Below are 458617 nucleotides of genomic sequence, written 5' to 3'. Positions count from 1 at the left end.
TTCTTTGCACAGGTACACAGTCTGTAAACTCAGGTAATAGTTGCTGGGCCATTGGAAAACTAAAATCCATAATCCGTGTAGGAAAGAAAATCAACAGCTGAGTAGAAAGAGATAACATAAAAGAAAAGAAAAAGCTGTCTATGCCTCTACATATCTGATTCCATTGACTTAATGAGAATTAGAGTTCTGACAATTGAGGTTATGCTTACACACAAGACCCAATTTAGCTACTTCCCCGAAAATAACCTGTCAACTCAGTCAGCCAAATAATTAATTCATTTTTAAAAGAAAGAGATTTCCTGATTGTAAGGTTGAACTAATTGGTTGTTTAACTGAACTGAGTGACAATTTTTGTTCAAAATAATCAAATCAGAACTACATACATCTGGATTAAGTTATTCAAATTGCTTAATAATCTTAGCGCTTCACCCACATTCTTAGGACAATGGTTTAAATGTGTTAATGCCCCATAAATGCTTGTTGAATATTGGCACAAAGACTTCATGTTTCATCAAACAGTACCTGATCAAGACCAAGATCCTAAATCATAGTGAGGAAAAAGTCAAAAGTTATTTTAACTTCTGGAATATAATAGATCAAATTTAATCACAATGTCACATTTATAATATTTAAATAGGCTCAGTCATGGAAAGCTAGAGATTTGATTTGTCCTGGTCTTGGTATAGATTTAGGCTCTCTTCTATCTTCCCTTTCTGTCTTTGAAACAAGGTTTCCTCTTCTGGAGAACCATAACTGGATCATGCCAGCTAAATCATTTTCTTCCTATCAATACAGAGAACTTGCAGTCTCTCTGTCAGCTACCAATCAGAGTTTAGGCTACTCACTTCAACCACAGAGAGTTTACCAACTGTCCATGAGCTCCTTTATCTGTTCCTGTTGCTACTCCACAAATCTGCGCAATTAAGAACTTTTTTTAGATAAAAATTATCCTACTCAACCCATTTAGGATGACGCCTTTCCTCTGTCACTGGCAGGAAAAAGCAGATGATGATTTTGATGACCAAGCAGACACGAATAAAAGAAAAAGTCATATTTAGCAAGAGAAATTTAAACATAAAGCTTTAGGGAAATGCTGATTATCTCTAAAACACTGCACTGGAAAACAGGTGCAGAAAACTCAGTCTCTTCAACAGCATCATTTCTATTGCACACTGACTTGTAGAATTTGAATAGTCAGAAACTCTGGGGCTAAGGAGGCAAAATAAGAGAACGCTATGGATCTACATTATGTGAAGAACGGGGTTTGAGTAAGTGGAAAGGAAACGGAGGTAAGAGAGCTACACCTGCATCTCTGATTCACTTCTGTTAAACCACTTAGCGTCAACATATATCAGTTTCCTCATTTTTAAGTTGTGGAAAGCAAGTTTTGCCTCTTACATCACCAGAATGTTGTAAGGGTGTTGTAACGAAATGTACACTGACTTCCTCTGAGGGAAGAAATGTGTAAAACATAAATTCATTAGATTTCAAACTCTTTTCCATTAGAAGAGTTGAAACAGGATATAGTCCTGACTAAGCCACAGTTCCTAAGAGCAGAGATCACCAATGTAGCCACACAGGAAGCATGGGTCTATAGCCTATCAGAAGTCACTTATTGTTTTTATACAGAATTCTTACCAGAAAATGGACACAAATTTTCATATACAATAAGGTAAAGGTTTTGTGGTTAAAATCTCCTGCAATTTATGGCTAATTGTTCCTAATGCACATGGAATCTTTCTTCTATTTATAGGTTATAGAAATTATTCTCTAAAAAGACTAGAATTGCATCATTTTATTTACTTATTTGAAGACTTGAATCAAAACTGCACTGAGTCGTTTACTATATAAATTGACATACTATAGAAAAGAAATATTCTATAAATTAATAAAGTTAAATTTTAATATGCTCTAGATACTTGACATAGTTCTGTAAAATTAAACATAGGCAATATATGCAATAGTTTAAACAATATATTTTTAAACAAGATGAGAAACAACTTAGCTCTTGAATACTCATGGCCACAGTGGGAATGACATCATGATCTTGGCCGGTACTGCTCTTCAGGGACCTGTGCTGCTAGGAGACATGAGAAACACCAAACGTTCCATCCGTTTGGGATGACCATTCTAAATTGAGAATAAAAACAGTTCCTGGTTGTAGGAATTCTTAGAAAAACAAGAGAACAGCTGGCCACTGATACGAGCATGCCCAAACCCAAGAATGACATTCCAAAGACTTACATTCATGATTTTCTCTCTGAAGTCCAGTATTTATATGAGAGAATTTTGTGTGCTGTTCCTCTTGGAAAGTATTTAATCCAGTTTATAAAACCTATTGAATACTTTAAAAGTTTTTCTGATGTAGAATATAGAATAACAAATGTATTGATTTTTCAGAGATAGGTACTCTTTAAAATGTACTTTTCACAGCACAAAAGTAGAAGAAAAACAATGGCACAGTCCCAAATGAACAAGCTCCCTGATATTTTCTATGACCCCAGTGTTTCTGTCTTTATGTGTAATTGACTGTATCTGGCCACTTAAGAAAAAATTCTCTGTTCATTAGACGGAAGAGGTTTTTGTTAAATGAATCAAAGAAGTACATTGAAGTAAATTATATTTCTAGTTCCTAACATTGCTAGTTTAGAATAACTTAAAGACATTTTTTAGAATTTTTTTAAAACATACAGATTTTTTACCCTCAAATTGCATTTAGCTTCTTACAGTAAGTACTAAAAGTACTTAGTGCCTTGGATGCTATAGTAAATGTTTGTATTAAAACTGGTTCTACCAAATTAATTGAAAATAATGGGTTCTCAAAGTAATTTGAGAATCTTTCTTGTAACAGTGCAAAGGAAAACTTTATGTAGGCTTTCCTGTAATTACATGCTTGAGATCAAACACAAATTTCATGTAAATAGATGAAATTTTATCAGGAAGTTAATTTTTGAGAATGAATGCGTTACAATTATACCACTGTTTGTAGAGTGTGATTTCAGCCTTTTTGCTTTTTACTTAACTAGTTGTTTTTATTTTTACGTACTGTTCCTTTCAGTCCCACAATACCTGTGAACTCCTAGAAGATAAGAACTATGCCTTATATTCATCTCTGCATCTGCTGGGCCTAGCATTGTGTCTGGCACAAATCAGAGAACTACATAACCATCTCCACATATGTTCATTTTATATACTGATACTACAACTAACATACAAAATGAAAAAAAAATTTTTATTTAGAAGCATAACAGTTTCTTGCTTTCTCAGTAATCCATTCCAACTTATGATTTTACCTTTAAGAAAACAAGGTTTTTTATTATTCAGTGTCTGGGATTTACCCAAGATAATATAGCACTTTCCCTACTCCTTCCGCTATTAAGAAAATAGTATGTGGCACAAAAACGAAATGGTAATTATGTGACATGATGGAGGTGTTAGCCATGCTATGGTGGTAATCGTTTTGCAACATATAAGTGCATCAAATCAACACATTGTACACCATAAACCTACACAATGTTATATGTCAATTATATCTCAATAAAGCTGGAAAAAAATAAGTAAAAGATCATTCTTCATATTCATAGAAGCAGAAAGTACACTAGAAGTAACCAGGGACTGGGGCAAGGAGAGAGGGGAAAGTTAATGTCTAATGGGCACAGCTTGGGATGATGAAAAGTTCTGGAGATGGATAGTGATGACAGTTGCACAACAATGTGAATTGCACTTAATGACACTGAAGTGTACACTTAAAAATGGCTAAAATTGTAAATTTTACATTATGTATATTTTACCACAATAAAAAATATTTGCCTAATATTTTTTTAAAAAGAGAAGCATACATGGAAAGATTTCATTTTATATATTTAATTATTCTTTGGCATTTTCTTATCTTGAGCTCGTAAATTATCACTCAGAAATAAGATTCAAAATAAAATGTCTAAATTAAAACATAGGACAAAAATTGATGTGCTGCAAATCAAATGCAAATTTAGATTTTATAAGCATTTCTTTCCACTAGGTGGAGCCATTTGCTTAAACTAGTTCTAGGAAAATTGGAAGAGCGTTATGTTTAATTTGATAAGAAACTGCCAAACTGTTTTCTAATGTAGCTATACCATGTTACGTTCCCTCCAGTTCCAGTTGATCTGTACTCTTATTAGCACTTGGCCTCTCTTATTTTAGCCACTCCAGTAGCTCTATCGTGGTATCTCATAGTTTCCATTGGCATTTCCTTAGTGACTAATGATATTGAGCATCTTTTCATGTGCTTATTTGACTGCTTTATATCTTCTTTGCTGAAACGTCTATTCAAATCTTTTGCCTAATGTTCACTGTTCCCTTTTTTTAAATTTAATTTCTTTTAAAAAAATAGATTGGCCCTGAGCTAACATCTGTTGCCAATCTTCCTCTTTTTTTTTCTTCTCCTCCCCAAAGCCCCCCAGGACATGATTGTATATTCTAGTTATAGGTCCTTCTGGTTCTGCTATGTGGGATGCCGTCTCAGCATGGCTTGATGAGCAGTGCTAGTTCTGTGCCCAGGATCCACCCGGGGCTGCCAAAGTGGAGCACACAAACTTAACCACTAGGCCACAGGGCTGGCCCCTGTTTGTTTTCTTAATGTTGAGTTGTGAGAGTTCTTTATATTACCACTCAGCAATCTCACAGCTTTCTGTTTATCCAAGATAAATGAAACATATGTCCACAAAAAGGTCAGTATATAAATTTTCATTTGTAATCTCTGTAAATATTTATAAAGTTTTACTTATATTCACCAAACCAAAAACAACCTATGAACTGGTGAATAGATCGATAACTGTGGTAAACCCATACAATGGAATAGTGCTTAGCAGTGAAAAGGAATGAATTGCTGATATATCCAACAACATAGATGAACCTTAAAAGTGAAAGAAACTGAGTGAGAGAACCAGACACAAGAGGCTACATACTATATGATTCCATTCACATGATATTCTTGTAAAGAGAAAACTACAGAAACAGAAATTGGATCAGTAGTTGCCAGGGAGTGAGAGTACGGAGAAGAGATGGAATGCAATGGGGCCCTGGCAAATCTTGTGGAGACATTAAAGAGTTCTATATCTTGTCTGTAGCAGTGGTTATATCATTAAGGACATTTGTCAGAAGTCATTGATTATACACCTAAATATGCTGACCTACTTTTCAAATCTTTTCTCCAAGTATTATTGGGTTTTTGGTTTCTTAATATTGAATATTTTAATATTCAATTAACCTGACATACAAAAAATTGAGGATGAGAAGGCAATTATGATTATGAATACTCTGAAGTATTGTGGCAGGTTTTGTAAAAGTCTCTATTAACATGCAAATCTTAACTTTGTTTCTCTGTCCTACCATATTTTAAGGATGTGTATTAATGCTTTCTAGTAACAATATATTTACTTAAGAGGCTCAAAGACACTAACTTGATATGAATGATATTCGTTTTATAATGAATAGTCCAACTATAAGCTGGGCAATAACATAACATCTTGCATAGCACAAGTATACAAATCAGTATCATCACATACTGTTCTTTCAAAACTGGATATTCTCTCTCATACATATGTGAAAATTATTCCACTACTAAATACAAGCAACCAAATAAGTATTTTTTTATTAGACAGAAGAGAATTCTGAGACATATATGTACATACATAAATTATGTATGTATGTATTACATAATATATACACACACATAATATACTTATATAATATACATGTATATATAACATATATGCATATATGCATACGTAAATTATATATTTATCTCTTAACTCAGATAAAAATATCATCATCTATTTGGAAGTTATGTGATAAATATATTTAGTTCTAACTTTACTATTATAGCCTAATATTTATAAATAAAATCAATTTCATCCTTAAATATATTCTATAGAAATCTCCATCTGTATTTCATTTGGAGTAATTGGACTTGGGTTTCCCAAAGGGATGACATCCAGCATATCTGAAAAACATCCTGCTTTTTTGGCACTTTTTAAAATATATTCAGTGAAATCTCATATTTAATTCATGTAGTGAGAAAATTCAGAATTTTGTAGCCTATGAGTTGGCCAAGAAGAGAGTTTGGCAGAGAAGCTTCAACAGTGTGACAGAATATGAAAATATTTTTGAGTGAATTTGGGCTTGGGAATTGTAATAGAACTGTAGTCTTCAGCTGTATAGACGAATAAAGCTGGATTCTAAAGAAGGCTCATCATAGCTGTAAAGTAACAGAATAGCTTGTTTATGAGTTCTTCTGGTCATCTTCTAATTAGGGTACTCTGTCTTCCTCTTGGCTCTATATTTTGAGAAGGTTGCCTGGAGCATCAAAGATATCAGATTTCACATAAAAGACTTCAAAGCAATCATTACAAATATGTTCACAGAATTAAAGGAAAGCATGGCTTAGAGAAGTAAAGGAAGGTAAGATGACAATGTTCCATCAAACAGAGAATAGCAATCAGAAGATTAAAAATAAAAAAGAACCAAATGGAAATTCTGGGACTGAAAAGTGCATGTGAAATCTGACATCTGGCCACTTTCACGGACAGTTTCTATTGCTTGCTTGTTTGTTTTTGTTTTTTCTGGTTTCTTTGATGCTTTGTAATTTTTTTTTTTTTGGAAACTTGAAATTTTAGATGATACAGTATAGAAAAATTCTGGGTACTGGTTACCCCCCTTCAGGGCTTGTTATTGAGATTTGTTTTTTATTTGTTTAGTGACGGGATGGATTGTTTTCGTGTAGTCTATCCCCATGCACACCTCCCCACAACACAATGTTAAACCTCTGCTGTTGCTCTTCAGGGAGGCACAGCTTTGAGCATGCCCGCAGTCACCCTGGGATGACAGCAAGGCTTTCTGCTTCTCTTTCACTGACCGCGCCCAGTCATTAAACTCAATTAATTGCCAGCTGATTGCTCCATTGTTTTCAACAATGCCCTGAGGCATAAATTGTTCTACAAACTAATCCAATCAAATGGTGTCTCCTTCGAAGAACTAGATGCTGTGGTCAGTGTTTGATATTTGTTCTAACCCCAGGAAGGCTTGCTTCTCTCAGCTATCTTTTCCTATGGTTCTCTCATGCAAACTTATCAGCCAACAGTCTAAGCTATACAGGCATATCTTGGAGACATTGTGGGTTCCATTCCAGACCACTGCAATAAAGCCCATATTGCAATAAAGTGAGTCACATGGAAGTTTTGGTTTCCCAGTGCATACAAAAGTTGAGTTTACACTATCCTGTAGTCTACTAAGTGTGGAATAGCATCATGTCTAAAAAAAAATGTGCATGTCTTAATTTAAAAATACTTCAGTGCTAAAAGTACTAACCGTCATCTGAGCCTTCAGCAAGTCATAATCTTTTTGCTCGTGGGAGAGTCTTGTAAAAAACTCAATTATCTGCAAAGCACAATAAAGCTAAGTGCAATAAAATGAGGTATGCCTGTATCTTCATGAATCCAAGAATCTTGTCCCCATAGCCTTTCACCACAATCTCCGCTCGTCTTTGCAGGGCTTTTAGGCTTGAACTTTTCCATGCCATTGCAAATGATGTCAGTTCCTTTGGGAAGAGATTAGGAGCTGTTTTATTTATTTATTTTTTTCATTGAGTTCATAATAGTTTACATCAAAGTGAGATTTCAGTTGTACCTTATTTCTTGACTGTTACCACATAAGTGCTCCCCTTCACTCCCTGTGCCCACCCCTCGCCCCCCTTCCCTTGGTAACCACTGAACTGTTGTCTTTGTGCATGTGTTTGTTCATATTCCATATAAGAGTGAAATCATCTGGTGTTTGTCTTTCTCAGTCTAGCTTATTTCACTTAGCATAATTCCCTCCAGGTCTTTCCAGGTCTTTGCAAATGGGATGAATTTGTTTCTTTTTACGGTTGAGTAGTGTTCCATCGTATTTATATACCACATCTTCTTTATCCAATCATCAGTCGATGGGCACTTGGACTGATTCCATGTCTTGGCTATTGTGAATAGTGCTGCAATGAACCTAGGGGTGCATATGTTACTTTGGATTGTTGACTTCAAGTTGTTTGGGTAGATGCCCAGTAGTGGGATACCTGGGTCTATGGTAGTTCTACTTTTAGTTTTTTGATGAATCTCCATACTGTTTTCCATAGTGGCTGCACCAGTTTGCATTCCCACCAGCAGTGTATGAGTGTTCCTTTTTCTCCACACCCTCTCTAGCATTTGTTATTTTTAGTCTTAGTGATTATAGTCATTTTAAGCAGCATAAGGTGGTGTCTTAGTGTAGTTTTGATTTGCATTTCCCTGATGATTAGTGATGTTGAATATCTTTTCATGTGTTTATTGGCCATCTGTCTATCTTCTTTGGAAAAAATGTCTGTTCATATCCTCTGCCCATCTTTTGATTGGGCTGTTTTTTATTGTTCAGTTGTGTGAGTTCCTTATCTATTATGGAGATTAACCCCTTGTCAGATATATGATTTGCAAATATTTTCTCACAATTGGTGGGTTATCTCTTTGTTTTGATCCTAGTTTCTTTTGCCTTGCAGAAGCTCTTTAGTCTGATGAACTCCCACTTGTTTATTTTTTTTGTTCCCCTTGTCTGAGAAGACATGTATTCGAAAAGAGCCTTTTAAGTTTGATATTAAAGAGTGTACTAACTATATTATCTTCCAGGAGTTTTATGGTTTCAGGACTTATCTTCAAGTCTTTGATCCATTTTGATTTTATTTTTGTGTATGGGATGAGATAATGGTCTACCTTCATTCTTTTGCATGTGGCTGTCCAATTTCCCCAACACCGTTTATTGAAGAGACTATCTTTGCCCATTGTATGTTCTTGGCATCTTTGTCAAAGATTAGCTGTCCGTAGATGTGCAGTTTTATTTCTGGGCTTTCAGTTCTGCTCCATTGATCTGTGTGCCTGTTTTTATACAAGCACCATGCCGTTTTGATCACTATGGCTTTGTAGTACATTTTGAAGTCAGAGATTATGATGCCTCCAGCTTTCTTCATTTTTCTCACGATTGCCTTAGCAACTCTGGGTCTTTGGTTGCCCCACATGAACTTTAGGATTCTTTGTTCTATTTTCATGAAGAATGTCATTGGAATTCTGATTGGGATTGCGTTGAATCTGTACATTGTTTTGGATAGTACGGACATTTTAACTGTGTTTATTCTTCCAACCCATGTGCATGGAATCTCTTTCCATCTCTTTATGTCATTATCTATTTCTTTCAGTAATTCTTATAGTTTTCATTGTATAAGTCCTTCACCTCCTTGGTTAAATTTATTTCTAGATACTTTATTCTTTTAGTCATGATTGTAAGTGGAATTGTATTCTTGAGTTCTCTTTCTGTGTTTGTTATTAGAGTATAGAAAAGAAACTGATTTTTGTAAGTTGATTTTGTACCCTGCAACTTTACTGTAGTTGTTAATTATTTCTATTAGTTTTCTGATGGATTCTTTGGGGTTTTCTATATATAAGATCATGTCATCTCCAAATAGCGAGAGTTTCACTTCTTCACTCCCTATTTGGATTCCTTTTATTCCTTTCTCTTGCATAATTGCTCTGGCCAAAATCTCCAGTACTATGTTGAATAAGAGTGGTGATAGTGGGCTCCTTGTCTTGTTCCTGTTCTCAGGGGGATGGTGTTCAATTTTTCCCCAGGAGCTGTTTTATGACCTGGTCTCCCCCCAGGCAAACTCTTTAAGCAGGGGCTGTTGAGCTGGGGGGGTGGCGACGATGGCAAGCTTCTCTCTGCATGACCACCCCACTTTAGAAGCTAAGCACTCAGTAGAGGGAGGGAGGCAGTGGCCAAGGTCCTCTTGGCTGGCTTGTCCTAGCATGGAACTGCTGCCTCCAGAGCTAGGGCAAGTACAGTCAGGATCGCAGTATTTTCATGCTCCACACCCAGAGTAGAGCCTCCATTCTGTAAGTGGGGCTGGGTGGAAGAAGGGAGTCTTCATCAGTAATCACCAGGAGCTTAGCCTCAGCAACAGGTAGCTAGGGGCAGGAGGAGAAGCCCTGAAGTCCTGCTCCTCCAGAGAAAAAAGCCCTCTGACTGGGGGCTGGGTCAAGAAGGGGTCCTCTGTTCTTGGTTGTGGCAGTCTGGAGCAGAATCTCCACCTTGTTGAGGTGGGAGAGAGGGAAGGAGGGAGTGGTCTTGAGTCAAATATCACAGACTTTTATCTTTCTTACTGAAATTTCTAGATTTTCCTGAATAGGTGTTTCCTCATTTGCTATTTGTCCTTAGGACCATTTTGAGAAGCTTTCAATGGTTGGTTTTTCTCTTCATTTTTTTAAATTTTCATCCATTTCACTGAGGAATGGGTAAGCTGAGCTTTGGACACTGTCATCCCAGAGGTTGATTTAAACTGTTTATTCATTTTCTATAACTGATTCAACCAGCACTGATGTTATGCATCTATGTGCCATGGATATAAAAATGAATAGGACAATATTCCTGCTCTTGTAGAGCAAATGATCTAGTGAAGGTGTAAGCAAATCACGACAAGTCCAAGTGGCACGAGCTACAACAGAAAACTATGTAAAGTACAGTGGAAGCAGAGAGGAGCAGGGAAAGCTTTGGGATGGAGGTGGGAACAGCATAGAACATCTCAGGAACAGAGTTAGAACAAAATGGTAACTTGGGGAAACTTTAGCTCTGCTAGATGTGTTATTTTTGAAAGCCATTTTAAATAATAACAACGGTTATGATTATAATATAAACAATAATATGATTTGATATAAACAACTGACATTTTCTCAATCTTAAACTGAAGAAAAGCACCTAAGAATTTTTGCTATATTTGTCTGTAATACATAAGCTAGGTAAATTATAGTGAGCAAATGCAGCTTCAAGTTCTCTACCCTCCTACTTCCAATAAATTCCAACCAGTGTGTGCCCCTAAACCCTTTTATACAGAAATCGAGAACCTCCACTGTTCTTGGAGGAGAAGACACAGTTCCATATCATTATGGTAAAGTCTCTGAGGAACAAAGGAATCGGAGACAGGTCCATTTGCTTTCTAACACGTATGTAACAGGTATGTCTGTATCTTCATTAAATCCAAGAATGCTAGACTAGTTTTGCCTGGACAGTCTCTGTTCTTGCTTCCTTTTTCCCATAAATATCCTCCCTGTTCCAAAATCAGTGCAGGAAAATCAAATCCCTCTCAAAAATACAAACAAACAAAACAAGAAAAATTGGATTTGCCAGAGGGAAGAAGAAGAAAACCAAAACTGAATCCTGTGCCTTGCTCCATCCCCTGGCTCGGCACTTGAGTTTCCAATTCTGATGTAGAAGTGAGAACTCACTGGTTTAGCCTAATCCATATAGAGCCTCAGTCGGACTGGACCAGTGCTGAGCAGAAACATTTAAAATTTTATGACTTTGGCTAAAGAGCTTGGGGCCATTGTGATAGTATCTGGAAAGCCATAGGGGTTGTTGGATGCCTAGGATATAAAACATGACCTGGTTTTTACCCATGGAATGGAATTATTCATTCTATCGTTGAAAAGTCTTACAATATTCTACTTGACAGACTATGTCTACATTTGTGACCAATGGTTTTATTGTTAGGCCCATGACTGCCCCAACTTAGTTCATGTCTGCTGTCCTTTCTTCTGTAATTTCAGCCAAAGCATAGCCATGGGCATCTAAAAATCATTGTCTTAACTGATCCAGACAATATTACAAATATTGGTGCATTCAGATACTTAATCTCTGACACAGGCATCTCATGTGGTAATAATGACACATGGCAAGAATACATGAGGGATTTTCTTCACCATGGACATATTTAAATATAGGCTGACTGGAAATAAGTGAGAGCGGTGGCAGAGAATGATGTTGTAGAGTTTCCACAGCATATTAGTTTTTTTTCTTTACTGAGATGTCATCATAGATCATAATTCCCTTGAGATTAAGTGACTGACTGTAAGTAGTCTTGTCAGAAATAACTGAACAAATGTCAGCCTCTCTTCTAGTGAAGTCTCTCTTTGTCTCATAGGACCCGCAATAATGCTGTGGCTGTAGTATCTCTTTTGAATTATGTCAGAGTCACTGAAGTCTTCTGGCACCAGCTTGTGAAAAGGACAACATGCTGAATAGTGAGAAATGGAGGAGAGGTGTGATTTATTGTCAGAGAGAGAAGCACAGAAGCATAACTCTTCTTCCTGACAGATGCTCCAGCCGATGACACAGAGGCAAGTAACAGCATTGTTATAGAAATTTGGCCAACTGCTTTAGGCACCATCTGCTCATTTTCCCCCAGAAGAGTAATCCCTTTCAAAGGTTGAAGGGGAAGTTAAAAAGGCTGCTCAGGCACTTGGCAAATTTCTTTCGATTTCCAGAATTGTGAGTCACTCAAGTGTAACTCAAAGAAGAGTTAACCTCAAACAGGGCAAGGGCCATCAGAGCTGAACCAGACCAAAAAAATTTAAAATAAAAAAATTCTAAGTGATGTTTGTCCTTATATCTCCTGCACCTTCTTTCTGAATGTGGAGTGTGGTCTGAAAAGCAAACTGAATCAACCATAATCCATGTCTTAAGCTGAACGTTTATCTTACCTAAATGAACTCCTCTTATACCCCTTTTTATGACTGAAATATAGGAAGGGAATAGATAAAGCGAGTTTGGAGAGGGAGTGGTGGGCAGAAAAGAGGTATTTGCAGAGGATCTATAGGATCACCCTCAAGGAAACTCCGCAGAGATGGCACCACTGTTCTTTCTACAATATCACCTACAACCTAAAACACACGTTTTCTCTTTGCTAAGATTTGAAGCCTGGAAGCAAGTGAAGCAGTTTAGTGTGGTGGTTAAGAGCATGAGTTTTGATGTCAGGTAGATGAGTGTTCAGTTCCCAATTCTGCCACTTACTAGTATGGAATGTAATCTTGGGCAAGTTACCAATGTAAGCCTCATTTTCCTCAGGAGTTACTGAAAGGTGCCTCCCAGGGTAACCACATCACACGACTCCAGGGGCAGTTTCCTTGCAGGGAATTCCATATGAATTGGGTCTCCTGCAGCCGTACAATGTGACTTGCCCTGTGCCTAGCAAATAGTGAGCATTAAAAAAGGCAGCTGTTAAGTATCCAGTATTCAGTCCTGTGTTGTAAACAAGAATGAAGAAGTTCTACAAATGGCAGTGTAGCATAATGGATGAAAACATGAACCACAGAGCCAGACTGTCAGGTTTCTAATATTGAGTTGTGCTCCTTACCAGCCATGTGACCTCGGGCAGCTAACTTCTTGGTGTCTTAGTTTCTTCTTTAGTGAAAGAGGGACAATAATGGTATTTACCCTTTAGGGTTATTGTAATGATTAAGTAAGTTAATACATACAAAACACCGAGAACAAAACCTGGTCCATAATCAACACTAAATAAATGTTAGTTATAATTATTTATATGTTATGTGGAAAGGTATCCTAAATATGTTGTTAAGGTGAAAAAGAAAGTTTTTTAAAAAAACAGGAGAATTATATACATGTTTTAAGTTATATATGCAAAAAATTTCTCTGCAAGAATAGCTAAGAAATTAATAGCATTTATTACCTATCTGGACAGGAATTGAGTGGAAGGAGAAGGAGGAAGAGTTGTCATTGTATAGGCCTTTATGCTTTTTGAATTTTGAACCTTCTGAATGTATTAGCTATGGAGAAATTAAATTTTAAAATATAGCTAATATTATTATTATCAGTTTGGTATCATTCACCCTATAGTTATTACTATTATCATAATCAATATTATTGGGCACCAACTATTGTATACTATAATACATTGTGTATTACACAAAGGAGATATTGATCCTCTCATTAAAGAGCATTTAATTGGACACAGCAAATACATACAAATTTACAGTATGCGAAAAAATACCATGAAAGGAGTATGCAGACCACCCTCTGGCGGGGTGAAGGAGAGGTCAAACGACCATCAGTGAAGCCTTGATGGATACATAAGCTTTCAAAGGCATTCCAGGTTGAAGAAAAGGCACAATTTGATGACAATAAGATGGTACATGACTGGAAAGCAAAAGAAATGTAAGGTGTAAAATAACAGAGGAGATAACTGATGCTGGAATTTAGAAGGCAAACAGCTTCATTCACATTTCAACCAAGAATATTTTCTGCTAACTGGAATAAATAAGTGTGCATGTGTGTGCATGTGTGTGTGAGAGAGCACACATTTATCCAGGAATACGTATTGAATGAGAGAGGTAATTACTCAGAAGAGGGAGACCTTATCAAAAATAACCACATTGATTGATTGATCAACCCTACAATTCTAAGTTTCAAAAATCTGTATAAATAGAATAGCAATTATTAATTATTGTCTTCTCATAAAAGTTTGAGGCCTTTAGAAAATGAGTTTGTGATTTTGATCAGCTTACAAAATCTAAATTGATTTAATTGCAAACCATAGATATTATCCTAATTTTTTCTTGAAGTTACCTCAGTTAGGATTTTTTGTGGCTTCCTCCAGGGGGAGAAAACTAAAAACCAGCTCTAATCCTTCTTAAATATTCCTGTTGAATAATAGTCTGTCTTTAGTTAGAAATTACAGAGAATGTGAATTAGACAAACATTTACTTCGTGTCTAAGATGGGCTGAGTTTTCATAAATATTGTTTTTTAATCCTTACAACACTGTGAGGATGTACTTTAATTCTTACTTTACAAATAGGCAGATTAAGTCTTAGAGAAGTATGAATCTAATAGCTGTCAGAGCTGGGATTAGAATTCAGGTGAAATGTGTGTATGTACACAAGCGGATATGCAAGTCGGGGGCAGAATGAAGAAAAATAAGGGCCAACATCGACGGAAATTTTCACCACAGCAATAGTGCCTCAGGATCAGATTCTGGGTATGTTGTGCTAGAGGGTGCAACAGTGAGAAGAAGACAGTCATATACAGACACCTACATATTTCCCTTAGTCAAAGACAAAAGAAGATTATAATTTGCCTTTGCCGATTTATCTTCCATTTGATCTCTGTACCAGTTATCAATGTATTGTCTCTCAGATCCAAATAACGCCCTTCATTTTCTGATCTATAACAATGGAACTAGACCCCATAAGCAATTCTCCTTTGCAGTGAACACTATGTTAAGCTTTTTCAGTAGAGAAGCCTGGAAAGACATTACAGGAGAAAGAACATTCTCTTCCTGGTTCCTGTCTGGTTCTGTTTATTTCTTCTTGTCCCTACCATGTGGCAGCCAGAGGCACATGGTTGGGGACATTCACTGAACACTCTCGCCCTGGCACATGCCCAGAGCATGGAGCCACTTGGTGAACTCACAGCTCCAACCCCAGTACAGTGACCAGCTTGCTGAGACCCACCTGACGCAGACATCGGACACCCCAGGCTTTGTGCCATCCTGCTGACTCTAACACACCTACCTGTAGGTATCTACTCTCCCAGCCTCAGGCCATCTAGACCTCTCACTTGCCTGGAGGCTGTAGGCCAGCTCTGGCCCAGGCAACCCCATGAACTTCATCATCTGGTGGGCTACAACCACACCTTCTCTGGCAGGTTTTGAATCCTAGCCTTGGGGAGGGGCCACCCCTCCAAATTTGTCCCTTCCTTGGTATGCTCAATTAGCCCTAGGATAGTGTTTAGAGTTCTCTAAACATCTTAATAATCAGTGCTCTGTTATAATTAATAATTACTATATTAAACTTTCCTTGTTCAAATTATCAAGTGGTTTCTGTCTCCTGTTTAGACTAATGTAATTAACTAATATAATCTCTAACTTTGTTATTTTCAAATAAGCATGTCCAGACTGTTTTCTTGCCTCCCTAATACAGAATTTCAGTGTAACTTTCCTCGCTTCTAAGGAAAATTGAGTTTGAAAGGAAGAAGGGAAGGAGACAGCTGAGGATAATTATCTTTATTTGACCAATTAAAAAGTTAAGGAGTTGTGGGGCCAGCCCCATGGCACAGTGGTTAAGTTTGGCATGCTCTGCTTCAGCAGCCTGGGGTTCATGGGTTTGGATCCTGGGTGCAGACCTACACCACTTGTCAGCCATGCTGTGGCAGCAACACACATATAGAAGTGGAGGAAGATTGGCACAGATGTTAGCTCAGAGCTAATCTTCCTCACCAAAAAATACCCCAAAATGTTAAGCAGTTGAAGGTGATTTGGTCCTGATCCTGGCTTACACCCATTTTCCAGAGTGCTTGCTCAACAAAACATTCCTCTTCAGAGTTTGCACATTCTTTCCCAGCCCAAAATGGAAGGTTATTTGTTACCATAAAAACCATAAACCATAGAAAATACTAGGAAATCACTTTAGGAAGAACCAAAAAAAAAAAATCTAAAATTCTAGTTCCAGGTTTTCTGGGGAGGAGAACGGGGTATAGAAATTATTTTACAAATTTCTTACTCTTCTTAAAGTTTTTTATTGAGCACTTAGTAATAAGGTCCTATACACTATTGTTAAGAATGATTAGTTAATAATTTAACAATAATAATGTAATATGTTTTGATATCCCTAAGAAAAATCCCGTTTGTTATAGACTGAATATTTGTGTCCCCCAAAATTCATATGTTGAAGTTTTAACCCCCAATGCGTGGTGTTAGGAGATGGGGCCTTTGTGAAGTAATTAGGTTTAACTGAGGTCATGAGGATAGAGGCCCCATGATGGAGTTAGTGTCCTTATAAGAAGAGGAAGAGACATCAGGGCTTCCTCTCTCTGTGATGTGAAGATAAAATGAGAAGGCAGCTGTTTGCCAATCAGGAACAGGGCCCTAAGAACTGAACCAAGAACTGAATTTGCTGGCACATTGACCTTAGATTTCCCAGCCTCCCATTCTCCCAGAACTGGGAGAAATAAAAGCCTGTTGTTTAAGCCACCTGGTCTATTGTGTTTTGTCATAGCAGCCTGAGCAGACTAAGACACCGTTCTTAAAAAATGCAGTTGCTGATCTAGTCATTTTGAACGACTCTCAGGTGTCAGAATAGACCATGTTCTCTCAACTTCAGGCCTTTGCACACACTGTTCACGTTACCTGAGGCACCCCCCCTTCAACTTCCCCAGTCGTCTTCTGGCCAACCCCTACATGTTCAGATCTCAGCTTACATATTCCTTCCTTCAGGCAGCCTTCTTTCTGACTGCACCCCCTGACCCACCCACACACACACACATGCACACACATACAAGATTGATTGTATTGGATTTTCCTTTTATATGCTCCAATCTCTCAATCTATAACAAACTACTTGAGGGCAGGAAATATTATCTTATTCATCATGCCTAGCTCATAACGGGCCATCAGTAATATTTTTTACTGCTTTTAGCTTTCTTGGATAAATCTATACCTAGAGCCTCAGCCACTGTTCTCACATAAACTTGCCCTTAACACTAAAGAAATGTTAACAGGAGCCGGCCTGTGGTCAAGTGGTTAAAGTTCCGCCTGCTCCACTTTGGCAGCCCGGGTTCACAGGTTTGGATCCCCAGCGCTGACCTACTCCACTTGCCAGTCATGATGTGGCAGCATCCCACATACAAAACAGACAAAGATTGGCACAGATGTTAGCTCAGGGCAAATCTTCCTCACCAAAAGAAAAAAAGAAATTCAACAAAGTTCACAGATAAGATCTGTTTCAAACTCACTTGTCATAAACTGAGAAAAGCGATGAAATATTTGGGAAAGAGAAACACTTGCCAAATCATAGCTACGAGTGGTAATCTCAGAAGTTAAATAAAAATCCTCACAAAGACATTTTTGAATCCTTCGCAGATAATTCTTTCAAAAGCACTTTTGTTCCTTCTGTGCAGAGGAGTAAATTAAGTTTTACAAATTAGTAATCTCGACAGAGGCAGACTGAGCTTTTACAGTTGTGCTGAAATACTTAAGAGGGGACTGACTTCTTTCCTCTTGGAGCCATCATTGCCCTTGTAAAACTTTAAATACATTTTCTTGAGGCAATATTTATCTTTGGCAGCTGAGAATGAGAGATTTGATTTTTAGGATTTCTAAAAATGTTGATAGACTGAGGATTTTACCAAAGCTTCACTAATGGTTTTATCTAGAAGGTGGCATTCCTTTCAAATATTCTAATTGCACTTATCTCTTTAATTGTTCACATCATCAATACAAATTTATCTGTTTTGTCAGCCGAGAGGAAGAAAAATTATCGCAGACTTCAAAGCATGATGATGCAAACGGCTCAGATGGGTCTGACTGTGTGTGGGAGTGTGTTTCTTTGCATGAACGACAGGGGTTATAAAGTATGCATGCAGGAATAGAATGTTGCCCTTTGCAATGATATTTGAATATTCTAGAACCAATATAAATGAGCTATTTAAGCCAATTGCGCTCAAAGTATTCTAAATGGCTGCCAAATTATGAAATACATGAAACAGTGTGGAAGAGACCCAGAAAGTAGTCCTCAAATCACTTAAAAATATTTTTCTTAGCTGTGCCACAAACAGATGGACACAAAAATATGTTCCATTTTCTCCATTCATGGTTGTTCTGGAAAAAAAACCCTTTCTTAATATAGAGTCACTTACAGCTGGTGTTACACTTGTTTGGATTTTGACTATCTCTGCTTTTCAGCAGCAGCTGCAATGTAATAAGCATCTTCACACTTGTCATTATGGCAGCAATATTAAGGGTAGTTAGAGACAAACTGTCCCAATCCTTTAGAAGCTTGGAACTACAAATGGCCACATGTAATGTGCATAGAAACTAGCCAGTTATGCACTCATTAAAGTACAAGAGCCAAACTTTGATTATAGGCTAAAGAACTCGTGTCACTCACCACAAACCTTTCAACCCAGTGTGAAAGGTGATTAGGATAATAAGTATCAGTAAGGCGCACAGCTGTCCGATGCTCACCATCTTTTGATAGGCGCAAATGAGCCAAGAAGTGACTACGAAAGATATATAAATGTGTTCATTGGGTCACAGAGCTTCCAGACATTCAAAATTGGATGCAGATTAACAACCCAAGGAAATGCAACCATAAGAAGAAAATGGTATCCAGAAGTTGCATATGGAAAAGTCAAAGCTTCATACTAACATAACCTAAAAATGCAGTGTTTTCTAACTTGTACAATTGTCCAGAAGAGTGTTTTGGAGGACAAATTTCAGAGTCTCGTCTGATCTGGCCCCTGCTTTCACCGCATGTCCCAGCACACTAAGTTTTTTACTTTCTCTCTCTCTTTTCGCTTGGGGAGAGGGATAGTGGTCATTTCTGGAACACACCTGCCTTGGAGCCTCTGCACTAGCTGTTTCCTCCATCAACCTTCACGTACCTGACTTCTTGTCATTCACAGTTCAGCTTAATTTTTACTTCCTCAACCAGTATTTACCTTCTAAAGAAGTTACTTTGACATATCATCCTATTTTATTTTATATGATAGTCGTTACTGAGAATTTAATTTATTGTTTGTTCACGTGCTTGCTTGCTTGCTTGCTTTTTCTTTTCCATCTCCTGCCAATAGAACGTGAGCTCCATGAGAGCAAAGATCTTGTCTCTTATTCATTGCTAACTTCCCAGCATATGAAGCAGTTCCTACCACACAGTAGGCATTCAATAATACTTGTAGAATTAATGCTTCTTGTTCAAGAATTCTTTCATGAGAAATTTAAAAAGGAAAGAAAACTGATGACAAGCTCATCTCAAATCCTTTGGGGAATAGATGGAATATAAAGAGATAAATATAATATAGAAAATCTTTATCTGCATCAGGCCCACCAGAATATCATAACTACAACATATGGAAACCTATACTTTTAAAGAATTAACTCTATTAGAGGAAAACATTTAATAATCCACTTATCTATTTTTGGGGGAAACAATTAACTGCCCCATTGCATATGCACACATACATAGTAGCAATAAAAAAAGAAAAATAGAGCTAAACATTTTAACACATAAACTAAAAAATACCAATAACCTGGTTCATTTAGTACAATATTCTAAAGGAGGATATATTTTGAACTAGGGACTGGAGGAGTATATAAAAGCACTAGGTAGGCAAAATATCATCTGCACATCTGATTTGGTTTTATCAATCCCCTTAATGATTGATTAGAATTCTATCAATGCCAACTGGCCACACTGTTTGCTGTTGGGGATAGTGTGTGAATCAAGCAAACCCCCTATTCTAAAAGCTGAAATTGTGTGCATTTATCACTACTTGTAACCAGAGCATCTGTAAGACGGCTGTCTCAAAATGGTAATTATTGTATTTTTAAGGAAGAGTCTTGATTATCCATGATTTCATCTCTTATCCAGAAAATGAGCAGGAGGAAAAAGATTAGAGACTAAATTGGAAAGAGTGAGCACATTAAGAATATGTTGGAAAGGGAGTTTATAAGAAAGAATGATTTAAACAGGTAAATCTCTCATATATACTATTTTTATTTAGTATATACAAGACCATGGGCTGCAGATAATATGTTGATGGTCCTTAGAGACAAGGAAATCTTATCTTTTTTAGAAACATGTAACCATTTAAAATCTATTTCTGATAACTTGCACAAAAATGATTGAATTGAGATGTCCATTTCTGACCATGATAGAGTAACAGAAACTTAATTACTTTCCCACCAGAAACAACTAGAAAACTAGACAAATATATATTAAAGGATTTTCAGACATTGGACTACAAATAACACAGAAATGTAGTGTTAATGTAGTGTAGCTCTGAGAAAAGGAAAACAAATGAGTTCAGTTCTACAATTGACCAGATGTCTTTTCAGAGGGATATTCTGAACATTGGAGCAGAAAGTGGATCCCAAGCAAAGTATGCAGTTTGTTTATTCAAGAAGCCAAAATCAGAGTTCAGTGACTGAAGCAGCTGGACAATGCAGGACAGAGTTCCAGAGAAGAAAGTGCTACACAGAAAACCACAAAATCTGCAAAGCCTGGAAAAAAGCAATTGCAGATCTATGAGCTGAATTATTCCAAAGCTCACTCAGGACTAGGAGATGTTTGAATTCCAACTACCTAGAGTGTAGGGTCCTTAGGACATTCAGTAGAGATTCAGAAGGTCGATTCCTTATTGGCAGGATTAAATTATTTTAGGATAAAGGCAACTCTATATTTATCCAAACAAAGCTTAAAAACAAACCATGAATGGATCAAACTAAACTGTAACTAAAGCTAACTATTTATCAAAACAAAATCCAACTTTCTCTTAAGGAAGACAACAAATCTGGATTAAACAATGTAAAACTCAAAATGTCCAGCATCCAATAAAAAATTACGAGATATTCCAAGAAGCAGGAAAATGTGATCCTTATCCAGGATAAAAATCACTCAATAGAAACAGTTACACAAATAACAGAGATTTTGAAATCTGAAGGCAAAGATGTTAACATAACTACTATAACCATCTCCAAGTGTTTAAAGAAAAACATCAATATAATGAAAAAATAAATAGAAAATATTTTAAAAGAACAAAATGGAGTTTAAAAAGTTAAAAAGTTTAATATCTAGGGGCCAGTCCAGTGGTGTAGTGGTTATGTTCACATGCTCCACTTTGGCAGCCCAGAGTACATGGGTTCAGATCATGGGCACAGACCTACACACTGCTCATCAAGCCATGCTGTGGTGGCATACCACACACAAAATAGAGGAAGGTTGGCACAGATGTTAGCTCAGGGACAATCTTCCTCAAGCAAAAAGAGGAAGATTGGCCAAGCTACCTCACCAAAAAAAAAAAAAAAAAAAGTTTAATATCTAAAATGAAAATTTAAGTGGAAAGGATTAATAGCAGTTTCAGACACTGCAGAAGTAAGATAAGTGAACTATAAGATGTAGCAATAGAATATATCCAGAATGAAGAACAGGAAAAATATTGGAAAAAGGCAGAGTATCAATGACCTATGGGGTAATACCAAAGTGTCATGTGCATATAATTGTAGTCCTAGAATTGGAGACAGGGGCAAAGAAAAATCATTTGAAGCAATAATGACCCAAATATCCAAATTTAATGAAACTATAAATCTACAGGCCCAAGAATTTCAAGAAAGTCCAAATAGGATAAAACAAGGAAAATAACACCAGGGCACATCATAATCAAACTCGTGAAAACTCATTATGTAAAGAAAATCTTTAAAATAGACAGATAGAAGACATATTACATACAGGGAAATAAAGATAAGAATAAGGGATAGACATCTATAGTCATCACTGTTAGTATAATTATAGGCTACTAATATCTATTTTTTTAATTAAAAAAACCCTAATGTTTATGTAAAGTTAAAGTGGCTTAAGTCAAATGGTATTGATTATCTAGGTCAATTAAATTGACTTAGGTCATTTGGGTCAGTGAGTGGAGACTGGCTAGATGGCCACCAAAATTCTTCCCTCTTATTATTCGGTACACAGCTAGCTTATTTGTCTATGTGGCCATATGACTGAATTTTGGCTGATGGAATATAGATGAATGTGATTTATGCAACATCCAGGCCTGGCCTGCTAAAACCTCCCACTTGATTCTTCAAGCTCTTTCTGTTTCCGTCTCTGAGCCAGCAGAGAACTCTGATGTCCTAGAGTATGGCAGAGCCAATGGATATCCCCCCAACCCAGAAACTCATGTCTGTGACATAAACAAGAAGCTTCTATTGTGTTAAATTATGGAAATTTTAGGATTTTCTATCTGTATCAGTGAGCCTACCTTGAACAATAAAGTCTATCTTTACCTGCTCTCATTTATAAACAAATCTTGGTAAGATAATATGTATCAAGGAGTTATTTTACACATGAGATTGATCAAGTTTATACAGTTAATAAACATGAGGTTCAAAATTTAAATGAAGTCCTTCTGATCCCAAACCCCTGTGTTCTTTTTACTGCCTCATATCACACAACTCCCTTACTTATTTCAATGCAATAAGAACTGGAAAGTGGGGCAAGTAGTGATTTATGTAAATTAAGATGATAAGAAAGATTCTCCAGTTTATCAACATTGAGCTCTGAATAATTAAAGGCAAGTGCATTCTAGGAGAGTAAACCAAACTAAAACTAAAATACAGTGTGTAACAGGGCTGCACATCTGAGAATTAAATACACTAATTTTGCTATTCTCTTCACATTAACACAATCCAGTATTTATAGGCTCATATGTGGTTTATTTCCCTCATTTAGAACCAGATAACAACCACTGATGAAATTTCTTCATTTTCATAGCTCTGAAGCAAACATCAAATATCTCTTTTGTTCAATATTTTATGCTTACAATATTTATCAGTGCTTATTTCATCCCTTAGAAGGTATTCATGAATCAACATAAAACAAAGTAAAGTGTACTCCTATCTCTTAGCATGTGGATGCAATATAACGCAAGTCTATTGAAATGTGTGATTTTTTTCTTTCCTTTAGCTTCATATAAATTCTTTATATGTAGTCATTAGCACAGCCTCTGAATTCATTGCATACTCTTCTACACATCTCTTTTCCCCAATGTGCAATATATTATTAATAATGGGAAAACATCTTTTATCTCTTTTAAAGCTCTATTATGTATCTTTTTATATATTGTCCATATCCAAATAAACACATCCAAAAAATGCCCAGCCTTTGTCCAGGAAAATGGTTATCTCATACAATCTGGAGGGAACATAAAATCACTAAAACTTTCAGAAGCGTGCTCCATCTATTTGTATTCATTGATTAAATTATGCATAATTTTGCATCTAAAATTTATTCTAAGGAAATTACCAATATGCCCAAAGATTTAGCCTTAACTTTATTCATTGCTGCAATTTTGTTTTCTTGATACAATTCTCCTTGTCATTAAAAAAGAACTAGTTAAGAACAAAATAACAGCTAAAGATATCTAAACTCTTTATTTGTAGGAGGCAGAGCACTGTATATAAGCTCTACCTCCTTCACTGGGGATAGAAGTTGAATTTTGTCATGGCATAGACATTCTAGGTTTACTTAATCAAAACAAGGACCACTATCTCTACCTCTGTGTCTTAAAATCCTGGCAAATTAACAGTAGAAGAAACAAATATTTTTCAAAGTTTTGATAGTACATAGTACATACCTTAAAATTTATTCTAGATTGGAAGAATGTGTCATTGATCACAGATTGTATGTAACTGATTAAGCATATTTACCTGAATCACACAAGTACTCTAATCTAGTTTAACTACTTATCTGTAGAACACCTCTAAATCAGTACTTAACACTGTTTATAACATAGGCTTCGATGCTGTCCTTAGAAACTCTATTATCCCCTCAGGAAATGACTGGCCAAAGGGACTTTGAGCTAATGAGGTTAACTTTTGTGGTTCATTGGTTGTGTATTTCTAAGTCCTTTATAAACACGGTGGAAATTTTTCATAGTAGTGGCGGTCATAGCTGCAAGGATTTATAAAAATCCCTTATAAAATACCTTCGATTCTAACTAATTTCCAGAATCATAACTACGTTTATTCTAAATGCTATATTTTAATGTCAACTCTTTAAATACCATGATTAATTTGCTTCCCTAACTATATTGCTCATAAATGGAATTATAGGCAAACAAAACAAAAACCTGGGAGCATCAACACCTTGCGCTGAAGTAATTTTAATCTTTTTTCTTGAAATCTCAAATAATATTGTCAAAATATTGTTATCCAAGTATTATTATTTTAAATCATAACACTATTATGAGAAAACAAGTTTTAAAATATATTATTTGCTAATTGGAATGGCCTTATATCTTTTTCTCAAACATAGTCATTTAGATGGAAAGCAGAGGGGCAATGGTAGGGGTCCAGAGCCCTTCCTTCAGATTCAAGTATGCCGAAGAGTCAGATTTTCCTGAAGATGTTCAGGAGGCGCTGAGCATGAAGGCCCTAGTCCTCTCTTCACACAGCTTGGGGAGGCCTAGGAGAGCCTGCGGGACTCAATGAGCGTGAAGAGAGAGGGACGAACCAGATGATGAGTGAGAGTCCACACTCAGGGTGAGAGTTCTCCAGAGGAGCAGAACCAAGGGCCTTTGTAGAAGAATGACTGGACTCATACATTTTTTTTAGTGGAAGAAGTGATATGATTCAGCTCCTTTCAAGCAGGTCAAGTATTTTATTCCAAGTTCCCTGCTACGGCAGCTGAGTGCAAGAGAGACTGGGCCCCTTGCCCACCAACACATTTTAAAGTAAGCAGCAGAATGGATAGTAAACCTGGGGCCTAGTCTTCCAGGGGAAGCACATCCTAAGGCCCACCCAGGGCGCCTTCAAAGTTCACAAAGGACTCAGATGTAGTTTTTTGTCGCTTATCACAAAAGAAGTTTTTTTTGTTTTTTTTTTTTAAGATTTTTTTATTTTTTCCTTTTTCTCCCCAAAGCCCCCCGGTACATAGCTGTGTATTCTTCGTTGCGGGTTCTTCTAGTTGTGGCATGTGGGACGCCGCCTCAGCGTGGTCTGAAGAGCAGTGCCATGTCCGCGCCCAGGATTCGAACTAACGAAACACTGGGCCGCCTGCAGTGGAGCGCACGAACCCAACCACTCGGCCACAGGGCCAGCCCCACAAAAGAAGATTTTATATGCGTAGTCAGAGAATTGCATTTGTGTTAAAAGTCTGCATTTGAGGGGCTGGCCCTGTAGCCGAGTGGTTAAGTTCGCGGGCTCTGATGCAGGCGGCCCAGTGTTTCATTGGTTCGAATCCTGGGTGCGGACATGGCACTGCTCATCAAACCACACTGAGGCAGCATCCCACATGCCAAAACTAGGTGGACCCACAACGAAGAATATACAACTATGTACCGGGGGGCTTTAGGGAGAAAAAGGAAAGAAAATAAAATCTTTAAAAATAAGGATCTAAAGAAAGAAAATATTTTATTAAAAAAAAAAAATGTCTGCATTTGATCAATATAAGCCTGCAAAGCATATCACAGTGTTGTTAGTTACCCTGTCTTGGTAGCTCTTCATTTTTGAGATACTAGGAATTTCAAAGAATGGACATATCCCAAATCTTTTAGGAATTCTAAGAGGCACTCAACATGTTTATTTAACAAATTAGAGAAATCCCGATCAGATTTCACTTTATATTCTTCTAGATTCCTTTACCAAAGTAGTCAAAGTCTATGAGTTCTAACTTTTAGGGAATTTAGCTAGGCTTATAGCAATCTTCTTATAGTTATTAAAGGCTGAAATTAGCTTCTTAAATTATGGTATATCCTGGAGTCAATTCCCTCTCCATTGTCACAGAGCTTAGGTAAAAGCTCTGTCTGGCATTTTACAGCGGTAGTCCCCAAGCAGGCGGCTGCTCCACAGCAGCGTGCAAAAGGCTCTAGCACCACCTGGATGGTGTTTGTTTGGGGACCTAAGAGAGGCAGATTAGATAATCTATGATATTTATGCACAAGTGAGGCAGCGAGAGTTCTGTATACCTGTGTTTGCACAGTTCTGTAGAATTACACTGAAAAAGAAATGCAAGTAGTCTGCAGAAAAATAAAGATAACAAGACCCTATTTGAGAAGTAGATTGATTCTGGCTGAAGGATAATTGCAGGTTACAGATCACTGAAAGAAATTATTAAATATTTCTCTTTTCACTAAAAAGGATATGGTAACCCTCAATTAAAATGAGGACAATTTAATTGTTGTGAAAGATGCAGGAACATTGAGGAATAAACTGGATAGTATTTCCTAACTGGCTAGAAAATTGTCACTGTAGGTGGGTGGGTGAGTGGTATATTAACTGATACTATATTAATCAATAATAATATATAAATACGTATTTAACGTGTTTCAATTCATTGTTGTGCCGTCTTTGACCAGTGGAAAGCTACTAAGATGATCTCTTTAGTTTTTTAGACCTGATCAAATTAGTCTTTTGTATCATTTTTGCTTTTAGTGTAACAGGAAGTTATAAATCAATTTGTACATTTCCTGACCTGGACCTGGAATGTGCCATTTCTCCCAAGTGCTCTGTTTCTTTTTGGTGAAAAACTGTATTCAGAAACCCCAATCTGGGCACTAGCAACACTTATTGTTACTGGGCTGGTCACTGTTTCTACACGTTTGCAGTGGACAGAGCTTGAAATATTATTTTAACAAAATGATCTCTCAGCAGGTCAGTTTAAAACTCTAGCTTTATTGACCTTATATCTGGATATACTTTCCCTCATGTCAAAAATCCTGGTTCTCAAATTACGCATTTGCTTTATGCAACACTAGACACTCAATAATCTCAGAATAACCACCACAGTAACATTGAAGATCCTGGAGCTTTCTTCCATTTTTTTTTTTTTGTTCTCAGTATATCCTCTAATGATGTATAATAAGATCACTCTGTCTTATAGTTTTTTGGACCAGCTCCTACTTGTGTAGTTAATGCCACCAACTAGACAAAAATTTAAGTTCATTTCTTTTATTATTTTTTATTTACCTGTTTTATAGTTATATAAAATACTTACATATCTTCTTTGAAAAAATGACTCCAAATCTACAAAATGAGGTACAGCTTAAGAATTCTACCTTCTACCCAGTTCTCTCCACCTTAATGCTAAGCTTATCCATATTAGTATTTGTAATTTGATGATTTATCCTTCCATTGTTTCATTTTAGCATAAGCAAATATGTTTATGCACATAAGTGATAGCGTACTACGCATATTTTACTGCACTTTGCTTCTTTCACTTAATACATCCTTAAGATAATTTCATAAATCCATTTATATTTATTAATATGATCAATATTTTGGCCTTCTGTCATATTATTTTATAGATATAGATGTTCATATATATGTACATTTGTCTTTTATGTAAATATTTTTCACTATGTAATCAATTTTATTCCACTGTCTCTTTCTCTATCAGTATACATTTTGGTATTTAGGAAGTTTGTAATTTTGTTCTAACAGTGTTACTTTGCGAATTTTTTATTGGAACCACATTGAATTTACAGCTTAATTTGGAGAGGATTGATTTATTTATAGTACAAGCCTTCTAGTCTTTATGATCATATATCTATGTATTCGTGTTTTCTTTTAATTCTTTCAGCAAAGTTTTATATTTTCCATTAAGTTCCTACTATTAAACATTACTTATTAGGTTTCTTCCACAGCGTTTTATTGTTGCTGATGCTGTTACGAATGAGATATTTCCCTATTTTATTTTCTAATTGGTTATTTCTGGAATAGGTAAGCTATTGATTTTTCCTTATTGATTCTGCATGTTATCTTACTGAACTCTCTTATTAGTGCTAACTTTAATTAAATTTTTTATTTTGAGATAATTTTAAGTTCACATGAAATAGTAAGAAATAATACAGAGATTCCTGTGTTAACTCTTTAATCAATTTCCCACAATGAAGACATCTAAAACTCTAAAACTAGTTTGCAGTTGAACTCCATCTTTGCAAAATCTTCTCTAGTTGTATATCTTTATCAGTGTCTAGATTATATTGTATGATCTAAAACAAATCTAAATAATTTATTAAATGTTCTCAACACATTGTGATCATTGACTAAGGATTTCAAATTTTAAATTATATAAACTAAAACATAGTCAAAACTCTTGCATAATACACATGCTGTTCTTTTGAAATAACAAATGCCAAACAAACAAAGCATTTGACAGATTAACCAGGGATCTGTTAATGTCTGAAGTATGTAGACTGTATTATGAGTGTATTTTTAAATTCTTAAGTAAAATATACTGCATGATCCATATATTATCTATTCACCAAAAGGTTGTAGTGCACAGAAATGATTGGAAAACTGTCTAATGGATATCAGGTTTCTGTTCATTTTTAATAAGTGAATACCTTTTCAACCTCAAAGCTTCAATAGGAAGCTAAAAATATTGCTTTCATATTGGCTTGGTAAGCTGAGGAATGTGGAGTTTGAGGCCATGCTTTCATATCCTAACAGGTACATTTCTTTCTCAGAAATGACACACTGACAACACACATGCTAAATTCATTGAGATGTGAATGCAATATATAAAATATGTACTTCATTCATTATGCTCTCCAGACTTTTGCTTTCACTTAGAAGGAAAAGTGCAAGTACATTACTATTCATGTCAGGCACTTATTGGGACATTTAAATTAAAAATAGAAAGTAGCATAAATTAAGTAATCAAATCTAGACAAGTACCATTTGGTTGGAACTTCTGAGCAGCTTCCATTTCCACCATCATCCCCCTTTTGCAGATATCATTTTTGGTATGGTAACATACCAAATGAATAGGAAGAAAAGTTCTATTTATATTTTCTTCATAAGAAACTTCACAGGACAAAGCTTTTACAAATAAGTGAAATGAAAATTTTTAAAATTGTACCCACAATATCAGACTTTTGTATACATTTAGACTTACTTGAGTAAAGAACATAAGAAGGTTTTTTAAAAAAAAAAATAGAATCTAACTATGTGTTCCTCTATGTTCCTTGCATAGATTTTTTTGAAAATTAAGTATGAAGAATAAAGCTATTAGTATCTAATAATTAATCCCACATATGTGATGATTTTCTCATGGACTCAGATTTGATCAACGAAAATACAAATTGTATACTTGCTCAACAGTGTGTGCGTATTCGTAATTCATATTCAGTATTTCTATTCTCTAGAGAATAAAAAATAATAACATAAAGGTGGTTTTGCCTATGCTACAAAAAAAATCTAAAATACTTTAAAAATTATGAGAGTTCATTTTAATCTTCAGTCATCCTAAGTTTTTTCTGTAATTTCTGGGTCAGCTATGTTTAACACAAATATAACATGAACCACAAATGGAAATTTAATTTTAGTATCAATTTTTTTAAAGTTGAAAGAAATAAGAACAATTTTAATAATATATTTTTCTGAATTCAACATATCCAAAATATTATCATTTCAACATTTAATAAATATTGAAAAACTTATGACTGAGATATTATACATTCTTTTTTTTATCGTAACTCTAAAATCAGTTGTTTATTTTGTACCTTTTTCATATGTCAATTCAGACTAGTCTCATCTCAAGTGTCAACAGCTGCATATGGCTAGTGGCGACCATTCTGCATAACTTTAGACGAGTCAGGCCATTATGCATTATACACATTACGAATTGAGTCTACAAATCGCAAGTGCAGAAGGTGCCACTATCACCTCAAAAATACACTGCTCCTCCAGGACATGCCCCGTTATAAGGCATAGAATTAGGCAATGTCTAACTGGATTATACCTAGGGCAAATCGATATAAGTCAGCTTAGAAATCAACAAAGCATATGCAAGCATAAACCAACAATAATACAAAAGTTGCCTACTATTTGGTGCCACCCTTAGAATCACAGCTTCAGCCATAGTTTCTTTTTTTAAAGATTGGAACCTGAGCTAACAACTGTGGCCAATCTTTTTTTTTTTTTCCCCTGGTTTATCTCCCCAAATGCCCCCTGGTACATAGTCGTATATCTTAGTTACAGGTTCTTCTAGTTGTGGCATATGGGACGCTGCCTCAACGTGGCCTGATGAGCGGAGCCATGTCAACGCCCAGGATCCGAACCAGCGAAACCCTGGGCCGCGCAGTGCAGTGCGGGAACTTAACCACTCAGCCACGGGGCTGGCCCCTGGCCACAATTCTTTTTACGTTATCCACTTCAAAAAAGACAGTGCTTATGGAAAAAAAAGAAAAAAAAGAACAATTTTGTTTGAAAAACTGTTTGAATTATTAACAAAGAAAAAGTTTCTTTAAGAAAATCTATTTCAAGCTTTTTCTGTATAGGGCCACATAGTAAATGTTTCAGGCTTTGTGAGCCATATGCTCTCTGTCAAAACTACTCAACTCTGCCACTGTAATGAGAAAGAAACCATAGATAATATGTAAACAAATGGATGTACCTGTGTTCAAATAAAACTTTATTTACAAAAACAGATGGTGGGGCCATAGTTTGCAAACCTTAGTCTAGACTACTTTCCTTGCAAGTAAAATAAAACCAACTCAAATTTGTTGGTTATTTATTGGCAGCAGCAGCAAAAAAATCTTAGTCAAGGTGTTCAAAAGATGTTATGAGGTACCCATTTTCTCTCCACTTCTTGTCAACTAGCAACGCCTTTATTGCTCATGATCTCAGAAGCAGAGAGAAAAACCCTCTCTCTTCTAGCAACTATATCAATCTCTGAAAAGATATTGGGCCTTTCTTAAGCCATTTTCCCATCCTTGGATCAATCAATGTCCCCAGTGGAAGGAGGCCTCTTATTGATCAGCACAGCTCACAGGCTCACCTCTATAAAGGCAGAAGGAGTGAGAGGAGAGATATCTGATTGCCAGCCTTGCCAGATGGGAGAGAGGTAATAAAAGGCCAAAAAAAATAAGAACTAATTTATGAGAAAGAAGGAAAGAAATGCAGGGCAGAGACAAATTGAAGCCACTCACCAATAGCCTCATGTCTCAGGACATTATAATTACTAACCCACTGACTCCAGTGAACAAAGGAACACTAAAAAGAACAAGGACTTTTCATCTGAGATCATCAGGTACTGGGCTGGGATGGGGGAAAAACTAGACTGTGTATAATGATAGCCTCCTGATAAGCAGAAGATGATGCATACAGACTATAACAACAACACATCCGGTGGTCCACACTGGGGGAAAGTCACCAAAGCCTCGAGATTTCTAATAGACAAGTCAAGCAATAAGTCATCCGATCTGGATCAAGGAAATATATCCTCACATCCTCACAGGGGTCACTGGCAATTGCAAGGAAGGAGGTCCAGTCTTGTAGCATTTGGGTACCATTCAAGTTTCTAAAACATGATTGCAGATATCAGAGACAGAAAGAAGGATGGATATCGGGTCTCAGAAAAGAAAGCAAAATGACCTGAATTGGTGCTAAAGACCAGTACCATGTTAGCAATTAATACCTGACTTTTGGTCTAGAGTTCCTTCAACTCTCCTACCCAAAGTCAAGATGTTCCCAGAACATGAGACAAGATGAGCCTGAAGCTGATGATCAATTCTTGAGCATGGGAAGATGCAGAAGCTGAGAATAAGGTAGAGTCTGGAGAGTAGAGAATATTTTTAAAGATTATAAGGAAAGTTTCTGTTCTCTGATACAATAGGGTTTTTTGTTTTTGGTGTTTTTGTATGATGATCTGAGTTCAACAGGCAGTAAGTAATAATGTTGGAGTATGATTTGAGAAATTTGACACAATCTTATAGCTCATCATTAAAAATAATATTTAAATGTTTCCCATGACATATTTTCAGGTTGTATCCTAATACATAATAAAAATAGAAACTATTTTCTATGGTACAAAGCTGGGAAAACAAAACTTCAGTATCATAGAATATAGTTTCCCTTTTTATTGTTGTTGAGGAAGATTCACCCTGAGCTAACACCTGTTGTCAATCTTTCTCTTTTTGCTTAAGGAAGATTCATCCTGAGCTAACATCTATGCCAATCTTCCTCTATTTTGAATGTCTGTTGCCACCAAAGCACGGCCACCAAGAAGAGGTATAGGTCTGTGCCTGGGAACCGAAACCAGGCCACGAAAGTGGAGTGAGCCACGTGTTACTTAGGGTAAAAGCTGAGTTGCTATAACAAAGAGACCCCAAAATATTGTGGCTTAAATATGAGAAAATTTATCTTTCTCTAATATGACAACTCAGAATAGGGTGGCCTGGTAGTTCTGGTCACCACATTATATAGGTTCCCAGACTATCAAGGTAGCTTAGCCAACTTCAACATTAGTTTTCATCTCTGGGTTCAAGAAGAATGCTCCTCCCATTGTCACCATTTGTCAGTCAGTAAAAAACAGGAAAAACTAATTAAATGAAGAGCAAGGAGTTTTCTAACAAGGAAGCAGCAGGGAAATGTCAAATACCTTGTCCAGTCACTTATTGGTAAGAACTTAGTCATAGGGCTAGACCTCCCTGGGTAGCTGTGCAGAGGTTGCAGCGGGTTGGAGTTCTATTAAACAAGAGAGGAGATTGGATATTGGAGCTTGATGTCCACCACCTATTACTCATGACTTTAACCGGCATTTAGTAAGTGCTTAATGGGGTCAATTACAACTCAAAACAGCAAAAAAGATTTTAAAAAATAGAACACACTTACTGCTCTTGAGAAACATAGTGTGGGAAGAAGATGTCCATGGAAACAATTTTAGGGGAGTAGCTGTGTTATACTGGAGTATGGTTATGAGGTTCTCTGAGCATAGAGAAAAAAGCACTATTGTCCACATGAGAAACTCAAGAGAAGATTCATAGGGGAGCTAGTGTTTGAGCTGAATCTTTTTAAATGATTAAGGTTCACCAAGTAAAGTAAGAAGGAGTGCTTTGGTCAGCAAAGACTCAGCAGAATGTAGTGGCCTCGGGGAATGGTAAGTACTCTTATATGAGTAGATCTATTCAAAGTGTGTGTGTGTGTGTGTGTGTGTGTGTGTGTGTGTACATGCACAGGGATATATGTTTGTGTTAGGGCAGAGAAGTGAAGCGGGGCAGTGAACAGTGAGAGGAGATGAGTCAAGAAAGCTACACAGGGCCCAGATTGTGAATGACCTTGTAAGGAGTTTGGATTTGATTATGATGCCACTGAAGGATTTTCAAGCAGGGGAGTGATGTGGTAGATTGGCGTATCAGAAGTTTTATTTTGGTTGAAGACTCCTCTTGTGAGGGTTACAAGGGAAGAACAATTCTTCATTTTGATTTAATCCAACAAACATTTATTGAACACTGTCTTTTGTGCTGGACCTATTCCCTGTCCTCCTAGAAAAAGCCAATTTTCAGTGAAATCAAAAGACAGAGAAATCAAGTTTGTTGCCTGGAGACATTTCCCACTTTGATAAATTCTCTCTTAGGACATACCTTAGTCTTTAAAGGAGAGAAAAGCTGAATAAAGTATAGTCTTTCATTTACATGGTCCCCAGTTTCATCCCCATTGGGTTCACGGAGTAGCCTCCTCAGACTCTGAGGCAAAAAAAAGAAAACTTCCAGCAAGTCTACGTTGCTGGGTTTCAGACATAACTGGATTCCAGGGGTGAGCAAAGTTTAGATGGAATCAGTAAAACCATCATATCTCTTCAGGCAGTTGGTCCATCACCCACAAGAGCAGCGTTGAATTTCAGAGGTCGATCTCATTTTACTTGTGTGACTACAGAGGAAATAACGTCAGATACCAGGAAATTACCACTCCTAGTCACTTAAGATGAGAACCAGCTCCATGGCTTTACACAGTTATCTCAATTTCTCACCACTCTTTGTGGGTGAAAGGAACTTTTGAGGTGGGAATTTTGTCATTGTATAGTAATTGGATCTGGCTAGATATATTCTAAACTATTTATTGCTATTTGATGTATAAAATCTTCATTTTACTCGCCAATGATTTCAGTCAACCCATTAAAAATTATTACAGTAATGAAGCTATTACAATACAAAAAGAAAATTAAAAAATTCTAGAAATATCATCGGATAGTAAGTATTTATTTTCACCACCAGATGGCATTATTTAGTTTTTTAAAAGTTAAAAAAAAAAAACTATACTAACATAATACCAGCAGCAAAGTATTCAAAATAGTTTAATGTAAGAGTGAATAATCTTGACTCAAGCAAAAGAATCATCAAAGAAATGGATTAATGTGTTTCCTTTGTTCCGGCACCATCCATCTCTACAAGACGTTGCTTCTTTTGAAATCAGCTGAAGATTAAATATGTATAAGGGACATGCTGGGGGGCACTGAGAGAGGAGAATTGGGCCACAAGTGCTCATGTTTGGAAACAGATGGTTTGAAAATGAATAAAGGTAATTAATAATAATGATGTCTTGACTGCATGGAGCAGCTGTCCTCCTCAGAGCTCAAAGAACCTCCTTCCTTATCTCATTTATCCTCCCTGCATCTAATCACGACATCAAGAATGGAATGGACACAACTTTTTGGTTTGTTTTTTGTTTTTCAGGACACCAGACAGTAATAATCTCTCCTGATACAATAGGTCTAGATTCATGGTTACAACTGCAACATATATAAATACATTGCAGGTTGTGTTAAATAATCGAACAAAAACTGTAATACCACAAATATGTAAAATTGCTTGAGTTGGTGGGGAAGGAAGGTAGAGAAACTTGGAAATATTTGTTACAGAAATTAAAACCAAAGAATATTTCTTCATGTATCAGACAATTTTTTAAATGTGGATTGAGATGAGTTATTCATATAGGATCTGAACCAGAATACAAGGTATCTGATTACTAAATTAGAGAATATTTTTGGATTTTTTTTTCCCACTAACTTTATGCCATCCTCTTTCTAGAATCCTGAATCTTGTGAATATCAAAGAGACCTAAAATACCCTTGTTTTCTAAGAAACCCTAGAACTCAAAAGCTTAATTTGCTAACATGTTAATCTAAGGAGAAGTCTAATTTTTTAAAAACCAATTTACTAAGAAACTGCAATTTGATAAGAGTATGACAGCTTGGGAAGCAGCAAATTTCTTTTTTAAGTCAAAAATACGAGGGAGCAGGCCCTGTGGCTGAGTGGTTAAAGTTCTGCACACTCCACTTGAGCGGGCCAGGGTTCATGGGTTCGGATCCCGGGTGCAGACCTACTCTACTCATCAGCCATGCAGTGGAGGCATCCCACATACAAGGCAGAGGAAGACTGGCACAGATGTTAGCTCAGGGTGAATCTGCCTCACACACACACACACACAAAATGTGAGTACTTTAGAAGAACTTAGCTTAAAATTTGTGTTCCATATCTACATTAGAATAATAAATCAAAAAAGCAGAAACTATGAGTGTTAGGGGCCTACCAGAAAATAATCTAACATATCTGAAAACTGTTTTTTTTAAATTCTAGATGGGTCTCTTTGTCCGTAATCTCCTTCTCTTCCACTATCTAGTGGACTCCTTCCAACTTTTCACTCTGGTCCCACTTCCTCCTCCTTCTCCCAAACCTGCCCATCAAGAATGTCTCCAGTTGATGGGAACAGCTGTCAATAACTCCCCACATGTTTTTTCTCCTTTACTGGACAGAGATCATAAGATGCTTCAAGGGGAAAGAAGATAAAAATTTTCAGAATCTGTGTCCAAGAGACAAGCCCTATTCTCTTAGGCAAAGCCCTCGATAAAGTTACTACCAGTTTCCATGAGGATTTCTCTCAGTATTTTGAAATGTTGTTATGATTTCTTTTTCTAGTTCTACAGATTGCCTCCTGCAGAGGAATTTCAAGAGAAGCAACATTCCCCATAAATCACTTTATCTATTATTCCACTTTAACTCTGAAATAGCTTCAGTTCTGAGTGCATCCTCATAGCTTGTACATGGCATTATTGTCCTGGGTCTGACGTGCACCACAGAAACCTGAAGAGTCATTAGCATCATGAAATCCATGCCAGTTTGATAGGGAATGTCAAAGAAACCCACATCACCACAAGGTCCACTTCAGATCTGAGCTAGTTTCTTGACTAATTCCTGGTTGAAGGAATCTTTGGAATGACCTTGCAGTCCAGAACTTTCTTGTAAGTTCTTACTGATTCTGGGAGAGCTATGTTTGAATCCACCATCATTCCTCATTCTTCACCTCTTGGGCAGTTGTGGGCCCTACTCCCTGCATGCAATTCCCAAATCTTTACCCCCAGCCTGCACATGAAATCATTAATCATTCACAAACCTTTTACTGAAGTTTTACTATGTTCTAGGCACTGCTTGATACATTAAAAATGCTAATAAGAATAAAGAACAAAACAGATCCTCAAGAAGCTTATATTCCAATGACTCTGGGGAACTATCAGATAACAAGTGTCAAGTAACCTGTATATAAGTCCAGCGGAGCTCCAATGTATTCCTCTTTATGGCTCTTTAACTTTCTACCTCAAAGTCAGAGGCAATGCCGGCTAAAGGAAAGAGTGTGTCATCAGATGAGTTCAAATCCCAGGATTTATATTTGCTGCTGGGTGACTTGGGCAAGTGATCTGATTCTGTCAGCTTTCGTTTCCTCATCAGATTCCTGGGGATAAACAGGGGCTACCTCACCGGAAGGCTGGGAGATTAAATGAGATGGTACCTGAAAAGCGCTTAGCACAATGGCTGGCCTCTATCAGGGGCCCACTGAGAACATGACAGGCTTAGCAGTTATTGAACAGCTTTTTTGGGACCAGGATCTTTGCCAGGTTACTGATCATATACCATCTCATTATTTCTCCACAGCAGCCTGAGGGTAAACCTCATTTTTCTCATTTCATAAGGCAGCTCAGAGAGGAGGCTTGCCTAATTTTACAGAACTAGCAAGTTGTGAGATTAGATTCACAATCATATCTTTTCATTTCAAGCCCAAAGTTTTTCCTTTATACATTTTCAGGGAACACACATTATCTTGGAAGAGACATCTCCCAGAGGACTTTCACGAGGCACTCGGAGTTATTTAGTCCAGTTCTGCAACCCATGGGTCAAAGTTGTGCTGTGGAAGCATGCCCTTGTCAGGTTCCTGGAAGGAAGAAAGAAGAAAGCCTCCTCCCTCAGGATGAGACAGAGCTTTTCTGCTTTTCCCCACAGAGGACATGTTGCAGTCTGCCGAATGAGAAGGCAAGAACTGAGCTGACTGTTCTTTGTGCAGTAATGAGATGGGTAGATTCCCAAAGTTAATGGAACCCCAAATGTGATGGAGCAACTGACATAGCCAGACATATGGAAATGTGTCTCTGTGTCTGCTCCTTAGAACAAAGCCTCAAAGGAGACAAAAGCTTCAACATGAAAGGCAAGAGAGCCAGCATAAATGCCAGAAGCCTATCAAAGCCCTCGGAAGCCTTGCAGATCAGTGCTTAGCTTGCCTTTATATGCTGTTCTCTGAACTGAAGCCAGGGTTCTACCTGCATCCGCCTTTGGCATCGCCACGTGATGAAAGGCAGATGTGTCAGTTTAACGTTAATGATCTCAGAGTCTGGCACTTGTATTAGTAAATTTTGTGATTCAAAACAGTATTGGAAGCAGACTATCTGGTAGGTAAATTATCATTTGGATTTACTTCAGTGCTGTAAATCGCCATCCATCATTTATGTGCAAAGAGCAACCTGGTAGCATTTTTGGTCCGTCCACTGTAATAGGTTGGAGATTACTAATTGCTCCACTTTGCTTTCACTTTTACTCTGCATCCTATTTCCCATGTCTTACCTATCATTGACAACATCTTTAATCCACTGGACAGGACATTTGATTCTAAATTCTGTGTAGTACTTTGTACATATTTTAACATTTTGGAATTCTTTTAGCAAAGATTTAAATTTTTAAAATATTTCTGTATGCATAGATTGTTTGAAATCAATGTCGTCAAACATTAGCAATTAAACAATGAGACCTTCTACTGTTCTTCAGAACTTTAACTTTTTTCCTAATTCTTTTGGTAGAGTCTGAGGCACTGCTGGTATATGTGTGCGTGTGCACGTGTATAATAAGGTTCATAAAGCATTGGGTCTCCTAGTATTTCTAGGAAAGAAGATTGTGTCTTTAATATATGATCTTTGCTTATTCCCAGTCCATAGCTTCTTCAATGACGTTCTCCAAACCAACTATTCTTATCCAGGCTTTTTACTTCACTTGCCTCGCCTGAGCACTCATCCAAGTCAGTCCACACACATTTTACCTTAATCCCACTTTTTCCAAACCAGCCCTTGAACTGACCCAATTTTCCATTCCCAGTGCCGTTTGAGTCATGGAAGAACATCTTCTCTGGGTTTCTCATTTTTGAAAACCTTAATGCCTTCCCAAAGTGCTGCTTCTGTCTATCACCTTCAGAAACATCTGTTAATTACCTTAATAATGACAATACTGCCTTTATACAAAACTTTGATGAACTTCTTTTACTTTTCTAGATAGCGTGGTATTCGGCTCACATTTTTCCTCCCAACAGGTACTCTTTGCCATCATCGTGAGTAACAAATAATGTACAAATGAATTATGAGCCACCTCAACCTCATGGTATTCTTATTTTTTTCTTTTTTGGTGAGGAAGATTGTTACTAAGCTAACATCTGTGCCAATCTTCCTCTGTTTTGTATGTGGGATGCCACCACAACATGGTTTGATGAGCAGTGTGTAGGTCCACGCCCAAGGTCCAAACCTGTGAACCCTGGGCTGCCAGAGTGGAGCATGCAAATTTAACCGCTACACCACAAGGCTGGCCCAACACATGGTATTCTTGCCCTTCCTGACATCAATGGCATACATCTACCTCTACCTCCAGACATGTACATTTTAGGGGGATCACATTATCACTACTTTACCACCAAGGTACTAGTTCACTGCTTTCTTTTTTAGCAACAACCTCTTTTCCAAACATCTCTTATTCTCTCTCCACTCACGGTACCAATCTCCTTCCTCACTAGCCCTACAATCACTCAATTCCCCACACTCCACCCTGTCCTTGATGCCCTTTTGGCTTTACTTGATCCCTTTCTTGACTGAATCTGTAGGTTAACGTTTTCAGAGATTCTCTCTTCTATTTAAACTATCCAACAATATGCTAAGATCTATGAGGTGCAGAAGAAAAGTGATACGTAATCCCTGTGCATAAACAGTCTACAGCTTAATGTGGGAGGCAAGAAATTCATGTGTGGATGTTTCTCTTAATTCTTCTTCAGAGAAATGACAATAACTTTTGTGTTGATTTAGCTCAGAGCTAACACAGTCTTCTTTCCAGTCATCTAGCTTCTTAACTTCAAACTTCATCCCCACAGTGGAAAACATTTGTGCCGGAAGTATAGGAGAACTGGAGAAAAATGACCTCTGTTTAGTCTCTCCTCTTATATGGGATCCATATAAAATTTTCTTGCATCCATTCTGGAAAGCTATTCTTGCTCCCTTTGTTTACCAGTCTAGATTTTGCTATGAAAATATTTTTTAGATGTGATTACCGTTTAAATCAGTAGATTTTGAGTAAAACAGATTGCTCTCCATAGTGTGGATGGGCCTCATCTAATCAACTGATGGTCTTAAGAGAAAAAACTGGGGTCTCCCAAGGAGGAAGAATTCCTCCCAGCAGAGTGCCTTCGGACTGGAGCTACATCAACTTTTCCCTGAATCGCCAGTGCCAGCTTGCCCTGCAGATTTCAGAATCGCCAGCCCCCACAATCATGTGAGCCAATTCCTTAAAATAAATCTCTTTATATATATGTACACATTCTATTGCTTCTGTTTTTCTGGAGAACTCTGGCTAAGGAACCACACTATATTGTATGAATAAACCAACATGATAACTTAAAGGTCTTCAGAGCAGAAGTCTCTCTTATTATGACATCCTCAAGAAATAATTTGCTTCTTGGTTTGCTTAATATATCAACAATATAATTCTCATTATTTAAATCTCACTAGAAACAGAAAGAGTTAAATATAATTCTCATTATTTAAATCTCACTAGAAACAGAAAGAGTTAATTGCAGCGTTAATAATCAAACATTTGGCAAAATTCAACGTGTTGGTTCTATTTAAATAAACTAAATTGACTGTTGGTTCTCCTTGGATAGTGGGTTTATCAAGACAAGCAGATAACTGTCAAATATTGCAAAAAGTAATTTAAATAAAAATAAAACTCAAAAATTCACATCAAGCGCTCACCCATACATTCATTCACTAGCGAGTTACCAATATCTATATTTTCAACAGATTATGGGGTTTCTGTTTGTTTTTATGGGGAAAAAGGTATCAGAACAGCATTAACATATAAAGTGGAGAAGACGTTTTCCTCTTCTTAGGCAGTGCCAGTCACCTGCAGAATAAGAAAAACAAGGATTTGCTAAACTATAGGAAACATGACTCTGGCTTAATATGATTCATTTCTCACTGTAGGAAAGACAAAGGGGCGCATTGTTTCTTCTTTGTTATGGTGCAATGGAGATTTGATCATGGGTTACACTAAAAAATCGTGTTAGACAATGACTGTAATTGGAAACAGAACAGATCTCACAGAAGATAGGAGGGCAAGAAATCAAGCCGCAGTAGGAGGATATCTGGGAGTCAGTTAAATAAGTTCAAGTCTGAAGAGTCTGATTATTCTCATAACAAGGTGTTTATGAAATTGTCAGGGTCCTTATGGGTCAACTAGCTGTTGTTTTCAAGAATTTGAACAAGACTGGACATATTTCAAAAGACAAGAAAAGTGATTCTATTTTAGAAAGGAAATATTGGATAATTAGAGTAAAAACTTATTAGCTTAGCTGGAAAGAAAACCGAGAGAAAATCAAGGCCAAAATGATTTGCAAGATCCTTATAGAGGACAGGGCAATGGGTATTACCCTGCTTGCTTTCTTAAATAATAAATTTTTAAATAATAATTTAATCTATACTAAGGTAACAGCCCCAGCATGTTAGGGCAGAGTTACCATTTAATCTCTTACAAATGTATTTAAGATTCTGCATGACGGTCTCCCTTCATATTACAGAAAAATAAGTCCACATATAACAGCTATGATACTTGCTAATTTATCAAACATAATTGGAAAATGAGGTCTTCTCTTCTTCCCCCAGTAAATTTTCTAGATAAGACAGGAAAGGAGCTGGGGAAGGGACCCAGATGTCCATAGAGAGACAGAGTGGTGCAGTTACACAGTTACAGGTGCAGACTTGGTATTCAAACACCTCAAGTTTAAACCCTCATTCTGTTTCTTACAAGTAATAAGATCATAGGCAATTTACACAATCTTCCCAAGATTCATGCTCCTTATCTGTGAAATGGGAATAATAATGGTATCATCTAATGAAAAGTAAATGAGATTACAAAAGTAAAAGACTCGGCAGAGAGTGTGTTCAATTAATGACAGCTCTAGGTAATTTAATAATTTACTAACATTTATTTTTTCCACTAAATTGTGAGTTCCTCAGAACAAGGATTACACACTGATCTTATCACACCGCATAAAATACGAAGCCTAATGCAAAGTATGAGCTTGCTATAAATTCTATATTTCATATTTAGTATTCATATTTCACAGCTAATAATTTACATGGGGCAGATATTCCAAATAAAGGTAAAGAGGAGGAAACAGGACAGTGTTTGTGGGACATAAGCCAGTCTGGGGAAGCATGAAAAGAAAGGATATGTCTCATCTAACTGCTGGGAAGGGCCAATCAACTCTCCATTGGCCAAGACAAGCAGCAGTCAGACACTGGGGTAAGCAGATTAATAAAATGGCACCAGAGGCAGGAATGCGGGGATGAGCTTTATTCTTGACACAAGCACCTTCTACTCCAGCCTGTTTTATACTTCCTGTTGAAATCATAGACGTTTGCAACAAGAAACTGTAACCTGCTGGTGGATAGAAGCACTATGGTTGTATGTGCGTTTTACCACTAAGGAGAAATATGATAGCTGAGGCTGCATGGATGATTCTATACCTCAGAAGAACTGAAGATGAAAATCAGAAAGCCATTTATTCATTCCTACAACACTGTGGAATGCTGATTATGTACAGGATCCTAAGGATACAAAAATACATAAAACACAGTCCTTGCCTTCTGTCTATTCATTGGGAAGGGCTGACAGACAGACGTGTAAATAAAGTACAACCAAGTTGGATAGGAGCTGTAGAAATATGTACAAGTCTTTGTCAGTGCACTGAGAATGAAGGTCTTAGAGTGGACTTGATAGAGGAAGTGGTGTTTGACGGGTCCGTGTACTGGGTGGGTAAGCTATTCAGGGTGAAAAGAGTAGCATCAGTTACCCAGCACGAGCCTACACACAACACTAAGATTGTACCCTCAACCTGGGGCAGCTCCATGCTCCGATCTGGTACGTAGACCCATGCGCAGCTTTTACAATAACTCTTATTCACTGCTCCCAGAGGTTTCTTGCACTTTTAGGTTTAAGCTGTGTCAGTTGAGGTTGCTGGGAGTCCACCTTTATTGCGTTATATGGGTTAATAAATGGTTGAAGTGAGTGAGGGAGCAGTTATCAGTAGGCCATTATCAACCCTGGAGGAACTATCCAGGAATATTTCATTGTGATTGATACTGCATTCCAGCATCCTTGCATTTTTCCTTGACTTGGATAATGGAGACAATTATGCTAACTGAATTTAGAGAGGTGAAAGAAAGCCCAGAGGACTGAACCAGACCTTTTACAATCATGATGAAATTTACTAGGGATTAGAATAGATTCAGCTAGGTAAGCAGGGACGGATACTGGCATACTTAGGGAGAGAGGTCAAATTAAAGAAAAAGAAGGTGGACTTGACCATGCATAAAAAAATATGGGGGAAAAATGTATTAGAGTGATAGTATATAATAATTTTCCTACATGCTGTAAATTTTTAGAAGATTTCTTGACCTTGGCCAAAAAAAATCACATTTCTAAAAGAACTTCAGAAACTGGAGAGTAATTAGTACAGTGCCATGAAAATGTGTTCAGTGTTCTTCAGCTTTTCCCATCTCATTTCCCATAAACTACTCTCTTAAAGTATCCAGGTCCCACTATAATAGAAATACTAGGCTCACTTCTTTTAATTACTTTGATAAGTTTATAAGCATTCTGTTCTGTTAATGTCCTGTCAATTGTTATGGAAACCCAGTGCCCCACTTAGGCCACTGCTTCTCAATCCACCTGTGGTGATGAACTGTTTCTTTTGTTTTTTTATAAAGATTGGCACCTGAGCTAACATCTGTTGCCAATTGTTTTTCTTCTTCTTCTCCTCCCCAAAGCCCCCAGTACATAGTTGTATATTCCAGTTGTAGGTCCTTCTGGTTATGCTATGTGAGATGCCGCCTCAACATGACCTGCTAAGCAGTGCCATGTCTGCACCCAGGGTCTGAACTGGAGAAACCCTGGGCTGCCAAAGTGGAGCGTGCAAACTTAACCACTTGGCGATAGGGCCGGCCCCTAAACTGATTTTTATTTGTAATCCATTAAAGACCAATGCTTTTATAAGCTACTAAAAAATTTAATTACTAGGTAAAGGAAATTATAAAACCAGGCATAAAAAACACAAGTCCAAATTGTTTATTATTACATTCAACAGACATAAATTACTCTGTCAAATTGCTTATAAAAGCTTTTAAATGCTTACTTTCAATTTCTTTACATGTCTTGTCATGGACCAGCAACAAACAGCCATGGATCAACACAGATCTACAAACCACACTTGGAGTAGGACTCACTTAGGCCCTGGTGTACATACGTCGCTATCTGCAACCCCTGGTACAGCAGAAGGGGCAGTGCTGTGTAAGGATGTGGTGGTAAAACCAAAACTGGCGGTCAGGAGCCTCATGTTCTATCTGAACTCTTTTACTAACTAAAACTCTCTAGTGTTCCAGTTTTCTCACCTGAAAAATTATGAGATTAGATGATTTTAGCATTTCTGTCCAGCTCTAAAATGTTACATTTCTATGACTAAAGATTTAGAAATGAAGACTTCTGAAGAAAAACATGGGCTAGCTTATTTACCTTGGAGAAGAGAAAGTAGGAAGACTTACGTTGTTATTATACTTGCATGGATGACGTTTACCCTATTCCCCATGACCCACACAAAATTACATATAGATGTAGACATAATGATTCTGCCACCCAAATGACAACTTTAACTGTCTACAAATAATCGGAAAGACTGCAGTAAGCGTTAGCACATCTAAATCTTCGATTGCTATCTCCCTAATAATTGTAACTCTGGCACTGGTACCAGTTGTCTTATATATGAAGTTTTATAAAACTGAGAATCAGGATGACGTCCCATATTTCTTAAGCAGAGAACAGAAGGGCATAAACTTCAATTTTACTGTCAGTTATTTGTATATGTAATGCCCTTCTCTGTTTAAAGTATGTGTTGCTCAACTTTGGAACAGTTTATCAAGAAAGGTCACGAACTTTCCTTCTTTGAAGATCGTTAAAAAGAAAGCACTTTTTCTTTCCTGAAATGGTTTGGTGATGATCAATATAAAAGCAGAACAATGAACAAGACAGACTCCAGCATTGTGATTTGTTGTTGTTGAAGCTTTAACCTAAGAAAAAATTTGCTGATGATAATATTTAGTTTAATTCTGGAAATAATGATATTTCTATTCTTCAGCTCCAGTGCCTTTTTCTTTTCTTATGCCCAGGTTAGCTTCTCAAGCTCTCCATTTCTTCCATTAAGTATGTCCCCAAAGTTTCCCTCTCTCACTCCACTTCTGGTGCTGACTCTAGATTACTTCCTCTTTTATGTGCGTTATACCAGAAATTAGTCCTGAAGATACAGACAAAGTCATTAGAGTAGGGAACTGCTTTTCTGGATCACCAAGTATTGCACCCTGTGGAAAAATTATTCCAGCCCAGCCTTTCTTAACAATAACACATCATAGCCTGGAGGGTTCAGAAGTGAAAACAGTCTACTTCTGCTGTCTTCAAGAACCTCTGAAAAGAACTCTTTTTCAGCTACAGACAGAAAACTGGAAAATTATTGCCTAAATATCCATCCTACCAAGCTCTACACAGTAGAAATAAAAGGTCTGCCTTTGTTTGCGCAAAATGAAAATGTTGTACAGGGAAGACTCTGCGAAGGGATTCCAAGAAGTCCTCTGAGCCTGACCAGCCAGTTTTTTTCTTTCACGATTCCAAAGCCACTTGGAATCAAAGTTTCCAATTACTGACCGTGCTTGAGCATAGGGTATATCGAGTTATTGCTGTCTGATTAGATGAAAATGTGTTCCAAAAGTTCCTTCAATTCAACAAAATGTGTCCTAGCACCTATTAAGAGCAATCCACTTGTGTTGAGTAATATGAGTCACTACACTCCAGAGGCTCCAATCTAGGTGAGGAGAAAGATGCACATACACAGACTCTGAGAAGAGTGGTGAAAGAGGCTCAGACACCTAAGCGAGTGGAAGGAGAAATTGATTCAACGTAAGTAAGGATTCTTAGACACTGGGGCTTTAAGAATGAGTAAAAATCTTTTTTATTTTTCTACATCAAAAGTAATATACCTTGACTGTGGAAAATAAAAAAAGATAAAAATCACACATGATCCCATCACCTGAAAATAATTACTTTTAATGGTCAACATTTTTCTCTATAGGTATATAAGCATGAATACTCTTTAAAGAAAATGTAATAATCATCAGTGTATACTCCTTGTAATCTGCTTTTTTCCCTTAAACAGTTCATAATGAATGTTTTTCCATGTCATTAGCTATTCCTCTCCAATAGGTATGGCTCATAAGTTTCATGTTTCCTATTATTACTGATCCTGATTATGGCTGCTTACAACTTGGTGTTAAGAGGATTCTGAGACCACGTTCTAAGTGAGAAGGAATGCTTCTATCCATTTAGCATTATCTGCAAGTCCAGCTGAGTGGAGCTGTGCTACAAACACCAAATATTTGCTGATTCATTTCTATATCTTTTATTTATTTTTTAATTTTTTAATTTTTAATTTTCTTATTGCAGTAACATTGGATTATAACATTATATAACTTTCAAGTGTACATCATAATATATTTCAAAGTCTGTGCAGATTGCATCATGTTCACCACCCAAGGACTAATTACAATCCATCACCACACACGTGCCGAATCACCCCTTTCACCCTCCTCCCTCCCTTCTTCCCCTCTGTCAACCACCAATCCAATCTCTGTTGCTATGTGTTCATCGTTGTTTTTATCTTCTACTTATGAGTGAGATCACACGGTATTTGACTTTCTCCCTCTGACTTACTTCATTTAGCATAATACCCTCAAGGTCCATCCATATTGTCACAAATGGCTGGATTTCTTCATTTCTTATGGCTGAGTAGTATTCCATTGTGTACATATACTGCATCTTCTTTATCCATTCATCCCTTGATGGGCACCTAGGTTGCTTCCAAGTCTTGGCTATTGTGAATAATGCTGCAATGAACATAGGGGTTTATGTATCTTTATGCATTTGTGTTTTCAACTTGTTTGGATAAATACCCAGCAGTGGAATAGCAGGATAATATGATAGATCTATTCTTGATTTTCTGAGAACACTCCATACTACTTTCCATAGTGGATGCACCAGTTTGCCCTCCCACCAGCAGTGTAGGAGGGTTCCCTTCTCTCCACATCCTCTCCAATACTTATTGTTTCCTGTCTTGTTAATTATAGCCATTCTGACCAGAGTGAGGTGATATCTCATTGTAGTTTTGATTTGCATTTCCCTGTTAATGATGTTGAACATCTTCCTGTTGGCTATCTGTATGTTTTCTTTGGAGAAATCTCTTTTCAAATCTTTTGCCCATTTTTTAATTGGGTTGTTGATTTTGTTGTTGTTGAGACATATGAGTTCTTTATATAGTTTGCATATTAACCCTTTATCTGATATATGGTTTGCAAATATCTTCTCCCAATTGTTAGGTTGTGTTTTCATTTCATTGATGGTTTCCCTTGCTGTGCAGAAGCTTTTTAGTTTGATGTAGTTCCATTTGTTTATTTTTTCTATTGTTTCCTTTGCCCAGTCAGACAGTATTTGAAAAAATGCTGCTAAGACTGATGTCAAAGAACATACTGCCTATGTTTTCTTCCAGAAGTTTTATGGTTTCAGGTCTTACATTCCAGTCTTTAATCTATTTTGAGTTGATTTTTGCGCATGGTGTAAGATAATGGTCCACTTTCATTTTTTACATGTGGCTGTCCAGTTTTCAACAATGTTTTATGGTTTTCGGTGTACAGATCTTTCACCTCTTTGGTTAAGTTTATTCCTAGGTATTTTATTTTTTCTTACAATTGTAAATGAGACTGTATTCTTAATTTCTCTTTCTGCTACTTTGTTGTTAGTGTATAGAAACGCAACTGATTTTTGTCTGTTGATTTTGTATCCTGCAACTTGACTGTATTCATTTATTATTTCTAAAAGTTTTTTAGTGGATTCTTTAGGGTTTTCTATATTTAAATCATGTCATGTGCTAATAGTGACAGTTTCACTTCTTTTCCAATTTGGTTCCCTTTTATTTCTTTTTCTTGCCTGATTGCTCTGGCTAGGATTTCCAATATTATGTTAAATAAGAGTAGTGAAAGTGGGCATCTTTCTCTGGTTCCTGTTCTTAGAGGGATAGCTTTCAGTTTTCCTCCATTGAGAATGATATTAGCTGTGGGTTTGTAATATATGGCCTTTATTATGTTGGGGTATTTTCCTTCTATACTCATTTTATTTAGAGTTTTCATCACAAATGTTTGCTGTATCTTGTCAAATGTTTTCTCTGCATCTATTGAGATGATCATGTGATTTTTATTCTTCATTTTGTTAATGTGGTGTATCACATTGATTTGCAAATGTTGAACCATCCTTGCATCCCTGGAATGAATCCCACTGGATCATTATGTATGAGCTTTTCATGCATTCTTGTATTCGATTTGCTAGTATTTTGTTGAGGATTTTTGCATTGATGTTCATCAGTGATATTGGTCTGTATTTTCTTTTTTTGTGTGTCCTTGTCTGGTTTTGGTATCAGGTAATGTTGGCTTCATAGAATGAGTTAAGAATCTTCCCCTCCTCTTTAATTTTTTAGAAGAATTTGAGAAGGATAGGTATTGAGTCTTCTTTGAATATTTAGTAGAACTCACCATGGAAGCCATCTGGTCCTGGACTTTTATTTTTTGGGAGGTTTTTGATTACTGTTTCAATCTCTTTACTAGTGATTGATCTATTCAAATTCTCTACTTCTTCTTGATTCAGTTTTGGAAGGTTGTGTGATTCTAAGAATTTATTCATATCTTCTAGATTATCCAATTTGTTGTCATATAGCTTTTCATAGCATTCTCATAATCTTTTGTATTTCTGAGGTGTCTGTTGTAATTTCTCCTCTTTCGTGTCTGATTTTATTTATTTGAGGCTTCTCTCTTTTTTTCTTGGTGACTCTAGCTAAAGGTTTGTCAATTTTGTTTATCTTTTCAAAGAACCAGCTCTTGGTTTCATTGACTTTTTCTGTTGCTTTTTAGTCTCTATTTTGTTTATTTCTGCTCTGATTTTTATTATTTCCTTCCTCATGCTGATTTGGGGCTTTGTTTGGTCTTCTTTTTCCAGTTCCTTTAGGTGCACTGTTAGATTGTTTATGTGGGATTTTTCTTAATTGTTAAGGTAGCCCTGAATTGCTATAAACTTCACTCTTAGAACTGCTTTTGCTGTATCCTATAGATTTTGGTATGTCATATTCTCATTTTCATTTGTCTCCAGGTATTTTTTTATTTCTCCTTTAATTTCTCCATTGACCCAATTGTTGTTCAGTAGCATTTTGTTTAATTTCCACATTTTTGTGGCTTTTCTGATTTTCTTCCTGTAGTTGACTTCTAGTTTCATACCTTTGTGGTCAGAAAAGATGTGTGGTATTATTTCAGTCTTCTTAAATTTATTGAGACTTGTTTGGTGGTCTAATATGTGATCAATCCTGGAGAATGTTCCATGCACATTTGAAAAGAATGTGTATTCTGCAGATGTTGGATGGAAGGTTCTGTATATATCTACTAAGGTCATTTGGCTTTATGTGTCACTTAAGGCCAATGTTTCCTTATTGATCTTTTGTTTAGATGACCTACCCATTGGTTTAAGTGAAGTGTTAAAATCCCCTACTATTGTTGTGTTACTGCCTATTTCTCCTTTTATGTCTGTTAATAATTGCTTTATATATTTAGGTGCTCCTATGTTGGGGGCATAGATATTTACAAGTGTTGTATCCTCTTCTTGGATTGTTCCCTGTATCATTATGTAGTGCCCTTCTTTGTTTGTTGTTAAAGTTTTTGTTTTAAAATCTATTTTGCCTGGTATAAGTATTGCTGCCTCAGCTTTCTTTTATTTGCCGTTTGCGTCTTTTTCCATCCTTTCACTTTCAGTTTGTGATTGTCTTTCAGTCTGAAGTCTGTCTCTTGTATGCAGCATATATATGGGTCTTGTTTTTTTATCCAATGGGCCACCCTATTCCTTTTGATAGGTGCATTTAGTCTATTGACATTTAAATTAGCTATTGATAAATATATATTTATTGCCATGTTGTTACTTTTTTTCTGGGTGTTTTTAGTAGTTCTTCTCTGTTCCTTTCTTCTTCTCTTGCTCTCTTTTCAAGTGGTTTGATGGCTTTCTTTAGTAATGTGTTTGATTTCTTTCCTCCTACTTATTTGTTTACTTACTATAGGTTTCTGGTTTGTGATTACCATGAGGTTCATATATAAAATTATTTTCTACATATATAGAAACCTATATTGAGTTGCTAGTCTCTTTAATTTGACCTCTTTCTTAAAGCTCTACTGTTTCACTCCCCTCCTCCCACATTTTATGTTTTTGAAATCATATCTAATCTCTTATTTTGTGTCTATCCATTATCATTAAAATAGGTAATTTTAGTACTTTCATCTTTTAACCTTCATATTGTCTTCATAGGTGGTTGATCTGCTACCTTTACTGTATTTTTGCCTTTATCAGTGCTTTCATTGCCTTTTTTTTTTTCCGATAATTTTCTTATCCCTATTTGTGGTCTTCTCTTTCCCTTAAGTTCCTTTAGCATTTCTTGTACAATTGGTTTCTTGGTGATAAACTCCTTTAATTTTTGCTTGTCCAGGAAACTCTTGATCTCTCCTTCCGTTCTGAATGCTAAACTTGCTGGATAGAGCATTCTCAGCTGTAGGTTTTTTTCCTTTTAGCCCTTTAAATAGATTGTGCCACTGTTTTCTAGTCTGTAGGGTTTCAGCTGAAAAGTCCGCTGATAGCCTTATTGGCTTTCCTTTGTATGTCACTAGTTGCCTTTCTTTTGCAGCTTTTAGGGTTCTCTCTTTATCTTTAATTTTGGATATTTTAATTCTAATGTGTCAGTGTGGGCCTCTTTGGGTTTATCTTGTTTGGTACTCTGTGCTTCCTCTACCTGGAGGTCTGTTTCCTTAGGTTAAGAAAGTTTTCAGCTACTGTGTCTTCAAATAGATCCTCTGCCCCTTTTTCTCTCTCTTCTCCTTCTGGGACACCTATAATACAAATGTTAGTGCACTTGATATTGTTCCAGAGTTCCCTTAGACTATTCTCATTCTTTTTAATTCTTTTATCTTTTCAGCTTGGGTGTTTTCTTCTAGTCTTTTGTCCAGCTTGTTGATCTATTCTTCTGTATCATCTACTCTGCTATTGAGTCCCTCTAGTGAATTTTTCATTTCCAGTATTGTATTCTTCACTTCTGATTGCTTCTTTTTTATAATTTGCACTTCTTTGTTGATGTTCTCACTGTGTTCATCCAGTCTTCTCCCAATATCGTGATCATTCTTATGAGTTTTTGTTTGAACTCTTTGTCAGGTAGATTACTTATTTCTGTTTCATTTTGTTCTTTTTCTTGGGTTTTATCTTGTTACCTTGCTTAGAATGTGTTCCTTTGCCTTCTCATTATGCCTCTTTCTCTGTGCTTGTATCTATGTATTAGGTGAGTCAGCTATGTCTTCTGTTCTTCGAGAAGAGACCTTATCTAAGAGACAACTTTTGAGGCCCAGCAGTGTGCTTCTCTCTCATCACCAGTCCAAATGTTCCAGGAGTGACCCCTGTGAGGCCTATTTGAGCCCTTCTGCTGCAGCAGGGTTGCTCTTACTGCTGGTACCCAAGGAGTCTAGGCTTTCCACTACTCCCCGCCCCCTGACAAGCTGTTTGTAAATCAGGTTTGGGGAGTTTGAGCTGGTATGTGATCAGTTTTACAAATGTTTTAGGCAGCTCACAACTGCAAGGCGTAGGGGGATGTTCCAGGTGTCCCAGGCCCAACTAGCAATTACAAAGGTGAAGAGGACAGTATCTTAGCACACTTGTAAACCGTGAGCACACAAACGTTCTGTGATATACCATTATTAATTGTTGGTCTGTTACATACAGACCACTTCTGATAGAATATCTTTAAATCTCTTTCTATGATTGTGGACCTATCCAATTGTCTTTCTAATTCTGCCAATTTGGGTTTTACATATTTTGAGTCTATGATGTGAATGAAAAAACTATTATGATTATTATATCTTCTTGATGTGCTGTTCATTGTATTACTACATTGAGCCATTATCTCTAGTCATGCTTTTTGTTTTAAATTGTATTTTCCATATTGCTGTACAGCTTTTTATTTGTAAGTTGCTTATAGACGGATTATTAAAAATCTAATCTGATCATCTTTTTGTAGTAGTGAGTGTAATCCATTTACATTATTGTGATTTCAGATATATTTGGACTTATGACATCTTCATGTTTTCTGTCACCTTCCTGTTTCTTTTCTTTTTAATCCTTTGCCTTTGGTTAGTTTGATAAAATATTCTATATTTTCTACCCAAAACTTTGCTGGTTTTAAATCTTAGGTCTTAACCTTAAATTTTAACATATATAATTAAGTATAAATTGTTCTAAGAAAGCTTACAGTTATTCCACATTTTGATTCTCTTCCTGACAATGACAAGGACTCTGGCAGTCTTTTGCATCACCACTCCCATCTTATTATTTAGAAATTTTAGTATCAACAATTTTCAAAACAAAACTGTAGAGTTTTTTTTAACTGTACATAATTAAACCTACCAGCACATGTTATCAATTTCTGTGTTTGCTATCGTTTCTTGTATCCCTCACTTTCAGTTCACTTTTTGTCTTGCAGAGTTAACTGGAGTCTGTGGATCATAAACTCTTTAAGGCTTACAGTGACTGAAAATGTCTTATACTTCCCTACTTTTTTTTTTTTTTAAGGAAGATTAGCCCTAAGCTAACATCTGCCACCAATCCTCCTCGTTTTTTGCTGAAGAAGACTGGCCCTGAGCTAACATTGGTGCCCATCTTCCTCTACTTCATATGTGGGCCAGCTGCCACAGCATGGCTTGACAAGTAGTGCATAGGTCTATACCCGGGATCCAAACTGGCAAACCCTGGGTCACTGAAGCAGAACGTGAGAACTTAACTGCTGTGCCACTGGGCTGGCCCCCCACATTCTTGATTTATAGCTAAGTTAGATATAAATTTTAGATTGAAGATTATTTTCTCTCAATACATTGAAAATATTCCATTGCATTCTAGAATTTATCAGCCTAAGTTTCATTTCTCATTCCATTGTAGAGTAACTCTCCAATAGCTTTATATAACTTTTTTTTACTCTAACATTTTGCAGTTTTAGTTTAGTATCTAAGTATAGATTTATCATTGTTTATTTTGCTTGTTGCCAAGAGTTAATTTGATCTTAGCGCTCATTATTTCTTCAGTTTTGGAGAATTTTTAGCTGCTATCTTACCGGATATTGCTTCTTTGTCATTCTTTCAAATCTACCTATCAATCCATTCTCTTAACGGTCCTTTCATTTTGTTTGGATCTTTTTTCATGCTGTTCTCTGGGTTAACTCCTCAATACCATCTTCCAGTTCACTCATTTTTTCTCTATAAAGTTTATTCAATCTACTACGTGGTAGAGACTTTGCCATTCCTGTCAAGAATAGATTGAGTCTACATCCCTTCCTCATGAATCTGGGTCAGCCCTATGACTGGTTTGACCAATGGACTGTGGCAGAAGTGACACTGTACCAGCTCCAGTCCTTCAAGAGATCTGGCACTTCTGCTTTCATACTCTCTCAAGGAAACCAGCCATCATGCTTTAAAGATGCATGAGCTAGACTAAGGAATGATGAGACACCACATAGAGAGAAAAAAGTCACACAGTGAAACCCTGAGGCTTGTGAATGAAGACTTCTGGAAGCTTCTAGGCCAGCCAAAGGCAACCAAGTAAGACACCTCAGCCAAGGCTCCTAATTGAGCATTGCCCAAGGTCTTGACCCAGAATGTTGAGCAGACTGTTGTTTTAAGCCACCAACTTTTGGGATAGTTTCTGACACTGTAATAGATAACTGAAGTAATTACATTTTTATTTCAGTGACTATATTTTTCATTTCTAAGATTTATAATCAATTCTATTTCATGTCTACCTGTTTTAATTTCATTTTGGTCTGGTGTTAATAACTTGTTGCCTTTTTAAAATGGAAAACTTGTTTCATTCATCTCTTTGAACATCCTGAGCATACTGATTTTAAATCTTTTTCATCTGAAGCAAATTACGACTTTGACCATTGATTGTGTTGTCCGTCCATGCATTAGATTTCTTCATAACTATTTGTGAGTGGAGGGGTGAGGGTCAGATTACAAATACATTGTGAGTAAGAGGCTTTTTTTATTTTTTACTTTTCAATACCCCCCCCCCCCATATCCCTGCCAGTGATTTGGGGTCCTGTTTATGGAGATGTTATAGATTTTGGAAATTTGGTCACAGAACCAGGGATATCTTGGCTCAGTTACTGGTCCCATGGCTGTGTCTGTTTCCTTCTGCCTCCCTAAACTCAGAGCTTTTCAAAGCCCAAGCAGAAGTACATATAGCGTCTGTTTTTATTTTTAAGCTTTCTTTCACAAGGGAGGCAGTCTCACCCCAACCTCTGGCTTCTGACTCCCCTTGCCCCACCCCCCCTTTACCCAGCAAGATCCCAAATACCATGCAAGAATGACTAAGAGACCAATAAGCTAGAGATTCAGGCTGTTCACAGCATTGTGTTTCTACTACTTTCTCAATTCATGGTGATGTTTATTTTGTTTTTGAAATTGGCTCATTCCCCCGCCCCTTCTTTTTATATTCTATTGTTGCTATATGTTTGGGCCACAGAGAGTGATCAAATCACACACTTACTATGCCACCTGGGCTAGAAGTCCAGTACGTCATAGATTGAAATGTTTTCATCACGCATGAAGATCTTTCATATTCTTAGGAAGGACTTTCTATTCTACTGACCTCTGTTTTTCAGAGTGATTAGATTGGGCCTACATGGATGATACAGGATCATCTCCCTGTTTTAAGGTCCATAACCTTAATTACATCTGCAAAGTTCCTTCAAAGCAGCACCTAGATAAGTGTTTGATTAACTAACCAGAGGACAGGAATGAGGGAGCATCTTTAGGGTTCTACCTACCACAGTAATTGATGCCTGAAGCCATGTGTGGTAGGATTTAAAAAAAGTTATTTAAAACCAGAATTGAATGTAGGAACATTTGTCTTCTAAGGGGTAAAGAAGAGGCACGAGGAGATATAATTTATATCAAAGGAAAAATTAATCTGGACACTACTTCATTCCATTTTAATACAGTGCTAAGCGGAGACTGCTAAGAGGTGCCAAAAAGGATAAAAATCTAAATTACTTAGTATAATAATGAGGATAATTAAGGTGTGAGAAAGGTTTCAAGGTCAAGAGAAGCCTCAGGTATATGGCCAGAACTTGGAGTCTATGTAGAAATTGCCCATGTCTATTGGCCTTAAAAACCCTTACATTGGCCTCAAATTCTTACATTGACCCAAACCTTCAGTAAAGTCTGCCATCATAAAACTGTCTTCAGTGTGTGGTTCACAGAGAGAGCAAGGAATGGAGGCTAAGTTCTGCATCTTGACTTGTGTAGAACAGAGGCCAGAAGACCAGTCGGTTTTGTAGGCGAGACGCAATTGATACCAAACGTGCAGGAAGTTAGGACTTGGACCCAGAAGGGACCATGAGAACATCAGCCTCAGGATTCACAGTTATCTGAAAGAGGACCTGAGCCTTCCCATGGGGTGGGAGCTTGAGCCAATTTTGTTTTAGCTTTAAAGAAAATAACAGCCTCCTCTGAAATCTGAGTTATAGTTTAAGACAGTTCTCAATCTGGCAGAGTGTTAGTGTTACCTGGGGAGCTGTTAATAAAAACTCCCAGTACTTAGGCTACACCCCAGAACAACTAAATCAGATCCTCTGAGAGTAGGACCCAGGCACCGTAAGTATTTAAATCTTTCCCAGGTGATTCTAATGTACAGCCATGGCTGAGAACCACTGCTTTAAGCTGTGAAAGAATCTTGAAGGAATTCTTTCTTTTGAACTATGGGCACTTGAAGAGAAGTGAGTGAATCAGTACTCTTGGAGATGGGAGACAAAACACTGAATTGAGGGTATGAGAAGATGATTCAATTCTGTGGTGAAAGTGACTGAACGGGAACATAGAGGAGGCTTTCAAATTTGACTAACAGGAGGGCATCTTTTTGCTTTGAGAAGTGGATTAGAATGGTGGGGACAAAACTTGGACTACAGAGATTGGAAAAGTGAACGGGGGAGAGGAAGTAGAAGTAAATGGAGACTCATTTTTCAAGATATTAAAAGGGATGATGAAACAAAAGATGGAGGTCACCACAAGAAAAGAATGCCAAAATAACTAGGAAGCACAAATCCAGGAAGGAGCTTTAATAAACCAAAACCAAATTTGAATAGTGAGGACATTCTGACTATTCCTGACTCCACACATTTTTTTTTATAGTCATAAGTGAAAGGATTGGGAATCATGTTTGGACAAAAACGAAAAACACTCCTCCACTTTTCTCCATAGCATAGAGTGATAGAGATGAAAATTAATTACAGCACAAAGTATATTTAGCCATAATTTAATCAACATAACCATTATTTATAGGTGTCAATGGTTTGCTCTTGTATTCAATCTATCACACATTTGTGATAGGTTTTATAATGTAGACTACAAGACAATGATAATTTATTGAATTCAAGTAAGCAATTCATGCCCATGTGTGAATGACCTGAGTTTCTAAACCCCTTAGAGAGATTTCCCTTTTAAAATATAGAAAGCCTATTAATATAAATGAAGTTCTATTTGGCAAGGTGAAGAAGAAATGTGAAGAAGGCCTGCCACCAAGTGTGCCCTTTGGCGACATGAGTCTTTCTTTGAAGTCAATTCTGTAAACTGGCTATAACTCGTCTCTGCCTCCACTTCCGAACTCCAAATTGTCTAAGAAGGCCATTTTCCCCTGGTGGGTCCAAAGGTAGCCCAGGGTCCCACCAGAGATGATGGAGGAGGGCAGGAATGATAGCTATTCTCCTGTGTGAGTCAGTGCTACTTACAACTAGATTCAGAATATTTTTCAGGAATTTTATTCCAGGTACTTTGCAGGAAAAAAATACTAATATCCTTACAAGCCATGTGACAAGTTTGTATTTCACTATATTCTTATTCCCGAACAAGTCTTCAGAAGTCTCGCAGCCGCCCAGGACCACCTGGATCTTACCTACCTACAAATGCTTTTCTGTTTTCCTCTTGAATGCATGTGTCCTTCTGGAGAAGCAAAAACGTATTGGACTTCCAGTTCCTCATTGCCCCAGCTAGAGTTTTATGAAAAAATTAGAAGAGCCCTTGGGGAGAACAACTCTTCCTAACAGACCCGAGAGGAAGGACACTTAAGGTTTCCCTGAGGAGGTGCTGAGATGGGCTCAGTGGATAACCAGTTAGCCGTAGCCAGCCTTTGCCCAAGGGTTGGGAAAATTCCTCATCTACTGAATCACAGGTGAGCAGCAACCAGAGTTTTCAGAGTAGAAGTGTGGCATGTTTCCACCACATAGGAGAGACCCCTCAGTGACATAATTAATTAGGAGATCTTATTTGAAGATCAGTTATAAAAAGTAAAGTAATTTGAGATTTGATGGGAAGATTTGATTCCTTGAACAGAATTTCAATAGAACTTTGGAAGAGAGCTAATGCCCACAATACCAGAAATCATATTTTATAAATAATGACAATCTGTAGACCCTAGAGTAGTCTGTTTTTGTGATTTACAGTATGTTGCTCTCCTCCTTTGTTTTGTAATAATAGCCACCATTTATTGAATACCTTCCATGTGCTGGGTACAATACACAATTTGCCCTATTTCGTCTCTTCACATAACACCATAAGGTGAATATTTATGTCCCTGCTTATAGATGAGCAAATACTCAGACATGTTGGGTGGTTTACTCAAGGCCACATAGAAAATTAGTGACAGAGCTAAAATTTTGATCTCCTATCTAGTTGCCTCCAAAGTTTGCTTTCTATCATTATACATGTTACACTAATTTTCTATATGTTGAAAGGAGCATCACAACTATCTAAGAAAGAATATTTTCAATCCTCCATGCCAGCAGAATTTCAACTCAGTGCCACACAAAGCAATGAGCTTATCAGAAGGTTAGACGGAAGCTGAAGGAAGCTGCTGGTAAAAACAAGTCTACATAAAGGATAAGTAACATCTTATCTAGGCCTTCAAGGTGTGTTTCTAGAGAGATATGGATAGCATACCATTATTCTGGTTTAAGAGTAACAGGCCATTCATAATACCCTAGCTTTGACTCAAGAAATAATTTTAGAAATATTAGGCAAATTTATGAGGTTGACATGGAGGCTCAAAATAATAAGAGCAATCTTACTAGATTACATTGGAAATAAGAAAAGAATCCCTATTCTTTTCATCTTATGACCCTTGGGAGAAAATAGTAGTGAAGTTTAAGATTTTGAAATTGGTGTGATGTGGGGAGGGGATAATAAATTGCAAAAATTTAGTAAGGTAAATGGATTTGAGACCCCAAATTTAAGTTCTTTCTTTTGTACAGATTATTACTGAATTCCCTTTATATCATCAACCCTGTGCCAGGTGCTGTGTAGGTGGGCAAGATAAGTACATTACAATACTTCTCCTTCAAGAGGTTATAACCAGGAAGCAAGATGTAAATACAACAATGCCTAATTTAGTGCCAAAATAAGAAGTACTGTTAATAAAAGCTATCAAACTCAGAGAACAAAGAAAGAAATGAAGACTGGAATGTGCACTCACTCAACTAATGTATTTATTGATTACCTCCTGTGGGCCAAGCAAGGTAAGATAATTAATGCCATGGCTAACCAGTAGAAGCTTTCGAGAGGTGAGAAGTTTGAGGTGAACTGATAAAGACAGGAAATAGGCAGATAAAAGGAGAGTGACTTGCTAAAGAATAAAGATTTTTAAAGCAGCAAACTTACTACAGATTTAAACACTTTACATGTATTAATTCATTTAATCATCACAAAAACTCAGGTAGGTACTATTAGTATTTCCATTAAACATGACGAAGCTAGGCTCAGAAAGTTTAACCAATTAACTCCCTAAGGCACGCAAGTAGAAAGTGGTATAGCCAGATGCAAATGCAGCAAGTAAGAGTTTTAATTGCTTTTCTACCCAGGCTCTCAGGCCATGTTATTGAATACCTTCCATGTGCTGGGTACAATAAATAGTTCGTTTTATTTCATCTCTTCACATGACACCATAAGGTGAATATTTATGTCCCTACTTATAGATGAGCAAATACTCACACATGTTGGGTGGTTTACTCAAGGCCACACAGCAAATTGCAGGACCTGCCCATGCAAAGAACACAGTATTAGCATGCCTTAGCAAGTATTCATCAGAAGTTTGGGTAACATGAAGTTTCTTGTCTTAGACCGTGGTAGTTGTGATTAATCTCTACAACAATTGTTCTCAAACTTTAAGGAGCATCAGATCACCTGGAAGGCTTGTTAAAACATAGATAGCTGAACCCCACCCATAGAGTTTTCACCTCAGTGTGTCTGGCATGGGGCCCAAAAATTTGGTCTTCCAAACAAGTTCCCAGGTAGTGCTGATGCTGCTGGTCTGAAAGCCATTGATTAAGAAAACAAGTTCCCAACCTCCCCGACAAACCGCATATCTGGGGCCTTCCATCACTGAGGGTAAATTGGATATCTCTAGTTCCACATCCCAGGAATCTCAAACTCAAGTGTCTAGAATTGAAATCACTATCTTCTCATTGAAAATCTGCTCTTGTGTTTTTGCCATCTTAAGTGATGGCACAAGTTAACACTTAGTACTTTGGAAGCATCCCTGACTCTTTCTCCATCTACCCCCACCTAACCAAAGCACTATGTCATATTGATTCTCTCCTTTAAGTGCCTCTTTCAACAGATATTTATTAAGTACTACTCTGTGCTAGTCTAGACTGGATAAGACTGAAAGATATTGAATATCCCAAAATATGACCATCAGATAGCATCCCTTTCTGTAGTAAGGGAGAACATCACTTTCACAGAGTCAGCGATGTCACAGAAGAGAAAGTATTCACAGAGGTTGGGGGGGTCTAGGCTCAAGTGGTTTAAGAAAGGTCTTTCAAAGCAGAAAAGTGATTGGGATTGATGACATAATAGTGTACGATTGGTGGTCATAGTAAGATGAGGGTTCTGATAAGCAAACTGCTGTTTGATAACTGAGCTGTTTGCCTAGATGAGCAGACGATTGTTTCAGAAAAAATTTATTTGCAGGAATTACGTGACACAAATAGTGAAACTATTTTATAGTTTACAGCTTTATCTATTTTGGGCAAATGTTTCCTGGAACAAAATACTAACTCATGTTGACACAGGTGGTCTTTGCTTTCAGTCCTAATAACTATGTCACATTGATATAAGTGATCACAGTTCTCAAAGGACACTATGCCCTAGATTTAAGAAACTTCCATTCTGGTGAGCTGGCAGACAGGGTTTCAACAAAACACCTCTTTGTTAACACTGTTATTTATTATAAGGTAGAAAGGGCACAGATAAGAAGAAATATCTGAATCTTCCTATGGAAGTCTTCATAGTGGAGGTAGCATGGAGTTTGAATGGATAAGGGAGTGAGGACAATACCGTCCAGGTGGAGCAAGAGGACTATAAAAAGCCCCAGAGATGTGAGAGATCACAAAGCCATCTCCTTTGTATCAATACTCCCAAGCTTTAGTTCAGGCTCTCTTCTTTCTTCAAACTATTCAAAAATCTTGTAATTGACCCACCTGTCCCCAGTCATGTAAATGCTGCCAATGATGTCCTTATCTGTAACCCAGGCACTTTAGCTTCATCCCCTGGAGGGAGCAGAGTGTAGTGCTCCTCTGGGAAGGAGAAAAGATGATCAGGGAAGCACTCTGCCTCCTTCTCTGGCTGTGAAGTCCACAAGTGACTCCTTTTGCTGCCCAGTCTTCCATAGGAAAGGTATAGGTGCCCGCCATTATGAGGTGGGGGGTAGTATTTTCCCTTCTTTCTGTCCAGTGAACCCAAAAGCATAGGACCCCAAAGAAGATCCAAACAAGTCTTTACTTAAGGTTTCAGACAATAAAATACATATCATCGAGAGTGGTAGTGTGGGGTAAGGGTGGACTTTAAATGGCTTCACCTCCCTTATTTTAATCTAATCCCCATTCTAGAAGGTATTCACATGGATGTTCCCCCCAATGGCAGAGTGTCTCCCCATGGAATCCTTCTTCTCCTTTCCTCATGCTACCCTCTTCTTGCATCCCCTGTGCTTGGGGTGTTTCCTTGTTTTTCCTCCTCCCTTCTTGGATCGTGGACCTTCTCCCAGCAATTATCAGGCCTCTGGCCTCTTCTTGGGTCTTGGAAATCTTCTCAGTCTCCAAGTTGTATGTTGAAGGTTGCTGATTTTGAGTCATAAGTCAGTCATAGCCATTCTTTCCCCTATCCACTTCTATTCCAGGCTAAGGGGAGAAAGGGAATTTTCGGTGGTGAGGAGAAGAGAAAGGGCATTGGGAGTGGCTGTCCACTTTGTATTGCAGCTTAATTTTATTTTTCTGGTTTTCTTGAGAGGTATCTTTAAAAAAAATCAGAGATCTTATCCTGCAAGGGTCATTCTCCAGCCAATAACAGTCACTGAGTCTTTATATGAGATTCATATTTGTCGGTGTCGCAATCCAATGTACACATCAGGATAGATGCGGAGAGGGCTGATGGCCACTCTGAGTTTATCATAACCAGCATTTCAATATATACATAGCTTACAGCTCTTAAACATACACAGGTGTTCTGGATGAAGTAATTAGCGAATGCCAAGAATTCTTAGTGATTTCTCAAGGAGCCCTCCCTTGGCCTCTGTTTTGATATTATCATGTTATTGCTGTGCTCCTATATTTTTATCTCGGAGCAGGCAAGGTCTCTTAGGCAATGGTCCCTCCTGCTCCCGATATCAATATTGTTTCTCCATCTGTGCCCCCCCGGGCGGCCGCCGCCTGTCTTAGATTGCCCCCCCAGGGGGTCTTACCCGTCATTGGCTAACCGGCCTTCTCACCTCTGGGTCACAGTTTGTTGGCAAGCTTTTTCCAGTGATTATTAACCCTTCCTGTGTCAGGGGCGGCTACAAATTCCCTCTCCTAATGTTCGTTCTTATTTTGCTTTGAATATTTTTTAAAGTATCTCCCTCCTTAGCAACCTGAATAACATTACAAATCCATGAACCTAGACTCAGAAGGTGTCATGTCCAGTCACTGCTTCTCAATTCCTGGCCTCCTCTCCCTCAACTGCAGTGGGGAGAGACAAGGACAGCCCTACTACATATCTCAACCTCTGCCTGAGGCACATCTTCAATCTCTGGCCTAAAGGATCAAGTCCAAACTTCTTGTCAAAGCATAGGCTCTGACGAAGAACTGGCCCTGCCTCTTCTCCACCCCATCTCCAATTACCTTCCACAAATAATGAATGCAACAGCAATATGAAACCACTAGTCTTTATGGTTCCCACCTCCTAGGCCTTTGAGAGTTCTACTTCCTCTGCCTGGAGTCCTTTCACAAACATTGTCTACCTGGCAAACGCCTATCCATGGATCAAAACACCTTGGAGGCACAATCTCCTCTTCGAAGCCTTCCCTGATCAGCCCCTCATAATCATTCTCTCTGCTATATTATCTCTATACCTCATACACAACTTTTATTATTATTAGCTTCCATTTGTTGAGTGTGTCTGTTTTATTCCAGAGATGATAAAACAAAAGTTATTTAGGAAGAGTCGAGTAGCTTACTTAAATCCACAAAATTAAAGCAAGACGCAGGATTTTCATCAAGGCTTGTCTAGCTCCAAAGTCTATACATTATCCACTGCCACATTCTACCTCCTATTTCTGCATGTATTATTTGTTTATATCATATATTATTTGTTTATATCAGTTTCCCCCATATACACCTCTTGACTGAGATTAACTGAAAACAGGAACAATGTTTTATTCATCTTTGCATCACCAGTACCTGGAATATAATATGCATTCAATAAATGTTTGTGGAACTGAGCTGAACTCTTTTTTAAATGCAAATCCTATTAGTTGTATTCAATATTGCTCTATCTTCTTTTCATTGATTAATTCTTGGTATTTATCTAAATTTATCTTCTTCATTTTGGATCATTAAAAAGAGGTTCAATGGGATGTTTTTCAAATTCATTACCTCCCAAAAGGGTAATGAACCAAAGAGCAGGATTGTCATCACTTTAATAGTGATGTACTTGATTCAAGCAATCATTTCTAGACATGCTTTAGGAAGCAGAATATTAGCTCTCCAGTTGCCAAATTCCAAATCTTGACTTAGCAGGAAGAGGCCCAATTCGGGGAAAGAATTTTTATCATTGACTTCAAGCAAACATACTTAAGCTACAGTTGGCACATCTTCTCTGTATGCTCAGGATTTTTACAGATGGGGTCACATTGTAATTGTATCTTCTCCTATAAGCTATTGATGATGATATGCATGCTCTTCATGTACGGGAAGGTGACCCGACTTACTCACAATTGATAAAGCATATATGCACTTTGAGTTATTTCCAGCGAGGAGGAACAATTTGTGCTCAACCATTTAGCTGTCTCCCCAAGTTTCCACAGAGGAAAACAACATGGCCTAAGGGAAAGACAGAGTCTGACTTGATGAAAACTCTTCGTGGACGTAACCTATAAATATAATCTTAATGCATCAGGCTCAAATCCAGTACAGATTTCCCCCTCTATCCAAAAGTAGAGATTTCCTTTGAAACCATTCAAAAGCCAAAATGGCGTAAAGTGAAGAAGCAATTACTATTCATTTATATGGGAAAAATTTCTGAGCATTCCCAGACCTGAAAAACAACCTACCAAATCATATCAAATAACACATAAAACCTAAAATAACACCAGTATACAGTAAAAGCAGGAATGATATGATAAATACACAGCCTATATAAAGTAGAAATAATGTCTGTACAGTGTAGTGTCACTTACCAGAATCGGGAAGCCAGCGAGCACACTGGAAGGCTGAGTGGTGGCAGTGGTGGTGATGGGGTGTTGGGCTCAGCCATCAGAGGTTGGGGTGGTGGAAGGTACAGGAGATGGGGTGTAGGAGAGAGAGGAAGAGAGTCATCTATCAACATCTCATTGTCGTCTGAACCCATCAGGGCAGGCAGGTCACTGACATCTACACCTTTTATGTCTGCCTGCCTCCATGTCCAAGGTCAAGGTTCATCATCTGCTGTGGTTGATGTGGCTGATGCAAAAGCTTGAAATATGATGGTATGCTTGACTGCTTAACCTTATAACGCTTTGATACAAAACAAACGCTGAACGCTATTTTCGTTTTTCTCCTTTTTCTGTAAAAGCAAAAATCCTCTTCGAATTTCTTTCATTTAGCAAAAACAGGCACTAATGTAGGTCTCTAGTAAAAGCAAAGTGACGTAAAGCAAACTTTCAGACAGCAGGGGAAACCTGTATTTAACTACCTTCTCTCAGCCCCTACATCCCACACATTCTCCTCCATAAAATCAGCTAGAATTCTCCGCGTGGGAAGGAAGGGAGATGGGGAGGAAGAGAGACTCGCACCTGAGAAGCCATATCAGAATATCAATAGCACGTGTGGCAGTTTCCCACCATGTGATTCTGATCAAGCATCCCTGCCACGGGTTGACTCCCAGCCCCCTGCTGAGAGTGTCCCTGTCACAGAGGTTTACTCCAGTGGAGGATTTGGACATTCAGAGATTTAGCTGAAATGCATGTGAATAGATTACTACTAAGAGATTTACTTTGAAATATTTTGAGAGTAACTCTCCTGAGATGCTGAAAACACTTCAACCTCGACATTTCGGTAAAAAGAGGTGAGTATTCCACTTCAAAAATACTGAAAATGGGGTTCTTTGGGGGTCTTTTAAGTGTAACGATCCTCATTAAAAATATCACAGCCCAATGCCTTCCTTCTTTTCCTTTACTCGTAGGGCCTAAGTATGGTCAGAGTTGGTCCTCCAGCCACCCTCTCAGTCACCCGCAGTGGCGAACAAAGCACCTTACTTGGCCTTTTATCTTCTTAGGCCTTTTTGGGAGTCCCCAAAAGGAAGACTATCTTGCGCATAATCACTCATACTTGGAACACTGCATGTTCTCTCTTCTAAATTTTACAAACCAAGTGTCAGGTGAAGTTATCTTGTTCTGCAAGAGGCAAACAAAATTTGGTTTGAACACAATGTAACACGTCTCCAAATGTCTCCAGTAATCCTGTGGCCTGCTAGAACCGAATGTCCCTGCTGCCGCTTAGAGCAGCTCAGTCTCTCTCCAGATTGGCCATGCCCCAAAGCCCTACTCACAGACACCTTGGGCTCCCCACCCAGTGCGGGTGACTCTCCCCTCACCTCCATGCTTTAGAGCAGTGGTTCTCAAATTGTTGTCCCAGGACCAGCAGCATCAGCATGACCTGGGAAGTTGTTAGAAATGCAAATTCTTGGGCCTGTACCCAGACTTACGGAATCAGAATGCCTGGTAGGGGCAGGCCCAGCAATCTGCGTTTCAACAACCCTAGTTGATTCTCATGCTCACTGAAATTTGGGAGTCCCTGCTTTAGAGCAGAACAGCTCAAGGTGTGGTCCATAGACCTGCAGCATCAGACGAACTGGGAGCTTATTAAAACCCAAAATCTCTGGCCATATATCTCAGAATTCTGTTTTAACAAGCCCTCCAGGTGATTCTCATGCCTGCTAAAGTTTGAGAAGCATTTCCCTTCACTGTTACTCACTCCTGGCGCTCCTCACCTAGTCTTTTTTAGCACAGGAGCAGAGGGGCTGGAGACCTAGAAATATGGTTCTTTCACATTTATCCCCTTCCCTACGCACACAGGTAATGCTAGCATTTTTGATGTGATGGGTCAACCACTACTAGGGTTTGCTGCTGAGTCTAGCCTACCCTGACAGATCATTTCTTTGCATAAAGAAATATTTCTCTCAAGAGGCTGATAGCATCCCCAACGATTCTTTGACAGCTGAGAAGTCTTTGCCTGCACAGAGCACAGAGAAAGAAAAAAAATTACCTCTGGGATAGGGGCTAAAGGGAGAGAGTTTGTCAAACTGCACACAAATAGCATTGATGAATCTTAGCAGACTCAATCAGAACACCCTGTTACAAATTGAAGGATAGAAGAAATATTCAGAAAGGAATTACCATATGTGAATATGCTGGGTTTGGTTCGACTTTGTAAACTGTATTGCATTTTATTTGATGAGATGGTAAATTTTCAATAGAAACAGAAAATATAAAAATATTAAGATGCAAAAAAAGAATTCACTGTGTCTCCAGTTTTTCTCTTCATAATGGCACAAAGTGGAAGCAATGGACTCAAAATAACCCAGGAGGCCTGGAACACATGGGGAATATAAAATATTGATTTGGAAGGCTGGAAGGGCTGCCTTAAGAGCAGGTATCAGATAATCATGGAAAAGATGAAGCAAGAAGACAATCCACCAGGTAAAGAGAAAGCCATACAGAAATGGGGATTGGGTCAGCATGGAAAATTTCAGTTCTCTCATGCAATTTAATGACAAAGTTAATGTAAGTCATTTCTTAGTTAATTTCCATTACAATAACCTCATAGTTTCATAGATGGCTAACAGCTATATGCCATCATTTAGCTATTATCAAAGTTCTAAGAGATCTTGGAGGGAATCTGCCAAATCAAACAATATTTTGCACAGCCAGTCACCCAGAGAACATGTAAATTTGGGCACTGGCTTGAATGTTGCATTGTGGATCCCAGTTTTAACTATGTCTGTGTTCTTTCAACAGAGTTCTGTGCACATATTAGGGGTATAATATAAAACCAAAAAGTAAACTAGTATTAACTGATGTTTATTGAAATGTTTAAATATATACGTATATTCAACTAAAAGAGGTGGAAGATGTTTTCTAAGTTTACTCCAGTGAGTATTTTATCAAACCTATTTCCTTGATTTCTTGCCCCATTCTTTTCCACATTGCATAATGCTTCTCTAAAATTTGTCATGGCCTATTTCCTTCTGCATGAACAGAATTCTTTATTACATTTCATCTGATTTAGGAAAGCAACAGCATTTCTTGTAGCACATGAAAGTGGAGTCCGTGGCCTAAGCATATGCAGTCTGTTTTTATTAGCATAGTAATTTGATTATTCTGGGTATAGGAATGACTAAAATTTGCATAATTCAAAGAAATATGGCAAAGATGGCCAATTAGGATACACAAATTATTTTCCTAGAACTCCAAAGAGACAGGAATTATCAAAAACTACTGTAACAGCTAAATCAGCTGCTAATGACCAGATGATGGAATGACAGACCATAAATATGTGCTGCATACCACTACAGCCTTCAAAATATGTGCTCTCCCCCTTTTTCTTTCTTTCTTTTTTTTTTTTTTTAGGAAGATTAGCCCTGAGCTAACTGCTGCCAATCCTCCTTATTTTCGCTGAGGAAGACAGGCTCTGAGCTAACATCCATGCCTATCTTCCTCTACTTTATATGTGGGATGCCTATCAAGCATGGCTTTTGCCAAGCGGTGCCATGTCCGCACCAGGGATCCGAAGTGGCAAACCCCAGGCCGCCAAAGCGGAACGTGCGCACTTAACCACTGCGCCACTGGGCCGGCCAATATTTCTTACTTTTTGATGGTATGTGCAGGCAGACCTTTACAAACCTTTCTTTTAAAGTATACATCAGTTCCAGGAATTCAGTTTCCCCTGAACCTCAGATTCATTTCACGGGAGCAGCAAGTTCATATGCCACTGAGGATAGAGAATTGGAAAGAGGAACACCAGAAAAGGGGACATGTCATAGAATTATCTTATGATTTGTCAAGAAATAAGTATGGGCACCCACTTTTTAATCCTATGCATGCCCCCTAAAAAAGTATAGCCTAAGGGCCTATGACTAACATCCACTGTTATACACTTGGCTTTATAATTTAATATTTAGAAAGCTCTTATTTATCAGAGATGGTGGGACATTGACTGTGACACGTCAATTCTCAGAATTCTTTGGAAAGTACTTTCCACTTACAGATACTTTTCTTGTTGAAGAAAAGCACCCTCCAAAGAAAGTTTAAAAGAGAACCCAGATGAATATTTTTTTAGATGGTCCACAATAAGTCCTGATTTCAGCATATTCCACAGCTCCCCAGAGCTGAAAAGCTAAAGACAGTGCTACAATATCATATTTCAAAAGTAGCACAGGGCTCGGCTGCTAAAGGAAAAAAAGGGGTTTTTATTTCAGAAGCATACAATATCATGAATAACATTGTCATCCAGAAAGAATGAGCTGGTGGGCACCATTCTATGTTGTAACTAAGCACACTGGCTGGACGGCGAATTGTGAATGCAGTCCGGCCCACCCAACTTAAGTTGACATTTTGTACAGACTAGAAGAAATGCCTGGTATGAGATCAATAGAGAAGTAATTAAAATAAAAGGCTCTTAATGATTGTAAATGAAGCTGAGGACACCAACTCTGATCTTAGTAAACTAGAGCTGTGACTCTAGGGCCCTGGTCTGTTAACATCTGTTTCTTGGGTAGGAATGTTTTTCTTGCAAAATAGCAGTGCTCCATGAATCAACAGCTTCCAAAGGAACTATTTCAAGCTATCCAACCTTGGGTCTCAGACTTGAAAAATCTCATTGATCTTTGGTGAAATCTCAGTTATATAAGTGGGAAGTTATTTTTAAAGTCATACCAGATGCTACAGTTCATCCTCATTGCTCCCACGTGGATGTGCACTGTTTATTCAGAATTCAGCCAAAGCCCTGAAATAAAAAAGTTAAGTAGGACTCCCTGACAAACATAGAGAATACATTTGCGTGAAATGGGTCTGTAAATATTCCTTTTAGTTTTATTATTTGGCTGCTGGCTTTTGAGCTCACACACACAAAAGCAACCTCAGAGATTTTCCTTAGAAGGCACATGGTTTTCATTCTGGAACTGACAGCAGGATTTCTGCTTAATTTAAATTGTTTTCAGTCTCCTTAGTGAGACTAAAACATTAACGGATAAACTACAACCCTAGCTTATCATTTTGCCAGAAGAAATGTGAAGTAGCCTATGCTGTCAGAAGTAATCTTTGGAAACACAAAAATGGTAATTAACTTAGTTAAACTGGAACTCAAATTAAAAGGAATTTTTATTGCCGTTTTGTATCCATGATTGAAGGGTTCTTCCCACTGTGTTTTTCTTCTGTAACTTAGGGTTAGAATTTGATCATTAGTGAAGGAAGCTAAAGAAATGTTCAATTATCAGATCTCACTGAGAAAGTAAGGCTCTGACTTTATTTGGGATATGTCAAAGACTACAAAGTCTATGTCAAAATCACGTAGACTTATCTTATGTTTCTCCAAAGAATGTATTTATTCACTTTTGTATCCCTAGCACTGAGAACAGTAACTAAGAAGTACTCAATAAATGAATGAATGAGGGATTGTACCTCAGTTATCAAAAGAATCTCATTTTTTAAAGACATAACTATCCCTCTTTTGTTTTCTAATAAGTCAATTGGTGAGCATCCTTGCTTGGTGAGTAAGTCATCAGTATTACTCCCTATTATGCAGTTTCATGTATGTCACCTATTACTGCCTTCAACATATATTTTATGATTAATAAACACTACTAATTATTATTTACTATCTATTTCCATATAGAACTATCAATACTATTATTTACCATATTTTCATGTAGAACTACTACTGTATCTTTAAATGAAATTGAGTAACTCCTTAAAATTCTCTAATCCTATATAATGCTCAGGATAATGTCAACCTCCTTGCCAAGGCCTACAAAGCCCTCCAGGATTAAGCTTTTGTCTCTATTTCGAACCTTATCTCCAACCATTCCTCCTTGTCTTCTCCACTGCAGGTCATTCTCACTTTAGGAATTCTGGCTTTCAATAAAGGTGAAGTAGCTTATATCAGACTAGCCCTCCTGTTGGTAACAACTAGAAACTCTGTGGAAAAGAACTACTGTTTGAAGCCACGGAAGAGTGACAAAATCATCACAAACTAAAGGAGATTCCATCTTTGAAAGAGGAGAACCACATTGTTGGAGATCCACACTTATATGCTTTTCCCCTAATGGCACTTCCCAGTCTACAGCCCAGGGTAGATAGAACTTGAGGAAAACATTAGCTTGAGGAGTCAGGGGAGACACTCAGGGGCTGCCAGAGTGGCTAGAAGTTGAGAGGGGGAAATTCTGTAAAGGAGAGTAACAAATGAGAAAAGCCCCAAATCTATGTATAACACCACTCAGATCCTTGACTGACTCCTAAACTGCAGATATATACAGTATTGGGGAAAGGCAACAGTTAGAAGAAACTTCAGTGAATGCACAGTCAGATTTTGAAATTAGAGCTCTGCCAAGTAAGAGTGGATTGATAAACACGTCAGGATTTCCATTAAAGTCCCAGAAGCACCACATTTTAAGATTAAAAACTACAAACCAGGGAGCCGGCCAGGTGGTACAGTGGTTAAGTTTACACATTCTGCTTCAGCAGCCTGGGGTTCGCCAGTTCAGATCCCAGGCATGGACTTACACACCTTTTGTCAAGCCATGCTGTGGCAGGCATCCCACATATAAAGTAGAGGAAGATGGGCATGGATGCTAGCTCAGGGCCAGTCTTCCTCAGCGAAAAGAGGAGGCCTGGTGGCAGATGTTAGCTCAGGGCTAATCTTCCTTAAAAAAAAACAACAAAACCACAAACCAGGACTAAGTGTGACTTGCCAACAATTAAACCTCCTGATAGAAAAAAAAATTACACTCTTCAGAGGAAGACAATAAGATAATATAATCCAGAGTCTCTATGATGTATCAATACAACATCCAATATGCAATCAATGTGGACAGACATATGAACAAATTGAAAAATATGACCCATAGTCAAGAGAAAAAAAATAGTTGCTAGACAAAGACAAACCAGATGTTAAAATTAGTAGACAACTTCAAAATAACTGCAATAAACATTACATAATCTATAAGAAAAATTGCATATAGTAGGCAAAGAGATATGGAATTTCAGAACAGATTTGGAAATTTTAAAATAAATAAATATCTTTAAATGGAAAAAATTCAATGGATGAAATTCATAATAGATCAGATATAATAGAAGATATAATAGAAGAAAAAATCAGTGAACTTGAAGACAGTCAAAAGAAATTATCCATACTGAAGCACAGAGGGAAGCATGATTGAAAAGATAATGAGCAAAGCCTCCGCGAACTTGGGACACATAGTAATTGGAATCCTAGAGAAAGAAAGGTGAGGGGGAGTGGGGCAAACAGAAAGAGAGAAGAGACATTTGAATTCAGTGTTAAACTCAGTCCAATCTGAAAATCTAAGTAGTTTCTACAGGTAGCAGTGTTCAATCTTTCTTGGATAAAAAATGCTATTTCCCAAACATTCTCCCTTTTCTTGGGTTCTTTTCCCAAGGTGATGCCTAGATGTATGGTGGCATCAATTGGCTGACCTTGTGGCAGAGAAGGATCAAGGTCCTCAGGCACAGGGTCCTCTGATCTTTGGGATGACATCCCAGATATCATCCTAGGATGTCTACATGAATGCAGCTGCCCATTCTGGCACTCACAACTAAAGCTTGTGTTTAATGGAACTCTTGTCTGCCATTGGCAGGACAGAGGCTGACTGGGCCTCACCTCAACTCCCTTTCCTACTGACTCTCAAGTATTGCCACATTCTTCTTCCAGCCTCTAGGTCCATTGGTTCAACATCAGGTTCTGCTGCTATGATAGACTTGCTGGCTCAACTCTGCATTATTGCCACTCTGGGACCCTGAGCTTCACAGACTCCTTCCTGATCGCTGAGCAATCTCACAGATGTGGCCCAGGGTCCAAGATGGTACAGATACAAACAGAAAGCTGACCACATTTCAGAGTCCCAAATAAGGAGCAAGATGACACCTTCCACTGCCCCGTATCCCTCCCTACATTCTCCACTCCCAAACCTACTGGTACTCTCTGACTTATCTCACACCCTCTAGACTTTAGCTTGGACAGAAGAAACCCTTCTTCTTACTTTCTTGGCAATCTCTAAAAAAATTCTCAGGCCAGGAAAGGGTATCGTACTGCCTGTAGTTTATATCCTTCTCCCTGTGTCATTAAGAACCATCTTGTGGCTTCATTATCAAAGGCAGAAGGGGAAACGTCTCTATTCTACAGAAGAATGCCACAAGTAGAGTTCTACAAACTTAATACCTGAACTATTAAGAGCAGGGGGAGGATAAAGAAAATTGAGAAATCCTGTCTTAAGACAATTGCCTGGCTATTGTGTTCCTTTAGAATCTTACGTGGCAAAACAGAAGCTATTTATTATGTCTTTGCATTCCTTTTCCAACAAACTCTGATCTCTCCCTAGACATTTGGACTGCTGAAGCTGACGAGGACAAAAAGAGAAACGAGGGTGAGGAAGAGAGAGAGAGAGGTACAGTAATACTTTTCAAAACATTACTCCTACTCTATAATTTATTTTGTTTATGACCATGCAATATGAACAGAGCTGCAAGGAATAAATCCATTTCAGGATAACTGTAATAGTCATATGAGTCTTGAAGCCCCTTGCATTTCAGACAGAGTTCATTAGCATAGAATGCTCAGATTAGGGAAGAGTATAGCTCTGGTCACAAGCCTCATGATAACGCCTTATGAAAGTGACTCCTGTTTTCCCCAACTCTCTGAATCTGTGTCACTATATCGAATTTAAGCTTCTCAGGATGGAAGAAAGAATAATTTGGAGAAAATAGTATCTCAGCCCAGAAACTTCCTGTAGATTCTTCTCTCCATCATTAACTTTTACCTCTGCTGGTCATTAAAACTGTATCACATTCCATTCATATCAAACCTTGAATTATGGGTCACATTGTCACACTAAATTATGACTGTTTTTAATTCCCAAGTATTGTTTATTATTTAAGGAATTCCCACTCTTTTTTCAAAAATGTGTTCTCAATTGTATCTAGAGAGAAATTTTCAAATTTACTTATAATAATCAGTAAAAGAAGATTTGGCCTAATGATTGATGGCATGCTCATCTAGAGACAGGCGTTCATGGGATTTATGTCAAACAGAATAATTTCAGACTTCCACATTTTTATTTTATATATATATATATATATATATATATCTCACAGAACAAATCCCCTTGGGAGCAGTGAATTTCAGATGTGTTGTCTCTGCTGGTTTATTAATGACACTGTCTGGTGGGCATCGATGAGTCACACAGGGCTGCGACAGATTCCTGTCTTTCCTTAAATTTCTTATTCTGGTTTATATCAACATAGCAAGGTAGAAAACGACCTTAGGCTGATGTAGCAGCTGAGTTTTATGTGTATAACTAAAGTTCTAAATATTTAATGTACAGAGTTCTTTCTAATTTCAGAAGAAATATGAAGTCAGGGCTTCCGAAATCCCACAAGCTCGTCTATCCTTTTAAATCCAAAAGTGAAGGATTATGGTTCAAGTGACTTCAAGTTGGAATTAAATGGTTCGAAGAAATACGACCATTTCAGAAAAAAACATACTTTTTCTGAAAAGAAAAGAAGAAATTTTTAAATGTGTATTTTTTATACATAGTAGCCATAATATTTCCTGTGATCAGAGGAGTATGACATAAAGCTCAACAGCACCGTGAAAAACAAAGTCATTCCTCAGAAATGAGGTGTAGTATCTTTTATTGCATAAATAAGAACTATTAGAAAATATTGAAAATCTTTTCCTATAATAAAAATATTAATATATATTATTATGAAAAACATCACAGCTTCTCTCTTCCTTAAGTTTTCATATCTATTGCAATGTTTAGTCTACCTCCATATATTTGCTTTTATAAAAAGAGTATAAAAAAATAAAAATTCACTTAACAAATGCTGTAGCTTTAGCTGTAAAAATTCCCTAGGTCAAAAAAAGAAAGCAGGACAAGTTTGAACCTCCCCAAAATAGTTATATATACATTACTTCTTTGGTCTCCTAACTGTGTCTACCTGGAAAACCAAATGCCCTAAAGGTTACACACGCAAAAATATTTTAAAGCTGGTTAGAATTATTTAATGAGAAAATCCATGTCTCCTTCAGGTAATAGGGACTGATTAGGCATAAAAAGTGGCAGAAGATATCCAGCTTTCTTCTGCTAGGAGATTATCTGAGTACAGAGCCTGAGGGATCTTTGACTAAAGCATGCAAAATGAGGATTTATTTAGGTAACATCAAGCCTATCTATTCAAATAATATCAGGTATTTGGGCAAGGCAATCACTATCATTCCAGTGTTTTAAAAAAGGAAATACCCTTTACATTATTAGAAGCTTCCATCTCACAAACAATTCAGGAACTAGTTTTCCAGTATTTTTCTTAAATCACATTTAAGTCACTGAATCCTACAAATAAGTCTAATTAGCATAAAATGAACACATTTTAAAGATATTTTAAATATAAAATAGCACTGAAAACTGAGGCCTAGCCAGATACCGACTTAAAATTGACTAAACTATTTCAAATGCTATGTCTTTAAATTAATTTATGTTGAACACAGTGGGAACCAGAGTCAATTCTGGTTGCTATGACAACAGACACTGAAAATTTAAAGATCCAGCAGCAGGCTCAATTCCCTGCAAAGGGGACTATTTTACATTAAAATTACATACCACTGCAACAGTGTTGAGGAAACATGTTAAAACAGATACACATGCAAGCCATCTTTTTTTGTTAAGACAACTTAATTAGTATATGTGAGATACCATGTTTATCATTTTAACTTAAATTTCCTCTTAGCTAGATTTAAAGAGTGAATTAGAATCTAAATTTCGGAAGGCAAGCAACTAATTATCCAAATGTTACACTAGGGAAAGGAAAGATATCTAAACTAACCATGTAATAAAAACATTACACAGTATCGGTCTACAATATTTGCTTTGCAGATGTATCCTTGGCTGGTGGGCCATTCTCAAAAGATGGAAACGTAAAAGAACAACAACAAAACAGGGACAGGCATTCATACGAATCACTGAATTTTTTAGCTTGACAAAATGTATTATGTTTTCTCTAAAGAGTCTCTTAATTGGCTGTAAAATTACTGGATTTGAAAACGATTGTGTTTTGTGTCATCCCAATACAGTTTTTATGGGGTCAAGGCTCATCAGTTCTACCAAACAAATATACCCACTCAAGTAGCCCAAAAAACAGTCACAGTGTGTATATAAACCAAATGGAGGGACATGAGATGTGAGGGGCTGTCAATGGATGTGTGCTGAAGAAGAGAGGAACGTAGAGGTCTTAGAAGTGGCATTCCTTCCTGTCTCCTTCCATTGGAGCATGAAGGGCAAGGAATGACTTCTGGGTTGTGGCGAAATGCACATCATGAGAAGCCAGTTTCCCAATCTGTCTTTAAAAATACTCACACACACACGTTTTTGTCAGACAGGCCATTTTCTTGTTGTTTAGTCTGTGAAAATGTAATACTACTCTTGAGCTGGATCATCTTGAGACACTGATTAAAATTGGTTCCCTTTGGGGTGTCCCTGATGCCAAGAATTAATTATATTTGAAATACAGAGATTTCCTTTTTTGTATTCTTTTTGTAATTTTCAAATTAGATTATTTAATTAAGTTTCTTGTTTTCAAATCTTGTTTGAAGAAGGAACAGAAGATGGGGAAGATTATAGAAAGAAAAGAATTATTTCCCTCTCCTTAAGCAGGTCCTCTATTCTAAAGATTTCCTTAGCACACAAGAATTCTAAGTGTACAAAGGATCTCAAATGTCTAAGGAATATTTATTCAGTTCATTGACCCTATTTTTTACAGTTTATAGGGATGCCTAAAAATTCCATTTTATTTGCCATCCAAACTTTCCTATTCCACAAAGACAGAATTAAAGAGAAAGAAAACACTATTTAGATCCAAAATACACAGTGTCCTTGGAATATAGACTGTGGAGACAAAAATCAATGAGAATGTCTACATTTCAAATAAATTTTAAAGAGATGGAAAATCAAACAATTTTAATATGTGAAATCCAATAGTCCGCCTCCCACTCTGAAATTATAGGATATTAATTATGTTGAAAACATGTTCACCATCAGAATAAATATTACCCATGGTGACTCAAAGTAAGAAAATTTTTCTATGAAAAAAGTACATGGGATCAAAAATATCAAAATTCATTCATGTTATATAAGTTTTCATTTGTTTCTTTTCAAGTGGTTTGGAAATAAAGAATGTGCTAAGATCCAGTGGGTAGAGAACTATAAACAAGATTCTAATTTTGTATTTTTAAAATCATGTGTTTATATAATCTACATGTAACAGTGTGTTCCATTAAAACCATCCTTCAGTCTTCAAGAGTCCTCTTTAGGTATTTATAGGCCTTGGGATAGGCTCCAACTATTAGAGTTTGCAATGACTTTTCGCACATTGCCATTCAACTTATCAGCAACAACATTTATAGATGTGCTACATGGCATAAGAAATTATTTTTATTTAATTTTTACCTCTTAGAAATCATTCAGTGTCCATGTATAGTAAATAATACAAAGATATTTAATTTTACTAATTTGGTGTTACAGTTGAAGAGATATATTGCCTCCCTTTAATCGTTCTAAAAAAAATCAATGTATTTTGAACATTTGTCATGAGCAAGGCATGTAAAGGATATAGTCTACTAAGGGTGATAAGAGTAATATACTGATATTGACTGTGCAAACAATGCTGAGACCAGGTAGCAAAAATTATTTTTGCCTGAACACCTCAGGAAGGAGTTTCTGGAAGAGGTAGCATTTGTTCTAAAGCTTGAATTTGCAGAGTGTAGGGACCTATACAGATGGAAAGGAAGGACATTTCAGGAAGTAGAGCCAGTCCAAACAAAGACAAAACAGAGGGACATGTATACTGTTCCAGAAATCCTACAGGAATCCATTGGTGGAGTGAGGTCCTGTCCAAGAAAATCCCAAATCCCAGTCTGAGGGACGTGAAATTTGTTTTTTAGGCAAGAAGATTTTGGAGCAGACAAATGACAAAATATAAGGCGTTCTTCAGTAAAATTCACATGGCAACAGCCTGTAGATGGACAGGAGTGGGAAGACATGAACTGAGGAAGCAAGTGAGAAGACGTGGTCTAAGTGAGGTAAGAAGAGATCCGGACTAGGGTGATAGCAGGAGAGACAGGGCAAATGGCATTTAGAAATATTGCAGAGGTAAAATGAAGAGGAAAGGCCAATTTGATATCCCCACCTCTAAGGGTTAAGAGATTTATATGTCAAAGAACATGAATATATCAGAATAGAAGACATTAAATCACACCACGTTTTGGAAGTGCCGAGCAAATAATGTCTTCATTTTGTCTGTAGATGATGCGCTCTTCCTTTTGATTCCCTGGCCCCCGTCCTCTGCTAACTAAGCAGGAAACAAGTGAACTAAACAGCCAATTGTTTAAAGCTTAATAAAATACAAAATTTTAACAGTCCCTTTAGGTGGTGCATAGTCTTCATGGGATAAAAAATAAAAAATGTTCTTTCTCTTAGATAATCTCGCTTTCCCTCTTCTTTGATCCATAGGAGGTGAATGGATGTACGAGTGGAGAGGTGTGGAAACTTTGTTACATGACATTGTGGTGTTGGGGACCTATGGGATCTTTATGCTATCTTTTCATCCTCTGTCCTTGGGTGATATGCCTGATCTGTCTGATCTCATGCCTGTGGGCCTCCAGTGCAGAAGCCTGGAAACTCTTAAATTTGAGTTTAGTTCTCTTGGCTCAAGTGATGCTCCTGCTGATTGTTCCTGGCTACCCAGAACCCACTTAAGCTTCTACTTTGAACCCACCGGAGGTCTGCTTTGGACTCCCATTCAGCCCCAGCTCAGGCTGTCCACTCAGCTATGGAGCCATCTTGCCACTGCTGCACCAAACCCCTCTGGAAAGCTGCTAAATTAGACTCATATCTACACCTCAGGGTAAACAAGTATAGGTGGGGAAAGCTACACATCAGGACCTGAGTGACTGGTCATGCTAGAGACCATCAAACTTACTTGAATATGACTGCAATCTGTGTCAGTGTGGACAGTTGATGTGGGAAACAAGAGTCCTCTTCTATCCCTATAATATCCTCACTTACTAATGTATGTGTCACTCTCCAGGCCAAGTCCAAATAAGTGAAAATCTGGGCAGACATCTAAATATCTCTGCTCCTGGCCCTTCTCTCTCTTATTCTTCTTATAATATTGCAGGGCCAGAAAGACAACTTTTCATTTACATCTCTTATATCCTAGCTGCCTTCTCCCAGGCTCCATCTAAGCCCCATGATGGACAAAGGCTGAGGCCTCCAGCTCTGTTGTTATGGTAGCATATTAACACCATGGTACAAGAAACTCTGTTGTTAATATGGCAACAGAGGAAATCAAAGGAATTTAGAAAATCTATTCTCAATGATATTAACTTTCTGTGCAATCCTATTTTGCATGTCAAAAGCTGAATATTAACTGGATAGCTTAATCTCCCAGAGAGATGGATGCCTCAAGTGGACTAGTTGGAAGGTCTCTACCAAGAAAAATAACAGAAAAAGCACATTAATATCTTTCAAAATATTACTCATGTCGCAAATGGATTTTTTAGTAATCTGTGCAATTAAAATTACATAGCATTTCCAAAATGAATAATTATGGGGACTTAAAAAATGTTCACAATAAATATCGCATATGCTACTTGAAATTGATACTCATTGAAGTCTTTAAATAACATCTATGTTCGTTCTATATAAATATTGAATAAACACAGTTGTGCTGTGTCTAACACTAGGTATGAAATCAGAAATAGAGTTGGTGCTTTAGTCAGCAGGTCAAATGATTTAGTGAATTTCAATTGTCAAAATTTGATTGACTATCTGATATACATACTGAAGTTATTAAAGGGGGAGAAGGAAAAGGTTTGGAATGGAAACATTTAATTCAGGTTGATAACACTTGCCTCAGTGCCCTTTTCTTTCTCTTTGTTGTTTCTTCCTTTAGGTCTCTATTTCTTTTTCACTTACGCTTGGTATTCATTAAACTCTCTTCCTTAATTTCTCATTTATCTATGCTTCTCTCCTACAATAAGGTAGAAGATACCACCCAAATGGCAAACTTCAATTGTTTGGGTCTCCACAATGTCCCAGCAAAGCATAGGAAGTACCCAATCAGAGTATCTATTCTGTTTTTTTTTAAGTCATCTTCCTTTGGATGAGAGTTTCCACATCTTGCTAAACCCCCTTTGAAGGAAGGCAGTTTTATAGTATGATGACACATACGATATAATTGTATATGCCACTCCATTGCAACACAGTGGAACAGAAAGCCCAATGAACGTTAAGTCAAAAGAGTTCACCTGTTGCTCCAGCCCTGATATTTACAATCTATGTAACCATGGGCAACACACTTCATCCCTCCATTTCCTCTTCTGTAAAATATGAATGACAGTATCTGTCCTGACTTCACAGCATGGCTGTGAGAAAGAAAACCAAGATCACATTGCTTCTGACAATTCTCAGTAAATTTTAAACAGCTGTAGACACGGTTGGGCATTATTTTTACCTCCATCGCTGTAGCTGGTGCTAAGGTATGTAGCCATATTCCCTCAGCACTCACTTCTGCACACCAAAGGCCACTCACTGAAAACACCTGTGACTCTGGCGATAAGCAAAAGCTTGGCCCCCTCCTAGCAAGCAGGAAGTGCCGGTTACTGATCTCAGAAGTAGCCATCAGCCATTGACGAAAGAGAGAGTGGTGGACAGAACAGCTCAGCTTGCTTGCCCCTCAGGTGGAATAACTTGAGGTGCTCCTTCTGCAGGGCCTCCTGGAATTTCCCCAAGAGAATGAGCCCCACTTCCTTGATGATAAACTCCTTATTGGTTTCCTTTCCTTCCCTAACTCACCCACTCGCCTGCTGCTGTTGCCTGGGATGACCTTGAATAAACCTCTTGCACTTGAATCCTTGTCTCACAGCTTGCTGCATGGGGAAATCATACAAAGGCAGGATCTCTTGACCAGGCCTTGCCTTCTTTGTCTGCCTGGGAGAAGTCTCTGAGGCCTGGAAGCCTAAATCACACAGACGTTCAAGACTGAAGTGCTCTCGTTTATCCCTTTTAATCTTTCAATTAAAACCACAATGACAAATTTTCCGTTAACAAAATACAGTGGGTGATTTTCCCTTAGGTGACTCATCGTGAAGTCTAGCCGACAGACCATTTTGAGAAGGTCAGCGAGCTCTGACTTAGCCCATCCTCCTGGGCGCATACTTAGAATCAGCAGGTTCTTCTGCCCAAACCTGTTTTATACAGAACAATAACTTCAGCTGTGTAACTAAAAAGATCTTCACTATCTAAAGGCCGTAGGATTTTAAAAGTACCAACTTCCGGAGCACCATTGGTCCAAATTTCATGTTGCGTTCACATTTGTACAAAAAGTAGTATCAAGCCTTTCTTTTTGATTAATAAAAGAAACACTTTCTCAAAATATGTGTGTGTGTGTTTTAAGTGTTCTTCTAACTGGAAATCTCAGCTCTAACTATGAAGTTAGGAAGACCTGGGTTCGAATCCTGACTGCAACCCTCACTAGCTATGACACTAGGCATATTCTTGTCCCGCTAGGCCTTCTTTTCTTTTTTCCCTAAATTATAAACAATAAAAGAACCTAGGGGTTACAGTGGCCTTTAGGAACAAATGAAATAAGATTTGTACAGCCTAACACATAGTAAGTATTCATGTTAATTTATTAAAAAGGAATCTGGTAAACTTCATTCACTCCTTCAATTAATGTTTATTGAGTATCTGTTTATTGCTAGACCCTGTGATGAATAAAATACAGTCTTTCTCCTACTTTCCAAGAGCTTATGGTCTATTTGGAAGATAGACACTTTTTTAAAGGAATAATTAGTTAAAACATACAAGGGCCCAGCCCTGTGGCCAAGTGGTTAAGGTTCTGCGTGCTCCACTTTGGTGGCCCAGGTTCCTGGGTTCAGATCCAGGTATGGACTTACTCCACTCACCAGCCAAACTGTGGAGGTGTCCCACATACAAAAAAATAGAGGAAGATTGGCACAGATATTAGCTCAAGGCTAACCTTCCTCCAGCAGAAAAAGAGGATTGGCAGCAGATGTTAGCTCAGGGTGAATCTTCCTCAGCAAAAAAAAAAGCATATGAAACATTATATCATATTCAATAAACCATTTCATATTAGTATTAAATTAGATAACTATAATGGAAACTATTTTTTTCTTGAATACAGCAACAGTGAAAATGCTAACCATAATTTCCATGCTTTATAGACCAAAGTAGTATTCAGATATTTATATCTACTTATCCTATGTTGAGCAGATGAAATTTCATAACCTTGTAATTCTTAAAAGCCATTCTCTTTCCATTACCAGAGTACTAATGTTTGGATGGGTGATACTGAAGGAAATGAGAATGACAATGTCATTCAACCCTGGGTCATGGTAAACGTGAAGAGAAAATTATAACCATGTAGGGCTTTGTAGTGGTCCAAGAGAAATGGATTGCTGGTCTGCCTAACTTATCAACTCGACTAAAATTACCATCAGTGTCATAAACTGATAACAATTGACTAAGTGGTTAGGAGTCTGTGAAGTTTAATATTCTCCTGCCAAAAATACCTTGTAATATGTTGATCACTGTACCAAAAGCTCACCATGCTTCCTGTTCTACACTTTTCCAGCGTGTTCTGTTCTTATCTAAGAGAGAGTTTTGTGTATATATTTGCATGCTCTTGACCCAGCTTCCCCCAAACCTGCTAATTTCCGTAGCTGACCCTCACATGCCATTCCTCACATGGGGCGCACACAGCACACGCGCCCTCCCAGACCTCTCTCACACCCCTTGAGGATGAGCAGAGTGCCATTTGCTGGGATTACTCATGAGAGGAAGAGTGTGTGATGAAGTGGCTCGGGCTCTGCCAGCAGGTTTAGTGAGGTGTTTAATTGAGACGAGAAGAGATGTAGCTGACACTTAACTCAACCATGACACATTCATCTTCTAACACCTGGCTCTCAGACCTAATTTTTAAACTGTGCCTGGTGCCCTGTAAGAATATCTCCAACTTCTTAAAAGAATGATAAAAGGATGTCTTTTAGTACTTGGAAGGTCGATCAAGCCTTCATTTTAATCTTGCCTTCTCATTTTTGCAGGAGTGAACATTTAATTTTTTAAAGAACAATTTGTCTATAAGACATACATTTTTAATAACTATTTATTCCCACTTGAGAACAATTGTAAACTCCTTAATTTTAGCTTTTAAATCTCAGAGATATCTTTTATGACAAACATGACTTTATTTCTGCTCTTGAAATAAGCATTACCTTTTCATTTATGAAGAAGAAAAGGATCAATTCTCCAATTAAACATCAAGCTGACCATCTATTGTAATTCTAGAAGGAGCTTTTCCCGAATGATTTTAGAATAAAGTCCTTACATTTGAAAAGAACTTGGGAAATATCTTTTCCAGTATAACTGACTCTTTCATATTTATAAATTCAAGCAACTGTTTATTGGGGGTGGAGAAATACCAAAAGAACAAGGAGGAGGTGGCAAGAAGCCAAAGAACCAACACCACTGCTTTTTTAAAAACACAAAGGAGTCAAGAAAACAGAGCCTTGAGCAACTAAGGGTGAGGAGGTGCCAGTGCGTTGGCATGGTCCTACAGGTTGCTATCATCTTTTTTTTTTTTAAAGATTTTATTTTTCCTTTTTCTCCCAAAGCCCCCTGGTACACAGTTGTGTATTTTTAGTTGTAGGTCCTTCTAGTTGTGGCATGTGGGATGCCGCCTCAGCATGGCCTGATGAGCGGTGCCATGTGTGTGCCCAGGATTCCAACTGGTGAAACCCTGGGCTGCCAAAGCAGAGCACGCGAACTTAACCACTCGGCCATGAGGCCGGCCCCAGTTGCTATCATCTTGGTCTGCACCTGCAGGATGTCCTCCACGGAGTCATCGATGTGGCAGAAGAGGTTCAGATCCACCACGGATCATCCCAGTTCACCGGTACAGACAAAATGAAGAACATTGGAAAAGTTTAGGCCGGAAAGAAACATGTTTAACTGAAACAATTCAAGGTTATGACTAGCATCTCAATTATACACAGACAACCTGTGAGAGGAGGGACTGGAAAGAAATGGCAGGTCACAGGGTTTGAGGAAGAGTAGCTTGTTTTCTGATTTCTTTGAAAAGTATGGCTCCCAGCTAGACAACTACTGTGACTCACTGGTGGAACCTGCACTATTTACAAACTCTGAGTACAAACTCTTCATTTTACAAGTTAGAACCCTGAAGCCCAACTTTCCCAAGATAAATCACTATTTAGTGGCAGAGCTGGATTAGAATCCAAATTTTCTGCCTCCTTTCGTCTCTCTTTTCACTCCACCTTGGCTAAAGTACATCAAGGATCTGAATAGTTTTATTATAATTCAAAACAGTTTCCTTTTTAATTTATTGAGTAGATGCTATCTTTCAGGCATTATGATAGGAACTTTATCTAGAATTTTCCAGTTAATTTCATAATGGCTTAATTGAGACAGATACTGTTATATCTATATTGCATGAATAAAGCAATGCTCAAAGATATTGAATTATGTGCAGCATAAAAACAAACCACTAGTAACTGACAAAACCACCATTTGGATCTATGTCTGTCTAAATTCCACTAGAAGTAAGGGGCAGATTGTGAAGATTCACTGTGGCCAAGAGATCTACGTCGGCACCCTCTCATCATCTCCATTAGTGTGGTCTTAGTTCAGGGTCTTATTGTTGCTTAAACTATTGCAACAGCTTCCCAACCAGCCTGTTTTCATTGCTTCCTTGTCAGTCCATCTTCTACACTCACAATAGAATCATATTTTTAAATGCATAACTCACCATAAAATTCTCCTGTTATTTAAGTCCACACAGTTAGTAAATATTAGAGTGAGAACCAGACACCCTGGATTTTCTAACTATTAGTTCTTTTAGATATGAGGCTCTTTTTACTCTTCCTTATTAATTAATAGAAATATAATAGTACTTAGCAATATAATCATAATTGCAATCACCCCTTACGACACCTTGAACTCTAAGGACAGTTTCTGAAATGTTATACAGGTCGAAGATAAAGTTGTAGGTCTAATCTGGCTGTATATGATATTAAGCCATTGCAGGTGCCTGGAGAAGAAACAGTGATTAATTAAAAACCCAGACAAGGACAGTATAAGGTTATGAGATAATCTCATTTATAAACATAGATATAGAAACATTAGCAAACTGACGTCAAAAAAACTCTTGTGACTAAATTATATTTATTCCACTGACGTCAAAAAAAATACTTGTGACTAAGTTATATTTATTCCACGAATTCAAGGATGGTTTGAGTTAGAAAACCTAGTATGGCAACTAAACACATTAACAGATTAAAGAAGAAAAACCGTATGGTCATCTCCATAGACGGAGAAAGAAAGGTTTTCTAAAATTTACCACCTGATCATAATAAAATTTTGAGCAAACTTGAAATGGAATTGAGTTAATGACAGAGGTTTAATTCTAGACACGTGACTAAATAAATTAGTAGTGACTAAATCACTAGGCAGAAGCCTGAAAGAAATTATACACTGTGTAATGCTGTAAGTAGTCTGTAAAAAGCACCTTTAAGCAGGGATTTTTAACTTATCCTGGTAACTAGAGATTAAGAAGGAGGTAAAACTTTTTCGTATTTTCAAATCACCTTCCATGTTAAACAAATTATTCAATACTCTCATGTAGTATAGTTTTATCACTCTGGGAGGTTGCACAGTCAAGAGAGCTCTACTGGCCACTGTAAGTCAGTTTTCAACTTCCAGGGCTTCAGTTTGGTATGGATGGAAGTCAGGCCAAAAAGAAGAGGAAAAGGGCTGAGGAGAGCCTGGGCCATATTCATATATATATATATATATATATATATATATATATATATATATGACCATACTGAATACTCTTAATGGGCAGAGTGACACAAACTACTTTTTATCACTGCCACTCATTATTCCAATAGCAGGAACAAATCATATAATCTTTACTTTTGCCTTCCAAGTAATAAATTCCAACATAAAGACCACATCAAAAATTTCAGAAATGTAATCCTCTATAAGGAGAAAGGAGGAAAAAAATCCAGCTGTTTATTAAAAAAAAAATCCACCTGTTTGTTACTGGATCATAAACCTAATTGCTAAGAAAAATTAGGAAACTATATGATAAGATTGATTTAATATGGGAGAAGAACTCTTATTCTAATTTGTCATTTGGGGGAGTCTATGTTGCCAAGTTATATGATTATGATGACAAGCAGTGGCAATGAATTATTTCTGTAAACACTGTAAATATAGTAAGTTTATGAGAATACTTTCTCATATGGGAGAGGGTAATAAATGCAGAGACCAGCTGTATACAATGTTACAGATAGAAATGCAAGCAGTATGTTTGCAGAACAATAAATAAAACATTTTGGCTGGAGCAAGGTGTTTGTGTATGGAATAATGAAGAAGTTGATAAGGTCAGTGTTATGGACTGAATGTTTGTGTCCCCTCGAAATTCATATGTTGAAATCCTACCCCTCAATGTGATAGTATTGGGAGGTGGGGCCTTTGGGAAGTGATTGGGTCATGAGGGCAGAGCCCTCATGACTGGGATTAACGCCCTTAGAAGAAGATATGCTAGAGAGCTCGCTCTCTCCCTCACGCTCACCCTCTCCCTGGCACTTGCCCCCATCCTTCTCTCTCTCTCTCTTTCTCTCTCCCCCACCGTGTAAGGATACAGCAAGAAGATGGCCATTTGCACACCAGGAAGAGGGGTCTCACCAGACAAAGCATCTACCAGCACCTTGATCTTGTACTTCCCGGCCTCCAGAACTGTGAGAAACAATGTTTGTTGTTTAAGCCGCTCAGTCTATGGTATTTGTTATAGCAGCCCAAACTGACTGACGGGTCCAAGAGAACATCACAAATGTGGAGCTGAAAGAAAACACTTTGAAAAGTTTACAAAGCAAATGAAAATGTTACTATATATTATTTTTAGCTATTTTATTATGCCCTTTTCCAGGAAGGACATTCCCTGTGATGCAGTATGAGGAATTTCTGCTCCTGCCTCCTCCCAAATTGTCCCCTTCGGAGACTTCCTGAACCCAGGCAAAATAAATCTGTCACTCAAAAACTGGAAGCTAACAAAAGGGTCTGTAAGGGTGTGGTGGGCAGAGCTCGGAGAGATTCCCGAAACAATTGTACCTGAAAGCGGGGAGTCATTTAGGGACCGTAAAACCAGGTTTACTCCTACAGCTCTGGTTCTTTATTGCTAACACTCACGCTCCCTATCAAAAATGGCCCAGTTTGGACAATAAATTGTATGGTGATCCAACTTATTGGCTGCCCACAGAGCACCTATGGCTGGGGCCTTGGGCAAGGAGGCAATACTAAAGCCAGTTCGGGCTGAATTGTCGTAAGTAGGAAGTCATCCAGAGCACCCTCTAAACTGCTTTGTAGAGATTTTTTAAAAGAACAAATAGATTATATGAAGGCAGGGCAGGAGCAGTAATCTATAAAAGTATTAAGTGAGCTTAATGCAAAAATGCAACAAGAGCACTCTGATAAAATATACTTGGCATGATTTTTAAATTTCTTACTTACAGCCTCCAAAAGTACTACAGCAAATTTTGGAGAGAATGAATTAGAGTAACAGCTCACACTAATGGGCATTCTTCATGGGAGAGGCACCAGGCTAAGAAACAACAGCATTACAAGTAGACCTACCACTTACAGACAATCAGGCACCTTTCTAGGGAATTTATAGTATCACTTCATTGAATCCTTGTCGAAATCCTGTGCAGTAGGTACTATAATTCTGTCCAATTTGCATGTGAGGCAACAGGGGCACAAAGAGGTTAGTTCACCCAAGGACTCACAGTGGGGAAGTAATAGAGTAAAAACCCAGGCAGTTCAACCTCATAGTCTGCTTTTTTAACCACAAAGCTAGAATAACTCACAATATGAACAAAAGCCACAGCGCCTCAATTTCATGTTCATTAGATGGATACTTTTGTTAGAAAATAGTAATTTTTGGTACCAGGTCCAACCTGGCACTTTCTGACTCCAGAGTAGGTGCTATTCTGTTCCCTGTGCAAACACTGGCCCATGGGTCTCTAATAGGTATTTTTAGATAGCTCCAAGACAATTTTATCTCTGATGTGTGTCCCTGAGACAGCAGGATATCCAAGAAAAGAACTGTCAACACTCTCTAACAGGTTTCTAATCTGGAACTAAAGATTTTATTTGATATATTTCTTGGGCCTACAAGATACTTGATTCCAATCCCTAAAGATATTGACACTGAGATTCTATCCATCAGTATTGTCCAGGCAGATATGAAAAATGGCTTTGACATTGTGTCAGTTAGGAATGCTTCCAGCTACGAGTAACAGAAATCCCAACTGACAGTGGCTTAAACAAATTGGGGTTATTTTTCCACAACCAAAACATCTAGAGTTATGTGGTTTTGACATTTTTACTGCTGTTCAAAAATGCTGTCAGGAGTCCAGGCTCTTCCTGTCTTTCGGCTTTCTATCTCGAGCGTGTTGGTCTCCATCAATCTTCTTACTTCATGATCTCAAGATGGCCACTACAGTTTCATATCATGCTGTGTTCAAGGTAGGAAGAAGAGGGAAAGCAGTTTGTACAAACTGCATTTAACCCTTCCCTCAGCAGACTTTAGAATACATCTTTTGGTTACCTCTAGCCAAAAGGAGTATGTGGATTTCTAGCCTCTGGGAGGTGGACGACAGAGATGGAGGTTGGGAATGTGTGTGTGGTTAGCCAACCAAATGTCTGCCCCAGGAACCAAGACATGGCTTGAGATCTACCAGTTGGTGTGAACTCTACCCTTTCCCTCCACACAGAACAGAATACAGGAAATAGGGAAGGCATCTGCTGTCTCCACATTCTTAGAGACACAACTTTTCTTCCTCGCTCCAACCCAATATGTCTTTGCTCATAGAGAACAATGCTCATCAAATCTTTTACTGTTGTTTCCAGCTATAGAATGAGTGTAACACCTTTCCTATCTCCCTTCCCCTCCTCCCCCATCAATCTGAGAAGCTATGAACTTGAATGTCATTATTAATTAAGAGCATTATTAATATTGATACGTGCATGTGTGGAAGAATAGACATATATCATTGGTGGTTGTTGCTGGGGGATGACAGGGTCATCCTTCCCTCTGTGCATATACATTTCTTTATCACTTGAATTTTTTAATACAAGCATACATTACTCTTTTAACCTGTAAAAGCAATGTAGATAGAAATAGACAGTTATTAAATTTCTCACTAGCTTTTCATGCTTTAGGCAGAATAACCCCAGTTCAATAAATCTTCCTGAGGGTCTTATTTTCTAACCAACTTTGTGGTTTATCCCTGAACCTTCAATGAGTTCTTCAGATATTCTTCAGTAATAAACAAGTTTGCATGACTTAATCCACTCAAGTCAGATTACTAAAGTGCTAAAACATTTACAAGCCTTCCTCCCTCTTGCAAATGAAGTTGACTAGCTTCCTCTCTGAAGAAGTGCCCATGTATCCCCGGAATGTGCTGACCTTGCACAAGCATTGCTTGCCTTCTAGCTGTCAGGTTACCACAGCTGTTGGTTTGTGAAAAGTGACAGGCTTCAGTACAAACTATTCTATAGGGAAGCATCCTAAACTCTGTGCATCAAGCTGGATATATTTCCTTTGATTGATAAGCCTTTCAGTTGTTGTTGTTAGGAAGCTTGGCCCTGAGCTAACATCTGTTGCCAATCTTCCTCTTTTTTTTTCTCCCCAAAGCCCCAGTACATAGTTGTGTATCCTAGTGGTAAGTCATTCTAGTTCTTCTATGTGGGACGCCACCACAGCGTGGCTTGATGAGCAGTGAGTAGGTCTGTGCCCAGGATCGGAACTGGTGAACCCTGGGTCACTGAAGCAGAGTGTGCAAACTTAACCACTTGACCACAGGGCTGGCCCCAGCTTCTTTCTCTTTACTACTGTTAGAGAGGAGAAAACTTCCCCCTGCCTGCCTTGGTTATTTCATCTGGTCTGATAATTAAATCGACACAAGATATCTAAACAAGAGAGAAAAAACACACATTTAATTTCATACGTACAGGAACTCCAAAGATATGAGGCTCAGAGCAGTGACCAATAGAGGCAGCTTTTATGCCTTTTAGACAAAGAAATAATAAATTTGTGAAGAATTGACACAATAAAGAAGTTTGGGCTTGGGGTAGTAAATTAGTAAAGAAGTAACAAGTTTTGTTTATACAAGCTTCTCAGCCCTGAATTTTCTGTTTCTGGTGATAAGGATGTCTTTCTACCTCCTGGCACAGGGAGGGTACCTTTCACATGGGAGATTGTTTTCCTGCTTTCTGGGGGACAAAGGAGCGTCAGAGTGTTCTTCTTGTATTGGCTATTTCTCAAGTAACTAATTCAAAATAATCAATATGCCACTTTGGCATATTTAGAGGCAGCCTGCCCTGATCTCCATCACTAACCATACTAGGATGACTCTAAGGTTTCATGCTTGTATGCCTAGGAGAATGATAGATCAATATTTATTCATGGATATGGTAAATATAGAAGGAAAGGAATACTGGTGACAAAGGAGGGTATCTCCCACACTTACCAATAAAAAGAAATTAAACACTTTCCATCTGGTACTTGCTTTTTTATTCTATAGAGAGAGAATATTTTCCTATCTTTGATACAGATAATATTTGTGCTGTAACAATCTATAGTAAATTTTTTGTCTTTTTTGCTTATTTGATGCTCTATTTTTATGATACCCATGTAAAGTATGTAGACAAAAGTGTTGTAATAATATATTTCCAGTCATTTTAACTATCCTAAAGTAGTTGGGAAAGAGTAAATAGCAAAAATGCTCTTTGAGTATGCCAATATCAAAACACTAAAACCCAGGAGTTTCTTCAAGACATCATCTTTGTCTTCACTCAGGGCTATTTGTTATACCTTGTCACCTAGTTACAACAATCTTGATTAGTAGTGATGATAATGATGAAGAAGATGCTGGCAATAGCTACATATCCTGGACACTGGCATAGGAATGTAATGTTATTTCTAATTATCCTGATAACCGCTTAAAATATCCTAAGAGTAGACATCACTTACCCTCATTTTATAGATGAGAAACCGAGATTGAGGGGTTAATTCACTCAAGCTAGTAGAGGAAAATCTGGTTCCAACAGAGCTATCTACTATACTACCCAGTTATTATTTATGTTCCTCTGTGTTGCATCCTTGGCCTTCTGCTTTTCTCATGCAACATTTACTCATAAGATAAGTGAACTCGTCCAAATTTATGGCTGCAACCATTACCTGGGAGCTAATGACTCCTAGAACTACCTTCCAGTTCAGCTTTCTTTCCTGATTTCTTGATCTGTGTCTCTTACTGCCCCCAGGACATCCTTACTTCAACGTCCAACAGTTACCTCCTACTCAACGTCTCCAGAATTAATACCGCATCTTCTCTATTCCCTCTGCATACTTGTTCCTCCTCTTCTAGTCCTTATGTTCCAAAAGAGCAATATCATACACCTAGGTACCCAAGCCAGGAGGTATCCTGGACATTTCCCTCTCCTTCAACCTTCACATCCAATTGAATACTGAATCCTATTGATCCTACCTCTTTCATGGTTCTTGAACCTCCAAATCCACTCTCTCTTCTCTACCTCCACAGCCAGTGTCTTAGTAACCTCTTTCTACTATTTTGCCTAGTTTACTGCAACAGAGTCCAAGATGCTAATGCCATTCCACACTCAGCCTGCGCTTTTTAAAAAATTGTTTAACTTCTCATGTAAATGTCTCCATCCCTTAAAACATGAAAGCAGAATGAGACAAGTAAATTTTCTAACTTGATTTCTTAAGCTGAATATAGTGAATTAACTATTATTACTAGATGGTTTCAGGTTTGTTATGAGAGGAATTTTTCAATTCTTTTCTTTTACCTGTTAATTTTGGACTGTATACATTATATACATTGTATACTTTGGTCAAAGTATCTTAATGTTTTATTTCTCACAATACCTAGTCTCTTATCTTACCCTCTAAAAGCCCATGCTCCAAATGGCTGCCATAATGACCTTTTCTAAAATACAACTCTGATTCTCTCATGGTCCTGCATAATTCTTTCATAGGCTCCTCATTACTTCCAAGACAAAAATCCAAAATCTTTAGTTGATGCAAAAAAAGCAGCCTGAGGCCGTTTTCTGGAAAGACAACTGACATAGCCCATTAGGACATTACTAAATTATGTTCAAAATGATGACCTAAAATCATACAGTGAGGGAACAGTTCTATCCACCATATTGAAGAAGTTAAGAAAATTCCATTTAAAGAGATTTCCTGGAGAAATGTTTACATGCGAGTGCCTAAATAAATAAATGCCAGTAAATTAGAAAATTATGTCACTGTACTTTCAGATTTTACAAGATGGGAAAACTTACATGAGAAGTTAAATAAATTCTTAAAAAATACAGGATTAGTCGGGAGTGGCATGAGGTGTTGAATACAGGTCATAAGGGAAATTAAACATTAAAAGACTTAGACTAGCTTTACACAGTACAGGAAAAACTGACAAAATTACGGAATGTAATAAATTAAAAGTTGCCCAGTCATTACCTAATCCAGAGGTCACACTGCAGGTCAGATTTGCCTGAAGATAGATTTTATCTGGTCTGTACAAATTTTTAAAACGTCTGAATTTTATTATCCTTAGCCCTCTTTCTGTCTCATCCACTGACCAGTGTCAGTCCATGAACTGATAATGGTCTGCAACAAGTGAACTACAGAAATTGAGATTCAGCTTTAAGAAATTGTTTTAGCAAGTTGGCAAACTAATCCTATGTCTGTTGAATCCACACAGATAGTTTGAAATGCCCTGGTCTGGTTTACCACAATCCCCACCATGCCCTATTCTTACTTTAGGCCAGTTTCATTCAAATACCAGGTCCTTGGTGGCATTTTAGTTGAGGCCTCTTCTCCCATTCAGTTAAATGCCTTCACATATGAGGCTGAGACCTACAACAGTTACGGTAAGTGTCTTGCCAAAGTCTTGAAGAATCTCACCTATCTCCACATATTGGATAAATTCAGTAATACTTGACTGTTGACTTATAATTTCTAAGCCCCTCAAAAGACTGACAGTAAAACAGATGTCTAATTCAAATCTGTTATTAGTTAGCTCAATACAAATCATGTTAGATCAGATACAAATCATGTGCTACCTTCTTTCCAGCAGACAGTGAGACCAGAATTCATGGAGGATTGAAGAGACCTGGTGGGGGCTAGAAGCAAGCTCAAACGGTTGCATGTTGCAGACAGCAAGTGTAACTTCAAAACCATTCTAAGTCTTCTTTTCTTGATTTATCCATCTTTCAAACCAATGTGATCATCTGATTCCAGGTGCCAAGAATTTGGTTCCCTGTAATAATTTTCTTAGCAATTTCAGCTTACTGAAGTATACCACACCTCTGAATGCTACAACGCACAGAGCAATACTCTGATATTCCAGAGCAATTACCTCGCCTACACCCAAAACACATCCAGTTCTTACCCAGAATAAAGCTAAGAGCAGAAATCTTTCCTAATGATTACCAAGTCTTTTCAACTGTGTTAAATACAAACTTAATCACTTGACTTCTTTCTTTGACCTGTCATCAACATAATTTTAAAGACCTGTCCCCTCACACACTGATTCATCTCAAGCTTATTACAAGTAATAAGAATGTGGAGTTGAGATTCACAACCATCCATATGTTAGTTGGAAGAAGAAAATCAAGACTAAGAGAAAGTGGAAGCATAGCTGGAAGGCTAATCTTCAAGATTAATTCCAGATTCAAATCCATGAGTGTTTCAGGGACGGGTTACAAATTTGAATCCTGGACAGTGTTGTAGAAAAGTTGGGTTCTCAATTCACGAATGAAGTCACAAAAGGCTGAGTGTTCACACATAATACCTCTCAATATGCTAACACAAAAGAGGCACATGAGAAATATTTATTTAGTGCATAAATGGATGAATCAATCAATTAATCAATCAACAAACTTGCTGTAAGGCTCTCTTGAAAGATTCCCCATGAGGTGGTTCTTTTCACAAACCATCCCTCCTCCCTCAAGCCCAGACTCTGTAAGGTGCCTGCCTCACCTCTACAATGCCAGACATGTGCTGTCAGTCTACCATCAGTTACTGGAGTGCCCACAGTCAAGTACCATAGACCTTCTGCACTGAGGGTAAATGGGACTCTGTTGCGCCTGGCAGGCAGCCCTGTCTGGGAGCTGACAACTACATAGAATTGACTGACAAGCTTCTGCAAGTAGACATGGAGCTAATGAGCCAACATTCCCAACATTGCCAAGGCAATGTAGAGAAGGGATATGGCCAATTAAAAAACAACAACAAATAAAGAAATTTTCCATATCTTGGTTCACGTTCTTTATGTTCTTTTCCACACAAAGGTCTGCCTTCAAAGAGCCATTATATAGGGAAAATTAATTTCATTTTCATCGATCATTGTGAAACCCACACCTTAAAGTAATTCTAGACTGTAAATTCAGGAAGAGTTACCCAACTAAAAATTGGTTGACTCAATCCTGGCCATCAGAGGAGCAACAGATGTTGTAGCCAGGCCGCCCTCACACTGTGCCAGAAAATTAAGTCATGATTTTAAACAGATTGCAATATTCCAAATGGAGTCACTCTTATCTTAACAACCAACACTACAAAGTTGCTGGGGGGAAAATTGTTTTACAGAGAGGACAAAGAATACTGTCTAGGTATCCTGAAAGACCAGGTGTTTTCTGGTGAACTCAAAGACCAGAACCACACGTATTCAGAGCTACAAGTAATTTCCACAATATGAATATGCCTCTGCAGGTTGGTACCAAATAAGCACAAGGAGGAAGGTACAGTATTTGTTTCCAGCTTGCTACAAGATGTTTTTATTGCAAAGTCACTGGTAAGTGGTGAGATTTTTACTCAATAACATTGTTTGCAACCAGCATGGAATGCCTGATAAAGGTAGGAGGTAGCTTTACCATCATCCTTCATACAGCACTTACGAAATTGTCACCTATAAAGGATGCTGCCCTGTGCACTAAGCAACAAAGTGATTCACATGCTCTGGGGCAGCAGTAGCCAAGTGCTCTACCCTTCACCTCTACCCATGGCTAAGGAACCTTCTATGAAGTGAGACAAGGCTTCCAAAACTCTTCCTTACACCACAGGATGCAGATGCCTAAAATCTGAAAATTTGTTATTTTGTGTATTACATGTAAATTTCAAAATAATCAAAGGTTTAAGCTATGATCTAGTTATAAGTTATAACTCAGAAATCTTAAGTTACCAGATTCTTATCTAAAAGTTGGTCTTAATGATCTGAGAAAAAGAGACCATGAGAATATTGGGCACCAAAGTAGATATTAGTCACAAAAAGAGGATGAGGGGAAAGCTGACATGCCAAGCACAACGTGCCTGCCTTGCATTAGCTGTGTCCCTAATGAGGAGAGACACAGGCCCAGAATCCCCAATCCCCAAACCCTGCCACCTGCATGGATGCCCAAGAAGTCGGGTGCACAGCAGTCGAGGCAAATGAATTCTTAATTACCAGTTAAGACCACAGCCCCAAACCTCTGGGTTATCTTACATCTCGGCCAGCCTAGGTGAATTTTGAGGACTCTTTGGCCCTCCGGGTACACAGTGTGCTATAAGCCACCCTTACCTAGGTTCTACCACGTCTCCCAGCGGGTGGTCTCCAGCTGCCGGGGGGGGGGGGGGGGGGGTGGGGGGGGGAGGTCCCGTGGCAGAGCAGCCCTGTAGCATCTGACTGCACCTCTTGGGAAAGGAGAGAGAGAAAAGATCCAAAAGAGAGATCGTTCAAGAGACCCAAAGGAATGACCTGCAGGTGAGAGCGCTTATCTTTCCTCCTCTCTCTCACTAAATGAACGTGCTTCACTCACAGCAGAATTCAAACGCCTGGGGTTGGTGGGGAAAGTGGAAGCGGGGATTTTGGGTAGGGAGGCAGTGAAAGAGGAAAGAATGGAGGCTGAAGCGTAGATCTCTCTCTAAAGACTAGAGTATGTCAAGAACGCTTTGAATTTTCACTTGACTATAGATAAGCGCGTGGAAAACAGAAGACGGAGCTCCCGCTTACTCTTCAGCTGCTGCTCCACTTATACGGACTCAAGAGCGCACATTCCACTCTTGGCCTCGCCTCTGAACAAAGCTAGTGTATTTTCCTCAGTAATTGTAGTGGACGGAGCAGAACTGGTTTGAAACTGACTTGAATGTTTCTTGAATTAATCCATTAGTTAATTAATGCAGTACCCAAGAACTTGAAGCACAACTTCTTGATCTGTAAATAGACGTTTCTAAAAGCATTTTTTCTTAATTTCTTAATTCACAAATACCACAATTGATAAATTGCTTACTTAACAATTTTAAATTTATAATTATCTACAAAATATTTTTAAGAACAATTCATAAATTTCTTAAATATATAATTCTGCCATGTTATGCAACCAAACTTCAGTTTTCTATTACTTAATCTACACATAAATCCGTACAGGTGGATCCTGCTTTACCTATGTCTCAACCATAATTTGATTCATGTCTCTTCTGTGATTGGATCTTATTAAAAAAAAGAGCCCCAATAAATGCAAGACTTTTTTTGTTTTTCTGAGGAAGAGTGGGCCTAAGCTAACATCCATGCCCATCTTCCTCTACCAGATATGTGGGACACCTGCCACAGCATGGCTTGATAAGTGGTGAGTAGGTTCACGCCCAGGATCCGAACTGGCAAACCCAGGCCACTGAAGTGAAGGGTGCAAACGTAACCACTACACCACCAGGCCGGCCCCTATACAAGTCTTTTTTTAATCATGATACATTTATTTTCCAATGAGTATTTGGACCATTGTTTTACAGTTTGAAAGCATGGGAAATAGGTACAAGGTGTCAAGAGGAAGACGCTTCTATCACCTTTCTGTTCTCTGAACGGCTCTATGTAAACGGTAGGTAAAATCTTTCTCAAGCTACCTCTAGTCTGTGATCCTACTACAGAGACAGCTCCTCCAGCAACAGTAGAACAAGAAATTTTAACAGAATTGTTTCACCACTGTTCTCTGGAAGGCTATTTGAAAGAACCAGGAAGAAAAAGGACCCAGCGTTACTACCCTTCCATTTTAGGTTTGCTTTTACAAGGATTGCTATTTTGTAAAGTAAGTAATGTGTGGAGAGGGACAAAGATGGCAGCTATGTATGTACCACCCCTCTCCTGAGGCGGTAGCTATAACAGAAACACTAGAATCATAGAGCAAAGTTACAGATTAACTAGGTAAAAACTCCCAAAGTGCAAGCTTAGCTCAAATACTGTTCACACCAAACCCTGCAGATTCTAGCAGCCTGCTCCCACCTAGATATGCTAATGACCTTGCTGTGATGTGATCCCATTTCATAGGTAGATAGATAGACAGACAGACAGATAGAAAACCTGTTTAAAATTGTACCCTCAACATAGTACATGTTCCATGTATTAAAAGAAGACTAAGGCGTGTTTTAGAATTTTTGTCATATGTAGGTGTTATTAGAGAAAAGAGGTTTTCTTATATTTTCTGCTCTGCTTTTATATCATTTGTAAAATGCTATCAGTTTGGTCAATTTTGCTTTTATTTTCAGTCATTTTTCTCCAGTCTTTGTTCAAATGCAGTGTCTGAGTTGGGGTGCTAAGGCCTTGAATAGTGCTTTCCCACACACAGGGACCAGTGAGTGTTAAAAGCAAGCAGGGTGCAATAATGCAACTAAATGCTGTATCCATTTGTGATTCAAAGTTAATCAAAATCCAAAGCAGGAAAATTCTTCCCACCTCATCCACAGCAGCAGCATAATTTCATAGGCGCACACTCACCCTGTCACCACTGACAGCCTCTGATAACCAGGCATGGGCTCTTCAAGTTGTGCAAGATTTTAGTGATCAGATATTATTAGTGAACATAATGCAAGCTTTTATCTTTATGAATCACAATCATGCTTTTATTAGAAGACTACTTTCATCAAAAAGTTGAGAAATTCAGTCATAACATTGGCTGGAAAAAAACAAAAATGTGGCAATGTGAACAGGCCTTTGTCCTGAACTCTTTCCTTCCATTTATATTTAACTAGTGTTTATTGAATGCCTAACATGTGCCAGTGACAATGCTAAACATCTAACACGCAATATTTTTTTTAATCCTCACAAAACCCTTTGAGGTCAGTAGTCTTGTCTTATTTTACAGATGAGGAAACTGGGGCCCAAGGCTATACAGCAATAAAGTAGTGGTGCCAGGATTCTGCCTCCATCACCATTCTCTTAACGTCATAATATGCTTCCCAGCAGTCCCTGTGTTTCCCAAAGGAGAGCTGGTGCACTGTCTGCCACTGAGCTTTGGATGGGCCCGTGTGGCCCATTTCAGCTCTGAATAGCTGTAAAAGGATTCGTTCACTCCAACTGTTCACATTTCTCATGACCTGAGAAAATTGGAATGTTCAAATACAAATTGCAGACTACTCCAGCAAGGGCCCAACAGTCTACATTTTTCATACAGCAGGAAGATAGGAAGATTTTTGTGAAGCTAATGAAGCTTCACCTTCAGAGTCCTCCACTTTCCTGCACACTTTCATGGCCCTGAGAGGTTTTAGTGAGGCGTTCATATGATTCTTTGTATTCTAAAATTTGCAAGATAAATATTTTAATTGCAACCAATTAATACCATTGTCCCTTTCCACTCTGACTTTGCTGCCATCACACTGCCCTCTGTGTTTGGTGGCACTGAAGTAGCCATGAGCATATTGAGAACCAGCAAAAGGAAATCTGAGATGCAAATTCATTCAATAGGGGTGTAGTGTGGTTCCCAGCGACATGTGTATCTACATAGGTTTGTGCATTGCCCGTCATCCTAATGCAGATGGCTTCCAGAAATGGCTAATTGAGGATTCCTCCGCAGGAAAAGTACAAGGTCTAAGGTTTTATTGTGACTTAACTATATGAGTAGTGGAAAAATGAGGATTGAAAATCCAGAGCCAGAACCTAGTTTATGGAAAGTTCTCCTAACCATCAGACATATAGAATTGTAACAAGAGGAACAAATTCTCATCAATGACTGATCAAGACTGAAGTTTTCTCATGTTGGAAATATAACCAATAATACAGCATATGCAATTATAAACGCACACTTTTATGGAATGGTCCAAAAAAGAATTTATCAGAATTCCTGAATTTGTAGGTCATAAACCTGAAGCAGTGCTACAAAAAACCAATGTGTAAACAAATGTAAAGTCACATGTTTTATTAATTCCAATGTATTAGATCACATCCTAGTATATGTAATGTACTGTCCTGATGAAGATCAGAGGTTTCAGATGAAATGTCAGCTCTAAAAAGAGCTGAAATCTTGCCATTTGGGACAACATGGATGGACCTTGAGGGTACTATGCTAAGCGAAATAAGTCAGACAGAAAAAGTCAATCTATGATTTCACTCATAAGCAGAAGATTAACAACAAGAACAACAAACAAACACATAGATACAGAGATTAGATTGGTGGTTACCAGCAGGAAAGCAGGGAGGGAAGAGGGCAAAAGTGGTGACAGGGCACATGTGTGGCGACGGATGATAATTAATCTTTGGGTGGTGAACATGATGTAGTCTATACAGAAATTGAAATACGAGGTACACTAGAAATTTAGATAAAGTTATAAGCCAATGTTAGCGCAATTAAAAAAAAGAGCTGAAATAAATCACTTTGCCATATTACCTGCAAAAATGCAACAGGAATAATTATGGGGTTTATACAAATAAAGTTTTCCTTGAAAAAGAAAAAAATGCTACCAAGGTACCAAAATGCCCTGAAGAGACATGTATTTCTATGACCAAGTTCCTATACTTGTTTATTCAATGTCTATTATATGAGTAATTTGATTACATGATTAAGTAGCCCATTACAGCATAGCACTAATTCTGGAGTACATTTGACTTGCTCTTGTATATTCCTCAATTTTAGATTCCTTTTTCATTTTTTCAGAATTATTGAGCATACTAAAATTTAAATGTATCAAGAAGAAAGTATCCAAGTTGAAGCCAAAATCATAAATCAAAAGAAAATATTTGTGATACTTGTTAGCTGTTTTTTTAAAAAAAATTGGGGCTGCCCTGTGATGGAGTGGTTAAGTTTGGCACACTCTGCTTTGGCATCCTGGGTTCGCGGGTTTGGATCCCTAGCATGGACTTACATCACTCATCAGCCATGCTGTAGCAGCAATCCACATACAAAATAGATGAATATTGGCACAGATGTTCGTTCAGGGCTAATCTTCCTCCAGCAAAAAAAAGAGGAAAATTGGCAATGGATGTCAGCTCAGGGCAAATCTTCCTTAGCAAAACCCAAAAAATTTTAATTTGTTGTGATTTATTATTCTAAATAAATATTCATTTTCATGCATACTTTTCTATTTGTAATTTTATATTCTTTTTCTTATATGGGGTCCCATCAAATTAAGTTTCAGGCTGCACGAAACCTGTATCTGCCACTGAATGAAACCAGCTCCAAAGGCCATGGTTTACCTGGCCTTCTGGGCAGAGCACAGCTGACTCTGGGGAAGGCAGGCTCGGGCCATCCTCACTTCAGTGTATAGTTCCACAAGCCCTTATCCCAATGGCAAAATTCTAAAGTTCTGAAAACTTAAACGTATGCTTATTATTTGGCATCGAAACTCATTTGGCAACAATAACTAGCTGGAACTGGCATAAGCTTATTTATAAGCTGAATTAATCTCATGTCGTATGAATAGTTATACATTTTGTTGTGGAAATACTAAAAATTTGAATTTAAGATGATGTCCAATTTCCACTGGGGATTTTCAGAATTTATTTTTAAAAACTAAACAAAAAATTTTGTTTTTAAATTCTGAAACACGGCGGGTCCCAAGGGTTACAGACGAGGAATTTGGGATCTGTGCCTATTTTCCCACAGTTGCCTCCCTTGGGCAGGGACCTATGGAGTCAAGCGGTCTGTTGAGGATTGTGATAGTTTTGAGAATATTTGATAGTATTTGACTAGTAGACTCATGGATATCCAGTCCCCGCCCTGGGTTCCAGAAGATGCTGTTCATAAAAGAAAACTGACGACATGGAGGCAAAATTCCTCTTATTATTGGGGGTTGCTGAATTAACACTAATGCAAACCTGGAGATGTAGCATGTAGCTTGGGCTTGAGATCTACATCAGACCTACGACACCTCTAAGCCAAAGAAAGGACCAGCACACTTAGGCACACACTAGCTGTGCGACCTTGGGCAAAATCCTCCATGAAAAAATGTCCTTCCCTATAAAATATTATGTTATATTTACCTACTTTATGTTTATATATAACATAGGCATACTTTATATTTACATATAATAAAGCTATAAATATAAATATATTAAATAACTATAAATGTAATATGTAAATTTATTTTTTATATTTAAAACATAAATATATACCTATATTATAGGTTTGTTTTGAGATTTAGGTGGTATGATACCGGTAACATACTTAAAACTGTGTCTTAAACACTTAAAACACATAGTAAGCACCTAGAAAAGGTTAGCAATTATTATTATATTATAGATGTGGACAGAGAGTAACAATAACACCCCAGGAAAGGCCCACATCCACTTCCAACCCCACTGCCTCAGAGCTATATTAGCTCAGTCATAAAAATGTAGCCCTGACTCAACCAGATGTTTGTACATCAGCGTTCACAGCAGTATTATTCACAATAGGCAAAAGGTAGAAACAACCCAAATGTTCATCAACAAATGAATGGATAAAGAAATTGCGGTATATGCAGACAAGGGAATTTTATTTAGACTTAAAAAGGAATGAAGTTCTGACATAGGCTGCAACATGGGTGAATCTTGGAGACATTATGCTAAGTGAAATAAACCAGACACAAAAGGACAAACATTGTATGATTCCACTTACATGAGGTACCTAGAGTAGTTAAATTCATAGAGACAGAAAGTAGAATGCTGGCTGCTGAGGGCTGGAGGGGAGGAGAATAGGGAGTTACTGCTTAACGGGCAAAGAGCTTCGGTTTGGGAAGATGAAACAGTTCTTGAGAAGGATGGTGACAATGATTGCACAACAATGTGAATGTACTTAATGCCACCAAACTGTACACTTATAAACAGTTAAAATTGTTAATTTTATATTTCGTATTTTTTTCACAATGATGAAAAGAAAGGAAACAAACAAATGTAGCCTTGGCTCTCTGCTCAACCTGTTTGTGAAGGTCCTCTGGCCCGCTGATAAGTCTGCCTCTAATTGCTTCTGACAGTCAGGAGGAGTTTCTCACGTAAGCTCGGTAACAAGTCTGTGGAGCTGTAGCAGAGTGCACATGACTTTTTTCTGTTCTGCCCCATCCGTTATGCACTGAACACCATCTCCTACTGGAACCTAAAGTAATGGATTCAAGATGTCAAAACAAAATTGAGAGTAAATCATCTCCTTTTGGTTTATCCTTCTATAAAGAGTATACCGAATCATGACTCTCCTTCCATAAAATCTTGGAGAGTTTTTAGTAAAATATTTCTTTCTGTTTTTGATTATAATCCTTCAATCTTTGCCCCAAACCTCTCCATCCTGTACTCAGACACACTGAACTCATTACTGTACTGTACCCAAAACTGCTTCTCCCCTCACCCCCCATTTGATTACTCTTGTAGGTCTGCTGCTCTCTTTCCTTAGGATGAGGTATGGCTGATATTCAGCTGGTATACATCACTACAGTAAAGCAGTTAATTAAATACTGAAACGATCTGCAAGAGCTGCACGGGGCTGCTGTGCTGTGACTCTGAGTGCCTCCTCCCACCTCCCCAACCAACTCGCCCACACCCTCCTCCAGGACCCCTCAAACCTGGCAATATTCCAGCAACGAGGAGTCAGCACATGTCACGGGCAGGGCTGGCAGGACCTCACCTCACACTCCAAGCCAGTGTTCTGAGTGGCCAATGCTACGTCTTACTGGTTGTGAAATATTTTGAATTTACCCATGGATGAGATATTCTCCCAGCTGGTTCCTTAGTCTCTTAGAGATTGCCCTGTTAATTCATCAGACATGCTCTACTTCATTAGTCATGAGGGAAAAACAAATTAAAACTACAATGAGGTGGTATAGCGGTTAAGTTCCCATGCTCCACTTCAGTGGCCCAGGGTTCGCTGGTTTGGATCCCAGGTGCAGACCTACACATCGCTTATCAAGTCATGCTGTGGCAGGCATCCCACATATAAAGGAGAGGAAGATGGGCACAGATGTTAGCTCAGGGTCAATCTTCCTCAGCAAAAAAAGAAAAAGAGAGAGAGAGGAGGATTGGTGGCAGATGTTAGCTCAGGGCTAATCTCCCCCCCACCCCCCAAAAAAGAAAACTACAATGAGATACCACCACACATCCTACAGAATGACTAAAACTAAAAAGACAGAAAATGCTAAGAGTTGACAAGGATATAGAGCAACTGCAATTCCCGTACACTGCTGGTGGGAGTACAACTACTTTGGGAAACTGGTTGGTGATATTTACTAAAGCTGAACATGTATATATAGGTATAGCCCAGGACCCAGTAATTCTACTCCAGGCAGTAAACCCTTTCTCTCCCCACACTTCTCTTCTTCATCTTTCGAAAGAGAAACATTTACCCAGGCTCATCATCTACCTACAAGGAGACCACAGATGCTGGCTGTATTCCCTCCTCAGATCTGCGGTAGGCAAGCATTTTGATGTGCACAGCTTTAGCCCAATCCCGGTGCCTCACAGGCCTTATAATGCAGCTCTTTTGTACCAAAGTAGAATTTTCTACCACCTCCCCTGCCTGGTTTTCTGATTTAATAAAGTTTATAAAAATATCAGCATCCAGTGTGGATTGGATTGGAAAGCTTTTTCTTTCTATGTTCCACTTTTCTTTATCAACCAGGATCCAATGAGCACTCTTAATTCCTCTCTCTCTTTCTGGATGAAAAGATGAAGCAAGGACAAGCATTTGAGCCACCTTAAAAAGCAGCATCCAGGGGCCGGCCCTGTGGCGGAGTGGTTAAGTTTGCATGCTCCACTGTGGTGGCCCAGGGTTTCGCTGGTTCGGATCCTGGGTGCGGACATGGCACCACTCGTCAGGCCACGTTGAGGCAGCATCCCACGTGCCACAACTAGAAGGACCACAACTAGAATATACGACTATGTACTGGGGGAATTTGGGGAGAAAAAAAAATATCGGCAACAGTTGTTAGCTCAGGTGCCAATCTTTCAAAAAAAAAAAAAAAAGCAGAATCCACACATTAAAGGGCTACCTGAACAATTTTCTGGTGGGTAGAGGTCAGGATAAACATGTAACCTAGCTATTTTTTCCCCAATCCAGCTCTAGCTTCCTCATATTTCATAAAACATATCCCAGATTTTGACATTAGCTTTTCTGATAATCTTAGCTTTCAGTAGTAAGTTCTATCTTCTTCTGGGTTTCTAACGACATTTAGTGGAAATATTGGGGAAGCAACGGCAAGTACTCCAAGCTAGACACCATTTGAAACAGAAATGTTTTCCTTTTTTAGAATACCCTGCAAAAGATCACAAACTCCTGTCTTATAAATGTACGTATTCCCCCCAACCCTCAATCCCCAAAACCTTTCTGGTAAGGCTTGATCCAGCTATTCAGCCTTTGCTTCATCATATTTTATATTGGTACTGCTGAAAATGCTAACGGAACCTCTAGTCTTTTCTAGAATCTGACTCATTATATTTTCTTCTAGGATAAAACTTTAATTTATTATATCTGCCTATGTGATGTACTAGCATATATTAGGCTTGCCCTTGCCCTTCACACATTTGTAATAAAGCACTTTCCCATATGAGACCCAAAGAGTTCTTCCCCTTCCAACTATGCTGAAACACATTTGCCAGCTGGCTGTTCACCAAAATTTAGCCTTCACTTTGCATTGTATGAGATTATTACTGGCAATATTTCCCATCTCTTTTTGCATCTCGCTGAAGCTGTATGACTACTTCTCGCCAAAGGAACATGAATAGAAGTGGTGAGTATGACTTCTGGGCCAATGAGCATAAGAAGTAGGTGCACCTTCTCCATGATATTTTTTAAATCTCCTTTCACTAGCTGAATCAGAAAAGTCTGAGGCCCTTACTGATGGTAGAGCCACGAGATGGAAGGAGCCTGGGTCTCTGAATCATTATATTGAGGAAAGACTCTTGCCTAACTGAAACATCTACATTGGACTATAATGAGAAGGAGAAATAAATTTCTATTACGTTAAGCACTGAAATTTGGGAGTTTATTTGTTATAGATACTAACTTTAACTAAATTAGGGACTGAGGTTCATTCTACCCTTCACCTTTTGTTCTAACCACTATCTGGTGTGGGTTCATTAGGGTCCATGTGTCACAGATGCCAGACATAATTATCTCAATAGCCTTACATCAGGCCTGGAAATTTTTTATCTCTTCTTCTTTTGAAACCTGTACTCTATTGCCTTTATTTCAAGCTCTATTTCCAATGTGAGATTATTTTCAAAATAGAAGGCACTGGCATTCAAAGACCAATGGCTGACCAAGCCCTTTCTGATTTCGATTTTTTATTTCACCACTTCTCATTCATTCCTCAAGGGCTGCCTCCCACCAACCATTTCAGGCCAGGAGGATGATCTTTTACAATATCAAAACACCTTCAAACCACAGTGGCAACAACAGACTCAATTTCCACCAAGAGCCAAAAAGAGTCTCTCTCTTACCTTTAGTAATCGAAATATCTGGCAATAACCCAGCTGTTTAGATATTCAGGGTAGACCTTTTGTCTTCTGATGGTTACAAGAAGCTGTAATTAATACCCCAAAGACACTGATACCATACTCATCCCTTTCTGAAAACCAGTCAAATCCAGACATGTCAGGTAGAAGACTGCCTGGGCGTGTTAGTCATACAAAAACTACTTTCACATACATAACTTAGAGAGCAAAGTGTAATATTGGCTTCAACTCTAAGGCATGGCCATGTTCCAGTACCTTACTTTTAGAAATGTGCTCTCACCATTTGACATCAAAGTTGGTATGCAGGTGGTGCCCATGGAATTTTCCCGTCAGCCAACTGTGCCTATAAGGGAGATAGGCTTCAAATGAAACCTTACGAGCTTTGATCATCACCCAGTGCTTGTGCCACGTACCTGCCCTTTCCTACTTGTCTGCCCTCCAAGAGACACAATGGCTTCCCTTAGGCAAAAGTGACACCACAATAGCTATTACAGGAAGGAAGAGATATTCATCACCAGAATATTTTAGCAAATGAATCACAACAGACTGATGGCATAACTCTCATTCTAAGGCCAAGAACAAGAATTACATGGTTTATTTTAAGACAGCAGAAGAGTAAAAAACAGATTGAAAAACATATGATATCCCCTCCAGCTCAAAGCTCTACAAACAGCAATGGCATTTGCAAAGTTCTGCGTGTCTTCTCAAATGTGCTTTCAGTTTAATGTGTGTTGACATCTTTCACTGTGTGCAGAATTAACTGGAAGAACAACATTTTGTGCTTTTTTTTCCTTTTGCAACAGGACGAGAAGAATAAGGAAAGAGCCCAGCAATCTGTATTTACACTGACCAGCCATATACTGTGAATGGACACTAAGATATGGTTTGCCTTCAGTGGTTCCAAATTAGTGTAATGAAAACATGCTTATCCCTGGAGCCATTAAATCAGTACAAGCAGAAAAGATGCAGTAGCCACAGCCTCTCCTTATATTCTCCTCTGGAGCAGAGGCAAATAAAATAAACAAGTGAGATGATTGGAAAAGAATTTTCTTTTCCAAAACAAATAAATGGTAAAGAAACTGACTGAGTGCCGAACTTCACAGAACCATGCAAAGAACGGGAGCTTCAAACTGTAATTTTAAAAATAGTGAAGTGAAAAATTAAGGGGCTCTAACATGAAACAAATTTAGGAAGAAAGAGAAAGAAATGGCATGCCAAGAACTGTACTGATTAGGAAGTGGGCAATTTAATTTCTTCAGGAGAGTAAATCTCCAACATGAATTAATTTGCTTCACGCTGAGTCCTGCTGGTTTTTCTTCTTTCCTCAATCACTGTTTATTTCACAAAATCAGCACTCACCTATCTTCTTTGATTATTTAATTTCAGGAGGATTTTCCTTTCACAAAGCAGTTAGCACTGCGAAGCTCAGCTCTGCATGTAATGTGTAAACACATTATAATGGCCTGCCTAGGTGTGGGGATTATTTATTTCATCTTGGAGACAACGTGGTTTCGATGCTCCACTTCCTCTCTAGTGAAATCTCTCAGTGACATTCCTGAATCCGCTTCCCACAGTGTGCATCTTTCATTGACATTTACCAAATGCAGAGATTCTGATGCAAAATCAGGAAAGCAATATTCAAACCGTGAAATATATATTTTCATTTCTAAAGGGGAAGTGGGTCACGGGATATAGCTGATGGAACTAGTAAATAATAGACAAAATAGCATTTTAAAATGAAGATTGGCATTGATTTTTTCTTTACTAACATCTCTGTAGGTGTCTAAACTCTTCTGAGTTCTCATTTTATGCACACGGGTCAGTATAAAAGCAAGGTTTATTAGGATCCAAGGCTATAACATTTTTTTTAAAAAAAGAGGCTGGCATCTCAGTGGGTTTCTTTTGGCAGAATATTTAAATAAAGATTATTTGAAATATGATACAAACGTTTAGAAATAAACAACTAAATCTCCTCTAAGAAGTGTCAGTTTGTTTTTCACTTTGCCTCAAGGACAAGCGTGACTATATAGCCTTTTCCTTTTGTCTTTATTTCTGCTTCTTTACTGTTTCTGATTAGTGACCTCAGTCAAGACTCATTGCTCATTGCAAAGGCTGCTAATGGATTGTTTGAACCTGAATGTATTAGGATGGAATATTCCTTCTTCTCAGACCCAAGGCCGGGGTTTTTCTACTCCCAGTCCATCCTAGCCAGAGTTCTAGATAATGATGATTGGGTTATTCAAACTGATAATTGTGTTTTTCCACTTTTTAAAATAAAGCTCCCCCTTATCATGTTCTATGTAATGATATTTGTAATCTTTACATTCAATAGCAAGCCATCAGGCTGCCCCAATTTGAGCCAAGGCATTTTCTTATCAAAATCCATCACAGGAGAGATAGGATTGTGAAAAGATTCGTGGAGGTCTTCACAGTGAACTTTAACCAGGAGATCGCCCCTCAGATTATTAGCCTATTGTGATTACATTTATATTTTTCACTCATGTGCTTTGTCACTTTAGAGACAAGAAAATGCTATTCATTGTTGCTAGGAGATGGGTGGCTATGGCAACAGTGTGGGACAGAGCCAGATGGAGTGCCTATAGCATAGTCAGGTTTCAGCTCTTTTTTTGATCTCTAAGTGACTCCATGGCAGTCCTGAGCAAGGAAGCCCCAAATCACTGCCTCTTCAGCTTGTTTCAAAAGATGTGCCACATGGTTTCTCCTCACACGTCGGCTCTCTCCATTTAACAAGAGTCTTTTTGGTGCTTAACTATACACCACGAGGTTGTTTGAAAAAGAAAAAAGCTGGATAACAAGGGGGATTATCACTATTTAACTGTGTTTTCATACTGTTATTAATTTAATTCAGATCTAGTGCCATATGCTTCCCTTCATCATTCCACTGAACTCCCAGTGACTTTCATGGAACTTCCATGCAAAGAATGAAGGCAACATATGGTTCTAATAGTGGTTTGTTCATTCCTCAAAGATTTATAGGTTTTTTAAAGTCATTAATCATTATCGTTAAGACATCCTTCAATGTCTTCAGAAGGGAGCACTTTCACTGATGTGAAGGCGTTCTCACTACACAGCCATATCTAGAAAGAAAAATGTTTCTTTTTTCTTTAAAAACTGGGATCCAAGAGAAAAATATTGACTTGTTCCTCTTATAATCAAGTAAGAAGGCAACAAATTACAGTCATAAAGGAACATAGTGGTATATCTATTATTCTAAAAATAATTTGCTTATCGGGCCATGAAAGTCTTAATCGATTTACTCAGCATTTTCCTCATGTCACTCCTCAAAAAACTGATTCCCTATTACGCATCACAGCAAATTCAACCTCCTAGGCCAGGTCCTCCTCTCCCTGTGCCGCTCGATCCATCCAGCATAATTTATTCTCCTGTATAACTCTTTCCTCTGATCAGATGAGAGGAATTATCTCATTATCTCTCTTTTTCACCCCCACCTCCACTACTATTATACAGATTATCTCTCCGTCTATTTCTTTGTCTTTGCTGCTGCCATTTCCTAAAATGCCTTCTCTATCTTGAATGCTCATTTTGGCTCAAATATTTATCCAGTGCCTACTATGTGCCTGGGCTCATGGTAGTGCTAGCCTCTGAAGAAAAGCATAATGAGAGCTCCACACCATCTAAAGAGGGCAACAGATCCATAAAAATTAACAATGGATGTCATTTTTGAATTGTTCACTACATGCAGGACTCATTGAGACACTATTCCTTATTTAATACTCAGAAAAACTCTGTGTTGTTATTATCATTTCCAGCTAACAAATGGAAGACCTGAGGCCTTGCTCAGGGGTAAAGGGTAAATGATTTGCCCAAAGTCAGGGAGCCAATTAGCAGTAAAGCTGAGACCAGAACCCATGTCTGTGTCATTTCAAAGACGATACTTACTCACGCCACTGTTTCGACACAATGAGATACTTTCAATAATGTAAATGTGTATTTTTCAAGGATAGGAACCACTAGGGGAGAGAGTGATCAGCTCCATTAGGGAGGGTCAGAGAAGAGTTCCCAGGTTCGGAAAGTGTTCACTTATATATAAGGAGTTTGACAGTGTATGTAGCAGACATTTTTGGGAAAGGGTTGAACTTAGACATTTAAGTCCTTTTCAGCTTCTTTTATTATCAGTCCTCTCAACTCTCCCATTTCCCTTTTTCAACGTGCAACTCAGTGCTCACCTCTTCCATATGCCAATCTGTACGTTAACCCTTGTTCATCTCATTCTTCTCTAAACTCCGATGACACTCCTTCAGCGGCATCCCCCTTAGGTCTTGACCAGATATTGTCTTGTGCTGCTCCCATTTTCTGGACCATGCAAACGTTGAGGGAAGGAGCCACACCTTTTATCTATTGTGTGTCTTCCAAGGCACCTACAGCTGTGTCAGGGACATAGCAGTTGGTCTGCACGGTGATCAGTCTTCACGGCTGTATCATGCTTATAGTTTGTAAACTCTTTCATTTATTCAGGCTTCTTAGATCTTTACAATCCCAGTGAAGTATGCTGGCTTGCTGTTTTAATCCCCATTTTGCAGATTAAAGGAAACTATAATTCAGAGTAGTTCATTGGAAAACCCAGCATCACCGTGGCGATAAATAAATGAAACATCCAGGAAAATAATCTAAGCACTCTGTCCACCATCCAATTCTTAACTCAGAGAATTATTGATAGATGGATTACTACTAAACCTATATTATTCTCTTTCTCTTCATATGAGTGTCCAACTAGTTTTATCTCAGAGAGGGGAACTGCAAAATATTTCACTTAAGCCATTCAACAATTTGATAGTTGAACCAAGAGCAAAAAAGGGATTTTGAAAATGTGCACAAAGTAGCATGGTGGCTTCTCTTGTCCACATGAGATTCCTGGAAGAACCAGCTTAACAAGTCTCATATCGACTGGAAACAGCAGGTGGGTATTTCCCAGCCATCTGCTGACTTCTCCAGTTGAGAGCCCTTGAGAAAGTCACTAACATGGTCATGAAAAGGATGAATGGTTCTGCTCATTAATCAAAGACTGCGGGGAGGTAACCAAACTTGACTCTCCCTGCTGAAGGCTGGGCACACAGTCAAAGCCCAGAGGGAGGGTACAACTTAGGATAAAATGTCTCCTCTACTCAGCACAAAGTTTGCTTTCCCTAAAATGGAAAAACCCTCAGCCAGTGGCTTTAGGAGTATCCACTGTGAACACATCCCGAATGAAGGCAGGAGCCCCAGCTGAGCCCTTTTCAGGCCCCCTTGCCAGAACACTGTTTTATCTCATCTGAAGTCAAGCCTGAAATTTTCTTTCCATTTTAAACTCATGAGCCAACAGGAAAACTTGTTAAAAAGCATTCACTGAGTCTCATAGGGCTTCTTGAATCTTCCATCTGGCCTGCTCTTCTGCCCCTAGATCCAGTGATAATTCTCCAACATTGACCATTGGGACAGAATTCAAAGGAAAAGTATGAGTGCCCCTCACTGATGGTTCTGGTTAGGACCTTGACGCTTAGCTGCTTCGAAGCGTGTCTGCATTTAACATGCCCCATTCTCTTCCTTCTCTCTTCCACATTATTCTACACATGCTGTTCTCCCCATGACTTTAAGAGAAGAAATTTGTCATATTTTTTTATTTCTCCACTGCCTCCTTTCCATAACATTGGCACCCTACTTTACATATAATATACGATCATTAAACAGGAGGAAAAAAATATTTACTAAAGATAAGTCATTGTAGTCAACTGAAGGGGAAAAAATAAAATTGGAAAAAAGTATGGAAAATATTCAATCTCACTAGTAAACAAACAAAAAAGCTGTACGCTACTTTCACCTATATTTTTGGCAAAAGATCATTTTAATTTCTTTTTTCTTCCTTTTTTAAAGAATTTATTTGGTATTTTGTAATGAGACTTCTCAGTGGTTCATGCAAGAATATCGTGGCCCAGGGCTGCAAGAGCCACTTTGTAAGTAAATTGCCAGAGGGTATTTAATCCTAATCAAATTCTTAATGACATGCTGTTCTCTGCTTCATGACCAGATACCCAACCAGGGGGAAATGGCTTCTTATCCTTGACTTTGTCACAGCAGCTTTCCAAGTTTCCCCTGTTCCGGTCTCTTTTGATCCTGGTGATGATTTCTTCCTCTCTGTTGGATCTCTCAGCTGTCTAGTTCACACCACGCAGGAGAGTTTTGAGCCAGTCTTGGTACACACCCTGCTCCCAACCCATTCCAGTTCATTGTCCTCTACTGGCCATTGTGGCCACTGCAGTGCCCACCTCACACCCAGCTTTAAACGTGACTATATACTAACTGATCTTGATTTTCCTCTTCTCTGCTAAGAAAAAAATAACTCACATAAAGTATTTTTGATGTTTTAACAATGCCAGAACAATTCTTGTTTTTTCAGTCATTGTATCCCAGTTTGGGGGGCCTTGGAAGAGGAATTGAAAATCTATTCTGTACCTGCACACAAGTTATTGGCAGAAAAGCATTAACTTGCCTCAAGAGCACTTCAATTAGTTCTCAAAGTATGTCTTTCTTACACTGCCTTCTCCGCATTTTTTTCTGTGAAGAATACATTATTTTCTTCCTTGAAAGGCCATGGCACTAAGAAATGAGATGAAAGAAGCAGACACAGTACGCATCCATGTTACCTTGGAAATTATTGAATGTGCTTCTCCCTAGTTCCCTTTCCTTTGAGCTTCTAGCTGTTATAAATGTTACTTTCCATAGACTACTAAAGATTCCCTTTGAAGTAACCTGGGCGCTTCCAAATCAGTCAAAGTCTATTTTTTAAAGATGGCAGGAATATTTTGTCTTAACGTTTTAAAATACATTTTAACGGAACCCACTTTCTTGGTGGCATGGATCAGTTTTATAAATTACATTGTCAGAGCTTCAATTTTATTTATGCCAAATTGAGAGTATAAATAACATGTACAAATGAATCCTCAGAAAACTCAAGTACCACAGTATATACCTAGGTTCCTATTTGTTTCCCTACCACCATCACATGCAAGGATAGATAGATTAAGCCTGGAGTAAATTCCTATATTCTTGCATTTTCCTATACAATCTCTGGTCATGATCATTATAAACAGAAAGGATCACTCAAGGGCAGGTAACCAGACAGAAAATAGGCAAAGCAAAGAGCTGTATTATCTTCAGATTAGATTGAATAATTGAGTTAACAATATATTTTCTATTATTTTTGTAGATTAATATTTCTGATAAAACAGTTGATCAATAATGCACTCTAAAGCATACACCTAAAGAAAATCTATTTTTAAGTTTACAAGCTTTATTGTTATTATTCACCTTGATTTAATGTAACTTCTTAAAGAGTTTGGGAAAATCAATCACAATTTATATTGTAAACTCTTTTGAAAGTGATATACAAAATGGGCTTCCAGCACAAAAATGGGGTTTCATACTGGCCTTGGTTCAATAGATGGCTTTTATTCAAAAATAAGTCAGTGTATTTGTTGACATCAATAAGATTTGTTTTTAATTCCCTTCACTATAGTGCTTAGGCATTCTTACTGTTAAGAATTCCAAGATGCTGTTTGAAGAAGTGAAGAATTCCAAGGTGGTCTATGTATTTCCTAAGAAAATGAGCTTGGCAAATAGGTCACTAAGTCAGGTTTTGCTCTATAAATTGATAGTAAAGTGATAGTTTCTGTCTATTTACTACCTAATTTTCTCTTTATTTCTCAATAAAATTAAAAAGTGGGCAGATTCACTCAGCAAAGCATTAAAACACATTCTCAAGTGAATCTACAGTTAAATTTAATTGAGAAGAAATACAAAATTAGCCTCTTTAACCCCTAATAGGCTAACTGTAATATTCAGCATATAATGGGACAGTCATAATTTCAAATGTTCGGTCCACTGATGCATCCCAGTTTTTGGTTCAAGATATGTGATTACTCCACCCATATGATTGTGTGGATTGAATTCGGCTGGCTTACTTTCAATTAGCACAGAAATATTCATATCCAGAGGTTAGCTGGAGAGTAATATATGCCAACTATATATGAGGCAATTCTGAGAAAATGTTGTAATCTTTGCATTATGGCCTTACTGTCCTCTTATATTGACAATTTCTGATTGCAGAGATTAATTGCAACATCTTTCGGGAGGTAATTCATCTTGACTCTGTATACTAAAACCCAGCAAGGTGGTGTGGTGCGAAGTACATGCCATCCTGTGATCAAAGGAGTTCAATTCAAAATGTTCAAATCAAATTTTTAATAGAGCAAACTAAATCACGTGATCAAATGTCACGTACTCTGACACCTTCTCTCTCCCCTGCCCTAAAATAATGGACTTCAAAGCCAGAGAGACACGGCTCCATCATTTGCTAGCATCGGGATATTTGTGAAACTTAGTTAACCTCCAGAACTTTGTTTCCTCAATGGAAAATGGGGTGAAGAGTTTACAGAATTGCCAGCAGCTTTAAATGACCTGAAGAAGTGTGAGGACACCTGACACATTGCCTGGCCTATTATAGATAGCCAATAAATGTTAGTTTTATTTTCCCATCTCCAAAATACTTTTGTAATAAGTCCCTTAATTGTCATTTGAACCTTGTATTTTACATAAAATCCCTAACTTTGAGATACTTTTACAATTTAGATACCAATCTTCTCAATAAAGTTGACTGCTAGCTCTTCTGTGTGATTTCAAAGCAACAGAAAGTCCCCTTGACTTCAAAAACACTTTTCTTGGCTATGCTCATGCCTGAAGCTTCTCTTACAGGTGACAAAGGCATTTATTTCAAAATTATAGGTAAATCCAAAAATATAAATCCCCTGGAGAGAGACAGCACCATGACTTAAATTCATACTGGTTTTACAGGACTGATAACAGACACTTTCCTTTGATGGATGAAGGAGAGTAGGAGTGACAGCACAAGGGAAATGCAGGAACCTGGGTTGGGAAGAGGGTCCCCAGAGGGAGGAAAATGGTTTTGAAATAAGAGACAAAGTCAAAGCCAAATTTCAGCGGCACTTTCCCTTCAGACCAGATCCTGGTGATAGGATTTACCTCACAATGACTTAAAAACACACACACACGAACTTTTGCCTGATGGTAGCAGAGAATCCGGTTTAAATTATAGACTTATTTTGATTGTGGTGATATTTTCTGTTGTTATTGATCAACCCAGGGCATTTAGATGATCAGAGATTATATAATTAGGAATATGTCAGTGTCCACGGTTGACAGATTTTGCCCAAAGGTGTTGCTGGTACATTGAGCTCATGTGTCTTTAACATTCATAGTTCAGTGTTGTGAATTGGTGTTTTCAGGCCTGTTTTCCCCATGGTTGGAGGAATGAGTAAATGAACTACTGAGAGGAACTAGCAGAGACACCTCAGAAAGTATTAAATATCAAGGTTTTCAAACCAATCTGCGTTTCCAACCCTGCCCTCTGGAATGGCTAAGGGCTGCACTGGATGCTCTGAAATTATTTTGGGCCCACCAGGCACTCGACCAAAGAAAGAACCAAAGGAAGGAACAGTTTTGGTTTTTTAAAAGCCCACCGTTAATGACTCTTTGTGGCTCGCTTCAGCCCAAGACACATAACCCACTGCTCTAGTTAGGAGCAGTGGCCTGGTGGAAAGATATCAGGTGATTTAAGCAAATTCTGAAAGCACCAAGCTGTCAGACTGGAGTATTTATGGTCTTCGATTGCAAGCATCCAAAGAACAAAGACCATGTCATGTGTATTCTGAACCAGCACTCTGTGGATACTCAGCGAGTATTAAACAATAACATTTTGTTGTAGAAGGCCTTTAAATGTCCTCTCTGACAGTCAGGCCAGGCTCCTTAAATGGCACTGCATATTTCGTATTTATTCTGAACCCAGGGCCTTCCTTGTGGTAAAAGAGTCTTCCTCTTACCCATCCCCCAAAGTTCATAAAAGCTTAGTCATCCTTCAGTAGGAGGCTAAACACAATTTCTTTCTAGAAGCTTTCTCTGGTTACTCCAGCCCACACCCAGCACTTCTTTTGTAATTAAAGACAGTAGGATGATTTTGTGCTTTGCACTCATTGTTTTTCCTTGTGTTAGTCTTGATTTTAGTCCATTTTTTCAGTTGTGCTATCAGTTCACTGGGGTGAGGATCATGCCTTATCATTCTAATACCAATCCTATTCCCATTTATTCTTAGCCCATGGTATGTGACTTTTTAAAAATAAATAATTCGATTAATTTAAAACCAGTTGGATTATTAAAATCTACATATAAACATTTTTTCTGTTTTTTTCCTCCCAAATTCATACATTGAAGTCCTAACCCCCCACGTGACTGCATTTGGCGACAGGGCCTCTGAGGAGGTGACAGAGGTTCAATGAGGTCATAGGGTAGAGTCCTAACTCGATAGGGCTGGTGCCCTTATTAGAAGAGGAAGAGACACCAGAGCTCGGTCTCTGCACCACGCAAGGATCAAGAAGGCTGCCATCTCAAGCCAGGAGAAGAGTCTGCACCAGAAACCAGCCCTGCCAGACTTTGATCTGGAACTTCCAGCCTCCAGAACTGTGAGAATAAATTTCTGTGTTCAAGCCGCCCAGTCCATGGTATTTTGTTATGGCAGCCCAGGCAGACTCATACTCCATTAAAACAAAAATAAATAAATAAATCTGTTTTGAGGAAGCGATATGCAAATCCAATATGTACGTTTTCAATTTAGAGAAAGAACTACATTCAAAGCCATAAGAAATCAATCTTTGGTTTAAGCGTACAAAGATAAAAAATCTTTGCACAATTCTGGTAGAAAACTTTGCCTTGTACTTCCAGTTGTGTAGTGCCAATGTTAGAAAAAGATCATGAAAAAAACTGAAGAAATTCCTTATAAATTCATGAAGGAAAACAAAGTCAAACTAAACATTTACAAAACAAAACCACTAATAATAAAGTAATAATCACTACATAATGTTTACATAACTTTTAAAAAAATTTTATTAAAAGCTTGCATAAGTAATACCTTTCAAATGTTGGCATCAATTTAAAAGATCTAAGATCAGAGGCCACCCTGTGGTCAAGTGGTTAGGTTCACGCGCTTCACTTCGGCAGCCCAGGGTTTCACAGGTTCGCTCCTTGGCACGGACATGGCACTGCTCATCAGGCCATGCTGAGGTGGTGTCCCACATGCCACAACCAGAAGGACCTACAGTTAGAATATACAACTATGTACTGGGGGGCTTTGGGTAGAAGAAGAAGAAAAGAAAAATAAGGGAGATTAGCAACAGATGTTTGCTCAGGTGCCAATCTTTAAAAAAAAAAATCTAAGATCATCTTGAAGACCTGAGCCCAACCGTCTTTGGTCACCAGTAGGGGGCAGCAAGGCACACCAGATGCCTCAGTGTCTGAAACTTGAGGCAGGCTTGCCAGGGTAGTTAGGAAGTGTCCAGGGGAGCAACGTGAGGCACGGCAGCATCAAATATGCAGAAAAAAAGAAACCTGTAAGCCGGGACCTGGCACCAAAAGGAGGAGATGGCGGGAACACACACATCAAAATTTCATGCTCACCAATGGAAAGCTCTGGGCTGGAGCTAAGAATGTTTATGCTTCTAGAAATCAGTATGTGTCAGCAATTCCTTAATTCTCCTACCAAATTCAGTACAGAATATTTGGGATTATCCTGCCCTGATTTCTCACAGTTAAATCTGAGTGCTTTTCCTTTCTCTTCTGCTAATCGCCTGTAAGCCTGCATGGAAAGAAGCTCCATAACAGTTTGAATCGTTCAGTGGTCTACAGTGAAGGGTAAGTTGACTGTTTTCACCACGGGAAAAGAGAAGAGGAACTTTCAGCAGCACACAACTGTAAACAAAGTAGTTTGTTCCAAAGGTAGACTAGCCCTTGCCTATCAGAATATGCCCAGAGAGTTAGGCCCTGAAAGAAACTAAGCTAGAGCTAAAAGATATCAGGCAATGAGAAAATTTAGAATTATTTAATTCCTCACTAGTTTCACTATAGCAATATGGCACCCCTTTGTAGCTACTATGCATTTCATAAATGTAGAGAAAGTCAATAAATACTTTGCTGGTTAGTCAAAAAAGTTTGTGAGATGATAGATCAATTTTCTCACTTAGCCACAAAGTAAGGGCTTACAGCTTTCCCAACTTATTGAACATACTTATAATGTTTCTGTGCAGAATGTTTCAATGCTGAAAAGATTATAGGGAGCCAGAAGGAAAAGCTCAGAGCTTATTTTCCGCAGGATGTATGTCCAACTCTGACTTCCTTGCTCTTTCTCCCCTGATCAAAGTCCATATGTCGATCAGGTTGGAAGGACCAACTTCCACCCAGGACCACGATACAAAAAAAGGAGGAGGAGGAGAAGGGGGAGAAAAAGCAAGCCAACAAACAAACAATATACCAATACATATCACCGCATCTGACAGCACCAAGATTGACGCTAAATTTTCAGAAATGAAAGCTGATACATATTCTGCCTTTGCTGCTCTGACCATCTTCATCTCAGAAACGTGAGCAGACTCCTCTGTTGGGATTAAGGGAAGAGATTTCCCTTCAAGACTTGATTTCAGCCTGCAGTGAATTTTTATGACCAAGTTATTAACCCCTGAAAAATGGGATTTATAATGGAAATACTGATAGATTCTTAATGGTCACCATGCTGGCAGGCACCTATATATTAGCCTTAATAGTGTCAAATTGTGAAACTAAAGTGATTGAAAACCTACTAATTTACACTTAAGGAATCCCTGCTTCAGTAGTTTTTGCTATCTCCCTCATTTGAATGATTTTTCAGGCTGTACTAAAGCTGAGTGTCCTATATTTGTGAGAACGAGAGCTACAATACTATAGGGTTTTGTAAACATCATAAACTTAGAACAGCATATTTATTTCTGAATGGCTCAAGACTCTGTGGTCCTTTTCTATTTAGGAAATTTACCTGCATAAAAATCTTGAGTTCTCCAGCCATAAATTCTACAGCCTGAGGCCTTTCTCCTTTTCCTCCCATTTTTATACATTTTATTCTTCTTACTAGTGGCTCATTGAACAGCTGAAGGGGATAACAATGTAATTTCACGAACAGTGACCAAAAAGAAAAAAAATATCCTTGACTTGGGTGGATAAGCAGACTCTCCACGCTGTTAGTAGAATTACAGCTGGATGCCAGACTTTCATTGGCTTGATCTCATTACATAACCTATTCCCTGCAACTGTCTTCTGTTATGGTCTGTTTTATGCGACCTGACAGTGCGTATACAGATATAGCAGTAAATACATGCCGCCAATGCTTAAACAAAAATTTTCCCTATCATCATGTTTATCAGGATGAATGTGTTTCCAGAGAGATTCTTCTCCCTGAGTTGATATTAGCAGAGCAAGGCAAATGTCATCCCTCCTTCCTCAAGGGGCTCTTCGGAAGCTCATTTGGCATTTAAAAACATTGAACATGGTTGAATGGATCCAGATGCATTCTCTAACAGAAGTTATAGAAACATGGAGAACAGCTTCATCCTATCAAGTATTATACTATTTCAGGGCGATTCTGACACAGAGCAGGAAATGTAAAGGACTTTTGCCCCGAACGAAGTGTAGCTTACAGCACAAGGAAAATCAAATCAGGCACTAGAGAAAATTTTGAAATCCCATGCTTAAAAGCTTTGGGGCTGTGGGAAGCCATTTCTCACTGATGGTATGTTTTTCAAGAACGATTAGAACAAAATCATGCAAATATCATAGATTGAGAAATACAATGCTAGTTCTGATTTCCGAGGCATGTGTTTAAAAATCAAACAGCACCTATAGAAAATAACAATAGGATCAGGATGCACGCAGTACATGCATGCCGCTCCCTTACAAATACTATCCTAAACAGAATTTGCATGGATGGAGTTTTCCCTCAGCCTTTACAAGCCACTAGAAACAATGCAGGAATTTCAAGTAACCACCCAGCTTTCCATTTTCCATCACTGAAAGGCTTACCCTTTGCGTGCAAACCTCTAGCTGTGGCTGACGGCTGTAAGCCCATTATATTTCAACTGCCATCTGGCAGCGGAGATTCAATCCATTGCTTCAATCACAGTGGCCTGTCTTCTCTAGCTCTGGGAATTGCACTAAAGTGCATGATTTAAATGTCTTCACTGTCAAATTATTGTTGTTTTGTTCATCAAGATAAATTTAAAAAAAAAAAACCATTGGGGAAAAAGACATGCCCTAAAGTATATTATTTGTTGTAGGGAAGGAAAGTATTTGAAAAATCAGCAGTGGCTGAGAGACCTCAAATTACTTTTATTCATAATTCTAGGTTTTCTAAGTGTGAGGTAACAGAATAATAATTACCAAATAAGCCAAATCTTTAATATATAAAAGGCCAAATTCAAATATTTGGGTAGGAAAATGCAGTGTTTTAAATAATTAGAAGTTTATAAAGTCCTTGTCTTTCTGCTCAGCTCCCTCCCAAGGTCATTTCTCACTCATTTTACAGTATATTTGTTGGGCAGTTGTTCTGTACCAGGCACTGAGCGAGGCAATGGGAACAGAAAGAAAAATAAGACGTAGTCCTTGCCTCCTAGACACTGGAGGAAGTAAGAGAACAGCCTTTGATTTATGACAGACTGTAATTTACCAATTCTTTGTCACAAAAGAAAACACAGCTGACAGTGGGAACTGGAAAAAACGTGGCTGCCAGCTTTGTATAATCTCGCCCGTAGTTTCCCTGCACACCAGAGGATGCCTGCAGTAGTTCTCAACCTTTCACTTACCTAGCTGCACCTGCAGGACGTGACACTCCCCTAACAGCACTGGTAACTCACTTTGCAGTAACTTTCAATGCGGCGGCGGGGGGTGGGGGGGGTGGGGGGGAGTTGCGGAATGGGGAAGGAGAGAGCTTCAGAGTGTCCACAACACTCTGTGTTTGAAAAAGGCCCAGAGTTGGTTTTGATTGTGCCCTTCATCCTCCTGGAGAATCACTGCTCTACATGCAGAATTGAACTGTACGAGGGGGACGAGTTTCCATATCTGTCCCCTATGTAATTAAGAAAGACAGTTGAGGAGCTAACTAGGAGCTTTACTAACAATGAGCCTTATGTATCAATCAGCCCACTTCACTCTCTCCATTCCAGGGAACTCAGGCTTTCTACTTATGAAGAGCAGATCCTCTCTCGTATCTCGTCACATGACTCTCCCAAATTCTTTGGCTCCAACATTTTTCTAGGTTTTCCTTCAAACAATACAGACAATTTTCAGATTCGGGATTTGGGGATTCTGATTCCACTTCTGGGAGAATTCCAACAGAATATCTGGTAAAGCCCAGGACCCTAAAGGCCAGGTCTCCAGGGCTAGTCAGAGAATGAGACTCACTCAGACACAACTATAAAATGGAAGTTTGAATAAATCAGATTCAACATACGAAAGAAGGAATGAAAAAAGAATAGAAGGGGCAGAAGCTATCATAAGTTACTGCGTTTGGTTACTAAATTCTGATCTCTCCATTGGATTGTAGAAACAAAAGTCAGGGAGGGAGAAGATAGGAAAAAAAATTAAAAGATTTCTGCAAAGGATATTGGTTGATAAAAAGGTATGCAAGAGATAAACCCTGCCACCTTCTCCTCTCCATTCCCCAGAGTAAAGCTAGAGGGAGATCTGACCATTTTACACCTTCTTAACCCTTCTGTGGTTCTATCATCTACAGAATGACAGCCAACCAACCAGCCTATCCAGTGTGGGGTGGGGAGGGAGGTGGGTGGCAGTCCATGCCCTGAGCTCCACATGCCTGGTCCTGTCACAGTTTTGCTAAGTCGGGCAAAACTTAACTGCTTGCAATTGTGTCTCCACCCCCTTGCCTCCTATGCCCCATGCTGTTTTCTGCCTCCACGCTTTTGCTCCTCCTATTCCATCTGCTAGGGCCCCCCCCCCCCTTCCTTGGTTTGGCTGGTTCTTACCTATTCAACAAGACTTACTATGGTCATCTCCTCTAGGAAGCATCCCTATTTTCCCAGGTTGGTCAAAGGCTTCCTTTCTTCTATTCCTACAGCACCCCAAATACACCTAATGTTTTATTGCTTACTATATTTATATTTAAATTATGTGTTTCTGTATATGTTTCTTCATCTAGAACTGTGAATTCTTCAAGGCTAATGAGCTACGTACAATGCCTGGAACATAATGGACTTCACGTAAGTTGGGTTTTTATCTGTTTACTAAGCTGAAAAACAAACATTAAGGGAAAAATCCTCTTTTAATATCAGGGGAAAACTTGTCGACAAGATAATGTTGAGTATATCAATGAAAGTCTATGAATTTACATTTCTGGATGTCACAAAAATACAAAGTCAAATGTCATCAAAGCTGAAGATCCTCAAACACATACAGGTTTCCCTGCTGTCTGAAAGTAGAGCATTCCTAGGGAACCTCTCGTAAACTGCAATGGTGTAAAGTGAAGAAGCATTTATCTACATAGGAAAAAATTTTGAGCTTTCTCAGACCCAAAAAATAATCTACCAAATCATACCAAATAACACATAGCACCTAAATAACACTAACATGTAGTAAAAGCAGGAATGATATGATAAATACACAGCCTATATAAAGTAGTGACAAACAAATGGCAAGCAATAGGATATACTGGAGTATATTAGGAAGCCTTTTGGTGTAAACCTAATTCAGCCTGATCTTGTTTTCCCGAAAGAGCCTAATATGGCTGTTGAGCATGCATTGTACATCTGCCTTAAGCATTTGCTATGTCCCAGAGACAAGAACAAATGCCCTTAAGATAAAGAGGCAGCTTCCCCCACATTGGCATTTCCTTAAGGATAAGCATCTCTCCCTCGGCTAGGAACTGATTGCTGCACCCACCCTGTGACCCCACCCAGCTTGAGGCCACAGACCTGCTTCCTGCTGTGTCCATCAATCGCTGTACCGACAGGGCAATCTCATGACTATTGTAAAAGGGACATTTCAATCATATGTGATACGTGCTCTTCGATGGTATATAACCACTCCGTACACCCCCACTTCTTTGGTGCCCTTCTTTCGTTGGGGAAGGAAGGCCCTAAGCTAAGCTAGTCCTCAGATCTAGCTCATAATAAACTCATCTCAATTTTCATTTATAGATTCTTTATGGATTATTTTCATCAACAGTAGAAATAATGTCTGTACAGTGTAGTCTCACTTACCAGAATTGGGAAACCAGCAAGCACACAGGAAGGCTGAGAGGCGGCGGTGGTGGTGATGAGGTGTTGGGCTCAGTTGACGGAGGTTGGGGTGGTGGGAGGTACAGGAGATGGGGGTGTAAGAGAGAGAGGAAGAGGGTCATCTATTAACATCTCATTGTCTTCTGAATCCATCAGGGCAGGCAGGTCACTGATGTCTACACCTTTTATGTCTGCTGCCTCCATGTCCAAGGTCAAGGTTTGTCATCTGCTGTGGATGATGTGGCTGATGCGAAGGCTTGAAATATGACAGTATGCTTGACTGCTTAGCCTCTATAATGGCTCACTGCAACACAAAAGCTGTTTTTGCTTTTTGCCATTTTTTGTAAAAGCAAAAATCCTCTTCGGATTTCTTTGGGTTAGTGAAAACAGATACTAATGTAGGTCTTTCATAAAAGCGAAGTGGAGTACACCCCACACCCGTGTCTGTTATCATGCCAGGTGAGGCAGGCTGGCCTGGAGGTTAAGATCGGGCTCTGGAGACCACTCCCTGATTTCACCTGCTCCACCAGCTGCCAGCTGAGGAGCCTTGAGCAAGTTGCTGAGCCACTTTCGCCTCAGTCCTTCATCTGCGAAATAGGGGCAATAATTGAGTTATTGTGAGGCTTAAACAAGCCTCACATGTAAAACACTTATTAAATTAAATACATGTAAAACACTTACTAAAGCTTATTACTATTACTATTGCAGTCTTTTTTCTCCCTTACGGTTTCGTTTCTCCATGTGTTGTATTATCTCCATCCACTGTGGCCATCATCTATTGAGTGGTACAGCATACTGCATAAATTACTACTAATCCTCACAGCCCCGTAATGGAAGTATTGTTAGCTGCCATTTTGGACAATGACATTGAAGCTCAGAGAGATTAAGTATATTACCCACAGTAACACCACTAGTAAGTGGTGGATCCAGGAAATAAAGCCAAAGCTAGCCACCTCCAAGTCAGCACTATTTCACAACACAAAGATGCTTTCTCAACTCCCCAGGAAAAATAGAATGTGGGAGTTGAGAAAGCAGAATAAAATAGAATTGTATGGGTTTTATAAGTTCTATAGTCTTCTAGAATGTGGTTTTATGATTTCAACCAACCTAGAAAATTTTCCTACCCAAAAGCATTGCCTCTTTCACCTCCTAAAGCTTGATGATCCTTAAACAGGCAATAGCATTTCTGGCTCTACATTCAGAAATGAAACAAAAAAAAAAGAGTATTCCTGAGAAATAATAAGTTAATATTCGTACTAAAGTGTTAACGATAAATATGAAGTCCCTTCCTGAAAGCAATCTCAGTAGAAAGCATCAAAGGAAATGTATGAAGTTACTTTACCGCTGAAGGCAGAAAAAAATGAAAGGCAATTCTTTAATACCAAGGTAGTTGTTTTTTAACCTCCTTTTATTTTTCTTATTATTTCTGATGATTTGCTGAAAGCTATGAAAATCTTGCCAGAAATATGCTCAAAAGCACACATACTCATTCATTCCAACTTTTGAATGTCTTGTCAGGGGATTAACAACTCATAAAGCTCAAACCTAGATTTCAGCTCAGGGATCCCTGGCTGGGGGCCAATGAGGCCAACACAAAGATTTTGCAGCAGAGACTAATATGGGAAAAGGAAGGCTTGAAAAGTCTTAAGGAGGCCAATTCAAGCTGTTTTTATTTCTCATAGACTTACCACCAGTATTACAGATTCTTTTCTACTAACTTGGAAATGCCCCCAAATTTTTCCACACTGTGTTCAGGTTAAGAACTGATGACCTTGGGGCCGGCCCTGTGGCCAAGTGGTTAAGTTTGCGTGCTCCGCTTCAGCGGCCCAGGGTTAGCCGGTTTGAACCCTGGATGCGGACCTACACACCGCTCATCAAGCCATGCTGAATCGACATCCCACATAGAAGAGCTAGAAGGACTTACAACTAGGATAAACAACTAGGTACTGGGGCTTTGGGGAGGGAAAAAAAAAGATTGGCAACAGATGTTAGCTCAGGGCCAATCTTACAAACAAATTTAAAAAAAGAACTAATGACCTGAAACATTAAATAATACGCACCACCCACAACCCCTGACACTCGTTTCATTATGCTTCAAAATGTGGGGTAAAATTTGTGTTAAACAAGGCTTTCTTGACCACATGTAACACATTCTGATGAAGCTAAAGAAAGGGAGTAGAGCACTGGACTCTGGAAGTTATATGAATATTAATTGTCTTGGAAATATGAGAGAAGCATCAGGGTTTCCTCTGTTAGGTACAGTAGAGCTCGTCTCTCTTTCTCTCCCACTCCAGCCCAGACTCAGTCTGCACCTGCTACAGTATGCCATCCAGGAGAGACCAGTGACCCAGTCTTTCACACTTGTCTGTGCACTATGAATTCTGAGGAAGATTTCCATTTATCCATTCATTCCCTTGGACAAACTGAGCTCATATGCCATTGGAGTTGCTGCTAACGTTTTTCCATATGGGCTTCCTTAGAGACTTCAAAACGGAACAGACGAGAGAGAAACTATTCAACCTTGAAGGTCAGGTCACAATGCTCCTCGAAGGAGCACCACTGAGGGTTATGGGGAAGCCATTGACTCCAAATATCAGATGTTACTTTTCATATGGCTTTCATGTGTATCCGTAACTCAGCTAGCAAGAACTGTGTCACCGGCTGTCACCACCGTGGTAACCACAGGCCAGGCTATAGGAAAAAGAATGCTAACCACCTGGTGACTCTGGTTCAGCACAATTTTGCAATATTAAAATCATAATATATAGGGTTGTTCCATTTTTATTAAGTGTTCATGACTTTGCTCTGAACCAAAAGACAGATGGGCAGGAATGTAAGAAACAATGTAGCCATTTAGTGAGTGAAATGGCATCAAAACATGTGCTAGAATTGTGCTTGTGAAGAACATTTAGATGAAGCACTTACAATGTCACTAAAATAATGCCCCCAATTTTTTTTTAATCATAGTTCAAAAAGCTATAGCAGACCATCAATGAAAGAAATATCAAGCAGATGTTTCCCTTATTTCCAAATATATTTAGAATTCTGAGGGAAAACCACAAAGGGTGATTTTATTATGCACCTGTCGTTGTCAACATCTGGCACCAGCTCTTGCCAATCCATCAACTCCACAACGTCTCTCCTTCCAGCTCACAGAGAGACTGTAAATAAACCCAGAGTGCAGGGTATGGCTTTTCCTTTTTCTTTTTCTTTCTTATCTATCTTCTTGCTTTTCTTTTTTTTGTTTTGTTTTGTTTTTTATAGCAAGAAGGAAGCAACGCAGAAAACAACAAACGTCTGTTTGTACCACTTATAAACTATTAGTACATGTGCCTCCTAAAGAAGGAATTACAAATGCAGTTAGAGGCAGTAGGATGAGAGAATTAAAATTCTTTCTGAGCAAAAATGAGTTGTCTAGTATTCGCCAATCTTCCATTCACTCATTCTTTTAACAGGCATTTTTTTACTAACTACTAGTACACAGTACATAGCACAGTGCATTAGGGCCTATGGCTACACAAAATAAACATACACAGTCCTTGCTCTCATGCAAGACAGGGTATGCACTCAGTGAGCTATTGTCAAAGTCTATAAGTAGGGGCTCAAGACCTGCTGTGATCTTATTTGAAAGACTTTCATTTATGTGAACTGGGAGGAATATTTTCAGGTAGCAGAACAGGAAATAAGAGAAAACATTCTACCAATTATTCCATGGAAAGAGAGAGAGATCAAATTCCATTACAAAGGACATAGTTATTATCCAAATTATTTTGTTATTTTTGGACTCTGGATAAGTGGATCATTGATTAAAGATCAGAAGTTTGTTTTTGTAAAAGAAAAAACTGTTTTATTATCACACTTGTTATACTGGACTCCTTTGCACAACAGATTTTTTTTTTTTTTTTTGAGGAAGATTCGCCCTGAGCTAACATCTGTGTCAATCTTCCTCTGCTTTATATGTGGGATGCCTCCACAGCATGGCTGATGAATGGAGTAGGTCTGCACCCAGGATCTAACCCTGCCAAAAGCAGAGCGCCGAGGACTTTAACCACTCGGCCATGGGGCCAATCTCACAACAGATTTTTTTAAGCCACTTTTTCTTGATTGTCTAAAATCTTATTAAAAATTTCAAGTAAGTAAAAAGATTAGACTTGCATTAATTAATCATCCTCCCATTTGGGGGAACTTGTACACACACACACCTGTACAATTTCTAAATAGGAGGTCAGGATGTGTGTTAGGACTCTTCATTTCAAATGGAGAAACTTGACTTGAACTAACTTAGGGTATAAATAGAGACATCATTAACTGGTAACAAATGAAAGGGGAAGCATGGCTAGAGCAGGGACTGACACATCTTGGAGATTCTTTTACTCTCTGATCTCTGCTTCTTTCTGTATCTAGCCACCGCTTAATTTCTCCTATGGCAGGTAAGTCTTTCCATGCTGTATGGGACTTGAATATTGGCAGCAAGCTCTGGGTTCACATCATTTCAGATTCTCCATCAAAAAGAAGACTTTCTTTTCTACCATTCTTGATTCTTTCTCAACCTAGCGTTAGTCTGAAACTTCTCTAAAACGTACTATTGAAGTGTCGGCCTCTGACTCATCAGTAAAGTCAGTGAGGCCAGGTCAGTTTGGAAGAAAGGAAGCTCCAATTCAGACCATGTGGTGATAGTTGGGATGCGGGTGGGAGGGAAACAGAGAGAAGTTCTGCAAAGGTAGGAAGAGCTGGTCCTCCAAAGAGGGATATGCTAAACAGACAAGTAATGACCCTAAATGTGGCTTAGATATCACAAAATATTTTATGCTATTGTGAGTGGGTTTTTTTCTTTTATTATTTTTTTTTTTTTTTGAGGAAGATTAGCCCTGAGCTAACATTCACTGCCAATCCTCCTCTTTTTACTGAGGAGGATCAGCCCTGAGCTAACATCTGTGCCCGTCTTCCTCTACTTGACATGTGGGACGCCCACCACAGCATGGTTTGAGGAGCAGTACGTAGGTCTGCACCTGGGATCTGAACCCACGAACCCTGGGCCACCAAAGCGGAGCACGTAAACTTAACTGCTGTGCCATTGGGCCAGCCCCTATTGTGAGTGTTTTTATCAGAGCTTTGTAGTTTCTCTGCAGAGTATGTTCATTTGTTACTGATAAGGGAGTTCTAGTTTTGGAAATAATGGAATTCTATCTGGGGATATTACTCGATTCTTTATATTTTGTAACATTTTATTTATACTTATTTAACCTCAATAACAGTGTTAAAATACTTCGCTATTGTAGTGATAGTTGTGGAATAGCTAAAAAATATGTGCTTACAATGCCAGTAATTAAAAGCAACACATTAGAGATTTGGGCCATTTCTAGTACAGCATATTTCTTTAAACATTTGCAATGAACCTAGATTCTTTTTAAAAGTGCTTCTAATAAATTTAGACAGATCTCTTCTTATATTTCAATTTCTTTCTATATTGTTACAATCAAAATGCCTTGCTCAAACTGCACTTTCTACCATGATTTAGGGAAAAGAAACATACTTTCAGATAATTTTAGCTTTCTAAATGACAATTCCTTTCTAGTTCAAACTGGAATTGACTCAAATAAGTGAAAATCAGTTTCATTATTTTCCATTTCTATAATGCCCTCCACTCTCATTTTTTTAATGTCATGAGCTAGCTATTTATTCTCTATTTTCTTCACTTTTATTCCAAATGGATTCCTACGCATAGCTTCTAATTTCCTAGATCTGAGATTTTTAATTTCTTAAAGTCTAGATTAGATTCCTAATTTTGAAACTTATAGCATAAAAGCCTAGAAAGGGTCAGACAGCTGAATGTAATTAAGATTGATTGGCCAATTCAACAATAAAAACAACAAGCCAGATAAGGGGTTAGTGGTTGCGCCAAGCAAGTAAGAAAGAATCAAATTACCTAGTAGCTGGAATAAAACCCCTGAATTTTGAAAGACTGGTGATATAATGAACTTGCAAGTGGGGTGTCAACATCTATTAAGATGTACTAGAGTGTGCTCTTTTGGGGCCCGAGGAGATACAATACGCCTGCTAGGAAGATCTGGGGAGACATGTTCAACCACAAACAGTAAACTGAAACTCACTCCATATCGAGTGGGGGATCCTAGGACGTTTCCGCATAAACACAGAGCCCCTGGTTCTCAGAACTGTGGATAGCAGAGTTTCACAAAGGTTTCATACACTGTTCCATAAAATCCAGTGCACACGCTGCTAGCGGTCATGTGATAATTTTACACAGAACATTTTTCTTTTACTTTTACTCGACTTTTAATGTATTTACTTTAATACAAACACGAGGATTGTATATTGGAAAACATATATATCATGCCCGTTTTAATGGATAATTTGTTAATACTAAGATTGAAGTAGATCTTCAAGAGAAAAAAGGGATCAACTTAAGGAAAAATATTCAGTATTCAGTTGTTCATTCTACAGATATTAAGCAGGTGGCCAGCGGTGACCTCTTTGAGAAGGTGAGATCTGAGCAGACCTGGAGAAGGTGAGGGAGTGGGCCAAGGAGCTATCTGGGGAAGAGCGTTCCACGTCGAGGGCAGAGATAGAACAGAAGCCCTAACGCAGGAGGGGCTGGCATGTGGGAGGATCAGTAGGGCGGCCAGTGTGGCTAGAGAAGAGCAAGAGAGGAGATCAGAGAGATACGGGGAGTCAGATCATGTAGGGCCTTCTAGGTGGGCGACTGTATAATTTATCATACAATCTGGGACACTTATTAGGGTAAAAGAGGACATGTTTCTTTAATAATTACACCAAAGAGGCGTGCATAAACTGGGGCTATCCCAGGCAAACAAACAGTGGGTCACTCTACTTATAGGACAATGTAAGGACTTTGGCTTTTACTTTGAGTAAAATGAGAGCCACTGCAGATTTTTTTTTTTTTTAAGATTTTATTTTTTTCCTTTTTCTCCCCTAAGCCACCCAGTACATAGTTGTATATTCTTAGTTGTGAGTCCTTCTAGTTGTGGCATGTGGGACGCCGCCTCAGCATGGCTCGATGAGCGGTGCCATGTTCCCACCCAGGATTCGAACCGACGAAACACTGGGCCACCTGCAGCAGAGCGCGCGGACTTAACCACTCGGCCACAGGGCCGGCCCCCACTGCAAATGTTTTTAAAGGATCATCCTTGATGCTATGTTGAGAATAGACTGAGAAGAGTGGAGTAGGTGTAAAAACAGACAGTAGATGATAATTCAGGTGATACGAGCATATGATTCTGGAAAGCCCTGTTCTAGCATGTGGCACTGTTAATCCTCTTGATCCAGAATAATTCTAAAAAGTCCCTTGAATAGGAGTTGCCATGATAAGCCGAAAGAGTTTGTTCCACACCCAAGAGATTATCTCTTACCTTCTAAAGCACTGGGGTAAGTACTAGAAATATAAAAATTGAAACCATAGACCAAAACTCAAGAGATTTGATTGGGGAGATAGAACACATATTTAAATGACATAATAAACCCTCAAAGATTATGATTTGGGAATACTAACAGCTCGGTGTGTTATTCTCCTCCTGAAGTTAGAGGAGGAAGGAGAAAAGACATCCTGGGCAGACACTAGCAGATGAGCTATTTCAAACAACTCACATCCCATTTCTCTTCTGAAGCTCTGATAAACCCCAAAGAGAGTGTGTCTAGTTTTAAAGCTTGGAAAAGCTTCCTGGGTGATGCTAATATTAGCCCTTAGGTTGAGAACCACTCACCAGAGTGACAGCACATTGAATTATAGGATATTCTTTTGGGAACTGTGTTCCTCATTTCAGAATTAAAAATCAGAGTACAGATACACCCCACCACGAGGTGCTAAATATAGAAAAATTGAGAACAGAATAAGCAAAGAAAATGGGTTGAGCCAAGTTTTCAATCATATAAGACAATGTAACGAGATAGATAGATAGATAGATAGATAGATAGATAGATAGATAGAAAGAAAGAAAGAAATAGGTATATACATGTACTAGTCTGCTCAGGCTGCCATAACAAGATACCACAAACTGAGTGATTTAAACATTTATTTTCTCACAGTTCTGGAGGCCAGAAGTCCAAGACCAAGGAGCCTTCAGGGCTGCTTTCTGCTGACAGCGCTCTTCCTGGCTTGCTTACAGCCACTTTCTCACTGTGTCCTCACATGGCACCTTCTCTGTACAAGCAGAGAGAGAGATCTCTGATGTCTTTTCATCTTCTTGTTAGGACCTCAGTCTTTCAGATTAGAGCCCCACCCTTATGACTTCATTTAACCTTAATTTGCCCCCTAAAGTCCCTATCTCCAAATCCTGTCACATTGGGGGTTAGGGCTTCAACATATGAATTTTGAGGGGACACAATTCTGTCCATAACATATATATCTATAAATGTCTATATAACTATATCATCTGTATATCTAAATCTAAATCTAAACCCATCCATCCATCTATTTATCTACTAAACTGCTGGCTACAAGTAACTCAGTAGGGAAATAAGTGCTTTGAATCGCTACGTCCAAGCTAGTTGCTGCAGCTCTTCTCATGGGCAGCAAGCCTGTCACTTTGAGAAGGAATTGATTTCACTTTGACTGCATTTAATTAACACGGGCCCGAAAGAAATAAATCTTTTGTGTGTGTTTGTCCAAGAGCTAATTTGGAGAAAAGAGCTCTGACTCAGAATGGCTGCCAAGTTATACAGCCTGGGTGCACCTCAGGAGTGAGACATGGGCAAAAATCCTCGTCTCTCTCAGAGCCCTCATCAGTTCTGGACACGAGTGTAGTGCCTAATAAATGCACCAGTAGTAATTCTCGGTAGAAGTAAATGTGCCTCTCCTCACCTTTCTCTAGCACAAGACGATAATTTCACTGACTTCTGTCCTACTCACCGATCTCTTTTCCCAATTGCTGTGCTGGGTGATGGGACAGTTCATCACCTTTTTCCCAATTTGGGTCTTAGCTCTCCCTTTAATTAGCTTATATTTTACTAGAATGAACTGAACTTGCCACCTTTAAGCTCTCACTTTAAATTGATCTAAACTCTTTTGCATGATACATCTATTCTTCTTTATTTCTTCCAACTGAATCTTACAAATTGAATATTGTCTGCGTACTTGAAGAAAGAAGTTCAGTGCCTCTCTCTGCAGCTCTTCTGTCTTGTGGACAACAGGGATTCTAAAATGTGTTGATGATAAATCCTCCTTTGAAAGGAATTTAGAGAATTTTCAGGTTGGAATGCACATTAAATGTAGAACGTAAATTCTTCGTTTTACAGATGAGGAAACTGTGGCCAACAGAGATTCCATGGTCTGCTCAGAATTGCTCAGTGAATTAATGTCAGAGCGAAAACTAGAACTCAGGGAACTTAATTCCAAATCAAAACAATTTTGTACTAAGAAAAGGATCATACTGAAATGTTTTAAGAGATAATTACTCACTTCCTGGATTAGAAATCTAGAGACAAATGTCCCACCCCTGTTAAACGATTGCCACTGAGAAATCATACGCTCTTTTGTCATCATTTCTTTTATATGCAAAATGAAAGAAATAGTCTTCTCAACCATTTTCAAGGGATATACAAATTCACAGTACAAATGTTATGGGCCAAGGACAGTCACAAATGGAATTCTGTGATATTCTTTGGTATGTGTCTGCCAAGAGCAGAGTTGATAGGCATGATCTTCATACTATATTTTTAAAAGAGGAATGCACTACCAAACGTAGAAACTTGTTCAGGCAAATAACAATGTAGAATGTGCCAAGATGTGATATCCTGGCCAAATAAAAGTCAATTCACAAATAAATGTTTCTTGAAATTGAAGTTTCAGTGGATTTAAGTCCCTACTTGTGTGATCTGATCATTGTCATGAATAACATGAAAATGATTATGATGATGATGGAGATGACAATAGTTTACATTAACTTGGTACAATATGCCAAGTACTATTTCAAGCATTTTACATTTATTTGACCCTCAGAAAAGCTATATAATACAGGTATAATTACTATTATTCTTTTTTTTAAACATCTTTCATAAAAGATTTGGGTGCGTAGGGGGTGAAATTTTATAAGACCAATGAAAAAGAGAAAGGCTAAGAGGAATGCCCTGGAGAGGAAGCCTACCTTTGGTATATGTAAGAGTAGGGACTCTTGGCTACATGGGAAGAAAATCTAGCTCAAACCAGCTTAGTTAAAATGAAAATGTATTGGCTGGTATAAACCAAAAGCTGGTTCCAAAGGCTCATATGGCGTCCTCAGCATTTGGTGTCTCTCCATCTTTTGGGTCTGCTTTCCTCTGTGATGATTTCATTCAGGTCAGCTCTTCCTGGAGGACTGGAGAGAGTCAACCACGGCTCTAGGCTTAGATCTCATCACTTTAGCAATCTCATCAAAAAGAGAACTTTTCTATTCCAATCATCAAAATTTTAGTACCATGTTGGAGTTTCACGGGACCCATGCCCATCAAATTGGGCCCAACCTCATCACTGTGCCCATGGAGCTACAATATGATTCACCAGAACTGGGTCATGGGCGTATTCCTAATGCTAACCATCCTCCAAAAAAAATCAGTTTCTCTTACTGGATGAAGGGAGAATGATACTGGGGAAGCAAAAGTCAAAGTCGTCCACCACAGCACAGAAATAGGTACACAAATATGCAGAGAAAGAGGGAAATTGTTAAATATTGGTATAAGGAGCTCAGGTAAGAAAGTTAGTTTAGGAGATGCAGAAAGCACATAGGAAGGAAAAGGAAAAGTTAGAGTAGAGTATAAAGGGTGTTCTGTCATTATGCACATAAAAAATCAGAGTGGATGGGGCTGGTTTAGTTGCAGCGGTTAAATTCGCACACTCTGCTTCGGCAGCCTGGGGTCCGCCAGTTCAGATCCCGGGCATGGACCTACACACCACTCCTCAAGCCATGCTGTAGCAGGCATCCTACTTATAAAGTAGAGGAAGATGGGCACAGATGTTAGCTCAGGGCCAGTCTTCCTAAGCAAAAAGAGGAGGGTTGGCTGCAAATGTTAGCTCAGGGCTAATCTTCCTCAAAAAAAATCATAGTGGGATTTAAGAGAAATATTATGACTTTCATTCTGCATGGGGCTTTGCCCTAATCTTTGGGCTCTATGGAAATTAAAATACTACACTCTATTGGATTCTGCATTAAATAAACTAATAGGATGTAGCATCAGCTCCCAAATTCAACCCAATGCAACAACCAAGCTATTTGTGAAGCACCATGTTAAACAATAACAGATTGATGAAGAAGACAGATATAACCAACTACAACTCAGAATAGACTATGATAAGTACTATAACAGGAATGCTGATAAAGTTCTTTGTGGGGAGGGGATCTGGAGAAGTTGTTAAAGAGGGACAGAAGGTGACAAGGAAAGGCATCATGGAAGAAGTGACATCTGAACCAGGCCTTGAAAGATGGGAAGCATCTTGACATAAGAGATTGCAGGGACAGTGTTTATAGTAAGAGAACAAAGGCAAAGAGGTAAAAATAGTGACTAGTGGCCTGAGAGTAGAATGATTGAAGGGATTACATAAGGAGATGAGGGTGGTGAATGTAGTTGGTGAATAGAGTACGGATGCCATACTGGGGGATTAAAATTCTTCAGGCAAAGAGGGACAATTGAGGAAATCTTCAAGTATCTGCAGAGTCTCATGAGCTGTGCAGCAGGTCTATAGAGTTGTCCTATAGGAAGAATGTTCTGGCAGCAGCAGTGTGAAAGATAGATTGGAAGAAACAAGCCAGAGGCAAGGAATCCCACTGGGAGTTTATGGCAAAATTCTGAGTGTAATAGTAATGGAAATGAAGAAAGTAATAAAGGAAAGAGATGAGAAATTGAAGCAAGTGGTATTTTGGGGTAGAATCTGCAGGACTTGTCAATAATTGGTTGTGACACTTGAAATAGGAAGAGAGAAAAACATTTTCAAGACTAGGAACTTGGAGAATGGTGATGCCATTGAGGAAACTAGATATTACAGAAGGGAAGCAAGTTTGTATGTGTGTGTCTGCTTTGTGTGTGTAAGTGGGGTGTGGGGGCGTGGGATTGGGCAAAGGGAGAAGAATGACCTTACAGCAGAGAGGAAATAAAGGCATGATGGGAAGGTATTGTATGAGGTAGTAGAAACAGACAACCTTCTGCAATGTGTGAATGTTAAGACACAATACATAGTATATTTAGACTTTCTTAAATGTTATTTATGTTTTCTAGTCACTAACTCTGAATCAGACTCGTATAAAATGAAGTTGAAAAAATGCTAACTAAATCTACTTTTATTTTCCCCACTGCACCTTCTTAATAATCTTGAACCCTTGCCGTCTATACCTGCTGCTTTTTTTGCATTAAATGAGCCTAAGCTTTTAAGAACTAGTTCTATAATCCATGCAAAGTTTACTTGATTTTCTGTTGTTTCTTAAAAACCAATTCTTGACTTATGCAAGTCTCCACTTTCTTCTCTCTAAAGACGTTGGAGAAGTAAATATTTAGTGAATATGCCCTTATCCTCTGACACAAGCTCTCTAGTTTGCTTTTAAAACACCCTGTGATTTCTTTCATCTTAAAACTAGCCAGGGGGAGAGGAATACATAGGAGGTGATCACTTGAAATCAAACATCATTTTTTGAAAAATGTCAAGCACTTGTTTTGAGTGAGATTCTGACTGGAGAGGGAAAGGAAGCAAGTGACCTGACAGTAGCATGCGTAAGGGATGGCTTCAGGGATTAGAATGCCCTGGCAAGTCTTCCTCTAGCCTCTATGTTCTCACATCAGGAACATTCCCTGAAGAATTCATCCCAGATTTAACAGGATAAACAGTATGCACTGAGATGAGAATACATCAGGGAGCCTGAAATGACTCTAGGTTAACTATCAAAGCTAGAAATGCTCATTAAAGCTGCAACTTCCTTCCCCTAATCCAAGATGTTGGGGCATTAACTGAAGACTCAGTGAATGGGAATACAGCAGCAGCACAGAGAAACCGACCCAGAAAGGAACAAAGAGAGCTGGGACTAAGGGAGAAGGTGGGATAAAGGGTAAAATAAAGGTGAACATTGCCCTTAAAGATAAAGCAGTCACATTTAAAAAGAAGAAATAATTATTCCACACGTAGTGGATCTTGCCTTCCCAACTACCTCTTTCCTATTCATGATTGTTTGTGAAGCTCTAATGTTTTCCTACTCCTTCTCAGTTGACTTGGAGTTAAGTCCTTATAAAGTTTACCAATGTCAAAAAAAATCCCATTTTCCTTCCCGGCGATTGGCTTAAAAATGAATATCCAACACCATTCTGGCCCATCAGATGAGGGGAAATCTGCTGAGTGGCTTCTAGGTGAAGTTTCCTTGCTGTTGAGAACAGGAGCACAAAGAGGGATGTCCATTAGTCATCCCCCTCCCCGTATTCTCTTACATGGTGTCAAGTCTGCATGTGATGACATCTAGAACTTGGGCAGCCATCATCTCCCCCTTAGGGGTGCTTGTCAAGGACAGAGTCAGACAGTAGGGCAGAAACCAGAAGAGCTTGGGTTCTTGAGGATTTCATTTAATTGCTGAATTAACCAATCTGGAAGCCACCTGTTATAATTACTAGAATTTACTTTAAAACACTTCAGCACATACATTGTGATGTTATGTGAATGTAGCTTGAGTTGAGCTCTAAGCATTCTCACCAAAGATTCTCTGTCCAGGAATGGTCAAAGAACATGGCAACTAAGAACACAGGAGTGGGCTGCTGGCATTCTCATCAGGAAGTCTATGCTCCAGAAGGACTATTACAAGCACTTCTGTTACCTGTATCTTGCTCAATAACCCATACTTGGCTGATTAGCATACTAAATGTCAGCAAAGGGCTTTTAGTGATAAAAATAGCAGCCAGGTGACTAGCATGATGAATGTTAAAATTGGGCTGTTACTGGTGAAATTAAAGGTATTCAAGCTATGTGGATTAGCTAAAATTATTTTATAGACACCTACTCTTGCATGAATAGAGAATAAGAATCTAGCAAGGTCAGAAGCCTATACTACTTGGGATTTTACTCCAAGCTAAATTCCTAAACAAGATAGACCCTAGTCCCATAGTCCCTATGGAATCTAGAATTCTGGCTGTCTGCAGCCAGCTGTAAGCATGGCAGAATCTTGTCTCAGGAATGTTGGCAATTGCCTTCAATGACTCTTTCATACACAATGGTGATCGAGATGCTAAAAGGGTAGGAAGTTGGGACTTCCTCAAGCCTAGACAACAGATTACGTGAACTCTTTTCATTCACTTGCTCACTAATAACTGTTTAGTACAATAAATATTTGTAAGAGCGTCAGTGTACTTCGATTATTTTGCAACACCACCCAACTTTGGGGCTGCTTATTTTGAGAATAATACATTTTATTTATTGTTTAAACCAGCTGAATCAGGATTTCCTATTACTTGTTGCTGACAGCATCCTAACTGATGTACCACAACACCACCACCATTTCACCAGTTATTTCTGCAATTTACCTTGTAGTTTGAGGCATATATGTTACAGGAAAGGTTTTTTTAATCTTAAAAAATGTGTTGTAGGGGCTGGCCTGGTAGAGTAGTGGTTAAGTTAGTGTGCTCCATTCAGCAGCCCAGGGTTCGTGGATTCAGATCCCGAGCACGGACCTACACACTGCTCATCAAGTCACACTGTGGCAGCATCCTACATACAGAAAAAATAGAGGAAGTTTGGCACAGATGTTAGCTCAGGGACAATCTTCCTCCTCCCCACCCCCCACCAAAAATATGTTGTAGGAGAAAATGCAATGGGATGGGAAATCAAGAGATGAAGTTTGAGACCCCATCCTGAGATAGCCTTGGATATGTCATTCAACCTCTTTGAGCTTGAGGAACAGCCAAAGTAGCAAATGAGGAACAGCGAGTCAGGTGGCCTGGGTTTAATCCTGGCTTCATCACTTAACTAGTTGTGTGATCTCTCTGTGCCTCAATTTCCTTATCTATAAAATGTGCTAGTACCTATTTATAGCATTGTTAGGAGGATTAAATGAGACATGCTATGTTCAACCCTCAGCACAATGCTTGGCATGGTAAATACTAAATAAATATCATCATTATTATCTCTAAAATGAGTATCAGTCTAAATGGTCACCTTCTTCATCCTCTTTCTAGAATTTTTCCATTTTACTTTTATTGTTTTACTCTCCAAAGAGACCATTAGACAAGAAAGGTAAAATTCATCTATTCTAAATTCAGCATAATCCTTGTGTTAGACAATGTCACTCACTCCCTTATTTATACACCCAAACATTTTTTGAGTGCCTACTGTAAACAAGGCACTGGGCTAAACATAGGGGAGATCTCTGAGGAGCTCTCAGTTCACAGAGAACCAGGAATACCTATTTTTCCCCAAAACTTAAATTTCTGTTGGCCCAGGCATCCCCAACTTTCATAACAATTCTTTCTCAAAACAGGTCTTTGATACAAATTTGTGTTGCCTGTTATACAAATCTGCGTTCCAACTTTGAGCCCCTCATTCAACATGGAAGTTAACATTCATCTCTTTGCAGTTGGTGAGGGAACAATAGCTGCAACCAATGAAAAGCCTGAAGAGAACTAAAGGGAACAGGGAACCAATGCAATTACAAAGGCTTTTGGTGCCATTGTCCACAATCACAGTTACTGGTGATCTGACACAGCCACACCAGTGAGACCTCCTACACAAGTGAAATAAAGTGGCAAAAAGAGGGTCTAGGACAAGCAGCCTCTTTAAAATTATTAACTCTTTTTTTTTTTTTGGCTGAGGATGATTAACCCTGAGCTAACATCTAATGCCAATCTTCCTCTTGTTGCTGAGGAAAATTCACCCTGAGCTAACATCCGTTGCCAATCTTCCTCTTTTTGTGTGTGAGCCACCACCACAGGATGGCCATTGACGAATGATGTAGGTCTGCATCCAGGAACGGAACCTGGGCTATTGAAGTAGTGTGCTAAACTTCACCACTAGGCCAGGGGGGCTCACCCATAAAATTAGTAACTCTTTCTTTCTCTCTTCTCCATAGGGCTCAATTTAAATTTACTCCTTAGCAAAGAAAGCCAATATTTTCCCCTTTAATCATAAAACCCTGCTTATAAATTGGCCTCTTTTTATCAGATGCAGTCTACTACGTGTGAGAGCACAGTAAGTTTTGGCAATGCAAAAAAAACACCCATGTGTTTGGAACCCACTGTGTTGTACACACTTGAAACACCATCTGCAGGCAGCCTTTCCCTCTCCAACTTGTCAGAGTGAGTGGCAGGAGAGATTCAGGAGCTGAGATGCTTCGTTAACTGGCGGTGAGCCTGCCAGTACAAGGGAAACATCTGGACCAGCCAAATCTGGTGAAAATTAAACAGTTAACTGAGTCTGAACACATAAGCAAGTGAGAGTCTCAATGTCCTTAAAACAAAACCTGTGCCTCTAAAACTCCTAATTGACATCTCCATATCTTAGCATCCACTGCAAGTACCGGGATCACCGGAGAGTAGTTTAAATCTGTGGCTACACGTTGGAGATGAGTCTTAGGTTTTTAGATTGTTAGTGGCTTAAGGGGAGTGTGGGAGGAAGCTGAGAACCAGTCTTGTCCTTGTCCTGATCTTTCTTCACCTTTCTCCCTGGTGAGAAAACAATGAATTATCTCGGCATGGACACTATTTTGAAATTTTCTCCTGAAATAATCTCTAAAGAAAAAGTGTTTATGATAGGAGGTTTTGTGAACTACAAGTAATTTTTTTTAATCGAAACCCTCTACTTTTGCACACATTGAAGCAGATTGATCCTCTCAGTGTGATTCCTGAGTTTCATTCCAGCTAGAGTGGTTGCCAGCCAATAAATCACGGGGACACAGTCCACGTGGGCTTAGTCATGCAATACGCCAAGACTTCTATTAATGATGTCTGCTGGGGAAATGGAGTCAGGAAGAGAGGTTCAGGAAAGACCAGGGTTCATGGCTCAAAGAGTGACCAACACTCTGAACCATGTTTCCAAAGCGTCAGGGTGAACTCTGACTCCAACCAGACCAGAACTAACACCTAACAGGCAAGGGACATAGGAGACAGGAGTTTCTAGGCTGTGGGTGACAATTCTGGTTGAGAAAAAGATATGAACCAGTAACCACAGGTGCAGGAAGCAAGAATATTATGAGATAACCAAGATATTCAGGCTCCAAATAAGTGAGCTGGTGTTAGGGCTGTATTCCAGATGGGTACTTGTAACGCAAATAGAGCATCTGCTGATGTGAGTATATCACAGTGCAGGTTGAAAAGAAAGCTGCAATATGGTGATCAGGCAGATCCTTAGGGTGTCAACTCAGGGACCCTCAGCTTCTAGAAGCAGGACAAATTCCAAACCTCCACTTGTAGGAGGCAGAGGCATCCCGTTTTATGTAGTGGCCAACTCAACCAGTATTTCCTAGATGGATTGACCCTGTTTGCAGCCCTCAGTGAAAGTTGCTGAACAAGATCTGGAAAGACAGGACTAGCATCTGGCAGGACTTTGTTCCTGAACCTCTCCACACCCATAAGCATTTCACCCTTGGCCTAGGTCTCTCTTTATCTCCTCATTATTGGTACTTGGCCACCAGCCTACAAGTTGAAATCTGTTACCTGTTTTAATTTGAAAGTCTTGACTGCATCTATACACACACCTGAGTAGACTGTCCTTATAAAGTTATCTATCATCTCAATCCCACCTCTTAGCCCATAATTATATTGACCCCACTCTCAGCATGAAGACAATTAAATATCCAGTGTAACCACTGAGCTGACACAATTAGCAGTAAATAGAAATAAATTAGGGTGAGGCCTTGCTTTAAGATGTCACAATCAACATTTTCTTCTCAAGTAATTAAAGAAGAATAGAAAAATCTGGAGATAAAAACAGTGGATTGAATAACGTTTCCATGAGTCATTGGCATACCTCTAAAAATGACACATAATGCTAAGTTTTGAGTCCTAGAGATGTTCATGTATTTGGCAAATGCTAGGGAAACATCAGAAACTTTTGGGCTGAGGTCAACTCTCTCTAAGTGTGTCACTCCTGCTCCACGTGATCTGTTGATGATTTAACATGTTTAACAGGGAAGTTAATAAAAAAAAAAAAATACTTACTGGTTTTAGCTTGCAGTTCATTCACACCCACTCCTAAAAAGGAGAATATGGTGTTCCTAAAATCCGTTTCACAATAGACTGTGTTGATCAACTCATGAGGAGGGGCAGGGTGGGGAGGAAATTTCAAAAGAGAAAGGTATGGGAAAGAGGTTTTGGTGGACTTAGGGAAATAGCAGAGATTGCACCCAGGGTAGCTGGCAGGGCCCTGAAGAATGGTTGGGTATCTCCCCTAACCCCTCAGAAAAGCTGCAAACTAGGCTGAAACTGACGACCTCATCACAGATCCCATGCACAAGCAGGGCAGGTAAAGAGTCGAAGGAGCTTAGACTCCTTAGGAGAAAGAGTCCAAGGGTATCTGCACTGACCAGAGAGTAGCAAAGTTGAGAATACTGTCTCTCCTTCTCTCCTCTTTGAGACTGCTTCAAACTCTTGCACTTTAGCATGACCCTGAAGGAAAGGGAGTCACATTACTGACTGAAATTGAATTTCTAGCCATCCCCGAAGAATAGGGGCTTTATAGGCAAATATAATTTGTTTTAATGGTAGATTGTAAAATTTTTTCCATCCAAGTTTTGAGGATGATAAAATTTATATCCCTGCCCAGGTTACAAACTAAGAGTATCATCCGCCTTTGTGTTTGTATAAGGAAAAAAGGATACAAATAATACATCCTAGCAGGTAGTTTGTTAAAAAAAAAAAAGAGAATTAGGCAATGTAGGAGAATGGCTCCTCCCTGGTGCCCTGGCGACTTTGCACAGATCCACATGAGCCACACAGGCAAAGGCTTGAACTGGAGCCTCTCTGAGCAGGGGCAGAATGCCTTGTGATCCTCCCAGAACAGGTGCGAATGGGAGGCTGGTGAGGCAATACCTGGGGGCCATCTCCCACCTGCCTTTCTATCTTCCCCAGGAGGCTGGCATGAGACAGTTTCTCATGGCCTCTGGGATTCTGATGAAGTAGAGGATTTCTGCCCCGCTTCCTTCAGGGTATAATGGCGGACTATGAAACCGCTTAGCGACAGTCTAACAGTGGCTGCTCAGCAGTGGAGTATCCCACGATGTGCAATCCAGTCCTTCAACTCCTTTGGTTTTGGTGGCATTCTTTTTGGTGTGTCTGAATAAGACCTGGCAGCTGGAATCTTTAGTTACTCTTCCTTTTTCAGTCTATGTAAGTAATAAACTCTCTAAATCTAAGAGTGGTTTGTTGTCAAATGAGTCAGGTTTTGGCCCTGGCCTTGCCTTGTCTTCTGGCTTGAAAGAAGAAAAAGCAAAATCGAGAAAAAGGAGCATGGAAAGCTATCCATGAAAGTTCACTCTACAGTAAACTTCTTATCAACAGTTAGGGAAAACTTAGTAAAGGAAATGGCCGTTGTTTTTAACTCCCACTCTGTCTACACACCTGGAATATGTGAGCCATCCCTGACCAGATGAACACTGTAGCATGTTCTCCCAAGTTGGCTGATGTGGACAGTCATGCCTGAGTGATGGTGTGCCTGCAATAACTGGGACTGGAGACTATGATGCCTGCATGGAAGAATACTGAGTATTCTCCCTATTCTTAACTTTATCATTATTGGTTTTTCTATTTTAATGTTCAATGTAATGAAATAGAAGTACATTTTATTAAAAGTAGGGTTCATTTTGCTTTCCTGTTCCTATATTCCAATTGACGTAATGAAGGTTGAGAAAATGAAAGGAAAAGACTTTACGCCAAGGCAAAAAACATGTTTCTAAAACTGTGCTTCCTCCTTGCCCACATAAACAGGAGGCACTATCCCAGTTAAAGGGCAGAGCTACAACTGACATAGAGTAATATTTACTAAAATTCATATTATGTGCCGGACCTTGTATTATGTGCATCACTGAAAAAAAATAAACAAACAAAAATTTCATTGAATCCTTATGGCTATCTTTCGAGAGTTGTTAACGGAGCCCCTCACCACTTTCTTTCACATCTATTTAGTTTAGCTGGTGGCAAAGGCTTAAAGAAGAAAACTATAAAGTTAGAGAGTGAAACCTTAGAATACACACACACACACACATTCATGTGTATAAAAACAAATGTTTTTTCAAATATTTTATTTTATTTTATTTTATTCTATTGGTGGGGAAGATTGGCCCTGAGCTAATATCTGTGCCAGTATTCTCCCATTTTGCATGTGGGATGCTGCCACAGCATGGCTTGATGGGTGATGTGTAGGTCCCCACCCAGGATCTGAACCTGTGAACCCTGGGCCACCAAATCAGAGTGCGCAAACTTAACAACTATGCTGCTGTACCAGCCCTTAAACATAAATTTTGACATTTGACTTATCTCAAGGAATGAGATGTAAGTGAAAATGTTAATGCATTTAAGAAACCATCTAGAATAACATTTCAATTAGAGATAGGTTGCTTCCATGAAACGTGCTTTCCTAGTTTAAGAACTATAAGTATACTTCTTTTCCATACAAAACGGTATTCTTTCTTCTGAAGTATAGTCTCATATGCTTTCATATATAAGATGACAAAGAGTATACTTTTGTACTTTCATTGTTTTTCACTTTCATTGTTCCTTTAGAAAAATTAAGTTGTTGCCATCGCTCAGTAAAGGTTTGTAGCAAGGTTTATTTCACCTGTGCTAAGAGACAAACTAACAATAACTCTCAATCAAGAAGTTACTATTGCTTCTGAATATACCACTCCAACCCCTGCCCCACTCCCAGCAGTGACTGATATATGTTATTATGACATAAATGGAAGCAAAAAGGCAATGAGGCCAAAGAAAACCTGTGAATCTGAATTTTTTACCCTGCCCCTGGCACCCTAGCCTCAGTTAAATGCTCTGACATGGAGATGAATGGCAAAACCATATATGCCATTAAGTTATTATGAAATTTCTTTAGTTTTAAATCAATCTTAGACAGAAAAGTGCAAATATTCAATCATTCATTCCCTCCCCAGCAAATATTTATTCAGCCTATACTATACACCAGGCTCAGCCAATTAGAAAATCTAGGGCATGTTGCTGAGTTTGGGTGATTGACAATGCTTCTAAGGCCATCTTAAGTAGCCTAAGAAATTAGAAAATATCCCTAGAAAGCTGAACTCTCTACTCTTAAATTCAATGACTTTATAAGAAAACTACTGTGGCTCTAGCAGAAAAACTCCATTTATTATGTTCTTAATGGAAATTCCTCCATTTTCAATTTGTCATTGGGCAGAGGAAAGGCAAGTTAACTTTATTAGTAAGTTGGCTGGTTAGAACACTTAAATGATCTTAGGTAGGCCAAAGGGCACGTGACAAATGCGGTGATACTCCAGACTTCAGGGGTGAAGAGAATGTACAGTTCTACAATTTATTAATAATAAAAGTGCAACAACAAAAGTAGCTGTAATTTATTAGTTGTTTTTTATGTGTGAGTGACTGTGCAGAGGGCTTTACTTATAATCCTGACTCTTCTATAAACAAAGAAAGATATCTTGTGACTCTACACAACATGAACACAGCACATTTTCACTAGGAGACTACATTTCTTTATCTATGTCTTTACTGGGATGCATTGCCCTGTGAAGATGTATAGGTCCAGAATTATCTTACACATATGACTCAAGAAACACAGGCCCATGAAGAGGTCACATACATATTTGGCAACAGAAACATTCAAAATGTAAATTATCATCAAACCAATCAATTAGGGCAGTAGTTCTCAACTGAGGGTGATTTGTCACAACTGGGATAGTGTTGCTGGCACCCAGTGGGTAAAGGCCTGGGATGCTACTGAACATATCACAATGAACAGGACATGCTTCTATGGCAAAGAATTTTATGGTCCTAATTGTCACAAGTTCCAGGATTGAGAAACCCTGAGTTAGACTAATAGTACCGTAAGTGTGATGAATACGAAGTATCCACCGATTATGTCAACCCAGGTTTGTACGAGTATAAGGAAAAGTTACACTCAGATCAATTATTCAGTGTTTCTGCTCCTGAACAGGTAAGCATGACTTTAGTGATCACAAATAGAAAACCTGCAAAACTTCCTTAGAAAATGAGCAGGAAAAATAGGTTTTTATAAGGATATTCCATAGCCTCCCATCTTCATAATAAGAATTGATTGTAGGAGACAAATTCTAGAATTTTTACCTTCTGTTTTCATATTAGGTACATTGAAATTATTTATTTAAAGCCCATGATGTACAGAGCGTTAGAGAAATTTGGTTGAAACCATGGGACTTTTTAACTTTCAAAAGAAGGAAAGATATGCTCCTGCTGTCAAGGAGTTCATTGGCCTCCCCTATTCTGCCTAGCGTTCCGTCCTTTGACATATTGTTGTGAGAAAAAAGCTAAAATTATGCCAAACAACATTCACTTAAAGATGGTGTCTGGGCTATCAGTTAGTAAGATAATAATTATTGTAACCTCCAAAGTTACATGACTATATCATAAACTTTGAAATTACTAGAGACCCGACTCAAGATTTCATATCTAATTACGTCTATTTCTTTATTTAAAATTTAGGTCCGTTTTTTCCCCTAGGAAATGTTAAAGAGAGGTAACACATTTTAGATTGGACCCAGTGGATTTGAACCCCCCACACACACATGCAGGTGCACATACACACACCAGACTAGAATGATTGCCATTTCAGCATATTGCTTAAACCTCAAATTACTACTGTAACTCTGACATCCAATATTTGGAGTTACAAGTATTGCTGTTGTCCAATGTCAGCGTTTTAGAATTGAGAAGTAATAGGGAGATTTGATTTCCTTCTTATCTGGAAGTAGAGGAAAAAGCATAATTCCATAATTCCATTTTATTTCTAATTTTAAATATTCTTTAACAATATGAAAATAATTTGTTGTCTACTTGAAAACAAACAAGGAGAACTCTACTTTCCATGGGATATCAGTATCCTCAACTTGAACAGATCATATGATTCTTCATGTTAAGCCTCAGACAGGAAATTACCATTTGAACTTCAAGCCAAGGGTCTAATTTGTTTCTGAACTGGAGTCTAGCATTAAATACGATATAGTGCCAGGCATCATATCTGGTTTTAGTTCAGGGTCAAGATAGTCAATGGAATCTTAGAGATTAAGGAAAATAGGAATCCCTTCACGTACACCAGACACTGGAGATGTAATAACTTGTTACAGAAATATGATTGTTTTAATCTTTCTTTCAGATACCACGGTACACAAATTGCATACATATTTAACAAAGATTTGAACAAATATTTAACCAATATTAACAAGTATTTGCCAAAAGGATTATCATTATTGCTAAATCTGTTAAACGATCCAGCTAACTGAGTAATTTTTCAGAATATTTATACATGTCAAGCCTAGTATATAACAGATGCAGTACAGTACATTAATTCTCTAAAGTGTCTCCATAGGTCAATGGAATAATAAACCCCAGTCATTTATTATAAAGATGGAATGCCAATGTGATTTTCTTGGGACTCTAAACCATACTACTTCTACCCTGAAAATATTGAATGATTTATACTTCAAAGATAAACTATCAACACATAGATTATGCTTTCCAGTGTTGGTAAATGTGAAATAACAATAAGGCAATGGTCATAAAACCATATTTCTCTGTTTATATTACATTACAGACATGAAAATAAACCCTAGGACTTAAAGAGAAATTCAGATGGCTTTAGAGCATTTAGGCATAGACATATGCCTCTTTTTCTGTTTCAGTTTATTTGGTTTTCATAAGATCTTATTTATGAGATATGCTGAGAACCTTTGCTGTAGAGTGTCTTTTGTTTTCTTGATCTAGAGACGTGAAAAGTAAGTGAATATAAAGGATATGGCAAAGGGGGAAGAAATGCCATTCATTCAAGATAATGTAAAATTTCTTCTCTAACAAATTACAACATTAATGATTTTTGACACTAATTTCAGGGCTAAAGAAATCCTTTAAGGGCTGATAGAAAAAAATGTCTGGTTGTTTAACTTGTCATCATTTATTACAAATCCAAAGGTTCTGACTATCTTGGGATAGAAATTTTTTTATTTCTACAAAAAGAGAGAAATTACAACTTAAATTTCTTCTCAAATATTCCCCACAAACACTAGTATGAAACCAAGTAATCAAGTTCAATATTAGCACATCTTACTATCATGGAAATTAAATAGATTTCTAAATCATGGCCTGTAGTTTTAAGGATATTATATTCTTTTCACATGTATTGTGATGGTAGTAATTACCAGATTATAAACATTTCTTCTACAAACATTTACTGAACACCTACTATGTGCCAGACACATTGCTAGCCTTTGCAATGCATGGCTTACCTCTAACTTAGCACTTTTCACATATTACAAGAATGATTTGTTCTCTTACCTGTTTTCTCAACTAGACTTATACTCCTTGAAAGCAAAATCATTGTCAGCAGAGTCCTTGCCACTAACAACTTCCCAGACAAGGAGAGTCTTGAACAAAATTTTGAAAACCACTAATGGTAATTATAGTATTAATAATAATTATAATATTAATAAGGAGAGGAGGAAATATGAAGGATTGTTAGTTGTCAATGTTCTGTGTCTATTTTCCTGTTTAATCCTTATCATAACTCTATGAGGTAGGTAACATTACAGATCCCACTTTAAATATTAGTAAATCAAGATGCAAAGGTGTTAGCATCAAGGTCTTAACTTGATCAAAGTCATCCAAGATATAGAAGGGAGTGGGTAGAAAGAAGCAGAGGAGGGGGCCGGCCCCGTGGCCAAGTGGTTAAGTTCATGTGCTCTGTTTTGGCGGCCCAGGGATTCGCAGGTTCGAATCCTGGGCGAAGACATGGCACCGCTCATCAAGCCATGTTGAGGCAGCATCCCACACACCACAGCTAGAAGGACCCACAACTAAAAATATACAACTATGTACCAGGGGGCTTTGGAGAGAAAAAGGAAAAATTTTTTTAAAAATCTTAAAAAAAAAAAAAAAAGAAGCAGAGGAAGGAGGGAGAGGTGTCTGTGGTCCATCCACAATGAAGCATTTAGATAGGTATATCTGGACCTTGGAAGCCAGGGGTCTGGTTTGTAGACATAGATTTAGGAGGCTTTGACATCAGTGTAATAATTAAATGCTTGAACATGTATAACGAGGACACCAAAGAAGAATATGAGGGCTGAGTAGAAAATGTACAGAATACAAAGGGGAAAATATCATGAAAACAAACAAAGGAGAAAATTCTGTCAATAAAGAGGGATTGAAGTGTCAAATTCTGCAGGAGAGATGAAATAGGTGGAGAGGGGCAAGAACACAATCATTTGAGAACCAGGGGACCATTTGTAAAGTCATAGAATTGGGTGTGTTACAAGGCAAAAGCCAAAGCTTAGAACTGTGGAAAGACACAATGGAGACATGGAGTGAAAACTCTTCTATGGAGAAACTTGGCTATAAAAGAAAGAGTATAGAAGTAAGGGCAATGTAAGATAAAGGAAAGATATTTTATGTTTTTAATTTGGGAGATACGTAAATATGTTTATGCACTGAGGGTAGCTCCGTAACTTCTAGTAACTAGGGAGACATTTGAGATGGAGAAAGACAATTGATGCAGGAGGTTGGAGATCATGGGGTCCAAAGCAAAGGTGGAAAAATTAGGAAAAGCTGGAGCCCCTGCAAAGAAGAGCTTCAGAAGTAAATGTGGATGAGTTAAGCCATAAGCTAGGTCACTAAACAAACAAACATACTGGAAAAGAATATTTGCACTTCATATTACAGACAGCTACTCTCCTAATATATGCAGGGCTCCTTGAACTCCATATAAAGATGACCAACAATCAATAAAAACAGGCACGTGATTTGACTGGACAGTTCACAGGAAAGCAAATATGATTGGCTCTTAAACCAACATATAAAAGGATACTTAATTTCACCCATAACAAGGTAAATGCAAATGAAAAGTATACTGAGATATTATTTTTCATCTACCAGATTGGCAAAAAATAAAAAAGTTTGACAACTTTGAACTCCTATGTTACTGTTATAACTTTAAGGAAGGAAATTTTGCAACACATAAAAATTACAAATTTATTTATCCTTTGAACCAGAAAACCCACCTCTGAGAGTCTGTGCTATCCTGAACCCAAGATGGGCTTGGACTGCCAGGATTCCTTTTCATTTTTCAGATTCTGAACTTCTTAGACCCCAAAACCCCTGTCATTTGAAACGATTCCTGTTTTTAATAAGAAGATATTTATATCACTTACGTACAAAATAACATATATACAAGGTGATTTGCAGCAGCATTATTTATAACAGCAAAAGACTAGAATTATCTCGTGTCCATCAATATTGAACTGATCAAATAGCTTATGACATAGACTATGTAGCTGTGAAAAAGAAATATATATGCATGTATACACATACATATATTCTGTGTAGTGATATATTATCACAGTATATGATATAGAGTACCCAGGATAGATTATTAATTTAAAAAAGAACCATGATGCAGAACAATGAATATAGTAGCCTTTATTTGTGAAAGGAAAGGGGTAAAGTAAGAATATGCATTTGTGTATGCTTGTATTTACGTGAAGAAACACAAATAAGAACCCGAAGACACATCCTTACCAAAAAGGGCAAGAAAGGGAAGAGGGTTAACAAGAACAGATGAGAAAATGAGACTTCCCAGTGTGTATCTATTTATATCACTCTGATCTTTGAATAATTTAACTGTTACCTTTTAAAAAATTAGAGCGCTGAAAGAAAAATGAAATAAAATCTATCGTTTGCATTCCTAACCTTTTTCGTGATCAAATCAGTGGATGCTGCAGAGAAGTTATTCTCAGCCATAATGCTCTGAAACGTTTTGTCTCTATCAGATGTGAAGTATTCTGTATAATAAAATATCAAGGTTTAGGAATAATTTCTAAAAATAAATTATAGGAGAGCCAATGTTTTCCCCAATATTCTCATGTAGTTAATATTCCATGTGCTTTCTTGAGTAGGAGAGAAAGAAGAGTTACAACTCCGTGCCAGGAATATGGAGGTGCAGTCCTTTTGGCCTCTGTTGGCCACAGGGCAGCCCACAAGCTGGATGTACCTGGGGACTGTGACTCGTATGTGAATACTATGGTTACATTTTGTTGCAGAGGGAAAACAAGTTTAGCAAATGCTGCTGTAGGGTTCCCAAAAAAGATGTTTAAGCTACAAATCTCAAATTTGTTTGTGTCACACTGTTACAATGTGAGAGACAATTCTTAGCAATTTCTACCCTCAGAACAGGAAGTCAAGGGCTCACGAACACGTTACCCTAAACCCAAGAAGGACCTCAGCTGCCCAGTTCCCTTTTGCTCAGGCTCTGAACTTCTTAGACACAAAAGTCCAGGTCTTTGGAAATATATTTTGCTTTTCAGTAAGAAGAAGGATATTTACATTGGAAGCCATGAAGTTGTACAGCCAAATAATTTTTTTTTAGTCTCGTGTTCAAATGAATTCTGAGGGAGAGAAAAAAAAAATCATTTTTCACAGAAGTTACTTGTATATCATTCCCAAAGAATAAGTGCTTTCAACTCTGCTGCCTATAGCTCTCAGCTAGTGAAATTTCTGCAGCAGATATTTTCTTCTAGAAAGTGTAAAATAAATAAACAAAATCTGTCTCAGTATGTCTGGTGGCTTGAATGCTAGGTAGTAGCCTTGATTTAGAGTCACAAGTTAGCTTAGCTCTGTAGACCCAAAACCTAAAAGAAATTGAACATTAAATAAATAAGAATTTGCCCCCAGATGGAGAAGTTGATCTACAACAGGGCTATGGTTCCTTAATCTGTAAAATTAAGAATTAGGGACTAGATTAAGTCTATAGTTCTCACTAGCTTAAACACTCTATGATTCTCCTTCCTCTTGGTTGGGCTAGGAAAGAAAGCTACATTTTCAGGTGGTCTTTACTCAGGAGACCTATATCTCAAATCACGCTACTCATTGCAATAGACAAGAAATTATAAGGCTTAAACTCTACTTCTTGCCTTGAAGAACTTTCAGAAACATTCTTGAATGTAGTAGGGGAGCCCTCCACAGTACAGAACCCTGAAAAAGGAGAATCTTCTTTTTGTTTTAAGTTTTTCTAGAATTCAGAAGCATTATCATTGTGTCATAGCCTGAGTGAGCAATATAAGGTTTCTTTTCACAATTCAAGTTGAGAAATATCATTATGAGGGAAAAAATTCAAAGTAGTCTAACAGTGTTCCTCCGAGGTGGTCTGCAACTTTTGCCCTTTCTTAATTGAATATTGAAAAATCTGAAAAAATACAGTTGGAAGAAAATAGGTTTTATCTCTTTATTAACTTTAGATGTTTCTCCCAGAAAAGAGAGAGAGATTGTTGGCAGAAAATAATGAAAACACAAGGTCTTTTGCTGTGTGCTGGAATAATTTCTCCTGAGACGATAAATGTGAAATGCAGATAAGGACCATCAAGATGCAGCCTATTTGCTTTTTTTATTTAAAGAAAATTGTGTTTCTGTTCCATTCCTATCCATCCTTGCTATGAAGTAACTGTCAACCCAGAGATCTGGAAGCTTTAGTTAAATAATGTAGACTTAATTACTTTGATGCCCTTTAGGTATCTAATGCATGCTGTAGATGATTGCACTCTCATTTTATCACTGGCAGGTACAAAATAATAGGTCCATCTTCAAAAGACGTGGTCTTAGCAGGACTAGTATTTTTACTTTTAGTATCCAGAGTACTGGAATAAAGGAAATTGCTAAATATGACTTAAAGTGGAAATGTGCATATATTTACTCATTGCAAGCACTAAGTCACTTAGGGGATTTCTTTCAACACTGCCTTTTAACAGAACCAGATTTTCCTACTTGAAATAGCAACTTGGTAATAGTCCTACTGTTAATGGAAAAGGAAGGAACTTCTTGGGCCATCTCTGTGCCATGTAGTCCACTGGAACCAGCATATCAAATATTTCATGTGTTTTAAGACATATCTTATCACATTGTAAATCAGGGTCAGGATGCACCTTACATTAGGTAGTGAATCAGTTTATTCGGCAATGTTTTCTTTTTTATTGGTACATAAAATGACAGTGCAACTTTTTGATCATGAAGAATGGTAGATTACTGATGCTTTTGCTGTCTCATATGGTAAGAGCCATTCATAAGAGAGGATTATTTATTTCGTAGAATGGGCTAAACAGATAAAGAATTAAACTCAGCATATGTTTCCCTCAGGTACTAAGGGATGCTAATAGCCAAACACACAGTAAAGACTGCAATGTCCTGCAGTAAACTGAATCATAGCTTCCCAAGGATGTCCACATTCAGATCCCTAGAATCTGTGACAATGTTACCCAACAAAGCAAAAGGGATTTTGCAGATGTGATTACATTAATTACTTTAAGATAGGGAGATTGTTCTGGATTATCTGGGCGGGCTCAGTGTAATCGCAAAGGTCCTTATTACAGGGAGGCAGGAAGACCAGAGTTGAGAGAGAAGATTTAAGGATGGAAGAAAAGGTTGGAGCGATGTACTTTGAAGTTAGAGGAAGGGGCCATGAGCCAAGGAACGAAGGGATCCTTTAAAAGCTAGAATTTCCTCTAAAGTCTCGAGGAATGCAGCTTTGCTCACATCTTGATTTAAGACTTATTTCAGATTTCTGAACTCCAGAACTCTAAGATAAATAAATTTGTGTTGTTTTAAGTCTGTAAATTTGTGTAATTTTTTACAGCAGCAATAGGAAGCTGATAGAATCCTAAGAGACATCCTCTGAAAAATACAAAATATTTTTACGATCCTCCTGATTGTCTCAAAATATACATACATACTAGTAATTCCTCTCCTATTTTATAAAAGGATGCAGAGCTCAAAAAAAAACATAGAACAATGGATGGACAGAAGTATGGGTAGATGAGTAGGTATATAATAAAGCAAAAACAGCAACACGCTAATTGTAGAATCTAGATGTGGGTTTTACTGTACATTTTTTCTTTCAACATATATATATATGTTTGTTTTCCTGAGGAAGATTCACCCAAAGCTAACATCCATTGCCAGTCTTCTTCTCTTTGCATGTGACCTGCCGCTGCAGGATGACCACTCACAGATAAGTGGCGTAGGTCTGCGCCCGGGAACGGAGCCTGGGCCACCAAAGCAGAGTGCTCTCAACTTAACCACTAAGCCACCAGGGCTGGCCCTTGACTTTTCTTTATTTTTTAAACATTTTATAATAAGATGTCAGAAGGGTAAAATGATGCATATTCAACAACCTTAAAATAGAAGTGATACTATTCTTTGAAAAAAAATCGGATTTTAGCGAAGTGATTCTCCAAAAGCATAAGCTTCTGCATGACTTATACAGTGCAATTGGGTTAAATTACAACTTTTGTTTTAGTCCTAATTTTCAGTTATGATGGGTTTTTTTAATATTTAAAGTAGAAAACTTGAGTGAAAAACTGGTTCTTTTTCTTCATTAAGAATAATTTTTTCCTAAAGAATGACTTTTAAGACACTAAAAGAAATCACATGGAGAATTTAACAATATATACTGAAGGATATGCTTGCTGACATTCTTATGTTAGCAAAAGAATTCTAAAACACCCTTAATATTTCCCATTCTAGGAAAAAACGTGAAGTAGAATTTGCCTTTGATTCTCCTCCACTCTCTCTATCAGTACCCACTTTCTTGATTTCTGCCTCTCACTCTCTCTCTACAAAGAGCTTTGCTCTGCATCACAGCTGGAAAATGAACACGTAGTTCTTCCTCATATTCAGGGTGGGTTTTTTTTTTTTTCACCAAGATTCATTTTAATAGGCTTCTCTTAAAAATTTTAGTGCCTTCAGTCCCTACAGTGAATGACTGAATAATGGCAGGCTTCCAGGTCCTATGATGTGCCACAAAATATCTCTGAATCTCCAAATCATGAAGCCAGGCTTACTTCCAAAATCAGTTCATGAGGTTAGCACGGCAGCGGATAACAGCTCCTGCTCCCTGGCTAATAAGTGAAATCACAGAGGAACTGTAAAGTAGACTATTATTTCCTGATTATTTCCATGACTTTTTATTCGCAGTTATGCTCACAGTCCACAGCACTGCTTCTAAAATTTTAGGAAAAGTAAAGCACAATTAATAGAAACAATAAGCTATAAAACTTTTATCCCACCTTTAAATTCAGTGACTGATTTTAATTATCACACTTATATCTCAATTGGTTAATTGTATTTAATTTTTTTCATATTCCCGCTACTTGTTTCATTATACCTATTATCCTCCCAAAATTGCCTATAACCTACAGTAGAGTATCTTCAGAAATTAGCCAATTAAACAAAGGCACAGACCATTAAGTAACTTAATTGTTTGTTCAATGGACTTTGCCAGTTCATTTTAAATTATCTTATTTTAAAAATTCACTTAAATGTATGGCAAACATGTGTACTCCTTGGTCTCAACTGAAAACTATACTCTGTTATTATACCTCTTAAACATCATCCTTGATTACTATTGATAATATTTTCCTCCTTTTAGGCTTTAAACTGAGCTCCTCCAGAAAAGGCTGCTTTATAACTTCACCTTCTTTGTTAGTAATATAAAGAATAGGGTTCTCTCTTTGGCTGTCTTTCTTTTTTTTTAATTGCAGTGGATTAGAGTCCTCAGCTGGGTCCCAAGTGCTACTCAGCTATTCTTTTATTTAACTCTAACTGATTCCCTATTGCACTTGCCACAGTAATTGTTTGAAAATGCATCTCAAGGCCCCTAACCCACACCTGTCATCCTTACTCTTAGTAACTTTGCCATCCACCTGAATGACAAAGACAACCAAAGCCCTCTGAAGCAAATTTCTATTCCAGTATCTACCCACCATTTCAAATTTTCTAAGAATCTTATTCTTTTTTTCGTGCCTCTGTGAGCTCAAGGCAGGAATCTCATTGCCTTCTAAGACTAATTCTTCCACTACATGGGAAGAAACTCTGCTTTACCTGTACCATTTACCCTGTACAAACAAGTAGATACCTCCTTTGCACATGTAGCACACCAGAAACAGGGCTCAAATATTTAAATCTGACTTTACTGAAGGCTAGAGGCTAATGAAAGAGAAAAACATTCCAGAGGTATGTGTAATTGGAGGGCCTGATTTGCAATATAATTGACTCATCTTCAGTTTATGGCCCACGACGGGGTCCCCTCTTCTTGGCTTACTAGACCATCAACATAGAAACCAACAGCATTTGGGAGCACGCATCTGGATAAAAGGCCTCCTCAGGAAGAGGCCAAGACAGTGGGACCCAAAGAGAGATAAGTGTTTTCTCTCTTGCCTTCCCTGGGGACCAACTTCAGAGTATTATTTTCTTTTCTTCTCAAGACTGACACCAGGAATGTCCACTCTATCGTGACAACACCATGTGTTCTAGCCACATAAATTGTGTTTGCCCCAATTCTATAAATACCTTCCTTATTCTAATTTATAGTCTCTCTTTTTTTCTGGAATGTATTTCTTCTGCTTCTCCTTCTGTCAATGATCTACCCATTCCTTAGGCACATTTGCAACTTTTGTTTCCTCCACACCACCTTCTCAGGATCTCTTTGTCCTCTAATTGCACTTATTTGTTCCTCATCTAATGTAGGTGACTCTTGGTCTATAGGATATTAGTCTGCTGTATATTTGGCTGCCCCTGTCACTTCACTACTCTCACTGTACTAAACTCTTGGATAGTAGGAACTCAGTCTTTTTCATAATAATAATAATATCCACAATTCTATATAACATTATTATAATTTATACTTACTTGTCCTAGTTCCTTCAGCCTGCTTTAACAAAAATACCACAGACTGGGTTGCCTGTAAACAACAGAAATTTACTTCTATGGATCTGGGAGCTGGAAAGTCCAAGATTAAATGATCAGCAGATTTAGTGTCTAGTGAGGATTTGCTTTCTGATTTATAGATGGCTCTCCTCTCACTGTGTCTTCACCTGGAGGAAGAAGCAAGGGAGCTCTCTGGGGTTTCTTTTATAATAGGATTAGTGCCCACATGATCTAATCACCTTCCAAAGGCCCCACCTCCAAATACCATCACGTTGGGGATTTGGTTTCAACACGTGAATTTTGGGAGGACACAAACATTCAGTCTGGACATGGCATACTGGACAGTTATGTATCAGATGGTCTGCTAAGCACTTTAAATGCATTATCTCATCTAATCTTTACCACAACCATAAGAAGTAGGTTCTATTATTAGCTCCATTTTACAAATGACAAAATAGGGGAACAAAGAGTTCAATAACTTGCCCAGATTCACACACGCAGTAAAGATGGAGCCAGGCTTTATGTGTAAGCATCTAACTACAATGCTCTTGCTATTGTCCCCTACACAACTCCACAGCGATTTCTTTCACTCACAAGCACTCCATAAATGTTGGTTGACATTGGAGTTGAATTGGCCCTTCCGCTTAAAGCAAGATAAGTTTTATCTCTCAACTATTTTCCAAAAGAAAGAAAGAATTGAACTTTAAAAACAAAGTGCATCAAAAAGCCCACTGTAAATCCAAGACCTCAGCCAACAAGAAAAAGCACAGTTTTGGTTCATTTGGAATATCAACATAAGGGTTATTGGCTTTTAGTTAAAAAAAAAATGTATGAAAAAATAATGAATGAGTGAAAATTTACAGACTATGCAAAGCCACTTACATTTTCATTATTCACACACACACACACACACACACACACACATTCATACACAACTAAGTTACATTAACAAGCCTCTGATTGAGCAGAGTGTGTTACCATAACATGTCACCATTTTATTTAACTTTGCCAGTAAACAGTAGTGATCTCCATAGTACTTTAGTTTTCAAGCCCCAAAGTTAATTTAGAGCTATGTTTTTGAAATGAATCACCTCTTGTGGGCATTCTTGATGAATGCCTCACCATGTTGACTAAAACAAGATAAACTTGAATTTTCTTAACAAAAATAAAAGATGATCCATAGTTTTGATGGACAATATGTGAAAAAAACTGGACCCAGGCAGGAACAAGTTGCTGATGAAGCTTTCGATGATCTTTTAACAAAAAGATTTCAGGACCAATTGAACTTTTTGTCTAAGTGAAAGCATCTTTCTTTTCTCAAATAATTAGGGAAGAGTATAATATCAAGACAATAACTGTCAAGTCCATCCACCTAAATCGAGCTTATGAGACTAGAATATAAAAATATATATAAACAAGAGGCAGAAAGTAAAGCATTTTATTGGATGGGCATTTATAATTCAATATCAAATGTTTTTTAAATATCTCCTCATTTCCCAAATTGTTTCCACATAATTGTTTTTGTTTTCCTTTGAGTGCATTTTAAAGGAAAGGGGAATTGTGAATACTACCATATTAGCTGCTGCACAGAAAAAATTTTTGTTCCAATTGTTAAGGGTAGATATTAGAGATGAGAAGTATTGCATCCTCTTCTTTAGCTCATTCCAACACTGCTCAACTTTTTCTGCTATGCTTTACTTGTGCAGACACAAAAATGCAATAGAATATAGAAATCCTAAACACTAGTTTGGAATTGGTATGGTTTGTAGATTATTAACTTTTAAAATCAATCTGGGGGCTGGCCTGGTGGCCTAGTGGTTAAGTTTGTGTGCTCCACTTCCGTGGCTCAGAGTTCGCAGGTTCGGATCCCAGGGTCAGACCTACACACCACTCATCAAGCCATGCTGTGGCAGTGTCCCACATACAAAATAGAGGAAAATTGCAGTAGATGTTAGCTCAGGGGTAATCTTCCTCTCCCCATCAAAAAAAAAAAGAATCAATTTGTTCCTCTCCTTAACATTAGTGGCTCAGCACATCAATTTATGAGAACTGTGCCCTGATGGATGGAGAATCTGGATCTCGGCAGGATTCTTCTTCTACTAGAAGCAATGAAATGTAGGATGAGCTACTAGGGGGTAGGTTGAGGGGAGGATGGAGGGCAAGGGTGAGAAATTGCCAGAGAAAACATCACGAACTGTTCTTAAACCTGCAGGAACTTATGGGATAACTTCCATCCTTAAAAGACATCTTTGAATGTTTTCATGCTTTCTTGTTGCCAGCAGTGTCTTCTGTTGAAATAAGATAATTTCTGTAATTTCATACCTCAGAAGAGCAAGAAAAAAGTAGAGACATTGGCATATTCTTTCCAAGATACCAAACAAAAGAGAATGACAGCCTGAGTTGAGGACAGAGAAAAGTGGCAAGCTTTGCATATGCTGTGGCCTCAGATAGCCTGCCATACATTCTGTTAGGTGGGTGCTCTTTATATGCCTAAAGCAAATATCTGTGTGAGGCAGATACATAAAACACGATAAGGTGACCGGAGTTTACTGACAAAGTACCTAAGGCAGCAGAATTTCTTTTTAAACATTTCTGAGTTACAAGCAGTTTGTCGATTACATGAAGAACGATGTATGGGTGTAAAAATATTCCAGGTCTTTATAAAATGAACTGTGTCTATTTTTTCTGAGGAAACAATGAAGCTGAGGGGCCAAAAAGCAGGGCGTGGAATAATGATGCTGCTAACTAGTTTCATGAAATAAAAAGCTTTAAGCTAATATTAGATTTTAAAATATATATATTTATATATGTATTTCACAGGTTTCATCGTCCAATCCTCCACAGATGGTACAATTTCCTTTAAAAATGTGTTTCTTGTTGAGTTTATTATTCAGGTTTCTATCCCCAAGGGATTTAAGCAAAGGATGAGAAACTTTTATTAATGCCTAAAATATGGCTCATCTCATTGCAGTGACATGAATGCCAATAAAAAGAGAAAGAACCAGACATTGCATTTTTTATCAAATATTGAAATAGAGATTATCTAGTAGATGCAGTTTTTTCCAGGAGCTTATGGAGAGTGATTTGTATGTATCTGACAGAGATCTGAGCATCCTCCACTTTGTATGCACACTTGCACATATTTTAAACAAAAATGCCATCCCGCTTTCAACGTCCTGGGCCTCCAGCCAAATCGACCAGAGCCCCTCCACCAGACATCACTCCTCAGGTCGTCACAGGTCATGTAAAGCACAGCAACTTGCAAACGAAGGACAGACACCCATGGCCACATTCTCTTGTTTCCTCCTCTCCTGCTCTATTTGGTGTTCTTTTATGCCATTCATGTGAAAATTCTGAGCTTATTCTTCCAGAAATTCCACAGGTTTTAACCAGCTACCTATCCAATAATATACACCTGCTCACCTACTTTCTCTCAGCTGAGAGTCTGCCTCCGAGTGCTCTCATGAGCCTGTCACCTTGACAATCTTCTGTGCTTCCCGTTTCCTCTCAGCTGCGTATAAATTCCCAGCTGCTCAATACAGTGTGAGACATGACAGTATTTCATGTCTTCCGAATTTCAGTGTAGTCCTAGTTAGACTATAAAAATAAGAGGAGATGGTTTAAAGCAGCTGTTCTCAAAGGTCTTGGTCTCCGCATCGCTTCATACTCTTAAAAATTATTGAGAACCCCAAAGAACTTTTGTTTAGGTGAATAATATCTGTTGATATTTATCGCATTAGAAAGCAAAACTGAGAAAATTGTAAATATTTATTTATTAGTTCATTTAAAAACTAACCATCATAAACCCATTACATGGTAACACTAATAAGGTATTTATGAAAAAATACCCTATTTTTTTCTACAATGAAAGAAATTTGGGGAGAAGAATGTAATTATTTACATTTTCGCAAATCTCTTTGCTGTCTGACAATAGGCAGAATTAAATGTAAATTCTGGCTTCTCTATCTGCTTCTACAGTTAATCTATCACATGCCATATAGATTCTGGAAAACTCTGCTGTACATTTGTGAGTGAGAGTGATAAAGACAAATAACTGTTTTATTATAGTCTAACTTCACTAATTGTGGGATCTTTCATAGGTTGTGTGGCATAAACCTGAAAGCATCTCGGCATCGCTCAGCCGTCTCTGAATTTCACTTTGAGAATCTCTGGAATAAAGGAACCTGGGAAAGGAGCGCTTGGGAGACAGCGCAGTGCCTCCTACAGGTGAAGAACAGAATCCTCTTGAAGTGAAAATAATTTCACGGACTCTCCAATGCTTACTTAAATTATCTCCAATATAACATAAACTAAAAACTAAATGGAAATTCCATTGCATAAGCACTTGGACAACTATTAAATTGAAATTGAAAGTTATAAAGTAAATATAAACAAAAAATAAAATTTAAATTCTTGACATTGACTTAATGTGACAGATGATTTTTGCTGAAACAAAATTGCCCATTCTTACATGAATATAATATTCACTGCTCGAATAGCAAGGTTCTTCAGCATGCATGTACTATCATGTGCTATGTGCAACACATTTCTCTCTCCTTTTTTTTTGAGGACGATTAGCCCTGAGCTAATATCCACTGCTAATCCTCCTCTTTTTGCTGAGGAAGATTGGCCCTGAGCTAACATCTGTGCCCATCTTCCTCTGTTTTACATGTGGGACACCTGCCACCGCATGGCTTGATGAGTGCTGCGTAGGTCTAGACCCAGGATCCAAACCAGTGAACCCCGGGCCGCCAAAGCAGAGTGCATGAACTTAACCGCTACGCCACTGGCCGGCCCCTCTCTCCGGCTTTTGTTCTTTCTTTCTCACTGGAACTCAGGTGCACAAAACTGGATAAATTGTAATCTTTAGTTCAGTACATATTCTCATCATTGTTTCATTCATGATCCTCTTTTAGTTAGCTAGTTAATTTTGACGTTGTTATAAACAAAGCAAATCCACCACTCAAAATAGAACTTAGAATCTTGACAATAATTTCCTCTAACGAGGGGAGTTGGCCCCATGGCCAAGTTCCCACTCTCCGCTTTGGTGGCCAAAGGTGTCGCTGGTTTGGATCCTGGGCGCAGACCTAGCACAGCTCATCAGACCATGCTGAGACGACATCCCACATAGCACAACCAGAACGACCTACAACTAGAATATACAACTATGTACGGGGGGGCTTTGAGGAGAAGAAGAAGAAGACAAACAAGATTGGCAAGAGATGTTAGCTCAGGGACCAATCTTTAAAAAAATAATAATAATAATTTCCTCTAACGATACAGCCTATCATCCTAAATTCTGTATTAATCATCTTTTTTGCTTTTTTTTTTTTTTTTGAGGAAAGGTTTGCAGGTGAATAGTCAGAAAACAAAAAAGAAATGTTGCAGGAGAAATAGACAAATCCCCAACAATAGTTGGAGACTTCAACATCCCTCTTTCAGCAATGACTAGAACAACTAGACAGAAAATCAGCATGAATATAGAAGAATTCAACATCACAATCAATCAACAGGATCTAATCAACACGTAAAACACTCCACTTTTCACATTAAAATCAACTAGTCCATCTTGCATTTTAAAAGAATCTTTTACCCAAGAACGGTTCAGTAACATCATAGAGTCATTTGAAAACTATTGTTCACTGGGTTATGCAAATCTTCCAAATGTTGACACATTTCATCATACGATATTAAAAAAATTACATTTGTTAGTATCACTGAACTTTAAAAAAGTCTTTAAGCATTGGCAAATACAAGTTTTCCAAAATTCTAATTTTTGTTTCAGATTTTGGTATTTATCATTGGCAACAAATACTGTTATTTATTTTCCTTGAAATCACAGGCCCACAGAGTTCATTTTCTAGAAAATATCTGCCAAACATGTAAGTCTACATAACTACATTTTCTCTGCCAATTTTTTTCAAGTAAAAATAGTATCGCATGGAAAAAGCAGCTATTTCAGCTCACAACTCCAACAACTGCACAAGTGTTTTTCCTTGTGACAATAGTCCCTGAGTATGCAGAAGTACTTCATGAGTGCTTTGCATTTGGTCGCACTGAACATGAAAAAAATGGGCATTCAAGTATTAAATGTAATAAAGTTATTTGTTACTGGTACATCGTTGACATTCTTAAGTGAAAATGGAATTAATTTGTTTTTAATGTGAGTGCGTGGCTATGAAAAAGAGAATGATTATTAATACAATTTGGGGCCACTGACTAGATTCATATTGAGGAACCAGCAGTTTTACCCATCATTTCTTTAGCACGATCATTGCAACAACAACACAGTGAAAAGGACAAATAATGTCTTAGTGTTTTTATTAAAGTAGTTTGACTTCATGGACCGGCCCAGAAAGTGTAAGAGACCCCCAGAGTTCTAGGGACCACATTTTTGCCAGCCACTGCTCTGTTAGAACAAATTGTTTACTTCGATAGTTCAGCTAGTGTTTCCTGGCTACTAGAACAAAGTAACTAGCACATAGTAGGTGTTCAACACATATTTGCTGGATAAAGAATGAATGGATGAATGAATTAGCCCTGTGGACACTTGGTTGAAATTCCTTTAGACACTAGAAATGTACAAAGGCAAAGAATTCATGCATGAATTAGTTAATTCATCTTTTTGAATACTGCCTAACCCCTGAGAAAAGAAATAAGAAATTGTTCTAGTCTGAGGTCTAGTGTATAAAGTTAGAGGCAAATAAATGAGGACCCATAATATGAATACAAAACAGAGATATTAATAAAGCATCTTAGAAACCATGTGTTCTTTCTTATCTCAAAATTCCATGCAAGTCCAAAGGGAGATGGTAGTAGCCCTTTTATTATTAAGATGAATTAGGTGATAAATTCATTATAAATATATAGGCTTTATTATTACTTTATAAGAATCTGTTAAACCAGATTATCCCAGGGGAGGGAGAGAAAAAATGCCCGTAACAGTATCCCTTTGGCATTATTACCCAAACATCTAACATAGTTATTATGATTATTTTTGATATAGATTAAGTGCCAGTAGACAACACTCTGTGCATTAGGTTGTATTCTTTAATAAACTGTGCTTATATTTTTATTATAAAACATGCCACTTCTTCACCTAAAACACAGGAAGAGCCAGTTGTTTACACAAAGTAGTTATTAGAATAAAAACAAGATTCAAATCTTCTCCTTTGAATAGCCCTATCAAAGGAGGCTGCAATGTATAGTACAGTACACAATGTCTAGTCACAGGCAGCAATCTACCATTCACAGGAAGCAACGTACGGTCAAGAGTTCGGGGTTAGAAGGAACAAAATAAGGGTTAGAATCCAAACTCCACTCCTTTCTAGACCCGTTAAGTCCCTCAGTGAGATTTTGATTTATCTAATCCTGAGTTCCCCCATGTGTAAAAAGGAGAAGATACATTAATTTCATTTCAGAGAATTTTTGTGAGTTTCAAATACAGTAATGATGTGAAAGTGGCTTACAAATTATAAGGAAAAATCAAAGGATAGCAATATTTATTACTACTTTTCCAATTCAGGCTGAGTTTGGTTACACCTAAACAGTCTTCTTAAGTCATATCAATATTGGAAAAGAAAAAAGTTTTTAATTATGAATATTAAACTAAAGGAAAATGCCTCATTTTTGAGGATAAAGAGTACTGGCAATTTCAACAGTCATTTCCCGTTGCCAAACTGATGAGCTCTAGATCATCCATGTTCTAAGACTCCCAACAAAAGCAGAAAAAAGGAATTTTAAGATCCAAGATAGCAAATGAAGAAAAGATTAATTGCAATTTACTAATCACTGAAAAAATACCTATTGGACATTTAATAGGTAGCTACTATATATGACCACATTAAGGTAATATATTTTGTCCTCTCTTTAAAATATTTTTTGCATGGAAAGTATGTCTATTTGTCATGTAGTCAATTATCTCCCACAGCATGAGACCATTCCCAATATATGCACATGAGAGTAATAACATAGTATACTGTTTGTTTGAAAGTAATAGGTACACTAGAATATTTTACCATGTTGACTTACCTTTAATGTCCCAGTTTTAAAAAGGCTCTTTAAGATTGTGAACAAGCAATAGAGTATGAATGCTCCAGCATACAGCACTGATTCAATTACTTAGAACGTTAAGTACATTGGGAAATCTTTCTTTTTATTTTATTTTCCTCACAGACGCAAGGGGAAAGAAGCTATAGCGATCATTTCTTGTCTTAGTCTGAGCACCCCTGTGGAGAGGATCCAAGCGTGAAGTTTCCTTTGAAGTGAATGGAATCTCCACACTCAGATCAGCTCTGAGGATATATGACGAGAACAAGAAACTGGCCGCACGAAAACAGACATTAGCATTTAAATGAGGCTAAGCTTAAAAGAAAATTTATGCATCAAAAAATACTAAGATTTGAAAACTAAGATATGATTTTTCAGTACTCCTGGGTCAAACCACCTTGCATTAGAAGCAGATCTTTCTCAAGTCTTACACAAAGAAAACAACAATAGAAAAAGTTCAAAAAGCTTAAAGATGAGTTGAGAAATAATGGACCTATATCATATTGAAATATCACAGATGTCAGGTATTCCTATTATGGGTACACACACAAGTCTGGCAACATCCATGCATTGCCTGTGTCCCAAAACTTGATTTTCATTCTGTATTTAATACTAGTGGACTGGCAAAGGAAAAAACATCACAAAACAATATTCCAGTTAAGAATTCAAGCATAAATCTTGCTGGTGTGAGTAAATCCAGCATAAGAAATATAATCTTCTTTGAATGCAAAGTGTATCTGCTATCTATAAAACCAAAATAGAAACCAGAATCGGAGTTATTTCAGCAGTATCCATCATATGTCAATCAAGAGCTAGTTTTTGAATAATATCGCTGTTAAAGACACTGCTCAGCTGAGTTTGTTATGGTTCTTGATTTTGATGTTTATACATAAAAAAATAGCTAACTGTATAAGGCAATACATGTTGAGCATGAAAAATTCTTTGAGAGAAGAGGATCATAGTCAGCTAAGATGGCCTGGAAAGGCTTCCTAGATAGTTCTAGAAGGATGGAGAGCACTTAGCTCAGCAGGTAGAGTGTTGAGGTCCTCTACATAGAGGGAGGTCCGCAAGCAGTGGCTTGGAAATAGGCTAGGAGAGTGAGTTTGGAAGATAGGAAGAAGATCAACTGGACCAGAGTAAAGGGTCCTGTTAGTGCCTGGTGAGAGATAAAGGAGGGAAAGAAGGCTGGCGTCAGAGTGGAGAGGTCTCCCCATGAAAGATCTCTCACGGCAAGTCATAGACCAACAGAATCATACATTGAAGGGGACAGTGGTGACGATCAGGTCCAACTTACCAGATAACCCTTGATTCCATCTTCAAGCACCAATGACAAACTGGCATCCAGCTTTTGATTGAAGAATGATGCATAATTGATGGGCATATTGTTCTGAAAGCGAGCTCCTTATCTTTCTTAGGGCCCTGGCCTTTTCCCCTTACATATATCATGAATTCATATATAGTCATGCCCAGCACAACGATGTTTTAGTCGACGATGGACTGCATATATGATGGCGGTCTCATAAGATTAGTACCATATAGCCTAGGTGCATGGTAGGCTATACCATCTAGTTTATGTGAGTATATTCTATGATGTTTGCACAACACGAAACCGCCTAATGACACATTTCTCAGAATGTATGCCCATCGTTAAGTGATGCGTGACTATAATACGAACCCCCAAATTGTACTTTAATGAATGACTGAATAACATACTCAGTGCCAGGAGACTTCAAGGAATGCAGATGGAATTAGCCATGAAAAGCATTATAGAAAAGAAAGATATCAACAGGCTTTGAAGAATGGGTAGTATTTAGGAAGAAGAGAGGAAAGGGATGGATTCTGGGCAGGGAGGTTTTAGGAGCAAAAGCTCAAAGGTGAAAAAAGAACATGTATTAAGTGGGAAAAAACTACAAAGATCAGCCTATTTAGCACAAAGAGTTTTCGTTGAGAAGTGGCGAATATGAAGGCCCTTGAAAAGGTGTCTAAAGAGTTTGGATTTGTTGATGCAGACAACATCTATACAGCAAGCATATAGAACTTGCTATAGTAAGTTCTTGAGTAAAATTAGTGTTTAGGAGGTGAGGAAAATACATGTTGAAAGTAGCACTTTAGGAAGACCAGGCTAACCGTAGTGGATAGGATAGACTGATTTAGAAAAAACTGAAGGCAGAAACATCAGTTAAGAGTCTTTTTAATTAGAAAAGTAATGAGGATGAAATTAGTGCAACCACTTTGGAAAACAATTTGGCATTACCTGGTAGAGCTGCACAGGCACATATTCCACTGCCCAGCAATTCTGCTCCTTGGCATAATCCCTAAAGAAACTCTTCACATATGGATGAGAAGATATGGATATGAATGTTTCCTGCATTATTATTTGTATCAGTAAAATCCTCTCAAATATTCATTAACAGTAGAAGAAATACACTGTAGTATATTCATACGGAGCAACGAAAATGAGTGAACTACAGCTCCATCAACATGTAAGAACCTGCGAAATATAATGTTGACCGGAAAAAAACAATTCACAAGAGAATTTTATATATTACCTTGTTAATTATATATATACACATTAAATATTTATCCATGTGTGTATACATATATGAAGTCTCTTGTGAATTGTTTTGACAGCATATTTCATTTTTATAAATTTCAAAAACATATAAAACAATTATATTTTTGTTTAGGAATACATACAAACGTGGAAAACCTGTGAGGAATGGTAAGGGGATGATAATAAAGTTCAGGATGTTATTTACTTTTGGGGAAAGGGGGAATGCATGACTGAGGAGGGACGCACAGGACCTTTCTGAGGCTCTGGCAATATTCTATTTCTTAAACTTGGCATGTATATCTGAGCTTATTTTGCTATTATTTAATGTTATAGGTACATTTTATAAATCTTCGGTAGTTGTGATATATTTCACAAGTTGAAAACAAATAATAAGGACTTGATCTAGGGTGATCATAGTGGGCATATAAGGAAATACATGTGTGGTGAGATTCATGACTCATTTGGGTAAGATTACAAGAAGAGTAAATTTTGTACTAGCAACCCCAGAGGATAAACTCTGCAAATCAACAACGCACTAAAACTGTTACGTGGATTTGGAACGAAAGAATAACAATTCTGGAAGTCTTCTGCCTAGGTTTTTTGACAAAGCTGACTTGGTAGACGCAAAGGAGGGTGCAAACTGTAGAGGCATGCTCAGCCACAAACTTTCATCTACTCAGAAGTACGATGATGAAGGGGTTCAGCACTAGCCTCCCCAAAATGTGCTGCTTTGGCATGTGGATTACTTTAAGCTGAAGTCAATTAAAGCCCAAAAGACTGAGGAAGAGTTCTTTTATCTCCCCCTTACCTGCCTAAAAGAATTTAGATAAAGGGCATGTTCCAGAAAGAGAATAATCACAAAAGATAACTACAAAAAATATGAGCTAGGTGTGGCAGACTAGGGGGACCTTAGCAAGGCCTGCTTATTTCTGCATGGCATGACAAACATTTGATTACCAAACACTTATTCTTCCCTTCATCCTGTGAATTGTCTTCCTTCCCTTTGTGGTCCCAGACCCCAACCCCCTTCTTCTTAGCTCGAATGGCATACCAGCCTCAATGGCCTGACTGTCAGGGAGGCTCTATTGTCTTTGTAGGGCTCCTGTACGTATGTAATTAAATTAATTTTGCTCCTGTTAATCTGTCTTATGTCAATTTAATTAATAGACCAGCCAAAAGAACATAGAAGGATAGGAAAATTTTCCTTCCCTACAATGCAATAAGGCTCTCCGAATGTGAACTGCAACATGTTGACCTTTCATTCCACTCCTCTTCTGTCTCACCAATTTCATACTTATCGCTGATTCTCTTATGAGTTATAGAATTTCTCTTTCACTTTCCCCAAAATATTTACGGAAAATGAAAACTCATGATATGTCTCCCTATGGTATCATGATTTATAATGAGAAATATTTATATTTGGTCATTCAGATGACCAAAATATATTTCTCATGTATATTTAGTTTTCATTCACAGTTCCTGGCTCACAGCTCCCAAAACCCATGGAATCTCCTGAGCAGTAAGAGCAATGGCAGCATCTTTTGTTATAATGTTTGCTCTCTTGTTCTCAGTTCCTGAAAATACCTCAGAGCTGTAGTAAAGTTGGAATGGGTGTCTTGTTATTCATAACAAGGCCCTTTCCACCACAACTAGGTTTATGTTAATGAGGTGACTTTTGGAAAGCACCTAAGGATGAGAGCTGGCTGCCAGGGGAACCAACTGTGATCAGAGGGTTGGAACTTTCAGTCCTACCCCTTGATTTCTGGGGAAGGGACGGGGGCTTGTGGTTGAATCAATGCCAATTATCAATGGCCAATAAGTTAATCAATTAATAGTATGTAATGAAGCCTCCATAAAAACCCAAAAGGAGGGTGTTTGAAGAGCTTCCAGGCTGGGAAGCCGGAATGCTTCCACACACCACTGTGCCTGTCCCCAAGCTCCACAAGGACAGAAGCTCCTTTGTTTGTGGCCTTGGCCACCCTATGTATGGCTTCATCTGGCTGTTGATTTGTATCATTTAACATCCTTTGTAATAAATTGGTTTCCTTAGTTCTATGAAGCATTCTAGCAAATTAATCAAACCTAAGGAGGGGATTGTGGGAACTTCTGATTTATAGCCAGTTGATCAGACATATAGGTAACAACCTGGACTTACAATTGGCATCCTGAGTTGGAGAGGGTCGGTGGAACCTCCAATTTGTAATCAGTGGGTCGGAAGCCCAGTAACAACCTGGGGTTGTGATTGGCCTCTGAAGCGGAAGGCAATCTTGCGAGACTAACCCCTTTACCTGTAGAATCTGATGCTATCTCCAGGTAGATGGCGTCAGAATTGAGTTCAACTGAGTTAAATTCTCAGACACCTTGCTGTGTCCTAGAATTGCCTTTTGGTGTGGGGAAGACCCCACACATGTACATTGAAGTTGGAGTCCAGGTACCTAAAATACTCTCTCTCTCCCTCCTTTTTATCTTTCTTTCTTCATCCAATATTTATTCAAGCTAAATGTCAATCCCACACAAGATACTGAGAACCAAAGGTGACAAGGCATGGGTCTTAGCATTTATTCAAGATTTATTGGATGTATTGCTTTTCTACTGCTGTTGTAACAAGTTACCATTAACTTAGCATCTTAGAATACACAAGTTTTTTATTTTATAATTCTATAGATGAGAGTCCAAAGTGGGTTTCACCAGGCCAAAATCAAAGTGTTGGCAGGACTGCATTTTTTTCTGGAGGCTGTGGGGGGGTTTCTATATTCCTGCTCATTTAGGTTGCTGGTAGACTTTAGTTTCATGGGGTCGTAGGACTGAGGACCCTGTTTCCTTGCTGGTTGTTGACCAGGGGTCATTTTCAGCTTCTAGACCCACTTTCATTCCTTGGCTTGTGGTCTCCTTTGTTTTGTTTTCAAACTCAGAAATGGCAGTTTAGTCTTTCTTATGTCTCATCTCTTCTGCTTCTTCTTCCATCATTGAATCTTTCTGACCAACTTTCCTGCCATCCTCATCCACTTTGAAGGACTCACATGATTAGACAGGGCCCACTCAGATAATGCAAGAAAATCTCCCCATCTCAAAGTCCTCAACCTTAATCACATCTGCAAAGTCCCTTTTGCCAAGTAAGGTAACATATTCACAGGTTCTGAGAATTAGGGTGTGGATGTCTTTGGAAGCCATTATTCTGCCTACCAAAATGGATTATTTAGAACTTGTGAAATGAAAAACAAAAGCCACATACTTATTAATGTATAGCCATGAAGCGATGATTAAGGGAGCAGCCATGGTAAGAAAGGATGAGAACTATCATTTAATTCAGTATATTTCTCTAATTTTTTTTTTCTAAGAAGACAGCAGCACGCAATAAGTGAGGGGCATAGCACAGTGCCTGACATATAGTAAACATTCAACAAATAGGAGATCTCTTGTAACCCAAATGCCCTCGATAATCTCACCCTCAGATGCCTTCTCTTTAATATTCAAACAGTACAGTCATGCATTGCTTCATGATGGTTGCGTTCTGAGAAACGTTTCATTAGGTGACTTCACCATTGTGCGAACATCATAGAGCAGACTACAGAGGAACAAAATTTGCCACCTCAAAATGTGTCTTTTTAACATAAGGTTGATTATTTTGAAGAAACAAAGACTCAGAAAGTTTTTCTTGTTACCTCTCCCTTAACTGTGTAAAAGAATTCCGATAAAAATACATGTCTCAGGAAGGGAGGTCTCACCTTAGCACAACATGAGCTAGGTGACAGACTGGGAGGAAGCTAGAAAAGCTTGTTTATTGGGCTCCCGTCTGTGTTCTTCTGTTTCTCTGTGGCCAAACACTTGTTTTCCAAATATTTGCTACTTTTCAGCTACTTGTGAATTGCCTTTCTTCCCTTTGAAGTCCCTGACTCTCCCTACTCCCAGCATCTTCTTCTGTCTTTGGCTGAGGATGGTATTTAAGGTGAGGGCTTTGGCCATTTTGGCAAGCTACTTAGTTTTCCTGGGTTTCTCCCATGTATACATGTTATTAAACTTTTGTTTTCCTCCTGTTAATCTGTCTCATGTCAAGTTAATTCTTAGACTAGCCCAGATGAACCCAGAAGGGCAGAGGAAAATTTATTCCTCCTTTACAGTACTGACACAGACCTAGCTGGTATAGCCCACTACACACCTAGGCTATATGGTACTAATCTAATGTGACTGCTTGTCGTGTATGTGGTTTGGTTGTTGACCAAAACGTGGTGCATGACTGTAATACAATCCTCCATCTAGTTAGATTGATAGGAAGGGCTGCCTTTTACCACATCCCCCTTCCCAGACAATGTAAGGATCATTACATATTCCACAAATCAGTCCTGGGATTCCTCCTTCCCTCTCCTTCTGCGCTGCTCCCCCTGGCTGCTCTGCAGATCACACCACCATCACTTCCCTGCTGCTGCAGGTGCCTCTCACTGCTTTGCCCTAAGAATTGACCCACACCCTTCCCTTCATTCTCCAAAACTCAGCAAAGATAGGATATGGGGATGAGAAAATGGATACAATGCAGACAGGGAGACTTAAACTTGGATATTCGTTATTGCTGTGCACAGAGTCCATTACCAGTACCCACAACATCACAATCCTCCTACTGACCATCTCTCTCTGATTGTTCTGCTGGCACCAATGTGGCTGCCACTGACTAGAGTACACTTTGACCAGTCCCTCCATACCTGCTTCAGGTATTCAGGCATTCAGTGTCTCAGGTGTCCTTTCCTAAGGAGGTTCAGGCCTTCATCTCAGGAGGGGGAAAATGCCCACCGGTGCCTCCTCCCAGCACCACACCCTCCACCAAGAGCAACAGCATAGTGCCTGGCTGCCCGAGCATCAAGAAAATGCTGGTGTTTTAAAAAAGTTGTTTCTTGTAGCCACCAATATTTCAGAAACATATGGGTCTAAGCTCAAAGCAGTTCCTTGCATTAATTTTTGCATTACTTTTTTCATAGGATAATCTCATGTTATTTTTAAGGAAACTTGCAGTTCTCCAGGCCAACCCCTCACTGTGTATTGGAAACACTGAGACCCAGAGAGGAGAAGTGATGTGCATGTCACACAAGTCATTAGCAATAGGTGCACAATAATGAGAATTGGGTATTCTGACTTCCTGTATGCTACTTTGAAAAGCTTTTCTTCTATTCACTATAAGAACAAAAATTTTCAACACCTTTATGTGGTTTTTTTTTTACTGCTAAATATGATCGGAAAATCTATGTCATTCTTTATACAATTGGGGACTTTTCTTGTTGAAACCAAATCTCTAATGCCATGCCACTAACAACCTAAAATAGAGATGCAAATCTCCAGCTGCAAAATGAAAAGAAAATACAAATATGATGAGAAAGAAAACTATTTGGGTAGCAAATATACTTCATTTTCAGTTTTCAAGGCTCTGAAAAGAAACAGAATGCTATGAGAAAGGATGCAGATTATGCCTTTTGAAAATAACACTGATTATTATTCCAACACTAAATGTATTACATGCTTATTTTGGAAAATCCAGAAAAGTATAATGATTCTTTTTTTTTAATTCAACAAAATTGAGATCATACACTCAAATATTTTCAAAGAATCTATCAGTCCTTCTAATTTCATTTACATGTACTAACAACTTTTTGTATACTTGTAGCTTGAAAAATACATGGCATTCCCACTTTTTATTAGGAAATTAAATTAGTCCATCTGGTGAGAAATTAACTGAATTTTTTTATTGGAAAAAAATCAAAACTTGTGGAGTAGCCTTGGAGACACTAATTTCCAGAAATTTCTAGTGATTCAGTGGTATTCTAGCCTTCATCTCTACTATACCAACTTTTTACACTGCTAGTAACCTCTCCAAATAAGGCAGTGAAGAAAAGCAGTATTCCTTAGACTTTACTTGACCTTATAATCTCTATTGTCCATTCAAACACTATTAGCTTATTTAACTTCTCCAATATAGTCATGTGCTGCATGACGACGTTTCAGTCAACAACAGACCACATATACAACAGTGGTCCCATAAGGCTGGTACCATATAGCCCAGATGCGTAGTAGGCTATACCATATAGGTTTGTGTAAGGGCACTCTATAATGTTTGCACAAGGAGGAAACCGCCCAACAATGCATTTCTCAGAACATATCCCTGTCATTAAGCGACACATATAAAACCCATCATGTATTCTCTTTGGGGTTAGATTATTTTCATTCCACAAGCATATTCAAAGTATTAACTACTTATGTGAAATTGCCAGCAGCACTTTAACACTTTTTTCAGAATCAAACGTTTGCTTCTTCATTGGTGCTGAATCTACATAAAATTGATGATGGGACAACTGGGGTTCTCCTAGTAATTATTTTGTTTCTAAACCTTGGGCTTTATAGAAAGAATTAATAAAAGCATGTATCTGTTTTTTAACTGCCAAATTGGTTAATGGTTTAACAGCTCAAGGGGGTGACTTGTGGGAATGTAAGAGTTAGAAGGTTCGATTTCCCCCAAGTCTGTTTTCCTGCAGTGATCTATGGCTTTGATTTCAGTAACAAATCCACCAAAATGAGGGGAGGTCATGGAATTTCCTTGTGAGCCAGCCTTGCTGTCTTAGCCAGAAAGCTAGGTAGAGAGAACATCACATGGAAAATCAAACTAATTTTCTAGATTAAAAATAGTAAAAAACTGCACCTAACAGGTAGATTCGTTCAGATTAAGTCATTCATTAAAAAAGAATCTGTTTATTTTTATTTGCTAGATGTTTATACTCTACCAGTGGCTACCCTGACTGCACATAAAAACCTCTTAGGGAATTAAATGAACACCTATCCTCAGGCTCCACCCCCAGAGAGTCTTGATCATTTGGTCTGAGGCCAGGTTGAGGCACCAGGATTTTTAAAGATTTTTAAAGCTCCCCTGATGATTTTAATGTGAAGTCAGGATTGAGTATCACTATGTCAAGCCACTAGGACTGAAATGTACTTTTCTCCTCTGAATAAGGGGATTGTGTGAAATTAGAGAGACCAATTCCTGGGGAAGGGGGGGATATATGAATCACAATCAGGCCCTGCAAGTGTCAAGCAAAGTCTGGGCAAGGAAGACCTGTGGAGCCAAGAATTAAAAATGAGTGATGCCCTTTGTACTGTAATGATAATACATTCTACTCTCTGGGAAGCTATTAAAATATTCCTCTTAAGAATTTTTTTCAAGTCTATTTTAAAGTATCACAAGAGAAAGTAATATGAGGTATTCCAGAAGGCTCTGTGTACTTAACCTGGCAGAGCTTTCTGCAAAATATTTTGATATTTTATTTATGTGTGCATCGTGCAGTGAAAGAGGGGAGAATAGGAGTCTGCCTGGGAAAAGAAAGAAAGAATTTTCGCATTTGCATTACATCAAGGAAGTTTGGGCCTAACTACCTCTTATTGCACTTTTCAAATCTTGAGGTCTATTTGATGCATAAATTTCATAAAAGTCTAGTCTCATTTAAATGATAATTTATGTCCTTAGAATGCCATTTCTTGCCTTGTTCTTCTGCACACCCCTGGAGCTGATCAGAGTGTGATGATCCTTTTGTTTTCAAAGGAAACTTCATGTTTATGGTTTTCTCTACAGGGTTTAGTAGAGGAAGACAAGCAAATAGTCCCATAGTGTTTCTGCCAGTTAAGGGGGAAAATTTTTCCTCCCATATATATCATGATAGGTAATTGAATTAGTACTCCAGTAGGAAAGGGTTTGCTATTTCATACTCCTATAGTTTTTTCTTAACACCATGAAATTAAAGACATGCCAGCATGGAGCTGCATATTCCTGATCACTTTCAAATAAGCAATGTACTATATTATTTCTTTTATGTGCTTTTATAGCACATGCTGTGCAAGATAATTGACTCCATGACAGATGTCTATATTTCAGAGGAAAATTTATTTGTGAAAGAACAAACATGTATTACTTTAACACGGGGCTATTCATTATGTGGCCCACAGGTGCTTTTTGACGACTTGTAAATTGAAATTAATATTTTCTCTTATCGTTATGAATATGCATAAGCAAATTCGACTGTTTGATATAACCAATTTGAAGCTTACTCTACGATTTGAATGTAACCTGTTCTCATTCCAGGTTGGGTGCCCTTAGACCCTATTTGAAGTGCTGTGGAATGAGGAAGAGCACAATTTTCTTTCTTTGTAAAGAAGCCTGCTCGCCACCGGACTCATTTTTACAATGAAATGACTACCAGAAAAGTCTGCAAATGAGGAGTATAGGAAAGATTCTCCATGGATCTTCCTTTACTCTGTCATTTCTACTCAAAATGTCACTTTTCCAAGACAAACACTAGTAGGCAACAGCACCCAAAGTCCCTAACACTTCTGTTTGAGGTGGACTGGCTTGGAGAACTGGCAGTATTAGGTGGACAAGGCTGCTGTGAAGGCAAATTGAAAAAAAGGCGAGGTTTACTGAGGAATGTCCATCTCCATCTTAACACTGCCTGAGACCAATTCTACTGGCTCTAAATAAACTCTCCCATTCTTTTTGGCCACTAGAATTTTTCCCAGGAAAAAAGTAGATCCTTTATCCCCATCAGCTGACTGGACACTTTTTGGAATCAGATTGTACCAGGAATATAAAATTAAAATAACTAATAGATGCAGAGGGATTACCATATTCAGAAAGGATGTAAGTTTAATAAGGTTCCGTTTGAGAGATGACTTTCCTCTTAATGAGAAGAGAAGGAGAAACTTTTTACTCAGGCAGGTCTCTTCCAGACTCTTGAACTTTCCATGGCTTAGCCTTTTGTGCCCTAGAGGAAGTAAGGGAAGAAAAGGAGATATTATAATTAAATTGGAGGTAATCTTTACAAAAGTAAAACTGGGACACTAAGGACTGGCTTTGTAACGACACTTCTAGAGTGCAGAGTCATCCTCAGGTGAGCTGGAGCCCTGAGGCCAGGAGAAAGGAGTCTTCTCACCCACGAAGTGGGGGCGTTTGGCTCCTCTCCATAAGTACATGTGGAGCTTGCGCTCAGTGGCTGGACTGGCATGGCCGGAGGCTGGAACGTCTGAGCTCTTGGCTTAGCGCTGGTTTCCTCACGCACACTGGCTCTCTGTCAGCACAGCTGAAGCTGTGGCTGTGCCCACTAGGACCTCGAGGATGTGCGAAGGTTGCCATTAGGCAACACTGGAAGTGTTGTGCCATCCATTCTCTCACATTTTAAGGTAAAATTGTGGTCACCCACTGAACAGGAAAATTATCTTGACATAAAAATGCACTGAACTGAACTTAAAAATAAGCCTTAGGACTCCTGTCCTTCCCCATGTCCTTCTCCTCTCTCCAAAAATGACTTCTTATTTAAGGGAGGGTCCCAAGTGCTTGCTTTAGTTAATAACGCAGACCAGGAGGGAGGGATACCTAAAGCACAGCGGGATCGACAATGTAAACTGACCCAGCTCTGTTTTCTTGCCTCTTGTCAGTGACCATCACTTCCCAACATGAATTGCTCATTACCGGCCAAGAGCTTGGGGTCATCAGCCTTCCTTGGAATTTAGGTTGGGAGGTGGCGCGGGCCAGGCATGCTCTAAGTCCTGACGTTTATCCTTGACTCGCCACTGCTCACTGGGAATTCTGTTGGGAGGCGGTCCCAATTTTCCAATCTAGCCACGGCAAGCATCCGTGGTTTCCCTAGGAAGAAATGGATTTTCTTTCTGGGAGTTTCCCTATGGCTGGAGGGCTTTGCCTCTTTCATTACAGCTCCTTTTCTGAGTACTCATTCGGTTCGCACTTTTCTTCCTTGCCCTCAGTCCGCTGGCTTCTCCGTCCTCATCTTCTTCAGCGTCCCTCTTCCCAGCCTGCTCCCGTCCCCATCCCCCAACCTGAAGACCCCAGTAGGAGGAGGTGCCTGGAAAGACCAGTGCACTGCAGCGGGGATCCGTGCTGAGCTGGGAGAGGAGAAGTTGGGGGAAGGGAGGATGAGACTTCAGGAGATGAAAAGTGGCTGGCTCTGAGGGAAAAGGCGCGGTGGACACACCCGAGGTTACTTGCAGGGAGGTAAAGGCACTGGCGAACACCTGCCCTCGAATTTAACACGTATCAATCTGTGTGTGGGGTCAGTAATGCACAGTATAAGCCACTTGGGTCTAAAACCTCCGGCGGGAACTTCCCAGATCCCCAGCTCCCTTTTTGCTCCTGCTTTGGGGTGAGGCGGGGAGGGGGTTGGCTCCTGGGTTCCCTGCCTGCAGTTTAGCGGCGAAGTGGTCAGATGTGCGCCCCGGGCGCGCTGCGGGCTTTAAAAGGTTTCGAAAAAAGAGATGTGCAGACAGAGGTGGGAAGCAAAGCTAGGAGAGGGGGTGCCCCCGGGCCTGGGATGCGGGCAGAGAAGCACTGCGAAGACCTGAGCGAGGTGGCCCGAATCCAGGGACAGAGCAGGGGTGTGTATGTGAACGGAGATTACACCTTTTCCACAGGTTCCAGCCTGGTGCCCCGCCTGCCAGTTCTGCATATTCTCTTCGCCAGAGTCCCCAACCCGAGGCGGTAGCAGGGGGGAGGGGTCTTTGGTTCTCCCGGGAAATGTCCTCCCAGCCCCGCGCTGGGCGGAGGAAGAGTCAGACATTTTCCTGGGCCTCTCTCCGGGCAGCCGGCGTGGCCACCTCGTAGGGTTGCTTTTGGGGACTCGGGCGGAGCAGAGGGCGACTTTCAGGTCCGGCCTTCACCCCCTTCCCCGGAGCTCACGGGCGAGAGTTCCAGCTCTTGGCCACCCCCTACCCGCACGTGAGTCCAAACACCCACGACAAGCGATTCCCGCAGGGAAACCCCAGGACGCTGCGCGCGGCCAGGAGGTGACTCTGCAGGGACCTCGTTCCCAACGCCCGCGGCCCCCGCACCCGAGGGAGCAGGGGCGGAGCGGAGGCGGCGGGCGCGGGGCGGGCTCGGGGGCGGCCGGGAGCCGTTCGCGGGGGGGGAGCCTGCGAGCTGTCCCCAGGAGTCGAGGGCGAGCGGCGGCCGGGCTGGGCCCGCGCGCAGGAGGAGGGAGCCCCCGCCGCCGCGGCGGCCGCCGCGTGCTCAGCCTGTCCCCGCCCCGGGATCGGAGCCTCCTAACTAACTCCGCCCGCCGCCCGCCGCCCGCCGCCCGCCGCCGCCGGCTTCCGTCCCGGACCGTGCCCGCCGCCGCGCAGGTTGGTGCCGCCGGCGCCGCGGGGCGGGCAGGGCCAGGGTGAGGGCGGGAGCGGGGAGGGGGCTCGGGAAGTTGGGCGGATGCTGGGCCGGGACGGGGATCCTGCTGCCGCGCCTCCCTCCGCTTCCCGGCGCGCGAGGCGGTTTTTGATTTCCTCCCGGGCTGCTCGGGTCGCGGGGAATCCAGCGCCGCGGCCCGGGAGGGTCTCGGAGACTGAGGCTTCCTCGCGCTCCCCAGACCTCTGACCTCCCCATCCCCCGACCTTGGCCAATTCGCGAGATGTCACCCTCCCCTCCTGTCCTTCTCACCTTCGCACCTCTCCATGCGCCCTCACCCTATGGGGACATTGCTCATTCGCCCTTTCTACCCTCAACTTGGAGAACTCTCTGTAACGCTGGGAAAGCCTCCTCCGTACCCCGGCCCGCCCCCAGGACTAGTTTTGGGGGGAAGTCGGGGCCGCCGCGCGGAGAGAGGGGCCGGAGCGGAGGAGCGCCCTGGGGTGCCTGAGCCCGGCCAGTGCCGGGAAGCGGTGGAAATTCCCTCCTCTTCTCTCCCGCCCTGTCCGGCGCTGCTCTCCTTCCTGCCGCTCTTGCCAGACAGAGTGTAACACGCCGGCGAAGGGTGATCGCAGAGGCAGGATGGAAAGTAGCCACCACTTGGAGTTAAATTGGGATTTATGTCTGGTTTCAGTCACTTTCCCATCCTTGTGGCCTCTGGGACGCTCTGTGTTCTCCCCTGCAAAATGTGCGTCTGCTCTGCCCACCGCTGAGGGTCGTTGTGACGATCCAGCGGGATGACCTGGGTGTATTGCTTGATTTTGAGCCGTGGTCTCTGGTCTTGCGAAGCTGCCTTATGGCAGGTCCTGTGTTCTGATCGTCTGAGTTCACGTCCTTCGGCTGAGATGTGATTATGTCTCTTTAGGTGTTTTGGCCAATAGCTTTATTGGGATAAAAGACTCGTATGTCTGGATTTGGTCATTAGTGTTCAGAGTTGAAATTGTCTCTTTCTTGTCGAACCCTATGTGCAAAGCTGGGCCTTACATCTTTCTGTGGCCGTGAGAATTCAAATAGCAGAAGAACGTTATTGGCCCCAGTCTTTGGAAATAAGAACTGCGTTTGCTTCAGATGTTTGCCAATCTTTACAATCACTTTTTCATCTTAAGTGCAAATTTAATTTTGCTTCTAATTTTAATAATTCAGGAAGTAGACCTTTATTCTAGTAAAGTAAGTTCAGACATTTAGCCCAAACAAATGACATGTACCCTATCCTTTCTAAATGTTCAGTTTAAAATCTCAGGCACAAGAAGCGTTGTTAGCACCATTTAAATTACTTTATGAAGACAGCAAGTAAATGGCCCAAGAAAGTCAGCTTTAGACTTTTTTTTCCCTTGAAGATTGGCACCTGAGCTAACAACTGTTGCCGATCTTTTTTTTTTTTTTTTCTGCTTTTTTACTCTCCAGATCCCCCCAGTATATAGTTGTATATTTTAGTTGTGGGTCCTTCTAGTTGTGGCATGTGGGATGCCGCCTCACTGTGGCCTGATGAGTGGTGCCATGTCCACGCCCAGGATCCAAACTGGTGAAACCCTGGGCAGCAGAAGCAGAGCGTGGGAACTTAACCACTCGGCCATGGGTCGGCCCCTCAGCTTTAGACTTGATGTTGAATAGCTAAGTCCAGACTTTTCTGAGTTCCTGTATTGTGCAATGCATTGTGCTATGTGCTTCTAAAGATAGAAAAATATAGAATATATTCCTTGTCCTAAAGGGACTTCCAATCTAACTTAGAAACTAATATTTTTATTTCACCTTTTTTTTTTTTTTGAGGAAGATCAGCCCCGAGCTAACTACTGTCAATCCTCCTCTTTTTGCTGAGGAAGACTGGCCCTGAGCTAACATCTGTGCCCATCTTCCTCTACTTTATATGTGGGACGCCTACCACAGCATAGCTTTTGCCATGCGGTGCCATGTCCACACCCGGGATCCAGGTCTGCAAACCCTGGCCGCTGAGAAGCAGAATGTGCGAACTTAACTGCTGCGCCACCGGGCTGGCCCCTATTTATGTGAACATCAAATATTTTCTAGTGACTATGTATGGCAAGTAGAATGATGTCAAGAATACATTATCACAGGTCCTATAAGATCGTTATTTGGTGAATCTGTTTAATAGATTGGAACAAATAGCAGATTTAGCTAAGCCGTTGTTTTCTGAAATAACATTTCAAATGCTTCTACTTCATCAAATGGGAGGCATACTTGGAAATAAAGTGAATTCTGTATTATTAGGATGAAAGCTCAGGAAGGTGACCATACATGTGTGATGTGGTAATCAAATGTTAAAAGCTGTAGAAATTTCAATTCTAACTAAGGTCAATAAGTCAATTTGTGATGCCCATATACAACTTTTTCCCAACTCCTTGAGAAAGGAAATTATATTATAATGCCTAGAAAAAAACCCCAGAGATTGAATGGAATATTTTTAATAAGTCGAAATTTCAACACTTAAAGTCTTAGTGGGCCTTGGAGTGACTCTGGAAATTTGACTTAAAAAGTTCCAAGATTCTTAATGAGAGTTTTCTTTTAACCATCTTTTAAGAGTTGTCATGGCGCAAAGAAGGGGCAAGAATTCCACCTGGAAAAGATTGACCAGCCTAGGTTGCATTTGGTGTGACTCAGTGACATCGTCGATGCTTTTCCTGCTCCTGGGAAGAATTCATCCATCTGCTGGATCCCGGGAGAATTTCTTAGGTTTTACATACCGGCTGGCTTTGAGAGCTTGGATTCAGCTCATGCCGTGAGGCAGGCCAGCTGAGGGGCAGCCTGAGGGATGTGAAGTTAACTCTACTCTTGGCCTTGTTGCTCAGTACCTTTGTTTGTGAAATGAGAGTAAAGATCCTGTCATTGCCCTCGGACTGTGTGATTTGGTGTAATAGTCGTGAATATCAAGCCAAAAAGTTTCTTGTGTAGAAACTTTCCTCACCCCTTTAACTCCTTGAGCCAATAAAAGCTACTTGTTAAAACTACATACAAGTAGCTTTAAAAAGGGTTCTGAATAAAGTTGGTGGTGTCGTGTGCTCTCAAGTTTTCTGGAACAAGTTTTGGTCATCTCTATCTCCTACAATATGCTGACTGATGTAGAGAATATCCAAGGTTGAACAGCTAGTTGGTAGCAGTGGTAGAACTATAATTCTGATTGCCTGATAAATAGTTCTGTGGTTTCTCCTTACCCTCTGAGGTCTCTTATCACCTAGGGCACATTAAAAATCTCACATTTGTAAATTATGTATGATTAAAAATTTTGGCTTTGGTTTCTCATGGGCCTGGATTTGAATCCTCCCCAGGTATTTACTAGTCCTATAACCCTGGGCAAGTTACTTAAACTCCCAAGTCCTCAATTTTCTCATCTTTAAAATGGGAATCATGAAAGTACTTAGCTCAAGTACTATCGTAAGGATTAAATGAGCTAATGGATGTGAAGAGCTTAGCATATTGCCTCTTATTTAGTACATACCTACTATTCAAGTGGTTGTTTGACTTTCTTGGGGATGGGGAGATGACATTTCAAAGGTCCAAATTTAGAAAATAAATAAATAAATACATAAAAACATAAATATACACCCCCCCAAATATTTTGCATTAGCCATTCCTCAGCTAACTTTTATTTCATTTATTTATTCGAGAATTGTTTATTGAACTTCTGCTATGTGTTGGGCCTTTTCCTAGTACTGGCACACAATGGTGTACAAGACAATCATAGTCACTCTCGTATGACCTAAAAGTCTGAGGAGGGATGCATACTTGTAAACAGAAAATTACAATCTCATGCGATTCATGTCATGATGGGAGTAATGCTGAGAACCACAGAAGACAGACAGATGGGATGGTGGGGGCCTGGGTGGGTGGGTGTCATACAGTGCATCATCTCATACTTGTTGGGGTTGGTGGTGATCAGAGAAGACTTCCCACGAATACACTACGACCTGAAGAATGAGTGATAGCAGCTGAAGAGGCTGGAGGACTGAAGAGTGTTCCAGACCAAGGGGAACAGCGCATGATGCATTAGAATGGAAGTCAGGTAGATAATGTAAGAGAATAAATAAATGAGAGCAGGAGGGAGAGGTGTGGCAACCTGGAGAAGCCAGGCTTTGTCTAAAGGGAACAGTAGATACTCAGCTCCAGCCAAGTGTTCTGAGCTTGGGAAGCAGGCCAAGTGTTGCCAGATGCCCCGGTTTTTTAAGAGGAGCTTAGAATTCATATTTTATAAATGTGAAATCTCCCAAAATGTGAAATGGCCCAAATGCTTTTTAAACTATTGTGCGGGCCAAACCGGACACATTTATAGTTGGAATTCAACCCAGGGCCACCACTTTATGACCTCTGCATTTAAGGAAATGCAAGAAGTTTAGTGTGGCTAAAGGAATGCATCTTACAAGGAGAGGTGAGGGAAGTGCCTACAGGGAGGGGCAGGGCCACATCATTCAGGGCCTTTTGGAACTTGCTAAGGAGGATTGGCTTAATCCTAAAAGCAGCAGGTGACGTGAAAGATTGAAACAAAGAATTATATACTTAGATTTTTGCTTACAAAATGCATTCTGCCCACTGCATGAAGAATGCCTGGGAAGAAGCTGTAGCAGAAGCAGGAAAACCATTTAGAAAGCTGTTGCAATGGTCCTAGCAAGAAATAAGTATGGCTAGAAGCAGGTGTTCAAGCTGGATGGAGAGAGATGGGTGGATTTCAGAGAGAGATGATACGTCTACTGTTGGGAGATATTTTTTCATTAGTCACTCAGGTTTCTGCACGTCTTGTTAGCAGAGACAGTGATTGCTTTCATTCCAGACTATGTTTTCAGGGACATTTGGAAGATAGACCTAGGTAGTCTTTCCCTCTGGAGTGAAGGGCAGGTAGGCTTACTGTCAAGTACAAAAGATTTGGGTACTCTAAGCTCAGAGTTCCCCTTCTGTAATGCAAATTATTGAGTTCACAGGTATCTCCTGCCCTCTTCCCATTGTACCATGACAGTTGGGCTTCAGGGAACTGGGGCAACCATGCTGATACTCCTGCTACTGCTGTTTCTGTGAGTAATGTCGTATATGTCTCTGACCTGGGAATCTCATGTCTTCTTCCAGTATCCATGAAACAAATAATGCTTATTTGTTCGATTGCAAGTGGGGCAAAATCTTGGATCCTTTCCTTTCTTTAAAGCTACTAGCCACATTGTTTGTTTAAATTTGTTTAAATTAATTATTTATTAAAAAATAAAAAATGTTAATTCTTTAGTCTCACTAGCCACATGTCTAGCGCTTAATAGCCATATGTGACTAGTGGCTACTGTAGTGGGCAGAGCAGATATAGAACATTTCTATTGTTGCAGAAAGTTGTATGGGACGTTGCCGGTTTAAAGCTTCAGTTTTTTTTGTGTGTTGTTGGGTGAGTACAGGTGGTAGAAGTTGTTGATTTTGACAGCATAAAAATGATGCTTGTTTTTGTGTTGGGTTCGTAGGAGTTCTTGTATACAAAGGAAATATTTCAGTTTGGATAATCAGTACAGTTTATCAGTACTGTTCAGGTCTGTTGAGAAAAAAAGAAGTAGAAAATTATCTACAGTGTCGGTTTGGAGACTGGGCAGACTGGAGCCATGTGGCAGCAGAAGTTCCATGTATATATGGCATTCCTCCAAATCACGTGTGATTGTCAGATTAGGATCTGTGCCCAAAGGAGCTTGAACTTCTGAACACTGTCTTCAGCTTCATCTGCTAGCCATGCTTAGCGTGAAAGAACCAGAGCGGCACATTCGCGGGGAAGTTCTGGAACACAGCCAGTCCACCAGCACCCAGGGAGCGCCTGCTGCAGCCCAGCTGTGCTGCCCGAACTCACAAAAAGGATGGAGGACAGGAACAAGCTTTCCACATTGCTCTTGTTTGGGGAGTTTAAGAGGACAGCCTCGAGAAAAGGGGGAACTGGACTCAAAGAGAAAAACAAGTAGTACTTCAAAGTGCAACTTTAAGAGATCCAGCAGAGGTGGGGGAAAATTCAAGAAACAATAAAAGCAGCAGATCTGCTTCCCTATCAGATGGGAGAAGCTGGTTTTGAGGAGGGCATGGACCACAGTTCTGGGAAGTGAAAGCACAACAGTCTTTCTGTCATTCTTTCTGTCATTCTGTAGGTCCAGCCAACAGCAGCTGCAGCCACAAAGGACAGTTTTCTACCTGCATTGTGTTGACTGCTAGTCATGTCGTTACAACATGAGCAAAACAAAGGACAGTGGTAGAAATTTTAAAAAGTGAAGGCGGAGGCCGTGGAAGAATCATACTACCACCTGCTATTTCCATGGCTAAAAATTGCACTATAAAACATTTCAGATATTAAGAATTTCATTTACGTATGCCAGAAGAAATTTGCTTTAAAATAGTACCTATTTGTAGTGCAATAAGATTTTACTCATATAAAGACTAATTCAAACTTTTAAAAATCTGAGTTTTAGAATATTTCAAAACTTGAATTATTTTTAAGTGCTTATATATATAACCCAGAACCTGCTGAGGGTGTTACTTTTAGAACTCTTTTGAGGAAAACATTTATAAAGAGATGTTAATTTTGAAGTAGAATGATAATTGTGCATATCTAGAAGCTTCTATAGTGTTTAAAGGAAACTTGTGTAGGTTATACATAGACCTCTTGTTTACACTACTAATCGCATCAACAAACCCATATTTTCACAGATGCTCCTCAAGTCTCAGTAAATTCTGAGACAGCCAAGGTCATGTGCTATTAGGGTTTGTACCAATGTTGAGTCCTATGCATAAATTCCTCAATTAGTGAGGTTTTACACCATGTAGTGTTTCAACACTACTTTGCTAAATGTCTTTTTTTAAATTGCGAATTTAAAAATCTTGTTTCTGAGGGGGGTGGAAGAGGTGGGTTATCCCTCTACATTCTCCCCTCCCTGCCCCCCTAAATCTGGTAATGTCGGTTGTTCAGCGAGTGTGCTTTCATTTTCCCCTTTCTGTTTTGTCTGCCACAGTTTTTATCAGTGTATGCTACAGGCTTGCATTTCCTTGTGCCTCCATTCTCTTCATATAAACAGCATGAAATTGGAAATAATCCTTGTCTGTTGTGTTTCTGAAGATCAGAATTTTCACCAGTTTCATGCTGTCCTTGCTCAGGCAGCGTGTGGTAAATCATCTGGGAAGGCTGGCTCCAGTAAAACTGGACTCTGCGTTGGAACTGTTGGTGTGCCTGCCTCAGAAACAAACCGAGGGGACGTGCTGTTTATTGCATGAGTCACTGATGGGTTCAAATCAAAGGAAATTATACTAGATTGCTTTTCACGCACATCAGTGTCACAGTTTCTTTTAAAAGAAGCCTGAAATAAGGAAATACAAATAAACATAAACTAATAAGCTCTTTCTTTCTCCCAGAGAATTTAGAGTTATGTGGATTCTAGTGTTAGGTGATTAAAACAGTAACAATGAGGGTTACAAATTAGGCCTTGTCCTTTAACCTGAGATTTCCTGTGGTGCCCAGAACTTTTTAGTGTGTACATTTCCTCAAGTCGCACATGAGTGACTTTAATCAGGAGCAAAGTGGGTTCTTTCTATTATATGCCATTTCCTGCATGGCCCTTGCCTCACTTAGCTATTACTGTATGCCTAATTGACCACAGCGAAATGTCCTTAAAACATTTTCCAGGGGAGTAAGGACTTTTTGGAGAATTTTCATAAAGGAAAATGCCAAGGAGAAGGAAAGTTTGAATGGTTTCTTTGCAGATATGAATGTTTCCAGAGAGACTGATGAGTCAAGGAGTTGTTAATAGGATATGTAAATGTAACCTTTCACCTAGTTCTGTCATTACTTAAGTCATAACTAGGTGGTTCTAGCAGATTGTTTGAGCTGGTTCTTGTCTACTTCCTTAATGAAACAGACTTTCTTGGTTCCATGCTTTTCCAGTCTCTAGTCAGTGCTGTTTCAAAGTCTGCATTGTCCTAGGCTTCCCTTCCCCTTCTGTTTTAATAGCAGCTCGTCATCATATTATAGATTTTCATTAATATTTTTGTCCTCAGCTTTACTTACGTATTTGTGGAAAGTTTTTATATCTGTGTATTTGATATTGACTGCTAGCTCTTTGGTTTCTAATAGGGTGCCTTCTTTCACTTATTCAACAAATATTTATTCGCGGCCAGCCATGTGCCAAGCACTATTCTTGACCCTAGAGATTTGCTAGTGAGCAAAAATTCAAGGTCTCTGCCATCATGGAGCGAAGAGTCCAAGATGTAGACAATCATTAATTAAGAAAAAAACATGGCCGTTAGTAATCACATGCTTACAAACAGAGGTAAATGCTCTGAATAGAGCAATACAGTTTTGTGGGCTGGTATAACAGAGGAGGTGACACTTGATTGATATCTGAAGCGTGAGTAGGAGAATTTGAGAGCGGGTGCGAAGAAGAGTGGTGCAGACGGCAGAGGGAAGTTGGTGCAGAGGCCCTGCGACAGAAAGGAGCAGAGTGAAATCAGGTGACTGAGGAGAATCAAGGGGCGAGTGGAGATGAGGCTGGACACCTAGGCTGGGGCCAGTCCATATAGGGTCTTCCTGGCCACAATGAGAATTTAGTCTTTATCTTAAACACCATGGAGAGTATTTTAAGTAGGGGCTGGTGACTCCATGAGATTTGTGTTTTGATAAGATCATCTGTAGTGGAATGAATTGGAGGGGGCCTCAGGGGGGCAGTGGGAAGAAGTTGGGTGGCTGCTGCATTAATCCAAGCAGAAATGACAGGAGATCCTAGGCTGTTGTATATACTGGGAAGCGGCAGTGAAGATGGACTAAAAAGTGTTTTAGGGGATAACTTCAATTGTATTTGGGAATAAGATGAGATTTTCTTTTATTCATTCAACAAATACATAATGAGTCCCTACTTTATGCCAAGCTTTGTGTCAGGCTCTGGGAATACAGCTGTGAACAAGATGTGCTAGATCCCTGTACTCATGGAGTTTATGCATTAATGGGAGTGACAGCTAACCAATAAGTAAAAGAGTAAATATAATTTCAGGTAATAGTAAGTCCTGTAAAGAAAAATGGAGCAGTATAAGGGAATGGAGAATGACAGGGGAGGGTCTTCTCATACAGAGTAGTCCAGAAAGACCTTTCTGAAGAGGTGGCATTTGAACAAAGACCCAAATGAAGTGGGCGAGCTAACCATGTAAAAATCCTCTACCAAGCAGCAGGAACGAGTAGAAAGTCGTGAGGCTGGAACAAGGACCCCACACCCTCAAAGAATACCAGGAAGGCCATTGTCCGCTTGTCTAGAAGTATGGAAGGCAGGGAAGAAAGAAAGGTGTCAAGGATGTCTTGCTAGTAGCTGAAACTTGAAGGATGTAGATAGAGTCATTATGTTCTCTATAATCACGACTGGTTTTTCAAAGCCGCACACTGCACCAGCTGTAATCCCTGGTTGCTTGGCCATTAAACTGTTTTTAACACGGCTACTGGAACAGCTTCCTTCACATCACATCTTGCTAGAAAGTTGACAGAGGTAGCTAACTGCGCGTCCATCATGTCAATGATGACCCTTTGATCAGCCCGGTGAAAGGGCCCCTCCCTTATCTTAACTGCATTTCCCGTTACAACTCTCTGGATTTCTCCAATTAGTCATTTGAAGGCCTTCCTCCAGTATTTGTTTAGGCTTCCACATAGCGTATTGTTTTCTCCTTACTGTTACATGTATTCACCACGGTGCCTCTTCCTTTTCTATTAGTCTATTTCCATCTCTTCCTTCAAGGTTGAGTTCACAAGTTATGGGTTACCCTTTCTACCAGTTTCTTCTCATTTATTCCACCTCACCTGGGTCACTGAGCCTCTCAGCCTACTTGATATGTGTGATATTGTTTTCGTCTTTCTTCCTTCAGTCGCTGAAGGGCACTACTTTGAAGTGCTATTGTTGTTTCGAGTTAGAATATTTATGATTCTATTCTTTCCTCCCAGAAAAGATTTGGCACTAATACTAGCTCTGCCATGTGTATATGTGACACTGGCCAACATGCCACTCTCTGAGGTTCCAGTTTCTTATCGGTAAGATGAGGTAATGAGCCTCCCCTATTTCGTTCACAGTGTGGTTGTGAGGAGTAAATAAAGTAAAACACAGAAAATGTTTTTTTTTTTTAAGATTTTCTTTTTCCTTTTTCTCTCTCCAAAGCCCCCTGGCACATAGCTGTGTACTTTTAGTTGTGGGTCCTTCTAGTTGTGGCATGTGGGATGCTGCCTCAGCAAGGCCTGATGAGCGGTGCCATGTCCACGCCCAGGACTCGAACCGGCGAAACCCTGGGCCACAGAAGCGGAGCGCGTGAACTTAGCCACGGGGCCGGCCCTGAGAAAATGTGTTTTAAACAAATGCAAGACATTATTTTTAATATTTTTGATGGGTATGTTTCATATCCTCATCTAAATTGCAAGTTTCTCACCCCGGTTCCCGTAGTGCAGAATCCCATGTGTGCTGCAGGAATTCTGTGAGGCTTCTTGAGCTTCCAGCCCTATTATGCAAGCTTGGAACAGCTCAATCCATGACATGTTTAGTTTCCTAGGGCTGCTGTAACAAAAGACCACAAACTGAGTGACTTAAACCACAGAAATTTGTTGTCTCATAGTTCTGGAGGCTGTGGGATCCATGCATTTAGCAGGGTTGGTACCCTCTGAGAGCTGTGAAGGAGAATCTGTTCTAATTCTCTCCCTTAGCTTCTGGTAGCCCCAGGAGTTCCTGGGCTTGTAGATGGAATTCTCCCTGTGTCTTCACATTGCCTTTCCTCTATGACTCCCATCCATGTTTCCCCTTTTTATAAGGACAGAGTCATTGGATTGCAGCCCACCCTAATGAGCTAATCTTAATTTGATCATCTGCAAAGACCTTATTTCCAAATAAGGTCACATTCACAAGTACTAGATGTCAATTAAGATTTTAACATCTTTTTAGGGGACGCAATTCAACCCGTATCAGCATGATTCAATACACTTACAAGAAAGGGTAGTCACAAACATGGTAAATTACAATCATGTTTCACTGAACGACAAGGATACATTCTGAGAAATCTGTCCTTACGAGATTTTGTCATTGTATGGACATCATAGAATACACTTACACAAACCTAAATGGTATAGCCTACTACACACCTAGCCTTTTGGTGCTAATCTTGTGGGACCACTGTTGTATATGCGGTCCTCCGTTGACCAAAATGTCGTTATGCGGTGCATGACCGTGGTCTGTATTACTAGAATGATTCATAGAGGGATGAATTCTGTATGTAAGAGCTACTTTCCTGTGTGATACAGGGAAAAATAAATGAAATACTTGGTAAAAGTTACATGTGAAATTCTGGTTGTTCATATATGCTTATTTTAGAGTTCTGCAAGTCCTGTTAACTTCAAACTGGTATAAATTAGAGCAGAGAGGGCCAGCCAAGAGAAAGAACAAAAGAACCCAATAACTTTTCTTCCAAATTTTAATAGTACATTCAGTTATTGTACTGATGAGAGTGGAAAAAAATATGTAATCCTTGTGCTTATTCATATAATGTTTTTTTTTTTTTGAGGAAGATTAGTTTTGAGCTAACATCTGCTGCCAATCCTCCTCTTTTTGCTGAGGAAGACTGGCCCTGAGCTAACATCTGTGCCCATCTTTCTCTACTTTATATGTGGACGCCTACCACAGCATGGCTTGTCAAGCGGTGCCATGTCTGCACCTGGAATCTGAACCGGCAAACCCCAGGCTGCGGAAGCAGAAAGTGTGCACTTAACCGATGCGCCACTGGGCTGGCCCTATTCATATAATCTTTATGTGGACTTTTTTTGTGTGAAAAGTCTAATTTCTTCAATTGGTTTTTTTGGCCCAGCAAACTTCCTTTTGACTTTCTAGAAGGCCACATGTGTCCTATGACACAGACTGACCCCTCTCTGGTAAATACCCACAAAGGTCTGTGGTTTTTATCTTATTAGATGCCCCAGGCTTGATTGATAAAACTCACTCTTCTCTTAGACTGAATGAGACTAAAAAAACTCATTGATGTTATATTGTTTTTTTCTCATGAGTTTCTTTTTTGTTTGTTTTTGTTTTGTTCTTTTTTGATAGCGCAGGGAAGAATTTGATACATTTTTACGTGGTGATGTTGGAGAATACCTAAGTGCATCTCTTGTAGAGTTTTATCAGATTTGGCATTAAGATGGTCCATTTTGGGGCCAGGCCTAGTGGCATGGTGGTTAAGGTTGGTGTACTCCACTTCTGTGGCCCAGACTGGGTTCCTAGGTGCAGACCTGCACTGTTAGTCTGTCAGTGGCCATACTGTGGTGGCAGGCAGCGGCTCGAATGCAGAAAGAGGAAAATTCGCAACAGATGTTAGGTCAGGGCCAATCTTCCTCAGCAAAAAAAGAAAAAAGAAAAAAGAAAAAAAATATGGTCTGTTTTGTCTGGTGAGCATGCATTAGTTTTCATATGGCCTCTTATCCTAGCATTTAGGGCAGCCTTTGCTTTAGGGACATTGAGGGAGGTACCTGCAGCTGGTGTGGTGGTATTCTCCTGTGTACTTGGCTGATCAGTTTAAAAGTGTAACCATCTTTTATTTTCTAACAATCTGGCACATAGATCACATTTGAGAAACCTATTGTAGAAAGTAATTCAGATTTAGTGAATAGAAATTGAACACTTGACCTTTACCTGAAAAAGTGGCTATTTTTTTTGTCAACCAGAAGAGTTTTCTTAGCACAGCTCCCACATTCCAAATAACTATGTGGTAGAGAAGGTTTTTAATTGTTGAGCTTTCATTAATTTGCTTCATTATTATTGTTGCGTCAAGATTTTCACTAAAGGAAAAATGGCCATAGGTTGTTTTTTCTGCTTATATTTTTTGTAAAAAATTTTTTACAGAAAAAGACAAGGTTTCATTGTGTTATTGTTGTTATTCAGGTTTCATTGTTATTGTAGAAACAAATTTCCCCTTGGTAGCCTATCAAGTAGATATTACCCGGCGAAAAAAACGTTTTGATCTTAATCTTCCAAATCTAATAGAAACTATAAAAGAGTGAAAAAGTTATATGAAATTATAAAAGAGTGAAAAAGTTATATGAAAAGGATAAAATAATGGACAGGAGATTAAATTTATTGCTACCTTAAGCTTCACCGTCTGCAAATTTTGATTCTTCCTTGTTCTTAAGTAAAGTTTTTGACAAATATTTTCCCTTCTAAACATAAATACCAGAAGGTCAAAACAGTTACTGAAATGATGACATCAGCCAAAAAATGTGTTGAAGAGAGAACGTGCTGGATAGAAAATTTCATGGGGTGAGGAGTGGGGTGGAGGGCAGGTGAGGGGGTGGGGGTTAGGGCAGGACATTTTAAAGAAGTGTATTTATTCTCAGAGTTGGGAAAGACCTTGTTTCTGGCTGTTTTCAGTGTTCTTTTGGATGTTTTTATTTTTGCAATCTTCCATTGTTGGTCCAAGTTAAAATATTTACATGTATATTCTTTCTCCCTAAAACACGAGCTTCACGCCACACCTGGGACCATCTGGTGTTTTGTGTAATGTCAGCGTCCAGGAGAGGTTATTTGACCCCCGAGTGCTTGGCCACTAGGTTCCAGTGCAGTTGATAAGCTCATTACACCAGTTGTCTTATTTGGTGAATTCCGTACACTTTTCCTGAGGTATAAATATAAGAAATACATATACTTGAAAACTACAGGGGTTTTTTCAAGGTGGTTAAAGGTATGGACTTGAAAGTCAGACAGCCTTGGGTTCAAACCCCAGGACTGACATTTACCATCTGTATGACTTTAGAGAAGAGACTTACCCTCTCTCTGCCTGTTTCCTCATCTCTGACATCAAATAATCATAAAGATTAATAACTGGCCTTTATGGTATTTATTATACGCCAGACATAGTTCTAAGCACGTCCCATATTTTTAACACATTTAATTCTCACAACAACCCTGTGAGGTAGCTACTGTTATCTTTATTTATAAATAAGGAAAATGAGGTGCACAGAGGTTAAAATAATTTGCTCAAGGTCACATAGGTATTAGTGGTGGGGCCAGGATTTGAATCCACAGTTTGTGGTGTGGGGGCCTGCATCCCAGGGGAATAAATAAGCTGATCATGAAGTGCACTTAGAATGGAGGCTGGCCCATGGCAAGCACTCCTCCCCATCAATCACTGTTACTGCTACAACTACCCTGATGGCGACAACTACTATTATTACTGTCAACGTTGTCCACTCAAATTCATACCTAATCATATTTTAATAATAGTCCATCATTTCCCCAAACACTCTCTATAGACTCTGAAAAGTGGCTTTAATAGTGTCTCTCCTGTTTGTTTTTCCCAAGGCAGTAACACTTGCATTGGTTCTCAGAGGCCTTTACATTTGTTTTTAAACTTGATTTTTTAGCTTGTTCATATAATAAAGTATTTTGTACAGTGGAACCATTTGAAGGTTGCAGCTGTGTAGTAAAATAAAAAGCCATGAAGTTTTGGTTAAGCTTTTTGGGAGTTATAAACTCCTGGTGGCCATTTTAGATTCTCTCCAAAAAAGTTAGGCCCTGTAGCAATTTAAAACCTTTATTTTTCAGTACAGTGCATAGTCCATTTCAGAGGGGTAAGGCTTAAGGGTGGTTGGGAACTATATCACCTAATAGCTTTTTTTTCCATGTCTAAAGATTAGAATTCTCTTATAATAATCATTTAGGATGCCTTTTAGAAATGAAAATAAACTCGGTTGCCAGGCGGGAATGAAATTGAAAATCTTTGTCGTCAGTGCTACATTCGAAGCAGGGGAAGCATAGAGGATGGGAGGAAGAGCAGTCCCCTCTGCATTTGCGGATTTAACCAATGGCGAATGCAGAAGCTTACAATGGCTGCTTCTGCACTGAACATCTACAGACTTTTTTCTTGTCATTATCCCCTAAACAATACAGTATAACAACTATTTCCATGGCATTTACGTTGTGGGGGTATTATACGTAACCTCGATGTGATTTGAAGTATACAGGAGGATGTGCGTAGGTTATATGCAAATATGGTGCCATTTTATGTAAGGGTCGTGAGCATCGTGGATATTGCTATCCGTGGGTGTCCTAGAACCAATACCCTGTGGATGCGAGGGATGACTGTAGTTTTGTTTTATTTATTTATTTATTTATTTGAGGAAGATTAGCCCTGAGCTAACATCTGCCATCAATCCTCCTCTTTTTGCCGAGGAAGACTGGCACTGAGCTAACATCCCTACCCATCTTCCTCTGCTTTATATGTGGGACGCCTGCCACAGCATGGCTTGACAAGCAGTGTGTAGGTCCGCACCTGGGATCTGAACCGGCAAACCCCAGGCTGCCAAAGTGGAATGTGTGAACTTAACCATTGCGCCACTGGGCTGGCTCCCAGTTTTCTTTTTTAAAGCGTAACCCTTCTGGGGTTTCAGCTCACCAACTTTGTAATGTTAACCAAGCAGTTTTTCACTTGTACGACAAACTTAGTGGTGACGATGTTTTTGGCTCCTTCCCGTAAGCACCGTGTACTCATGCCTGGTGGCTTAGTCTAGAGTTTTCAACTACAGAAACACAAAGGGAGGAAAGTCTGGGGGAGGGACCTTTTAGCATCCTGAGAAGAAGAGGAAATTGATGTTTACACTGCTGTCAGCTAGAATTTTGAAGCCTGTCAAAAATAAAATTAGACTGTATACCCCGGTTTTTATAAAGAGAAGCCTAATGCCAACTGGAAAATAGCGTCCTGGAAGGGTTTATGACCGAGTGGCTCTGTAGCCCGCTCAGAGGCTGTGGTGCATTAGAAGGTCTGGGGCTGGGTTTAAAAGAAGAAATATTTATGTGTTTTCATTCTAGTAAACTATGGACATTGGTACCAAATTAATTGCTCTCATTTATTGAGATAATTTGTATAGAGGAGAAGAAAACCAGCTTTCTGGCATTAGACATTTGAGTCAAGTCTTGGATCTGTCTCTTACTAGCTGTGTGACCTTGGACAAATTACCGACCCTCTCAGTACGTACGCTTTATCTTCTTTTAAAACAGGGATATGCTAGTACCTATTTCATATAGTGTGGTGGTTGTAATTATTCTTTGAGGTGAGGCATATAAAATGTTATATGCGTATAAGATGCATACAAAATGCCTGGCACATGGTCAACTGCTTAGTAAATATTAGATGCTATTCTTATTATATGTTGTATACCTAACCTAGAGTCCCTCTAATGCTTTCTATAACCTTGCAAGGCAATTCATTATCCCTGTTTCACGGAAGAGAAAATTGAGGCTCACAAATGTGAAGGGCTTTGCATGTGAAGGCGTGTGGCAGTGGTCTTTCCTTTGCCCTCCTCTTCATCCTGGTGATTGTGCTCTGTCCATCAACTCCCAGTTTGTGAGGTAGAGCAAAAGGGGATTGCGATTTGTTTATGTCTCAAAATTATGTGCTAGGAGGCTTATGCAATTCCCGAGACACATGCATTTTTCTCAGACTTGTGAAATACATAGGCTCCTTTCAAAGGAAAACATCCTCACTTACTTCCAGTTTGACTTAACTATGTTTGTCATAATGTTACATAAATATATTCCAGTGTGGAGTAAATGTCTTAGTTTATAGCACTTACACAGTTATAAAATAAAGCAGATTTATAAATTAAATGCCAACAAAACTTTGAAACCAATAAAATTCAAGTAATGGCATTAATTCATGTGACAGATGTGTTATTTTGCTGAAAGTAAACTGTCCATTTTGGGTTCATCCATACTCAGGATGGATTTTGTTTAATCTGTGTCCACCTTTTGATTTCATGATATTAATGTATTGTAAACCTAGAATATCTGTAGTTTCGTATGGTTCAACCTAAGAAAAAAGTCTTTTTAAATAAATATATTATAACTTGGTAGTAATAACTTGAAGATTTTGTTTGATAGTTCCGAATAATAGGACTTCAGGAATACTGGTTTTAATGGATGTTACTTGATAAACCTGAAAAGCTGTCTTATTCTCTTTGGAGTCCTTCTTGAAGTGTGGCCCTCACGCTGCTCCTGGCCCTGAGCTTAGGGTCTGGTGTCAGACTTCCTGGGGTCACACTGCTGCAACAATATGTTTTACATTAAAACTTAGGTGAATTTTACACTTCTTTGTGATAAACCAAAAGTACTGGCTCAACAATTATGAAAATAAAAAGTTCTTGCTGTGCATCTTATTTAATTGCCGTTTACAGTGACAGTGTAGAAGAGAGCCCAGTTTACCACATCCCATATCAGGAGTCGGAAAACATTTTCTATAAAGGGCCAATGGGGTAAATAGTTTAGGCTTTGCAGACCACATACAATCTCTGTTGCAACTACGTAACTCTGCCTTTACAGCATGAAAGCAGCCATAGACAGTACATGCAACTTTATTTATGGACATTGGAATGTAAAAGTCATATAATTTTCACATGTCACAAAATATTAATGCTTGTTTTAATTTTTTTCCACAGTTTAAAAATATAAAAACTGGTCAGTCGTAGCTTGCAGGCCGTACTAAAACAGACTGTGGGGCATTTTTGAGGGCCTAGATTGTTGAGGGCTGCCCTGGATGACATTTGATAGAGTACAAAGGTATCTCCTTTTTCCTTTTGTTCGTGGAGGCAGTGTAGTGTGGTGATTAAGACCGCAGCTCTGAAGGGATGTGACCTTTTGTGACTCAGATTTCTCATGTGGAAAATTTTTCTTTGTACCTCAAACAGTTGTGGGAGATGAAATAAGACACTGGACATATAACATATAACACGGAGAAGTAGTCTGTAGCTTTAGTTCTTGCTGTTTCCTTAATTACTATTGAGGTTGTATAGTTTTTCACATGGATATGGGCCATTTAAAATTTTTTATTTGTTCTTTTGTGACTTCTACATTTATATCTGATACTTGTTCTTTATATGTTGACACAATATCTATTTATATATTAAGGTTATCATCCTATTATCAGATATTTTGCAAATCTTTTTTTTTCTGTTTGCCTTCTGGTTTTGTAGTGGTGGGTTTTTTTTTTTAATGGGAGATATGATCTTTCATTTTTGTATATTTCAGTTATTACAATTATTGAAGAAAATTCAACATTTATCTTCTCCATAATTTTTTTTTTCTTTCTTTCTTTATTGTTTTGCTGAGGAAGATTGGCCCTAAGCTAACATCTGTTGCCAATCTTCCTCTTTTTGCTTGAGGAAGATTGGCCCTGAGCTAACATCTGTGCTGATCTTCCTCTAGTTAGTGTGTGGGATGCTGCCACTGCATGGCTTGATGATGAGTGGTGTGTAGGTTTGTGCCCAGGATCTAAACCTGTGAACCCCAGGTCACCGAAGCACAGCACACAACCCCAACCACTATGGCACTGGGCTGGCTCCTAGCATTTTTACTTTTATAAAAATATTCTCAATCTAAGATCAGGTAATATTTACCTATATTTTTATTCTAGTTGCTTTATAATTTCACATTTAGTAATTTAACATCTTACCTATTTAGTTCTGGAATTGAATTTTATGTATGTCATGCTGTAAATATCTAAATGTGTATTTTTTACATAGATTATACAAATTAGTTCAGCACCATTAATTCAATAGTTATTTCTTCCCCACTGATTTAAAATGCCACTTTTATCAGACTCTAGATAATTTAGTTGAATGGAATTTGGCCTGAAAAAATTTTTAAAACTCGGCTGTCAATATGACACTATGCTCTGATCATTAGTATTGGTAATTTGATGTAATATGAAGCAGTTTTTGTTACTTTTAAGAATTTTTACCTATCTTTTAAATGTAAAAAGTCACAAAGTTTATCGTCTTAACCATTTTTAAGTATAAAGTTTACTAGTGTTAAGAATATTCACATTGTTGTGCAACCGATCTCCAGAACTCTTTTATCTTGCAAAACTGAAACTCTATACCCCTTAGTCACCAACTTTCCACATCTTCCTCCCCCCAGCCCTGGTATCCAGCATTCTACTTTATGTTGCTGTGAATTTGAGTACTGTGGAAACCTCATAAAGGGAATCATATAGTATTTGACTTTTTGTAACTGGTTTATTTCATTTAGCATAATGTCCACTTAGAACTTTTTAAAAACTTTTTTTCCTTTTTTTAATATCTTGCTAATTCTGGGTGAAATAGAAATGTTTTAAAATCTGGTGTCTCTGATCTGATGGGATGGTGGATGTCCTTTATGTTTTGTAGCTTTGGATTTATCTCAAAGAGCATGGATATGTTTAGTAGGAAAAAAAGTGTTGCAAGAATTCTGCTGTTGGACATTTAGGTTGTTCCTAACAAGATGAGGCCCCTAACCAATCGACAAGCTAGGAGAATCAGATAGAGGCCACCATGATCCACATGCCGCAGCCTCGCGACGTTCCCGGGTTTATGCATGCGCCCTAGCACCCGGGAGTCCACTGAAGGTGACCCTAGCCACCTTACCATAGTAAAAATCACCCCCGGGGTGGAGAGCTAGCATGCTACTGATGTGTGCATTGCATGTATCAGTAGCATGCTATGTGATATCGCAGGTGCAAGCACAACCCCAGCTCTACATGCATGACAAGGTTCCCCCCCCCCCCCCCCCCCCCCCCCCCCACGAAAAGGCCCCCCCCCCCCCCCCCCCGCAACCTTTGCCTAATAAAAGACCCACAGTCTTGTTCCCTAATGAGCTGGTCACCTGCCCCTTTCCTTTCTTCACTGGTTCTCGTGTGCCTTTCCTGTGCACCAGCTAATAAACTTTTACTTTTCTACTCCGGTTTGTTGTCTCTCTTGATTTCCATCCTGGGGGACAACAAGAACCCAATGTGCTGGTAACATTTTGGCAACCACGAAGGGATGGGACAGGATGGGACTTTCTTGAGTCTCTGTGGAAAATTAGACGGGCTGGAACTGGACTGGCCTGGCCGCCTGAATGTGGACATAAGTGGCCTCAGCCAAACCTTTGTTTCTTAAAGTCTCCCTCTTTTCTTTCTCTCTCTCTCTCTCTCTATCTTGTCCTCTTTAGGACAATTTTCTCACCTCTTGTCTCAGCGGCGCCATGAGCCTTTGGGTCAGTCATTAGCTCGACAGTCTGGTTTTTCTGGTTTCAGAGAGTCCATGTTCCAACTCTGGGAGCTCTCCTTTGGTTCTAGGCCTGACCACCTTGGCAACCCCAAGTGAGGTGCACTTTCTTGGTGTTCCTGCTTTCTGGGTCAGTCCTTTGACTGGAGAATAGAATCATACTGTGCTTATTGTTTTGTAATCTCTCATCTGTTGACTCACCATTTGCATTTTAATCTAATTTGTGGCTCCATGTCTGTTGCCCCTTTTTCTCCTTTCAAGTGATCTGGTAGAAATGACCTAAATTTTCTTTTTATATCATTGTTTAAATGTCTGTTTCTCTGTCCCCCCTCCCTTCCCTTTAATTTTTTTTTTTGAGGAAGATTAGCCCTGAGCTAACTGCTGCCAATCCTCCTCTTTTTGCTGAGGAAGACTGACCCTGAGCTAACATCCATGCCCATCCTCCTCCACTTTATATGTGGGATACCTACTACAGCATGGCATGCCTAGCGGTGCCATGTCTGCACCTGGGATCCGAACTGGTGAACCCCAGGCCGCCAAAGCAGTGTGTGTGCACTTAACTGCTGCGCCACCGGGCCGGCCCCCCTTCCCTTTAATTTTTTAATCCACCTGGTTGTGTGAGTTGTGTGTGTGTGTGTGTGTGTGTGTGTGTAGATCTGTGTAGTATGAGGTATAATTGAAATTTGATCCCTTCTCCACTTTTCTTAGAATAATTTAGAGCACAGCCTATTTCTTCCCCATTGATTTGTGATTTTTCTTTTATCCTGTGTAAATACTGAGCAAGATTTCCTGAGAAGTTTATAAGTTTATGCTTCTCCAATGGTATGTATGTCTATTTTTCTTCAAGTACCACATTGATCTCATTTTTGTAGCTTGAAAATAGGTTGTAATGACTGGTAAGTTGTACTTTCTAATCATTCTTTTTCTTTTGATTAGCTTTCTTCTCATTTATTATTCCTGATCATTGATTCTTAACCAGTGTTGTGTGTCAGAATTATCTGGAAGCTTTGGCAAAATATACGTCATCTTTGCAACTTATAATTTAGTTAAGTCTAAGGTGGGACACAGGCGTGTGTGTTCTGAGAAAACTCCCTGACGGATTCTGATATGTGTCCAGGTTTAAGAACCACTGTTCAATGATGTTAGCATTGTTCTCTTCCACCTTGAGATTTTTAATGGAATTACATTAAAATTAGCAATTAATTTTGGGAGAAATAACTCTTTACAGTATTTAGTTTTCTCATACTGGGTAACAATATGTATTTTCCATTGTTGCTTAACTGCAATTGTTGCTATCAGCAAAATTTTGTTGATTTTCTTTGTTTGTATCTCACATTTCTTATTAAGGTTATTTTTCTTATTAGGGTTATTCTTACATATTAAGGGTTTTTTGTTGTTTTAAATAATTTTGTGAATGGGCGCTTCTTCCCTCTTTCTCCTGTTTTCTAACTTGTTTTTGTGGGTGTGCAGAAAAGTTTGTGTGGGAGAGAGAGGAGAAATGTTTATATTGTAGGGCAGTTTTCTTTGCATGGAACTTCATCTTAGTTGAAGTAGAGCTTTTTCAAAATTACTATGTAGCAATAAAAATAGTAATGTGAAAATGGAAAAAGTGAAGCAACACAGATGACATGAGAGGGAAAAGGGTTTTTCTGTGAACTGAAGACTGTTCGAGTCACTTTCTCATTGACACCTACCTGGACTACTCGAAGTTTGCAAACCTTCACCTCTAATTCTTGATCCCTTTGCCTTGCTCTCTTTTTTTCCTCATAGAACTTGTTATTGTCTAACATATTATATAATTTACTTAAACATTTTTCCCCTTATTGTCTGTCCCCACTGAAATTGAAGCTTTATTGGGCTGGGGTTTTTAGAACGCTGTCTGAAACATAGTGAGTATTCTCTAAATTTTAGATGAATGAATAAAACTTTAGGTGGAGAAAAATCAAGTGTTTAAGTGAGGGTTTCTGAATAGAGTGACGTAATTGTTTGAGTAAGGGTGAGAAACCTGTTTCTACTAGAGAATTTAAAAAATGAGCCCAAATGAGGCTTTTTGTTCCCAGAAAGGATCTGTGGGAAAAGTGCACATTCAGAAAACAGCCTTTCAGCTAAGAGGTAAGTGATTTATATTTGAATATGTGAGGAACAGGAAATGTCTCTGTTTCTTATGTGAGGTCTTTTATTTTCTCTCATAAATAGAGAGCAAATTGGTTTAGCCCCTCTTTTATTTCCCCTACAAAATAGAGGTCATTGAAGTTATCTTTTTCCATTTTTATAGATGAAAATAAAAAAGAGAGAAAGTTGTTTTGCTATGTCAGAGATTAATATGGGATAGTTCTGTTTATTTCTTCTGTGGTGCTGTCAATGAAAGGTCATCTCCCAAATGTCTCTCTGCCCTTGGGAGACCTGCAGTCATTTCTTCTGGAGGCAGTCACTGTGTTAATTGTGACTTAACACTTGAATGGCATTGTGCCATCTTGGCGTAAGCAGATTGGATAGCTGGTTAAAAAAAAAATATATATATATATATGTATATATGTGTATATATATATAAAATCCGTAACTGTAATATAAAAGGGCGATACAAATCAAGTAGTTTATAATAAAATAATATGTATTTCAATATGTAAATGCTTAGTTACAATTACACGAGAAGACATAATGAAGTACTCAGAAGCACCTCTTGGACCCCCAACTAGATGGAAAAAGTTCAAAGGAGAAAGCCTGCATCACAGAAAATTCAAAGGAGACCTGGGAGGATTGCCTTTCAGCTTCTCGGCTCCCCACATATTCTTTTCTTTGTATTTGTTCCATTTTCCCCTCTAGTACTTGCATATTGCTCTTCTGCAGTCTCCTTGATTTTGCCCTGTACTTGTGTTTATATGTTTGTATTTGTTCTGTCTCCTCTTTGAGGTAGTAACATTGTCAAAAGCAGACAGTTTGTCTTCTACTTTATAATTCTCTAGAGCTTTCATTCTGTACAGTGTTTTAAACAAGAAGCACTCAATTAATTTTTGCCTCACAAGTAAACAAGAGGGAAAATTGAGGTTTCAGGAAGGAGATTGTAATATTACCAAAAATTACATTAAGGAGTCAGAGTAATCAGAACAGACATTTGGTCTCCCTGGCATTTAGAGTGAGATGAAAACTAGACCCCATATGAATGGATGAAATGAGTTGTAGGACTGCTCAACTAGATTATTGTTGTTGTTCCCTTCCAAAGCCTGGTCTGTGGCATTTTGTTCCACAAGAAATTCTAGACCTGTGGTGATTTAATTTTGCCAAATTAGAAACCTCTGAAATGACTCATTCTCATTTTCATTCACTTTGTTTTTACATGCAAGATTGTATAGACAAACAGCTGAACGAATGAAGTTTAGTTTTCCAATGGGTTGGCAATGACAATTTTCTCAGTTTGTCCTTGTTGTGGTTCCCATGGTAAGATGCTATATGTTGATGCTGTACAGGTCAGTGTATGGTTGGAGGGAATACTTGGTGTGAATTTGAATTAGACAGTCCCCAGTACTTGGTGATCTATGGATAACATGGATCTAAGATCACAATAGAAGAGAATGATCTGTAGTGGAGACCTCCTGGACTTCCCATCAGACGACCCTGGGCTCCTCTGTGGGCCTCCAGCTTGACTTTTATAAAATGAAGGAGTTGAATGAGGTAATCAGTAAAGCAAAGATTCTCAAACCCTATTGGATCCATGGCCTCCTTTTTATAGCATGTTTTGTAGTGTCCTCTTTACTACTATGAAATGAGTTTCACGTCTAATATAACCTGCCTTCATGCATAAATAAAATATATGTGTATATATATCCCCTAACTGTAATACAAAAGAGCAATACAAATCAAGTAGTTTATAATAAAATAATATATATTTTAATATGTAAATGCTAAGTTTCCATTACAACGGGAAGATGTAATGAAGTATTCGGAGGCTTATGCCTCTACGTAGAATAACGGTGTCTGTGAGCCCACAATTGCAGGTTGATGTCTTGGTAGTATTGGCCACTCAAATACTATGAATGGCATTGTTGTTGGTGATGTTATTTTTCCTGAATGTTGAGCAACTGTCGGCAAAGTTCCAAATCAAACAAAATACTGTCTTCTCTTGCTTTGCACAGTTTCCTTTCTAAACACAGGAGTTATTAAACTGTGCAAAAATTTCTTTGTGTTTGTATGTAAAATGGAATTAGGTTCTAGGCTTAGATAATCATAAACAGGTTTATCACCTATGTCATTTGTGGGACATTTGAAAGTTGAGTAGGATATGGTATAGTACTTCATTCAGAAGGACTGTCTTGCACATTGCATGATGTATCTCTGGGCCCCTGCCGACTAATGCCACGCCAACCTCACACCAACTCTGATGACTGGATTTCCAAATCGCCCTCTGGAGGCAGTACTGCCCCTATGGAAAACCATTGCTCCAGGGCAGAGTTTCCAAGCCTCAGTGCTTTTAACAATCTGGGGCAGGGAGTTCTTTGTTGTGGGGGGCTATCCTGTGCATTGGAGGATATTTAGCAGCCTCCCTGGCTTCTCCCCACTCAATGCCAGTGCCCTCCCCTAGCTGTGATGACCAAAAATGACTTCATACATTGTCGTATGTCTCCTGGGGGTAAAATTGCCCCAGGTTGAGAAGCACTACTCTGAGATCTCTACCAGCTCCAAAAATCTGTCATCAGAATAGTATAATATTTGTTAATATGGATAAAAACATTACATTCTGCACTTATAGGTATTATTGATTTTTCTGCCCAGCTCAACTAGTAAAGGGAGCTTTAACTAATTCTTCATTCTTGGTTTTCTGGTCATTTAACATTGGGATTATTTTATTGCCTGGCTTTGGATGGGTGGGGAGTATATACAGTACAGGATGATAAATTTTGTAGTACGAGAGCATGGAGAAGGAGAATTTCAAGAAAAACTGCCCCAAGAAGGCCCTTTGATAAGTAGGAGTTCACCAGATTCCTTTCTGACAAGTTCAATAATAATGTTCAAAGTTACAAAATCAGAAGTTTTAGTTCTGCAAGAAGTATTAGAAATTCGATGGGAATCGTCTCATTTTACAGATGAGAAAAGAACTAAATGCTAAAATGCAGTCACAGCTTAACTGTGAACCAGGACTTTAGTCCATGTCTTAGGTGTCTCCTGCACTGCTCTTTGTATGTTGTAATGTCTCTCAACCAGGCTATATTTGTAAAATAGGTTTGGCTTTCTACAAGCTCTGATTCTTGATAGGGAATAAAAGACAAAATAACACTCTTCTTTAAAACAATCTCCATTATGCATGCCAGGAAAAATAAGTGAGAAGGTTAGCTGTTATATACAGGGCGTTTCATTTGTAGATTAAACCCAGAAATATTTTTAGTACTAAACTAATAACAGCACTTCCATGGTGCTTTTGTGGACTAGGCGCTGTTCTAAGAACTGTGCCTTTTAATGCTTACAGCGACACTATGAAATAGATATTGTTATTATCATCCCCCGTATGTGGGTGATGTACCAAGAGCCTAAGAAACTTGCCCAAGGTCATAGGGTTCATAAGTGGCTGAGCTGGGATCTGAAGCCAGTGGTCTGCTGCCCTCATCCATGCTCTTGTCTGTTACCTACCCCAGTCTTCTTGCTTCAAGCCTTAAGCATTGAACTGATGAAGGATAGATTGCTGTAACTCCTACTTGTGAAATTGATATTCTTGGGAGCTAAACATTTGCAGAATTTCAAACTTGAACACTTCAGAACACATTATATTTTCTTCAAAGATTAAATCATTCTTCACACTTCTCCAACATTTACACCAAAGGTGAACTTGCTCTTTATAAGATGTAAGAGCTTCTTTCATCTTGTCTGTATCTGAAGCGCAGTAAAGTGAAGCCCTGCCATGAAGTTCATAGCAGGAAGGAGCCAGGATCTGAAATGAAAGGATTATATAAAGTCATCTTCTTTGTTTGTTTCACCCTTTGTTATTCCCCCAGAGGAAGGAGAGAAGATTTTGAAATCCTTTATTGCAAAATGAGTTTGAAGTAGACACAAATAATATATATGATAGACAGCTATAAAAAAGAAAGAAAAAAATCCAACCCTTATTTCAGAAACACACTTGAAGGAAAAACATCTATATTTATTGAGAAGTGGATACAAACCTTTCAAACATAATATTTTAAAATGAAAATAGCATCACAGGGTTTAGAAACATTTGCAAAGTCAATATTAGGTTTTTAAGTTCCAGGTAGGAGAAAGCAGAATCAATTGAGTTCTATATTCCCAGCACTTGCTCTCTTTCTCTCTGTCTGTCTGTCTGTCTTTAATTTTATTTATTACCAGTGATATTGGTACAGGCAACATGTCGTCTTTTTTTTTTTTTTAAAGAAATTGTGCTTTTGTGAAAAATCTTCCTTATTTAAGTTTTCTTTCTTTCTGTTATACTCTCCATATTGTTGATTGTATCTGAATCTCTAATGAGCCTTCATTTCCAAGTTTTTATTTCCTTGTTGGCAGCACCACTTTTACACCTTCGCACAGATGGAAACTTGGCAGGAAAGTTGTACATCAGGATGTGTTTATGTGGGGAGTGCGAGGGCAGGAAAGGAAGATGCTCAAAGAAAAAGTCAGAAAGCTTTTCACTCAGTCTGATCTCAGCTGGGGTCATATATTACTCAGTTCCTCCATTTGCCTTATGAAATGAATGTTTAAATTTGTTGCCATGATCAGGACCGGTTACATAATTTGTAGGGCCCAGTTTGAATTGAAAATGTGGGTAGGGTTGCCAGATTTAGCCAATAAAAATAGAAGACATCTGGTTAAATTTCTTTTTTCCCCCAGCTTTATTAAGGTATAATTGACAAATAAAGAATGTATATGATGCGGGGTCGGTGAGCTGAGGAGTCGAAAGAAAGATTTCTTGGACTCTCAACGTCTGGCAGTAGTGCTCTTTTATTTAGAGAATAGTATGGGGACAGGACCCACGGGCAGTCAGAGCTTCTGCTGCCGCTGGTGCTGCTGCAAACATGGATGGAGAGTAAGGCTAAATTTAAGGCATAGGTATGTGAGTTATCTCTTTACAAGACAAAGGAAAGAATATGTAAAAAAGTTGTTAAAATGATATCAGTGCCGGTAGGTTCTGGTTATTGGGTGGTCCTATAACTTTTAGATAAGAATCAAACCGGATTAAGTAAATGGCAGAAGCCACTGCTTGAATATTATCTTCAGCTAAAGACAAAAGAGGATGTTGGGGGGGCGGTCAGTTACATGAGGTTGCCAGACAGTAAACAACTTAAGTCCTTGCCTTCCCCATTAAGAGTTTCCAGAGATAAGGCCATCCCACCTTCCTCCTGGTGTCGAGAGGGAGGCACCCCCCACAGATGGAGACTTCCTTCACAAATGCAAATGTCTCTCTTCAAAAGGCAAGCAAATTGCACTCCTCGGAGCCTCCTTCTCGTCTGCAGTTTTTAAAATTAACCAGCCTAAAATCCTCATCGCATATATCTAAGACATACAACTTGATATTTTATTGTATGTATACACTGTGAAATGATCACCACAGTCAAACTAATTAACACATCCATCGCCTCATATAGTTACCATTTTTTGTGTGTTTAGTGAGAACACTTAAGTTCAACCGTCCTAACAAATTTGAAGTATACAATACTGTATACAATGTTCTGCAAATCAGAGTCACTTGGAGGATTAAAACAAAACAATCAATGCCTGCATGTAATTGGTTTAGGGTGTGGCAGGGCATTTTGTAAAACTTCCCCAAGTAGTTTTAATGCACAGCCCTGACTGAGAAACCGAAGTGCGGTGTTGGTCCAGCAGCATTAGCAACACCTAAGAAACCGTAGGAAATACAGATCCTTGGGGCCCACCCCAGTCCTTTGAATTGGAAAGGGAGGGCTCGTGTTTGTTTTAACAAGCCCTCCAAGTGAATCTAATACACTCAGAGTTTGGAACCTCTGCTATAAACAATTGGAAACTGTTAAAGACATTTAAAACTTTGTGTTTTAGAAGAGAATTCTGGTAGATATGTGGGGGACTGATTAAATAAGGAACAAGGCAGAGGAAAAGCAACCTGGTAGAAGCTGTTGCCTTACAGGATCAGGAGGGTAGGAAGGTGGGGCTAAGAACCAGATCCGTGAATACAGGAATGGAGGGAGGTGATAGTTTAAGGACATTTGAGAGACAATTATTGGAATTTTGTGACTGAACGATTGGATTGAGGGGGTGGAAAAGCAGGGTCAAAGAAAGTGTTGAGCTTCTTTATGGGTTAAGTGATGTCATTAAACAAGGCAAAACTGTCTTTAGAAAGTGTTAGCTTGAGGAAAATGATAAGAGTATTGAATATGTGGTGCCCTTAAGCATCCAAAAGCTGTCTTCCCTAGCTGAAAATTTGGTTCTGGAACTTTGAAAGCAAATGGGGTTTGGGATGTGGCATTTAGAGTTCTCACTGTGCTGTTTACATTTTTAAAGTCATTCTTTCAAGTGGTTATATATGCACTAAATAATTTATTTTTAAATATGTCCCTTTTATTTCAGATTGAGCCAAAGATGATGAACTTTAAACAAATTTATAATCTTTAATATTTGGATCATTTATATGAAGCTATTTTTAGTAATTAATAGAATTTGTAGAACTCGTTAGCAAAAGTATAGTAAAACAAAAGTTACTTTTTGTAAACTTGCTACTCCATTCTTGAGTCAAGTATACAGCAAACACATTCATTTGCAGAGAAGGAACTAAGATGGGAAAAACAAGAAGCTTTAAAGGAGGCAGTTTTGTGTCATGGTTAATGATGAGGATCAAGGCTGCCCCAGGGAGAGAAGCCCAAGGTGTCCTGCCCTACATACTGATCTGTATCATCCCCCGGGAAGCATAGGATGTCCTGACTGAATCCGATCTGATTCTTACCTAAAGTTATAGGGCCACCCAATAACCAGACCCAACCTGCACTGATACCATTTTAACAATTTTTTTCATGATCTTTCCTTTGTCTTGTAAAGAAATAACTCACACATCTATGCCTTATAAATTTAGCTCTCACGCTCAACACATTGCAGCTCTTACTGCCCATGGGTCCTGTCCCCATTCTTGCAGCTCTGTACTGCCCATGGGTCCTTTGCCCCTGCTATTCCATACTATTCTCTCAATAAAAGAGCACTACTGCCAGACCTTGAAAGTCCAAGAAATCCTTCTTTTGACTCCTCAGCTCGCCGAGCCTATATCAGTTAAGCCTATAGGTTCTGTAGCCAGATTGAGTTCCACTCACTTACACTTACTTAAACTGTCTGTGCTTCAGTTTTCTATCTGCAAAATGGCTAAATTGATATTACTCATTTTATAGGGTTTTTGTAAGCATTGAATGAGTTAATACTTGTAAAAGGACTTTGAAGGTTCCCAGCATTTAGTTAGCAGTGATTAAATGTAAGCTCTTATTAATATTGAAAACAATTTTTCTCACTCTCTATTTAGTCTTATTTTCTAAATTGTTGCTATTAACAGTTTCTGAGTCCTTCTTATGTTACTTCTGTCGGCTCTATGAACTTCTGAATATTGAAGGGAATGATTACAAACCAGCGGATTTTAGGAATTAAATTCTGAGTCATTCATGGAGAAAATGTGGAAATGTATTATAATTTCTAAATATGTAGAAATTAAAACTTACCTTTCAATTTAGGTGCATGGCAGTTTTTTAGTTTAAAATTGGGGGTTAGGAGGAACTAGGCTCCAAATTCTTTACAACTGTACGTCTTACTTCATTAATCCTCACTCTGAGCATAGTCAGTAGCAAATCAATAATTTACTCTGAACAAGAACAAGTAAATTACTGCTCTTTCGATACATAGTATAAAGGTCAAGAATATATTGTAATGATTTCTACATCAAAAGTTATATACAGTTATGCATTGCTTAACGATGGGGATGCGTTCTGAGAAATGCGTTAGGCTATTTTGTCATTGTGTGAACATCATAGAGTGCACCAAAGGGGAACAAAATTTGCCACCCCAAAATGTGTCTCTTTAACATGCGGATTATTTTAGGCTGATTATTTTGAAGAAACAAAAGGCTCAGAAAGTTTTTCTTATTACCTCCCACTTAAATGTCTAAAAGAATTCAGATAAAAACCTTGTCTCAAGAATTGAGCTATCACCTTAGCATAACATGAACTACGTAGTAGACAGGGAGGGACCTAGAAAAGTCTGTTTGTTGGGCTCCCCTCTGTGTTCTTCTGTTTCTGTGTGGCCAAACACTTGTTTTCCAATATTTGCTCCTTTTTACCTACCTATGAATTGCCTTCCTTCCCTTTGAAGTCCCTGACTCTCCCCACCCCCAACATTTTCTTCTGTCGTTAACTGAGGGTGGTGTTTAAGGTGAGAGCTTCAGCCATTTTGGTGAGTTACTCAGTTTTCTTGGGTTTCTCCCATGTATCCATGTTATTAAATTTCTGTTTGTTTTTCTCCTATTAATGTATTTCATATCAGTTTAATTCTTAGACCAGCCAGAAGAACCCAGAAGGGTAGAGGAAAGTTTCTTTCTTCCCTACGGTGCTTATAAAAACCTAGATGGCATAGCCTACTACACACCTAAGCTATATGATACTAATCTTATGGGACTTGTATATGTGGTCCATTGCATATATGATGTGTTTTCATGCAGCATATGACTGCAAAAGAAAGCTACCAAGCAAAGTATGATTATAATTAGTAATAATATTGATAATTCCTAGCCGACACATTTGACCCTTATGGCCCAATGAGGTAGCACCTCTGGAAGCAGAAAATGATCTTACTCTTCCTTCTGAGGTGTGTAAATTAAGGATGTTCATCAGTGCTATTGAATTATAATGATTTGAATTTCGCTTAAAATCTTCCCTTAGTTTAGAAATCATTATGCTGGTGTAAAGGCCAGGGAGAAATGCTTCATCTTTAGTATTTTATTTATCCTCCTGGAAATAATTTACAATCCACATTTTGAACCTATTTTAGTTGGGATGGGGAGCTGGCAGAAGAGGAATAGATGAAGTTCTGGGTATTTGTATTTCTAGGCCCTGTCAGACCCACAGAGCTCTTCTAACCTGGGCATATGTCCAGTCTGGTTCTAAAGATAGCCAACACTATCCTGTGCTACTTGGAGGTCACCTTCTGGGAATGGCTCATGGTTGGGACAAACTTCCTGGGCTCTGTAAAAGGTACTGAAAATATGCCTCTTTCTGATCTCAGTGCCTAAACTCAGCCCGGAGAAAACCTCAGTCAGCTTTACTCCTGGAAGAGAAGTATTTTGCAGCTCTTAGGAAAGAAATCCCATTTTTTTTTTTTTTTGGAGGAAGATTAGCCCTGAGCTAACATATGCTGCCAATCCTCTTCTTTTTGCTGAGGAAGACTGGCCCTGAGCTAACATCCGTGCCCATCTTCCTCTTACTTTATATGTGGGACGCTTACCACAGCATGGCTTGCCAAGTGGTGCCATGTCCACACTGGTATCTAAGCCGGCGAACCCCAGGCTGCCAAAGTGGAATGTGCGAACTTAACTGCTACACCAAGGGGCTGACCCCAAGAAATCCATTTTTTATGATACTCCTGGGGGGCCAGTAGCTCCTTTAAAGGTGTGAATTTCTTGGTGAATGAATGGAAAATTCAGTTAATTATAGGGTCTTACAAAGATAAAAATGTTAGATATTCTCAGGAAATGTTGAATATTTTCAGTATTTATTTAGAGCCCCCCCATCTAAGGAACTGGAGTTCTCTAAGTCATGATTTAGCATGTATAGTGAGTGCATGAGTCAAAATTTATTAAATGATACATATATTACAGATATTTCAAGGTTGCTACTGTCAGTGTTGACAGATTTGGCAAAATAGATTCATTAGTTTTTGATTTAAGTACTAACATTTTATCACATCTGTGAAAAATCTTTTGCTCTTCCTCGCTGGAAAAATACTTGAGGAGAGTCCTATTTCAGATAATTTGCACTTCCACAGCTCTGATTGACTTCAGTACCAATCACTGGACCCCAGTAACAGAAATCATACATTTGATGTCTTGGATAAGAAATGAACAGATATGAAATAATTTTCTTTTATAATTTAATCACATCATTCAGCCTGCTTTAAATTCTTTGTTAACAAAGTGTGACAATTTATGTATTAAAGATAAAAATTTATAATAAGAAACTGCCCACATACTGTACTTGAAGGGTAATTACCCTTCATCTACTCCATAACTCTCCGGCTTTGATGAAGGTGGCAGTGAGTTATTATGGTCTTTACTTTGTCAGACTTTAATAACTTCATCATGCCTCTGGTGTCTTAAAGTTATGGATTGTATGCAAGGCATAATAACTCTCTTTCTTTTTGGTAGAAACTACATTTCTCTTCCCAAGTGGTCAGTAATTCACAGTTAGGAATTCTAAAATGGTGACTTTGTATCTCTAGATTATATTTCCACTCACAACAGTGATGAAATACCTTATTTACATAATTTAAAAAGCTAATCACATATTAATGTGAGTAGAATCCTCACGTTAATTTTTGAAAAATATAGTGGGATCCTTTTGTAACACCACTGAGTAACAGATGGTACTATCTGTATTATGGGCCAACTGTGTCACTTCTGGTTTTTATGATGGTATGAAATGAAATATTGTGTTGAGGGAGGGTCATAATTTTATCTAAAACATGTTGCTTTGTTCTTATTCCATTTGGCTGGAATTCTTTCCATTAATTAACTAGTAGTTTAACAACAATATTATGAGCATTGTGGTGGTATTATTAAAATATGTGTGTGCTATCTGGAAGTGGGAGATAAAGATGTGTTAATAGTTGAAGGGGAACATAGCGCCTACAAGGACAGAATGGTTTGGTGGTTAAGTGCCCTGATGCTTGACACTCAAGGACAGAGGCTAGAAGGTGTGGGGAAACAGGAAGAATATTTGTGGATGACATTATCAAAGAGTGATGCATTTCACTACAGAAAAATTGTCTAACACAGGCATTATTGGGAGATTTACCTTTAAGTCATAGGTATGAAAAGTACTTTTATTTTATTTTTTATTTTTTTATTTTCTTGCTAAGGAAGATTTGCACTGAGCTAACATCTATGCCAATCTTCCTCTATTTTTTAGCATGTGGGCTGCTAGCACATCATGGCTGCTAACAGAGCAGTGTAGGTCCACACTCAGAACTGAACCCAGGCCGCTGATGCCAAACATGCTGAACTTCACCACTAGGCCACTGGGGCTGACCCCAAAAATACTTTTATTTTTAACTAGGTTTCTTTTTTGGCAAGGAAAATTGGTGCTGAGCTAACGTTGGTTGCCAATCTTGCTTTTTTGGCTTGAGGAAGATTGTTGCTGGGCTAACATCTGTGCCAATCTTCCTCCATTTTGTGTGTAGGACACTGCCACAGCATGGCTGGATGAGCAGTGTGTAGGTTTGTGTCCGGAATCCAAACTCGTGATCCCTGAGCTGCCAAAGTGGAGTGCGAAAACTTAGCTACTATGCCACCAGGCCGGCCCCTTAGCTGCTGTTTTTAAAGCATACAATGAAAGGGAATAAAATAGTTGTTTTGCTGTTAAAAATTCAGTCTGGAGACAGAATTTGATGATATTGACTTTTACAAACTCAAAAGGCATGTTTATTGAAAGTTGGAACTTTAAAAAGCAAAACTCATCTAGCAATTCCACTTCTGAGTACATTCACAAAAGATTTGTAAGTAGGACTTGAATACTTGTACACCAGTGTTCATAGCAGTGTAATTCACAATAGCCAAAAGCTGGAAATACCTCAAACATCCATTAATGGATGAATGGATAAACAAAGTGTGGAATAATAATATGCAATATTATTCAGTATTAGGAAAGAATAAAGTTTTGAACGTGCAACAGCATTGGTGAACCTTAAAGACATTATGCTAAGTGAAATAAGCTAGACACAAAAGGACAAGTGTTGTATGATTCCACTTACACGAGGTACTTAAAGTGGTCAAATTCATAGAGAGAGAAAATACAATGGTAGTTGCCAAGTGCTAGGTGGGTGGGGCCAGAGAATGGGGAATGATTTCTCTTCTCAAGTGGGAAAGTAATAGGTACAGAGTTTCAGTTTGGGATGAAGAAATAGTTCTGGAGATGGATGGTGGTGATGGTTGCAAGACAATGTGAATGTACTTAATGCAACTGAACTTTACACCTAAAAATGGTTTAAAAGGTCAATTTTAGGTTATGTATATTTTACTACAATAAAAAAGCAAAACTTACTAAAATGGTGTTATAATAAAATGTTTTCAGTTAGAGAACAAACAAGACAACTATAAGGGTTAGCTAATTATTCATATTCATAAATAGTAATCATCATTAGACTAAATTTTGGGAAAATACAGTTTCCTTATCTTCTATATGATCTGGGGAATGATTTGCCCGTACTTAAGAATATTTTCTATCAGTACTTGACATAATTCTTGGAACATGGAAGATGCTCAGTAGATATTTGTTGATTGATATTTCTTTATTCAGGAAATTGTAGTCATAGCTTCATGTGCAAAATAATCAGCTTAACTGCAACTTGTTAAGCCTACTTATAAGCTCAGTGCACAGGTAGAAAATAGAACCTTTCAAATACAGATGATCCAAAATGTAGTGTACAATATACTAGATTATAGGAACTAATACATCGTAGTTATTATAGAATATGCCATGAATTTTTGTTGTTGATATAAAAACAATATTAATATTACCTCGAGAAATGGGCAGTTATTTGCCTGAAAGACTGCCTCTAGGATTGATAGTGCTGTTACCTCCGTTTTATAGATGTACAAAGATCACGGTGGGTCTCCTGGCCATCTTGATGCTTATTTTACTTTGACAGTAGCTTCATCTAAGCCTCTGGTTCATGAGGGTGATTTGACTGTTATCCTGGGTGTATCTCTAAGTGATAGGGTGGAAGGCCTATCTAAATAATGTGGTATTAGATTATGTAAGGCTGCTTCATATGGCTGCTTTTGCCAGGAGGAGAAATGATGCCACTCTCTTCATTTCTATGAGCAAAGAGTCTCTCTTAGCCTCTTACAGGAACATTATTTTCATTATTCTGAACAGCGTCATTCTAGTTATCAAAAACTGAGTATCACCTCTCTAAGAAGTTACACAGTTTTATATTTCTGCGTAATTACGGTTTTCCCCCATTATTTCTTGAAGTATATTTGTTCTTTATGGAATATTGGCAAATGCAGAAAAAAGCACAAAGGTGACAGTATTTTAAAAATTACCCATTATTTTACCACTCTGAGTTAAGCACTGATATAATTTGTTTGTGTGTCAGCAGTTCTGTTCTGTCAGTGCATATATGCACACACACGAACAAACAGATACAAAACTGGGAGGCGTAAAATTAGGATCATAATGATCGTTCTGTTTTATGATCTGCAGTTTTTCTCACTGAGCATTAAATAGTGAACATTTCCTCATATCACTAAATATTCTTTTACAGCTGCTTTCTAAGTAGCTGCATTGCCTTTTTATTTTATGCCCGTGCCAATCCTCTATTACTGGGGTCTTAGAATATTCTTTTTTTGCGATTAATAATGGCACTGATGAAAACACTTTTAGATTAATCCTTTGCCTATCTCTATTTATTTTCCCAAAATAAATCCCTAGAAGTAAAGTTAAGTAAAAGGGTATGAACATTTTAAAAGGTGTTTGATCCTTATGTGCCAAGTTGTCCTTTAGAAAGACTATGTGGGTTTTCTATTTCTGTACTGGTCTATGAGAACACCTATTGCCTGTCCTGGAATGAGTTTGTTGTTGTTGTTGTTGTTGTTTTTACTGCCAATTTGGGTAGTGGAGAATTGTAATCATTTATTTTAATTTGTATTGGTGACTTGAGCATTTTTTATATGACTGTTGAGCATGTGTATTTCTACCTGTCAGGGTTAATCTGATGTGGTTCCTCTTTTCTATTTGTAAGACTTGTTTACGTGTTAAAGCTATTAACCCCGTTGTATGTTGTTTCTTTTGCAACTACCTTTTCTCCAGTGGATTTTTCTGTTTTCAACATTTGCCAAGTGTTACCAAGGCAAAAAATAAAATAAATTAAAATGCAAACAAACAAAAACCCTTTTAGATAGATTACCTAAACTTTATTTGGGATTTGTTTCTAATTGCAAGTGAGAGGGTAAATGCCCTTCCTTCAACCCCAGATACCCTGTCAATTAGTTGTAAAACATCCAGTCTGTGATATATAACCAGGTAACTTCAGCTGGCTTGTCTCCTGGGTTTTATCTAGGACATGCTAGGAGTTTCTTGAAGGAAAGTGTAGTTGGAGTGAACATTTGCTTTTGGGTATGCTCCATTACACTGAGTATTGCTGAAACACAACAGCAATTGACATTTTTACTGGGCAATATGCAAACATGGAGAGAAGTTGTACCCATGCTAATAAGGAAGAGAATAATAAATTGATTATTAATAGAATTGTGTTTCTTACAGCAGAGTATTTGAGCAACTATCTGACCTTTTTTCCCATGAATGGAGATTAGAACCATTTATTGTTTTGGGGTTATAATTTATATTTAAACACAATATGTAGGAAACTTAGGAAATTCACTTCAGATATGTGAAAGTTAACATTTATATATGTACATATGTGGGTTTCTGTATATATCAGAGGGGGTGGGAGGTTACAACAGTAATGCCAAAATCAGAATGTTGAGAAAAATATTACAGGTAAATGAAATCTTTATTGTCATATATTGCTCTCCAATCCAATAGTGATAAAGGGCATATGAAAAGACTAAGGTTACTTTCAAAACAAACATTTACCAAGTTCCAGGAAGTGAATGTATTTGTGAAAAAACGCTTGGCAATTGTACAAGCCTTTTTCTTTATCTGTTTACCAAGCAGGTGACTGTTAAGTTCTTTTTGATTGCGTCACGGGCAGTTGGTGTACACTCTCCTGCACTTTCAAAACCGTATGATACATGATGAGTCATTTTCCACTGAGTGCCATTATGAAGAGTTGGAATGGGGGCAGGGTACTAACATAATTTGATGGCAAATGTGGTTTTTGTAATTTGAAATTTCTTCTAAATACATTATAGGTGCTCCCTATTTAAAGGACCCCTGCAAACCATAGTTTCATCAAGTGAAAACTTTGTAACACACAATTACCATTGGTTTATTCTTGAAAACCAGAATACCGCTTCTCGGTTTTTGAGACTTTTGAAGGTCTCACACTGACTGACAATTTGATTATGAGCAGGACGTGTGCTTTCTGTAGCCCTCTTAGGAAAAAAAAGTAACACAAAGTCTCAAATAGCTACTAAGTTGAGTGCTGCCAAGGGGAGTTTAGTATTAATCAAGTAACATGGAAATAATTTTTTTTTTCTCTAAAAAATCTCCCCTTTGGTGTCATAGTCAGTTAGGAATCTTGGATTCCTAAGATAATATCTTCTTTTCTTGCTACACTAAAATAATGTCTTAGGCCTACTTTTTTCTTTCTTCCTTTAAAAATTATGCAAGATAACTTTTCTGAATTGTGGCCTTTTTTAGAACACCTGATTCTTTGCTTTTAAAATACCTGGAAGTGGGGCTGGCCTGGTGGCACAGCGGTTAAGTGCACAACTTCCCCTTCGGTGGCCTGCGGTTTGCCAGTTCGGATCCCGTGTGCCGACATGGTACCGCTTGGCAAGCCATGCTGTGGCAGGTGTCCCACATATAAAGTAGAGGAAGATGGGCACGGATGTTAGCTCAGGTCAATCTTCCTCAAAATAAATAAATAAATAAATAAATAAATAAATAAATAAATAAAATACCTGGAAGAAACACAAAGATACATATTTAAATATCTATATAAATTGAACTAAGTCTGAAGAGTCTAGGCTTTCCTGTTTTTGATGTTTAAATCAAAAGCTTCTTATAAATGGAAATTTTAAAAATTTTGAAACTATTGGAAAATCTTTAACTAAAACAGTTGTTGGTTAAGTGCAGTGTTTTCAGTATATTATATACATGTATATTATATAGTTTAGTATATTAAGTACAGTAAGTACTGGTTTTATTTTGAAGCTCAGTAGCAGTGATATAGTAATATTCTTTCTCATTTTAAAAACTGAACTTAGTAAAAGATTTTTAAAAAGTTTTTAAAATATTAAATGTGTTAAGTAATTATAGCAACACTTTTGTCCTAGATTCATATACAAAATTAACTTATGAATTTTGTAAAATGATTAGAATTGGAGCAGATTTTTTTACATTTAGAATTTAAAACTTTTAAATTCAGCAATATGTAAAACATACTGAATATACTGTATTATATTTACCTGAGAATTCTGGTTTAACAAACTAAGTGCGTATTTTCTTCCTTTTTAAAAATTCATTAAACGTATTCATATATCCACTGATTTCTTTATTGGGGAATTTTAAATAAAATTCATTACTTATGTAAGACTTTTGAATTTATAATGTACTTGAAGTGGTTTATTTATCCTTGGCCAGTTTCCCCTTGAGACTCTAACTTTCTGTTGTATAAAGCTAATTTAAATGATCATTCAAACATGAATTACTGTTACTGGTTATCTTCTATTTCTGGAATATTGAGGGTCGTGCAGTGCTGACTGTGCTGACGAGGTCCCAGGCAGATGAGGGAGGAGGCAAGACTTTCTTCCTTTAAAAATTATACACGATAATGAAGGCCAGGAATGGCCCCAGCCAGGAGCAGAAGTGTGATTTGGGCAGGTGGAAATGAATGTTTTCCTGGAATGAATTGGCAAAAGTAGGTTCTTGCTGATTTAGATGCATCTTCAACAAACTGAAGGGAGGAATTATTAAATCTGGGGTTTAATTTAAAGCATTTCAAGTGTTTTGTCAGAAGTGATTAAATCATGGAGATTTTTCTTTCCTACTTTAAAATCAGAGAGAAAATATTAGTATTATTAAAGTAGCAGATTCTTTCTCATCTGTATTATTTTCAACATAGATTTTTAAGGAAAATTTAATTTTTGCAGAAAACATTTTGATTAAATATGAAATTTACAGTTCTTTAGTTATGTTATTCCCCACCAAAAAAATTACTGTGTGTATATAATAAATGAAGATTATCAACTTTAAAAAATATATAAAATATGTAAAATATACAAAATATGTAAAATGTAACTCTGAAAATTCTGATGTTATTTTTTTGTTTGATAACCATGTGCTTCAAAATCTGGCACTGACTTTCATAAGATTCACAAGTCCTGTTTCCATTGTGCTGTTTACTTAGGTTTTGTGGCTTTTCTCAAACTTAAACAAGCCTTAGCTGGTTCCTTCAAACAGTGACAAATAAAAGAAGATACAGAAAAGTGGTTGAAAAGGGAGAAGAGTTATCCTACACTGATACTGTTTCTGTTTCGTCTTTCAGCTGCTTTCTCTGCAGATAAAACTCAAAACTTATGATTGCAATTTTTGTGGGAACCAAGTGAGACAAGAAGAAAAGTTGTAAACTGCCGTCTGACCCTCTAATACTGGTCATGCTCAGCTTTTTGAGTGCCACGAACAGTTTAAAAGTGCTTATCAGAGCAACTCTTTAGTGCCTTAATTTGTGTGTACAGATTGCCGTTAGTGTTGTTACTATCTGCTTTGTATCAGGCTTGCTAGCTAATTTCCTTGTTTATTAGCTAAGTGATTTTCTTAATGGCTACCCTTTTGACAAACGAAGAAATCTTAGCTGCTCTGAGAGGAAAAACTGAATTTAAAAAATCACCGTGAAAGGGATAAGGAAGATCTGTATTTATGCCGCTGCTGTGTTGATGTGGGAGAGAATCTGGTGATTGACCTTGATTCTTAACTGAAGTCACAAAAATATGCATAATTTGGCCTTTATCCATAAAATAAATAGCAACAGTCTCCAGTTAAAGCAGGGATTCCATTTCCTTTGTTCTGGGTGTGGAAAAGGGAATCTTTTCCAATCTTATTATCAGAGAGTTTAGTGAATTTTTTCCTGAAATATTTTCGAATCTCTACTTTGATGGAAGCATCCAGTTTGAATTCATGCCTTGTTAACCAAGACTTTGTTTAATTTACACCTGAAGATTTAGAGGCCTACAATGTTTTGTTTAAGGGAGAAATGTCTTTTGATTAATCAGTCAACATCCAATTACCCAATGGCATCAGCAAAAACTCCCATGATCTGATGAGAGATTTTGGATCATGGCCCTTGGAAGGGACACTGGGCGTTTACATTGGGGAGCCAGTTTAAGATTTCCTACAAACAAGTTTAGATTGGGTGAAGTCAGCAAGGGCGACAGCAGCGGAGTGAAACCTCTAGAACTAACAGTGAATCCCACTGACCCTTCATGAAGTCAGTTTCCAGGGCTTGCCCTTGATCCATGTTAGGAACCACGTTTATAGGTCAGTAAACTAGGACTCTTACAGACCCAGCTGTGCCTCTACAGCCTGTGAATCTGACGTGCTACCAAAATGTGTATTTATTCATCAGGTGTCATCTCAGAGTTGGGCAGTGAGATTCCGTATTTGCAGTTCCAGACAGCAAAAATCCATCTTTTAAGTAAGGCAAGAAAATTTGAGCTTCCTGGGTTTAACTGGGAGGCATCTTTGCTCTTGCAAACCTAGTTACAATTCTGTTACCTTGTTATTTTGTGTATTAGGTGCAATAGTTTGTTAGGTGCAGAGAAGATTAGAGAAAATAATGAGAGAAAGCATTCGTCTCTCTTCCATCTTTTTATTTGATTCTCCTTGTACTTTCACTTCCTTCAATTTCCTTCTCTCAGTTGTTCATCACATTCGAAACCTCATATTCTCTGCACTGTAAGTTTGTCTCATTGAAACATAACCACCTGCTATCTCTGTAACTCTGAGCAAGTTGCTTAACCTCTTTGTGCCTTGGTTTCCCTATTTGTAAAATGGCAATAGGATATTACCTACATCATGAAGTTGTTATGAGGATTAAATGCGTTAAGATATGTCAGGCACTTAGCTTAGTATCTGGTTGTATGAAGTGCCAAGTGACCAGTTATCTAATAATTGCTGATAGAACCTATTAATAGGTTAATGTTAGAGAGCTATACACTTCATTGCCAAGTTTCAAAATGTTATGCAAGGCAGAGTTGTGACTTCTTTATGTGCAGTAGCACAGGGGCTGGTGTTTTGCTTCTTCTGTGCGAATAGACTTGTAGAATGTCTTAAAGATATAAAAAGACTGTTGGGTCAGTCCCCAGAAGACTGTTGAATGGTAAGAGAGAATATCCTAAGAATCCCAGGAATCATATTGAGTCTGTCACTTTTATTGGAAAGGAGACAAGAATACCATATATTGTTGAACTGGTTGGTTATTTTATGTATTCATGTCTCTCATAGTAGATGTGGTGCTGTCTCTATCCAATGTGAATTTTCTAAATTATATGGTCCTTATTAAATCTTATTTTGAAATTAATTTCTGGCATGGTGAGTGTATTTCTTTTTGAGGCATCACATTTTTAATCATTTGGAATATAACCTTACCCATTTTACTTTGAGAATACTGTATGCAAAATAATTTTGAAGGACATTTTATTTCCTAGTGTGTATTTTCAGCAGGTGGCTAATGGCTTTTGACCTGCTGTAGCAGCATACAGAACTGAATGTCAGACAGAATATTTTTTAAAAGCTGCATTTTCATCTTGCATAATGAAGCACAGTAATTCTTTTTGAGATTGCCTTGCATATTTTTCCAAGTAGTTATTGATAGAGATGTGTTAATTTGGTAGGAGAGAAAAGAGAAAATTGTAATATTACAGCATTTAGGTTTTAAGAATATTTAAATGTATTCAGATTGGTAAATACAAGTACTATTTCAATAAATAATATCAGATCTAATATATTTACATGTGAAAAGCCATTGAAAGTACATTGTGTCATGTATTTTCACCTTTCTCCTATCTTTGGGCCACTGTTACGAAGAACCACACATTTTAATCCACTCACTTTTCTTCTTAGTACAGACATACCTCACTTTATCGAGCTTTGCTTTATTGTAGATAGTGCATTTTTTAATAAATTGAAGGTCTGTGACAACTCTGCATTGAGCAAGTCTACTGGCACCATTTTTCCAACAGCACTTTCTCATTTTGTGTCTCTGTGACACATTCTGGTAATTCTTGCAATATTTCATTATTATTATATTTGTTATGATGATCTGAGATCAGTGATCTTTGATGTTAATATAGTAATTGTTTTGGGGTCCAATGAACCACACCCATATAAGATGGAAAACAATAAATGTTGTGTGTATTCTGACTGATCCACTGACTAGCCATTCTCCCCTCTCTCTCCCACTCCTTGGGTCTCTCTTTTCCCTGAGATGCAACAATATTGAAATTAGTAACCCTACAATGGCCTCTAAGTGTTCAAATGAAAGCAAGAGTCAGATGTCTTTCAGTTTAAATCAAAAGCTAGAAATGGATAAGCTTAGTGAGGAAGGCTTGTCAAAAGCAGATAGGCTGAAAGCTGGGCCTCTTGTGCCAAACAGCTAGCCAAGTTGTGAATGCAAAGGAAAAGTTTTTTAAGGAAATGTAAAGTGCTACTCCAGTGAACACATGAATGATAAGCAAGCACAACAGCCTTATTGCTGATGTGGAGAAAATTTTAGTGGTCTGGATAGAAGATCCAGCCACAACATTCACTTAAACCAAAGCCTCATCTGCAGCAAGGCCCTAACTCTTTAATTCTCTGAAGGCTGAGAGGTGAGGAAGCCACAGAAGAAAAGTTTGAAGCTACCACAGGTTGGTTCATGAGGTTTAAGGAAAGAAGCCATCTCTATAACATGGAAGTGCAAGGTAAAGCAGCAAGTGCTGATGTAGAAGCTGGAGCTAGTTATCCAGAAGATCTAGCTAAGATCATTAATGATGGTGGTTACACTAAACAACAGATTTTCAGTGTAGATGAAACAGCCTTATTTTGGAAGAAGACGCCATCTAGGACTTTCATAGCTAGAGAGGAAAAGTCAATGCCTGTCTTCAAAGCTTCAAAGGATGGGCTGACTCTCCTGTTAGGAGCTAATGCAGCTGGTGACTTTAAGCTGACACCAATGCTCATTTACTGTTCTGAAAATCCTAGGGCCCTTAAATATTATGCTAAATCTACTCTGTGCTCTATAAATGGAACAACAAAGCCTGGATGACAGCACACCTGTTTACAACATGATTTACTGAATACTTTAAGCCCACTGTTGAGACCTCCCGCTCAGAAATAAAGATTCCTTTCAAAATATTACTGCTCATTGAAAATGCTCCTGGCCACCCAAGAGCTCTGATGGAGATATGCAAGGAGATTAATGTTGTTTTCATGCCTGCTAACACAGCATCCATTCTGTAGCCCATGGATCAAGGAGTAATTTCAACTTTCAAGTCTTACTATTAAAGAAATATATTTCATCAGGCTACAGCTGCCATAGACAGTGGTTCCTCTGATAGATCTGGGCAAAGTAAATTGAAAACCTTCTGGAAAGGATTCACTATTCTAAAAGCATTAAGAATATTCATGATTCATAGGAAGACGTCAAAGTATCAACATTTACAGGAGTTTGGAAGAAGTTGATTCCAGCCGTCATGAATCACTTTGAGAGGTTCAAGACTTTGGTGGAGGAAGTAGCTGCAGATGTGTGGAAATAGAAAGAGAACTAGAATTAGAGGTGAATGCTGAAGATGTGGCTGAATTGCTGCAATCTCACGATAAAACTTTAACAGATGAGGAGTTGCTTCTTATCGATGAGCAAAGAAAGTAGTTTCTTGAGATGGAATCTACTCCTGCTGATTGGGTGCTGTGAACATTGTCTAAATGACAACAAAGGATTTAGACCATTACATAAATTTGGTTGATATAACAGCAGCAGGGTTTGAGATGATTGACTCCAATTTTGAAAGAAGTTCTGCTGTGGGTAAAAATGCTGTCAAACAGCGTCACATGCTACACAGAAATCGTTTATGAAAGGAAGAGTCGATCGATGCGGCAAACTTTATTGTTGTCTTATTTTAAGAAATTGCCACACCCACCTCAGCCTTCAGCAGCCACCACCCTGACTAGTCAGCAGCCATCAACAGTGAAGCAAGATCCTCCACCAGCAAAAAGATTACGACTTGCTGAAGGCTGAAGTGATGGTTAGCATTTTTTAGCAATAAAGTATTTTTATTTTGCTGAGGAAGATTAGCCCTGAGCTAACATCTGTTACCAGTCTTCCTCTCTCTCTCTTTTTTTTTTTTTGAGGAATATTAGCCCAGAGCTAACATCTGTACAATCTTCCTCTATTTTGTATGTGGGATGCCTCCACAGCATGGCTGATGAGTGGAGTAGGTCTGCGCCTGGGATCTGAAAACATGAACCTGGGCTGCTGAAGCAGGGCATGTGGAACTTTAACTGCTTGGCCACAGGGCTGGCCCCTACAATAAAGTATTTTTTAATTAAGGTATGTACATTGTTTTTTAGACTTAATGCTACTGCACACTTAATAGCCTACAGTATAGTATAAACATAACTTTTTTTTTTAAAGATTGGCACCTGAGCTAACAACTGTTGCCAATCTTCTGTTTTTCTTTCTGCTTTTTCTCCCCAAGTCCCCCAAGTACCTAGTTGTATATATTTTTTTAGTTGTGGGTCCTTCTAGTTGTGGTATGTAAGACGCCACCTCAGCATGGCCTGATGGGTGCCATGTCCCTGCCCAGGACCCGAACCGGCAAAACCCTAGGCTGCTCAAGCAGAGCAGGTGAACTTAACCACTCAGCCACAGGGCCGGCCCCAACATAACTTTTATATGCACTGGAAAGCCAAAAAATTCATGTGACTTGCTTTATTTCAGTGGTCTGGAACCAAACCCACGATATCTCCAAGGTATGCCTCTAATTTCTATTTTCTCTTGAAATTTATACAGTATATTCCTTGGCCTATTTTCACGCAACCTTTAAGAATCATACACACTCAATTCTTGTGTGAAAATAATTCTCAATTTTTGTGTGAAGATAGACCATGACGTACTCTGTGTAAATAGCAAAGATTTCTCAGGGCTCCAAGATTAGCAATTTTAGATTATTGTCAATGTTAGTTTCAAATTAAGTATTGGCACAAGTTTTTGTACAACTGTAGTCTTTGCAATGATGTGCCACGTTTGTACATTGGATAACACTCCGGTTTAAACTCAGTTAAATTTTTGAGATGAAGATGTGTGCGCAGCTTGATGAATGCCCACAGTACCTTGTGGAGTGGGTGACTGTGAAGAGCTGTATTTCCTGGACAGAACATATAAGAGCTGGCATTTTGCCACCAAGCTGGAGGATAAGGGAGGAATATTGTTTGTGTGCTTTGCATTTAAGGCTTAATTTCTGAGGCTGAGTTCTAATTTTGTTTATTCCCTTAGGTAATTACTGGTTTTCAAGATGCAAAAGAAGTATATTATTGGATTTTTTTTTTAATGGTTAAACTTGTATCAGAGATGTCCTGTCTTTAAATTTAGTACTAAAAATGCTCACATATCAAAGTAGCTTGGGATTCTCATTTGTGGTTAGAGAGTTAATCATCTTTCAAAAATGCTTTGAAGTTAGCTTTTTTCTTCTTTTTTTTTTCCTTAGCCCAGCATGGGTTCATGAATAAAACTAACCACTCTGGTAGGTATAGTGTACTGTTGCTCTTGCCTATGGCTCTTGCTAATAAAAATTCAAATTCCGGTTAGTTTACTGGAATCAAATCAATGTAGCTCATGGCTTACTTTTTTCCTGTGGTGAAGCACTCACAGAAAACTGGTGGGAAGGAAAGCGTGAGGGTGGAGAGAAAGGACAAGATAATTCAGGGCTAAGTATGTTTTAGCTTTTCTGCCTATGTTGTGGTTAGTCTGTAACCTGTACAAGAGTTTTTACTTCTTACTGCCCTAGAATCCTTAAAATTAAAACTCCTATTCTTTAGGACTAAATTCCTAAAAATTCCTATTCTTTAGTCGAAGTATATGATATCTGCTGTTGTGTGGTGAGGTAACAATAACAGCAATAGCAATAACTTAATTTGATAAAGTGTACTTGTGTGTATTTTTAGATGCAGCTAGATGAGAAGTTGTGAGCTGAAGAGTACTGTAGGTGATGAAGAATAGGGAGGTGACGGTTAAAATAACTTGAAACTTTGACGGTTGCTAACGTTAAGTCAGCTTCGTTTACAAGATGACCTAATCACTAAATCAAATAGGATTTGGCATTTTAACAAATAGGATGTTTTCCACTAACATCAACACGGAAGAGAATTGTGCCTGCATGCTTTCTTCAGAATGCAACATTAGAATTTAGAAACCAGAGAACATGCCAGAATGAGGGTGATGATTGTACAAGACATTTCCTCCTGGAGCCAGATGTACTAGGCTCAGCTGGAAAGACCCTTAAAGTGCAGTTAGGGGAATACAAATAAGGAGCTTATTTAGCAGATTTACATGTGTATATATCACAGTGGGGAGGAGCATGGTCTTGAGAGTTAGAAACACCCAGATGTGGTTCTCAGTTTTAACTATTTGAAAGCTGGTCACCTTGGGCAAATAAATTATTCTCTCTAAGCCTCAGATTTCTTAACTATAAAATAGGGATAGTAATGGTATCTAATTTATATTATTATTATGAGAAGTAAGTACCCCCCCAAATTTAAATGAAATTTATAGTGAACAAAAACTACCAATTTCAGAGCCTTGAAAATTTGCTACCGTTTATGTATTTGGTACATAATAGAATGCGTTGTTACACAGGCTCATACTTGACCTCAGAATCCTGCTCAACACACAATGCCAGGAATTCCTACAATATTGTAGAAGTAGGCACTCAATCTGCAACATATTCGTTCTGCCTGAGCTGATCCAGCCCCGCCAGACTTCTGTCCTCTTTCTGTTTTACTGACGGTCTCCCAAATGCGAATGTCAATTCAGTTACTTGAAAAGTGCAAGTGGAGACATTGTTTATCCATGATCATAATGCTCAGGCACTGTGCTGGGTGCTGTGCAGAGATTTGTGTGAAGTAGGTGACTCCCAAATTTATATTTCCAGCTCTGTCCTCTACCCCAAGCTCCATTTATTTATTACTTGGCTCCTTCACTTAATTGTCTAATAGGTGTCTAAGCTTATCGCTCACTATCCTCCAGCCACAATGGGCCTCTTTATTTTCCTTGAACATTCTAAGCTCATTTCCATCTTGGGACCTTTGTTCTTGCTGATCTCTATGCCTGGAGGGCTCTGTTCTGTTATTTTATGCATCTTGCTCCTTCTCCTTATTCAAATGTCATTTCTTCTGCGACTGAGGTTTTTCTCTGACAACTGTATCTAAGCCATCCTCCTCCATCCGGTGTCTTCTCTCACTGTCCTGTGATATGTTTCTTCACAGCCCTTTTCTGTATATATATAAAATTATGTTATTTATTTGTTTATTGTTTTTGTTTTGTTTCGTTTTGTTTGTGAGGAAGATTGGCCCTGAGCTAACATCTGTTGCCAATCTTCCTCTTTTTGCTTGAGGAAGATGGTCACTGAGCTAACATCTGTGCCAATCTTTCTCTGTTTTATGTAGGATGGTGCCACAGTGTGGCTTGACAAGTGGTGCTAGGTCCACACCTGGGATCTGAACCTGTGAACTCGGAGCCACCGAGGCGCAGCAGGTGAACTTAACCACTACGCCACCGGGCCGGCCCCTTTATTTGTTTATTGTTTTATCTTCCAACCCATAATGTAAGCTCCGTGACAGCGGTGGCCTTGTACAGCTTGTTCAACACTACCTGGAGCTGCGTGTGGCTCCTAGAAGTGCTCTCGACACCCTTCAGGGGTGTGAGTATTCTTTCGTTAATGTTGTAAGTGACAAAAGTGAGGCCCAGGGAAGTTAAGTATCTTGCATAGATCACAGAGATTGGAGGTGGCAGAGCTCGGATTTAGCCCCAGTGCGTGCTCTAAAAGACTGTGCAACAGTGCTTCCCTTTCCACAGTTGAAGGTCGGGGACATTAACGGGAGGGAGGGGGCTGTGCTGAGTTCTTAGAACTTCCTTTGAGTCCCTGGCCGGCAGTTATTGTTTCCACAGCATTGTTAGACAGGAGCTGGTCCTGATCACTTTATACTTTAATATCCTTGGCTTCTCTTCTCGTCCCTTTTCCTTTTCGACTCAGTGCCCAAGACACGCATGATTAATATTTTACAAGAATGCATTCAATCCCTTACTGCTTGGGAAAAACAATGAAACCAAAGGGCTAGAATCCATGGTTTTGAACCCAGATGGAATTTTCCACCTGGCTTGGGTCCTTCCTTTTTATATACATGCTGTTTTCTGAGCATTTATTACTTGACAATAGTTACAGTGACAGCTTTCTTTTTGCCAGTTTGTGTTAATAATATGAGTAATGCTTTGGTTGTATTTGGCCCTACTGACTAGAATAGTTCCACCTCTGTGCCATTCCGCCCCATCCCCCACCCTCCATGCAAAATGTGGTGCTGAAGCTGGACCATTTATATTGTTTTAACCAGATATACTATAGGCTAAAACAAGTAGTCTTGTAATATGTATCGTTAAATTGTATGAGTGTGTTTCAGCTTTTTGGGAAAAGAGAAAAAAAGAAAAAGAGAACTAGGGCAGTTGATTAAAATGGGATAATCCAGTGCATAATAGGTCACACCCAGCAGATTATAGAGGGAGAAGTTATCGATGCTTTTTATGTAGGACCTTTGGTGTGTGTTGCTGCATTTGATGTTTTAGAAGCTATTGACATCATTTGGGAACTGTTGGTAAACCTGCCTTAGTCAAACAGATGGAATCTTAGCATTGTGGAAGTGACCAGTTGAGTAATTTAAATCCAGACACACACAAGTCCTGCCTGGATGCCCTTTTCAAGACCCTTGCACAAAAGGATTTCATTCAGAAGGGTTATAACCCACATCCTGCTGTCAGACCCTTTCAGCTCTGTTGGTCTTCTTAGGCTGCAGGCATCATCTTTAACCCCTCTTATGCTTCCTTTTATTTCACGAAAATAATGTCTATGCTTAGAGTCATACAAATGCTCCAAATTTCCCTTTAAGTTCTGTATTTGTGTCCTAGGGAAAAGGTATTTTAAAGTTCCACTAATTGAGAGACTAAAATGGGAACTTATCTTAAACTGACTCCTTTAGAAAAAATATATTAGAACTTAATCCAGTGCTTCCTCCGGGAATTATAATCAAAATTAGAATCATGAAATGTCGAAGTAAGTTTTTGGTATTAGAGTAAGCTATCGTCTGTAATTCCTTTGACTTTTTGGTTCAAAATATTGAAAGATTTGTAATCGGTATTTGGTTTTGGGAAAACATTAAAGTTAATTGACTTGGGTGAATTCAGAGGTAGTATAAGGATCTAGTCTTGGATCTTTAAATGAAAGCAAAATTAAAATTCTTTAAGGATAAAACGTTGAGTAATTTCAGTCTATTACATGGACTAAGAGAAGTACCCACCCATTGGGCACTCAGCTGGGCTTGGTTGCGGAAGAGGGCAGGTATTTGTGTGGGAGAAATGAAAGGATTGCTATAGAATGCTTTCGTAGCACATAGAATGTCGGACTGGAAAGAACCAACACCTTCCTTTTAAACACCAAAAATATTAAGGCCCTCACTTAATTATTCAAGCTCCTAAAGGCCTTTACTTGGCCAATTTCTGCTTCATCAGCCAGTTACAACTCTCTTCCAGAATACAAATGAAGCCTTTCAAAATAAGTGGTAAATCCAATTCTCTGTGGTTTTGTTCATTATTATTAATTGTAATAGCTGTTGTTTATCAAGAGCTTTTGATGTGCCAGTACTTTATGCATCATCTTTATCTTCATAGCTACAATATTTGGGGTAGTACTCTTGTTCTTCTCTTTTTGAAAATGAGGAACTGATGTTTACAAAAGTCAAGGACTTGTCCAGAGTAACTGAATCAGTGAGACAAGATACTTTCTTTTCCCCAAGAAGGTAGGATGGTAGCTAGATATAGAGAAGAGAAATAGGTAATGAGATATTTCTCCCAAGCCGCAGAATTTGCCTTGAGAATATTATGGTGATATGATTGACTATGCCATGGGTCACTGGTAAGGAAGAAAAATTAAGGCTATTCTGCCCTTAATTCTTCAGAAACAGTGGATTCACTGTGGGGCAATATGAGAGCACCTCCTTTCTGGCTGCCATTAGAAACAGTAGAGGTCCATGTGGGGAGCAAGCTGGGGAACAGGAGACCTAGAAACTGTGACACAAGAGAAATAACAGCACCATTTTGAGCCTCTGTTATTTATTTTCATTTCTGAAAGTGAAATCCAGTTGTACCTTACCCTACCACACTAGGTTGTTTCAAAGATTAAGTGAAATAATTTAATCTTAAACACTTTGGAAAAGTGACAAAAATTAGGACACAAATTTTATCTTCATGTATTCATGTATTTATTGAGTGAATGCCAAATGTAATGCATTGTGCTATGTAGGGAATAAGAGGTAAATATAGATCGTGTCTCTACCTTTCAGAAGATTAAAGGGAGTATGGAAATCAAGTACATGATAATAACGAGGCAATAGAATGTTTTAAATGTAGTTAGCAAGGTGGAGGACACTGGAATCTCGGAAGAGGAACTGATCCCTGATGGAATAGGTGGGTCTGGAATGGTGGTAGGGTTTGGATTGGTATGGAGGAGAGACAAGAAGATATTGGGGGGAACGGGGAGGTAGGTGTGTGATTCCAGGAGGCGGAGACAATAAGAGCAAAGGCCTGTAGGAGGGAAACATATCAGTGTACCAGATTGTTTAGTTAGCTGTAGCTCAAGGTGTCCGGATGTAAGCCTTACCTCGAAGCTGTGAAATCTGCTGATTCAGTGGCTGCAGGGGGAGCCTTTTAGGACTTCGGAGTTTTGTGGTAACCTGGTCAAGGCAATGTTCAGTGAAGACGCATCGAGGACAGAGTGATGCACAGAATGATTAAAGGAGCCAGAACTGAAGTTAGAGAGACTACAGGGACAACTGTGGGCCTGGAACAATGAGGAGCTAGATCAGCAAGACTGGATGTAAGGGTGATGGGGAGTTAGAACCCTTTTGCCATTGGGAGTTCTTGTGATACTTTTTCATTAAATCAGTATGAATTTGTTTTAATTAACAAATTCAAACCCAAATGCCGATAGTAAAATCCCACATACCACTGTTGTTTTTCAGTACTTATGATATGCTTAACTGGAATTAGGAGAAGTGTTGTATCAAGGCTAGAGGAGCCAAGAATGTTGCTCATCTGGGCTAGGAGGAGGTTCAAAATAAATTATGAGGCAAGGCTAGTTTAGGATTAAGAGCGTTTTGCCTTATCATCAGAAAAATAATGGAGGAGGAGACAAGCTGGCCACTGTAGCTGACTGGTCAATGCTTTAGAAATCCTGGCCAAACATCCCCTTAGAAGTGGCACTTTAATCCTCATTTGCTCCTGAATTGAAACTTGCCAACATGAATTTACTTTAGTTTAAGAAACAAGTTAGGCTCAGGGCCTTATTGAACCCCACACTTCAATTTAAGGATTAAGGTGGTTGCGTGGGAGTTAGATGAGATTTATAAGATTTGACAGTCAAGGAGTAATTTCTTTGGGAAACGTGCTACATCTTTTTTTTTTTTTCTTGTGAAAGTGTATTTTGACCATCTAACTTTTGTTTCCTTTCGGTTTGAGAAATTACAATATTTTATGGATGTCTGGGAAGCCGTGGGATCTGCTGGGAGATAAGAAATGGATTTTCTGAAATTTAGGAGAGATAAAGGAGGTATGCAGTTATTCAGCAAGAGTCTGTCAGAGCTGGTGGAGCTAGTGGTGGTGTTGGCCAGATTTTGTCCCTGCTCCTTGCTCTGTGCTGTGAGGGACCTAATAATGTTGGTGTGTGCTTCACAGGGCCTCTCTGTGCTATCCTTGGAATCTGAGGAAAGGAGGAGCTGATTTTTGCATGAAGCTATCAATTCAGGAAAGAGCTTATGATCTTCTCTAAGAAGGTGGTGAGATTGTACCAATCAAAAATCTAGTGGAGCGGCAAGAAAAAATAGAACACTGATAAGAACATGACACATTGAGCTGTTTTTGTAGATCAAGAGGAGAATAAAAACTAAATGAAGCCTGGAATTAAGGCATGGAGGTTGGGGAAATTAGACCCCTTTTCTCTAAAGCTAGCATCTTTAGCAGGACACATAATTTGGCCATCTGGGGCCATTTGTCTTACTGACACTTGATTTCCATTTCTTGCTGGTGGTCTTTTTGATTCCCTTCAGCCTTTTGTAGTGGTCAGAGACCTCTAGGTTTGGTCTTATTTTTGGATAGGCTCTTTTTTAAACTGCACCTTTTTTAAAAACACACAACAAACTAGCTTTACTGTTGGATTATTCCTTATGATCGTCGCCTCTCTGGAAAAGTCGATACACCTGCTCCTTTTAGTGTGTGTGTTGTCTAGATAATCTTTATTTGCTTTTCTCATCCTAATTCTCTTTAGACAGTGGATTGTCTCCCTAGTAAGAAAGTTTGAAACAACCTGGAAATAGTCTGGCTAGTATGTTAGGAGCTAGTCCACTGAAGCTGTCATTGGTCTTCTCTGAGAGCAGGTAAACCAGGATTGCAAGTTCAGAACACATTTAGATGAATTTCCATTTTTCAAATTACAATAGTAATTCATATCCGTGGTTAAAAAAAAAACTTCTCAAAGCTTAAAAATATATAATATAAACATTGGAGGACTCTCTCAGTCTATATAATGGAAACTGCCAGAAATAATCACTCCTAGTCATTGGGTGTTTATTTTCTAGACATTTTTAAGTGCATATTCATATAAATAAATACATTTATTTTAAAATTTGAATCACATATATACTGTATATATGTATGTGTGTGCGTGTTTGTATATATATTCACTATTTTCACTTGCATCGCAGTAACCTTTGCATATATATGCTATTTTCACTTATATAGTGGTAAACTTCATGTTTTGCTTCTCAAACTCAGGACCTCAGGAAGAACAAGTGAAAGGATAGGAGTAATTTCCTTCTGTTGCAAAGCTTTTTCACTTTACCTAGGTTAAGGAAAACTGAATTATCATGGTTTTTGTGAGGGCTGACTTTACTCTTCTTTCAGAATTCTCCCTAACCTCTATGGTAGTGAAAAGTCCATTAGGTTAAAATTCTCTCCATTTCTCCAGATTGTCAGTCTGGTGCTGCTGTATTCCATTTTACTATTTTTGTAAGCAGTATTATTGCTATACATTTGTACGCTGTTTACTCACAAGGGAAACATTAAAAGGCGGGCTTAGCTTCATCTAAATTGAAATAGAGATAATAATAGTTTCTTTGAAATAGCTTGGATCTAAGTATACAGTACACAAGGACAACCTTCATTTTTTATTGTGTTATGAATATCTTAAAGAGGATCTGCCAAGTTACTTGCTTATCTTTACAATTACGGTATTTGCAGTAGAAAAATTAGACCACGGTATTGTTTAAAAACATGTCAATCCAATATTCATGGAGAAGAAAACAATAGTTTTCACAGTACAGATGATAAATTATATACTTATTAAAGCGTCACATCTGATCAAATAAGCATGATATATTGTTAGAGACTCAGTTTGATGTTGAAACATTGTTATTTTAAGCAATTACTTTAAAACCTGGTATTTGTAAGAGGGGTTGTATTCCTATGAACGTGGGTGACAGATGCAGGGGAGGACAACTAGTTCAAAGGGAAGATTGAAATTGGTGTAGGTTTGGGGGTTGTGAGAAGTAGGAGTAATTCTGCGTGTGATAGAAGAGACAATCAAGGAGACTGGAGGAGGAAGACTGGCAGATTTCTTCTGAGTTTATCTGGGTGTCATCATTAGGCGTTTTGCTGGAGGTGTTTTCTGGATAAGTGATGTATTGGCAAGGCTTTCCTGGAGCTTGGAGATAAATGGAATGGGCAGTTGCCGCCTTCTGGAGAAGTAAATAGAGGGAATCAGTTTTCATTGTTATCACTACGCTGACCTCCGAAGGCACAGATGTGAGCTTTGTTTTCAAAAAGATTCAAGTATTCCCCCTCAAGGAAAAGGATGTTTGTAATGCAATAATATTAATGCTTGTTAAATGAGAAAACCATCTATGAATACTTACACTATTGCTACCTGGGAGCATTATTTATTGACCTGTGGCTTCGTCAGAGCTTCAGCTGTGAGAGGAATATTGCTAATGGAATCATGTAATGACATTTGTCATTAAAAAGTCACATCGCAATGAACAGATTCAGAATTCATTGAGTCCCCTTGCTCTGTGTCACACTCACCGCTTCTGTGACAACCTTCATTTCCTACTTAGCAAATCCAAGCCTGGTAGCTGGAGCCCCAGGAAGTTGTTAAAGCAATTAAAGGCTTCTGTCTCCCAGCACATTGCTTGGTTACCATAGTATCCTCTGCCTCCAAGTCTCTCCTGATGATGTCAGTATGCATACAGGGGTTGTTCAGAGCATTTACGTGGGGATGATTCACCCCGTAATAAAGCCCCTCTCTCGTTGCTCGGTTTCCAGTGCGATTTCAGATGTCCCTAGAAATGGAAGGTAAGTGCCTTGTTTTGCATATCAGAGAATTGCTAAATGCCTCTATTATTGTTTCAGATGTATGACTGGCTTCTTGCTCTCTAAGATACATTACTGACTGAAATCATAGTGTATGGCAGCATTTCAGCCAATTAGCTAGAACAGACTTACAGTTTGTACTTAAAGTGTGTGTGTGTGCGTGCACACACACACATGCACGTGGGGTAAGCTTATAAAAATAACTGTGAATGCACAATGTAATGCCTGCTACTCTCCCTGGTAAGCAATAGCAAATACAGTAGAGCGTCTTATTTCAAACTATTTGAAATATATAAATTCCTGAAAATGTTTTGACAGGTGTCACAGGGAAAATGGGGCTGTTTTTTAAGTGTGTGAATTATGTATTTTTTGATACTGTATATATTTTATCCAACTTAAGCAATATTAACATTTGAAAGGTCTAAGATGATATGGGAAGATGTTATTAGAAAGAAGGGCCAAGTTAGGTTGAGAATTTGCATGTTAGAGAAATTAAAACTTACACTGTAGGACAAAGATTTAGTTATGAGGAGATGTATGAAGTTTAAAGTATATTGGTGACCATTGTTTTATACTTTTGATGTTTTTCAAAATATCTCACAATTTGATAGTAAAAATAATGCTCCTCTTATTGTGATAAATGAAATTAGTGCTTCATAAAAGTTTTCTTTTAATACATGTCTATACTTCTTAGGATAAGCCTGCTGTGTTCAGCTTTGTGAAAAGAATACTGTGGAACTACTTACAACATTCAAATAGAAGAGCCAGGAATGAATATTTCCCTTGAAAAGTTAGTTTTCTGTTTCAGTTTTCCTACTGTAAACTATAAATGATGAGGCACACAAGACGGGTTTCTCTCTACCACCCTACTTCTGAATCTCTCCATTCTGAGAGTTCTGTCCATATGACAATGTTAGTCGTGCATTTATTTCCTCTTCTTGAGTTCCAGGGGACTATCTCAGCATATTCTGTGAAGAATGTAATGCTGTGTTTCAATGGAGGTAGTGGGTAAAGGCAGTTTCTAATTAATTAATAGATAACTTTGCAAGAGAAAAAAGAATGAGTGGAGTGGGTGGGATGGGGAACTCTCCCATATCTTTAAGTAGCTGAACCTTTATTCTGTGTAGGAGGTACACAGATGGCTTTTTTGAGATGTCAGTAAATGGTTTAGACTGTCCATTTCTAGAGAAATGTTGGTTAAAATTGCCATTTTGTTTCTTGCATTTTTGGAGTCTTCTAGAATATATCCTCCTGTCTAACTTTGCTTTGTTTTTGTGTAAGATTGTGTTAGTGGACTGATGATACTTTTCATTTACCTTTCTATAAAGAGGCAGTGAGAAATACAGTTGTGAGAGAGTATAATCTTTAAAAAGGTTAAAGATCTTAAATTTAGTTACTTGTACATGAGGATATCTGTCTTATTTTAAATATCATGAATGCTTATTTTGTGAATTCCTTTCTATGCTAAAAACATGCTAAAGTGCTTCCACTTTTAATTTCTTTACTATTTTGCATGCTTAGTCCTGTTTGTGTGTTTGAAAACTTGCTAGTTAATTGCTATAAAAATTCCTGAAAAATAGAAATTATGATAATAATTTAGGTTATGGTAAGTTAAAAGTTAAAGAAATTGAGTCAATATAAACTATTTTCATGCTTTTTAAAGCCCTTTTAATGAAACACTTTCATAATGCTTGTGTTGAAAAGAAGACTATTATATCCTAGGATGTATTCTATCAGGGTTTTGCTCTTTGTTGTATTAATGTTTTGGCTGATATAATTTAATCTATTGAGTTCCTAACTCTTTATAATAATAATAAAAAAATACTTCTGTAATTTTGAACCCTTGAGATATCCATGAACATATTCTCCTGCTGACTTCACCAGTACAAATAGCAGTTTGTAGCGAGTGTGCTATAAAGATTACAGTTTCTTTCATGCTTGAGTCAGGAAGTGGTTGGAAGCAGTTTTAGATGGGGTGGTTTTAAAAATTGGTTTAGGAGAGTTTTCATTTTATTTTTACGCCATATTAAGAATGTTTTAAGTTTTACAGATACTTAAACTTGTTCTTGCTGAAATAGGGAAATGCCAGGTCTGTAGACTTTACCAGCATGAGACGATGAAATATGGCGGAAAAAGGATCACTTTGTTCTCACTAGAACAACAAGTTAAATCAAACCAGCAGCCAAAAGAATTAGAGGAAGCTGTATGGGGAATGGACCTAGAAATAAACATTTGTCCAGTGATAGGAGAGAAGCTCAAGCTTCCATGAGGGCTTGGTTACATGCTTTGCCTCATTTTCTCTGTCCCTTTAATGGCAGAGCCAGGGCGGGAACCTGGACACCCACACTTTCGCAGATCATTTTCATTTTCATGCCAGCACATTCACTAGTTGATGTTGAACACTTTTTTTTTCTTTCTTATTGTGGTAATATTGATTTATAACACTATAAATTTCAAGCGTACATCATTATATTTCACCTTCTGTATAGACTACATCATGTTCCCCACCAAAAGTCTAGTTGCCATCTGTCACGGTGCACATATGCCCATTGAGCACTTTTTCTTAGTCGGCTTTTAAACCTATTTTTCTCCCACAAAAGGGGTGATTTAAACAGTATAATAATTAGGAAGTGTAATAGTTTTCTTTTGTTCCTGCAGCATATTACTGCAAATTGGTTGTTTAAAGAATACAGATTTATTATCTTCTAGCTCTGTTGGTTAGAAGCCTGACACAGGTCTCAGTGGACTGAAAATTCAAGATGTCAGCAGGGCTACATTCCTTTCTGGAGACTCTGGAGGAGCTTCCATTTCCTTGGCTTTTCCAGCTTCTAGGGGTCACCTGCATTTCTTGGCTCATGGCCACTCTCCTTCGTCCTCACAGCTACCAAATGCAGACTGAATCCTCGTGTGGCCACCTCTCTGGTTCTCCACAGCCGGGAAAGTTCCTCCACTTTAAAGATTCATGTGATTAGATTGGGCCCACCTGGATAACGCAGGATAATCTGCCCATTTTAAGGTCCATAACTTTAATCACATCTGCGAAGTCTTTCTGTCATGTAAGGTAACATATTCACAAGTTTTGGGGTTTAGGATACGGACATCTTTGGGGACCATTATTCTGCCCACCAGAGAAAGATTACAAAACGTGGCTAATTCTATCAACATTAAGTTCACAAACCAGATATTTTTACTGACACCTATAAGTCAAACTGATGATTGCCAATAGAAACCATGAAATTTTGACCTAATTCGGTGCATGCAGTCATCCCCAAGGATATTAAAATGCCTCAAGATAATTAATGAGGGAAAATCAGATTAGAAAGAAACGTTTCACCATCTCAAATGTTCAAAACTCTGAGATACAGATGTGAACCTTAGAAAGTGACACTATTGTCGGTTTAATATTTTAGTGAGGGGCTCACATCAGATGAAGTTAATTAAACAAAGCTGATTTGGGATTGCAAAAATTCCATTAGTTAACGCCTAGGTGAATGAGCCTAGATTTCTTTAGAAACTGAAAGGTAATAGCTGGGCCACTAGAGACCCAAACGTGAGATCTAGTAACCCTGAGTTTTGACTAACACTGTCGTTCATTGATCTGGTGTTAAGCTGTATGAGTCACAAGATCCAGCAGATGAATCTGGCAGGTATGCTCTACCTGCTTTCCCAGAAAAGGCACCATATATTACCATAATCAGTGGTGCAGGACTTGAGGCCAACAGCTGCAAAAATAGTTTCTTTTATCGTTCACATCCCGTGTTTATCATAAATCTGAGACGATTCGTGGCACATGGGTCCATCCATACAGTTTTTAAACCTTCTTTGCTAAACTAAACAGTAGTGGTAAAAGATGCAGGGGAGAAACTACTCTAGCATATTACGTTTGGACAGAAAGCCTAAAATTACGTTTTGCTGTGATTCGCAAGGAAAGGAGATGGGAAGAAAACCAGCTGTTTCCTGCTTGTATTTCTTTTTGTTGTTGGAATCACTTTCTGGAGGAAAACTGAACAGTAGCTTGAGACCCTTGCTTAGAACACAACAAGGGTTTGTGGAAGACTCGTTTCTTTACAAGAAGTAATTATTTTGACATTGATTCTTTTAGGTACCAGAGGGGTAAAACAATCTTGGAATTGTATCTAAAAATGAGATCTGGTTTTATGCCATCATGGGATTTATTTGTCAATCAAAATATCATTAAAGGAGAGATGTTACTTGACAATGAAGTGAAAAATTAAAATCAGCTGGTTACACTGTTTGATAAACAACAAAATAGCCGTGCCTCTATAGAAAATATCTCTATAAATAAAAATATATATTTAGTTGAAGGAATTTCTGTATGCATATATTAAACTCACTTCAATATTTAGTTTCTTTTATCTATCAGTAGTATAGACCATTTCAAGTGCTAATATAAATAAATAAAACCCAAATACCTTTAAACATTTTTTAACATGTATGTAGAATATTCAGTTTAATACTGAATTTCCCCAGCTCTGATCAATTAGAGATTAAACCTGTTTCCTTAAAAAAAAAAAACTTCACAGAGCAGCTGCCTTCTCTGTGATAGAAGAGACTGTTTTAATCTTTAAATCATTTTGAACTGGCTCAGTTGCTTTACTGATCCTTTAACTTTGTTAAAAATTATCTTAAAAGTTTATCATTGAGAGAAATCAGAGATAAAGGAACTAATGGAGATGAGAGTTTTGAGGTTCTGAATCATATTTGGTCAGTGGGTGGTAGATAAGATGGAGACTTCAAAATCAAAAGCTTCAAAGATTGTTATGATTTCTCATTGACTATTTTGAAAGCCAGCTCAGAGTTTTATATCTAGGGGGATTTTCCCAGGACTGGGGGTAAAGACAATCAGCAAGTAAGTGATGGAACTAGGAAGTTATCGTAAGTCTTTCCTGCTCCAAAGGCTTTGCAGATCAGAGAACCACCACAGGCTCAGTTCATTTTCCTTACTGACGTTGCATTCAGTTGTTTTCCTTTAATTTATTGTCGCTTTAATTTGACTCCATCTTTAAAATGGGTGAAACTTAGAAAAAGAAAGGTAATTATTGAAATGATTTATGAATACAGTTGTTATTTTAATTTGTGGAATGCCCCTTATTCTCCGGATTTCTGCTATGGAAGTGAGATTCTATAACTGGACCAGTTTTTTCATTAACTCCTTTAAGATAGCCTGCTTTGGCATGCTGATTAGTGGAAATAAAGGGTACCCATTCTGCAAGCAAAATCTGTGACCTGAGGCAAATAAGGAGAAGAAAGTTTGAGCAGCAACACCTTAAAGGGTATGAAGGCAGGGGACGGATGCCTGCCATCTTTTGCAGGGGGTTTGCTGTGATCACTGCTTTGTAGGAATAGCCAGGAGGTGGGAAAGCTCAGAGAGAACTGCGTCCCTTGCGTGGTGCTTACTGTCTGTCCTAGATGACTTTACAAAAGGTAAGCCTGTGTTGGGGGCAGGAGGTTGGTTCCTGGGTTTTAGCCACAGCCATGCTGGGAAATAGATGCTTTTTCTCCCAGCCAAGGAGGCAGGAGAGGGGAGGCAACTGGAGACCATCAGCTCAGCCTTCAATATTCTTAAGGATGGGAATGAGCTCACCAACCCAAAAATTTTCATAAATTCAAACCCTTGAATGGCAAATACATACCACAATGTAAGCTCAAAATTTTCCCGAGAGTCTCAGGAGAGAATGATAGAGAAATATGACTTACCAATTGGAATATTAGAGTATGACAGGAGTCAGGCGGCATTGTTTCCCTTATTGACAAAGGTCAGTCGTGTCCTCTTCAATCAAAATGCAATCTCAGTAATTACTATTGAATGTTCTCACGTGCATGCCGGTGCACTATGCACCATGCAGAATTAATCAAAGGACAATGTGATCTTGAATTTCAAGGAGTTTCCACTAAGAGTAGGACTCTATATGAGGATAGCTTTCTTATCACTTAATAACTATTATGGTTTTATTTGCATGGTAATTTTTGCCAAGTGGTAAATTCCAGTTGGGATTTGATAAATTCATTTTATTTGCTTTCAACTGAAAAGTAAATTTTTCCTAAAATTCTAAATGAACTGAGGTATTTACTTGATGGCAGACCTATTTTTAGCTCGTTAAGCTTTTTATCCCCCCACCTCTCTTAGTTCCACTTGCCTGACTTTAAAACTCATATATCTTTCTCTTGTGTTCTTTCCATCGTAGAATGTCTTTTCCTCTTTCTCATACACCCAGACACGCAGCACGCACGCACTCACGTACACAGAGTTACTTTACGATTCCTCTCTTAGTCCCTCTCTTTACTCTTGTTTCCATCTTCCTGTAGGCTCCCTGTAACATTTATTCTAAGCGACCAACTCCTGTTTATGGAACCTCTACTGAGTGTAAAGGATTGTGCTACACGCTGAGGCCTCTGCCCCTCATTTTCTCTGGCTGCAGACTCTTGATTGTATGTTTATCAGTGTTTCCTTCTGATGGGTAGAAGGTGGGTAAAATTAAAGGAGAGAGTGGGCAGAGGGAAGGGTCCTGGTTGGCTATAGAGAGAAGAAATTGAAGATAGACTTTGCAAACCAGGAAAAGGGGAAGTGAAACAGAACACTGAGATTGTGCTGGGAAACTGGAGGTTTGTTAAGTCAATAGGATAAGGTAGAGAAGCTGCACCAGCAGAATTATTCTGAGTGTTTTATTAAGCATTTTATGGTGATAAAAATAGATGGCCATATTTACACATTGACATTTCTGCACTAAATTACTAGTTTATCCTTTTCAACTAGTTAAAACCTAAGTTTAAAAACCTCAGAACCTTACATTTCTTTGACATCAGTGCAACTGTTCCACTATCCTGCCCATTCTCTGGCCATCATTTCTCAATCTCGGGTGCCAAACTTTTTTTTAAAATGAAGTGCGTACATCCTATTCAGAAACAATTTGTGTTTTCACAGTGAGACTTAAAAAGGAAGACACTCTTATGCCAAGAATTGGCGTATATTAGACTTGAGAGTTACTCAGAATTACCTCCTAACAGGTAAGCTCTATGAGGATTTTCCAGTTAGGTTGAACCATTGTTGAAAGACTGATTGTGAGAAACAATAGCTTGAAATTTGTCCAGACTTAGTAAAATGTTGGAAATTTGAAGAAGAATTGATTTTTCTAGTCAGTATATTTTTCATTGTAACAGTCTCCTGTATTGATTTGGTTTCCAGTCTTTTTGTGTCATAGCAGATATCTCACTGGTTATCTGCCTGAAGTTTCAATATTTGGGATTTTTTATCTTTGCAGTAATGTCAAAGAAATGCAAGAGTTAGTAGTTTTTAAACGTGGGATTTGGCAGAAAGAAAAAGATCATTCCTGATGAAAGCTTTCACTGAGTTACCCAGAAATTTATGCTTAAGCTTCCTGACAGCCAGTAATTATCATATTGCAGTTACTTTTGAGAGGTGTTTACCCTGAGTTGAGGTTTTCTTGTATTCATTATTGGAATCATGAATTAACTCTCATGTTAATCTAGTAGTTTACCTCAGCAGTCAGTCTGCCAACCTGTGTAAAATCACTATATTGCTGCTCGACACATATTTTTAGTTCTTTGCTGCGAAAGCAATATTGGGCTCAGAGAATTAAGGCATTCCCTGCTTCAAGGAACTTAACATTATAGTAGGAGAGGTGAGATGAGAAAACAAGGGATATAATAGCACACTGATACAAATACCCCTATTTCTTTGCCTCCTTCACAGCAGATCTTTTCAAATGTGGTCCATGCACTTGTCTGCAGTTCATTTCCTCCGGGTCTCTCTTGAACCCAGTCTTTTGGAACCCATCTCTCCACCAGAACTGCTTATGTCAGGGTCATGAGTGGCTTTCAGGTCAACACTGTGGGCAGTTTTCAGTCCTTTTCACACTTGACTTTCAGTAACATTTGAAACAGGTGTTCATTCTCTACTCCTGCAAGTACCGCCTTCTTCTGGTTTCCACAACATAACTTGCTGTTCTTCCCAGTCTTGTTTGCTGATTCTTCATCATCTTCCTGACTCTTCCTCTAAAAGTTGGAGTATCCAAGGATGCAGTCCTTGGTCCTAGTTTGTTCTCTGAGAAACTTACCTTCTTAGTGATCTCATACAATCTCTTGGCTTCAAATTCCATCATACGCTGACAGTTTCCAAATTCATATTATTGATCTGAACGTCTCTCTTGAACTCTAGACAACATATTTCTGCTTGAGGTAGCTAATAGGCATCCTAAACATAGTATGTCCAAAACTCCTAATCATCCCCGTGTGCCAAACCTCCTCTTCCTACAGTCTTTCCTATATCAGTTATCCCAGAAATAATCAATGGTAACATTTTGGTATATGTCTTTCCAGGCTCATGTGAGTATGTATGCTTATTTCTCCCCACCACTCATGAGATCATTTTGTGTATACTGTTTTCTTTCTTTAACCTCCCACCTTACCCCACCCCATCATTTTCAATGAAAGTGTTTTTTATACTCTTAAATATTCTTTAGAAACCTAGTTTTTGGTAGCTACTTGGTTGTACCATAATTTATTACTACCCTTATTAGTGAACATTGGATTGCCTCCCATGACTTGTTATTATAATTTAAACTATAGCTAGTATCCCTATTACATTTAGTATCCCCATTACAAATAAGAAAGAAAAAAACACTTCATCATTCTAGTTCTGCACTATCTCAATATAATAGCCACTAACCATATGTGGCTTTTGAGCACTCAGATGTGACTAGTCCAAATTAAGATGTGCTGTAAATGTAAAATACACACTAGATTTCAAAGACTTAGTTTGAAAAAAAGTATAAAATATCTTACTAATTTTTATGTTGATTACTTGTTCAAATAATATTTTATTTTGTTGGGCTAAAGATATATTTTAAAAAGTGATTTTATCCATGTCCTTTTACTTTTTTAAACATGACTATCAGAAAATTAAAAATTCTATGTGTGGCTCCCATTATATTTCTTTTGTACAGCACTGTTTTAGTTGCTCAGGTCAAAACTCTTGGAGTTATCCTTTCCTCCTCTCTTGCTGTTATATTTCATATCCTGTTGGGTCTACTCTCAAAATCTATCCAGAATATGACCACTTTTCATCACCTCCACTACTCCCACTCAAGTCCAAGTCGTCATTAGCTCTTGTTTAGATTCTGGCAACAACCCTTGACTTGTCTTCAGCTTCTGCAGTCTAATCTCAATATAGTGGCCAAAGTGATTCTTTTAAATTGTGTCAGATCATGTCTCTTCACTCCTCAAAACCCTCCAATGGCTTTTTATCTTATTCAGAGTAAAAGTCAAGTCCTGAAAAAACTACTGCCTCCTTTGTCTCTCCTTTGGACTTTATTTCTACACTCTCTATATCATAAGCCAAACATGTTTCCCACGTTGGGTCTTTCTATTTGCCCTTGCCCCCTGGAGTGGTCTTCCTGCAGATATCAGCAGGGCCCGTGCTGCCACCTCCTTCAGGTCTTTGCTTCTTTTGAAACCTGTACTGAACACTCTATTTAAAATTATGAGCTGACCGCACCTCACTGCACCCCAACAATTCCTAACTCCCTAACTTCTTGTTTTTTTTTCTTCTTCTTAGCACTTATCAATGTCTAACAGAATATATATTTTTCATATTGATTAAATTTATTTTCTGTCTTTCCCCACCAGAACCAGAAGTTCCATGAGGGCAGGAACCTTTGTTTGATTTGCTGCTACCTCTCCAGCTCTGAGAATGTTTAGCACATGTTAGGTGATAAATAAGTATTTGTTGAACGGATGAATAAGTGAATTTCTTGATACCACAAGTGCTCTAGGGACTTGAAGAGAATGACTGCAGGTGTTTTGGGAGATAAGATGACTGCGCTTCCTAAAGTGAAATTAACTAGGAGATAAGACTGGGTGGTAGGGTGGGGCATTGTTAGAGAGGGCCTTGACTTCTAGGCCAAGGGATCTATATCTAATTCAGTGAGAAATAAGGAGCCATTGAAATTCTTTAAGCAGAAGAACAGCAGATTGGGGTTGCCTTTAATCTTGTAGCGGAGAGAACAGACAGATGGACAGACGACAGTTGACAACAGTGCATGAAAGAATAATCGATCAGGTCGTGGAGAGAACAGAGACAAGAATGCCAGTTGAATGGATACTGCAGTCATGCAGTTGAGAACTAAGGACTTGCTAGCTGTGAAAGTCAAAGAAAAAGATGTAGGAAACTATCCACTGATAGAATCTATAGGATTTGGCAACTGATTGCATGTGGGAAAGGAGGGACAAGTAGTTAAAGAGGACTTTGCTCTAATCCTCAATGACAGAGTTGAGGAGATAAGAAGAAATGAGGAAAACTGAAGGAGGCAAGTTTTGAGGTGAGTTGATGATTTCAGTCTTGGGCAGACTTTAGTTCGAAGAGAGATGTCCCCTGAATTCCTGAAATGTTTTCATGTGCCTTTCAAGTCTCTTCAATAGTAAGTGCACATTTGACCAAACTTGGGAGCATGCTTTCTCTGACGTCATGCTATGTAGGTGTTCTGGGAAAGACAATAGAAAGAGGACACTGCTTTTACTCGTATTTGCCAGTGGAAATCTAGTAAACTCAACTTGAGATTTGTGTACTGCAGAAACATTAATTACCCTCAGATAACTCCAGGCCTAATAATAACATGGAGCATTGGTGAAAGAGATAATGTGTAGTGTATCGTGTTTGCTTGCTGCTAATTAGGAATATTGGGATTAGCATGTTTGGAGCAGTCAGTGGGCCTCAAACTGAATTATTTTAGTCATGTTTGCAAAGAAAGTCCAAGAACGCATTATGAATTATTTTGGTTATGAAATTATATTTTCTACTTTGTATAGTCTTTAAAAACTGAAGTCTGCATGCCCTTGTCCCTTCAAAAGCTTTCTTTACTGGCATCAGGGAGCCTTAAATAAAGGGGCATTAGATGTTTTGCCAGTGTTTGTGGGCATCAGAGATAATCTCGTTAATTTCTTCTGCTTATTTAGGGATAGACTCAAATGATTGACACTGCCATTTGCTTTTATCTCTTATTTTTGATTTTTTGGTTTCAAGTCTTCATTTAAAGTTACGACTGTTCCTCAGAGGTAGCTTGTTATGGGATTTTTCACCTAAAACATGAGTTGTAAAGAAAACTCATAAAACTTAGACCAGGCTAAACTTTAACCACACCGTACAGGCAATGAAGAGATTTATGTGTTGTTACCAGCTGTCTACTCCCTAAAATATCTGATTTGATTCATTCAAGAAATATTTTTTGTAAATCAACTATGTGCTATTTATCTACAAACAAAAATTTCTACCTTTGTGGAGTTTACATTCTAGTGAGGGAAGACTGAAATTAAACAAATAATTAGAATCTATTGGCTGTTAGAGGATGGTTAGCACTAAGTAGAATAATAAAGCAGGAAGTAGAGGTAGGAAGTGATGGGGTATTTGCAATTTTAGTTTGGGTGGTCAGAGAATGACTCACTGAGGCTTACATTTGAACAGAGACCTAAAGGAGGTGACAAACCATGCAGAGGGCTGCAGGGAGAGTGCTTCAGCCATAGGGAGGAGCAGGGGTGCAGGCCTTGGGGCAGGTGTGTGCCAGACGTGTTTGAGTAACAGCAAAGAGGTCACTGTGTCTGGAGTGGGGTGAATGAGGGTGAGAGTAGCCAGGGATGAGGTCAGACAGGTGACAGGAACCAGATTGTGCAGGGCCTTCTAGGTCCTGAAACCACTGGGAGGTTGAAACATGGAAGTAACTCGGTCTGACTTGCCTTTCACAAGGCTCACCTTGTCTGCTCGTTTGAAACTAGACTCTAAGGGGCCAAGAGTGAAAGTGGAGAGATCAGTTGGGAGTCACTGTAATAACCTTGGTGAGAGGTGATAAGGACCAGGGGAGCAATGGAGACAAGAGATCAGATTCTGAATATATTCTGAAGGTAGAGTGGAGAGGGTTTGCTGAAGGATTGACATATGAAAGAAAGAGAGGACTATGGATAACTCCAAAGTTTTTTTTTCCCAAACAGCTGACAGGATAGAGTATCTATATAGCAGATTATAAAACCTTGTGCGATATTTCCTGATTGTTTTCAGTGAAGTGTAAAATAGTTTCCCTTGGTTGGTTTTTGGTATCCTTGAGTCACTTTTTAGTTTCCAAGGGTTATGAATGTCAAAGAATATACTTTCGCTCATCTGTCACTCCTCAAGGTTCTTCTTTTATTCTTATTTTAAAATTTCCCCTTTCCCCCCTCCATATAAAGGATCTATTATTTTCTGAAACTTTTATCCATTGCTGTAGTGGATTATAGCTGCCTCCTCACCATTTTTTTAATTGGACTGTTGGCTGCAATGATAAATCTATCAAGTCATATGCATTTACTTGTGTGGGGAAAAAAACCTTTCATGTAGCAATATAACAAAGAATACAATGCATTTTGTCCTACTCCAAATTTAGTAATTTGGTCTAATAAATAACGTTAATATGGAAAACACATTTTCTTTAAAAAATAATCACAATTTGTTGGAGCAAGGCAAAGAATTGACGTGGCTTCTAGTATTGTAAAAATTTACAATTAAAAAAAAGGAAAAAATAGCAAACCAAGTATTGGAAACTTTCATTGTCAGTATTGGATTGGTTACCTAGTTACCCTTGGTAGGGGGATGAGGCAGTGTTTAATTGAGGATCAATCATAAAGGTTCTGATATTTATAAAATCGTGGTGATTTTGGAGTTATAATGGTGATCTTTGACCTATTTCTAAAATTTTGTGTTTTTAGAACATTTTGGAAGTGTTTCTCTTAATACACTCAATTCTGAATTACCATGCTTATGGGAGTCTGATAATGAATTGATATCTGAATTCCATAATAAATCTGAAAATTGACGCAAGGCAAGACCAAGTCTTTACCAATGCTATGAAAAGGTGACATACAGTAACTGTCTTGTCACTACTTGTTCTGGGATACAAATGAGAAATAAAATTATGAGAAGGTAGATAGTATGAAGTCTTAGGGATAATTTGAATAAGGAAAAAATAAACTGGATTATTTTAGCAACGGATAAGTTTTTTCTATATGATTGTATAAACTTTTCTGATTATTAAATGTAAAAAGAAGCATAATTCTTCAGTTAATTATAAAAATAAGCCAAACTTCTAGAAAATGTCACCAAGAACAGCTATTTCTGTCATGTTTCAACATACTGAAATCTTAAACCTTCTTCCCACCTGTCTCGTCTTCAAGACGCTCACCCATCTCCCTCCCTTTTCCCCCCCTCCGTCTCCCGCACGCCCTCCTCCTCCCCTTCCACCTCTCCCTGCGCCTCTGCCTCCTCCTCCCTCTTCCCCTCCCACTCCCCTTCTCCTTCTTCCTCTCTCCTTTCACTGCCAAACTGCTACCTATTTCTTCGTTTCTCATTCATTCAAACTGCTATCCACTTCACTTCTCATTCACTCATTTCAGCGTACTTCAAACTTTAACTATTCTGTAAAAAGTCACTAATAGCTATCAAATGGCGAAATGTAAAATACCCTTGTCAGACCTTATCCCAAATAACCTCTTGGTAGCCTTTGACGCTATAGATCACCATTCCCAAGAGATAAGTAGGCAGGAGGAAGCATTATGAATCGTCAAGTGTCCCTTCCTTTCCTCGTGCTGCTCCCTGTCTGGTATTGTCTTCCCCTCTGCCTCATTTGTGCCAGTGAAAAGCCCACTTATCCCTCTGAAAGTCTCTCCAAATCCCAACAAGATTAATTCTTCCCTCCTCTCTGCCACCCATCATGCATCTTGTTCATACGTCCTCTCATATGTGTGGCCCTCTTTGGTGTTCAATTGTTTATGGGGTTGGCCACTTAGCTAGACTCTGAGATACTTTAGGGCAGTGCCATCTTTATTCATCTTTATACGCCAACTCTCAGCATATCATAAGGACTTGATACATGCTTATTGGATGAGTGAATTTATTTTGTTATGATGCACATTTAGAGTTTAGAAATCTTTTCCTTGTCAATATTTGTGCATACTCATACCTCTTCTCAAACTTCAAAACATAACTGAATCTTTTGACATTGGTATGAATCTCTGAACTTTCTCTCTAATCATTGATGCTGAATACTTGGTACTACTGAGACGGTGGGAGAGAAGACTGAGTTGGGAGAATACAAAATGGAAAGACAAAGGTGAGCTCTTTCCTTTAATCCCTTCCTGTATTCGTTCCTGCTTGTGCGCGTGTCCCAGTCTTGAGAGCCTCTGAAACCCGCCAGGGTGGAAGTGCAAAGTAAGTTATATCTGTTCTCTCATATTTTCTGTTCATGCAGTGATAAAGTAAGGCGAGTCCTGGAATAAACTCACACATGAGAATCATAGCAAACAGCAAAACAAAATAGAACAGCAGCAACAACAAAACAACCTAATATTGTTTGGGAGAAAATGAAAAGGGTGACATTTGCTGGAAAAGTTTCGAAAGTTCAGGTGTTTCTTTGAATAAAATAAAATTTTAAAATAATATGAATATAAGAATATGTTAACAAATGTAATAAATATATAATATGTAATTATAAAAATATAATAATATAAATTTATATGTGTATAACTTTGTAAATTTTCTCATTTTGAAAAAATGAATTTGAATTTTAGTAGGATTACTTTTAGGTGTCCAAAATACTTGGATATTGTTTTACTTTCATGTCTCACCTCTTCACTGTTACATATACAATTATTTTATATACATTAGAGAAAGAGTAGAACACAGAGAGCTGCAGTAAAATAGAAGTATTTTTGAGAGGATATTCATTCTGTTACTAGATTTTGTTCTTAATTGACAGCGCGCATTTATTTCTGTTTTTTTTGGCCCGTACCATATAAGGCAACTTCTACTTTCATTTATGAAAGAAAGTACGTGCTCTGTCTCTTGTACTCTGTGAAAATGTGCAGCTCTGGCAGTTACACTGGATGGTTTTGCTGTAGTAATTAAAACACAGATGGAGCTCATTTCTTCCCCAAGTGTTTGATTGGCAGATACTCTGTGGTCAACACTTCTCTCAGGTGAACACATCGGCACCATCTGCCTTCGGTCGGCTTGGAGAGGGTGGTCACACGGAATTTCCTGGTCATCACATGAGCCAGTTTACAGTTTACATTGAGTATATTCCTCTTGCTGAAGCTGCTGAATGATTTATGAAAAATGACATATAATATATAAGGGTCTTCGTGGCAGTGTCCAACTTAGTGAAATATTCATTAATAAATATGTATTTTTAAATCTACCACTTCCTTTTTCTGGATAAGATATTTAGAGCGTAAAATAAAATCACTCCATCTTAAAAAGTTCAAGTTTCTAAACAAATTGAGCTAATGGAGCATTTTGTTTTTTAGCGAGGTTGTTAGAGATGATTTCAAATCAAGAGTTATATGTTTTGAACAATTGATGCGAGCACTAGTTACAAATAAAAACACTAGTATGCTGCCTCCTAAACCCAACACTAAAATAGTTTGGGAGAATATTCTAATTTTAAAAATTTTGTATATTTATAACTGTTAGAAATAGATTTTGATAAATGCACATCATTATTTAGATATCAGGATAAGAAATGGATAGAAATTTATGCTCATCCAATTTTGATACAGATAAGTGAATGTAGGTTGATTCTTATGTAGAAAAAACATAGATTTAAGACACCGGCAGCACAGAAACAATGACATATTTAAAAAGAAAAAGAAAAAAAATTATTTCATTGTCCTAGAAATATATTTTGAAATGTATCATACTTGTGCAAACACATACTCTAGATTTGTAAAAGAATACACATGTATCATGCATAATAACCTGAATTCTATATATAATTAAATAACGGAAAACTGATTTGAGTTCCTCCTTCGCTGTCCAAATGGATAAATAATTATGATTGCCAGAATGAAAAATATGCTATGTAGAACTTATGGGGGAAACCAAGTGAATTAGACTATTGCTCACAGAATGTTAGAACAAAGAATAAAGGAATTAGGTTGAAAAACATTCTGAAGGCCCCTGGCATACGCTCATTGCTATGGTTCCCATGGAAATCCACTTATGGTAAAGGGCAAGAGTGACTTTTGAGACTTTGGCAAGAATTTGAAGATTAAATTCATAAAGCTAATCACTTCATAGTTGGAGTGAAAAATACGATGACTTTTGGAGTTGAACCAACAGAAAAGAAGGAAAATAATTGTGAATGTATAGAAGTTTATCATCTTCTGTTACCAGAAAACTTAAATGATAACCTTTGAGTTAGCTTCTCATTTTGTTTGAATATATGATCACCTCTATTCGAGCTTGGAATTTTTCAAGGTAAGGAGTGGGAGAAGGAAGGAAGAAAAAGAGTTTTAACTTTAGTTATTTAAAATGCATTTTAGTTTATGTAGTAAACATTTATCCAAAGGAGGCTACATTCTCATAAGGGGAAGGAAGTGAATAATTTCGATAGAACAGACTAGCATAAGTACTGTAAGCAAAGTGCTGCAGACGTTCAGAGGAGGGAGTTCCCAAATTAAGGGGAGCCCCAGACCCCCTGAATGTACGCTCATTGCTTACGTTTCTGCTCTAGTTGCACTGTCTTCTTTCCCAACCTGTTTCTTCCTTCTAACCTCCTTATTCCCTCTTGACATTTTTCTATGTAATATAGTTTACATTGCAAACTCCCATCTTATAATTATATGTATAATATGGACCTTCAGAGAACTTCATCAGATGTCGTTTGGTTAATAACATCCAACATTTATTGAGTACGTACTGTGTGCCAGACACTTTTCCGAGCACTTTCTCATTTCATTCTCACAGCAACTCTATGAAGAAAGCACTATTGTTATTATTATTACCTTATTTTGCAAATGAGGAAACTGCCTAAAATGACCCGGCTAATCCTGTAGGTGGATGAGATTACTTGGGCCAGACTTGCTCCAGAGTACAGTACTCTCGTGCCACTTAAACTCACCCAGCTCCTAGAACTGCCCTGAGTGTGAAGAGTAAATATCTCCCCCACCCCCAGCCCCTCTAATGAAACCCAAGGAAGGGGCAGCAGAGGAGACTGAGAAGATGGTCTCACAATGAGAGAGTAAACTAAAAAGAGGGAAGAGTTGCTGAGAAGGGCGGTTACACTCCGGAGGGATTGGGCAGGGAGCAGACACTTACGCACACACAGCCACCTTTGCCGGAACACAGACTCCCTGCCACATTTGCTCAGCTGGGTCCCTCCACCCATGTCCAGTCTAGAGGCTGATGGGCAACTGAGAGATAAGGTGAGTACAGATAGTCCTTAGTGGAAAAGAAGTTTCATCTCATTAACTTTTGTTTTTTTCCAGTTAAAAGGGATTTCTAAGTCCCTGAGCTAGATATTGAATGGGATGGAAAAGTGACACTCCTACCTTCAAACATGACAGAAGGTCACAGGCCTGAGGGAGTGTGAGTTCCCTTGTCTTAGTCTCAGGCTTTACCCCGTCTGTCTCTGGTTCTTTGTTTCTTTGTGGGCTGGAAGGGCTGGAGTCCCTACCAACTCTGAAAAAAGTTTGTGTTGATAAGCAGCTTGCAGTCTATCTGAGCAGTTGTGAAAAATGTCTATAGAAAGTTAAATACAGGGAAAACATACATAGGGTGAAAAAGAGGAATAGAGGTTGCCAAGGGGGGGTGTGGAGATTGATTGGAGTGGAAGATGCCTACTGACCTGATGGTTACACAGGTGTGTAGTTTGTTAAAACACATTACATTATACATTTAAGATGTGCAATCCATTCAAACACACAGCAAAGAAAGTTAACTAATGTAATGATGCATTTTTAAAAGTGTATCTCAAATCCGTGTAGAGGCTCCAAATAAGCTCCAAGCAACGAGTAAGGTTCTAGAGAGTGTTGCGTTAGGAAGATGGAGGGTGAAAATAAGTCTGAGATGGCCCAAAAACAGACCCTCCTTTTTTATATATGATAAACTATTATTTTGCTTTCCTTAGCTATTTTTGTTTCTTGAAATAGTTTTGAGACTTTTTAATTTTTCTTTTTTTCCTTGTCTTTTTAAAATTGCATCACACTTTCCTTTATCCTTTTTTAAAAAATTAGCTGTACTATTTCTTCAAATTGTCCTCCTTAGTTTTTTTCTTTTTTAAATCTGGCAGTCACTAAGTGAGGCTTACATGTGTAGACAGTTCCTGGCACATAGTTAACACTCCATAAACATTAGTTACGTAGAGCCATTGAGATTTTATCACTATATTTGCGCTTCAGCATGCTACGTGGTTTTCTGTTTAAGCTATTAACCATTCACCTACTTTTTCTTTTTCTTTTTCTTTTTGAGGAAGATTAGCCCTGAGCTAACTACTGCCAGTCCTCCACTTTTTTGCTGAGGAAGACTGGCCCTGAGCTAACATCCGTGCCCATCTTCCTCTACTTTATATGTGGGACGCCTGCCACAGCATGGTGTGCCAAGCAGCGCCATGTCCCTACCCGGGATCCCAACCCGTGAACCCCGGGTACCGCCGAGAAGCAGAATGTGCGAACTTAACCGCTGCGCCACGGGTCCGGCCCCTCACCTACTTTTTCTATAGAGAGATGATATGTTAGTATACTTTTGCCTGTTCCTTTAAAATTTCCTTTGTCTTTTCTTATTTAAAATTCTTATCTTTGCTTAAAATCTTAAACTATTATTTCACTGCTTCCTTTCACTCTAGTGGTCAATTAACCTATTACGCAAAGAGCAAATTGAGTGACATTGATTGAAACTTGTTCTTTTGTTATGTCCAGTCTAAAAGTAAAAAAAAGTGGTTGACAATGCATGATCTGCTGTGTTAGATGACACCAGTATTAGAAAATATAATTAAAAATGTTTTATACTAAAACATATTGCATTAAACAAGATGGAAAGATTGAAGGAGGGGGAGTAGATGAAACAAGTTGGAAGAACGTTCAGCTTAAGAGATGAAGTATTAAGTATGGGAGAAAGCATAAGATAAGGGAGGGCAGGAGTGTCTGCCCCGCTCCTGATGTTCCTTACATTCTCCTGTGTCCCAATGCCATTAGCAGCGTTAGCCCATCTAGATTTTTGCTGATTTGAATTCATTCTGGGTCATACATATTTAGTGTTGGTCATTTTTAGTCTTTCTTTTTCTCTTACTCTCCTAAGTTCTTAAAGTCTATACTCAATGTTACTTGTTTTAAAATCCAAAAGGCAAAATGGATCATAGAAAGTGAGAGTAGGAACAGAAATTGGGACAGTGGCATGAGCATCAGTAATTGGGTGCTGCAGAAAAAACTGAGGTGGACAAGAGACACAGACCAAGAGTGTGACCACGATCTGGTCCAGGAAGGCTGCGCCTGACTTCCCATTCCCCAGCAGGTGAAGACATGCTGGACCCACCTGCTCAGGCAGGTTGGGAGCGGGGAGGATTGGGGCTGTCAATTAAAAAACAAACTTTCCTGTTATTTTATCCTCAAAATGAGTTTATTTGGGAATAACCAAAAGAATTCAGGATGTGCATGCTATGGCGAATCATAGGAAATTCCAGAAAACGAAGGAGGGGAACTTCATTTTGTAGAGAAAAGGGAGGAGTAGAGAGAAGCTGTTCTAAAGGAAAGTCTGTTGGGAGAAAGTAACAGTTCAGTATGGCAACCGCTTCTCATTGGCTGGGCTTTGGCATTTCTCATTGGCTGGGCTGTTGCCAGGTGGGGAGAGAAATCTTCCTTCAGTTGCCAAGTAGTTTTGCTTCCTGTCAAGATGCAAGTGTTCCTCTCTTCCTGTTTGGTGTAATGGCTGATGTGTGATAGGGTATGAGAGCTCCCCTACAGGTCTTCCCCACCCCAAATTAGTTGATTTCTTTTAATTTCTACAGGGCTCAGTAACTTACGTGATTATGGCCCTGGCTTCTAGGAGAGTCTAACTCCAGACTGCCAAAGGGGTTTAATTTGAGCAAGTTTCAATATGTAAAGGTGTCTAATCTAAGAGTTTTGATAGAGCAGAAATAGGCTGTGGGCAGGGTCAGTGCCTGAAGTCACAGGAATAAAAGAGGTGGGGTTAGAAAACTTTATGAAGAAAATAAATGTGTTTAAGGTACTTTGTACAAATCAAATGCTCAGTTCTTTATAGTGTGGTTCACTGAGAGGCCAGATTAGATTCTAAGCCCCAAGATTAATGAATCCCCAATAGACACTAACACCAAGACTTCTCTGAAGTGAAGAGAAGCCCAGCATCACTTCCATTTCTTAAGGCTCCTGGATTATTAAACACTGAATGCCAAAATCAGGTTACAAAAACTGCAGCATATTTGATGTTTACGTTTAATATGTTTATCTCCTCTGAACACAGTCAGAAAATACAATGGCTGGATGTGTAATGTAAATACAGGATAACATTGGACGACCAAATTTAAGGTTCTTCAGCTAGCCAAATTGCTCTCTGTTTTCCCACTGCCAAGTTTCCATAATTTCTGAATAATGGGTAATGGGTATTTAAACTTTTTCAAATGGGTGTGATAGAGTTAATTTTTAGAGAAATATACAATATTGAGAAGAAAAAATTCTCGAAAGTTATCTCTGTGAAATGGAAAATTTTGGTGGGGGAAGGGGAAGATGAATGAAGAGTATAGAGTCATGGGGACAATAGATAAGAGAAAATACTAAGGAATAAGTGTTAGCCTTTTCAGAATTAGATCCCTGACATTTATGAATTTTATCACTGAAGAGTTTTAAGAATGTGAGAAGTTGTTGCTCATCAGAATAGAATCACAATGTTTATTTAGCAACACTGAGTTGAAATAGAGTCATAAGTTGCTATAAAATCTTACTAAACTTTAGGGAAGAGAGTTACAAGAGAATTAAAAAAATATTTTTTTTTTTAAAGATTTTATTATTTCCTTTTTCTCCCCAAAGCCCCCCGGTACATAGTTGTATATTCTTCGTTGTGGATTCTTCTAGCTGTGGTATGTGGGATGCCGCCTCAGCGTGGTTTGATGAGCAGTGCCATGTCCGCGCCCAGGATTCGAACCAACGAAACACTGGGCCTCCTGCAGCGGAGCGCGCGAACTTAACCACTCGGCCACGGGGGCCAGCCCCTAAAAAAATATTTTTTTGAATGTAACTAGGAATTAATGGTATATTATTCCCTTAATTTTAAAAATCAAAGCTTAAAATAGCTTTTTTTACTTTAAAATATTTCATTTTAAGTGTGTAACCATCACATAGAACTTTGGTGTGGAAATTAATTAGACATGAAAGACTGAACAACTGGGCGATTCAGGCTTTCTTGCATCTGTGACTTGATTCCTGGAGGGAACAGTGGAGCAGATGTCAAACTACAATCAGAGTGAGCAATTAAAACCAAGTAATCTTAGGGCACACTTGACTAGGAATTAGAGTTACGGATCCTCTCTTTTTCTCCTGGGCATTTTTTTTTTTTTCCAAGGGTGGGCATGAAGAAAGAAACTGAAAATGACCCAGAATCAAGCTCTAAACTTCAGTGGTCCTGACTTTAAGTTTACTATAAACCCTTACATTCATGCTCATAGTTTAATTTTAATAGACCTATTCTTAGGTATACTTTGTAAAGCAGAGTCTGAACTTGTGATAATCCAGTTACAGAAAGGGAATTAACTCAGTCAAATAGACTCTGACCATGAAATAGCCGTTCTACCCTGTCTCTACTGAGAAGAATACTTTCATTATTTAATCTTTTCTTTGTGTGTCTCTAGTTTATTAAGCATTAAATTAATTTAACAATACTTTTATTTTATTGTGGGTAGGAGCATTGGAGATGGAAACATTTAAGATGACATTTGGTTTATTAAAAACCCACAAACCTGGCAGATGGTTTAGGGAAGCAGCATTAAGGATGCTTCTTGATCCTTAATTCAGGACCATACTTGATGCTGCATCTGGAAGAAGAGCTATGCCAAGAAAAAATGCTGTTGAGTTAAGGACTATGTTATCCATAAATATTTAGGAAAATAAGAGACGAGTGTTCATGAGCATAGTATATGAAGTCAAATAGATATTCCATGGGAGGAGCGTTCTGCAAACATTTCTAAATCTGTAGTATTTATTTCTCTAACGTTTTAATAAACCTACGGAGCATAGAATTTTATAATGAATCCAGCTAAAACTTTATAGCTACACTGCTTTATCTTGTTCCTTCTCTGAACAAATGGAAGTTGTCATTTATAATAGTCACTAGGATAAATATTCATTGTGTATTTAAACTCATACCAAATATAGAATCTCCAAGTTTTTGTCTTTAAATGTTTTCCCAACACTTGCAATATTAAAAAGCTGAGCATAACTCATTGGTACTGTGTGTAACTGTGATAGCTGGCATCTGGTTACTTATCCTGTTATTCAGTTTACTGTTTTGCTGGAACTACTCTATTTGTGAAAGTTTTTATGCTTCCTGCTTAATATACGCTGGGGTTTTTTTTTAGTGAGGAAAAGGAGGCTTCAAAGCAGTATTAAATATGGATGACAGCATTTCCTAATTCATTTTATGAGAGTAGAAATAAATCACTTAAAAATTCATGAGCTCTTTTGACCTTTTTTTATTAAGAAATGTAAGCTTTCTGGAATAACGACTCACTCTGAATAAACATTTTTGTGTTATAATCCATGTAGTTAGCATATTGTTGCTAGTCCTAAAAACCTGTGTCTAGATGCCTTTAGATCCTGCGGGATGCTGAAATGGTCAGGACATAGGAAACTACCCACTACTGATCCAGGTTCTGATTTGCTGAGAGGCCTGTGGGCTTCCTCAGATCCAAGAGACTCAACAGCTGGAGAGGAAGGGCCTCTTCTACCTGAGCATTTTGCTCTAAGGGAGCCCTGCAGGCTCCAGACCTGTAATGTATCAGCCTCTTCTGTAAGTTAACAGAAAAAGAAAATCTAATTTAAGTCATTTTTAAAGATATGAACTAAATACTGATAGTTTTATTTTAAAAATTAAACATTTCCTTATAGAACTTCCCAGGAGAAAACTTGGATAATGGATCTCCCTAGACACAGTTGGTTTTAGATTCTATAATACTGTTATCTCTCCTTCACCATTGCAAATTTTAGACCTAAGCTTTGGGTGAGAAGTTAAATATTACCCAAATCAAATATGTTCTTAATAGCTCAGGAGAATAGACTCAGAAGAGAATCATGGACGATCTTAATAGGAACCTGGCTATTTACGTCTGTGTATGAGATCGAATATCGAATGCCAGGTTTTAATGGCAGCATGCTATGCTGGAAAGACCATATAATGTGGAGTCATGAGACACTGGCCTGGTGTTTGAGCTCCAGGAGGACAAGCTGTGTGAACATAGCCAAGTCATGGAACATCTCTGAGTCTCAGTTTCACCACAGGAATAAGAATTTATATGAGAAAAATACTACTTTCTAGAGTTAGAGTATTAGGAGAAATACATGAGATTGTGAAAGTGATTCATGCTGTGTAAAAGCCTGGGTTTGAATTCTGCCTCTACCATTTTCTAGTGTTGTAATTTTGGATTAATTACTTAACCCAATAAATCCTTCTTTTTCACAATTTAAGATGAAAATAAGAATACAATGTTTGCAAACTGATTGTTACAGATTAAGAGCTCAAAAAATCTTAGTTGCTGTTATCACTTGTTATTTTTACTAAATCTCTACAAGTGTCTTGTCATCTGGAGATTTAAAATAATGTAATAAAATTTTATTTTGTTAAAAATTATTTAATGCTTCTTTCAATAGGTACTTTTACATGAAAACTTGTTACTCCACATACTTCCTTGTAAACTGGAGTAACTTTTAAGCTAAGTATTTATGTAGAATGAGAAGTTTTCTTCCTAAATAGGTAATGTCCCCTTTATATGTAATGTTTTAGCCTTCTGATACACGGGACTTGAGGAATGGATGTCCAGGATCTTGTCATTGTTCATCGTTTGTCATAATTAATAACAATTTAAATTGCTTTCTTGGTGGGTTTGGTATAAAACAAGCATTTGGATGGCTGTAGATGTAAATTTTTTTTAAATTTGAGAAGAAAAACATTTGAGGGCACTACGAGCTGCTGGTGCCCTCTCTAGAGAACATATTTGAGATGCACCAGCCATTGCCTACCTCTTACAATCCATTTAGACAGTCACCCTCGAACCTTTCCTGGGGTAATGGGATTAGCCCTCTGTTGGGACTGCAATCCTTAAGGATACAAATTTGTTTCTGAATGTTCTAGCTGGTAATTCTATGCTCCTTGACAGCTTTTACAAAGTAACTGACACTCTTGGAATGGAAAATGCAGACCTCCGACCTCTTTCTGTCTGTTGGATTAGGAAATTCAAAGACTATAACAGAAAGTATTCTGTCTTGAGAAAGTTAAAATTAGTTGCTCCTCATCTTCTTCAATGATGGCATCATTCAAGGAATGTGATGAGTAACCTGAATTTAGAACACAGTGGTGTATGATGCTTTTATATGCCAGTCAACCGTACATGAAAAATTTTCCTTTGAATGTCCTTAATTTTTACTACTTTTTAAAGAAAAGTATGCTGAAAAAATATTTAAGTTTAAGCTTATTGCTTGATAAGTAAAAAATGTTCTGAGCCAGTTTGTTTGGTTGGAATATATTATAAAAGGAATGAAAGTCAAGAACTGTTCAGTTCTTCTCTTTTCTATTCTCTTTCAAAAAGCCATTTTTTACTTCCCTAGAAGGACGATATAGGTATTTGAGACATTATGATCCTTGGAAAATAAAACAAGATAAAATCTTAGTGGAACTTGTTTTTATGACACAGTCCTGATTATATTCTAATAGTTTTATTCTCTTATTTTTAATTATATCCTAATACAAATAATGACTGAACATTATAACTAAATGTTATTACTTTTAGAAAATGTTTACAAATTTGGAATATCCCAAATCTGTTTTCATGAAATGTATTTTTTTATAGCTAGGATTCCAGTGGAATGTAAACTATAAGATACAGTATCTTTTGGAGATCACTAACAGTTTGACATAAAAACCACTGTTGGACAACACTGAGTAAATTAGATAAAAAAACAAATATTAGCATATGGTAAATTGATATTTATTGTAATATTTTTCTTTTGGAACTGTTGTCAATTTTTTCTAAAATGTTCTAGTCACTTCCCTTTCTCTTTGGATGCACTATATTGACTACACATTTACCTCGTCTTGATTGCCTCTCGTAGTAACTTTGAATATCAGTTGTGTCTGTGCTGTAGAAACCACTGGGGACCCGGTCCACCATCAGAGCCGCGATCTACTGTCTGTTCTCTGACTGCCTAGTGCAAGTTACTTAGCTTCTCTGAGCTTCAGTTTTCTTGTCTGTAAAATGGGGCTAGTAATACACATCTAGGGCAGTGGTGACGGTTACATGATTGAACTGCATCTAACAATGTCTGGCACGTAGAAGGTGCTCAATAAATGTAGCTCCCTGGTTCATAGTAGATGGAAATGGAGAGGCAAATGTTTGGGTTTGGGTTGGATTTGGGTTTGGAGCTGAATCCATGCTGACTGCACCTGTGGCCTTGATTGTTTGTTTGATCGTTGGTCTTTTCTTGGTTTGCCCCTTATTAAAAATATAAAACAAAAACAAAGGAAGCTTTGTAATCTCCAAAGTATTATGACATGGCTCTGAACCAAGTCTGAAAATATGTATAACTTAATCAACTGCATTTGCAGATAAGAAATTCCTATCTCATGGGGTTATTTGAAAGACAAAGGTATATAACAATTCAGATAGCTTAGCACATGCTAAGCGCTCAGTAAAAGTAAGCGATTACTAATATAAAGATACGACCCTGTGATAGAGGTTGGATTCTCCAAATTTTGGCTAAAAGTCATATGTACAAAAGATTTTGGGGGTAATCCAATTTAGGCTAATCCTTTTTATTTCATTTCAATTAGTTTTTTCAGGCTAAGCTTTAAATGGTTATAATTAACAAAGTTGCTAAATTTTGAGAATATATTCATGTAAACAATTGCCCCCTTTGGATCTTTAATATGTAGTCTTTAAATAAAAGAGCCAAAAATCAGCAGATGGGAGCTTTTTGTTTTTATAAAATTGTACTTGTGAGAAATAATTCAGAATATACCTTATCTTTTATCCAGATTTATACAGACTGTGTGTGTGTGTTACCTTTAGAAATCTTTAGAATCTAGAAAAAATTTACGTAGTCCTTCTTTCTGGGCCCTGGTATTGTACCAGGGAGATGGGTCAATATTTTACTGATCTAACAACATAACATACGTAAATTTCTTTCAATCTACTTGGTAAATATTTCTGTCTGTAACCCAGGCGTGTGTCCAGCTGCCATGCAGTGATGTGACTGTACTGGTTGTATGGTTGGCATTCATTCTGATTGATCAATGCCTATAGTACCAGTTGTTTAATATTTTGAATATGACCCTTGCCTAGCACTATTTATATCTATATCTGCATCCCTCTTTTCTCATGTAAGAGTAACATAGTCTTTTTATGTATCTTTTCTTCGTCTTCCACTACAAGAAGATGGAAATCATTAGAGTGAGATTGTTTCTACCATTTGGCTAGATCTTTCTGTAGAACTACAGTGTCTGCTGGGTTGTTGCTTAGTTTGTCACTGTGCTGTACCTCAATATTTTATATAGGGCATGGCACCTCACCATCAAAACATATTGTTGGATCACTTTCATCATTGTTTATTAGCTTTTTCATGGTTTTTTTAGATATCGAACTCATAACTGCTTGTTTTCTTCATGACTCTCCCTATTACCTGAAATTCCTCTAGTGAGAAGATATCCTAGAAAGTCCTGATCATTAAGTTCAAGTGATGGGGTCTTTTTAGGGGATTTGATAATGTTAGAAATCAGATTTACCTCCATAAGGAGCATTTAAATCGTCTTAGTCAATTCACATCCTCACTGGTAATTTGACACCATCAAATGTGCAAGTTGCCACGAATGTGGCCCTTGCCTATTTGCCCTGTCTATATTGCTGAATAATACTTGTCTTCTATTAATTAAGAATACTATGCATGGCAAATTAAGCATTTTTGCCTTTCAAAAAAATGGAGGCTATAAAGGAGCCTCACAGATTTTATAGGAACAATGCTTTTATCACGTGTTCAACCTCTCACTCTGGTTTTTTGGTCATCTGAGAGTCTTAGGGTTCGAGGTAACTCAGAAGCCAACTCTCAATTTATGGTTCAGAATATGAAGTTCAGAGAAGTTAAGTTAGTAGCCCAGGGAAGGATAAGTTTCAACTTCCGTGTCAGCTCTGGTCAGTTGAAATTTTGGCTGCTTTGGAGGCCACAGATTGGACATTCTTCAAGGTCGTTAGATCAAGGTCACATAGCTAGTTGGTGGCAGAGCCTGGACTAAACCCTGTTCTTTTGGTTTCTAATCTCGATTCCATTTCTTCTAGTCATTTTTTAAATAAACCTCCTGGAAACCTTTATATCGAATACATTTATGTAATCTTGTAATCCTTTATGTAAGCATGAAAAGTTAAGATTCTGATATTTCTATTCTATGCAAAGAAAGTGAAAATTACCTGTTAAAAATATCACACTTATTATTCAATTTTGAAAACGTAGGAAAGATGTGAGAAATGTAGCTTCATATGCATATCTTTTAAGTATGACCCTTCATTACTGAGCTCTTCTTTACAAAGTATGCCAGCAGCTTTTTTAAGGACACATTTCAGCATGGATTAAATCTTTGAGGAATTAGCTTGAGTTTTTTAATAGGTAATTGCCAAAATGTGTATATATCTATGTGTGTGGAATAGAAATATATTGATCAATAACTAAGATTAATTGTTTGTATCATGATGTTATGAATAATGCAACTGTATTTCATACGGTTTTTAAGCCCAGTGGGTGTAGTTTGCGTATTTCCCTGGGTAACACTGTTGGCACATAGTAAATATCTAACAGTAATGATGATTCTTTCCCATACAGTATTCGCTTTAACTGGAAAAAATTTACTGCTGTGCTAATGTGATACAATTTTTAAAGTGTGTCAAGATGCTAAATGAATTTCATGGCATTCTGTTATAGTATTATCATTTTTATAGGAAGTATTCTCTTCCTCTCTCTCCCTTTTATACACACACTACTGTACACCCTCCTCCAGTCATTTGCCTTTCCTATGGCATGTTCTGTGTTTTCATCCTGCCGCCTTAGTAACCAGTGGGATCAAAATTCTGCATTCCTTTGAAACCCAGGCTTTTTATTTTTTAAATAATTTATTTAAAATAAAAAATAAAAAATGCTCACCCATTTCTCTTGCCTCCCCTACTCCCTGCCTCTGGCAACCACCAATCTGTTCTCTGTATCTTATGAGGTTGTTTTTTGTTTTTATTAGATTTCACATATAAGAGAGATCATACGGTATTTATCTTTCTCTGACTTATTTCACTTAATATAATGCCATCGAGGTCCATCCATGTTGTTGCAAATGGCAAGATTTTGTTCTTTTTTTATTGGCTGAATAATATTCCTGTGTGTGTGTGTGTGTGTGTGTGTGTGTGTGTGTACCACAATTTCTTTATCCATTCATCCATAGATGGACTCTTAGGTTGTTTCCTTATCTTAGCTATTGTAAATTATGCTGCAGTGAACATGGGGGTGCATATGTCTTTTCAAATAAATGTTTTTGTTTTCTTTGGATAAATACCCAGAAGTTGAGTTTCTGTATCATATGGTAGTTCTCTTTTCAATTTCTTGAGGAACATCCATACTGTTTTCCATAGTGGCTGCACTAGTTTACGTTCCCACCAACGGTGCACGAAGATTCCCTTTTCTCTACCCCTGCACCAACACTTGTTATTCTTTGTCTTTGGGATGATAGCCATTCTCACATGTGTGAGGTGATCTCTCATGTGGTTTTGATTTGCATTTTTCTGATTATTAGTGATGTTGAGTGTCTTTTCCCTTTGGCCATCTGTATGTCTTCTTTGGAAAATATCTATTCAGATCTTCTGCCCATTTTTTAATTGTTTTTTTTTTTTTGGTTTTTTGCTATTGAGTTGTATGAGTTCTTTATATATTTTGGATATTAGCTCCTTATCAGCCCTTTATTGCAATTATTTTCTCCCATTCGGTAGGTTGCCTTTTCATTTTGTTGATTATTTCTTTGCTGTGCAGAAGCTTTTTACTTTGCTGGTAGTCCCACTTGTTTATTTTGCCTTTGCTGCTTTTGCTCTTGGTGTCAAATTCAAAAAATCATCTCCAAGACCAATGTCAAGGAGCTTACTGGCCATGTTTTCTTCCAGGAGTTTTATGGTTTCAGGTCTTATGATCAAGTCTTTAACCTATTTTGAGTTAAGTTGTATATATGGAGTAAGATCATTCTTTTGTGTGTGGCTGTCCACTTTTCCCAGCACCATTTATTGGAGAGAATGTCCTTTCTCCAGTGTATATTCTTGGCTTCTTTGTCATAAATTAATTGACGATGTATGTATGCGTTTATTTCTGGGCTCTCTATTGTGTTCCATTGATCTATGTATCTGTTTTTATGCCAGTACCATAATATTTCCATTAGTATAGCTTTGTTATATAGTTTGAAATCAGGGAGCGTGATGTCTCCAGCTTTAAAGATATTCTCAGGGCTTTTCCCTTTACTTCTTTTATCTGGTGGTTCTTTATAACCTGAAAAATTCATAAATGTCCAAATTTAACCATGATTATAACTTTCCCAACTTTTCTCTGTCCTACAATTTGAGTCCTACTTTGTGTCTAGCGCTGTATTGATTATTTGGGGATATACAGTAATTCCTCTTGACAAGAATACTAAAATATTGCTGGAGCAAGCATCCTCCTAAGACAGGCCGGACATTGACCCATTCCCACAGCTAGGACAAGGCCAAGCTGGTCCTGTGTAGTTTCAGGGGCTTGCGTGTCCTCTTTCTCCCAAACGTTATCCCCATTTTCCTTTATTCTTATATACTGCCCTTTATTCTGTAATTAGATATACAACTTCCTTGCAAGAACTGGTTGAAGGAACAAGTCATGGGAAACTCATTCGCATGAAAATGTATAAACCACACAACTAGGCACATCACCAACAGGCTTTGAGTCAGACACTCCTGGCGTTGTCTTTTCTTTGAGACTTTCTGTCCCTTTGAATAAGTTAAAGTTACATAACTTCACTTAGGCCACTGTTCCCTCACCTGTAACATGACGATAATAACTTTGTCAACTATATTATTAAATTAAAAGAAAAATGTTTGAAAAAATTGAATGATTTACTTGGCATTTAGTCAATACCTGAAAACATCAATTAATATAACAACAAAAATAGCAATGCATTGGACACCTAAAGAGGGAGATAAAGTGGATAAATGAGAAGCTGAGCATTCTAAAGGCAGATTTTGTGGGGATCATTTGTTTGCCAGGAGTCCTTCTGTTCACCTTCTGTTGGTTGGGGAAAGGTAGATGCGAGGACTGATTGTATCACGTCAGTGCCTACAGCTGTGCTTCCCATTATTTATAAATCTTTTTGCTTTTCTTTGATGATGTTATAAACAGAGATTCATTCTCATCAAACTGAGTATTTATTATTTGAAGATTTCTGTCCTCAAGGGGCTCTTGTGTAGAAACAATATGGATATACAAGAAATAGTTAGAGTACAGAACTTGTGACCTACATGTCGTCAGTACTACAGGAGATCAGGGAAGGGAGTGAACACTTTGTGGGGGTTGAACATGGTATGAATGACAACTCCACCTCTCTGCTTTGATGTGGCCATTGAGATAAAATGTCATAAAAGTATGTTTGGCATCAAGACTCAATGAGCTTAATCCTGAAATAGCTATTGTAAAAATCATAATTTTGCCAGATCTTGTTTGCAAGATTTTGATTTCCTAGAAGAAATTAGTTTCTTTTTTTAAGTATTTGATTTCTTTGCCATCAGTACTTGAAAGGCAGGTAGAGACTTGGTTTCTTCACATTCTGATGAGTGGAGCCCAGAATTACCGAGGTGAAGGATGCCGGGTTCCCCACTGCTGTCTTCAGGGGCCCACACTTTCTGCGAACAGATCCTACAAGGAGCTATTTGTGATTGTCCAATAAGCTGTTCTAGTATAATGGTCAAAATACAAACGTTATCATTATGTGTTTGTGGGAGCAAAACGCAGAAGTACTGAAGACTCCTACGTGTTTTAGTAGCAATCTTGATTTCATGTAGAGGAGAATCAAAGGCATATGTAATTAATTTAATTACTGACTATGTTTGACATTAAATGATTCCCTTTTTTTGTTTTTTTAAATTTTAATCAAAGATAGATTTGAAATGTGTTCTTTAATGCTACATTGATATTTGGTTAAACAAGAGGTTTGACAAATATGTTTGAACTTTCCTGAGTTTAATGCCAATTAATTGATACACTAGGCATGTTTTGGTTTATTTTGTTTTGTGATGAGTTTTAACAAGAGAAAAATCTCACTCTTGTTCCTCATTAGTTGTGTAATCTTTTCACCTTCTTTTTGGAGCATTTAGCTTGAACCTGAGTTCAAGAGAGTTTGTTATACTATTGTAGTTTACAGGCGGCTCACACACATATATGATATGAAATTTGCATATCCGTTAATTTAACAAATATTTACTCTTGTTTTGCTGTGTGCAGGCACTGTGCTAGGTATTGGGGGTACAACAGTGAACAAAGCATACAAAAATCCCTGCTCTCATGGAGCTTACAGTCAGAAATTAAACAAAGTAGTAAGTAAAGAGGTCATATTGTACTGAGACTAAACCCTTTGGAGTGGTAGTATAGTGGTTGCCATGAGCGTGGCGAAGGTTGCAATTTTAAATATGGATGTCAGGGAAGATCTCATTGAGAAGATGACAATTGAGCAAAGATCCAAAGGTGAGCGAGAGAGGAAACCATATGGATACGTGGAGTGAGAATATTCTAGGTAGAGGAAACAGCAAGAGACCCTGAAGTGGGAGCATGCCTGTGTAAAGACCAGCAAGGAGGCCGGTGTGCCTAGAGGACAAGGAACAGGGGAGAGGGTGGAGGGAGGAGAGACCCACCGGGTGGGGTAGGGGGTGGGGAGACTGGTTTTGTAGCGCCTTGCATGCCAGCCTAAGGTCTCTCGCTTTTACCCTGGCAGAGATGAGAAGCTGTGGAGGGGTGTTAAGCAGAGGAGTAATATGAACTGCTTTACCTTTTAAGAAAGGCTCGCTGTGATTGCTGTGTCCCAAGAACAGATTATAAGGTGGCAAGGGCAAAAGCAGGGAGACGAGTTAGGAGGCAATTACATTAACTGGGGCATGAGAAGATGCTATCTAGCTACTTACCGTGCGTTCAGTGCTGCGTACATTGTATCCAGGGACCAGGGCAAAGGAGCCGTTTCTGTTTGTTTTTCATTCTCTGTATTTTTCCCCCTTGTGGTTCAGATCTTACACGGAAGGGAAAGAGAGATCAACGACATGCTTCACATTGTTTTAATCGTTACTGATAATAATATGAACTTTATAATTTTTAAGGCATTCTTATATATATTGCCGCATCTAGCCCTCACAATAACCTGTTTAATGGATGGTATTGCCGGGGTTTATAGGACGCGCCCAGAGTCATGCAGCTGATCCCTTCTCTTTTCATGAGTGTGCATCTTGGCTTCAATGAATATGTACAAACTAAGCAATAACCAATAACCATCTATTCATGGAGGATGGGATTTGGGTTCACTTAAAGAAATTTACTCAGCTGCGGACTCATTAAAGAGTATATCTGTCATTGGTGGTGGCTGGCTTGTCACACTGAAAAAACTTCATTGTTATGGGAATTGTGTCTGTAAATCATTCAGAGGAGATTCTTTATAAACAAGAACATTCATAATTTTCATCTTTTCTTTTTGCAAGATTCACATCTCTAAAGATGAAATAGATAAAAGTATACTAAAACTGGAAGAAACTCCCAAATGTTGGGGGAATTATAAAACCAAAAGAAATTTAATTTTTGCTGAGCGGTAATACTCAGTACAGTGTTGCCTTGAATATTTCAAAATATTTCGGGCAAAGATGGTTTTTATATATGGAATTTAAGTAATGAGGCTCATGACATTTTACTTTTAACCTACAAGATACATTGAATATGATTAAAATATTCAAGTTAATGTCAAAGAAAATAGCATAAGTAACTCTTCTGTGTGATTTAATTTAAATTAAAAATATGCTTTAAGTGTTTCAGAGAAAGGATGAGAGATTGTATAAATGCTATATGTTTTAGTTGTTGAGAAAGCAGAGTATGTGTTTTGTATTATATAACAGCTGTTGCAAAATTTGAATTAAAAAAATCTGAATGGGCAAATATACATTTGTAGTCGGGATAATATATCACTTGAATTGTGTTTTTGAATTGCCATTTGTCTAGGAGATTGAATTTTTGAACATAACAGCAGTAAAATGCAAAAAAGGCAGATTAATATAAGGATGTTTGTGAAAAAATTTAAGTGCTGAGGATAGGAATTTAAACTCATGGTTCACACAATAGTACTCCATTTCTTACTTACAAGTATGATTATTGGAAAGATTAATATTTTATGTTGAAAAAAGCTACCTATTTGAATAAACTCTCAATTATAATGTTCCCCATTAAAGATGTATTTTTTTCACTTTTCAATTGAAATAGCAATATGTGTAAAACGCAACTGATGTTCTGGCTTTCAATCTGGCAAGCTTTTGCAATATGTAGAATATGTAGCAGGCATAGTCCTTTCGAAATGTTCTCTTTGAACTTTTTTGTAGGAAATGGTTTCTGGGGCAGCTGAGGGATTGGTGCCGTGGGTGATATCTGAGACAGTGGTTTATTGTTCTCAAATTCTGTTTTTTTTAATGTGGACCACTCTTTACATTCTTCTCTCCTTTTCCTCTCTCTTTTAATTCCCCCCTTCAACAATAGTATCGAGTGCCTGCTATATGCCAGACCTGATGCTGGGGGTAGAAGTACAGCTCACTCTCATGAAACTTAACATCCTGTGAGAAAGGTGAACAATAAACATCTCGACCAAGTGAAAATGTTCACTAGGAATAGGCCAAGACGGAGAGCAGTGAGACAGAGCTGTGCAATATTGTATTGGGGGTGAGGGAAGGCCACTCACCTTCAGGGAAACTGAAACCTGAATGATAAGAAAGAAGGAGCTGTTTCTCCCTTCTCGTGCCTTTCCCCCCCTCACTCTAGCCTGCAGATTCATAATAGCCTGGCTGCACTCACAGCTTTCCTTGTACCCAGAGCTGAAGCCAGTTTCACACTATACCTCTTCTCCCTCCCCAGGGATATGGCAGAGATACAGATGGACTGTCATTCCCTAATACACCTCCACTTTCTTACTGCCTATTAAGAATTCAGTAATTATCACGTATTTTAGAAGGCTTTTCTAGTGCTTCCACCATCCCCTTGCTTCATCCTCTTAGTACCACACAACATGTATCTGATTCTATTATAGGTGTTCTCACACTGCCTTGCAATATTTGTCTTTCATCTCCATCCAATATGCCACCTCTGCCTGCCCCAGTAAAAGCCAGGTAAGCATCATTTTATTCATGTTTGTTTTCCTGGGGGTTGACACACTGTCTGAAGCAAATAAGTGTCAAATAACTGTGTTGTATTTTTTAACCATATTAATAGATTCTTTAATCTTACAGTGCTCTTATGATAATTTCAATCCACAAATATACTCCTCTCCTTTCTAATACCTAAGCAATTAAATGAAAGCAAAAAATGTAATATAAGGGATTAATTTAAGCAACAATGCATTCTGGTAAATTAAATAAAATGTAAAAGGTACATTAATAACCAGATTCCTCTCTTTCACTATATTTTTCTTAACCAAAGAAAGCAAGATTCTGAACCACATTTAGAATTAATCAGAAGAAACAAAGAGACATGTAGAAAAAACAATATAATTATATATGCTCTTTTAGACCGCAAAGTGAAATTGGATAAGTCATTTGAAGATCTGTATGATTCATTATAATGCAATCAATTTTGTGGCTCACCTTAAATTATAATTTAACACTGAGAAAATTGCCATGGCCCTAAAGAAATATTTTATGTGGATGATGTCATCATGCATTTATGGGAATCAGTGGTGATGTTTGTAATTTTTCAAGGAAAAAGCTTTAAACATTTTAAAGCAACATTTAAAAAGAAAATTACATTTTGAATATTTAGTTATACATGCTTTTATTTGTTTGCCCACTCCTGTGATGGATAGAAATTGGTCATAGTAAGTTCATTCTTACAGTTTTTTTTTTTTTTTTTTTTGAGGAAGACTAGCCTTGAGCTAACATCTGCCAATCCTCCTCTTTTTGCTGAGGAAGACTGGCCCTGAATGCACATCCGTGCCCATCTTCCTGCCCATCTTCCTCTACTTTATATGTGGGAGGCCTACCCCAGCATGGCTTGCCAAGTGGGCCTTGTCCGCACCTGGGATCTGAACCGGCAAACCCCAGGCCACTGAGAAGCGGAACGTGCGCACTTAGCCTCTGCGCCACTGGGCTGTCCCCCATTCTTACAGTTTTAAAACTGTTCACCATCTCTTCCATTTGTTAGAAAATTCTCTTCGATTTACAGATTAGCAGTCATTGTAAAACATCATGGCATTTTCCCATTATTTCTGGCAAACTCTTTCTAAGTCTACATATGATTTCACCATTTTTAATCATACCAGTCTTAAAGATTGGCCATTATATTCTTTGGACATGAATTACTCCCTAAAAGAGAAAGAATATAAACAACATAAATGCTTAAGTATATTTTTTTGTAAAAAAAGCTACTTTTAAAGACCATTTTTATATTGTTCCTTCTAAAGTATTAATTACTAGACAGTAAAAAGATAAATTCAGCTGAATATAATGGAAAGAAGGGAAGAAATATATAAGTATGATTTATTTTTTAACTCTTGCCTTCTTCATGTGTGGCAGAGAAACATTTAAATTCCTAAGGTCTTGGTTGAATGAGAATTCTTATTATTTGAAAGAGAAACTAGCATCATTGTAATTGTCCTCTCAACGTAGGTGTCTGCTTTTGTTTTGTTTTAGTTTATTGTGAGTTCATAGGGAATAGTTGCTCCATAATGAGTTTCTGTCCATGATGAGTAAATAAAAATAAGAAAGAAAAGGTTGAGGAGAAGGCAGAGTTGCAGCTTCTGCTTCATAGTTTAATCCATTAGTGATTACACATATATATAGCATGAATGTCCTTAGTTCTTGCTTAAAAGTCTTGATTAAGATGGAAGAGTTTCTGGTTTTTCTCCTTTGACTATTCTTTAATATGGAGAGTTGACAGTGATGGATTGACTTTATGTAATAAGTACAGAATCAGAGGTCTGGAATAATCCTTGAAATATCACCTCCAACTCCCTGAATCTCAGAAGCACATGCAAGTATTTGAATTCCTAAAGACTGTTAAAGAAAATTTCATTACTTTTTTTTTATTGTGATATATATCACGCATACAGATGCATGCATTAAGCCTAGATGGTTTCAAGAATAGCTATAAATTCCTATAGAAACACCACCCAGGTCAAGAAATAGAACATTACTAGCATCCCAGAAGTCCTCTCCATGTGAAATTTCATTTACTTTCTATCAAAACTGATTCCAGTTGTTTTCAAAGTTTATATTCAAGGATTCCGTGTAGAATCATTGTTTCTCGTCCCCTGAAATTTCAGGGATTTATTATTGGAAAGAGTTAAACTCCATAGAAAGCCTGTCTGTGTGGGAGGCATTTCCATTCCTAGTACTTTTGAAACACATTGAGTGGCTGAAAGTAAAAGTCTGTTGTTTAGGTAATTGTGCCAGTTGGTGCATTTGGCGAATAAGTTGTGGAGAGCATCCCTCTTCTCGTCTTTAAAATACAGAGGCTTAAGATGAAAAGTTATATAGAGGTTTGGGTTGGTGGGGTTGAGAAGAGATTCTTGGATTGACACTGATGACATCCCTCTTTCATGATGATATAACAGTTCCAGTAGAACTTCAATCAGTTGCTGAAATTGCAGGATAGAAGGCAGCAGCTAGAAGGCAATGTTGAATTAGTAAGACATCAAACAAATGATTTAACAGTAATATGATCAGAGTTTTTCAGAAGAAAAAATGTCTACTGCTAGTCTTGACTAGACACTAGATCTTTAAATATACACCTCAGTGCTTTGCCCATAAAACATGTTGCTTTTCTTCGTTTTGGCAGATACTGCATTTTGTCCAAACTTATTACTTATGATGCTTCTTACATGAGGACCATTTGTTTGGTTTTGTTTTACTGTATTTTGAATTCTTAATCACTGAGCAGATACTTTATTACTGTGAAAGGGGTTATAGACATCATTGACTTGATGCTGGTAGTGCAGGAGCAGATGGGTGCTGGTCTCTACAGCTTTTTGGTTTCTAAAAAATCTTCTTCCCCAGGAGAGCTGTTGGCAAAGTATAACACTCTATGATCAGGCTACTGGAACAAAAAGAAAAAAGGAAGGAAAAAGTAAATTAGCCATACACAAATCTACATTTTTTTTTTCTAAAAAGGGCAAAAAACCCATCACCTTTAAATGTACGTGTTTATTATAATTAAAGAGTGCAATAAATACTTCCCTATCAGATTTAATATTATCTCTCCCACTTCATTCTTTATTATCACTTTCCCTTGCCCTCCTTGTTCACTTCTAGGCTCTATAGCAGATCCGCTTAATGATCACTGCTTCCAGGGCAAAGCTGCCATCAGCCAGAGATGTGACAGTTCACAGAGAGAGATGTTTTGGCATTCTGGGATACAGAGGGCATTAAATATGGTGTAAGACAGAACAAGTCTTCTTTAGTTTGACCTATAAAACATAGATGCTATTGTAAAAAATAGCACTGCAAAATATCTTCCGCCTGTAGCTGTGGATGATATCAATCTTCAAGGTTTGTACTGTATTTTATCATCATATTTTTCCCTCTTCCTCTTCTTTACATTTTGAAAAGAAAACCAAGGGGATTCACTATACTGCATATCAATTTTGAAACAACTTGTCTGGCTTCAGAGGCATCTCTAAAGGGAGTGTTCTCTTTTTCGTTAGAGTATATTCTTTATCATGTTAAAGGGTCATGGGTTTTAGTCACTAGCTGGGGTGAAGAGCAAGAACTAGTCAATATTCATTTCTAGATCTGTCCCTGGGTGTTCTGCAACCCTATCTATTTGTTTCTTGTCTCTCCTTTACCTCTCCTGGTTGAGATCTTTTCTAATCAAAGTCCCTCACATCTGATACACAATCCATTAGGATATCCTATTTTCCCTACCTTCAAAATATATCCAGAATCCAGCCACTTGTTATTTCAGCTGCTGCCACCCTGGACTGAACCACCCGGATTAGAGCACAAAACAATTATATAATATACTTTCCTTGCTTATATCCTTGCCACTCCCTTCCCCCCTAGTCTATTCTTCATAAAGCAGCCAAAGTGATCCTTTTAAAATGGAAATCCAGTCATATCATTCTCAGATTTTACAGTGACTCTCCATTTGACTGCTAGCTGAAGGGTGCAAAGCAAAGTCCTTGCAGAGACCTACAGAGCCCTGCAGATCCCTTTTCCATTACCTGTCTGATCCACTCCCTCACTTGATTCAACCACATTTGCCTCCTTGTGGTTGCTTAGCTCCAGCTCTTTCATCTTCCTGGAGATATCCACAGATAGCCACTAGGCTAACTCCCTGACGGCCTATGAGTCTTGGTCAAATGTCACCTTTATGGTCTCGCATCTTACGCCACACCTCACCTCAGCAGACCTACTCTCTATTACTGTGCTTCCCTTTTTCTTTTTTCCATGGTGATTATCACCTTCTAACATATAATATTATTAACTTATTTTGTGTGTTTATTGTCCATTTTTCTGCTAGAATGTAAGCTGCATGAGGACTGGGATCTTTGTTTTCTCAATGACATATTTTAAGCACTTAGAAATTATTTATTGAATAAATGCATGAATATTTATAAAATAAATGATTGGTGCACCCTCCTGCTGCTGCTTAACTCTTTTCTCCCTTGCCGAGTCTCACAGCCACCCTTGTCTGTAACTGGAGAGATGAACCAGGGCAGCATCAGCTCCCTTAGATGTAGCTTCCTAAACCAAATAATAAAACTGAAACTAAAAAAACTGAAACTTAACTATTTTTAAGTGATCGTAACACCCTATTTCTGTCTCTCAAAAACATCCACAAACCTTCATTATCTCTTTTGGTTTCAAAAAGGAGTTACTAAAGAAAGGGAGACACTTTTGGTCTAGATTTAATATCCTTCTTGATGTCCACGTGACTCTAAGTGTAATACAGTTCTTCGTCAATTTATAGATGGGAGTGGGGAATGAGAATCTCAGAATGAATGCAGAATAGTATCAGAGAAGAAAATAGATCAAAGCCTCTTGTCTTAGTCCATTTGGGCTGCTATGACAGAATACTGTAGACTGGGTGGCTTATAAACAATAGAAGTTTGTTTCTCCCAGTTCTGGAGGCCGGGAAGTCTAAGATCACAGCACCAGCGGTGTCTGGTGAGAACCCATCTCCTGATTCGTAGATGGCCGTCTTCATGTTACATCCTCGCATAGAGGAAGGGACTAGGGAGCTCCCCAGTGTCTCTTTTATAAGAACACTAATCTCATTTGTGAGGGCTCTGCCCTTATGACCTAATCATCTACCCAAGGTCTCACCTCCTAATACCATCACATTGGGGGTTAGGATTTCAACATATGAATTGGCCAGGGGACACAAACTTTCAGGCTATAGCACCTCTCTATTCCTAGATTTAGAAATAAAATATCAGGATTAAAGGAGGAAAGTCTTTAGGAGAAAGTTTGGCATTAAACAAACAAAAATATGAAAAAAAATTGGTTTATGGCAATATTTTTCTTAAAAAACAGCCACTCTACATATCATGGCCTAGTTGAAAAGTGTTATTATTTAAGTCAATATATTAGAAGATTTTAAGTGAACTTAAATGATAACATTTGAAGACAGGATTCTCAATAAAAGAATAAAGATCTTTTGTAAATGAATGGAAAAAACATAGATCAGCAGAAAATGTAGTGAAGTATGGGTTTGATGGTAGAACAGGAAGGTGGATTAAAGGTTTTACCAAAAAGTTTTGTCAGCCTGGTGGCGCAGCAGTTAAGTTCACACATTCTGCTTTGGCGGCCCATGGTTTCCCAGTTTGGATCCTGAGTGTGGCCCTGTGCACCACTTGTCAAGCCATGCTGTGGCAAGCATCCCACATATACAGTAGAGGGAGACGGGACAGGCACGGTTGTTAGCTCAGGGCCAGTCTTCCTCAGCAAAAAGAGAAAGATTTGTGGCAGATGTTAGCTCAGGGCTAATCTTCCTCAAAAGAAAAAAAGTTTTGTCAAAATTTGGCTGAAAAATTTTATCAAATGCTAATCAATGAAGGAGGGAATCCTTTAATTCGGTTTTGTCCATCAAGCTAATCACAGCGTCATATGCTAAAAAGCTGGGAGGAACAGCAGATACATTTGATTAGGGAATTAAGGTCTCAAGCATTTGAGATGAGTTGGAGCAAAATGAGTGAAATTTAATGCAATAGTGTAGACTTCTGTATTTGGTCAAAGAAGCAACTGCATAATTAAAGGATGGTAAAGCTGTATAGCATAGAAGGATCATTAGAATTCTAATAGGTACCAGATAAAAAGTCTGATGTGAACATGAACTATTTTAATGACCACTCAGGGTACAGGGACACTTCCTCAGATTTTTTTTTTTTATTTTCAGAAACCACAGTTTAAGAGGGCTTTGGATAAATGGAAACTCTTTCCAAGAATGTTGGCCAGAGTGGGAAATGAAAGAAGAGGAATGAATTATCTAGGAAACACACTGCCACGGCCCTGACATTGTATCTCATTTAATGCCCTCAGCTCTGCAAGTTCATTAATATCTCCACTATACAGACAATTTAGTATTGTTTGGATGAAGTGCGATAACAATAATTAACTTCTTCAAAGTCACACAGCTGTCACTTAGCAAAACCACCATTCAAACTGCTCTGTCTTGATTCTAAATCTGTATTCCATCTCATTATCTGCAAGAAGATTTAGGAGGACTTTTATAGTTGGCTTCAAATATTTTAAGATTGTCATATCAAAGACTTAAATTTTCTCTAAGAAAAACAAAAAGTAGACCAAATTTGTGTAGGCTGTTGGGAGTAGGATCTTTAGCTCAGCATAAAGAATTTTTAAACGATGCAGCTCTCTGAAGACAGAGGGCTGCCTTGTGATGGAGTGGCTTTCTGGTCTTTTAGGTGTGCCTACAGCCTAGATGATGATGGATTCTTACTATTTGCCCTTCCATCTCTGAGAGTCTACAATTAGAATTCCTACCACCTAACACCATTACCAAAAGCCACAGTGGTAGCATTATCATAATTATTTTATTTATTTGTGTTTTAGAGTAATACCTTCTAAGAGTATAATGTCATGTAGTTTACAGGGCTTTCAATACACTATGAAACAAATATACTTCTGAGACCTCTTTGAGCTAGATATTATTATGTATGGTCTGTAAATGAGGGAGGAGATTCAGAGTATTTGTGGCTTGCCTGGAGTAAAATGCCTAGTAAATGATGGAATTGGGAGTTTAACCTAGGTTCTTTAAATTCCCTGCTCTTTTTACTACTGGAAATTATCAATAAAACTGTCAAAATGGACACAGTCTTGGGAAACTATTTCAACAGAACTAACTGGAGAAGAAATAGAAAATTGCAAAGGTCTATACCCGTTAAAGGGATTCAATCAGTTGTTAAAAACTTATTTACCAAAAATCCCAAAAGGCCTAAACATTTTTATAGGAAAGTTCTGTGAACAATTCCAGTCTTGTACAAACTGATCTATAGACTAGAAAAATGTTTGCTTCCCAAGTCATTTTGTAAGGCTTGAATAACCTTGATGTCAAAACCAGAGAAGGGAGTATAATAAGAGAAAATTAAAAGCAAATCTCATTTATAAAATTAGATGCAAAAATCCTGAGTACAATAATGAAAACTGAATCCAGCCATGTATTTAAAACATGCATCATGACGAAATGAGTTTTATTCAGTGCGTTAGACTCAATGTCAAGAGTGGCTTGACATCAGAAAATCTATTAAGGTAGTTCTCCACATTAATAGATTAAGGGAGAAAAAAACATTATTTTCTGAATGATTTCACAGAAAGTGTTTGATATAATCCAGTGTCCTGTCGTAATAAAAACTCTTAGCAAACTAGAAATAGATGGTAGCTTTCCTAACCAGATAGAGAATGTCTACCCAAGACCCACAACAAATGTCGTCCTTGATGCTGAAACGTTAGATGTGTTCCCTTTACAGTCAGAAATGAAACGTGTCTACTCTCACTGCTTCTGTTCACCATTGTCCTAGAGGTTCTAACTAGAGCAGTAAAATAGGAAAAATAGAAATTCAAATATTATACACATATGTAAATTAAAATTAATATATATAATTTTATATGTAAAATTAATATACTTTAAAATTAGTATACTGTCTTTTCTTTGAAACAACACTGATCTAGACTATTTTTCAATGATGGTGCTTCAAAGGAAAGAAAATTAGATTACCTTTATTTGTTGTTCATGACTTTTATAAATACATTTTTTGTTTCTATTCAAAAATCTTGATATTGATGGAAACAACATGGACAAAGCAAATTCTGGAGAAAATAATGATTATCTATTTTGTCTTAGAAACTTTTTGACATCAAAATTCTTTGATTAAAATATATTGACTTGTACACAGTGAATTTTTATAATGATAATAATTTAAAGAGAAATTTTTATAAAAAAGTAGTTTAATATACTGAGTCTCACAAACTTTCATCTTACTGGGCAGTAGTGGTATATAATTTGGGATTGGATTCAGCTACATAAAACAAATGAAAATAAGATAGAAGTTACTTTATATCACAAATGAAGGAGTTTTGGGGCTAAGGTGGTATGGCTTCTCCATATGTTCATCAGGGACACAGGCTCCCTCCGCTCACTGCTCTTCCATCTTTATGATTATAACCCCTGTCCTCATGGTCCAGGACAGCTGTTCAATCTCCAGTCATCGCATGCCCCCTTTAACCAGCAGGATAGAAAAAGGAGCAAAGAAGGACACACAAACAAAACTTTGCCACATGATCTTACCTATCTGCAGTTGAGGCGGGAGTGTGTCATCCTTTAATTGAGTAGCAATATGACAAGCTAAAAATTAGAGTTCTGGTGATGAAGGTGGTGGGAAAGGCAACATTATAAGGCTAGTGGTCTCTGTTACAGGTGGATATCTTCACTTAATAACTAAGCCAGTTTAATTGTTGAAAGATGAGAATAAACATACTCTTTACTTATTTACCTTGTCCCTTTCAGTACAGGAATAGTGTGTCATTGAGCCTTTTTAAAAAAAAAAAATTTGTCATTGTGAATAGTAAACAAACAGGCATAGAAACAAGGAATAACACACATAATAAGCTTCATTAAAATTCAGTTATTTGGAGTGAAGATTGCTTAATTCTTTCAGGCAACTCATGTTAACAAATTGTATTTAGCATAATTGCTGGCTTAATGCTATCTCTTTTTCCAGATTAAATATTTTTGCTTTGCATTTATTATGGCAGTTGTCCTCTGCACTTGCAATGATGGCGCACTGGTTGTTTATATATTCTAGGACTCAGAATCAAGCCTTGTTTTCTCTACCATCTCCACCTGCTCACCCTCAAACTCCTACACACACAAACACACACACACACACACACTGTTGTTTCTCCACTTTGTAGCATAAGGATCATTATTTCTTCATTATTAAAAAAATCAAGACTAAGTAGTTATGAAAACATGTGCAGTCTGGTTTTTCTGTCCTTTGAAGATTGTGGCACTTTTGTTGTGTGTTTAGAGAGCATTGTCAACCATTTCTCTCAGTCTGCATTTCGTAATTTTCCTGAAGGACATCAATGAACAGTTGCAAAAATATAGAGCACCCCCTAAAAGTATTTATAAATTTGATCATAATCAAAATCTCACTGGGATTGTTTTTTTGAACTTGAAAATATAGATTCATTAATTTGTCTTGAAAAATAAGCTGGAGATAATAGTAGCCAACAAAATATTACAGATAAGTCATGAGGAACTTAAATTGTTAGATGTCAAAAGGTACTCATTATAAAGTTAAAACCTGACCAAAACAAAAATATGGATAGTTAAATCAATGAAACAGAATAAACATCTGGAAAATATGCTTACGTATATCTGGGTACATAGCCTGTGTCAAGACTGTCTAGATAGAATTTAATATGGCCATACACAAAATTGGGTAATTATTTGTGAAAAATAAAAGTAGATTCTTATTGCATGCCATACACAAAAATATATTTTCGATGGATTCAAAGGTTACTGACAAAAATGAGACCATGATGCAACTCATCTCAGGATGGGGGAGGGAATTAAAAATGAGTAAAAACACACACAAAAAAATATTGATCATTTGATTTCACAAAATACAACCTAAATTTATGAATATGTTTATCCATATATATATAAATGCATAGAAAAGAGACTGAAGAATGCATGTAAAATTAGTAGAAGTTACTTTAAGAAAATGGGATTGATATGGGGTGTTGTGTGAGGTGATCTTTCATAATTTATTTCAAGTATTGCTATGTTGTTTTAAGTCTTAAACAACAACAGTGTAATGGATTAATGTATTACTTACTGAATCAAAACAATTAGGAATGTGAGAAAAAGCAAACAATTAAATCACAGGCTTTACTGAATGTCTTTAATGAGTCAGACTTTGAGCCAGACATAACTTCTCCATGGGTTATGCACAGTGATATTAGGATTTAGGTAATTTGCCAGAACTTAGAAACATTCTTATTCTACCGTCAGGGACTATTCTAAGGGAGGAGAAAGAAGAAAAATGCATCAACGTGATCCTAAGGAACAAGTCCGTACAAGGCCAGATGAAGAGAAGGAGTCTTGCAGCTTGGTCAGTGGCAAGGTTATACAGTGTCCTACCTTCAGGCCTGATGTTTTAAAGAAACCACTACCACCTGAGGGCTTGCTGACCCATGAGCAGGTGTACCACCAAATGTGACCTAACACATGATAAAACAATTTAATGTTTCTAGAATGGTGGTTTCTTACATTTGATATGTACATTTAGTGTAATAACTCGATTTTTTTCCTCCTTGCAAAGTTACTACTAAGTAGGGGGTGCATCTCAAAACTGATGGTTGAAAGAAATAGACATTCAAAGGCAAAAAAAAATCCAAAAAAACCCTTCAACCTAGATCTCACAGCTTATGCAAAAACGATCTCAAAATGGATCACAGAGTTAAATGTCAAACATAAAACTATAAAACTTTTAGAAAAAAATGTTGGAGAAAATCTTCAGGACCTAAGTCTAGGTGGAAAGTTCTTAGACTTGACACTAGAAGCACAGTCCATAAAAGGAAAAATGGATGAATTGGACCTCATTAAAACGAAAAACTTTTGCTCTGCGGACGATGCTGTGAAGAGAATATAAAGACAAGCTACAGACTGGAAGAAAATATTTGCAAACCACATTTCTGACAAAGGCCTTGTATCCAGAATATATAACAAGCTCTCAAAATTCAATGGTAAATAAACAAGCAGTCCAATTAGAAAATGGACAAAAGGCATGAAGAGATACTTTACTGAAAAAGATGACAAATAAGCACATGAAAAGATGCTCAACATCATTACCCATTAGGGAAATGCAAATTAAAAGCACAATGAGATATCATTACATACCTATTATACAGGCTGAAATTTGGCAAGAATGTAGAGAACTAGATCCCTCATACATTGCTACTGGGAATCTAAGATGGCACAGCCACTCTGGAAAAGAGTATGATGGTTTCTCACAAGATGACCATATGACCCAGCAAGTGCATTCTTGAGCATTTATCCCAGACAAATGGAAATTCATGTTTACACAAAAGCCTGTACATGCCTGTTCACAGCAGCATTTCTTGTAGAAGACAAAAACTGGAAACAACCCAAATGTCCTTCAAAAGGTGAATAAACAAACTGTGGTGTATCTATACCATGAAATAAGATTCAGCAGTAAAAACGAATGAATTATTGATACGCGGAAGAACTTGGATGGATCTCAAGGGAATTATACAAAGTGAAAAAGCCAATCTCAGAATCACTATATGATTCTGTTTATATAACATTCTTGAAATGACAAACTTGTAAGAGATGGAGAACAGATTTCCTCGTCGTGCTATTGCACTAAATATACCATTGGGGGAAATTGGTGAAGGGTATGTGGGATCTCTCTGTATTATTTCTTCCAACTGCATGTGAGTCTACAAAGATCTAAAAAAAACCCCCAAAACCAAAACAAACAAACAAAACCCTAATGGTCCCTTCAACTCAAGGGAAAAGAGAGAAAAGACTCAATAGTATGGTTAAGTAACGTGCCCGGGGCCCCACAGCATATGAGTAGCAGAGCTTAGATTTGAACTCAGATCTCTCTGACTTTAAAGTTTATGTTTTCATAGCACATGTCACCTTCTTAGAGTGTCCCACTCAAGGCAAATGGCAGTAGTTTTTACATACAGGCCTTGGAAGCCATTTCTCTGGACTAGCAAAGAAAATGAGATCAGATCTCAGGTGTAGTCAGACTCTCCTCAGCTATGTTTTCCAGAAATATTTGGCAGTGCTTCTCAAACATCACAAGATCACCTGGGGATCTTGATAAAATGCAGATTCTAATTCAGTTATTCTTGCATGGGGCCTGAGACTGTCTTTTTCTAATAAGCTCACAGGTGATGCTCAAGCTTCAATGGGTGGACCACTCACTGAGCAGCAAGGATAAAAAGAAGTACTATCATAGCTGTTTGTAACTAAGGGGATGTAAAGAATGGCTTCCAACACACAGCCTTCCAGATGTGGTTAGGATGCTGCACTCCAGTGGTACCAGGAATGACGGAGGAAGCAAACCGTGATCAGCTGCAGTTTAAGCATGGGGATCCATCCATAAATGAAGACAGCTGACAGGCATTTTAAGTGTGGAAAGAGAAAAATTCAAGAGTCAAAGCTTAATGTTAAAGTGGTGTTTTGTGGTCAGTTGCAGTAGTAACAGCTGTGTGTTGTAAATGTAATGTCTACTTTCTACATTCTTGTGTAAGAGAAATTACTGATAAGGTAGGAAGTTTATTGTATCCACAGCCTAGATTGTCTTCCAACCTGACAGCTCCATTTCCATCCATTTAAGTATTTGGGGATTTGGTTTGTCCTCTTATCGAAACTAATTAAGATCAGAACCTCCATAGCTTGCATTTGTTCAGGGGTACGCTTGTTTTCCTTTTGTATTACCGAATAACACAAAAACATCGTGCCAGAGTTTTAGATGCCCTTCTTTCAAAGTCGGTCTTTAATTATTAATGCTTTTATCAGGCTTTATGAAAGGTGCCATGTTTCCTAAAGGAACTAAAGCTTGATATGTCTTCATGTTATGATGGGAAATTAATAAATGAGTATGAGAAGTGGGGAAATGAAGTGTGAAATTGTGCGATATTTCAAAGTGTGAGCTTCTTTTGTGATCTATATTTTATCATGAACTAGGTCACATTTGGTAGTGCATTTGCGTATGGATCAGCAAGCCCTTAGGCGGTAGTGGTTTCTTTAAAACATCGGGCCTCAAGGGTGGAATGCTGTACGACTGTACCACTGGCCAAGCTACAAGACTCTTTCATTTCACAGGGTGTTGTGCTGACTTGCTTCTTAGCACCAGGTTGATGCTTTTTTTCCTTTTCCTCCTCCCTTAGAATAGCCTCTGTTGGTGGAAATCATAATGACACATAAAGCTACCCTTCAGACACTCACTTTCTCTCTGGGGTCCTGCCTCCGGTCTTGCCCTCAGCCTTCTCCACTTCAGCCTCCACATCACAACCAGAGTGATCTTCTACGACACGCTTCTGATCCCATCACCTACAAGATAAAGACGAAATACCTAGGCATGGATCACATGGTCCTTTGTGCATTGGCGCCTGTGCTTGTCTCCAGCCTTATTTCCTGCTCCTCCCTCCTTCCAGTGTCCTCACTCTGGTTGTACTTAACTACTCTTAGTTAGAACTCAACTTGCTCTCTTCTGCCTCAGAGATGACCTATAGGCTGTTCCCTCTATTTGGGATACTTTTTCTCCACTGGCCACCTGGTGAACACCTGGTGTTTAGCTCAGAAATCACTTCCTCCGTGAGGCTACCTGTCTTAGTCAAGGCTGTTCAGTTTCAAGGAATAGAACCCACTCAAATTATCACAAATAAAAGTGTTTATATAAATGAAAGAGCAAGCCACTTCATGGACATACCTGAATAGGGCAGGAAATGTGCTAGGACTTTGGAGATAGAAGAGGATAGTCAGGAACCAAGGTTACACACACGGTGTTGCCTGGTTTCTATCACTTCTCTGTGTCTGCCCCATTCTTCTCTTTTGATTTGCAAAGTGGTGTTCTGGCTTCTCTGCTCTTTTCTCACTTCAGCTTGCCCATGGCTTCACTTTGGCTTACCCTGATGTCAATTTGGCCCTGATTCCACATGAATTTTCAACTCAACTAACATCTCATTTTCCCAATTTCAAATTCCCAGGGAGAGATATTTGGACTGGCTCAGTGAAGGCATGTGGCCAGTTAGCTACAGCTTGGGGAGTGGGGCCACAGCGTACATGGGGCACAGCTTTCAAGACTGAAAGGATGTATTTGGTGCTCCTGCTCTAATTCCACCTCTCAGAGGTAGATGATTCTTCCTCTTTCTCCCAAGTCCTGCTATACTGAGCTTCTAAACACGCAGTTTTAATCACCCTTCGCTCAAAGGGTATAAGGTACTCAGATTTTAGAGCCCAGCATCTCACTTCATATTAAGAAACTCTTTTCCAAATTCTGGGGTTGTTTTCCCCTCTCCAAGTTTCCTTGCCAACTAAGAGGAGCAAGTTCACTTTTTTTGGACTGGGCATGCTGTCACTGGGATTATTATAAAATCTTTTTTTTTGTTTGTTTGGTGCTTAGGACTCAACCCTTTGTTTATTGAGGAAGAAAAAATTACAATAAAATTCAAAAGAAAATTAGATTTTTTTATCCCTCGTGCTGTGAAAATTTATCTACTTGAGTGAGCTAAAGATAGTAAAATTACATTTAGGTTAATATCATTCCACTCTCTAAACTACTTCCAAAGACTATTCCAGTGAGAGTGCTTTAGATGATAAGGGGCAAAATTTTTCTAGGAAAACTTATTTAACTGGAAATATCTTAAAGAAACTCAATTAAAGCTGAAATTGGTCAGAGAATTATGGAGTTTTCTCTTTAAATATATACCACATCCTACAAATCCTTCCACAATGCCCTATTTTGAGAATTTATCTTACAGAACACCAGTTCTGTAATAGGGAGAATAAGAAATGGTGAAGATTTGATTGATTATCGCCAATGAAAAATACTGTTTTTTTAGGGGCTGGTTCCAAATAGCCTATGTGATCCTTTTAACCTCTTGCTTCCTGCTGGGATTTGCTGAATATATAGAATGATTTCCCACTGTGAGTGTCAGAAGGAGGATATGCCTGAATAGAAGAAGGACTGGGTAGATTTTTTTAAATTATCAAATATGTTCTCTTTCTCTCTCTCTGTTGCCTTCCTTTTCTCCCCCCTTTTTTTTTCCTTTAACCAGGAGCCATAGAATCTGTGCTTTACTTTTCCCATCTATAAGAAGAGGACACAATGGCGCCGGTCTGGTGGAGCAGCGGTTAAGTGCACACGGTCCTCTTTGGTGGCCTGGGGTTTGCGGGTTCGGATCCTGGGTGCAGACATGGCACCACTTGGCACGCCATGCTGCAGTAGGCGTCCCACATATAAAGTGGAGGAGGATGGGCACGGATGTTAGCTCAGGGCTAATCTTCCTCCAAAAAAAGAAAAAAAAAGGAAGAGGACACTGATACTTGTTATGCTTGCTTCTTGATTATTTTGGGGAATCATGTGAATGTACCTTATAAACTTTTGCGTTTTAGAAGGATTAGACACTATCGGGGCCTGGGATGTGAGGGGAACAGAGATGTCTAACCTGTGGCTCCTGCCCTGAAGGGTTAGCAGTTAACTTGGGAGTCAGGCAAATTTAGGCTTCTCGCCTGAACATTCTGAGTCAAAAGATTTAGAGTAGGGCCTGCTACTTTTTTAACCCCCCCATTCCCCGATTATTCTTATTATTGGGCCAGTTTGGGAAATAGTGACAAATGATTTCACTCTCATTTTCTTTGTTCCCTAAATGGGGGATAAAATAAAGTGCTCACCCAATAGATCATGAGAAAGTACAAATAAAGTCACATTCCTGAAAGCACCCTGTGGTGCTTGGAACATGATAGCTGTTTAATAAATGGTAGTTCCCCTTCCTTTCAATAAAATGAAGAAAGAATTGATCAGAACCCTAAGGGAAGAACAAATAAAGTGTCCTGGTAATTCCGAACAGTAGGAGGAAGAGCTTCCTTCCATTTGGGAAGGAGAGGAGAGGAGAGTTCCTTGTGGTGCGGGCCTCTCATTGTGAGAGGTGATGTGTGCAGTGGTTTCATGGGCAGGCTCTGGCATCTTACAGATCTGGGTCCTACAAGACTTGGTTTCAAGTCCTGGCTTTTCCATTAATAGCTGAAAAAACTGGAACATGTGCTTAGCCTCGTATGCATCAGTTTTCCCACTTATCTCATAAGCTAATAATAAAACCTAGCTCATAGGATTGTCACGAGGCAATAAAGCCCTGATTTATTCATTCATTTATTCAAGAAATATTTTTGAGCTCCTGTTATTTGTCAGGCATTATTCTGGATGCTAGTGATGTGGCAGTGAACGAAGAAGTGGCAGAACATCACCGTATAGTCATTGCTCAAGGAACGAGAGCATTATCGTGCTGCAATAAAAAGTCTGCCAGCCGTGTTGTATGACTTATATGTTATTACCATGATAGAGATATAAATTACTAGAGTGTTAATTGTTTGACTGGAACCACAGAATCAAAATCTTAGGCCTTAGCTGGAAGGGGCCCCAGAGATCCAATGGCATATTGTTGATGTTGCCCATTATATACACATCTGGTAGCTGTTGATGCATGGTGTGCCACTGTTTAATTTTCTAGAAATGGTGATTGACTGATCAGTGTCTGATCTAGGCACATGCTCCTATTAAATCCCTTTTGTGAGCCAGGGCTCATGTTCTGAAGCACTTGGTGGTGGTGAAGTCATTGACCATGGACACAATAAACTTAACAGGTCTACACTATGTGCAATATGTATTTTGAAGGCGGGGGCATTGACAAGGAAGGGGAAAGAAAGGGGAGGAGTAAGGATTTAACTTCATTATCATCAGGCAGGTAATTGAATTAGTCAGTCACAGTTGGCCAACAACCAGTTCATTACTATCAAGATTAACATTTTAGTGGATTATTGTACTGACCGTTTTGTTCCTAGTCTATTGCTTATTTATTTTGCCAAGGACCTTCTTTGTATACATGGCATTGGTAGTGCATCAAAACTATGTGTAAGGATTTTGGCAAAGTACCAAAAGCCAGTTACTCCTTGTTGAAGTGTTGTGATAACAGAAATAGTCAAGAAAACTAGGCCTAGAAATAGCTAACAGCAGGAACTTTAAGATGGTAGGAAGAGGGGCCAGCCCTGTGGCCGAATGGTCAAGTTCACCCGCTCCATTTCGGCAGCCTGGCATTTCACCAGTTTGGATCCTGGGCAGGGCCATGGCACTGATCATCAAGCCATGCTGAGGTGGTGTCCCACATAGCACAGCCAGAGGCACTCACAACTAGAATACACAACTATGTACTGGGGGGCTTTGGGGAGAAGAAGAAGAAGAAGAAGGAAAAAAAGAAGATTGCCAACAGATGTTAGCTCAGCTGCCAATCTTTAAAAAAAAAAGATGGTAGGAAGAGAGAGGCCTCGATTACATTTGGGAGGCATTGTTCATAAGCACAAATGTGTGATGTCTTCACAGATTCCCAAAGCTGAGAATTAGCACTGTAAACTTTTGTGGAAATTAGTGCTGTTTGTGCAATTTATTGATGGTATAGATGCTACCCTAAAGAAATTTAGCACTTTTATGAATGAGAATTCTCTTTTTGGTTCTATTTTTAGTCATTTAGTTTAAGAAATAGTTTTCTTTACCTTAAAATAGTTTCAGTTTTGGATAGAAATTTGAACACATTTTTATCATATAAAAGTCATTAATGTACACACCATTTTCCAGAAAAAATATTATTGCCTTCAGAGTAGACATATGTAAATTAGCTTCTAATTAGCAAGTCATTTGTCCGTTGTCTGTCCCTTTGGTATTTATCAGCTATCATAACATATATTTGGATTTGTATTGATTTGTTTTTAACATTTTAGCTGATTAGACAAATACTGAAATTTACCTTATTGTCATTCAGCTAATAGAATGGTTTCCTGCCTTCAGGGAACAAAAATATTGTATGGAAAATGAATAAAGGTGTGCAAAATAAATGGTGAGTTCTCTGTAATTCTGCAAGGTGGTGCACTTTCTCACATCTCGTGTTCCTTTTGGTCCATATAAAGCCTCTACTCTTGCCATGTGCCAGGAGATGACTCTAAAGGCTTTACTCATCCTTGAATATACCGTGGTCTGGACTAAGTAGGGGTCAGGAAGAACTGAAGTGCATACACTATGTACTCATGAGGCCTTCTCTTGTCTTCTTCCTGTGTTTCAGTCTCACCCATTGATTTCATGAGATTTCAGTGTATCATTATTGAAGAGGGTGGGGGCGGGGAACTGGAACTAGAAGACTATCTAGTTATGTTGTCCGGTTTTCCTCACACATCAAAATCCCGCCTATGCCCTCATGGTAGCCTCTGAGCTTTTTCTCTTCATCCAGATAGCACATTTAGAAACAGATCACAGAATCTTAGGTTAGTGGAATGGTTCTTCGGTGCACCCTCTGTTGCAGACCAGCCTAGATGTGGTTGGCCAAAGACAGTGAAGACCCAAGGAAGGAAGGCCAAGGAGGGAGAAGTTCATGGGAATAAGAGACTTTGGTTTCACATGGCCCTGAGGAGGTCCTGTTGGTTTGGGGATCTTACCAGTAGGACAGATTATTATGCATCAAATTTAAGATGATGTTCAGACTTCTGCAAGAACCAGGAATGCCCTACCTGTTGCAGAGCGATCAAAACTCCTAGATTTTCAAAATTGTTCTTCACTTCACCTACATCAGACAATACATATTCCAAGGCCTTACTCAAAGCTACTAAATCTGAATCAGTAAATGTAGACCCTGGAATCTGCATTTTTAAGCTCCTGGGTGATTCTAGAATTTGAAAAGCGTTTTCTGGGGTTGCAGGAATCAAGCTCAGATTGAGGAAGACCAGAGGTGACCTGAATCCCAAAGACTTTCTGCTGGAAACAGCTTCCTGGCTATGCCTCTGACCTGATCCATCTAGACCTGAGCAGATAAGCTTCAGTGAGAACAGCGTTGACCCGGAGAGTAGAAGTTCTTGACTCGGAGAACTTTTTAAAATTACACATACCTTGCCCATCCCCAGAGGTGCTGACTGAGTAGGTCGGGACTTAAGCATTGATGTATATTTTTTTAAACTCCACAGATCCTACAGTCAGTCAGAGGATTCTTGGGCCAGACAAGCTTATGACTTTACTTATCTAGTCTAATTTTGCTTCAGAAACAAGCTCCAAGATAGTCCCATCTTCTAGTTCTCTTTTTGACCTTTCAGAAATGCTTTGGAGTAGCTCAGCAGGTGGACACAGAGCAGACTTTGATACTGCAAGTTGGTGCAAGATTGGACTTTTTGGAGCAGTAATAGATGTAAAGTAATAGATGTAGAAGCTTTTCATGAATATCGTCCTCCAGAATCCTTATGAAGTAAGAAAGACAAGAATAACTTTTGTTGTTCTCCTTTCAATACTTATAATTAGAGTGAGTGCTGGAAAGTTCTTTGGCAGAGCAAGCTTGCATAGACTTGAATTAGCTGGCTTCAAGGGCAAATTCAGAAATATTTCTTGACCATTAGTGAATCCACAGTTATGAGATACTTGGGTCTATTTCTGTTGCTAAATCTGAAGAGGTTTGAATAATCTACCTCTTTACTTCTCTTCCATTAAGCTGTAATTTCATCAAAATATAGTCTAATTCTAGGTAGCGGGGACTCCCATCCCAATCCTGAACAAATAGCTAAAGCACACGTATTTTAAATCTCTCAATATTCCCACAGTTTCAGTGGAATTAGATAAGCAACAAAAAAATTAGGAGGAAGTGTACGGAAATTTTTTGCCATGGATTAAGTGCTTTTTGTTTATGCCTCATTTATTGAAAACGTTTGTTTTATTTTGAAATATCCAGGTACTCCTTTATACCTAGGTTGACAAAATTAAACAGAAACTAGCCTTTTTCCATTAAAAGAGGCAGTGTGTATGCCAAGGTCATCGAGTAGTGGAGGTTTGGTGATATTTTAGCCACAAAAACTGCCTTGAAATACCAACAACAACAAATATAATTGCTGCTTCATTCTACAACTGTCTTACTATTTAAAGTTAAACACTTAGCTGTCTTCCTGAGAAAGACAAATATTGAATATTTTGTTTTAAGCTTTTATTGGTTATCAAGAAGTGTTTCCTCATACTTTCTGATTTCTTTTGACTTATGACATGAAAAAGTAAGTGCCATTCAATTGAATTTTTAAAATTCTACCTCACCGAGTCATATTTTTGTCCTATAATTATTGTTTGAGCCCTTAAACACAGTGTCTTACCTAGAAATACTGAAACTGTGTCATAAATTTCAGGGTGTATAGTTTGAAAATGGCTATCAGGTAATCTAACTATAATAAAAAAGGAAAAACTACCAATTGATTCCACAGTACAAACTACAGAGAGTAAGAGTCAGCATAATCCTGTTGGTTTATACAGATGCACAGAGTCCACAAGAGCAAGCAGTGATTCTGGTGGTTTGTGTGTCCTGGGCACTTGTCAGAATGTGGGACAAGAAAGGGACACACTGAAGGAGTGGATTTTCCCTTTCATGAGAGTGGCCTTGGTGAAAGTCTGTGAAGCACTGATCCCTCACTGCCTCTGACATAGATCCTCTGCCAGCATACCGCCCTTGTTCACCCCTTACCTGGAGCTCCTGCTGGAAGGTCTAATGCAAATCTCAGCTGCCGCATGGAGACTTATGAAATCGTCCTAGCCCTCAGGGATCTCCCATTCTCTCAATGCCTTGGTGCTTATTAGTTTTGATATACAGCATGCACTGTATGCTCCCCTGGTTATTACTTTTCTTTTTAGTTATGTAATTAATGGATAGTTCAGTGGTATATTTCTTGTCTCTTATCCAGAAGGCCAACAAAATGCTTTTCTTAGAAAGACTTTCAGTTGGAATCAAAGAAGCACTGGACTAATAGACAGGAGATATTTGATCCCTGGTGCTGCTCTGAACTTCGAGGAGGAACGCTGAGCAGAGCACTTAACCTACCTTTGTTTCTTTCCTCAGCTATTAGATGAGGGAATTGAACTAGATAATCTTCAGATAATCTACTTTGAAGTTGTATTTCTGGGACTTCAGGTTCCATGCAGCAGACTGAGTACGTGACTTTTATCTCCTTTACCTCCCCAAATCCCTCTAAAAAGGATTGAAAAGGAATTTAAAAAGTTATAAACCTGCAAAGATAAAGAGAATAGGAGATATTCCACAGTAAGTAAGAGATTAATACATATTTGGAAAGTGGAAAGAAGAGGACTGATAACAGACTTGGGATAGAAGGAGCTGTTTCAACTAAGTGCCTTCGAGAAGCAGCCTATGAGTAGCACGCTGATCGGCCTCAAAGATCACATGAGAGATTCAAGCCTTGGTGGTACTAGTACCATGGAAAGTAAGGATGCTCTAGGGGACTAAAACGTATTAATGTGAGTCTGTTCCCACCTCCTCTCCCTGCCCTGCTTCCAGAACACTGGCAGCATATTTCACCCTTTCAGGAGATGAGCAGATTCTTCTTGAGAATTGAAAATCTGCTTTGGGTGTAAGGGGAATTTAGGAGATGTCTGATTGGAAAGGGAGAATTCGAAAAGAAAAAAAGAAAAAGGAACTCAGCTGGAACAAACAGTGTAGAACGCAATAGAGAATAGAAAAAGCTGAAACTAGGAAATAGAAAAAATTGAAAGGTAAAGTTGAGGAAATCTCTAAGAAAGCATGAAAACAAAACAGAGAGGGAACAGAAAGGAATGGTAGGAAAGTTTGAGGCTCATTCCAGCAGCTCCAACATCCAAATATGAGGAGTTCTAAAAAAGATACAGAGAGTTGAAGAAAAAAAATGATCAAAGAAATACACAAGAATATTAGTCAATAGAGTAGTTCATAAGTCTTCAGTTAAAATGACCTAGCAAGATGAATGAGACACGCTCAGGAGAACGAATGAGGAAAGAGTCATATTAAGGCACATTGCTAAAAGTTCAGAACAGGAAGCTAAAGAGAAAATTTTAAAACCTTCCAGAGTGGGGGTGGGGGAAGAGAAAGATTGAGAGAGATCACAGATAAATTATGAAAAATCAGAATTGTACCTGACTTCTCAAAAACAGGGTTATAGGAAAGAAGATAGAGTAATACCCTTAAAATTCTTAGAAGAAAGGATTGTCATCTTGTAAATCTATGTTCAGCCAAACACAATGAAGGATGAAGCTAAAATAAAGATTTTCCAAACATGGTTCAGGAACCATGTTGTAGTTCCTGAACTCTAGTGAAAATAAAAAAAGATACAAGAAAGGTAACAATCATAGGACAGTTACTTGGCTCAGTAGAGAACAATATTTATATAGCATGAACAATTTAAATATTGATTTTATTAAAAATTATGATATGTCTATTGAAAAGCTGGTGGAATGGGAAGGGAGGTTTGAGACTTAAATCTTCATCTGCCAAAGTAAGAAGTCAATGGATAATGAATAGAACTGTGGATCGGTAAGTCAGAACATCAACACATTTGGAAAAATGAAGGAAAATACCAGAATATGCTAAGAGTGGCCAGGAGTTGCATCTGAGGAGCAGGTCTTGGGGTAGTTGGTCAGAGGACTGCTGTTTTCATCGTAGGATTTTAGTACTGTTTCACTTTTAACTATGTGTATATACTACTTTGATTTTAAAAATCATTTTAAAAAGTTTATTTCCTCTTTCTAAACCTTGATATATATCCAAATTTGATACGTATAATTTTTCTCAAATTTTGCTCTGATACCCTGGAGAACTATGTGATGTATTTCTTTGTATCTCTTGTTCCCATTCGTTTGCTTAACATTTATTGAGTATGTCAGTGTTGGAACGGGTGGGAGGAAGCTCCAGTCTCACTGGATTAAAAAAAAAAAAGAGCTTTTTTCTAACTGGAGATGAGTCTGAGGCCTTAGCAATCATAGTGCCCTGGGTCGGATGAGGCACAGAAGTGTGTCTTGAAATTCACACCCTTTCTTCTTTGTAATTCATATAAATTTTATCATAACCCCCATCCTCCTGGGTAGTTGCAAAGTACTTAAATTTGCCCATTAGAGTTAGAGATTCTTCTGCTTTAACATTCTCTTTTCAAGTAACTTTTGGGTAGTTTCTAAATTCAAGTCCCTATCGCGGGGCTGTTCCTTTTCTTGCCCTCTACCTTCCTCAGGGAGTGTCTGAGCTCAGGCCGATGAAGCAGCCCCCCTCTGAGCATCTCCGGTCACTGAGTAGAAGGGGTCGGGGTATTTCTGTAGGGAACAGAGAAGGAAAAGAGGGAAAAAGTGCAGTGAATTACGGCAAAGGCTTTGAAATCTTCAGCTTGGATTGACACAGTTCACTTCTGTTCCCCTTTCATTGGTTAAAGGAACTCACATTTCCAATATGTGGACAGTACTTGCAACTTCCCTACCCAGCTGGGACACTAGTTACCTAGTTGTGGGAAACTGAGGTGTGTCTCCTTTACAGCAGATATAGTGCCCTCCAGAAATCAGAAATTTCCTTGGGAAATTTTGATATGAAGAATAGAGAAAAAAGAAATGTAGAGGTAGAAAGAAGAGCAGCAGCAGCCATTGACTACCGTTAAGTCTTGGGTTCAAATAAATTTAATTTGTGAGGCAAATATGAAGAAACAGGAAACTCAAATTAGCAAGTTCCATTAAAGGAAGGCAAAAAGAAGAGTAATGTGCTGATTGGGTTGGCATGGAGCAGTAGGAATGTGGAATTGAGAGAACCTTAGCTGAATGTATGGGGAGAACTCTGCTCATTAGTCAGGTGCTCTCTCCAATTAGTTTAGAAAATACTGTTTTATGTGCATAAAAGCGTGATTGCTTCTCCTGAGATTTTTTTCTATAATTTTATTAATGTTGACCTTCTCCTTAGGAGAAAGATTCAGAAGTTTTCCGGAGTGAGTGAAATGCTTAGGTTGTGTGCATATGTATTTTGAGGATGTATTGGAACATGTTGCATAATTAAACTTAACTATTTTAATGATATCTCATTTGCTGTATCCTTGGAGGGTAATTGTAACTCAATAAAGAATTTCTCCTCTAGTGTGTTGTGTTTTTACATAACAAAGGCTGCCTTAATGAACCTTTATCTCATTATAATGTAATACCAATAGTGATTTAAATATCAAAATGAAAAGGAAAATTTATGACAGTTTTATTCTCTTTTAGGCAAATTAATACTGCTTAATCCATTTATTTTTCTTCTTTAAAATTAGCCTTTGGTTAAGATAAAACTTACTGATAAAAGATGTTGACCTCTTTGATAGCCAGCAAATTTTTGATATTTTATGAAAAGATAACAAGACAATTACAAAGTTTTGGGGACAAGAAATAAAGTAGGCCATCTTAAAATGTTAATTTGGCTAAATCAGAGTGAAACAATTAATAGTATTTTTTAATATCTTAAAACAGCTCTATGGCTTTGAGTTTAAGACAAGGACAGCACATGTTAATGCTATATTACTATTTATAGAGGAAGAAATTTCACCTTTTTTCTTAATCTTGACTTAACTGATCAAATAATTTAAAGTATATTTGCCCATTATGTTTGAATTAACTTCACTCATATTTAACAATATCATTCTTTCATTTCTGTCATTCAGTTTATCTTTTCTTTAATCATGGATGAAGATATCATAAAATAAAATACAAATTCCACCATGCCACAAGAGCAGTAATAAGTACGGTATTTTCTAGATGTATACCAGCACGACCAATCTAGAAGCTGCCTTCCCAGTTGGTATCCATCCCTGAATCAGCAAAGCGATCAGCTGCCAACCATTACGTTGGTGGAAACGACCGGTCAGTCAAGCATGGGTCATTAATTTTTAATGCATTAATAGAGACATAAATTTCCCTGAAAATCATATTGAAAGATAAAATGATCAGCTTCTTTTAAGTACATTCCGATGTACCTCAGGGCTGATTATGGGAGCCACTGATTATTTTATAGTTTTATTTTGTCAATAGAATTTTAAAATGTTTGATGATGACCTTAATGTGTTTTAAAGTAACAATAAATATGATCGCTATGAAATCTATAGCGTTGCACCTTTACGAATACTACATTTAAAGGCTTAAGGTCCTATTTTTTCTATTTGGTTTCTATATTTACCAAATCTTTAGGAATATGCCATTTCAAAAGAGATAACAGTCTTTCGGTGGAATTACTGGACTGGAAGTAATCCAGTAATTTGCTTTATCAAGTTTTATATATTGTCACGAGTTAGCTGTATCATGACCAAAGTTTTTTTATCTGCATGATTTCTTTACTATTTGAAAGAGAGATTTAACTTTATGATAATCGATATTCATTATAATGGGAAGCAAATTTTTAAAAAGTAAAATTTGTGCATATCTACCAACTTTTAAAATTCTGTTTCAAAAGCTGAAAAAGAAAATCCATTCCAAAAGAACCATCTTTCAGCAAAGCAATTCACATAATCTCTCTTTTCGGAATATATATTAAATTCAATAGAATCAAGTAAATAGTAGTAAAACTGATTACTCATATAGCATTTAGTACTTGTGTAGTCCTTAGTCATATAGCACATTTCATCTTTAAAATGCTTTGGTAACAATAACTTACATTTCTTATCAATACTCTTATAAAGACATAGGCAAGTGTTACTAGAAGGATCTATTTGTCACGTTTAAATCCCAAGCACCTAATTGGGTCTACCATTTTATATTTCTTTTTTTCCAGAAAGTATCTAAGTGCTTTTGGAATACAAATGCGTGTTATTTAGCTCTCCATCTGGTTTCTTTGGGCTGTTGGTTCTGAGAGCCTGCCTTCTATCTAGTTTCCTTAAGTCTTGTACCACAAACTTAAGGCAGTGACATACAGTACCTGTCAGTGCCAGTACCCGTACCCAATAAATGTTTCCTAATAATCTTGGCAGAACGTTGGTAATTCCCTTGAAATATAAATTGTTATTCCTGATCAGTGGTGCGCGCTTCAAATGATTTTTTGCTGAATGACAGTTACTGTTTTGGCTTTTATTTTTAGTGTTAGGAAGAGTGTTTGAATTTGGATTTTTCAGTTTTTTTCCTTACTCTTCAGTGATAATTGTACACTCTCTGCCATCTGAAGATATCATAGTACTCTGAACGTTAGTAGATTCAGAATGAATAGTGTGAAATTTTAAAAAGTAAAAGGAATACTTAAAATTTTATCGATTGATCAAGCTGAACCTGCATCACTAATAAGAACTTATATTTCTATGGCATTTCACTCTTTTCAGAATTTGTTTGTCAGAGTATTTTGTTTCTCCCTGTGCCCCTTAGTGCAGTTATCAATACCCGCTATTTATACAGGAGGGAAGCAAAGACCAGAAATGTGAAATGAATCCCTAAAATGGGGCTTAGAACCATGATTTCTGATTTTAAGTTCCAGTCTGCACCCTCCATTTTATACCGTGGTCTCCACCTATTGGGTCAGAACCCACTGGGGGAGGGAGATTTGCGGTGGAACCTCGAATCACTGGCAAGAGGCAAGAGTTGTGCAATGTGAAGCATGTCTTCCACTTACGTGTACTATGGACTTTAGTTGTAAGTGGTATAAAATACCACATATTCATTTAAAAGCACTACTGCATCGGCAATAGTTTATTTGGGCTCTACATGTTTTCTTAATAAACAAATCCCAGAAGTACAGCTTCCATCAAGTGTAGCCTGGCTGTTAATAGCTCTTGCCTCTGAAATCAGCCAATGTCAATGTCAAGCAAGTTCCTTAATCTCCCCGTGCCTCTATTTCTTCATCTGTAAAATAGAGATGATACTATACATAGCTCGTAGGTTGTTGTGAGAACTAAATGAAATAATACAGGAAAAAGTACTTAAAATGCTGCCTGGCATATAGCACATACTCAGTAATTATTGAATATTACTTTAATTATTAATAATAACATTATTATAGTGTATAGGTCCATGAAATCTTGTGATTTTAAGAAGAGATTTTTGTACTTCAAAGATGGGAACCAATTCTCCATATTATACTGCCTGTGGGTTGCTTTCTTTTTGTTAAAATTGGCAAACACATTTTGGCTTTTCCACATTTTTCTGTGACCTAAAAACTCAACTTTTAGTTATGATAGAAGTCAAGTTTCGGGCATATACCTTCAATAATTGGAGAGAGAAGGCAAATAAAATCAACTGGGCATGGTCGGTTCCTTGGAATGATACCACTGGGACCACACTCGGTATATTCTCTCAAGCCGGGAGGATCATGGGCCTCATCTTTTTTCAGCTTTCGTTTCAGTTCCAGGGTGTAGTGCAAATCGCTATGGGAAACCTTGTTAAGAAGATTAAAAATTGGGGAAGAGCAAGCCAGTCCATAAGCATCTTGTTAAAATAACCCACTTCTTCCAAAGCTCGAGACAGCAAGAACCAGTTTCATAGCTATGAAATAAATTCACCACCTGTTTGTGTAGCAGTATCAAAGAGTTCTAGCTAACATGAGAATGCTTTGATCCTTTTCAGCCAGAAGAAAATTATGAAGCTCTTCATTGATCATTCGTGGGGACTTTGGGGACACAGATCAAAGAAAACTATTATTACTATAGACTAGAAATTAAAATATCTGAATATAAGCTACTTCAGTACATTGTACTTCTTTCAATGTTGAATTGCATATTTAAAAATTCAAATTGCCTTCTTATGATTAAGCTAAATTTTATTGTAGCCTCTCTAGCCTGAACTAAAAGACATTAAAATGTTTTTAAGCAACTGTGTTCCTTTTGTTAATGACTTTCAAATTATATAGTTAAGATGGATTGAGGGGCAGTTTGTGGAGTATATTTTATACACTCCCTCTAGGTTACTATAAACTCAATTGAGCAGAATTATATAAATGAGAGAATATTTTGACATTCTTTCGTGATCTTTAAGAAAAATTCCCATAAGTTTTTCAATTATATAATAGCATTATATGATTATAGATTCCACTTTAAGTACTGTAATTATACAGCTGAGAGGCTTAAAGAAAAGGATAGCAAAACTTTTATAATACAAAAGGGTACGTTTATGGGCATTTTATTGTAAGGATTTGAACATTGGAAATGGAAAACATAAGAATCATTTGAAATTGATTCTGCTGTGGAGAAAATGCTTCTGTGTGAGTAGCACAAGAGTTATTTTGGAGTGAAAATCTAGACATTTCCTGTAGATTTTTTCTTATCAGGAAAAAGAATACTTATTTTGTAACTGCAGTGTTATGGATCTGAGCCAGGTTTCATGTGAAGTTAATAGCTCCTGCCTCTGAAGTCACTGGGAGGCATTTAACAAAACATGTCTTAAAATGCTTCCGGAATAACTATACCTAACGATGTGAAATCATAAACAGGGAAAAAAATCCCTGCAAAAGAGGACATCTCATAAAAAAAATGTGTTGATTAATTGCAGGAAAGACAGTAGGAAAGGCAGATCCCCACTTTCGGACCACATTCATCTAAAGCCGGTGCCTGGTACTAAATATTTGCACTTAAATGCAATACCCTCCCACCCTCCATTCTAGACCAACTTGTTCTTAAAAGTAGAAGAAAATAATGCAGAGACCCACACAGGAAGCATTACAAAGTTAATACGAAAGGTCTTTCCATATCTAAATCAGTGGCTCATTCAATGATTCGCACTTTATTGAAAAAAAACAAACCAGACATTTGAAATTTAGTCAGGTCTTGGGTCTTAGTTTCAAACTAGTTCCTCGAAAACTTCACTGAAGAGGAAAAAGAGAGTGTATTGATTTGTGAAGTGGCGCATTGAGGAGATAGCCAGTAAATTTAGGCCCTCATCTCTGACTTGCCTCACGAGTTGGGAGAGAAATCACAGAGGGTTCTCCGCCTCGCTAAATGTCTCTGCAGGACGGGGCTGATGACCGGCTCCTCCCTGCTCAACAAGTCTGTTTCAAGGAGAAAGGAGGTGATGGCTACAGAGTGCTTTGTGCTCTACTTCTGAAACAAAATTCTATGTGACGTTCTGAGCTTATAAATAAATAAGATACCTGGTGGGCAAATGACTAGCATACAAAGGAGCCGTTCTACCGCTCTGACTTCATCCGTAATAGTTCATGCTTTTCTGTGCAGTGCACTAGTCTCCTGAGAACTTACCAGTGCAGTCCTTAGAATGAAAAGACGTATGCTGATTGGAACTCAGGGATCTGTTTTATCTTGCATTAAAATATGCTAGCCCTGAATTTAGATACATGTGTTATGAAGTAACATTTGTATTCGTCAAAGCTGAGAAATCTAATTAAGAATAATGTCTCTTGTTTTTTTCCCCATGGAAGTATTTACAGGACTGGACAATTTGATGACTAATGTACGTATTTAAAGGGCATCTGGTACTGATCATGGAAAGCAAAAAAATATAATAAAATTTGTTACTCTTGGCAAGTTCTTATTGCTGTAGAATCATATGCTGAATGGCACCCCTGAGATTTTTTAACATATATATTCTAATAGGTACCCAGCCAACTTTGACTTGCAAGGGAAGGATACCTCAAATTGGCTCCATGTTACAAGAGATGAGTCGCAAACCAATTGACATGCAGGAAATGCCATTCAGTTTGGGTGTCTTGCTAATGAAGAGAGCCTTAGGAAAAAAGAGAAGCAGCAGCAACTTAGTATATCTAAATGTGTCAAACTCTATGCTACATATAGGATGAAGTTTGCCTTTTACATTAAAAAAAAGGGTATCTCTGGGATCACAACACTAATGACATAAGCTGGCCAAATGTATAAAAAACAAATGGACAGACAGATGATGACAGTTGCACCTCAGTGATGAATGACAGTTTCAACAGTTACTCCTGGCCTGAGGATTGGAGAGTAAATAGGGAGCAGTGGGGACTGTGGCAGTCTTTAGATTGCTGACCCTGTCTAAAAAGGAAGATGCTACTTGGCTCAGATAACTATTGCCATGTGGAAATGTAGGTCCAGTGATGCAAGATTTTACAACACTTCAAGAGACTCTTTATGTGAAATCTTTTCATTTTGAAATGTTTACTCAGGATTGAAATTCAGGAGAGGAGTTGGGAAAAATTCTTGCAAGCCAAACAAAACCTACTTTTAGACCAGATTTGGACCCTAATCGTAGATCTTTAGCTTGTTACTTCTGAGTTAGTGAAATAAGTAATGTTAGTAAGGTTGTAGAAGAAATGTCAGTGCTTCCTAATATGTGAATGAAAAAATGACTCGATGACATTTATAGCTGAGTAGCTAAGGGCTTCAACTGTGGCGTCAGATTGCCTGTGTTTATATCCTGGCTGTGTACCCAGGGCAAGTTACCAATTCTCTGTGTCCAGTTTCCACTTCAGTAAAATGGGAACGATAGTGGTACGAATTCCACAGAGTTGCCTTGAGGATTCAGATGAGCTAATCTATGTACAATGCTTATTACCACAGTGCCTAGCACATAGTAATTGCTCAATAAACATTGGCTATTACTATTTTACAATAAAATGATAGTTGGACGATTTGCCTATTTGTTATACTTGAAGAAAACATCCTGTGTGAATGTGCAAAGTCTGTTTTGTGTTGAAGAATATAAGTTAAGAGAACAGATTCTGCATTCCATAAGCCAGGATTTGAATCCTTGCTCTACCATTGTATAATCAGAGCAAGTTAATTAATTTTCCTAAGCCTTAGATCCTTCATCTATAAAATGGGAATAATAACCGGTGCCTCAAAGTCTTAAAAATTCCATGAGACAATATGCATAAAGTTAATGCCCGGTGTATAAGTCAATAAATGTTACTTGCTGTTATGATTATTACTTTCCCATTCTTTAGAAGCTCCGTATTGGCAAACACTTACCTAGCGATATATGTCTCGTTGTATATATTTCAAGGGAATTACATCACATTTGATTTACAAATTAAACTTCATCTTTAATGAAACATATTTCAACAGTGATTCTCAACTAGGGCGACTGTCTGGAGACATTTTTAGTTGTCACAACTGAAGGAAGTGTTACTGGTGTCTAGTGGGTAGAGTCCAGTGATGCTGTTAAATATCCCGTAATGCACAGAACAGTCCCCTACAACGAAAAATTATCCAGCCCAAAATGTTGCTAGTGCTAAGCTTGAGAAACCCTGCATTACAGCTATATAACCACCATAAAATTTAGTTTTTAAAGTTCTTGCCAAGCAAAAGAAGGAGAGTTATCCATTTTTCAGAACATCACCTAACAGATAGAAATTAACATATAAATTGAAATCTGTAGAGCCACATTCAATAAAATATTGAAAATATATATATCCCTATTTTCTTCTGGTTACAGAAGTAATATAAGCTTGTGAAAACTGAAAGACTGTAAGTGTATAAATGGAAAGTGAAAGTTCCCCTTTCTTTTCTACCTATCTCCATAGAAAACCAATACAAATACAGTTGAGTTATATTACTTCAGATTTTTAAATGCATGTGTATACTGTTCTATAATTTGATTTTTTAAAAATTAATGTCTTTCCTTTCTCTTCCTAAACTATTCAGTCCTAAAGGTATTATATGGGGCAGAGCAAGGTAGGCATTCAGGAAGAGTGGCCTGGCATGGGCTTTGGAGCACATGTGGAGTAAGGAGAGCATCAGCGTGGTAGGGTTGATGGCCTGGCATGGGGTGTCACAGCCCAAACAGGTGAAGATGGCATCCACGTGTGTGGGCAGCCCAGAGTAAAGTGTCAACAACGACCATGTGGGAGGAAGATAGCACAAAGAGAAAGGCCTGGTGCAGGGTTTTGAGCCCAGCTGGGAGAGGAGGCAAAAAGCAAGGAAGTGCTTAAAGGATGCTGGGCGTGTCAAAAGGACACAAAACCTAGCCTGAAGGGGCCACAACTGAGGCAATTTGAGAGTCAAAGTAAGTAATATAAATAAATACAATTAATGACATTAAAATCCATTGAATAAAATAGGACACCAAGAGTCTATTATGATGTAATAAATTAATAAAATGAAATTTTGCTAAAAAATGGAGTATTTATAAAGTCAAAAATAACCTCTCCACCAAAAGAAATAGCATTAGTTACTAAGGGAAAAATAGTAACTTTACAGTGGAAAAGCCTGGAAGACACCAGCTTAATCAAAAGATCAAAGTTAACATCAACAGTAATGAGACAAATCAAAATTGCATGCCATCTAATCAGATGTTGTGGTAGGCAGCCAGCTTCCAAGAAGATGATCCTCACCCCTAGTATTCATGCCGGTGGGTAGTCTTTGTCCACACTGAATGAAGCTGACTTGTGTAACTGATAGGATATTACAGAAATGATGGTGTGTGACTTCTGATGCTAGGTCCTAAAAGATACTGCTCACTGTGGCAGAAGCCAGCTGCCATGTTGTGAGAACACTCAAGAAGCCCTACATAGAGGGTCACATAGTGAGGAAACATTTCTGCCAACAGCCAGCACTAATTTGCCAGCTATGTGAGTGAGCCACTTTGCAAGTAAATCCTCCAGCCCCAGTTAAGCCGTCAGATGACTGCAGCCCTTGCCAATATCTTGATTGCAGCCTCATGAGAGACTGCAACCTCATGAAATAACCACCTAGCTAAACCACTCTTTTTCCTGATGCTCAGAAACTATGCAAGATAATGTTCAGTGTTTTCGACCACTAAGTTTTGGGGTGATTTGATATGCAGGAATGGACAGCTAACACAGATGCAGTGAGAACACAGCATCGTTTCTGCAATATTCTGGCCAGAGCTAAATAACCTGAATCTAGTCGAGAGGAAACAGACTCTAATTGAGAGACATGCTGCAAAATAACTGGCCTGTAATCTTCAATACGATCAAGGTCATAAAAATTAAAGACAGAGTGAGAAACTGCTCCAAAGTGAAGAAGACTAGAGTCATGACAACTTTACATTCAACGCTTGATTCTGAACAGGATTCTTCTTCTCTCAAGCACATTACTGGGACAGTTGGCAAAGTTTGGAGACTGAGGATTAGATGATAGTAATGTGTCAGTGTGGATATTTTTATTTTGATGGCTGTATGGTGGTTATGTAGTGGAATGTACTTTAGGAAATATACACTAAAATATTCAGGGGCAATAAGGCATCAGGTCACCAATTTACTTTCAAATGATTAAAGAAAAAGAGTTCTTTATACTGTACTTGCAACATGTCTGTAAGTTTGAGATTGTTTAAACATTTTTTAAGATTATGCAAAAAGAAAAAAATATGTCATAGAATGTGACCTTGCCCACAAAAATAGATGCATCTTGTCCGTTTTAAAAGGTATGCATAGTATTCAAGTTTTTGTGTCCAACAAAAATGATGTTTTTACCATCTCCTATTGATGGCATTTAAATTGATTCCAGTTCTTTGCTATATAAACATCCAGTTCTTTGTTAATATGAACAATGCTAGTAAATATCCTTAGAAACATATTTGTGGCCTTGTTCAATTTTTGCCCAAAAATAAATCCCTAGAGTCTAATTGCTATGTGAACGGATGTGCATCCTTTAATCAGTTTAATCGCAAGTCATTCTAGGAAAGCACGTAAAATCTCCTTAAAAGATAATAGAATTTATAATTTAGCAGTTATTTTTATTTGTTTTTTCTCCCACTAGAAAGTAACTGCTATAAGAGTGGGAGCTTGTCCTGATTATCACCATCCCCAGCATTAAGATAGTCTTAGGCACTCAGTAAATATTTGTTACAACAACAGTAATAACAAACGTTTATTATGTGTGTGGCACTGGTTCAAGGCTATTAATTCATTGATTCCTTGTAACAACCCTATGAGATAGGTAATAGGGTTATTTCCGTTTTGTAGATGAGGAAACTGAAGCAAGGAGAGGCTTGGTACTTGCCCAGTTTCACAAGACTAAGAACTGGTGGAGCCAGGAGTCTAGGCGGTTTTTCTTCAGTATACAAGCTTTTAGCCACTATACCATACTGTTTCTCTCTTGTTGAATAAATGATCAATGAATGAATGACCAATATCTTTATTTGATTCTTTGACCAATTACAAATTTCAACTTTGTTTTTGTTTTCTTTTTTCAAATGAAAATTAGAAGAAATGGACTGCCCACTTTGTAAAAGCCAAGTTGGTTTTATGGTCCTCTAATTAGGCTGTACTTACTGCCTAATAGTACTGCTTCTGGAATTAATATTCTTACAGGTATAAACTATATATCATTCTTACTGAAGAATTTATAGATATGTAAACAGAATATTTGCTTTGTATTACAAATAAAGTAGTAAATCTGAGTGTGCAGCTTGAGTCTGGGAGGCAGAACATTTATTGCTTGTTTTTCAGACACATCCTCTGCTCCCCACCTGGGCTTCTGTTCGCCTGCCCTTCCCTGCACGTGGAATGCGCATGTCCATCTCCCACAGTGGAAACCCAACCCCTTCCAACCTCTTCCACTGAGGACGGCTTTACCTTTCTCGCTTTTATTACCCTCTTCTTGAAGGTTGAAATGATCTTTCCTTCCTCAAAATTCCCTGAGTCCTTTCTAATACATTCTAAACATACCTAATATTAATTATATCAAGTCCTCATCTCCCTTAGTGGACTATATTCTCTTTTAATTTTATAAAACCCCAACATATATTATAATATTTTGTACAGAATATGAAATGAGGTGTGTCTTCTGGATGAGTGAATCAATTCTCTCAGGGAAATATATTTTGAATTTTAAAAATCCTAAATAAGAAGACTACCGAGATTTTAATATTATATATTCCACAGTTATCAGGAATTGTAAAATAACAAATGAAATAGTTAGAAATGATTTTCTTCATATAATGACTTGGATTTTGTTTACGAGGCATCAAGAACCAAGAGGCATAATTAGCTTTCATTCCTTTAAGCCCTTTTGTTCTGTTCATGGCTGCAAATATCAACTTTGCTTCTACCCACAACTTCAGTTCCCTTTTCCTTTAGTGGGCGGTTTAGGGACATCAAAGGTAATAAAATCAATCAAAGAGATAAGCGGAATTTTTTTTCAAAGGCTAGTACTTAAGGATGCGTTCCTGTTAGAGAATTTTAATACTAAATTTGTTTTCAAGTGTTTGTATAATACCAAATCTCCCTGCCAGCTGGAAGGACTGTCCTTGAATCCTGTCCTGCATGAAACAATAAAATATAATCCTTTCTTCACATATATTCTTTTTTAAAAAAAGAACTTTGGGGAGTGTTAAGTGTTGTCATTAGACGAGATTATACGTTGGTGCTAGCAAAGGCAATAGCATAGCCTTCAGGCCAACTGTTTCTCTTCCCTCATAAGGAGTTCTTTCCCTTACCCCCTGGAATCAGACAAAGCTGAAGGGTTTTGTTGCTGAAAGTTCAAAGAGCAAGCCAAAGGGAAAGTTCAAACAAATATCATCAGTCTTTTAAAAATGTCATTGCTTATGTAAATTAACTGTGGTCCTTGGGTGCTGGTGAACCTCAAGCATCCTTGGGTTGGCTGGATTTTCAATCATGTTATGTTTATATTTGGTTCAAGGTCTGTTTCTTCTAGAAAGCATTGACCATGAAGTCTTCACATTTAATTTTAGTTCATGCTTTTTTCTTTGTTTTAGTTTCGGGGTTTTTTTTGGGTTTGCTTTTGTTTTTTTTAGATTAGCTTCACTATCTTGTGACTTCCAGAGGATAATTTAGAGGCTAATGTATTATTATGGAGCACTTCTATATCATCTTACTAATTTTTGCTTTTTACCATTATTCATCTGGCCAATGGATTTATTTGAGATTTCCCGACAATGTTTGTAATTAGTGATTAAAATAAACCTTTAAAGAATCTTTTTCTTTGGAGGTATCTTTACATTGCAAATGATACATTTTAAAATAATGCCTTCTGACTAAAATTTACAAACTTGATACACAGTCTGAAATATGTTCAGCACCACAAGTCAAACATGCATATTTTAACATTTAGCCTAGTTGAGTCCTCTTCATAAAATGTTGAGATGTTGCACTCCTTCTGCATGGCCTCTCATTTATATGAATGTGAAGTTCTCCATCATACGGTTTGTGATAAAAGTCCTTTGGGGGCTAGCTGAGATTCTCCCTACTGTTTCTCATTGCATTGCATTGTAAATCTCCAAACTTTAGGAAAGAATGTCTTTTGGGAGGCATGCCTTATTAGTAAGAAATTATTATTTTGTATGTTGGATGCAGGATTTTTAGATAGGCATTTACGTTTCATCTATCACATTAGCTGTACATTTGGGTTTGTTTTAAAATAGAGAACTTGGCAATTTCTTCTGTGGTGATCATTCCTGGCGGGGGGGGGGGGGGTCTTCCTTTTTAGATCTGTAGCTCTGTGATGCATATATATGATGCCTTTGTTCTCAAAGTCTTTTTCTATCTGATTACTGTTGTATCCAAGTGCTTTGTCTCTGCCTCTTAGTTGTTTTCTTTCCTGTGCCTTAGCCTGTCATTTGTGTGAGTAACTTTGTTTACATTCCGCAGAGGTATTAAGCGCGTTTTTGATGATAGAAAGGAGTGATGTAGGAAGTAAGGAGAAGAAATCCAGAGAGGGGGGCGGATGTGAGGGAAAGGGGGGAAGAAGTAGGAAAAGAAAAGAAGAGAGTGGGTGTGAGGGAGGAAGACGGAGCAAAAGGTAGAACAGGGGCAGTGAGGGTTTGTGAAATCTTGGGGTCTGGTCGTAGGGGAGGGAGATCAACAGACCAGCATTTTCCAGGCTTGGGCTCAAGCTTGTGAAACTACTATTGTATTAAAGAACCTCAACTGGGATTTGCTGAGGACAAATGCTGTAATGTGTTAGTCATCCATTATCTGCTTCTATTTTTTGCAGGTTCTGAATGATGACTGACGCGGGTTTGTGTGATATGCCTCACAGCCCCTGTCATTCCCGAGCCGTAAGGAACCCGCACGTCTAGCCCCAGCACCAGGGCGAAATAGCTGCTCTGGAGGGAGGAAAGCTTCCGCTTGCCGACCGGACAAAAGTACCGCCTTCCCACGGGTTTCTGCCTGCCGCTCGTGATCCAGGCACCTCGCCTCGTCCAGCTCGCTGCTATCGCAGGCAGATGGTGTGTGGCCGCCGCAGGACGCCCGCCGCGCCCCGGCCATGAAGTAGCGGCCGCTGCCCGACCGCCGGCCCCAGCCCAGCGCTGCGCTGCCCGGTCCCCTCCCGGCGGGGCCGGAGCGGCGTGGACATGGCTGGCCTTCGTAGCCTGCTAGTTCTCCTCCTTGTTTTTCAGAGCAGCTGTTTGGGTTTCAGAAGCCCACTTTCTGTCTTTAAGAGGTGGGTGTTTTGTGTTTTTTTTTTTTGAACAGGCGAAATGTTGTTTGGATGGTTTCTGTGCATGCTGTTGAAAAAGGTAATCACTTTTACGAACCAGAGTGTTGGAGAAATATACAAGGTTGATTTACTTTGCTGAAACGACTTGGAATTTTAGCACAGTAAGTTCTTGTAAAGTCCCCTTGACAGAAGAAGCCCACTGTTTTGTAGCCAAGCTGCACTGGCTTTCGAAACTCCAATTAGAAGTTGTGATTTCCAATACTAATCGCTCCCTCTTGGGGAAATGTTTCAGAAACTGCAATATAGTCATTTAGACTTGAATGCCTTCTTGTTTATAACAGCTCAAAGAATAAAATATCAAGACAAGTGATGGGGAGAAGCAGATCATGGACTGTAATAGATCAGGAGAAAACATTGAGCTGTATACACACTCCTCATAATTACCATATTAAATATTTATGCACTTGTATATTTGTAATTCACATCACAGTCGTTCCTCCCCCCCATTCAACTCTGCCTTTTAGCAATATTATTGTTGTTTTTTTGTTTCTGACTAGAAATACTGGACACTCATAAAATAGTTGCAAAAATTTTACTGGGTCTTAGTTAATATTTTTGCCATTAGAAAATTGGCAGGCCAGTGATAATTTCTAATTTATTAATTCTCTCTTTTCATTAACTAGAAACAAGTATATATTTTGACAAGATTTTATTGAATCAAGTTGTAAATGTAGCCTGCTAGGTTGCTTTGATTATATTTTGTTTACAAGTTGGGCATATGTTGCTTTTGGACAATCAAATGCAACTCTGAGTATGTTTTAGAGCATTATATAGTCATCACATCTTTTCATTGGGTCTAAGTCAATAATTTTTAATCTCAAAGTCCTAGAATTCCTTTTTTTTTCTCATGTCAAGATTCCATTATGTTCAAAAATATTGAAATTACCTTCTTTTTTAAGGTTTAAAGAAACTACCAGACCATTTTCCAATGAATGTCTTGGTACCACCAGACCAGTCATTCCTATTGATTCATCAGATTTTGCATTGGATATTCGCATGCCTGGAGTCACACCTAAACAGGTGAGAGAAATTCTCTATTTCATTATTTACTTTTCTGTATACAATCCATAATTAAAGGAAAGAAAGTGATTTTACAGCAGGAGTAACTTCTTTAAAAGTAGGCATTTGCTTTCAAGACTCCTCAGATAGGGCCAGAATAGTTGAGTGTTATAAAGAGGAATAAATCTTTCAAGGTAAGTCTTTCAGTTAACTTTCTTTTTAAAAAGTTTGCTCAAATTGTTATTTGTGTTTTGAAATGGAACCTTGAATATTTATGATTTGGAATTCTCAGTGGAGTAATAGCCTCTGTAATGCAGCATGTAAGTATGTATTAATATTTGAAAAATTATTCTAATAAAGGGGAATGATATCAAGCAGTTACATCTAAGAGATTGCCTTGTTTAAATACCCTTCTCTCACAGCCACAAGTTGAGAAATAAAAGCATGTGGTTATTGCCAAGAACTTGAAAAACAAAACATTCTACACTTTTAAAAGTTAAGAAAACTGTTCATACAGGTGGTTGATTGTGAGGTTTCTTTAGCACGGTTTTCTTGTGATAAGAGAGATATTTTGCAGAAATAATGGCAGACCTCATAAAAGCATGACTTATAGAGCTTTTTGAGTAGAACTAGGTTGTTGCTAGGGATTTCCTATTTTAGTTACACACAAGAAGCTCAAACCCACTGCTGTCATGTGTGCAAGGTGTTTCATTAAGCATAAAAAGGCCAGAATTAATTATGCTGTGCAGCCAGGCAGTGCAGGGGTTTATGCATGCCGTGAAAAGATAGCCGTCTTCTTTTGAAGGGCTGCAGAGACATGGACAGACCTGGGTGTCACAGAGCTGCAGTGGCTGATGACTCATTGTTGCAGAGAACATTCTATTTTTCTTTTCTTTTTTTTAAATACTGAGAAAATAAAAGTATTCTACTTATTGAGGAGAATTCCTTTGAAACTGACATCTAGAAGCTCTGGAAAATACACATGGTCCTTTGTGGGGGGACTAGGATTGACATTCCTTTATTTGAGTTCCTGTGTATTATCTAACGATCTATAAAGAACTACTTCACTATTGTAAAAGTGACCCTCACCCCCCACCCCTGCCCATCCCCAAATGATCAATGACTAAGATGACTTTTCTGTATGTTTAGTTGTTAGTGTTCTGGCCTTTAGTTCCATAAGCTCTTTAGTTAGTATTTAGTCAAAAGAAGTGTAATGAGATTGGGAATAGGAGAGAATGGCAGTTGCTCACTTGTGAAGTGTGTTTCTTCTTGTCTCTTCTCACTTTTAAAAGTTATTTTTCCCCCTATTGCTTAAACTGACTTTATATTACTTAAAAAAAACACAACAAATCCATTAATTGATCTCTAAGCAGTCTTTCCCGTTAAGAATATTATTTTTTCAGATAGTTTTTTGTTGTGATACATTATTCTGTTGTGTTTTCTTCTCATAATTTCACAGTAATAACATTTAAATTACTTAACAATAATATTAATAGGTAACTGTGTTCGGGTCAATATTCTCAGAAAGAGTTCCTAGAGGAATTGATTATAAAAGAGCGTAGAGGAGCTCCATTTTCATAAAATAAAATGTTTAACTCTTTTATTTTTGAAAGATTGGCACCTGAGCTAACATCTGTTGCCTATCTTCTTTTTTTTTTCTTCCTTTTCTTTTCCCCAAAGCCCCCCAGTACATAGCTGTATATTCCAGTTGTAGGTCCTTCTGGTGGCTATAACTCATTTTTATAATTTTATAATTATCAAAATAACTCCATGGAAAAAGAACATACATTAAATAAATTATGACGTCATTTTGCACTATCTGTGTTGTGCTTTGTCTCATGCAGTGGACTTTTGCTGGTTGCATTCCCAGCATGCAATCCCTTGTTGCTCCTTCCCGGATACCATGTGGTTCCCGGGAGCTGTCTACCAAGGATCCAGAGGGGGAGCACATGGCCTAGGATTAGCAAATGGCTGCGTAGCACCTCCCCTTCCACAAGAATGTGTGTGACCTAGACCAGTGCAATCAAATCTTAGGACCTTTGCTGTGGATGCAATTTTCTGCTGCATGTGAGCAAAAGACCTGTCTTTAGTTCTCGGGTCTTCTGAGTTCGTGACAGGAACCATGCCTGGAATAAAACTAATGCCATAGAGGGCATTGCAGAGAGACTGAAAGGAGAGAGGGACTTGGTGACATTGCTACTCAGGAAGTTCTCAGTTATGTTAGCCTTTCTTGTTTCCACCAGGTTGAGTTGGGTTTTCTCTGACTTGTAGCTGAAACTACCTAACTGAGTAAGAGATTCAGTTGTTCTGCCTGATCAGCTCAGAACTGGTTGTTGAATGTCTCTTCCGCTTTCCTCCATCACTCTCTATAGATCACATGCCATGAGTATTTACTGACTTGATCCGGCTGACATATAGGTCATATACTTGTAGCCCTTCGTGAGAAATGATAGTTATATGCCCATTGAGTAAATCCGGGAAGAGAAGGATGTGGAAGCCCCAGAACCCCTTTCCTCCTGAACTTGGCGTTCTTGGTGAGGGAGCTTAGAGCTGTGATACCAGGAGCACTTTTGGTGAAGAAAGTATTCTTTTCTTAAAATGCAGATGAAACTGAATTTAAAACACGTCGTTAAGAGGAAAGGAGATAAAAAGGCAAGGAAAGAAAAAGGAGAAAGTGTTAGAGGAAAGAAAGAAAAGGTGGAAGGGAATAAAAAGAGTGACAAAAAATATTCAAGAGACTAGAATGATCAAGAACAAAAATAAAGGGGAAAAATTAACAATAATTATACTATGAAGAGCAGAACATCTAACAAATCATAGAAGAAAAAAAGAGAGAGGAAACATAAAAACAAGGAAATGCATTGAGGAGTTAGAATACATATATTTTTTTTAAATGGCAGAAGGTCAAGAAGAACAACAAATTTAAAGAAAGAAGGAACTGAGGACTCAGAGCTTGAGTTGGTAACTGAGGCAGACCAAGCTGGTTAAAGACATATTCACTCAACAGAATTTTTTTATAAAATACATTTTAAGTTTTGGCAATAATGAAAGATACCTCAATAAATCTGATGTAAATCCTTTCCTTGGGAAACTTGAGATTGTTAAGTAGGCTGAAATAGAGAAGCAAACAGATGCAGGATAGAGGTGAAGAGAACCTTAGCTATAATATAGATATTACAACTCCATAATTTTGCAGATGAAATACAGGTCTACATTAGTGTCTAACCAAAGAATAGCCAGTCATGTCAGGCCTCAGAGCTGTAGTCCATTCTGCCATACTGTGGACTTCAGAACAGCCTTTAAAAATTTCTCCCATTAATGGGGTTGGCCTTGGGGCCTAGTTGTTAAGTTTAGTGCACTCCACTTTGGCTCCCAGGCCCTGACCTACACCACTCATCAGTGGCAGTGCTGTGGCAGTGACCCACATAAAAAATAGAGGAGGATTGGTGCAGATGTTAGCTCAGGGCGAATCTTCCTCAAGTAAAAAGAGGAAGATTGGCAACAGATGTTAGCTCAGGCGAATCTTCCTCAAGTAAAATGAGGAAGATTGGCAACAGATGTTAGCTCAGGGCGAATCTTCCTCAAGTAAAAAGAGGAAGATTGGCAACAGATGTTAGCTCAGGGCCAATCTTCCTCACCAAAAATTAAAAAAATAAATAAATAAGTAAAATTGCTCCCATTAAACGAGCTCTGGATAGTCTGGGGAAAGTAGTTTATTATCTATTGCAATATCAATTTTATAACCAAAGTGTGTGCACTCTTTCTCTTCTCTGACTTGAAATTTTAAGAAGTTATTTCCATCCTCTTTCATACATTTTTCATTAATTAGTATTTTTTCAGGCGTTGGGAAGATGAGGGAGAAGAGTAAGTAGCTTTTGAGTAGCCTGGAATCGAGGGAAAGTAAGCAGATCTGGTGTCTGATGGCACTGGCTTCAAATCTAGCAGAGCTGTGAAGAGGTGATATTTAGAGACTCTTCTTTTAGCACTTTTTCTTCCTCCTTTGATTCCCTTTCTCACCAGGGACTCTTCCGGCTTTTGCTGTTGCCAACTCTCATATTGACAAACAAAACAATTAGATAAACTGCCAGTTCATGGTCATAGTAAGGTGCTATCATCAGTTGGATGTGTTAACTATCCCATGGGGGTTTGATTTTAAAATAAACTAAATGAGGCATAAGTACAATGATTTTACATAAGGTTTATCGTCTCAATCTAAGCTAAGTCGAGCTGGGTTAGAATGTAGGCTTTGGGGCCAGGCTGATGGCATTCTTGTCCCAGCTCTTGCCATGTCAACTCAGGTGTGTTTCTTAACCAGCTAGTCCTGCTCCTTCATCTGTGATCAGGAGAATAATGGTGCCTGTCCAGGGTTGTTCTGAGGACTGAGCAGAGTAGTTATGCTAGCGGCATGTTCAATTGCCCTGCACGTGGTAAGTCTCAGAAAATGTGAACTCATATTGCTATTATATATGTGTTGAGGGAAATGTGAATGAACCTTAAGATGAGAAAGAAATTACCAACCGTTATGCTCTCAGTAATGACTTCAAGGAGGAGGTAAGACATTGCAATAATTTTGAAGAAGAGGAAAGTAGCTAAATGAAGACAAATAGAAGTAAAAACCTGGGCAAGAGAAACCTAGAAAAAGTAAGCAAGGAAGCAAATCTTTCAGTGTGCTTATTCTTCAGAAGTTATTTCCATTAAAAATGGCCCTTATGATCGGAGAATGAAGGAACACTGAGTATGGATATGTTTTTCTCAATGTTCTTCTATATCTTTTACGCTGTATAGAAAAGAAATTATCAAAAGCAGTTGCATCAGTATGGAGCCTTAATTTTTTTTATATTAGTTTGAAATCAGCGTGGATTTCTTCACTTTGCTGAGGACTTTGTACATTAACTTTATGAAAAAGTCACTCTTATCTGATGTAAGTCCTTTCAAATCCTATGTTTACACAGCATTTTGTTTATTACTGTTTGTTCAGCTTAGGTCCTCTGCAGTCTTGGCTTAAGGACTTACAAATGTAAACTAATTTGTAAAAAATATAATTTTATAAAATTAAATATTTCTGTTGAACCTAGTATCTTGAAACTATAAATAATTGAATTTCTTTCCATCAGGATGTGTTAGGCTGTCATTAGTGTAATCATTTTCTTCCCATATTTTGGAAGCAGTTTGAGAACTACGGAGGAATTCACTTTTTCCTTTCTGAACCTCTTGCAAATTCTTGTCTCATTCTTTGTTTGTCTTTTGAAGTGTCAGAGATCAAGCTTTGAAATTAGAAAGCAGCCTTCTCTTGTGTTCCTCAACACAAATTATCTATCACCAGCAACACCAGGAAATGAAACAATTCTGAGTTGAAAGATCGCATCAGATACCCCAGAGCAACAAGTTGAAAAACCTGAAATTAGAGTCTTAAGTTTTCACTTGTTTTAAAATAATGATGAAAGGGTATAGTCATTGAAATAAAACCAGAATGAACAAAATACTCCTATGAAATTTTTTCAAAAGCTTCCCACAGTGTTTCTCTTTGCTTTTTTCTTTAAATATGAATAATCATTAGAAAATTTTTACCAAGATATTTTAACTTTTTCATTTTCTAACAGAAGAAGGAAGAGCTTCCCCTTGCCTGCACAATGCATATATAATCATGTGATAAGAATTCAGCTTTCATAGGCTTTTCTTTTTTAAAGATTTTATTTTTCCTTTTTCTCCCAAAGCCCCCTGGTACATAGTTGTGTATTTTTAGTTGTGGGTCCTTCTACTTGTGGCATGTGGGACGCCACCTCACCATGGCCTGATGAGCGGTGCCATGTCTGCGCCCAGGAGTCGAACTGGTGAAGCCCTGGGCTGCTGAAGCAGAGCGTGCGAACTTAACCACTCCGCCACGGGGCCGGCCCCCATAGGCTTTTCTTACTGTACCTGTTTAAGAAATCAGTTTTCAAATATCAAGCCATTATCGTAACATCACTTATAAATAGCATTTGCACAGGATTTCTATTTATCAAAGAGGTAATATACAAGTTAAATGCAGAATTGCTGTAGTGCCTTATTTTTCTTAAGTTTAGAATGCCCCAATATTTGCATTTCTAAAAAATAAAAATTCTGGGGCCACCCTGGTGGCATAGTGGTTAAGTTTGTGCGCTCAACTTTGGTGGCTTGGGTTTCACAGGTTCGGATCCCAGGCGTGGACCTATACACCACTCATCAAGCCGTACTGTGTCAGTGTCCCACATACGAAATAGAGGAAGATTGGCACAGCTGTTAGCTCAGGGTCAGTCTTCCTCACCAAAAAAAAAAAAAAAAAAAAGGAAAGGAAAGGAAAAGAGACACCCCACTCTCCCATTCTTCATTCTTTCATTTCCCCTGACAGGCTAGCGTGACTTTCAGGTTAAGCCTCATTCCACAAGAGGAGAAAATTAATCTGTGGGCACCAGCAGCCTTCTGGACACCAGGAGAACATTATCTGTTGTACTCCTAGGAGAAAATTCATCCAAGCTCTTCCTGAAGCAGCTAGGTGATTGCTAGGAAATGCCCAGAGACGAGCCTCACCTGACTTCAGAGTTTGTGCATCTTGAACCCCCGTGGATTCCCTGACTCCTTCTCTGTGGTCCGTGGCCACGTTCCATCCTGCGTCTCTAGTCCTTTGACCTGTCTGCCACTGCGTGCTTCACCCTCTTCCAATACAGTCTGTGCACTAGAACAAACATGGCACATGGGTTTACTTTTTGAGGCAAGTCCATTTAATTGAGAGGAACTGCCTGGAAGATGTGAAGAAGAATTGTGAGGCCATGAGTGTGAAAAGACAGAAGTGGTGGCTCCAGTAGCCACTCTTGCACCAGTGTATTTTTGTTGCTAGAAGAAAAAGACCATAGGTGAAGATTGATTGTGTTAAACCATCGTCTCAGAATGAACATGAGTCATGACTTTTAGTGTTTCTTTTTCCTCTATTCTTAGTTTTCTCTCCCTTCACAAAAAATAAAAGGAGCATGGTGATCTTGCTTGCTACTGAAGGAGGAAAATCAAGAAATGTCCTGGGCCGGCCTGGTGGCCGAGTGGTTAAGTTCGTGTGCTCCGCTTTGGGAGCCCAGGGTTTCGCTGGTTCAGATCCTGGGTGCGGACATGGCACCATTTGTCAGGCCATGCTGAGGCGGCATCCCACATGCCATAACTAGAAGGACCCACAACTAAAATATACAACTGTGTACTGGGGGAGAAAAAGCAGGAAAAAAAAAAAAGAAATGTGCTAATTCTGGACTAGCATTTGCTTTTCATTTAGAAAGACTTAGGCAATGTTTATTAAATTCCAAGATTTGGAAAGAGAACAGCAAAAGAAATTAAAATGCTATACCCTTCCCCCTCCCAAACTGAGGAATTGGTATTACCCGTTTTACCAATGGAGAAGCCACTAGCAAAGAAAATTCGATGATTATTCGCAAGGACAGTCACCAGGCCCTTGTTTTATTTACTTAGCTGCCTCACATTAAATTTTTTCCACTTTTTTATTTTGAAAGCTCAGGATTGGTGTCATTTAAGATACTTCATCTGAACTTGTATTTATCTGTATAATTCTCTTCTTGCTTCATCAGCAAGGCCCAATTATATGAGTTAAGTAGAATACGAAAACGTGAAGTGGATGTTGTAAATGGCCAGTTGAAGTCGCATGTAGTTCGTTGCTAATTGTTTAAGTTATGATGCCTCCTCTTTATTTTCACTAAAACCTCTTTAATGTCCACTTAGGGAAGATATGACTGAACTATTAGCACTGTTTTCCTCTGTTAGAATAATCTAAATATGTCATGAATCTGGGTTCACAGCTGCAAATATGTATCGACCATTTTCCCTTTATTAAAAATGAGAAACAGAAAGGAGACTTTTATTTTCGATTACTTTTTGATATTTGTGAATTAACATGATACTTGAGAATGTTAGAAAAAGTAAGTACAGTATAAGTGACTGCCTTATGACCACCTATTTTTTCAATAAGATTTAGAGTTCTTTTTGTTCGGTTTTGCTTTTTCTAGCGTATTTTTAAAGGAGAAAACACTTTATTGAGTGCTCCTTATATAACGCCACTGAATTAGGCAGTTTACAAGCAATGACTCATTAATTCTCATAAAAATTCTGTGTTCAAGGTTCTATTATTCCCACTTTTTATGTGAGAAATTGAAACTCAGGGAGATTAAATAACTTGTCCATAGCCAAATAGTCAGAAAATAGAAGAACAAGGATTTAAATACAGATCTATATGAATTTGAGACCTATGCTCATTTCATAATTCTGCGCTGCCAGTCTGTTAATGACTTATGTGTTTCCTAGAGAATGTTTCTATATATAGTTTAATGTGTGCAGGTGTGTGTACACACACACATCTATATTTTTTATTACACATATATTGTAAAATACAAGCTTCCTTTTGTTAAACAAACAAAATATAGGTTACTGGCTCCATCCTAAATCCTTGAATTACTTTTTTCTTATATTTTGTCATGTCCATCTAGAAAGAAGTGCTACTAATCTGAATTCTGGTAGGATAGTCCTTATCTCCTGGCTGTTAAAAGACACCTTGCAATCAACCTGGTTTAGCTGATTTTAACACAATTTTGAATTTTTCCTTTCTAAATCTAAGCAAATTATTCTTTAAAGAGTCAGGTAGTAGATCTTTTTGGCTTGCGAGCCATACTGTCTCAGTTGCAACTGCTGTAGTTGGAAAGCAGCCATAGACAGTATGTAAATGAATGGCTTGGCTGTGTTCCAATAAGAAACTTTATTTACTGAAACAGGCAGCCACCACAGGCTGTAGTCTCCTGATTCCTGATCGAAACCATTGCATATACCATGTAGGCTAATAGATGGATTTAACCTTTGGCATCTCATGAACTGTGTCTCTGACTTACAGAACATAGAGAATAAAAATACCAATGCAAGGTTAACAGCACTTTGATCTTTGTTCCTTAGTTACCTATTCAGTTTTCATAAGTAAATGGTCATGAACAAGAGTTCTCTTATTTGGAATACTGTATTTCAGGCTTCTGCATCTCAGTAAATGACAATTCCTGTGTTACAGCTCCTCTAGGCCAAATACGCAAGAGTCTTTCTTGGCTCCGTTTTCTCACACCCCATAAACAATATGCTAGCAAATTCTATTGCTTCTTCCTTCCAAATATATCCAGAATCCAGTCCTTTCTCACCATACCCATCTTCCCACTCTGACCCAAGCACCATCCTCTCTTTCCTGGACTATTACAATAGCTCTCCTAACTCATCTGCCTTATACCCTGTGTCTCAAGCGTCTGTGCTCCATACAGCAACCACAGGAATTCTGTTAAAACAGAAGTCAGATCACATCACCTTTCTCCAAATGCCCTTTAAGAGCTTCCCAGCCCCCTCACATTTAAAACCAAAAACGTTAGAGCGACCTCTAAAGCTCTTCATTTTTCCTGCAGTCTTTCCACTCCTCTGTCTCTCATACCTCATTCCTGTTATAAGTGATTGTAGGTATAAAACAATTCAGAACTCTGGTTCTGCCTCTTTTTTGCTGGCTGCAAAATCTCAGGCAAGATACTTAAACCTTAATGAGCTTCGGTGTCTTCCTCTGTAAAATGGGGAGAATGATAGTTCCCATCTGATAGGATTGTAGTTAAGTGAATTAATATGTGTAAAGCCCAGTGCCACTCAGGAAATTTTAGTTATTGTTATTTCTGCCCTGAAGTACATGAGTGAAGGCAAGAACAATATAATATCTTAGAATTGTTGAAATAAAGAATTACAGAGGATCATGTTGAGAAAGCAGAGGATGACTCCAACAACAATACTTTAGTGAGCACTGCAATCGTAATTTTGTAAAGCACATTATAGAAGCAGATCAGAATCTGCATTTCTCTCTTGCTTGGTTAGGAACATCTTTGTGGAGGCAGTAGGATTTTAAGAGTGTAGTTCAATGGGTAGAAAGAGAGATTTGTAAACGTATTTAGATCCCTATAAAAGCACCGTTCTAGAAATAGTGCTGTAAACAGATGAAGTAATCAGAACCTCAACTCATAATTTTGTCTTTGAGAGAATCTAGCAATAATAATAATAAAAAAAACCCTAGTAGGTACAATTTACTAAGAGAGTGATTATATACCTTTAGGCACCAAAGACCATCACTGCCAATCATATAAAACAAAAATTCAAAGTAAAGTTGATTAAAATACAATTATGGAGGGGTTATTGGTAGTATCAAATAGACTTCAAAAGAGAAGTGTATAAAGCATTTGAATATTTCAATCAACAGAATAATTTAATATATAACATATAGTAAATATAATTTAATATCTATATAGATAGAAAATTTTACAATTTAGGAAGAGATATACATTCTTTTTGAATCTATATAGAACATTTATTTAAAAATCATATAACTAGACATTAAGAAACAAGTTGATTACAATAATTAGAGTTTTATAGCTCTCATCCTCTGATAATAATCCAATAGTACTAGAAATAGACCATGAAAAGATGTCATGGGAAACTTGCCTACCCAAAATGAAGGACCCTGCTTCTACACAACCCCTGAGACCAGGAGAAAAATAAAAATTGCAGTTATAAGTTATCTAGAGGGTAATGGCAAGGAACATACATGATAACAAAACCCCATGAGACCCAGCTAAAGCAGTAATCAGAGAAAAATTGGTAGCCTTAAATTCTTTTATAGAGAAAAAGTAGAATAAAAGTAAAAGTATATAAATATTCACTTAAAAAATGAGGAAAAGAGCAGTCAAATTGGTGAAAAGGAAGAATAAAGATAAAAGCTGAAATTATTAAAATAGGTTAAAAATAGAAAGGTATAAACAAAATAAGAAACCATTTTTTTGAAACATTCATTAAAATGGATAAGCTCATGGCAAGCCTAACTAAGGATAAAAAGTGCAAAAAATTATACATTATTAAGTATTAGAAAGAGTAAAGGAAAAATGTTAGACTATTATTTACAACTCTGTGTTGGTAAATTTTATAGTGTTGAGGAAATGGATGATTCTCTAGAAAATACTTAGCCATCCAAATTGACCTAAAAGGATCTTTAAAATACTGAACAGACTGCTAACTGTAGAAGAGACTGGAAAGGTAAAAAGATTATATGTATATATATATATATATATATTTATACACACGTATACACACACACACACAAACTTTTAAAAATGAGAAGTATTTGACCAAGAACAGACTGAGTATGAGTGAAAACACATATGACAGAAAAAAGGCTAATACACCATGTAAAAAAGAGAGGTCCCAAAGACTACTGCTAAGACAAGCAACCCAAAACAAAAGTAAATGAAGAAATTCAATGTAAAAGTAACAGAATGAACAAAGTTCAACCCTGTTAACAATCATAGAAATTAAAATTAAAGGAAAAAACAAGATACCATATTTTTTCTTCCATTTATTTGGCAAAAAATAAAATGGCTATATTATACAGAGCTTTTAAGGATGAAAAGATATGAACGGTCTCATACATTGTTGGTGGGAGGGTGCATTGCCGCAAGCTTTTTAGGAAAGTTATCTGGAATTATCTTTTAAAGTAACAGTACTCGTATCCTTAAAATTGTGAGAGATCATTCTATAGAATATTATGCAATAGGTGAAAGACAGATAGATCTATGTGTCTTGCCCTAGAAGTATTGTCATTGTGTATTAAGTGAGAGGAGCAAAGTGCAGAGTCGTGTGCAGACTGTGATCCCTTCTTAAGAAAAATAAATAGTAACAAAATCCCTATATATATGTGTCTGTCTGGTTGTATATTTTGGTATGGGCATGGAGAAGTTGGAAGTTGGAAGGAGGCACATTAAGGTGTAAACACTGGTTCCCTTGGAAAGGTAGCAATGGAGGAGGATGACAGCAGATTTTTTGGTATACATCAAAGTTGTTTTATCATTAAAAAGATCACCTATTATTTTGTAATTGCTAAAAATTAGTAATGGAATAAATAAGCAATATCACCAATAAAAAGAATACCAACAAAAAGGATCTTCTACCCTTCTGATATAAACCCCTCATGTTCTAGAAATCTTCAGAGGGGTTTTCCACACAATGCCTCTAATTGATAAATTTTTAATTCCCATTCCTCTGCTTTGCAGCAGTGCTATTAAGAGAGCCTGATTAATTAAAGAACTTGGGAAATTTGGTACATGCTTGGAAACAAATAGAGCCAGATTTGTAGGGGGTCATTCTTCTGTTATAGTCGGTCTAAAGATATTTGTGGAAGGCAACCATGCATATCTGTCCACATTAGCAAGAAAAGTGATTCTCTTTGCACTTATTAGCCACCAGAAGAATCCTCTTTGTTTCACTTATTTTCAGATTTATGAAGTCTGAATTAATATTTCAATAACCCTATTCACAAGGAGCATTTGGAACAATTCCCCGTGAATGTTGCATTCTTTAAGCAAAAGTGCAGAACACACTCTTTCAAGGCACCGATTGCTTTTCACAGATAATGTATTCTCCTTAATCATGTATAAAGGGACAACATTAAAGGAGTAGCTCTGTCTTAGCATGCAAAAGTCACCCCATCCAGCAAACCTGAGAGCAGTTTTAAAGAGGAAGGTATACAAAAATAGAGAGTACATTGCTGCTGTACATTGTGTCATACTCCCGTCCTCAGCTAATCCAGTATTAAGTGAAAACATTTGCCATGGCAACATCGATTTACAAAGGGCAAATGATGTTTCTGAGAGATTGGAGTATTTCCTTTTATAGATTCAGATGTGCACACAGTTAACACTTCAACACTGTATTTAATAATTTTATATATAACTGAAAAAGCTTTTCTTGATTCTTTTTAAATGTTTTACTTTGGAAATAGAATCCAAAACAAAACAACAGACTCTTAACAAAAACTGACACCAAATTAAATACAAGCAGAAAAATACCACTAAAATATTTCAGCCTTCACTCTTATAGAAATAAAAATTATTTCATGTCCTAAGCTGTACTGAACTATGGTTAAATTATTTGCTTCCAAATGAATGATCATTTTGCTGTGAAAATGCAAATTCTGTGTTTACCTCACTATTTCTACAGTTGATGTTATTAGTTATAATATTTAGCTTCCCCATTTTGGATATGTTAAAATATTAATTTTATCTCCTTAATGTATTTTTCATAAATGCTCAGGCAATATTCACCGATATTTTACTGATGTGGTTTCAACTCCGTGCCTCAGACTTTGAAGGCAGACGCAGTAAATGTAAAGAAGATAGATTGGTAGCCTGGGGAAATGCAAGTATTAAAGAGGTGACTGTAGTAGGGTCAAACAAGTTTAGAAGTTAACAAATAGTCTCTGTATTGTTTTTCTGCTGTCATAACCGCTCCATAAAACAAAATGGAGAAAATTGTGCTCAGGGGTGAGGAAATTAAGTTCCTGCCCTAAATAGCTCAGAGTTGAGAGTAAAAAATATATCTTACTCAACATGAATTCTTTGACTCTGCCAGAGGTATATACTGTTCCATCTTCTACCTATCATTTATTCAATCAGCACAGTAAGCATGGGTCTGGAAGCCCACGGCTGCTCCGTGTAAGGGGACTTTTTGTCCTTCAATCAATTATGGCAGCAGTCTCTTGAAATAAATAAGATATTTCATACAGTTACTACCCACAATATTCCTTTTTCACTTTGGTTTGCGGTGACCTGAAAACTTTCTGCTGTAGCCAGAGAGATCTAAAGCACCACAGAAGCAAATAAAAGCCAAATCTAGCGCTGTTTAATGCTTTCACGTCTGCTGCTGTTGGAAGACCCCAAGTTTACTGGAAGACCGTGTATTTATTTCCCCACTTCCCTTCTTTCCTCAACATATATTCCCCAAGATCCAGAAATGTCAGTTGTCCAAAAAAAGTTCACAGATATATGAATCCAAGATAGTTCCCTTCCATTTTTTAAATAAATCTTCCAGAACCTATTTATTGCGGTTAAGAACTTTATAGAGAATAGAGATTTGCAAACCTGTGAATCACTCTGTTATGAAGGAGAACATTAATTCAATTAAGAATGACCTTTTCTCTTCATTGTGGTAGTCAGTGCAGGAAATCATTGACTGAGAGTGAATTTTTTCTTCAAGGTATATTCAAACCTACAAGCGAAATCCAAATATATCAGCACACTTTTAGTATTAGTAGAGTTAATTCAGGCAAATATAAAATTTTTGAAAGTAATTTTGCAGGATATTGAAATGTAAACAAGATTGAAATGATTTTTCCAACTCTTACCTTTCTAAATATTAATCTGCCACATAATTTTCTTTCCTGGGCCTTTATGAAATAATCTTACATCACCATTGTGACACCAGTATACAGCAGTCGCTATAATGTACCTAATCTATTGTGTATTGCAAGGAAGAGCCTTGTTAGCTAGCCTTAGTTTACAATAATACTTCCGTGGGTCAGAAGAAGTCTGAATTCCACCTGAGTATTCATCACCCCAGGAACGAATCTCCATTTCATGTCTCTTCATTGAAATATCATCCCCGCTCTATCTTTCTTTGAGATGTACTGTCAAGAATGTAAGTTCCTTGAGAGAAAAGAGTTGTCTGTCTTGTTCACTATTGTACTCCCTGGGCCTAAGAAACAATGCTGGGTGTCCAATAAAGACTAGTTGAAAGAAATTTTTTTTAAGGGAAGGAAAGTATCTTCATACCAGAGTATTCACTGCCCCTTCCCAATACTCCCAAACACACACATGCATGCACATGTGCACACACACACACACACGCACACACAACACGCACATACCAGTGACTGTAGTATTTTTACGCTTCCTCATTTATCGCAAGTTGAGTCCCCTGCTGCCATGCTCTTCCTGTGTAAGAAATGTTCTTAAGTTCATTGTTTTAATTTCAACTGCTAACTTTTTGCTTGCATGATTTTTTCATTTTTATTGGCTTATTTGAGATATAATTTACTAGAAAATAAAAATTCACTAATTTTAAGTGTATAATTCGATGAATGCTGATAAATATATGCAGTTCTGTAACTGCCACCAAGACATGATGAAGAACATTTCCATCACCCCAAAATGTTCCCTTGTGCCCCTTTGTGCTCCCTTCATTCCTTCCCTCATCCCCCAGCCCTGATAACTACTGATCTCTCTGTCATGGTAGTTTGGCCTTTTCTAGATTTATATATGAGCGTAATCACAACAGTATATAGTCTTTAGCATCTGGCTTGTTTCACTCAGCATGGTGCTTTTGAGATTCGTCCCTGAACTTGTCTTGATCAGTAGTCTGTTCCTTTTTATTGCTAGTCGTAGCTGTGGGGGAGTCTGGACTCTAACTCAGGCAGGCTGGCTTCAGACCCTGTGCTTTTTTCACTGTTATGTTATGATGTTTCTCAGTCCCTATAATTTTCTTAACAATCATCTCTGATAATGCTATTCTCCTGCTCAAAAATCTTCAGCAACTCCTCGTTCTGACCAAATATATTTCCTAGTCCGTATTCTTGTTTTTCACTTCTCTGCCCTATGGTCCCCATCAGAGTCACTTTAATTTCTGTTCCCTGCATTGCTCCTTCCTGAATTCTCCCGTTTTCTACCACGCTTTGTCTGTTTGTTGTTCCTACAGGTAGAGCCGCGGAACCTCCTGATGTTATTGTCTCTGCCTGTTATAGTTTCCTTGCCCTGTATCTTCACCGAGTGAAATCAGACATCATTTATTAAGTTACAGAATAAGTGTTTCCTTCCCTATGAACCTTCCTGATTCCCTCAGACTGATCTGATCCAAGTGCCATAATAATTTGTACCACTCTTACAGACCTATTTTATTGTCGCTCACAGCGACTCATTTTCATGTTTTAAATCTCTCACACTAAAGGGCTTCTGAAACCAGTGACTCCATCTTATTCATCTTTGTGCATATTTTTGTCACTTTATTCTCATACTGAGCAAAAAAAATCACAATCTATATTTAAAAGAAGCCAGCTCATTACCTGTGCTGCAGACAAGATGCTGTTTGCACAGTATTTTGTATTGTGGCTTGCACATAGAAGCCACTCAGTAAGTATTCAATGATTAATAGATCTTCCTTGAATCTGTGCTTAGCTGTTTCTTCTGCTCTTGGGTACGTTTAGGAAAGCAAGTTTGCTGATGACCCCTATGATGTAATAACGATTGTTTATCTAGTTAAGGCTATATTCTCAGTGCCTTGCAGAGTGCCTAGTGAATATTTGCTGAGAATAGATATTTATTGGTTGTGTTCTTTGGTCAAGGCAAAAGCACATTAGCAAATAACAGATTCAGTAGGCAGTTAAACATCTCATCTTGGTTAAAACTGTTGGAACCCCATTAGACTGTTTTACTTCCTTAGTAGTATAAATTCTGTCTACAGTTCTTTTTATTTCTTCCTTTGGAATGTCTTTCACATTCGTCCCTTTTCCTCTCTGTCCAGCGACGCTGGTTCCCTTCATTCCCTGTGCTTCCTACACTCCCTCTCCAGGCTTTGCCCTCGCCCTGTCCTTGCTGTGCCTGTTCTTGCCTCCTGTCTGCCCTGGGTAATGCCTTCCCAGCTTTCAGATCTCAGCCTGAGCATCATTTTCTTAGAGAAGCTTTTCCTGACCACCTCCCTTTCGCCCATCCCTCCCACCCCGACCCCCACCTTTCAGAGAGCTGTCAAAGCTCTCGCAGCACCTCATGCCTTTTTCAGGGGACCCTTCACAAACGCACCTTTACGTTCGTTCCTGTTGTTACTCAGTTCATGCCCCTGTTTCCTCTCCAGACTGCAGACTATGTGAGGGCAGGGAACACATCTGTTTCTGCTCACCTGTCTAGTCCAGGGTCTGGCAGTAGTAGACTCAGTATACATTTACGGGATGGGTAGACACATGGGACATATAGCTGAATGAATGGATGGATTTCCACTGCTGCTCTCCTGTACGGACTTAACCCAGGTTGATAGCAACACATCCTGATTTGGTTCCAGACTCCACTGCCTTCCGCCTCCCACTGTATCCTCATTGCTCATTCTCAGTTCCATCAAAGTGTTGTTCCTAAAGGACACCACTCAGGATTTCATGCCCTACACGTCACTTACTTGCCGTGACTAACGTCACATCTAAACAGATCAAATCTAAATTCTTATCTCCCAAACCCTTTCATTATCTGGCTTTGCTCAGTCTATCCAGTTTCCTTTCTCAGAACCTCCTTAAAAATGTCACTCTTTGCCTTTTAGTCTAATTACTACACTGTCTCTGCTTCCGCCATGGTTGCTCCCATCTCTGGTTTTTGTTTAAACTAATTTTTCAGCTCAGAGGGTCTTCCTCTTACCTTTGTTTATCTGAATTCTTCTCCTCCTACGTGAAGACTCAGCTTCTCTGTTTAGGGCCTCTCAGATGCTAAGAGAAGCCTAGGTTGCTTCCTTTTATTTTTGAGGCTTCCATTTTATCATTTTTTAAATATTAGGAAATGCCAAAGCAAGAGTATAAAAGCAGGGATGTATTCTACACCCTGGATATTCTCCATTGGCCCCTCCAGATGTACTTTCCACTCTTCTCCAGCCCACTCCGGGCTCCAGGAGGCTGACTTTTATGGATGCCATCAGTAAGCTCTGTTGCTCGCTGGTTTCCACTTGGCTTTAGTCAGTGGGAGGAACTGGCAGAAGACTGGGAAGCAAGAAGATGAGGTCAGAGTATTTATTTCTTTGGCTCCTTTTCTGTTGGATACTAGGTTGACAGTGACTGGTTTCTCTCCCTATGCCGTAGCTCCTGTCATCTTCTCCTGTGGCGAAAGCAGTTTCTGGTTTTGATAACTCTTCCTCTTCTTGCCTAATATGTCTTTGAGTGGTAACAGCTTGCTGCTTTATAAATCCCTAGGGTGTTTAAACATCCGTTATGTGCTTCCCTTAACCTCACTCACAGCTTTGTCCTTGGTTCCTTGGTTAAATTTTCCTCAATTGCCCCCTTTATTGGTGCCTTCTGTTTCCTAAAGGAACCTTGACTGATATATTTTAAATATTACATATAACAAATTAATACTTTCATTATAGAAATGATACAGTGCAATATACAGTGCCATTCCCAAGAAAATTACAAGATTTGTAAAATGTATTAAGTCTGTGCATTACAAGTGGTGGGATCTGAACACAAGTTGAAAGTTGTAAGGTAAATGTCATCTTTTTTCAATCCTCTTTGTCTCTCTCACTCTCTGTGTAAGATTGTTAGGGGAAAATGCCCTCTGAATGTTGGGCCCAGACAAAAGGCCTTCCCTCTCTGCCCCCGGACAGGTCCTATCCAGGACCATGCCCTCCCTTCTGATCTCTCCCTGCTCTGAACTCCCATCGTTCTTCTAGCCTTTAACCCAAAGCTTAACACTTCACTGTTTCCTATGGTAGGCTTATCTCCTTCATTAGAGTCTAAAATTTCTGAAGGAAGAGAATTTTTTGTATCTATTTTTATGTCCCGGGAGAAAAATGTATATAGAATCAATGTATACTTGTTCAGTTTGTTGGTGGTTGCATTAATTGGTTGGCAGGTTGGTAATAAAGATTCTTAGGGACAAACTGTACTTCTAATATACACAAAATTAAAAGTCTTGTATAGTATGTTATGAACTCCCACATACACATCAACGATGATCAACTCATGGTCAATCTTGCCTTACCTATATCCTCCCCCAGCACACACACTGAATTATTTTGAGGCATCTGCTGGAAATCATTTCATTTCATCTCGCTTACAGTATCTCAGTATGTATTTTTAAAAGATAAGTACTTCATTTTTAAACATAATCATAATCACCATTATTACCCTTATATCATCGAATATCTAGTCAAGTGTCAAATTTCTCTGATTGTTATATTTTTAAAGTGTTGGTTTGTTTGCATCAGGATCTAAATGTAGTCCACGGGGTAAATCTGGTTGATATCTCTCTTTTACACAGAGTCTTGAAATTCTTTTTGTCTCTTTCTTTTTCCTTGTAATTTATTTGTGAAGAAAACAAGGTATTTGTTCTAAAGAGTTTTCTGCATTCTAGGTTTTGCTGGTTGCATCACTAGAATATCATTTAACATGTCCCTCTGTCTTTTGTGTTTCCTGTACTGGTACATCTAAAGGCTTGATTAGATTTGGGTTCAAGTTTTTGTCAAGAGTTTCATAGGTGATGTTATATGCTACCAACAGGAGGCATGTAATGTCTGATTGTCTCTCTTCTTGTAATTTTAATCCTACTTATTAAATTGGAATTGTGAGATTGATTAATCCATTATAAAGTTTCCTATCAAGTTTTCACCTATTGGTTTTAGCAGCCACGGTTGATTCTTTAGATGATCATTGCCTAGATTCATTAGAAGTTGCATATGCTGAGTATTCTAATCGTGTCATTCCTTATGAATTTGTCAGTGTAAATACTTCTATTAAAAAAACTTTACCCCACAAGTTACATGATCAGTCTTAAATTCAGTTTATATTGTTTATACAGGTCATGTTGAATAACTGTTGTATATAAAAGGTCAGATTTTCTTGTAACACCTACTAAGGGCCACTGACTATGGAAACGTAATCATGTAATGATAATTTAGATTTGTTTAGTTATATTGTTCTTATCATTCTCTGTCTGTGTTTATGTGTGTGTGTGTAAGTCTGAGAAAACATAAGAAAATAAAGCTGATTTTAAAGCATTGAATTTACTTTTTCATTTAATATTAGGAATTTTCCAAGCTAGCTTAAAATACTGAAGTGCAGTGTTTATGTTTATAATGCAAAATGAATTGATGACAAGTAAAAAACATATCTGGAAAACGGACATTTGCAATTTCTACAGCTATTTGGTTCATTATAATAACTCCATTAACTATATGACAAATATCCACCCCTGGGAGCTTAGATACAAAGAGAAGACAACCTTTATAGAATCGTTCCTTTGCTTGAATTATTAATATTGTCTTTCAATGGAAGTTGGAAAATTACAGTGGGATAAATTTGCTTTGGTAGTCTTAAAAATAAGCACAAATAAAATCCTTAAAGGAAAAAATGACTCAATGCTCTGGAGCTATTTCTGTAAGAATAGGCCCTTTATGGAAGATTATTAGTCATGTAACCTAACAAAATTTAAAAACTAATTCAACCAACGTTGACTGCATACCCAGTTTTTGTGCCAGGTGATCTTTGGGAATACAAACAAAAGTAAACCAAGGGTCCAGCCCTTAAAATACAGTCCAGTAACAGGAGACAGACTAGCAAACAAGGAGCTTTGTTATAACTCCCTAATGTTGAAACAAAGATGTTTATGATGTGCAAAGGAAAAGCAAAGAGCGTTCCAAAGAATATTTTTATATTTGATTTTATAGTTCCTGTTAGAAGTTCAAGGCAAAGGATGCAAATCTGTTGTAATATTTTCTTTATGACTTAGACATCTAAGGAAAATGAATAGGTCACGGAATCACTGTGAGAGAGGTGGAGAGAAGCAGAATGACTTTGCCGTTGATCATTATACTTAAATATATGACTTCATCATTAAACATAAGTATCCCATGCCTGTTGTACCTCTTCTTTTGATGAAAAAAGTCTCATTTTTCAGAAGCCACAGTTGTCTTCATTTATCTTAGAATTGAATGGCTTTCCATCTCTATTTCCCTCAAGATCATCAGGCTTGCTGACCTGGGAGTTGGCATTTTATCTCTTGTTGGCCCTTGTATCTTAGTGTGTCTCGGCATCTAGCTAAGAGATGCGGCAGAAATGTCTACTTGAGTATATATTTAATTGACATAGTTATTTTATTAGACAAGAAGACAAGGATTCCAAAAATTCTGAACATTGCACATTAATACATTGAAATGTATTGCCCAAAGTTGCCCAAAGATTATCTACCACTGGTTAGATTTAGAATCATGAGGGTTTGGGTTTTGTTTTCAGAAATGTACTGTCAGGACCTATTGGTTGCCTACTCTACAGATATCTCCTCCCCTTCTTTCTTGCTAACTGAACCCCTCTTTTGTTCCAGCCTTGGCCTTCCCTAACCCAGAAAGTGAATCTTGATTAGACTAAGCCAATCATGGTAATTCTTTTTCCCTTGCTAATGATTGGTTTAGAGCTAGGCATGTGATACAGTTCTGGCCGTTTAGATGTGGAGGGGATTCTGCTGGAGGCGAAGTGCTTCTGGGAAAGTTTCACTCTTGAAAAGGAACTTAAAGAAGAGACTTTCCTTCTGCTGGCCTTTGGGAATTGCTTTGTGAGAATATGATACTGGAAGCTGCTGCAACCATCTTGCCATTATGCAGAAAGAATCCTGCAGATGAAAGGCAATATACTGAATATGACAAAGCTGAAATATGGAAAGAACCTAGGTCCTTGATGACATTGTTGAGTTCCTGGATGAAATAACCATTCCTGCATCTGTCCTACTTCTGGGCTTCTTATTATGTGAGAGACTTTATCTCTGTTAGTTTAAGCCATTTTGAGTTGACCTTCTGTAGTTTGTAACCAAATTCATTCTCAGTAATCATAAACATTTTTTAGGATCTCTTACATATGACTGAGATCACATATATGTGGGGTGGTATGGTTTTTGTGATATGTCCTGGTGACCGTATGCTCAATTCACTCTAAGGCAAAAGGACTGTTTCTGATAAACACTTTCATAACCCTAACTATGCGTCACCATTTTGCTTTCTTGGAATCTTTGTACCAATTTTAAGCATGACTAGCAATGAAATAAAAAGTTAATCATCTTTCAGGTGAAAAATTCTGCTAATAGTTGCCATAAGTACATAAATATATTTGAGCTTTACAAGATTATTTTCATGCTTTACATTTCTTCCACAGGAAACCTATCAGGCAATTGTACACTCTGCTAATGCCAGTTATCAGTGCGTAACAAATACTAAAAGTGCAAATAGTACATTAATTTGCAAATTGTTCTTTGCTTGTCTGTGAAGAGTCACAATTTACACACTATTCTTAAAGTATGCAAAGAAAATAAAGATTTTAATTTTTAAAACTGATTCAATTTATCTTCTTAAGCCCCTGACTCTCTGGGTGGCAGGGGAAGAAAACCTTAAAAGTATCAGTTGAAAGTATCTCACTCTCTTCAGATTCAAGACAATAAGCTCAATTTTTGATTGAGCTGTTTTCCTTCCTCTCCATTTTTTATTTGTCAGGATAATATCTGGGTATATGAATAGGGGTGATCTTACATGAATGGCCTTGGGCAATGGAAGAGGTGAATGTGGTCCATGGACTCTGTTCCTTTAATTGGTATCAACCCTGACAACTCGTCTGTGACTATGAAATTGACTTCCCCTTGGCCAGAGACTTTCTTTTATTTCCTGTTCCTGTCTGGAAGGGTATTCTGCCATGCGGTGTTCTCTCCCTTTCCTAGCTAGCATTAACCCTGCCCCCTTCCTTGGGGCCATAATACCAGAATGGCTTCTCAGGAACCAATTGTGATTTATTTGGGAGAGGAATGTGAATACAATAGCTTAATATTTTCAAAATATTAGTCTCCTTACAAATACGTAATACCTGAAGAATCGAAGCCTTGTCCAGAACTCTAACATTTATACAAGTATGCTAAAGCCTGTTGGATTACTAAAGTTGCCTATTTTAAAATTGTAGTATTTGCTCTTTTCTAACTTTTTTAGGTGAAAAGTATGCACTTTTATAGTATACCACCTCATTAGTTCTTAATACATTACAAGAAATTAAAATCACTGTGTGCTGAAAGGGTAAATCAGGCATTCAGACTCCTAGATTTGTGTTGACACCACTAGTCTATGGGACAGTAGTTTCCCAGGTTGGAAATCAGGACCCACAGAGAGTCATTACTTCTGGCAGTACACTCTCTTGGAGCTTATATAATAGCAGTATTGCTTCAAATAATTTTTCCTTATATTATTTTATTTTGAATATTTGGAAATTTTTTAGTTGACATTGACCCATCTTTTTTCTTCAACCTTCTAAATCTTCGTCTGGTTTTTGTTGCTGTTGTTATTGTTTGTTTTTTCATTTTTCTTTTCATTGATGTTCTTTCCTGCTTTCCTGTTTCCCAAGTGGCCCTAGGCCCTCAGACCATCACCACCGGAGCTGGTGGGAGAACGTTTTGGTGACTCTGCTATGTACTGTTGCTGCAGGTGTTCTTTATTGGGAGGCAGTGTGGATGACGGCACTAGAGAGGCTGCAGGTAACTTGGGCAGTGAGTTTGGCTGGAGCTTTACAGAGCCTTGAGAAGACCCTGAGTCGTGAGACCAGAGTAGCCACAGTCATAGTCCTTGTAGGAGGAGCTACAGGGAAGAACCAAGTTCCGTAAAATAAGTTAAGGATATTAACAAACAAAAAAGTAGATGTCCAAATGTTGGTATTGAATTGTAGCCGTCCCTATGAGAACACTGCTAACATATGGATTTTGATTAGTGACATTATCAACTACGCCCTCCTTGAAACATTCTTTTCTTTTAGCTTCTATGATATAACACTATCCTGGCTTTTCTCTAAACTCTCTAGCTGCTCTTTCTTTGACCAACCACTTCAGAGCTCTGTCAGTTCTCTTTTCTGTTTTACTCTCTGCTCTCAGAAAGTAGCCTCCTCCACATCCACACTGCCCAGTTACCACTCAATTTTCAAGTCATATAAATTTATATCTCTAAGCCAAATCTTTCTTCTGCACTCCAGACCTTTGACCCAATTGCCCATTTGACATTTATATGTAGATTTTTTCAAAAGCTTCTTAAATTCAGCATATCCAGTGCCAAATTCATCATCTTCTTCAAGCCTGTCTTCTTGTATTTTATGTCAATGAATGCTGACATCAGTGCATTCAGTTATACAAGCCAAAATTCTGGGAATCATCCTCAACACTGCCTCCTTACCTTCCATTTGAGTCCATTCTGAGTCATGTCTATTTTACCCTTCTAAATGTCTCCAGAATCTGTCCTCTTCTGTCCTTCTCTGCTCCCATCACCCAGTTTCAAGCTAGTGTCATCACTTTTCTTGAACAACTACATGGCCTTTGTACTGGTCTCATCTAGTTAATTCTAGCCTCCGTGTCAGTTTCCTACAGAAAAATTCATTGGCTTTCTGTTGCTCTTAAGAAAAACAAAATAAAACAAAACAACCAAAGTCCTTCACATAGACAACAAGTCCCTGCATTATGTGCCGCATCTTTTCCAGTCCAAGGTAAAACATGTTCCCCCCATCCCCACCCCCGTCCATATGTATTGGCTTTTGTTTTTCTCAGTCAAACCAAGTTCTAATTACAGGATCTTTGAAAATGCTGTTTCCTCTGCCTAAAACGTTGCAAACCCCCCTTCACCAAGATCATTGCCCCTGAATTCCTGGCTCTTGTAGCAACCTATACTTCTCCTGTGTATCATTTGAAACAGTAAAATTTAACACATACTTGTGTGATTATTTGTCTTATACTAGTTGACTGTAAACTCTGTGAGGACTAAGACGTCTACTTTTTCTTACAGTTTTATGAGTTTAGTACAGTGTCTGGTTCATGGGAGTTCCTCAACATATATGTTTATTGAATGAATGAATGAATGGGTGGAAGAATGGATTTCTACACAGGCATTAAGAGAGATTTAAAGGTAAGGAAAGTATAGATGACTATGGCCAGATACATGAGAATAGACCCAGAAAGAACAGAAGTTGTGTAGACCACTTTGTTTTCTAATGGTTCATTTTAAACTCCAAGAGAATAGAATGCTGCTCAAGTAGTAAAGTAGTTGACAGACATTTCAAGTCTAGAACTTCTCTTATACAGTGCTATTTTGTCCCAGAATCAAATATAAGCCACTTAGCATAAAAATGTGGTGTTCAGAGTAGTGATTGTGGGGCCTTTTCTGTTCTGAAGTGTCTTCAAGCAGGTTTGATAAATATAGTCAGTTTCCAGTCATCTGTGCTAAGAGAGAGGAACATGGGTGTGACTAGTTAATGTTGGCATGAGATTCAGAGAATTGACTGCTTCCATATTCAGGGAAACTTGATGAAAAACAAAAACCATTGGCTTAAGCTTAGGAAAGGTGAGTGGCAGAGCTTATCAGCAACCTCTGTTCAGAATAGTAGTTTCCCCTGACATGACTCCTCGTAGCCAGGAAGCCAAGGAGGACCCGTCACTGTCACCACCTGTTGTGCACAAGCGATTAATTGTAGATAATTATTAGTGTGCTCCTTTTTGTTTACTCTTAAGTGAAAGTGTGTGAAAGCTCTAAGACAGATGTTCCCTCACCAAAATATTTTTTCCTTCGTCATTTGCTCATACAGATTTGTAATTCCCAAAGAAGAGCCCTTGCCAGGAAAGTAGCTTCCATTTGAACTACTTGGCATTGAGAATCTTGTCATCATCAGCCACAGTGTAATTATAGTTTAAAAATGCAAATGGGATTCGGGGATGAATCAACTGAAGGATAAAATTCATATGGAAAAGTGATGCTGTATAAAACCCTAATTAGGCGGCATCTACAGTACAAGTTTCTTAAACTGTGAGTTTACTGCCACCAAAAGAAGAACGTACAAGCAAAATTCAAAAAATATTTATAGAGCTTCCAGTGTGCCAGATATTATTCTAAATCCTTAGGATACTAGCAGACATTGTTAGAACAAGATTACATTCTAGGTTGGGATAAACATCCAAAAAGTTGGTTGGGAGGGAGCTTAGCATAATAGTAAGGAGAAGAATGAAGCATTTTGGAGAATACTCCCTTTTGTCATTTAGGAATGTTTTAACGTAAAATCTTCTCTATGACTGTTTCTTCTAGAGCTTAATAAATGTAAATAGGCAACGTATCTTTTATTTATGTGGTAAGAGATAGGAACAGGAAAAGGGAAATTGGGATAGACTTCAACCAAAAGTGACAGTTCCAGGAATTTTATCTGTAATTATCTTTAAGTTCTGTTTTCAGAGAGGTGGATTTTTTTAAAGCTTCGTTTTTTTTTGTTTTTTTTTTGAGGAAGATTAGCCCTGAGCTAACTACTGCCAATCCTCCTCTTTTTGCTGAGGAAGACTGGCCCTGAGCTAACATCCATGCCCATCTTCCTCTGCTCTATATGTGGAACGCCTACCACAGCATGGCTTTTGCCAAGCGGTGCAGTGTCCGCACCCGGGATCCGAACCAGTGAACCCTGGGCTGCCGAGAAGCGGAACGTGCACACTTAACCACTGTGCCACCAGGCTGGCCTGAGGTGGATTTTTTAAACCTGAATTTTTCGCTCCAGAAAATCACTTATGCTTTGGTATAGTTTTCCTTTGCCCTAACTTTCTTCTATTCTAGGATGAGGTTGAAAGTACAGACACCACTGAGTCAGGATAAGCTTACCATGCATGTATTACAATTACTTGGGGAAATAGCAATTTGATTCTATCTATGTGGGTCGATTAAAAGAAAACTTTGAAAAATAATTTTCCTATTGCTTTCCTCCTCTCAGAACCAAAATTCATGTCAAAGAGGTCTGATCACTGTCTGGACTTTTCTCTTATGGTCTGGCAGCACTACTGTCAGTCCCAGAGATTTCCGTTAGTTCTTTGCAGAACTCAAGTTGTTTAAACCCAGAGTGAGTACTGGGTGAAAATGTCGGGCTTTCTGGATCCTTCATGGTTAGTCTGGATCGGATTTAAAGGGTGCGTGATCTGGGTTAGCAGAGAAGTTACTACCTACTTTTTGAGCAACTACTCTAAGGCACAAAGTCACCATTGCCACCATGAGATGCTCCCACTGCTCTGGTTATTGAACAAGGGATGACTGAGAAAAGTTACCAGGGCCCAGATTATACGCAATATAAAATTTCTATGGGTTATGGCCTGTTTACAGAGAACAACCAGTTTGCAAATAGCCACAGAAATAAGCAAAAGGGCCATATCCAGGTAAAATTGGGTCATGTTGTCTGTTTGTACACCTGTTCGTGTCAATGCATTGAATAGTCTTCTTAAGAAAGGTCGCCTATGGGGATTCTTTAAGCCTGAACAATAAAAGGGCAACGAGCATATTATGCAATCAGGATCGAATCATAGCGCTCCACACTCGAATCTGAATGGTACCTCTGGTTTCCCAGAACAAAAATTACTGGTTTTATGTGCACAGTTTTCACATGTAATAGTATACAGATGGTTTTGTTTGTCCCATATTAATTTAAATATCAGTTGATTTTATTAACTACTTACTCCGTAGAAACCACTGCATCTCGGTCTCACAAATGACTAAATCGAAATAAGAATACTTTTTTCTTAAATAATGTAAGCAAGATGTTACTGAACACTATTGTCTACATGAGAACTCTTGGTTTAAATGGGTAATCATAGAATATAATAGGAGTTCTCTAGCAATAAGCAAATTTTTTTTCATGTCTACCACACTATCTTCTTTTGTCAGAAAAATGTGCTTTTCTTGGCGCGTTCCCAATAGCAGCAGTAAAGAGGCATCAGCAATATCCTATCCCTCTTGATTCAGATTTGGCTGATGTGCCATAACACATAACACTGGGAGACAAGACTGCGTAGATTCACGTTATTTCTCCCTTTTTATACATCTGAGCCTTATGTTAGCAGTTTGAATTCACAGTATTTTACAGACAGTCCCCTGGCACCCAGCTCAGATACAGTGTTCTTCCCACAGAGAGGCAAAGAGGATTCATGGTGATGATATATGGAAAATTGTGAAAGGTTGTACTGGTAGTTTGGGTTGAATTATAGAAGCATCCTTTCTAGGACAGTGTGTTCAAATGAAGAAACTATTATAATGGGCAGTAAGGTGCTGTTTTTATGTCTTCAGAATGTAGTAGAGAGAAACATTGATCTGAGTTATGGATGTGTTTTCAAATAGTTTTACTTTGCAGAAACAAAATGATGACAAAATTAAATAGCTGTGGCTCTAATCTAGTTGCAGGTTGTCAACAAGGTTTCAAGAAACGTTCTCAGGTGCTATTGAAAGTTTAGAGGACTTGGACTAAAACTTCTTGTTAAGTTTTATGTCTTTGATTCCTTTATTTCTCCCATTAATTAAGTAAACAACTAAAATTGTGTCTAAGAACTGATATTTCCCATTCAAATATTAAAGATTTGAAAAACAACCTTTTAGTCACTGTCTTTGTATAGTGGAAAGAGGAGTGCTTTAGTGAACTGGGTTCAAATTCCATTTCATCAGTTTTGAGAATTTTTTTAAAATCATAAACAAGTTACTTACCTTCTTGAACTTGAGTTTTTCCATCTTTAAAACAGTGTCTGTAATTCCTACCTGGTGGCATTATCATGGAAAATAACTATGATGGAAAACTTCCAGAATAAAGTAGAAGGATCAAAAAATATTCTCCGTTTTGCAAGATATCATATGTTAAGTACTGACAGTATGTTTAAATCATTTGAATTTTTTTTGTATTGTTAAATGACAGAGGTTGCAGGATTATATTTATCTAATCAGAGTATTGTTAAATAGTATTCTTGGTGTTCATACTGCAGAAAGGAAAAATACAGCTGGTTACTTGCTCATATCAATGATGTAGTGATTTTATTACTTTGAGAAATGCGTCATTCCGGTTTTCTTGATATTGTTGCCTCAGGAGGCTTTCCTTTTTTAAAAAAGAGTTTCTCAATCACAGGGTTGGTTGTAGTTAACTATGTGATTACACATTATTATAGTTTTAAATTCTTAAACTGACTACTGCTTACAGCCGGAATTTAAATTTGAGGTAACTTTCCATTCTTCGTGACCTCCTGTAGAAATTAACATGCATTAATGAAACAGTATTTTGTAATCACCTAAAGAATCTATCTTTCCTCATCCTGTAATGAGCTTTTAATAGTTGCCAAAGGCTATTGTCCAATTCATTCTTCAACAAATTACATATCTTGTAAAAAGAGAAAAAACAACACCACATTATTCATTGACTTATGAAGAGCCTTAAATTTTATTTAAAATATTGGATTTAGTCTCATAGTTAGAAAAACAGAGGTGTGAAGGTTGAAAGACTCTTCAGAATCACAATTTTATCTAGATTAAAATTTAATGGCAAGAAAATGGCAAGAAAGGTGTATAATTATCTCTAATGATCTTCAACGCATAAGCATGAAGAGTTTTTGTCCTAACTGTGATGCTGACTAGCTGGGTGGCCTTAGGTAGTAGCTCAATAACCCTTTCTGTGAGTCAGTTGCCATTTCTGTAAAAAAGACATAGGCCCCGTTAGACCCACTCACAATGTAACTGTGAGAAGAAAATGAAGTAATACAAAAAAAGTGCTTGTTCATCCTGAGCCGGCCTAAGGGAGACAGAACTTGGCCCTGAGTCATCTTTAGGATTTGGCTTCTCCAATTGATCGTGTAAATGACCCCTTGGGAGTATATCTTCTTTACGTTAGATCCTGAGCTCTTGACTTAATTCTAGAAACCAAACTATGGTACCAGAATACTCCAGAACAAAATCACTGATCCCTTTTACAGTTGGAGAGAAGAGAATAAATTACCTTTTGCTATTCTCTGTTCTATTGAACTGTGGTCTTCAGAGCTTTCAGCTAAAGGCTAATTATTGATTTGATGCACACTGTATTTTTTTAATGTGCTCCTTTTTAGGAAAAAAAAACGTTTTACCATCTTTTCTTCTAACAGAATTATTCTTTATCTTGAAAATGGGGCATAAGTAAAATCCTAAATCAGAGGATGATGGCGCATGGTAGACCACTGATACAATGTCTAATATAGACTTTGCTCTCCCAAAACAATTTTGCAGGGTACTGGTTATTATGCAGAGGATCTTCCTCATCTCTTCTTCCTTTTTTTTTTTTAATTAAAAATATGTCTTTAGGGGTCGGCCTGGTGGCATAATGGTTAAGTTTGCATGCTCCACTTCCACCACCCAAGGTTTGCGGGTTCGGATCCTGGGCGCAGACCCACACACCGCTTATCAAGCCACGCTGTGATGGTGTCCCGTATACGAAACAGAAGAAGATTGGCACAGATATTAGCTCAGGGCCAGTCTTCCTCACAACAACAACAACAAAAAACCTCTTCTTAACAAAACAGGAAAGAAACAGTTGAAATCTGAACACATTCTCATCATTAGAGAAGTTACAAGCCAAGAAATATAAATTGATAGAAAAAAGACATTTCCAAGTTATTCTGTCAGTTTAAATTGCACAGCTGATGATAAGAGCAAGAATTACAATATGGATCTGATCAATTCTGAGTATTAATAGTAGTTTCCTTTATTCGGTATATGTAATCATTGTGCTTAGTTTTTTTTCTTTTTATCAAAAGAACCAACTTCCTGGATTTGATATATCTATTGATGCCTATAACTTGTCTTTTCCAAAAGCAGCTTGAGGTAGCTTATAATAAACTCAAAGATAAAATAAAGCCAAAAACTGTAAGTCCAGGTTTAGAAGAACTTCTGTTTGGTTTGCATTTTGTTGCAGCCTTTGGATCCTTTCTTGTTATAAATATATGCTCAGCTACTTTAAATTTACTTTTGTGTTTATATTTGCTTTAAGTCTTTAATTGTTCACATTGCTTTTAATGATCTATAATGCATTTGTCAGACTGCCTATGTTCAGATCGCAGCTGCTGCACTTGCTAGTGTCCAGGGTAAACCAGGTGGACACTAGTTAAAGTGATAAGGACAGATTTTCTTCAGTAATAACTATTGTAATAGGAAAGGGGGTCTAGTGTGAACTGAGTTCAACTTTGCTGAAACAAGAGGCAAGAGACCTTTCAAAGTTTGGGAGGTGCTAAGGTAGAGGCTCTGACAGGTGTTAAGGGGAGTTGGTCCACGTGACTAGGCCATCTGGGTTTGTTAATTGAGACTTATCCAGAGGAAAAACAAACCTCTCTTATCTTTATGACAGGAGACAGTGATGTGAGTTAGAGCAAGGTATCCGCTAACTGAGAACAAGAGCTGAATTCTCCCCTTGGATGTGAGAAGACAGTTCCGGGTGGTAGAAGATTTACATCTCAAAGAGGCAGAGAAAAGATTTATAATTGCCAGTTTTCTAAAGTAACTGAGAAAGGGATTTAGGAGCCTATCTACCTATTAGCACGTTTTGGCTGGAACAAACTGTAAAGTTACTTAACCTTGGTTTGCCTTAGTTTCCTCATCTGTAAAATGGGGGTAATACTAGTATCTACCATCATAGGAATGTGTTTTGAAGATTAAGTGCACACATGTAAAGTGCTTAGAGCAATGCTGGCATATAATAAGCTCCCGATAAATGTAGTTATTATTCTTATCGTCTTTAAAATGGAGTTCATAGTAGTATCTATCTACCACATTGGATTGTTTTGGTTATTAAAGGTATAAGACAAACAAAACATTGAGAACCACGCCTGGCCATAATAAGCATTCAATAATTGTTGACTAGAAATAGTAATAGTAGCAGCAGCAGCTATTGAAGCCACTAAATATCTTCCAGTGCTGAATTACTCATAGCTCAGGATGATCACATAGAAAAGAATCTTGAGTTTATTATTATTTACGTTAGAACAGAGTAGATATGTTTTGTAACACTGGTAATTCAGAGATTGGAAAAATATTTATGAGCAGTTTTGTGTGTGATTGTAAGATCTCTGAGCATTATTTTGCCAAAATAGTTCTTGGGTTTTGGATACACAGTTCACACCTCTAGCATTTATGTGGCTTAACCTCCTTACTGTGCAACCTTCAACCTTTCCCAGCCCATTCCTTCTTATCAAAATAAGGGTGAATCTAAGTAATTATAAAGTTTTTTCAGAAATGAAACCAGTTTGCATATACAAAGTAGTAATGAGGACTGAATCATATTTCTGTAAATTTTCAAATTTTAAGATACTCGTTTGGTGTATATTTGAACCTCTTTGCTTCCCACCCAACTCAGAAGTAAAAAATGATGCAAATTTCACAGGTTTTCAGTGCTAACCAGTAGGTTTGGAGAAACCCAAATGGTCTCTACCCATGTTTGTGGTGTCTCTTGATTCTAGCACTATGCAGTGACACTCCGTGAAGTATGAATTATTAAATGAGTTCAGTCTCTATTTGTATTGGGTATATTATCAACCATAGCATGTACTTCACCGCATATGGATTTCCATTAAGGAAGTGGAATGCATAGATCAACAGAACCCCATTCTGCTTAAATTGGAAGTTTTATCACTAAAAATTCTTGATATTAATACATTTCGTAGTGGAAAAATGGCCATTTAGATAGACAAGAGATTAGTCTCTTATAACTAATAACTGGAAAAGAAAGAATAACTTGAATTAATGTTGATTTCTTCAGTGTACTGCATAAAAATTTTAAAATAATGGAGAACAACCAAAATATAATAATATATTTTAAGACCAACTTTTATTCATTGTACTTCTCTAATTAATATTTTGGACAGTCACAAAGTGATTTCAGGGAATTAAATATTTAATTATGGAAATAGCAAAGGTGGTCAAAACGAGCTCCTACCATTTTTAAATCAAATGCATTATTGTTTCACTCTTCTTATAGAAGCATCTAAAACGTTGCCTCTTAACCATGACAATACTAGAAAGATCGCTCATGATAATTGGTTTTACAAGTAGGATTTGAAGCTGTTTAGGAAAGAGTCTTAGAAAAACGTTAGGGTACCTGAGTTCTAGACTTAGCCCTTCCATTCACCTGACACCCAGCGTTTGGCAGCAACTTCACCTCACTGGACCAGTAGTTCTTTTTTGACCATAGAGGCCATGCTTTCACTAGTTATTATTCTTTACCGGCAACAATTTAATTCAGATTTTGTATCTTTCTTTCTTTAACAGTCTGATACGTACTTCTGCATGTCGATGCGTTTGCCAATGGATGAGGAAGCCTTCGTGAGTAAGTATTAATTGGATGCTGTTGGGGGTGGGCAGTTGAAGGGAGGGCAGCTATTTGAAATAAGTGAAGAGTTCTCTTTGATGGTCATAGCTTATTAATCTTTTACTGTCAGTTTCTAAAATGCATTTATCATGCCTAATGCAGAAACAAACTAGAGAGAGCTACTGAGAAACAAGATTACAAACTGTATCTGGAGAGATTCATGAGTAGTAGTAGTTAAGGAGTTGCATGCAGAGGTCAATGTCCCCCGATACCGTGTGGTCCCATTTGCAGAGTATTGGCTTTCTGTCTGTGACTAGGTGTTTAATTCCGCTCCACTCAACAGACTGTATATTTACCTCCTGGTTCATGCTATCAATCGACTGCACTTAGAATCAACATCGGGGAATGTACGATTGTTGCCTGTCAGGCAGGTAGATGGATAGGAAGGAAGGAAGCGGGGGAAGGAAGGAAGGACAGAGAAAGGAAGGAGAGAAGGAAACAAGAGAAGGAAGGAGGGAGGGAGAAAGGAAGGAACATCAGTCCTGTTGTCTATATTATAAAATAAGAGAACTCTTAAATGTCAGGGCCTTCCCCAGCTGAGCCTTTAAATCAGATAAGAAAAGTGATGAAGCACCATTTATTTTCATCTCTCTTGTTTGAATTTAAACATCCCTTGTGACAGACTTTTAACTGTTTAGGAAAGAGGTGTGATTGGCAAATTATTCATTGATTTGTCATCTCTCTCCACCTCCTTCACTTTTCTGGTTTGAGATGTTGATTTTGGAGAGAAAGTGAGGGTAATGAGAGTTATACTTGGGTCCCTTGAAACTAATCTTCAAGTGGGCAGTCTGAAATGGCTATTATGTGAATTGTAAAATGTCTACAGTAGCCTTGGGGCCATCTGAGGATGAATTTTCATGAGGTACTCCCCACAGGAATATACGTTATAGACCTGCAAAGCCAGAGCAATGTGCATTTATTATTTTCTTTCATACACTTTGGTGGCAATCATGACAGAAAATACAACCTGTAACAACACTCTCTAAACAAAATTTGCTCTGTAGTTAATTCCTAAAAAATGGAAGCCAGACCTTGGGAACTTGAGCATTGCCTAACTATTTTTACTTTGTATAATAACTGAACATTACCAAGAAAAAGTTAGGAAGGATGGAATATTAACAATAAAGACTTCCTCAATTTCACATGCGAGTGTGTGGCAGCCTAGGGAGACAATAATATTTACTCATAAAAAAGGAATTTTACATGAAGTTTTTTCTTTACCAATTTTATATTTTCTTTGTCCTAGTTCAGGGTAGACTTGAGTCCTCCTGTTTCAAAGAGAAGGCCACTCTCCACACCTGTGTAAATATGGTAGTCATGTTTCAGAGCAATATTCCAGGTCTCACATTAATAGGTAACTGGTTTGTTTCTGGAAGTTAGTGGTAGTATATGATTTCAGAACTGGTCACTCTAAGGACTATAAATATATATCCTGGAATGTGTTACTCCTCTCCTTATACAAATGTGTTTGCTTTCGCTTAATTTAAAATTGAGAAGTACAAGTGAATATATTCGGTCAAGAAAAATATTCACAGAAAACACGTAAAGTGCTATATTAGAACCAGGGTGCTAAACTTTTCTGCGTTTTCTTATGTAACTGTCTTTTAAGATTAAAGTGTTCCAAGTTCTAAGGTCCTTAAAGGATCTTATAAGATTAGTAACTATTTTCAGTATTTCTTCTTTATTGCTGAGAGGATTGCAGTGCTAAAGATTTTGTCATCCATTCACAACAGGGTTGCTTCATCTTCAGTGTGAGTCCTTTAACATACTACCCCCCAGGTGATTTGTGGTGGTGGTTGTTTGCATGATCCTGCAACCACAGAAGTTTAGCTGTAGGCAAATTAGAACTGGAAAGTTGAAAACCAAAGAGAAGTACCAATGAATCATTTTGTAAGGGAATAAGTAAGGGCGATTTTCTATGTATTATCTCATTAATTCTAAGGACAATCCTGTAGGTAGCCCCATTTTATACCTAGAGAAACAGAGATAGGGACATCTACGTCTGTGATTTAATCAAGCGTTAGGACAATAGTTTGTACAGAATCCTTGTGCATATAATTAGCTCACCACCAGCCATCTTTTACTAAGGACTTGCCAGACACCAAGATACTGAACACTAAGCATATTTAATCCATTTTACAGAAAAGGAAACAGAGGGTTGGAGAGGGTAAGGACATGCCCAAGCTTTTTACTAGCTATATGTTACCCTACTTGTATGCCATTTAAATCATAACAGATTTGGGTGTGAGGATAGTGGTTACAGGGGAGAGAGGGAAGAAGTTATCAAGTGGATAGATGGAACTGAAATACAGCAACAGTACTTCTCTGTCTTCCTCACATCAAACACAATTATTCTTTCATTCCCTTACCTTCACTCCCTACTGGGAACGCTCTGGTCAGTTCTGCCAAAAAGTAAAACAAACTTCAAACCATCTTACAAAATACACATGAAGACTTGAATATTCGCAGAGGAAAAAGGGCTTGAATATACAGGTTGTATGTTGGGAGGGTGATCATACATGGCTTTTGCAGATTCCCAAGTGAAAGTTTTACTTGTGGGGTAACCAAGGCTTTTCCATGAATGAAGCTTTAGCCTTTTTGTGGATTGTCCCCAATTCTGGGTGTCAGGGTGCCTGATCATAAGATTAGATATGGTTGAAAATGAAGACTTGTAAAGACCCATAGTGCTTTGTTCATTCTTTTCTTAAAACACTTATCATTTTCTCCCTTCTGCTTTCATTATGTACGTCTTTAAAATTTTTGAATGCCAGCAGGATATGTGCCACAGGATGTGGTAGGGACTCAATAGTTACTTGCTTAATACGTGTGTGAGCAGTAAGAAAGTGTTTGGCCGTTTTCTAAGGCAACATGTTGAATAATCAGTTTACTTTTTTGCTTTAAGTTATACTCTTGTTTGAAGATAAGGGAATAGTTATTTTTTAAGCAAAGCCACTTGTTCATAAATGCAGCAAACTTAAAATTCTGCTGTGTGCCAGTTATTGGACTAGGCAACAGGGATGTGAGGTATGATACAAATTCAAGGAAATCACAGGCTGGCAGAATTCTAGAAGACAAGAATACAAATGTTATGGTATGTGAAAAGGACTTTCTCCTTTTGCTTTTCAAATTCCTGAAGAAAATCATAAAAGGTAGAGTACAATTCAGATTGCTTATTAGGACTAAAACAAGCTCTCTTGATGGCGTTAAAAGCCAAAGCTGCATTTGAATAATTCATAATTTTGGCTTTATGCTTGTGTGACTAATTATGTAACTCATTTTAGATAAACACGCTTCTTAATTTTGAGAAGATACCATCACAATTGTCATGGAATTTATATGTGCATATGCCTGTCTTGTTACGTATGAGCACACACAACGTGCTTGATGTGTTATATGTCTGTATTGAATTGTTAAATGTGAATTAAAGTAGGTATTTGGGGAAATACTATAATGAAGATAAGTATAATTTTTATATTTTGAACAAGATTATAGCTTTGCCTAGAGCATTGCTTTTGTTTGTTGTTTTAACAAGAAATCGCAGAATTGGAACGGGTGAAGGTATGATAAAATCTGCATTTGACTACCGAACTGTGATGCTGTCTAAAAGGTGTTTTACAGACACTCAGAGGAATTGGCTCTGACAGCAGCCCACTCAGCCAAGAAATTTGACTGTCATCTTCATCCACTTGCTTTCCTTCACATGGATGACCAGTAAATAAATGTGTCTTTTCCTTAGTGAATGATGGCAGGGCCCTATCTATCACATTGCGCTATACAAATGACATAGAAGCCACTGAATTTAGAAATAGATGAAATTAATCTAATGATTCATTGCTTTTCATTTTCTTGGACTTCTCTCTTGAATGTAGAGCAATTTCTCCTGGAGAATAGCACAATTAGACCTGAATACTTCCAAATGTGACCTTTCTTAAACAAAGTACATGATCCAGCGATGTTGGGATACTTCAAAAACTGCAGGAACAATCTAATTTTGATCATTCTTATGGGTCACTACAGAGTGTGACTATAAAGACCAAGGTCTGGCAGGGTACAGCGCTCGTATATCCACATTTTATGGCTTTGACAGCAGTAAATAGAAGGATGTGTGTGTGTTTGTATGTGTGTGTGTGTGTTTGTGCGCGTATATGAGTCCCCACCTCCAAGCAATCACTCTCTCTCCAATTAGTTGACTGCACCTCCTTTCCCTTTTCTCTTCACCTAGGATTTTCTCCGACATGAATAATTCAGTCTCTGTCTTCCACATGACTGTTGAGTACCTTCCAGCAGGTGTCCTCGGAAGCTGTTGTAGTTTCTTTGTGAAGCTACTTGGAGAGAGCTGAGATAGCACAAATAAGATACACTATCCTAGAGGTCTCGGAGGAGTGGCTAAAACCTGATTTGCTTGGTCCTAATCATGAAGGAGAAGCTGTTGCTATATACTCTGTCCTGGAGTATTTCTTGAGTGTCCTCCATCTTTTGGTCACCTAAATACTCACATTTCCAAAGTAATAACCCCCAGGGTTTACTCAGGAAATAAAAAAGGGAGGGGGAGGAGTAGGAACCATTTCATTATATTTTATAAAGCTGAGAGGAATGTCTTCAGTTAAATACAACTAGAGATCACCGAAAAGTAACTGACGTGTTGACATAGCTGTGTTAATGCAATGTCAAAATGCTACCCCCTCCCCCACTCCCAGGAAAATGAGCAACTCAGAAAGCCCAGGTTTGAATCAGATTTGATGTGTAAATGTCCTTCAGTGGAGAGGGGTTCATGGCATTTGACAGTCATTTTGAAGTAGCCATTTCAGCTCTTTGAGTAGGGACGACTTCAATCTATTTGAGAGGAAAAGGACCAGACTCTTAGGATCGTTGTGAGAAGTAAACGAGCCTGGCCCAGGGTAAGCCCTAAGACAGTGTTGGTGGTTGTGGTTATTAAGTGAGGAGCCTGCCTCATGTGAGTGAAGAGTGGACATTGGGGGTTGTCATGTTGGAAATGTGGTGGCCTAGGAGACTGGTGCAATATTATGCATGGCCTTAAAAGGCGAGAGCGGGGATATGGAGTTGATTCTGTGGGAAATTAATAGAGGATTATTATAGAGATGACATTACGAAAAAGAGCTTAATGACGCTTATGCTGTTTTATCTTGCATAGCCTGGCAGATAAAGTCTATTTATTGATTATCTAGTTGGCTCTGGCATATACCAAAAAGTTCAATTTTAAAAGGTATATCATCTGGAAGTTTAATTCTTTTTTATGCTGAAATTCCTTTATTCAGAGGTAAGGATTATTTTATTTTGAATTTGCCTTCAATTTATAGGCTTGCTCAAGTGTCATATTTCTTGGTTAATTTGGCAACAGCAGCTTAAAGTCCTCATAAACCTCGTTATGGATTCTTTCTGAATCATATATCATTGTCCATGCTAGCAAGAGTTAACGACAATTTCTCTGTTAAACTTTCTGATTAAAAATGTTCAAGCAAAAGGTCTTATTTTAGAGTAGAATTGCTTTATGGTCATGTGGAAAGCTGGTGAAAGATAATATAATATGCCATTGCTGTGGGTTTTAACATGCTGCCAAATGGACGAAACTGCTGTGAGCTTTACATTTATCTGAACCTTCTGGCCCCACTGCAGGTGTATGACCATTAAGGTTGGTCATAGCCTACACTTAAATTACAATTTAGAGCATTATCTTCAGTTCCTATGAATGGTTTTTTAAGTATAATCTTTATCTTTTGGAAACAAAGAAATGTTTATGGGAGTGGTATTAAGATTTTGAGCCTGTAATGTTTTTAAATTATGAAAACTCTTTTACATTATTGTTTCTTGAACCTTACGCCTCTTTATTCTCTCAGTATTGAATATGGCTTGAAAGCACTAACAATATTAGAACACCAGTTCTATCATAGACATGAACGTAATCACCAGAGGCTCTAATTGTGTGCCTACTTCAGACCTTAGCCCTAAAACAATTTTAGGTGATACGGCTAAAATTGCATGATGTGATGCAGGCTTCCATTGATCTTTTAATAAAACAATTCTAAAGGATCAACTAGTTTTTACCTTGAGAAAGTCGTTTCATAAGTTTATTTTAAAAGAAACTTTGCTTTTACTGTTTATCCTGTACATTGAAAAGAGCAGTGCAAGTAAGATGAGTTAACTAAACTCTGATTATGCTGATATAGAATATATTCAGCCACTAAAAATGTTGACTGTAATCAGAATCACCTGTGATTTCACCTGTGAAACTTTTCATGGTTAGACTCGGCTAGAATGACCTGTAGAGATATTGATGGGGGAAGGGGCGGGACTAATCTAAGATGGACTGAGCACTTGTATTTTTAACAAGCTTCAAAGGGTAATTCTAATGCATAACACTAACTGAAAAGTATTGTTCATGAAAATTGTTTAAAAACATTTAAAAATATCCCTAGTATACGAAATAAACTATCATTGCTGTATGATTCCACTGGGAGGAAAAAAGAAACAAAGTTAATAATTGTCTTTAATGATATATACAGGCAACAATTCTAGAATGCCTAAGTTCTGGAGATCCAAACTTGTATTTGCAAGTCAGTTCATTTTTGTTCAATAGGTTAGTTATTCGTGGTCTATAATATCCCCTCTACTGTGTATCTTTACCGAAAAAGGGTGTTCCTCCCATTTCCAGTGGTAATTTAGGGTTGGTTATATGTACATGGATATCTCCTAAATCACTCGTTCCTCCACTTGACTACATGGGTTCTTTGAAATCTTTCCACATCCTGGGTCTGGCAGATACATCAAAATTGACATGCAGACCTGGATATCCTCTTGGAAAGGAAAACTGGAGAGAAAGCCAAGTGCTAAATGAAGTTCTCTCCTAGGTCACATTCTTAAAGAATTTTATGGCTCTGATTGTAGTCTGATGTTAGCTAAAAGAGGCCATAAATCCTGAACAACCTCATGCACTTACAACAAATTTTGCTTTGAACTCCAGAAAATAGACCTAGTTATCTCTCTACTCAATATGTCACCCACACACATACTTTCAAGTCTTTCATTTCAGGTGACATTATCCTTTGAGAAATCGTCCAACCTATGCACTTTCAGTGTCATCATATTTCCTTTTAATTAATGTGCGTGAGTCACTATTTCTGGAGTCTTAGTCTTTCAAAAGTATTTGGTTCCCAGGACTTATTCACACTTACTTGCCTGTAAAATTTTCTCTGATCTTATACATCAGGCAATCTGAACTGTTAACACCCATTGAGACTGAAGTACCAGTTCCACTTAAGCAACTGTCATCTTATTATTGAGTTAGAAGAGTCGGTGGCACTTTTAATCTTATCAGATATAGTATTCCCACAAGGCTGTGTTTTTGCCTGTTTGTCGCCATCCTAAGGCTGACTTTGTTTATTCTGCCTGTCAGAATTGCCCCTTAAATATAGTTGTTTTCATTATTATCCTCTGGCTCTCTTCCCCTTGGATTTTATTTCTTTGGTGTATGATGGGAGAAAAAGAAAGAAGGGGGAATTTTTCTAAGAAGTGATTTTAAGTATTTTTCCATATTCTGTTTTGTGTAGTGTTGAAATCTCCAGCATAGTCATGTATGTATCTTGTGCTCAACAGACCTTACTCTTATTCACTAGGGGTGGGGTCTTGTTTTGCAAAAGCCGGGCATAATAAGCAGGAATGGAGCAAACCCAGGAAATGAACCTGTCGACCTAATCTTTTCCCAGTTGACCCCTCCCCATCACTGGCGGCAAGCCCTTCAATGAAATTGTCCAAATCCTGCTTTATTTTGTAGCGTCCACTGTTTGTTTTAGATTTACATTTTGATATGATATTCCTTTTGTTGGAGGGGCTTTTCATTTCAACCTGCAGTGAATTTCACTTTGAGCTATAATTATATAAACTTCTATATACTCTTTTTACGATATGAAAAAGATGATTAGTTGCTTGTTTTCACCCTGTACCAATAATTTACTTAACGTTTAAATTAGACCTTGAGTTTCTAGAAGAATGTGTGAGTCAGTGAGAGTAAGTTTTTATGAGAGAGAACTCTGAGGAATGTCCTTTAACCATCACTTAAAGATATTGATTTGTTTGTCATTATAGAAACTAAATTACATATCTAGTGAAAGTTCAATGTGGAGCAAATAAGAGTTCTTAAAATAGTATGTCAGAGTGAGAAAAAATTCAAAAAATGGCTAGAGAAGTTATACTTGGAATAATTTTTTGCCCTTTACAAAGGACAATGAGAAGATCCTCTTGCATAAGCAGGGGCTCAGGCAAAATATTTGGCTTTCTTTCCTAAAGAAAAACCATGGAGATTGTATGTTATTGTCTTCGTGCTCTCTTCCTCTCCCCACAGGTTTCCTCCCTGTCCTTACTTGAATCTTTTGCGCATTAATATTTTATTTTATAAATTTAATGACAGCCCACTCTTGTTCCAAAAAATTTTTTGCCTTTTTTCACAGCGGTACACACACTGCATTAATATACAAAAGACACTGTTGGAGTCTCCTGCACAGATCCTGACAGCTCAGGATTTTCCCTAAAACTCCGTCCTGAGCCTTCTCTATGGTTCTTAATTTCGCTTCTCGTGCTTTTGTCCACCCTCATGGCTTCAGAGTTCAATTTTTGAGTGATTTTCAAACATGTAATTCTTTCTTCAACAAGAGTCACATAATTCCAATCTTCTGCTGGATAGTCCATCTGGATTTTTAGGTGACACCTCAAACTCAGATTGTTCTGCATCCAACAGTTTAATTCTTGGTAAAATGCACTTGGCCATGTTGGTTTATTACCAAAGTTCCCAGAATGATTGAATCTTAGGAAATCTGTTATATAATCCACCCATAATAAAAGAAATCTAAGGGAGATGGAACCATGTGATCATCCACGTAGGTTCTGAAAAAGCAGAGGAGTCAGCCTCTTGTGTGATAAACTCCTCATGGACTGGCAGAGTGATATTAAAAAAAAAAAAAACAGAGTGGGAGGTGGATTCAGTCAGACCAAAGTTGTAGATGTCCACAGAGTGATGTAAGCCGTTTAATAAAAATGAATATAAGCTAACAAATTGTATCACATACCAAATAAATTTAAAGTAAATAAAAGACAAACGAAGGCCAGGTACTCACACCTCAGGGTTTTTTCAATTTTCCTTCTGCCAGGAATGATCCCCTGAGAGGATTCTGGAAGGGAGGAAGGAAATCCTGTGCTCAGCTGGAGGAAAATGAGTCTATGGAGACAGAATCCCTCTTCTTCCTTCTGTTTCTCTTGCTAACAAACTTAGGCTTGGTAACAATATGATTTTCTATGATTTGTGAACTGTTGCAACTCCCAATTGATTCTTTCCTTCCAAAGTATCTTCTTCGATCTCCTAGGATTACTGTAATCCTTGGTAATAAAAAACAATGCTTCAAGTTATATCAAGTCCATTTTTCAGCCATCCTTTCTTTGTTAGTTTTTTAAATGGTATATGAAAATCTCAAGATGTGATTTTTAGGCTTTAAATTCTTATTTTCAGTGCAGTAAATGGAAGGTTTTTATTTCCCCTGAAAGTCGTGAGTCAAGATGGCTCATAGTAGGTGCCCCATGTTTTCTGATCAACCACGCTTTGCAAGTCATGGTGCTATCATTTGATGTAGGACATCTTTTTATTTTATAAATACTCATATCTCAGATGCTTATTTTAGCAATAAATGATGTTTTGTTAATTTTATCAGGCAGACAAAAAGAGCTAAAAGATGCAATTTTGCACACACCCGAGACTTAAGATCATTTGAGGGTATTTAGCATTTTTATGTGGAAAGGTGACTTCTAAACAGCCCTGGTAGGACAGCACTTTGAATGCTGAAGAAAAGAGGATGAGCCAAACCCAAGCCAGAAAAGGAGCCATACTCAATACTGACCATAGATAATAGTATCACTTATCTTTAATTTTTTTTTACCTCCAAACTGACTTTTGTTTATTTTAACGTCTTTCAACCTCTATTATTAGGAGAAAAATAGAAATGACATTGTGTAAGTTTCACTGTGCCTTTAACAAGTGCACAATGCTCATCCAGAACTGTAATTTTCCCTCTTCTGGGTTTTTGTAAAGATACGTTTTCCACTTTTCTGGTAAATTGTTTTCTCCATATCACATGTCAGTGACTCCTGTTATTTTAAGGTGGTAATAATTTGTGTTATGAATCCTTTGTTCGCGTTTTGACCAGTCATTGTGGCTTCTGTTTCGATGCAATGTTGTGCGGTGTTTTATGATGCTCAGCACTCTACTGAAATCTGGAAGGAAATATATCTTGCAGATAGAGCCTGGAGCTTTCATTTTATACACACATAATAATGCTCTCATCACTTTAAGAGGCATCTTCCATTAAATAATATGTGTGTATGTGTAATATTCGGCCTATTAATTATTATTTTCTCTTTTACATAGTAGTTTACTATTCAATTATCAAATCATACTCATCTTAAGGAATAAGATAACTTTTACAACCAGGGCATTCTACATAAGAGCATCAAAGCATCTTTGTTATACAGCTATTCAAACTGTTGAATGATGTGTTCTCTCGTGACATTTGTGCACAGAAGTGTAACCTGTATTCACAGGCATGTATCATTTTCTCCTAACAGTTGACTTCAAACCTCGTGCCAGCATGGATACTGTCCATCATATGTTACTTTTTGGTTGCAATATGCCCTCATCCACTGGAAGTTACTGGTAAGGTATAATGCATTGATAATACAAAGGCATGTAGAAAATGTGTGTGTGGTTTTTTTAAGTACAAGTGCATCTGTGCGAATATTTCACAACTGATTAATAAATAGACACAATATTTCTTTTTTAGAAACGAGCGTGATGTGGTTATCATGGTTTGATTATCACAGTTATTTCATCTGCTATGGAGTACATCCATCAGTCTTTGGTCACTGACTTAATAAATAATGTCTGTTGTCAGAAATAGTGTGTCAAGGTGTAGATGGCTTGTAAAGAAAGACTGAAAATTTAGCTAATAGATAGGCTGATGTTTATTTTTTTTTAAGTTCATGATTCAACCCAAAGAGCACCATGGCTGTGTTCATTGAACACTCCTTTGTCCAGACACTGCCAGGTGATCTGTATACACATTTTGTTTTATCCTATTGTATCTGCAAAACAGGAATTATTATCCCCACTTTACAGACAAGGAGCCTGCAACTCAGAGATTCGGTTACTTGCTCACGGTAACACAGCTGGTTAGTGTCAGACCAGGATTGAACCCTAGGTTATCTGGTTCCAAATCCAAAGTTATTTCCATTTCACTACAATGCCTCCAATTTATTCAAGTATCTGTTGCAGTTTTAGAATTTATTTTAATCACTGTGGTGAGTCTTAATATCATGTCATGAACAGTCAATAAATATCTATTTAAAATCCTGTTATATGCCAGAACTGCAGCAGATGCTATAGGAGGTTGTAAGATAAATAGCTATGTTTTCTATCCCCAGAAGCTTGCAGCATAATTATGGCTTGAGATCTTTTTTATTTTGTTCTTTGGTGTTCATGAAGATCAGTGAACTTTGAAAAGAACTGGGCATTTTAAGCCTCACGTTTTGCACCTATACACAGACATATTGAACAGTCCAAATTGACTAGTATGTCCTGCTTTGCGTCAGGAAGGGATCTGTTTTGTGGTCCTGTTCCTGCATAATCACGTAGACTGATAGACCTTTCTCTGTGCATCCTAATATCCATTAGGCTAATGCAAGGCACGCAGCAACTGCTCTCTAGTCATTTTTATAATAAACAATTGTAATATGTATTTGGAACTGTTAAAAGCACAGGGCAATTAGTGGAAATCTCCATGGAGCAAGTACCATCAAAGCATTTGTTAATAGGCTTAAGTTATTTGATAAAAGGGGCATATCACATAGGAACGCAACTCACAGGACTGAGTTTATATAAAAATGGAGTCAGCAAAGCACAGTTAGTACTCTGATATCAACATTCCAGTTTTTGCTCTTCAGTAAATTTTTGCAAATAAAATTCTGAGATTAAAAGATTATTCTGTGACAGCTTTTCTGAATATTATTCAGCAAATCACATCCTTTGGTTTTTATGTTTAAAAAATATTTCTTCTGAAATTAGCAGTATTTACCTTTGGGTTAGAATTAGTGAAAACAGCTAGAAAGGATGTAAACTTTTAAAACCTGCTTTAGCTTCACGTTGGTTAAAGAGAATGAGTGAAAAAATAGAACATCACTTAAATGTTATTATGGTTCTAATTGTGAAGAAAAAAGATATAAAACAAACTAAGCCTAGTTTACTGTTCTCATGTTAAGAGAATATCAGAGCAAACATCTTTTTGGGCCTTTTCAAATATTAACATTCTTAAATATACTATTTTGAAATTAAGTCTATAAAATATATTTTCCAAAAGACTTCCAAGTTGGGGAGAGAGAGAAGTCAAAGAAAAATGTAAGTGGGGGCCGGCCCGGTGGTGCGGCGGTTAAGTGCGCACATTATGTTTTGGCGGCCCCGGGGTTCGCTGGTTCGGATCCCGGGTGCAGACATGGCGCTGCATGGCAAGCCATGCAGTGGCAGGCGTCCCACATATAAAGTGGAGGAAGATGGGCACCAATGTTAGCTCAGGGCCAGCCTTCCTCAGCAAAAACAGGAGGATTGGTGGCAGATGTTAGCTCAGGGCTAATCATCCTAAAAAAAAAAAAAAAAATGTAAGTGAAAGTGAAAACAGCAATTTTGAGTAAAGTAATTGCTATGCATATTATTTTGCTAAAATTATTACTCAAAAAAGCAGTATAGATAGTAGAGTGAAAGACTAGTGAAGTAACTGGTAGCATTCCCTCAGTAAATTACTTATCCCAGGTGGACTGGCCTCAGTTTCTTCATTTTATGAAGAGACTATCACTTGATCATTTATAGAACTCCTCTATACTCTGAAATTCCATAATTCTGTGAATATAAATTGCGTGCAAATGCTGAGTCAGATTGGAAAGGCATCATTATAAGGAGTTGGAGATGTGTACTGGTTGAATCAACTCAAGCAGCATTTTGCCATTCAGTTGCATCACTGAATAATTAGAATTCTTAGCGACATTATACCCATGTTATGTTAAATGGGTTTTTAAAATCTGCCTTGCAACCCATATTCCCACTTTATAGGTTTGTTATAATTAACTTTATAACAATAAACAAGGATGATAATTGATACTATTATTCATCTTCTTTTAGCCAAGACCAAAGTGTCCATTTAACATTTAAAAGTAGGATCTTTTATATATATATATATGTAGGATCTGTTCAATTTGCAAACTGGGAGATACGCATTAAGTAAAACTTTTCTGGTGACTCTGACTTTCACAGTCCAGCCTTATTCTCCTTTTAAAGACGATGTAGACTTTTTCTCTCTCAATATTGGCAAATCCATGGGTCTTTAAAGAATTAGAGCTCACAGGATATTTCATGTGCTGAACTTTTCAGTTGCTTCACAAAAACATCCTCTGCTCCCTACCCACAGAGCCACACAGGCTCAGCCCTGGAGACAGTCAGCGGATGTTTTCCAACTGCTAGCCTCTTAGCCTCCCACCTGAGTTATACTACTAATAACAAAAATCTGTCAGTGTCAAAAGCCTTGCATTATTTTTCTAAAATGTTTGAGCCATGGAATTTATCACACTCATTTTACGGTTGAATATCTTTTCTTCAGTTGCTCCAAGATATAGACAGTACTTAAATGAAGATTCTCAAGCTTTCACATCTATTTTTGGTTTTGATACCCATAATGGTTTTTGATGCTTAAGAATATCAAGAACTCATTCACTCTAGGGAAATCTTTTTGGGAATACAAAGCTGTTTTAGCGAAAGAAGGAAAAGCTAATAGGATATTTTAACATCAAAACATCAAGCTCGGATTTCCTCTCTTTTCTGGTGGCGAGGATTTCCTCCTGTTTTCACTTGAATGTTCTATTTTCACTGCCAGCAGGTTGGCAAATGGAGATGTGTCTCTAATAAAGTAAACGTTTTTCCCCTGAAATTATGAAGTTATAATTCATCCCCTGTCTTCAGGCAGCACTTTTCATATGAAGGCAAAGAGCTATTCTGATGATGTTTCAGGGTTGTGCTGCCCTCCTTTGCTCTTTGTAATTGCCTCTTTCTACTGTTCATTAAAATATATTTACAGTTATATTACGTTTACATGAAAATAGTAGACACAGCATGAAGCAGTTTTCATTATGCAGCCATTTTAATTTTAAAGTTTTTTTCCTCTCCACATATTCCAGTCTTTTGTGTCTCATTCCAGATTAGCAGCTCACACTGGTAATGTGTCTAGTTAATTATATGCGTGTGCATTTAAATTGCATACATTGATGTGAGCCTTTTAATATACTGTGGGGTGGTCCCTTTATAGTTAGAGTGGGCCTGGTGCTCAATTCCAAATTAACATACCTCTTGAGGATGCAAATAAGGACCAGCTGATGGAAAAGCACGGGCTCTGCTGGGCCATCTCAAGAAGGCATTAGTACCTGTCAGATGTCACCCTCATACCTTCTTTCCCAGGCTTTTAAAGGAGGAGACAACCGCATCTGGGGACCAACAGAGAGTAATAACACCAAGATTGGAGCGAGCATAGCAATAGCATGATTTGTTGGCCTCTGTGCTTGCACACTTAATGCAAAGTGTAGCAATTCTGAGTCCCCCAGCTTTGTTGGCTGAATATGAGCCATAAGTGAGCAGATGCTTTTGGGGGCTTTTGGGGGTCAGTAAGGAAATGAAGTGCTGAAAACTGGGTATTTTAGATATAAAAAACCTGTTACTCCTCTCCACTAAAAGATGGTAAATTTTAGGAGATCTTGGAAATTGAAACATTGCATTTATCTGTTCTATGATTACCTTTATTCTATTTTTACTCTAACAATCTTTTTTTTAAAAAAAAAATGAGTGGTTAGCTATGCAGAGTTTCAGGCTTTGAAAATCGTGATATTTTGTTCATACGAATTGGGCATTTGAGGGAATTCTGGAGAGCTCTCTTTTTGTAGCATGAGATTGTATAGACTTGTCCACTTTCTATTCTGCTGAGGACAGCACTTAGGGCTTAAGGCGAACCAAGACTGTGTTCACAATATCGAGCGATTAAAGTAAATGGGCTTCGTATGTATCCTGCCTCGCACGTGATCTTCTACGTAGAGCTAAAATTATTATGTTTACTCTTAGTAATTAATATTGGCTTTGAAAACTACTTCTAATGGCGCTTATAACTAACTACTCTTTACAAATCAAAGATGGCCTCTACAGGTTGTTGGATCCTTTTTGAAAAGAAGGCTCCCAGCTGGTTAAATGAGGCTATTTCCAGCTGTTGTAACTTGGAATCATTCTCCAGCTAAAGCCGTAGTGCTTTCCCATCCTATGAAGCTTTAGCTTAAATCCTTTCCAACTGCTTCTATTTATTAACCACCTGCTGTGTCTTCTTAAATGCCACTATCTCCACAGGGTTACAGATGCTGATGAGGGGAAAGAGAAAAGTAGCTAACATATATAAATATATATATGTATAGAAGCCTGTATGTGACATCCTGCTTGGTTGCTCATTTCAATGACTGTTGTTTTAGGTGATGTTGTTTTCCAGATAACACCACAGCTTTGTTGCCTCTCTTATGGTGATAATGATTCTTTGGTTGAGAATGGTATTGCATATGCTGTCTTTATGCACCCTCTCCATATCCTAGCTACCTGTCATCTATACACTATACAGCAAGGTTCACATGTGTCTTCTGAAGTCCCCTCTTTGTTTCTTCTGCCATAATGAAACTTTCAAAGTTAAACATACTCAACATTCTTGTGCGTATAAATAGAAATAACACAGTCTCCAAAATCTGTGCTGTCTCTTGTTTTAAGCACAATAAAATGTGTCTTTGAGTGTATAGCAAAGTTGAGACATAAATTTCTGCTAGCTAAAATTAATTGTATCCATTTCCTTTTTCTACTTTAATACTGTTATAGATTCTTATACTGCATATCAGGATAGTATAAAGGATCTTCGTTAAAATACAGTTAGCATCTTGTTCTAACTTCTAGTCTCCAATTATCATATTCCTTGGCTGATTTTTAGGTGGCAGGATTAGAAATATTGATAGGCGTTCCCTTAGCAACTGACAAATTCTTGGTAGAGTCACTTTTATGAAACAGAATGGCATGGTTGTAACTGTTTGACAATTTAACAGAAACAAACATTACATAATTTTGAACATTATTCTGTCCTCACAAGTCTAGTATTTACGTTAAACAGAATAACAGTATTATTGGGCAGTGCTGTAACATTTAATCTAGAGCCAGAACTTTGATATCAGAGCATCCTGGGTTCAAATCTCAGCTCTACGACTTGTGATTGTTGTGATAACCATTGGTTAAATTATTTAACCTATATTGGTCTGTTTCCTCATCTGTAAAATGAGCTAGTAATACCTCGTGATTGGGTCATCACGAAAAGTAAGTGAAGAGAAGTAAGTAATGTGGTTGGTGCAGTGCCTGGCACATAGTAGTACTTAATAAATGGTAGCTATCATCCTTATTCATTTATTAATAGAATATTTATTAACCATCCACTATGTGCCAATCATTTTGTTTGGCACTGAGAATTTGGTGTGGACAAAACAGACACACCCTCTGCCCTTGGGAACTTTATGGCCTCTCTAATCTCATGGTGTGGTTGGTGGGGTGGGAGGGAGAGGATATTGTAGTGCTGTTTATCAGGCTGGTGCCTTTTAATCACCACTCTTATTTAGCTTTCCCATTAAGTATCCTTCTAATTACTATGTTAATGCATACCATTGCTTTGAAATTCACATCAGATTTGTCTGAATTGGAAAACATGTTCTGTGGGTTTATAGAGCAGTTAATGAAATTTGCATACCTGACTCATACGGGCTCATACAATTGAAAGTTAAGGATATTCCATGTCTACCATTGATTTTCTGTTGTGTTTCTTAAAGAAACTTTCTAACTTTGGATTAATTTTCCTGTGGGTCTGTTAGATAGTTAACGCATTAAAATTGAAATTTAAGACCCTACAGACTTAACTTGAGGGCATGACAATTTCATTAAAAAAAACTTTTTTTTTTTTTTTTGCCAAAAGCAGAAATGACTTGTCAGTTCTTATCTTGCCTGAGTAACCTTGGATTCTAAGTAGCCTTTAACAGATACAACCAGAGAGTACTTTAACGGTCAGTCATGCTTTATTTGGATAATTCAAACTGACAGGCTAGCACTTTTCAGTGGCTGGCATAGTCTGAAAATATTCATGCCATCTGAATGGTTTCCCCATGGATTAGAGGTGGAAAGGTTCTATAGCAAAGGTCCAAGAATCTAAAAGAGTTTTATTTTTAAATGTTAATTCTCATCATTTTTACTATGAATACTAAGATACCACGAGGGAGCTCTGTGAATCTTTTCACAATTAATTGGCTTAATCTGGAGGAGTGTTTAGGAGAAGCTGCTAGAATTATAAGAATAAGAAACCTGGTTGATGAAGCCTGAAATTACAACAGCCATTGATCAAAGGTTACTTTGCTTCCTAGCCTTAAGACTCTTGTTATTAATAAGAATAGGAAAAATCCTCTCTATTTTTGTAGGATTCTTTTTGGAAAGCCAAAGTATGCAATACCACCTTGTTGGTCATTTTATGTGGAGAAAATATGATTCTATTTTCATTTAAAGAGGGAAATGGAAATCTGAAAATGAAAAAGTGCAGGGGTTTTATCCAAAAATTCTTTGCCACTCCATTGTATCCTCCAGTCTAGGACTCATTTTTCTTGGCCTCTTGTTTCTCTTCTTCATTTAGTCCTCTCACTCATTAAGTTTTAGGATTAGTTTCAAATATCCCAGGACCCTCCAGTCAATCATTGTTTACTCAGTCTTGAGTTTAATATATTTTTTAAAAAATTATAAAACACGATTTTAAAAATCAAACCAAAGTTTGCTTTTGAAGCTCTTTCTTTTGTTTTTTACCAGACCTGATGAGAGAATAACATTTAAAATCATTGACTCTTTGCTAATAAGTCAAAAGAACTTATTTTATCTAGAATTTGATTTCACCATTGCATATACAACTTTCAACTTAGTTCAGATGTGATAGTAGCCATCAAAGCTTATCTCATATAAAATCCTTCTCTGCCCATAAATCAGCATCGTGAATAGAGATATAAGGGAATGTGACAGCCAGAGCTTTGAATCATGGCTTAGCTGTGTGACTTTTGGAAGTTACTTAAACTCTCTGAGCTTATTCAGCTGTAATGTATAACCTGCTTGCAGTGTTCTTATGAGAGTGAAGGTAAGCTGATTTGTACAAAATACCAGGCAAATAATAATTCAAATTTATTTTTATTTAGTGTTTTAGTTAAAACATTTTTTTTTTTGGCTCGCAAAGATTCACCCTGAGCTAACTTATGTTGCCAATCTTCTTCCCTTTTTTTTCCCCCTCCCCATGCCCCAGTACATAGTGGTATATTCTAGTTGTAAGTTATTCTGGTTCTTCTTTGTGAGATGTTGCCACAGCATGGCTACTGACAGACGAGTAGTGTGGTTACGTGCCCGGGAACCAAACCCAGGGCACCAAAGCGGAGCATGCCAAACTTTAACCATTAGGCCATCAGGGCTGGCCCCTAAAACTTTTTAACTAAAATTTTGAAAAATGTTGTTATACTTGGTAAAGTAAAATTCAGGCCAATTCAATTCTTTAAGTGTTTATATATGAAAAGTTAAAAACTTACTTACAAGTTAACTTCTCCGAACACGTCTTGAATATTTACTAAATGCCAGGCAGGGCTGCCGGTGCTGGGAGTACAGGATGAAAGATAAGACCCCAAACCTCAAAGTGCACATAGTCTGGTTGGAGAGGAGATAAGTCAGCTGATGCTTAGGACGAGTTCTGTGGTTAAAGAGTGGAAGTTGGATGGGGTGGGGCTCAGAGAAAGCGTCCTGAGGAGGCAGACTGGAAGTGAACCTTGAAGGAGAAGGTGAGTGCAAGTTTGGGGAAGGAGCTTCAGACAGCTGGGGAAGGAGTTTTGCAGCAGAGGGAACAGTGGAAAAGCGAGGGATTAGAAACTGGTAGCAGCTTGGCATGATGAAAAAGGGGCTTTTTCTGGAGCTATAACAAGGTCCAAGATCATGAAAGGCCTTATGTGTTATGCTACAATGTTTGGACTTTATCTTGATGTTATTTTTGGGATGCATTTGAAAAATTTTGAGCCAGCAAATGACATAATCAAATATGTAGCTTACAAAAATTTGCTAAACCAGTTTTCTCTGTTATATTTCATTCTGATTCTTTCTAGTCATAGACTGAATTGACTTCCCTATCAGAGGAAACAATTATCTTGTTTAACCTAAGACTGTCATCACATTGATGTTAGGCGCTTGTATATTTATGATCTTTGTTGAAAGCTATGAAAATTGCCACCCAGATCTTTAAATTTTAGTAGCTCACAGCAGTGAGATACAAAGTTCATCACATCTGACAATCTCATTTCTTAAACTATTATAGCATGAGGCGAAAGAGGAAAATTTTGCTTTTGGCACTGTCCAATACCCTAAGCCTTTTAGCACACTTGGCACGAGGATGTCACAGACACAAATCTTACATGGTAATGATCCTTCATCCTAAGTATATTGTTCTTGACAGTTAACAGTAAGAAACCACTGGTTGATGTGTTTTACATTGCACATTACCCAGTCTCTTTCTGCAACCTGATTTGTAGAAGCAAGAGCATTTACTGACCATAACTGTTACTGCACCGGGTTCATTTTTTGACTGCAGCCTGGAAAACCCAACACCGAGACGACAAGATTACAGCAGAGAGAGGGTTTTAATCACAAGGCAGCCATGTGAGGAAGTGAGAGAATGAGTCTCAGGGATTTTTATGGGGTAAGGGGCAAGGTGGTCTGAAATGTGGAGATAGATGATTAGAAGTGAGGAGCGATGAGGTAATTGATGATCTGCACAAGCGTAGTCACACTCCATGCCTCTTCATAAGACACATGTTCACAAAATGGCTGCATGAGCATGATCTGAGGGTGGAGTTTTTAGCCTCTTGACTTCAAAAGGTCACTTATTGGACATCTACATGGACCCAGTTGATGGATTGGTGGTCTCAACTGGCCTAAAGTGGACAAGGGGTTCTAATTCCTGAAAAATAGCTCACACACCCATTACCATGGTGATCCAGGCTCCAGGAGATGTTATCTATAGGAACCTAGTGGGAGTCAGATAGCTTGTTGCCTAAACAGCACAGTAAACAATGAGTGGGGGAACAACTAAAAGCTATAATCAGTAATTACAAAAAGGGAAAAAAAACTTTGGTTCCTAGCTACTTAATCATCAGTGGCTAACTTTTTTCCAGTTTCAATCCCTCCTGTTCCTTGGTCATTCCTCATACTTGAGGAATTTGGGGTGATGACTGTATCTAACTACCTCCTGCTGAATTGGGGTGTAGATCTGGGTTAGAGGAATAAAACTGTTTAGCACTCATTTGGAAATATTCTATTGTTCCTGGCTTCAGGTTGATATTTTGCATTATTAGAATTTTAGACCTTGCTCAACAGTTTCAGAACAACATCTAAAGTCACATTTTATAATCAATCTGACTAGAAGGATAAGAAGTATAGACAACCAAAATTTTAACAGTCCCTGAAAAACAGACCTAATACCAGTGGGGCCTCCATCTGATCTCCAGGTCGGGGCAGACTCTGTTCTTAGTTCCTGATAGTCTTTTGGGTTTTTTTTACGGGATATGCATCAGAGACCAGAGGAACGCCCTTATACCCTGATCTTTCAGTTGTCCTTGATGATGGCTATCAACATAGACTCTCTGCCCGGGGTTTATCACATTCCTAAGGAACTCAGAAGAACAAAGTTATCAACTTAGAGCAGCTGGGAGGAGCCATGAAATCTACAGAGCGTGTCTGGGTTAGTTAATCAGAGGTCATTCAAAGTTACAATATGGTTTCTTTTCTACAGTATGGCTTCCCTTAGGTCAACCTTGTGTTGAGCCAGTATCATAACCTTAGGGACCTCCTGGTTCCCAGTCCCTCACCCCTGTATTCAGACGGATAACAGTTGTCTGCACTTACTGCCTATCCTCTCAGACCATTCTCGCTATAAGCAGGAAACATCTTAGAAGTCCCTGTCTCTGAGTATGAAGGTACCTCTTACCGGTAGTTTCTTACCTGTTCTCCGGGTTTCTAGCCTCAGTTTTTAACCTGTTTGGAAGCCAGCACGGTCTACCCTCACTTCCCTTCCAGGCCATGGACAGTGCACATTTTCTCCTATGTGAGCCAACCTCCTAGCCAAGAAGCTGTATTTGTTCTTGTCCTTGAAAGTCCTCAGACATTTCAGATCTGCCTAAACTCCTGACTCTGACCTTGCTTGGTGCCAGTTTCCCCAAACACAAATATATAAATGCAATTTAAAAATGTCACCTAATAGTGTTTTCAACAAATCCAATTCTATAACAGAACAAACTAAGAGATATAGTGCATTGTGAAAAAAGGTGTAGTTTGGAGTCAGACAGTTTACCATTCATGAAACTGGATCTTTCAGTGTAGATACCAGTGTGCTAGTTACCATCCTGGGTGTCTTACACATGTTACCGCAGCCCCATCAGAGAGGCTTCCACACAGGAAGAGCCTCTGAAGACGCATAGCATGCCCAAGATACGCAGCTGTTAAGGGCAGTTTCTGGGATTCCACTCCAGATATGTCTTCCTGCCTGAGCTCCTTTCATCCTACAACATTGCCTCTAAACAGTGAATCTTTAGATAAAGTGAATATTTTGTTAAATAATGCATTACCCTGATATAGTGCTTTGAGGTTTGTAAAGTGCTTTCACTTCTATCTCATTTGATTTTTAGAATATAAATATAAGGTAAGTATATAAGGTAAATATAACTAGCCTTGCTTTACAAAGGAGAAAACTGAGGCTCAGTAAGGTTAAGACTTGCACAAAATAAAACAACTTACAAATGGCACAACCAATAGTCATCAACCAGTAGTCATAACGCCAAGAACCCTGTAAGTGGGCTATGCTTCTCTTGTTTTCCCTACTGAACGTGGGCACTGTGTACTCTTTGTTGCTGTGGCCAAAGTTTTATTGATAACACTGATTCCCCACAGGGAAACGTGTATGACGTTTCTTTTAGTCTGCTTCCAGATTTCCACTGTGTTAGCTTTGGTTTATCTGCACTCTCTATGTAATGCTTACTTTTCTACCTGATTACGTAGAGTATATTTCACATATCAAATTCTAAATTGTACATCTCCCTCACAGGATTGTTTCACCTCAGGCAACAAACAAAAAGTCTGCCTTTATGTGTGCCTTGTTCACATGTAAAATTCTTCTTTGCTTTAGTCTTCATTAGGATCTTAGAGCTGATATGACTATAATGATGATATATTGACGTAGTTTTCCTTACTTTGCTTTCAAATACCTTCCCCGTCCCTTCCCCTCATCGTGAGTGATTTATGAATTTTACTACTTGAATCTTCATTTATAGCTGCTTTCTTTTTTCTTCAGGTTTTGTGATGAAGGGGTCTGTACAGACAAAGCCAATATTCTCTATGCCTGGGCAAGAAATGCTCCCCCTACCAGACTCCCCAAAGGTACGTCTGAAGCCTCTTGGATAGTCTTATATTAAACTACATAATTTCTGATTCTGAAGTACTTTTTCTTAGATGTTCTTTCCAACAGTTTTTGACAAAGTTCCATTTTGCAGTTTCACACTAAATAATACCTGTATCACCAGCTTTGTGGTGAAAGCTTTCATTTGGGTAGTTACTCTTTCTCTGTCCCTCTTTGGTAAGTAATTTGCCCACACAACAGTTTAGGTAGAAAACAGCCAAGTATACCTCAAGCCACCTTTGGCCTAAGGCACATTGGTTCTTGACAGCAGGAGCATTTCCTGAGCCAAGAGAGCTAGGAATTAAATAAATTGCTGTTTCAGCAAACAGATTTTTTTTTTTTTATAGTCCTGGAACCTGGGTATTTAATAAGATGCCAAACCTCAGCTGGCTATCTGACTTCACCTCTAAACTGTTCATAGCTTCCAGTGTGTGAGTAAATTGCCAGACTCTCTTTTGTTCCCTGATGTGTCTTAATATCAAAGGGAATGGGCAGTTCTCTTTCAGAATAGGTCTGCCGTGGTTCAGGGATGGTGTCTTGTGATGCACATGTTCCTCTCTGGCCTCCCTAGCTCATGCCAGCTCTCTGATTGATGTCTGTTTTGCTTTGCTTCAAATGAACCTCAGAATCCTCTCTTTACTTTACCAGGCAGCCACTGCCAAACACATTTGGAAACTAATGGCGGGGGAGGGTCTGTCATGGATTTGTTGACATTTTTAAGATCCATTAGTGGAACAGATAGAAAAAAATTTTTTTTCTACCTATGGATATTTTCTCTATAGATTTTTTTTAGCTTGCTAGCAAATTCTATTAGTAGTAAGACTATTAGGAATCCTTCAGATACCAAAAATTTATTGACACACTGGACTTTGTAATCCAGTTGGTAAGTGGCTTCATCAATGACATTTTTGCAGGTACCTGTTATCATGCAGGAAGAAAAGTAATTGCTCTGAGAAGCTCCTAAGAGGTCTATTTCATATATTCAATAGGAAAATAAAAATAATAAAATTAAAGAATGGGCTTATGTATGTCTGGATATAACCTACAAGGACAGAATTTTGTTTTGTTTTATTTTGTTCTGTTTCTTTCAAAATCAGTGAATTGTCCTTTATCTTAAAGCGTAAGTGATTACTCTGGTTCTGAAGTAGGAACTATATAGACAATTCTATGAGAACTTTGAGAAGGAGTGATAGATTATATTAGAAATTTTCAGTGAATGCCTAGTTTATTTTTATTTTCATATAATTTCATATGTTATATGCTATTTTATTTCCCTTTGGATTTCATAGATCAGCAACCTGAGATTAGCTCCATTTTGGACTTCCATTTCTAAACTATTAATTTATTTTCTTTTGTAAATCTTTAGGTGTTGGATTCAGAGTTGGAGGAGAGACTGGAAGTAAATACTTCGTACTACAAGTACACTATGGGGATATTAGTGCTTTTAGAGGTAAGTTTTGAAATGTTAGAACTAAGCACAACTTTTAATACTATATTGCTTAAAATATATGCACTATTATACAGATAATAAAATGAAGAATTGACCACACTCTCTATCCACTAGGAAACAACTGCTTTTGATTCGCTTAATTTGGGGATGATTGAAGAGATGACTTTTATCTTGAAAGTTATATTCTCTTACATATCCTACTGTACTTTCTCTTATGCTGACATTAGAGTTCTTTTGTTTTCCAATATATTGTCTTATATGCCTGCCCCTTCCTTCCAAGCAGCGTTGTCAGAAAGAATAAGGACTAGTAATTTATTTACATTACTATAAGACAGCCATTGGGAGAGTCAACAAGTTTTACAATACCAGGGAGGTTCTCACTCAGGCTCATGTCAGTGCTTTATCTGTAAACTACATTTTCCACTTCATGAACTGTCCATTCGCCACTGCACTAATGCACAGACCCCACCTACTCCTTAGACACTGCTGAACACCCCCCTAGAACCTGTTGCTCTATCCATGATTGCTACGCAGTTCATTTAGATGCTCCTTTTCTTATTATAGAAGCATTAACATGAGGAAGGGGCCCTGTTCCCAAGGCAACCGAGACTGGTGCTTATTATTCCTTCTGCTGCATTTAGTCAAACTCCAGCTGCATTCCAGGTTCACACTCGTGTTCACGGGAGTGTAAATATTAATAGGCAGTCTTCTCCTTGGTTTGTCAGCTTTTTCACTCTGTTTTGCTGACTTATACATATTCCCCCAAGTTCTCTAATTTAACATTATATTCTACTAACTAACCTGATACATTTCCCTCTCCGGACACATTAACTTTCTATCTGGCAACTAAGTCTAGAAGTACATGTCCATCCCTGGAAGTGAAATATCCTCTGGGGCTTTGCAAAGATCGCCCATGTGGTGAGAGGTTCCATAGATTGTTGGCATTCAGTACTGGGACAGTAAATGCAGTCTCCCTCTGAAAAAGATGTTGGGAAGAATAATTTTATGTAACTGAAGAGTTATAATGAGTACTGCGGTCAGATATATTATCAGTTAAACAAGTTCCTGGGGACCAGCCCGTGAACCTAACTTCCAAATAAAACTTGTTTTTATATTAAAAATATGTTTTGAGTTATATACAAATATTTTTCCATTTTTGGAACAGAAACTAATCTTAAATTGTTAACTGTCTGTAGTGCTGAGATAAGGTTCTGTTGACAACAAAGGAATAAATAATATTTGTGTTTGACGAACAAAGAAAAAAATATCTGCTCTAAGAATTTCCCATGTTGGGGTCAGTGGAACAGGCAGATTCGAAGACTGCTGACTTCCAAAGCATTCACAAGAGTCTAATTTTTGGAAAAAGACAAACCACCACAACCAAAGTGGCTGGTCATACCCACACACACAGCCTGTCCCCACTCTCCATCCTTCTATAGAATCCTGGCCTAGACTTTCCACCCTCATTCCTCTTAGCTTTGTAGTACCTCCTAACAGATACTGCGTTGATACCCAGGGAAAATGGGCGATGTGTACTGGTTTCTAGTATACTACTGTAATAATTTCATTTAAATTAATTTATTACTGATGAGGAATTAATTTCATTTTTAATTTATGTTTAATCTAGGGGTAATAAATAGTGCTGATATTTTAATATATAAATATGTAGTTATTGTTTACTATAAGAGACAGATGAGAAACTTTATATAGCAATTTTTCAATTTTCACTTTTTTGAGCACCATTTTTCTGAAAGAAGATATGTGCGAGGTATGAGGTAAAAAGATTACTAGTGCTGTAATTCATAAACTTTATAGTAATGTAATAAAAATGTAAACAAAAAATTTTACCCTGTAATTCATTCAGTAACATTAGATATTATCTTGTGCCTTTAGCTATACATGGCTTAAATAAACGCATGGGAAAATATCAAATCTGACTAAAACAATGAGAGAGCATTTTACATTTAATAAATTTGGGGTGAGTGGAGATTGAATTATAAAACCCAGGACTTCCAGGTTTTGGATGAATCTGGTACAGTTTGGGGGGCTTTATAAATTAAGGCAATGTTTTGGAAAGCAACTTTACCGTATTTATAGACATTTTATATAGAATATTAAAATCTTGCTCTAGGATTTTATCCTAAAGAAAGAGTTTGTTTGTTTTTTTTCAAGTGAGCTACCTACCCACAGTTATTTATGCACCATTAACTATTAATATGAAATACTGGAAAGTTAACAAATGTCCCTTAATAGGAGACTAGTTAAAAAATGATATAACAACAAAAATAGCAAATCATAAAATTTTATACAGATTACGTAAAACTATGTGTATGCTGTATGTTTCCAGGGATTATAAGGAACGAGGAAAAAAAGGAAACAGTCAATAAGCATGAAAGACGGGATTGTCTGGGTTTTTTCCTTTAGAATGTTATAACATGATCTTTATAATTTTTAAATTGCACACATAGAAGCACTATGTTAAGTCCTTCAGGACCTGTCAGTGTGCTACATTCCCACTCAGAGCCTCCTGACAAAAAAGAGTTCATGTAAATCTCCACGTGCCTGATTTACCATGAGGGGTGACTTATACTGTAAAAAGGTTCTGTATGGTGATCACACACTTATCTCCAGATGCACCTAGAAGTGGAAAATAATTATATCATCATATCCTCTAATGATTAGAAAATATGTATGTTATATATGTATTATATATATATATATTTTTACACACACAAACCCCTATATAATCATATTAGTGTCAGTGAAGATTTGAACTTGATGTTAAAACTACTAATGATACTTTTAAGTAGATAAAGTGTAGATCGACAGCAGACTAACACTACAAGGAAATTACTGCACTCTACTGAAAAGCAGGAAAATGTTTGGCTTAAGGATATGAGCATCTTTCCACACAGGGAAGGCTTTAGAGAGCTGAGAAGCCTAGGACTTTTCCTTAATAAAGCACCCACAGCCAAGGCAAAACATCTTCTAAACTTTGTTGGAATGTGGTCAAGTGCTAGAGAGAACATAGCCTGGAGCCAGCTGGGTACATCTTGGCCTGGGATCTCTAGCAGTAGGAAAAGATTGGATGTGATTTTAAAGTGAGTTCTGTGGGGTTACATGAAATGTTTGGTTTCGGTTTTTGTTTGTTTTGGAAATTGCGCAGAATATGAAGCTGTAAAAGCATCATTTAAAAACAGCCAACTTTATTAAATGCCCTGTCAATCATAGTGTGAAACCTGTGCTAGTGCCGGGTATACTAATCTTCCTGCCCACAGGAGTTTGGTAAATTCTAGCATGAGAGACAAGCACAGAAACATTGCGTTTACAGGCAGTGATAGAAATGCATACCAGCTATGAGGCTGTGGAAAGGCAGAGCATATAGGTCTGCCTAGAAGGGGAGAGGGACATCGTCTGGGAAAGGCTTCATAGAAGGTGGAACCAGAGCAAGGATTCAAATGATGATCTGGAGCCCCCAGGTAGGCAGGGGCCGGAGGAAGACACATTCCTGACAAAGATAAAGCATGTGCATAGACACAGGGGAGTGAAAAGCCTCACGTCCACAGGGAACTCCTGGTAATTTGGCGTTACTGGAGTGTGAAATGCAAAGGGAGAAGTGGCAAGAAATGAGAAGAGAGGTGAAAGGTGGGGACCAGACCTTAAAGATCCTTGTTAGGACTTAATTCTGAAAGCACTCAGAGTGCTTATCAGCCAAGAAGTAACCTGATCCGATTTTCACTTCAGCCTCAGGCTTGAGTGTGCGGAAAAGCTACTAGCCTTTTGAAGAAAGGATTGAGGCTTTAGGTGGCCAGAGTGAGCCAGAATTGGGATTCAGGAAGCCAGAATGAGGTTTCTTTGTAATGTAGGCTTCTTCGCTTTTTATAAATTAATATTCCATAGAAAACAGAATGTAATCTAATTAGAAATGAGTATCTCCTATGTAAGCAATAGCATAGTACAAGGGTTGGGTGATCAAACTCTAAGACCAGATGGCATGGCAGTGGCACTTGCTGTTTCCCTCACCAAGTTTCTAAACCTCGCTTTCCTCCTTATCTATGAAATGGGATCATAATGGTTCATGTAAAGGTACCTGGTAAGTACTCAACAAGTGTTAGCTAGTGTAACTCACCAGGTTCGTTTTTGCCCGCTGCCTAGAAAGCCAAACGCCGAGACAGTGAGATTGCAGCAGAGAGAGGGTTTAATCACAAGGCAGCCACATGAGGAAGTGAGAGAATGAGTCTCAAGTCCGCTTCCTCGAAAATGGGGACTCGGATATTTATGGTATAGGGGGCAAGGTGGTCTGAAGTGTGGAGATAGATGATTGGAGGTGAGGAGCGATGAGGTAGTTGATCTGCACAAGTGTAGTCAAACTTCATGCCTCTTCAAAGGCCACATGTTCACAAAATGGTGGCATTAGCATGATCTGAGGGTGGAGTTTTTAGCCTCTTGATGTCAAAAAATCACTTATCAGACATCTGCGAGGACCCAGTTGATGGGTTGGTGGTCTCAACTGGCCTGAGGTGGACAAGGGCTTCTAATTCCTGAAAAATAGCTCACACAGCCATTACCGTGGTGACCCAGGCTCCAGGGAGATGTTATCTATGGTAACCCAGGGGGAGTCAGGTAGCGTATTGCCTAAGCAGCACAGTAAACAATGAGTGGGGGAACAACTGAAAGCTGTATTCAGTAATTGCAAAAAGGGAAAAAAACTTTAGTTCCTAGCTACTTAATCATCTGTGGCGAACTGTTTGCTGGTTTCGCTAGTATCATTATAGCCCCTATGAAAGGCTTCAGGGTGATGTAAATTCCCCCAAATGCAACCTTTTGTCATAGTTGCCTATAATATAAAGAGTATGTTGGTTACTTTTCAAGGGCGTTGTAATTCCTCGTTATGTTTAGACTCTGTGTCTAAACATAGTTTTGTACTGTGTTCACGTCTGTCACGTTGCCAGTAGAAGTTTCCTAGTTAGGCTCTGTTTCCTGTTCTCCACAGCAGTTTGTTATTCATAGTTTAGTTACAGAAAGATAAACTACAAGACCAAAACCCTGCCCTTAAGGAAATTTGAATAGTGGGAGCTAGGGATTCCTCCTGGTCCTTTGTTTTTTTGGCCACCTTTTTTTTTAATAAAGTCTCATTCCAAAGAGAAATCTCTCCTGAGATTGTTGCAGAAATTCACCACATTTCTTCTGGATGTTTTGGCCCAGGAGAATCTTAAGAAAACTAGCCTCTTCTTTCCAGAATTTCTGGCATTAGCTTACTAGTCTCCAACAATAGCTCATTTCTCAAACTGGAAAACCCATGCAGTCACCAACTGAAGTTGGAAGTGATATTCTAAAAATGGAGGTGAGGATCCCCTCCCAAGTGCATAAGCTCTGACTGTCTTTGAGTTGGCAAAATTTCCAAGCTAGAAACTACTTACTGGCCTTAAGCACTTGGTACATATAGGAAAACTAGCAGGTGTTATCGAGGATGCAGATTACACACGCATGCACATACACACACAGCACACACGCATACCATACACACATCCAGAGCTTGCTTCCATCCCTCCGTCACAGCCCTCAAAGTACACCTACATTTTAGCATGTTCTAGGACTATAGCTAAAAGATTCATTTTCCTTGTAGTGGGTGTTTATTTACTTATATTCTAAATGAGATGCACGAAACCTGGGGATCCTGTTTTCCACTCACACGAGCTCTAAGTTTAATCTCTACATTTCTGGGGTTCTATTAGTAAAATCAGATCATAAACCTCTAGTTAGAACCCTTGGAGTATTAATCATCTTCAATAGCCAAGTTTACCAGAAAGCTAAGCTTTTAACTCTTTAAGTACTATAACTTTAAATCATTTTGGACAGAAATCTTTCCCAAATACGTTACATGTCTTAGGACATTAAAATAGATGGTGGATGTTAAATGCCTACAGCTGTGCCCAACATAGAGCAGTCTGGCAATAAATGTTAGTTGTCCCCCTTATCCCCCTTCCCCTTTTCTTCATAATTTTGAGATATCATCCTGAATATCAACAACTGCACAATGATTTCCCTCAAAATTTTAGGAGTAGAGTTTTCACATGTTCCTGGGCTTGTTGCCTTCTTCTGTCTGCTTTTCTAAGGCTTCCTCTGTTGTCAAGCTACCACTCCAGTTCATTTTAATTCAAGCAGAGCACTGCATGGAGGCAAAGATGAGTAAGAACAAATAGCTCACCATCCAACGGGGGCAAATAAAGTAAAACTAAAACAGTGATTGTAATCACGTGAGCCAGTACGCAGACTGTGCAGTGAGAGAGGAGGTTGAGAGGCAGGCAAGACCACACCTAGTTTTTAGAAAGACGTTTCATGTTGCCAGATTGATTTCCTATAAGCATCCTTCTCCCTTGTTCTAAATTGATGCTTTAAATGTGGAATCTAGGTAGCTACATTTCCTTTAATTGTTTGTAAATTTAGAACAAACAGACTCTGAATTGAAGCCCTTTTTGAGTAAAATCATGGAAACACTAGTGCCTGGACTTGGTGACCTTCAGATTTGATTTCTCCTTGCCCTCTTGGTGTTATTCCATTCTGGCTGTGACCCATTTAGGTGTGGCTTCTGAATAGCTTAGTTCCAGACAGGGAGTGTTACCGACCTAGGGCGCGCATTGATGCATACACTCTCCACACTCATACACGTACAGACACAGGGGTTCCTGATTCACCACAACGGAAGGAGTAGTAGAGCGAGCGTGAGGGAATGGAACAATGGCAGGCAGAAAAGAAAACAGAGGACTCCAGAGGGATTCTGATTCCACTGTGACTCCTGCTGCATCTCTGCCTCTTACAAGACTACTGCCAGGAAGCTATTGGAAAAGCTTTGAAATTGTGAGCCCAGGAAAAATCCCTTGCTAATGCATTTTTGAACAAGATGGAGCATAGATCAGTGGCAAGGCAGCTACACTTAAAATTATTTCATTCCAGTATAAAGCAGACTACTCTGACTTCAGTGTAAGCATTGGAGTGCTCTTGGCTCCCGGATACCCGATTGCGGAGATAGTGGGAAACTGGGCGGAAGATTGCTCGCCGTTGCTTCCTCTGGTGTCTTTTCAAAATCTGTGAGGAGCTTCCTCCTGCACGCTTTCCAGAGAGATATGCCAAGCCTGCTTTTACTCACTGCTCTGCAAAGCGAGGGACACTGTGGATCGGGGTATTTAAACCTATGTATTTTCAAACATCCTGGATTACTTTACATGTTTAAGAATCTCCTTTGAAATTGCAAATATGGAGGCTGTTGTTTGCATTTGGATTTGTTTCCCATTAAAATAATCTCTCCCAAACTTTATTTTTCATCTTTTGGAAAATACAGAAAAACATTAAAAAGAAAAGTAAAAAAATAAATCACTCATCATACTTTACTATTTCAAAAATCTATAGTATGCAGTGATGGTTGCACATATCTGTGAATATACTAAAAACCATTGAATTGTACACTTGAGAGGGGTGAATTGTATGGTATGTGAATTATGTCTCAATAAAGCCATTAAAGAAAAGGTATATAGATTAAAAAAGAAAAAAAATGTATAATACCCTTTTCAATCCCACTTCCCATTCTCCCTCCACCCTGACCTCCAGGTAACTACCATTTTTATCTGCCAACTGTTCACGTGCTTCTCCCAATATTTCCATATACACACAGAAACCACAGATATGTATATATGCACGTTTTTGTTTTTTGGACAAAAATCAGATCACACTCTCCACAGATCTGCATCTGCTGTTGTTTTTAATTTTACAATTTACCCTGGGCATATTTCTAAGGCAGCACATCTAAAGCTCTTCCATTATTCATAATGGCTGCCTAGTAATCTGTTGGGTGGATATACTATAATTTATATATCCTGTTCCCTAATAAAGACGTTTAAGTTCCGAGTTTTTTGCTCTTACAAGCAATGCCGCAGTGAACTTTAATGTTAGAAATGTTTTCGGTAACCATGTATTGTGGCTGCAGGGGAGATTCCTAGAAATGGGATTTTTGGGTCATGGAGTGTTTAAACCGTAACAGATTCCACCAAATTACCTGACAAAACAGTTTTTCCAATTTACAGTCCACAGTGAATGCGAGAGCCCCATGTCCTTACCTATGCTAGATGCTTTCACACTTGAAAAATTTTGCCCAGTGTTTACTTAAACAAAGGAACTCCTCTTATTGTTCATTAAAAAGATTATAATTAGCTGGAAGGTCTTAGTAGAATTACCTCTAAAGTACATAGTCTAGGTCAGGATTTCTCAAGGTCGGATCTGAGGACCACCTGCACCAAAATCTCCTTGGGGTGCTTTTTAAAATGAAAATTCCTTGTTCTAACCAGGAATCAGATACACTGAAAGTAGAGGCTAGCCAGTGGTGCACTGAAGCTGGCTCATGTTTGCTCACGAGAGCCAACTGTTAATTTTCAGATACTTTGTGAGCTGATTGTTAATTATAGCCATCATTAAAAATAAAGGCAGTAAAAACTCAAAAATCATCATCTCCTAATTATTTTACTGCATTTTACTATTATCTGTGCTCTTGAGGGTGTTTACGTCTATTGTCTAAAAATAGGGGAATACTATTTTTGAAATGATGTGTTAACTGCTCATGTCTTCCCAACCCAGTGTTCGGTGATGTCATATTGGTAGCTTGAAATCGACCATGGTAGGAAAATTGACGCCATGGAAATTGACAAATTCTGCATATCGGTGATAAATTATTTTGTTGGTTGTTTAGATTTAAGAAAATGGTGGAAAAGATGTTAGTAATGCAGATTATTGTGAATAGCCCAAAAATTTGAGGAAATAATCTTCCACTATTCAAAAACTATTATCCAATACAGCAAAGATTTTGCTGACATTGTTGACTAGCAAGTGCAGTTCCAACATATGTCTTTGTTGTTTCCATAAACAAGAATATCAACAAACATTCATGTCTGAACTACTCACTCATCAGTTACAACCATGGGTTGGTTCAGCAAAAGTTAACAAAAGAATTTTGTGAAATTCAACTGGTTAAATGGAATTTACAATAAAGACTATTATATATTTTATTATTATTTATAAATTGTGTGCCACACATTTTTATATTAATAAAAACTATAATAAATTTATATGTACACACAAGTGCATGTTTTTTTCAGAGCCGGTTTGTTACCAGCACACCAATGAGCCCAGGATTCTGAAATTTTAACCGGCTCCTGGGTTGGTTTTAATGCAAACTAAAGTTTGACAACTGAGGCTCAAATTTCTTTAGTAACCATTGAAATTACTTCTACATTTTTTTTCCCCTTACTGTAGGTGTGTCAGGGCCATCTCCTGGGGCATGAGACACGAGCAGAATAATTTGCGATTTACCAGAATAAGTATAATTAAATCTCAATGCTCTTAAGAAAAGGGGAGCTTTGAAAGAACATGCATTTAGTTACTATCTGGTTATTCTATCAATTTTCTTTTTCATTCTTAACTTTTTCACTTTTTCTATAGCCTCTTAAGGCCTTTTCAAGCCTAAGGGCTGAGATTGAAACATGGCTGAGAAGACGTTGTTGAAAAGGAAACCATGACTTTTCTTTTTCTTTTCTACTGAAAAGAAAGGAGTAAAAACCATAGATCTTATGTGTTGTGTACTAATTCATTTTTAAAGCACTTGTTTTTAACGCCAGACAGAGTCTTTGGGATGATAGAATGAGAACCGTGTGACTAGAAGGGATCCTCTAGCCCAGACCTCTGTTTCACAGAAGTCCTCCATTTGGTCGGAAAGGTTAAGTGAGTTGCCTACGGTAGTATAGCTACTAGTCCGATGCTATTAAAAACTAAAAGAATTGAATTTGTGTGGAATTTCTAGTTACCTTATGTGCCAAAGTTCACATGCCAACTATATAAAACAAATCATGGAGTCAGTGTTTCTAAAAGTCCTTTGAACCTGTAGGAACAGAGAGGAATGAGCTCATTCAAGCACAATAGAATAAATATGAATAAAGATTGGAGATCTTTACCTCATCTCATTTATGCCTTTTCATTCTGAAGCATGAAGTAATCCACCTCCCTTACCATGTAGGGCTATTTCTAAATCAGGTTGCTTGATAATCCCACTGATTTCAGAATAATTGTAATCGGATGTTCTTCATGTTCTTCTCTAACCTTCATTACACACAAGCAGCTTGATGTGAGTCATAGGAATGATTTTAGGACTATTCAGTACCTCTCAAATGATCCAAAGAAGCCTATTATCCTGCAGTGTTTTTTTGCTGTCGCCAATCTCTTGACATAAATGTGAGCTCCCTGATTCTCTAGCTTCCTGCATTTCAACTTCGTTAATCATCTTCCGTATGGAAGACTAATGATCCTTATTCATCTCATTCATTCCATGGGACACCTGTTTATTTTAATACCTAAATATGGTCATTAAGTATCAGGAATTACATTTTCATTCATTTGGTTATGAGAAGATATGTAAAGCACTGCAGTATCATTTCTTTTTTAAAGAATATATTCAGAATGTTCTTTATCCCTTAAAATGTGGTGGTTGTGTTTTTAAAAGTGATTTAACATTGAACAATATAATATTTAGCTTCAATAAAAAGTAATTTAACTTAAATTTAAAAATAAATTTAGCTTAAAAAGTGTTACCTTTTTTTAGAAAAAAGCTTTCGTTATACCATTTAGTTTTTCACATTTTGTGTTTATTTTCTAGTTGTTTCTCGAGAAAGCCTTATACTTTACCTTCACTTGCCCCTTTGCAACTCATGCTTTTTTAATCACTCATAATTATTAACTGCTTTTTTGAAGCTGGTCAGGGCTACATAGCCATCAGCTAATTAATCCACTTAAATTAACAGCAGATAACATTTCATTTTTAACTGAAAGAAAAATGCACATTCCGTTTCCCATTTACTGTTAACTCCTTTTTATGTTAGTTGACTGTCTTACTTGCAAAATGGAAAAGATACTCTAAATAAATACATGACCAAGAGACATTTGATGAAAACCATTCAAATATAACATTTAATAATATTTACAAAATGTTCTGTTAGAAAAATAAAATCCAACCTCCTCTAGGCCCAGAAGAGATCCTTCTAACCTCCCAGTTTCTTCCAACAGAAACACTACCCTCCTCTTCATCCAATTTGGAAACCATCCTGCTCTCCATTTCTTCTCTTTACGTATTAATTCTTCTTTTCTCCATCTTTGAAAACTTTCAAAAGTGTTTCTTCTTGTGGGGACATTTCTCCTCACCTACATTTTTCTAGCCCCATTTCTTCACAGGTATTCCTTTTCCTTGTTTTCCCAACTTACATGTAATGTACCACCTATTAGTAACTGAAAGGAGAGTAAAGTCGGACCTGTAAACACAGACCCTTCTGCACTGACCCTTTACCTTACGGTGTAAAGACTTGCTTAAGGTCTGAGGGAATTTTGAGAGATAATTTGGGTCACTGAGGGGTTTCAGTGTTTTTCCATTAATGTAGTAATGATATTTAGCATTTGTATACTACTACTAGCATTTGTATACTACAATCCAGAAGTGCTTTATAACTATTACTTTATTAATTCTCATACCATGTTGCAACATAAACATATTGAATGACTGCAAATTAATGCTAAATCAAATATATGAACTATATTGTTAAAAAATGCATTCCCTCATTAATAGCAAGAACCTCAAGCGTTCATAATTATGTGTAATTAGATACTTTGGATTTATTTTTTCCTTGAAGAACCAAAACACAATACACAATGGTATTTTTTTTAAAAGGTATGCTTTTTTTAGTGAGGAAGATTGGCCTTGAGCTAACATCTGTTGCCAATTATCCTTTTTCTTTGTTTTTTTCCCTCCCCAAAGCCCAGGTACATAGTTCTATATCCTAGCTGTAGGTCATTCTGGTTCTTCTGTGTGGGATGCCACCACAGTGTGGCTTGATGAGAGGTGTGTAGGTCCACAGGCGAGATACAAACAGGCCAACTCTGGGCTGCTGAAGTGGAGCACACAAGTTAACCACTCAGCCGCGGGGCCAGCCCCTACAATAGTATTTTAAGTTGATGAGGATAATTGGGTTGAAAATGTAGCCACTGATTTTTGTTTGAGCTTCAAAAAACATATTTTCCAATTAAATTACAGCTTTTGCAGAATATAAATTTTCTGTTTTCAAAACAAAATAGGATGGTGTTGCTGCTCGGTTATCCTCTCTTTGTCATTCATGAGCATTTAGAGGTTTCAGTTAAAGTAAAAGAGGGAAAACACCTTGTTGCACAAAATAGTTGAGAATTCCAAAGGGAGTGAAAGATAAACCTTTTATATATATATAAAAAAATACCCTCAAGACAATTCAAAAATTTATACTAGAGCATTTTATATGTGAAACATGCTTTGAGCTTTATATTTCAAATTGCGTTTAAAACAGTTTCTTTGGTCAAAACTCTTGAAATCCCTTTTTATTCCATTACTTGTTTTATCCAGTACTTTCTCTGTGGTTCCTATACTTTTGCAGGTATATTCTGCCTTCAGTGGAGAGAACAGACAATAATTGAGAGAATGCAAAAGGAAATTTAGATTATCATTTTAGAAGTGAATATATATTAAAAACAGAGATACAGAAGTAAAAAGTGACTGATAGGACTTTTCACTGGGAGAAAGGGGAAATTAAAAAAATAAATAATTTTAGTAAGTGGGTATATTATTTAAAAGTGTCCCACCAAAGTCCATGAAGGTAGTGGACATGCTAGTTAAATGTGCCTGGTCTTAGCCAAAACACAACTCCTTCAGAAAGACAAATGTTTAAATATGTTATGTACATAAACATAAAGATTTAAACATTAAGGCCTCAGGAAGGGGACGGAAGTGGAGAGTTTTTGCTTCTTGATCTGGGTGCTCCACGTCTATGTTAGTTTGTTAATATTCCTGAAGCTGTACCTTCCGATTTGTGCACTTTTCTGTGTTTTATAGTTCAACAGAAAGTTCAAAAACCAATCAATAATTTGAAAACCCAGTGCCATGTTTTAAAAAATATTGTATTTACCTAGGATTGGTGGATTTTGGCTTTTCATTTTACTTCCTTAGAAGTATGATTCTGGAGCAGGTTCATAATTCTGAGAGAAGAAATAGTGTAGACCGTAAGCCTGGCTGTCGATTCTTTTTTTTTTTTTTTGCATTCATAAAAGATGGAAACAGGAAAGTACTCTGACATTAGTCGTGCCATAACATCCTCCACACACACAGTGATTATAAAAGCACATTGGTGAGCCTGCCTGCCTGCCTTCCATTTGATCTCTTCTGGGAACCGCACAGGCCGTCACTTGTGAAAGTCGTCTTCTTGCAGGATGGATAAATGCATTTTCTCTTCCTTGCCACAGGACAAATGGAAGCTAGTAATTTCTAGTCCCATAGCAGTGAATACAAAATCAAATGAGGCGAACTTGCTGCAGTGACAGCTTCAAAAGGAATTCTTTTTTGAAGATTTTTTTTTTCCATAGTGCTGGTGTGTTTAGCACCGAAGCTCATCTGCTAAGCCAGCTTTCAACAGCCTCCAGGAAAACTTCTGTGCAGTTTGTATCATATATTAACAGTGCCCCGATTTCAGTTATATTTGCTAAGCAGATACACGTTTGCCGTGACAGCTTAAAGTGTTAGTGCTTTTTGACTAGAGACTATTTTATATCAGTGTATCTGTAACTGGAGAGTCCTGATATTCTGAAAATATGCTTTCAGGGATCTGTGAATTCTCTACAAGAAATTTGATGACTCAGTTTTTGTTTTAAAGAAACTCTAATAAAAAACTTTAATGTATGCATTTTCTGGTTCATTTGAAGGATCATCTTTTTACTGAGTACTGTCAGGTGACCAGGACTTGAATTTATAATCCAGGTGGTACCAAAAAAACAATCAAGGAGCTGTGTCTTAACTTCATTAAAACCAGGCTTCCACTCAGCGTGCTTGTGCCCACAGTGAACATGAGATGACCCCAATCTGCTGTGCCTGCCACTGTTTCCTATTTGTCTCTTGTGCTGGCGTCCATCTCTCTGCTGTTCAGGGTTTCAAATGTACAGAAATAACCTTTTTTTAATATAACAGCACAGTCCAACTGAATAGAAATAACTTTTTTTTTTTTAACAACGTGGCCCAACCGAAACAATTGACAGCAATCTGTTCCAACGCTAAGGAAACTGGCCGTGTTGGATTTATTAAGAGACCTCACTCTCCACTCTCCTAAAGGATTTTCCCAGTTATTTTGACTATATGAAATTTTCCCTGATGTTAGAAATGAATCCCCAAGTAATCTCCTGTTTTTGGTCACCGTGGGAGCGATGATTTAATCTCAGCAAAACATCATCTGTCCAATTAATTTATTGTTGTTAATTTAGAACAAAGAACTATAAGGTAAAGATATAGCAGCTTAATAGTACAAGAGTTATTACAATATCTATGTACATAGATTATTGCAAAATTATTGGTGTGTAATGTGATATCCTTGATTCATTTTTGTTTGTTCAAGAGAGGGAGAAAGTCCAAAAGGTACCTTTAAATTATGTTGAGAAGACTTTGAGAGGGTAGAAGGATTTGATACAGTTTATAACTATTTGCTTATAAATTTTCTAAAGTTCGTTTTTTGATATTGAAGATGTTACTTCTCTATTTTTCATAAGACTTGGCAGTGGTTCCAGGCATGCTTTTTCAGTATTTCCATAAGGAAAGGATACATTATCCCAAACTGTGGTTGGGACAGTAGATAATGGGTGTGCTTTATCCTCCACCTTTACCTTCCTAGGAGAGAGTAGTGAATTGAAATCCACTCTACCACTGTCTATCTGAAGGACTTTTCCAATTAGTGGGATTTAGTTTATAACAATACATTGTTTCCCTCAGGATCAATGGTTAACCTATCCTTTTATTGAAGTAGGAAACAACCAGGACAAGATGAGCTCATGAAGTGTAGAGAGCTATCTCTAGAGGGAAAGATTAGGAGAAACTGACAGACTTCTAAGGATCCAAGATGTATTAGGTTATTATCATGCATCATTCCACATACTTACTTTACTACTTAGCTATGAACCCCAGCAGGAACTACAAGCTATTATTAGAAAAGCAAGCTAAATAGTTTGGAATGGATAACCTCATATCCCATGCATTCATCTCCCATTAAGAGAAGTGAACTTCCTACTTAAATGGATGTCCTTAGTACCACTGGTTACTTATCCATTCTTGCTTAATTCCTTTATCTTAGCTTCAGGATATTTCATAGATAAAATGCCTTGGAAGTCTCTGAGAAATAGAAATCTTTTTTTTTTTAAGTATGTTTACTAAATACTAACATTGAGAATTAGATTTGATACCCACGTGTGTCAAAAATTAGCTGAATTGCTCTGGCTAACACTCAATCTCTGTAGCCTCTTTTTCCCTATCTATAAAGAGCAAGAGTTGAACTCCATCATCTGCAGGGTCCCTTTCAGTTCTGAAATTCTATGAGTCTATATATTTGATAGAATACCTTACTGTGGTTATATATCTCTGCCTAAGCAGAGGAGAGCAATTTCTCGAAAAGGGTAAGCTGAGACCCATGTGGAGTGGTCATCCAGTTTTCATCTTGTTCAAGATTAGGTTCTGAATGAATGCTATTTTCAAGTCTCATCCAGTGTCTGGAAATACTTGTTTCTTTCATTATCAGACTACTCTTTATAGGTTTTACCACTCAACCACCAGTACTGCAGTACTGTTCTATGCTGTGATGTGCTTCTAAGGCATTATTAGACTTTGTTACTTTACATTTCTTTTTAAAAATAATTCTTTTAACTTTTCCACTGTTAATAGCTTCACCATTACAAAAGCTTCCATTATATACATATGACATTATAATAGAATATAATGACATATAATGAAATATGCTTCTCCATGTCATAAATACCTATGAAATTTCATCTCCATATCTTGAAATCCTTTATGCTAAAATTATGTCTTACTGAAAGAGAACAGCAGTCATGAAAGATCCCTTTAACAGGAATGTCGGTTTGATCCTCTGTAAATAGACAGAACATTAATGGCTAAAAGTCAAGTATTCACCAGTGTACCTTGAGAGAGAGTGAAGCTACAGCCCAGTCCAATGAAGAAGAGAATGGCTTTACTTTGGAATAAGAAAACTAAAATAAGATAAATTAAGCTACCTGGAAAGAAGAGCTGTCAGGATTTTTGCATGATGACGGTAGTACAGGATTAGTGAACAAATGTAGTTTAAAACAACAATTTCAATATCAATATAAAAATGGCCTCACTCTCTTTTCTACAAACATAAGATCCTGTTGAACTGACTTCTGGCACAGAACTCAGAAAGAAGCAGATTGTCTTAGGTCTAGTTAAGGGGAACTTTAATACTAAAAGTCATAGAAGGACCTTGAAACAATGCATTATGAGCTTCTTCATGGTCCTATGGTCCATAAGCCAAGACTTTCGTTTTAGCCAGAACGTGGTGTTTGTCTTGCTAAAATTTCTTAATTTCACTGGTGACTCTGTTCTGTGTTTACCTAGTCCAGACCCTTCTGAAATCACCATTTCTGTTCCCATTTTGAGAATATCTATTTTGTGCAATATCTTTAACATACCATTTTAATGCTAATTCCTTTTTTTAAACCATCTCTTTACTCATTTAATAGTCCCATGTTCCTCTCCCCATTTCTTCTATTCCTGTGTTATTAGCTACGTTCTTTACAGAGATTATCTCATTTATAGACTGCAGTTTATCTTAGGGGGATCAATATTGATCATAAATACCAATCTACTAAGCATTAAATAGATAACCTTGTGTATCCTACTCATTTTAGACAAAGGAACTCAGTGAGCACCTGGTTGAAAACTGATGATGATCTTTTAAGTCACTATGGTCAGATAACTGTGTGTGATTAAAATACCCAGATTAATTCCAAAATTTCCACCCAGTGAATCTTACATGTTGTACATTGGAAATGCACAATATTTATACTGAAATATAAATCAGAGGAATAGTCCACTTCCTAGTCTACCTTTCATTCAGACAAATTCAATCCTATAATTTCAGCCCATTTTAGTGATTTGACTCATTACTGGTCCCATCTTTTTTTAAGCTATGAGATCCATTCTCTGCTTCTGCCCTGCAATGACTTTTCCATCTATTTCTTCTTCTCTCTCCTGTTTTCTTTCATTCTAGTCACAGAATCAGTCTTTATGGACACCTTCTTCAGCTAGGATAGATTTTGATATTCTGAGTTCATTTTCTGTACAATTTCTTAACTATGTCAGTTCTGATTTCATTTTTTCCTCTTATGTGGTAAAATATTAGCAGAAGGAAGCATTGATGTTATTTCTTTATGATAATAAGCCTTTTAAGTGCCATCCATTTTTGTGATGATGCATGTCAGAGACAGATTTCATATATAGCCAAGTGAATTGAAATGAATTAATTCTTATGAGGCTTCATATCTTGTGGCTGAAGCACTGTGTTACAATAGAAGGGCAGGCAAAGTCATAGCACACTGGAAATCATCAGTAAAATATGCAGAAGTAGCTGAAGTTCCTGAGTTCACCAGCTGTAAGATCAGTGTATAGGTTGTGGAAATAACCATGCATCACTGTGGCAAGGATCACGTTGGAGTTAGAAGATCATAGTCTTCACACCAAACACTAGGCTGAAATATGCTTCTCTCCAAAGCTGCCACTTGCTGTAGGAAAAGCTGTGAATCCAGGAGCCCTCCAGACCCTAGCCCACCTTCTCTGAAGGAGTTCAAGTTGCTCTTGCTGGAACTTCTCACTCTGTGTATATGCAAGCACATGGGCTCTTCAGGTCAAACGGTAGAAAGTCATACTAAGAGATCACAGTCATTTATAATAACAAAATTTGATTCTGAAATAGTGAATATGTGAATAACAAGTGACTCTTAATAATGTCTAAAATGTATATAAATATACTTTATGAGTATTTGCATTGAGATAACTTCTAGAATTTGGTTCAACTAAAATGCCTTTGTTAAAATGTGTATTTATCCATTAGTAAATAACAGACTTTCTTAAAATCACACAGTTAGAATTGTATTCTGTCACCCCATGGTTAAATAATGATGATAATCTAAAGTGTTTTCCATAATTTAAAGCCTATTTACATGCTCATACACCCACGCGCACACCCACAGCATAGTTTTTAGAAATGCCTTGTTTATTGATGATTCAATGGATCAAATTGACCAGATAAATTTGATGTAAACAAATTCCTTCAGCCATGACTCAGAAACTCTATCTGGTGTGGTTTTTATGTGTATCTCTTCACTTAAAATTTCTGTATATTTTGATTTCTGAAGTTTTTTGTAAAACAAGCGAGATTTTCACTTTGGATCTTTGTATATTCACCAGCCTTCTGCCCATTTAAGATTTACATTCTATAAGGCAAAACTTAGAGTCTCTCAAATTCAATTTTCCCTTAAGTCATTATATTATAATACGTAAGTCAGAAGTTCAGTATATTTCTCTCCAGAATGTGTTGATCGTCTCATATTACTACTTGAATTTTTAGCTGTTTTGTTATTATTGTGTGATGTCCTTGACTTTCTTATAGGATGTGGCATGTAGTTGATAAACATGTGGGATCAAATGAAAACCTGGTACTATGTAATTTCAGTGGAGTGAGTGGTGAGACCGTGGCTCACTTTTAAAACTCTGGAGGGAAGCAAATAGACAACACTCATGTAGCAATGGCCATTACTTAATTTGGAGAAAACTTTGATAAGTATGGTTATAACATGTCTTTAAATTAAAATTTGTTTTTAACTTATTTCTGTTCTTTTTTTTTTGAGTAAAAAGCTGTTCAATTTGGACCATTCTAATAAAGAACATTATCTAACAAGAGGATGCACCGTTACTGTCAATAGCTGGCATGTTACTCTTAGTAACCTTCCTGCTCCTTTTAATTTAGTGACCCATTTCAGCTTTAATGATAAACTTCTTTAATAGTTCCTGAAATGTGTTAACTTATTTATTAATTTCTCCCATTTAATTTTTTTTAAGTCATGGTAAAGAATATCAGCCAAGTTGGATATCAAAATGTGATTCACTTGATTCTTTCAATGCAAAGATGTAATGTAAAACCAAGAGACAATTCTCATTGCACGTTGACCCTTTTGCTTGAATGGACATTGTATGAGGGAAACTCAGTATTGTTAATTAAAGCAAAAAATAACAAAACCTGACATTCACTAATTAGTAACTAATCTGTAAGTGCCAGATGAACTGGCATAAAGTATATTTATATACATTTTAGACATTATCCTGTCTAAAGCAGTGATCCTGTCACTCCGCTGCTTAAAATCTTCCAGTGGCTTCTTTGCAGAGAGAGTGAAACTCACACTCTTACCACACTCTGCCTGGCCTGATGGCCAGCCTAGGTCTCCAGCCTAATGGCCACTCCATCCTTCCTGAACCACAGTAGATAAAATAGCTACCCAATCACATTATCCTTTTGAGTTCACTGAGTGACATTATCTTGTTGATATATTTGGTGTTTTGTTTTTCCCTATCCCTCCTACCCCATTTCCTTATCTCTCCACTCCCATTAGAACATAAGCACCATGAAAGCAGGAAACTTGAATATATTATTTTTCACCGTATTCCCACTGTATAGAACCATGCCTGAATATAGTGATTGCTCAATAAATATTAATTGAATGAGTGGATGATTATCATTTCTCAAAATAACCTTATAGGATAGGTATGATGTCTTTTATACCCATGAGAAATGTTTCCTGAAATCAACTAAACTAATTAGGTGAGTCTCTGGAGTTTAGAATCCATTTGGTGTGAATGAAGAGTATACTTTCCACCATTCTCTTTTGATCAGTTGAGATATTTATATAATTCTGGGTAAAGTCATTGGCTAATCATTTTGAAAGTAGTATGTACTAAATACTACTAAATATTTACTAAATCTCATGCATTACATTTAGGAAACCTTGTTCTCACAAATAAAATTTTTTTAAATAAATTAAAAAGCAGTACTCTGTTATCTTTTCTATATTTAAAAGCATAGGCAAAAATGAAGAAAAACCTGTGGTTGTTATTTATTATTATTTGTTCTCCTTATTTCTTTAAAACTCAATTGAAATTTAAAAAAAAAGAACTCACTGAAATTATTGTGGAAAAGCACCTCTTTGAAATTGACTTAGGAGATTGGCTAGAGATCACTTTATAAATGACCAAAACCCCCCCCAACTGATTAAATATAAAATGTTTATCATTGAATTTATTTTTGTACTATCTTTGTTAAGATCTAGCTTGATACTATACAGAGAAATTTCCTTTGTGTTTCATTACCAAAGTATTAAATATGATGTGTTATACTTTCTTTCTAAACTTTATGATAAATTAAAATACATATCTTGTTAGTTAAGTTACCTGTTATTATGTATTTCTATATGAAACTACTTTTGCTTTTCTCATGAGAATTACATCTGAAAGAAAAAAATTCTCTTAAAAAAACCCCTTCCATCTGCTATTATTTATTAGCACACTTCACTTCTTAATTTCTAGTATAAATCTATCAATCTTGCACACAGAAACATGCAATAATTATTTATATTAAAATCAACTCTCAAAATTGAGATATTAAGTTTTATAATGACTTAGAATAAAATGTGAAGTAGAAAGCATTTAACATCTACAGAAATCAAAGGAAGGAGTATAGTCATGTCTACGTGGTGAGAGATCTGCAAGTTCAACAGAGATAAGAATTTCGATGGGTAATTTAAATTTTTACCTTCGACTTGGGGAAGGCAAAGGAAGAAGGGAGAGAGAGGATTTGTAAGCCGGCTCTGAAGTGTCCTTGGCAAAGATAAAGAGATACTCAGAGCTTTTCACAACGTTAGGGTGGAAAAAGAATGAGCAGCAGGTTTCTGTTTAGATGGTGGGAATAAGCCAGGCTTAGAAACCCAAGAAGGTGATTCCTACACATAAATTTGAGACATTGCAGACTCTAAAAATGGTAAAAAGCCCAAATTATGTACTGCTTCAGTTTTTGAAAAGTAGAATAGCTAGTTGTTTGGAGCCCAATGGAACATTGAATTATTGAGTATTGAGTTATAATCATTTAAAATTTATTAGTTTAAGAGGCCAGCCCGGTGGCACAGCAGTTAAGTGCGCACGTTCCGTATCTGTGGCCCGGGGTTTGCCAGTTCAGATCCTGGGTGCAGACATGGTACTGCTTGGCACGCCTTGCTGTGGTAGGCGTCCCACGTATAAAGTAGAGGAAGATGGGCATGGATGTTAGCTCAGGGCCAGGCTTCTTCAGCAAAAAATAGGAGGACTGGCAGTAGTTAGCTCAGGGTTAATCTTCCTCAAAAAAAAAAAAAATTTATTAGTTTGAAATCTATTTTTCACATTTTCCTATTTAAGATGTGAATTTTGTATGTTTTCAGATAATCACAAGGACTGTTCTGGTGTGTCCTTACACCTCACACGCCTGCCGTAAGTACTTCCAGTTATCCTAGTGGAGTGGCAACTTTAAGATCTTTGAGAACTTAAAAGTAGGAAATCCGCTATACAACAAATTACCCTAAACTTAGTGGCCTAGACAACAAATATTTATTGTCTCAGTTTCCTGTATGTCAGGAAGCTGGGCACAGCTTAGCTGAGTGCCGTGGCTGCTGGTCTCACACAAAGGCTGCAGTCAAAGTCTCAGCCAGGGTCTCAGTCATCTGGGGGCTCAGCCCGGGAGGAGCCACTTCTAAGATGGCTCTCATGGCTACTGACAGAATTCATTTCCTTCCTGGCTATTGGCTGGGGTACTGCCTCGTTTCCTTGCCATGTGGGCTCTAAACAGGGCAGCTCGCAACATGGCAGCTGGTGTCCATCACAGCAAGCAAGGGAGAAATGAGAGGGCATGTAAGATGGAAGCCAGAGTCTTTTTGCAGCCTAGTCTCAGAAGTTACTGAATAATATACAAGTCTGATAAGTGAAGAAAATAGTTGCCACAAATTTTCATACTGTGACTCCTATGATAAAAAAATGAAATCACTTTTGCCGTATTCTGTTTGTTAGAAATAAGAAATTACTAGGTCCACCCCACGCTCAAGGAAAGAGGATTAGACAAGGGCATCAGTGTCAGAGCCAGGAATCAGTGGGAGCCATATCAGTCAGGGATCTCCAGAGAAACTGAACCAATAGATGCTTTTTATATGCGTATACATAGACACAGAAAGAGAGAGACATTTACTTTAAGGAATTGGCTCGCACGAATATAGGGGCTGGCAATTCTGAAATCTGTAAGGAAGGCTGGCAGGCTGGCAATTCTGGCGGAGTCAGTGTTGCAGTTTTAGGTCCAAAGGCAGTCTGGAGGCAGAATTCCTTCCTCTTTGAGGGACCTCAGCCTTTTCTTTTTAAGAGACCCACCCACACTGTAGATGGTGATCTGCTTTACTCAAAGTCAATGATTTAAATATTAATCATATCTAAAAAATACTTTCATAGGAACGTCCAGGCTAGTGTTTGACCAAGCAACTGTGCACTATAGCCTGGTCAAGTTGACACATACAATTAATCACACAGGAGCCATTTAGAGACTGCCTCCCACATTCACTGTGCCGTAAAAATGTCTGTTTACCTATTTGCCCAAGAAAATAAGTTATTTTTAGGAAAAAATATATATATTCTATGTCTTTTTCCATGTTATTTTGTTTTAATTTTCACAAGAATTATGTTTTACAGACCAGTGTATTGAAGTATATCTTATTTTTCCAAGGTAATAGTTTTACCTTTTCAAATCATTGAGATAAATATTGCTGTTTTCTGCAGACAGCCTTTAATTGCTGGCATGTACCTTATGATGGCTCTTGACACTGTTATACCAGCAGGAGAGAAAGGTGAGTAATTATCTTTGAGTATTTACCATTACCTCACAACTAATCTATAGGAATGGATTTACAGTATATTTCTTATAAATTTTTGAATGGCCAATATTTTTGAGTCCCTGAAAAAACAAACCAATTCTTTATTATCCTTGGATTTAAAATAGGTTTTTGTACTATTTCAAGCCAATGGTTTATTATTTCCATTATTTTATTGAGATGCTAAGAATTAAGCCCATGAGTAGGTAGTGAGTTATACAAATTAAAGAATAAATCTTGAGTATGGTGCAAATCAATCATCCATTCCTTAGATGCCAAAGACAAACATCATAACATACGGTGGCATGAACTACTGTAGAGAATATCAGGTTCAAAATCAAGAAGCTAGCAAATGCAATACCGACCCAGTCTTTTAATGTAGATATACTGGGCTTATTTCCCCATTTTAATAAGGATAATAATAGCTGATTCTCCTAAACTTACAAAAAGCTATTGGAATAAGTATACTGTTATTTACTGATGTATGTGACCCTCCGATGAAAGTTCCATATTAAGTACAGTAGTCCCCCCTTATCCACAGTTTCGCTTTCCATGCTTTCAGTTACCTGCTGTGAACCCATGGTCCAAAAATATTAGATGGAAAATTCCAGAAATAAACAATTCATAAGTTTTAAATTGCACGTATTCTGAGTAGCATGATGAAATCTTGAGCAGTCCAACTCCATCCCACCCCAGGAGGTGAATCATTCTTTTGTCTAATGTATCCATGCTGTATACCCTACCTGCCAGTTAGTCACTTAGTAGCTGTCTAGGTTATCAGATTGGCTGTGGGAGTATCACAGTGCTTGTGTTCAAGTGACCTTTATTTTACTTAGTAATGTCCCCAAAGCTCAGGAGTAGTGATGCTGGCAGTTTGAATATGCCAAAGAGAAGGCTTTAAGTGAAAAGGTGAAAGTTCTCAACTTAATAAGGAAAGAAAAAAATCATATGCTGAGGTTGCTAAGAACTACGGTAAGGATGAATCTTCTATCCGTGAAATTGTGAAGAAGAAAAAAGAAATGTGTGCTAGATTTGCTGTCGCACCTCGAATATGTATGTATAGGAAAAACGTAGTATATACAACGTTCACTACTACCCTCAGTTTCAGGCATCCACTGGGAGTCTTGAACGGATCCCCCTGACAAAGGGGGGCTACTGAATTACCCATTTATTTTCACTGGGAATCTTTTAAAGTTAGTAACAAGTATAGTCATTGTTACTGTTCATTTGCTTATTATCAGACATATTTATTGAATTACTACTATGTGTTAGACTATAAGGAAGGGAGAGTATGAAATGGTCCGTTTTCAACAGGCACTGTCAGTTGAGTTATCATAGGTGTTTGTGACCAATTTTTCAAAGATCCTTTTGTTCTAAAAATAAAAACCAAATTTCAAGCTTTTTCAACTGCATAAATTCCCTGGTAAAAGTAACAAATTAAGCCTATGTTTTCACTGACACGGTATTTTGGTTTGGCCCTAGTCATTTTGTCTATGAATGAACTAAAATGTGAGGACAAAGGGTTCTTAACTCGTGTTAGTAAAGTGGCTGGCACACAATAAGTGGTTAATGTCTGCTGAGTTCATGAGCGCATGTTTACTTCATAGGCAAACCCCCATGCCTAGCATCCTGTGAATACTCTAAACATACTTTTAGACAAGAATGATGTTATCTTCCACTTGAATAGTGACTTTTTTCTGTGTTTTCATTTCTCACAGTGGTGAATTCTGACCTTTCATGCCATTATAAAAAGTACCCAATGCATGTTTTTGCCTATAGAGTTCACACTCACCATTTAGGTAAGAACTTTAAACTACATGTTAAATTATGCATATTTACCACTGTGCTTGCCATTTCCATAAATGTAAAATGTAAATTATATTTGACCTTAAATCTGTTTCACTAAAAGAAGTTTGCACAATACTTTGAAATTCTGTATGTTTTTTCATCATACTGTTTTCATAAAATAGCTAGCATTGGGGGTTCTGAAAATATTCACATTTTATTTTGAAATGGGAAAGCAAATAATGCCTTTTATTTTTCTAATACCTTATTACATGATTATCATTTGTGCTCATTACAGGTAAGGTAGTAAGTGGCTACAGAGTAAGAAATGGACAGTGGACACTGATTGGACGTCAGAGCCCCCAGCTGCCACAGGTGTGTAGAGTCTAGTTTAAGTTTGAGAGAAAAAATATTACTCAGCAGATAGTAATTTAAAAAAACCTCATAAAACCCTTGTAAATTTCTCTGACCTCTAAGCATCTCTAAATCGAGCTTTACTGTATATCCAAGCAGTGTATAGCCTCCTTTTTTACAACTTCCAACTTGATGGTTTTCTTATTGATACTCTTAATATTTCTAAATGTGGTGGTGAACTGTGTGTATGTGTGTGTCTTCATCCTCTACCCACGGTGTTCCAAGCCTCGAGTTATTAAAGCATGTGGTTCTGGGTTTTACTGATCCTTTTAATGAATCATTGTTTGTCTTCTTGGCAGGCTTTCTACCCTGTGGAACACCCAGTAGATGTCAGTTTTGGTGACATACTGGCAGCAAGATGTGTGTTCACTGGTGAAGGAAGGACAGAAGCCACGCACATTGGGTATGATTCTGCAAATTCCACTATAGAAAAAGATTTTATTGGAACAAGGCATGATTATAGGTGACAGTTATCTTTATGAAAGAATTCCACATTTTTTTCCCATTATGAACAATTGCAAGAAAGTATGTAGCACTGTATCATTTTAGAACTGATCGATTTGGGTAAACTCGAGAACATGTGCTTATTTTTTCACGTTTCCTTTCTTCCTGCTTATTCAAGACCTTCAGTATCACACCTCTATATTATACTTACCTCAAGAGTGCATATTACTTCCTCAGACTCACTTTAATAAAGAAAAATATAATGATTGTGAATTGTTTTTCCTCAAATGTCCTTTAGCCCTGTGTTTAAATTTAGGCAGATATATGGGTTCTGCATTTGGTGGTGTCCATTAATTACTCAGAGCCATGGGTTTTTCTGCCTGTTGAAACTTCTATGTATTCAATGTTTTCTAGTTATTTTGTCTACCCAATGAGGATAATAAGATGCAGCACTTTTGCAAAACAGGATGTTGGACTTTGAAATAATTTTCAAAATACTGAACCTCTTTGAAATAAGTAAAATTTTCAAAGCACTGTGAATTCTTTCAAAAAAGGTATGCCTAAATTAAAAATGAAAGATAGTTTCTTATCGTCTTGTTAGTTAGAAAGAACCAAGAAGCCTCCTTTCCATGTTAAACTAGGTTATAAAATATTTACTGATGCTACCTGGAAGCTGGAGTTTTAAACCATTTTATCTTTTGATCAAAGAGAAATTATAGAAAGTAGGCATCTGAAAATATGCATTAGATGCACTGGAGGTAATTCATATGATGACAAGAAGAACTGTTGGCTGTCATGGGAAAAAGAAAAGGTACTGATGTAGGTAACAGAAAAAAAGGGCCTTTGAGATGGTGGAATAGGATTTTGTATGTCAGTCTAAAAGGATTTTTATATTAATAAGCATCAATTTTGAGGCTAAAGGTAGAAAATATATGTTTAGAATAGAAAAAATGATCAATTTATATTAAAAAAGATGTTTCCAACAGCTTTGCTTTTTGATAGATTTGACAAATTTGGACAAGAAATTTGAGAAAAACAATAAAATTATGGAATTGCACAAAACGGTAATAAGAAAAGATTGACAAAGTAGACTTAATTAGATTTGAAGGAAAGAGTCTGACAATTCACTTCTTCACAGTCTTTCTACATGAAGTAATAGGATTTGCAGGGTATTGATCAGCTGACCTTGGTTTTATGTTAGTGTAGAGCCCCAGGAACTTTACATAAATGCTATGGGTTATTTTATTAACCTTTGAAATAGATAAACAAAATTGTAAAAAAAATCCCTTTCAACACATCGTATGTATTAGTTTACAAGTTCAAGTGTGGAATAAGTAGAATGTTTTGGTTAGAGCTCCCTTTAAAATGGGGGGCAGGAGGGCCTTGTAAGTTGGCCAGATGCTGTCCTTTGAGAATCCTCTGTGAGGCAATATCAACCGGAGAAGTTAATGACTTGTTACAGGACCAGCATGAGAGGCCAGAGTGATCTCTGGAGGCCTCTTTCAGTTTCATGAGTCCAGAATAATTCTAATCTTTTTTAAAGTATGCATTTTGCTTTAAAATAATACATCCAAATGATTATACCAGTCTGTCTTTTTGTAAATCTCATGTGGGCTAAAGGAAAATCCATTTTGTAGTACAAATGAAATGGAAAGAAGTTATAGGCAATTACGTTATTTGGCAAGTCCATATTCTGAATACTTAATTTATACTAAAGAAGCAATTTTTTTCCAGTAGAATGATAAACTAATAAGACAGGTTTGGATAAATTTAAATATTAATAAAATCCTCATAATAATGCTTAGCATTCCTATAGCATTTAATATGCTTTTTAGTTTTAGAAAAGTAGTAACAGCAATGCATCTGTTTTGTAAAATGATAGATACCACTTCCATAGGGTAGTATAGAATCACAGTTGAGAGTTTAACCAGTAAAAAAAGAAAGCTAGTATTTTATGATGTCTATTAAATTAAGTGATACTCTGTAAATCTCCTCTCCCTCTCCTCCCTTCCCACTGAATCCCCAACTCACATACACAAACATGCACTCCCACTGGGCATGAGTTTGAATCCTGAGCATGAAGCTGACTTAGATACAAATCCCACTTATCCAAAGGTCTTATGGGGCCAGTAGATGCCCCCTCCAGACACTGGAAGAACCATCAGCTTCAAGGGTTTTGTTTTTTTGGTTTTTTGGGTTTTTTTGATGGAGATTAGCCCTGAGCTAATATCTGCCACCAGTCCTCCTCTTTTTGCTAAGGAAGATTGGCCCTGAGCTAACATCTGTGCCCATCTTCCTCTATTTTATATAAGGGATGCCTGCCACAGCATGGCCTGATAAGCGGTGCGTAGATCCGCGTGCGGGATACAAACCAGTGAACCCCCGACCGCAGAAGCAAAGAGCATGAATTTAACCACTACACCACTGGGCTGGCCCCATCAGCTTCAAGTTTTCAACCTTCTTATTATGCAGCCACCTGAAAACTAGGTTTTACAGCAAAATTGTATCCTACTGGGAAAATTTTCAGTTGAAGGATTTTTCCATCCAATCCGAGCTTAACTCTATATTAAGGTAGAAATTTTAGGACTGGAGAAAACTTTGCTTGGATAGAACAATCATAGTTCTAATAAAAAGCACCTTAAAAAATAAGGATCGATTTTCCCAGACAAGCAATTCATCTCAAAATACAACCATTAAAAAATAGATGGTTTAAGACAAGACATATTAATCAATTTACTTAATGGTACCTTTTTAAATTCATATATATAATATTTCTTTTTAAATAGTAAATATGGTAATATATCTTAGACACAGTTGCACCGGTGTGTATACTGACAACATAATACCAGTTAATATATGAAGAAGCAATATTTTGTGCCTGACTACATTATATATTTTATACGCAACATGACACTTCTCTAAATTTATTTCAAGTGTTTAGTCAAGTTTAAACTACAACAACAAAAAGCAATTTTTTTTTGTAAAGATTGGCACCTGAGCTAACAACTGTTGCCAATATTCTTTTTTTTTTCTGCTTTTTCTCCCCAAATACCCCCAGTACATAGTTGTATATTTTTAGTTATGGGTCCTTCTAGGTGTGGCATGTGGGACACCGCCTCAGTGTAGCTTGATGAGCAGTGCCATTTCCGCGCCCAGGATCCGAACCAGCAGAAACCCTGGGCCACTGAAGCAGAGCGAGTGAACTTAACCACTCGGTCACGGGGCCGGCCCCAACAAAAAACAATTTGATTAAGTCAGCTAATTTGCCTAAAAGTTTGTATGCTAAAACTTAAAATTAATTCTTGAGAATTGGTAGACCATATTTACCTATTTGATCAATTTTCTGTGTCATATTTTTCATTTGGAACCAGTTATTTCATGTACATATGAGAATGTCTAATGAATATTCATCGAAACCAAGCATAGCACTTTAAGCAACATTTTAAAGTGTATTATATGCAAATATAAAGTTATGTGATTAATAACTCCTTAATGTATAAGTTTAAAAGCACCATGAAACCTCTTAAGAAACAATTCAAAGATTTGTGAAATAACTTCATTGGAGTTTTCATATTTCTTTCCAAAATTAGTATTACTCACCATTGGTTATTTTTCAGCCTGGCATCTGTTGAGTGTAAGGGGCAGGAGCCAGGCATGAGGGAATCATCAAAGTGCAGTATCACTGGCTGAAACATGGTCATGGTGTCCGACAATATATGGTTTCTTTTAATTATACATTTCAGAATACTTGGTACTTTCTTAAATCTTTATTACATATCTTTATCATATGAAATAATATATTTTTGTAAAGACCCTCATAGAACATGATACATAGATAAACAGATAGATATAAGTATTTTTCAGAAATGCTGTGAAATGCTATAATCAGTTGAGTTTGTAAAATTGACCTGACTCAGCAGTATGATATATTAGGGGTAACAGGTTATGCCGTAATAGGTTGTAAACATTTATTAAGATAGATTATGCATTCTTCTTTCATTCAACAAATAGCTTTTGAGGGCTTGCTATTTTCAGGCTCACCACACTTTGTCTAGATTTAAAGCTGGCTGGTATAAAAGAAATAGTTATCACATAAGCACTTTATTATGGATGGAGATGAAGGAAATGCACCACTGTGATTTTAGAATGTAAGTGATGCCAGTAGTCATCATTTAGGAAATCATATAGGCATTAGGGAATGTTTAAAGGGCTGCTTGACAGAGCCAGGGTAGACATGTGGACACAATCTCCTATACTTTCTCATGTTAATAATCGTTAGATTGACAGAGGTGAATTGCATATGTTGTGCTCTATGGAAAATAAAGATAGATGTGTCAGAATTCTCTCTTAGGAATACAGAAAGCAGTTTGGTTTAAAGTCAGATTTTTTTTTTTTTTGAGTGAAAGAAAAATGAATGTGGAATGAAATAGGCAAAGTGTGTTGCTGATACCAAGGATGATTTGAGTCCTAACATGTTTAGGCGATGTTAGTTTCTCTGTCAGATAGGAGCTCAGAGTTACCTTGACTACAAGTTCAAGTATAGATGGAAAGGAGTGAAGTATGACTCTTTTCTTTCTCTTCAGCTCTTGAATGAAATTTTCTTTGTGATAGCAAAGATTCTGAAATTATTTGATCAGCTCAATTTTGCATGGTAGAATCAGTACCTTAAATGAACTATAGTGATGAGCTGATTAGGCTGTCTCACAAAATCACATGTGTTTAGACATGAACATGGGCATGATGTTTTTAAACAGTAAAATATGGAAAGATCTGTCCAAGGATTAGTTGCCAGCTTCAATTATTGTTATATACATTTATTAAATTTTTTCCTTTCATTAATTTGAGAAGCTTGCATAATTATTTTGCTTTCTCTCCCTACACAATGATTCTAAGTTTTCTAAGCTACAGCCACACTTAAATTCCTTTCCTCTCTCTTGATCTATACATTTTTCCTCATTTTGAATGGGGGGAGGGGAGGTAATATGGTGAGAGGCTCTGGCTTATTACTTTGGCACCAGCCATTCCTTTTATTGCACATAATTTTCGCAGCTACTCCAAGGCTGTTAAAATGTAATTCTTAGGAATGGTGTTTTGACACGTGAAGATATGTGTGGCGAACAGGTGTTTGTTTGGGATTGCACTTCACTATTTGCTTATATTTCATGGGAGAGGCAATTACGCTGACAGGTATCAGATTCAGAGAGCGAGAAGCCAAATGATTTTTTAAAGCATAAACAGAGCTGCTTATGGCAAGGGCTCATTCCTGTGGTCTCTCAGGGGCTCTCCATTTTCAGAGCTTAGAGAAACCACATTCCTGTTTATAAAAACTTTTTTATTTTTTTTCCTTCCCTTACTGATGTCATTAGTGTTGCTATGGAGAGGAAGTGAGTGCCGCATGACATTGCTGGAAAAATCAACACTGACGTATTTCTGTACAGTAAATAGTCCACTTCATAGCTTGTTTTTTTATTAGTAAAGGCTTGCTAAAAATTGTCAGAACTAATACCAAAAAGGAAATGTTCCTTTACCCAAACTCCCTTAGTATATAAAAGTTTGTGAAGGTGTACCTAAATAATAATAGTGATGAGAATGCGATACATAGTAACCCATGTGAATTGAGGAAGAGGAAGTCATTTAATAGACTAGTAGGCATAATTTATATTATTTGGAACTTTTTTCTTGGAAATGGCCATCCCATTGTTTTAAAATCTAGTTTGAACATTGTGTCATTCACTTGTACTGCACACCTCCACACGCCCCCCCCCCCCAGTCAGGTCTGAGCCCTTAGAAGATATGAGAGCTGATTTTATTTTCTATCATTCCTGAGGTATTCTTTGCTTAATCGCTTCCTCACTATAGAAGCCAAGGTGCCGAGTCAGCTGTCAGGGACACATTTATAATGTCTTAGTATCAACCATGATTCTTGATTTATCTGACCACGAGAAAGGAGGCAGCTACCAAAACCAAGATCTCAGGCTTTCAGGGTTAAATGGAAAAAGCCATTTTTAAAGACTTGTAAATAATATATGATATTTCTGTTGAAGTGTTCTGAATTTTACTGTTAAGTAAATAATTAAGATTTCCCATGAGAAAAAAACTTTGCCCAATCCATGAGTTTTAGCAAATGAAAGAAGGATTCAAGAATAAAAGGATGTAGAAGAGGAAAGAAAGTATCTCGCTACTACTTAAATGCCATTTCCATCTGCGGTATTTGGTAATAACCATGGAGTGACTGCAAATGGATACTCCATTATTAAGTGGAAATATGCCTTTGACAATGTGCTTTTGATGTTGAAAACTGTGATGGCTTTTAATGAAAGCTATAAAATAAATGCACAGCATTTCCACCTTTGAATCCATTGGCTGGCAGATTTACTGGTTGCATTTTTCTTGCGTTAAGAATGTGTTTTATGTGAATGGCTGATTTGTTGTGTCTACTTTTTTTTTTTTTTTTGCCTGCAGTGGCACATCTAGTGATGAAATGTGCAACTTATACATTATGTATTACATGGAAGCCAAGCACGCAGTTTCTTTCATGACCTGTACCCAGAATGTAGCTCCAGAAATGTTCAGAACCATCCCCCCAGAGGCCAATATTCCAATTCCTGTGAAGTCCGACATGGTTATGATGCATGGACATCACAAAGGTAAAATTGGTGTTGAATTTAAAGGAACATAGGATTTTGTATTTTATATTTTCTTATGTGTCTCACTTGACTATATGATTAATATTTAAAATCGTCCTCCTTCTGTCAAACAATCCACATGAACACATAATCTGATTCCCTTTTCCCTCTTTTGTACCCTAGCTCCCTTCCTGATGTTCCCTCATCAAAACAGTTAAAGTGAAAAATCCCAGTTAGTGATGAAACAGATTAGTTTTGGTATCAGTTCCATAAATGTAGATCTTTCTTCATTTAATTCATGTTTTCTGGTTTCTCCATTTCATTCCTCCCATGACTGGTAACGACTATGCAATTTATGAATTTATACAGCATGTTCTAAGGATTCCTAGAGTTTGCCAATGAAAATGGTTATCATGTCCAACCATACCCCAAATTATCTGTTTAATGGGCCTCTTCAAGCACAGAATGATTCTTGATTTATGAGGCATTATTAGTGTTGGCCTTTTTGGTCTCATTCTCAGAAGAGTTCTTTAAATTGCTGTTCATCTGCAAAATGGTCATATTGATTGTCGTTTCTTTAGTTTAAAATTTCAAAATCCACATCCCATTTTATTGGATGAAGTATGCTGAAACTACTGAGTTTTACAAGTTCAATCTTAAAATGCCAGAGCAACTTCTTATTTCTTTCTATTGGAAATTTTATGAAAGATGTTAACATAGCAGTCAGGTCATTTATTTAAGTTCCTAATATATTTATAGAATGTGCCTTAAAATGTTCTTAAAATATTAATAAATTCACTTTTAAAAAAACAAAAAACAAATGCAAGCAGTTTTAAAGCATTTTTAAAATTCTGTGTTGTGTATATATTACTGAAAGAGTAGTTGATCTAGTTATTAAGTCAGAAGACTGGTAAAGGTGGTTGTGCTGGAGTTTGTGTGAGAATTAGAGCGTTTCTACCGTATAAATTCTTAATACTGTTGTTTTTATGAAACATAAGACCCTGAAAATATTTATATATTGATGGCATATTTCCAGTAAACTATTTAAAGTATGTAATACATACTGCAAATTTATGCTTGACTTTTTTAACCCTTTACAGAAACAGAGAACAAAGATAAGACTTCACTACAACAGCCAAAACAAGAAGAAGAAGTGTTAGAACAGGGTATGTATGCTTACTTCTGTAACTAGGCCTGTAAAACTATTCATTACCCAAATAGGCAACCAAACTTTAAAGTTATTGAGATATTTTAGGACTTTCTTTATCAGTCTCCAAACCTATGTGTTGCTGTTTTTATATAATATGTAATTCATGAGAAAATCATCAATTGTTGCACTTGAGCTTTGAAAGTAAAAGTCGTTAGTGTAATTTAGCCCCATTAGATTTTTCTGTCTTTGTTTTAGTTTATTTAATATTGTAACTTTTAAATATAGTGCAAAGAAGTGCAAATAGAATTAGTAGAAACAATCAGTGGGCTGCTTTTGAGATCTTATGACCTTTACTATTTGAATTCTTGTGTGTTTTGTATGATGTGTTTATTAACTATATTTGAGGTTCAAGAAAAAAGAAATCAAGAGTTAAACCTGCATCTCTCTTAAGTCATTCTTCTCTGCCTTCAGTAAGGTAGGAGGGATTATCGTCTTAGGCATTTGTAATTTTGTGTTAAGTTGCTGTCTGCTGAGCTAAGAAAGCATCATTCTTCCTCTGTTCTCTTTATTTGAAGTGGTGATACTTGATGCTTTGTGGCATATACTGCATGTGCTGTCACTGAAAAACTATTCCCCTGAATCTTGGTTTCTTGCCAGTTGTTTGGAAGATAGTATTTTGTCTTAGGTGTTCGAGTATGTTATCTCATCGAGTCGTTTTTGGCCTACGTGTGATATATCTTGAAATGTTAGTTTAATGTTAATGCAAACACATTTCTAATGATAACATAAAGTGTACAGGAAATAGGTAAGATTTTTCTTTTAGCAACATAGAGAAATTTCTGACTCTTTGGATCTTGTAGACCACTATTATAAATCTTCAAAATGTATTCTCTTAGGTCTAGGTCGGAGGTATCACGCTTGCATTAATAGTCTTTGCAAAATTAAAGTATCTAGTCTTTTTGAAAGAAAAAAATGCACTCTGAAAGGGGAATAGGGTAAACTGTGATATAACAGGTTTTAAGTTATATAAATTGTATATAATTTATATAATATAAATGTAATTTATATAAATTATAGTTCATAACATCTCATTCTAACAAAGTGGTCTTTAAAAAAATACAAGTTAGCTCAAAATTGTTTCTATTTTTGTGTTTAAGTCGAAAAAGGGAGATGATTTCATACTAGTTTATACTAAATGGTTCATACTAAACTATTGAATATAATTTAAAATAGCTAAATTTATCAACTCTGTGTATATATTTGTAAGGAAGTCAGTAATTGCAGCCTAAATATGTAGTATTAACAGTGTTTAATATAATTTTACTGAAATTTGTTCAGACTTAAAATGAATTATTTTGACATTGCACACACTGTTTGAAATGTACGTCGTGGAAATAATTGGAGGCATTTTAGAATACATTTCCTAATATGAACATATGTGATATCGCATGGAATGAGACCACCAATTAGTAGGTGCATCTTGTGAAATGGTGAGTTTCTACGAAAACTGAGGGTGGACTGTGGTTCCTTTTGAAGCTAATTGAGTTGATCAAGGGAGACATTGAAAACTCTGGAAGATGAGAAACCCAAAGGTTTTGTTAGCAGAGGAATCTTAAATGTTAGATTTAACCTGTTCTTTCCAGATCATTGGATTTAGGGGGTATCATATCTGCCTACAAGCCAAATCATTTAAAATAGTTTCATATTTTGCCATTGATTTACCCTTTCCTGTTTGATAACATATATATAGTATTAAAAAGTTTAAATATACCCAAAGTCTTACTGGTTCCAGAGAAAATTACTATGGACTCATAAGAAATTATTTTCCTGTAGTTACTGTTTCCTTCTACTTATAAAAATGCTATAAAGTGATTTAACTTGGGAAGAAAAAAAGCATTATTTTGACTCAATTTTTATACTGCAGAAAATAGGCTGTGGTATTTGTAAGTTGAAATTAGTGGGTTTATCAGAATGTATATGAAGACAAATACCTCACCAAAAGCCATTTCAATGACCAGTGTAGCCTGTGTATTATTCTAGTGGTCTTTGGGGACCACTGGCCTAGAATCTATAGAGAAATATAGAAATATATTAAATGCATATTTGTACAGAGTCCATTTGATTTGCTAATGAGATCCATCTATTTCCTTGCAATACACAGGGCAAATCTACTCATTACTGAGAGAGTATCCCATTTTTTTCAGAGATATTTGTTTGCCCAAATGTCTATTTGTATTCATTCCCTAGGGAGTTAAATTGACCAAGTAGCTAATAGAAGGGCTCTAATTATTCAAATAAATTATGCCATATATGCTGATTTTTAAAGTAAACCCTTAAACTTAACACTTTGCCTTATTTTGCTGTTATGGGCAAAACTATTTACATTCAAGTAGTCCTCCAGGTTGTATTGATTCTTTTAATATTTTAAATCCCCAATAAATAAAAGCCTTGAATTATTTCAGTTGTGCTAGCCACAAGCTGACAGACGGCATCTATGTTGGTCACACAGAAGATGCCAAACCCCCATTGGAAATGGAACTGTTGAGGGGCAGGAAGGAAAAGACTCAAAAATATTAGAGGACATGCCCTCAAAGGCAAGCTCTCTACCCATCAACAAACTAATAGAGGTAGTTCTACCTAAATGATGCAAACAACGTGCGTATTTTTTTGCTTCTTATCTCAATACATTGGAAAGCAGATAGGAACATAAAGGTCAAGATATATAATAAATGCTATGTTGGAAAGAAGGGACGACCTTTATTAAGATAGTAAAAAAAAAGAAAGAGACATACTCATATTCCGTAAGGTGAAAAAAAAAGAAATGTAACTGCCACGAATGGACAGGAAGTAGTAGATACTTACTACTACTACTTCTGGTAGGTACCAACATGGAGAAAAAAAATTCAAAGCAGACCAGTCATCTATTTAGTACAGATTTATCTAATACTCAGTTTCTCCAGGAGAAATATAAGTATTTTATTTTCTTTGCAATTCTAATCACTAAAATTGTTAGCTGTTAATTTTTGCCAGAATGTTAATCTTGATTGGAAATTAACTAGAGTTTGAAAGAGACATGTGAGTCGTGTGAATCCATGTGGCCCAGCCTGTGCTTCCTCACAAACATGCTGACCTTCCACCATATCCATGTCTACATCTGCTCTCTCTAGAACAAAATTTGGTATAAAGCAAATGTATCTCGGACTCTATCTCAAAAGATTTAATCACAGAGACACCAGAAGAGCCTCATTCTATGACAGCTCGACCTATCAGGTTGTCCTGGATCATGCAGCAAGGGGAAACATTTTAATGAGGCTTTAATTAATTCTGCAGGAATTTTTTTAAAATAATGCTTGACTGATTTTTTAAAATAATATTCATTGTAGAAGATATGGAAATTACAAAAGTATGAAGAAACAAATAAAATCACCCATAATCCCTAGAAATATGGGTGTATACAGACATCTGTGGGTGAAACATATATTATACATATAGGCACATTATTTTAACAGTATTTAGATCATAACGTATGCACAGTTTTGTATTCTCTTTTAACCGTATTATATCTTGAATATTTTCCCCAACTATAAAAATTAGTGGCAAGTGGAATTTTTAATGGCTGCATGTGTGTATTCCTGCCCATACTGCTTTGCAAAACAGCCTATTTGCCTATAGCTGATCTTATCTGTGAGTGAGTTGATTGTCTGCCTCCATGCAGAAAAATACTAAGGGATATTCAAAACAAAGTGAAATGTCACCATCTTTTGAAAACATTGTAAGTAAAGAATTACCTATGTACATGCTAAGTACAATAAGTTAAACAATAGAACCCAATCAGACAGTGATTTGGGGTGGAGGAAATGAATCCTAGGAGACTATGCAGAATGAGGACAGTGGCATTGAGGTTTTCCAGAGCAGACATACAAACACATCCCTCATTTATATGTTGTGGTTGGCACTTTGAAGAAACCAAAGCATGTTTTGTACATTCTTTTTATTTCTTATGCATTATGATTTCTTCTATATGTTCACTACACCAAAGGTACAACCTGAGCTTTCTATTAACATTGTTTACACAAGGAATATGGGCCGAAACTAAAAGCCTTACCAGCTGCAAGCAAGGATCTATACAACTACATTTAAGAGTTCTGAATTTGAGTGTTTCTCTCCTTTAAAATTCAAAGAATAGATGTAGTATTGAAATTTATGTCAGTTGTATTGGGAAGATTCAATGTCTTAAAAAAACTCAAGGCAGAATTGAAAGTCCAAATCTACAATACCAAGATGTCCTTGTTATTGTGCATTATGCTCTGGACAGCATTTATTTTGCTGCAGAAAGAGCCTTTAACATGTTTTATTCAGTTTGCTCCAAACTCTTCTCATTGTAGTCTTTGTGCCCTCGTGTAATCAATCTTTCTACTCAAAGGTCAGCATGAGCTACTATATTCCCAAGGCAGGGAGAATATGACAAAAATACAATTTGTAGAGGGAAAACACTCCATGACCCCAGATAGTTAAAGGTCTTCAGACACCTTCTGTGAAACAGAATAATTTCACAGTGGTTTTATGCTAACAAAAGTGAATTACCATTGGCATGTTTTATCAAATAAGCAGAATCAAGGGAACAAGGTTGCAAGGTAAAAAGACAGTAGTCTACTGTTAAAGCTTGTTAAAGTAACAGTTGGTAAACCATTTATGAGAGGAGTGAAACAAAGGCTTGGCTTAGTGGCTAAAATTTCTATTTCTTTGCTTTGTTCAAAATAGGATATTCCCTTCATCCCCTAATAAAGTACCAATGATTGTAATAACATCTTCTTAGCTAATTCCGAGTACTCTTAATGCCACTTTGCTGGTTAAAGAAGATACAGTTCTTGTTTGTATTCCCATTCACTACAAATTTATCGGTTTGTTATGATTTATGAGCAGCTCACAAGTCTTTATTTATTGAGCTCATCTATCAAACACAATTCTAAATACCCCTCAAGGCTCTGGGAAGCTGAGCGGATGCTGTTTTGAATTAGTTTTCTAATAACAGAATAGGCAGATGTGAATGATCGTTTATCACGTGGTTGAGCTTTCTGATACAGATTTGTGTGCCTGATAGGTGCAAAAGCCATCATCTCCTAACTTCTTTTTTATATTTGTCTCATCTTCTTAAAAAAAGAAGAAAAGCCCGTTTCTGATTGTTTTTCAATCAGATGAGTCCTCTAAGAGGGAAAAATGATAAAGTTCATTTTATTTGTGATCCTTGAGCTGGTCATCATGATCAGGTCTTTTATTTCTCTAAGACTAGTAGATTAAATGTTTTGGGTTAGTAACAGATAAACAGTAAATAAACCAAATCAGCTTCAACCATCAGCTATGATGGAGTCATAAGCCAAAATATTAAAATCTAAAAAGAAATGCTTTTATTTCTCCATTTCTCGTATTCCTCTCGCTAATCAGTTGTGTTGCATGGTTGTAACCTCATTAGCTTGGTTACTTGGCATATTTTGTCAGTAGTTAAACTGCTGATGAGCATCCTATTTACTCTGCATGTACCATAGAAATCACAGAGCAATCAGCAGTAACAAGAGCTGTTTGTTTTATGTAATGAAGCACTAGTGATTTGTGTGGGAAATGGGAGTTTATATTCTGAAAGATTACCAAGAGGTTTTGATCCTTTTTAAAATAAAAATGCCTGCCACAATTAAGATTTTTTGCTATCTAAATGTGGAAATACTTATTTTTTCATTCAATAATCTTAAAGCATTTTATTAAAAATATAAAACAACTCAGGGGCCAATTTTTCAATGTAAGTTTCCATCTATTTTGGTGTGATCTCACCATATTCCTGAAAGTAAACCAGAGAAATTTCTATGCTGGTGGCAGGGAATAGTGAGTGACCCCACTAAATAGAAAAATGCGCATTGAGCCTTGCAGTAGTTAATACAAGCACACAACTTACAAAGCTAGCGTTTAATCAGTAGTATTTTAGATTCTCTTGTGCTATGCTGTGTTCCTTTTCCTGACACATTAGCTGCTACTACAGTTGTATTTTCCATATACCAAACCCACTCAGCCAAATTAGTTAAAAGCCTAGAGCATGTCTGCATTTCATAAGATGAGAATCAAAGTTTGAGTGAGGAAAAGAAAGAAACAGTACTCACTGCAGCCTAAAATCATCAAAGAACTACTTTGATCTTTACTGATGCAAAAGCAAGGAGTGACGTTTGTAACAAATTATTCATTCCAGAATCATTTATTGAATATCTGCTATAATAGGAACAATACTAATCCCTGGAAATATAACAATGAATGAGAAATGAGAGGTTTTTATTTTTTTGTATAAAATCACATGTATACCTTACCACTTGTCCCTTCCCAGATAATTTTAATGTACAGAAGACATTTTTAGAACATCTTTATAGAATTTGATCATACATGTAAGGTATATTGCCAGTGGTAAGTGAAAACTATTGAAAAGAACAGAAAACTCTTCTATTTTTTCAGACCAAAGAAAATCAGTCATTTTTCTTTAGGCCAGTTTTGTGCAAATCACTGTAGTATGTATGTATGGACTTGACTATAAGTGTCCTTTGTTGTAAGAAGAAGACAAGCCAGGATAGGACAAAAATAAACTTGTTTGGTTAAAGAATAAATCCAAAACCTGAGCTCAGAAGACTATTAATTTAAAAAGAAAAAAAATTTTAAATATAGTAAGATTGACAGGTCTGAGGCGAATTCACAGGAAAGAGTATATTGGCCAGTACAGAAAGGAGGGGGGAACCTGAATCCAGTCTAGTTATCAGTTAGAAGGGATGCTCCTCAATCAGGCTGTATCCTTTGAACCCCAGTTCAGTTTCCTACCAGCTGTGCCATGAGTTTCCTCATCCAAAGTAAGGACTCTAAGTATTTCATGGAGATTAAACATGTTAAATGGTATGAAGCATTCAGTAAAGTGACATTCATGCTAAGCTCTCAAAAAATATTAGCGGCTATTACTATTATTGTCATTTGTAGTTTTAAAAGTATTTCTTTATATGTTATCTCTGTCAACAATAGGTAGGATAACTATACATCCGAATTTTTCCAGGACTGTACCAGTTTATGCCTAGTATAAATATTAACAACACCCTTTTCCTTCTCAAATGTGCCCCAGTTTGGGGACTAAATGATGTGGTTCCCTTAGCAGTGGGATCCAGAAAGAATTAGAGGCTACCACCCAGAAACACATAGATTGACAGAGCTGAGGAAAAGGTGAGATAACCGAGGAGTGTCCAGGGAAAGCGGGCTACCAGAGGTCACCAGTCAGTTGCACAAATGTAGAGCAGCTTTTATACCATTCCAAACAGGTTTTGACACTGAAGGCAGGGATGAGGATCTGTTTAGAGGAAAGAGAAGAGTCTTTCAGCATGCTAGTCATAGGATGATAAGAATCTCAAATGGGTGCTGGTGGTAGGGAGGGAAAAAACGATGTTGACAAATCAGCATCGACGAATCAGTTGATTCTGTGATTCACTAGTGAGAGAGGGACAAATCCAGTTTTCTGGATTAATTGACCCAAAAGAGTTTCATCACCGAGAAAGACACTACAAAAAAGTTAAAGTATGGGGAGAAGATTAAGAGCTCTGTTTTAGACTTCTTGAGTTCAAAATTCCTATAAAACAGACATCCAATCCAAGTGGAAATTTCCAGAAGGCAGTTTTATATACCAGTTTGGTACTAGGAGAGCTTCAGATTTGGGAGTATTTGTCTGGAAATAGCAGCTTAAGCCTTGTGAGTGGCTGAGATCACTTAGTAGGAAGAGGTCATAGCCAGAGAAAAAAAGTAAGCCTGGGATAGACCTCAGAAGACACCAACGTTTCATTTGTGGGTCAGAATAGGAGGAAGCAACGATGACAGGCAGAGAAGATCTGAGAAGAACAGTGTTATAAGGAGAGAGTTTCTGAAGGGACTTTCAACAGTGCCACATGCCACCAGGGGCTCAAGATGAAGAGTCTGTTAGCTTTGGCAACTAAGAGCTCTTGAGCAACTCAGGCAGAAGCCATACAAGGGTGAAGTGGGAAGTGAAAGCAAATGCCTTTGATGTAGGGAAAGAAAAGCATGTGAGGAAGGATAGAGCAGCTTGTAGCCCTACACTGTCCAACATGGTAGACACTAACCACATGCAGCTATTTAAATTTGAATATAAATTTATTAAAAGTAAGTAAAATTAAAAATTAAGTTCCTCAGTCGCACTGGCCACGTTGCAAGTACTCAGTAGCCCCATGTGCCTAGTGGCTATCATATTGGACAGCACAGGTACAGAATATTTCCATTATCACAGAAAACTCTTTTAGACAGCGTTGGAACTTGTTAAAGGAAGAGGAAAGATGGGAAAGCTTGAAAGACATACTGTGTCAGAGGATCTCTTCTTGCCTCCATGACCACTGAAGATAAGCCCAAAGTGAGTGTTTATAGCCTGTGAGTTAAGTCTTTTGCAGAGAGGTAGTAACAGAAAAGAAAAGAAAGCAGGTAGCAAAGGCTCTGGGGGCCACTGGAAGGGCTGGCATCCAGAACACTGGAGGAGGGATAATTCTTTCTCCAAACATAGACTAAAACAAATGAGAGCAAGTGCAGATACAACCTCCTTTGGCAAAGCCAGGCAGCAAATCCCAATGGCAGCCATAGTGACTTGAGCAAATAGAGGGCTGTAAACTTAAAGGGGGCTTGTTTTCCATTATGGAAATCCCAATACTTCAATACAAAATAGGAACTGATGTGTAAATTTTTAGATAAACAATAGATTGAAGCAGATGCATGTTGCCACTAGAGTTTATATCTCTTTCGTTAGTAATTATAATAGCTACAATTTAGTGATACCTACTTTATGATATACACTGGACTGGGCATATTACATTAACTATCTTCTTTAAATCCACAAAACAATTCTTAGAGGTAGTTATCGTTAATCTACTTTATAAGGTTAAGTAACTTGCTTAAAGGCACAAAACAGCTATGAAGTATCAGGGTTGGATTTGAACATTAGTGTGAAATACAGACCAGACATTAGGTAATAACAATTCAGGGAAAGAGTGGAGGGCTGTAGGTGCACATAGCAAAGGTCCCTAATTTCATTGTCAAGGAAGGCTTCTTGGATGTAAGTGATGCCTAAGTGAGATCTGAAAGTTGAGGAACTAGTTGATTTCTGGGGAGAGAATGTCCCAGGAAGAAGAAACAACATTTTAGAGTTGACATTCAAGGAAGTAAAAGTCCAATCTGGCTGTAACAAACTGAAAAGAAAGAAAGGAATATTGAGAGGTAAGACTCGGGTAGAGACCATCCAACTTCCTCCATTTATATTCTATTCCATCCATTGCACTCAAGGTTAGATTTATTTCCTAAATCAAGATCTTAATATGACTAAGAAAAATGGTTAACATTTCGGTATTCCATATATCCAATACGCCAGAAGAGGAAAAAAAATCTTTCTAGTTTGTGCGTAAGAATGTAAGAGATAGCCATCTAGTGGTCTGTCTCTCTCACATGTAACCTCTGTAGATGAGATGCTGCAGCTCTGAAGCTATGGTCTCACAAGGCCAGTGCAATCTGTGTGCAGCCAAGCCTGTTACATTGCCAAATTTTTGTTTTCCTAACCCCAATGATAATTGCAAATGAGAATTTCAAAGGATCTGGAGTGCTCTGCATTTAGTATTTTATCACAGCTTTTAGATTTTTGCTGACAAACCTGAATAACCGTGCATAGTTCTGAGCCTGTGTTCCGCCATCAATGTTAGCATAATGACATGGATTCAGGTTTTAAAGTGATGTTTTTTTATCTGTCCCTGAAATAATCTTGTGTTTTATTTTGTATATAAAATGTTTCATTGTACAACAGCGTATTAAACTATGTTTAGTGTGTGGGGTAGGAGAATTTCGCAGTAATGGATTAATTTCTCTTCTGTGAGGCAGAATGCCACTGTGGCCTAACAGATGTGGTTGAGTTATAATTTGCTTTGTTCATTTTACTGAGATTGGCCCTATTACTTGGTAATTATTTTCTGATTGAAGATTTCACCTGGGAGAAGCTGCTTTCATGGGCAAGAATTGAAAACCTACTTTGAATCATTAAACCAAGACTATTTGTAAACATGACAGGATCTCTTAGCATCATTTTGGAAAGACTTCATATCCCCTTGCACCAATTTCTTAATAATATATTCTTTAGTGGAATGTATCATGGCTAAACCAGTTATCATTTTCATTTCCTAATGGTCATAAAAAAGATTTTATAAATATTATATGGTCATGCTGTAAATGTAATTAAAACTTAAGCAATCAGACCCCATAGTCATAAGTAATTTCATTAGTAGCACTTAGAATAGGGTGAGGAAAAGGCAGAGCTGTAGGTTACCTTTGAGTTTGACTTAGGAAAGCGAATTTATGTTTCCACTGAGAATAATATGTTTCCCATTCACACAATTGATGTAAATGGATTTGAAGCCATAGATGTAAATAATGAGGATTAAAATGCTTCATGAACTTTTCATAGTCATATTTTACATCTGTCATAATATTTTATAAATAATTTTGGATGGAATTAGATTATTATATCCAAGTTTACTTCTTAGTACAGGAAGACATGAAATACATTTTAGTGATGAATTACTTCAGTGATATTAGTTTGTGCAAATCTTCTCTTTTGTTTGAAACTGATCTAAAAGTATTCTTTTCCCGGGGCTGGCCCTGTGGCCATATGGTTAATTTCGCGCACTCCGCTTCAGTGGCCCAGGGTTTCGCCAGCCCAGGGTTTCACCAGTTCGGATCCTGGGCCCTAACATGGCACTGCTTCTCAGGCCATGCTGAGGCAGCATCCCACATAGCAGAGCCAGAAGGACCCCCAACTAGACTATACAACTATGTACTGGGGGGCTTTGGAGAGAAGAAGAAGAAGAAAAAAAGAAGATTGGCAAGAGATGTTAGCTCAGGTGCCAATCTTAAAAAAGAGAAAAAGTATTCTTTTCTCAAAAAATTATTTTTCTGGAATTTGTTCATTTCTTGTTTAAAATAAACAACTGGAACTACTTACAATAGCACTGCTAACAAAATAATAATAATAAAACTTGGGTTTTCAAATTGCCAAGTAGATGCATATCTGGTAGATTTCTTGTGTGTTTTACAGCACCTGCTCAAGAATATATATTTAATTTCTTGTGGATTACTCTTTAATAGACTTTTAAAGACAACTTCAAAGAGTTTTTCTGTAAAGATAGCTGTTTTCTGATATAACTGTTGATAATATTTTATTTTAGAAATCTGATCAACTCTAACTTCCAAACCAGTACAATTATCCTGTGACAATTTATTGAAATGTGCCATGCAATCACATATGCATTATTTTGTCTCTACTAACATATTAATGGAGGTTATCTAGCATTGTTGACTCCTGAGATAACAGAACAAAACAGGTGGTATATCAAGTCAAATGTGAAGCATATTATTTTTTCATTGTTCTGGAAAATCATCTCTTTTTTTCTCCCCCATCCTTGAAAGTCTGAGAGCAACCTTCTCTCTCACTGATTTTTAAGGCACAAAATTTTGTAAATTTTGCACTCTTATCAACCCTCCACCCCTTATCTCTTCTCTTTTTTCCACAGGTGATTTCTATTCACTGCTTTCCAAGCTGCTAGGAGAAAGGGAAGATGTTGTTCATGTGCATAAATATAACCCTACAGAAAAGGCAGAATCAGAGTCAGACCTGGTAGCTGAGATTGCAAATGTAGTCCAAAAGAAGGATCTCGGTCGATCTGATGCCAGAGAGAGTGCAGAGCATGAGGACAGGGGCAATGCTATTCTTGTCAGAGACAGAATTCACAAATTCCACAGACTAGAATCTACTTTGAGGCCAACAGAGAGCAGAGTTATCTCAGTACCGCAGCCCCTACCTGGTGAAGGCACCTGGGAACCAGAACACACAGGAGGTGCGTTTAGGGCTTTTTTTAAAGAGTACAATATGAAATGCTACAATCCACATTAGCAAAATCTGAAGGGAATAAAAATTAATGAGTGAAAAAAACTCATCAATAAAAAAGGACTTCTCATTAGAAAAAATGTTACTCAGATTTGGATTATCAGATACCACCTTTGAGGAGTTTTTGTTTTGGTCCGATACTACATAAATTCTGTTCAATTTGTGAGCCAGAATTACTAGGACTGAAAATGTTTGAATTATGTTGGAGAGGGCATATGCAGTTCAGGGTAACAAATTCTTACCAAATCAACTTTCTCCGTTTTACTCAATGGAAAGAAACTGAAAATTCAAAACCTGACATATAAAGTCACAGTGTATAAAATGCTTATACACTATCTTCTTTTAAGGTAATTAAATTTCTCTCAAAAGAATCTTTATACTTCAGACATTCTCATCTAATTGACTTGTAAAATGTAACCGTTTTTATGACTTTGATTTCTTAAGTTCCATTATCAATTACTATCTTAATTGGAAAGTTGGATAGTTATTTCTGGAGGGACCTCCTGCAAGTCAGTAACTGTCAGATTTATCTTTATTTCTAACCAGGATTGGCTTCCATAATTAGAGGACAATACTTTATTCCCTTCAGGTTTCTGTGCCAGCAAGCTATAGATGCCTCCCTTTGTTTTTAATTGTATTGTGGCCTCTGTGATATTGATTGTGTTTCACGTTACTTGCTAATGTGGAAAGCCAGATAATACAGCATGTGGAGATGATCTCCAAAAGAGTAACGGATATGCGTGCATGGCAGCTGTCTATGTGTGGGCTGGAATGGCGCAGGCTGCCAGCTTGATGTTTTCAAATACAGCTTTGCAGGAAGCCATAAATTATTCAACACCCAGCAGATTTTTATTTATAATTGAAAAAATTAGCATGCACTTTCTTTTGCTCACACAGAAGTTTCAAGTATTGTCCATTGGGACTGGCCTAAAAGTCTCTGTAAAATGTTAACTGGAACCCAGATTTTTACTTCTTCATGTGTAAACAGAATCAGCCCCACTTAACTCATTCTAAATTCATCTAACGAAACTGTGTTTCTCAAGAGGTGGTCCCTGGACCTCCTTGCACTAGAATCACCCAGGGTGCTTATGAAAGATCTGGAGTTCTGAATCCTACCAAAAAAGAAATGAATGGATATCCTGAGTATGGTGCCTAGAAATCTGCAGTTTATCATGTCCCTATCCATTTCATAAATAGACTGGAGTGTCTGTCTGAACCTCTGTATTAAGGACAGTAAATTGTAATCCAAACAACATGGAAATGTAAAAGGCAAAAGGGGCCTCTTGGGTAAGAATCCAATTCTATTCCAATGTGAAGTGTTGGAGTTGAGGCATGCTTTATTCCATGACTTCTCTTTGTTGCTCTTGGATTTGGAATAATGACATGATGACTTATAGGCGTCATAAGTGTCAGTGTAAAAATCATAATTTGACTTAAGGCGTTGTATCCCTGAAACCTACTTAGTTTTTCAAAGAAAGAAATGCTTAAAATACCCGAAATACATTTACTTGCCAAATCTCCTCATACCTTCCAGGGTGGTCAAAATGGTAGTGCCCAGAAGAAAAATATTTCTCCAGGATCTGGTTCAGGAAGTTTCCTTTCATTTTAAATACATGAGTGAATGCCACCAAAGTAAATAAAATAATGAGTCATAGAAACATATAGCACAAATCCTAATTATAGAATGGAAATGTGCATGTATTTTCTTTCTGAAATGATTTATTTTAGTGTTATTTCACTACTCTGATTCAAAACCTTTTTTAAAATTAAATGCAAGATAGCAAAACTCATATTTAGGTAAGCTATTTCTAAAAGTCTTTTTCTTTTCAGTTTCTTTCACTGTTGATCATAACACAATGTAATATCTAACTTTAATTGAAGATGTCTCATTACTTTGTGTAAGCCAGACGAAGACCTATCCACAGGAAGCTTCCACTTGCAAAACAGAAAGTAGAAAGTTATTAGCACATATTGCCCTGATAAAATCTATTAGTAGTCTAATTCATGTATATTTCCTAGACTATGAGCAAGGGGAATAAATTTGATGGATTGTCTTCCATTGTTTCTCTCATACCCTTTCTTTATTCCAGGTGAAGCTCAGAATGGGACCCTAATGGTCTGGAGCAATTATCTGTCTCTCTAAGTGCCTAATTTGCTATAAGGAGTAGTATTAGCTGCAAAGAAGAAAGTAGCTTTTCATAGGAGATTATTATTAAAAGAAAATATAAGGCTGTTGTGTTGTTTATTTTTATAGCTCCTACTCATTTCATGTATCTTTGAGACCTATTATTAATTTTCAAGTGAAGAAACTGAAACCTGGAGAAGTTAACCCATTTGATTGAGGTCGCAGAGTCTGAATTTAAAGCTTGGACTGATATGCGCCTTCTAGTTCTTTACGTTTCAATACACTTGTGCTCGATCAGCTGGGCTAACTTGCTAGCCCAGTTCAGATACCCTCCGTGGAGCTCTGGGCCCTCACTGCGTAGAAGCTGGAGGCTTCCACTCAGGACCCTGTGCTGATGTCCTCACTTCATGGCACTAGCACAACCCAATACAGTGGCGGTTTCAGCAGCACTTTAGATTTCATTAACGGACCCTTATTTTGGAACTGCAGTATGGGAATGGTTCCCATCCAGCTGATTTGAGGATTTGAAGGTGAAATTATTGCATGAACTCAGAAATACAGGTGTGACTTTGTGTGGTAGGCCCAGCACTACCTGAGGGTTTCAAAAGCAACATCATTTTGTGGACCTTTAGACTGGTCTGAATTCCACTGGGTGCCACACCCTGGCAACTGCCTTTAAAGTTGAGTTCTCCACCTCAGTATGAGTTGAGTATCAATGGGCACAAGCTGCATGAAGAGCGCAATAGAATAACATCTTCCAGCTCTGCAGAGCTGAGAAAGTCTTTAGCATTCCCAGGAACAAGATGGTTAAGTATGGTGTCTTCAGTGTGTCTCTAAGAGTGCAACATCTGAAAATAGCCTCTTTTTTAGATCTTATCTTCATAACTTTTGGTGAATCTATTCTGAAAACTCTCCTCCCGATAGTTGTAAAAACAGCGTTAGAAACAGAGAAACTTCCTGGACAGGCTCAGCTGTAGTCTAAACCAGAGGTTTTCAAACTGTTGTTGGAAAGGGCATGCCTCAAGCATAAGTAGTAGTTACAGCCTCCCACCATACATGCTCAAGCACGCGTGTGTGCATGCACGAGTATACTCACAATACAGCTTGCCCCGGAACGGTTCTCCATTTGGCCCAAATAAAATTTGAAAACCACTGCATGGAGGAAGTATGATGTGGAACTCTTCAGACCCTGGAGCTTGACTTCCTGGCTTTGAATCCAAGCTGCACCACTTATTATGTGGTCCCTAAGCAAGATTTTAAAAAAATTCTCTGGGCTTTAGTTTTCTCATCTGTAAAATGAGGATTATAACAGTACCATCCTCATAGGGTTAAAGTGAGGGTCAAATAATATTTCCATGTATTCCACATAATACATGGAAAATGCTTTAAACAGTTTCTGGCACATAGAAAGCATTTAATAAATATTATAATATGTTAATAATTATAATAATTCTTACCATCAATGTCACATTGGATTAATATTTCAAAAATTTAAACACCAAAGTAGTAGAACCAAATATTATCTACTTTAACTTAAGCAGCATCCATGAGAGAATTTTCTTGCAATGTGTAGGCATGCTGCAAAATTTGACACTCTAATTTGATACATTCAGAAAATGACATAGCACTGTTCTGTCATAATGAGAGTTTGTGGCTCTTCAATTCTGATCACTTACAGTGATCGTGTGATACATGATATACAGTATGAAAATATTCATCTTGGTAAACTGAGACGCAATTGCATTCCTTTTTACACAACATAGTTTGATTTCCACCATTGGTTTGATATCTATATTAAGACAGCATTAATAGATTAGAAACAAAACCTTAGTCTTTATTCTAGTAGCCTTCTGGAAACTAGACTCGTTGGAAAATAAATTTAAAACTACAGATAGCTATTCTCACTAGCAAGTTTGACTGGACTACTATTTGCTAGCATATGGAAGCCCAACTGAGCATATATTGCACACCTCTGGACATCAGAAAATATGCATTTGTGTGCTGCTTCCCGTCAGATAAGAGCACTCACAGGGTCTGTAAATATTTTTATCATACATTTAGATTTCACTTAATTTCTATGGACAACTTTTACCTAACTCAGTGTCCATACTTTTAACATATTTCATTCATATGCTTACCTCTAGGGTCAATAGAATTCCCAGGGTAAAATAAGGCAATCAGTGGGCTGAATTTTCATCTCTGGAGGGGAAGAGAATAATAAAAACAAACACATACATACCCCTTACTATGAACCAGGCTAAGTGTTTTAGATGCATTAACTCATTTAATCATCATAACAACGCTATTTATAAACCCATTTAGAGAGGAAGAAACTGAGGCATAAAAAGGTTAAGTCAAGTGCCCAAAGTGCCACAGCCCAAGGAACCAAGATTTAAAGCCAGGCAGACTTGCTCCAAGTCTTGATTTTTAATCACTTCATTATTCTGCTTTTCACAGTAAATAAAATTATAGATTGGGAGGTAGATGATTGATGGATAGATAGACTGGTTTTGTCCAATCATCCCATCACCTCATCTACAATCATGAGAACTCTAGGAATAGATTACCTTTGATCATACTTTCTCAGTCAGTATCCAAACAGTTTAACCAAGATGAAGATCTCATTTGCAATTAAATTTTAGAAAGAGAAGAAATTCTGCGAATGCTTCTGAGCTCCTAGTTGTCTTACGTCTCTTCCTCACTTCGCTCCCATTAAGTGAAACATTATAATTAATTCTTGTTTTCTTTCTGACTTAGGTATAAATATTTCTCCTATAGTTTTAGTTAATTATAGTTATTGCTGGCACTTCTGATGAATAACAATCCCCGACCAAAATAAGGCATCTTTTCATCGCTAGATGAGAATTTACAAGTGCAGAAAAAGCAACCATTACATTTTGTTCTTGTTGTTGAAGTCTTCTAGTGATTTTCATCAGGATCTTTTCCTTAAGATTAAATAGGAAGAAATTTGTTACACTCAAGTCAAGTCATAGTTCTGGGTTTGGAATTCTTTTTTTTTCAACTTTATCTGATTTTATTAGTCTTTATGTAACACAGATAAATGAATGCCCTTTTAAATGCTTATTAATAATTTCATATGAAAGCAGCATTGATTACTAACATTAATCGTTTTCTTGGAAAAGTTTAGCTTAAATAAATCCTTCAAGTAATTTATTGGTACAATTTTAATAGTAATGTTTGATTTTTTCTGAAAGTAGTAACTTTTTTTCCTAAATATTTGGCAGAATATGAGGTTGCACATTTCCTTTTATTTATAGTGAATGCAAAGATTCTTCTGAAATAATCCTATCATTTGATATCTGAATTTAGAGCAGCTGATACTTAGAGTTGGGAATGGCTTGCTGAGGGTCATATGCAAGATTTGTATTGAATTTTCAAATTAAAACTGTAAGCCTACAACATTAGTCATATACTGAATCACTTCTTAAGTAAAAGCTAGAGGAATCTGAACTCGAATTTTTAACTTGTCCCTGATTGAAAATGGTAAGTTTAAGTTAGAACCCACATACATTTTATCATACAATTTCTTTAATAAGTATTTGAAATATTCCTTAATTGCGGATTAGAAAATAATCATCCTTGATATTGATGACTGAAGTCTGGCCCAAGCCTACTGTTTCTTTCCTGTGTAATGAGAAAATGATCTGGGATGAGCCAACACTATTCTAGCATTTTGTGATTCTCATGTAGACGTGGGCAGGGATTGGAAAAACATCAGTATTAATTCCATATACGTACACCACTAGTCCTAAATGACTGCACTGATTCTTGATCATTTAATCTTAAAGGGAATAGCCTTTAACTACCTAATAGTGAAAAAATGGTGACACTGGAAGCAAAAACATCACTTAACTGAGCTAATATTCACAGAAGAGGATATGAACTCAGTTTTCCTTTAACTATTTTAGAATTCCTAGTTAACACAGAGGCTTAAATTCCAAAAGTTTTGAAATTTTGCCTAGGTAATCTTAATAAGTGTGCAGTGATATTTTTAAATGAAATTAAAAATAATTTAATATAATTTCTCCAAACAGTCTTGCCAGGCACAAAATAGCTCTCCTTTGCGTTCACTCAGTATTGGAACAGCCAAGTTGCTCATAGTGTTAGCCTGCTTATATATTTCCTTACATACCACCTTAACTGTTTTGAAAATTCACCGAAAGTATATGTTTAATAAATATGTCCTAGATATTTATGCTACTTTTCCTTCTTGAAAATTTCCAACCTAAAAGGATTCTTATATGTGACAAAATAGGTTGTTAATAACCTATTAGTCAAGACCTTGTGCAGACTTTGGAGTGCTTACCAATCTAAGGTCAGTGATAATTGGGATCATTCATGGCCAGATTAAAGTTCTTTATTCAGTTCTTTAATCAATATTTTCAGTACTTTATGAAATTCACATTTGACCCCAGAACAATATATTTATTTTGGCCATTGCATATTTTCTATCAGAATTAGTATCTCTGCTCTTTTATGAGCACCTAGCTTCCTCTACCTGGTGGTAGACCACTGAATAGAAAGGTTCCAGAAACGTGATATTTGTTTATTGTCCTTAATGAAAATAATTAGCCAATTAGCACAGTGCTAGGGCTAAAAAGAAATAGCACAAGTGAATTATGAAATTATAAGGATGTTTAAATGCTAGTTGATGGCATAATAGAAACTGGAGCATAGAGTGCAGTTTAGTGCATTAATTAGGCTATTACAGTGGGCCAGGCCTTGTGCAAGACTTGGTGACAAAATAGGGAATAAGACATGATCTCTAGTCCTCAAGAAATTCCATCTAGTTGTAGTGGTTCTGGTCTCTGAGAATCTGGTGAAAGCAATTAAATATCTATATTGTCATGAGGTTTGAGGTTCCCTTGAATCCCATCTAGAATCTTCAGGAGCTGGTAAATGGGTATAGAATGATGACTACCAAATGGACTAGCTATAACTGAGACGAAAATGAATGACGTACAACCTGAGATTCAAGCAACTTTCAAATAATCTAAAACATTTTCTTTGAGGAATGATTTATCCATCTGTTGATCTATCTAGACATCTCTAATTATTATGCTTATACCCTATTTCCAGAGTTCACTTTCAAAAACACAGTTTTAATTATGTCACCCTATGCTTAAAAACCTTCAGTGGCTCCCAATCGCCGGTAGCAGCAATTTGCGTCCTTTTTTCCTGTTAAGACAAGCGTGATAGATGATGAATGCTGTTCATCTGAGCAGCCCCATTCACATCCACTGCTGTGCCTAGAATTGTTTGCAAAGGCACGCCAGCTGTAACTCTGCCCCCCTTCTCTCCAGCTCGAGAAGGCATATCACAACACACGTGAGTGAGAATGACATTCTCATGTGCTCTAATATATTTCAAAAGTAAATCATTCCCAAACTCTGGGCTTTGCTGCTACTAATAAAGTACTTGCAGCATGCCTCAAAATTAATCAAAGTATAGATCAAGACAGCACAACTGAGAACTACATTCATTCATTGTTAAATCCATACTTCTTCGTGTAATATACAATACATTTTCCAGGCTACACTAGATTTCTGGGTCTGTTAATCCTGCTCTCATTCCCCAAACCACACCTGACATATACAGATATCCCTTCCAGATTTCTTAAAGATCTTGAAACACATTCTGCAATTATAAACATGCTCGCTTTTACTCTTTCTGACCAAAATATTCTCTGCCCACATCTATACTCGATGAACCCCCTGTTATCTTTAAGTGCAAACACAAATATCTTTTCCTCTAGGAAACTTCCCAGGTCTGACCTTAACCCTACCCTCTCCCAGCCACGCCTTAGGAAGGATCATGGACACTCTCCTGTGTTCCTGCACTACGTTGTGTCATGAGTATTTGGTTTCTGTTTTTTCTCATTTTATCCTATGAGTTCCTCAAGGCCAAAAACCATGTTTTATTTCTTTGCGTTCCCAGAATCTAACATAATGCCTTACATAGACAATACGCTTAGGGAGTATTTGCTGAAAATGCTTCAACAAAGGTTGTGGGCAGAATTGATCTAGGCATCCTATTGATTGTGCTATGTTTTGTTAATTTTTATTAAAGAAAAAAATTCAATGTGCAAAGATAAAAATATTTGGAGGGAAAAGGTACTGTTTCCTTTTGTGTAGTTGAGAGAATTATTTAAAAGTGTTTATCCTCACACCGACTTCATCTGAAGTTTTCAGAGGCTGATTAGACAAGCCCTGTGCTTCCGTTTCTTCCTCCAGTCTTTAATGCCTAACTTTGAGGATTTCACTGTATGTTGCCACATCCTCCAGAGGGTGGAAAGGAGAAATGAGGCTAGAATTGCTGCTTTTCTACTTCTCAGCATCTCTGTTGAGATGAAACATTCAAGAGAGACAGAAATATTGACGCTGATACAATAGATTGCACAATATCTTCAGAGCTTTATATCCTCAGTATAGCTACCCCATACATCAAACCTCTTTATTCGTGAGCGTGTTTATAAAAGGGATCAGCACAAATGAACCTTGGTATTCTCTAAGGATAAACGTATTCTGATCAGAAATGAGAAGAATTTGGAAATCATTCGGTCACAAAGTTTCTGCTATTTTTCCTTTCTATTGTTAGGACACTGTGAAATACAAGCAGTGAGAGAGAGTGTCTCTCCATTCCCATTGTTACAGCAACACTGAAGTTAGGAGAAATGGGATGAGTATGTTATATAGTTCCTTGTACAAGGGATAAGCAATAATCTTATAGGGTCTAATGTATAGTCAACATTCAGAATTTACACAGAATTTAGATGAGAGACAGACAGATACACAGACACACACAGGCTTATTGCCCATGGTAGCTATTTATTTACAACATTTGAAAGCTTTGTATTAGAAAGATGTCATCCATGTTGCCATATTTTCCAAAGATGCTGATTTAAAATAAGAATCTTGTCATGAAGAAGGCAGTCTCAAATTTGCTCTTTAATGACTTAAGGGGAAGCCGGTTATACAGGCATCTAATAAACAGGAAACAAGTTCACAGTCACTTTATTTCATAGCTCCGAAAGCTACTTGGCATGTGCATGTGGTATATTGTATGTAGAGCACGGCTTTATGTTTTTTTCTTTGCATCTAGTGACATTACTGCATGAGTTTCTTATAACCATTGTGAATCTTCGTGAGGTTATACTGGCTTTCCCTTTTACACTAAATGTATGTCTTTATCTTTTAGATTTCCATGTAGAAGAGGCACTGGATTGGCCTGGAGTATACTTGTTACCAGGCCAGGTTTCTGGGGTGGCTCTGGACCTTCAGAATAACCTGGTGATTTTCCACAGAGGTGACCATGTCTGGGATGGAAAGTAAGTAATATTTTTCCTTCGACCAGTAAATGAAAATAAAAACAACATGCATCACGGGGCGGCCCGGTGGCATAGTGGCTAAGTTCATGCGCTCTGCTTCCACAGCCTAGGGTTCGCCAGTTTTGGTTCGCAAGAGCGGACCTATGTATGGCTTATCAAGCCATGCTGTGGCAGACGTCTCACATATAAAATAGAGGAGGATAAGCACAGATGTTAGTTCAGGACCAATCTTCCTTAGCGAAAAGAGGCGGCTTGGCAGTGGATGTTAGCTCAGGGCTAATCTTCCTTAAAAAAAAAAAAAATAGCATGCATCACTTTTCATTACACCAAGAAAAATGGTGAGAGAACTATCAAGGTTCTTTTTGAACTTGATTTTTATGGGCAAAACATAATTGTTCTCTTAACGTATGAGTGTGATAAGTACCAGAGGGGAAGTCTTGTGCATTTTAAAACGATTAAAATGGTTTCAGGAACTAGTTTATGGACAGAATGCAATAACAATCTGTGAGTCTGCCTACTTATCATTTTTCTCCCTCCTCCTCGAAGCTACCTCCACCTTCCTAAGGAGAATAATATAAAAGGCAGTTAAGACACTACATTGCTGAGACATTTCAAGACTTCAAAGAAAGTGCATCATGATAAATGATCAACTAGGAAAAGTTATTAGTTCACTACAATAAGGCACCTTGTTAGAATGGTACAGAACCATTCTAAGGCCATTGGACTCTCCTTTTCCGTCAGGCTGCTCCATGGCGGTGATAACGATGAGCGTCCTGGAGATTGTGGTAGGAACAGTTTGGCCACCCTATGTGTAGCAGTAGTCAGTACCTTGGCCTTCACATTTTCATATAGATTAATTTTGTTACTCAAATTTGCTCTTTTCATGAGCACCAAAGTTAAGAATAACACTAGGACTCATAGTCCTGCTTTTTCCTCTGGTTTTCTCTTTACAACCTTTCATTCTATCTTCCATTTTCTTATAGAGATTTTTGGTAAAAATGTCTAACATTTATTGGGTGTTTACTGTGGGCCTGTCACTGTTCAAAATGGTTACATAAATTGCCTCACAGCAGTTAGGCACTATTATTGTCATCCTCACTCACAGTTTACAGATGAAGAAACCAAGAGAAGGTAAGTGTTTTGCCCCAAGTTTCACAGTTGGTAAGTGAGAAAGCCAGGCTTCAGTTTCTATCCATCTGACTCCAGAGCTGGCCCACGTATGCACTTTGGGATATTGCCTTTTAGAGGACTGTGAGCACATTCCCATGATGCTGTTCCTAAAAGCTTGCTCCAAAATTTAGCAGATTATCTTAATTCTCCTGAGTAATGAATATCCATTTTTCATTTGTTTTATCACAAATTTACATATGAAGGTAAATTTTCAAGTATCTTATAATTAAGTGTAACGAATCTCCTTTCAAGAGTACAGTTACAGGATCTCATTTGGAAAATTGAGGACCCATGTATATAATTCAGCTGTTATTTTCCTCCATTTTCAGAGATGTTGATCAAACTTATGCTGCACGTGCTGAGTCACTTATACATGTATGTAGTTTTCTTTGTGCAGTTGAAAACGGAATTCAATCCGCATTTCAAACTAGATTGGCAGCTTCATTACTATTTAATTGTCTTTTCCAGTTGTCACACTTGAAAATGGAATCTGAGAAAGATAACACTTCAGAGTTCAAAGCAAACAATTGAACTCAGCATTCCTATTCATACATCTCTGTTACATCATCTTGTTCATTATTGAGCATCTAATGGCATTTTAACAAGTGCTTTTAAAAGCAAACTATTACTATTCATTGTAGTATATTTTCTTCATTTTAATGAATATTGCTGTATTTTCTGGATGGATTTCTAGCCACATTTTACCAGAGGAGAAAATTGCAGCATCATTTTCTCCCATTGATACTGTTTCTGCTAGCTAAAACTAAATTGGACAAAGTCCAGTTTTCCATTTTAATGTGATATTCATTCCAAGTAAACAGCAGAGGCTGGAATCATTTAATAGAAAAAGGGATCAGTAAAGGCCAGCTTGGGATAGGAAATGACACAAGACTATGAAACAAAAGCCACATAAGAATATTTTCTGTGACTTTTATGGCAGTCCTAGTTGAAGAACTGCTTTTTCCTGGCATCTAGCTTTCATCTAGATAGCTAGTATTATGTGTAAATAGCTTCCAGTTTCATTGCCAAAGCCCTGGTGTGTTACTCTGATAAATGACACCAACAAAGGAGTGTTGTTAAAAATGGAAGACTTATATGTTGAATCTAAAAAACAAAACAAATGAACAAACAAAACAAAACAGAAACAGACTCATAGATACAGAGAACCAACTGGTGGTCGCCAGAGGGGAGGGAGGTGGGGGTATGGGTAAAATAGGTGAAGGGAGTTAAGAGGCACAAACTTCCAGGTATAAAATAAATAAATTATGAGATGTAATATACAGCATAGGGAATATAGTCAATAATATTGTAATAAATTTGTATGGTGACAGATGGTTACTAGACTTCTCGTGGTGATCATTTCGTAATGTATATAAATGTCAAATCACTATGTTGTACACCTGACACTAACATAATATTGTATGTGAGCTAAACTTCAATTTAAAAAAAGTAAGACTTCTTTAGAGCAGAAGTGCTAATATAACTCATTAAATCTGTTTCTTTCTTCTTTATCTTTATCTTTCAGATATAAGAATATTTTTATCTCTCTTTCCTTCTGCCTCTCTTGTGTTGCCTGTTGGCGATGTTGCATCCTTTGCAATCCGTGGTTGTGAGGAAATTCTCTTCTGGCACTCAGATCTCTGCTTTCAACCACTCTTTGCTTTATTATTCATGAAGAGAACTACAAGTGGATTACTCTGTTAGTTAATTTTTAGGCAAATAGATTCGGATTTGTGGGTTCTGTTCTTTGAATGGTCATGCATGACCATCCTTCCCACATGCATAAGTCACATATAAATAGACAAAGTAGATAGTTTTTCTTCTCCCTCGTTAAATATCCAAAGATTCTACAAAGAAAAAGCATCTTCCTGTAGAATTTATGATGTGCTGGTGAAAGACAATGGAAATTAAAGTTTGAGTGGAAATTGCATTCTTGTTGCAACTGTTTAATTGCAACAAAGTTTAATAACATGCAAATTGCATATTTTATAAAATTGCAAAGTTTAATATCATGTATACATGGGAGAACCCCAGGAAAACTGAGTAACTTGCCAGAATGGCCAAAACCACCACCTTAAATACCATCTTCAGCTAAAGACAGAGGATGTTGGGGGTAGTGGTTTGGGACTTTAGAGGGAGGAAGGCAATTTACATGGAGATGGAAATGCAGATGTTTGATAAATAAGTGTTTGCTGATCCATCTATAGACAATGTGACCTGAGAGACAGAACTTTGATAAAAATGGGCTTGCTATCATACCTCATTTGTATTATACTATAGCTATTTTATGGTAGTACCTCCTTCCTGGAACAGGCCTTCTGTCTTCAATTCTTTTAGGCAGTTAGGGAGACGGTCGAAGTTTCTTTCAGAGTCTTTGTCCTTAAAAATAATCAAGCCAAAGAGACTCTTTGGGGTGGCAAGTTCTGATCCCCTACACTACCACTGTTTGGATGGAGTAGTGAGAAATCATATATTAATTTTCCTTGGAATCTTTCCCATCCTGATATCTCTTGTATTCACATAATTGTAGGTTCCCTAAGGCCAGAGCTTGCTCTGAATCAAATCTAAGGACCCTGAAGCCCCTGGTTCTTAGGAGGTGATCACTCTTTAAGCATCAGAAAGTTCTTGGAGTTAATAATAATCCCTAATTAATTCTCAGTAGCCAAAGCTCTTTTGATATCATCAAATCAACTGCCTTTAATGAGTACTATTCTCTTCTTTCCTTCCTGATAGCCCTGATCAGCCCTTACTCTTCTACTTAACCGTGCTAAGTAAGCATGAAAACCAAAATAATAATAATAATAAACCACTTAGCCTCCTGAAAGATGATTGTCACTCCCTTTCTCAATTTGATTTCCATTTTCCTTGCTGTCTGCCCCTTACTTCAGTATGGCCACTTTAAGAAGCTTCTTCTCTCTGAAATAGGAAATGCCTATTACCAGCAGGGTGTAATGAAACTTAAAGAGCCTTTTGTCTGCCCTGGTGTTAGGGCAGCCTGTCAGCTAGAGCTCTTTAAAGTCTAAATGCCCCCCAGCAGGGGCTCAGTAGCTCCTGCCTCAGTAACAGCTGTTCCTGGGTCTCTGTCTTAAAATCAGAGCTATCAGGTAGGAAGGAAGAGAATAGCACTTATTAAAGGCAGTTGATTTGATGATATCAAAAGAGCTTTGACTACTGAGAATTAATTAGGGATTATTATTAACTCAGGCCACTATCAAAGGCCTGCTTCTTGGCCATTCTTTTTTTAATCTCAGCTGTGGTTGAGGTTCTACTCTGCAGGACTCACATCACAAACCCACTTAACTAAACCATGGGTTTTACCCCTGATTTTTAGATGTTAAAAGTTGTTTCCTGTATGTCAATTATCATTTCTTCACATGGAGTTGGAAGGGATCTTGGAAGTCACTGTCACTTGGGATTCTTTCTGTTACCAAAAAGAGAGAAAACGCAAAATGAACTGGCTTAAGAAAAGAGGTCTTTTAGTAGTTAGTATAAGTGAAAACTTCAAGCGTATGGTAGCCCAAATGACATCACCAGGATCCACTTCTCAATCTATTTTCTCCTGGTTGGCTCCATTCCTAGGGTTTGATTGATCCCCCTCCTGCCTTGCAGCTTCAGAATCACATTGTCGCACTTGTCTCACAGAAAAGATAGTCTATGTCCCTGATAGCTCAACAGAAAATCCTGACATTGAGTCTTTTAGCATTCTTTGGTCTGACTTAGGTCCTGTCTCCTCCATCCCTGAACCAGTCCTTGTGGGCAGAGGAATTAAATCCACTCTTTGGCTTAGTGTAAGTTTTTTGTTCTGTCCGTGGAATGTTAGAGTGGAGTTGACATCATCCAAAGCAAATGGGCTGAGAGCAAGGCTCAGAATGTTGGTTCAACTAAAGAAAAATTGAAGTTCCCTTAGCACAACATAGGGCAGTAGACATTGGGCACCCAGAATAGCAAATGTCCACCAGAGAGCTCATCTCCAACCTCCCACCCAATGCAAACTTCTCTTTCTTTACAAAATCTTCCACAGGAGCCTGCCCGGTGGCGCAGTGGTTAAGTTCGCGCATTCCTCTTCGGCAGCCCAGGGTTCGCCAGTTTGGATTCCGGGTACAGACATGGCATCACTTGGCAAGCCATGCTGTGGCAGGTGTCCCACATATAAAGTAGAGGAAGATGGACAGGATGTTAGCTCAGGGCCAGTCTTCCTCAGCAAAAAGAGGAGGATTGGCAGATGTTAGCTGAGGGCTGATCTTCCTCAAAAAAAATTTTTTAAAAAAATCTTCCACAGTCATCCAATGCTTGAACTCTTTCCGTGCCAAGAAATTCCCTAGATATGAGACATACTTTCTAATTATGGGACTCATCTAGAAGTTATAAAGTTCTTAATTATGTTAAACTCAAATCTGAGTCCTATAACTCCAGCTTCATGACAGCCTAATGCAGGATGAATTCATTCCCATTTATCCATGTCAATTATTTGCATATTTGAAGAAACTGTTATCTTCTCCAGACCAAATATCCCCCAGGCCCTCAACCAGTCTTCATGCTGACATGATTCTTTCATCTGAAGGTGCTCTGGTTTCTCAGCTCTTTAAAGTGTTTGGTTGAGAAGTGGCCACAGCACCTAATGTATTATCTGACCAGCAATGCAGTTACTGTATTTGATGTGTATTTTAGGTATCTGTCAATATAAAAAGGTTGTATTCACTTTTCTTCAACAGCCTTGTGTTGAATTTATAATCTACTAAGATCTCCAAATGTATTTCGTAAAATTGTGCTCAATTTTTTACTGGAAATTTGTACTTATGCAGTGTTTTTAAAATATTGAATTCAGGATTTTATTCCAATGACATTTCACTTCATTAGATTTAGCCTTGCTTCAATTTACAGACATTATTTTATTCTTAATTAAGCAGAGAATATGCTGTCCTTCCCAGCCACGTCTTAAGTCTGTTTGGTGAGCATGCTTTTCATATCTTCATAAATGTTTATAAAATTTTAGTAGTTGAATAGTTGGTTTAGCAAGTTTTGTTCTTAAAGATGTGGTCTTCTGGGAACCTTGTCCCACCTATTCGCCAAAGAGCTCACAAACTGTCTCTTCATCAATGCTGTATGGAATTTTGCCAAGATCTCTTGTTTCAGAAACCTGTCTGCTTCCTAACTTTCAGAAAAATCAGTTTCAGAATTGCCTCACTAATTTTCCAGAGTCTCAGTTAAGATATCAGCTCGAGGTTCTGCTTCTACATCTGCAACTTCTTTCATACCTTAAGAGTTAATTGGGCCTGGAAAACAGAACTCAAGGTGACTGAGTGGCACCTTAGTACCTTCATATCTGAGACAACAGTGTAAGGAGTTCTAGAAAAAGAATGTTGCCATATTCTGCCTTTCTCTCTCCTGTTGCCATTTGCCGTTTTACTTGAGCCATTTTCTTCCAGTTTTCTGTTACTTTCTCTAATTTTTCTTGGTTATCTGACTATTTTTCCATCTCATCTACATATCCAAGTAAATTTGATAACTGGCAAAGAGATTCTCCAGTCTAGTGAGGTCAGTCTTTGTAAGAGAAAACCACATTTTCAAAGACAGGGGACCTGGATTTGAATCTTGGTTACCATTTCCCAGCTTTGAGACCTGCATCAAGACATTTGAACTCTCTAACTCTCAATACCCTAGTCCAAAAAATGAGGGCTTTAATAAGTGCCTCATTCTGTTGAGTAACAAAAGGCACTTTGTTAAGTGACTTGTCCCCAGGGGCCTCGGGGCCCGAACAGAGCCGGTTGTGTCATACCTGGTTCTTTGTTCTTTTCATCCCTATTTGTGATGTCTCTGATGCTAGGTCTATCAGGGCCGTAAATAGTCATGCTGGTTTCTTTGACTGCCCACCTCTTTTCCTCCTCACAGGGATTTTTTGGAATGTGTATATATATTCAGAAGTGTTTTCAACATAGTATTAAATTATATCCCATTTAAAGTCTCTGGCCTTTGTATGATATGTCTTTGCTTTCCTAACATTGAGGGTACATGTCCACTTATTTTCTCACTTGAAAACCTATGGTTCCTTCTCCAGCTTCTTAATTTGTATAATTAGAGAATTATATTTTACTTCTTTCTTCAGTTGCTGTTATTTATTTTGCATTCCCTTAATTTTGATTGATGGCCCAGAAGTTTATTTTCTCCTTACTCTAGTTCTTTTTGTTTGTGTGAGTATAGCAAAGCGTTTCTTCTCAGCCTTATCTAAACTGTTTGATTAGCTGCTAATGTGCAAAATCATTAATGGGGCATTCAAACTGCTAAAATAAAGAACTGATGAATTCCGGCCCACAGGCTGCTGTTCAGCCTTTTCGGCTGAGTGCTTTTTCAGAGAAGCAAACAAAAATCAGCAGAGCTCCAGGCACTGTGTGAAATGTGCAGGGGATTATTATATCCTGTAAAAAGGTAAATGTGGTTGAAATAAAGACCTCTCCACAGCGTAAAATGTGGGGTAGCTGCTTTAGAACGCTGCATAGACAGTTTGCTATAGCAACGATGTATCCAGCTCTGTAATCTGACATCCATTTGTGAACTGTTCAAGGGTTACCTTTTTTGAATTATAAGAGAGTTTATAAACTACTTTATTTCACAGATTTAATGTGTGTCTGTGTGTGATTTTCCCATTTAAGAAAAAGACATCAATTTCTTTTATTACTTGCTGCGTGTAACTACCAGCGGCCAGCTGTTCATTGCCTGAAGCTCCAGCTATCCCAAGTGGAAGGATTAGGACTGGGTCCACCAATCAATTGAATGATCGAATATCCCTTGATGCTGTCAGTTTAAACATATAGATGTCTATTAAAGGGTATCACAAAAGATTTTCAGTGAAATAGTTGGGCCTATTTTGTTGTAGTTAATTCCTTTTAAAGCTATAATCTTCCAAAGAATTCTATTATTTTATTATTTGTTATTTATGTTATTGAAGTAAATTAATATGTTTAAATAATGCTAATATAAGTAGAGTGTCATCTTTGGTTTTTGTTTTTTTATGTTTTGTTTACTTTGTGTTATTTTTTTCTTCTTTGTTTTGAGAGGTGGTGGTTAAATGAACAGATTCTCTATAATCATTAAATTCAAGAACTTGCCTAATCACTGAGATCCTTAATGGATACAGACGAAGTGTAGGAATACTATGAATAATAATCATAAAGCTGTAAAGATAGGAAAAGTTGCTGATCTTAAGCATCAAATAAAATGCCCTCTGTACACACTAATGACATGAGGGTAATTTGTGATAGCAAAAAACCCTAAAAGAAACCAAAATTATTGGTCGTTACATTGTAATAAGATACTGAGAGAGAGAGCTTGATAAGTTGAGAGATCTGATATTTTCTAAGTATCCAATTTTTTATTGTAAAAATCTGATTTATTCACTCTGTAGCTTATTTAGTTTTGTTACGTATTTTCCTCTTCATTCCTTCAGTTTCTATTTCACAATTTACTGTAATACCACCAAAAGGTGGATAATAAAATAAAAGAGGATGATGCTCAAATTAGTTTTTTTTACTATTTATTACCACCACTAGAAACTTGACATTTCTAAATTGTAAGTATAGACACCCACACACAAATTGTGTTTGTGACAGTAAAGCATCAGCTGCTTGATGCATTTTTTTCTACATTTGTGGGCAGTGCAGAACAGTACCATTGATAAAGGATGTTTTTCCCTTACCTGCTCATCAGCTGCAACATTTTCATTCGACCTGACTGGCGTAAGGACTGTGGGTCTGGCTTGTTTATATTTCTTCCTTAAGGGAGCTTGTTTTCTTGGAAGCCAAGACCAACATTTCAGGTCCTGGACCCTGAACTTTCATGGCTGCCAGTGAGTAATTTAAGTTAGAGTTTACATTTTGAAATATTCCAATATCTGGAGAAATAAGCTGAAGCTATAAAAAACATGCTTTAAGTTTATAGGAGTTCAATGTATGCTTCTGGTGCGGTGGATGGGATCGCCTTTCTACTTTCTCCCCATCAATAAGTCATAAGAATGTATTTCCTAAAATAGTCGGACCAGAGATTTAGGGCTGATGGAGATTATTTAAGTGAATGACAAGACAAACCAAAGGGGCAGTTATCTTACAGAATTACTCCAACCCATTTCTTGGGAAAATCATGAGCAAGTAAATATTCCAGGCTTCCTGTATGGTTTGTCATTTTGCAAATAAGAGGAGATGTGGAGTTAGGTGTGCTGAGGTCTGATAGGCTCCAGTTTTATCAGGATATATGATTGGACTGCCACTAGCGTTAGCTGTCAATGGTGAATCAGAACATTATCTACATATGAAGTGGAAAGCACTTGGTAAGTGATGAGGATTTAGTAACTTTCCATATTACTAACTCCTAGGTAGGGGTGGAGTAGAGAAGTAATGTACTAGTATATTCCATGCCCAAGCAAATAAACTGCAAGAATAAATGAAAATTTTAGGAAATACAAAAGGGAAAGGGAAATCTAAATCTGATCAGTGGATTATATTAACATCAACATCCTGGATATAATATTGTACTATAGTTGTGCAAAGTGCTATCAGTGAGGAAACTGGGTAAAGTGTACATGGAATCTCTCCATGTTATTTCTTGCAACTGCATGTGAATCTACAATTATCTCAAAATTTCAACTGAAAAAAAAGAGAAAACAGATTTTAACTCCTTACGGTCAAGGAAAGCATTATTCTCACATTATTTAGATTGCCATTACAAAGCACTGAAATGTTTCTGAATAATGAGGAATATAAGCCTTAAAAGAGATCATAAATGAAGCAACTTCATCCTGTTTCACATGAATGTAGAACTTTTAGCATACTATGAGCCTTAGACATGCTGGACTTATGTTATCCAATATCGCAGACAAGTTAGAAAAAAAACAGAGACCATTCATGGTTGATTCCAATACTCTGTCTTCTAGAAGAATAGTTATGTTTTTAGTACAGAAATTCATATTGAAATAGAGTTTCAGATACAGGGCAAACTCTGGCGTTTCATAGTATTAAGAAAGAGTTACTTCATCTTTGCCCTTTACTCTGATTTAATAAGACCTTGTATATTCTTACATTGTTTCTATCCAATAAAATTTCACATTTCAATTTAATAATCATCCCATGAATGTCATAAAATCTGCTTTGTTAGTGACGTTACTTCCATTTCATAAACTTATGTATTTTGTTTCTAGGTACTGCTGTGTGGTTTTAACTACACATAATGGCATATGTAAAGTATTACTTAAGTTTTAGCTTACAAGCTGAATCAATATTTTGTATTCAATTGAGTGCGTCATTAATAAGAACTACTTCAGGGACTTATTGTTATCTTTCAGGAAAAATATACCCCGAAGACTGTAAAGTCAAGAAGCGCAAGTAATTGTGTGATATATATTTTTAATGGCAAGAAAATGTAATTTTGAAATCTTTTTTTCTCCTAGTGGTACTCTACATAAGTTCCATAAAAATATCAACCAATTAATCAATAAGTGTATGACAGATTTGAGCAATCTGTCGCCTGTCTAGATTGCAAATATATCTCCATAAATATTTAATGTTATTCAGATTCTTCTTTTGCTTATACGGTTGAACTACAAAATATTAATAGATTGTTTTCACATCCTTGTCTGATTCTGTAAAGGAAATTCTATTTTACAGAAATATTCGTTGATCATCCATTGACTTCTTCTGGCAAAATATATATATTTTATGCACACACACATATGGTTCAACTATGTGCTGATCCAGTTCTTTATTTTTGAAAATATAAGTTGGTCTCTTGGTGCTTTGTATATTTACCTCTCTGTTACATCACCTTAGATTAGAAGAATTTATCTTTGTCCTTTATCCTAAATAATTTCCAAACAGGAATTGAAATAAGTACAATGTCTGTGATAGTTGTCAATTTTAGGAAAGATAAAACTAATAATTTAGATAGAAATATAAATGGAAAAAAATACATATATATAAATATATATGTTCATAATATTTTATAATAACCTGCAAGGTACAGAGTTAAAAAGCGGAAATTGCCATATTTGTTTTAGTTTTATATTAATTATCACATAGTTGTCCGTTTTGTACTTATAGAAAAGCTGTTACATGAAAAAGGTTTTATGTCTCAGCATATTTTTGTTTCAAGAATCAGTTATGTTTTATATTTTTGAAATATTTTCAACATTCTGTTCTATATCCTTATAATATGTATTTGCATTTTGTACCTACAGCAAGTACAATAGCAAACATATTTTTGATCACTACCCTTCCTCCTATCATTTACATTTTCCTTATCATTACAGAGGTTAAACAATGTTATGTTTTCTTTTATATTTTAAAAGAAAGTAACTATGGAATTAAAATATTTTGAGGAGCTTTAAAAAAAATTAGTTAGAGAGTTCAGGATAGTGTTTCTCAAACGCTCGTGTGAATGTGAATCACCTGGAGATCTTGTGAAAGTGCAGGTTCAGATCCGGTGGGTCTGAGACCCTGCCTCTCCAGCACTTTTCCTGCTGCTGCTCCGCTGACCGCTCTGAGCAGCACAGTTCTACAGGCCAATGGTGTGTGTGTGATCCAAGACGCTGAACCATCAAGGACAAAGAGTGAAGTCAGATACATCTGAGCTCTTCCCTTGATTCTGTATTTAGAATCTCAAGTGAGTGGTCTGCGTTTCTCAAGTTCATTGGAGTTTCTCATTGGTTTATTTTCTATTTTAATGCATTTTTTTTTTAGCTCTTTTGACAGCAAGTTTGTGTACCAGCAAAGAGGACTCGGGCCAATTGAAGAAGATACTATTCTTGTCATAGATCCAAATAATGCTGCAGTCCTCCAGTCCAGTGGAAAAAATCTGTGAGTTAAATCACTTATATTGTCATTAAGGCTTGTACTACATGTATTGGGTGTAAGGTGTGTCATTGGGTCTGGTCTTAGAAAGAGTGTGTTGTACAGTAGTGGTGGGAAAGCGCAGCTTAAGAAAGCAGGAGACTAATTGGGCCATCCTATCTTTCATTTTCTAAATGGGTGGTTCGAAACCCTGACTGAACAGTAGAATTACCTGGGCAGCTTCAAAAGCATTACATTCAGATTTAGTCTGAGGTGGGGCCCAGGCATCAAAATGGTACTTTAAAGCTGCCCAGGCAATTCTAATAGGTAGTCAAGCTCCAGAGAGTCCCTGCTACATGTAGCTATTGAAGTGCGTTGCTGGTCAGCTAGATCTGAAGATTTAAAAAAAAATTCTTCAGCAGAAAAATTATATAAGCAAACTCATTTAATAGTCATCGTTAAGAAAAAAGGCTTCTCTCTTCCTATCTCAAAGTGAAGACTAAATAAATGCCATTTTTAGCTTTCCTTAGCATGCATAGGTAATTGGGCTTTGAAAGCCACTCATTATTTGGTCTTATTCCTAGATGGCATTTGGCAAAAAAAAAAGTTGGCTGATATTCATGGTCATTGAAAGAACGGGGCACCTGTTTACAGTGTCCTCTACCATTTTAACCTGGCAGCTTCAGAAACTATGCCCTACTCCATCTGCTTAGGCACAGGGACAGCAGCTTCTTTGAAGGGGGGAGGCCGTCGGCTTTGAATGCAGCTGCTTATGGAAATGGTAATACTTAGATTTTTTATAGGATTCTAAGATGGTGAATCAGGAGCCAAATTCTAATACCAGCTCCACCACTCGGTGTGTTTGAACCTGTCTCTTTCGTGCTCTACCCATTAATCAGAAGCATTCCCATTCCAGAAAGGAATTAAAGGGAAAAACAGAGCAACTGCTGCTAAATCAACGTGGCCAACAGTGGGGTGTCGATGTCGAAAGCAAATCATAACCCTCACAGTCAGTCTCCCAAACAGAGATCTAGTTCAGTTAATTAGTCAAGGTCAGGGAGTTACAGTCTTGGCTCCTAGAAAAAAAAAAAAATGTGTGGTGCCAACACCATGTTAAGGCTACAGTCTGACAAACATAGCTTGTGGATTGTCCAGTGTCATTTGACCACACCCACATTAAGTAAGATGTTGTCCCTGTGTCTGTTAAGCCTGTCCAAGTTCCTTAAGCTTGTGAGCCTCTGTCTACATTACTTTACAGTTCTCTTACCCAGAACATTCCAATTGATTTGTTAAATAGATTAACCTTCTGTAATGACTATGCAGCAAACCACTTCACTTTGCTTAGATGAGCACAGCCCATATCTGCTGAAAGTTGTTTTCTTTGGGTTCTACTGTCTTTAGTAGGCACTCTTAAAGCTTTTGAGTCATATATTTAATATTTTATATTAATGCAGCATTACATTACCTTGGAGTATATTTAAACTATTCAAACTACATAAATCCATTTATTTTTCTCTAGGCAATTTGTTTTATGCACATGCACATTCTAAGATGTTAATATTTATGATCTTAGGGCTTGTGTTTAAATTGGTGTTATTTGTGTTGGTTATTCTAAGATACCATACTTTATAATAAATATTTGTAATTTGTATATAGGCTTCATTTGTAGATTTTAAAATGATTAAATACCATGTAAGATTTGTCACAAAGAGGTCTCTCTTATAACAAGTATTTTCATTTGACAGTTCTTTTGATCTTTTCTATAGTAATGCAGGTATACATTTATCAATTTATAAATTTATATTGCCTTTATGGATTAATTAGCCAAAAAATTCCTCTTATTTGTGCTTTGGGAACCAGTATGTAATTAAGACACTTATTTTTATTTTGCAGGTTTTACTTGCCACATGGCTTGAGCGTAGACAAAGATGGAAATTATTGGGTCACAGACGTGGCTCTCCATCAGGTAATCTTCCATTTGGCAGTTATTGAAACAGAATTTTATGGAGTTATGATCTGGAGTTGTCTGGGTCTTTTCCCGTGACCCAGTAAGTTTATAACAAGAAAATGGAGAGGTCACATCTAAAATTTTTGTTTTAGAACCCACTGCTAGGATAGCTACTATGTAAATGATCAAGTTACCCTTCTCCTGTGGGCTGGCAGAAAGCTTAGGGCCAGATGTGAAGCTTTACTCTCACGACCGTAAGGCCCACCACCTCCTTCTTGGCTTTCCGCATTTGCTTTTCTTTCGTTTGTCCCCAGGCCTTAGTTCTATTTTGTCCCTTGTGTTTTATATTTTCTTTCCTAAGCCACCTTAATCTTCTATAAATTGAGGCAAGGTCTCTAGTACATACATGTATATATATAATACATCAAATTTTTGTCCTTTTTAAAAGAAGTTATATTTTAATCACAGAATAGTCATAAGGTCTTTCCCTCAAAAGACAAGTCACATTTAATACTGTTTTATGAATAGGTGGCAAAGAACTAAGAAAAATAGAAAAAAAGAAACTGGAACTCAAAAGACATAGTTACAGAACTCTTCAAACATCATCTCAGTAAACATTTATTGCTCATGTATTATCTGGAGAGCATGGCACTATTAGCTAAGGAAAGACAAAAAGGAAGGGTCGGGGTGGGTAGAACAGGACATCCATGTACTAGTCTCTCTTCACCACTAACTACCTGGACCACATTGAGCAGATCACTTCATCTCTATAGGCCTCACTTATCAAATGAAGGGATCACACCAGATGATTTCTAGAGTCGCAACCCATTCTAAAAAGTATCCTCTTTTAAATACGTTTCTGGGAACTTACTCTAATTGTCTGTGAAAGTGGTCTTAGGCAGGTAGGTGTGTGTCACTATTATTCATGCAAAGTGGGTAAGGCTTTTGTTCCTTTTTAAAAAGGTGTTCAAACTGGATCCAAACAGTAAAGAAGGCCCTCTGTTGATCCTGGGAAGAAGCATGCAACCAGGCAGTGACCAGAATCACTTCTGTCAACCCACCGATGTGGCTGTAGATCCAAACACTGGGACCATCTTTGTATCAGATGGTTACTGCAACAGTCGGATCGTGCAGTTTTCACCAACTGGAAGGTTCATCACACAGTGGGGAGAAGGTACTCAGTAAGACTCTTGATCTCTAATTGTAATTCTTAGCCAGTATCACTAGGACAAGAGAATGGCCACCCCTCACATTCTTGAGGATGTAATTGTCCCCTGCAGTGAGGAAAACAGGGCCTCCGAATGAATCCAGTCGGCTCTTCACACACACACAAACACAGTCTTATGAGAGGGAAAAGAATGCTTCTACCCAAAAAATACTTTATCCACATAGGGAGAAAATCTGCAATGTGTTTATGGGTAAGCGATATTATGGAATAAACATATAAACTGCTTTACCTTATTTTTCCACTGGTTCCAGGTATTTAATCATTTACTATCATGAATTTGAAAAATTAGAAAACGTTAAGAGTGATTTGGGTGATTTTACAAATGGTTTACCTGAGGTTTTTCCTTGTTCTGTAGAGTCTTCTGAGAGCGATCCTAAACCAGGCCAGTTCAGGGTTCCTCACAGCTTGGCCCTTGTGCCTCATTTGGGCCAATTATGTGTGGCCGACCGGGAAAATGGTCGGATCCAGTGTTTTAAAACTGACACCAAAGAATTTGTGCGAGAGATTAAGCATGCATCATTTGGAAGAAATGTATTTGCAATTTCGTATATACCAGGTATTTCATCTTAATTTATTTTTTGTGTTTTGTCATACTATACTCTATCCTTAAAAATTGTCTTATCGTAATATCCTCTTTCTGTGAATTTTTTCTTATTAAAGGGTTAAAGATGCCTTATATATCAGATCTTAAAATATTTTAAAACTGGTACTTCATTGTAAATCATTTTCAACTGAAGTGCCATTGTTCTTTATATATCTTTGAAATAACGAAGAATTTGAAAAGATTTAACAAATGTTTGTGATGAATTAAAAAATTGTTCCCAAACATTGATTTCCATTTTTCCTTAATTATGATCATTTTCTCCAGTTAATAAATGGCTAACATTATGTCTTCACACATCATCAACAGATGGTGTGTGTCTGATAAAATCAGTATTCAAAATACTTCTGCTTCACATTTTTTTAAAAAGTGGTGGCTATTTTTTTTTTTAAAGTAAATATGGAAAGTAAGTAAAGTGTGTGTCTAAATGTCAGGAAGAATGATCAGTTCCAGAAATAAAATCTGGAATTGTTTTTCACATTTTCAGAATAGATTTTCTTGACTTGAAGAAAATCGGAAAAATAATCCAAACTTAAGATCCACTTAATTCACGTTACAAAATAATGGCATAAGATTTCTTTAAATCATGAATACCAAACAACTGAAAATATATTTCTAAAATTTACATATGGTTTTTGCAATACATTTCATTAAATATATCTATACCTTTATTAAAGTAGCATTGTCTATTTATAGTCATCACTATACTATTTGTTTCTTGTTAAAGTTGCATATGGCTACTATCTTCCTAAGTAGCTCCCAGTTTATTTAGGATGTGGAATAAAGGGACTCAGGTGAGTGGATAGGGAGCAAGTTTGGTTCCTCCCAAAATCAGTAAAAAGGTAATAAAAGATTCTCATTAATGTCACTGAAAGAGAAATTCTCATGTTGGTTTTTACCTCATGTTCAAAGAATAAATTTGGCAAGACCGTTTGTTTGATAAAGAAGATGATCGTGTTTGTAACAAATAAAAATAAATCAAACATGAAGAGAAAAACATCAGGAGAGAAGATGAGAGGTTATCTAGTTAAAAACAGAATCTAAACAAAAGACAAAGCGTATTATAACTGGAATTCTCTACAATATTGCAGAATAGTAATTGATGTTGATAGTGTTGTCTTTTTTCTTAGTATGATATGCTAAAGAACCCTATCCTGAAATCCTTAAAGAAAGATACAAAGATCTTCAATACCACTTTAGTGTTGTGTATATTTTATTGTGTTTTAATTCTTTAAGACATAGTATTCAATCATCTGAAGTATTTATTTAACCAAAACATCACAGTTTCCATTATTTTGGATAAACACTACTATACTAAGAAATGTAATTTTACTACAAAGAGAATTCATGGAACTAATATAAAAAAGATGGTCTAAATTTTTTAATTCGTAAAAAATATGTCTTTGATAATCTAAAATGTGCATCTCACATGTTCTAACTTCAGTTGTTTAAAATAAGATCATTCTTCTATTTATACTATAACTTCACTTACTTTCTTTGCATGTTTTTCTCTGATTCTCCTTGTAGCTATAGCAGACATTACATATTTTTTTTAAAGATCTGATACCCCAAAATGATTAGCTTAAATAACCTGACTCTTCCTAACAGCTATTTAAGATGCCTGTGATATCTATCTTTCTATGTCTCTTATTCCTATTGCCTATATCTATATCTATGCATTCCTGATTTCTACTGGCTTCCGAAGTGGAAGGCCTTGCAGCTCCTGGTTTTCCTGTTACAAGGAGACTAGTCCCATAACTTGTTTGCTCTTCATCTTATTACTCAGGAAGAGACATTTGCTAGATAGTTTCTTTTCTACTTTTGTTGTTAGTTGTAGGGACCAGGTCACCCTACATTCACTATCTGTGTGATGTACATGCATATATTTGAAGGCCAGTCTTCTCCATATTTTAAAGAAAGTTTAACTGGATCTGTCGTCACAGGTTTGCTCTTTGCCGTAAATGGGAAGCCTTACTTTGGGGACCAAAAACCAGTACAAGGATTTGTGATGAACTTTTCCAGTGGGGAAATTATAGATGTCTTCAAGCCAGTGCGCAAGGTATTTACCTACATTGCCTAGGTTTACATTTTCGTGAGAATAAAACTAAAATACGAATCTTGGCATTCAATTTGTACTTGAATTTAGAAAAACTTTAAGGAGAAATGACAACTTTCTTAGCTAGGTTGATGGGAGTGCCCTACTCCTATGTTTTATTTAGAATAAATGTCCTTGTCTGTTCCTAAATCAGTTTCTTCCAATGCAAATTAACACTGTATGCAGTTCTAGGGTTCTTAGGAGACTTTGCACACCATAGCAGGTTTAAATTCACTGTAGCTAGAATACCAAAAAAAATGTCTTTTTCTAGTTTCTTCCAACTAGAGAAGATACCACAATATGTTAAACTGTACTTTTATACTTCTCTTAAATCCAACAGAAATCTTGTTTGCTTTTTTTATGCTATGACTACACTGAGCAACAAGACTTGAAAATAGCACTTCCTGGAATTTATTCAAGTCCTAAAGACTTGGTTTAGATGAGAAACTAAAGGCTAGTTTTGGCTTCACAAATGGTTTACCACTGTTTATTTTAACAGTGCTTTTTACAAACACAGTGACTGTGGTTCATATGCTCATAGTCCTTCTGTTTCCTCAATTTACTTTGCCTGAAATATGATTGCCAGAAGGATCAGAATGTTCACATACACTGCCTGAATGTGCTTGTTGTACATCTATTTTGGAAAACTCAGCCTGCTAAAATACTGCAAATAAAATTATTTTTCAAGACATGTAAAGATTTATTGGCTTTACTTGAATCAAAATACAGCTATCATAAGCCACTGAACAAAGTGTATCTCCATACTCTTAACTCATTTATAGTATTCTTTAAGACACCAAATTTGCTAAATTAAAAAAAAACTTTAAAATACCTCATTATTTTAGAAATTAGTCTGTTAGAATACTGACAGCTAGTCTGGGGTTTATCAAAATTCATTCTCAAGGTATTTATTTTACCTCGAGTATGTTAGGTACTAAGGATGTAATGAACAGAACAAGACAAAGCCTCTTCCTCAGTTGAGTTTTAGCAAAAGTTACAGGATCTGAGTTGGACCAACTGAATTTGAACTAAAGATTCCAACACAAATTCCTTTGCTTGAGTTTCTATTCATATAAAACAAATAGGACTTTTCACAGAAGTATTTCACCTGAAAAGCAATAAGCAATCAAATATCAAATCATAGTAGCCCTTCAGAAAGAAGTTATTACATTGATCATATATATTTTACTTCAGTAGTGTTTCAGATCCTTATTGATTAGCTGATCTTCGTTGTTTTTGCGCCTTTGAGCGAACCTCTTCCTGTCTGTTGATAAAGAAAATGAGGTACTTAACCATCGTTCGGGTCTTCACTTTTATTAGTGCCGTGTTTGCCTTGGTTGTTCTTTTAATAATAACATACTGTGTCAATCAGGATATTAACTTTTAATTCAAATATGCATCTAGAAATCAAAACTAAGTGCTAAGCAAGAGGCTAGATTCTAAATGAGCCTTTCTCTCATGAAAATATGAACAGCCCTGAATTAAAATTTCAGAAAGCATTATGCCTAAATATCAGCATTCGTCCGACATTCAGCAATGAATGAGTCACAATATATGGGTCAATGCAGCAAACTGGAAAAGAGAGTCTAACTCAGGATGAACTTTGCTTTTCCTGTCAATAAATAAGACTTGGTATTACACCAAAACATAAGGGTTTGTTCTGTGTTGACTCAGTATACTGAAATCAGTTTATGAATCTCTCAGAATTTTCATTTAATTAGATTATCGTCATGAAGATTAAGTTTGAGTGAAGAAAATAATATGATGTGTTGACTTCTATATAAGAAGCAATTCTTCTTCTAAGTCAAATGTCAAGTTTTACATAATGTGTCTATGCCTCTGTTTGTGCCTGTCCACTAGTTATCTCCTCATATAGTTCAGTTCTCCCTCTTCTGTTAGATTCTTTAGACGTTTTTATGTCAGAATGTATGAGCTCCATCTTCATGTCTGTGCAGGGAAGCTGAGATATAGGACAATAAAGAAGATGGTTCTATCAGATGGTGTCAAAAAGCTGTGAGGGCAAAAGATGCACAGTTGAACCCCAAAGTTCTTCCCCCATAATCACAGGAAAAACTCAGAGTCCTTATCGTCTGCTCTCACACACACCCTTCAGGCTGGCATTTTTTGTCTTCTGTCTTCTGCAAGGCAGCTCATGTGGAAAAAGAAGGAAATGATCCCCATCCTTCCACACGAAAAAAAAAAAAAGAAAGAAAAGAACAGTAAGCCCAGATTCGTGTTGTTTCTCCAGCTTTAAAGATGGAGATTAAAATGGAAATATTTGACAATATTTGAGCTGAAATGTTCACATAAGTTAAATTACTTATCCAAAGCTACCCAGGTCTTTCTAACTATAAAATGTGTGTAGCCTTTTAATCCCCTGAGGTACACATTGGTACGCCAAAGGATATTTTAAGCCACAACATAAACTTGGTGCAACTTCTTAAAGAACTATTTACTTAATATTAAGTAAGTTCAAACATGATTTTGTGTTAAAGTAAACATAGTTATGATACGGAGAACACAAATTCCTTATGAATTTCGAAGACAAAATTAGAAAATTTTGAGGGCAGGTTGCTCTGGGCTATGTCACCAAATGCCCCAGGAGGATGCCATCGTTCTTCTTTCTTGTCACTTTTATTTTTCTGGGGAGGGGTACCTCAAGAAAAGAGTTTGCAAAGCCTGGATTAGAAGTTCTTTCAATCTGTTCAACTCTGAAACCCCAAAGCTTGCAACAGAATTTTCTATTTCAAATGACAAAGCAGTAGAATAGTTCATTAAAAAGACTACAGTTGGGTGCCTCTGATTGCAGTAGGAAAGGAGGTCCCAAAGTCCCATCCTCTGAGCCTCCGCCTGAACCCTTCCGATGGCCCCAAAGTATTTCCAACAGAACCATTGTCTCCCTGGATCAGTTTGAGGACCACGGATAGAGGTTTATCGCTATTGTAGCCTTGAATTGATGATATAGTGTGATTTATTTAAAGCAAAGTCCTTACCTCATGAAGAGTTCACACATTCCTCCCTCACCTTTATCCCCCCACCTTTTATAATATTTTTCCTATCAGAAAATATGAAGCACTTTACAACCATATGTTTTACTAAGCAGTTTCCAAGAACATTTTGGTATAGAAGAGGAGCTGCCTGTAATTTGCAAGTCTGTTGCCACCCATTAGCTGAACCCCAAATAAATATGAACATTTAATGACAGGCTTGTGAGATTTCAACAAGGCAACATTTTGATTTCTGGCCCTCTGTCCTTGTCCTGCACATGTGTCACAGCTCATTTGAGACTATGAAGGAATGAGCCTCCTTGGCAAGGCTGTCTCATTTTTCTTTTCGATGTGAAAAATTGTTGCTGCTTTTGAAAGCGTGATAGTATCTCCAAGCATGGATTGTGCCCCTCCTAACGGGGGCTAAGAACAGTAGTTTGCCTCATTAGCGCCCTTTGTACTCAGCAAACCGGAGTGGGCAGATGCTGGCTGATAAGCCCACAGTCGGGATAATGCTCCTGTTCATACTCAGTGGTCATATTTTTGAGAACTGTGTATTCAGGCAGCCCTGCTGGCCTCGAAGATGAAAACATCATCCACGTCCTGCCAACTGGCAGGCACGAGGCACCTATGGAGGCTCCAGTAGACAGATTGAAATGGCAGCAGCACAGCATTTTAAGGCTGCTCTTCCAGGAGCTAGCTTGGTGACCATGAGAAAGTCACATAAAGTACACCCCTATCTCCTGTGTCCTCGTGACTGAGATGGTGATGATTTGAAATGGAAGCATGTCATGAAGAAAGACAGTCAGAAACACCAAGTGTCTAAGTAGGTACAAAACCTGAGGAAGTACTTGGAGGTAACGCTCAATTTGTTTCCTTTGCTTACGGAAAATATTGCAAACACTGGGCTTCAGAGTATTAAACCCCACGTTGCTGCATATCTGCTAGGATGCATTTTGGAAATAATCTAAATGCTGGGAATCTTCGAAATGACTCCTCTTATCAGTAATGTACAAATAGTTGTTAAGGTTGCACATGAAGCTTCGTGGGAATAATAACAAAAGTTAACACTCAGTCTTTTTTACTTGTGTAGATTAAAACACAAATTCTATTAAATGTAGTGATTAAAACGTAGAAGAAGCATGAAGGCAAAAGTAAATATAAAGAAATTTAAAACTAAATATAAAGAAATAGGTAGATAATGCAGCCCCAAGAAAATAAGACTGTAAAAAACAAATAATCTACTTGTACATGTTTACCTTTTAGAAGTCTTGAAAGTCAGTGATGAGGGTCCCTTAGCATTTCCCAATGCACAGAATTATGCCTGGCAGAGTGAGTGCCCAGAGAATGACGGCATGATTTTCCTTAGCCTAGAGTTGGTTTGATGGAAATTATTGTTTCTTTGGTGTAATACATATGCTTGTTGCTTTGTGGTGTGCTTTGCTTTGTTTTTCTGCCTTTTCATGAAGAATTCAAATAGAGGCTCCCCTCTAACGTCTGCTTCTCATTTGGGCAGCACTTTGACATGCCTCATGACATTACTGCATCTGAAGACGGGACTGTGTATGTTGGAGATGCTCACACCAACACCGTGTGGAAGTTCACTTCGACTGAAAGTATGCTTTGTACAGTATTTTTGTCTACATTTTTCCTTAGTTTTATTGGTATTAATTTGGGGGATTAAATTAATTTTAGAAGTGGAGAGAAACATCTTCTTTTTTCCTGGCAGTTATCCCCTTGTTTCCACAGATATTCCACAGGAAATTCTTGATGCCTGAAGTAATGTCTACTACATTGAAAGCTGGTGTTAATTCCAACTTAGTTCCAGAGGGAGGAGATGGCTTTGGCAAAGCAGGGGGCTGACTGGTTTCCACATGAGCATCATGCCACATGTGGCTCTTCAGCTCTCAGTAGCTGCTGAGCATCTTCCTGCCAGCTTCTGTGTCAGACACGTGTTATCCCAAACAGGAAGCACTCTGAATTTCCGCTTTAGGCTTCAGCTTGCTCAAAATACTCAACTGCTATTTTCGTGTCACTTGAAAGTATGTCTGGGAACAGAAGAGTTTCTCTGTCAGGATCAAGCCAGCTAATTTGGGGATTTTCTAATGCAATTTGGACATTACTTCTAATTCTTAAAAAGTATACTAACCTAGCCTCTGATAACATACTAAAAACGTAAGTTTTGGGCCAGCCCTGGTGGCCTAGTGGTTAGTTCAGTGTGTTCCGCTTCAGCAGCCCAGGTTTGGTTCCCGAGTGTGGACCTACACCACTTGTCTGTCAGTGGCCATGCTGTGGTGGCAGCTCACATACAAAAAGAGGAAGATTGACAACAGATGTTATCTCAGGGCTAATCTTCCTCAGCAAATGGAAAAAAAGTAAGTTTTCTAAGTTGAAGAGCAGTGAGTGCTTAGTAGGCCACAAACCACAATGTCCAGAGAGGCTTTGAAAATATGGCAGGCTCTATAGGAGAAGACACAGTTAAAGAAAAGAGTTCAGGATGATAAATTTGAGCTGCAGTAAGCCATTTTAGATAGAGAAATAATAAGGACATATGGACTTGAGGAAGATAAGAAATGTTAATTGTAACAAGGAAAAATGCAAATTACCGCAAGGGAAAAATACAAATTATAACAAAGAAAAGTGAAATCAAGAGTTCAAAAACTTTAATCAGATGCCATACAGGTCTTGGAGCCCAAGTATTTGATAATTGCTATCTTCAGAATTGTCCTTTGAGTATCTTTTGCTCTTTTGTAATAAAGACCCAGCGCAATCGTGGGCTATTCTACTCCAGCAGTAACTTCGCATGCCTCTTGCAAGCGTGGCTCCCCCACAAAGAGGAACCAGTAGGTGTGGGCAGACAGGAAAGCAAAGAGAGAGATGGATAATTCCCAACTGGATGACTAAACCCAGGCTTTCAGAATAAAAAAATGAATAAGTACATTTCAAGATGGAAAAGATTTCAGAAATCTAGCCAATTTATTCATTTTGCAGATAGGAATATAATACTTGAACTCATTAAGATTCCAGTCTGAGGCTCTTTATACCACCCTAGTGGTTGGTACTCAACAGAGATGGATATCTGAGTCACCTGGAGAGGATTTTTAAATACATATGGCCAGGCCCCACTCAAGATCTATAGAAAAAGGAAGAATGATAATAAGTATATTTTGGAAAGGCTTCCCAAGAGGTTTGATACATCCCCTGATGACAAGTGCTGTAATATAGCATTCAGCTTCAAAATAGAAAAGTCCTCTGCATAGTCCAGAGTGCAACCAAATAATAAATCTGGAAAATGGTACCTTTGGAACAGTAAGACCACCATCAAAGGCTTAATAAGTGTCCTATGTATTTGCATTCTAGTATTTAACTAATCAGATCCATTTATGTCAACTAGAAGACTATTAATCGAAACATAGTAGAACTGGTAATCAGTCTATGTCCACATGAAAACAGAACTAATTGATATTTCAGAAATAATACAGTATTATGAACTCCACAAGGAAAAGCTCACTCTAAAGATGAAGACCTTTGAAATATTATTAGGGCTTTGTATTAAATTGTTTTCTATTATTGTAATGTATTTGGTAAGTTAAGGAAATATTTTCTACTGAGTAAAGTTAATATCAAAATTAAGTTTTCAAATGTTCTTTTTGGGGATTCTGATTTCCTGTCTCCTTGCTGTGCTATGTTACAGGAGTGGAGCATCGATCAGTTAAAAAGGCTGGCATTGAGGTCCAGGAAATCAAAGGTTGGTCAGATTACTCTTATCACTGAAACCCAAGGCTATTTGTGTTGAGTTCTTTTATGGCTCTTGACTGCACTTAAAAAATTATCAGGCTAAAAATAAAATATAATCTGGTAAATTATCCGTAACTTCTGCTATGTACTGAGCCTTTAAACCTGCATGTTGCCACTGCTTTTTCTGATAAATGGAGTAGTAATAATGAGCTCAAATTCACTGATTTCAAGTGATGGAAAGTGATTGAGGATGTAAGAAATCTATAATGAGTGGGCCAGAGACATTTCAGAGAGGAAAAAAGTCAGTCAGTCACTTTAGGAAGTACATTAACCCCAGGTAAGCAGAAAAATACTGTCTAGCATACTGGAAAAGGCCTTTCTTAATGGTCTCTACTCTAAAGGAGTGAAAAATATCTTTGATGAGTAAATACTATAAGGAACTGAAAAGATTAGCTGCTCCCTAAGCTCCTATCTTTGCACCATTCAACCCTCATCATTTACCGAGGGCCATCTTGTGTAAGGCACTCTAGCAGGTTCAAGGGAAATGAAACTGCTTGACTGCGAGACACTTAGAGCCTATAAGGAGTGTGTGTGTGTACACATACATATCCATACACATATATAGAAATAAGTATATCATTGGTATATATTATAGGAATGGGGAAATGTGTTAGCTACTGAGAAGCAGCCACTGGGTTCATTTGGAATCTCAGTCGGATTATTTTCTCCCTTTCCTAGGATCAGCTTCTATTTGCATATTTTCTGTATCTGCAGACAGATTTTCTACTATCTGCAGAAATATTTCTACTATTTTCTACTATCTGACATGGTCATGTATGGTTAAGAACTCACTAGAAGTGCTCCTAATGTTTAAGTAGCAAAGTGATTCCTTTATTAGTTGCTTTACAAATGATTCACCTAGATACTCACACTTAACCCTAGGCTTACTTGTTTTCCTTTCTCATGAAAGCAGCTGGAAAAAAGATGAAAAGAAGCAAGAACCAAGGGGGAGCTTAGGGAGTTTATGTAGGCAGATAAGAAAATATACCCGGCTCAAGGTTGAAAGGGGTAAGACAATATTATAAAATAAATAAATAGCAATTGTTTGGCATTTGTAGAGATTCTACCCAGGTGACACTACTGAGTGGCATTCATAGCACACTACTATATTGAAGAAGATTCCTGATCCCCTATTTTTCTATCATTGTTATATATAGAATTATTGATAAGTTCTGTTTGTCCTGGAATAAAGATATTGGGAAAGTTATTGTTATTAATAATAGCTGTCACTTATGGAGCACAAACTGTGGCTATACAAAAATTATCACGTTTAATCCTTACGCCAATCAAGTGATAATTACTATTATCCCCATTTTACATATGAGGAATGGAGGATCAGAATTACTACCAAGCCATTACTAGATGGTAAGTGGTAGAGCTGGGTTTTAAACTAAAGTCTGTTTGGTACCAAATCCTGTGCCCCTAACTGCTCTTACTGTACTGCTGAGGGGAGATGAATACCCCCAATTCATTCACCACAAATTCTTCCAAGAACTACAGGTTGGGAATGGTTGTAGTTTAGTCTGAAACCTCTGGGATTTCAACATGAACCATTCTGTTTAAACAGATCCACCAAAAAATTCTAGACTGTACTGGTTGGCCTGTTGAGAACATCCCAACCCCACTGACCTCATCTTGACTGGCCAGTGAAGAATGAACAAGCTTTCCTGTAGGCCATTTCCTTTCTCATCAGTGCACACCACTGAGTCTATTTGGTTGGAAAACCTCCCAACTTTGTGGCAGAACCCAGAAGTTCAAGTAGTAAATTTGATTGAAACATTTTGTCATGACAGTCCCATTTTACTAGTTAGGAATATCCAAACTCACATGAAGTTGTTCTATTCTGCTTTGAACCCATATGACTCCCATTAAACCTTTCTTATTACAAAAAGGAGTATAAATCATGCTGGATCTCCAAGAGTTTATCTTTTGTCAAAACCCAGAAGCTTAATTTAAAGCACTTCTTATCAAAAAAGGAGAGAAACACCATCCCGGCTTTAACAGCCCTGTAGATCAAGTTCATTGTAAATTTCCAATTTCGAGGAACCTCCAATGATACTCATCCACACTGTGAATGATCACATAACAGATCAGTAATAACAGGGTTTCAGAACCAGTGTTGTGTTCTCAGGGAGTTGCAGGGATAAGAGAATTTGTGATAAGAAACTTATGAAAGGGATTTAAATTTTCAAACAAAGTTACCAGGCATAAAACAGATATGCCAATATCCCATCAAAAGCGTAGGGTTCCCCCTTCCCTCACCACTTACAATAAAAGATGATGATGGCGAATCAGTCTCAAGAAAATAAAAAGAAACTCTCGGTGCAGTTAGCGTCTTAGGCCTGACAGAGAACAACACATTGTAGAGGAAGCACGTCGCATTAAAAAAAAAAGTAATCTCATTGGTTCTATATGCACATTTCATGTCTTCTAAAATGTTACATGCTAGAAGCCATCTAAAACCTTCAGCCCTCAGTTCTGTGATGAACTGGGCAATAATCACTGTGTTGCTATTAGAACTATCCCTCCTCTCCTGTCCTAGTAATTCCAATTCCAAATGGTCTCTGGGCTTCTCCCCTTCTGTCAAGGGGAGAGAGATCTGAGCATGCTCGCATGTGTGAGCTCACACAGCAGTGCACCTAGCCTCCCTTTAGAAATGCATTGCTTTAAGGAAGAAGGAAGAAAACTTCTTATACATCAGCTTTTCAAAATTATTTTTACCTCTAACTATCTGTAAAGGTGCCAGAAGAGCTTGTTTGAAGCATTTTTGTTCTAGATGGAATACATCTGGCATCTTATATGGTAGAAGAATGTCATATGGGTATGTCCTATCTTCCAGAAGTCTCGGGTCCTGGCTAATGTTAGAGCTTCTTCACTCCTTCATCAGGGATGCTCCAGATTGCCAGGGTTTTCAGTTAAAGAATTTAGGATAAAAAGTAAAAGTGAGGCCAGCCCTGTTGCCTAGTGGTTAAATTTGGCACACTCTGCTTTGGCGGCCCAGGTTCGGTTCCCGGGCGCAGACCTACACCGCTCATTGGCAGCCATGCTGTGGCAGCAACCCACATACAAAATAGAGGAAGATTGGCACATATGTTAGCTCAGGGAAGATCTTCCTCAGCACAAAAAAAAAAAAAAAAGTAGAAGTGGCAGAATTAGGATTGTTCTTTATGCTTTGAGTGAAATTCTTAGAATCTTAAATGCTAACTATTTTTCAGGCTTTTTATTCCACTTACAAAGGCTCCTGAGAAGAACAACAATTTTGCTTTTTTTTTTAGACTGAGAAATTTAAAATTTTTATCCTCTTTCTTTAAAACGTAGAGCATCTTTTAAAATCTAAACATACTTCAGCTGGTTCCAAAGTTAGAATGTTCAAGTATTTTTAGCAGATGACACTCTGAGTACCAGAAGGGGTGTGGAAATCAAGAATTTCTAAAGCACAATGTGTGTATCTCAGCAAGTTCATTACCTCATTCTCAGCCCACTTTCTATGAATGCTAAACTGATTCTTGTAGTCTATCACCTACTTCATAGTTCTTTCCTTTTAATGGATCCCAGTCCTGGCTCTGTCTTGTGAAGGAAACTAGATATGAGCTGATATAGCCATTGTCTTAGGTGTAGGGAAACCTACTAAATAATGGGTAGAAATTGCTATGTAATTACTCTGGTTATAGTCACCTTCAAATAGAAACAAACCCTTCTTCGAAGGCAACAAGTTCTTGACCACAAATCTACATCTTTGGCCTATATTTTTTTCATTCTTGTCATTTATTTATTATTATTTTCCTGCTTAAATATAGAATGAGCTTAAATACAGAACAGTTTATATACCTTTTATACAGTGATGAAGAAAAAGACAAAACAGCAGTCAGGAAGAGTAAGATCGCACTTATATTCCTCTTGGAAACTGAGACTAAAGGTTAAATTTGAACCATGTAGGTCTCAGAACCAATCCGTTTCCTTCTCTCCCGCTGAAGTTTCAAGAGCCACTCCAATGGGCATAAGAAGACAAATAACGGTCTCCCCTTAACCATAGCCCAGGGAAGGAAATGAAGACCATGGGGCCATCTGTAAAATGGTGATAATAATAGTGCCTACTCATAGGCTTGGTGTGTTGATTAAATGAGATCAATGCTTGAAACAGTGTAAGTGCTCAATAGATATAATTGAGACCATGAAGGAGGCTGGCTCAGAACGTTGAAGCAAAGAGTTCCAAACTTCTAGGCACACAAACACTTCCATTTGTGTGTATTATAAATTGTGTTTACAGTATCTTAAGTAATTTGAGAAATGATTCCTTGGAGATGTGTTCCAGCAAGCTGCTAAGCTGTGTCTACCCACGTTAAACATTAACCGAAGATTTTCCTGATGATGTTAAACCACCTTTGCCTGTCATTCTATCAAAATTTCCATGAGGCCGTATGATGTACTCTGTACCACAGGGCAGAAGGGCACACCAAGAAATTGAAGTTCCAGAAACCTTGTGAGCCTTTTGGCAAAGATGGTTGTAACTACTGACCTTTGCACACTAGGATTTTTGTACAAACACACACAGGTTTCTTGGGACAAGAGTGTCTCAGGGGTCAACCTCATTTTCAAGTCAGTAGTTATTAAGATCCCCGCAGCAGCTTATATGACTTCATTGCATCAGTTTCTGCAACAGTACTTTAGGCCTGATATCTACCCAGTATGTGCCAATATCACAGAATAGTTGTCTAAGTTATTTTCATCAACAACCAAAGGATATACAGTGCATCCGTGTGCACTTACAGTTTCCTGGGAACTGTAGAAATGAACCTCGAAAGGACACAGTTCCATTTTCCAGTTTGTAATCTTGCAATTGTGCATATGATGTACCAATAATTTATTGAAAGAGATTCATAAACTAAAGATACAAGGAAGCAAATGCTTATTAAGCACCTTCTTGATGACAGCATTTACACTCAGCAGTTTTATGAAGGAGGCATTGTTATCACAGTTTCACAGATGAGGTTATTAAGGGCCTGATCATTTAAGTAACTTGCCCAAAGTTATACAGCTTGTTGTGTAGGAGAACTGGGATTGGAGCCCAGATTCGTTTGACTCCAGTGTGCATACCAATTCTGTCCCATACACCATGCTGCCTGTTGATTTTAATTTTGAAAAAATATGAAAGGAGGATATATTTTTTGTAGAATTATCGCTAAAGAGGGAATAAAGCATAGAACCAAAGAAAATCAATTTAAGGTGAAAAACCATTCAGTGGAAATTTCTAATCACAGTACCTGCTGCCAGCTTGATAGATTCAGTTATTGAAACATGAGCCCCACGTGCATTAACTCAACAAGTTCTTTGGGAGCATTTGTTGATCTGACTGGGTAGGGGTGGGAGGGGGCGGTCTTGGCATCTTTGAGTCAGTTGAATATTGTGAACTCTTCTTTCCCTGAAGAATCCGAGGCAGTTGTTGAAACCAAAATGGAGAACAAACCCGCCTCCTCAGAATTGCAGAAGATGCAAGAGAAACAGAAACTGATCAAAGAGCCAGGCTCGGGAGTGCCCGTTGTTCTCATTACAACCCTTCTGGTTATTCCGGTGGTTGTCCTGCTGGCCATTGCCATATTTATTCGGTGGAAAAAATCAAGGGCCTTTGGAGGCAAGTAAAATGAGCCCCTTGAACTTGGAACCTACCTTTGAAAGAGTGTTTGACCTTATCCTCAAACTTCGGTTGTGATTTTTATCAGTGTTCTTCTTAAGTGCTCTCTACCTTTTTTGACGTTATTGTCTATGTTCCAAATACTGTCTGTAGTTAGTATCACAGTAGAAAATATATCCGAAGCCTTAGAAATTTGGATAGTTAGGTTAAAATATAACCTTTAATATTGCCTTTTAGCAATTGACTTAAGCCTAATTAATGTCTCCATATGAAACTATGTAGATAAGTAGAGTCAGTAGAAATTAGCTGAAGGGTCAGGAAGGCAGAGACCCCTGCTATTAGAAACAAGCCCAGTCCTCAACATACCTGCCTCAGTTATTGGGAGTTGTAATTTCCCCCCTCGTCCTGGCTCTAGCTCTTAGCTACATGACCTTGGGCAAGTTACTTAATCTCTCTAAGCCACAGTTTCCTCTATACAGTGGAGATAAAATACTCACAAGGTCACGTGAGGATTAAGTAAAATAATGTACATAAAGTATTTATCACTGTACCTGGCACCTAGTAAGTGCTCAATTAATACCACCAATGATTGTGAGGAATAATCATTGGTAATAAAGTAATAAAAGTCATAAGAAGACATAAAAGATACTTGTCTTAAACCTTAGCTTTCTCAGGAAACCAACTATTCTATAACAAACTATTTGGTAGTTTTTAAATAGTCGTAATTTTGGCTTTTGGCCTTCCCTAACCAAAGAAGGCAGGGTCCAATACTGGAGTCGATATTTTAGTAAATCATTATTATAGTATAGAACCCAGGAGCTGAGTTCCCTTCAGGGCATCCAAATAAATAAACAAATAATCCAACCCATGATTCTCACATCTCAGGAGCTGTCCCTTGGCTGGGTCCCCAGGTCCTAAGGCAAGAGTCTACAGCTGCGTCTGGGATGGAATCCATAGACCAAGGTGGGAGGTAGCATTTGATCAAGAAACAGCATCTGATCCTCTTTCAGGCCAAGGCGGCCATGGCGGGGATTCAGTGCCCACGGCAAAGCCATGACACAGAAACAAAAACCAGACGATTCAATTTAATACGTTGTGAAAGGGAATTTTTCTAGGACTTTCTTTTGTTTTTCATCTGCAGTCAATAAAGCTCTGCAAAAATACAGTTAACTCTTCCCAAAAAAGACTTCTATTGAGACCCTGTTATGGGTATGGAACTGTGGTAAGCAGGAGCAAAGATAAATGTAGTCATTATCTTCATGGAGTTAGATGGAAGCTTCAAAGGAGCAAGAATCTTGTATGTTTACTTGTTTACTGAGGTATCCTCAGCACAAATAACAGTTCCTGGCACTAGGGCTTCAATAAATAGTTGTTAGAAGAATGAATAATTAAGAAGAGCTCACAGAATAGATGACACATGAAAGTAGTAATTGAGGGTGGTAAGAGCAGTAATAAACACACAGAATATCAGGAACACGTGGCGCCTGGGGGCAGGTAGCAGGAATGTTGGTAATCAACTCACACTGGAAGGAGGAGTGGCTGGGGAGTCGAGGAGTGGCTGGGAAGTCTCTCCTGTTTGCTGTTAAGCACGTGTGACATGGCACTGTTACAGAATTCTGAGTCTACAGGAATGTGATGGGCAGGCAGAGACCCGTGTCAAACCATATGAAATTATGAAACTATGAACAATATGAAATTATTCAATCATGTTTTATTTAGAAAAATTGCAGTTCCATATGGCTCAATCTCTGCATTTAATTCTAAAAGTAGATCAGCCTCTCATATTTTTTCAACATTTGTTCTTGATAGATCTTATCCAATCTTTGAGGGTTTTTAGTAACCCTCATAAAAGACCTTCCATTTATTCAGAACACCCTTAATACATGTCAGCTCCACATCAGACACTGTGCTAGGCACAGGGGATGCAAAACCAACTGAAGACTGTCCTGCATCCTTGTAGAACTTACAGTCTAATTTGTTGGCTTTCTAACAGTTTTTTCAGATTCTTCTTTCCTGCTTGCCTGTCTCTCCCCACGCACTCCTCTGCTTTCCCTCTGTCGTCCACCTGCTAGCTTTCTCCAGGATGCTGCCTTCACTCCTGGTTAGAGACTTTTAGGAGAACCATGAGCCTTGCTTCCCCTAAGGAATGTTGGAAGCCAGGGCAAAAAGTGCAGAGAGATATACAGCAAGGGAAGAAATGAAGTGAAGTCCATCAGGAGTTCTGCTTCCCTATAAGGAAAGAAAGTTGATCCTTCATGGGGATGGGCAGCCCCATGAGGAGCACTTGGGTCCCTCACGGGGTCAGGTCCTTTGCCTTCACTTAAGTCTTATATAACGGGGAGATAACGTACATGGATCGAAAGCTTTCTCAAGCAGGACACGCACTGTTCTTAATAGAAAGACTAAAGCCTAAGACAAATATTCCCAATATTTGTACTAAGCAAAGCTTCCAAATTTACAAATTATTGATAACTTAATTTTGTCCTAATAAAAATAACTAATATTTATTGAGCATTTACTCTGTATGCACCAGGCACGGTTCTAAGCACGTCACATACAGTAGCCCATCTAAACCTTACAGATAGATAGGGATTGTCAGTGATCCCTCTTGTCTCAGAGGAGAAAACTGAGGCTCAGAGAAGTAATTCATGGAGATTGGACAGCCTGTAAGAGACACAGGCAGGTGTCAAACCCAGCTCTGGCCCTTATAGACATCACAATAATATGTTGCCTCTTTTTCCTTAGAATTGCATACAGACAAGAGCCAGGCCTTGTTATCATTTATGAATTCCTGATTTTGTATTGAAAGTTGAGCCCATGGATTGAGGAGGGTGATTGGGACTCATTTTGAAATGTGCCGTCTTTTTCTAGCAGAGTCTGAACACAAAGTCGAGGCAAGTTCAGGAAGAGTACTGGGAAGACTTAGAGGTATGCCTGTGACCTTTTAGAATCGTTCACGTTTGGTTCAAAGTCAACAAGCTCATGTCTTTTAAAGAGCAAGGAGAGATTTCTTATTTTCTCTCTGAAAATTAAACTCCTTGTGTTCAGCATAGCATCCCCCAGTGTTTAAGTACAGAATGCAAACCATAAACTAAACCGAAGGCGTGGCTACGGCAGCAAATTTCCTAGTTTCATTTTGCCCATCTTGCCATTCTATATTATCTAATTCTCTTTGCCTGCCTTTTATCTGGCTTCATTTGTCTTCAGTAAATTTCCTGTCACTCCTGTCAGCATGTCAGTACTTGTCAGAGTGAAGATGACCTTTCCATAAAGTCATTGAAATGAAGAGCTGCTTATGGGATGCCAATTCCAGAGAGCCTGGACAAAGCAGGAGGTGAAAAGTGAATCTGAAATAATCCTGCAGAAACACATAATCCTGGGGAGCTTTGTTTTTTCCCAAGTCTATGGAGTAATATCTTTCCAACTCTGTAGGATAAGTCTCTCTGTATGTCAGTCTTTTTTTATTTTTTAACTAATATCTACCCTTTCCCATCCCCACCTTCCAACTTTGTTTACCATTTAAGAACTTACAAGGAAACTGAGAATCCTTTGTGCAAACTTTACCTCAATTCTATGTCATTGTTTGTTTTCTTCAGGAAAAGGAAGTGGAGGCTTAAACCTCGGAAATTTCTTTGCGAGCCGTAAAGGCTACAGTCGGAAAGGGTTTGACCGGCTCAGCACCGAGGGGAGTGACCAGGAGAAAGATGAGGATGACGGAAGTGAATCAGAAGAAGAATATTCAGCACCTCTGCCCGCACCTGCACCTTCCTCCTCCTGAAAACTGGGCTTTGATTTAGTTGATGAGATTTACCAAGAATGCCAGGTTCCTTTCCCTTTAGCACGATTAGAGTTTTGTGTATTTAATTGTAAACTGTACTAGTCTGTGTGGGACTGTACACATTTTATTTACTTCGTTTTGGTTTAGTTGGCTTCTGTTTCTGGTTGAGGAGTTTCCTAAAAGTTCATAACAGTGCCATTGTCTTTATCTGAACATAGAATAGAGAAACAGTCCTCTTCTTCCATCACGTTACTAATTTAATGATGGAAGCTTTGCTCATTTACATTTTGAGACTTTTCTGTAGGTGTAAATAGCCCCAGTCTCTGCTTGGACACAGTCTTTTCCCAATAGCACTTCCATTGCCAGTGTCTTTCTTTGGTGCCTTTCCTGTTCAGCATTCTCAGCCTGTGGCAGTAAAGAGAAACTTTGTGCTACACGACGACGAAGCTGCTAAATCTTCTTCTATTTTTTTAAAATCACTAACATTATATTGCAACAAGGGAAAGAAAAAAGTCTCTATTTAAATTCTTTTTTTTAAATTTTCTTCTTTAGTTGGTGTGTTTTTGGGATGTCTTATTTTTAGATGGTTACACTGTTAGAACACTATTTTCAGAATCTGAATGTAATTTGTGTAATAAAGTGTTTTCAGAGCATTAGCTGTCAGAGTGTATTTTGCCAATTTTTGCATATGTCCAGGGTTTTGTATACTTTTGTAATAATTACATAAACCACAGATTGAGTGAAACCTACTCAATGTCTTCAACCAAAAGAAATGTGTTGTATTGTATTAAAATCAAGAAGATATTTTGTTATGTAGCTGATACAAATTAAAAACCAGCCTAAGAGCTTACATACATGTGTAAAATCAGGCTCTCTGATGATTCAACGAGAGTGTTTGCCTGTATATCAATCAGAAGGTAAATACTTGAATAAAAGGTGATCATAGCTGAGAGGAAACCTGTGTCTCAAATTACATATGCAAATAAATTCATCAGTGTAGGTTACTACTCATAGTTTTCTTTTTAAAGAATAATTTCAGCTAAATTCCTGTGTATTCATAGAAATATTCATCTCTTATAGTGACTACAAATTTACTTTTAAAACACCTTTTTCATAATCCATCAATGCAATTTAGTAAGAACCTGATAACTTTCCTTTTTGTAATAATCAGACTCTAGAGCCCTTTCTTCAAAATGCCTACTTACAGTGCAGGCATCTTAGTAGTTGAGATATTAGAGATGTAATTGACCAATCATGAAAACAATGCAGGCTACTTTGCAAAAATATAATGTCTTCCAGCTATGTCATTTAAAAAACGTAACCCAGATTTTTTTCCCCTCATAATTGATAGCAAAGAGAATCTGATTGAAAGATTTATCACTTCTCATATGTTCACCTCACCTTCTTATTTGAGCATCCTCCCCAGGTACAAACTTGATCTTTTTTTGATTCCTGTGATCTTCCCTCTCAAATGAAGATACATTTTTCCTCCCTCTGACTACTCTTTTCTGCTTCTTTCACTGTATCAGTGGTAAATATGTAAATGTAGAATCACAACATCATTATTCTGATGTAGGTGTGCCTGCTCACTGCATCTGACATATTTTTATTTTAACGTCAGAATTAGTGCAAGACACTTATTTTCCAGGTTGGCTTTGATGCTGTTCAAGTTTTCTTACATTGAGTAAATTAGTTAACTTGCACTAAAGCCATCTTTTTTGGTGCAATATTTGATCATCATCTCCATTAGCTACATTTTTTAATGTTTTGTACACCTAATCTTATTCCTAAACAATTTTACAATGGCTCAATGGATGCAAAAAAAATAGGTCAAAATGATAAATTATAAGGAGGTGAGAAAGAAAAAAGTACAACAAGGATAAAAATGGAAAAATTAATATAGGAATAATTCCTATGACACCTGCTCATGGAGAGAAAATTTGGCTCCAAACTTTCTAGTGGCTCATTAAATAAAACCTAATTCGTTACATAATTCATGAATCCATTAAAGTTTAGAATTCCTAATAGTAAGACGAGAAAAATTTGCTCCCTTGTATCTTCTGAAAGATAGCATCAAGTTGTGTAATTAAAATCTTCAACAATATCCATAGAGAGACAAATGCATTTTGGCAAGTCTCTTACATACGTTCCTTAATATAGCATGTGGCACGATATGCCTAATATTAGCAAATAGCATTATAATAAGGAAATTCAGAAAAAGAAAGTGTGCTGGGGTGTTACAATCCTGTCGTAGTACACCCCCCCCCCCCCTTATTCTACCAACCTGGCTTAATTAAAGATGGTAGACAGGAAATGAATGAACTGCACTGACTTCAGGCAATCTCTCTATGGATTATTGTTCTTAGCTGAACATCGTTTATTGAGTCAGTCAGAGATTGCACTGTCTGGGAAGTGCCTAAAGGAGTGGATCCCATTCCTGGCTTCACAGTAGAAGCACAGTAGAATGTAAGAAAAATTGGGCACTACCTCCAGAGATCCTGACTTAGTCGGCTTACAGTAACATATTGATATAGGTCATGTTTTAAATTTCTCAGAGTAATTCTAACGCGCAGGCAGAGTTGAAAATCCTGTCTTTGAGAATGGCTGTTCTACTTTGCCTGTTACTACAAATGTATAGCTAGATTTTCACATAAATTATAGTTTGCAGATTCTTAGAGAGGGAAAATAGGTCTGAAATGTTTTGATATGACCATTGGTACTAAGATCTGAGTGCCTTAATTGTTCAATGTTTTAAATTGATAATTAAAATAGGCATAATTAACTTAGTAAAAAGGCAAAGGTAAACAGCTGTGCTCTGATTTTTTTTTGCATTAAATTATCTAGAGAATATTATTTGGGAGAGTTAAAAGAATAGCTTTATCATTCACTGAGTTGGCCCTGAATTATCATATGCATAAAATCTTCTAAGCTTTCTTCCTTAGTTTATTAAATCAGCATATTCTTCGTCAGAACTTCCCATTCATCTTTAAACTCTCACTCAGATGTTATATAATTGAATATTTAAGAAGCTGAATGACAAGGGAAGCCATAGTCTTAGTATTAGGGCTTATTCTCCAGACCGTCACCTACCTAGTAGCTCAAAATTGATGTAAGTCAAAGTGGATGTAGCTGATAGCATTACTTCTCAGGCTTCAGTGAGTATAAGAATTAACTAGGGGTATTTGTTTTAAGAAAACTGTCCCATTCCTAGAGTTTCTGATTCACTACACTGGGTCGGGCCCAGAGATCTACATTTCTAAGAAGCACCCCTGGTGATTTGGATCCAGGTATTGCATGGGCCATCTCCAAAAACACAGTCCTACAGAGAATAGCTGAGCCTTAAAACAAATTATTAGGCACACAAGACCATTTTCTCAAAAATGTGGTCGCTGTAGAGTAATGGTTAGGCCCAGAAGTCATTAATCCCAGGTCATCAAACCCAGATCACAAAAAACTCAGATGCAAGTTACCTTCAGGGCCAGAACTTACCTACCAGCAGCTTCTCCCATTAGTCCTCTAACAGTGAGTATCCCACCAGGGGAAATAACTTAGATGCATAGAAAGGCTACTAGGGGCCTCCCTATAATCTTCTTTAAAAAAGCATCAAAGACAAAATGCAAGTGATGTCTTCCGCAGATCATCGTGATAGACATTTTTTTAATCACATCTAAAGGCAAGAATCAACCAAAGCTATCTGGTATGTTTTTCTAGCATCATGATTTAATTAAGGGAGCATATTCATTCTAGAGAATATATTGATGATAATAAATGTACTCCCCCTTGTAGCCTTAAAATTTTTGAAACACCAAAGCACAAAGATGTCAATCATATGTGCAAACTACAGGAACGAAACAAGGACAGGTATTTTCTGTGCTCTAAAATTGAGTACACACCGTACCATCGTAGAGAAGGGGTTTACCAATGAAGACTTCATAATAAAGTGCTCAAGTTAAGATGTACCAAGATAGAATAGGAAATAGACAAGAGTTTATAAAAACAAATTTGACAATAGAAGACAGGACTCTCCATTTTTGAGCAAAAATGCATTTCATCATATGTACTCTCCTAAAATGAATAAACCAGGCACTTGAGAATGCTCTGTTTATTTCCTCTACTATACCATATCATTCTCTATGTCATTAAGAAAATACTTTGTCCAGGAACTGAGGGATAAGCATGCATGTGGATGAAATGACACAATTATACTAGTTCTTACAACTCACTGCTAAATAAGGAGACAGTGTTATTCAATAGTATGACCCAGTCGTCACCAAAATTGAGTTTGGAAAGAACACTGGGTTAAGATCAAAAAGAGCAGAAATTTCAAGTTCTAGATTTGAATTTTTTTTTTTTTTTTTTTGGTGAGGAAGATTGACCCTGAGCTAACATCTGTTGCCAATCTTCCTCTTTTTACTTGAGGAAGATTGTCACTGAGCTAACATCTGTGCCAATCTCCCTCTTTTTTTTTTACGTGGGAAGCCACTACAGCATGGCTTGACGAGTGATGGTCCGTGCCCAGGATCAGAACCTGTGAACTCCAGGTTGCCAAAGCAAAGTGCACAAACTAACCACTACGCCACTGGGCCAGCCCCTAGATTTGATTATTTTATATACCATTGTATTAGTCAGACTTCTTTAGTCATAAATTATGACTCAATTCAAGAAGGTTTAAGAACAATTCTTACTTATTAGGAATTGATGATATAATAAATAATCATGAAAATAATAAGAATTAATAATTTATCAAGAAAAAGTTATTATTTATTGATTCACATAACTGAAAAACCCAGGCATGGCTACATCCAGAGATTCAAATGATGCTATCAGGATTCTGCTTCCCTCCGTCCGTCAGTCTGGCTTTCTTCTATATAGGATTCACTTTCATGCAGACTTTCCACATATGTGGTAACAAAGGTGGCAACCAGCAGGTGTAGGTTTAAATCCTACCGGCATTAACTCTGAGATAGCTAGCTTCTCTTTCTAAAGTGTTCCACTATGTTGACTAACTGGCCTGATATTCACATGGACTAACCTCAGTCACTCTGGGCAGGGAAAGTGTGATGCATGGAACCAGGGCAGAGTCACTTCCCACAGCAACCACACTAATGATTTCTAAAGAATTCATTCCCCGGGGGCCGGCCCGGTGGTGCAGCGGTTAAGTTCTCACGTTCCACTTCTCGGCGGCCTGGGATTCGAAGGTTCAGATCCCGGGTGCAGACATGGCACCGCTTGGCACGCCATGCTGTGGTAGGCGTCCCATATATAAAATAGAGGAAGATGGGCAAGGATGTTAGCTCAGGGCCAGGCTTCCTCAGCAAAAAGAGGAGAATTGGCAGTAGTTAGCTCAGGGCTAATCTTCCTCAAAAAAAAAATTCATTTCCCCAAGAAAACTTCAGATACCATTGCCAGTTGAATAAGGGTAGATTCTAGGAATAAAAAATAGATGTTCACTACTGCTATGTTACAGCCACTTAACCATAGTATTTCTCAGATAAAGGGGTTTGCTGAAATAGCTATTTGTGTGGTGTTTATTACATTAAAGAGGGACATTGAATGATTGTCATACCTATGTGTAAATCAAGATAGCCTCAAATTCCCACAAACAATACTGAATACAAAAAGAAATGTTCAACTTTGACTTATCACAATAATAGTGACAATAAAAAATATACAAAGGACCAAGAGCAGAGATTTGAGGCCTAAAAGTTGTATTTATACTGTGATTTCCACTCAACCAAGGCTGACGTAAACAGGAAGCTTCCAATCAATAAAAGAGGTAGTTGCCTTAGTTGTAAAAAGATAAACCTTTGGTTCCATCTATCCAGTTCATTTCAAAATAAACACACAAGCAAATTATTATTCTTTTGTCTCCACTTTTTCCTTTGAAAATTTCAAAGCTGTAGAAATATTGAAGACTATTACAGTGAACACCACATACCCTTCACTTAGATTCACCAGAGATGAGAATCTTCCTCTATTTGCTTTCTCTTTCTCACGTGTGCACACACATATGCACACCCACACTCCCTCTAATCTACTTACTTTTGCTGAACCATTTGAAAATAAGTTGAGGACATCATAACCTTTACACTAAACACTTCAACACGTATCACCTAAGAACTAGGCATTCCCCTACATAACCACAAAACCATTATTTGACTCAAGAATTTAACATTGGTTCCTTAATATCAACCAATATGTAGTCCACATTCAAACCTCCAATGACACCACATGCCCTTTGGAGTTTTCTATTTTTGATCCACCATCCAATTAAGATTCACACAATGTATTTATCACATCTCTTTTGTCTCCTTTAATCTAAAGTAATTCCCCTGACATTTTTTTCTTCAAAAACATTTTTTTAAGAGTCCAAGCCAATTGTCTTGTACAAGGTCTCACAGTGTGGCTTCATCTGTTTCCTCATGATTGATTCATGACTGTGATGTTGCCTACCTCCCACTCGCTCATATTAGAAGGCACGTGATGTCAATTTGCCCCATTATTGGAGATGCTAAAGTTGATCACTTAAGTAAGATGGTGTCCAACAAATCTCTCCACTACGTGTGTTTCATTTCCACTTTGTCTTTAGAAGTATTTCTGAGAGAGAACACTTTAAGACCATGTGAATAGCCTGTTCCCTAACAATGTTTTGCCCAATGGTTTTGGTGTCCATTGATGATCTTTTCCTGAGTCCATAATTTTGGGGGAGTTCTTAAATGATGATTTTCTAATTCTATCATTTTGTCTTCATATATTAGCTGGCATTCTTCTGAAAATGACTGGGAGTCTTACTGACTCTTACCCCAAGAAATATTGGCAGCATCTACTCAAGAGCATAAAAGAATTCCCTCATTTTATTTATAACCAATATGACATGCTCCCCAAACTTATAGTACAAATATGGTCAAATACCTTTTATCATGCTACTTAATTGCTCAAGTCTTACCTTTCTTATTGACAGAAAGCCAGCTATCAGCCTTTTGATGATAGGCTTCTCCCTCCTTTCCTTCTCTGGAGTGGTCAGAAAAATCCTAATCCAAAAGGGGAATATGGGGCATGGAATCAGCAGGTTTGCAGACACAGCGGGAGCATATTCAAGTCTGATTCATCCGTGCTGTGATTCCTTCTTGCTGCCTCATGATGTTGCTGTTGAAGATTGTTCTCCATTCCAGTCCTAAGAGAGTTGTTGCTTGGCCTCTGAGGGCCAAAGTTTTTAGCGCTGGACACTTGTAGTTATACACACAGCCACATTCTCAGGTGCTGATAGGCCCAGGAGTCCTGGGTCAGGGCTGATCCTTATTTCTATGCCTCATAGATGCAGAACCATCACCTACCCGCCTTCCCTCCCTATAATCTACACTAGAGGTCCGTTTTTCCTCTTAAACCCTCAAAACTCACAGAGTTCCTTTAGCCCATCTTCTTCTTCTTTTGTTGAGGGTAGTAAGAATACTTAACAGGAGATCTACCCTCTAAACAAAATTTTAAGTGTAGAATACAGTTTTGTTATCTATAGGCACAATGTTGTAAAGCAGATCTCTAGAACTTATTCATCTTGCATAACTAAAGCTACATATCTGTTGAACAGCAACTCCCCACTTCTCCCTCCCTTCAGCTTCTGGAAACCACCATTCTACACTCTGCTTCTATGAGTTTGACAATTTTAGATATCTCTTTAAGTGGAAACATAAAATTTGTCCTTCCGTGACTGGCTTATTTCACTTATCATAATTTCCTCTGGTTCATCCATGTTGTCACATATGGCAAGATTTCCTTCTTTTTAAAGGCTGAATAGTATTGTATTGTATGTTTATCCCACATTTTTCTTGTCCCTTCATCAGTCAATGGACATTTAGTTTGTTTCCGCATCTCGGCTACTGTGAGTAATCCATCAGCCCTTCTTTACCAGAGACTGGGGCTGGCTGTTGGCCCTCAATCTCTTTCTAAGAGAGACTCCTTGCTGAGTGTTAAGTGTCCCAACCTGACCTAGCCAGGGAAGCTTCCTTCCATGATTCAAAGGTGATTTTTGACACCTGTTTGTTATTTAGTAAGCACTTCTGAATGTCTAACAAGCAAAAAAACTCAAGTTCTGGTGACAGAGTTTTGAAGGGCAATAGCCCAGCTGTCCTAGGATTTACATTCGAGTGGTGTGTATATTTTTTCTCTTATTGAAGAAGAGAAAAACAGAAATGTAATCCCTGGCTGGGTACTCTGTTACACATATTAATTTTTTTTTTAAAAAAAGAGGCCAAAAGAAAGGAATTGATCACTCTAATTATACTAATCCCAATACCTCTTTAGGTTGACTCAGCTTCTGGCACTTTAATTTTTCAGTTTATTTTCTCTTACACTATTATATTTCCCAGAAGTCACAGAATTCACAGAAATCTTTAAGCATTACAAATCTCTAAGACCTTGTTCTGAGCCTTGGTTGGCCACCATTAGAAGGGAAGTGTTCCTTTCTTAAAAATGCAACCACAATTCTCACATCTGTAATAAACTATGTACTCAGATAATCCAATTAAAAAATAAATGTATGGAAAGGCAAAGGATTCATTCAACAGTACTGATTGAGCTTCATTACGTGCCAAATACGAAGATAAAAAAAGCACAGTCTTGCCCTTGAGGGACTGTAATCTAGCAAGGGAGCTAAAATAAGCCTATAAATGATTGAAGTATAAAGTATAAGAGAAGTACATGCAAAATGCTATCAAACCGCTGATAGATAGAAGAGCACTGAGTTTTCATAAGGCAGGTGATGCTGAGAAAGGGAGAGGCAGGCTAAGGGACGATGCTGGTCATATTAGGGGTTAACAGCAGGGCTAGAGCTCAGAGCAGGTTAGGGGAGCAGTGGTAGGTGGGCTGGAAAGGCAGGTTGGTGCAACAAGAAGGGTTTCAAAACCAAAGGAGGAATTTGAACTTAACTGCATTTAATATACTTGATTTTATCATATATGTTGGTTTAACTGAGACCTGTTAGTAAAAGTTAAAAAAAAATTACTTTCTCTATTGAACAGGACAAAGAAAAGAACAACTTATACTTGTAACAAAATCTCAAGGTAGTCCAAATTCTTAGGA

At 37.8% G+C, this 458617-nt stretch overlaps 2 protein-coding genes and 1 long non-coding RNA gene across 15 annotated transcripts; 2 read left to right on the top strand and 1 right to left on the bottom strand.

Moving 5' to 3' along the window:
* Window positions 1–120543: 120543 nt before the first annotated feature.
* LOC124241838 (uncharacterized) lies at window positions 120544–122031 on the top strand. The gene is made up of 3 exons (XR_006889332.1): window positions 120544–120611; window positions 120728–120788; window positions 121962–122031. It is a non-coding gene; the product is annotated as an uncharacterized LOC124241838 (long non-coding RNA).
* A 54295-nt stretch (window positions 122032–176326) lies between these two features.
* LOC124242645 (uncharacterized) lies at window positions 176327–303078 on the bottom strand. Its single transcript, XM_046667812.1, has 4 exons — window positions 302900–303078; window positions 302325–302732; window positions 176384–176442; window positions 176327–176331 (listed from the first exon to the last, which is right to left on the bottom strand). The coding sequence occupies exons 1-4, from the start codon at window positions 303076–303078 to the stop codon at window positions 176327–176329; spliced, it is 651 nt and encodes a 216-aa protein (XP_046523768.1).
* On the top strand, window positions 302642–450499 carry PAM (peptidylglycine alpha-amidating monooxygenase). 13 transcript variants are annotated; one of them, XM_046665897.1, is made up of 25 exons: window positions 302642–302771; window positions 303728–303848; window positions 336525–336582; window positions 347248–347335; window positions 359178–359263; window positions 360649–360732; window positions 382150–382198; window positions 383525–383592; window positions 385335–385415; window positions 385700–385776; window positions 386115–386218; window positions 392722–392906; window positions 393986–394051; window positions 405651–405974; window positions 415368–415497; window positions 427389–427505; window positions 429372–429444; window positions 430390–430600; window positions 431010–431210; window positions 433199–433314; window positions 437854–437953; window positions 440032–440085; window positions 445561–445764; window positions 448639–448692; window positions 449361–450499. In XM_046665897.1, exons 1-25 carry the CDS (start codon window positions 302683–302685, stop codon window positions 449540–449542), a joined length of 2922 nt encoding a protein of 973 aa, XP_046521853.1. In that variant the 5' UTR covers window positions 302642–302682; the 3' UTR covers window positions 449543–450499. The 13 variants fall into 13 exon arrangements, 12 of the variants coding, with proteins under 12 accessions (XP_046521853.1, XP_046521852.1, XP_046521859.1 ...); XM_046665896.1 differs by having other exon boundaries at window positions 448636–448692; XM_046665903.1 differs by lacking the exon at window positions 405651–405974.
* The last annotated feature ends 8118 nt before the right edge of the window (window positions 450500–458617 follow it).

This window comes from Equus quagga, chromosome 7 (assembly GCF_021613505.1).
Source record: "Equus quagga isolate Etosha38 chromosome 7, UCLA_HA_Equagga_1.0, whole genome shotgun sequence".
Taxonomy (NCBI): Eukaryota; Metazoa; Chordata; class Mammalia; order Perissodactyla; family Equidae; genus Equus; species Equus quagga.
The sequence above is the reverse complement of the archived record's forward strand: the minus strand, read 5'-3'. Positions and strand labels throughout refer to the sequence as shown.

Coding starts and splice junctions, on each gene's coding strand:
- LOC124242645 (XM_046667812.1), bottom strand. CDS start 303,078: ATGACTATATTGCAGTTTCTGAAACATTTCCCCAAGAGGGAGCGATTA. Junction 302,733..302,899: donor TTCCAAGTCGTTTCAGCAAA/GTAAATCAACCT, acceptor AAACCCAAACAG/CTGCTCTGAAAAACAAGGAG. Junction 176,443..302,324: donor CCGCGTCAGTCATCATTCAG/AACCTGCAAAAA, acceptor GCCGGCGGCACC/AACCTGCGCGGCGGCGGGCA.
- PAM (XM_046665896.1), top strand. CDS start 302,683: ATGGCTGGCCTTCGTAGCCTGCTAGTTCTCCTCCTTGTTTTTCAGAGC. Junction 336,583..347,247: donor GGATGAGGAAGCCTTCGTGA/GTAAGTATTAAT, acceptor TTCTCCTAACAG/TTGACTTCAAACCTCGTGCC. Junction 360,733..382,149: donor GGATATTAGTGCTTTTAGAG/GTAAGTTTTGAA, acceptor GTATGTTTTCAG/ATAATCACAAGGACTGTTCT.